Source organism: Colletotrichum graminicola, assembly GCF_000149035.1.
Source record: "Colletotrichum graminicola M1.001 genomic scaffold supercont1.8, whole genome shotgun sequence".
NCBI classification, from domain to species: domain Eukaryota; kingdom Fungi; phylum Ascomycota; class Sordariomycetes; order Glomerellales; family Glomerellaceae; genus Colletotrichum; species Colletotrichum graminicola.
Genome location: NW_007361012.1, coordinates 116,557 through 600,839, shown reverse-complemented (window position 1 = coordinate 600,839; position 484,283 = coordinate 116,557). Strand labels below are relative to the sequence as shown.

Genomic DNA, 484,283 nt, shown 5'->3' with positions numbered 1-484,283 from the left:
CAAAGGGAGGTATGGTATGTACGGATACAGTTACCCCTACTCCGTGGCTGGCCATGGAATGGCATTGCAAACTCTTCCTTGTCCGGATCACCTCGCCAAGATTGCGCAAGCGAGGAAATCTACCTGGAGGGCAACAAGACGGGAAATGTGTCAAATGGACACTGCAGCTGGTGGTCAGAGGTGTGCATTAGGTACCTACCCTGATCTCTCCCACCGGCCCATCCTCCGCCCTACGTAGTAAGAAGGTGGGATTGACAAGTCTAGACCATTTCTAGAAGCACGCGCTGCAGCTCAAATAGGAAGGAGCTAGCGACGCACGAACCATAGCTGTGGGCTAGGCCAACCGTGCTGTGCTGTGCTGCCCGGCGCCGTGCGTTGTGCGCTGTGCGTTGTTATGCTGTACGTGACCCGGTTTGGGCGGAAGAGGGAGGGGGGGCTTGGGCATTGATTCACCCCATCACCGACCACCCGTCGGTCGGAGTCCCCGTCTCTCGACCTCCTTTCCTCCTGCATATGCCCCTACACCTGTCATCAGTCAGCCTAGTGCCTACGCATCCGTCGGCACTCCGTCTCATCCTTCCCTTAATTTTCAACACCGTTGTGTTCAAGATTAACCGGAGTGGCCGCCGTCCGTGAGCCGTGTGGGGTTGAGCTGGATGTGACTGAGTTAGGTACCTAGTTTCCTCCTCACCCACGTCTGCCGAGCGCCTCAGTGGACCGACCGATCGGCTTCGAGACTGGGCATGCGACCAACCGTTGGCTTCGACCCCAATGCGACGTTGACTATTGGATGCTCTCTCCCTACCTCCCCCAAGTGCACACTACTAGGTCTGTAGAGCCGTCGCCCTCTGACCAGACTGCAGGAAGCATTCATCGTTGATCGTCAGTTACCAACCCCACAGCTGGACAAATACCCTTCGCCTTATCGTCCAAATCGTATACCCGTCGTCAAGGATGTCTCTATTCTGGGTTCGCTCCCTTACGTACCAATCTGGTACGCCTATCCTCAGGGCCTATTGGTTGAGAACCTGTCGTGCTCCTCAGAAGCCTTTTATTCCTGCCTCGTCTGTCAGTTCTGACAGCTCCCCGCATGGATACAGACGTGCCATCATCGTATCCACAGCCGTCGCCTCTGCCGATACTGGTGTACATCACATATTCTCTTGTTTTGCCGACGGACAACCATGCCTGGCCTCTACCGTCCACCGGGACGGTGCCGGAATGTGGGCACTCGCTTTGACTCGCCAAGCCTAAGCCCACAATGCGTGCCTTCTGACCTGGCGGCTTCTTCGGGCTTCAGCTCAAAGGTATCCGTATAGGATTGGAGCTATAACGACGGCGTCATACTGGTCCACTACTCCTGATCGACATACAGATACACAAGAAGGGATAACAAAACAAACTTTTCTAGTCCATCGACCTACCCCATCAACTTGAAACACCCTATCAGCCTGGCCAGGCACAGGATTCATAGCATCGCATGCACAACCCGGCGGCGTGGGCGACACTAGAAAGAGGCAAGCCGGAAGGCCTGATCATGCCATGTTTTCACACTGCCCAGCGATTTCCAATCGTAAAGTGGCGCCTTGGCTGGTCGTAACTCTAATGTGACGGCCAGCCGGCCAACCACGGTGCAAGGGACGAATTATAGTGTAACCGTGCCGCCATGGCCTGATGTTGGCTGTCACCGAAGTCTTGGGTGAGAAAGCTTTTCGCCATTGGCATAGCAGGGTAATATCCCCTGCCCCACCCTCCTGCCCCGCGTGCGCCGAGACGCTAGACAAGGAACCCAACCACGAACGGATACCCGTACCTAATTGTCATTTTGCAAGGGAAGATTCTGCGCGGCGCTCATTAAATCTCGCTACAAATGCCGGGAGGGCGGGGGAACACTAGGCCCGTCTCGATGATCCCATGTAGACACTGTTCGTCTACAGCATTTACTAGAGCCTCCAGCGTAGAGGTTCGAGGTCTAGTTACTCGAGCGGTGACGGCAGATACATGCAGGCTACCCTCCAGGCCCTCAGCTCCTTGGGCATCGAAAGTATGGACACATGGGCCCATTCTGCATGTCCCAGACATCCCGGATGCGCCATGGTTGTAGCCATGTGCGCTGGACTTTGTTGAAAGCGGGCCGCCGTAAATTGTCTCAGTAGCAACCCTACGCTCCTGTCGCTTGAGAGCATATGACCTAGAGTAAGGTTTGATTGGTTGTGTAGCAGACTGACTGCAAAAGCGCCAGGGACGTAGGCTTCCCGGGGGCCACCTCGGGGCGGTGTGAGGCTCGAACGATGGCCAATCAACTGGAAATGAGGCAAATATATGCCGCCGCCATCGATTGGGTCGGTGTTGTTGTCACAGCATTTCTCCCTGTTAAAGTGAATAGAGGTACGGATTTATTATTATTGTTATTCATTCATTTATTCATTTTATTTGATTTGCTCCCCACAAAGCCGAAGTTCAAGACCGAGACTGTAGGTAGTTATGCATATGGTATCCTGCGCCGCGCGGTGCCTCCGGGTCTGCAACGACGCCGTCGGCACCAGCTGGAACTCTCCAACGCACTCCATCACGTCGGCCCATTTCCATTTAAAAGGAAGTCCTCAATGCTTCCTACGATGACCGAGGCCCAGCCCTGTTGATCTTTGGTTGACGGCGTAGCGGATGAAGTGAACCGGCTGGGCAATCTATCAATACGGAACACGGATTAGCCATATTCCGATACACTGTACCGATGCGGTTTTCTAACACTTTCCCTACCACTCGAAGGGTGAAATTCAACAACCTCTAGTCAACTTACCTAGCAACCCCTGCAGCACCCTAGGTATGGAACCCCTCATTCGCTCAACCAATGTGGACAGGGATGCGTGGGAGGCGAGCGATGGGATTTCGGACGACACATCGATATGAACTCACCACTAGCCTTGCGCTGCTGTTCCTTGCACTGTCCTCGGACATGACCCTTACGCATTCGACAGGCGGATGGTCTCCTCTAGAAGCCTCACAAGACATTGGTGATTGACTATCGGCAGCACGACTTCTATCGACGTCGGCAAGCGTCTCGATGCACGTCTGCAACTTTGCACAAGCGGGAAGGTCCCTCCCGTCCAGCACCTTCACAAATGCATCTACGAGTCAGTGATTGGAATTCTCGAAGATAGGTAACGGCAGAGTCAGAGCGTACCGGTTCACTCTTAGCTACATCGGACGAAAACAGTTCACACATCACGGGCACCAAAAGGCAAGGTCAGTCAATGGCACGGCCCGGAAGGCGATCGATGGTCTTCACGGCGTCAAAAACAATTTGACAAGATCTCAATCCAGCGGAACAGCCACGCCTACTGAAGGCCTTGGCTGCCTGCGAACCCCTCGTCACGAACCTCTTGCGGCAGCGGGTTTCGATGTTCCAACTTCAAGGGGCCGTATCCGGATCGCGTTCACGACGCCTGCGTCGGCAATATCTCCAAGCGCCAGGCCGTTGTTTCCGAGAGCAGTGTTTCAACATCCCCGTCGCCCGGCGGTACTAGAAACCACGGGTTCTCAGTCTAGCTAGTGCACCTAGCTCGGTCTAGGGAGACGGCGGCCTTGTGACGTTGACGTTTGCGGCAAGGACGAATATTTGATTTATTTATTTTCTTCGCATAGCGATCTGCGTCCGGGTTCTAGGGGGCGCATTGGTTTGAGATGCGTAAGGGGCCATGACTTGACTAATGGAATATGCTGCTGCGCAACATGGCGCGACATGGCAGGGCTACGCGTAGGGCTTGTAGGCAGTTTTGCACGCCTACATGTTACAAAATTGAAAGATGGGGCTCTACAACGACGGAAAGGGCCGACGTGATAGTCGGCATGGCATGGGAGAGGCTCTCACGACACATGAACTACCGAGAGGCTAAGCCGGGGAAAGGGGGAGGGAGGGTCCGCGCGGAACATGGGTTGCGATCCAACAGTACTTCTATTATAACCACTTGTTGTGGACATGGCTTGAAGTTCCTCGCTCGCAGCATTTAGACATGTCGCTAGGGCGGGTCTCACTGCGATCCGTAGGGGTCCAGAGTGAGACTGGAGGGGCACGCCTTCCCTCCGTCCTTCCTTCTACGCTTCTGCGTACTACTAGGAGTGACGAACCGTTACCTGCTTCGGTCCAGAAACATCACCGTCCAGCTCAATCAACCCAAGTGAAGGTTGGAAAGCTAATCAGACAAAACCAACGGTAGCAATGAACGGGCAAAAAGCAAAAATGGATGGACGATCAGGGAATCGAACCCTGGACCTACCGCATGCTAAGCGGTCATTATACCACTAAACCAATCGCCCATTTGTTGATGAGACGACCACCAAAGTCATGTCTTGTAGCCATGGCTCGTGCTACTCCTAAGGACACCCTCACCTGAAGAACCCTTTATGGCAGGCACATAGGTATGCACACAGCCATTAATGGGTTACGACTCTTCAACCGGGGGGTGCTTAGTCTAGGCCTGTCGGCGGGGCGCCGACCGATCGACAGAAGACGGCGTCCGGCGTATCTGACGGGCGATCAAAGATGTTCTGGAAAAAAGAAAAAAAAAAAGGACAGAGGGGGGGAAGAAACAGAAAAAGAAAGGAGGCAGATATTGACGGGGGTTCGGCGGACTCAACAGGGCAGGGCGAAGGCGGCCGAGAAGGAGTTTGAGGCTGAGGCTGAAGGTACATATACAAGCACATAGTAAGGCAAAAAGATCGGATGATACACTCGCGCGACTCGAGGTGCGGAGCTTTCGAGCCTTATAGCGCCGACGGCAACTGATATCAAATGACAATAACTAGAACTCGGCTCCCCTTGCCTCTCGGCGAGGATGATGATGGTCTGACAACCCCTGGGTTCAAGACACATCAGTCACATCCACAGACACACAGAGAGCGGGGGGAGAACGCAGCCTGAGTCTTAACTCAGCCTTGGGGGGGCGTGGAGCCGGCGCAAGGAGGGCGCGGGCATATAGATGGTTCGTTATCGACGGGGTCGAATAACATGCGTGTTTCTCTTTCTCCTGCCCTCTGCGGCGCCTCGCACTCCGCGCGCCCCGCGGGTGTCTGCCCGCGCCGGTGGTCCCGCAGAAACGCCGAATCCGCCCTGGGCCGCGACCGCTCCCTCCTCTCCTTGGGACGGGTTATGGCATGACGCAGGAGGGCACTATCCACGACCCGGGTTCCAGCGCCAAGGGCCAAAGGAGGGAGAGAGAGAGAGAGAGCTTCATGGGTGGACGCACTCCGCTCCGCAGCTGGCTTCCTGAATGTGCTCTCGTCTGACGGTTCTCCTCGTGTATATGGGAGCATAGATTCCGGCATCTCAGCCTTGTTTCTGGCGTGCGTTCATGCGCGTGCGTGGGTACGCCCTCCGCCCTCCCCTACGCCGTGAAATAGCAGCATGTGGAGGCGCGCATAACTTCAGAATTGCCGAGACCACCGAAGTAGGGCTATCGCCGCATGCCACCCTCCGTCCGATCGCCCATCTACATCTGGAGACACACCTGGGACCTTTCCTCGTCTGGAAGAGAGTTCGGAATCGGGATTGTCGGACAGGGTACTTCTCACGTCGTTATAAACGGTAGACCCGCTATGGTTCTTGGTAGCGTAGTCCTTCGGTTTCGGTCAGACGCCAGCGGTAAGGACTACGAGCTTGCCCTTCGGAACACCTTTGGCGTGCTTGTGGATGATTAGCCGCGTTCTGTGCATAGACGCGGACCTAGCTAGCACTGTCGATAGGATCTCCTTCCCTCTCGCCTCCCTCTGTCCTTCATCTGCCCACCCTCCCGCCCGAAATACTCAAACGACAACAGAGGAAGGGACAGCACCAACAACAGTTAATCTTGCATGTATCTCTCCTGAACCCCTACCCCCTTCTTTCCAGAGGACACATGTCTTCAGGCCGGAAGCCACTTTCACGCCTGGAACCTGGCGTTCACCCACAGAATCCATTAATCTCCCAAACTACCCGGTCTCCTTTAGAGACCCATCGGGTTCTCCATCGAGACAAAGATTACAGGCCACGAGTTGGCCAGGGCGGTTGACTAGATTGCTGTCTGTTTGATGTTTTAGTGAGGTGCGCTGGACCACCTTGTCTTACGATCAGGCAATGGTGTTGTACCTGCGGGTGAGCCGTCTAAATCCAATGCCAGTTGACTATGGGGCGTGGTCACTTTCAGCTGCAAAGGGATAATCATCGTTGTCTGGTTCGATCCATTCCTGCTGCATGTTGTCATACAAAGTCCTGCTCATACATACCGACGTCAAACTCGTATACGTCTGCCACCGATAGGCCGCCACCGCCGTTGTCGGGCCTGTTGGAGTCACGGTAGCTGTTGTTCTGATAGTTCCGGCGGAGAGGGAAAAAGATCGGACTGATGGATGCTCCGATTCGGCGGGCACTTCCACGATCGTACTGGCAAGGCGGACGGCATGCCCGATGCGCCGGGGATCTCTGGAATGAGGGTGCATTCGTATAACCCTTGAGATGACGGCGGCTCTACGATGCTCGTAATCGCCACCGGGTGTGTCCTCAGAGGACTGGCCGGTGGCTTGCGTAATTGGGTGAATCTCGGGGCTCGCCGTGTGGAATGTTTGGTCCAGGGACGGTAAGGCTGAAGAGCTGGAGAGGGCTGGCGTGGGCGTCGGGGGTGGCTATTGGAGGGCATACCAAGTTCGAAAGGAATGATGAATGATCCCAGGCTCGGAACCCGTCATATGAGGAGCGCAAGGGGCGTGTGACAGTTGGTAGTTGGCGGCTTCTGTTCCCCCACGGATAGGATGCGTGAGATGAACAAAGACTTGGGACACCGAGATATCTCCAAATACCTGGCCAACAGTCTCATTTCAGAAGCCACCAATAACCCCAGAGCACAGATCGGTATTGCCAAAGTGCCAATAGCACCAGCAAGGTCTGTTTGCATGTTACCACAGGATGAATAATAGTGCAGTCCACCAGGCCTCCTTGCTGGAACGGCAAACGGACGTAGTGACAAGACACAGACCAACGGGCGACGGGATGCAGTTTGCTGGCAGCAAGCCGTTCCAGTCAAGGGCAGGGCACAATTCGTGCCGCAGTATCGAGGTGTCGTGATATCGTCTGAACAACCTCCGAACGAGCTTGCGTGTCTATTTCGAAGTAGACAAGATACGGTATCGCCTGAGTTGTTTGGCCACGAATAAGTGTCCGTCCGGTGGGTTCCTGATCACGGCCGCGGACTGGTTCGCAGAGAGGATAGACGGAAAGCAGGTACCAGCAAGTGCTTCTTTGGACCTGGACGGCTGTTGGAGACATAGCCGGTTCGCTTGCGCTTCTTGTCGACCCGCTCGTTGGATATCTGACGACGCTGGCCCGAGGAGAGCAGGCCCCTACGGCTGAGGATCCTGGACGACGCATCGGTGCTAGCACCAAGCTTGCAGAGAAGAATACTTGCGGCCAAGAGTGCTAAAGAGTGAAGGAGTCTGGCCACTATATTGGGTGTAGTCAACTCTTGCCATTCCGGTTACTGTTTAAGAGTGAAACCCTTATGAGCAATGCGAATCGACCGTGTGCGTCCCGTGGCTCTCGTCTGGTAACCCGCCAAGAGTTCGAGGAACTAGAGAAGCGGATGGATAATAGCCGTCTAAATATGGCAGGGTTTAAGGGCATGACACCGCCGACACCCGTTGTTGCTAAGAGAGATAACCACCGGCACCTTGGACAATGGATTCTGGTGTGCCGAAATGGTCGCTCGACGACCGCTCCACAGAAGGACGCTCGGCGCTGCGAAGATTTATCTAGACATATAAACAATACTACACCGCCGTCTTTTCTGTCAAGGCGGACGAAAGCGCCGTAACGTACGGCCCCTCCCTTGAGCCTTTATGTAAGTCCTAAATATAAGAAGCAAATAAATCTGCACGCCCGTATATCTCTAGCACCACACTGCTGTTGTAGACAACCTACCATCATATGTATATGTAACGTCCTCGCAAATCACAAAGACTTGCGCTTTTTAGGCACTGGACGAGGCGGAGGAGGAGCAGAGGGCAGACGTGCGTGCGTCTAAAGCCCTATGAAACCCAGCTTCCAAAGCCTCCCAAGGCTCACAAGGGAAGCAAGCATTTTTTTTCTAGACCGAGACCTCGATTGATGACTGTATTCTCAAGCCCATTCTTAAGGAATCAAGCAGAACGAGAATCCCGCTTGTAACCAAGCAGACTAAAAATACTACTTGCAGCAAAGCACGACAAATAAAAGCAACACGCCATGGAAAACCCACGCTGAAGAGCCGCGCAGCAACCACTTCGCCTTCTCACATCCTGCCCTTGCCCTTACCCTTGGTCTCCAGCATGGGAAACTCTTCATGAGGTATGCCGAGGCCCGTGTGGTCGTCGGCAGTAGCCTCCTGGAGACTGAGCTTCAACGCCAACTCCAGATCATCATCCCTGTGTGTGCCGTGGCTGACAGGGCCGAGGCTGCTAAGCCTGAGGGCGAGTTCGAGGTCGTCATCTCTAGGTGTGGCTCTACTGGAGGACCCGGCATTGGGAGCGACAACTGGCATGTAGCTTGCAGACGGCGAGGTAGAGGGTGACCTTTTGGTTTTCTTCGAAGGCTTCGGCTTGTACTTGATGGCAAAGTCAAAGTCGCCAGAACTGTTCTTGCGTTGCGGCTGCCCCACATCATCTGTGGCCTCCATCAAGGAGAGGCGAAGCGCTTGCTGGAGTTGCTGTTCGTACTCGTCCTCTTCCTCGGCAACGGGAGGGGGCGGCGTGAAGCCGGTCACGCTGGGCTCAGGGGTGACTGTGTCCATTGTGCTCTCGCTGAAGCAAGAAGCGGTGTCGAAGCCAGCCTCTGCGGCTGAACCCGTGTCGCTGGCGCTAGTACGGCGTTGCTCCTCGAGCAGAAGCGTCTCCTGCGAAATCATCTCTGCGTACTGGAGAGCCTCCTCTTCGGTCAAATCGCCAAAGGCGCCGACGCCGAACCTGTTGCGCAGCCATGCGTCTTCCCGAGCCTTTTGCTCTTCTTCGCGGCGCAGCTCTGCAGTTTCGGCAGCTATGTATCCCGACACGTTTCCTCCCTGCCGACGGGTGGCGAGTCGACCATGGACATCGGCATGTCGGAGGCGACGTTTGCGGCCTGGCCGCTGGCTGGTTGCGCTGTAGGCCCAGTAACGGAGGAAAGCGCCAAAGGAGGTGATGCCGCGCAGCACAGTAGGGTCCGGGTCGAGATAGATCGCCCGCGCAGCCGAGTAGGTATCGCTCTGAAGGGAAGGGTTCATCGTCATCATGTGACGTGGAACTCGCCCGTTCGACCGGCCGTTCAGAGTGCGGAGAGGTTCGAGGGAGGAAGCCAAGGGATCCCATGCTTGTACCAGACCATCACTTCCACCATGAACCAGGTACAGCGCCGTCAGGGCCAGGCAACTGATCTCTGGCGACTCTGTCTGAATCACACGAAGGGGCGCCACTTCTGTCAAGTTGCGCTGGTCGCGACAGTTCCAGACGACGACAGATCCGTCTTTGGTACCTATGGCCAGCATCCGCGTTCTTCGACCAGGGATCTCGGCCACAGAGTCTGCAGTCAGGGGACTCATGGTAGGAGAAACAGTAGATTTGTGACCAGAGTGAAGAGGGTCCTCGGACAGTGTCAGGAGGGCATGGGATGACAGGTCAAGGGCAGACGCAGTGATTTCCGACTGGCCATGGCTGCCAAGTGCCATTACCGCAACAGCCCACTCGTCCGAAGAGATGAGCGTCGCCTGCGGAGTCAGCGAACCTGATGAAATGGGCGTTGCATCGCCAATCGCTGGAGCAGGAGCGGTCGTGAACCTAGCTTCAGGCTGGTAGTCTTTGCCGGCCCCGAATATCGACTTGGGCGCTTCGGGAGTGTCTTGTGCGAGATCGGCCGGACCATCCAAGTCCTCTGGCGTCGGTCGAGGCGTTCGAGACAGAGTCCTGATGTAGCGGGTAACGCTTGGCGGGGTTGTCTCGTCAAGGCCACACTGGATGGAAACAATGACCTCTCCGGCACTGCTGGCATCGTCGTTTGCGAAATCGACCTCGAGTCTTCTTCTCATGTCCCAGCCATCGCAAACCTTGCGGAAATGGGATGGCTTGTAGCGCAAGAATTTTTCAATCTCGCGTGCTTCTGCGACGAGCTGCTCCTTGCTCAGCTTCATGGCGTCGGCTGGCGATCTAGGAGAGTAGGCGCCTCGGAGAGCGTGTTTGTCAAACTCATCAGGCCTGGCCCGACGTCGCGTTTCATCTACGAGCCTCCAGTAAACCGAGCGGGCTGCGTACCACGCGTTCTTGGTTACGTCCTCGCCCTTTGACCGATTCAAGGTGGTCTTGGGCGTGTCGACGAGGTAGTATATCTCGCCCAGAGCGTTCAGGGCGACGGCCCAAATGCGCTGAGCAGTCTTTCGCTTTTGCGTGTACTGATCATCGACCTTGATTGAGACGATGGGCACGCCGGGGCTGAGAACCCACCGCGCCGTCATCTCGCCGTTCGGATGCCGAGGACCACTCCCGGTTCCATGGAGAGCATATGATGTGACAATGCCGAGCGTGGAGCCTGTCAAGATGCCGACGGTCGAGTGCGTCATGTTGGGAACAGCGGCGGATTTGGCGAGCCAAATACTCGAAATCGCTTCCGACAGCTCTGGGATCCTGGGAATGTCGGGATAGGTGTCGACCACACCAGTGTCGCTGCCAAGGTATCGACCATGCAACTCGTTGATCGGGCGGTAGTACGCGCGGCCACCCGGGAAACCCTCGCCAGACAGCACGCCGTAGGGATGGCTGACGTCCATGAGGTTCGGGCAAGCGGCAGGGCCGTCTCCTGTACCGTACGGCTCAAGGTTGGGGAACGCCTCGTCGAGCTGGAGGATGGAAAAGGGGTCTCTGAACCCCCATTTCTCCACCTTGCCGATGAAGGGATCGCTGAGAGTCGCGACGCCCAGGTCCGAGGCACCGTGGATAACTCTGGGAGCCTTCTTCGCGGAGAAGTCGGCATGGAGGTGGGTCACGGCCCATGGCAGCTTCGAGTTGTACGTCAGGACGGCACTCGTCTTCTTGCCGCCCCGGGCGGAGGCGCCAATTCCTCCAGACTTGGTTCCTGGTTTACCTCTGATGAGGCCCCGCAGAAGACGCGTCCGGAGCAGGTATTCGCTCCTCCAAGTCGCAAGGGAGGTCAAACGCGAAAAGTAGCGCGCCTCAGACCGGACGAAGTCGGATGGGTCGTAGTCCAACGGCCCCGAGCGACTCTGGTCGGCCTTGGTGACCAAACTGTCATGGCCCGGAAAGAATCGCAAAAACGCCATTCGCCACGCATGTGGAGTCGTGACGAGGGAGTAAAAGCGCTTCGACACGAGAGATATCGCCGAGTGAGAGTCGGGATGCAGGTGCGACAGGATATGGGTCAAAATTTCTGCAGCACGTGCATACATGTCAGTCCATTTCCAGCGCGGAAGATGTCTACACAAGAGGCGTACGTACCATTGGGAAAGTCTGTAAGCTGTACGCCATCAGGTCGAGGGTCAGATCGCTTAATGACCTTGAAGCCCAGTGGGTGCCGAGGCGTGGACGGCGTCAAGGCATTTTCGTATTCAATCACTCGCTGACCAGCAATAACGCCTTGGTGAGCTTCGGAAAACGCAGTATCGGGGACGCTCAGCCGTCGAAGCCTCTCGTCAAGCTGGTCGGCGCTGACGGCATCGAGCGATGCATGGCGGCCGGCGGTGTCTGGAACGGAACGCGGGGACGCGCTGCCCGAGTCGTCGCGGCGAAGTTGGGCGACGCCGGTCGGCTGGTGGCGTTGAGAAGGGCCATGCTGAAGGAGAGAAGAGGATGTTGAGGGGTTGTCTTGTTGATGCTGGGTTTCTGAAGACTCGGTCGGCCAATGTTGCATAAAGCCGTGGTGGGGGTGGTCGTGGGCAGGTTACGGGCGACTGTGCAAAGATGATGTGCACAGTCTTTGGGTTTAAGAGAATGGCTTGGGAGGCGAGTATGCGCGAGATGCGTATAGAATATGCGAGGCGAGGCGGTTGTGTTGTAGGGAGTAACGTGTCTTGTAATGCCTAGGCTAAGTGTAGCTTCTGGAGGTCGCGTTTCGTGACGAAGTGGCCAGGAGATTGCGGGCGCTGGTGGCGGTGGTGGTGGAACATCCCCGGGCCGGGGGGCTCTTATCACACAACCCGCGGCCCGCCCGCCTGTATCGTGCCACTCACCTTCAATGCCGTCATCAACACCGCAATAACTTTATCATTGGCCATGTTTGTGTCGACTTCAAAGTTACATTCTGGTAATAATGATACTGCGTCGAATCCTCAATATCTGTACGTAGACCGTGTACGTAAATAATTCTCGACTTATGGAACCAGTAGCCCGCTCAGACTGCATCCTCAAGTTAACTGTGGCGACTATCAAGTTCGGAGTCTTCGCCAATGACCGACTAACATCGCCCAACCAGTGTTGCGCATTCGTGTCTCGAAAGGAATCAAAACCTATGTGTGTGTGTGTATATTCAGAAAGCAAAAGACACGCAAAATGCATCGCACACCCCCCACCCGATCCTCATCCAGTTGGGCAACGCAGCAAAAGGTGAAGATGCGGCCAGTGTGGATTGAACACACGACCTTCAGATTAAGTGATTGAAGTTAACTTCAGTCTGACGCTCTCCCAACTGAGCTATGTCCGCCGTATCTCCGTTTGGCATGATATGGTTGCATGGTTGGGGTAAAATGGTGGCTCATATCGTGGGCCGTCGAGTGGGCACCAAACCTGTGTCTGGAGCTGTGACACGGCTGTGGGGCCGGCGACTCAGCCGGATTCTGTCGAAGTGGGCAATATGGTCGGGCGCGTCCGTGCGCAAATGGGGAAGATGGCTGGAGATGCGCTAGCCATTTCTGAGATGAGTTTCTCCACCCAAATACGGGAAAACAATGTTCCGAACATTCACCCCCCTTTAGAAGGGTCGATCGGCGATGGCAAAGTGCCACAACAGATAGATACACACAACATAACGATCAATCAATGCAAGGGTATCGCTGCCGTATCACGCGCTTTAACAGATTCCACCGTCGGAGGTGGGGGCCTCCGTTTCTGATTTATTCCAATGTCGGGCTTTAAGTACCGTTAGCGTAACGGAGAATCTCAATCTCGACCTAACCGAGTCAACGAATCCTTAGAATCTATCTTTTAGAGCTATGCCCGCCACCAGCTGTCCTTGGAGTCTTCATCTTTTTCAGCAAAAGACACCTGTAAGGTTGTCAGATACGTACCGACACAGAACCCATCTGGTGTGATTAAATCTGCTACCTTCAACATGGTACGGATATACTACCAGAATTCACTTTGGGTAGCAATTAGAAGGATGAAAGCTCACGCTTGCATACATATCCGTTCGGCTTGAGATGCCAATTGAAATAGCTAAGCCGCCCTGAGATCCCAGAGTGGGTGGAGAGCAATTTCTGATAGTCTTCGAGCGGACCCCCACCACGAGCTCAGCCTTTTTACCTCAGGACAAGCAGCGCAAGTCGGACTGCCTGGGCTAAGAGAAATGAAGGACACGCGGAGGAAGGGAGACACGGGGGAAAGGCAGGCAGGCTTGCGGCTCCTCGTCAGCTCCTCAGCTGTAGGCAGTGGACTAGCTAATCGGTTACTGTCTTCGTACTATGAACGATAGTGCATACCCTCCTCCCATGGTTTCCGCAAGCCTTCTAGGGCCGGTTCCGCAGGGTTGGCCGAGTTGCTTGACGTGATGGCCCAGCGGCTGACGATGCATGCGCTGGCCGACCGGAGCCTGGCCAGACTTGCGGTGACAGTATCTGCGCCGTCGGCCTTCTCATCTGCCGACTTGTCCGCGACTGCTCCAAACCCGCGCGGTAATTTACTCATTAGAGTTCGCGCGGAAACATTCCCAAACCTTGCGATGCTGTGCCACACGTCTTCCCTGTCTGCTACGTGTATTTGCGGGAACTAGCAGACGGACCGCTGGTATTACTCGTCATCTCAGAGCGGATAATCCATGGAACGTATAAATTGGGCGGCCGCCGCTCTACCGGGGCCGCAACTGCCGCCGACCTATCTCGAGATGATTCAACGAGCCTCCGGCGAGAGACTCCCAGGATGTTTCTGTACATACCGGCCCCAGCACCTCGACTCGCTATCCCAACATGGCCCCCCAAGCGGCCTCACCTTACGCCCTCCCCTCCGTTTGCGCCCCCTTGCCCTGGCGCTCTACAATCTCCATACCCAGCAAGGCCTTATGGAGCTTATGGAGACCATGAGGGAAGGGCCCGTGTCTCGTCTCCCGAAGCCCAGGGTCTTGACAGAGCGTCCCCCCTGGACGTCGATATGCGGATACCAGCGACAACCTCTTCAAGCGGTCCAGTCCCGCGGCGTCCACCCGCTCTTTTCCTCCGTACACTACGTCAAAGCAGTGCCGCGGCGTCGGCGTCGAGCGAACCGGTCAGAACCTGCGATCAACGATGGGCTTCCCGGCTATGATGCACCGCGCTGAGCGCGCCCGGACGCTCCGTCGCGGCCGGGGCCGGTGCAGGGCTGGTTCGGTCTCGGTCTTCCCTGTCCAGCCAGATCCGAGCTTCGCGGATGGATTACCTACATGTCAGGAAGCCCGTGCCCGTGTGCGCACTGACTGAAGCATAACATCAGTATAATCGAGAGCTCCCAGAATCCAGGTCCGGTTCCCAGGGCCGAGTCAGACATCCAAACCCACACAGACGAGGGGGCCTGTAGGCTGTAGGACGAGGGTGGATGGATTTCACCCTTTTTATCCACCGTCGTCGAGTCCACTCACGCATGGGCAGTATACATGTGATCTGCATGTAGAAACATAACGCCGAATCACCTTGCGAAGGAGCAATTTCCAACTCGGACTGACGTAGGCCATCCGACTCCCTGGGCCGCGCTTTGACAGAGCCAAAAAAGGTAATCGATTCGTTGGGTGTCTCCATCCGTTCGCGGATGCACGGAGAGTACTGCGGTAATAGCAATAGCAATCGCAACAGCAACGGTGCCAGAGACCAGCCGGCGTTTCTCTCTCTCGGCTTGCCCTTCCCATCGTTCCCTTGGCCGAGCAGGCTCTCTCCGACACGGGCCGCCTTGACGGGCACGGCCTTTTGAAAACCGCGGACGCGGGGCCATGGGAGCATACCAAGCATCTCGACGTACCAAAACATATTGGGTCTAGGAGGATCAGCCGTGCCCATCGTCTCGTTTCCCCTTCCCGGCCTAGCGTTCTTCGAGCTGGGGCCTGCCAAAATGAAAGAAACGAAGCCTTCGAGGCGGCGCATGGTCGGGATACCCACCTCAGACCTCTGTCTTCCTCTCAAAAGAGGGGAATGGAGAAACCTTGAATATATCAACCCTTCTCCTCCACCCCAACATGTGGTCCGTCAATTCGGATAGCCGCTTTGCTGTGGAATGTCTTACCATATGCCTGCCACGGCCGCCGCCAAATCCCGTCCGTCGACCGCGGTCCGCTATCTACTGAGTATTGCGCGCGTACGCAAATCTCGGCTCAGGACCTGGCTCTCCGCTCGAGAGGATTTCCTAATCAAAGGTTCCTATATTCAGGGTGGAGGAAGGAGGAAAGAGGAAGGAGGAGGGAGGGAGGAAGGGGGTCCTGGCAGCAATCTTCAGCGGGCGCGGCGTGCATTCATCACATTTCGCGGTCTCGTCGATCAGCAGCCGCAATGCCCATCAGCCTCGAATACACAGATCGCAGGATAGCTATGACGGACCCTTTATGCCAATGTGCCTAATGGCCTCCTCGAGCAACCTCCCCTCCCTGGTCGGTTCCTCTCCTGCGCGAACCTTCCCTCAAGCAAACCCGCGCCCCTCGACGCGGCAAATAATGCCCAACGTGCAGCTCCCCGAAGCCCGACAAAAAACAAATCCCGGAGGCGCCCTCCGCTCTCCCCGTTCATCGCTGCAGAAAGAAGAACGGCGATTGTCGGGGGTATCAGCATGGCCGTTGATATTGACGGGTTGCAGCGACGGCGCTGTGTCACACAGCCCCCCCCCCCCCCCCAGCAAAGAGGTAACTGTTGGTATCACAGGGATCGCGATCGTAAAGCAGTAATAGTTCGATTGACTACTAGTTGCTTGTTGAGATAGATAATAGGAAAAAGAAGAAGAAGTTGTTACCGCGGATATTCGTGGTGGTGTAAGTGAGCCGCTAGGGTAAGTCACGTGATAGTAAATCACGTAACTATAGATTAGCTCTACTATTAAATAGTTAAATATCCTAACACTAGTAACTTTCTAAAGTAAAGGAAAATTACTATAAATAGCCTAGATACTACCTAGTAGCTAAAAAGCTTAAAAACGTAATAAAAATTAAAAGCCTAAAAGTATTTAATACTTTTTGTTTATATAATCTGTTATATAGCTTAAAAAACTTATCTCTTTATACTAATCTAAACTATCCTATTTCTAACTAGTTATTCTAACGCCTTATTAGGTAATAATTTAGTAAATCTATTAGTAGGATTATTATTACCTTATATCTATTATACCTTATAGACTTTATATTACTTATATAACTACTAGAGGGCTATAATATTAATTATAAGCCTTTTCTTTTTTATAGTCCTAAGCTTAATAAGGCACTTATAAAGTAAGTATAAGTTAGTATAAAGAATTATTAGTATATATAGTAGCTTAAGGTAGTTAGTAATTATTATAATAGTTATACTAAGTATATAGGTAATATTAGTGCTAGTAACTATACTATAGATCTTAAAAGCTAATACACTTTAGGTAACTTACTTATACTTTATTAAGCTAAAGTAAATAATATTACTAGTTATAGTAAATTTATTACTTATAGTAGTACTTATAAGTGCTTTATTAGTAAGAATAATAATAAATCCTAGCTATAAAGTAAAGTCCTTATTATTTATAAATAATCTATTTATAAAGATAAAAAGCTTTATAGATTTAAGGTTAAGTAAGTAAAATAATAAACTATAGTTAAGGTTATTTATCTATTATATAATATAATAGTTAAGTGCCTTAATTTTATTTATATTAGGTAATTAGTATTATACTATAATAAAGTAGTTAAAGTATGCTTTAGGCTAGCAGACTAATATAATATATATACTATAGGCTTATTATTTAATATACTACTTAAGTGCTTATAGAGATTCTTTATTAATAGGTTAAAGTCTCTTACTTTAGCCTTTTTATTAGAGAAGGATCTTCCTTTTAGTAGTTAGAGATACTACACTACTATTAAAGGTAAGTAAGTTATTAATAGTAAGGATTTACTTCTCCTTAGTAGTAAATATAGCCTTAGTAAGCTTATTAGCCTTATAGGTAAAAAAGGATTTATCTAAAAAAGTAATAGTATTATTAGTCTGTATACTAATAATCCTAAAGTCTAAGCTCTTTATATTAGTAATTAGTAAGTATAAATTAAAAGTTAAAGTCTTTATCTAAAGCTTTTCTTTATAGTAGTAACTATATATTACCTACTAGTAAGTGCTTACCTTTATAATACTATATAATAGCTTTACTACTTATATAATAGTGCCCTTTAGATAAAGGTCCTATATCTATAATAAAAGGTATATAAGAATTATATAATTTAATAAGGTAGTTAACTATATATACGCCTAAGTAGTATTATATAACTAAAGTAAGAAATTATTATTATTATAAATAAAAGATAAAGTAAAAGTAAGAATAAGGCGCTAGCTAGCTTACTAGATTATAAGTAACTAAGTAAGAATTACTTTTTTACTATTATTAGTATATCTTTAGATAATAAGGTAGGATTTCTTATATAGTTTTTTATTCTAGCCTTTTACCTTATTAATAATCTATAATTTAAATATTTATACCTTAGTATGCTTATTCTTATTATATTAAATAAAGTAAAATACCTTATAAGTAATAAGCCCTTTAATCTTAGTAGTAGTTACTTATTTAAAAGGCTTCCCTAAGGTAGTAATAATACCTTTTTTTTATAGCTTAATTAATAACAGCTAGTTAGCTTCTTCTTTTATTAAGATATATACTATACTTATAGTAGTAAAAAAGGTAATAGGCCTAATAGTAAAGCTAGTTTTATTAAAGAAATTAATATACCTCTATAGGCAGCTAGCTTTTTACTTTAGCTATAAGTATATAGTAATAGTAATACTATTATATATTTCTTTAGTAGGCATAAGGTTATTAGTAGGTAATAAGGCTACTACACTATTATTATTATTCTCCTTATTACTTTACCTACTTACCTTAGAGAGTAGCTATTATTACTTATTATAAGTATCTTTAAGGTATAATTTAATAATAGTTAAATAAAAAGTTTATAGGCCTTAAGGGAGGTTAATAGTATAAGTAGTTTTATTACTAGTAATAAGGTAAAAAAGGCCTTACTAGCCCTTTTTCTTACGCTAGATATAGACTATAAATTAAAGTAAAAAGGCTACTATTATAGTAGTATTTAGGCTGTTATATATAGTTACTACCTTATTAACTTACCTTTTTATATAGATTTAGTAAATAGCCTTTATTACTTTTCTTACTACTTTAGCCTTTTTAAGTAGGGTTAGTAAAGGTAGTAATAAGTTAGAGATTTATAGGTAGGCGCTAAAGACTAGTAGTATAGGTACTAGGCTATTTAGGCTAGCTATATTATTAATTACTTTAATAGCTAGCTAAAAGGTAACCTTAGGTATGTAGCCCTTACTATAAAGGATGTTATATATACGTTAGAGGGGTATATAGTATCTTTTAACCTTACTAATACTATTATAGGCTTTAATTAGTATTTCTTTAATATTAATATAAAGTAACCTTACTAACTACTTAAATTTACTAGTATAAAAGTTTAGGCTAGTATTAGTAATAATTTAGTTAGGTAGGCTAAGGTAGACATTAATCTAATATATCTAAAGTGCCTCCTATATATACTTTATAGTAATATTTTTAAGTAAATAGGCTGCTTAGAAAGATATTATAGTATTAACTATATATAAGGCTAAGTAGTTACTATTAAGGTAAATAATATTAATAATAATCTTATAGTTAAAGTTATATTTATTATTATATAAAGTAAATTTAAAGTAACTAAACGCCTTTATATTTATCTAGTAGTAGTAGTAGACCTTAGTTAATTTCTTTAAGGCTATAATCTTAACTTTATTACTAAATTATTAGAGGATATAATAAAGCTTTTAGACTAATAGGTAGCTAAAGTAATAATAAATTTACTATAACTTTATATCTATAAGATAGTAGTAAGTAATACTTTACTTATATTAATTAAGTAGTATTTATATATAGCCCTATTTATAAATAGTAAATATAATAGTATTACCTTATATTAGCTTATTAGTAAGGTTATTAAATTTAATACTATACTAATCTATATCTATAAAGTAAAGTAAAAATAAGGTATTTAATAGTATTATATAAAAGGTTAACATACTAAAAGGGGTTAGTATATTAATTACCTCTTATAATTTAAAGTAGTTACTACTACTAAAGTAGATTTTTACTTTACCTACCTATAACTTATCTATAGCTAGATTTCCTTTTATTTAGTAGCAAAAGGTAAGATACTACTTATATCTAGCTATTAAATATTTAGCTGCACTAAAGTTAGGCATAATACTATAGAATAAGATAAATAAATATTACTTATTAAAGGTAAAAACGTCTATATTAGGTGGCTTATTATTATATAGATTCTTACGTAAGGAGTTATTTTTTATAAGAAAATAGGTTATAAATTAGTTATATAGTAATAAAAAAAAAGTAGGCCTATTAATAGTAAATAAGTTAAAGAACGTTATTAATATATAAAATATAGTGCCTAATTCTTTATCTTTATTACTTTTTATATAGTTACCTTCCTTATCTAAAGTAAATAGCTTATATCCCTTAAAGTTAGTTATAAAGTAGTTAAAGGCTTTAGGTAAAAAGTCTATTAGATACTACTTTTTATACTTATAGTAGGCTTATTACTTTTTATCTTTTAAGTGCCTTATTAACTAATAGTTAGGCTTACTATATATATAGTACTTCTTTATAAATAATAATAAGAGTAAAAGAGGTGCTTATTACTATAAATTACTATTAAAAAGGCACTATAGTATAAAGTTACTATAGCTATAGTTATATTAGCTAAATTACTAGTAACTTTACTAGCTGTTATAAGTATAGTTAGTCTAGTATTAATTATTTACTTCTTTAGTTAGGTATTAATATATAGGTTATTTAAATTATATTATGTTACTAATTACTAATTAAAGCTAGCTATATATACTAGTAAACGTTAAAGATAGATTAAAAAAAGTAAAAAAGCACTTTTTTATCTTATAGCAGGAGTTAAGTAATTAGTTATAGAGGGCTACGTTAGATAAAGTACTAATCCTTATAACTATTCTTATAAAAGTAGTTACTTTTTTAATAAGTAACTTTAGGTATTTAGCCTTACTTTTATTTAGATTATTTAAGATAGTCCTTATTAAATTAGTCCTTTATAGCTTAGTAAGGTAGGCCTAAAAAGTCTTTTTATTTATAAATTACCCCTTATCTATATAACTATAGTAATAAAGTTAGTCTAGTTATAAAGATAGTTAGTATAGTACTTTATAGCCTTACCTTTAAGTATAATAAAAAAAGCGCTTATAAAGTGCTTTTACTAGATCCTAGCCTTTATATAGTAGTTATAAAAGATTATAAGCTTTAATTTAAGTAACTTATATACCTTTTTACTATACTTTATCTTATTAAGGTATAATTTAATAAGGTTAGTAAGCTAGTAAGTTATAAGTAAGGTAGTAGTAACTAATATAACTAATAGGTAAAAGTAAGTGTTACTTACTTACTTAAATAGTAAAGGAATAAAATTTAGATTATTATATAATAAGGCTAGATTAATAGGCCTTTATTAACCTTCTTAAACTTAAGTAACTTATACTAAAGGGGTAATAATATAAGAGGGGCCTAGTTAATTTTATATTAATATTATTTTTAGTAATAGGTCTATAATATCTTATATAAAGTTAGGTTTATTAATCTTTAAGTAAAAATCCTTACTTTTTTTTTTCTTTTTTTTAATATCCTTAAGTGTCTACGCCTTTAGATTATTAGCCTTAAGGGTATAGTAGATTTATTTAGTAATAGTTAGTAACTTTACTATTAATACCTATACGCCCCTATATATTAAGTAGTCTTTAAATTTAATAATAGTTTTATAAGTAGTACCTTTAAAGGTATTAAGTAACTATTCTTTAAAGTCTTTAGCAGTATATCTTTATAGCTATTAACTATATAGCTATATAAAGCTATATTATATTATTTAAAGTATAATAATAGTGCTTAAGGCGTTACGTTACTTAACTTAAGTAAGGCTATTAGGAATATTAGCTAAATTAGTTATACCTTATAGTTATATAATAATAAAAAGCTAGCTACACTTTAAGATAAGATATAAATCCTTAATATCCTATAGATAGATATACTTCTTTACTTTAGCTAGCGCCTATAGTTTACTTTACTTTTTACTTAGCCTTTTTTTTACTATTATTACTTTTTATTAGCCTTACTAACCTCTTAAATATAAGCACTTACTTCTTGCCTATAAGGTTAAAAGTAAATCTATACGTTAGAGAAATTACTACTATTAGTATAAATAATAATAAGATAAGTAGATAAATAATATAATATAAAAAGGTATAAGTAAGAGATAAAGTAAATAAAGGGATAAAATAATAAATAAATAAATAGTAGTAGATAGCTTTAAGAAGGCCTTATACTTTAGTTATATAAAGAGATAGCTTTAGGGAGGCCTTATACTTTAGTAATATAAAAAGATAGCTTTAGAGAGGCCTTATAGTAAATCTTACTTAAAGAATAAGAGGAGACATATACTGTCTTTAAAAAAAGATATATATAGACCTTACTTTTTAGTAAGTAAGATACTATAGTTAAAGATTTTTAAAGGAAGAAAAGTAAGGAGTTAAGGTTATATACCTTACTTAAGGGTAAATAATAAGTAGTCTTCTTAAATTAATTAAGATAGTAAAGTTAAGTAAAAGTTATATTAGTTACTAATAACTATATCTTACTTAAAAAAAGAAAGAAAATAAAAAGGATAGTGTAGTTATTAATAGGTATTTAAAGAATAAGAAAAAAAAGTAGGTAAATTAAGGTAATATAAGTAACCTTTACCTTTTTTACCTTACTTAAAAAACAAAAAGAGGTATACTTACTAAAAGTAACGCTTAGCTACTAACTATCTAGTTAAAAAAAAAAGTTATAATTACTATAGGCTATACCTAGCTAATAATATAATATTAGAAGTATATAAAGGTAAAATTAGTAAAAGCTATTTATTTATAAATACTATATTAAAAGTAGATTACTTAAGTAGTTCTTACTTAACTACTTTATAGCTAGTTTTACTAGTAAGATCTTATTTAAATAAGAACTTATAGGAGTCTATTTACTTATAATCTTATATAGGCTGTTACTACTATAGTAAGATAAAAACTTAGTAAGATAAAAATCTTAATAATTAGAAGAAAAAAAAGTTAAAAAATAAAAAAGAAAAAAACTTAAAGAAACTTAGGTATAAAAAAAAGATAATTATACTAAATACTATAAAGGTTATTAGTAAGTAAGTAGTATATAAAAGAAAAGACTTCTCTAAAAGTAATAAAGTTAATAGTAGTAATAGTAGTTATTATATAGCAGATATAAGGCTTAAAGGGTTATTTACTAGGTATTATAAGATCTTAGGTACTAATAATCTTTAGGCTAAGTAGCACTTTAATACTTTAATCTAAGCTACTATAGTAAGTAAAGTATTATAGCTTCTTCTAATAATCCTTACTAATTTATAGTAGTAGTAACTATAAAGTTAACTACTAATTAGTATTAGTATTATAGGGATTATAATTATAAAGTAGTAATAGTTTAATTAACTACTAGTTACTTATTAAGATAGATAATAGAAAAAAGAAGAAGAAGTTATTACTATAGATATTTGTGGTGGTGTAAGTGAGCCGCTGGGGTGAGTCACGTGATGGTAAATCACGTGACTATGGATTGGCTCCACCATTGAACAGTTGAATATCCCGACAGTAACCGTAACCCTACGTACATATCGCGTGCATGCTTGAAACTGTTTCTCCTCCAACCCCCTCACACATACACTCACTCACATGGCACACCGCATCTGGCACATGAAAATGGTTTCTATTTGTAAACTACATCCCCTGGCCGGGCCCTGATGGCAACCCGCCGGAGCCCGCCACCGCGCCGCATCGCCCTCGCCACCATTAGCATCTCATTCGCCAACGGCCCTGACCGTCCATGAGGGAGAGAAAGACGGGCCCACTCTTTCTCCCCGCGGGCCAACTGCGGGGCCTCCTGATAGCGCACCGCGGCTTCCCCGGCACATCCTCCGGCCTTGGATAGACGACGTGGACGGCATGGTGCACCACACCACATCACACCACACCACCTAGCCTATTCTCCACGAACTCCTGTCCTGTTCAGGTCTTGCAGGGCTCATAGGCTACTGGACCTGCCTCGTTGGGCACATGCAGCAATGCCCGTAGTCGCCCGTGGAACCGCAGCGTACTTGGCAGCTGCGAGTTTGCGGTTCCCAGTGAGACTTTGAAACGAGGCCTCCTCACGAAAGCTATGAACCGTCAGAATAAACCCCTGCGTAGGCGGTCGCCTCTTCAACGTCCCGCCCACCTGCCACTTCAAAACTCGTAACCAGCGCAGATTTGCATATGCGGCATGATGGGGAAGATATCAATAGAAACCCGCCCCCCTCCACGCGCATACATTGTCAACTACACGTCTATTCTCGATGCGCCGTCCCGTCAGAGTTGCTCAGCAGAGGGGAGGCCCCGGCGGCCTCTCGGGAAAACCAGGAAAATCTTGCAAATCTCCAGGGCCTTGAGTCCATCTGCGGCTTTTGGTCTTTTGCAAAGGCCTGGCCTCGAGGGCTAGATAGAGATACCGGTTCACTCAACTCTACCTCAGTATAGACGGCGGCCCTCCCTCAGAGACATTGGAAACGCAGGGGGGGCAAGATCGGGGAGGCTTGCTTTGTGTCGTCAAAAGAATCCTCGGACCCCGCGGGGCTGAAGAGCACCATTTGAGTGCTGCGGCATGCGGCTGTGTGCGTGAAGCCATATTGCAGGCCTCGTCAGTTCCGTGGCTCTGGTGACAACAGAGACAACCCTAGCCCTATCCTTCAGTTCGCAAGTCTCGGACGGCGTCTTCAGCATGCTGGACAAATCCAAAGCATGCCCAATGGGCCCAGCCTGAGGACATCCGGTCCACGGGGGGAGCAAGCTCCACGCCAGAAGGTTTCGGCGTCTTCTGCTACTCAGTGCCCTTAGGCTGTTGTACGCGAAATGACACACCCCTTGGGGATCTCATGAACTTTCCACCCATGCCGAACCAGGACCAAGTGGGTATTCTATGATGGGGAGGTAAGCTCACCGGTTCTCTTGCCCGGAAGCGACTTGTTTAGGGAAGTCGAGGGGGCGAGAGAAAGGGAAAAAGAAGAAACCTCTTACCTCTGAGTACGACTGCTGCGTCTTCAAAATGTGGGCAGTCGCTGAGTCGGTACATGACGGCGTACATGGTCCGTGGACAGAGAGAAGACTATCGTCTGACTCCGAAGTGAAAGCTGCCGAACAAACCGTTACCACAGAATAACGAACTATGAGAGTAAAGTTGAAAGGAATAGCGCACTCCGCTCCTACAGCAAATGATCCTTGACCAGGAGCGTTCTGGTCCTCCCTCCCACGGCGCTTCCCCGCCGAACGGCGTTAACTAACAAGTCAGGTAAGTTATGAGAACCAGGCTGTTGCAAGGACAAGGGTAAGGGCAGGGGGGGGGCCGCAATTTAGACGACAATCCGGAGGGTTGAATAACCGCCCAACATGGTCTCCATGTGAATAGTGCACAGCTCGTTTGGTCTGCGCAGCGTGCAACCGAGTTGAAAGAGAATGAGTTGAATAGCCAAACGTTTGTGTTGGTGGCGAAAAGATGTTGGGACGTCCAAACGTACATCGTACGTCTTCGCCCCCGCACTAGAGGGGCAGCGGCATGGGGAGGAGAGAAGAGATGACGCTTCGTCTCGGGCCGTCCTACAGGGACCAGGGCTCGTCCAAGCATATCAAAAGAGAGGACGACGATCGGACGAAAAAACGTGCGACGACGGCGTCGATACAGCGCAGGATTCTCTTGCCCGAGGAGCCGCTTGCGTTGGACCAAGTCTGCGTCGTTGGATTTGAATGCGGTGATTGAGGCGCCTTCGGCTGCCAGCCTATCATGCTTGCAAGGGCGGCGGCGGGCATTGCGAGGAACCACTAACCAAGTCACACAACTAACCTAGGGCTGTTAGTCTGTGCCAAAGTTTCAATAGAACATAAACAAACCCATGTGTGCCCCCATGATTTGGAAGCTCCCAAAATTAGTAAATTCGACGCGCCCGAGGTCCATCGAAAGCCTCAAGGACGTCATCAATGTAACAGCATACGGGGACCGCCTTGCACTCGTACCTTGGTTACCCGTTCAAAGTACCGTTGGAGACTTGCGCAGTCCCCTTGGAGAGTGGTGCAGAGTGGCGTGTTTCTGGCGGGTGGCCGAGAACAAACCAGCGGGCGCCAGACAATGCCTGATTTACAAGATCCATTCATGCCGGTTTTTTTCTGGGCGAGCGCTAATCTCAGACTGGCAGCCAGGGGTTGGGGAGCGAATTCGAGGCGCCGAGGTTGCAAGGCAAGGCTCTCGTCATTGTCGATACCTTCCTGTTGCTGTGTCACACTCGGAACGAAGGGGTTGGCGACCCGTACCATGAGTCGGGTAGCCTCGGTGCCATTCTCATGAATCTTCGTGTGCATGGCCGGTGGCCCTTGTTGTTGTTGCCACATGTGTCGGGAATAGCGACCCTCGAAATGAGCCGAGCCGTGAAGAGTTTGAAGCTGACCGAAAAGTCTTTCTGTATTGAGTCAGTCATGGCAGACACTTCGCCCTGCGAGGCAGGTCGACCAACGCAAAGGAATTAACTGAGACCCGGAGAGGGGTAAGTGGATATTCCCAGACCCACGTATCGATTGTTGTCGATGGGGGGTTGTACCTGTGAAAGAGTTTGGTTGCTTGAATATTTTGATTCCCAAAACTCTCTCTCTCTCTCTCTCTCTCTCTCTACTTTTTGCCTTTCCAGTCTCCCAAGACAATGGCTTGGCCACTGATTGGCTTTGAACAGGCGGTAAGGGAGAGAAAACATGTACCGGTATCCATCCCCTCTTTCTCACTCGTCTTTGAATAGGAAGCTTGTGAAGCCAAGAGGGGGGCCCTGCCAGGCCATTGGCTCATCAGCAATGCAAAACCAAACCCAGCAGGGCGGCAACTGTGGCGCACGCACGACACCAAAGACAACGGAAAAAACAGCAACAATGAAAATCCACATAAATCCAAGACAGACACCACCAGCATCGGCTGATTCTTGGAACTCGTCTTCCATCGTGCCGCCGCCACCTGATGTCAACTGTTGCAGTAGACTGGTAATGGTGGAATGTGAGACACCATTTGACCGCTTCCGACACTAAACTCGATGATCTGAGGCACTCGAGTGTCGGAACTCGGCCAACGAGGCCGAGTCAAAATGCTGTGTCGTGGTGTCGAAAGTGTCTTTCGTAATCAAAGAGAGAGGGAGAGATAAGGGTCCAGCGGGAACATCGTGGTACCCGTGGGTTTCCCACCCTAACTAGTACAAGAGGAACGTCGATCTGAGCTAATCTTTCCGTGGCGCCACACAAAACCCGCACACTCTAGACGGCGGGTATGATCTGCCACTATCGGAGCTGTATTCGGTTCGCCCCGAAGTATTTGCCTGCTTGCCTGCTCATCTTCCACCTACCCGCATAGGCAAGCGAGGTGGTTGGAGTCTACCGAATCCGACACTGGGCTGCAACAGCTAGGTAGCAAAGAGGGGAGGGCGGCCGCTTTGCAGACGAGTAGAAAACTCTTCCTGGTCGATACATGCGCGTGCATCCACACGGGGTTGCAACAGGACATGTAGCCGCTGCAAGTCATTCGCATTGTGTGTGACATGACGACATGAGACCGAGCTGTCAAGGACAGCTGTCTGGCAGCGTTGTCGAACTTGCCTCTATAGGTCCAGCATCATGCAGAGAGATCCGTTTCCAGTCAAGTCCGGAGCCGGAACTGGGGCCAGTTGCATTGACGGTGTGGCATTCGTGCGGGGCTAATGGAATTGTTCGAGTGCTTGGAGCTGGCACTAACTCGAAAGATGTGCCTCGGCTGTCTGGACTGAGATACCATGTTGGGATTGCTAAAGAATTCACCAACAAGACTGGTCAGCTGAGTGGTTTGGGGTGTCATCGCCGTGATCGCCGCCTCCGACCGGCGAGCGGGTCATATGCAACTGTTATGCGGTTGGTTCTAACATCTCCTGCTCTGCAAACCGATCCTACGTTGCTGTCAACCGATGAGTCGAATGCTGGTTGACGCACCTGACGAGAACACTTGTTTGCTTCTCCAAGGACGTATCCTAAGCACCTTGTTCTGCCACGAATGCATGTACGTATTGGGGCCCGCCTGCAACGCTGGCGATACGCTTGCTTGGATGCAAGTAGGCAGGCGGCAGCATCCTGTCCGCCAGCACCTGTCATGTCTCACCTGCCACGCTGTTGTAGTTAACCGCTCTGCAGCTTGTTGTCACCGCTGTGAAATCCGTATGTTGGGCCCATCCGCGATGAACACAAGAACAGCTGCGGTTCCAATGGCTGACTTTGAACTAAGTCCTCGGACGGCGTCAAGGTAAACCCGGCATGGTGGTTGAGAGAAAGAAGAAAACCCCGGTTTCGGCTCCTGTGGTTGAAGGAAAAGAGAGAAAATCGGGAGGCGAGGCGTCAGGGTTCCGTCAATCGTATACGGCCGGTTCCGCCATGTTTCCCAATCAAAACTCTCCCGGCTGCAGCGCAGGATAACCGTCTAGGTAGGTTACTCAGTAGGTGCCCAACAGTGGGTGTGTCACCGGTATGCAGGCGGTTGTGTTCCGGCGTTGCGATGCGGTGTACTACTACCATGGTGCAGCTGCGGGGTGGCATGATTGATGGCTGTGCTGTGCCACGCAGCTGGCAGACGGCCTGAATGGTCAAGCTGTGGCCCCCTGCGTGGTTGGCTGGCTGGCTGGATGGTTCCTTGGTTCCTGGAAGCTGTGTGCAGTCTGGGATGGAGACGATGCGTCGTCTGTGTGGGTGCGTCCATGTCTGGGTTCGCACGCACGTCCAAACCCCAGATTGACGTCGACAGCGACATTGACGTTTGACAGAGACATGGTTCGATGACTTGACCGCTAGTGACACCAAGACCAAGGGTGAGTGGGAAAACGGGTACATGGTCCAACGTACGTATAGCAATAAGCAAAAAAAATGGCGTGGGAGAACAGTTGTCATTTCTGCCAGAGAAAAAGAGATAGACTCATATCCGGCCTACCTATGCGTGTCGGCCAAGGTAGCAGTTGTGGATCGATATGGGGCTGTCGAGGGGACAGCAGCATAGGCGAGTGAATGTACTGAAGCAAGGCAGGCAGCCAGCCAGCCACTCAGGGTACCTAGGGAATGTAGGTAAGGTACGGATAGTTTACGAGGATAGCTTGGTAGTCTGGCGTCTTGTTGGCGAGACTCTGAAGGGGGCTTCGGGTTCCCCTGGAGCTGCTTTCATCTCAAACAGTCGTTTTCCCGATGAGCTGTTGACCCCCAGATCCCGTGGAGACTCGAGAAGCTGGCAATTAGGCGCCGACGCCAATGCTCCGAGAAAAAAAAAGAAAAAAAAAGGATTGTCGTGACCGCTCGGCTGGGAGAGTAGGAGCGATACGCTGTACGGATTAGGCAAGTAGACATGGTGGTGTGGTGTGTCTTGTCGTGAATGCGGCCGTAAGGTGAAAGTGGGAAGAGACAGAGAGCCATTCTACGCGTGTGTGCCGCACAAAGAGAAAAGCCACTTTAGAACACGCAGCTTCCGTCAATTGAATTCACCAGCTCATCAGCCGAGTGCTTGTTCTTGCCATTCTCTTCCTAGGTCGGTCCTGCCTCCCTACCGTCTTGACTGTACCTGCCTTCGTAGAAGGCAGGTACGTAGCGAAGGAGACCCAGTGCCGGGAACCGGGAGGGCAAGAACAAAGGGAGTCGGGATCGGGGAAGCTAGCCTACCTAACCTGTGTTCCCGCGTCTTATTAGGTAATCTAGAACCTTGCTTGTTTAATTGTTTGTGCTGGGTAACCACTATGTAAATGTTTTGTCACGCTATTTTGCTCTTCTCGGTGGTCGGGCTCTGATTGAAGTGTGGACTGATTCTGAGTTTTTGTTCTTCTCTCGTCTTTCGTCTCCGGGGGCGCCTGGACACCATGGTGCCCAGCGGACCGACCGACTTGCCTCGTTTCCTTCCTCCCCCCCCAAGTCTCGCCCCCAGTGGCCCCTTCCCGAATCCCAGTTCCCAGTTCCCAGCTCCCAGCTCTTCCAAACTTAACCCCTGTAAAACCCACTTTGGCCGTCCCCAAAGACCCACCGCGATCCCCGTTCCGGCGCCGAGAAACACCCACGCCCAAAAGACCGACGCATAAGAAATCGCTAGTGCAAGCGGCAGCTAGAGTCGCGGGAATAAACGGGCATATCTTGTGCGCTTTGTTCATTCACTTACCCATACTCCATACAGTAGTATGCCCGAACACATGAGAAAGCAGGAACCCCACTGGCAACCGGGCAAGGCTGGCACAGCGAAACCCAAAATTCTTTTGCTGTTCTAATAAGGCTGGAAGTGAGAGAGGGGGAGCAAGGACGGAGTACAGAAAAAGAAAAGAAAAACCCCCTGCCCTGTACATTAGACGCAACGGCAGGGCGATGCAAAAGGGGGACAAACGCCCGTTTACGATAATCTGGCCCCCAATCGACTCATCTGACACGTGCTGGCAACAATAGGACCGCCAAGCAACCTGAAGGAACGAGCAAGGAGGTTTACACCATCTCCGGATCCCGTCTGCTGGGACGGATCATCTTCCTTGCCTCGCCTGCCTGGTCGTCTCGTACCCTACCCACTAATCGCTGTGCCTTGGGCTTGTGCGACCGAGCCGTCTGATGGGCCTCTATGACGCCGGCTGGCTGCAAAGTCCGATCTTGTGTTGGAGATTGCGGTCGAGCGACGTCCCGGGATTCGCAGCTACCGAAAGGATCTTCGAGGGGTGGAAAACACGGCTTGGAAGCTCGTCTTTGACGTGTTTGGGCGCGAAACATGGGAGCAACAAGGGACGGAGGATGGAGCATTTCTTGCCTAGTGCAGAACCAAACATCTTCCACCACCAAGGGATCCCGCCCGGTTACAAATCAAAACCACTGACTGCTTGGCGGTCAGCGTTGCGTCCCCTCCTATATTGCCGCGCTGTCGTGGCGGCATCACCTTCTAAACTCCTTCGCAGGGCTTGGTGGTTGCGACCTCGCCACCCACAAGGAAATATCAGACGAGGTCGGATGCCGGCGATGCCTCGTTTCCTGCCGTGCACTCTTCTAGTTTGGTTCATGGCATCCGTCACATCGTACCAGTGTAACCATGAGGCATAGAGGGATGCCCCGACCTCGACGAAAGGAAATGAAAAAGAAAAAAAAAATACCACAGCCAGTCACCGCGAAACGCATGGTACGCTCCGGAATCAGGCCCCTTGGAAGAGCGAAGCATGCGTACCTGGCATTGATCACCTCTGCGCCATCCACGCGCTGCATTCCCTTCTTGCGCATACGTAGCATATTTCTTTTTGGGACACCAGGTCCGATACCTCGTCCCATTGGCCTGGCGTCCAAGGGGCTAGGATGATTCCAATAAGGTGAGGAGCGTGCCTTGCTGTAATACCAAAACCCTTCCTGCGAGCATCCAGTCCCAATAGCGAAGCATGTCCGTGGCTTCGGATACCAAGACCAGCAGGGCAGGGCCCCTTCGGATTATCGTCCACATTACACCATGGTTTGACGTTTGAGACGAGGTCGGACCGGGTCAGCCTCCGAGGGAGACACATTATGAGGCTTGGGCGATAGGAGGAAGAGGCGGTGATGAGCCCCCCCCTTCCCTCCCATTCAAACACTCATGCAGTGTGCAGTGCCATTTCCCTTTTGTACGGTTCGCCCGCGTCTCCTGCGTCTTACATGGGTACTAGACTCCGTTCTCTGGTGGAGGAGAACCTCTGTCTTGGAAGGGGAAAGAGAATCAAGACGGGGCGCCGCCGAGTAGCGCCCATTGCATCTCGGCCCACACAGATGCACTTGCTATTCGTACCCGGCGCGAGAAGTAATTAGGCAAAGTCGGCAAGAATGGAGAAGGGGGAGAGGGGTGGGGAGAGGAGGGAAGAAAGGGAGGCCCCTCCGCTAATCCTTTTTCGGGACCGGCTGGCTATCTAGATACCCGTCGACGATGGCCCAGATAGCGACACACAGATGCTGTGTTCTTCTTTTTCCGTCCGATGGTGAAGATTCAACGCACGATCCCCCACATGCGCGATTGATGTGAGAAAAGCTGGCCGCTTGGGTGTCCGTGAAAGATGGGGGCTGAATGAATAAAACTGAGAAGAGAGAGGGAGGGGGGGGGGGCTAAAGAAAAAACTAAAAAAACTAAAACTCTGGGCGATTGAAGAGCTGGTCAGATGTTTGTTCCGAGGTTCTGGTTGCTGGGTTTTCTTCAACACCGTCCGCTCCCACCCCAGTGTCTACCTCTGAACCCTCGTTCCCTCATGGGCTACAGCCCAAGAGTGAGACATTACACGCTGTATGGACGGCGGACCAAGCTGTAGATTGGAAAATACTAGGGGGGTAGGGTGCGGTCGTGGGCTAGTAAATTTGGGATTTGCGGTCAATGTTTGTAATTAACTCGGAGGAGAGCTACCTACCTACCGACGGAGAGGCTGGCTTGGTTCGGTACTTTTGCATCAGCCATCTCAAGCCATCTCTTTCTCCTTACCCACGAACACACACCTTTGGCCGTGCTTTAAGGCCAGGCGCTACGGGAAGACATGGGCACGAGGAGGCGCGCTACTCGAAGCACTAGCTATCATGGTTACCGCCCTTCTTCCAAATGGCCCCTTGGGTGTCTCGACAAGTATGTGACCAGGTGCCGTGCCGAGCCTCTAAGCGCATACGATGATACGAACGATTTGTCGTCTCTGGGAGGACCTGCAAACAAGGTTGTTGGGGAGCTGTCCTTACAATCGTCAACCTCACGGAGCCTCCGTTCATGCATCTTGATCATTGGGTTCCAAGCCTCCAAGTTGCTTCTGCTTCATGCTTCGCGCCGCACGCCAAGTGAACGATTGCGGTCTTAGCTAAGACGTGTATCATGGATGCCAGACTCAGGAACAGCATTCCTATCATTCCCCGGGTGGCTCTACTGGGGGGGGTTTGTCAGCAAGAAACAAGGAGTACCCCCTCAAGCGAATTGGGTCCGGACATAACGTACGATGCATCTGTATTCCAGAGCAGCTCCGTGCGAGTCCCCAGGCTCGAATTGACCCAGGAAGCCACTCCTTCCCATTCCAACTGGTTGTGTCTTTCTGAACCAGGGTGTCCATGGGTTGCATGCTGGGCGTTCGACAGGGAGTACCTGGATGTTGGTGGGCCCCACCCGACATCTTGACCCCGCCGCTCCCAAAGAGTCAAAAAAGACCCGCGACCGCAGAAACCAGAAAAGCTCGGACAACCTTCCCAATTGGAAGGCACCAGGTACCCCCCCACTTCTCTAGGCCTGGCCTTCCCCACCCATGCTGTACCAGCCCTTGATCTTCCCAACACACCCACCACTCGCCACCCCCCCCCCCGGTCGCTTCCTGTACCTAGGTACTGACGCTTGCTGTGTCTGTCGCCATTCTGGTGTCCTTCTGTCGGGAAGGTACGTATCTCGAACACCCTAGCGCACGCTACGTAGTACCATGAACCAAAACCCCACCTAGCACCAACAGGCTGGGGGGAGAGGGGCCTGCCCAATGGGTGGAACTCGTCTCACTGGAGTCACCGTGCTGTGACCAGTCAGCAGTCACCCAGCGAGGTGGATTTTTAGTGTTACCACTGCGCTGGAGACCTCGTTTAGTTTGGCCGGCCTGGGCTTTTTTTTTGTCTCTCTACCGCTATGGTGTGTCGTGGGTGTGCAATCTCGTCGTTACAACTTGCGCTTCTGCATCTGGCACTTCGCTGCAAGAAGTCGCGACCGGGGGCAAGGGAGAAGAGGGGGTGAAAGAACAAGAGACGAGAGTCTGGAACTAAACTGGCATTGGCGCCCGCTCTGAATTGGATTGGCTGCGTCTTGAAGCTGCAACCTGAGAAAGACCCTGGTGGGAGACTGGACCGGAGGAACAGCCCAGAGAGAGGGAAGGAGGGGGGGTATTAGCACTGCACTGCACTCTCCCACTGGCACCTGCCTTCCCACCCACAACTAGCCTTTCTCGACGCTAGCCTCCTCCTCCACCTTGTCTCTTAGCACCTGCACCTTGTTTTCCCACTTTTCCCACTCTTCCTTCAACCACGTCCCGTCACTAACTTCCCCGTCCTTCTTCTTCCTCGTCCTCCCCCCTTCTCACACCACACCTCTCTCCTCCTCCCACAACAACCAAATTCATTTGCCTGCGGAAAGACCTGTTTTCTCCTGAACTGCTTATGAGAAGCAGGAGATACAATCGCCCTTGCCGAGGACACTGCCTTTGCCGGATATAACTTGGGCGAAAACCCTCTAATCGCCAATACTGACAAAGATCGACACCCCGTTCTCGCCTTCAATCACTGATCTGTCATATTACACGAACCACGCCAACCATTCGCAACCCCTTGTCGTCCGTTTCGCAGCCAAACATCGTACTTGAGCCACCCCGCCACCCGTTCGAACTTTGATTGTTTAAAAAACCGGCAAGTCGACTTCTCCGTGGCCAGGCATCATCATTTCCCGTGCACCTCGTTCCGACAAACACCAAACCCTAGCCTCACTCGCTTGGGTTGTAGTGCACCGCAGATTATCCTTTTCCCAGGGAAGCCCGCAATCGACCTAGGATCCCACGGTTTTCAACCAGACCCGCCGTAAAACGACGACACCGTCAAACATGAGCTCGCCAGCGCAAGCCGGACCTTCGGTCCCGAAGGAGAAGAAGGGATTTGGAAAGATCTTGTCTCGTGCCAAGACCGTCTTCAAGAGAGGAGATGGTTCCTCCAAGCGCATGTCGACTCTGTCCACCGCCGGCCAACAGCCTCCCTCGCAGACCATCACTCCCGGGTAAGCAAGACATCAGCCTTTGTCGTCGACCTCTGCTCCATACACAGTGTCGCCGGCCTTCGTGTATTATCCATCTAACACGCATACAGTCAGTCCACTGCCCCGGCTACCGAGCAGCCTGCCGCTGCTGCCACTACTACCAAGGAAACCAATGAGGCTCCTAAGAGCAAGTACGAGGACCTCCCGGGTGTAGTCAGGATTCCCCGGGCCGAACTCTTCGAGGAGCGCGCGAGGAAGTTGGGCGAGAGATTCGGTCTCGAAATCAAGCAGAGCGAGTGGATCTCCACCGAGGGCACCGCTCTTCGTGTTGAGAAGCCCATCCGCATGCGCGTCCACCGAACCTGCCACAAGTGCAACGCCACCTTCGGTGCCGCCAAAGAGTGCCCCGGCTGCCAACACTCCCGTTGCACCAAATGCGTCCGTCATCCGCCCAAGCGGACCGAGGCCGAGCGCATCGCCAGCCGGGAGAAGCGGGCCGCCATCCTCAAGGCCCAGAAGGAGAACCCTCCCATTGTCCCCGACTACTCGTACGACCTCAAGGACACTAAGGACATCGTCCTCAAGCGTCCCAGTAAGACTGGAGGACAGGATCTCATCTACAAGAAGCCCCGTCAGAGGATAAGGAGAACATGCCACGAGTGCCAGACGCTCTTCACTGCCGGCAGCAAAACCTGCTCCAAGTGCAACCACAACCGCTGCACCGACTGTCCCAGAGACCCGTATGTGGCCCTCCTCCACCTGGTAGTGATGCTGAATGCTAACCGTATATCAGGCCCAAGAAGGACAAGTATCCTTTTGGCTACCCTGGCGATGAGTTTGGACCGAATGCTGTGCCGCATCACGAATGCCACAAGTGCAAGACGATATACCCTGGAGGCGCCGCTGACGGGACTGCATGCAAGAAGTGTGAACACGAGAAGTGTGGCGACTGTCCTCGTTTGAAACCACGCAAAGTCGAGCCGGAACCCGACCCAGAGATCCTCAAAAGCATACAGGCCAAGATCGAGAGTTTGAAACTCAAGTAACGCCATGGCCGACATGGCGATTCCTACATCGTTTGACATTTTGAATTCGACTGGAGGCGTACGGGCATGGCGGGGTGGGATGATGTCTGAGTTGATTTATGGCGACAAGCGAGTATGCGACATTTCATATTCATCCTCGAACCCCCACCCCCTGGGGCGCACGTTTTCACCCGATTTCTTGTGGAACAAGCATCCATCATTCCTTTTTCTTTATTGCGACACTACGAAACCACACGACTACCCATCATCTGCATCACATCACACGTCTTCTATTCGCTGCGGCCACCATTCCTCTGCTTCGCCAACGACCAGAGGAATGACGAAGAACATGAAGCCTTTACGCAATATGCTATCACGACCTATCATCACCTTGACCTCACCAAACGAATTATTTCCTGCCGACTACTGTACTGCATATTGTCCACCTGTAATGAGAGAAAAATCCACAAGAAGGGGAGAGAGGAGTCGTACCCGGACGCACCTGAAGTGGGAGGAGGGGTATACCATGCCAAAATCTGCGGAAGATGGGACGAGTTGGAGTTTGGCGGCTGGAGAAGAAAGAAAGCGAGGAGTTGGGCGACATTGTGTCAAAGACGGCGTTGTTTGCATTGCAGCCAAGAGCAGTGTTGGTTAGGCAGACCCAGAACCGGCAGCGTGGGTCCAATCAGGGTGGCAGATGACAGCTGTGCGGAAGGCAGATTTTCTTCCCTTTCATCTCATCATTCCCATTACCTTCTTCCCATCTCTCCGGAATATCATCTATACTACCCCCAAGTATAGACTTTTGAAACTCAGAACTGCTTTGGACAGCCCTCTTGTCCCATGGACCTGCTGCGGTGCCTCCCTGGAATGTCCGTGACGTGCCAACGCACGAGAGCCGGGAAGTGTTTGACACTAATTCCCTCACATGGTGTTTAGCGAATGCTTCGTCGCCCAACGATGTCACGTTGTGTCGCGCAGGCTGTGGATGCTCATATCTGCCAATAATTGCAAGGCAGATTGAGAGACCAAATAACGGGTAAAGAATAAAATCAAGTAGAAAAGAGGTAATGTGGCAACACGGGAGAAGAAGGCCCAATGGTGCGCTCCAGTTGTAGCACGAACCCGATACCGTCAAGTCGGACCCCCTTCCTCCCCAGGCTGCGGCTGCCTTGTTCCAAGCACAGGCCATCCGGTGGACAGAGATGGGAAAAGAAGATGATCGGAACCCGTACCGTACAGTCGGGTGGGCAATGGAAGAAGCGTTGGGCGCGTGTTCGCTGGCGAGCCCGGGAAGTCGGAATTAGAATTAGGGGGCGGGAATAGCTATGGAAGGAGGGGGGCGAGCAGAGAGAGGGAGGGTGCCGGGGGGGGGGGGGGGGGGGGGGGGGGCTGGGGCAACCTAAATCTCTCGTTCGAAAGCCTTGACTCGAGCAGGATCCGGTCCCTGCTAGCACTATGCCGTGTGATCGAAAACGCCAGAACCAGACCGGGCGCAACTCTTCATTGAAGTAGAGTGGAACGGGATGACCGAATAAGGAGATTTTCGGTGGAAAGCAACCCTCGTGGCAGACGTACAGTTACAAGGCGTTTAGAGCGATTTTACGAGGGGCGTCGCAATTTGTCTGTCGGACCAGTACCGTGAGATAATTTGGGTCAGGTATACTTAAACGTATCAGCACCTTTCGAGCGCCCCTCATCACTTCGCCAGCCTAAGCTGTACACGGATGAATCAGGGTTTGAACACACAGCATCCGTGCGGGCTGTCATATCAAGACGCCCGCAAGGTAACGGGCAGGACGAGGAAGCTAGAGTAGCTGGTTACGGCAACCTCTCCTAGGAAGGTTCCGTTCGTGACTAGACCGAGTAGGGGGCCGAGTGCGTTCCATAACAGGGGAGGTACCGGGAGATACCTCTACGACTATCTGCCAACCGTTAACCTCGCATAAAGAGCCCGATTCAAGCGCCGCGTCAGGACGCGACACGCTGCGTCGCGATTTAGGCGATGGCTACCAGTCCGGGGGGGGGGCGTGGGCGTGTAGTAGTGTCTGTCTCGTCTTATGCTTGCCTACGGATATTCGTAAGTACATCATCATACCACCCATTTGTATCTGTCAGGCGATACCGACGGTGAGTCGTCAGCGGATGGCAGGGTGACAGGGAGAAGAAATTACATAGGCAGAACAATATCTTAACCCGCCCCCCTCCCCTCCCAAGACCAATCCGATCCAAGAGACCGATCTGTCGGGTGGGTGGTCGGGGGGGCGAAGGACCGAAAAACGAAACATGGAAAAGGAAAAAAGAATGCACCGTTCTTGTCACTGAAAATAAAAATAAATCTCATCCCCCCTTTGCCCTTTGCCACGCACATGCATATGGAGATCTGGAATCTATTTGCTTTCTCAAAACGTTTCTTTTTAAATCAGTTAGGGGGAGAAGGGGGAGGGGTGTGCCAGGACGGCAGTTGCTCGTTGGTTCACCGCGCACGAGAAACAAGACGCACTCGCACATACACACACACCCTCTTCCTCAAGCCTTTCTTCTACGCGACCTTCTAGAATAGGGGAGGTGTGACAAAGGGGCAGAGGCAAGGTGCCGAATACCTGGGAAAACCGGCTTCGGGACAAAAGGGGGTGGAGGGCGATGCCGTCCCAAAGCTTGGGACGTCTGAACGAACGAACGAACGACAGGTGGCAATGCCTCCACCCCTGATGCTGACATGCGTCTAGTCGTAACCTTGGAACGGTCGGCAATTCAGGTTCCTGACGGGTTGGTTGGTCCAGGGGAAAGGGACACCCGTTTCCTCATTATTGCTATTTATTTCTTACGCTCCCTGTCTCTCTCTGTCTCATTCCTGGGTGGGAGGTCCACCTGTACAGATGAGGGTGGCCCGGAGATGGGGGCGAGACAAGCTGAGGGCCGTTGTGGATGGGCTGGCAGGGATGATTGGGCCAACGGACAGCATGCGGCGCTCGATAGGTCCGTAGAGAGAGAGAGATAGACAGACACAGGCTGGCCGGAACATGTCGGTGTTGCGTACTTTTATGGTTCAGATGCTACACCGCAAGCGCGTGCTACCCACCTTGGTAGTGTAGATCACCATCTCTCTCACGCGCCACTCAAGAGACCGTCGAAGCTGTATGCAACGTGTGCCTCGCAGCCGGCGCCGTGGCGCTGCCCGGGTTTCTGTCGTCGACGAGGCGCAGACGACCATTACTGGGAGCTGCCCCGGCGGTTGGGGTAGCGGCGTGCAACTTCACATCAAGACTTCCTCGGAAAATGTAACGTTCACTGGCGCACCCATTGGAGGGTGTGCCGTCAAACAAGTGCTGTCCACTCTGTTTTGATTCTACACAGGCTTCGTTGTTCGTCTACCCTACCAGGCATTGCCAGCTTATAGCCTCTCGTCCTGTGTTGCCAAGTCGCCGTATCAACTTACACACACCAATAGGTTCATACACATACACACACCAGCTCTTTCTCTCTCTCTCTCTCTCTCTCTCTCTCTCTCTCTCTCTCTCTCTCTCTCTCTCTCTCTCTATGTATCTCTTTCGCGCGCGCGCGAATTTTAAGCGCCCTCCTCGCGCACGGATGGCTCAAACTGAAGGACACTGCCCGGAGGTAGCGCGGGGCCGATGGTGTCGGCACGGGAGCGCTTCTGGCCAATATAGGCCATCTTGAAAGTGTCGATGCGCTGGTTAAGCCGCTGCTGTACGTCCCGCACGATTCCCTGTTGTGCCTCGGCCGCGGCCTTGGCCTGGCCGTCGAGCAGTGGCAGCAGCCTGTGGGTGGGGTAGAAGCGGCCCTTGAGGTCTGGCTCGCGAAGGACGGCGTTCTGCTTAAGCAGGACGCAGCGCCAGCGGTCTGCAGGGGCGAATTTCTTGCGGAACACCATCTCCTCCCGGAGCGGGCGTGGGAGCTTATCCTCGGGAACGGTGATGGCGGCCTCAGTAACGGGCGCGTTATCGCCGGTAAGTGGTTGGTAGATGTCCCCCTTGAAGAAGGCCATGCCGGGGACGTCGATGGGCGCGGTGCAGATCTCGCGGAGTGCCAGCAGCACGTCGGGGAGGTTGTTGGCGTCGGCAGGGAGATTCTGTTCGGGGGAGATGCGGACTCGGAGGACGTCGCCGAGCTCGATACGCTCGGCGCCAAGGAAGATGCCGTGATAGTCGATCTTCTTACCGCCCTCGTTCTCGGCTATGCGACTAAAGACGGAGAACGACACGCCCACCTTTTGGGCGGCCATCTTGGAGGAGTCGAGAAGCGCAACCTCACGACGATGGTTGTCCTCAGGGCTGAGGCTGCGAAGGAAGGCTTCCCAGTTGACCTCGTCATAGGCCTTATTCTGCAGGTCCGGGATGCTGACGTTGGGCACGGAGAAAGCGAGGAATGGGCGCGCCGTTGCCTCCAGCGTCTGGATCGGCGACTGGTTAAAGAGATGGTGGGATATCGGGAGGATCTGTATCTCAGGCTTGACGCCAGCCTTCTGGTTGGCGGGAGCGGTGATGGATACGATGCCCAGGCGCCATCCAGACGCCATTTGGAACCAGATTAGCTCTCCCACACGGAACAGAGATGGGGCTTGTATTCCTAGATAGGGTGGAGGATATGGCAAGAATTGTGGCTGCTGGTACATGTTTTGAGCCGGGGGGGAAGCCTGGCTGGGATGCTGCACTTGTGCCTGGGCCTGCGCTTGAACGAAAGCTTGGGGTGGAGCCTGTACTTGCGCTTGAACAGGAGGCGTTTGGCTTGGCTGCGGTTGTCGCTGTTGCAGTTGCTGTTGCGGTTGCTGTTGCGGTTGCTGTTGCGGTTGCTGTTGCGGTTGCTGTTGCGGTTGCTGTTGCGGTTGCTGTTGCGGTTGCTGTTGCGGTTGTTGTTGCGGTTGCTGCGGCGGCGGTTGTTGATACTGCTGCTGCTGCTGCTGCTGCTGTCGTTGCAGCATCTGTTGTTGCTGTTGTTGCTGTTGTTGCAGCATCTGTTGTTGTTGTTGCTGCTGTTGTAGCTGTTGATGCTGTTGCACAGGAGATTGTGCCTGAACTGGAGCCTGCGCCGCGGCAGAGGCTGGGGCCGCGCGTGAGGGTATCGTCGGAATCGGCACTGGGGTCTCCTTCTTCACCGCAACCGCGGGTACAACCGTAGGTACTGGCACGGGCGTTTCCTTTTTCACAATCGGGGGCGTGGCCGCTGCTGCGGGAACCGGGGATGCTATTGTTCCCAGCGGCGTCTGTGGCGTGATCTTGCGGACCTTAAAAGGGGGATGCGTGCTCGCCGCTGTGGGCAGAGCTCGCGGGCCATCGATGACGCTCAGTCCGTCAATGTTGGGCATCTCTCGAGTGTTGCAATGGATGCAGCGACAGTCATTACGGTCCCTCGAGTTTGAGAGGAGCCACAGCAGATGAAGACCAAACTCCTGCGGGCTCTTGTAGAGAGGCCTCGCCTTTTCCGGGTGGCCCGAGACCCAAAGATGCTTGGATTTCTCATACAGCCAGTACCCGCGCGGGAAGTTGACGAGCCACGGGAGGCCCTCTGTGCGGGAAGTTAAACCACGGCGGTGGCAGGAGGGAGAGGGGCGTGAACTTACCTGTAGGTGCAAGTTCCTGCTTCAGCAAGATCCCAAGCTTCACTCGCCATTCCTGAAACCTTGGGTCATCTTCGGCTAGCCGGACCATCTGAGGCTTCGCTCTTGGTGTCTTTTCTTGCGTCGTCTTCTTCGCATTCTTAGTTGTCGCATCTACGGGGGTTGGCCAATACCCCGGTCCATAATCCTGACCGTCGCTCCTGGCGAAGCCCACTACATTGTACTCTGTAAGGTCCGACATCCTGATTGCACGTGTAGGTTTCGAAAGGATGACGACGGTGGTGAGCGTTGTGCCGGGATGAAGTGCTATTGAGAGCAAGCTGGCTGGCCGCCTGGAGCAGGAATAGCAGCAGTGCTGATCACTAAAATTGGTCTTGAGACAAGGTTCAAACCAACCCGGGTCCTTTGGCGTGAAGAGAAGCTCAAGAAGAAACCCGTTCTGCTAGCACATTCTGCGTGCTGTTTGCACACTGGCAAGCCCTCCTTCGCGCTGTGAAGTGGATCTGGCCCCGTGCTGGGTTCGGTGAACCGCGGCGAGGACAGATCTATTCGGGTGGGGGCCAGAAGGTCAATTCAATCTCGGTCTCCGAGATACCGCGACAATCCGTTCGTAAGCTTCTGGGGTAATGAATAGGTCACAATCAATCACTTGTTTGTCGCGGGTGATCGTCGTCAAACACGAACCAACCTGAAGTTTGGAAGAGGTTGAAGTGTTGATGGAGCTATGAGAACGGCCGTGCGTCGCGTTATGCAGCTTAGTCAGCAATACTTCCCAGCCCAAGGCACCTAGGTACCTACCTGCTTGCTTGGTGGATGCTCATCCAGGCCCTCCCCTTCCCCCTTACCATCTTACCTTGCTTCTTCGCCTTTTACCAAAGGGCATCACAACAAGCGATAGCGACACTACACGCAAGTCGTGTGTCTAGAATGGCGTTCCGATCATCTTGACTGCGAGCATCTTATCTACCGACTAAAACCCATGGATTCCATCTTGTTGAACAGGGCCCTGCTGTCCATCCCTCCAGGGGGGCAGGATGCATTTCATCACAGTCCAAGCTGCGCCACCCAGGCCAACCATTATCAGTATTGATGACTGGCAAGGGAGTAGCTCGTCTTTCGAGGAAGCTCATATGGGTCGCCGTGTAACAGCAAACGGAAGTCCTGAGGCTCCTAATCTGACTTGATGATGTATTTTAACATCTACTGTTTGTGGCCAAAAGATATCGTAAACTCCCTGATTGGCAACTCCCGCCAATTTCTTCCAAAACACAAAACAAAGCAAAAACCCTAATCACGCCAGGATCTTGCGCTGGCCAGCGCTTTCACCTGCCATCGCGATACTTTGCTTGATTCGAATGCATCGCCTTTTTTTTTTTTTTTTTTTTTTGCGACAGTATGGACCACTGCTTACCCTTATGATTGGATGCCCTTCACTTGCAAAACCCGTAAACCGTGACAAGAAACTCCGGGCTTTGATATTACCCGCCGGACTGCCGAAAGCCTTGAACATCACCTCATCGTCATCCTCGAGGGCGCCTCGGCGTTCGGGCCTCTGCCGGCATCACTAACCTTCAAAGGCCGATCATAATCCATTGGCCAATGATCCCCACAGTCTCATCGTATAAGTATCCCTCACAAATTCGCCATCTCAGAAGTTGAGCTGCTAGACTGCCCTGAGTCAAGAAGCCAACCAACTACAACGGTGTCGCGCTCCGATTTCCAAGCATCTCAACCTCATCGCAACAATATATCATAATACAGATAACCCCTGTTATGTGTCAAGACGAAGCCACTCTCAACGGATGGACGGCCGTACCCGTCGATGCTGGCAGGATCTTTGGTGATCTACCGTTCTTGAACGAGCCCTCGCCGGTAAGCATCAGGGACATCAGTTTTCCTTCCGACGACCCTGTGGTGGCACAGACGCTACGATACGCCCAGGAGCGTTTGCATGCGGAGACTTTCAACCATTCCATGAGAGTCTTCTACTATGGTGAGTTAGACCTGAGCCCCCGGACCAGAGGCGTAGTCCCAAGGGAATAGCTTGCTGTGCTTTTCCAGAAGTAAAATACCTGATATATCCCAGGTATGATAATCAGCAAGCAGCAATTTCCCGACAAGGGGGCTGCTCTCTCTCCCTCAACGTGGGCACTGGCCTGTCTCCTCCATGACATTGGTACGGCCGATGAGAACCTCACGGCCACCCGCATGTCGTTCGACATCTACGGCGGCCTCAAGGCCCTCCTGGTCCTCAAGAACCACGGTGCCACCCCAGACCAGGCCGAGGCTGTCGCCGAGGCCATCGTTCGCCACCAGGACACGGGAGTCGACGGGACCATTACGTTCTTGGGGCAGCTGATCCAGCTGGCGACGCTGTACGATAACGTTGGCCGTCATCCCTGCGTCAAAGACTTTGGCAAGATGATCCACGAGACGACGAGGGCCGAGGTTAACGAGACGCATCCGCGTAGGAAGTGGTGTTCGTTTTTCGCGAGCACAGTGAGGAAGGAGGTAGGATTGAAGCCGTGGTGCCACTCAACGCATATCGTCAACTTTGATAAGGAGGTTGAGAGCAACACGCTCATGAGTGCGTGGGAGTAAAGAAGTGGACTTGATTATCGCCCGTGCTATGAAAGGCGCAGGGGTAATAGGGTATTTATTACCCTATACTCAATAATCGACCCGGTTCCCCAATAGCGGTTAAGATGGGATTTGTATCTGCCCAGGAGAGGAGCAGCATGTCGGAAGGCGGAACATGCATAGGATGCCCACTGGGTCAAGGTTGACTGACGTATCTTATAAACGCTTCTTCATACCACAGTCACGGAAGTGCGGGAAACACTGCCAGTTGCCAATTTGATGCAGTTAAGGCATGGCATAATCATTTATATCCTCGAGACAAGTATTGACTATCAATGGTCACTTCAGGGCGAGAGTCGCTTTTTTGCATGAGGGTCTAATCACCCGCTCCCTCTTGTAGCTCTCTCGGAGCGTTTCATGTGCAGAGCCATGGAAGGAGATCTTGAGTCGGCATTTCAGTCCCGGATACTCTCACACTTGCCACGGTCTCCTTCAGAGAGGCACGATGGAGTTCCGGAACTTTCATAAAACTCGTGGGGTTTGACAAGTTACAGAGATGATATGCTGGTGTTCGTCGACCAGCCTGAGAGGATCGGTCTTTAGCGGCCACCCAAGCAGAAGTCCGGCGCTTTACGCTTACATATCCGAAGCACGTATAATCAATCATGTGCGGATTTCGATTTGTTGTTTTCCCTTTTCCGAACTAAACAGGAAGCCGACTTGTGGGGGTTTATTCTGCATCTACCTCAAACTTCAAAGTTTCTATGCATAATATAACGTGGTCCTGTAACCCGACACACTTGGAATCACTCAGCATGAACCAACAGCTATCAGTTCGTAACCCAAGGACCAAGCCTCGGCCCATATAGTATCATTCTGATCATAACTCGTAAGACTACTGTTTCGGAAACAGATACACTTTTACAGGTTTCTTCGGGACAGTAGAGCCCGTTTGAACGCTAACCAGTGGCCACTGATCATCTTCTTCGACGGTTTTCGTGTCACCAGTGCTCAGCTCCCTCATCTGAATACTGCCCCTATCAGAGATGGGTGTGTACAGGCCGCCAAGGCCTCCGCCGTTCAATTTGTACGGGGCCAGCGAGAGCCGCGGCGGATATGCTGCTCTTCTCTGAGCTAACGCTTGCGGTGAAGGGGCCCGTTGCAGGGCTGGATTGTTCGCCTCCTCAACGTTACTATCTAGGAGCCTTCGCGAAAAGAGCGTGTGTACGAGATAGTCTAGGAAAGTCTTTGTTGTACCGAAAACCACAAAGTCCAACAGGCTCGCGGTAACGCCGGGGATGAAAAGCAGGAGGTCCTGGTGCAGTCGGGCGACGCTGAGATCCGGCTTTTCTCTCAGGAAGTCACGGGAATTCTGCCGTGAGGAAAGGGTTTGGTATATGATGCTAAAAAATTGGTAGGTGCTTTGTACGTTCCGTCAGTTACGTAGTTCGTCATTGGCGTCAAGGTGAAGGGCTATCCTTACGCTATGGCAACAAATGCTATGGTGAAGCGTACCACCAGCCAGTTGTCGTAGATGCTCCGGCGGCGCTTCCAGTTGGGACCACTGAAGACGAGTGGGTTGCTGCTTGCTGATTTGTTTGACTGTTGGCCATATTGAACTTTCCAAGACATGAGATTCCGGCGCGTATAAATGTATTTGGCCAAGATGATGATGAGAAGAAGGCCGCAGCCACTCATGCAGAAGCCCACTGAACGCTTTTTAGATGAAGTCCGCCAGAAAGAGGTGACGACACTTACTGAATAAATCTGCTAGTAAGAGGAAGGTCACGGTCTGCTTCTGAACCGCCTCGAGTCTGAGAGTACCCACCAGCAACGCCGGCAGGAGGACGGCGGTGGCCTTCGCGATATAGGTGGCTCGTTTACGTAGCGAAGAGGCTAGTTCGAGGCGGAAGATTGACTGAGCGAGAGAGAAGGCCCAGAAGAAGATCAAGGCTGATTCGACATTGTAGCAGTATAACTCTGTAAAGTGTCAGATAGGCTAAACCTGATGAGCGGGGAGGGCATCTTACGGATGTAGAAAAGGGCCAAATCAATACCAACTGACTCGTGAGATATGGCCAACTCAGGGTTGCCGACATTGGCGTTGGCATGCTGGAACTGATCGAGCTTGATATCCCTCCACCGTAGAAGCGTGTGAATCTGCTGGGCTACAGAAGCCGCCGTCGACAGCCCCGTGAAGTATGAAACCAATGCGACATCTACACACAACGGCGTCAGTAAGCCTCCGAGCAGCACTTAACCCATCGTTTGGTCCACTTACAGCTGAGTTCCTCATGATGAACGTAGACCAACCATGACATGAGAAAACTGCATGATAGGCAGATCAGAGAGTAAAGAATAATCCCCACAGATGTGGCCAGCTCCTCCTGAGGCAGCTGGATGACCATATCAACCCCCTTGGATGTTGGGTTAGCAGGCGAGACATGAACATGGAGCTGATGAACGGTAGCAGGGGGGCAATGTGATGGAAGAGAAGAAGAAGAAGAGGAAAAAGCAAAAGTTGAGAGCGCGAGCAAATGGTATGGCCATGCTTATCATCTAAAGCTGCCCCGATATCGATCCAAGCACCTGCGATCGGCGCATGGATAGCCACGCCCCGGATACTACCTATTCGTTTGGTGGCAATGGCGGGATGAAACCTAACGGCTAACAAGACTTGGGAAGGAGATGTAAGCAATGCTTGTCTGGCGCTCGCAGAAAGCTGAATGGCGACCAGGCACAAGTGTAGGACAACGAGATGGGACTTCCCGACATTCTAGAGCGGCAAGGGGTGTTCAGACCTCAGTAAGGGCCATAGCCCCCCTACGCCTTGCAACCGGCGGTACATTGATGTCTTGAACGGGAACCGTAGGGGGGGTTGGTGGCGTGGCCGCTCGGGATGCTCCAGGAGAGCTTTGCTCCGTTATACGGTGGGTAATCAAGATTGAAACGCGATAGTGTAAGAAGGTTTTCCCACGTGAACATGACACCAAGACGCCAAGACGAAGGGCTACGAGAAGAGCCCAGCAGCGCAGTGGGCAGTACAATATGTCATGTAGAGACAGATGACAGCGTGACGGTATTCTAGCTAGCTTCTTGGTGCGATTCTGGTGACAACTGATGAAACAGTAGTACGCGGGCGTCGTTGGAATTTGCTGCAGAAAGCCTGCCAATAGGGTGGCAAATGCTGAACCGAGTTGTACTACTCCGTAATGTATTTGGCATAGCAGTGTATGATTTCAACCGAACTGTTGCCGGGATAGCCTCCGGAGACGACCATCCATACTTGTTATCCAGAAGTTGAGGCATGGATGGCTCGAAACACGTATGGCGAGTGGTGGCGCAGCTTCAACCTAGCTGAGGCGACCGGGCCGATGATGCCTGATCTACCGAGCGCCCTCCGGGGGACCGTGGTCATCACCTCTCATCTCATCGCTGAGCCGTTTTCAATGGCAAGGGAACATGCCGTGTCCCGGTTTATCGGTGCTCGGGGCTCTCTGGAGGACAGGGACAACCGTGACGCCGAGTCGAACTAGTGGTTTTGCATTGGGCTTGGCTGCACCGAGTCAGTAGTGACACAGAAGGCTGCTCAAACTGATGGTCCAACGGAGCCCGAGCGACGGACATGGCTTCGGGAGTTAGTCCTGATGCGGTAAAGTGAGTGATTCTAGCGCTAATAAGAGAAAATGTGTTTGTTCGCGGGAGGGGGGGGGGCGTCGTGATGTTGGGATGAAAGGGCAACGACGCGTGGTGCCAGTTTCTACCACATGGAACGTTGCTGATGCTTCAGTCCAATGCATAAGTACACGAACTATAAACTGATAGCTAACGTGTATTTGTAGATTAGATGACAGCTGGGCGACCCCAGCCTGCATGAAGGCGGAATGCGGAATGCGGACCTGTCAGCCGTATACTTTTGGCCGGAGGGGAATTCAACCTGGAGGTTATGAGTGTGATCGGCCGTCGCAACTTCGCAAGCAAAATGCCGTCCCGTCGGGAAATAGCGCCTAGCTGCGGCACGAGCTTGCGAAAAATAAGGTCGTGTGGGCTTCAGGCGATCTAAACTAAAGCAGATAGATTTTGACCCAGAGACCCAGAGCCGTGGAGAAGTGAGTGGAATCGCAATGGAAAATCTCCGGGGGTGGGCCACCAGCTCCTTCCAGCCACTTTGTGGCTCATGTGGGAAGACGGCAGCGGTAGGGAGGAGGAGCCACTTGTGGCTGCGTTCCTATGGGTTTGCTCTGCGTTGGGTTAGTGGGGTAGAGAAAAGGTGCTCGATCATGGTCAATTAAGCATGCACCAGCGGGACGCGTCAAAGACGCGTCGAAAGCTTCCCCGCGATAGAACTTGTTCGACAAACACCCCGACAACTTAGCAGAGCTACAAAAGAACGATTCCAATAGCCCTAGACTGTTTCTTCCATATCACTCCTCTTATTCAATCCCTTCCAGACTGCATACAAAACCTTTATTCGGGTCGATGCTCCGCACTACACCGTCAACATGAACATTGTTCCACCGCACTATAATGATGGCAACCGAGCCTTCTTGCAAGCCTTCTTGGCTCGCGGGACCCTTACATTCGAGGAAGCGCAGACCATTCTTGCAGAAATATTTACAATCGAAGCCGAAGATGGCGAACCGGTCGCCACCGAACAGGTCACCCAGCAGGATTTCGAATCTTTCCTGGAAGCAGCTGCTGAAGCCGTTTCTTTCTTCGACTACGAGATCCGAAGCGCTGTCCACCAAGTCTCCAAGAAGCGTGTCTATGCTCTCGTCAACACGGCTTCGGACCCGATGACCCAGCTCGCGACCACATATAATGCCGAACAGATCGCATTCATCAAGAGACTACTCGATGCCATGTTCGAGACGTACAACTCCCCGCGCATGGAGCTTATGTGCATCACAGAGATGCAGGCCATTAAGCTGGCCCGTCCCCCGCGTCAGCAGAACAACAACCGCAACGACGTCGACGAGGATGGAGCACCGACACAGACGCAGTCTTCCGCGGACAAGGGGCTGAAGCACAGTGAGGTGGAAGACATGCTGATGAACCTGATGAACCAGGGCTGGTTGGAAAAGTCTAGGAACGGGTTTTATAGTCTCAGCCCCCGCGCGCTGCTCGAGCTCAGAGCGTGGCTCATCGACTCGTACAACGACCCCGACGCGGCCGCGCAGGAGTGGCAACGCATCAAGTTCTGCGAGGCGTGCAAGGGGATCGTCACCGTTGGCCAAAGATGCGGGGAGGTAGATTGCAACGCACGCCTGCACCACATTTGCGCCGACGCATACTGGCGAACGCAACGCAGCCACAAGTGCCCCAGATGCTCAAGAGACTGGGATGATGAACATTACGTCGGGGAGGAAGCGCAGACCAGTACAGAGGCCTACAAGAGGGGCCGCCGTAGAAGCGGAGGCAGGAAAAGTAACGTGGCTGACGAAGATGTACACGAGAATGGTGAAGAGGAAGACGAGGATGAGGCATGATGAAACATAAAGGTTTGGGACCCCATAGCTCAAACAACCAACCAACCAACCCCTAGATGTTGTGGGCAGTTTTCAGGAAAGATACCCCCCCGTACTGGCGGCTGAAGCAGAAACTAGCCACTCGACCGTCTCAGACACTAAAGCTGTCGAAAAAAGAAGAAAAAAACCCCCATTAATCAAAAATCCTATTCTGGACGAACACCATGTTTCTTCCACATTATCCGTATATACCTACATTGTACGTTGCGTCCCAACAAGAGAGGCGGCGTTTGAGACCCTGGAGGGGCCTCCAATGTGGCGGTGCGTCTTAGCGGGTCTGGGCCCAAGTGCCGGTGCTCGCTTGGGTGCGGTTACTGGAGGGCTCCAATGACAGGACCATGCATGATCATCAGAAAGCGCTGAGGTGACATCACGCGTGGCTGTGCAGGCTACTCCAACTTGCTCTCTAGTCCAATCCATCCTGTGGCCAACAAACACCTAAAGCTCGCAGATCATGACGCCGCGCGAGGGAACCAGGGCCCAGACTGCATGTGATTTAGAAGCACTTGGCTGGTCGATAAAATAACTGGCTCCGACCGCCTGTATTTCGAAGGCAACTCTTCATCTACCAGCGCGCATCAAGACAAACCACACATTCGTCGCCCAGCCTCGGTTTCTTTCACAACAGCCCGATCGCAATTCCCAATCACCACCCCCACAAGCAAACCTAGCTCTTGGCCTAGGACTCTTCTGGCGCAAGACAACCGCTTCGTCCACGATGCTGGAATACCTGAGCTATAAGAAGTTCAAGAAGTACAAGACAGAAAAGGAGGCAAAGCAGGCGGCGGAAGGGGAGCAGCAATCGCAGGAGCAAAATGGATCGTCGTCGGCGCATCTCAGACCCGACTCGCGGCCTTCGCCGTCGCGGCGCCAGACCAGCTCTCAATCCGTCTCAACAACGGCGAGCGGAGCCACCGAAGGCGGTCCCGCACCGCTTTTAGATCGCAAGGACGAAGCCTTCTTCAGGCGCATCCTCTCTGACCCGGATGAGGTTGACTCGGACGACGAGAGCGTTCGTCCGGCGCTGCCCCCGCGCAGCAAGACCCCAGAGTACACGTGGGACTCTGACGAATCTCGCCGCGCGGCGCCGTACCGGAACCAGCAGCAGACTCCCGCCAAGGCGGCGACGGTCGCTGTCGCGGAGAACCCTGAGGGCTCGGGGCCTTCCAGGATCCCCGGCAAGATCGCCTTCCTGTTCAACAAAGCCAAGGGCGGCGACAAGGACAAACAGCTCCAGCCGACCAAGCCCGTGAAGCCCGAGGAGGCGGCGCGCGAGCAGGACGACCTGTCGCGCGTGCTCGACGACCTGAACCTCTCGGCGCGCAACAACAAGGCCATCCCCCTATCGGCCGAGTCATCCGAGCTCGTCGGCAAGTTCACCCTCGTCCTCAAGGATCTCGTCAACGGCGTGCCCACGGCCGTCGACGACCTCCGCAATCTCGTCGAAGACCGCGACGGCACCCTCAAGAAGTCGTTCGACAAGCTCCCGAGCAGCATGCAGAAGCTCGTCACCAGCCTCCCCGACAAGTTCACCGCTAGCCTGGGGCCTGAGGTCCTCGCCGCCGCCGCTAAGAGCCAGGGCATTAACGCCGCTGAGGTGTCGGCCAGCGAGGGCATCAAGGGTGCCGCCAAAAAGATGTTCACCCCCACCAGCTTCTCCGACCTGGTCTCCAAGCCCGGCGCCGTCGTCGGCATGCTCAAGGCCATTGTCAACGCCCTCAAGCTGCGGTGGCCGGCCTTCATCGGCACCAACGTCATCTGGAGCGTGGCTCTCTTCCGTAAGTCTTAGTTCCCCCCCTTGCCCCCTGCTTGTAAAGGATACTAACACCCAGCGGCAGTGCTCCTGTTTGTGCTCTGGTACTGCCACAAGCGCGGCCGTGAGGAGCGCATCAAGCGTGAGAACACACCCGGGGTTGTCGATGGCAGCGGCCGCATCGAGGAGCTCCCTGACGACCCCGCCCTCCCGGCGCCCCCGCGCTCGCGCACCGAGCCGGCCAGCGCGGACCAGGACCGCCCGAGGAGCCAGAGAGGCGAGGGCAGTCGGCGCAGCGGCAGGCACAGCTCGGGGAGAACGACGCCCCAACGGCGGGCCTCGCCGCCTCCCGACTCCCCCCGGAGAAGGGCGACGAGGAAGTGACGCGGGGAGGGGTTTGACTTGCCGTGCAACGCGTGCCTCTGTGGGCTCGCACGTTTTCTTTTTTCTTCTCTTTAATGATTGGGCTGTCACATCCTGGATATCATCTAGCGTTTTGCCACGAATGAATGGAACGATGTATGAACGAACGGGCCAGACACACACACGGCGACTGCCTGTTGAGACGGGGTTTTGCAATGATTTCATGTCCTCATTTGATGCCTGTACCTAGCCTCGGCTTTCCTGGATGCGAGCGATTTCTCGAAAAGGAGGAGGAAAATATCAGAAGCCTCTTATGTCGATGGCATTCTCCCATGCCTCTTGCCCCATAGTCTAATATACAGCCGTGGATCCGCAATGCAAAGAACTCCTTGCGGTGAAAAAAAAAAAAAAAAAAAAGTTCGGGTATCTCCGAAGCAAAGTACGCTTTTTTTGTGTCGCTCTCTCGTCCATCGTGCCAAGACCCCCTTCAATCATCCTGGACCAGCTCCTTGATCTCGTCGCGCCCGCCAGCTGCAAGATTGCCTGTCTGGCCGGCCTTCTCGCCTTGGCCGAAGCGGTCAATGACCTTACAGCCGTCCTGGATCCAGAAGTCGACCTCGTCAATGATGTCGTAGACAATGTCCTCGACGACCTGCTCAGTGTAGCGTTCGGAAACAGGACGGATCTTATCCAGACCGGGGTATGCGAACGCCGATGGCGCCTTGGGCTCGGCCTGGTCGACGTCGACCATAGAGACCTCGTTCTCGGGGTCCTCGACCATGCCGGGAGGCGGGAACCAAAAGTCTGGACCAAAGTTGACCTCTGCGGCGCCGCCTCTGAATACGCTCACGGCGGGGTAATAACCGAGCATGCCGTTGTCGAGGCCCTCGCGAGCACCGATCTGCGCCTGCGGCTTGGAGGCGGGGGGCAGGAAGGCGAGGAGATCGGTGAATGCGGTTCCCATAGGAACGCCGTTCTTGTACACTTTGATATGGGATCCGGGGAGAGTGCGAAGGGCCGGAACAGGATGATTAGGGTTCGGCGCCTCGACCGAGTTGGCGGGGCCGGAGGAGACAGGAGAGGGGTTCATGAGATCCTCGAGCTCCTTGGTGGTATGGTAGTCGATCTTTTCAAAGTAGATGTGCTGCTTGAAGCGAATGGGAATACGGTCGCGGACGATATTTGGCGCATCAAACGCCGCGCTGTCGTCGTCCAGACCAGTGTCCACTGCCGGGTTGTACTGACCAGCCAAGACCTTCCGTTGCAGACGTTCCGACGGGAGCTGGATCTCCAAACCGATGACGTCGCCCTCGCGGATGCCTTCTCCTTCTGGGAAAAAGGGTTTCGGGCGCGACATGTAGACCTTCTCGCCGCCGACGTCGCGGAATCCGTAGCTGTAGGCGTCGAAGCCGACGGGCGCGTCAAGCGACGCCTCTCTTCTCGCGAAGCCCATGCGCACGTGGCCGTGCGACTCGGGCTGTCCCTCTGCATTCTTCTTGTCCACGATGCCCCTCGTGATCTTGACCTCCCAGTAGAAACGTCCCTCTCGGATCGCCACATTGGCGCGCGTCATACGGAAGCCCTTGTTGGTTGTGATGTGACGACCCGTCTGGTCGAAGAACAAATGGGTTGCGCTATCCTCAAAGCTCAGGTGAGGGCCGTGGGGCTCTGCCTCGGTACCGCGGTAATAGAGCGATGAGGGAAATCCGGGATCAGCGATACAGTGTGTGTAGTGGTAGCTCTTCTTGTTATGAACGCTTGGTATGGGAGGTCAGTACCGTCGATCTGTTGCGTAGAGGCACTGGCAAACTTACTGCTCCGAAGTCTCGTAGAACTGGATCTTGCGGCCATCCAGGGCAGGAACATCATGGTGGTGTATGAAAACAGGAGGACGTGCGGGCTCAAAGTCGGAAGGCTTAGGAGGCGCCAGCTTGTAGCGCATCGGACTGTAGTCGCTCTGAGTAGGTTCGCGATGCTTGGGGTCCGGCGTGCCACGGTTGCTGTCGCCGCCGAAGGCGCCCTTGGACTCGCGCTTCTTCAGCGACTCCTTCTTGTTGCGCTTGGCAGGCATATCGTCGGTGCCTTGAGGTTTCGGTGTAGATCGAACTTCTGGATTGAGAGGGGAGGGTACGGAAGGACTGAAATCCTCTTCAAGCGCAGGGCGCTTCAACGGGATCGCATTCGAAGCAGAGAGGGAGCCGCTCGGGGTCGGCTCCCGAGGCGGGGGAGGAGTGCCCGAATCGGAGGCCATCTGGTCGGAATTTCTCGGTGTTCGTGCAATTCCTCTTTGACTGTTGTTGTTTGAGCAGCGGGTGCAGGTTGAGGGTGGAGGGAGAACAAGGTCGCGGGTTCTTGTCGTGAGGCGCGCGTTTCAAGGTGGAAATTTTGGGAGCTGCTCCAGGGAAGCTAGCAGCCACCAGACACCCCGCGTCAAGCTCCCTCACACAGGGGGCACACAAGGGGCCTCGGCGGGAAAACAGCAGGGGTATATGTGCACTATACGCTAGCGGGGCAGGCACTGCAAGACTTGCCTTTGACAAACGGAGCTCGCTCATGGGAAACCTTATCTCATTCTCAAACTGATTCACATGTAAACTCATTAGCTGGCTGACTTGGCTTTCACATCCAGCTTCTTTGTCTGACACCGCGTGGTCTTCTCAGATACCTGGTTTCACCTGTGGAATAACAGATGTAACATTTGAAATGAGACTTGTCTTTCGCTCTATCGGCTCTCTATTGGACATTGCGTCCATCTACCATGTCCGTCAAACGCCAGTCCCCATGTTTATCCTTACAAAGTGTACAAATGGGGTTCTTTTGTACAAACGTTTCTCCATCCCATCCCTGATAAACCCAGCCCTACCTGCCCTGAGAGCACCCTTAAATGGCATGCTCCTGCTGGTTCTCCACAGGAGGGTTCCAAATCTCTAACTGCTTAAGAATGCGTTGGTACAAGAACAGCATCGTGCCGCTCTGAATGAAGGTCCATACACCACGGGGTCCCACGCCCCTGAACCAGCCGCTGATGCCCTCTGTCTGGTATATGACCTTGAGACCCTGGATGACAGACGAGGTCTGCAGGTTCACGGCGCCGGGGCGAGGAGTATGCGTTGACGGCGATGACGTTGATATGTTGCGCGTCTGGGATTTTGATGTCGAGGCATTCGCAGCGCTCTTAGCCGCCGGTTTGCTCTCTTTCGGTAATAGGTCAGGGTGTACTTGAGTCTGCAGCCTTGTCTTGACGACGTCCAGGGGACATGTCATGACGCCAGCCAAGCTTCCAGCGAGCCCGCCGGTCAAGAGCTCCAGCGGTATGCCAACGTCTCTGCTCTGCTTGTATGTGCGAGCCCAGGCGTGGAACTGTTCCCAGAACATGAACTGGAGTGCTGAAAAAGGCAGGTCACGATAGAGCGTCGCTTGGTAGCCGTGGAAAAGCGCTGGAAGCCCCTCTTGACGCACAATGGTCCGCGCGGCATCAACGGTGCCTCTGTAGTTGTATCCCGACTTGAAATAAGGGTTGTTGTAACGTCCCTGTAGCTGCATGCGCGTCTTCAGCACCTCGGACGGGACATACACGATAGAGCCGGCCAAATCTCCGAGGAACCCTAGAGATATTCAGTTAGCCTGTGCTTTTCAATTATGAGCTTGGATTTGACGAACCGGCTGTGAGGTAGGCCAGGTGGTGTTGTAGGCCGTGGTTGATAAGAAACCGCTTGCTCCATTCGTATGTGCCGAAGAACAGCATGGTGCCCGGAAGCGAACCGCTCAGGGCCGGCACCCATCCGCCATAGAGTCCTCGTCTGATGCCCTCTTGCCTCCATATCGTATAGTACGATGAACCGAGGGACGTGTACTTTGGCGGGATATGCGGGTCACCCTGTTGGCGTGTCTTGACCGTGTCCAGGGAGTGCATGAGCATGTCTCCCGTCGACCCGCCGAGACCTCCAGCAATCATGGCATGGAGGTAAGGCGGGCGGCCTTCTTCTTCGAAAGACTCATCCTCCTGTGGGCTCATGTCCTGTCCGAATGGCTGTCTGTTGATTCTGATATCCGGCAAAATCCCTCCCGTCTGTCCCGCATATCTATCCTCCTCCAAGGACACCGCCGCCGCCGGGCTCGAGACCGAGAATCCTTCCTTGATCGTTTGCGCGCTGTTGTCGGCAGGGGCGAAGTAGCTGAAAATACGGTCAGCGACAGACATTTGCGAATGCTGCCTGTCGCAATTGGACCAGGTTCTCTTTGGTCCACGTCTAGGCCGGCTCCCTCTCGTGCAGCGAGTGCTGGTATCGGCGCGTTTGTCAATGTCGTGGCGGGGGGATCTTCGAGCAAGGCAGTCGGTCGCCCGGAAGGGGATGACGACGCCGTTTTGAGATTTGAAGGGGGGGAAAGAGAAGAGGCCTCCTCGTCGTTGATTGTCGCGTGGGCTTACTGCGCGGGCAAAAACTTGGCGGCGGCGAGGAGCAGCACATAGTCATATCGAAATTTCATGCAGGGTTCCCGGGCTCTGGAATTTTTGTTAGTGGTGCACAGACCACCTGCGGCGCAGCGGTCCCGCTGCGTCACTGTGAGCTTTCCATCCTTTCCGCTGGAGGTGCCTTAACATTGGAGCGCCATGGCCAGCCGGCTGAGAGACCCTGAGTGAGAGCTTCGAGCTGTGACACGGACAGTCAGTCCGCTCCGCTCTGTGTAAGCAATGGACCCTGAGAACACCCGGACTGGCTATAATCACATTTTTTGGTGTCAGGGGAAGCTTGGTTTCGTATATGATAGTATACATGGTGAGCTTTTGGACTTCAAAGGCTCAAATTCTTGACCAATGACCCGACAGAAAGCTAGGTCGCCATTATCCCCAATCGCTTGCTTCTTCGTACAGTATAAGATAACCCACCCCGTCTTGCGCTCAGTATCTCGGCTTGAACTTGTGATCTTCCCACCTCACGCGTCCAAACTTGCGCCAGGGCCAGATGTTCCACACACATTGCCCCGTAATCAGCGCCATTGATATCGGCCCGTATGTGTTGCTGTCCAAAGTCTCATCTGGCGGTCCGTCGCCCTCGACCCAGATGTGCCCTTGTGGTACCCTGACTATTCGTTCCGGGTACGGCGCCCTCGTCGTGACATATTCTCCCTCCAGTGCAATAACTCGCTTGATTGCAACGGTCTCCGGATGAAATGGGCTCCTACAGTAGGGAAGGGACGAAGGAAGTCAGCTCACCCAATATCTTTGATTTTCCGACAGCGGTCGCCAACAACGTACCTAAACGTAACGATCATGCCCTTTTGCAGCCCATCCATCGGGTTCCACTGCCAGGTGAGCACAATGTCGTTTAATAAAGTCTTGTCGCGGTCCTCGTTGTAGTAGGGGTACATGGAGCCACCTTTGACGCGCGTGATGCTCGCAACATGGTCGTTGAACGTTATCGCGACGGGTACCCAGGTTGCGAAACCCAACAACCGAATCGTCGTGTCACCGAGGAAGCTGCCTCGCGCGCGCGCCCATAGCGAGCGGTATGCCATGGGCGTGAGATTTTCTCGAATAAGCCGGGGTCCTGTAGTCGCTGCCGCTCAAGAGAAGAGCTTCCTTCCTGTGTATTCGTGTGTCGCAATGAAACTTGGAGCTCACATCAACCCCCCACATGCTTATCTTATCCCGTATCTTATCCGAACGGACTTGGGTGGGTCAATCATGGCCTTGCCTCACTGAGCACCTTTTTCCGTGTTACAGCACAGAGAGTAGTGGCTATATTGCGACTCCCTTATAGAAGAATTCATATTGGAGCTGTATCATTTCCCATAAGCTCTTGGTTCTTCGTAAGCCTTCCCCGAGTCCTTCGGTGTTCTTTCTCATCTATGATACCTGTAAGAATGGTCAAGTATTGTAGGTGCTCTCACATTCGCACGAAGCTCCTCCCACAACTTGAAGTGGGAATTGCATTCTGCGGGAGAGGCATTTTCGAATCGGGGAGTAAACTATGTAACTGATGAAGCGCACGTAGAGGGCTCCGTTAGTAGCTTTTCAGAGGACCCTATGCCCATGTAAGCGCTATGTTCAGCTAGGAACTCGATCTGTTACCACAGCCTAGTGCTAACTGCTCAACGAAATTGTTTCCGAGATCTACGAATGAACCCAGGTACCTGACGAGTATGGGAGATTTCTGGAAAGCTGACAATCAGTCAAGACACTCCTCGACGACGTCCGCAAGGTGTTAGGTGACTTGGGATGCCAGACGAGCCGCTCATCGAAGACTTGCTTCTCACGCTGTTGTATTTTAGTTTCTCTCATTCAAATGCTAACTTCCCATCTTGTAAATTCCACTACTCGGTGAGCCTTGTTTGCCCAGGCTTCGTAATCTCAGTCTTCTCCGCATACTGTTTTCCCAACCCATAGCTGACCAATGTAACCAACTACCCGCCGATGAAACAGGTTTGGCCCAGCACCGACCGGACTTCCGCGTGCTTGGGCGTTTCGCGAAGCCATTCATGGCTGCACAGCTGTTGGCTTGAAGACGAGCCCAAGTTCGTTTTCATAGCGACGCAGCTTGTCGACGGTGCCTGGGCCGAGACAATCAGCAGCTCACAAGATCGACGGCCAAAAAATGCAAGTTGTCTCACTGGAACATCAACGGCTTTTATTGGATGTTGGTATAGACCGAGGCAAAACGAGACGAAGCAACTAGGCCGTAAGAACTTTTCGGGTCATAATCCGATATAGAATGAAGGACAGAAGGAAAACGATTCTTCGCAGAGCAGCTTGCCCCGCCGTCTTTGGAAACCCTTCATAGACACGCTTCTTATTTACTGTGACCTGACAATGTAAGTCGACGATACTCAGCCCCTGCATCGTTAATAGCATTCAGTTCAGCCAGCGCTCACTCGTTACACTCCCTGGAGAACAGTTTGAAATGGTTGAATTCTTCTTTTTGGTCGTCTCATTAGAATCGCTCCGGATTCACAGCCTGCCGATACGCTCATTCTACCAGCCGCCCCTTTTTTGTTGGAATGATGACTCCAAAAACAATAATTAGACCTCTGGGTTGTCGTCGCTCTCGCTGACACTCTCGTCACCGCTGACCTCGGCATTCTCGCGCTCCCTCTTCTCCATGAGAGCCTGGAGCTCGGCATCGTCGCTTTCCGTAACGGCCTTGGGCTCCATCTTCACGACGAGCGAGCCGCCGGCGGCCTCGATGCTGGTCCGGATCTCGACAATAGCCTCCTCCAGTCTCGAGATACCCAGGTTCTTGTCCAAGCACGTGCTGGTCAGGACGTACAGCGGGGGCGACACGAGCCTGACCTTGACCTGAGTCTGATCGTCGTTGCGCGCCTCGGCGGTGCGAAGGGCGGCCTTGACGGCGTCGATGCCCTCGTATCCGAAGCAGGTAACCTCCACGTCGGCACGGACCTTGGTGGGTTGGGGAGTGAGACGCTTCGCGATATATGACTTCAACTCCTCGGAGACGGCCTCGCTGGGGAAGGTGGCGTCGTTCCAGACCTCGGCGTTTCTGTGTAATGCGTGAGCACTCCTAAATTTCATTTTCCAGATATTTCTCGAAATCCCAACTCACGTGATAGACAGCTTGAAGGCGTCGATCGCATGGCCGTACTTCTTGTTGAGGGGCCATGCGATGGTCTCGTAAAGCTGCTCGATAGGGGTGAGGGTCTTCTCGGCGACGTGGCGCATGATAGAGTGGACCATCTTGCCCTTGTTGTACCGCTCCTCGCACTTGATGATATCCTCCGGCGACACACGGCGCTTGCTCAGGTCGATATAACCCTTCTCCTTGTCGACACGGAGCACGACGACAACCTCGTTGCGGCCAACTCGGATGAGCTTCTGGATACTTCTGATACGACGTCTCGACAGTTCAGAAAGCAAGATCATGCCGTCGATGTTGTCGTACTCGAGCAACTTGACGTATGCGCCCATCTCGGCAATCTGTATCACCTGTCAGACCCGAGTGTTCCTCCTGCCCCTCTCTGTCCCCAACTTGCCCACGACGACCGGGTAGAGATGATTCGGTTCGGCTCGCGCGTGTGCGTTGGGCTGGCGGGGCACAAACCTGCTTGACGTTGACCATGACGAACTCATCGATCTCAGGATACTTGTTTTCGAAGTATCGAAAATGGCTGTAGTTCGGTTCCGCCATCTTGGCTACTGGTTCTCGAAGTCGTCGAGTACGGAGGGTGGTGGTGGTGGCGTTTGCGTAGGTAGTAAAGGTCGAGGTGTGGAGGGGCGGGGTGGGAAAGAAGGCGCGGGCTTTTTACACGTCGTTCCTCCTAGTCTTAAGACAGCTTGTTTCCTCTGTGCTCAATAAAAAATCCCGCCTGCTTCGTCGAGTCGCTATCGCTGAGGTGGGCTCGGCTACTCGGGAGAGGGGGCGACGTCGAAAAGGCGAAGAAGAGGCGGCCTTTGGGATGAGAAGCGTTACGTTGGTGATTGGACGATTTGAGTCACAATTTTTGCTACTGCGGTTCACAAATCGCAGAAATCCGAACAATGGTGGGGGTGTGCAACGGGGGCGGTGGTTTGCGGCAAAATTGGTGCTGATTCGACCGATAAGCTTTGTTTCGCTTATCGCCACGTGAGCACCCCTCCAACCAAATTGTTCTTGTAAACAGACAAACAACAGACAGACCCCATAAGCTCACATCCTAGGTAGCTATTGGTAGAGAGGTACAGAGCTACAAGCTTCAAAATATCACAGCAATAAACAAAACATGGCACCTGGTGGGTTGAAATTGAAGCGCGACCAGCTTCTTTACTGCTTTATAAAACATTCACAAAGACTAATGGCCCTTAGCATCCCAATTCGAGCTGGCGCAACCGCCCAGCGACGCCATCTCCTCGCTCGCGTATGCGCCCGATTCTCCCACGAGACTCCTGGTGTCCTGCTGGGACAAGAAGATCTACCTCTACGACACACATAGCGGAGGCCAAGACGCCTCAGGGACACTCGTTCAGACAATCGAGTTCCGCGCCCCCGTACTCGATGTTACCTTCGGCGCCACAGATAATGAGGCTTACACAGCTTGTTTGGACCACTGCGTTTACAGGTAAAGATACTCCCGTATGCTTCCAGTGCCCCCCGCATTGTAGCTAAATAACCGAACACAGGGTCGATTTGGAATCAGGAGAGAAGCAGGTGGTTTCTCAACATACAGCTCCCGCCCGTTGCGTAGTTTATAGCCCAGAGCATTGTAGGTTATCGTTCCCCCTACCCATCCGCGCCTCATCTAACCAAGCTCATAGCCCTCCTCATCTCCGCGTCCTGGGACCAAACCCTCCAAATCCACAACGCCAAATCACCCTCAGACGACAACATCACCGTTCAGCTGCCTGGAAAGCCTCATGCACTGGCCGCCAGCCCCTCGAAGGTCGTCGTTGCCATGACCGCGCGCCTCGTCAATATCTACGACTTGGGCAATATCCCCTCTCTCTTCTCCCAGTCTGGCCCCCACGATATCAAGCCCTGGCAACAGCGCGAGTCATCCCTCAAGTTCCTCACCCGAGCCGTTTCCTGCATGCCCAACGACGCTGGGTACGCTACCAGTAGCATTGAGGGTCGTGTCGCAGTCGAGTGGTTCGAGGACTCGGCCGAGTCCCAGGCCCGTAAATATGCCTTCAAGTGCCATCGTCAAGCCGCTCCGGACGGCGAAGGTGATATCGTCTATCCGGTCAACGCGATGGCTTTCCACCCGGTCTACGGCACGTTCGCCTCCGGTGGTGGCGATGGAACTGTTGCGCTGTGGGATGCCGAGGCCAAACGCAGGATGAAGCAGTACCAGAAGTTCCCTGACAGCGTTGCGGCTTTGGCCTTCTCCAAGGACGGCAAGTATCTTGCCGTTGGTGTCTGCCCTGGCTTCGAGACGGGCATGGAGGATTACAGTGCCGAGGGCAAGGCAAGTGTTTTCATCCGTGAGCTTGGCGACACGGAAGCCAAGGGCAAGGGTGCAAAATAAGCGACTGCAAACTTTGGGAGACCGTGATGGCGTCTTGAAGGATGTGAGGGCGCATGGCGTTAGAGGTGATTTTCTTATGCAGGCAATTCGTTTTGACGGACCGGGAGGGTTAAGGAAAAGCCTGGTATGTACTATATCAGATGATACCTCTGCTGTTGACTGAGAACTTAGCCGTTGATAAATATGCCATTGTCTTTATCAAGCTAATTGTCGCAAGAGCCCTGCCACTACCATGCGGACGCCACGAATTCAAACTTTGGTTGGCGTCGTACATCTTTCATAAACCCCGGCTCCTCAAAGTTTTGCAGCACATCCCAAAACTCTCTCCTCAACATTGCACCCGGAATCTGCTTGGATGTTGAACCCCTCACGTCTGTTTTTTCAGCCCCGAAATAAAACTCCTGTTGGTCTTGGTCTCGGTCTCAGATCTTCCAGGGCTCCTGTCCACGTAGCGAATCTTCCCTGCACCCTTTGCCGGGATTCGGTCGTTAAATACAGAGCTGTTTGTGCTTCGCCATAGGCGTACATCTTCCTACCATTCTTGGGGCTGAGAACGCTCTTGCAAGAATTACTTTTGCTTCTCCTCCATGCGAGTCGGTCAGTTTCACTCTCTCTTGCAGCCATGATGCTGAAGCTTGTGCCAGCTCCAGATCTGCATTGAGTTTCATCGTTATTTGTGCCGCTATCTTCTCGGCTGCCGGAACGCTGATTCGTCTGTGAGGACGCTCGCGAGATACTTGAAGTCCAAAATTGAGAAGCATTGAAAGACTGTGTTTCAAACGCGTCCGAATCCGTTGTGACTGGCCTTGAATAGCTTCCACAGGGCAAACCAGATGTTGTATGTGTGTCGCTGCCGAGGAACGATGGACTTGTGTCCAGGCTACTGAAATCGTGACTTTGATCTCCAATCTGACGCATACTCTCTTGAGTGCGTAGAGGAGGCAAGACAGTCCGCCTCTCATTGTTATTGTACATCGTGGCCGTCTCGATAGAGGGTATGATATGGTGAGTCACTTCCTCAGACAAATCCGAAGTCGGTGAAACACCGACTTCTGCGCCGACTTCTTTCGGGTTTCCCTTTGCCATATTGTTATCCATATCAAGATCTGGATCTACAAGGAAAATCTGGCGAATTCCCATCCTCTTTATAACTTTGCGGGCGGTTATCTGTTTTGAACCGACAGTAACGGAAAGAGAGCCCATGCCAAGCGGCGGAGGCGATCTCTTTCGCCGTTTAGCGCTGTACTGTCTTCTTAGAGGAACGGTCTCTTCTTCATCAAAACCATCTCTGATGTCCTGTTGAAGAGATGCCGTTACAGAGGCCATCGCGGGCTCGTACTCTTCGGCTCTCCTTTCCAGACGGTGAGTGGCGAAGGGTCTTTCGCCATGATTTCTGCTAGGACTAGGTGTTCGAAGAGGTAGAAACGAGCGGTGCGTTATGGCTCTCGTGTCTTTGGAGATATCCCATGCTACCGAGGCCGTCAGAGCTGTCCGCGAATGTAAAACATATCACTTGCCTTCATTCCGATCAAATCGGTTGTTCGAATAAGCTGCAAGTGTACCGATGGAGTCGCAAACAAATGAAACAGCACCGCTTGTCCGTGGAATTGGCGACTGTTGTAACTTCGGCTCCTCTGCTGCGACCGTTACGAAAGAATTTCGACTTGGCGACTTGATCTCGGGTGACGAATAATGTACACCCGGGGAAAACTCTTCCGACTTTACGTATATCTCAGCACCTGCGTTCAAATTTGCTTCGCAGGGGATGGTTGGGAGTACTGTCTTATTGAAAGGCGGTCTATCACCTGACAGCTCCTTGCCGTCATCGCTTTTGTGTGCTGCAGTAGTTGAACTGACGGACGGTTGCTGTTGGTCATTGACAGACATAAGCTTTTCGAGAAACAAGGATTTATCGCGATACTCCTGAAGCCTAGCCTGCAGGTCAGCCAATTTCAGAAATTTTAGTGCCAGTTAGACTTACAGGGGCCTGGCAGAGCAAGACCGTGCAGATTTGGCTTCATTATTATTGTAATCTCCTACATCAATCCCGTTTGGCTGGCTGGATTTATTCGCTGTTGACATCGAACAAGTTACCGATGCTCGTATGGACTTCTGCAGGTGTCTGTTTGAAGATGTCCATATACGCCGCGACCTCTGTCGTTGAAGTTCGAGAGACATCCTCCGTGAACAAGAGCTTTTTGGCCGCCCGTTGACTGTGTTGCGTGATGCTTGGCACCTTTGAAACGGGATTAAAAGTCGATAGGATGGTGCTCCAACAGCCCGGACGAAGGCACTGGACTTTGGTCAGCTGAACGAAGTAATCTGTCAGTCAGGTGCGATGCATATAGAGGTCTAAGAACTAGACGATTGGGGATCGCGTACCTGTTCAGGAAAGTGCTTTTTGCCACAGCACCTGCTTTGGTTTGTTCATACTAGTCACGTTGGTGTTCCTTCCAAGTTCCACCTTGCACCCTGCCGTGAGGTGTCAATGCCATTTTAGCTCTCCACGATTGCATTCAGACCGAATTAGAAGGGCTTGCCTGGGTATTGGGTTAGTGGGATGGCTTTGGGCGAATAATTTTCTCGACTGAAATCGTTCCCGCCTTGGCTTTGTGCTTATTTGAGTCTCAGTCCTGGGGTCTTAGGCTTAACGTAGATAGGTCTTGCCATTACTACGTAACCGCTGTGAAGGAAATCAGTACTTTGCGTTGAGGTAGGGGCCAATGGGGTGTTAAAGCTGCAAAGATCCAAGTTGTTGTAAGCCATCCAAGTGGTCAGCAACGCCAGTCATGCCGTCGAATAACATCACGTCAAGATGGCAGGCTATAAATCAGGTTTGTACCCCTGTGCCGCAGATCACGGAGCCTCACCTCACCCAACCACGACTTCTACTGTGTTTCAGATGCATAAGAGACAAAGTAATACTACAGGAGCATGGGCGACACATGGATCTGAGTTGGGATAATCGATTTGATTGTGCGACCTGCCTAGTGAAGAGTGTTCCGCCATTTTGGTCAACGGCGGCTCAATAGTCTATTAGTCGCCACCTCCTGCGCTGAGTCCTTGCTCGCCAGCCCTACTGTCCACCCTCTTTGGGTACGATGGCCTTGGGCTCGGGAACATAGTCAAAGGTTCCTGCCATATTCAACAACCAGACTTCGCCAGGGTGTGATGGCACTTTGTCTCCCCACAAGAAGTTGTGAGGGAAGCCCAGGTCGAATGGAACGGCCCCCTCGATCTCTTGAATATCTTCGTCGGTGAGTTTCAAGGCAAGTGCCTCGATGTTCTGCTTCAGGTGGTTGACGGTTCGGCCGCCAACAATGGGAAAGACGTACGGTGCTTTTTGCATCACGTACGCCAGAGCAACACTGGTAATGATTGTGTTCTTGTTCTTGGCGAGCTTCTCCAGCACCTGGCTGACCTTGATCTGTACTTCGCTGGCTTCCCTTTTGCGGCCCTCCTGAGACTGACGTTGCTCCTCCGTCTTGAAGGCACCGCCTCCGAGAGAGCCCCAAGGTGCCAATCCCATTCCCTCGGACTTTGTCATTGGGATAATCTCTCGCTCGAAGTCTCGCGAAGCCGCAGACCATCGACCCTGGTAGACGGAGAATTGTCGAAGCCCATGGTTTCTGGCGTATTCATTTGCTTTGCTAATTCTGGTCAGTGTCCCGTCTGCCATAGGGCTCATCTCGCGGGGCGCACCTGACAATCCACGCGGGGGTGTCACTGATGCCGAGGTAGAGAACCTTGCCCGCAATGACAAGATTGTTCAAAGACTGCATCATTTCCGAAATGGACGTAGAGTAGTCCCACCAGTGAACATAAAGCTATCTCCACGTCAGTGACGTCACTTGACTTGTGAAAAGCGAGTCTGCTCACCAGATCAATGTAGTCAGTTTGCAGATTGCGAAGGCTGGCTTCGACAGAGGTGTGCAAGCTCTTGGAACCGTTGCCGGTGAAGTTTGCCATTATGTTGACTGCATTGGGACCAGCCTGGAAGTTGGTGGTATACTTGGTCGCGATGACTACATGGGTCAGGAGGGTTTGGTTGTGGTGGGATGACAGCACTCACCCATCTGGTCACGGACACCCTTCTTCTTCATCCATTCGCCGATCCAGACCTCGGACTCTTGGAATTGATAGTTATTGGCGGTATCAATGAAGTTACCTCCCTGTTCGTAGAAAAAATCGAGAATCTCCTCAACAGTCTTCTGATCGCAGGTCCCCATATATCCCTGCCTAACTTACCCATTAGCAGAGAAACCAAAGGCCGTCTCTTGCTAGACGTAACTCACCATGCATCGCCAAAGTTCATGGCGCCCAGACACAGCGGGCTCACTCGGACGGAGGCTGTAGGGGAAAGAATGCGGTAGCGAGCCAGAGGACTCTTGGCGGGGGATGCCATAGGTAAGGCCGACGACATGGTGGTGGAGAGATGTGCTGGTCTAAGCAGAGTTTTTGTCAAAGATGAGATGAATAGGGTGGATTGAGTGAATGCAGGATGTTCGACGTAGAGATTTGGAGGTGAGGTTGGCCGCCACAAGAAGGTTGCCTTCAGGCAGGACGGCGAGGGCCATCTTGTACCAGCGCCTCCTTCCACTGAATGTGAATTCGAGAATGGAACATGCGCGCGGTAAGGACAATAGAACCAGCTTCCCTGTAGGCCTGCTCAGTGGTTGGCCACGCTATTTTAACCTTAGCTATTCTCGGCAAGAAAGATCTGAATTAATAAGCCGCTAGGCCAACTTTGCCCGTCCATGATTTCAAGCCCGATACATTGGTCGTTTCATGGCCGGCTGATTGAACTGGATCATTGGCAAGTCTCACGTCTAGGTATTTGGTCATTGAGGTGCTTAGAAAGTGGTGTAGGTCCATTGATCGGCGCTACTCAAAGCCATGATGACGGACCGGTTCAGAAAACAGAGCCCGGCCGATTTAATAACGAGTTGCCCAATCTTTTCGGTGATTCGATATAATGTCCAAAGGTCTGAGGCAAAGAGACGAGCATTTGAGATATGTTCTTGTCCAGCCCGGCCGCTGATGACTCATCATTTGTCGGGTGCGGATCAACCTAAGCCCATTGAACATCAAGTTTCTGACCCGACGGCCAGGTCATTGGCGGACAACAGCGACCGCGCATCAGCGTCCCGAGGTGGTACGACAATAACTGTAGCTTTGACAGGGTCCTTCAACTTTTCGGCCAGCCCGTCCTAACAGTCAATTGACTCGCTCTTCCGACACCACGATACCTGACCACCCGATCGATTGACCCTTTGCCCTTCGAAATGATCCGTTAATAGATTCGAGAACGATCATGGCCATTGTCGAGCTCGCACAATGTCGTCTCCCACCCCCGTCCCGTCAAAGGCCGCGATCCACGCACTTCGAGGTCTTCTCTTCGGAACCTCTTGCTCTTTGGTGTTACTAGCTGAGGAGCGCCGTCAGCGCATAAAGCTTGCTCGATCCGCTGTGGAAAACGGCAGGAGATTGAAGTCTATCAAACGATATAGTTCCAGCGGAGTCGCCGCCCTCGAGGTCCTCCAGGAAGAAGCCGCCACTGATCCTAACTTCATCGGCTGGTCAGTTGCGCCGCGAAGCCGCTTTTCTTCCCACGAGCATGGAAGGCTGTCATTCGATAGCTCGTACCTGGACCATCGTATCAACGACGTAGCTCCCGATGCACGGCGACCAACGAGAGCGGCAAGCGAACGGACTGCCTCAAGAACTTCCCCAGAACAATCAGTAACATCAAATCAACGCGGGCGATCCGCTTCCAATGCCGCGAAGAGATGCAGCAATGACCCTTTGTGGTCCAGATTTCCGCCTCCAAATTCCGCGACACAGGCCGTGCCCAGCAGCCAAGGCGTTCAGAGGTCAATGGAGATCCGCACGAACTTTCGACTCTTGGACAAGACCGCCGTTGCCGCAGTGGTGGAGCGTGTAATGAAAGACTATCCTCACAATGCAGGGCTTGCTGGATTCAAGGCCTCTCTACTCGATCCGGTACAACAGCAACAACGCGACCTTCGCGCCCCAGTTACTGCTCTGAACCTTGTTAGCAGAGCGTACAAGTCTGTTGACAAGTCACAAGAGTTTCCTGGGTGGGTGTCGGATATATCCTCATTGTTATCAATAGCTTGCCAGCAGGAGGGTGATTTCGAAACTTCTGGACAGATCATGGAGCTTGCGGTCAACCACGGTGTCATCAAAGAAGGTAGCACTCTGGCCCAGCGTCTCGTTGAGGTTATTGAATCACTAGTGGCCCCGGAGAACTTGCAAGGGCTCTCTAACAAGAATCTCGCCGATCGATTGCACTTGGCGGCAAGATTATACATGGGCAACGTCGAACTGCTGCCACCGGAGCAGTCAACGCTACGATTTGACTATGTCCGAGTCGGAAAGAATATTATCGGCTGTGCTCTAGAGGCAAGATGTTCAATCGACTTTCTGCAGGTCATCCAACAAGTATCTAGTCGAAACCAGGACAAGCTTGGAACCGTGGTCTGGTCCATGCTGCAGCTTGTGGCACACAACCAGCACATTCCGGCCATCGATGTGTTCCTAGGGATTTTCGCCAAACTCGATCACACCTCGACGTACTCCAAGCGAATTTGCGCTGATATTGTTAAGGCGGTTATTGCTTCCCGAGGCTACGAGTGTCGTGAGGTTCTCAGGGCAATCAACCAGCTCAGGGACCGCGATGGCTGGGATATGCCAAGGCTATGGCTGAGAGACCTACTTTGGGTTTACTGGAATTCGACCTGCAATTTCGCGGACACCCTTCAACTCTATGACGACGCACTGGAAGCCAATTTTTACGGAATCGATAATACCTACGACATCCGATCTAGGATGGTGCGTATCTGCATCGAAGCCAACCAAGTCGATAAGGCACGAGTACACCTGGAACATCTCATGGCGAAGTATCCAAAGGCTCAGCAAGACGTCGAAATTCTGGGTGAGTTCGTTTTGCAGAAAGCTGACAAGGGAGACTGGGCTGGAGTCCGCGCCGATTTCGAGATCATGAAGCCGATGCAGTCTGTTTCCAAGCATAATCAAGAGCATTTCAAACGTGTCTTTGTAGCAACACTGGAAACGTACGCAAAGACCCACACATGGGGTGAGGTCGAAACGTTTCTCGAGACGTACATCCCCGAGTTCGGTCTGAGTCTTGATCGTCACTTGGTAACATTCATCGCCGACAGACATGCAAAATGTCGCGATGTTCAGGCGCTTAAGCGATGGCTGATATTCTGCAAGGATGCCGGGTACACGACAGACGGCAGCTTTTGGGCCTCCATGCTGACCAGTTGTAAGAGAGACTGGAAATACGATAGCCAACAGATCCTAAGTCTCTATCGCGCCATGAAGGGTGCCAGCTTCGACGACGCCTTCCCCGACATCGAGCAGTGTGTGAAGAACCTCACGCTGACCAACACTATTGAGCGGTCGAAACGAGTCCGAGTGACGGCTTATATGGTGAGCCCCGCTAACGAGGCGTCGGCTTTTGAGCTCATGAAGGCCGAGGCCCAGCTTGGCAACTGGAGGCGCGTGCTAGGCGTCTACAAGCGTGCTTTGCACAACGGTATGGGACACACGAGTCGGTGTCTCAAACTGGCTGTTAGGGCGACGGTCCACTTCGAAGGCTCCAGGAGTAAGCAAGCCATGTCGCTGCTGAGCAAGGCACAAGCCGAAGGCTGCGACGTAAGTGAAGCCATGTATCCGATCGTCTTCACACAGCTCGAGGAAATCGAAAAGGCGCACAAAGCAACTGCCGCGGGCCGCGAGGACGGCCGGGGCCGGCCCTTTCCCTACATCAAGGCCATCTTCGACGACCTGCGAGGCAGGCAGCTGCATATTGACGACGGCCTGTTCAACCGGGCGGCCCGGATTTGCCAGGCCCTTCGCAACTACCGGGAGATGATCAGCTTCTGCATCATCGCCGCTGAGGTCAACGGCCGCAACGACCTCTGCTACAACGTACACAACTTCTCCAACCTCTTGACCGCGTACGTCCTCCGCCACGAGTATGATAAGGTGCGCTGGCTCCTCACTGAGCTCAAGAGCCGCGAGTACCGCACCTCGAGAGAGTGCCGGCGTGCCCTGCACTGGGCGCTCAACTACCTCAAGCAGAGCTCGCAGGCCGCCAAGTCGGAGGAATTCAGGAAGTCGGACCTAGAGATCATGGCCCTTGTACATGAGGCCCGCATCGCCGTCGGCGATGAGAACCGCGGCCAGAAGGCCGAGGCACGCGAGGTGCTCCTCAACGCCATCTCCCGGGCCGGCGTCAAGGCCAACCGCGCTGGCAAGGCCGCGAGTCTCGCGCCGGCTGCCCAGGCAGAGGAGCAGACGTGGGCCGCGATGAGCGATGGAGGCGATGCCGACGACGCGCCTTCCCCTCCTCCCCCGGCCAGAACCGTCAGACGAATACGCGTGGGGCAGAATACCAAGGAGCGTGGCCCGGCAAGAACGGAGGTCCGGCCGGCCAAGGGGGCATGGTCGTGGAGCTCGGCCAGTGTTAGATAGGATGAGGGGTATATACCAGATAGAGTGTACAAATATGTGTACACGTAAAACATGTAAACTTGACGATCGACCATAGAAGAAGGGGGCTCGGGGATTCAATGTACAATGAATACATGCCACAAATTCAAGGAACGAGAGTCCTGCGTCGCATACCGCGTGCTCCTTTTGGTAAATATCATCAACGGTACTGCTTCCTACGTCAGGCTCGTTCTGGCGGCCTTGACGATAATGGTTGCAAAAAAGTACTCTTGGCAACAATGTCGGCTACGGCTTTTGTTACGGCAATCCGCGTTACACACGGAGGAGGCATGGTTGGTTCAATCCAAATTGATATTTGCTCGGAGAAGTGCTGGAGCGGACGCGCCCAAGGACGAAGCCTCGTAGAAATAAGCCCGCCCGGCCCGCAAAGCCCGAGCGAAGCAATTCCAACTAAATATGGTACACGTAGCTACTTCAGCAATTCCAGCCCATAGAGGCCCATACCACACTGGGCCGGTCTTGCTACCTTTTCTTCTGTCTCGTTCAGCCCCCTCCGCTAAGGGGTCTCCTTCTGTCGGTGCACTCTGAATGTCAACTTGCCAACTTGCCTTTGTCTGACCATCTTTGGAGCCATGCGTGCCCTCTTCTCCAACGGCAAGGTGTCCCTTGGAAACACTTCCCCTCTCTAGCTAGCTATGACAACTCTTCTCGATTCCCCGTTTCGTGAACTGTGATAATAACGCCTTGGCTTCCGAAAACCGCCCGTCCTTGGTAAAAAGTATGATAGAAACAGTCATCACCAATCATATCGGCAGTTGACCACGCAGTATATGCAGGAGAAACGCCTAGGATTCATCGTCCGACCTCGCCACCCCACCGGTTTTCACTGATGGAGATATGCTGATGGCAATCTTCTTCGGCGTTGCCGCATTTGGCCTGTCCGCGAAGGTTTTCTTCCTCCTGACCATGCTAGAAGTCATTGATGCGTTGGAACCTGCAGAACTACTGTTTCTCCGTTTGTTCTGCATCAACTTGCCGAGCTCATCATCGTCATCCTCCTCGCGGCGCCTCTTTTCGGAGAGTCGTTCTGGAGGCGCCACTGAAGATGATTCGCTACTTGTGTCGGAGGCACCGTCCGTCCCATCATGCTTCTCGCTGGACGTCGGCAAGACCTCGGGGTCTGCGTTTTCGTCAACCTCTTCGTCCGATGGATAATCGACTAGCGGTTTCGAAGTCGGCGTTGACGCGGCCGAGCCATTTGTCGGCTGCACCTTATCAAGGGCTCTGCTCTCAGGACCATCTTCATCATCTGACGTGTTGAAATAGTCCTCCTCGGCTTGGTCGACGGAAATGTGTTCCATCATCCTCTGGTTGGGATTGGCGTTTCGTCTCGCATGGTCCTCTTCCGATTCGGTGTAGAAGTCAATGGTGTGCCCTTGTGTTTGATCGTAGACCACTATGATGTTGCGGAAGGTATCCATGTAGCTCAGTGCAACCAGCCGCTCCCGGTGATTCTGAACAAGAAACTTGTTCATCTCCTTTCTGTGTTCCTGTTGGGTGATGAAGACAAAGAATTCGATGCAAGCCGAGCTCAGAAGATTGTCTCGAGGCATGGATCGGGAGACCATGTCGAGGAGAGGCTCCAAGATGCCATGCTCCATGATATGCTTGTCATAGAAGTTGTCCTGCATGCCCGCCAAGTTGCGGAAGAAACGAATGGCAACTAAAAAGACTGGTTAGCGATGATGGTCTACGATATTTTAGCATTTGCACTAACCAAGCCTCAGATACTTCTCCGGACAAGCAAAGAGCTGAGCGATTCGTCGCAGAAGATCCTGCTGAAGGACGAAAAACTTGCTGCGATGCACATGCTGCCGGATAAAAAAACACAGAATCTCAATGAGATACGTGAACATTGAAGCTTGCTGCACTGGGAAAGTCATGTCCGTCCGACCCTGGAGATCGATCAGTGGCCGGAAGAGCCGCTGTGCCGACGTAGAGTAAAAGTGGGAGAGGAACAACTCATGCTGAGGGCTCTCTGCTGCCTGTGGTCTCCGACCAGGGAACTCTCCGTTGGCCTTTGCAAAAGCCTCCTGCGACTGAATTGGAGGCCCATGGTCGAGCAGGACCTTGAGCGCGTCCGATATTTGTGACTTGACGCCAAGGTCGACTTCTACCAACAGCAAGTCGATGAGCGAATCCGTTAGGGGCGGTTGGCCGTCGTGGAGCTGTCGGTAAATGGTGCCGCGGATCATGTGTGGATCATGGTCTATCAAGGAGACCAGTACGTCGGTTGCGCCAACACGAACACTGACGTCGGGATGACGCAGACCAAAGTTAATGACCTGGAGCAGGCCGTGGCTAATGAAGTGATTGTAAAGCGTCTGACGAGCTTGGGGCTGGAGGTTCTTTGCAATGGCGCAGCATTGTTGGATGAAAAGAACCGCCTCCTTCTTCCTCATCTGATCCGGTTGAGTGGCTTTGAAGATGCTGAAGAGCTCGTTGAGAAACCCTCCGTTTCCTTGCAAGTGCTGGACAATGTCCACTTGGTTGAAGAAGATCAGAGAGTTAAGAACGGAGAAGGTAGGGTCGTCCAAGATCCGTGCCAGGACAACGTCCTTCAAGTATTGGAGTCGGTAGGTTTGATGAATCTTCCTCCGAATGTTGTCGTCCTCGATCGGGACAACCTCCTTATATCTTCCTTGGTTGTCAAGCCAGTGACGGTGATTCGCTTTGTGACTTGGGAAGTCTGGATCGTATTCGAGAGCGCCGACAACACCGAGAACGCAGTCGTCGGATACTACATGCTCGATAAGTTGAGTGTCGTTGAGAAGGATGACAGTCTTCATGATGTTGCACAATCGATGGAGGTCGGGCAGGCTCTCGAGATCTTCGGCCATCTCAACCAAAGGAATCAGTTTACGGATGTAACCATCTTGGCTGATGCACTTGCAAAGCGCCTCTCGTCCATTGACGGTCTGACTCATTATGCGCATGCTGGTTTCAATCTCGGGGAGATTCCCGATCTCGGCAGAAGGAAGGCTGAATGAGGTGGGCATGTCCATGGGGAGATCGTCAGAGAGGCTGTCGTCTGCGTCTGAAATGTTAGGTCGATGTCTCCACGGCATGTCAACGACACGAAACTTACCAGCGCCAGCCATTCCGCCCTGGAAAGTCTGCTGCACACTGTTCACGAATTTCCTATTCGGAGGCCGTGGTCAGAAACATGCACCAGCCAAAGAAGGATGAGTTCATCTCTTACCAGATCAGAGCACAGCCGTCCGCCTCCTGGAAGGACAGAGCCATATCGATGCCATTGCTAGGTTCCGTCCAGACAATCAGAGTCTCTGCGTCAGGGGTCAGTCGGTCTGCTGCAGGAGTGGTAGCGACGTGCGACTTACCTTGCTGCTTCTGGAAGCCATCCTCCTTGCAGATCTTGGTCTCTAGTAAAAGTCGGTCAGGGTGGTCTTCGGATTCGACAACGACTCTGGGGTCTCGAGGTTGGCCCTCCTCCGTCTAGCAAACCATCATCACGTTAGTATCGCACCGCGAAGAGGACGAGCGTCATTTATGACAGCAAAGAGAGCGTGAGAGAGAGAAAGGAAGAGGCACGCGTGCGCGAGCAACAAGACATACCTGCATGAACGCAGCGGTACAGAAGCCGGTGCCTCGGTCAAACCAGTCATTGTTGCGCAGTTCGTAGACCTTGACGCGTTTCTTGTCCGTCGCATGATGAGGCACTGGTTGTGCCATCATCAATGGTTCGGTGCCCCCCTCGGTGGTGAGACGGGGGTAGCTAAGGATATCGGGAGCGAGGTCGAGATGTTGTTGGAGTGAAAGCTCAGCGTCGGTCTGGCTGAGGATGGTGAGCGCCACTTTCCCGTTGGTCGGTCGCGCCTGGAATGGGGCGCGGCTCTCAAGCGGGATGTCGGTCGGGGACGAGAACTGAGAGCTCGTCGGAAATGCGGTCGTCGTCGATGGGTGTGGCAACGAGATGTGCCCGAGTGACGTAGGGACGCGATGATCAGGGAGCCATCAAAATGGGAGGGGGCGGTCGGGTCGCGCGATTGGCGGGCGCCGGGGAGTTTGAGCGACGCAAGGCGGCAACGTGAGGCGGAAGGAAGCTTGCTGACGCGACAGCGATAGCGGAGTGCAGGCGATGAAAGATGGGCTACGCGCTTGCAAAGATGGAAGCGGGCGAGTTTGGAATCCGGGGCGGATCAACTACGGCGACGCGGCGCAATGTTTTTTTGGGTTGCGGAGGATTGCGGATGATGATGAGATGGAAGAACTTTGAGGCTGTATTCGGTCAGTCGGGTCGGTTGGTTGGACAGAAGAGGCAAACTGGGCTGGGACGGAAACTGCGCTGGCGGCCGGTGCTGCTGGCACTTGAGCGGGGGGAGCACTCACCACCTAGGTACTTGGGTACTATCCAGTGCGCGTGATTACCTGGCACCACTGGTACGGCACTGGCAGGCCCAACCCAACCGCACCGCCACGCCGTGACTGGACCCTACCTCCCACTCGTCGCTTTCTGGCTCGGTACCCGCAGGACAGGACACTAACCATTTGTGGGCCAGACGCACCTACCACGTTAGCATCCGCGACAACCACTGGGGGAGGCTTGCGTTGCGTCAACGTGCGGCTACTCGTCTAATTATCCCTTTCGGCTAGCCGCTCGTCTGAGATTTATTGCTTGGTGGAGCATAGCTGACTAAACGTCATCAGGTGCTGGTCCACCTCTGATCCTAGGGATTCCCTTTTCCTAGTATCCGTAGTGTCGCAACAGCTAAAGTGACTTCTTGGGAAACGGAAACCTTGGGTATCAGGGAGACACACTGAGGTCCGTCCCTGCAGGAACGGCTGCAGGCATGCTTGATGCGCTTCCTGCCTTTGGCCCTCGTCGTCTCGTCATAGACCACAGCACGTCTCAACCTTAAACGCAGCCTCGGGATTGCATTTCAGCCTCGTCACGTTTCAATTTCCCATGCAACCCCAGGCCTTCAATACATCCCATCGGGGCAGCGCTGACTTGTGGGACCGGCACCAGAGACACACGCCAACCGAGAAAGCAAAGCTAGGTAGTAGCGACGATTCGACTTCCCCGCATGCCAATGTCCTGTTGGCGGACGCCGCAGCATTGGCAGATACCTGGAACGTGGATCAAGCCGATGCCCGGTTCTAGACAGCATTCCTCCGCGGAACAGCGCATGAGGATTCAATGGACCCAACGTCTTTTGGAATATTCCTCATTCCCGCTGTAAACATAGGTATGATCTTCTCGAACATAACGTGTCTAGTGCTTCTTGGTGAGCAACGAGCGGCTGAGCGTTGCTCTAGGTATTGTAGCACAGATATCATGAGGGGAAACCACCTGTCATAATCAGCAAAGCGGATGCGAAAGCCAAAAATTCCATCCCCCCACGTTGGAAAGTGATGCCCAGAGCATCAGAAGCGACCCAGTTCTCGTTTGGGTGCTCCCGTGCAGATCGTCTCAAGAGCTCGTGCCACACCACCGGGGCTCCGGCATACAGGGCTCTCCTGCTTGGAGACTTGGGGGTTAAATCATGCAGGGGTTCTGATCGTCATCCACACGATATCTGATTTTCCATCCCTGCTTTCAGCATCCTCATTCCCCCTTCTGCTCCTTACCCATGGTGCAAGGGTTGCCTTGGCCTGTTGGTTGTTGAACAATTGTTGGCTTTCGAAACGACCCTGAAGCCTCCTAGAAGTTATGGCACTCCGAGAGCCTCTGCGGCCCCAGCATCGATCGAACCCCGCGCTGAGCCATAGCTCAGCTAGCTCTCGCGCGACAGGTCCTTAGAGAACAAACCGCTCTTGTTCGCCGCCCAGTGAGCTCTATCGGAAGATGGCGCCTTCACGTGTCAGGCATACCAATGCCAATGGAATGTTGGCGTTTTACCACTGTACTCGCAAAGACGAAACGGACCCTGGCCACTGCAGCCTCCGCAGCCTCGGCTTCGTTAAGCAGCAACCAGTCCAAGTCGGAAGCCACCACGACCAGGGTATGATTCTGGCAGTCGAACTTGGGAATACGGCTAGGGTCCGCGCATTGTATGACATGGCTTTAGTATCATCAAGTCAATCGAGACGTGCGTCTGCTCGCTTATTCCGAAGTCGGACCATGGCGTATACAAGGCGATATCAGGCCTAAGTGGCTCTTTGTACGGCTGCTGTTCAACCCAAGGAAAGACGACCAATTATTATGGTACAAACCGAGCGATGGCCTCTGCTTTCTATCGGTTCCAGTCGAAAGCAGTGTGCTAAGAGGGACTTTTCGATGTGAGTGAGGGCTGGAGCTCAGCTACTCAGTATCGTCTTTGTCGACACTGGATAGTCATCTTACGATGGCTCGGAAGTAACAAAGGAAGAGCTGATACCTTGAGCTACCTATTTTAACGGCAGTCTGTAGTTTCACCGTCTCAAATCTACCATGTACAGGCCAGCGATTCTACTACTAGTCACGGCGCATACGCAAGTTTCGCACCGACACCTTTGCCCGTCTGTCAGCTCATGTCCTCATTTGTGATCGACCTCAGTCACGTGCGAGCTAGTTGATATTGCTCAAGGGTGTTTCGCTGTCAGAACCGCGAAGCGAGGTCCGGACAGCACTTGCAACTCACAGATGATACACTCACTCGTACAAGCACCCTCCACGAGGCAGTGATGGAATCATGACACCAGAAAAAATTGGCTGCCACTCTATGTCCAGGGATGCCTGCAGAACGGCCAAGGATGTAAGGACATAATTTGCACCAGCGCTTGGGTCTAGCAGGGGCTGTTGCAAGCCCGAACGGGCCGGATGCTGCTGGCGAGTGCCGCTAGTTCTGGCACAGAGTGAGCCAGCCAGGACCCTTGGCGCAATTAACGACGGCGGGTCAGCTTGCCGGCCTTGGGATGGATGGAGGGAAACGGGATACGGTTCAATTGAGAGTTCCCAGCCCAGTATCTTATCTCTGCCGCAACTGTTTTAGGGTGCTTAGTCGTAGACGCAGCCTTATCCGAGCATGATGTTCGATGGATGCGATGGCAGCGTGCGGCATTACCTCGTTGTCCCCTCTGAGACCTGCTGCCAGCTCAAGTGGACAGGCCTACGCAATACGGCCGTTCGATGCCACCGAAGCACGCGGAACGGCAACGATAGAGCATGGGCAAAATGCTAGACCAAGGGAAGCGCTGCTCAAGAGGCTGTTGTGCATTTGCGTTCATGACGAGGCGTTTATGCCTCACCGGTTCGACGCGCAGCACAACGACTTATCCCATGGCAGCGTCGCTTCAGGTTTGAGAGGCATCCTTGCGTTGATCGAGACGGACCAGTCTAAGCTGGAACTGCCCGAGACCGATCAGAAAATGATACACCACCCACTCCCCCCTCCCCCTTGATTGTTGAGCGGCTATGCACAATCGGTTGACTTTGAGGCCTGTGGTGCGTGGCGGCGCGGGAGTCGTGGGCTTACAGTCGCCCGTCGGTTACTGTGACTAGCCAGGCCTAATCCCTCATCCAGCCTATTGAATCCATCGAGGTCCTGGACTGCCAAGGGTCTCTCGCACTGAACAATGGTGTGGGGGTTGTTATCATGGACGGGCTCGAGAAGGGAAAAATTAAACTCGCGCAGGCCGCTGTTGCATCGCCGACGCCACATCACTTCTGCCCTTTCCCCCCCCCCCCCCCCCTTCTTATCTGTGGAAACCCCTGCTGTGCACAATGGCGCCTTGCAGGACTGGAGAAAGCCATAGCTTGTGCCGGCCCTTGTTGCCTCTGAGTGGATGGCGACCATGTCACCCAGCTCCGGGCCGGCGAGGTTAGCGTTCTGGGGCACATTTCAGCCTCATGGTGTGAGCCTTCTTGTCGCACTTGGTTTTGGTCATCACATTAAGGGAGTCGTGAACCCGGATGACGGCGTTGGCGACAACTTATCTTTGGCGGCATGCCCACGATCTGCCTCCTTGGAGAGTTCCGTCGGTGTGAGCCAGCCATACACACATCCGGTTTACGGATTCGGCTAGTGCCTTATCCTTACCTGGCTACGCGGCTATCGACGACTGTAAAACCAATATTTCCCAGGGCCCAGGCTGCCGGCCAGGGTCAAGATAGCCATGGGGCTCGCCCGAAGCCAATCTTTGGCCTGCAAGTCTCCGTGATACCGCCGACTTTCAGGTGGCTGAACATGGACCACCAGTTCAGCTCGCTATCCGCTTCGGTCCAAGCAATTGGGTCGAGCCAGGTGTCATCATGCAAGCACCGCATGTGCGTCGGGACGTGAGCTTGGGCCGGGCGACACAGATACAGCACGGCGGTCGGGGGTTTTCCAACGTGCGCGATGGGTGTAAGCGTGTGCCAGTGAACATGAAATGCTGACTTGTTTGGGTGCTGTTGCTCTTTTGCCGCCAATACGATACATGCTGTGTCTGCATGTATGTATGTAAACAAGGTGAAGGAGGCCAAAATGACATTGCAATGAGAGAGGTTCAGCAAAACATACGGATGACAGCTGCAACAAAGCGAGGTTTTGTGGCTTCTTGGCGTCAGGAACCAAAGCGCCATCGACTCATGACATTTGGTCAATTATTCAGGAAGACCCTGGGCGTTGACCGGGGATGTGGTTGCTGGTCTCTCGCCGGGCTCGGCTAGTGTAGTCTGCTTCTAGTGTATGTAGATGAACGGTGAGGATGAGAGCATTCAGGTGTCTAGTGCCTGTTTATCTTCCCCATGCTTTCTGCACATTCGCCGTCAAATCTGTCTCGGCCAGGTGTGCCTTGCTGACGGACGCTTCAACATGTTTAATGGGCTGGAAAGGAGAGACGGAGGGGTAGGCAGGTTGAGGATCTAAGCTTACTTAGGAACTTGCTGAGCGGACGAATTGGCTAAGGAGATAGCAAGTCGCCTGCACGGTGGGCCCTCCGTGAGATAGTGTATCTATTTGTCGAGGTATTCGCATCTACCTTCAACTAGGTAGGTACTTAAGCTATGTGCTACTAATAGATTGTGCAAGGTTCATCACTCGGCTGTGGGATCTTTTGGGCAGACGTGTAGGGGTATCTGTGGATGCTTGCCTACCAACCTCAGGTATACTTACAGATGTCATCAAAGGCAGGAGGGAGGCAAGGCCACCGTTGGACAAACCCCCTCCATCATCTGCTGTAGCCTGTCGGACTTTCTTGGGTTACGGATGACTGGGATTTTTTCCTGGTCCGGGTTCCGAGCGGCAGGTAGCCCCCGTCTTCCAACCACCAGCTAACCTTCTTTTTCCCTTACGGATATCTGTACCTGCAACCGGTTTCAACCCTGGCACAACGCATGCAATGCATATGCTGTTGCATACGAATGAGTATCTGCCAATGGCCCAGCCTTGTCGCAATCTGCTTACAAGCGAAGACATTCCGAGCAGGGGCACAATCTGACATACATGATACCCTCCCACTTCCTTCTTCGTACTGTCACAGGCCGCCATCGCGCATACAGGAAACCAAAAAAAAAAAAGAAGGAAAGAAAGAAAACAAGAAACTCGGCAACCCGTCCGTCGACCAAACAGAAACCGCCGTGTCACACTACTTACGTCTGCGAAGCCAGAAAGAGAGGCGCATCAGCACGCGCGGTGGGCCTTTTCATCGGTATATCGCCGAACCTCCTTACTGCCTGTGTTCGAGACGTCGTTGCTGCCCGGGGCGTATCGCCGCTGCCTTTTTCGGGTGGGGCAGTCTCGGGACAAAAGAGTGATGCCGAGATCGACTGATGGTTCGTCCCTCGTGGCCGCCCGCATGGCCGAATCGATTCCAAGATCTCGCTCGAGCTCTTTCAGACAGTTGGGCCCTTTGTCATTAACGTGATGGGAGGAAACGCCGGGTGGCTTTCGAGGCTGTCTAGACCGCCCACGATGGGAGTTCGAGGATAGACGATGCCAAAGTTGGCCTCGCCCGTTGACAAGACACCAGAAGGATGCCGGGTCTTACTCGTCATGGCCTAGCAGGCTGCGACGAGGGCGATAGTGGGAGGGGTGGCGGGAAAACGGAAGAAAGAAGAGAAGAAAAGAGAAGTGGAAGAGGGGCGCCCACGGTAACACACCACTGGCAATTCGTCAATTCATCGTCAATTCATCGTCATTGGCATCGTCCATCTTCCCCTCTCACCCTTACCCGTCCGTTGGGTAGCTTTGGTTCCCCTGAAGCTGACCAGCGTCTTTTGTTCGATGGGCCCCTGGCCACTGCGGCTGGACTGGGCTGGCACGGCTGCATCCTCTACACCATTCCTAGGCCCGGGGGCCGAACCCAAAGCAAACGTGAAAGGAAACCCAGCGCCAGCACCAAACGCTCACTCTGGCTCCGGTACAGGGTACCTGGGCGCGCTGCTGCCTAGCGGCTTGTCTTCCACCTCAGCTATTGAACTCCAGCCAAAGAGTTTCCATCGGGGCCACGGCCACAACGCTTTTGCCGTCGCTGGCGCAGCATCCCTGCCAACCAGTACCGCTACTTTGGCCTGAATACGAGGGCTGTCTGTTTGGCCTAGCAAAGACAGGCACGGTAGGGCAAAACACACGCCCTCTTTCCCTCTGCTGACTTTCAGTGGATTGCACCAGGCTGAGAACGAGAGTGAAATGGCCGCCAACTTGTACCAGACGACAGGTCATTTCTGGAACGCTGCAGCTGTGGCTGTGGCTTGTTGTCGTTTGCTGGACTGGAAAGACCGCCTTGCCCGTCTCGGGCACCGGTACGAAAGGAGACGGGAAAGATGCTGGTCAGAGGTGGTTGTTACGAACGAAACAGGAACCGGATCTACCCAAGGCTTCGTGCCGGCTTTGCCTAGACGCGTTTGCAGGTCCAGAGAGGCGGAACTCACGGGGCTGCCATCTTTCTCCAGTTGGGTTCGTACTCGATGCTGGACTTGCCGCCCTTGCCAAAAACACACATTGGAACTTTCGGAGCCAGAAGCTACAGAGGAATCGAGCTGCACGTCGTCTGTGACCCCCCGCCTGCGCTCAATCCATGTCCTCCCGTGCACACCCATCCCATCTCAGTCTGCCACCCCCATGCATCTCCCATGTCCAACCCCAAAACACACACACACCTCTCCGCCACGCCTTAAAGGAACCAGGACTCCCGAACCCAGGCTTTCTAATTTGCGCTTCCTGTTGTTCCTTCCAACTCTCGCTCATCAGATCCTCTCTCTCACGCACTCACTCACTCTTTAAATAGCCCCTCGCCTATCGACCAGCATTACCTAAGACTGTTCGTGGTTGTATTGACTGTATTGCTTCCATCACATCTCAGGTGTAGAACACCCTGCCCTCCTCTCGGCCCAAACCCGACGACGCTCATCCATCTGCCAGAAAGCCACGAGGTCTCAACTGTAACGACGGCTGCCAGAGAACGGACGATTTTTGGCCAAGCCAACTGTCTTGCCATATCTTCAGGATCCAGGGTCATCCGAGCTGGGACATTGTCTGTGGTACCTCTCGAGTTTCACCTGTGCCGCCCGAGCAGAGTCTAAACCAACCGGCCGGGCTCGACTTACACGACATACCGTCTATACGATAAAATAATAAACAAAACCCGACAGTGCACCCATACAGCGCTTTCTTATCACGTCGCCCCCCTCGCCACACCAAACCGTTTAACGAATCTGCTTTCTCTCGCTCAAGCAACAACATAAGACTTGTAGGCTCACGGTGCAATTGTGTGTGCCCATTGGACCGGCCACCTTCCAGCAAAGCATCTCTTGTCCTCTTCACGTTACAACCACGATGTCTGTCTTCTCCCTCATCAAGAGATCCAGGCAACAAGCCAAGGAGCACAAGCAAAAACAGGTGGAAAAGACGACAGAGGCCCCCAATGAACCGTATAGGCATGTCCCTACTCATGCCGCCTTTGACGCCCTTTCCGGGGCACCGTCGTCATTCAAGCATGAAGACCGGCCCAGGATCATGGAACAAAACCGGAGGAGGAGTGTCATGGCCTCCAGCGGGTTGACCAAAATGTCTAGACTCTCTCTGCCTCGCGTCTCGAGCAGCCTTTCACACGTCACATACCCCTCCGAAAACGCCACTCCGATGAGTATCATGCCTCGGGCTTACAGCTACAGCGGCGGCCCGCCCGCGGCTCAATTCTGGCACGAACGCAATAAGAACTCCGTGTACTCGGGCACAGATGGCAGTCGCATCTCGCTCAAGGGTAAGGAGGTGGATCGATCCTGGGAGTCAGGTCGCAACAGCCCAACTTCTATCAAGGGTAAGTCCTGCGCGATGGAATCATCATCTTCACCGCAGCTAGTGACTAACATTACCACAGCCGAGTCTCCTACCGGTAGCTCCAGTTATTCGACTAGCTCACAGGAGGACCTGGAGATGAAGCCCGTTCGCCAAAAGTCTGTGCCGCCTGCGCACCGAAACCCTGCGGCTACTACTGATGCTCACCGGCTTCACCCGAGCTCTCGCCGTGCATCGGATGCATCGGAGCGAGGTGATGGCTCCCCCAAGGCGGCCGAATGGTCACCAAACTCGACCGACAGAGCCAAGCCGCCCGTATCGATGCGTGGCTTCAACGCCATCCCGGCAATGTCTCTCCCGCCGATGCAATTGGGGAACACTTTGTCAACCATGCACGGTACTGTTGCTTCCTCTGCCGCCTCGACCATCAGCAATCGCTCCTCGTCCGGCCTCTCGTCCTTCAACTTCAACACCAACAGTGCACCTTTTTCGGCCCCCATGTCTGGCCGATCATCCGCCGCCACCACGCCAGCAGCATGTGTCACACCCGAGCCAGTCTGGGAGTCTGTCGAGGAAGAGGAAAGCGGTTCCTACACGCACGCTCCGTCGTATGCATCCGCTGCTGCCGCTGCAGCTGTTGCGCCGTCCGCCATGAAGCAGAAGGATCGGAGAAGCGCGTCAAAGTCCAAAATCACCCGCTTCACAGAACTTGAAAAGATCGAATCCCACACGGAGAAGCCTGTCGCCGCGCCGACGCAGGACCCCGATGATAAGGACGTCGTCGACGAGGCCATCGCAGTCGAGATGGTGACCGCTACGCCCACCAAAGTCGTCTCGCCGAGCAAATCCGGAAAGCTCTTTTCGAAGCAGGTCGGCTCCAAGCTGGTCAAGAAGAACCGCTGGTCGATAAGGAGCTCCACCGTTGCAGCCTGACGGTAACAAGCGCGGTGCCTCTTCAACCTCCCCCCTCCCCCCCCCACACCGGTCGGCGTTTACACAGTTTCATGCCAGTATCACTACAAACCTTTCTTTTTTCCTTTTCTTTTTTTTTTATCCCGCACGGATACCGCGGTGTTCAACGGCAATTTACCTATCATATCATTCTCTCTTCGTAACAGTCACAACTACAAGGGTCGGTTCACGTGGGTTTCATGAAGATGCACCCCTTTGGCATGAGGTAGAAGAGAGAAAGTGAGAAAAAGTGAGTGAGTGAGAGAGAGAGAGAGAGAGAGAGAGAGAGAGAGAGCGATGGAAAACCGACGAGGATATCCAAAGTTGCTGCAGTTGGGCCTCAGCAACGCGAGACAACACACACACACACACACACACAAAACAACACCTACAGGGACTAGATTGACAACAAAACCGGACTCGGGGGCATAGACCCCTTGCCATGTTTCTTGTCCTACTTGTTTGACGACCATATCATGACCACACATACATAGACATTTTCTTTTCTTTTCATTTCTCGATATACTATTCTAGTACTCTTCTAGCTTATCAAAGCAGAAGAGAAGGGGCCCGGGACGGACCCCTCGGTCCGATGTTGAGAGAGTTTGGGACGGGCGTCAGTCATACACGTGTGTGGGGGGAAAGGCTTTAGTCAGATAAGTCAGACGAAATAATAATAAAAAGCATAAAGCAAAAACAAGGCCCGCGTCTCTCTCTCTTGATTCGATTGATGCTACCCGAGACAGACCGCCCACAACCCAACGCACAAGGCGCGGTCTCACTAGGTATCTGAATGACGACGCGGGTGAGACATTGCCTGGTACGACCCTGTAACTAGCAGCTCGTAGTGGACGGCGGCGGACAAGAGGCCCGCTCAATTAGCCCACGGTTAGCCTCACCGTACCTGGGAACACGATATCTCTCGTCCGGGCGCCATGTGGGCGCAGCCTCGGTTTCGTTCGCGGCGGTATTTTCAAGGGGGGGGGGGGGTCCCGTTCACAGAAAGTCCGTCGTGTGCATTATCTCGCTTGTTTCCTTGCATCAGTCGAATGGTAGGGTGTGTGGGAATCCTGCTGGCTGGCTGGCGTCGTTTCCTAGCGCAGCGGTTCGGACCTCTGGTCTGCGCCTTTGGAAGTCAAATTGCGATCTTCGGTGCCGTCGACCCGTCGGACTCGGTGTTGGCCGTCAGTCAGACGTCTGCCCGGTCAAACGTCTGCCATCGGTCGTCCACACGCCGCCTTGGTGCGGCGCGCTATTTCGTCAGTCCATTTACGAAGAGTGAGCTGATAGCTGTCAATGGCGTAGAGATCGTCAGGGACGATGACGGTCTGGAACCGCCTTCAAATGTTAGAGTGGAGGCTCGGCCGGATATCCTATAAACTCCGTACGCGGACATCTTTGCGAGCGCCTCATGCTGGGGTGCGAGCCCATGAGGCAAGCAATCGGGTGGGGGTTCTCACCCAGCCGCGGACTGTTCTGGGCGGTTGGTGGGGGTCTGGCACGCGCCAGCACACGTTTTATCGACTTCCTGCATATGCCCTGGACTCGGTGGCCTCCAGCTCCCCGATGCAGGAGCATCGTAGAACCCCCTCCTCAATGAGGAAGTGGCTACTGGAGGGATGTCATTTTGTATTGATGCGCTTGCCAGACTTCAGCTGAATATGCATGCAAGGCCAGTAATTATTGAAGTGATGGGAAAGGATTGTGCAGCGCATGGCACATGCGGTACGACTCGGGCGCTTTCATCCTGCCCCCAGCAGCTTCGTCCTTCTCCTCTGTCCGCCCCATCAGCCTAAAGAGACAGCGGGAGATCGCAGTTCTGTCCGTTGGATCCGGGGAGCTGGGCTGGATTCTTGTCTTCGGACGTTGGCTTGCACAGATCCAGCTGATGCGGCCAGTCTTGGCTCCTCAGGCTGCTTTGGCGAGCAAGAAACCCGACGGGGAAGGTGCGAAAATGAGACAGCTGAGCGAGGATGTCTGTTCCCCTCTCTCCCCAGCTAAGCTTCCGCCCGTTTTCGTTGCGGCCAAAGTTTCTCAACTTCCAATGTTTCATATGAAAAAGGTCTCAACCGCTCCCCAGTGGTGCCAGATTCACCATGTGATTGAACAATAGTGGATGGGTTCACAGCCGAGTGGCAAGGGTTACGATGTGAGAGTACGGGTTGGTGCCGGTTTGAGCGAATCTGGTGGACAGAACAGTATTCCATGGGACTCGCGTGGCTTTGTGGACGGGATGGCGGATGGGCGCTTGCAGAAGGAAAGCTGTGTCCGCCGCAGATCAATGTATATATTGACAATTATACATAAACACCGGAACGAGTGGTGGTCCGGTGCTACTCCACACTAACGGGAAGCACCGCAGCTCGGGGAATGCGAGGAAGCTCCTGGTATGTGGGTTGGGTCCGGTCCCAACAGCACGGGACCATCCTTGGACCAGCGATGTCTCGGACGGGACACTGTAAAAAAGTCTGAACGGGTTGATTCGGTGCGATCGTTGAGGCCCGGCAGGATGCCGTTCTGCTCTCCTCTCCAGGCCTTCCATTTTCTCTCCTCCAGAGGGGGCGGATTTCTTCCCATGGTTGAGTATGGCCCTTACGATGTTTGAGTTGATAAACGTGTGGCCATGTGGCAACCTAGAGTGCTGCCATTCCTTCGCTTACCTCTCTTTTAGGGCTGCGATGAAGAAGGATTCCGGCCGGTTGGTACCGAGTTGGCAGGTGCCGAACGAGAAGGGGGGAGACAAATGTTCCTTCCAACCAACAAGAATGCGATTCATAGCAAATCGCATTTTTGGCTTCTGCACCCATCTGAATCCCTGGTGACAGGACGTCTGAACTGCGCACTAATGCAAGGCTGCAGTGTAGGTACCCCGTCCCTCCCCCACAGACCGAAAATAGCTGGAGCATTCCCAGGGGGGTTAGGGGTCTACCCCTCCAACTGTACCTTCCTTCTGGCTCTCCTCGTTGGTTCGATTCGCCAGCCTCGTCAAGCCACAAAAGGGGCCTCCCCAAGAGAGAGCTGTTCCGCATTACGTATCCCAGAACACCCTGAAATGCAGTGCGGTCGGTGGTGCTGCGAATCCAACTGCGCCTGCCTTCACCTCATTGTCTCCGGCTTGAGCTGCAGCTGCGGCAGTCGCAGCGCTTGCTTCTCTTTTCTTTTTTCTTTTTCTGTTTCGCGCAGTGGACACACCAATTGTCCTTTGTTGCCATTTCTGCAACTTTCACTCCTTTCCCTCGACCAAGGGCAGCTCGAGCGCCCACGGTCACTGTTGTGCCGAAGTAATGGACCAAATCACAGAGGCCTCGTGGCCGACTCTCGGCGTCGCACTACTCATTCTTTCCGTCATCGGCCTTCTCACGGTATGTTAATCAGTCTCTCATGGGCTCATGGGCGGTACCCTTTCCTCTAATGTTTTCCCACAATGCGGTTCAATTGAAGCTGACAATTATTCCCGTCGATAGGTCTTCGTAACCCTCCACCTCCTCGCCCCGAAGCCCCGCGCTGTCCTTCCCTCCGAGAAACTTTACCTCACATCTTCTGCCTCGGGAAAGCCAATTCAAGTCTCTGCGCCCTGCTGGTTTGACCGTTGGTCCGCTGAGCGCAGCGTCTCCGAGGCTCGCGCCCACCTGACAGATCCTCGCGATGTCCCCGACTCTGGCGCAACCATCGACCCCGCCGATGTGCGACTCACCGTCGTACTCCCCGCTTACAACGAAGAAAACCGAATCCTGCCCACCCTCGAGGAGGCTGTCGCCTACCTTGATGAGAACTTCGGCCGGCCCTCATCCCCGACCAAGCCCCTCTTCAGCCCTACGACGCCGCACCGACGTACCAAGAACCCGCCCTCCGAAGCCCTGAGCGGCTATGAGATCCTGATCGTGGACGACGGATCCCGAGACAACACTGTCAACGCCTGCCTCGAATTTGCGCAGAAGCAAAGTCTCCATGACGTTATCCGTGTCATCAAGCTTGAGCGCAACCGTGGCAAGGGCGGAGCTGTAACACATGGCTTCCGTCACGCCCGCGGCGAGTATGTGCTCTTTGCCGACGCCGACGGTGCGACCAAGTTCAGTGATGTGGGCCGCCTGATCCAGGGCTGCGAAGATGTCGTCGACGGTTCTCATCGCGGCGTTGCTATTGGCAGTCGTGCCCACCTCGTCGGCAGCGAGGCCGTCGTCAAGGTATGCCCTTTTATTCGACTCCCTCCCATGGTCAAAGTGCTGACAGTACACCTAGCGATCTGCTCTCCGCAATTTCCTCATGCGTTCCTTCCACCTCGTCCTCATGATCCTCACTCCGCCTGCCACGTCTCGCCTCCGCGACACCCAGTGCGGCTTCAAGCTCTTCACCCGCGCCGCCCTTCCGCACATCATTCCTTACATGCACGCCGAGGGCTGGATCTTCGACATCGAGATGCTTTTACTCGCCGAGTCGGCCCCTCCCGCACCTGTGCTTGGAGACGATGGCAGTGTTATTGGCACCAGCCCCGGAATCCGTGTCGCTGAGGTTCCCGTCGACTGGCACGAGGTCCCCGGAAGTAAGCTCAGCGTCATCTCGGACAGCATCAAGATGGCCATTGGTCTGGCGGTGCTCAGGGGTAGCTGGATGATGGGTGTCTATCGTCGTAGACTGACGTAGGGTTTGAGTGCGGGTTTGTAAAGTAAAACAAGCTTCTTTACTCTGTTCATTTTGTTTCGATGGACGAGAGCACTCATGGTCACATACTTTTAGATGAAAAAGAAAAAAGACCGGTAAAAGTTTCACTAGCAGACGCTTGAGTCAGTAAAAAAAACGGCATACGAGGCAGAGACGGGTTTCCCATCTTGCACGATCCATATCTTTCGATTGAAGAATACACTGGTGATATGAGGTGCCATTGCAAAGGTATTTATACCCAATCCTCGGTGTTGGCAAAAACGGCCTGTACCGTTGCAGGCTCGATGAAGCTAGTAGGACAAGACTGATAAAGGGCACCTTCGGCCAAGCGGGCGCCATGTGCTTCAAGTACATGGAGCAGCCGGGCAAGTAGCAAGATGCCAGTGATATCGACTATGTGTCTCCAAGCCGATAAAATCGTCCTGGACTAGCATCACACGCATGAGGCGCACATGTGGGAAATAGCTAGTTAGGATAAAATAGTCCGTTGGGATAATGAAAAGAGATACAACCCCAGAGATTCACTGGTCACCGCCGATCTCGCTACTGCTCCCTGCGGGGGGGGTATGGTAGATGGCCCGTTCCGGCCATTATCACGCTGTGCACAGTCATGGATAAATCCATGGTTTGTTCCAGCGAGAACATATAAACCATCGCGAGGCTATTCTCTAGCGCCACAGTCGAAACCAAGGGCCTCAGCCATCACCACTACTACCACCGCATACCAACCGCCGGGGAGAGGGAAAAGGTTTATATCAGGCCACGACGGTCGCAGTGCATGTGCTTAGTTAAGGAGCTGGCACCAAGGGACTGCCATGCCTGAACGGGACGGGGCTGCTTCGGTTTTTGTCCGAGAGGGCTCTTGCTTGACTTCGGCCGTTACCCTGCTGTTTTCTGGTCAAAGGCACACGGTTTTTGTTGGACAGCCCTTGGCCGACGCCGCGAAAGCCTCTCGAGACTTCCTCGGCCTGGAAGAGCGAACAGGGCTTGAACAACTCACTCACGGAGCCCGCTCCTGATGTCAGCGCCACCATTGCTCTCACGGCGTCGCTGGATCGAGCCGGCTCCGGCCGGAGAGGCCAGAGTATCGCGACCGCCTATACTCGCTCGTAGTAGAGTCTTGCCAGAAGTTCTCGGATGTTGTGGAGAGGTTTGTGTCTTTCGAACCAGAAACCACCGCGCTGGTTTGGGGCTCTATAAAGTTGGCTTTAGCGGTTCGCCAAGAACAACAGACATTAATCTTCTGGGGCGTGGCTCAACGAGTGTCCAGACTCTTGGCAGCTGGGAGTTCCACAGACCCCAAGAATTGGGCCACGCGTCGTGGTATGAAACGAGCAGGCGATATTTGATCCTGTCTTGGGCACATAACCTGACTTTCGGCAACTACTGATTGCACAAAAGATCTTGGGCACAGCTAGGGGGGGTTCACAAGTTCCAGTCTCTCTGGCTGACCAAAGGACGGACATGGACCCGCAGGCTTTGGCATTGAGCTACATCGTTGCTGGAAGTGCCGGCGAGTCTGGTCCGCTATGGATGCGCACGTCAGAGATATTTAAACCGATTATTATTAAAATATGGTCTGATGCACCGGTATCTAGGCCTAGTGATCCAACGATCTGCTCATGGTCTGTCGTATGTGTGATTAAGTGTATGTATATATACAGCCCGGATACCGTCCTGACAGAGGACCCGGGAAGGGGGATCCAAGCCCCTTTATTTTCTCTTCGTTGGTTCATTTGCTCATCACACCAACGCCTCTTGCTCATGTCTAATAACTCGCTTTTCCAAGAATCTAGCACATACACCTTTGTTCTAGTTCAGCTCACGCCACATGACGGGCAGGAACACGACACTCGCCCTCCAGAGAATCAGGATGCCGTCAATGAGCGCCAGGGGCGCTTTGAGGAAGCCAAAGACGCTGCCGCTCATAAGGTCGAGGGCGTTGATCCAGATGGCGAGGAAGGCGACGCTGAAGAAGTGGTACGCGAGCTTCGACGGCTGGTGCATAAGCCCGCCCATGAGAGCCATGGGCTCCGATGCGTGGCCGCGCTGGAAGTACTCGAAACAGCCCAGCTGCAGGGCGCGCAGCTGGCGGTCGTTGGCCGCGAACAGGGCGTACAGGGCCATGGCCAGCACGTTGATGATGGAGGTCAGGCTCTTGCGGCGCCAGTGGAACTCGCGGAGCGCGTTCTTGATGGCGATTGGGTCGGCGAGGTCAGTCACGCGCGAGGGGTGAAGCAGATCGGAAAGGATGACGCAGTCGTTGAAGGCAACAGTCATGCCGCCACCCGTCAGAGGGTGACGCATGTTGAGGGCGTCACCGAGCAGGAGCATGCCGTTTAGAGTCTGGCGGGAGGGGGGCAGGTACGAGTTTGGCATGGAGGGCGGGATCTTGCCGTCGGCGAGTGCAGCTTCGAAGCACGGCCGCATCTGGGGTGGCAACGTCGGCATGACAACGTTCTTGATGTAGCCGCGGACGCCGCCGGCGGCGGGCGAGGCCTCGGGAATGTTGGCGGGGACGTCGATGAGAGCGCGGGTCTCGTGGGTGCCAATCTGGTACATGAGGACAGGGAAAGCCTTGCCGATGACGACGTGGCCGAAGCCGGGCGAGGGCATGGGGGCGTCGATGAGCTCGAGGGCATAGAACTTGGACTTGACGACGGGGGCCTGGGGGATGCACTCCTTGCGGAACTTGGAGGCATAGCCATCGGCGATGATGGTCAGCTGGCCAAAGAAGAAGTCGTCCTTCTTCTGGCCCGTCGCGGGGTCCGTCGTCTTGGACCTGACGCCCAGGACCGTGTCTTTGTCATCGCCGCGTATCGTTGCCGTCACCTCGGTCTCGAAGATGGTGATGTTCTTCTGCTTCTGGCAGGCCTTGCGGAGGTTCATGATGAAGCGGCCGTGGTGGAAACTCCGGCCCTCCTTCTGCTTCGCGCTCGAAGCCGTCGTCTCGTTGTTGGCGGAGGGGTGGATCATGCGGCCGTTGTCGTCGAAGGAGGGGTAGGGGACGTCGACCCCCTGGCCGTGGTAGCTGACTTTGTAGCCGTAGCAGGGCACAGCATCAATGCCCTCGAGGGTGTCGGCCAGACCCAGTTGACGCAGGGCGACGATGCCGCCAGGCTGCAGAAGTTCACCGACGATGCGATTGGGCTCCTTCATCCATCTTTCGAGCAAGATGACGCTTCTTCCCTGCTGGGCCAAAGCGTAGGCAATGGCGGTGCCAAAGACGCCGGCGCCTACAACGACGACATCGGCCTCGTGGTACTTGCTGCGGCGCTCGGCGCGAGCGTCGGCGACTGCTGTCGGGCTTTCTATCATTTCAATCCGACTTGGAAGGAATTGTCTGGCGGGATTGGTTTGCTGTTGAAGCGAGTGGCGGGGCCGTCTTGGTCTGTCGCCGAACGAGGTAGTGTCGTCGAAGGGAAGGGGAAGAAAGTGAGATCAGGCACCGTTGTCGACTTTTAAGAGAGATGAGTGGTTAGGAGGAAGGCGGTTAATTGGGTGGTTAGACCTGTCGTTCGTCCCGTCTCGAACGATACGCAGGAATAGTGGTGTTGCAGCAGCAGATCAATGGAAGATAAAATAAAATAAAAAAGGCGCCATGAGTGGACAATTTAGTTTATTGCAAGGCCCCTTGTACAATACCATGGGCGACTTGGTCAGGGGTAACTGTTTGGTTCGTTCTCCGCGAACTGACAGAGAGGAGAGTACCTAGGTAGGTAGGTAAGTACGGATAGGTAGTGTAAGTACACTACACTACCTAACAGGTACCTACGCTATTCTCGAGCCCCCCCACCAGTACTTACCATTACGTGTGATCAAGCATGTTCCTTGATGTACACATCCCCCTCCCCCCCCCCCCCCCCCCCCCCGAAAAACATCTTGCTTTGGTGGCGTACCTATCTACGCTCGCAGAGGATCTAGAAAAATTACAGAAGGCGATCTCGACAACAAAGTCGTCCCATAGCGGCTCCCGCCGTTGCAATCGGGCCAATCGTCGCGCTCCAATCGGTGCCCACACACCGCCCATTTCACGTGTCGAACCACGGTCATGCGTAATGGATTTTCTGGCTTCGCTTCCTGCTCCGCCCAACCGAGTCCCTGACTTTTCCTTTTCGTTTTTATTTGACAGGCAACCCACGGATGGATACTTGCAATGCTAGTAAAACTGGACCCCCCAGATCTGCCCCTGCGTCTTGGGAGCTGCTGTCCGTCCCAGGCTAGATCCAAATCAAGAAACACCCGAGTGAGCTGACGTGCCCCCATCGAAGCAAGCCGTTCGAACGTCTGACCACCCGGCCACTCAGGTCAGACGGCTTTGCGTACCTCGTCACCTTTAACATCCTCTTCGTGGTAGCTGTCACTAGATGTTGGCCGACATGGTTTGGGGAGACTTGTGCAAAAAAAGGGGCCTTGCTGGTGCCATTTCCCCAATACCCCGGTAGCCCATCATGGCGACTCTACTCACGCTACAGATAGTTGCGCCACCTCCCATATAGGTAGGTAGGTCTCTTTCTATAATACCTAGGTACGTGGACTTACACTCTGTGTGCCTCATTGCACGCCTTGGCTGTATCTCGTATCTGTCCGATAAATCAAACGCAACCCGCATCAGGCCACATGCCGTTTCTGGACGTGCTGAGAGCGTGCTCGACCCGATGTTATGGATACCTACCGGACAACCCAGATCCTGAGGCTCTTGCACCTACACGTCCCGACACTTGTGACCTCCTGCCCGGTCCATGCCATTATATCTTCAACCAAGGTATCGAGTCTGCCTGCGGGACTGTTGGCTTAAGCGGGCTCCCTTGCGTCACATGTGAATACACGTTAGCAAAGACTTCGTCGTCATGAGAGAGTTGTAAACGTAAAAGCCATTCGGGAAGCTTGGCACCGAGAAGTATAGAGACATCGTGGGGTTGAGGCTTTCTGTATCTGGGGCCATGCTAGTCTCGCTGCCTTTTGTTAAATGCACTTGTTACTCTGTTCCATGATAATCGTCTTAAGTCGATATTGGACACCCTTCAACTGCTGCTTCGGCGACGGATAACTCAACACCCCCCTGGCTTGGGAGAATAATAAAAAAAAAAAAATCTATTTCTGGTTCTGGTGCTTCATGAACTGCTTTGACCACTTGTCGTACCCGTCGAGCATCTGCCGCGTGATGCCCTTGGGCACCAACTGGATGGCCTGCACGATGTCCTCCATGCAAACCCGCGCCTGCTCCCCCTCCTTGCCGGCCGTCGTCCTGTTCAGCGCCTTGCTCAGCGCCGGCTCCGTCGCGACGTTGACGATCTGCTTGATCTCAGCGCCCGAGAAGCCCTCGGACAGCCGCGAGAGCTCGGCGACGTCGATGTCGGGCGCCAGCGGGAGCTTGCGCAGGTACAGGTTGAAGACGGCCTCCCGCCCGGCGGCGTCGGGCGGCCCCACGTACACGATACGGTCGAACCGGCCGGGGCGGAGGAGGGCCGGGTCCATGGCCTCCGGTCGGTTGGTCGCCGCGAGGATCAGCACCCCGGAAAGCGCCTCGAAGCCGTCCATCTCGGTGAGGAGAGTCGTGAGCATGTTGACGGACCCCTGGCTCTTTGCGGCGGCAGCGCCGCCACCGCCGCCCGCCCCGCCCGCGCGCTGGCCGCCGATGGAGTCGATCTCGTCGAAGAAGATGATGCTGGGGCTCGCGGCGCGCGCGCGCTCAAACAGCTGGCGCACCGCACGCTCCGACTCGCCCACGTACATGTTGAGCAGCTCGGCGCCCTTGACGGCGAAGAAGTTGAAGCCCGACTCGGTCGCCATGGCCTGCGCGGACAGCGTCTTAGAGCAGCCTGGCGGGCCGTAGAGGAGGAGACCCTTGGGCGGCGTCAGGATGAGCTTCTGCACGCCGGGGTCGTTGGTCGTGGTGAGCGTGATCATGTTGCGCAGGGCGCTCTTGAGGCTCTCCTGGCCGCCGACGTCTTGCCAGTGGATCGTGGGCGGCTTGAGATTCACGTCGTGCATGGCCGTCGGCCTCGTGGAGCGCAGTGCCTGCTCCAGGTCCTCTCGCGAGAGGTATGGCGTCCCCATCGTCTCCTCGTCGTATCCGGCTTCGTCGGGGTCCAGCCGCTCTGCTGAAATCATCATCGAGTTCTCGATGAGCCTGTCGAGATCGCTTGCATTGAACGCGTGTGTCTGCTGTGCCAGCTTGTCCAGCATGGCGTCCTTGATCTCTGGCTGGATAGGGATGTCGAATGACTTGAGGATCTCCAGTCGACCCTCAGCGTTGGGTATGGAAAGGGCTATGTTCCGCTCGAACCTCGTCCTTTTCTGCAGCTCCGGGGGCACGTCGGTCATGTAGTCCAGACAAGTGGCGACGACAACCACCTTGGGCAGGGTGCCGTTTTTCAGGGCGTCCTCGGCCAGCTGGTCGAGCTGCTGTCCCAGTCTTTGGATGATGGCCGTGGAGTTCGCCCTGTCCTTCCCGATCAACGCCTGCAGACCGTCGATGAGAACGATGCTGGGCTGCATCGTCCGCGCCTGCTTGAAGACCTCCTCGACGGTGGACGATTTGTCGTTCTCCTCGATCCGGAAGACTCTGCCCCAGCCCGTGGCCGCTATCCGGCTCAGGATATACGACTTTCCGGTGCCGCGGCCGCCGTGGATGACGATGCCGCACGACTTCTGTTGGCCCTTGTAGACTAAGTTGGTGTTGAAGCCGCGGAAGAAGCTCCTCAGCTTCTGCTCCTCGGCGTGTAGGCCCGGGATATTGGAGACGACGAGCCGTTTTACATCCCGGACGACCTCCTGGACGGGCTCTTCCCCCTCGCCCAAAACGATACGCGTTACTGTCGACACAACATAGCGGGCGACGTTGTCGGTTTGGCCGTCGACGGTTGTGATTCTGAAGGTTTGCTTCACCCCCGACGCCACACACTCGAACTTCATGCCGGGGAACACTTGCTCGGCACGTGCTGTGCGATGTCAGTACTGTTCAGAGTGTAACCCGGGGGCCACGAAGGTCGCAAATGCGCATCGTGAACCGGTATAGGCTTGGTAGGACGGACCGAGATAGAACCGAATCACTCCGATCCATGCGCCCTCCCACGCACTGATATCTGCCTTCTCCCTCTCCGACGTGGTCATAGGCAGAACGTTTACCGTTTCGGCGTCGGGGACGGCGGACTTCTCACACATGGTGATTGTGACATGATCGCCCAGATCGAATCCGCAGGCTTCGCGGTACGCCTCGCTCATGAGGATGATGTTAGGGCTGATGTTCTTGTCAGATAGGGTCCAGAGCGCCGCCTCACGGCGCAGCTCCGCGGCGGACTTGGTCGCATCTTGAGCGGCGGTCCTTGTTACGATGCAGCGGCGGCCGTTGTCGATACTGCCCGTGAGCTGGATGAGAGCGTCCCGGTTGACGTAGATGCGCGATGCGCCCTTTAGGGTCGCCTTTTCGAGCGTCTTGTCGAAGGGTGCGAGGGGACGGACCTTGCCGTCGATGGTCTTGGCCATCTTTTCTATCGTTATCGTCGTTGTCTTCGTCGGTGTATTCGTAAGTGTATTCGTCTCTTTGGTGAGTTGCTGTTTCTTGCCAATGGTGTAGGGCCAGACTGGGGTATGACATGAAGAAAACCCTGCTATAAGAGATCGGGGAACGATGAGTTTTCTGTAGGTGTGCACAGCGATCACACCAGTCTTGACTCACAGTTTCTCACCAGAGGGCTCACCCTGATAAATTAGATCCGAACAGGCGTTGCAATTTTAATTTTAATTTTTACACGACTTCCTCGGTTTGGCGGTTAAAGCTATTGTTCCCGGGCTAATGAACCAAAGCCCATCAGCTCGTGTAAGTGCTCGCTCATCCAGAGAAGTGACCTGTGAAAAATTCAAACAGGTAGACCAGCTAACGGTAGGCTTATAGTACTTCTATCCTAAAAGGGCCCTTGACTTCTATGGTTTAGCAGGCATAGAAACACAGTGAGAGTATTCATGCCTGATACATAACACGATATGAGGTTCAAGCAGAAATACTAGAGAGGTATCTGGGCATTTACCCTATTGACTACTGGGGACTATGTTTCTATCACAATATTGTGTACCTGAGCGACCCTATGACGGACCGCCATGGATCAGTACCTAGGTGAAAAATTCAAAGTCCCCCCTAACAATTTTCCTTCCAGCACCGGCCCCACCCCAGCTCGGGTACGGGGGTACCTCCCTGCAAGTGTCCAACGTCGCATCGCCGGGGCGGCCAGCGAAGAAAGCCCGTCAAGCCCAGCTCCGACCTCGTCCCTCACGAACTTTGAATTGACGAATAACTCTTCCGCTCCTTCACCAAACTCCCACGACGACAATTCAGAGCCAATAACGAACGACGCGCCGCCCGCTCGCCGCGACACAGCTTCCCTCCGGGCCCCATGCAATGGGCTGACCTCCGAGGGCTGAGCAGCTTGACCCGAAGAGGAGTTGCCCGGATGACCACGACCGCCGCCCGCCAACGGCTACCGCTGTTGCCCCCCCCGCGCGTACCGACGCAGCGATGGCGCGATAGGCCTCGCACTGCCGGCGAGGTGCGGCCCTTCTCCGCGGCAGCGGGTCGGAGGACCGACAAGCCCTCGCGGACCCAGCCGAGGCCGAAGCCCCCCTCCCTGTTCGAGGAGCTATTCCCGCACGACGACCCCTCGGCACTATCGACGCGCGGGAGCAACGGCCAAAACCGGAGGGGAGCCCCGAACCCATCGAGCAAGGACGAGGGGGGCGGGAAAGTCAAGGTCCGCTTCCTGACGTCCACGGACACCGGGAGACCCGACACGACAGAGTACCAGCAGAAGGTGCTCAAGTTCAAGCAGAAACCCAGACATGCCGAGCGTCACGCGTCGTCCGCAGCCATCGTCGACCTCCTCGAGTCGCAGGCGCGTGCGAAGAAGGACCGGGCCGAGGCGGCAGGAGGAGAGAGCCCCTCACTCTTCAACGAGCTCTTCTCGAACCGCGATCCCGGATCAACGGCGCCGGGGGGGACAGCAAGGCGAGCAGAAGCCGAGCAACACCTGTCCGAGGACCGGCACGTCAACCACGACGACCTCCAGTCCTGGCTCGACTCTCTCCCCAAGGGTGACGCCGATACCGCCGCCGATGCAGCCACCACGGCGACGTCCTTAGCCACCCGCCCCGCCATGCTCGTCCTTTCCAACGCCAGCCCGAACCTCCAGGAGAGCGACTTCTACCGCATCGGCCCCCAGGGCCACCACCTCGACGGCTGGTCCTCCTCCATCCGCAAGGTGATGCAGGCGTACGACTACAGCACCCTCGAGCCCATGGACCGCTACTTCATCCTCTTCGACTCGTACGCCGCCGCCGAGTCCTACCAGAAGGAGGCGCAGCGCCGCCACGCCGCCGCCCGCCGCTCCCTCCTCTCCGCCGTGGCCCCTCTGGCCTTCGCCTCCCGCGCCGTCGAGGGCGGCTCGGCGCCTTCCCCCTCAATCTTCACCCTCGCGCCGCCGTCCAGGGCGCCCCTGAGCCTGCACCTCTACAAGCTTGACCGCGCGACCGAGGCCCGCCTCGGCACTTTCAGCGTCCAGGGCCTGCTGAGCATGACGCCCGAGCCGCCCCCGCGCGCAAACTCCCACGTCATTCTCTGCATCGACGGCGGCACCGTCGACCAGCGCATGCTGACCCACTGGCTACGCCGCGACGGGCGTGAGCGGAACCTCGGCTGGCCGGTGCAGCACATGCGTCCTTACTTCGCGCCCAAGCTCGACGACCGCACCGTCACGCCGGGCGAGGCCCAAGAGGTCGACGACGAGCCCGGCTGGCGGGACGACGACGGCGACGACGACGCGCCGCCGCCGCTGGTCGACGCCGAGGGACAGCAGAAGGGCGGCGGGCCCGACGAGAACGCCGTGTCGGCTCGCTTTGTGCTGTCGTTCCCGGACGTGCACGAGGCGCGGCGTTTCGTCCGCGCGTGGCACCGGAGGGAGTTTGTGCTGGCCAACGGTTCGACCGTTGTGTTGAACACCTACGTCGTATGGTGACCCACGGAGCGGCCACGCCGGCCCTTACTGTACTATGTTGGCTCTATGGACGTGCCTCATAGAGCAGCTTCTTCATCAAAATCACCTGTAAGAATAACATAGAAGGGTACTTTATCAGCCTTGTATCAGTGGCCTCGGCCTCACCATTGGCCTCGGACGAAGATTGAGGGGAGGGAAGGAGGATAAAAGATGTATTATAAAACCCAGAAATAGAACCCGAAACTCCAGGCCAGATATTTGCTCTCGTCGGGGAAAGGCGTTATCGGCAAGAAACCACATGACAATGGCCACACAGTGCTCTCTTTCCGTTCAAGGGGGGGCGGGGGGCCGTAGAGTAGGCAGGCAGATCGGTTAGCGCCGCCATGTACCTTCTCTCTCCCAGCCGCGGCCGACCGGCCTACCGTAAAACCGACGTACTAGTGATTTCCCCTCTTCCCCGCCCATCCTCCCGCCGCAATGCCCGGGACTGCTTCTGGGCTTCCCCGATCATTTCTTCCATTCCCCGACTTCGTCTGTCTCTCTATGGCGGCCAGGTCGGCCATGAGCCCCATGATGCCGGACGCCTTTCCTTCTTCGCACGTCTTCTGCCCCAATGCGCTGTGTCCCCGGCGGCAGCGCAGAACCGACCAACAAAAGCCGCAACCAAGTCTTGTTCTCTCTTTCTCTCTCTCAAGACAGCGCAAAATCAAAGGTCTCGTCCGTGTCCTTCTTTAACAGCACTTCCCGCCGGCTCCACTCTGCTCGCCGACGTTGACGCCTGAGGCAGCGGGCTGCTCGTTCTTCTGGTTGTCGATTAGGCGCTTCTTGATGTCGGCGGCGAGGGAGTAGAAGGCCTTGTCGATGTTGATGTTGCTCTTGGCAGAGACCTCGAGGAAGGGGATGCCGAGCTCGTCGGCGAGCTGCTGGCCGCGCTCGGTCGACACAACGCGCTTCTCCTCCCAGTCGCACTTGTTGCCGATAAGAATCTTGTTGACGCCCTCGGTGGCGTGTTGCTCGACGTTGGCGAACCAGGTGCGGATGTCTGTGTTGGTAGAGTGGTCAGCTTCTTGTCACCTGTCTCCTGTCTCATACGGGTGTGTCTGCGGTGGCGGCGGGGAACCTCGGCCAGCTCGCAGTAAAAGACCATACCAACGCAAACACACCAGGGGAGACGTACTGTTAAAGGACCGCTCGTCGGTGACGTCGTAGACGAGGAGAATACCCATGGCGCCGCGGTAGTAGGCGGTGGTGATGGTACGGAAGCGCTCCTGGCCGGCGGTATCCCAGATCTGGAGCTTGACACGCTTGCCGTCCAGCTCAATGGTGCGGATCTTGAAATCGATGCCGATGGTCGTGATGAATGAAGGAGTGAATGAGTCTTCGCTGAAGCGTAACAGGCAGCAGGACTTGCCTACGCCCGAGTCGCCGATCAGCAGCAGCTTGATCTGGAGTGCTTGTCAGTCACATGTGAACACGATGTCATGTTCATTTCGCTGGTGGGTTTTTTCGACGAGAAAAGGGGCAGATGGCCCTCAAGAAGGTACGCTCGGGCATGGGCAACCCCCCTCGAGCAAAGGGCGGGACGAGAGGTAGGGAGGGGCAGCGGCAATTGGCACATACAAGGAAGTCGTAATTGCGGTTGCTCGACATTTTGGCGGCGGCGGGTGGTCAGGGACTAAGAACCGAAGGGGCCGATCTTGAAGGGAATCGTTGCTTCTCGGGCCGGCGTGAGGGGGGATATCGGGCGAGTTTGTTGTGATCGGGAATACTGGGAGGGACGGAGAGGATTGTCGCGATGTTCGTCGTCGGATTCGGGGGTATCGGGGGGTAAGAAGGGAATCGGGTTTGGGACGTGGTCAGGAAATCGGCCTAGGCAGTCTAACGCTCGTAGAATAGGTAGGCAGGTAGTAGGTATGTAGTCGGTTCTGGGATGCAGTAGGCGACCTGAGGCGAGGGACTGTACAGTCCACTTTACTGTGAGGTACGTAGCGCAAAGCGGCGCAGCGTACCTAGGTAGTGTCCCGTCGAATCGCTTGGCTTTTTTGGGAGGGGGGAAGGGGGGGAAGAGTGGTGCTGTCGTCTGGGGTAAGACACGACCCGGCCTTTTCTTGCTTGACCGTGACCCGGTGCTTGTTGTGCTTGTGCTGGCTGGAACCGCTGGGACAGGGACTAACGGATCTGTTGCCCAGCGGTGAAGTGAACTTGATCGGCTGGATACCTGTTAATATACCGTCGGCAACGTGTATTACGCTGGCTCCTTCAGAGGATTGTTTTCTTCTTCTTCTTCTTCTTCTTCTTCTATTTTGCAAGGTGTGCAATGCGCTGTTCTCTTTACACTGCTCTCTGGTAACACTGCGTCGCTTTACTTTTCTGCAGATGCGCTTGGATCGACCGTGGAGGTTTTGCTTCTCTTCCAACCTTCCCTCCCCTCCGACGCCGATCCGACGCCGTCGCGTCTCCTTACCGGGCACCGTAATATGCTGTCCTACCTATAGGCTGTCCTTGCTGGTCATAGAATGAAGCGGAATGTAGGAACACCACTGGAACCGGCTCGTTGAAGACATCACGGTGCAACGAGCTCTTGTCCCGGGGTGTCTTTATCGTTACCTACCTCGAGTTATCCCGAACCGGCGGCCCCTTGCCTCTTCAGTGCCAGCTAGGTAAGCTGCCATCGGTCTCCCGCCTCCGCCAGGCTTGCCAGGGGGAGGGGTGAGGGGGTTTCCAAAGCAACGTCATCGCACTGTCTTGCCCCAGGGTCCAGGTCCAAAGCTTGGTCACAGGAACCCAAAGTACCTACCTACTCTAGTACTCAGTAGGCGGCTCATCATCACAAGGGGCAGCAGTCTCACACACCATGCCCCCTGGGAGGTTGGCCAACTCTGACGCCCAGCCTACGTTTCTAGCCTGTTCCGGTCAATAACGCCACCAGTTTGGTAATCATGTGCAATTGTGTGTAATGAATCAACTTTTCGTTTTAACCGCTGTCCCTGGTGACAAATGCCGCCTGCTAAGCCCCGGTGCCAGTTTGCGATGCTCTGTTGACAATTCGTGATGCCTCCAGCGAATGTACAGATATGGTACATGTTCCGCTGAGAGGCAGTTCCCGCTGTGCATAGTAAAAGTGACCTGAATGCTGAAACCTGTAAGACCGTGTATCCATGCGAATCGTTATTGCGCCCAAGGCTATTTCTTCCCCTCCGTCATATTCACTGGAGCCACCTGGCGTAGGCCCAGCGAATTCGATCCAACGCTCTAACCTGCACCTGAATGCCTTTCAGGTTGGCGAGGTCATCCAAATCCTCAAGAAACTCTCTCTGCCTATCGCGGGGAAGCACTCCCTGCATCAGGCTGCGCAGCACGTGCACCTCGCACAGAAGGAGACCGTGGTCCTTGTACGAGAGAAGGTTGTTCTGTGACGGCGTCGCCTCCGAGAAGATGCGGTCAATGTTGCGCAACACTCTGATACTTTTCCCAGCCTTGTGGCTGTGACGGGCTCCCTTCCGGGCGCCAAAGATGCCGCGTAGATACTGGACAATGCCAATCGAGACGAGCACACCGGGGGTCAGACCCACGAAGCCAAAGACCAGTTCCTGGCTCTTGAGCAAAGAGTCGATCCCGCTGATGGCCACCTCTAGATCGACCTTGGTCTTCTGCACTTGGATGAGAAGGGACCGAACTAGGTCGCCCTTGACGGCGCCCACGAAGGGGCTTCGCAAGTCCTTCTCAAATGCGCGGAGCACCGGCGTGACGTCTCCTTCGCCGACCTTGGCCCTGATAGTGGCGATCTGGGCGTCGCTGAGGGAGGAACCATTGCCTACAAACTGAGGCTTGTCCAAGGCAAAGTCCACCACCATGCGCTCCAAGCTCTCCCGGTCGGCTTTGAGGCTGTCCCGGCTCATGATGGCGATCTCGCTGCTTGAGTCGTGGCGGATAGTTCCCACAATCTTGCGTGTCGGCTCGACAACCCAGTTGAACCAAAAGTCGCGCATGGTAGCACCAATATCCTGAATCCAGCCGAGAATCTCTGCACGCCGGTTGGCGAGAAGCCGGAGGATAGTCGTCGATGACAGCAGAGCTGCTGTCGCAGGCAACCAGTACCGAATGAAGCGTGACGGGCGACCGTTGTCGCGCACAAGCATCTGCGCCGCGGCGACATGGCTGGGGAGACCGGTATCGAGGATATTGAGGAGACGTCGGGCGAGAACAGAGGGCTTTTCTACAGCGTTGGCGTCCTCGATGTGGATACTAAGTTCCGGATCTTCCTCTACGCCGGCGAACACCTTGTCCTCGAACTCGGCAACCCCGGACTCGAGAACAAGAGCTTCTTTGAGGACCATGTCCATGAGGGCCACGCTCCTCTCCACCACACCTTTCCAGTCGTGGCTGCTGACACCTGCCTCGCTCTTGTCGTCGTCGTCGTCGCCGCCGAATGTCAGTCCTTCATCAACCAGCACGCCGAGGCCGCTTGCGATCATATCTCGCAAACGTCTGAGATGTGCCAGTTTTCTCCTGGCCTCACCGCGACTCAGGGCCACCGGCGAAAGGACCTTGCGCTGGAGGGTCGTGATCGAGGAGTCCCTGATACTGTCCCGAACGATGCCATAGAACTGCTTCCACCGATCAGACAGGCCAATACGCGTGGACTCGACGAGTTCTCCTGGCGTTTGGCTGAGATTCTGTATGCGGTGCTTGCTCTCGCGATAGACGTCCTTGGTCAGAGCCCACAAACGTAAAGGCGACGTCTGGACTGTGTAAAGACTGCTATAAGTGTAAGAGCTCAAAACCTCGTCCCAGTACCACATCTCGTCGCTCAGGGGGATGATCTGGTCCAGGAGAACGTTTAAGATGATTCCATAGGTTTGCACAGTGGCTTTGCTGATGAGTAGCCATTCGATTTCGGATTGATAATGACCTCGGCCAGCCCCTTCGTTCTGCTCCGCGTGAAAATCCCATTCCGCGAGTTTCGACTGATGCAGAAGGGCGTGGATCCTATGGGAAGGGAGTAGGGAGAGCGAGGACGAAGTAGTAGATAGAGCTCTCGCGATGCGGAGGAGCTCGTCGATTCTCGGGGACGAAAAGGCGTCTACCGCGGCAGAGTTGAAAATGCCATGTTCCTCAGCAGAAAGCTCGCCATCATCTTGGGAGAGGCTAAGGCCCAGAGGGATCCGGTCCAGCTGCGCGTCTAGGCGACGGACTTGGCTGTGCGCAGGGAGAAGGCGGATGTCAATAACGGGTTGTTTTTGGGTTGACGGAAAGTCAAAGGCGGGGGAAATATGGGACGGAATATACTTACTCGGCCACAACAGACATTATCGCTTCTCACTCAGAGCACTCCTCCTCCACATTAATGCGTCGGGCGTGAGTCTTGAGGCCGGGGCTGTGAAGACCGGAGTCGCGTGAAGTTGGGATTAGACACACACAGAGTGAACCGAGTGGAAGTTTGGTTTAGACGTCATCAGGTAAGCAAATGCCAATGCCCCGGACAACACAACACTCGGGCCTGGGCCTGTGGGGGGCCAACTACGCGGTGAAGGGTGGGAGCGGAATGACGGGTGGGTGCCTGAGGTGTCTTGGCCATCAGAGTGAGCTGGAGTCGTTGACGGAGCTAGACCGCCGGGACAGCATCGGTGCCACGGCTTCGCGCCAAGAACAGCATCCCAAAGCGAAACGCGACCACAGGCCCACCACAGCTTTGTCAAAATCGCATATTTGGCAAGGGTGCAAGTCTAATCGGAAAATGGAGAGAATGACGGCAGCATACGGTTCTTTGCCCGCCAGGGAATATTGCATGGCTGCCGGTGCCGGACATTGTGTTACCTCGATAGCGGCGTGGAAGCCTAGGACGCACAGGTTCAATACAGGATAAGCATCACAACGCCAGATGGCACTGCAGCTGTTCTTTCACAAGGGGCATGTATCGTGGCTGAAAACTGGAAGATGAAATTATCAAAAGAGCATCCGGACTACCTAACCTACAAGCTGACAAAGCCTAACCTAGGTGCACTACACTACGGATACAAGCTATGGATATAAGTCACTGAGCAATAGGTCGGATCAAGCCCAACCGTAACACGCCATTGTGCCATGTGCCCCCTCTGTCCGTGTCCAAAAGTTCCAATGGAAAAGTGGCGGCGATAAGTAACGGTCAATTCACCATGATAGAGCATCGCATCCCAACAGGGGGTACGCCCTCGGCCCGTTCTGACAAGCACACGAAGGCGGCGCCGTGGCGCGACGGCACACCCAGTGGTCAGGTGGATCGCGTCGGCAATCGAGTATTAGCAGAGTTGAGAAGCTATGGGAAAATGTCATTCCTCCATCTTCCGGCTCCAGAGCTACTGCTCCAAACTAGTAGCGCCAAGTCCAAGACATCAGCGAGACGTGCAACAGTGCAATGCGTCTTCCCCCCCCCCCATATTCGTATTCGTGTTGAGGTACCTGGCTGGGTACGTACCACACATCTAAGTGACTTATATTCAGCCCGGCCGCGCCGTCCACGCAACGCAAATTGATAGGCGTAACATGGAAAAAGTCGAGGTGCGAGGTGCTTCATGCAGGGCGATAAGATAGGGCAAGTCTATCAAGTATACTTCATAGAGAATCGGCCTCCTAGCATTGCTCGTCACGGGGCAAGCACAGAGCGGGTAAAGGGGCGCTCCAATGACAAGTAGACATTGTTGGCCTCCCATCTAACATATCTATTGGTAATTCTCGGTTCAACGTCGATTTTAAATTGGCATTAGATCAGACTGTTTGTTGTTGCTGCTGCTGCTGCCGCCATTGTCAGCAACGTGCCTGTTGTACACTACCTTGGGAGCTTGAATACGAGTCAACAGCAAACAGCAGAAAGGAAAGAGAAGCTTTGTTCAATGATCCATACTATGTAGGCACCGTGCACTCGAATCAACGCCACTACCGCCCCTTCAACCACTATGATTGGCGGCGTCAACCCAACTGGGCCACAACTTGCACGTCCTTTTGCCTCTCGAAATCTCTCTCTGAATACCTACCACCCACGGATACTTGTAGGTACCCTCCGTGCCTCCCCACTCACCTAGTGTACCTAGTGTAGGTACTCCGTACCTTGCACACCGCCCGGCCCATCTACCAGAGCCCGCGCCTCTCATTGGCCGGTATCCACCACGGAAGACGGAAAGACCCACGAACTGCATGGCCTGATATGCAGACACAGCCTCCCATTGGCTCCTTCACACCAACAGGACCCCATCCTCTCCAGCACTCAGGGGCGTTTTCATAGTACAATTTGTTCCTACGTACCTAGTAGTTTTTTACCTAACCTTCAGAGTCGCAATGGGAAAAAATACCTTTGCCCGTTACCTTTTAGCTGCAGGTGCCGTTTCCATTCCCCGTCAACCGAAATGATCCATTGATAAAACCTCAACAAGACCCAGCCCTGGACCCTTCGCCTTGCCGCTCGCTGTCTTTTTTTCTCCCCCCTAACCCAAACCTAACTCTTACCTCGGCGCGCATTGTCGAAGAAGAGAGAGAGTGTGTGTGGCCGCGCTCTTTCATTTCACTCACTTCTTCTTTGCCGGCTTTGGCATTCCCACCATCACTTCTTTTCTTTCGGCATCTGTTAGTTGAAGCAAAAGTCGCAACACTGCGCTACCCCCCGCCATCATGGCCGCCTTCATGTGAGTTCGCCCAGTGTACCTGTAACCTCAAAGCCCCTTTACTTGGGCCAGATCTTGGAGCAACGGTCACTGATTTTGTTTCGAACAGCAACTCGACCGTGATCAACACGGCCTTCAACCACACCCAGCCCTACTTCAGCGTCTTTGAGGAGGTCTCAAAGTACAATGTTCAGCTCAACTACTTCGAGCGCCTCTGGGCCGTACGTCAACACCCCCCCGCGCATTGTACTCTCCGGCCATCTGGCTAACACTCTACCTCCACCCAGGCTTGGTATCTCTGGATGCAAAACGACATCCTCGCTACCGGCATCATGAGCTTCGTCATGCACGAGACTGTCTACTTCGGCCGCAGTCTGCCCTTCATCATCTGCGACCTCATCCCCTGGTTCCACAAGTATAAGATCCAACCGGTAAGCAGCAACGCGCCAATGGAGCCGGCAAGATGATAGTTCCTGATTTTCTTAACAGCAAAAAATGCCGACACTCAAGGAGCAGTGGGACTGCGCAATGGTCGTCCTCATCAGCCACTTCACCGTCGAACTGCCCCAGATCTGGCTCTTCCACCCCCTCGCCACGTGGTGTGGAATGGAGTACGGCGTCCCCTTCCCTCCTCTATGGAAGATGGCCATGCAAATCTCCATCTTCTTCGTCATGGAGGATACATGGCACTACTGGTTCCACCGCGCCCTGCACTACGGTCCCCTCTACAAGGCTATCCACAAGCTTCACCACTACTACTCGGCCCCCTTCGGCCTCGCTGCCGAGTACGCCTCGCCCATCGAAGTCATGCTCCTCGGCATCGGCATTGTCGGCTCGCCCATTTTCTGGGTCACCCTCACCGGTGACCTCCACCTCCTGACCATGTACGCCTGGATCGTCCTTCGCCTCTTCCAGGCCATCGACGCCCACAGTGGCTACGACTTCCCCTGGAGTTTGCGCCACATCCTGCCCTTCTGGGCCGGCGCCGACCACCATGATCTCCACCATGAGAAGTTCATCGGCAACTACTCCTCCAGCTTCCGCTGGTGGGACTACTGCCTCGACACCGAGGCCGGTGTCGAGGCCCACAGGAAGCGTCGCGAGAAGAAGCTCAAGGCCATCAAGGCTCAGAAGACCCAGTAAATGCGCCATGTTCCTTTCTGGCTCGGCGCCCCACCGAGACGACACGCGAATGTACCGAGGGGAGCACGCTCATGGGCAGTGCTTCGAGTGCAGCTCCGGATACCGGTTGGGTACCTCATGATACGATGTATAGAAGCGGCGGGAACGGGAATCGCAAGGACGCTAAATGACACGAGGCTCGACGCCGAGGCCATCAAAGTCTACGTAATTACTCATTGGAGCGGCGTTTGAAGAGAGATTGATGGTTGTGTAAGGGGGGAAAATGACGATTTATGCGAATTCTACCGTATATAATAGGAAGGCCACCCAGACAAATGGCATTACAGTAGACTACAATTACAGCACAACCTTCACTATTTTTCTCTTTTTTGTCTTTCGCACTCTGGTTGAACCCTTTTGTGTCCGTTGACAGTATACATGATTGTTACAATTGTTCTTTGCGCGGGTCCCATCCAAGGATATTCTCACTCCACGATGGGCCGGACCTCGTTCCCGAAGCCAAGTAGAGCCGCCGGGTCAGGAAGGGGGCCAGAGGTCCAACTCACTTCTTGGGCGTGCAGCAGTCTCCTGCCGTCCCCGCGGCTTTATCGGCCAGGCCCCTGATGCCGCAGCTGATGGTGGCCTCGCCGTCGCCCTCGACGCCGGCGGCCGGCGGCACCTCGACCTCGCCGAAGTCCCTGGCCAGGGCGTCGCAGATCATAGCGAGCTTGAGGTCCTTGCCCGACAAGCCCTTTGGGTTGTGCGTCGTCCAGCGGATGAAAGTTGTGTTGTAGACCTGGGCCCGCACGTGTTCGTCAGCTCCGGGGGAAGTACAGTGTTGCATCTCCGCCCGATTCATTCAGTTTGGAAGAAAAGAAGAAAGAAGAAGAAGAAGAAGAACGGGAACGCAGCGAGCCTCATGGACTGGTGAGACATACGTTGGACCACTCGGGGTGGTGGTTGTGGATTTTGCACTGCAGGCTTACGGCCGTCATGAAGTCCTTTATATATGTGCCTCGTCAGTCCCTGCCACATGCCTCGTCGGGTTGTTTCACCCACGCCTCGGCGTAGGTGGATTCACGGGCCAGGATCCGGCAATGAGAGGGCGCTATGGAAGGGAGGGAGGGAGGTAAGGTGTCACGCACCCACGTCTTTGCAAAGTTCTTGAACTTGAAGCTCCTCTCCACGGCCTCCCCGTCGTTCACCAGCGCCCAGCGGCCGGCGCCCAGCAGTGTCTCCAGCGTCGCGGACAGCGAGGCCTCGTCGGAGCCCTGCGAGAAGCGGGCTGTGGCCTGTGCCGGGGCTGTGGGGGTAGTCGACATGGCTCGGCGGTGCGGGCGGCGGTGTGGCTGCTGGACGGGCCGAGGCGATGAGGATGCTACTGACGATGACGACGGTGCTCTCGAGAAAAGTGGTGATGCGGTGAGTGATCGCGGTGTTTGGCGTGCGAGACGGCGGAGGAGGACCGAGGCGTTCATCTCTGAGGAGATGGTTAGAAAGGGAGTGGGTGAGCAGTGATATAAGTTCTGCAGAGCGTCTGCGCAATACCTACATAGGTAGTGAAGAAGAGCCCGCGGGACTATTTGAAGGTTGCCGTGTAGGGATGTACCTACCCCTGCCGCTGCCGAGCTCGGGTGGGGTCCTGATAAGATTGGCCAGTCACCTACCTAGTTGTCTCTTGCATTCTCATCCTCTCTCTTACATGAACACATGTTGAACTACGAGGTGCCTTTACTACAAGGCGAGTATAAATCAGCTACCAAGAGAGAGAGGGAACCGGTGATTTTCAAGTGAGTTCGAACCGGTAAAGCTGGGGAACGGCAGGGTCACAGGGGTAAAATTCGACGCCGGACAATGCCAATCTGCCGCCCAGCTACCAGACCTGTAGAGACGGATGGTCTTCGCCGTGTTGTCAACTCCGCATGCGTGAGCCATTGGCAGATCGGACATTGGCGCAGGAAGGGGATGGCCAGCGATGGAAGGCCATCAGCCATTGACGTCCCACGTTGTCATTGTTCCAGGGCGGTGGCCCGTAAGGGTTTCCACGAGCCGCGCGAAGGATCGCCCATCGTACTCCCCTTCGCATCTTGATCTGGCAGCTCGTTTCCCCGTCCCACAATTGCTCACTTCCTGCGGCGCGAATCCGCCAAGAAGCTCGGGGGCTTGTATCAGCATGCTGTTATCCTTGACCCAAAGTTCCGGGATGCGCTACCCCGCGCTTCGAATCCGTCCATGAGGAGAGCCGGCAAGTGGTCTATAACTCTGGATTCGTCCGATTTCACTTCTACCTTTGCATCAACACGATTCCGCAAGTTCACGCAGCCGCCAACATTCGAAACCCAGTAGCTTCCTAACTCGTGGCTTGTCGAACTCCGACAGCCCAGGAAACATGCATATCCACTATCGGCATTCGGCGGTGGATGTCTTTTCGCGTCCATCCATCACCACAGCTCGAAGCACCTCGTAAGCCTCCGGAATACCTTCAGAGAAAGAGGTACAAGCGGCGGGACTGGATGTCACTGTCATCGTAACTGAGCTACTCATCCCGGGCCGTGGCGACCCCGTCCATGTCAGCAAGCATGACAGGGTCCCGGGAAAATACCGCTCAGTCAGGCCGGTCCATATTCCGGTCGTCATGCCTGGTCTCTGGGACGTGCACACCTACTTCACCGGCCTCGACGTTATCACTGGTTTTGACACCGGCTTGTTCAACGTCTTGCCGGGATCCAACGCCCTGGTGGGCGCCATCACCGTCCAAGACCTGGAAGAGACGCTGATGGCAAGATGCATCTCTATCCGAGAGCTTGGCAGAGATTCCGGGGACTTGGTCCCGCCATCGAGAAGGGGCGCCTGGTAGGGTCCGACGTGTACTCGGCCATCACCGCCATGTCCATCACCGGAGGACACGGGGATCAGCACGGCCTCTCCATCCGGACGGTGATGAGATTTGCCAAGTGTGGCGGGCCCTGGTCCATTGTCGACGGCGCGGACGACTTCACCGAGGCGGTGAGACTGCTCGTCCGTCGGGGAGCGCGGTGCATCAAGGTCTGCTCCAGCGGCGGCGTCCTGAGCCTATTGGATGATCCGGAGGACAGGCAGACGAGAAGTTCAAGGCCATCGTAGAGGAGGCGGGCCGCAGACGTCGTGCCGTCGCCGCTCACGTCATTGGGAAGGCGGGCATCATGGCCGCGCTCAGGGCGGGCGTCAAGAGCATCGAGCACGTCATGTACCTCGACGACGAGGTTGCCGATGCCATGCTAGAGAAGGGCGCCATCTTCGTCCCCACCCACCACATCGTGACCACCAAGGCAAAGATCCGTCACAGCTACCCCCCCCCCCCCTCCATCTCCATCGCGCGCAAGTCTGAGAAGCTGATACAAAAGGCAAAGTAGTCTTATCAGTTGGCCATCAAGAGAGGCATCAAGATTGCGCTCGGCACGGACAGCGCCAAGGAGCTGAACTGGGCCGTCGAGAACGGTATGATGCCGCGAAGGCACCGCGAAGGCCAGGATGTTACCGGAGGAATGGCGCCGCTGAGCAGACAACTTAAGGAAGGATACGAGGCGGACCTGATCTCCGTCGCCAAGAATCCTCTGGATGACATTGAGGTTCTGGTGAAGAAGGAAAACATCACCCATGTCTGGAAAGGGGGCAAGCTGTTCAAGTCCCCGTAGGGCGCATGTCGTGCGTTGTACTGCCACAAGGGTATACTGCCCGATGGCTGGCCAGTACATATCGGTACAACGCTGAAATGTAACGGTCTCGCCAGGAAAAGAATCATCAGCTTGCTGTCACTGCGGGGATCCGCCTGCGATCAGTCAGCGACTCGCCTGTTGGCGAGCCAAAAAAAAAAAAACCCGTGCCACGGCTCCTCTGTCCGACGCTGTCTTCCCTATTAGCCTCGGAATGCCTTCCACGTGTGGTCTGTGGCTTGACGTAGCTTCAGCGTCCAACACAGAACCATTGGAGCTCCCAACAAGGGCAATGATGCCATCAGCAGCCGCAGTAGGTATTGTCGACTATCTCGGCAGTTAATTTACAACCGGGCTTGCCTTCGTCGACTTCGCTCGGAGCAGGGGGGTGGGGAGCTTAGCGGTTAACGTGCTGACTGGATACATGCACTCACGCACGCAGTGCCGAGACAGCCCTCCTGATGCTCCAGTAAGCGGGGCCAATATTAGATGTTGACCGATGTTAGTGGCTCTATTTCGAGATCTGCCTTCAAGAAGATGCGTAGCAGGTTATCTGTTTGTATGCAGGGTCCAATCAAGACTCGGCAGGACGTTCTACAGACGTCTTACTAGATGATTTGTAAGGAACATCATGGTGGCAGCTGCCACTCGCCGGTAGCGGAGGGCAGGGCGGAAGTACATATGGTCAGTTGCCATTGGCGGTCTTGCTTCGATAGTACCGTCCGGCCGAGTTTGTTATGCTCTTGGAATATGTGTGCCTCAACCGAGGTATGGCGATTACTGAACTCGCCTGACTAGTCCAACGAGCAAGGCTCTGGTGATGCTCCTTGTACTCATAGAACTTGGCGTCGCATGGGCGTTGCTGGTGAACAGAATTCATGTTCCAAATCCGATGGATCCATGAAATACTGACAATAAAGGTAGGTGTCGATGGATGGCGAAGGTGACTTCACTCCATTCAGGTTGAAGTAGTTGACATGATCCAAGTAGCCAGATCAGAAAACGACGTTCCATGGATGAAAGGATTGAAATATCGCTCCCCCAAACTATAACAATAAGAGGCGCTTCCTAAGCAGGCAGGTTGGACAGCTGCGGATTTAAGCTGAGCGGCGTATAACGTCGAATAACGTCGAATATAGTCTGCATAGCATCGCCACCGCCACCGAGCTTGGGGACGCGTACAAAGACAGCACACCTGGCGCTGAGTGTCATTTGGATATCTCCGTTGGCTTGCATCACTGTTGTAGGCCATTTCGTCGGACGGAGTGAGCCGAGTAGAAGTCTGGACTGCCTGTCAATACGGCGAATAACATGCCATTGGCCAGGGAGTCATCCGGGCAAGCAGGCCAGATCTTCTAGAGCGCGCACAGACCCCACTCAGTGCAGCAAGCACAGGCGCATGCCACACGCGCCAAGCCCCGCAGGATTATGTAAGTCAAACGTCGGAAGTCGCGATTCCTGCTGGCCGAGGAAAAGCCTGCCCCCCCCCCACAATCCATCTATTCGGTCGTCCAGGGAGGGCAGGTGTTATGTTATCAGAGCCGCTTAGGTGTCCGCGCTGTTGAGGGGAGAGGGCCTTCCTGGCAGTTGGCCGTTGGCGGGGGGCGATGACCAATTGTGAACAAACACTTCTCGGTGAGGCACCTCTGTGCTGGGCGGTTGCTAGGCGGTCACCTTACAAACCAGCCATGCGGGAAGAATGTGCCCTGTGGGCATCCGTTTCCCCATATCCTTTTTTTTCTTTTCTTTCTTTTTCATTTTTCCTTTCTCTTTTCTTCTAGGTATTCCGCCAGGATGCGGATAACCTCCCCGCATGGATCCCTCAGGCGCCCTGCTCTCGTCGGCCATTTCGAAAAGTCCGTCGGCTCGCCTTTTGCAGTGTGTTTCCCCGTTATTGGCGAATGGGAGTGACGGATTGGTGTCTTGTGGAGAATGGCTTGGATGAGGTAATTAATCCTGATTCAGAAGGGTCTGGGTCACATTGCTGACAAACAGGGTTTGATGACTATGCCGGCGATAACGACTATGGCTCGAGAAATCTAAACTAATACATTGGAGTATCATGCCGACTGTTCACAATACATGCATGGTTCCGTTGCCAGAACCACCGAAGCAGTGTGTCAGATAGGGTCCAGTGTTGGCGCTGTATGGATACCGCGGCAGAGGTGCGTGCGTGTCTGGACACTCTGTATGCCCAACCTCTATGTCTTCTTTTTTCGCCTCCCACCGGTAGGTAGGTGACCAAGCTTTGCACTCCGGAATGACGTCCCGAACTCTGTAAAGCACATTCGAACATGGCATGCTGCGGCATTACCTAGGTACGCAGAGAGGGACTGTAGGGAAGGATTGCAGAATTGGTGCCTTGGACCAGATTGCAATGCTCAGGTTCGGTGTCGAAAGGTAGACGAGCTGAGCTAAGATGGAAAGGCTGTTCTTGCTCTGTTCGTCCACGTCTGCCCCTATCACTCGATTGAATGCTGCCTGGCCTATCCTATTTCACCAGCTTGTCTGTCTCGCGGCGCAAGGCGCCCCCAACGGACGGGTTGAGGCAGGAGAGGGGGACGAGACCCAGGTAAGGAAGCCAGGCTATCCGTGTACAGGAAAGGTACCTCTCAAGATCAGAAAGGTACACACCGAAAGTACCTTCCTCGGGCGAGCAAGAAACAACAAGCTGTCTGCCTGCCTGGGGCCTCGCCTGCCTCGCCTGCCACGCCTGCCACGCCTGCCTCTCCGCCTTACCGAGATTCCTCCTCGACGCGTACATGGCCAACCCTTTCCTTCCTTCTCTCCAAACCAGCCAGCCAATCGACCAACCAGTCGATCCTTCACTCCCAGCCACGCACTTCTCCTTTTCCCCCCTACTTCTCTCGCGAGAAGAAGCCTTTCGATCCATCCCATCGTAAATATTGGGTCATAACTGCTGGCAACCAAAACAGGACGACACGACACACTAAGCGCGTCAAAATTGGCTCTTGAGCTCTTCCACACCTTTCCAATCACCGAAACCATAGCTCCTTCCTTCCGCACCTGGCCATACCTGGGAGTCAACCGAGGGACGGGCCACCAGACCACCATACTCTCATACTGCATGCTTTCTGTCTGCTGCGCCGAATCACCACAAAAAGTGGTCCAAGCTACGCGACCTGACCCTCTCTCTCTGCCCTGCCTTACGTTACCTCGCCAATTTTCTCTCTCTCCCTCTCACACACACCTTGGCCCTTCCTTACCTCTCCGTAACAGGCCCGGTACCTACGGATACCTTGCCCAACACCTTACGTTACCACGTACGGATTTACCCACACTCTTGTCAGGTTTCCCCTCCTCTACGACGCGCTAGGGTCCCGGTCGATTACATAATCCTTCTTTGAGCTGCCGCATCGGTCCCCCGTCTCATCCAGTCGCTCGTCCGGGCCCTCTTTATAAGTCGTGGCCGGGTGCCTGTAGTCATCAATTCTCCCGTCCACTTCATGCTGAGTCAGAACCGGAGCTTGAAGATGCAGAGCGCTTCGCCCTCGCCTTCTGCGAATACCACCACTAACACAGGTGAGTAGTTGCTGGTCTTTCTTGTTTCTGCTTTCTCTGATTTCCGAATCCCATCCCAATATCCTATCCTGTTTCTTCACACCATCCTGCAGCTCCCACCCGACCACCGAGACCTCTGCTCCTCCCCGTCGATCCCGTATCATCCTCCTCTGCCATCACCCTCTTCCTTCCTTTCCCTCTCGCTCACTCACACTCACTCTCACTCTCACACACGCCTCTACCTCAATTCGTCTTCCAGTGCCGGCAGCTCGTCTAGCTTTCCGCCTTGTCTCATCTTTACACTACTGCTCGTACATTGTACCTTGCCCGGGTCGAGTGTACTTTGTGTGAGACGAACCCTTCTTCACTTTAAACTACGTTACAATCTGCAATACCTGCTACATCCCAGGAGAGATCGCGCTCCCTCACCACCATTGATATGTAATCATCCCCCCTTTTCCCCATCAGCTCCCCTTCCACCAGCCGACTCCCCAAAGTCCCTTAGCAGCTGTCTGAGCTGCGCCTTTCCTCTCTTTGTCTCCGCGACAAGTCGCTTGAAGCAAAGGCGAAGCGGAATATTGCGGAGATTCGGCCACTCAGGCGGCTAACACTCACGCCTCTCTCGCCCTCTCACGGCGCATCTTCCACACTTGGCCGGACCCTTGCTGCTACAGGGACTCCAGAACTCCCCGGGACCTACATCAAGCTGTAATCTCCCGCGCTATATCATGCCAAAACAGCCCCGAATTTCACTGGTCCTTGAAACCATCTGTTTTTTGACAAGTCCTGGTTGCGCACCAAACTTAGACATTCCTTGCTGACATGATATATGATCTCCACAGACGCCCACCTGCACGCGCAGCTTGAGCTACTAAGCAAGCACACCACGCCCAACCCGTCAGACGACGCGACAGCCCAATCCCGCGGAGCTCGTCCCCAAGCTCTTAACCCACCGAGCGCGTCGCCTGCTCATGGCTATAGTGACGGTTCGACCTCGCCACCTACTGACGTCTTGCCGCCGATAGTCAACAATCACACCGACTCCGAAGCGCATATCCATCCTGATCTCCGAGCTCGAGCTACCCACGCGCCAGCCGTCAACATGATGCCCGCTGGCGTGCCTCCGCAACCCCAGCAACAGCAACAGCAACAGCAACAGCAGCCGATTGTACCGCCTGCAGTGACTGCCGGCCCCTCCACGGCGCCTCCTCCCCACTCCCCCCCGTCAAGCATGGCGTTGGACGAGACCGCAGAGGGGCGCAAAGCTAAGCGCGAGTTGTCGCAATCGAAGCGCGCCGCTCAGAACCGAGCTGCACAGGTACGATATTCATAATATATAATGGGTGCGTTGGGTCAATGGCGCGTGATTACACCGCGCATGCTGCAGAAGTTTGTTGCGGCGCTCGCTCCACTACGGGGCTCGTCAGCCTGTCTGACCGACCACTCACTGCTGCCAAACCTGTTGCATACAGCGCACCCATCCAAACTCTCTTTATAACTTGATGATGGGCTTGGGCTGACTTGCTGTATCATAGAGAGCTTTCCGCCAACGCAAGGAGGGATACATAAAAAAACTCGAGCAACAAGTAAGGGATTACATGGAAATGGAGCAGCAGTACAAGGCGATGCAGTCAGAGAACTACGCATTGCGCGAGTACGTGATCCACCTTCAGTCGCGCTTGCTTGACGTTCAGGGCGAAGTCCCTCAGCCTCCACCCAACGTCAACCTCCAACACCCGTCCATGCCGGCTCCTGCGGTTCCCACGAGTGGCCCGGAAATCCCTCCCAGTAATGCAGGCGCTGGCCCTCTTGAAGCTGTCGCGCAGGCGGTGGCCGGTCTGCAGGCCCAGGAACAGCTTGCAGAGAGGCAGCAGTTTACAAACAAGGCCTTCCAGCCTGAGCAGATGAAGGAGGAAACGCGACGGGAGGGTGATGAGATTGACCCCCAGCTGCCGGACAGCCTCCCGGCTCCGACCGCTTCTATGTGAGCGCGCCTGAGAAATAACAGCGCGTCGAAAAGAGACCCGACTTACTCACAGCAAGCGGACCGCGACAATGAAGCCGCTGCGACATTTAAGCAACAGAATTTTGATGTCACTCGTTCACCCCCCTTTCGTGGGTTGTTTTGTTGGGCCTCGGGCTTGAGTTCTTCATCAAAAGGGAGGGAGAGAGGGTGGTTTGGTGGTTGTTGCGACGTTGACACGGGACGGAACGTGTGAAAGGAGGAAAATCGAGGACTTGATGGAAACCAACCGCCCGGCGGCGTTGTTGTCTTGCGCAATGTTCATATGGGTCCTTCTCCAGGTGATGACCATGCGGCAGCGGCAGAGCTACTCCGCTGGCCGCTCATTAACAGCATCGGAGACCTTGGCTCGACCCAGTTCCCATCGCAGATAGTCTTTGCTGAATCACGTTGCATTGCCACTACTTGACGTCTGCCGTCACGCGACGACGCGTCCTTGCCCTTGAGCCCAGGGCATCCGGGTTACATGAGTGACGGACAGACTCACACATAAGGACGAAGGCAACGAGGCTTGCTTTTCATTTGATTTATATGATGAGACTGATTAAAAAAGCGCCCCCCCCCTTTCCTATTCGATTAATCATACATACGACATGTTGCCTAGGTCGTGCTCCTGTGGAGGGCAAGATTAGCGTTTCATGAACGGAGGAACAAGAATAGACGCGAGATGAGGATAAGAACGTGATAGGGGGGTAAAGGGGTGACGAAGACTTGCTTACCTTGATGTACTCGGATCCCTTCTCCTGGTACTCCTCCCGCGTGATGGTGGCGGCCTTCCACGCGGACGAGCCCGCCCAGCCGGCGGCGCCCCTCCACGCGTCGAGCAGGGCGTCCTGGGCGCGGCGGATGGCGAGCGGCGAGTCGGCGGGGAGCAGCGGCCTGAGGCCCTGGCGGAGGCGCTCGTCGAAGCCGCGGAAGAGGGTGTTGCCGCCAGTGAGGAATATGTCCTTGAGGAAGTCGTCGCGGTCGGGGACGCCGCCGAGGCGCTGATTGAGTATGTCCCCGATGATCTCGACGAGGCCCCCCTGGTCGACCCCGGCGACGGACGGCTGGAACACGACCTCGGGAACGCGGATGCGCTCGACGTTGAGGTGGATCTGGTTGAGCTCGGCTTGGGAGCCGGCGTCGAACGGCCGCGGGCCGCGCGCGAAGGCGTGCAGCATCGACTTGGACCAGTCCGTCTGCGCCTCGTGTGTGTCCTCGTACGTGAACTCCGGGTCGTAACGGAGCAGGTCCTCCTCGTAAGTCTTGAGGTTCGCCTCGAGGTTCTCCTCCTCCTGCTCGTCGTCGCTGTTGTCGCCGACCGTGATCTGGCGGTACACACCCCAGTCGTCGTCGTTGGCGCCGAAGGTGTCGTCGTCACCACCGCGCCGGCGCTTCTTGGTCGGATTGTCCGAGGCGAGGTTCGCGATGCTCTTCATGCGGATCTGCGACGCGAGCGACTTGCGGTTGCCGAGGTCCTGCTTGAGGCGCTCGCGCTCCTTCATCTTTTGCAGCGTGACGGCGCGCGCCTGACGTCTCTCCTCAAGCCAGCCCTCGAGGTCGTTCTCCCGGCGCTCCTCATCCAGCCGCTTCTCCTCTTCGATGCGGGCCTTCTCAGCCTCCTTCTCAGCCTTGGCGCGCGCGCGCGCATCGTGATTGGACTTCATGAGTTTCTGTTGGCGTTTTGCCTTGATACCAGCCTCGTCGAGCTCCTCATCCGGCACGTCCAAGAGGTCAAACACCGGCTCCTGCTGCTCCTCGGCGGGGTCGCCGCCGACATCCTTGGTCCGTGCCTTCTTTACCGCCTTCTCCAAGGTCGCGATGGCTCTTTCCAGCGCTGCTTCGTCTTTGAGATCATTGCTGTCCAAAAGCCGCCTGACCTCCTTCTTGTTGGTCTGCTGCTCCAGCTTCGCTTGGAGCTTCTTTAGTGATTCGAGCTCGTTCTCCTTGCGCATGAGCTTCTCCAGACGCATCTTTGCCGCTTGCTCCTGCAGGCGCCTACCGCTCTCCTTTTTTCGCTCGGCGATACGTGCCAGCTCCTCCTCGGTTTTCTGCACAATAACTTCTTCCGTGAAGGGGTACTGAATGACGATGTCCCGATCTTCGAGTCCGGTCCAGTCTAAATAGCTCCGCAGTTCGTTGTCGTAGTCTGTCGAGACGTATGCGTGGTCGCGAAGCATATGCTCAGCCTGCGATACGTTGAGCTTCCCCGTGAAGGCGGGGTATTTCAGCCGGATCAGCTTCAGAAGATACTCTGCTGCATGCCATCCTCCCCAGTTGAGCCTCGTGGCTTGGTTCAGCACCGCCTTGTGGTTGTAAACGGGTATTATATGCGTGGAAGTGTAGGATGACGACACCACTATGCCCGTCTTTCCCTTGTTGTGTGCGTAAGAGAAGAGCGAATCGATACCGTACGCCAGTGATGGAGCACCGTAACACTCAAATATGATTTCCGTCATTGCTGCGTGGACGTCAGTCAGACAGTTCTTAAGGCTCCTTCCTACGAGGTCGGCTTACATTTCCGGGAGTAGGGCAGGTTAGCCACGGCCTCTGTCATGACGATGGGTAAGTCTATGGACGCATCGTCGCCGTTCATGCCGAGCTTGAGAAATATGTAATCGAGAACATGTTCCATGACATCCCAGTTGCTGACTATGCCCGTCCCTTGCTCGTGCGCATATCGAATGTGGCTCCTCGCCGTCGTGTCGGCGTAGCAATCGCTGCCGGCGAAAGAGTACGTCTTCCCGGCTTTTCGGTCGCGGTACTTGGACATGATCGGGGGGATGATCAACCGTGGATTTTCCTCAAACGACCATCCGGCGCGGACGGCCGAAGAGCCTGGCGATGACGGTTAGCAAGGGAAGAGCTCGTACCAGCCTGTAGCCGTTTGGGAAGCTTACCGTTGTCGATGACGATAGCCGCACCCCCAGACGACTGCGCCATTGCCTTCTCCCGTCCATCGTGCAGCACCGGAATTGGCTTCTCGAACTTGGCTTCCTTCACCGGGAAGATTTTCGCTGGTGGATATGTTCTCTCCGGGGGCGCGGGTAGAGGCGGAATCTCGCCCGTTGCTGAGGGCGCCATCGCGACGACTGTTCGTGGTCAAGTCTTAGGGTGTCGCGGTGCGACAGACCATACTCAGGTGACGGAAAGCAATTGTTTGGATCGAAGTCGATCGTGCCTAGTCGCCTTCCTCGGAAAAAGCCAACAAAAAGCGTTTGCGTCACGTGCGGCAGGTTCAATGCGTCTATTCGATTATGGTTGTTGAAGCTGTAATGTGCCCGTCCTGCGAGGCTGAGAGGCTGCGAATTTCAGTGGACCCCTAGCCGCTGCAGAGAGTCACAGGGCGGCTTTGCGATCTTAGTGCGACCCCCCTACAGTGTGTGCCAGTTGGTTCCCCGGATCGCATCTCAGGCTCGCAGATTCTCTCAAAACGCGGGTCATTAGATAAAGTGCAAGATACGATGGTTATGATGAATCTTGTATGTTAAATCAATCAGTCAAGCGACGGTTTACGGGTTTCCAGCTGTGAGAACAGTGGTGGCTTCTTCTGCTCAGGGTATTTGCTCTATGGCTTCTGGGCTGTAAACCAGGCCCGAATCGGGTTCATCAATCTTGTCTCATTCCTCATCCATATCCCAAACTCTCTCAAAATCTCAAGTGATTTTATGAAGGAGGCTTCAGGTTATCGGTTGCTGGCATGGAATTAGTATCGGATCAAACCCATCATAGCGGCGGACCTACCCTCCAGATGGAACAAAACGTTGGATTGGTAGTTCTTGAACATCTGTGCGACAAGCTCGACGTTCATGTTCTGGATGTTGATTTCCTGGGCGCACCATCAACCACTGCCCTAGTCAGTTATCAAGTAAAGAAACGTACCTGAAGCGCTCTGTTCATGACTACGACAGCCTCGTTGAGTTTCTCCTAATTGCCGTGTGAGTCGCGTTGATCTATGGTCGCCTGACGCTGAGAGCCTTACCACATTGGTGATGATGCGAGAGAGCAGCAAGTTCTGCTGGTGTTCATGAGGACTCTCCTATTGATAAATCAGAACATTTGGTTCACCAGGTACGACGGGTTGCTGCTATACCATTTGTCTGGGCTCGTTGTGCCTGTGTTTGTGATGTGTTTGTTTACTCACAGTAATGCCCCACGGAAGCCAGTTGCATTAACCTCGGGGGTCCTCACACCGAGCTCACCGAGATGCTTATTAAGGCGGTCAGCCGCGGCAAAATAAGCTCCCCTGCCATCGCTTCAACATGGTGTTCGGGTGCGACCACCCGCCCTCCTCCAATTCGACCGGCAACGACCCCGAGATCCTGTCCGAGAACCTAGCCACCCACGATAATTCGAACACGAAATCATGGCTGCCCCGAAAGAAGCAACGGAGGCACAGATTGCCCACCAAGCGCTCCTAGACGAGCTCGACATCCACTCCATCCACAAGAGCTTCCGTAACCCGTCCTGGCGCCCCAACCAGCGCCGTAACAAGAACATCAAGACCATCCTCGGCGATGCTTCGCGTCGCGAGGCCTCAGCCATGGCGACCCCCCAGCAAGAGGAAGCCAGCGCCGCGGCCACGCCTGCCGCAGACAAGCAAGGAGGCGGCGAAGACGGCCTCTCGACGAGCGGTACCTCGACGCCCGCGAATCCAACCGGCAACGGCCACGACAACCCCAATCTCGCCCAAGCCTCACGCAGCCTCTCGAAGCTGGTCCTCGAGAAGAGTCTGCGGCCCAACGGTGGCGGCAGTGGTGCCCCAGGACCGAACGTGACGTACACCAACATCGAGTCGGCGCCGTCGCTGGCGCACACGAAGCGGTACTGCGACATCACGGGCCTACCAGCGCCGTACGTCGATCCTAAGACGCGGCTGCGTTATCACGACAAGGAGGTGTTCGGGCTGATCCGGTCCCTGCCGCAGGGCGCGGCCGAGCAGTACCTCGAGGCGCGCGGGGCGCATACCGTCCTCAAATAGAGTGGTTCACAGCCGTGCCGCATTACTGGTATGGGTGGTTGGTGGATGGCACCTACGACGAGTGCTGCAGACCTGCGGCTGTTATGGTTCAGGCGTTTTAGGGATCGCATCTTTGCTATTACCAAGATATGGAGTCACGGCGGGAAAGGGACAAGCATGCGTCTAGGAATGAATGCCTTTTGAGTTGAAATTCATATAAACTAGCTACGGGCTGGGAATGGAAATCATACACATGTGCGACCAACAAAGTCAAATCTCAACTATACAGCCCGGTGCCTTTCGGCATAGGGTGCTAGATGACACTCCGGCTTAATCGTGATCAGCTGGTTGTTCTCCGCCTGTGAATCGACAGATTACCGAGAACGTATGGGGAGACGATACTCAGTTGCCATAGCCTTTGAGGGCTGCGGCTGCCGCGGCAGAACTGCAAGAGCAGTTTGTGTTGTCGCCTATCGTGTGTTTATGGACCAGACACTTGTTGAGCCAAGTGGCAGTGCGGTAGCAGCACATATTGGTGTCTGCCAGCGCCAGTGTTGCTGCTTTGAATGTCGCCCACACATTGGAAAGTAGAAACAACGAGTCCTTGAAGTCCCGTCTCAAATGAGACATAGCGGCAGTAAGGAGGATGACATCAGGGATTCTTCAGGGCAGAAGAAAAATGTGTCGCCCTTGACGCCTTGTCAACACACCAAACAAGACGCAACGTTGAGATGGTGCTCTTGCAAAACCCGAAATCTTGCAAGCTATCCCATCTTCATGTAGGCGTTGTCGAACGCTCCATCGCCAATTGTAAATATGAATATGATGAGGACGGGGGAGAGGGGACGAGTTACGAATTTTCCAATCGACGCGTGCTAAATCTGCCTTTGCGAAGTCCCCACCAATCTGCCCTAATTGGCTAATGTCCGGGCTGTTCGTTAGGTACTTCCTTTTTTTTTCTTCTTTTTTTCTTTTACCGCACCCGCGCGACCAAGAAATCTGACGCGGCGCGGCAGAAGCAACAGCTGTAGGTAGCACTACAGCAACATTGGCAGCAAAGACCCCTGCTCGCGTGCCAGAATCCGATGTCGCCTAACCCCCTGGTGATCTGTTCTTTGTTTAACCAAAAAATCACACGCTTGCTCGTCCAAGAAACTGATGCCGACCGACCTAGCAATTCCGCATATCTCGTTTTACTCCTACTTAATTTGCAATCCTCCGTAACTCGTCCAAAGCGAACACGATTAGAGAGACATACCCCTTGACGTCCCGAACCGAAAGCCTCCTCGCTGTTCCTTATCCCTAATCCAAATCCATCCAAGATGGCGTCAATGTGGATGTCCGACACCCAAAGTATGTCTTTGCGCCGCTGAGCTTTACGACGACAACATCCGGCCTCTCCCAAAGCTCTGCTTCTCTTAATGGACCACAACTAACCGGTCTTGCAGAAATCGGAGTGATTTTTTGCTCCGGAGGTATGTTTGCGCCGTCCCCAAGCTCTAGCGCATAGAAGAGCAAAAGGACGAGACGAGAGTCTACCGGAGCTGACGTCGGCCTCTGCGCTTGACCAGGCGGTTTCTTCCTCATCGGCGGAGTGATGCTGTTCTTCGACCGCGCCATGTAAGCCGCTCCTCCATTCCCGATTCCTCTTGCGACGGCGCAACTGACCGGTCTCCCTAGGCTCGCCATGGGAAATGTACGACCACCCCCCTCGCCTCCCTGAAACGATGAGCATACAACATCCATCCGTCCTAGTGTAAATCACCAAAAGGCTGACTCTCGTCTGCGCGATGGCTAGATCCTCTTCCTTATCGGTCTGACGATTATTATCGGACCCCAGAAGACGCTGCTCTTCTTCGCGCGGAAACAAAAGGCAAAGGGCACGGCAGCCTTCTTCGCGGGGCTCGCCCTGATTCTGCTGCGGTGGCCCCTGATCGGCTTCTGTGTCGAGCTCTACGGCATCATGATCCTGTTCGGAGACTTCCTCGGCACTATCGCCGCGTTCGCGCGCAACATCCCAGTCATAGGGCCCTACATCGGGGCCGCGGTCGACCGGTCCGGTGTTGGACGGCGAAACGCCGAACTGCCCGTGTAAAGCTCACGGGCGGTGCCTGGCCGGAGTTGGAGCTGCGGTGTAACAATAGTTTTGGGCACTCGGTGGCAGGCTCTCGGGGTAGCGTGTAGACAAGCTGTATGTATACCACAAACGGCGCAGCTTGAGTCGAGGGGTTTGGCAGGATGTGTACTGTATTGGATTGTGCGCTCAACAACGTTAGACGGGCGGCCTCAGCCGAAGCATGAGGTCGGACCACAAATAATGACTGAACGAAAGACTCTGGGACATGCTTGTTCTGAAGCGGCACTCGGACATGAGAACGCACGCGTACTATGCAAAGTCTATATCTTTCGGACGCGGCCGCGGCCAAGCAAAGAGTCGGCCATTGGTAACTATTGCTATTCTAGTGTTCTTCGATTCGTATGTCAAATCCTCGTTTGTGGAGGTGTGTGTGGGAGCGAGATGCCCAGCCTGCCTCGCACACAGTAACAAATCTCCAGGGATGCCTCGAAATATAAACCTTCCGCCTCCCTTTGCGCCAATCCACTCCAAGCAGGTCGCCTAGTAGCCCACGCCGATGAGGTAGTCTGCCAGCTTCTGTACCGCCTGTGTAGCGTTGCCAGCCTGCTGGGCCTCGCCGTGGTGGCCGAGGAGAACGGCCTGGGCAGATTTGGCAACGGCGATGCCCTCCTTGCCCTGTACAGCTCGATTAGCCTTGTATGCGCTATACGGTATGAATTCAGCATCAACCAACCTTGCGCGCGTAGATGGATCCATCTTCGGCACGGGCCATGACGTATCTTTCGCCGCCAATGAAGAGACCATCGGCAAAGGCCTTGTCTGTGACGGTCTTGTCGCCCTTGACAATGTCTGCAACAACCTTCATCTCGGTAGCGGAGAGCTGCGATGCGCGAAGCAAACAGTCAGCAGGGCCAACATGTAAGGGCGACGGCAGAGAGTAGGGTCTGGGTGATGAGGCTCAACGTACGGTGAAGCCAGTGGTGGACGCCCACGTGCTGTCGCCAGCAATGCTGATGATGGCGGCCTTGTCAACATGGCCAGTGCCAACCAAGCTACAATTCCCACATCAGCTTTCTGCCCGTGTACAATCAATCCATCGAGTTCTGCCCGAGACGGGTACGCCGGAGAAGGAGCTGGTGCGAGTCTACCTTTGGTCAACGTAAGCTGTGATGAGACGGTTAGCTCTCTGCTTCCTGGAAGGTGGGGGTTTTTCTCAGGATGGCCTCTCCTGGAGGGGGGGAGCTGCCACCGCCGCATCGGCCACTGTCGGAAGGGGTGCTACATACCTTGCCACGACATTATGAGGTAAGTAGAGGAATAAGAGACTAATGCTCGCTAGTGCAAATCAAAGAGAAAGAGACAAGAAGCTTCTGCGTGTCGAAGGGGTGTGTAAAAGCTCAAGCTTTGACGCGGTGTGGGATATGGGGGGGGGAGAGAGGTATAGTCGGTTTGTGACTGTTGATGTTTCTTGTTACTCTTCCTGCCTGATGTGCCCCTCCCAAGAAGATGCATCAATTTTTAGGTCTGGCGGGCCGGGCGGGGTATCGCGCTACCTGTCAAGAGGTCATTGCTGGTGCCAAAGTAGCGGTGCGGGGTACTTTCTTCACTGCTCCTTGCGACTAGGCCAGTACCTGTGTTTCTCGTTGCTTCCACTCTCGGCATATCTGCTTTGTCCTGAGAATCCACGGGTGTCATGCAGCAAGATCTGCCTATTAAAACGCCGTTGGGTGATGCGAATAGGTATCTCACCATTTTTTGTTTTTAAACTTCTTTCTTTCGTCATCGCAAGCTCAGCCGCGCTCCCGACAAACCGCCACGATGTCACTTTTCTCAATCAATCCACTCAAAGAGTTATTACCACCGTTCTCCATGATCAGCCGGGTCTTCCCCATCACCGCCTTTCGAGACAGTACCTTGCCGTCCGACTAATGCTTGTATAACTAAACTAGCGTCTGTCAGCAAGAGCATCGTCCAACTTGGGAACGCTGCCCCGCCAAAAGCCCACGAGTGGATCACGTGATGGCGGGGTGACCGTGCAAAAAGTCATTGGAACACAGTATCGGTACATCGCTGTCGGTCGCTTCAGCCACAACGGCCCCCATTCGTCGGAGCAACTGTGCCAAGCCTGCCTGCCAGACCCTCGAGCCCTGCATCCTAGCTTGCTCACCGATGCTGCTGCTTATGCAGCCTGCCAGAGGCAACATCAAAAATATAGGTACGGCCACCAACGATGAGGGGGCCGTTCGTCAAGACGGCTTCGGACTTCTCATTGAGGTCTTACCATCTATCTCCATGCAAATTTGGTTTCGTTCTGTCATCCTTCCAACCTACTGCGTCGTGGAACTGATTCATTCTCGCCACTAAGGTCTTTACTCTGTAGTAGATCTGTCAAAGGCTAAGACCTCCCTATATCAAGTGACTGCTGGCCGTCATGCACTTTCGATCGACTGTGCAGGCATAGACCATCTGAACGAGTCGTTCTCACACACGCCTCTCACGGGATGCTACACTGTCCATCGATCGTCGTCTGGGACACCTAGGACTTTACAGCCGATCACTGGTGTCTCAACTTTACTCCATCGCCCTGATCTCTCGTCATCTCAATAGCAGCGTCTTGTTAACACAGCAGATCTTCATCTCTTGGCAGACAGATCACTCGGTTCATTGAAGAGGGGGAACGCTCGCGACAGCAGGCCTGAGAGGTGCTGGGGGGAAAGGAAGTGCAAACCAAACAGCACTGGTCTTTTGCCATTGTTTTCGGTCGCCGCACGCCTAGCGCAGCCTAATTTTGTGCCTAGGCAGTCGCTAAATCGACTTTCAATCACCCAGTCCAGGTCGTGCGAACTGCTCCTGCAAGTGAGCGACTTGAAGACTGGCTACACGAGCATCGCATCTGCACATTCAGGGCCAAAGCAAAAAGGATCCGAGTGGTCACTTCAGACGAAGGACTTCGGACGTGGATTGCTATTCATTCAACCCGGTTTGCCGTTCGGGAAAAAAAAAAAAGGCATTGTGCTCACCTCCTGGCGCTCGGGGATGCTGCAGCTAAAATCAAGGGCCTATTTGGCTACAGCGTCTTCAGGGGCAATAGTTGGTGTTTTCTAAGAAGCCATCCCAACGGCAAACAAGGCTCAGTCCCTTGTCGCCAATTGCAGGTAAGGCCGGGCTCACCGTTGATTCGGGTTTTGCTGGCAGATTTGCAATCTTGAGACGATCATTCAGTTGTCGCTTCCTGGTCGAGACAGTTGAAACCCCTTCGCTGAGCAGCCTCGCCGCAACTCCAATTCCCTCCTTCTGGCCACTATCCTACGTCTCGGCCCGTTCAGCCTTGCAGTGCAGGACTCCTTGATACACGGCGATCCGTTGATGTCATCTGGGTCCAGAATATCATCTGATAATATGTCTATCTCATGGATCGAGAGACACCGATTCGCTTGTTAGCGCTAGGCCCGAGCATTGCCCCCAGAAGCGAATAGCCTAAAAACAACAACGAAGTCCCCAGTATTCGGCGACGCCTAAGCATGGCTATTCGTGTTCCAGGGGGCACTGTTTCAATACTACACCATATTATTGATGCGCCGGCCAGCACGCCAACTCGAGCAGCAGGTCGCATACGATGGCACCAGGTGCGTGTCGAGTTGCAGGCGGCGCACATGTTGTTCGCAGTGTGATTGCATAGTCGTATACAGGGACACAACGGGTTATTATGCTCGTCGCACGACACCAAGATAGACACCTGCAAGGCAACGGGTCCAACAAGCGGTGGGAACCGCGCCAGGAAAATTACAGCGACCAGTGCTTGGCGGGACGCGAGCAGGCAGAGCTTGTGTGGGAAGGTTATTTCCTTGATTGCGTAGTGGTTGGTCGGTCGGATGCGGTGTAAGCGACATCGTCTCTGATCCTTTCATTTAACACCGGCCGGCCCGTTTGATGTCAGTGGGGGATCGAGAAATGCCCGAGCAGGGCGTTGTTGGCCAGCCAGAGGATCCGCGACTGCAACGTCGTGTCACTCTTATTCGCCGGCTGCATCGACTGGGAGATTGAACTCCAAATGAAGCAATACTTCATCCCGCCGGCCATTGGGCAGGACCTAGCAGCAACAGAGCGGGCTTTCAAGGCCGATTCGGACGCCAGTCAACACAGGTACTCCTACGACGTGAAGTAACAGCTCAGACTGCACCAAAGCTGCGGCACTTTTCCCCAGAGTTGCGGACCGATTTCCACAAAGGGTGAGGCTTCATCAGCGTCGGGGGCAACGGTGGCAACGGGGGCGCGCATCCACGGCGAAAGGACCTGCGAATACCATACGGTAGGGGCGATCCTGAGGGCGCTGGGGTATGCCAACCTTCCATGGATATCCCGCACACCAGGCACGGATGCAACCCTCCATCCTCTTCGTTGTATCCTTCTCGAATGCTTCCCCTTTGACCTCTCTGGCTATTACTCCGATCCTCCAACGGCAAGGTACAGAGAGACACGATGGGATGGGCTCATCTTACCCAGGGGCCAGGGGTGAAGGTCTCGCCAATTTGACTCCAGACCGCTCCTGAGGAGCTCCGGGATGGATATTGCTGGGGACCCGGCTGCGGCATTGGCGATGGAGTCATTCATATCAGGCTGGCCTCGACTCGCTTACAGGCACTACGGATACTCATCAGTAGGCTTGACTTGCCGCCCCCTCCCCTTCCTTCCTTCCTTCCTCCTCAGTCAGCCAAGGAGTTCACACCGCACGGCAGTGTCCGAACCGAATTGAGACCAACCAGAGTTTCTGGGCTTCTCGTCTTTCCACGAATCCATGCAGCTGACGACTCCGTTAATCATGCTTCGTCGCGTCCTTCCCTACAGTTCTCACTAGTCTGACACACGAAACCGTAAGACCTCCACTCAAATGCAGAGGATACGTGACTTGTTGTTCACAAACAACCAGGACCCTTGATCCACAGACCACCCCATGTACAGGATGTCGAGGTTCACCATCCTTGCGTTGATCAGCCCCTCCCCTAAAATATCCGTCCTATCAACCTCAAACAAGCGACAAAGCTGCGAGTCGCTGGGGGTGCCTCTGGGCGGGAAAATGAAGGCTTCTGGGCTCTGAGTCGGCCCTGCAGAGGCGAAATCAGAGGAAATGATGTCGAACAAAGTCAGATTACACCCCCGGCCGAATTCACTCCTCCTCTTTGCATACGGGCTCGGGGGAGTCTCTCTCTTTCATCGGGTCTTTGGTCTCTTTTCGTTCCATCTAGTCTACCAACAGTCTCTTCCTTCTCATACACACACTCACACACGCTCACTCATACACTCCTGCCACCACGTTCAGGTGGTTGATAACCTTCTCGCCTCGATTGTTCGATACCTAATAATTGATGTACTCGTCGTGCAAAGGTTTCTCGTCATCCCTTATTTTCGGCCCCGATCGCCCCGCTCCAAGTGGACAACCGACCCAGTTCTTGCTCTAAGCCCTGTCAACCAGGATCGGGCAGGCATTAGCGCTGTACGGTTCTCCTCTGTACCATTGAAGGATCATGTCCAAATTGGTCAACCGTTCCAGATCTATGAAGAGCATGAGGATTGGAGAAGGGGCCCCTGGGGTCGCGCCGCGCACGCACGGCCCAGAGTCTTTCGTCCTGAGGTCGCCGGGTCTTGTGTCGAGTTTCCAACAGACCAAGAAAGACTCTGGGGTTTCTCAAAACGAGGTCTTGCCCTTCTTTGCAGTGGACGCCGCTGCCGTCGTTCAGACTCGTCACACATACAGCCATCGACCTCTGCCCACACCTCCTCGTTCCAAAGCATCATCGACCATGGCTGAGCGGCCTAGGACTAGCGGCGGCCCTTCGCCTCATAACTACAGCGCTGCAAGTTTCAAGAATTTTGATAAACGTGTCTCCAAGGATGACATGTACATCAGGCCTCACTCTTCGGCTCGAGGAGGGTATAAGTCTTATCACATCCCGATACGGGACAACCCAGCGTCCCCGATAGAGAGTCCCGGTGACTTCTCGTACGACTACTCGCCAGCGCGCACGTTCACGGTCAGGACACAGACGCCGGACTCGATGGATAGCAACATGGGCACGATCGCAATAGGCATGGCGATAGGTAGTCCGACACACCCGCCACCTCAGTTTTCGGCCTCGAGCGAGTTCGCGGCCTCGAGCGAGTTCCTGACAACATCGGTTTCCGCAACGAGAAGCGATTGGCAGCCACAGTCATCCGGCATGAGCACGAGCATGGTCATGGCCTCGCCAGAACCGCCGCAGGAGACATCAGAACCCGCACCGGCACCGAAGCAGAAGTCAGGAAGGTGGAAGCTGTTCGGGCGTTCCAAGAGCAAGAGACTGGCATCATCCCCCGTCACCATCTCCCAACCCATGAACCTTCAGCAACCATCAGCCAGCAGAACAGACTTTGAGAAGTTCCCGACGACTAACCCGGCCAGTGATTTGGGAAGGCGGAACACGGAGAGGAAGCCGGCCGAAAGCAAACCGCCAATGCTGCGCTCACAAACAGCCGGTCCGACAGCCCCGCCAAGTCCGAAAGACGCAAAGGCTCCCAAACTTTTGAGCAGGATGGCGTCGACACGGTCAGCACGGAGTGTCAAGAAGTCGGATATCTCGGGACCCGTGCATGTGTCGATGGCAGTGCCGGTGATGCCGCCGAAGCCTTCGGCATCACCGAAGCCTCCGGGTGGCTTCTTGGACGTTGAGATCCCCAGCATCAAAATGGAGCGTTACAGCGTCATGTTCGGCAACGTTTTGGGGCAGCCGCGAGAAGTGCAAGCTTCGACGTCGGGACAGCAAGCACTACACTCGTCGTCATCTCTTCTGGAGAGGCGGCAAGCCACGCTGGACAGACTGAAGACAATCAGCGACCAGATTGCCAACGGAGAGAGGAATAGGGGTCGGGCAAAGGGTCGCAGAGCAACATCACCACAGCCGCCCGAATCACCGGCGTTCTCGCTTTCGCTGTTCCCGGCCACTCCCTCAGAGTCGGCGAATAGGCCTCCGCAATCTCCCCGTTACCGCTCGAACACCTCGCCTGCCTATATCTCCTCGACGCAACGGGCCAAAGTCGAACTCGCAAAGACGCATCCCGAATCCACGAGAAGGAAGACGCCGTCACCCGAGACGAGCGGTAACCGGCCCCGCCGGCCGCGGGAGCCTGCTGCGCATGAGGTCGTTACCGGCCCCAAGCAGGGATCCTTTGCCAACAATGACGAACCCGAAGAGATCCACCTGACGGAACAGCTGAAGCCGACCATCTACGAGCCTCCATGGCAGATGGTTGCCCCGGCCGCATCGACCGCTCCCTCGAGCGCCGCGCCCAGCGCGAAGGACCGTTCCCCCACGCCCGTGTCGCCCGTCCAGACGCACGTGACGAAGCCGTCTTTCGACGGTTCGGAGCCCGACGACGCCCTCCGCGCCGCCGTAGAGATCTCCATCGCGAGGCAGATCAGCATCTCCAGGCAGCAGCGCCAGATGCTCCGGCCCATGAAGCCCAACGCCGTCCGCATCGGTGGCGCCAACAGCCCCCGGACCAAGAGCCCTGTGCCGCCCATCGCCGTTGGCAAGAACGAGCGGCTGTCGTCGACGAAGAGTTCCACGCCAACGCTCATCTGCCCTGGGGAGACCTTTGAGCAGCAGATTGCGCAGAACCGCAAGAGCGAGCGCATCATTGTCGAGGACGAGTAGCTCACGACGACATCACCGGACCCTCCGACGGAACCTTTTTCTTTTGGACGTGTTTCTTTACATTTAGCTTTGTCCACTGGTTCGATGGCGGCCTGGCCTCGTCCATAATTTTGCCTTGGCCACTCTTTGTTTTCTTTGACTACATTCTCGGCAACCAGCCCCTCTTGTCCCCTTGTAACGCATTCCCAGACTTTTTATCCTATTATTCTGGAAGACCACGATTTGACGACTATGATTGGAGCGGACGACGGCATGCTCTGGGGAGTACTAGCATATGTGTATGATTCAATGTTGGAATCCATGTTTTTATTATTTCGAGGACGGAGGCATCAACTATCTGCGTGCGAGCGAGGTTGTCCAGTCGGTTCTGGGAGCATCAGACAGGAAGAAAAGCAAGAAAGAAAGGAAAAGTAGCCCTCCCTTTTTGCGAGCGAAACGACGGGGGGCTTGTACCTTGCCGGGGGGATCCGTGTTGGGGGAAGGCCAGTCCTTTATTCGTCTCATTTGTTGTCTATAGCATGGCCCCTAGAGGGCTCGAGTTTGCTGCATCGATACCACCTGTTGGAGAGGGGAAAACGGGGAGAAGGAGACGCGGCGCGTTAATGGACAGATTGGGGGAGGGTCGTAACAAAACGATTCACCCTGTCCTTCCTTCTCCTGCGTTTGTGTTTTATTATTATTTTGATTTGGTTTGACTTGTGTGATCTAACTAATGCATGGTCAACTCACTGGGGGCAGCGTGAAAAGAAGAAGAGAAAAGGGGAGCCCTTGGGAGGACCATGCTTCCTTTCGGATAATCTTAAAGCTTAAAGCGCACATCTTACACATCTGCTGAGCAATCTAGTCTTGGATATCCTGCCGTGCCCGCTCGTCGAGTGAAAAAAAAATTGGATCGTGTAAGCCAGATGGGATCATCGCATAAGACGGGCCTCACTCAGCGTCCGGACAATCGTTGCGAAGGGAGGCTTGGGAGCCGGGTGCGCACGCCGCGTAGGCTCCGCGCGGCTTGCGGACTCTTGACGAGGCCACGTCTGCCTGCCTGCCCCTCCCGGACGTTTGCATTTCCCGCATGGCTGCAGGTCTAACAACAGAGAACAGCGGTTGATCGTGTGACGTTCCCGGTCTGGACGCTAGAGTAGATGAGGCGATGGTGCAGCACCCAATCACATTTGTCTTTTCCGCACTGGAACTGACATTGAGCAGTACCGGGCGACATCGCCAGTAGTGATTGGAGAGGGTTGTAGTCCCGGACGAAGGAGTGCGGGTAGTACTGCCTCCGTCGAGGCTGAGTCTTGGAAGTTGCAGGGTTGTCAGTCAATTGCCGTGCAATGTCTCACGCTCAAGATGCCGGTAGCCCGTGTCTCAAATCGGAACAGTCTCTGCGAGGTTCACTATGGAAGAGTTGGATTAATCCTGAACCATCGTCTCCGTCACTACCCGAAACCATGGCTGCACGTTCGGGGCGGAATATATAAGCGCACCCCTCCTCCTCCATGAAAAAAGATCTTCCTGCAAAAGAGAAAACAAATACCGTTCTTGCTTGCGGAAAAAACAAAAAACAAAGGCCTAGCGAGCGTGACCAGAGCGAGCGTTTATACTGAAACGGGTCCAAAGGGTCCAAAGGGTCCAACGCCTTATACGAAATGACCAAGTAAGGACATGAAGGTATTTGAGAGTCGGCTAGATTTACATGACGATGCAGCATGAGTTTTGCTTCTTTGCCTGTTCTGTGAGGGGGGATCAGCTTCTGGGCGATAAGAGATGGGGCTTTTGGGAAACGACTTACGATAGAACATCTTGCTCTGGGAGCTCAGGCCATCACTCTTGGCCACCAGGTCGTCAATCTTCTCGCCGCGCTCCAAGACGCTCTGGATAGTCTTGTGCAGCACGATCTTGGTCTCGTCGAGCTCCTTCTGGATCTTGAGGATGGAATCCGCTTGTTGAGGGTCTTGGTACTTGGTGAGGTACTCCTTAAGCTCGGGCAGGGCGAGCTTAGGCTCGCCCGTTGCCCACGTGGAGCGGGGGTGCTTGGTGAGGAACTCGTCGACACTTGGGGGTTGGGTCAGTACATTATTCTACTCGGTCGGAAAGGAGGTTTGGCGATTGGCCAGCGCTTGGACGTACATCTTGGAGAGCAGCTGGTGAGCAACTAGACTCGGGTATTGGTGGTCGGAAATGATGCTGCGAGGCAACTGTATAAGCACCAACTTTTGCAAAGAGGGAGGCCCATCGACTTACACGCCACAGATACCCTCGCTTCTCCCTACGCAGTGGAAGGTGTTGTCGCCCTCCTCGATATCTTGCCTCTGGCCAGGGCGTGTCGACTCTGCGACCTTTTTAGAAAACAGAGTCATGAACTCGGCGTAGCTTCCTGTACCACCGTCAGTTCCAGTTCGGTTGTGTAGTGCGTGTAGGCCCCGAGGGCGCCCCGCTCGAATGAAAGAAAAGACGCCTTTCTTGCGCGTCATGATGAACTGACCCCTAGTGAATCTCGAGTATGCCGACAGCTCCATCTCGCTGCACAGCTCGACGGCGGGCTTGCTGTCATTGCGAAGGATCTATGCGACGCGCGAAAACGTCAGCAACTCGTGCGGATCGAAGCGCCGCAGCAACACGCGTTCTTGTTTGCAAGCCCTCTGCTAGCCATATTGCGACGAAATGGGGAAGAAGGACGTACACCGATGTAGTGCAACTTCATTGTCTTGACCAAGTATGAACGTTAGTCGTCGTGGCCGTTTGTTCGCTATCAAAGCGGTCTGGGCGGGGGAGATCCGGCTGCGACTTACGGCGGATTTTTAGAGGAAGGCACGAGGGGTAGTGAGTGGCGTCCTCGATCGCAGGTTGTCGTCGTGTTTCGTAGAAAATGGAGCTGTTGGGGTTCGGAGGCAGTCCTGTTATATCGTGGGCGGGGTGGGCAGGTCGTGGTGTTTTGTAGGAATTGAGATGAGAAACGGATAAAGGGGACGTTCAAGTTGGAGGACGATGGAGAACGTCTCTGCGACGTCAAAGTGCCATTAGTACACTGGCCCTAGGTGCGGCGATACATCACATGCACCAGCCACCCACTAGGAGGCCTGGTTCGGCGACCACCCATCCAGGCTGCAGAATACAGGTACCGACCTAGGTAGGTAATAACTAAGAGTACGGATACCTACTTAGGTAATCCAAGTACCTCAAGGCATTGAGGTACCTACCTCTTTGCCGTCTGGGCACGACATCACCCCGCAAAATAGCTTTACTATGTGGTCAGGTGTGTTATCGGGCGGGCCGGGTGCACCTAGGTGATCCTTCTTTACCTGTTGGAAGGGAGAATCAAGCATTGGGGCAATCCGTTTGGGTCTGTCTCCGTGGCGGTCAGACCCGTGCAGTGTACCCATATCCGTAAAAAAGCGGAGGAATGATAACGGACCCCCGCCAAAGACGGACGTCATTGGGTGCGGGTGCAACGAAACTCCCACAATAGCGCTGATGACAGGGGAATGGCAGCTGCAGGAACACCGCGCACTGTATGTACACCACTAACCTACAGTAGGCACATTCCGTTTTCACCCCACCAACAGCCGCCAGCCGTGGCGAGTCGGCTCGGTGAATGACTCTTCCAAGGCGCTAGTGAGCTTGATATTTCAACGTCACTGACGGGTTTATATAAGCGCCGGGCAAGCTCCAACCAACTGGATCCTGTACTCAAGCCGAACATCGAACCCTCTCAGTACCCGCAGGCAACCGCAAAATGGCGTCCGCCAATCTCGACAATGCAGAGGCCCAGTGGCGGGTCCAGTTCGAGGCCATGAAGACCGCCTTGGCTGGCCTGAAGCTCCCCTCAGAACCCCCCTCCGATGTGGACTTTGACGATGATTATGAGGGATACTCATCCGGAAGCGGCGCACAGGACGTTTGGGACTTTATCTCTGATGATGAGGATGACGACTATAGCAGCGATCAGCTCGACGGTCACGCTGCTACAAACGGAGATGCCTCCTACGGCGCTGCGTGGTTCGCTAGCAAGTGCTCGGGTGTAGCTGCGAAGAACGGCCTAGCCGACGATGTGTTCGAGAACCAAATCCTGAGCGTCTTGACATCTGGCCAGGGCGACGAGGAGCTTCAGTCTCAGCTTGCCGATCTCATCGGGTTCGACGACTTTGACTTCATCATCGAGCTGCTCGGTCATCGCACCGATATTGTGACGGCTGTTACGTCTCAGGGGTCTCAGGAACCGAAGGGGAGACTTCTCAGCAAGGCACAGCGCGAGGAGGCATTGCGACGACAGGACTATGAACACAAGAATGCATCGCTTGCGCCTGCCATGACCAGAGAGGTTCAATATCCCCATGTGTACAAAGCATACAACGCCGGGAATTCCCTCAGTCACTCCGGAAAGAAATACGCTCTTCCGACGGGGAGTGAGAGACTCCAGTTCGACAAGTACGAGGAATACGCCATTCCAGCAGGAAAAAAGGGCGTCCTAGGCCCTGGCCAGAAGTTGGTCAAGATTTCAGAGATGGATGGTCTTTGTCGCGGCACCTTCAAGGGCTACAAGACTCTCAACCGTATGCAAAGCCTGGTGCACCCAGTGGCATACAGGACGAATGAGAACATGCTCATTTGTGCTCCTACCGGTGCTGTGAGTCACCGCGCGGCCACGAGGGTCCTCACAAGATACTGATGTTCTGTCGTAGGGTAAAACGGACGCCGCCATGCTCACAATACTGCAAACCATTGGTCACTACTGCACCCCCAATCCTATCGAAGACCCGACTGTCACGGATTTCGCCGTCGAAGCGCAAGATTTCAAAATCGTCTATGTTGCTCCGATGAAAGCCCTGGCGGCTGAAATTACCGAAAAGCTTGGCAAGCGACTGGCATGGCTGGGCATCAAGTGCCGCGAGTTCACTGGAGATATGCACCTCACCAAGGCCGAGATCGTCCAAACCCAGATCATCGTCACCACCCCTGAGAAATGGGATGTGGTCACGAGAAAGGGAACCGGCGACACCGAGTTGGTGCAGAAGGTCCGTCTCCTCATCATTGATGAGGTTCACATGCTTCACGACGAGCGTGGTGCTGTCCTGGAATCGCTCGTCGCTAGAACTGAACGCCAAGTCGAGAGCACCCAATCGTTGATCCGTATCGTCGGTCTCAGTGCTACGCTTCCCAATTATGTGGACGTTGCCGACTTTCTCAAGGTCAACCGAAATGCCGGCATGTTCTACTTCGACGCTTCTTTCCGTCCTGTCCCGCTGGAGCAGCACTTCATTGGTGTCAAGGGTAAAGCTGGGTCGAAGCAGTCCAAGGAGAACCTGGACCAAGTGGCTTTCGAAAAAGTCAGGGACATGCTCCAAAGAGGCCACCAAGTCATGGTCTTCGTCCACTCGAGAAGAGACACTCTCCTCACCGCCAAAATGCTCCACGAAAAGGCTATCGAGGACTTCTGTGTGGACCTGCTAGATCCCACTGGCCATCCCAATTACGAGAATGCGGTCCGAGACATGAAGCAGTCCAAGGCCCGTGACCTGCGTGAACTGATCCCAAAAGGATTGGGTGTTCACCACGCTGGTATGGCTCGCTCCGACAGGAACCTTATGGAAAGGCTCTTTGGCGAAGGTGTCATCAAAGTCCTCTGCTGTACGGCAACTCTTGCTTGGGGTGTGAACTTGCCCGCAGCCGCCGTCGTTATCAAGGGAACCCAAGTGTACAGTGCACAGGAGGGTAAATTTGTTGACCTCGGTATCCTCGACGTGCTGCAAATCTTTGGTCGTGCGGGTCGTCCCCAGTTCGAGGACACCGGTATTGGCATGATTTGTACCACGCAGGACAGACTCCACCATTACCTGACGACTGTCACGGAGCAGCAACCGATCGAGTCCAAGTTTTCCACGAAACTCGTCGACAATCTGAACGCCGAGATCGCACTGGGCACAGTCACCTCGATCCCCGAGGCTGTACAATGGATCGGATACTCGTACCTCTTTGTACGTATGCAGAGGAGCCCCATGAGCTACGGCATCGAGTGGGCCGAGATCAGAGACGACCCTACGCTCGTCCAGAGACGGCGGCAGTTGGCCATCCAGGCAGCCCGTACTCTGCAGCAAAGCCAGATGATCGTCTTTAACGAGGTGACTGAGGAGCTTCGCAGTAAGGACATTGGCCGCATTGCCAGCCAGTACTACATTCTACACACTAGTATCCAGATCTTCAACACCATGATGCGCCCCATGGCTACGGAAGCTGATATTCTCAAGATGATCAGCATGAGTGGAGAGTTTGACAACATCCAATCCAGGGACTCGGAAGAGAAAGAGCTTTCCCGCCTGAAACACGATGTTGTGCCTTGCGATGTCGATGGTGGCATCGATACACCCCAGGCAAAGACGAACATTTTGCTGCAGGCTTACATCTCGAGGGCTCAACCGGAAGATTTCGCGCTTGGAAACGATCTGAACTACGTTGCTCAGCAGGCTGGCCGTATCTGTAGAGCCCTGTTCATGATCGCCCTGAATAGGAGATGGGGTCACCAGTGCTTGGTTCTTCTTACCCTTGCCAAGTCCATTGAGAAGCGCATCTGGCCATTCCAGCATCCCCTGCACCAATTTGATTTCCCCAAGTCCGTGTTCAACCAGCTTGACGCCAAGGAAAACCTGTCAATAGAAACAATGAGAGACATGGAGCCTGCGGAAATCGGCGCTCTCATCCACAACCAGAGCGCTGGCAAGAAGATTTCCCACATCCTCAACAACTTTCCGACAGTCAGTGTCGAAGCCGAGATCGCTCCTCTCAACCGCGATGTTCTCCGCATCAAGCTTTTCATCGAGCCTGACTTCAGATGGAACGACCACATTCACGGAACGTCCGAGTCGTACTACATCTGGGTTGAGAACTCCGAGACATCGGAGATCTACCATCACGAGTTCTTCATTCTCAATAGGAGGAAGCTTAACGACGATCACGAACTCAACTTCACCATCCCGCTTTCGGATCCCTTACCGACTCAGATTTATGTGCGAGCGGTCTCCGACCGATGGCTGGGTGCTGAGACGGTGACCCCCGTCTCCTTCCAGCATCTTATTCGCCCCGACACGGAGAGTGTCTATACCGACCTCCTGGACCTGCAACCGCTGCCCATTAGCGCGCTCAAGAACCCGGCGCTCGAGGAGATTTACGCCCAAAGGTTCCAGTTCTTCAACCCCATGCAGACGCAGATCTTCCACACTCTCTACCACACGCCTGCCAACGTTCTCCTCGGCTCTCCCACAGGCAGTGGCAAGACGGTCGCGGCAGAGCTGGCCATGTGGTGGGCTTTCAGGGAGAGACCGGGGTCCAAAGTGGTCTACATTGCACCCATGAAAGCCCTTGTACGCGAGCGTGTGAAGGACTGGGGAGCGAGGCTGGCTCGGCCTCTAGGACTGAAGCTGGTTGAACTAACAGGTATGATTTGCGTGGCGCCGAGCCTGATTTTCCCACTGACGACGTCCCCTAGGTGACAACACTCCCGACACTCGCACGATCAAAGATGCCGATATCATCATCACCACGCCTGAGAAGTGGGACGGTATATCTCGTAGCTGGCAGACGAGAGGCTACGTACGCCAAGTGAGCCTCGTCATCATTGACGAGATTCATCTGCTGGCTGGCGATCGTGGCCCGATTCTGGAAATCATCGTTTCTCGTACGTGCAAGCCGTCATCCTCGGCCGCCCGTGTCGCTGACCTCTTTAGGCATGAACTATATCGCGGCATCCATCAAGAACTCTGTACGCCTGCTCGGCATGTCGACGGCTTGCGCCAACGCCACTGACCTGGGCAACTGGCTCGGCGTCAAAGAGGGTCTGTTCAACTTCAGGCACTCCGTCCGCCCCGTCCCCTTGGAGCTCTACATCGACGGCTTCCCCGAAACCAGAGGCTTCTGCCCGTTGATGCAGTCCATGAACCGCCCGACTTTCCTGGCTATCAAGACGCACAGCCCCGACAAGCCCGTCATCGTCTTCGTCCCCTCCCGAAGACAGACACGCTTGACTGCGAAGGACCTGATCAACTACTGTGGCATGGAAGACAACCCCCGCCGCTTCCTCCACATGGACGAAGACGACCTACAACTAAACCTCGCCAGGGTTAAGGACGACGCCCTCAAGGAGGCCATCAGTTTCGGTATCGGGCTCCACCATGCCGGTCTCGTCGAGTCGGATCGACAACTGGCCGAGGAGCTCTTCCTGAACAACAAGATCCAGATCCTGGTCGCGACCAGCACCCTCGCCTGGGGTGTCAACTTGCCCGCCCACCTTGTCGTCGTCAAGGGCACGCAGTTCTACGACGCCAAGATCGAGGGCTACAAGGACATGGACCTCACCGACGTCCTCCAGATGCTGGGACGAGCCGGCCGGCCGCAGTTCGACAACTCGGGTGTGGCCCGCATCTTCACAAAGGACGCCAAGAAGGACTTTTACAAGCACTTCCTCCACACCGGCTTCCCCGTCGAGTCGTCCCTGCACACGGTGCTCGACAACCATCTGTGCGCCGAGGTCTCGGCCGAGACCATTGTGACGAAGCAGGACGCCCTGGACTACCTGACGTGGACCTTCTTCTTCCGCCGCCTGCACAAGAACCCGTCCTACTACGGACTCGAGGTCTCGGCCGAGGAGCATAACAGCATCGCCGCGCAGACGCTGGCCAACGATTACATGATCGACATGATTGACAGGTCCCTCGACGAGCTTGCGCAGTCCAGCTGCGTCGAGGTCTTCCCCAATGGCGACGTCGACCCCACCCCGATGGGCAAGATCATGAGCTACTACTATCTTTCCCACCTGACCATCCGGCACCTCGTCAAGCACGTCAAGGCGCAGGCCTCGTTCCTCGACGTGCTCGCGTGGATGTCCCGCGCCACCGAGTACGACGAGCTCCCTGTCCGCCACAATGAGGACCTCATCAACGAGGAGCTCTCGCGCAACCTCCTCTTCCCGGGCAGCTCCTTCGGCCTCCCCATGTGGGACCCACACGTCAAGGCCTTTCTCCTGCTGCAGGCGCACATGTCACGCATCTCTCTCCCCATCACCGACTACGTCGGCGACCAGACCAGCGTCCTCGACCAGGCCATCCGTATCATCCAGGCCTCCATTGACGTCACCACCGAGCTGGGCCACCTGAGCACCTGCCTCGAGTTTATCAAGCTCCTGCAGTGCGTCAAGTCCGCCCGCTGGCCCACCGATCACCCCACCTCCATCCTCCCGGGCGTCGGCGTCGACACCCTCAAGTCGGACAAGTCCGACCTCGGCCTCGCCAAGGTTGCCGCCCTCGCCGCCTCCCCAGGCAAGGTCTCCAACCTGGCGAAGCAGCTCTCTGTCCCGGCTCATCAGCAGCCCCGCTTCTCAAAGGCCGTCGCCCAGCTCCCCAACCTCGCCGTCTCCGTCCCAGAGGCCACGGCGCTGTCCGTCGCCGTCGACCTGCGCCGCCTGAATCCGCTGACAGAGCGTGACGCCCACGTTTACGCGCCCCGCTTCCCCAAGCCCCAGAACGAGGGTTGGTTCGTCGTCCTCGCCGACCCGGCACGCGACGAGGTTATCGCCGTCAAGCGCGCCGGCTGGTCCCAGGGGCCCGGGCGGAGCGTCGCCGTCGGGTCCAAGCCGTCAGCCCGCGCCAGCCTCAAGGTCCCCGAGGCCACGCAAGGCCGGAAGCTCGAGGTTATTGTTGTCAGCGACGCGTACATCGGGCTGGAGTACCGCGTCGGCGTCGACGTCCCCTCGGCGCCCGTCGTGGACGACGACGTGGACAAGTCCAAGAAGGCGCAAGCGCAGCAGGGCAGCGGCGCTTCTCGGGCGTGAGAGGTGCGGAGTACTTGTCAAATATGCAGATCTGGCGGAGCGTGGTTCAAGTTTGGTATTAGATGCGACCGATGCAAGAGAGATGCTATGATGCGGATGAAGAAGGATGCTACATGCTGCGGCCTGCTGCTGCTGTTGGCGTTCTCCTTCGCCAAGGAAATGCTCCTCCTCCCCCCCTGAGACGGGAACCGTGTAGACCAGAACCAACCAAATGAGAAAAGTTCCCACCTGCGGGCAAAGCCTTGGAAAAAACAAAAACAATGAACAGTACCCTCTCGCGAGAGATTCTGCCCCCTTTCCATGTAAACAAAAAAAGATGAAGGCCGACGAGGGCATCGTCGGGCGAGACATGAGCACGCGTATGAATAAAGAATGAAAACACAAAAACAACCAAAGTCGGGTCCCAAAGAAGCCAAAGAAGAACAAGAAAAAAATACAGTCCCTTTCCATTGTGCCGTGATCCCGAAAAGAGTAGTTGCAGCTTCCCAAACATGGAAACGAAATAAAATAAAACGCCATCGCACCATGCTGAGCTGTCTGTCCCAAAGAAAATGTGTCGTGTTCCATGTTTCGTGTTCGTGTCGGAGGGGCGTTGTTGTCGTTAGCTGTTTGATTAAGCGTATGCTGGCGCTAGTCTGGATTGAATGGCCGTCGTCGCCGACGCGTTGGTTCTCCCTCCCTATCGCTCCCCCCTGTGTGTCTCCCAAATGCCGATGCTTCCTCCCAGGTGTGAGAGGAATCCGTAGAAAGGTGAAAGCATTCGTCGTCGTCGTCGTCGTCGTTGTCGTTCGTCGGGGTATCCCATCATCTCGTGCTGAAAAAAGTCCGATTCCACCAGTCCCGTCTGCCCATGGTATGCTGAATGCATCTATGAATAAAAAAGGGGGGACGGAAATAGATGCGTATGGAGTCCCCTCCAGCTCCCCTGCACGTTTCTCCCCTCTCAAGAGTTTCGTGCTCGGAAAATGTGAAGAACGCAGACCCAGAGACCCTCCTCCTAGTTCCAGTGTCGTCTCTCCCAAGGAAGGAAATCAGTTAGGTGCCGCTCTCAACAGCACCTTTTCCTTGCCTTGCCGGCCGCCTCGTCGGTCTCCTGTTCCGTTCCGCCCTGCTCGACCGTAACCGCCGGTGAGAAGTTTGGCGAGAACAGCCAGCTCCGCCTGTCGCGACCGACGCGGAAGCTGCCCCTCGGGTTCATGCCGTCAAAGTAGCCGCCGTCCATGCCGGCCTCGTAGCCAGGCGTCCCCGGCGTGGCCATGGCCATGAGCAGCGCCTGCTGCATCTTGCGGTTCTGCTCAACCAGCTTCCGCGTCACAACGCGGAAAACCTCCTCGACGCCCTCGCCGCTCTCGGCGCTGATCTCGTGGCATGCGTCCCAGCCGACCTCCTGGCCCCAGAAGCCCGACGACCGCTTAGAGCTCGGGCTCCGCGGCTCCCCGCCACCCCCGCCGAATGTGCTCGTGCTCTGGTATACCTGGGACGATGACTGGCGTGGGTCGGAGGAAGAAAGGAGAGAGGGCATGCCGTTGGGGGTAGCGGTGGGTGGCGGCGTGGAGGCCTGCCCGGGGGCGAGGTTCTCGGCAACGTACGCTATGCAGCGCTCAAAGGGAACCTCACGGCGGGAGGGGTCACGGGCGACCATGTCTGCTTTCGTACCTACGACGTGGAGGACAACGTCGCCGGGGAGATTACGGCGTAGCTCGGTGAGCCAGATGCCCATCTCGGTGAAGGACTGGGCGTCGGTGATGGAGTAGCAGAGAATGCAGGCGTTGGCGCCGCGATAGTAGAGGCGGGAGATGGACCGGAAGCGTTCCTGGCCGGCTGGGACAGGGGACGGTAGGTGTTAGTCAACGTTTGCGGTTGCGGAAAAAGATAGACACGAAATGGGTGCAACATACCGGTATCCCAGATCTGTAGGCGTACCATGGTATCGGTATCGGTATCAACGACGCGCTTAGTCATGAAGCTCGCGCCGACGGTAGACGTCGTCTGGGCCGGGTTGAAGGAGCCTTTGCAATAGCGCATGACGAGGCTCGTCTTGCCTACGTTCTGGGAGCCGAGGACGACAATTTTGGCTTCGAGGGACGACATCCTTGTTCTATCTCGGAGAGAAGGGGGTTATTGGGAGGATGAGGAGGATGAGGGGGAAGAGGGGGAAGAAGAAAGCGCGGGTCGCGCTCCTTTCGGAATGGTCGGTCGGTCGGAATGCAGCCAGACAAACTTCAGTCGCTCCAAGAAGTTCGATGGTGATGCGACCGAGGGAGGCGGCAGCGTAGAGGGGGAGTGGAGAGAGTATATGGAATTCGGTGAGGGAGATAAGGGGAAAGCGAATGTCGGCGTGAATGGTAGTTTTTGTTGGAGAAATGGGGGAACACACTCGGACGGGAGTGGCTGTCGTCCTAATCCTCGATGGGGGAAAGTTACCTTTGCGACAATGTGGTTCCGAGATCAAGGTAAGACGACCGTTTGGTTTCGAGGCTCCCAGAAGGTGCGCGAGGCACGTAGTGATTGGGCGACGATGCGGCTGACCCGTCTCCAGTAATATCTACGTAGTAGGGGGTAGCGCCGTTGCGCATGGACAGCACAATAGCCTTTTTCTTTTCTTTTTCTTCTTCTTCTTCTTCTTCTTCTTTTTTATTTTTACTTTTTAGGTGCGAGGTCCTCTTGTTTCTTACAGAAGAACGATTGGATGGGCTGGATCTAAGCGTGGTCACGCCGGCGTCAGGTCAAAAACGTAGGCGACCACGAGGTCAGTGATCGGCCGATGGGTACGCGTGTTTTTAGTGGCGGCGGCAGCGGTGGAGGAGGTGGTACGTGTAGTCGTGGTGGCGCGAATTTGCGACCAGTGAGTTCCGAGGTAAGGTACTCCGTAAGCAGGAAAGATAGTAAGAAATTATTGATGATGGATGGCAGAAGTCGCTGAAAAGAGGGAGAGCGATTCGACTCTGACGGAACGAGCGGCAGGGGATGGTGATGTGGGCGCTTGTGGTGTTTTTTGTTGATGTTTTTCTATTCTTCTGTTTTTTTCTTTTTCCCTTCTTTATTTTTATTTATTTTTGGCCCTCTGGTTGCTTGTTTCCGTAACATGGGGGGGGGGGGGGGGGGGGTAAGAGGGGAGCATCACGGACGGGGAACGGGGGAAGATATGGAATCGGCTTTGTTTTGCGGGGCGGCGAACGCGTTGTCTTTGTCTTGCTCATGCGTGGGAACTCGTCCGTTCACGCCTTCTTTTAAAGCACAAGAGGGCTCGAACGTGGGTCTCGGAAGAAGTGGTAAATTGGAGTTGCATCTTCTCTTCATCATCCGTCTTCTCTTCGAGACTGACGGGCCGCCCGAGGAATCGGGTTAAGTACCTGGCCGACGTTTGGGTCTTTTACCAGTAGAGGCCGTGGGTTGGGATCATGGCTACCGCTCTTGCCCAGTTAGTAGTGCCAGGAGAGGAGAGACACAGCATATGCCATCTGCTTCTGGTGACCCCAACGGTTCCTAGAGAATGCAAGTTGCACGTTAAAGATGGGATGGAACCTGGAAGGGATGCTGCATGCATGGGCGGGAGGTCCGGCGTATCAGGTATCGACTAACAACTTAGCTTACCCAGAGTTTACATGGCAATTAATGTAATGCACCTAGACTGATAGGTAGAAGACTCAGTTCGATGTTGAACACGGGGACAGGGTCTCTCTCTGAGATGGACGCCACAGAGCTGTGGGGGGGGGCCTGGGGGCCTCGTTCAGCTTTCCAGACAGCGTCTTATCGCTGCATTTCAGAGGTGGTCGCGTGGTGAGTCCCCTTCTCCACCCTTTGGGCCCACAGATGCGTCATGTCGTCATCGCCCATCGAGGGCCGTTCCTGCGATGGCCACCCTCGAAACCTACAGCTGACCATTGAGACGAAGAGGACGAGACATGGTATCCGTATGCTGTCACCCGGTACCCTGTGGGAGGAATAACATGCACGGCCAAACCCAATTGGACCGTCCTCGGCATCGCGTCCGATAAGCCGTCAACCTTTCTCTCTGTCTTTGTCAGCTACAAACTCAGTCAACAGGGTAGGCAGTTGGATACGTCAATACTGAGGTACGTATTGTGTTTATTCTAGAAACCTCCTATCGTATTGTTGAGTATCGGGCATGATGCTGTGTTTTTTTCTGACTGTGTCAACAGCGTTGTTGTGCACCTGTGTGTGCAACCTCGAGGGGGACCGCTTTGTCACCGTACCTGAATGCGACCTCGAGGGATCGCCTTGGATACGTACCTCAGGTTCCTTTCTGCCTTCTAATTAGCTATTTACTTGGCACACAACAACTGCTCCTCTTCTGGCAGATGCGGCAGCCGTTGACGCCGTTGATACTGGTCAAGTCTGGACAGCTCACGACTCTCGCCACGCTACATTTCCAACTCTTGGAAGAACCTGTTCGGTTCATTACGGCGATCTGAGGCTCATAATTGTATGTAGTAGATGGGATGCTCTTCCAACCCTACCCTGCTAAATTTAGGCTCCACCATGTTTCGGGAAACGCCGATCTCAACCCCCAATAGCAACCTCGCCATGCACATCGTCACACATCGAGTCACAGATCGCACCTCAATCATAGACATTAACGATTCTTGTTGTCTTGTCTCATCAGGCATATGTCTAAAGGATATCATGCTTTTTTTTTGTCCAAATCAAACCTCCCCCCAAAACACCAGAAAATCGACGCCAACACCAGTGCAAACAGGCTTTTCCCTTTTCTCCATATTCACAAGATTACGTGCACAGTCTTTGCGATGCTGGGCGTGCCCTGTGGCGTGGAGACGAAGAGGTAGTAGTACCCGGGGAGCAGGATGCCGTAGTCGTCGGGCAGCGTGGCCGAGTACTCGTTACCGCTGACCGTGACGTTGAGCGGGACGCGACGCTGGTCGCTGTTTACCGAGTGCGTGACGCTACCGAGGCGGATCAGCGCCGCCGTGCCCTGTCCCTCGACGCCCTCGACAGTGAACGTTAGTGTAGCCCCAGCCTTGATGGGATCCGCACTAATGGCCGAGATCACGGGCCGCGCGGCGCGGCTGCCGTCCTCGTTGAATAGGTAGGGGGGCTCAAAGATCTCGCCGTCAGAATGATCGACAGTCTTGTCGCAGCCGGCAGTCGAGTCGCCGACATTCTGAACCCAACACATACCGCCGCCGCCTGAGAAAACGGTTGCATCGGGCAGGAGGATTGATACGGAGTGGTAGTTTCGCGGTACAGCCATGGGCGCCATCTGCTTCCACTCCCTGGTCTCTGGGTTGAAGAGCTCGGCGACGAGAATGCCGTCTGTGTTGGTGAAGACCAAAGACATACGCTGGCCACCCGTTACAAGAACCTGACCATCAGGGAGCACCACAGCATTAGCAAACCCACGGGGGAACCCCATGTCGGCGACACGCTCAACCTCCGCTGGCGTGTTGGGCTCGCCGATGGTGGTGATATGCGCGCGCTGGGTGGCAGGGCTGTCTGTGTAGTCAGGACTACCGCCAGCAGAAAAGATCTTGCCAGCAACAGCATCGTACATGACCCAGACGCCACACATGGCGTCGTCATCGTCACGAGTGGCGGCCTTGGCGACGGTCCCGTTGCCCTGGATGCCGTACCAGTGCTGGTCCTTACTAGGGCCAGCCTGGAAGATGCTGCCGTTCTTCCATCCAAAGAGCCAGGCGTGGTTGTCCTCGCGCCAGATGCCCTCGTGGTCGTTGGTCAGCATGGGCCTGAAGTCAGCGCCAGGGAGGTAGGTCCACGCGTTGGCGACAGGGTCGTACACCTCGCCGTTCTTGCCCACACGCTCGCCCGAGTAGGCGCCTCCAATAGTGAAGACCTTACCGTTAGACAGGGTGCACGAAGTCTGGTATCCGCGGGCAAGCGTCATGTTGGGACCACGGGTAAACTCGTTGGTGGCAGGGTCGTAGATGCTGACAGTATCAGCGTCCGAGCCTCCCTGGATCAGAATCCGGCCATCCTCAAGCTGTGAGATGCCCGGGCAGAACATGTCGTGGTGCGTGTTGGTGACAGTCCGCTGGGAAATAGCGCCAGTGGCAAAGTCATAGTCGCCGAATTGGGTCATGCCGGAGGCGCCGCTGAAGGCGTCGTTGCTCCAGGAGGAAAAGAACAGCAGCCTGCTGGGCTCGGGGTAGGACGGGACGATATAGGCAGCAACGGGGATCACCGGCAAGCGGATCAGATCACCCCATTTCCCCTTGACCGCCGGGTCGATGTTTTCGGGAAGACGAATGGTGCTGAACTGCTTGTCCTGGACCCAGAAGATGGATGTGGCGGGCTCGGCAGCCTTGATGGCACAGGCGTTGTTGATGTGGTCAAAGACGGACTTCCTGCAGTCCTGCGTGTTTGAGCAGAGCTCGGCGCACGCCTGAATGGTGGTCACGCCCTCGACCACCTTGGCATTGACACCAGTGTAGTCAGTGTCCGGGCAGATGCGGTACTCAGCGTTGGTCTCGGGGACGCGGTAGGATGTTTCGTTAAAGGAACAGGTGGAGATGAAAGCACCCTCGGGCAAATCATTGGTCAACCGGATGGTTTCGAAGCGGTCATCGGCAGCCCATTGCATCGGGTTCGTGCTGTTCTTGACGTCGCATGCCTTATTCACATTGTCGTAAACGGCCCTGTTGCAGCGAGCATCTGAGTCGCAGATCTTGGCGCATTCGAGGCTGGACTGGATATCTCTGACGGTCTGAAGACTGGCGCCACCGTTCTGGTAGTCGGAACCGGGACAGAGGGTGTACTTGACTCCGATGGGGGTCTCCCAGACGGTTTCATTGTTCGGGCAGCTCGTGATGGCCGCGGATGCGAGTTGTGAAAGGAGAGAGGCGGCCGCAATGGCCTTGTACGCGCATGAGCGAACCATGTCGACGCGAGAATAGTATAGTTGGTGAGAGCGAGTTTGTTGTGTTAAAACGAATGTGGTTGCTTAACGGGAGCGAGTATGAGCGAGTGTAGTGTGTAATGAGTGTAGTTGGTGTAGTGACTGTGAGGTACGTATAATAAAAGAGTGACGTGTACCTCATATTAGAATTAACACATGAAAACGAAGCAGCAAAAAGAACGAGAGACTGCTCGTGAAGTTGCCGGTGAGAGCGACGTGAGAAACAAGAGGCTCTAAGAGGGGGGAGGGAGGTTCGATATGTATACACAACCGCCATAGGACCTAGGTGGTGTAGACATGCTCACGGGCACGACATCCTTTGCGTCCTCGGAAAAAAAGTGGAAACCCCTGCCAAACTGCGCCTTTGCAAAGGTACGGGAGTTGTCCGGTAGAGCCCGCCGAACGGGTCATGCTTTGTCGGCGCCAGGGCTGGTCATTGACGAATAGGAACAGTTCTTGAGGGGTACGCGTGGGGAGGATGTCGAGAGGCCAAGACCAGGCGATAACCGTCACCGTCAAGCACCGGGGGTTGACCCCTCGGGTCCCTCCCCCTTTGATCTGCCCTTGCACCAGGAGCCACATGGCTCTGGCCCAATGTTCCCACCATGGTGTGTCCATACGGACTCTTGCAGTCATTTAGCAGTATAAGTTATTGTCAGAGCTGAGAATTAGAAGACTTGGGTCCAGTGCTCGGCAGTACTCGTGCTGATTAGAACTTGCAGACATATACTGACACTAGACTTACCTTACGTCTAGTCTTGGTATGCTGGAAATTTAATTTAATAGCATTTATGTAATGATACTACTATTGTTACTGTAGGACTTACAAAAGTGGTAATTTGCCTGTGGAAATCTTATCTGAACATTTATGCTTCGTCCGAACGATCCGATTCCCAAAGTCCGTACCTAGATCTGCCGTCCGATGTCTTTATGATGATCGGCATGCCACGTAGAGGATCTCGAAAGTACATTGTACATCGTATGTAGCTTGTCACCGCCACCCTCTGCACGTCACCGGTGTTGACGTTTTTGTGGGCATGCAGTGACTGGTCCTGGCAGTTGAGATTATTTTTTTCCCAAGCCAAGCAAGACAAGAGATGGGGAAAGGGGGGGGGAAGGGGGCATCCCGCCGGCGACGGAGACCGTCCTCTACCGCTCACCCACTCAACCCTTGGGGCATTCTCAGGCTTCTTGTGCGATTTCTCGTGTTGAAGGTGGCGGATGTTTGCGTCGAAACTACGCAAAAGAGAAAACCGTCTCGACGACCATTGCCGTGTGGAATGAGAGAAGACATCCCGTCGGCCTGAAACAGTATCAGGTCGTTCGGAAGCACGCGGCTTGTTGGTGGGGGTTCGTTGTTGGCCAGCACAGCCCTATACTACCCAGGCTAGCCGATGACCTAGGTACCCACCCCTGGTACCTGAGCTAAACAGATATAGAAATCCGTGGGGGGGGAAGGTAAGACGAGATGGAAAGTGCTAGACGCCTTACTACCAGTATACACACCTTAGGACCTCAGCCATGGACCGGGGGGTCCTGAAACGAGAAAGTGCTACAGTGGGGTACCTGTCCCCCACTTTACACCAAAACTCATAGTTTTTAGACTTTTGTTCTACGCTATATACATTGTAGATAGTAAGAAAAGTATAAAATAATTGATACTAAGTGTTAAAGTCTATTAAAGTATGTATAATACAATCATTTATAAATTTTACACTAAAACCTTTATATATTATAAAGTCTGTTTTAAACTATATATATATAGGTATATAGGTTTTTAGCTTTAAACTAACAGTAGCTAGCCTTTACTACTACGGTATCGGGCCAAAGTTTAACCCCCTCGTCAGGTAAATGTGGCCGTGCTTTTTTTGATTATCCCAGCGACAGTACGGAGGAGCGTGTCAAAAGTAGTAATCCACAGTGCCAAGACTAGAAGTAGGGAATCTAGGAGGAAAGACTTCAAGATACCTCGTCTTATCAGACTCTTAAGGGACTCTAGAGTGTCAACAAACTATAGGCTTAATCTCTTAGGGGAGACAAGCTTAATGTCTCAGGGGAGACAAGCACACTTTAGGTATAGTAGGTGGGGAGAAGTATAGTAAGCGTCAGGCTCTTATGTACTTCTGTAAGATAATTGCTTGGTTAACAACCAACTAGACGAAAAGGTCTAGTCTTGCTTCCTCTAATGTTAGAGGAACAAGACAGAAGCGTGCTTAAGTACTCTAGATCTCTATTTCCTTACAACTTCCTTGTACTAATACTGTTAGCTAGGTGATGCTACTTAAATTTTCTTGGCATTCTAGATCACTACTTTTGACATGCTCCTCCGTACTTTGAGCTTCTTGTGCACATCTATCATAATTCTGGCCAGTGAGAGTCTCTCGTACGTGGGTCACAACTCCACACTAGGTACCTGCTAGGGAGTTTATACTTACCCATCATACGGAGTAAGCTTCTAAAGTTAGTAAGTTTTGGTGTGAGCATGGTGGATTGCGGGGAACTTTTGTTTACCCACTGTAGGCGCCGATCACGACGTACCCACAGCATTCGGCCTGGTTACTGGTATTTTCACGGTCCCCTTCTGGTATTTTCACGGCCTACCCGCCACCACCGCCACAATAGTGTACACCCAAATAACACATTCCATCACCCTAACATAACCAACTAACCCAGACCCTAACCACTAACCCTACGCATCTTTTATATATACTTTTAAAGAGGCTCAGGGTTAGTGGTTAGGATGGTTAGGGTCTGGGTTAGTTGGTTATGTTAGGGTGATAGAATGGAATATAGTATTCCTAACGGGACTAACTACTAGCCTAGATGGGCTTAGAGGGCCGTGAAAGTACCAAAAGGGGGCCGTGAAAATACCTGTAACCATTCGGCCTCCCCCTTCCCACGTCCCGTAATGTCTTTTTTGATTGCATCGAGGTCGTCAATGACTCGCACCCGCATAACATACCATGTACCCTCGACGGTCGCTGAATCGCTCAAGCCGAGTACTCCTCAAGCGATACTCCTTCACACATGTGTTCGCACGTCTCTGCTCGCTGCTCCCCTTAGCACGGCTACACACCAGAACGTACGGCTCGGGAATTCGACCAGGGCTTCGGCCGCTGGGAACGGAGGCCCCCCTGCCGGCTCCTACGCGCCGGCCGAGTTCTGTCTCTCGGTTCCTGTGCGAGCCCGTCTGGCAATCAGTCCGGCTTGGTCGTCATCGATGCTGTTGGCTACCACGCGGCCGAGCAGGCTTCGCTTACCAGAAAGGAGAGAGGGTCCGACCGTCAAAGTCGTCGCCGTGCGAGGGTGTCTTTTCATTCTTCCGGCGTCTAGTCGGTCCTTTTGTTCTTGCGCGATACGAGGTCGAGGACAACCGTCCATATTCGACCATTCTCTTCCCCGGTTAGGCGCGTTCACACGCCTTGACAGGTCGAAGCCCACGTTGTTGGACCAAGAGCTACCCACTGCGTATGCATGGGAAGCCGTAACCTCACAGACGATCCCCCTGAGAGACGGCCCGGTGTCATAAAAAGTGGATGGTTCTGAGGCCCAAGGGGGCCGTTGTTCGAGGCTCCTTGATGTGTTCCACACCTGCCTTGAGTATACACACGACCCATAGAGGCAAGTTGGTCGCGCGCGCAAGCTGCCTGTGACTGTTCTTCTCCAGTTAGATGGACCGTGGAATCCGAGCCGGCATCGTGTGGTCCTCCGAGTGCCCAAACAACGCACCAGGTCCTGTGAGCTCGTCCCTTTTTCTCTAGCATATACGTCGTGAGCAGCGGGCATATCAAAGTCACACAGCGTTTGCCATCTTACGCCGCTAGCAGTGTGCCTCCGACTTCCCCCGCCCGATTGTCGGGCGGCAGATCGAGTATAAAACGTGATTGGACGACAAGAGCCTTGAGAGTTCCTCGTGGCTGCGCTTGGTAAAGCCCAGGAGGAGGGCACTGGTGGAGTCCCCCCACCCCAGAGCGAGACGTCGGAAAGCCACTGTATGCCTGTCTTGAGGAGAATATCTGCTTCGCTATTGCCGCCTTGCATGGCGGCTCCATGACAGCAGACGGGACGACATCGGCCTGTCACTGGACACTCGCCGCCGGCGCCCGTACTACCTCAACCAATACACAGCGGTGTATTAAATCGTCTCTAAAGACGTTTGGCCTTCCGTGTCTATGTGATCTACAAGTGGCCGTGGGGCTTCTCAGTGGTCCCTTTATAAGCATTGCCTTGGGACGAAGCTCGGCTGGCAAAAGAAGCACCATGTTCGATCCAACGCGAAGGTGAACGATGACGATACCAGAGAATGCTATTTTTTTCTTCTTCTCTTTTTCTGACGACCAGTTCTGCTCTTGACAGAACATCCGCAACATGCCAACAGGAGCACATATAGTATCTAAACTACGCAGAATGTATTGATATGTTTCTAGTGTATAATGCTATATATATGATATATATAAGCTCTCATGATGCTTCACGCTTGCTCCCAGAAGTCAACGACCCCGCCGCGTGAAAGGCTTCATGTACGTGTTCGCTAAAACGCACAAACTTCTCCGAATCGGGCTTACAACTTGGAAGACTTGGGAGCCTTGGGCCTCTGCACCGGCGTCGCCAGAGGGTCGTACACGGCCATTCCGAGGTTATCCGAAGGCGTGGCGCCGTGGTTGAACAGGCTCCGGGTGTCGACGAGGGACGGGTTGAGCTGGTCTACGCTTGTGCAGCCGATGAGGCGCATATTCATCTCCATCTCGTCGCGGAGAAGCTGCATGGCGCGGTCAACGCCGTCGAAGCCGTAGCCGGACATGGCGTACAGGAAAGGCCTGCCGATGCCAACGCCCTTAGCGCCGAGGCAGAGGGCCTTGATGATGTCGGTAGCGCGGCGCACGCCGCCGTCAATGTAAATCTCAATGGCGTTCTCCAGACCCATGCGGCGCAGCACAGGCATCGTCTCGGCAAGGACCTCGATACCGGACCGGGCAAAGTCGAGCTGGCGACCTCCGTGGTTGGAGAGCACGACGCCCTGGACGCCGGCCTCGATGGCCTTGATGACGTCCTCGACACGCTGCACGCCCTTCAGGATGATGGGCATGTTGGTGATGGACTTGAACCAGGGAATATCCTTCCATGACAGAGCGGGGTCGATGAAGGACGAGATGGCGCGCGCGGCGCCCTGGCTCTGGTCCGTGGCCTGGCCGGACTGCACATTCGCGCCGGGGTCGGTGAACTTGGAGCGCATGTCCTTCTCGCGACGACCCAACTGCGGCGCGTCGACGGTGATGAAGAGACCCTTGCACCCACGCTTCTCGGCGTGCTGCACAATCTTCTTGGTGATTTCGCGGTCTTTGTTGACGTACAGCTGCATCCACTGGACCTGATCCCCTTCGGCGGCGTCCATGAGCTCGTCAAACGAGCACGAGGCCAACGTTGGGATCATCTGGATGACGTTGTGCTTGCGGGCGGCGCGTGTGAGCAGAACCTCGCCCTCCGGGTGGCCAAGCTTTCCGAGGGCGGTGGCGGTGACGTAGAAGGGCATGTCGACCTTTGTGCCGAGCATGGTGGTGGTGAAGTCGACCTTTTCAACGTCGACGAGAATCTGCGGCCGGAACCAGATTCTGTGGAAGGCGCCGTGGTTTTCGCGCATCGTCTGCGTGAGGGTTTGGGTCAGCATCGCTGGCTCTTGGTGCTCTGGCTGTCCAAGGACGAGGGAAGGACACTCACGATTTCGTCGTCAGCGGCGCTCGAGTAGTACGCCCACCCAGTCTTCTTCATGACTCTGCGTGCCACGGCCTCAAAGTCCATCAGGTTGTAGCATTGGGACAGCAGCGGCTTGTGCTCGACCCTCTCCAACCGCTGCAGCTCTTCGGGGTCCTCTTCCTTCGTCTCCACCACTACGGAGGCCATATCGACGGGGCCCAGGTGCTTGGACTTGTCGAGGTACTTGTCGAGGGTGTCGGGCGGGTGGATGGGGTCGAATTCTTCTGTCGCATCTTTGCCGGCATACTTCAGAATGATCTTGGAGCCACCAGGGTGCTCTAGAAACTGGCGTTAACGACGATCGGATCGACGGTTGTGGTTGAAGGCGTACTCACCCGGCAGGAAGTCTGTGACATCATACGCTTTGCCCTATCAATCGGCCGGATGTCAATTATGAGCCTTCTCCGTTGGAGTGAGACGCTCGGCGGCAGCTTACGTGGACAATGACCCAGCAAGAGTCGGCACTGTTGTGCTTCGCGATCTCGTCGCCCTTCAAACCCATTTTTCGTTGGCTGTGCGCGATTATTGTTCCGCTACTCCGGACTGATGGAAGTCGTGAGGTGGGAGGTTGCTTGGAGTCAAGGAGGATCCGGGGTAAAGGCCGACAATTGGCAGATCTTTCTCCACGGTGTAGCGCAGTTTTATGGGTGGCCCGTCTTCTATTCGGACCTAAGGAATTTCAAATTAGGCGGGCCGGGAATAGCAGATCTACAGCACGGTTTGACGTGATGGGTGGAAGTGAAGCCGACACAACCACATGAGCAGATCGAGATGCAGCTGTCGTCTCGCTAGTCAGTTCGAGAATACGTCTTCTACAATGACATTAAACAAAATTAAATGAAAGTTGCGGCGGCGTATTTGCTATATAGTTTACGTACAAGTAGTAGGTTAAAACTGGTGGGGGCCATATTGGGGGTTGGAGAAGAGCTGCCGGGGGGCGGGGGCGAAACCCATCAAAGGTCATCAGCTCGCTCTTCATTGTACCGTCCGCCACTGCCGTGCCCCACAGTGGCTCCCGCGTCGCGCTAGTACAAGTACTCACCTCGGGTCAATTGGGTGCGGGGTAATATGGGCATCACCGTTGATTGTAATTTGTCGGTGTATAATCCCACCGGCCCAATAAGTGCGCACACGCGTTCGTCCAACAAGCCACCGCCTGTACGCGGGGTCCTCCAGCTACCCTTCGGCTTGCGAGCCGCGGCCGGTACGGCTACGATTCCGAGGAAGACACGGGACGAGCGGTCTGATCCGAGTCGTCCTGTCGCGCATGGCTGAGCTGGACCATTTAGTGAACGTGATCTTGACCAGAAGTTATTCCTGGTGGGCACTGCCGTGTCTTGTGGTTGCATTCCCTAACGACAGGCACGATCGAACAATCTCTGTGGTTTTGACCCTCGAGATCCAGGTCTGCGAACCCGCACTTAAGCAGGAGCCAGCAGCGACGAAGATTCCCGTTTTGGACTGTAACGATCAGCTCCCAAGTTACCAAGATGATTCTACATTCCTCCCTGGTTGAAGCTTCCTGGAAATCACTTCCCTGCTCATATCCAGCCAATCAGTCAGACCGTAACTTATTTAGGAAGACCCAAAAAAATACTCGTGTTTCCCCCCTGACTTATAAACCTGGTATGTCGCAACCGACACTTCATGGGGCACAATATGAATAGCAATCCTGCCCCTTCCGTGCCCATCTAGCTTTCTCAATAATCACCGGGTATAGAACTCCTCACCGCCCATCTTGGCAACCAAACACCATAAAACCCCTTGCAAGCCAACCGGCAACCCGTAAAGATGACCTCGACACCCAGCGCCTACTAGAATACCGTCGGTCTCGGGCCGGATGACACGACGACCTCTGACACGCTCGACGTCCTCTGCGACGACGCCTTGCGATTGCTCGCGAATCTCCCAAAGAAGCCCTCGGCCCGCCTTCGCCGCTCGCTGCTCGACACGCTCGAGCGGTCCGACGTCTCGTGGATCGTGTTGCTGTCGATATGGGTCTGCGGGAAGATGCCCCAGACCCCCTTGGCGTTGGTACCGGACCAGCACCAGTGGTCCTGCCAGGCCCCTATGATGCTGTGTTAGCCTTTTCGACTTTCATCCAACGAATGCCCACGCCTAGAGAAAAGAAAAGAGCAGAAAATGGGTGGACGGAAACCCACAGCTGATGTTGGTGATCATATCCCCCTGGTCGAACCGCAGCCAGTCCCCGCCGTCCTTCGTCTTCGGCGCAAACTTCCACCTCGCCACCGCCGAGATGTTTCTCGTTGTGTTCATCCGGATCTCCCCCTTAGGCGGCGGCTCCAGCTTCAGCACGTCCAACGGCGCCGACCCAAAGTTCTCCTCGTGCCATCCCATGACCCACTCGCCGTTGTACTTCTCCGGGAACACGATCCCCGAAACTCTCGCTCCGTTAGCCAGCTCGAACGCCGGCGTGTTGTCGTAGAGCAGCCGCATGCCGTACATGCGCTTCACCGTCTGCGTCGCCGTCGCGGTTGGCCGCAGCGCGATCTCCGTCTGCTTGGCCGCCAGCGAGCTCTCCTTTGGCGGCGCTCGGAAGTGTAGGTCGTAATTGTTGCGCAGGTCAGGCGGTATTTCAGCCTCTTCGATGACCGTGATCCCGGGCACCTGCGGTAAGGGACGGGGATGCCGTGCCAGGTGCTCAAAGAGCTTCTTCTGGCTGAAAAAGACGGTCGCATCGCACTCTTCAAGAGTCCGCTGGGCGTGGACACAGAAGACGCAGCCGTAGAGGAGTTCATCGGCGCGTTTTGTAGCGACGTGGGACTTCTGGAGGAACCGCGGGCGGTAGGCTATCCTGCACGAGAGAAAGTTCGCTTGCTCTGGCAGGTCATGTAAGTAAGTACATAGCAAAGACCCGGCGTTGGAGGAGCTTGTACGTACCTGTTCTGTCGACGTCTAGCTGGACCTGCCTGAAGCCGAGCTCGTACGAGCAGCTGGTACACTTGGCTACCTCGTGGGCGCCGGAGAAACCCTAAATCAAGCATGTCAGTTTGAGGCTTGGTCGAATACCATGGCAACTCACAGGCTTCTTGATCTTCTTGATGCCAAGGCCTCCCAGAGTCACTTCTTTCGCACCCTCGCAAAACCCCTTGTACAAGTAAAACGAGCTGCTCAGACCAATGCTACAGTCCTTCGGTCGGCTCGAAACCATAGCCAGGGGCTTTGCCGCATTGCTCGACTCAGATTCGACAGGAATAAGTCCTTCGCCGTCGTTCATAAGCAATGGCACTCTTTCAATGCCGTCATAAATACCTGACAGGAAGTTTGGCGGCATAACAGGCCCGCGAGGAGGTATGGAGCTCAGCTGCCCACCATGCCCAGAAGACGAGGAGATGCGATGCTCAGTCATCGCAAGGCTGTTGGAGCCATCATTCCTCCTACCATCGAAGACGGAGCTGTGAAAGGACTCCTGGGAGCGTTGTCTGGACGATTGAGAGTAGACCGAGCTTGCCTGGGAATAGCGGTGCGGCAACGGTGCAGAGTCCGGCTTCACCGGCTGGTCTTCGGTCACCACAGCAAGGGTAGCCGACGAGGTCCGGGCTCGCGCGCCTAGAGAGTTCCTATCCCTTGGCAAGGTTGGGGATTGTGAGATATCCAGAGGGCTCGTTTGATGATACTGTTCCTCTTCAGGTAGCATCCTTCCGGTTGGCATGCTGAGCTGTCGACTGGAACTATAAGACAGCCTTCTTGTATCTTCTGGGCTTACCGGCTCAGATACCGGGGAACTCATGGTGGAAACGGGCGGCCGACGCTCGATATGGTCGCCCAGCGATGCCTCCAAGCCCATTTCGATTGCTGGGCTCACTTTGAGATCCCACGGGTCCGTTGACGGAGGCGACGGTTCCCGAACCTCCTCTACTGTGAGACCCGGCTTAAGAGTTTGGATTTCTTCCTGGAGCTCTCTCTTGGGGGCGCCTTGAGCTCTTTGATCTCGATCCTGAGTTTCTATTAAGATGTAACAGTCAGCGCATAGCTATCAGTTTTTTATGTTGAGTGTACCTACCAGTCGCGGCAGGCGGTGACGCCGCGACAACCGGAGCGATGGGCTGCTGTCGCGGCGCCGCCTCGAGTTTCATCCTCTTCAATATCTCCCCGGTCCGTAGCCCGGTCTTTTTGCACAGCTCTCGCAGCTCGACATATTTTTCCTTTTCAAACGCGTCCTCCTCGACGGCATCGTCAAAATCCCACAACATGTCGGTCAGCTGTGATCTGTACTCGGCGATCTCATCTACTTCAAAGTCAGTGAACTGCTCCAGGAATCTCAAGCCCGAAGCCGTGCATACTGTCATCCTTGAGTGCATCCGTAAAGGCCACGCCGTACTCCACCAAGTGTCGCTCGCAAAGCGGCTCAATGATTTTGAGAATGCGCTCGGCGCCCTTGACCAGCTTCTGACTCTCGGAGCGCATTTCCTTGTTATCGCCTGCGTTCTCGAGTGCGAGGTTGCCCTTTTCTACGACCTCCCTAAAGGGACCGGTCGCCAAGTCGGCGACGACGTCCATCGCGGTAGCCTGAACGCGGCGGCACTCGTTCTGTCTGGAAGGGTGAAATGGCGGTAACGTGGTGATGATGCGCGGGCGTGACGAGCTGACAGAGGTTTATTCACATGGACGAATACCGATCTCAACAGTTGCTTTCGTACCAGTCGTGAGTGACGACAGGCATCATTTCAATATGATGGTAGAGAATGAAGGAAGAGGGGAGGACACGAGGGGGTGTAAGAAACAAGAACATCGAGGCGGCTGAACCGAGCAACCAACCCGGGTGTCAGCTTTCGGCGACCGAAGACAGCTCTAGGCCGGAAGATGGCCAACGGTGGGCGAGTGTGGTAGGCAGACGCAGGGCACAACGCATGTCAGACACCGTCCCGAGACATGCCCTCACCGGAGACCCAGGGAGCATCAGGAAGCCACCACTGAATGTGGGCAGGGAAGCCGGGAAGGTGGCGTCCAGCTTAGAGGCAGATGCAAGTGAAAGTGGTGCCCTAGTTCCTGGACGAAACCGGCATGGTGTTTGATAAACGAGGACAAAAGTCGACATGCTCCGAACACGAAGTTGGGCCGGATGTCTAGCCAGCTACCACTGCTATGCTCTCGGGCGACGTGCTACTACTAGGCAGACCCGTTTGAGTTCGTCTGCGTGGCACATTCTTGAACAGGGACCTGCGATTGGCGATCGCAAGCGATAGGAATGTCATGGAGACGGGTTATCTGGGATTTAGGATCATGAGGGGGAGGGGAAGGAGTCTGTGTCAGCTTCCAAATGCGAGTACGTACCTCTGTGATAGGCGCATTTGGTGATAGCTGCACTTGAGCGGTCCAGGGCGGCTAGGCTAGCGCAGAGGCGCAGTCCAATATTGGGGCCCCTTCTAGCAAACAAACCCACTCAATAGCATGCCGGAACAACGACGCGTGCTCATCTATTAAGCCTGCAGGTCTGCCTTGCCCGATAGGCGATTGATCAAACGGTCATCTATCAACCGTAGATCAGGCTTTGAGACTTTTTCGACTTGGCCGTCGGTCACCACTTCAAGAACCAACAAAGAAGGTAGCAGCCCACTCACTTACACCAAAGAACTCACCATTCATCCTTGTATCGTTGACTCAGTCAAAGTACTCAAAGTTTGTGTACATCGGATTCCAGCCCAAGCTGACGACGTTGAAACGTTAAACCATGTGTCTTTCAATTACACTTATTTGCTAACGATACATGCTCTATACGACATCGGACGTAAGTGGTTAAAGGGTGGCCATGTGGCCTTCGACTACAGTCCATCAAGTTCACGCCCTGTTGGCGTGGCCATGGTTTCAAGCCTTTGTCGAGTTTCCAGCAACGCTCTGAAAAATCAATCGTTAGAAAGCAGCATTGAGTGTTGGACGGCGTAAACTTACTTGAGAAATCAAGTTGCGACCGATTTGAATCACCTCGCCCATACCTCGTTGGCGAAGCCAGAATCTAGTACGTACTCTGTTAGCTTCTGGGCACAGGTCTGCTTTCTTTGAGGGTGACTTACGCTTCCTCGGCGCCACCGTGGCCTTGAGTCGAGAGTCTGCGAGCCTCTTCCTCCAATGTCTTCAACGTGATCATCTCGGTTTTCTCGATACCAGGGGTGGCGGCTTGGTCCGAAACGCCTTGACCCAGGTTCTCCTCAAGGAGTCTCTTCTTCATCACGAACCGCTCCTTCTTCTCTTTTTGCAAGCCAGGGCTTTCCAGCTTCGTCATGACAAGACGGACGACGAACTGGGCTGCAAAGTAGAAGTGCTCGGCCAGGAGGATGCTCAAGAGGAGGCCCCAGGCTTGAATGCTGCCAGGGGCGCTATGGGGTCCACTACCCTTACCACTGGAGCTGCAGAGAAAGACGATCGAGGCGCTGGTGATGCTTCCCAGCCAAGACAGGAAGCCAAGAGCGTTGAGCCAAGGACCGATAGAGTCGGCGCGCCACGGGATGGGCCTCCTACTGCTGATGGCGATCTTGACAGCATCGGATCTCATCTCGACCCAATTGTTGACCAGGAAACAGCAGGCCGCCAGCGGCCAGGCTACAGAAAAGAGAGAAAGGTAGCCAAACTGGATTACCATTTCTCGGTAGTCACCGGTGACATCGTAGGTTTCAAGTTCGGCTTCTTTCCTCACTCGCTCCAAGAAAGCAGATTCCTCGGGATGGTCCTTGATATGGGCCGCATCGCCCTCCTTTGACATCTTGGACTGCACCTCCCTGACCTCCTCGAAGACCTGGCGCTTGACGTAAGGTACGATGACCTCGGTAGCGAAGTTGACCACCTGAGCAGTGACGGTGAAGTAAAACATCTGCTTGCTGATTCGGTCAGGGTTGACGACGAATTCCTGGGTCTGGAAGTTGACGTCTTTCGGGGTAATCTTTTGCGCAGTGGACCGCCAGAAGTCGAGATAGGGGGTGAGACGGTCACCGAAAGGCAGGTAGACGAATGTGGTAAAGAACAGAGCCATGTAGGAAGTTAGGAAGTTCAAAACAAACTCCTTCTGTACCAAGGCCGCGTGATGTGCTGGGAATCGTCATTAGCAAACCATTGTGCGCGCTGGCTGCCGTCAAAACTCACCATCGATTGTCTCGTAGTTCTCCATTTCAGTGAGTCTCGTCGCGAACTTCGTGAGCACCGTAGAGAAAGTGGGTGTCATGACGACCAGAATGACAGTTGGGAGAAAGGCGAGGTATGATTGGAACGGTCCGTTGTATACCTCATTGATGAAGATTTCCAGCGAATTGCAGGTCACGATGAGGGTTCCGAGCACCAAGATGCAGGCCGCGGCGAACGGGATCTGCAGCAGCTGCGTCTGCAGGCGCTTGATGGGCGAGTAAATCTTGACAGACTCCCCAGTGACGGGGTCCTCCGCCTGGCGCTCGAACTCGAACTGCGGACGGGGGTGCTGGATGTTGGAGACGCCGCGGACGCCCCACTGCACTGCTAGGTCGACCTCCTTCTTCTTCCAGAACTCGAAAAAGACGACGGACCACAGGCAGCTGACGAGGGCATAGAACCACGAGAACTGGCCGAGGAGAACCCAGGCCGCGAAACCGGCGGCGGCGGGGACGGCGAGGAACTTGAAGTAGGTATGCATAAATGCAAAGTAGAAGGCGACGCTCTCGCCGAACTTGTCGCGGATCTCGTCGAGATCAGTCTCATCCGTCTGGCCCTTTGTACTCACCCTCTTGATCCACTGCTTGTTGAAGGCGTGATTGTGCAGCGGGAAGATGCTGTCGACGTGCTTCCAGCGGCCCGACTGGGGCGTGATGCCGGCGCCGCCCTCGTTCTTGGGTTTCACAATCAGCAGGTATACGAGGCGCAGGCGCTCGGCGTCGGAGACGGGCTCATCGCGGAGAGCCTGAGAAAGGTCCTTGTCGGAGCTCGTGGTTCGGACGCCCTGGAGCCAGTCTTGGAGCCGGGATCGGTAGACCTGATCGTCGAGAAACTTGTCGGCGATTTTGATGAAGACGAGGACGGACTGCTTGTCGCCTCTCCGGACCTCGGTGGTCAGGCCGACATGGGTCAGGGCCTCGACGAGCTGGACGAAGCCCGCCTCGGCAACGGCTCGGTCTGTACAATACATGCATCAGCCCCCGTGAGCAGGAAAAGGGATTGGAGGCAAGGGCTGGGTGGCTCTCACCTTCTTGCGGGATCTTGTAGTTGATCACAAAGTCCACGCCAAAGTTGGAGTCCAGACCCTTGGTCTTTTCGTTGCTGTAGAGGTCGCTAAAGCTCGCCATAGCTGCAGGCCGGGAGTTCGTCTCAATACTCCTCGTTGAGAGCTTGAGCACGGATGCTATGCAGGTTCTATTCAGGAGGTCGGTACGCGAGGGAGATGGGATGCAATCCCGGGGTAAGCTGGGAGCAAGACTTTCCAAGATTCCCAAAATGCTGAAGATGGCGAGACAAGACGGCCTGAAGTGTTTTAAAGCCAAGTTTGTGACACCCGGCCAAGTGGCTGAAGTAATGACGGCGATGTCTTGCTTGGCAGGTTTTTTTGGAAGGACAGCAACGAGAAAGCTTGGGCGGGACGATTGGGGGAACCGTCACGTCACCACGCAGGGCCCGACTTGGATGGGTGGGTACGGTGGGTTTTCCAGGGAACAAGCTCCAGCCCCTCAGCGCCTCCGGCCCAGTGACACGGCAGCGCCATTCCAGGTTTGGCGTAGCAGTGAGCGACTGGTGGATGTGGCCAGGGCAGCCCGGCCACAAAGCTGCCCCTCGCATAGCTGAATCCTTCCCCCCCCCCCTCCCTTTACGTAAGCACGCGGATAGGTATCAAAGATGTTCAAGCCACATTCAGCCTCACCAGGCCCAAGTTTCCACGATTCATTTTCGACGGATAATTGATTCGCCAATCAGAGGATGTGGAAACCCGGAAACCCCGGGCGATGCCTCCGCGCCAGCTGCCGGCCGGTCGCTCCAGTTGCATTCTCCACTGAGGTGCCGGTGCTGTCATCGGTGGTGGGGTTTCAGCTCGAAGCTCTCATGTGAAGATCAGTCCAATGTGGCCCTAGCCTCCAACCGGCCTCAACAACAGCTCACCGTATTTCACCCCTCTCTGTCACAACGTTACCTATAGACCCCGTATAACATTAATTGACCTCTTCTTTCTTGACAAGGTACTCACTCGGTCGAGGTATTTCGAGGCAAAGAGAAAACGCGCCTCTCGCCTCCGATGACCCTCCTCACAGCCCTCGGCCTCAGTCGCAAGAACGACTGGGAGCCCCCAACACTGCTCGATTCCCTCCTCGCCTCACCTTTGCACCTCATCGTCACGATAATATATAGAATCGCTCTCTTCCTCCGCGGCCGACCGTTCATCCCACCCCGCGACAAGCCCGCCATCCGCATCGTCTGTATCTCCGACACCCACGACCACACCAACGTCGCCATCCCTAACGGAGACCTCCTTATCCACGCCGGCGACCTCACCAACGCGGGGACCGCCGACGACATCCAGGCCCAGATCGATTGGCTCGCCGCCCAGCCCCACCAGCACAAGATCCTCGTCTGCGGCAACCATGACAGCTACTTCGACCCCAGCGCCCGCTTACCCCAAGATCGCGGCAGGACCCTCGATTTCAAGGGCATCCGCTACCTCGTCCGCGACGCTGTGACGCTGGAGTTCAAGGGCGGGCGCCGTCTGAAGATCTACGGCGCCCCCGACATCCCGGCCTGCGGCGGCCCCGAGAGCGCTTTCCAGTATGACCGCGCATCGCCGCCCTGGACGAATACCGTCCCGATAGACACGGACATCTTGATCACTCACGCTCCACCCGTTCGTCGGCCCTCCGTCTCATCCACATCTGAAAGGCATTTCCTAACGCGGTACAGAAAAACCACTTGGATCTGGGCCTGGGTTGCCCCGGCCTCCTCAAAGAGGTCTGGCGAGTGCGCCCGAAGCTGCACGTCTTCGGCCACGTGCACTGGGGCCACGGCCGCGAGGCCGTCCACTTTGACGAGTGTCAGCGCGCCTACGAGGCCCTCTTGTCCAAGCGCCCACGCGGCCTCATCCGTGACTTCTTTCCGCACTCGGGCTGGAGAGAAGCTCTCCGCGTGCTGGGTTACGCCGCGCACGGTGTTGTGTGGAAGTGGGTGATGATTGGGCCCGGCGGCAACACCGGCGGTCTCATGGTGAATGCCGCCCAGATGCGCGGAAACACGGGACGGCTAGGGAACCCCGTGGAGGTGGTGGATCTGTGACCAACGAACATCTCGTTGCTATCTGTATAGAACTAGTACTAATAAATGCATGCGCCCGTTGCGCTGGTGTGGTGGTATCATGACGATGTCTATGCTAATGAATGTGTAGGAAAGGGAGGAAAGTAGGTTTCAGATGCTCCGCCAAATGCTCCGCCAAATGCTCCGGGAACCAGCCCTACCGATCCGCCAGTGATGCCTATTGCTTATCAAAGGAACATCAACACGAAGCGCACCATCGCGATGGCCGCTCCTAGACGCACAGCCCACACATGGCTCCCACCCGCTGCGGAGCTGATCAAAACCTGTGACGGCGCCGGTGTCCCGGTCGGACCTCCGGGAAGGGCCGGAGTCGTCGGCCAGTACCCCGTCGCCGGCGTCGTCAACGGCACGGCGGCGATCTGCAACGGCACCGTCAGCGTGACCTGGCTCGTGCCGTTCGCGCCGCACGCGTTGCACGAGGCCAGCGTCGTCGTCAGCGGCACGCAGACCGCCGCCGGGGCCCTGTCGCCGCAGTACTTGTTACACTCGGGCACCAGGATCGTCGTCTGGTATTCCACGGGGATCAGGGACGCGAGACCGGTTGCGTCGACGGTGGTGTACGTGATGGTCGTCACGAGCGTCGACGTCGAGGGCGGGTGCGGCTCGGGGTCTCCCAGCGGCGGCGGCGGCGGCGACACGTCGTCGGATGTGCGGCCGTAGACGGTGAGTAGGTAGTTGGCCGGCGCGGCACGGCGGTGGAGATGCATGAGGCGCGAGGGGGCCTGCGAGACGCCGGTGGTGCCGCCGCAGAGCTGCACACTGTTGCCCGGGCAGGGGATATCGCAGCGCCCGCGGTCCGCCTCGGCTCTGGTGTCCGGGTCGAGGGCCTCCGCGCAGAAGCATTCGCTAGGGGTCGGGTCGTCAGTACCGGGCTCGTCCGGGTGTTCACTAATGGGGTTGGGCAGATTCTCACCTTCCACGGAGGGCGGCATATCTACCAGGCCTGCACAGGTCAACACACTTCTCGACCGTCAAATCCGGCAGCGAGGCTCTGAGCAAGAACGTCTGGAATCCGGTCGTTGAGCCGTAGCAGCCGAGGTACGCGTACTCGCCGACGGTGGCCGGATCGCGCCCCGGGACGATCGGGTCGGTGGACGGGCTCGGCGGAGCGGTGGCCGTCGGGCCCGCCGGGTTGCCGCTCATGGAGGAGACGAGCACGGTGCCGTTCTGCATGATGCTCGTCATCATGGTGGCGGGATTCGGCACCGTCTTGTAGATTGTGGAAGTGACCTTAATGGTCGTCGTCGTTGTCGGCTCCGCTGGGCCCGCGTTATCGACAGCACTGGGCTGGTATACGTCAATGTAGTTGACCTCCCAGTATCTTTGCTTCATGTCAGCCAAGAACTTTCACTGTCGGTACGTGACAACTCACGCGTTACTAAAGGCATCAGGGTTATTCGCCACGTATTCGACGCAGGTCGGGGCCCGCTGATTGCAGGTATCTCCGTCACTGCCCCATATAGTGGCGGCGTAATCACCACAGAAGTTCTGCTCGTCAGAAGCTCACGTCAGTACATGTATCTTCACCAACCAAAAGTCCACTGGCTCATGGAAGTCGCGGGGACCACCCCCGCTCACGCCGCCATGGGCTTACCGTCTGAATCACAATGCTCATATTTCTGAAGTACCGGTCCACCTCGCAGCTCGAAGTCCCGAACAGCGCCGAAGGCAGGCCCCAAGTAGACGGGTCGGGGGTCTTGGCGACGATGTCGCTGGGGATGCCATGCCGCGGCCAGTGCCAGATGCGGATGGCCTCTGAGGTCCACTCGAGGGCGTATACGCCGCCGCCGACGGCGTTGAACGAATCGCCGTATGTGTGCGGTTGAGACGCGGGGGGCAGGTAGTTGCAGCCGGCGTTGTTGGTGGTCTGTTTGACGCGCGTCAGCGAGAACCGGGGGTGGATTGGAGGAAGGAATGAGGAGCGGGAAACGAGGCTTACACCTGGGCTTTCGCAGTCTCGAAGCAGCGGTTCGCCGGCGGCTTGTGGCGCGTCCGGGAGACGGCATCCTTGCGTGCTGTTCCTTATATCAGTATGGCAGCCACGATGATGACTTGGGGAGATGAACATACGTGTGTCCAGAGATTATATTCGTGGTGGCCTGATTGGCGCCCTCAATGATATCAATCTCGCCATCCACGGGCCAATCCGTCCCGTACATCCAGACTTCCTCCCGATCATGTCAGCCGTTGCGCCTCACCGCCAGTCAGCTCCCCGCTGGGGGAGGAGGCTGTAAGGGAAGAAAACTGCCCGTTCGACTTACATGCTGGCCACAATCCACAGACAGACGGCGGCATATGCGCAAAGTCCCCGATGAACAGGCCATGGTTATATTGTCTCTTGCTCTCGAGCCTCAAGCTCGGCCGCCCCTCATCGAGGCCGTAGACGTTGGTGTTGTCGACGCCCAGCGTCACGGCCTTCGTGTTTGGGTTGATCGAGTAGAGGCCCTTTGCGAGGGCATCGGGCTGGCTCTGGTACCTGTTGCGCCCCGCGTTGTCATCAGCTGAATGATTTCTTGGCCTCGGCTTTCCCCCTCGGCGGGTATGTGTCGGGTTCTGGCTTGGGAAGCACACGTACCTTACAAAGCCATTGGAAGGGTCGTCGTAGTTGATAAAGTTGAAGTCGGAAATGAAGTTGGCGCCAAAGTATGAGTGCGACAGGCTGTAAGCCATCTTGACCTGGCTTTCTTGCCCGCCCTTCTTTGCCGCCTCCTTGTTCTCTTTTCGATATTAGCCGCGTTAACTAGGAAAGGGGGCGTGTAAGTGATCACGGCCCACGAGCAACGAAAGTAGTAAGAGCGAGCGAGAGAGGGAGGGAGGGAGGCTGGTGATCGAGTATGGATAGAACGAAAGACCTCAATCGTTGGCGACAATAGACGGAGAGAAAGAGAGAGAGAGGAAAACGCCACTACAGACTCGCCCGTCAATAATCCTGAGACCTCTGTCCTTATAGCCTCTCGCCCTCACCGTATCCCTTGCACCGATCCACGCACAGCATCACCACCATGCGGGAACCGACGGGGATGACGAGGTCGCTAGTTCAAGTTGAACACACCATCATCGTCCGCCCTCACATCTGGCGAGGAATGCCACGCTGACGCCGCCCGACCCAAGGACCCCAAGGATCCCAAGTTTTCGCTCCTCCTCCCAGCCTCCTTGTCAGAGCCTCGCCTAGACAGGTGAAGTCTGCTTCGCTGCGCGCGATAAGCGCCCCGCTGCTCTCCACCGGTCGGAAGGCGGAGAAGACCCAGCTCTGGGCCAGTCTAGCGGACGGAGGAGGGGGAATCCAATACCAGCATCCCATTTCAAACAGCACAGTCCGGAGAAACCCCAGGGGACAATGCTTCCAAGGAAGGAGCGAACCTTCGGGCTGTAGCAGAAGCAAAGAATCGGAATGCTGCGCTGCTAGCCCGGAACAAGTTGCCTCCTCCGCCCAGACCTCTGAACTGGGAGAGGGGCAAGACATCCTGACGAGTGGTTGTTCGAGAACGAGGCCGAGGCGGAAAGGGGGTTCGTTCGGAAGGAAAGAAAAAGAAAAAAGAAAAAAGAAACCCCCATGCGAGACCAATAATTGTTACCGAGGGACTTGTATCGAATGCCACGGCTCGCAACGGTAGGAGTTGAGGAAAGGGATCGGCTTCGAGGCGGGAGGGAAGACCCCTCCATTCCAGACGGTGGAGGCGGCCCCGGTGGTGCATTCTTCCCCTCGGCCCTTGCTTCCGCCCGGTTTCCGATCCTGGAAGAAGGCCACGAAAACAAGATGCAGTCATCCAGATGAGAGTGGGTATTATTCATGGCAGTTAGTATACGGATAGTGGTAGAGAAAAAAGTCGGAGAAAAAAAAAAGTCCACGGTCATGACCCAAACGCCCCGGCCTGATTCTATTTTCGGCTGATACCCACTCGCTTCTAAATAATCCCTTTCCACCGATGCATGATCCGACATCTTATCCCCAACAACAAGGGGAAAAAATCACCCGGCCTTCCGCGGCCGCTGTAGGAGCCCTTACACCATGATCCGCCTCAGCCCCTCCGTGCCTCCCAGGACGCGCCGGCCAGTGACCGCGCACCGCCCCTGACCGCTCTCCCACTTGCCCTCCTTGTCCCCCATGAAGTCCTCCTGCATGGGATGCAGACCCTCTATCCAGCGGTGGATGCACGTGTAGCAATAGACAATGCCCGTCTGGCACGCCGTCGGCGTGACGATGGCGTCCTTGCAGATGGGGCACAATGACGAGTCCTTTGGCGCGGGCACCGTGTAAATGGGCAGCAGCGACGGCGTCGCGATGGGCGCCATCTCGGCGGCCGGGACAGCCGTCTTGTCGTCGTCGCTGCCACCAGCGGTAGCCTTCTCCTTGCCCTTCTCGGCGCCGCTCTTGGCGGCACCAGCCCCTCCCTTGCCACCTCCCAGGCCCGATACCACTGGTGGCGGGAGGTCCAGCGTCTCCGTCGCCTTGCGCGACAGCTGCTTGGCGAAGTCGGAGGCGTGCCACCACTCGAGGAACTTGAGCGCGAATATGCTCATGGGCAGCAGCAGCGACAGGCTGGAGAGCAGACGCGGGCCCATCTCGCGAGGCGACAGCAGGGACCGCCACCCCGGGGGCGCCCCGGCCCTGCCGCCGCTCGGCTTGCCGCTCGTCAGCGCGTCGATGGCGTGGTAGTCGGCGCCAGTCATCCTCCGCATGCGCGTGCCGATGAGCCACAGGAACGGGTTGTGGTACTTGCTGTTGTCGAACAGGTACGCCAGGTTGAAGGACAGCAACGCAAAGTAGTAGGCTGCGTTGACGCTCGGGTAGATGTTGCGCAGGAACCAGCGGTAGTAGTGCAGGAAACGCTGCTTCGTCGTCGGGTTCGGCGGCATCTGGGTGTAGGCGGCGCCGAGCAGGGCGCGCGGGGCGTTGACCTCGTAGCCCTCGTCGAGCTTCCGCCGCAGGTAGGGGATGCCGACGACGACGGCGAGGTTCATCCACACATCCTTGGTGCCGAGCTTGAGGGTGTCTCTGACGACGCCCGGGGCGGCGGCGCTGGCGCGCGGTATCTCGGCGTGCAGGGCCTTTTCGCGCTTGAGGCCGTAAAAGTTCTCGGTGAAGCTGCCGCCGCGGGTCTTGAGGTAGTGGCGCTCGACGACGAGCATGCAGAGAGCGTAGAGCTCATCGAAGGAGTTGAGGGCGCGCAGGAGATAGCGCGGGTAGCGCTGCGTCGCGACGGTGAGGAGGTAACGGATCGTCGGCGGGAGAAGGGAGTTGAGCTGCTGTTCCGAGATGAGCTCGAAGAGGGACGGTTTCTGGTCGTCGAACGAGCCCCGGAGGGCGGTCATGAACTCCATGGCGGAGGGTCGCAAAGGGGCATCGGAGTGGTGCGATCGCTTTGATTATTCGTGGGCGAAAGCGAGAGGTAGGTAGATTTACCAGGGCATGGCGGTTGAACGCGGTGTGGACTGACGACCGGCCCGTCGTCGGTGCTTGGTTTGTCAGGATTTGGGAGGTTGAAAGTTGTCACAGGGATTTGCCGAGGCACTTCCACTAGCGTGCGTGCCGATGATAGGGGCGTAGAACCCGGGGAAGCCTAGTATGTGGGGCGGAGACCTCACTGTTACAGAAGGGACTTGGACCCCCAACCCGGTATGAATTGGGATGTTGTGAAATCAGATATGGGGGGACTCATCTTAATGGGACGCACAACTGTCTGTCATCATCTTTTATAGAATAATTTTCCTTGCTCCTTTCTCAGGACATCGGACGCCCATCTCATCTTGAAGAGTATTTTTCATAAGGCCCCTCGCCCATCTACACACACAAGATAGCTCTCTCTTTATAGCCACTCAGAGCCACCGAGCAGCTCCTCCCGCCTCTAGCTAACGCTCTCTCTCTCCCGCATTTCTTCATCATGTCCGGAGAAATTCCAGCGAAATTCAAGCCTGTCTTCGACGCCAAAACGGGCGAGGAACGGATCAAGGCCTGGCTCACCCTCGACAAGGACGATGCAGGCAACTTCGAGTCCGGCGTACGTTTCTCACCCCCCCCCCCCCCTCCCCCCCTCGAGACCGAGCACCGCGATGACGCAGCTAACACGGGGGGCCCAGAGCTGGATGAGCGCCCTGAGCCCCTCCATATCCCTCATCTCGGCGTCCCTGACGCCGACCCCGTCCGCCACCTTCGCCTTCACCGTCCGCCCGGAGCACTGCAACCGCGCCGGCAACCTGCACGGCGGCGCCGCCGCCACCCTCTTCGACTCCCTGACCACGATGCCCCTGGCCCTCATCAACGACCGGCCGGGCTACTGGCAGTTCCTCGGCGTCTCCCGCACCCTCAGCTGCAGCTACCTCCGCCCGGCCCCCGCCGGCGAGGAGTGCATCGTCGAGTGCGAGATCGTGCAGGTCGGCAGGCTGATGTGCCATCTGAGGGGGACGCTCCGCCGGAAGCGCGACGGCTCCGTGCTCGCCACGTGCGAGCACCACAAGTTCAACACCGATCCGCCGGCGAGCAAGCTCTGAAGGGATGGAAGGGGGTTTTTTCTTCTTCTTTTTCTTTTTTTTAAAAAAATCCTTAGTCTCAGAAAGGTCTCTGATTTCGTTGTTACAAGATTAATAAGTCAAACTTGTTGCATTGTATCTAGAATAGTACAGCGAGGACAATATACATTCGGAATCCCCCTCCTTCCCCTGCCCGGCCATCACTGGTCGACCAGGTGGTGCCCGTGGAACACGAGGTCGACGAGGTCCGGGTCCGGGGCCGTCAGTGCCATCAGGTCCTGCACCAGGTCCTCCTCGCTCATGTCCTCGTCCTCCTCGTCCTCGCCCCACTCGCCCACCACGTAGTCCTCGTCCTCGTCCTCGTCGCTCGCCAGCTCCGCGTCGAAGTCCATGATGGGCATGAAGTCCCGGAACGTGATCCGCTTCGCGTCGTCTTCCCTCGGGCTCGGGGCCGGGTCCGACACCTTGAAGAAGGCGCTGGGCCCGCAGGGGCCGTGAGGGTCGTAGTCCCTGTTCGCATTTTGAGTAAACGTACAGAGCGCCCTCGTTGCCGTCGGCAGAGAGGGAAAGGATGGGGTGAGAGCGTACGTGTCAAACCAGTGCCCCATGACGCCGCGGGCCGATCCGACGCCCCCGATCTGGATCCCCTCGCTCCGCCACCGCGGGTGGCCGTTGAAAACGGAGAATGTCGTCCACCTCACCTCGCCCTCCTTGGTCAAGCGTACCGTGCCTTTCACTGCTGATCAGAATAAGAATGATTAGCGACCACCGCCGTCCCTCCGCTCGTTCGTTCCCCTTCGGGCAACAACCGCGAGGCAGGGCGCGCGTATCGCGACAAAAGGGCAAAGCAAGCAACGTACCTCGAAGGTTGGAGTTGGCGTTCTCGTCCCACGAGTCGTCCACCGACCGCGAGACGCCGTAAAAGTGTACTACGGGGAGCTCCTTGCCGTCGTTCTCGCCGGGCGGCTGCACGTCGGTGACGTACACCTTCATGACGATGATACGCGTCGCCTCGCCCACGTCGAAGGGGGGCCGCGGGACGTCGCGCGGCGTTCGGTCGCCGATGGGGAAGTTGAAGCTGAAAAAGTCGTTGTAGTCGACGAAGCAGACCACCTAGTTTCCGCGTGTAAGCAGGAGCGTCTCGCGTCTCGGCCCATCACGCCCGCACTTGACAAGGAAGACTCACCCTCAGCCACGTCCCCGCGACGCCGTACGGGTCCTGAAGATCCAGGTCCTGGATCCCCCGGCTCGGCGACGGCACGTAGCTCCTCGCCCACGACCCGGCGAACGGCCTCTCCCACAAGTTCGCAAATACCCTTGCCGTCAGCTTCTGCAGCCGGATGTTGCTCCCGAGCACGATCATGACGGCCTCGACCTTTTCCCAGTCCACCCGCCCCGACCCGTCCTCCATGAACGGACCCCACTCGGTCCTGTCCGTGTTCTGCCGCAGGTCGTACACCTTGGCCGCGGCGTACGGATACACGCGCGTCGACCGCGTGCGGCCGTAGTTTAGCAGCGGCCGGCCGTACAGGCAGTGCAGCTTGGCGCTGCGCTGGTGCGTCTCGTCGGGCACAGACGGCAGCCTGAGTGGCTTCACCTCGTCGCGCGCGCGCTCGTAGACGAAGGAGCGGCTCATGAAGGTCAGGCGTGCGGGCTCCTCGCGGAAGATGCGGGTAAGGGCCGCGGCATTGCGGGACACGGCGTGGGTGCCAGCATCGTTCTGCGTCTCGCCCGTTGGCGATGCATGTTTGAGAAGTCTATCGACGGTCTCGTACACAAAGGGCAGCTCATGGGCCTAGCACATGGTGCGCATTGATGAGTCCTCTGGCCGGGATGTGACGATGGTCTCACTGGAGGAAGGCATCCATCTCACCTGCTCGTGGACTTTCTTGTCGGCGCAAAGGATTTCGAGCCTGACAAAATCATGCACCTCCCTTTCCCAATCAATGTCCTCATCAATGTGTGGGGGTGTATCCTGCGATGGCGGTTAGACGGCCAATGCCGACTTTGGCGATTGCCAAGCGATGAGATCTCATACCAATGTGCTTAGGTACACGTCTTTACAAAGTTTTTGGTTCCCCGTTACAAAATCGTGCAGGAACCGACACGTGCGTGGGATACGTCCCAGGTCGCGGGGTTCGAGGCCCGAGAATATGTGATGCAGGATCTCCGCCGGTAGCAAATTCAGATGCAACGTATTACCGCATGAAGCCTCGTCAGGGTCGCCCGTCGTCGCCATGTCTGTTTCCCTCGGCGGGCGGCTTTAGCTGTGTTGTTTAGAGGGGCGAGGGATTGTCAACACAATCAGGGTTTGATCTCTAGATATGGTTAGATGAGCGGGACGCTCCTCGGATTTGGCAGCGGGCTTGGGGGCTTGGGGGCTTTGGAGGGGGGGGGTTGTTGGCGAGAGGTAGGAAGGCTAATCGGTCGTCGAAACGGAAGCTTAAACCTACGCCCACCTGGCTGGTCCACGCACTCGTGATGTGCGGGGAAGATTGGGGGAGTGAGGACGGTGGTGAACCCGCACGGTGCTAAAGGGACGGCCGCTGGAGGGCTGAGGTAAGCTCCGACGTGCGTATCAGCGCAGTGGGGACGGGCGGTTGAATGAGCCAGGTTCACGCCGTCACGATTCCCCGGCTGAGTTATGCTCCCTCTCCTCTCCCTGCCGTTCGAAACCCCAGTCTTGATGCTTCCTCGGGTAACCGATTTTGATCTCGAGTCTGCTGCACCGTCTAGTGAGCCAATCGGCAAGACTTACAGAACGCATCAGATAGTGTACTCCAATCATCATGACGTACCTACCGAGGTAGGCAGGGTGCTATGGTTATCTAAGGTACCCCTCCCTACCTGACCAAGCGTGCCCCACACGGCGCGTCCGGAGCGGTCGACGAACCCACTCGGACCCGGAGATGACGGATGCGGAAGGCCGTGGGGTCGGTGTATCGACTGCACAACCACGCGCGGGAGCTCAAGAGTCGGAGAAGGCGGCTATGGCAGAGACCAGTTGACTTGGAATATAAATCTGGCCGGTTGCTTTCCATTATAAGAAAATCCGAACAAGTTGTCAGCAACAAGGAGGGGCATGATGATGATAGCCCTGGTTTGAGGGTCGTTCCGGCCAGAGGCTCACTTGAAAGATTGTCCCCGCCTTTCTGCATGCTAACATACAAATTCCATCGTTTACAGCGTCCATCACACTCCATGATGAAGTTCGCACACACACACACACACACACACCGTAATGTCTGGTGAAACAAGGGTGAAAGATGAAAGATTTTCCGACCTAATACACGGACGGACGCAGTAATTAAAATAACATAAAAGGCCCGGGCCGAAAACTCCACGGGATGCATCGCAACCGACTCCCCAGGCGGATATATCTCTCAGCTTGGTTTCTGACTAGGCCTTGAGGGTTGTGACTGTGTATATCGGTGTTGTCTGGGCTGTACTGGATAAGGGCAGTTGCATATATTGTCGGCATTTTGATAGGTGGCGAGATGGCGAGTTAGTTGAACCAGGCACTCAGGGCCGGACTATAGTACCTCTATGGTTTGGTGATCAGCAAGGTAGATGCCCAGACATCTCCATGGAATTCCTCATAAAATTTATATTGTTTTGAGTACCGGGAATGGTACTTTTAGTGTGTTTTCTGACAGTGTATGGTCAAGATTGTGTACCTGTGCGACTTCACGAGGGACCGTCTTGTAATCGTACCTCAACGATCAACTTCCGCATTAGCCCCGTCATCCTCAACTTCCCTCCCATCCGGCGCCCTCCTCCTTGGGTCCGGGCAGGTGGGACATCTCGGTTCCCAGCCCTCCCACACCTCACGTTCAAGTCCCGTGTCAAGGCCTAGTCTGCCATCCCGATGGCTCACGGGAGGGCCGTCCGACAGAGGAAGGGCTAACTGGGCCGTGCCATCAGCGAGTGGGCAACCTTGGAGCGACAAGTGATATATGTGATAGGGCGAATCGTCTTGATGAACTTAAATGCACTCTCCGAGACCTGGTGTCCTCCGTCTCCGCACCAATGCCGCTACCATGTGGCAAACAAAACGTGACGCTTTCGTGAGGAGCGTATCACAGGGGTATAGATACAACAATGCAGAATATAGGAAAATGCAGAAGTAATTCGGCCACCTTGGCCCCCGTCCCTCCCATGTCAGATTATCGTCACGGCGTCCTGATATCCTCCTACAAATACGATACCGAGAAGAGGTATATTTCCAAGTCGAGCCCTCCTGTCGTCGAAGCACCACCATGCGTAACCCCCCTCAACAAGGGGCAGATATTCCCTGCCCGTCCCTCTCCCAAAGAGACCCGCTGTCTCGTCGACGCGGCTTTTGACGTCATTCACATCGTGGCGGCTCCAGTGTTCAGCTGAAGACAGTTGTTGAGAAGGTTGGCACCCTCGTGCAAGAGCTCCCAGCGTGTGGTTCCAAAAGAGTCCTTCAGAACCAGCAACAGCGCAGTGTTGGTGTTGACCCCTTTCATCACCTTGAGATCATCGGGCGAGTTCGCACCGCCATATTTCGTCAGGTATTCCCGCATTTGGTGCACCTGTTCCTGCTTAGTCCCCGGTACCGGTGTCCCAGGGCAAGGGCCTTCCAGGGCGAAACCGTAGCACCAGACGACTAGGGCGGCAAAGTACAAGACCCACGGTCTGTTGAGGAGCACATCGTCACGCGCTGTATAAGGCTCGTCGTACTTGTAACCGTTGGCCTGCGGCAAGTGGTTCGCATCGGGCACAAGGACGGACTTCAGAAACTTTAGTGCATAGAACGTGGCGTCCCGGGCTTTGGCCGATGGCGCCCAGAGATCTCTCATCCTTCTCTGGGCGCTGTTGAGGTCCTGTTGTCCAATGGCCCTTCCCAGAAGCCTTTTCGCCCTAGCAAAGATTTGGCAGTCGACAATGTCAACGTGCATCGCCATGTGAGCAAGATGATGTAACACCGTCCGGCTTTCAAAGACAACGTTGGCATCGTTCTTCTTCGCAGAGTCGTACCGGTAAGGATCAGAAGAGCCTTCGTTCCTCGTCAGCGACTTGTCGAAATCTTCCTTCCAAGCGTCAAAGGCTCTCGTGAGAGTACCTCGCCACTTGTCTCGGCCACCCAGCGCCTGAGACACGCCGCCGCCGAGCACGTTGACTTGAAGGTCCCTTTGGTTCATGTGCCAGCTGACGCTGAGAAGACCGGCCATGAGAACCATGCGGCCGAAAGGGTTAGTTTGCACCCCTTGCCCGCTGAGTGTCCGTTTCAACCCTTCCAGGAAAGAAAGGGGCTTGACCCCGTTGGACAGGAGGTTGGACTCAATCCTGCCGACTTCTGCGCCACTCGTGGCCTTCCACAGAGCATCTTCGCATGGCAGCGGCAGCCTCATTTCGTGAGTGACCATCACCGTAGAGTGCCCAAACATCGTAGCGTGGATCGAGTCGATGACAAATGCCGCAAAGGCAGCCCGCCTGGTCGACTCGTTGGTAATCCAGTGGTTCCACCATTCATCTGCAGTGTGAGCCACGCCCGATGTTGAGGAGTGCCGAGAGCCGTTCGTCTTGTCGTCTCGAGGATTGGGTGGCGAATCGAGGGATGACTTGCCGATCAGCGACCGTCCACGGCGCATCAGGGTGATGGTTGTCGCGTGATGGATATGGGCCCTCTCGTGCAGCTCCCTCGTCGAGTACATCTTCTCGTAGAGCTCGAGGAGGAGAAGTGTCTGGAACACCCACAGCTTGGCGGGAGGTCTGAAGTTCGGGTCCATGAATATTTCCCATCGAAGATGCCAGGCCAAGAAGTTGGACAACTGCGCCCCAGCCTTTGTGACCTTCTGCCCGTGGGTCTTGTCGAGGCAGGCGGCGCCGATTGTCATCATCGCAAGGAGCAGTAAGTTGGGTGTTCTGTCGGGAGAGAAGGTTGGTTTGTGAAGAATGGGGATCTGGTCGCTGAAGTGGACCCAGTACGACCCGATGTACGCCTGCATCATTCGTTTGCTGAGCATGTGGTCGCCATCGCTACGATCGCCTTCAAGGATACTGTCACGCTGCCGCAGCGCTGGAGCTTGGTCGTTCTCGTGAAACCTTTGGTTGATGAAGTCGTAGATCTCCTGGCTCTTTTCCTCGGAGATGGTGGCCTCCGGGAGGTTCTGGTCGAGCAAGTTGTTGACGGCCATGACCTGCTGAGGACCCGAGGGGAAATAGCCCGCCGGCACGCCATCTGTTCCTACGTATGGAACACTGTAGGAGTTTTGCACCTCCCCGTAGCTACGCACCGTTAGCCATGCTCATGTCTCGAAACACACGCACAAGGTGTAGACTCACTTGTTTACGTACCCTGGAGCTACCATGTGGCCCATTGGCGAGCCTTCCCCTTGTTGCGTGTTGAACAAATAGGCAACAAAGTCTTCCGGGATTGTGACATATGGCGATTTGCTCAATATACTGTCGCTTCCAAAGACTGGGATCGTCCCGGGCATGGACATCTGGTCGAGCAACATCATCTCGCCCGATTGTTGGGTATGGCCCTGCTCCGAGTATTCTGCAGAGGTGGTCGGCGCGTACGTTTGGCCCTCGCGGGGTCCGCTGCCCGCCCCGTTGGGGAAATCGGAGGGAGGTAGGTTGAAGGCCGGGAAGTTTTGCTGGTTGGTGTACGTCACAGGCTGAGGGGCGCTGTGCGGTTGGGTGTGGTAGCCGTTTTGACTTGGGGTTGGGGACATGTATGCCCCGTTCGCTTGAACTGTCGGGCCCGGCCCGTTCGGCGACTGCTGCGGAGGCCGATGGGCCTGGAGACCACCATAACCGTTATCGTGATGCATGTAGTTGTTCATGGAACCGGGATGCGCGCCCATGGGGTATCCGGGGGGGGTATTCGTTGCCTGGGCAAACGGGCTACCAGAAACATCTTTGGGGGGCTGGTACTGCATCTGAGCCTGCCGCAGGTTGGCGAACCCATTGCCCGGTCGACTGGTCTCGGGCGAGGCAGACCCGGCCAGGGGAAAAGGAGGCCGATCTGCAGTAGGAGACAGATGGCTCATCAGCGAATCTTTGCGATTCAAAGCAGACCCTTTTGCCGTGTGACGGTCTCTATGACGGTTACACAAGTCGAGCCGCACAAAGGTGCGGCTGCATTCGGGGAAGTCACAGGCATATATCTGCTTGGGTGTGTGGTTCAGCTGGTGACGGTACCTAGGAAACGGTTAGCTGAACAAGCAGTCGCCAAGGCTGCACAGTCAGACATACAAATGCTCGGCCCGAGAGTAGCTTTTCCCACAGCCCTCTTGAGGGCACTCGAACTTCTTGTCCAGGCCTTTGCGACTCCTCCGTCTCTTCCTTGCAGGGCCGCCGTCCGAGTTGGAAGAGCCAGCTTTGCCTTCGTCGCCGTCGGCCTCGTCATCATCCATAATGTCGACATCCTTGTCTTCAGAAATTTGCCGCGGCCTGCCTCTCCCCGGCTCGTGTTCCTGCTTAATGTAGCGTTGCGGACTCGCCCGCGGGTCGTGTTTTGACGCCATCGTCGCAGGACTAGTGGAAGACAGGGAAATGGAGGGTTTGAAGTTGGTGGAGTGCGCAGGCAGAATAGAAGCCATGGTTTCGCAGCTGGCAGCTTCTTGGACCAGATATCGGCATGTGCCCAAAGTAGCATGCGGCGCGGGTCCTGTCGTGATGGGACGAACAACCGCTGCAAAGCCGCCGAACGGTCTGACGCGGGCGTGCCTGACCGATGTAAAGTGCGGGGAGTTGCGGATGAATCTCGACAAGACGGTCGGCAAAGCAGTGATATTCGGCTCAGAACGGGCGGCGTAGCGTTGTTGGAATATGGGTCGGTCCACGGGACTCGTCGCGTGATGTGCGTCGGGCTCCGTTGATGTGCAAACTTGAGCGCAGAATCGTAGTTGCTGTTCCTACGTTCGAGGCCCCTCCAAAGCCAATTGGAGAAGGTATTCAAAACATGATTGAGAGGGAGTGTCTCCCGCCAGCAGAGTCAACGGTGACAGCGGCGAGGTTGAGGTGGCGGAGTGAAGAGCGCGAAGACGAAGTCGAGTCGGAGGACTGGAAGGAGAGTAAGTAGTAAGACCTCCTCAGTCGAGGTATAGACCACCCTTGAGGCGAGATCAGGCAAGGCGAGGTAAGCTGTCGGGGGGGGGTGTGGGTGGTTAGCTAGTGTGTTTTTTTTTGGTGGAGATGGTGGTATTAACGATGGGCCAGCCGCCTGTTGCGGTAAAATGGACGAGCGCCGGCTGCATGACAGAGCGCGAGAGGGGAGGGTGGAGGAGGGGGGTGGATGTTAAAAATAAGAGATGGCAAGGTTGCAGGCTGCGGATGGGAGTGGACCAAGGGACCATGGGCCGTGGACTCAAAGCGTTGCGTCCGGGGATGTAACGACAAAAGGGTCAGGCCGGCCGTCAGGATGAGAGCCAGGCAAGGGACTTCCAGGCAAGCCCAACGCTATCTCCGTTGCCCTGAGTGGCTAGGCGAAAGACAGAGGGGGGAAAGAAAAGGGGGAAAAAAAAGAAGAAGTTTGAGCGCGGGGACGGTCCGGTCTTCCTCTAGGTTTATTGGATAGATAGGATTCTGTGCGATCGTCTTTGGGAAACCAGTCCGATGTCCAGGCAAGAAGGGAGGAGGGAGGAGAAGCAGATGCGATGATGGGTGATGACAGAAAGTGACTGTGATGAGAGGGCGCAAAGTGACAAGAAGAGCATCGTCTTTTTCTCTTCTTTTCTTCATCATCTTCTTCTCCTCCCCCATCCCTTCCTTCCTGGAGAGGGACGCCGCCGTAGGTAGTTCCAGCTGCACAAGCTTCTCAGAGCGGTCCAGCCTCTGGAAAGCAAGACAAGGAAAACCCATGGGCAAAAAGCGTCGCGGTAGACCGAATAGGATGGTGATGTACCGGGTACGCCTAGCGGTGTTCCAACCGTGTGTGCATTGCAGGGTTCTGGTCGTGCACGCTAGGTACCCTAAGCTCCATGGTACCTCGGCCAGGACGGCGTGATCCCTTGGGGCGAAGCGAACCGACGCGAACCGTTGATGTGCGCCCAAGCCTCAGGTTAAGGTAGGTACCTCGGGCTTGAGGCCAATGATGGAGTGTAGGTCGGAGTGCGCCGGTGACGACTGCAGTAGCTGAAGCGGCAACAGGAGTGGTTCGGTAATGTTTGGTCGCATGCCATCCTGTTGGAGTGTCCATCCCCATGAAACTCAACCATGATGCAACGCCCTGGTTGACGGTGTTTGGCAAGATGGATATGATGGTGCCTTGTGTGCGATCCACCGCGGCATGTTTTGACCAGCCCCGAAGCTCTTCAGCCAAGGAGTCGGTTGGAAGTTGTGCATGCGAGAGAGACTGAAAGAAAGTCCGCGAAGGGGGGGGGGGGGGAGGGACGAAAAACATGGAGAGCTGGGGACGAGGGGACGAGGGGACGGGAGAAGATGCGACATACGGGAGAGTGTGGGTTTTCCTCACCTGAAGGTTTTACAGTTGATCGATGCAAGGGCAAGCCTGACGAGACGGCGCGAACCAGAAGAGATGAGATGGGGAAGGTGGTAGGGCTGTAGCGTCGTGGTGGAGCGTGAGCAGACTCGGGGCACACAAACACAAGATGGACTCTTTTGATGCTCCTTGAGCCTGGGGTCGGGTTGGCGCCGAGTACAATGTTTGGTTGTCGTCGTTGGTGGTTGAGGAAAGTGATGGTGTAATGTTGGCCTTGGAGAGCTTGCCTTTGGTCGTGGGCGGTTGATTGGTGGGTGGGTGGTGTGTGTAGTGTCGTCGTGACGCCGTCAGTGGCACCAAGTCTTGGGGAAGTGGATTGGAAGAGGCATTCGATCGTCTGGACGAAGGAAGAAAGAGACCACAAAAGCACGAGTGTGGGGGGTCTCGAGTCTTATGCCACCTCCCGCTCCCAATCCCACTCGCTTTCCCTCCCTCTAAACCCCGTCTGTCTCGCTCCTACTCCTCTTCCTCCTCCTCCTCCTCCTCCTCCACCTCCTCCCGCCTCCCCAGGTGAGCCGACCGACGTGAGCAAACAGCCCAGCCAGGGTCTAGGTGTGTGTGTGTGTGTGCGTGAGGCCTGGGGCGTGGTGCGATGCGATGCAGTGCAAATGCCCTGTCTTGACCTGCCGTCGGCCAAGCAGCAACAGCTTAGCTCTCATAGGCGCGATGGAAGGGTCCTAGCCTGCCAGAGGTGTGGTGGGCCACGCCATGGGTGGGTGGCTTTAGTGCCTTAAGCAATATGGGAAAGCCGGTTGGAATGCTGTTAGGTCCGCTTCTCACTTCGCGCCCTCCCCCCCCCCCCTTGCGACATCCGAGGTGTGCACTCGTGGAGGTGGAGGCGGAAGCGGAGGCGGGGGCGAGGTACCCGAAAGGTGGGCGAGGGCAAAAAGAAAAAAAGAAAGAAAAAAAAAAACAGAAAAAGAGAGACAGAAAGGGAAAAAAAAAGGAAGAGATAAGACCGGCGCGCACTGTGAGGCAGGCAGACAAACCCCGACTCGACGTTTCCTGCCATGAGTTGTGGTGTGGCCGGCTTATCAGTTGACTGACTCCCGTCGAGTTGACCATGATGCGTACGCCTATACCTGACCTCTATCCGTACTCGCGTCTGATTCATCTTAGGTATCCGTAGCCCCGTCTCTCTGCTGAAGACGTAATCTCCTCGTCCCTGTCTGTGCCCCAAGTAGAATGGTGGTGTTGCTGTCGTGCGCTGGATACAGACCAACTAATACCGGAACATTGACAGACCATGTAAGCAGAAAGAACGCCCGGCCAGTATTCGGTACCCTTCGCGAGAACCCGACGAAAAAGTTGACAAGTGACCAGCTCTGTATGTACGTCCCTGCACCTCATCGTTTTGTCGCAATGGAGGAAAACGGCGTATCCGTCCGAGGCAACGCCGCTTTGCCTTGTTTATCCTCGCTCGCTCTCTCTCTGTCTCCGCCCCCCCTGCTTTTGCCAGAATTTTATTTCAAGGCAGAAAAAGACTCTCTCGCCATAGTCTCGGGGCCCATGCGACTTGCGCCGATTTTGCTGACCCTGGCTGAAGCTCTGCCGCGTAAGAGGCCGAACTGCATCTGGCCTATACCTCGCTAGGAGTAAAATATCCAATTCTGGCTGGGGAGGACCCGGTTATGAGCTTGTGAGGTACATACACGTACGAGGAAGCCCACTCTCTCCGTCACATCGCTCGCCCTGTCCTTCGCTCAACGGATATTGGTCGGCAATTCGTCGTGACAAGTGACGGCTCTCCAAGAATCGTAATTCTTTTCTCGTGATAGATCCACACAAGTCTCGGGTAGCGAGGTTACAAGGCGGGTCATGCAGACCCTGCTCCCATCATTGCAGCTCGAATAGCCGTTGGTTCACGCTTGACTGTCGTAAGAAGGCTGCCAGAAGAAAACGACAATCCCCCGGTCATCCTGTCTCTCTCAAGACCGCTCTCATCCCCAAATGACAGGCGTCCCCATGCAGACCGTGACTGGCGTGGTGGCTAGCCTTTACAGGGATGGTCGGCCTGTAAGTTCACTTGAAGAAGACGAGACGTGTGGGGATGGCGGGCACGGCCTGGAATTTGGGCTGGGGGGGCGCGCGCTATCCCCAACCTGCGGGCATGGGTACGTGCACCGGGCCGCCCGTGTCACCTACCTACTTCACTGTCCCAAGAGCCTTCCTCGACTCTTTGCCAGCCTGGGCACTTGGGTTGCTCACAGACGGTGCCGCTTGTGTTCTACGGTGATCGCTCTTGCTAGTTTGCACGACCACGCAATTTGGCTTCGAGGCCCCTTTCCTCTGCGAGATGATTGGGTTGTCAATAGTGCGAATGAGTAGTCGCAGATGGCGGCGGCGCGCGCGCACAAGAGAGAAAGAGAGGGGGAGAGAGAGAGAGAGACTAGGTGGTGTGGGAACAGGCAACTAGGAGGACGATGCTGAAGAAGGACGAGGAGACGAAAGGAGAAGCGTGTGACTTTTGAGGGCTGTCAACCAGCTTCAAATCTCAGAGAATCCCAGGGTATCAAATTCCCGTGCGTGCCAGCCTTGCGTGTTGTGATGAATCGTTCGCGCGTTCCGTCGTACCGAGTCGGCCAACTGACCCGGCCATCGCGCCTAACCTGTCAAATGAAGCTTAGATTGCTCGCCTGCAGAGTTTGAAGATAATCACGTACTAAGCATTTAGCGACATCAAGTAGCACACTTCTCCGATAATTTTCTCTAGCGGCAGCTGCCATGTCGTTGCCAGCCAGTCGTGCATGTCAACACCCCACGCACTGAGGCTGAAATGCGTAATGCGTGGGCGAATCTTCTTCATTGACGCCAGCTGTGTCGAGATATGGTGGGTGGGCTTTTGTCATCGTCCGGGCATCTCTGCACCGCTGCTCATCAGGTGTGTGCGTGTGTGTGTGTCGGCGCGCCATCAATCTGCCATGCCCTTCCCATCTCGTAATGGGTTCCCAATGGGGCATGGCTGCAACTTCGACCAGGAATAGCTGTACTCAACTCTCGTTAGCTATAGAAATCCCCTCACACCGGTCTGTTGCCTCAGACCTAGATCGAAACTCGACAATCTCAAACATCCCTCACAAGGCCAAAGTACTTCGCGCTTCGTGCTTCGCCTTCTTCCTCTTCCTGGAAGACCCTTTTTGGCGATCATACCCCGCGTAGGGTGGAGTGTCCGTTCTCCCACCCCATGAGGGTGTGTCGAGCGAGTCGCAAAGCCAAAATCTCCTCTCTCGGCACACCTTGATGCGACCACAACCATTGGCGGACGGAGAGTGTAGAAAGTGCTAGCCGCAGTTTGCAACGGAAGGAACTTCTGACATTACTTGGGCGGGATCGGGCCATGTGCGTAGGCAGGCAAAGCGACATATATTTTTGTGGTTTAGTGCAGCTTCGGGGCGCAAGCATTGTCGCAGAACTGGGGGTGAGGGGTTTGGCGCGCTTCGCGTAGTAACATGTACAATAAACGTGCAAAGTATGCCTTGAATCTCTCAACTCCGCATTCGACTCGACAGATTGTGGCCTGGGGACATGGAAAGTCATCGTGTCACACTGAAATGTCTGTTCCCCCAAGGGCTGGACACGGATCTAGGTAGTGTAATTCTCTCGATCAGCCTGGTGGGGAAGGCGACAAGGATCTTTTAGCTGATCGCCAGTCAGCATTTTGTGAACAAATCACAGACTGACTCACAGACCCACTATCGAGAGCTCTCAAGGACCGGGGTCTTCTAACAACCAGCTGTCGGGGTTTGCCCCATGAGATCCGCCAACGGAACAGAGAAGGGGGCCGCCGAACAGTCGCCATACAGAAAACCTCAGCTTTATCCTTAACATTTAGTTTCTGTTAATGAGATGGTTTCTTGGCGACTGTTGGCGAGGTAGCCGAATGTTGTCAACGCCCAATGCACGCAAAAGACTATGGAGCCGAGAAACCCTTTCAAGCGCCAGCAGCGGCATCGAGGGTTGCGAGGCAATATTCAAGAACATGTTGGGCTGCCGCGCTTGATCTCTCGCAAGCTTCTACCAAAAGCGGCAACGCCGGACCAACAACACAAGTTCATTCGTCAAGATATTGTGACTGAGAAAAAGCAATGCACCAAACCACCTATCGTTTTTCTCGGACGTCGATCGATGACTCGGTGACATGGAAAGCCATGAAGTCGTACCTCAGGATTGGCGTTGAAAGAAAGTTTGGGGGTCTCATGGTCCACCTGCGTCTGGACGTGGGATGTCCCTAGGAATGTGTGCGAAATCAATCATGTGCGGGATAGCGACCCGGGCTTCTGGGCCACTGCGCGTCTGGCGGGAAGAGAGGGAAGCCGATTCCGCAGGTCAAAATCCGAATACCAAGGCAATACTTGTCGACTTTTTTTTTCCCCCCGGCTGGGACCTTGGACTGTCCTGGGCGCTATGTAAAGCCAGCGGTCGTTGATTGCAACTCGCAAACCCCGGTCAGCGAGATTGATTTCCCAGTGGCTTGCCGATTGACGTAGTCGTCTGCTACTCCGAGACCCAATCCTCCCTTGATGCGGGAATGTGGGGGGAAGGTTGAGGTTAATGGGAAAAGATTGCGGGCGTGCGTTCCCGCAAGGTATTGATCCGAAAGAATTGGATTTCGTCCATACAATCGTCATAGTTTGTGGCGACCGTGTTGACACTATTTCCGAACCTGGGTGTTCTGCTGATGTATAATGGTACCTCGTCCATGCTTCTTAATTGGATCAAGTGCTTACATACCTAGGCACCAGTGTACGCATGTGTCGCGTGGAGAAGACGTCGGCTGCAGATCAGTCCAGACAAGGCAATTGGGACATCGCTTCCGCTCAAATGGGAAGTCGATACTAGACGGGCTTTCGGTTGTCTTTGTTCCTTTGGTCATAGACTCGCGCAACGGCGAAGCTCGGGCTTCTTTGTCTCCCTCCTCTGCCGGGCCTTATCGTCTGGACTTTGATGCTGGGATGATGTGACAATGGAGCTGAAGGATTGTCACCATCATCTCCGCCTCCGAGGCTGTCCTGATTGGCCACCAGTGTCCCGAATTGTACTTGTTACTTGACCGGGTACGACCAAAGCCTGCGAGGTTTTGGATGCTGGCACCTCTCCGTGGATGGGTTAAATATTTGTGTGGTAACTTGGACTAGCGATCGGCAAGGAGGAGGGGATTAGCTCGACATGATGCCGCCGTTCACTATCCTGTACCTTGGCCGCAGGTAGGAAACTAGATTTGTTTTACCAATCCAGATTGCCGGCTTGTTCCGAACATGGCTGTGAATTACTATAGATGGAGGGGAGACGATGGTCTTGCCAAACGCGCCGCGGGAGGAGATGGGGAAGGGGCCGAAAATGTGAGAGTGTGCAACTTAGGTAAGCACGTGCGGTCAGGTCCGATAGATACGTACCGCCTGTTGCGCCTTCAGAGACACCTGGATGGCAACTCCCAGGCACAGCGTTCGCTCGCCGTCCACATCAGACCCCGAAGCGCCCCCGCAGCTCACTTATCGACGCCAGGCAGGGAGGGCCCCTGGGCAAAAGCCAACCCGGTGCAGCAACCAACTGCAACGGCGCCGGTGCCAGGAGCCATGACGTGAGAAAAAAATCCCCTTCTCGTTCCCCCCCCGGCACCCATCGCTTCCCTCTCTCGCACCACCTCCTCCCCTTATCTCTGCACCGACTACGATGTGACACTTGGTTACGTCCTTTCTCCCCAACCCTGCGACCTTGACCGAACCCAATCACGACTGGCCTCGGCGAATTCTCAACCAAGTTCCTCCTTCGTCATGGCGCCCAAGTCCTCCAAGGCCGCCCACGACGATACCAAGTCTGAAAGCACTGCCCCCAAGGAGAAGCAAACACCTGGCTCTGGCGGCCATCACTCGAACGGAAAGCTGCGCCGTGTGGCCAGCTCGACGGGCTCTCAGTTGCGGGAAGTAACAAACGCAAACGCCGCCGCGGATGTTCAAGTCGCTGCAAAGGAGACGGCTCAGAACCCAGCGGTAAGCCTCCTCTTGTCGTGACGCACCGTCGTCCCCTCGAGTTCGCTCCACAAGACACCACTCGCTGACCTTCTCTTCTGGCAGATACAATGGAGTACATTTGACCGAGAAACCCTACATGCATACCGACGCGAGCACCATCTCAACACCCCCACCTCGTTTTCCTGCTCCTACCGTCAACTGGTCCTCTCACGGCCCGGTGGCATCGGTCTACACTCCCCTACGATGGCTCGGAAGAAGGAGAGCAGAAGACAGAGCAAAGAACAGCTCACGCTGTCTGTGCGGAAGCACTTCAATGGGCTTGGGATCCAGGAGAACGATATCATTGTCGACTTCATCCACAAGGTTAGGAGTCACGCTATCACAAAAAGCGACCGTCACAAAAGGTCTACATCAACACCTCACGACGCATGACAACCTTGTATAATGGACAAAGGGTTTCCTTGGGAACTGGAAGTATCGACGAGAGCTGACTGATATACGATTGTGTCGCTGCTGGAGCATAGCCTGGCCGACTGTTTGGGCGATTTGGACTGCATAATGATACCTCACCATGGGCGGGAACCTCATGACGAAAGACGACAAAGGCAAAGCCCTTTCTCGCAGTTTTACATAGCTATGATCTACAACCTACTCAGTAATGATATCTGGCGTTTTTTTCTTGGATCCGGAGGCTGGGATCGGCTTATAACATTACGCTTTGCATTGGGCGCCCGCCATGGGTTTAATTTGCTGGTCCTCCGAGCCCCGGCACAGTGTACCTGTACCGAGTATCCGTATCTGCTCTGAGATTTACTATGGTATGGATAGAGCGCACACAACGCGCAATGCCGCGAAAGCATGTGGGGCCAGCTTCGCGAGCCACTTAAAGTCATTGATTGCTGACATAAAGCAGACACTACGGATACAACAGTCACTATCAATCCGTCCCCACCTTCCCCCCCGCCCAAGCCACCCCCTGCATCCACCCGCACTGCGGTGCCGCTTGTGCCTGAGGCAGTCACTGCAGTTCGGCTTAGCATCGTGCAAAAAAAAAAAAAAAAGGTTGATATCATCCCGTCTCTCAATGGCATCGAAGGGCAAAGAATTTGCGGGAGAGTTCCACTTGCGCGTCGATGCTTTTTCGCGTCCCCGGTCGATTTAACCCCTAAACTCTGCGTAACAACTGCTTCAGATGCACCGTCAAGCTTCACAATGAATGCAAGCATTCTTACCAAGGCAGCGGCCCCGGGCCGCCTGTTGTCCAGCCGCATCTCCCGGCAATCCAAGCTCAAGGACTCTGTCTGCAAGCGCGCCCACATTCACACCGTCACTTACACCGTCCGGCCCACGAACTCCTCGGCTGCACGGGCGACATGTCAAGCTCCCGTGTCCAAGCATGTAAGCGTCGCCGCATGCCAATATATATGTATATCTTGCTGATTAGCTTGTGCAACAGGCCTTCCACGCGACGTCCAAAACCTTCGCCCCGAGCGACCCATACAAGACCCTCGGCGTCGACAAGTCGGCGTCTGCGGGTGACATCAAGAAGGCATACTACGGCCTGGCGAAGAAGTATCACCCCGATACGAACAAGGACCCCGGCGCGAAGGAGAAGTTTGGCGAAATCCAGAGCGCATACGAGATCCTATCGGACCCGAAGAAGAAGCAACAATTCGACCAGTACGGTGCCGCTGGCTTCGACCCCAGCGGTGCACCCGGCGGCGGCGGCGACCCCTTCGGAGGAGCAGGAAACCCTTTCGGTGGCGGGTTCGGCGCGGGAGGATTCGGCGGCGGGTTCAACTTTGACGACATCTTTTCGGCATTCACGGGCGGTCAAGGATCCCCGTTTGGACGCCGCGCCAGCGGCCGGAACCCGTTCCAGCAGGAGATCCTGGTCGGTGACAACATCGAAGTGCAATCGAGCATATCATTCATGGAGGCGGCCAAGGGAACGAGCAAGACCATCACCGTGACGCCCCTGACCGAGTGTGGGACGTGTGCGGGCAGCGGCTTGAAGCAGGGCACCAAGAGGTCGGAGTGCAAGTCCTGCAACGGAACCGGTACGCGGGTGCACTTCATGAACGGCGGTTTCCAGATGGCGTCGACATGCGGAGCCTGCGGCGGAACCGGTACGACCATCCCCCGAGGCTCGGAGTGCAGGCCCTGCGCGGGCAACGGCGTCGTGAGGGAACGCAAGACCATCACCATCAACATCCCCGCCGGCATCGAGGACGGCATGAGGCTGCGGGTCGATGGCGCGGGCGACGCGCCCGTCACGGGCAAGAACGCCGACCCCAACGTGCGGACGCAGAAGGGTGACCTCTACGTCTTCGTGCGCGTGGCGCCCGACCCCAAGTTCCGCAGGGCGGGCTCCGACATCCTCTACACGGCCAGCATACCCATCACGACGGCCATGCTCGGAGGAGAGGTCACTGTGCCCACGCTCGACGGGCAGGTGAACGTCAAGGTGGCCACCGGCACCAACTCGGGAGACAGGCTCACGCTGTCCGGCATGGGCATGAGGAAGCTCGACGGCAGGAGGGGCGGATCCGGCGACCTGAAGGTCGAGTTCAAAGTCAACATGCCCAAGTATCTGAGCGCGAACCAGCGCACCCTCGTGGAGATGCTGGCGAACGAGATGGGGGACAAGACGGCCCGGCGGATCATGAACGTCACGCCACAGGGGTAAGACAGCAGCGGCGCTCCCCTACCCATCCACCCTCGGCGATCGCGCCGTCACCCGCAACCACTCCTAGTGCTAATTCCATCAAGCAGAACCCAGCCTGTGTCGCCGGACGACTCTGAATCCCACAAGAACGAGGGCTTCCTCAAGTCCATGTGGCACACCCTGACGAACCACCCGGCCCACCAGAAGCCCTCCGAGGCGGACGCGGACAAGTCGGCGACGGACAAGAAGACGGACGAGAAGAAGGACGATTCCAAGAAGGACTCTGGCTCCGGCTCGGCGTAAAGGGGAAAGCCCTGGAGCAAGATGTGTTCCGTGTTCGTTTTGTACCAACATATTCGGCCTTCCATGCGGCTGGCTAGGCGTGTAGAACGACTCTCTGTTCGCCAAATCGATTATAGACTCAAAGGAAAAGGGAAGTCGGGGGCTTGCATGGCAGGGTGTTCAAACGGTTGATATTTCTGTTCTATCTTGTTGTTGTTTCCCCCCTTCGTAATCCAAGTAGTAATCCCCCAACCTGCCGTAGGCCGAGAGCGGGGGCGGAAGGGGTTCGTACAGCGGAACGGCCCCATTCTGGTCTGGAGACGGCCATTTGCTTGCTTGTTGTATTATTTTACAGAGAGTGTACAGTGTAGTATAGACATCGGCGGGCGGGGGTGAGAAGAGAAGGAAGGATTAGCCAGCCCTCAGAGAGGCCACTCACCTCAGATTTTGTACAAGGAGACCACACACCCAATCAATAAAACAAAGACAGTCTATAATCCAGCGGGCACCAAGTCGGCAGCTGTCGAGGCGCGTGGGTTGACTAAGCTCGGGCGGTTCGTTGTGATGTGCATTTGCGTGAGGTCTAAGCCATGGGGCTTGTCTGCGTCTGATGGGAGAATGGCGGTCGGACTCGAGTCACAGGCAGTTGTTGGTCGGCACGTTGATTCGTTGGCTGTGTGCACCCGAAAGAGACGAGGCGCAGAACGATAAGCGGACCGGTCGCATAATGGGCTTTCCTCTGAAGATCATCATGCCCTGGATGCGTTCCGTTGCTGTGGGAAATGTGTCTTTGGGCTCGGCCGTGGGGTCCATGACCATGGGTGCCTCTCGAATGCTTTTGGCCGAGGGAGCTCTCGACCACGGGCAACCAAGCACCGAGACGGGCGGCTAGGTAGTTACTAGTTGGTGTACCTCCGCACTCGGGGGACAAAAAAGACCGCCGGTTTCCCCCTACACAACAGCCACCCTCACCACCAGTACTACAGCTCCTGCAATAGGCAATGCAGCTTTTTACATGCTAAAAATATACATTTGTGAGGACTCATAAGACAAGAAAGTCTATAAAGTGTATGAAAGTATACATCTTACCTATTTTCTGGTATCTAAAAGCAATAGGGCCATAAGATAAGGTCCTTCAAAACCAGCGGTCTTTTTTGTCCCCCGAGTGCTCCGTACCGTAAGCTTTGAAAAGTGAAAGAGAGGTCAACCTTGCAAGGAGCGGGCCGTTCGGGCCTGTTGAGGGAGGTTGCCCGCGCGGGTCTGCTCCATCCCCCTGCTCAGCAGCCCATGTGGGGCCACGAAGCGCCGACTGACGACGCCCAATGAGTGGTCGTGGTGGAGGGGCAACTCTCTCTGTGGCCCGTCACCTGCATGGTGGGCGGGAAGAGCAGAAGACCAATGTCGATGCACGGGACATGGGCTGTCGAGGGTGCTGAAGGCGTTAGTGAGATTGCGGATGTAAGTGGTTTTGTGCGTGTATATATATATATATATATGAGAGGGAGAGGCAGAGGGTGAGAGGGGGAGAGAGAGAGGCAATGCTACATCTCTCTGCCTCGTTTGTAACCAAAGTCACACACCCGAAATGGGGACAAGAAGAAATAAGGAAAGGTAATCAGCTCAATCATCTGTATGGATGTGGATGGTGGTTTTGTAAGGGCTCTTGGATGACGACGATGATGCGCTGACTGACTGCAGCCTAGGCAATAGGCCGTACGCAGTAAGCCACAATGGTACCGTGATGTGAGGTTGGTGCGGCCAGGGGCCAGGGGACACCACGTATGCGAAAGCGATAGCTTGTTTGGGCCGACATGCTCGGAACAAGATGACACGGGGTAGAGTAACATGCGGCAATGGAGGAGCGTTGCATCGGGCACGTCTCACTGTGATCCAGCCGAGGGCAAAGGATAGGTTGTCCGGCCATGTCGATGCGGGAGGAGAGCTGTACTATCTACGTGAAGTGAGGCGACAACGGGGGTGCCGAGAACACATCTCGTTATCGAGCGTATATACCTTTGGTTACTACCAGGGCTGTCTGCCCCTATGTGCTCCGCGGTTGACTTGTGTGATATTGGCTGGCCCCGATACAGAGTGCCCACGCTCGGGATAGCTGCCCAATCGAAGGAATGCTGGCATGTCCTCGAGACTTTTACTCGTGGCCAGTTTCGAAGAAAGCAGCGGAGGGAGGACGCAGTTAAAAACCCAGCCAGGGTGTACTGTAGCTGAGGGGATGAGATGGACGATGCACCACGATGCCAGTGAGTTGCGAGAGTCGTAGTGTTGCACATGTCAACGACATTCGCATCATGTGAAATAGTTCATGGCTGCTTGGATTGGCTTCCGGCAAGAGTATCCTGGAGAGATGAAAAGCACAAGCAAGCTGATACTCAGTCGTTAGATGCGCGTGTCTTTGGTCCACCGTGTTATTACATGCGAAGTGTCAGCATCCATCCATCTAGTTTTGCGTGTACGACGGGCAGCACCCGCCCCCGAAGCCAGGACCCCGCCAAAAATACAGGAACATCCCCGGTTCGGTTCCCCAGTGGGCAACAGTCGCTGCCTGGCGGCTACGCAGCACGTACGGATACTACGACAACCCAACGTATCCTCTCCCGGTCCGCGTTATGCGCCAACGTCAACACCACCGACAAACAACAATTGGACGACGACGGTGACGACGGCGACGACGAAGAACAGCGCTCAGTCTCCTCTCATCTCCAATCTCTGAGCTCCGTTTGGTGATTCCATCTCTGGGGCGCTTCGTCCACCAAGCATATATCAACTGCCTGCCACTACCAGAGGCACGACCCTGGAAGCTTCACAGAGAAGAAAGTCGAGACGCTCAACGACGCCGAGCCATCACGGACGGATAGCTGCCCCGCCCTCAAGCTCTCCACCCCCTTCAGGCCTGTTTCGCAAATTGCCATCTCTCATCTTACCGGGTTCCCCCGGCAGTATGACCTCACATAAACACGAACTCTATATTCCTTCACTTCTTCGCCAACATTAACCGACGGGAAGAAAAGAAGGGGGAAAAGGAAGAAAAAAGAGAGAGAGAGAAAACCGACGAAAGAAAAAAAAACCTGCAGCAACCTGGGCTTTGGAAGTTGGACACCCCACCATCCTTCGTCTCTGACAAGATATATGTATCCGCTGTCATCTCATCGTGCCACCCCACACCCACACCGGCGTCCTCATCGAACCAAGTAAGCAACTATAATCAAGGCCGGCTGCAGAACAGCAGCCCAACGTCCGCCGGTACCGCTAACCCGGCTTCTGCACAACACGCACGCACTCACGCACTCACTCTGACGCCAGGCACCCCCGAGCTGACAGCAAGAGTACGTACCCAGCCATCACGGAGCTCCAGCGCACTGACACCCGACTTGCTTCCAAGCCTCTCGCAGTCCGAATCGTCCCCCACCCCGCACTCCGCCTATTCGTACCACAGCAACACTGAAAGCACCAGCCCAGCCCAGCCCAGCCCAGCCCAGCGAGCGACCCGACCCGAAGAGCTGCATCCGTCCACCTCCCAGTTACGTTACCACTTCTTCGCAAGGCCACCTCTGACGAGGCCCCATATGCCACCCAATCATTCCGACATCTGAACGAGGCTGCCCGTCTTCGCAAGATACCCGACCGAGTGCGATTCATTGTCGCTCGCGACAACAACAACCCCGCCCCCGCCCTCCCCCCGCCATCCTCCGGGTCGAAACCTGCTCCTCGTCGTCATCGTCGTTGTCGTCATCTGTCAAAATGACGCAGTCGCCCATGATCTCGTCGCCGCTCAAGGCCACAAACGAAATCGACTGGGTCACCCCGTTGAAGGACTACATCAGGAACACATATGGCGATGATCCGGAGCGCTATGCCGAGGAGTGCGCCACCCTCAACCGTCTGCGACAGGACGTGAGAGGCGCCGGAAAGGACAGCACCTCGGGCCGCGATATGCTCTACAGATACTACGGCCAGCTCGAGCTGCTTGACTTGCGCTTTCCTGTTGACGAGCAGCACATCAAGATCTCCTTCACATGGTACGTCTCAACCGCCTGCCCCCTGCCACCTTGCAGCCCAAAGCGTCGTTTGCGCATACTGACCACCCACGGCCTCGCAGGTTCGATGCCTTCACGCACAAATCGACGGCGCAATACTCGCTCGCGTTCGAGAAAGCCTCAATCATATTCAACATTTCCGCCGTTTTGTCATGTCACGCCGCTCACCAAACGCGATCGGAGGAGTCGGGCCTCAAGGCCGCGTACCACTCTTTCCAAGCCTCCGCAGGCATGTTCACTTACATCAACGAGAACTTCCTCCACGCACCCTCGTCCGACCTCAGCCGGGAAACCGTCAAAACGCTCATCCACATCATGTTGGCCCAAGCGCAGGAAGTGTTCCTGGAGAAACAGGTGGCGGACCACAAGAAGCCGGCCCTGTTAGCCAAGCTTTCCAGCCAGGCAGCCTCCCTATATTCGCAAGCAGTGGAAGGTGTCCAGGATAACTTCAACAGAGCCATTTTCGAGAAGGTCTGGCTTCTCATGGTCCAGGTAAGAACTGCTCTAGCCGGTCCCCCGGCATAACCTTCGGGATGCTTCCACCCAGGTGCCTCGGCTTAAGACTAACCGTACCAGGTCAAATTCAACCTTCTCAGCTCCATGTCGCAGTATTACCAGGCCCTTGCGGACGATGAAGCTGGTCAGCACGGGATTGCTGTTTCCAGGCTCCAAGTGGCCGAGACACAAGGAAAGGAGGCAAACCGCATCGCCAGCAACTTCCCGAGCTCGGTGCCACCCAGTTCCAACCTAGGCGCCGAGACCGGCGGTCTCCTTGTCGACTTTACAAAACGCCATTTATCGACAGTGCAGGATAAGCTCAAGGAATTCACCAAGGATAATGACTTCATCTACCACCAAAGTGTCCCTGCGGAGGCGAGTCTGGCACCTGTTCCTAAGCTCCCAGCGTCAAAGCCAATCCCTGTCAGCGAATTATACGCTGGTCAAGATATACAGCGCATCACGGGGCCGGATCTATTCTCCAAGATCGTGCCGCTAGCTGTCACGGAATCCGCCAGCCTCTACGACGAAGAGAAGGCCAAGTTGATTAGGGCCGAGACGGAGAGAGTGGACACCGCCAACGGCGAAATGGCGGCGAGTTTGGACTACTTGAGGCTTCCCGGTGCTCTTCAGGTCCTGAAGGGCGGTTTCGACCAAGAGATCCTGCCGGACGATGAATTCAGGACTTGGTGCGAGGACGTTGCCGGCCACGAAGATCCGGCCGCCATTTTCGAGACGCTGCGGTCTGACAAGGAGATTATTGTGAGCACGCTGGACAAGAACACAAAACAGTTGGACATGGAAGAGAGCGTGTGCGAGAAGATGCGCTCCAAATACGAGAACGAGTGGACGCAGCAGCCGAGTTCGAGATTGACGTCGACGTTGCGAAGCGACATTAGGAATTACCGCGAGGCGTTGGAAGAGGCGGCGCGAAGCGACAACCAACTAGCGGCAAAGCTGAGGCAAAACGAAACCGAATTCGAGGAGATGAGAGCTGCTGCCAGCCATGGTAGCATCGACTCCTTGTTTCAACACGCCGTCAGCAGGGTGCGCGGCAAGTCCAGCAATGTCACGAGCCCTTCCGGCAACGAACCGAACCTACTGGACGTCGATTTCGAGGAAGAGGGCCCGAGTGTCGTTGACCAGATCCACAAGGTGGAGGATATCATGAAGAAGCTGAATCTTATCAAGAGAGAACGCAATCAAGTGCTGAAGGATCTCAAGGAAAAGGTAGAGGAGCCTCCCCCCAGCTCGAAGGGTTCGTGGGGGACGCAGAGACACTAACGCCAACAGGTTCACAACGATGATATCTCGGAGATTCTGATCCTCAACAAGAAGTCAATTACGAATTATGAGAACCAACTTTTCCAGTCGGAGCTGGAGAAGTTCCGTCCTTACCAAAACAGACTGCTTCAGGCGAACCACAAGCAGTCGGCACTGATGAAGGATCTGACGACCAGTTTCAACACTCTCCTGCAGGATAAGCGAGTTAGGTCGGAGCAGAGCAAGTACGAGACGGTCCAGAGGCAGAGGACGGCAGTCATGAACAAGTACAAGCGAGCGTACCAGGAGTTCCTCGACTTGGAGGCTGGCCTGCAGGGTGCAAAGACGTGGTACGCCGAGATGAAGGAGACGGTACAGAGCCTCGAGAAGAATGTGGAGACATTTGTCAACAACCGGCGCTCCGAGGGTGCTCAGCTTCTCAACAGCATCGAGCAGGAACGCTCGACTCGCAAAGACGCACATGCGGAGCTGGAGCGCGAGCGCCTACGGGGCCTGATGGAGCGCATGTCGATGGAGCCTCCCGCACCTTCGCCAAAACCCGCGTCGAACCGGCCTACGCCTTCGCCTTTGAACTTCGCCAACCCCTCCTCGACACCACGATACCCCCAGACCAACTTTTCAGGACAGTATCAAGTTCCTCAGTCCCCGCCCCCAAACCAGCAGCAGTATCCCAGTTTCGCCGCCCCTCCAAACTCCCAGTCGTACACGCCGCAGCAGGGGAATGCGTACGGCCAGCCGGCGTACAACCCAAGCCAGTACGGACGCACGCCGGGTCCGACATCACCGCCTCCCCATCAGTCCACGTTCGGTCCGGCCGTTCTCCGCGGCCCCGCCTCGCCTCCACCCACCCAAACGTCGTTCAGCCAGAGCCAGCAGTACGGTGGCTTCCCTAACCAGCAGCAGCAAATGCCCGCTGGTTTCGTGCCACCACCTCCACCCCCTGGCCCGCCACCACTGGGTCCCCAGCAGACATTTTACGGTCAGCAGGATTTCCAGCAACAGCAGCAGCAACAGCAAAACTACCAACAGCAAAACCCCCACAGTGCGTACCCGTCAAGTGCGCACCCACGGTCGGCTCAGCCGCAGCAAAACAGCGATCCGTGGGCAGGGCTGAACAACTGGAAATGAGGAAGAGTGTGCGTTGTACGCAGGCGGGCGTGCAGGGTGATGTGGATTTGTATGTTGAGTCGGCGTGGACAATTTGAGATACAGCGGATAAGGAATCCAACATCTGGACACGCACTTCAGGGGTTCCAAACGCGAGTGGGTTTGTGCATGAATCCGGAGTCTTGGGAGTTGCTCACTATTACAGTGCAATGCTGTCTCTGGATATGGACGAGGCCGAGTGTGCACAAGGGCCACGGCGAGAGAGCCGTGAGGACACGCGAGAGGAAACCAGGCCGGCAAAAGAACGGGGGTTAGCAAGGAGGACACTGGCTCAAGCAACAGCCCACTCGAATAAAAATGATTACTGCACGCTTAGACCGGCTGCCCACACTCTCAACACGTGCAATGGTCGACGTAGCTGCCATCTTGCTCCACGCGCGATGTAGACACCCATGAGACAAGCCCGGCCGTGCCCGTCCCCGATCTTGTCATACACGGCTTGCTAACTAGCACCGCCGGCCTCAGGTCAGACCGTTGTTTGTCGTGCCCCACCGCCTTCTTCTTCTTCTTCTTCTTCTTCTTCTCCTTCTTCTCCTTCTTCTCCTTCTTCTCCTTCTTCTCCTTCTTCTCCTTCTTCTCCTTCTTCTCCTTCTTCTCCTTCTTCTCCTTCTTCTCCTTCTTCTCCTTCTTCTCCTTCTTCTCCTTCTTCTCCTTCTTCTCCTTCTTCTCCTTCTTCTCCTTCTTCTCCTTCTTCTCCTTCTTCTCCTTCTTCTCCTTCTTCTCCTTCTTCTCCTTCTCCTTCTTCTCCTTCTTCTCCTTCTTCTCCTTCTTCTTCTCCACGTCTTCCGCTCGCCGGCAGTCCATGGTCCTCAAGACCCTGTCGGCGACGGGTCGGATCGGGCGGGGTAGGTTCAGGAGGCGTTGGTAGCAGAGCTGCCGCACCCCCTTCCCTTCCCCCGGTTCTCATCTTCGAGCGGCTTGTCGAGACGGACGACGCTCTTCTTTCCCGATAGGGTGCCATCGGGCTGTGCGCTTCGGGTGAGATAGAATATACATATATATATATATACATACATACATATATATATATATACATACATACATAAATATATATATATATATATAGCCCGTGACGACACCCGAGCTGACCCTTCCTTCGCTCTCAACAGGGCACTTACTCCGGCCAGCTTGGCTGGTTCATGTTCTCCCACCCAGCACACGTCCCAAGGGCGAATGTGGGAGCAATGGTTCAGGGGCGGAACTTGGACGCACCGTGACCGTGGGCGGCGTAGAGAACGCACGGCTTCGTGGTAGACATGGCTTGTAACAACGACGATGTGTGTGGTGGGGGGGGGGTGATGATCATCAGTTTTATACGGCGGTTAGTTACTTGGAAAGCGGTTTGATAGGGATGGGAATCGATACAAGGATGAAAAGGCACAAGAGACCAAGAGGTCACACACATACTCGCGTTCAAATCCTTCTATCAGCATCGTGGGTTAGTTGCGCTTACGAAACCCCCCATTCGCGCCTTGTGTGACGACGGCGTCTCACACGCTGACCTCACCAGTCAGCCTCGCATGCCTTGGCCAAGGTGGAGACGAAGCGCGCGCGCGTGTATGTATGTATGTGTGTATGTGTGTGAGACAAACCAAGTCTCGCAGTCCGAACAGAGTAACTCCACCAGACCGAGCCAGGGGGGATAAGCCAGCTGAGGCGTGAACGACCCTGGCTGCCGCCTGCTTTGTCACCGCTTATGAAATCCCAGACTCGGCCGAGACCTCATTGGGTCCTCGGGAGGGTGCTTTTCGGCCTGGCGCCGGACCGGTCCGGGGCTAAGGACGGGGCCTCCGGACATGGGACGCTCATCATACCGACTGCCCGATGGTCACCGCACGGCAACCTTTTCACTTCATTCGGTTGATTCTTGGCCCCGAACCCCTCACTTAACACGACATTAGATGTCTATTGGGAGCAAAGAGCCGACTCGACGCACTCTCTCTCGCCATGTTGGCAAGCAGGAAGCGCCACAGATCTAGGCAGATGCGACGGTGATGAAGACAGGCCTCTCCTGGTCGGCGGCGTACAGCCGTGCTCGAGGCACACACAGCCAGGAAAGGGAAAGAGAAAACAAAACATTTTCTACGAGCGAGACGAGTGATTTCCCCGGGGCCCTGTGCCTATTCGAGAGCACGTGGGGAAAGGGTTTTGAGCCGAACGGTTGACACACCTCCCACAGCACGACCCCCCGAAGCCGATAAACTTTCCTCCTGCTGTCTGAAACCCACAGGTGATTCCCGCGAGGCACCGGAGAACTGAATCGCGGGGCGTGCTTTTCCGTTCGTCCCCGCATGAGATCGCCTTCGTCGCCCAGGGAGAACGAGGGTGCCACGCAGCAGCACCACGTCAGCAAACGTGGGATGCAGCTTAGGCGGGAAAAAAGAAAAAAAAAGAAGAAAAGAAGAAAAAAAGAAAACAAGGTTACACGAAAACTAGTCAGTTCCACCGCCCTGTTATAGGATGACGTGAGACATCCGCATAAGATAGCCTGGAGGCAGAAGGGGGCAATCCAAAACGACAGCGTGGAATATCCCCGGTCCAGCGGGGCTCCTCGCCTGATCTTCTACCGGCTTGGCAAGGGGTTGTTCGAGAAGCTGGCCACGTTTTCCGTCGGAGTTCGGTTGAGTTTGTCTGAGCCAGAACCATGGATGCCCAAGAGCCTCAAGGAACCCTACGGCTCGGCGGGCCTTCTCCCATAAGTGCCGCTCTCTGCTGCTCCCATCGAACGATTCAATGCGCCAACATGGGAAGTGCCGAGCTGCCCCGCTAAGGTCGCCGTTGCGTTATCAGCCAGAGGCTGCCTCGTCCCATGATTTGGAGGTGCGCCGCAGGGCTTGTCTCATCAAGGAAGCCGATAACAGGGGCCGCGGCGCTAGGGGACATCTCGAGAATATCCCCCGGAGGCGCTACCCTTGAGCATGAGTGTTGATTGAACTGAAGGAAGTTTATTCCGCACCCTTCCCGCTCCTAGGTAGTGCGTGCAATAGAACCCCAGGGCATGGTGGCTTAGAGGGTAGCTTCAGCCAATGCACAGGCAAGGACCACGGAGGCAGCATTGGCCAAGCCAGGTTGCTGCTGCTGTCTCGTTCTCGTCCCAGTGTGAGCAAGGCGGAAGAAACAAACGACGAGGCAGCTCACCCAGAACTACCGAGAGCGGGCCGTTGGAGTGTTTGGGCCACCGAGGTCTGTATGCTGCCTCGTTAAAGATGGCTGCGGAAGCCCAGACTCGTCGATGGCACGCTCTTCCACGCGTGTCACTGGGTATGTTAATGAAGATTCAGACAAATTAATGCTTAGAAATTGGGCCAAGTTCTCCGGGGATGCAGGCTGATCAGTGTTAATCATCCGACGAAAGCATTGATGAGAACAGGGTGTCTAGCCGTAGGAGAGAAGCTCGACGACCGATGGCATTAAGTCAGTCCCGTGATGGCCTCTTCTCCAGGCCCAATGCGACCTCAATTGGCAACTCTCAATACGAAGCAGTTATCTAGGCCCAGATTGCTGTCCGGAGGAATTGTCTTGCAGAGTCAGTCGCCGGTACCGATTAGGTGGCAACACCTCGTTCCGTAACCCGGCAAAAACTTTCGTTGAAATAGAGCGCTTCATGCGTTTGATATGAGCCGAAAGATCCTAGAGAGTAGTCAATCCTAAGCGGCAAAAGCAGAGAGCCGGGTTAAAGCTACCTCCGCAAGCTAGAACCAGGGCAGATAAAGTGCCCATAGCGTGGTAAAGTTTTCGCGCTGTTCAAGTTCGCAGGCGCACGGTGAGGATGTGTATAGTCCTTTGTGTGTACCTCGTTGAGAATGCATCATGACTGCAGTACCCGGTGAGTAACTTGGGGAGGAGGGAAGTGGGAGAGAAGTCCGAAAGGGGAAAGAGAAGAGAAGAAAAGAAAAGAAAAGAGAACCCTGACCAGGATCGGTTGGTCGTCCTTTTGGAGGCTAGAGGTATATAGTCTACGGCGTGTCGAGCAGATGAATAGGTGAATCCCGAGACGGCAGCATATTGCAACACTCGACTGTGGCTATCAGGTGAAGCGGGTGGGTACAAGAGGCTCGCCGTCTGCATCTGTATCTATCTATCTGCAAGCGCATCGAAACAGCATGCACCGACGGCGTGACGACAGTCTGCGAGATGGCTCACGTCTCCGGCCTTGTCGGGATGCATTAGTGTATGACCGAAAACGCCAATGCTGGACCCGTAGCACTCTACGATCAATTGGAGAGGGGCGCAGACTGGCGGTAAGCCACGATGGTTAGAACGACGGGCAGAAGCCATCCGTCTGTTCTGCTCCAAACCGTAGCGTCGGGCTGACTGACTGACTGCCAGCTCGTTAGTCGTCCAAGCTGGTAGCGATTGTCGCCCGAGGAGTACGGCGGTCGAGGCGAAGAGCATGTCAACGACGGGTATAACGCTTCTGTTTTATTCTTTTCTTTTGTGACTTCATTGACGTTGTCCATAGATCGATAGGTTGGAGGCATTCGTCTAATATCTAATGCGCACTGACGAGTAATTACTTTGTGAACCCATGCGTAGCCGGCGGGACAATCCGCACGGAGCAAGGTGACTGTCGTTGGTTGGCGGGTCAGACTCAGGGAGGAGGAAGAGGTTGAGGAGGTTGAAGGGTCATTACTCGGGAGCGGTGACTGAAACAGCTGTTACACTGCCTAGCCCCTCCCCCTTCCTGTCAGCAAAACACCGCGCTCGCTCATCCAAGGCGTCTGGGTGTCTGAGGCTGCCGGATGCGGAGACGCGCAGCTGGGCGCGGCCAAATCGTGTGGCTTCCCAGGATGGGGGTGGAATTTCTCCCAGGACTCCACGAGAACAGACGATTGTGATCCAAACACATCAAATACGACCATGCCAGCCAGGCCTTGGGATTGGCAGATTGATAAACAAGGAAAAGTTGAGATGAAGATTATCCAGGACAAGAAACGACAGAAGTGGAAAAAAAAAAGAAATGAATGAGGAAGGTAGAAGGAGAAGAAGAAGAAATGAAACGGAGCGGGAACGGCCACCATGTTCCGACGCCGGCGACGTGGGCATCTCGTGGCAGGTGCAGATGGGGTGCCGAAAAAACAAAACTGGACAGGGCAATCAATCCAAACAGCGTGTATATACAGATACTCTGACCGGGTACTCTGGTAAACCTAGGAGAATTAATTTCAAGTGAGAAATTTGCAAGACGAGGATGCCATCGTCAATGGCAAAACCTTGTTGGTTTTTTTTTTCTTTTTTTTTTCTTTTTTTTGCAGAGACGCTGTGGGTACGGGTGAGATACATAGTAGGGAAGCGTGCAAAGAAAGTATCGTTCGCGTAGTCAAACCTTAGGCGGCAGAGATGCTACGCCGTGCCTCGCTCTGCCAGCCGTCTCTCTTCAGTCCGGATAGGCATATGAAATTATCTCTTGGCACTTGTTTACATTTGTTCTTACAATAGCGTCACCGACCGCCCGGCTTGCCCGATGCCTCATATAGGATGGTTAATGACCCTCTCGGGCAGTGCACCCGTACCTAAATGACCTTACCCATTGGTAATTAATTCTCTCTGACCTATGGCCCGGCCCAGCGCAGCACCGCAAGCAGCAGAAATGCCCCGGGGGGAAAGCCATGAGAGAGAGGTGAGCGAGGTACGTACCGTATGCCGTAAATATCTGTAGAACCTCGAGGTAGACAGGGATATACGTCTAGTAACGAGCGATAACTACTGGGATACTCCATGCAGAGGGTGGGAAGGACAACAGACTAAAACAAGTGGAGAATGACCTATAAGTACCTAACCCAGTTGAGAGAGCTCCTCGACTAATTAATCACGGGAGCGAATACCTCGAAGCTGGAACTGAGGAGAGGCCTCGGATTGTGAGGGATGGGGGGAGATAGGTCAAGTCAGGTCAGGTCAGGCCAGGCTAGGCCAGGCCAGACGCTCCTATCGAACCCTCTTCCCTCGTTGACTCCTGGCAAGCAAGCTTCTTTCTTTATGGGCTCGCAGGCTTCGAGGTAGGTAACATGGTCGTCGACAAGGCCATCGATGGTCGTGTGCGTAATTATACTCTTGCGACGTCCCTCATCAAACGCCGTCGCAAGCCACCCATCTTCGATGCCCCAAAGCAGAGACACTTACTTTTTGGTTATCGGGAGGCATCCAGCCTCAGCATGTCTCTCCTGCATGCCATGCGCTGTAGGCTAGACGGACAAGGCCTCCAAGAGGCCGGCTCCGTGCTGACGACTGCGTATTCAGTCATTCATTTCCATTCCGTCGTTCCGTGCTGTCGTTCCCAGGACCCCGATGCTCGCTCGAGTTTGTTTCTTGCTCGTGTCGTGTCTGTCCACCACACTGCCCGGCCTGTTCCCCCTCCGGAAGAGCCAAGACCAGTCCAGGTCTGTCAAACAAATTGAAGAGACCGAGTCCGTCCACAGACGCACACATGCTATACTGGTACGCACAAGACCCATTCATACCCGGTCCACACACACACACACACACACACCATGACACACCCGCAACCGCACCCCCCGCCGCCGTCGCCCTGGCCTTGCCGACTGAACTGGGCCTGCTGCAATGGTGCGCTGGTTGCTGGGAACGTGTCCCTGCCCTGTCACCCACGCCGCATGCCGTATCATGGGTACCCACTGCAACTGTGTACCTCTGAAGACGAAAATGAAGTAGGCCCCCCAGGGCGGAGGAGAAGGAGGTGCGTGTCTGTATGGGCTGGCTGTGTAGTAGCGTATGGGGTGTGTGTGTGCCTTCCTTGCCTGTTGCTTCTTACACACCGATCCTTTTCCTGGTCACTGTGCCTGTCTGTCTATCTCCAGCGGGCAACGGTTACAAAGTTACCGCCGCTCTTCTGTCTGTCCGCCTGCTCTTGCGACCTCGCTCTGTCGACATCAACCAGCTTCAATTTTTAAACTTTCCCCCTCGGCGGCATTCCTTTTTTTCCCTGTAGCCACACGCGCTCCTCTCACTTCCCTCCCCGCCATTCCCATTTCCTTTTCCCTCTCTAACTTTCTCGCCCTCCATCTTCCGGATTTCCAGGTTTCCCATTACAATATTATAACCTCTTGTTCGTGTCTCTGTGACTTGCGACCCGTCGCGTCGGCACTTGATAGACCAGACCAGACCCCAAGACAGCCCAGCCCTGGTTGATCCTAGTCATAATCATTGTCTGTGTTGCGCACGCCCTGCGACACCTGGGGCAGCCGACGATCCAACAAGGCTCCTGCCTCCACCCTTTGCTGGGTGTGCTAGGTACCTAGGTACCTACCAAAAGGTACATACCTACGGAGTACATCGGTCGGTGCTTTAGGTAGTGTGTGCCGCACCCAATTACACTTATCCGCCCGCCTATCGAAGTCCTGGTGATACCCACATTTATTCCTCCGACACTGTCCTCGCCCGCCTTGTCGGTCGCACTCTCTCATCTTCCGCTCTTCGTCACCCATCTCCCTCGACAGCTTCCGCCCTCCTACGATCTCCAGGGTCGAAGCTCCTCGTCCCTTCATCCTCAAACCTGCCGACATTCGATTGCAAAACATACCCCGTCCTCGATTATCGACTGCTTTCACCGACTGGTCCTTGGCCGAAGCCCGTCGACCCCAACGACCTTGCGTTACCTTGCCGCCGAGTACCCATCGACGAACCGCCTCATCATCCGACCACGCCGCCCTCCCGCCTTTCCCGGCCTTCTGATTTACTCACCATTCCGAGTTATCGACTAATATTACTATGGGCATTTAACGTGCAGTCTTTTGGAGAACATACGCCGCTTCGCTTTCCGGACCTTGGAGCCCCTTAGACTCGAGGCACCACCAACCACTTCCCTTTCGCATCACTCTTACGGACAACGGCTTCATCCGAGCCTCGCCACACCCGTCAAAATGGGTGCCTGTATGAGCTCGAATAACGAGGAGGTCGAACAGAAGAAAAAGAGCCAGGCGATCGACCGACAACTGGAAGAAGACTCTAAAAGGTTACGCAGAGAATGCAAGATTCTGTTGCTCGGTACGTTCTCACCCCGCCCGTCGCCGCCCGAGTGCCGCTCCGGGACCTGGACATGCTGACAAGTCCTCAGGCTCTGGAGAAAGCGGGAAATCCACAATCGTCAAACAAATGAAGATCATCCATTTGAAAGGCTACTCGGAAGACGAACTCTACAACTATCGGCCGACAGTTTTTAAGAACCTGGTAGAATGCGCGAAGGCAGTGATACAGGCGATGCGACAGTTCGACATCGAGCCCCAAATCGAGGCAAACAAGGCCTATGCCACCTACCTCCTGGAATACACAGCCGAGTCGGGCCCCCAGGCACACATCGATCCCCAAATCGGCGTTGCCATCCAGTCAATATGGAGCGACCCTGCAAGGGAGCAGCTCATGGACAGGCAGACTGAGTTCTATCTGATGGATTCGGCAGAATAGTGGGTTTCTCCCGTTTGGCACCTGCAGGTTGATTGATCAGAGCGGCAGCTAACCAGCTGGTTTGCATCAGCTTTTTCCAAGAGGTCATGCGCATCGTCTCACCGGACTATCTCCCCAACGAGATGGATGTTCTCAGGGCCAGAACCAAAACTACCGGCATTTACGAAACAAGATTTCAGATGGGCCAGCTCAGCATACAGTGAGACTAGACTCTGTGAAGACGCGTGCAAGCCCTCGGAGGAAGCTAACATTGTCACAGCATGTTCGACGTGGGCGGTCAAAGAAGCGAAAGGAAGAAGTGGATTCACTGCTTTGAAAACGTCACTTCCATCATCTTCTGCGTTGCTCTCAGCGAATACGACCAAGTTCTGCTCGAGGAGTCTAGCCAGGTACGGACCCAAGGATCCCGTGCAACTGATGTGGTCCCGGATACTAACAGATACAGAACCGAATGATGGAAAGTTTATTATTGTTTGATTCCGTGGTGAACTCAAGATGGTTTATGCGCACCAGCATTATCTTGTTCCTGAACAAGGTGGATATTTTCAAGCAAAAGCTTGGTCGCTCACCTTTGGGCAATTACTTCCCCGACTACTCTGGTGGCAACGATGTCAACAAGGCGGCCAAATATTTGCTCTGGAGGTTCAACCAGGTCAATCGGGCACATCTTAACTTGTATCCTCAGTAAGTGATGGGCGCCACTGCTCTCTATTGGTGGTCAGAGAGCTAATAGGACGGTAGCCTGACTCAAGCAACCGATACATCGAATATTCGGCTCGTGTTTGCGGCAGTGAAAGAGACGATTCTCAACAACGCTCTTCGGGACTCTGGAATCCTATGAAACCGTCTCGATTTGGATCGCCAATTTCTTTTCTTTTTTTCTTTTCTCTTAATGTTTAGATTCATCTCCTCTGTTGCGGGTCAGCGTTTTACAGCATTGCCGGGCGTTGTGGGCGGCACTTCGTTTGGACGGCGTTCACTCTGGTTTCTACGCTCGCTTTGACACGGTATGGTCGAGCGAACGGGTCGGCTGGTGGCTTGGGATCGACAGCGGCAGTTTCCTTCTGCATCATGGAATCAATTGATATTGCTATATAAGAGGTGCATTCGCAACCGGTTGCTGTCGCCCAAACAAGGAAACCGTGTGTTGGTGAAGAGAAGAGGTCTGCGCGCGGATGGTTTTTGGGGCGAGAAGTATGCTGGCCGTGGCCTGGATGGAATATGATGTTGGGAAAGGGAAGTTCGAAGACGAAGTGATGAATGGACCATTCGTTTGGGACTGACGCTCGGGACATTGATGGAGTAAAGCGAGGCAAGCACGCAAGCAGCAATCCAGCCACCTCGAAAGAATCGAGGAGCATGGGGGTGCTGGTTGATTGCTGGGAAGTGTTGCGACAGACAGCCAAATGAAGCATATCTCTCCACGCGGGATCCAGCCATGCGCCTGAAGTTGTGTGCAACGCAAGGATGTACGGAAACAGAGCCCGGTCCCGGTGGCTCGACAACGGGGCGGGTTGAGGTCCAGAGGTTGAGTGCAACCTTGACTGGAGGGCCGATCGGATCGGCTCCGAGGCTGGCGGAACGATGAAGAACATCCCCCTCCCGCGGGAGGGGAGCGTCGAGCTCGGGCTTGAGGCCTGGCATTGATGAATTCGTCTTGTTCATTTGTAGACTACATTGTATTAATCTCGCAAGAGACTATGCACGCTGGACGCGGCGCATCCGGTTCTACCAGCACGTTTAGACACACATCGACGCATATCCCGACTCTGTGAGTTTTTCCCGGTCACATCAGACGGAGATGAGTCCGCGCGCGAGATGTGGAAGACGAAAAAATGGTATTTTGCGGTCCGTCAGTCGCTGTTCAACGCCAGTGGGTTGGTTGTGTTTGGGGCGGGCTTTTTCTTTCTCTGCGGCGCCCCCCCTTCCTATACCGTCCGTGCTTTTTTTTTTTAGTCTTTGAGTTTCCAATTCTGCCGAGGGGGCAGGGCGCCGGGGGTGGATGGGAGAGGAGGAGTCTAGGCTGGCCAATTGCATGCTCGCATACGGAGGTTGGGTTGTTTGGAGTGGCTTCAAGAAGATTGGCCTCATGGGGGTGGTTTGTTAACAGAGGTCGGATACTGGAGGCAGAGAGAGGGAGAGAGAGAGAGAGCCGCGCTGAAGAACAGCGGGGGTGCAAGGACGGAGGAGAAGGAGCTCAGACGGCATGTTCGGGATGGGCGGAGTTCTGTTCCATTCTACCAAGCAACGTGGGAAAAGATCTCCGGTCTCCAGCCCCCCAGGCGCCACAGTGCTCTCCGTGGCTCCGCAAGCTTTTACCCCAGGCGATGCAGCGGCAGTTTGGCGCCGTGTCAGATAGCAGCAAGAAGGAGGTCCATTTTGTTGTGGGACTGGGTGGGTGGGGGGTTGCTGTGTAAACTAGGCGTGACTCGTTGGTTGGGTACAACAGGACCCGTCACCTCGGGCAGGGTGAGTCGCCGAGTAGGGTAGGTGAAGGGCTAGTATGTCTCGTAGCCGCACCCGGGAGGCGGCCGGGTATGGTGGAATGGCGACATATTCATGACTTGGCTGTTCGCTTGTGGAGAGACTTGGGTGGGATGAGGAAGAGATGGGGTGTTGCGGTTGGTGATGCATGCCACGCCAGAATCCAGAGACATTAGGTGGGGGGAGAAAGAGAGAGAGGAAAAGAGGGTCTCGGGCATGTGGGGAGATGGTTGACGGCACCAGGAATGATTCTGTGCTTGCCGTGCTGATTACTACTAACCGACTTATACGGGGTCGGCAATGCTCACCGGAGAAGCGGTTCGAGATTTGCCGCCGCCGAACTCTCTTCCCCCAAAATATCCCAAGACGTCCCAAAATGAGAAGGCCGGGTCAATGTCTCAGCCGAGTTGTGCTGGCGCACTTACATACCGGTAGTAGAGCGAGTGCAGCGGGTTGCCGGGATTCGGTGGGCATTCCGAAGCTCGCCGTCCCCTAGCTTACCCCAATGGTTTATAGCACACTTTACACTTCCAAATGGCCGAGTCGAACCGGCTTCGGTGTCAGTGCCGCCGCCGCCATTCTGATGCACCACTGGGGCGGCGGCTGCCACAGCTGCGCCAAGCGTGTTGGTTGCAGAAGGTCTCGCGAATGGGGAGGAAGCACCGCATCCTAGGTAGCCGACAATTCTGTACCACTTACCTCGTACTTCGCGCATGAGCTGAGCGAGACACATACCCCATGTTCTCCTTGCGCGGACGCGCCACTTCGGGGTGCCATGGCTCCAGTCGGGAGACTCGAATGGAAGATGGGACAGCATTGCTGCCGTCAGGCTACTGCGCTGTTGCTGGGGTGCTCTGCTCACCGCGCGTCATCACCCCGCATTGTTGATGGCTCGGCAGCAAGCAACAAGCCGGACTGCTTCTCGGCTGCGTGCTCTGGTTTCGCCCTTTTCCGATGGCCGCAAAGTGAGGCCATGTCAGGTGGTTTCCTCTTTCGGGGGGGGGGGGGGGGTTCTTGCTGTGCATATCTGGGTACACTACGGGAGTACATGGGCAGATAGCCCCTGAATTTGACCTTGCTGGAGCCCCATATCAAATTTCTGGTGTGTGCGGGTTGTCAGATCAGCCAGAGACTTGACTCTCCATACCTTCCTTGTTCAGCGTAGTTGAGGCTGTCAATCCTGGATTTTATGAGGAGGGGCAGTCCTTTTTTTGCCTTGTGCAAGATCAATACGATATGCCGTGCCATGCTGTGCCATGCTATGCCACGCCCATGCCCCCCCCCCCCCCCCAACACCCCAGCACCTTCCATCCATCTCGATGTTAGATCCAATGAGCTAGCTAGAGCTACGGCAAGGTAGCTTCTCATCCAACATCCAATCGAGGAAGTACCTCTCTTCCTCCTCCTTCTGCTCCTCTTGCAGCATGGTAACCCAACATGCCATGGCTGACTGAGATATACCACCGACCTACCCTTCCTTGAATGCCCGTCTCTTTCATAAGCTGCCGTTACCCCCTCTCACTTCACGAGCTCTTAATCTTTCGTTCTTCTGCTTTACCCCTCCTTCCCCTTCCCCCCCCCCTCCCTCTCTTATCTGCGAAGCCTCCGTGTCTACCCTCTTAGCTGCCCTCGTAACGTACATCTTCCTCCTCCTGTGTGCCAAGCTCGACTTCTATCTGCATCTACAGTCGTACGTCGCCCTTGGGCAGTCGCTGAGCCCCAATCACATCTGGAACGCCATCTAACCCTAATCTCCATCTAGAAAAGATCCAGTCGCCGAGCACCAGCTCCATATTCTTCCGCTGAGGCGCTTCGTTTTCGGTGTTGCTGGGCTGACAGAGTTTCCCGGCCGCGAGTGGTGGGCTGAGCTTCAGGCACGCCAAACACCCCGCTCTTCTCCCCGCCAATACATATCCTTGACGTATGTCCCGTTTGCTCCGCTTGCTAACGAGTCTGGAGCTCCTCCTCCGTCCCCCGCCCGATTGTCCCTCGCTCATTGTTCGTTACGTCCGAGTGCTGTTTCGGTTTCTCTACTCTCCCTTCTCCAGGAATCACTCGTAGCTAGCAGGACGGCTGACATTCTCACCAAACAGTCGAGCTTCAAGATCGTTCCAATTGAGTCTCCAAGTTCCTGATTCATTGTTGCACGCGTATCCAACCAACTACGAAAATGTCGGCATCCACGGAACCGCAGCGTATTCCCCTGCGCGAACGACGTCCTTCCACGGGTGCGCCCATCATCGACATCCAGGGCTCCGTCGGCCCGGCTGGCGTTTCCCGCCCCAAGCACAAGAGAACTTTCACTGGTTTCGGTGCTGGCGAGATCAAGAGCGTCGAGGGTTGGTATTCCTTTTCTTCCAGTCTCTCAGTTGCACGATCCCATGTGAGCTCTCGCAGCTTTCGTGGAGCTCGTCGAGGGCGGGGCAGCTCTCAGGCCCGTCCAGGCCCAAATACCCCGCACTGATCGTCGCGAGCTCCATCACGCCACATGGACACAGTAGCTTCGTTTTCATGCCCTGTCGCACATCATCCTTCGCTTGCACCAGCTAGGTAGCTACCTTCTCGCTGGAATTGCACAGCTGACGCCCTTTCAATAGCTTCAATCCCAGAGCCCCAGCGCGAGGCATGGTCCAAGGCTCAAACCAGCCCTTTCAAGAGCAAGGAGGAGTTCGAAAAGGAGGTTGTCCGCCATGTCGAGACCACCCTGGCCCGCAGCATGTTCAACTGCGATGAGACGGCCGCTTACTCGGCCGCCAGCTTGGCCTTCCGTGACCGCCTGGTCAAGGAATGGAACAAGACTCAGCAGCGCCAGACCACCGTCGACGGGAAGCGCATCTACTACTTTTCTCTCGAGTTCCTCATGGGTCGCGCCCTCGACAACGCCATGTTGAACGTCGGCCTAAAGGACGTCGCCAAGGGTGAGTGACGATAAGGCCCTGGGAGAGAGCCGGTGATGCTAATAGCTTCGCAGCTGGCCTTGACGACCTCGGTTTCCGCATCGAGGACGTTATTGAACAGGAGCACGATGCTGCACTCGGAAACGGCGGTCTTGGTCGATTGGCTGCCTGTTTCCTTGACAGTCTAGCTTCGCTCAATTTCCCCGCCTGGGGCTACGGACTGAGGTACAGATACGGTATCTTCAAGCAGGAGATCATCGACGGGTACCAAGTCGAGGTCCCCGACTACTGGCTGGACTTCAATCCTTGGGAGTTCCCTCGCCACGATGTCACCGTGGACGTAAGTTGAACCGGCCCAGAAGCACACTGTTGAGACAGTGCTAACAGCCCCCAAGATCCAATTCTTCGGTCACGTCCAGAAGTCGACAGACTCCAACGGGAAGACCGTCGCTAGCTGGGAGGGCGGCGAGACCGTTACCGCCGTGGCATACGATGTGCCGATTCCCGGATACGCGACAACCTCTACCAACAACCTGCGCCTGTGGTCCAGCAAAGCTGCTAGCGGCGAGTTTGATTTTCAAAAATTCAACAGCGGCGATTACGAAAACTCAGTCGCCGACCAGCAGCGCGCCGAGACCATCAGCGCTGTCTTGTATCCCAACGACAACCTCGAGCGCGGAAAGGAGCTTCGTCTGAAGCAACAATACTTCTGGTGCGCCGCGTCTCTTTACGACATCGTCCGTCGCTTCAAGAAGTCCAGACGTCCCTGGAGGGAGTTCCCCGACCAGGTGGCCATTCAGCTCAACGACACTCACCCCACTCTCGCCATTGTCGAGCTCCAGCGCATCCTGGTGGATCTCGAAAAGCTGGACTGGGACGAGGCGTGGAACATCGTCACCAGCACGTTCGGCTACACCAACCACACAGTCCTTCCCGAGGCTTTGGAGAAGTGGCCCGTTGGCTTGGTCCAGCACCTACTTCCCAGGCACTTGCAGATTATCTACGACATCAATCTGTTCTTCCTCCAGAGCGTCGAGAAGATGTTCCCCAACGACCGCGACATCCTCGGCAGGGTCTCCATCATCGAGGAGTCGCAGCCCAAGATGGTTCGCATGGCGTTTTTGGCCATCGTCGGTTCCCACAAGGTCAACGGTGTGGCTGAGCTGCATTCCGACCTCATCAAGACCACCATTTTCAAGGACTTTGTCAACATTTACGGCCCCGACAAGTTCACCAACGTCACCAACGGCATCACCCCGAGACGTTGGCTGCACCAGGCCAACCCCCGGCTGTCGGACCTCATCGCGTCCAAGACGGGAGGTTACGGGTTCCTCAAGGACCTGACGCAGCTCAACAAGCTCGAGCTCAGCGTCGACGACAAGGCATTCCGCAAGGAATGGGCCGAGATCAAGTACGCCAACAAGATCCGCCTGGCCAAGTACATCAAGTCAACGACCGGCGTCAGCGTCAACCCCGCGGCGCTCTTCGACGTTCAGGTCAAGCGGATTCACGAGTACAAGCGCCAGCAGATGAACATCTTTGGTGTCATCCACCGGTACCTTACCCTCAAGGCCATGTCGCCCGAGGATCGCAAGAAGGTGGCACCGCGCGTCTCCATCTTTGGCGGAAAGGCGGCGCCCGGCTACTGGATGGCCAAGCAAATCATTCACTTGGTCAACAATGTCGGGTCCGTTGTCAACAAGGACGAGGACATTGGCGACCTGCTCAAGGTCATCTTCCTCGAGGACTACAACGTCAGCAAGGCCGAAATGATCATTCCCGCTTCCGACCTGAGCGAGCACATCTCCACCGCCGGTACTGAGTAAGTGTGGCCCAACACGACTGACGGGGCCGTCCGCAGCTAACAAGCCTTGCAGGGCTTCGGGTACCAGTAACATGAAGTTTGTGCTCAACGGCGGCCTGATTATTGGCACGTGCGACGGCGCCAACGTGAGTGACCCGACGGTATGGAACTGGCTGGATGATCGTTGCTAACACCGGCCTAGATCGAGATCACTCGCGAGATTGGCGAGAACAATATCTTCCTCTTTGGCAACCTTGCCGAGGACGTTGAGGATCTCCGTCACGCCCACACCTACGGAACCCACTCCATCGACGAGAATCTTTCCAAGGTCTTCTCCGCGATTGAGAGCGATACGTTTGGCTCCGTGTCGGACTTCCAGGCGCTCATCTCGGCCGTCCGTGACCATGGCGACTACTACCTCGTCTCGGACGACTTCAACAGCTACGTTGAGACTCACAACCTTGTGGACGAGGCGTACAAGAACCAGGAAGAGTGGATCACCAAGTCCATCACCAGCGTGGCTCGCATGGGATTCTTCAGCAGTGACCGCTGCATTAACGAGTATGCTGAGGAGATCTGGAACGTCGAGCCTCTCAAGGTGGAGGACTAGACTAGACTAGAGGCGCTACGGAGACGAGAGGAGACAGACGGCTCAAAACGGCCTAGACATCGACTGACTGGTTAGGCGCGAACGGAACCGAGTCCCTACCTACCTACTGCACTTTAACACCTAGGACGGCGCTGGACAAACGAACAGTGCTAGATAATATTTTCTTTGTATACGCTATGCGAGTAATCCAAGACGGAGATCTTACACAAAAGTTCGAGGCCTGATGAAGTCGACGGGTTTGCTTGATCTGTGTATGTGAGTGTGTGTGTGTGCACGTGTGTTCAGGTGCCTGGCCCCCAACGACCATCAAGAACAGTCTCGAACGGCCATAACAAGAAACGGAGCATGGGTGACGAGTGGAAATGCGACGGGACGACATGAACGTTTGGACAGGGCACTACTGGTTCGAATGACGTCATTATATCGTAAGGTGGGCTCCCCTCAGGACGGCAAGGAAAAACCCCACCTCAGCGGGGGAGGAGGAACCGAAAAGGGATCTGGTACGGTTCCCGGCTTACAACCCTTAAGCTCCCGTGAGGACGTAAGCTAAAAGGGCGGTCAAAGTCAAGGACTAAGTCCCCGAAGGGGGAAAGCAAATAAGAAACTAGAGAGAGACCGAGGTGATTCGTCCGTTCCACGTCGTCTCTGTCCAGTTGTTCTGGAACTTTGGAAGGGAAACTACCGCAGGGAGGGGGGCATTCCAGACTTCGCAAGCCCACGGATCGGCCACGGGTGTTAGTCGACTTACATCTACACTAGGCACACTACTACATACGGTGCTACGCGTCCTGGACACGTATATGGCGTGGTATGTATAGGTACGGTGTTCCGACGGCAGTTGGGGGCGCTGGATTCGCCCGGGGACGGTTCCGGAGCGGGACAGCACAGGTCTGGGGAGAGAGGTGTTGTGGTTTTGTCGTCATTATCGAGACCCTGCTTTTTCTTGGATCAAGAGCTTCTTCGTTCTTACCTATCATACGCGTCTTCCCTGTTCGGGGGACCAAGGGACCAACCTAAATGGCACCCTCTCCCCCTAGCCCTGCCGGGTAAAGCGTCGGAGAGTAGGACGCAGGATGACATCAGAGGAACGGCAGAGGGGAAGGCGGGTGCGGGTGGGGGTTGGGGGCGGGCAGTTTATTTTTCTTTTTCCTTTTCCTTCCCCCCCGTCCTATCTCTCTCTCTCTCTCTCTCTCTCTGCCTGGTCCCTGGATCCGACCACCGTTATTCTGGGCGTGTAAGCCTTCCCCGAGAGCGGACCGGACACGGGTGAGGAACGACCGTAAAGAGGGACCGTGAAGGGGGAAGGGGATGACTCAGACGACGGAATGATTCTTACTATGGATGTCATTTTCGGTTCCTTTTTTTTTTCTCGGGTTTTTTGTGTTGGTCAAAGTTACATGCGCTGTGGGTGAGGGTTTGTTCCCGGGAAGGGAGTCAGTTTATTCATGGCTGGAATTGCCCCCCCCCCCCCCCCCCCCCCCCCCACCCACCTCGTGTGATGTCCCGGGTAGGGTAGCACCTCTTTTTTCTTCTTATTAATCTTTATTACTTTGGTTCTATCAGTTGCGGCGCGGACGCACGTCTGACCGGTCCCGAGCCGCCGGCCGGCCGACCGGTGTGCCCCAGGCTTCGGTCGTATGATTTGTACAGCTCTTGACGGTAGACGGAAAGTTAAAAAAAAGAAATAAAAAAACCAAACCCCAGAAAGAAATAAACGACCCCGCACCAGGGTTGGTGGCGATGGCATCAAAAACGTGACGGGTCAGATTGGTACCCAGTGCCAGGGCCCAATTTAGAGAAGGAGGGGAGGGGCGGTCCATGAGCATCGCGAGAGTATGCGCGATGAGAAGAGAGGGAGTCCCCCATGCCATCCATCTCCTTCTGACGGGTTCAATCCTATTACATACTCTTTTTACTTCGTTTCCCCTTTGAATACAGCTCCAGATCAGCATCGGCAAGACCGGCGTTCACGGGTTGATCCCTAGATTGTCTCTCTCCCTCTCTCTCCCTCTCTCTCCCTCCTAAAGCGGGAAGGGTCCAATCTCGAGATCCGGCGCAGTGGGTATCCAGAGCGCAGACAAGGCATGTCACCCCTCCGCGGAGTGCCCAGCTTCCTTGACTTTGCGGGAGCAGTTTGATCCCACCCCTGCCATGATGCTTACACCATGATGACGGGCGTTGAAGGTAATCACTATCGAAGTATTTTTTTTTCCTTTCTCCTGTGGTTCCACATCCGATTCGGGGTTTTTTTATTGTTATTATTCATCTTTTCCCTCTCTCTTCATTGAAAGCAAATCGGCGCGATGCTACGGAGTACGTACCACGAGGGCTCAACGGCGGAGGCGCCATGAGGATTCCGTTATCTCTTTCTGCCTTGCCGAGAATTGCATGACTTGGTTGTAAAATTGCTGCCACCATTCGGAGTGGGAATAAATAACCAAAATGAAACAAAAACTTGTTCTTGAAGGAAACCCTCCTGTCAAGTGAGGGTCGATCAACGACTCTGACTCTGACGTGCCTGCGGCGCTCGGAATCGAGATCCCAGCCTTTACGGGCCAAAACCCAGACATGCAGATAGCAAAGTCGAACATGGCCATGCATCGACGATTTCTTCTGGCGGTCGCCTAGGAGAGGTTTGGCCGGGTCAGCTGGGCGGTTCCTAGGTATTGGCAATACTTTTGTGCATGGGTTGATTGCCCATTCCTCGTGGTGGGGGGACACCGTTTTCTCAAATGGGGTCCGCTCACTTTTTGGCGCTCTATTGATACGACGCGGACATATATCCAGCTTCAGTAGGTCGGACACGTTCAGACCAGCCTGGAACATGCGGCTGTTGTGGTGCCTTCCGAGGAGCCTCGTGACGGAAATTTTGGGCACCTGGGAAGGGGGAGAGATCCTGCTGCCGTGCTAAGGTAGACGCCATCCATGCTGAAGGGTGTGCGTGATACGGCACCGTTTTCTTAGTTCTCGATCTTCGCCCACGATGTCGATGTTCGCTTAGGGGGAGGATGGGGAAGGTCTGGACCACTGATCGGACGGCGTTAGTGTTTCTTGGGTAGCTTTTGCTATGGTCAACTGTGGGAATGGTACGGCGGCTGTGTTAGTACGGATGCGCACCTCGGACAGTGAGCCGCTATCGCCTTATTGTACGCTAAACTTGACAAGAGCCCAGGGCTAGTAGGGGCAGCTAGTGTAGCGGGACGGAACACACGCCCCCCCCCCATCCCCACCCCACCCTCTCTTAGCGCAGGCCCGTCAACGCGACACGACACAGGAAAGTTCCCATGCCCATGCACCATCTCGATGCGATCTCATAATGACGTCATAGGACACAGTGGGTTTCGTGGGACGGTTTTTTCCCTTCCCATTTCCCCTTCGAAACTGGTTTCCCATCCTACTCAGGCTGCAAAAAGAGGAGGAGCCGTGAGAAGCGGTTATACGGCGGAGGCGGCGGAATCCAGCCCGTGTGGCAGGCGAAAAGGCCAACAGCAAACGGTGAAAGACCGGGCATGTTACGAGGACAGCTCATGCCCGAGGACGGTTATGCGTGCTTGATTAAACAGGACATGCGCGATGCACAGGCACGCGCCGGAGATGCCGCACCGGATGGCGAATCTGGATCTGCAACAGCATGGGGAATTGAAGGCGCAGAGGCAGGCACACATCTGAGGCTTACCATGGACGCATTGCCGCGACAAGAATCAGAGTGAAGCTCAAGCTCTGGGTGTCCTGAATCCATGATGCCGGGAACAAGAGGGTTGATCGACCACGGTGGTACAAGGGAACATCCCTGAAGCCGGAGACCGGTGGGAAAGCGAAAGGGGGCGTGCGGTTAGCCACACCGTAAAGATAGTCAACTCTAAAGAGGCTCACCGTCTCGTCTTGTGAGGTGAGGCTGGAAGGAGAGGGGGAGGGGGAGGGGGTCGGACGTGATGATCAGGCACGAGACAGGGTTCTGTTGGGAATGAAAAAACGGCAAACTGGGAAACGGGGCGAAATCCGCGTTGAGCAAAACATGGCATTGTTGACCAGACTCGGCCAGGGTGATGGGCAAAATCTCGCTTGATCGGTCAGGCTTGATAACGACATTGACATTGACATTGGCGGCGACGACGACGACGACATCAATGGTTTGGGCATCATCGGCAGGAAAGAACAGGAAAGGATAGGATATGTGGCGTGTGTTTAAAAAAAAAGAAGGCTGGATCTGTTTCTGAGAACCAAGTATGCTGCTGGGCTGCTGCCACGATGGCAAAGGCCCGCTCATCGCATCGTCGATTACCTATGATCGAATGTCCGATGGCCCAAGGGATCCAGAAGACGCAAAACCCCATGTTCTCTGTTCGGTTTCCGTGCTTTTCATTCGTGCCTTGTGCCATTTTTTGTCCTTTTTTTTAATATTTTTTTTTTTTTAAATCTTGCTGCGGTATCCCTCCATCTCGATCTGCTTCTCGACATGCTGCCTGCCTGCCTGCCGGTCGCGATACGGCCAAGCCGGGAAACATTCAATCCTACCGGGCCGTATGGCGCTTGGGGGCCGTTTGCGCCAGTCGAGCGAGGCAGCCATCATTCCCCACCCCTCTCTCATGGCATTGCGGAAAGAGGAGAATTCCCCAGCTCGGGTGCCGTAGTGAGCTGGACTGAGATACGCGGCGGTGCCGCTGATGCGTAGGCCAGCCATTCCATATGCCCGTTGCGCGATACACCGTTGGTGGGCTCCTGTCTCTCGGTCATTTGGGATATTTCACTTACTTGTAACCGTACCTCGGTGACATCCTTCCTCTGCCTTCCGTGAACGCACCGACACAAACACGCAACTTCAGACACTTGAAGGTTCAGCCTCATCGAGTATTGCAGTCTGCCCGAAATGCCTCGGCTCGACATTTTTCTTTCCTCATGTCTTTCTTCTTGCCTTTCTGTCTCTTCCCTGTATGGTATGCTCTCGTTCAAGGCTATGGTGTCGCGTCTCATCTCATCACAGTTTGCATTAATTTCCTTCCTCTGCTTGGCTGGGTACGGTAGCATGTAGATACCTGCAACAGCGCCTGCTCGGTGGGTTCGTGCTAGACGGTTCCCTTCCAACGTTGGCCGACCGTCCAGTCAGATGCCGTCGATGCGGCCTGCTTACTGGCCTTATCCGTACGTGGTGTACCTTTTGCGGTTAACTGTGCCCGTCTTCGACAAGCCACCGTTCCTGCCATGGAGGTACAGAACGTACACACACCCAAACACACACACCCCTCCCCGCCAATACCCAAGCACATCTCACACGGCAGCAGCAACCCCCGGCTCACTCCTTGGGAGCGGGGCGGTAGCTGCAGCGGCAGCAGCAGCTTCACACTCCCCCTTATGCTTCTCTTCACGCAACCTCCTCCGTTGCTCTCCCACGCTCTCTCTCTCTTGCCCAGACCAGTGTGTGTCTCCGTATTCCCTTCCATGGATTCACCCCCCGTCTCTGCCTCCCCCCCTCCTCAGCTGTGGTATTCCTATTCCTAGGCCCAGTCCTTTCAGGAACAATTAAAAGGTACTTTCCCCCTCCATGCTCGCCCATGAGTTATCCTCCTGCTCTGCCTCTTGCTTGATCTCTCACCCTCTCCCTCCTACTCAAAACCATCTCCAGCATACATACTCGCCCTCTCCCCCACGGACTCACTTGTGACCTTTACTCTTCCCGTGTTGTCGTCAGAGAACCCGAGGGTTGCATTTCGAGAACGTCCACATTGCATCACAACCCCCCCACGAGCGAATCGTAGAGAACAAACAGCAACATCTTGCCCGCCGACAAGTGCTATTCTTGTGCAGATCTCTGTCTCTCCATCTCAGCTTCGCACTGTGACAACGGACAAGAAGAGAAGACGATAGCGACTGATCGACATTCGTGCGGATTTGTTACTTGCATTCCCCACGTGCGCCCGCCATCTCGCTCGTCCATACACTACGGCCACCTTTTGGTTTGAGCTTTCAAGCCCCGACTCGAGCCCGGAAACCCAGGCGGACAGCAACCCGTCTCTAAAAGAACAGAACAGGCACGAATAAGCTCCGCACAGGACTGAGATAGTTACTCCCTTGACCCAGGCGCCAACTGCTTGGAAACTCTACAGGTAAGCAATCCTCCAGTCGTTGCTCGAGGCTTGCATGTCATTGGCGACCTTCTACCCTTGCCACCCTCACATTTCCCCACCCCGACAAGACCCAGTTTGTAGTGCGTCCATCCGCGGCATGGTCAATTATGAATTGGGTATCCTTGGCAGTGCCAAAAGACGGCTATCCAGAATGGGTGTTGGAAAAAAAAAAGGACTGGATCAAACACAAACGTCACCGGAAGACAATCGTGGACAACGACAGGAGAGAGAAAGAAAGGGAAAAGAAGAAGAGGAAAAAAAAAAGGCGGAAAAAAACACCCCCCAATTCTTGTTTCCATTATTTGCTGCTGGTCTAGCTGCATTTGCTGCCGCTCACAGTCTCTCTCTCTCATTCTCCGTCACCCTGCTGCTTGCTTCCTTGTTAGAAAAAGCTCGCTAATCCTGTTGCCACCTTGCGCAGGTTGGTACGGAATCCCAGAAAGCCCAGAACCACCACCGTCACAATCGAGCCAGTCGTGCGTTCTCACTCGCTGCCGCTATTTACCCCGCCGCGTTCTTGCACGCCCACCCCGTACATATACATACGCCTGCGACCGCGACCTCCGTTTCTCCCTCCGTCCACGTCCACCCTACCAAGGCGCCCCGCCAAAACAGCCACCCCTCTAGCGAAACAAATCCTTGAGCTCGCTCCCCCGCCGCTGCTGCATCTCTTTCAAATCCAGCCCGGCTCCCGTCGCCGTCCACTCGTCCATCCCAGACAATCCATCCACGTCTAGACCTCGTCGGCAAAAAACCTCCCACTCGAATTCCCTCAACTCTTCATCCCTTCTCGAGTTGATTGCTTCCTGCCGTCGCTTCTCCACTGCAACAAAAAACTCGAACCAGCAAAGAGCGTAGTTTGACTGGTCCATCTCCCTCATCCCTCTGAAATCACCCACGCCAGACAGATTGGCCTCCCTCAACCTTTGAGCCTCTCGGAACCCAGCCCTTCTCGATCAGGTAGATCGACCACCGCACAAAATGGCCGAATTCATTAGAGCGCAAATCTTCGGTACCACCTTTGAGATCACCTCGAGGTACTCGGACTTGCAACCCGTCGGCATGGGCGCCTTCGGGCTCGTTTGGTTAGTTTGAGAAGATATCATCCCTCGCGACGGCAATTGTCGCGAGAAGTCCCCTTTTCAATTGCTGACGCGCTATCTCGCTGCCAGCTCCGCCCGTGACCAACTCACGAACCAGAATGTCGCCGTCAAAAAGATCATGAAGCCCTTCAGCACACCCGTCCTCGCCAAGCGGACATACCGTGAGCTCAAGCTGCTGAAGCACCTCAGGCACGAGAACGTAAGTCGGACCTACCGCTGATTGCTTCTGGGCATGCCCGTCGAATGAAACGCTGACACCCGCCAAAGGTCATCTCCCTCAGTGACATCTTCATTTCCCCCCTCGAGGATATTTACTTTGTTACGGAACTCCTCGGCACCGACCTGCATAGGCTGCTCACCTCCAGACCTCTCGAGAAGCAGTTCATCCAGTATTTCCTTTACCAGATTATGGTATGTACATCCCCACCCTTCCGGAATGCACTCTGATGCAGCCATCAGCAAACTGACATGACTGCAGCGTGGCCTGAAATACGTCCACTCGGCCGGCGTCGTTCACCGCGACTTGAAGCCTAGCAACATTCTCGTCAACGAGAACTGCGATTTGAAGATTTGCGACTTCGGTCTTGCCCGCATCCAAGACCCTCAGATGACCGGTTACGTCTCAACGAGATACTACCGTGCCCCCGAGATCATGCTCACGTGGCAAAAGTACGACGTCGAGGTCGACATCTGGAGTGCGGGCTGCATTTTCGCCGAGATGCTCGAGGGCAAGCCTTTGTTCCCCGGCAAGGACCACGTCAACCAGTTCTCCATCATCACCGAGTTGCTGGGCACTCCTCCCGATGATGTCATCAATGGCATTGCCAGCGAAAACGTGAGTTGCAAACGACAAGAATCGTCTTTGAACCCGTTACTGACTTAGCTGCCAGACACTCCGATTCGTCAAGTCCCTCCCCAAGCGTGAGAGGCAACCCCTGAAGAATAAGTTTAAGAATGCCGACCCCTCCGCCATTGACCTGCTCGAGCGGATGCTGGTCTTTGACCCCAAGAAGCGCATAACTGCCACGGAGGCGCTGTCCCACGACTACCTTGCTCCCTACCACGACCCCACCGACGAGCCCGTCGCCGAAGAGAAGTTTGACTGGAGCTTTAATGATGCTGACTTGCCCGTGGACACATGGAAGATCATGATGTACGTTGGTTCCTAGAAATCCCGATCTGCAGCCATTTGCTAATGAATCTTGAAGGTACTCGGAGATCCTCGACTACCACAATGTTGACGCGTCAGCGCAGCAAATGGACGAGCAGTTCAACGGGCAATAGACGAAGGTGCTACGGGCGAGGCGGGGATAAATAGGAGAGAGGAGGTCATGATACCACGCAAAACCAGATGGGACGTGTTTCCAGTACATTCACACACTCGACATGGTGTTCGGAAGACGGGATCGGTCATTGTCACGTTGACTATGCAAAGGGGCCAACAGTATACGCGATATAAAGGGATGGCATGCATATCGGAGGTGTTTTTCTATTTCCTTCATTTTATTCTTTTACTGCCATGTCTCGGGGGATTTCTCCCTCTCTCTCTGGTCTCTCTTTCTCTGTCCCTCTGGGTCTCCAGGCCGGGTTGAAACCAAACTCGCGCGGCATAAGGATGGCGCAGAAGTCGATCATGAGCTTCAAGGCTTCTCCTAAGAGCCCGCACAACGGACGCGACCAAGTGCAGGCCATACTTGGGCGTCGAGGTTGTGTGCCACCAGGAATTGTCGAGGCGGGTTAGAAGGAAGCATGATTCTTTGGGATAATGATGGAATACACTCAGTGGCGGATAGCCACGGCAAGAGCAAACCAACTTGGCCAAAAAAAGAATAGAAATTGTGAAAACACGCGTCTATCCCACATGCAGTGATCAACCTCGGGGGTGTTGACGAGGCGGAAGAGCCTCTGCCGATCGGTGTAGGTCCCGGAAAGGGGGATTGTGGACTTTGGTTGTACAGCAGCGCGTGTGCCTCGCAGACCACCTCGATCACGTACACAGCTTCTACGGACGGCCACAGGTGACTTTTTCTATCATCATCGCGAGCCTGTCGGATGCGCCGATCGGGTGTAGGGCAATATGGATGCTTGTAGATGGCCACGGGCAATGGAATACGTCGGGATCGCGTGCAGGGGCGTGGCGGGAGTCGCAGATAGCCTCCAGCCCTCCAGCAAATGGGGACAAGATGGGATGTCGAGGGGAAGGGGGTCGTCACGGAGAAAGGCGGGGCGATATGAGGTGAGTTGAGGTGAGAGAGAGGATGAGATTACCATCCTATGTACGGATATGCAATGCGGGACACGCTGGCGGTGCTTTGAGACCCAGGTGAGGTGAGCCGAGCCACCGGGCGAGGAGGATGAGGTTGACGTGGTGTCCCGCCCCTCCGGCCTCGCTAGTATGTGCCTTCCTACCTACCTACCTACCTACCTGTGTTGGGTGCGATTTCTGGTGCGGTCAAGTTGAGGGACGGGCAGAAGTCCACTCCGGCATGACGGAGAGGCGCTCTGCGCGATCGTGACACCAGCCAGGGAAACCCCCGTCCGTCACAGAGAAAAAAAAAACTATCGGGACTTTGTTTGGTATTCCTTGGGCGGCGGACCGATATGGTCGTGCTCTTCCTCCCCCTCCCACCCCGGGTCGTCGTACATGGTTGACGTGTCTCTCCCTCTCTCTTTCTTTGGGGGGTTAGACGGACGGGCGGTGGCATTGTATCACGGACGTTTGGGGCCGGGCTGGTTGAGGTGTGACGTGAAGCCGCCTGGATGGCAGGAAGGTAGTTGGTCCATCGGTTACAGCGTGAAGGTTGGGCTACTTGCTTGCAAGCCCGCGAGGTCCTGTTTTTTTCTTTTTTCTTTCTCTCATGAGGCGATAAGATTGTTCCCAATGGATAATACGAGACGGCTGTCGAGGGCGCATGCGTATTGTAGTAGTAGCATGGGTGCCCCGGGCCTGTCTCGACGACGACCCTGAGCTGGTCTCACCACACGTGGTTTCCGGCCTCGATTGTGTAACATTTTTGGCATTCGGTGAGAGACGTAAACCACACTACAGTACCTATCTACCTACCTAGGTAGATGAGTAAGTTCGTTCGAGTGAGCGCGACGAGGGTACGGGCTTGGTCTCAAATTCTACCACTGCGCGGGGTGCATGAGGGGGAGGGGCTATCGACAATCTTTCTTCCTTTTTTCTTTTCTCTTCTTCCTCCCCCACCCCCCAGTCGTATTCGCGAACATCGAATCCCTGAACCAAGCGCGCTCTTAATGTGGGACGAGACATGTCGTTCGTTTTTGTCACTGTCCGTGTGTCCCAGGCATTAGCCTGAACTTGCTTGGCTCATTTTAAGAGGCGGTGGCGCGCATAGGAACATTCAAAGGTACGAATGATATAAGCGGAAGATAAAGTAAGTAGAGATTGCAAAGTAAATTTGGAGTGGAGGAGTAGTGACAAAGTATCGCCTTATCTGTTTTTTTATTGTTTTTGTCTGTAGGTGGTGCATTAGCACCAATTCAATACCTCATCACAACCCACTCGTTCCCCGGGCCCAGTTCATTTGAACATCGGAAAGCATCCAGTCCAATACAAAGCCTACCACGAACCCACTGTGAACATCCGAGTTCGAAGACCCCTCTCTTCCTCTCTCCCCTCCTTCTTCTCGTCCTCGTCCTCGTCCTCGTCCGCATCCCCCTTCGCTTCTTGCCTTTTTACCTGGTCCTTTCTCAGGAGGCGGCGAATTGTTCTCTTGGTGTTGAATCTTGAGTCTCCCATTCGACACATTGTCTTCGGGGGTACAGCAGCTCGACCACCCATTATTACAACTACCATTGCCACCTCATCTTCCCTAATTCGCCAGCACAACATTAAGGCGACGGACGAATCACTGACCCGGACTCGACTCTTTGCCCAGCAGCGGTGCAACCCGAATCTTACAGCTCACACACACACACGCACACACGCACTCTCTCACACCTCTTTTCGCGTACGCGCACGCGCCTGAAGGGTGACAAGCCGAGCCGTCACCGCTTTCTTTCCCGTAAGCTTTCCCTTTTGCTTGCCACGCCGAGAGACACCCGCCAACACTCAACTCGAGAAGCACGACACCCGACGGTATAGAAACACGCCGAGCAGAACGCCTGCGATTTAAATCACCGGCAGATGTTCTCTGCTGTCTAAGCTTTTCCAACTGCTAATCCCTTTTGGATATCTGTTCGCACCCAGCCTGATTTGTCTCAAAAGTACCCCTCTCCTCAGTGGACGGGAAATCGACTCTACGTCAGAGCATACCAGAACCCCTCCCTCGCCTTTTTTTCAAAAGGGAGATTCCTCAAAAGGAGCGCTCATCGCCCGAACGTCCGAACTCGAGGAAGAATAGCTCTTCGTCTATTAGGCGCATCCCCAAAAAACGACGGACGACAAGGAAACGCCGCGACTCACGTCCGGCGAACGTGCGACGAAACGTGCAACGGAGCCGAAGGGGCACCTGAAGCGAGAAAAAATAACCGACGAGAAAGGAGCGCATGGCAATGTCGTAGGAGTGGGCCTCGTTGCGCCAAGGGAGCTGGAAAAAAGCAAACACAACCTGAGAACATCAGTGGACGACTGTACGGTTTGCGGAAGAATACCCATCTCCAAGACGTGCGGAAGCTAGTGGACTCGGCGCATGCTGCATCGTGTGTGACAAGGAACAATCCCTAGAGAGTGAAGAAGAGAAAGGGAGTATGGACACCCCCGAGGATGCGACGCCCACGTCCGGCGCTGTTACACCCCTGACAATGCCTTCGACGCCGGCCAAGCCTGGCTTTATACCCTTGGTCACGGTTGTCGACTTTCACCATGCCCGTGGACCTGAAGTCGAACTGTGGTTCGGCGCGGCGGAGGGCGTCGACCCGGCGGTTGAGTATGACTGGGGTTTGTTGCCGTTCATGGCGCTGAGCGACGGCGCGCATTTGTGAGTGGCACCCTTTCCTTCGCCAGCAGGGCTTTGCTCGATTTATAGCCGCAATGGTCGCCACCATGTGGAGGACGAAAGGCTGACAGACGGGAAACAGGTCAAGCGAGGACTTTTCCTACTTCACCCTCCTCCGCCCCGCAACCGCCACGGGGCCGGCGACGTCCCTCTTCGGCATCTCTTGCACGCGGCAGCTCGACGCCTCAAAGCTCCTCAATCGCCCCGCCGAGGTGACGCGCTCGACGGTCCAGAAGGCCGTTGTCGTCATTGCCGACACGCCGCAGCACTTTGGCATGATGCGTGAGCGTCTCAGCGTCGTCACCCAGGCGTGGTTCGCCCAGCGCGAGTTTACCGACACGGAGATACTGCGCCGCTTCCAGGAGAGCCTCGCCGAGGAGAAGGAGCGCGGCTTCCTGACGGACGAGGAGAGCCGTGATCAGCACCTCGGAATGAGCTTGCGAGAGTTTGTCCACGAGTTCAAGTGGCAGACCCTAGTTCTGTTCAAGTGCTGTCTGCTGCAGCCAAAGGTCTGTTGAGCCTCTTAAAGCCAAAACAATATGCCACTTTCGGTGCGATGAGAAGCTGACCAGACACCCTTCGCAGATGCTCTTCTTTGGATCACGTTGCGAACGGCTATGCATGATGCAGTTTTCCCTAATCTCTCTGATACCCGGCCTAATCCGTAATCTCATCGACTGCGCCGACCCGGAGCTGAACAACTACGAGAAGAGGCTGGTGCGGCCCACAAGCCTGCGGACCAGCGATCGCAACTCCCTGCTCACTTACATGGGCCTACCTCTCCAGATATTTGGCAAGGTACGTCCGCCGCGGCCCGCTCGAAGAGTTCGAGGCACTGACAAGGCGTACAGGGCAGTCTGTTCGGGCCATATACCCCCCTCCAGCAGCTCGACATCCTCGCCGACTTTGGCACCAAGTCTTACATCGTCGGCAGCACAAATTCACTTCTCCTGCAACAAAAAGACCGCTACAGCGACATTTTAATCAACCTCGACGACCATACGGTCAACGTCACCTCGTCCTCCCTTAGGAATTCGCTGGCCCTCTCGGCCGCCGACCGTCGCTGGATCGACTACATCACACAAGTTGTCAATGATACGTGGGACGACGCTAACCCGCAACGGCCCAACACCATGGGCTATGTCGGCAGTGAAGAGTTCATCCGCCTCCAGTTCGAGGAGTACATACTCTCCCTCGTATCCTCCGTCAAGTATCACAGCCACCTTCTGGCGAACCCGAATAACCCCCGCGCCCTCCTCCCGCACATCGAGGGCGACCCATCCTACGACTACGGCAGCGATTTCATCGAATCGTGGTCCCGCACAGAGAACTATCGCATATGGAACGGGAACACGGACTCGCACCTCTTCGACGTCGTCGAGCCGCGGCACCCTTGCGCCGGCGGCCTCACCATCGACGACGTCCAACGCCGTATCGCGCAGCAGGTCCAAGATATGCACCTTGACGAACGCCTTGCAGTTGGTAAGGAGGTCCTCGGGCGGAACTTTGCTGTTGGCAAAGAAAAGGCGTCGAACATGTTCAACAAGTTTTATGCCGACATGGAGGCCTTCCGCGAGGCGCAGAAGAAGAGGGCCGAGGAACAGCGCATCGCGGCAGAGGCAGCTGCCGCCGAAGCAGAGAAGGCCGGCGGGCCCGCTGTCGCATCTGCGGCATCATCGGGTGGAGCCACGGATGCGGCAAAGACGCAGGGCAATGCGTCGGCCTCCGGGAACAAGGCCTCCTCGTACGTTAGCTCGTGGGTGACGTGGGCGGGCGAGAAGCGCAAGGCCGGATGGGGCGGTGCTAGTGGCAGCAGTTCCCCAACCACGGCCAGCAGCGGCGGAGGATACGGCTGGGGGCGTGGATGGGGCAAATCCAAGACGGACGCTAACAAGGCTGGCAACAGCGACAAGGACTCGGCCTCGATATCCGGGTCGCGGGTGTCCACGTCCTCAGCGGGTATGGACATCAACCAGAAGCGGTCGAGCGACAGGCATGATTTCCAGCCGCTGACACAGGGCTCGTACACGGAGTCGGTATTCTCAGCGGGCACCGTAGAGTCGGAGATGTCCACGAGCCCCACGGCGGACCGTCGGCCGCAATCCAAGGAGGGTCTTTCCGCCGCGGCGGATACGGCAGAAGTGACGACGCCGACAACGGCCACGGCCGCCGCCGAAAGCGACGGCAGATTGAACGGAGGGGTGAACACGATCACTAAGCCGGTGGCCCCTGATGCGGACAGAGAGGAGGAAGGAACGACTGCTCCGGTCGCCGCCGTTACGACCACCAAGGCGCAGCAGCCAGAACATGAGAGTGACGACGAAGACGACGACGACGCTGATACGAAGGAATCGAGAGCCATGGCCGCTGCTGCCGAGGCGGCGGCCGAAGCGGCCAAGGCCTGGGGCAGTGATCGCTGAAGAGCGCGAGATACTCGATAAACCCACTAGGCGTGGCCATGTAACACTTTGGCGGAGACCGAAACATAAACAATACGGCAGTACAAGGCACGACATGACGCAAAACAGCATAGCAGAGCATTCGCGAGTCCGGGGTCTGGGTTATGAACTGCATCTTAGAGGAAAAGGGGGGAGGAGAGCTGGGATGGTCGCCAAGGCCGCCGCCGCCGACGACAAGATCACGTCGCATGTGCTGGATCGAGTCCTCTCTTTCACCCCCCCCCCCCCCCTCCTCTGCATTTTACCTTCTTACTTGTAGCTTTAGTCATATATATATACAAGCACGCCACGAGGAGAGAGAAACGACACGAGAGGACAAGTCCGTTCATGGGCGTTGGGGGTGGTTTGGGTTTGGGAGGTTTCCTGGATCCGGTGCTGATGCAATTGGATTTTTTTTTTTGGTTTTTGTTCGAGATGGAATACGGCAGAATCAGACCAGGCGAGAACAGAAACATGGTCAAATTTGAAACCGACGAGTGCCCCCTCTATGATTCCCTCTAGAATGAGTGAACTGCGGCGGAATGTGAGATGGTCGAGTTGCCGCGCATGGGATGGCGAGTGCCGCCGACCTGGTCGTGCCGTGGACTCCTCGATGTCTTTTTTTTTTTTCTCTTTTCTTTTCCATCCACGTTGACAGGCGCGAGATAGCGTGTTTGAATCTGCAAAGGGGCAGTCGTCTCAATCCCCCCCTCAGCCTGTTGGATTTACATGAAGAAGGGGGGGGGGGGGGGGGGGGGAAAGGTCGTTTGTGTGCGTATTCCCAAAGCTTCTCTGGCCCCAATTTCCGCACGGGGGGCTCAACCTTTACCCCCCAAGGGTGTGACAGACCCCCGGAGGCTTGAATACCGTCCTTCATAACCGGTACTGTACGTCGGGTAATCCGATGTTTAACTTCATATTCCGTTCCTCCGGTAGGGCCCGCGCCACAAATCCGAATCTATCGGCAAACCCTGAATACTACTCGCGTATGAGAGACGACTCTTATTTTCTTGGACTGATGGTAGCCATCCGTACTTCGGGCCATGCGACCGAATGCAGACATAAATACGGTTAATGCCGTTCTTACCAACCAAGACCAGTTGTTGGCTTTGGACGATTATAGTCATGCAACTGAGAGTACGGATAGTTCAGCGCGGAATACATTACAGAAATGAGGGCCTCTATATCCTCCACCAGGAATAAGGAACGCGCTGGGGCATACCCGGCAACCTCCCTGCAATTGGCAATCATCCAGAGTAGGGGGGGGGGGGGGGGCGACGGCCAACGCCGCCCCCTTCCCCCCCTTTTTTCTTTTGTGCATATTTACAAAGGCAAAAGAAAGGCCATCTCACGCGGTCGCATCTTTGGTCTACATCGACCTTTGGATCATTTCTGTATTGCTTTCCCTCCCCCACCCTCCCGAGTTTGAGTTTCCCGAAGAATGAGAGAAAGGGAAGAGATGAAAGAAAAAAAAAAAAAGAAGAAGAGGAAAGGTTCTGACTTCCTCGAACATGAACGAGTAAATAAACAAGGACGGGCGAGGAGGCAGGGACAACCCTCCACCTAGTCCTCCCAGATGGCGGCCTTGGCCTTCTCGGCGGCCTCCAGCCGCCTCTTGTCGGCAGCCTTCTCCTCCTCCCGGCGCTTGCGCTCCTTTTCCTTGACGGCCCTGTCGTAGGCCCGTTGCTCCTCCGTCATACGGGGCACCTTGACGCCGAGGGCGCTGGCGATCATGCGCCGCGCCACGGCGTCCGTCTTCTCCGGTCTGCGGGCGCCGCTGCTGCCGCTGCTGGCCGCCGGAGAGGAAGAGGCGGAGGGGGCGGAGGGGTCGGCGGCGGCGTACGGAGAGAATGACCGGTCTGCCGCGCTGTACGTCGGGGAGATGGGGGTCGGCGGCGGGGCCTTGGAGCCGTCGGCCTGGGGCGTCGCCGTCCCCTCCCGCTCTCCTTTGTCGTCGTCGTTGCCGCCCTCCTCCTCATCGTCCACGTCCTCATCTTCCCAGGAATCCGCCACCGGCTCCTTAATCTTCTTGGCGGCGGGCTTCTTGTTGGAGCTGTCTATTGACAGCTTGGAAAGGGAGGACGGGAGGTCTGGCTTTTGGCTGGAGGAAGGCATGGTGGCTCGTGTTGAATGTTTGCTTGCTTATATGTATGTGTTTGTGTATATACCGAAAGTGAGTTTGAGAACGTAAATATGTGAGGTCCAAGAGAGAGATGACGGGGTATTGATTGAGAGAGGCCCGCAGGAAGTCGAGATAGTCAGGAACTTGGGTTGCGGTTCCGTCGGGAAGCGAGGGCAAAAAGTGTGGGTAAGGCCCCCGGAGAGCAGGGAAGGGAAGATCGCCGGGTGATACAGGGTCCCTTGGGTCGTTTCCTCGATGGAGGATCAACGGGGTGAGGCACTAGCAATGTAAAGATTGCAGTCTGTTATGAGTTGAGCCGCGGGGTATATAGAGAGACCGGGGACTTGGATGGGCGCCGTTTCGGAGCAGTCCTTGGTCTGATATGAGGCGCTCTATCTGCAGATCACGATGAGTGGGAAGAGTAGAAAAGGGGGGGAGGGAGGCAGGTCTCTCGAGCAGGTTGGATAGGATCCGGGAAAAGGCCTCGGCTTCTTTCAGCCATGCGAACGGACCGTGTTAGATGGGATGGCGGGACGGCACTGGTGTGTTGGGTCTCCCTTCCCCGCAACGAGTCAGAGAAACCGGATGGCACTGTTGCAGGCAAGACAGTTACATACGATTAGTACACGGTTGGCAGAGGTCTAGCGGACGGCCGGAGCATCGTGGCGTACTGTCCTGGCAGACATCGAACACGGTAGCCATCTGCTGACATCATGGTATGCAAGGCAAAGTGTGGTTCTCCAGAGCCACCAGTCAATGGCTGCCCCCTTTCTCAGCCCAAGGCGCTGTTACCTGCGGCAGGCCACCACTGACCACATTTGAGGTGAGTCTACGGAGTATGCATCTTGTACTGCCGATAGCAGGCCAGCCACGCACGTAGCGCAGCTGTGAGGAGGGGGGCAAGAGAGGAGGGGGTGTGCGCTTCCTCGTCCTCAGAGAACGCCGCCCCGCTGGCAACCGGGGCCGAAGTTCTTCCATGTTCCAGAGCAGCCACTGCTGTCCGCCCCCCCAGGAACCACCTACTGGCCACTGCACTGACGGCGAAATGTCAGTGCTCACTAATTTTTTTTTGGTGATGTCGTTTACTCTTCATAACCCCCCCGGACCGGTCTCCACAATAGCTCAAAGGTTACTCCGACTCACCTCTGTTCTGTATTTGTAAGGCGTCAGGAGGCGATGCGCATCGTGATCTAGGACTCGAAGTCCTTTCCCCCCCATTCTGCACGTTTCCATTGCCCGTTCTAGCTCGTCTCTTTTGTCCACATCCATTCCCACCCCATACCCAATTGCATTGAGCAGCACGTACAGCGGCACGCGCCCATTCGTCTCCGGCCCTGTATTACCCCATCATCATCACTACCACCACCACCACCACCACCACCACCACCACTACTACCTGCCGCCATCGGAGAGCTTCCTCAACCTTTGACTTGCAACCCCCATCGCCGGCAGCATGGTGATGCGATCGAGCTTCCCCAGGCGCCTGACGCTCGGCCGTCCGGCAAATTATCTTAGACGGCCCTATTCGGTTTCGAGCAGCAGGTTACCCGTCGCCAGCACCCCGAGGTCCTCTGCCTCCACCTTCGACCGCCTATTCCTCAACCCCCGGAGTCAGCGAGCAGTCGCCCCGTTCTCGACGTCAACACGATGGCTGAAGGAGGAAGACAGCAACAACTTCTTCGACCCCAAGGTCGAGCCCCTGTCCGACGAGGAACACAAGGCAAACATCAAGAACCAACGCGAGTTTGAGGAGAAGGAGCTGGCTGAGGCAAAGAGCTCGACCTCTGACTCCTCCGCCAAGGGCGACGGGTCTGGGGCTGCCTCGCAGGACGGCAAGGCTGGCAGTGCCGCCGGCGGTTCATCAGCCGGATCAGGGGGCGGTGACGACAAGGGCGACGGCAGCGGCAGACGCGGGCGCAGGGCATCTGACAAGAGCCTGCAGAAGCCCGTCGTGCCCGACGTCTACCCCCAGGTCCTGGCCATCCCCATTGCGAAGCGGCCGCTGTTCCCTGGTTTCTACAAGGCCATCACCATCAAGGACCCGAACGTCGCCGCCGCCATCACCGAGATGATCAAGAGGGGCCAGCCGTATGTCGGTGCCTTCTTGTTCAAAGACGAGAACCAGGACGAGGACGTTATCCGCAACGTCGATGACGTCTACGATACCGGTGTCTTTGCGCAGATTACGAGCGCCTTCCCCATGCACGGCGAGCAGGGCGCTCTGACGGCCATCCTGTACCCTCACCGCCGCATCCGCCTGTCGAGCCTGCTGCCTCCCGGAAAGGGGGACGCCAAGTCGAGCGAGGCCAAGGTCGAGCCGGTACCCGAGCCGATACCCCCGAAGCCCATCGAAGAGGAGGCGCAGCAGGAGAAGAAGGGCGACGTCGTCGCAAGCTTCGAGGAGAGCGCTGTGGCCCCCAAGGCTGACCAGCCGGCAGAGAAGTACGAGCCCACAGCGTTCCTCAAGAGATACCCCGTCAGCCTCGTCAACGTCGAGAATCTGACCGAGGAGCCCTACGACCCTAAGAGCGCCGTCATCCGCGCCGTCACCAACGAGATCGTCAACGTCTTCAAGGAGGTCGCCACGATGAACAGCCTCTTCCGCGACCAGATCTCAACCTTCTCCATGAGCCAGTCTACGGGCAACGTCACGTCCGAGCCGGCGAAGCTGGCAGATTTTGCCGCGGCCGTCTCTTCGGGCGAGCAGGGCGAGCTGCAAGAAGTCCTGTCGAGTCTCAACGTCGAGGAGAGGATGCAAAAGGCCCTTGTCGTCCTGAAGAAGGAGCTCATGAATGCCCAGCTCCAGTCCAAGATTACCAAGGACGTCGAGAGCAAGATCACCAAACGCCAGCGCGAATACTGGCTGATGGAGCAGATGAAGGGTATCCGCCGCGAGTTGGGTCTCGAGTCCGACGGCAAGGACAAGCTGGTCGAGAGGTTCAAGGAGAAGGCGGACAAGCTGGCCATGCCCGAGGCTGTACGCAAGGTCTTTGATGATGAGATCAATAAGCTCGCGCATCTCGAGCCCGCAGCATCCGAGTTCAACGTCACGCGGAACTACCTCGACTGGCTGACGCAGATCCCCTGGGGCCAGCGCAGCGCCGAGAACTTTGGAATCAAGAACGCCATGACGGTCCTCGACGAGGATCACTACGGGCTGAAGGACGTCAAGGACCGTATCCTCGAGTTCATCGCGGTTGGAAAGCTGCGCGGCACCGTCGAGGGCAAGATCATCTGCTTCGTCGGCCCTCCCGGTGTCGGAAAGACGTCCATCGGCAAGTCCATCGCCCGTGCCCTGAACCGCCAGTACTACCGATTCAGTGTCGGTGGTCTGACGGACGTGGCCGAGATCAAGGGTCACCGGAGAACCTACGTCGGTGCTCTGCCCGGTCGCATCATTCAGGCGCTGAAGAAGTGCCAGACGGAAAACCCGTTAATCCTCATTGACGAGATCGACAAGATCGGCCGCGGCTACCAGGGCGACCCCTCATCCGCCCTGCTCGAGCTGCTCGACCCCGAGCAGAACAGCTCGTTCCTGGACCACTACATGGACGTCCCCGTCGACCTGTCCAAGGTCCTCTTCGTCTGCACCGCCAACATGACGGACACCATCCCGAGACCCCTTCTCGACCGCATGGAGCTGATCCAGCTCTCTGGCTACGTCGCCGACGAGAAGAAGGCCATCGCCGACAAGTACCTCGCCCCGGCCGCCAAAGAGGCCGCGGGTCTGGCCAACGCCGACGTACAGCTCAGCGAGGAGGCCATCGAGGAGCTTATCAAGTCGTACGCCCGCGAATCCGGCGTGCGCAACCTCAAGAAGCAGATCGAGAAGGTCTACAGAAAGTCCGCGCTCAAGATCGTGCAAGACCTCGGCGAGGACGTTCTCCCCGAGAAGGAGGCCCTAACGGAGGACGGCAAGGAGGCTCTGGCCGAGTCGGAGAAGAAGACCGAGGCGGCACGAGAGTCGGGCGAGCAGCCCGCCGAGGCCGCGACCACCGAGAAGCCCCGGGTAGCTCTCAACGTTCCCGACACGGTCCATGTAACCATTGGAAAGGACAACCTCGTCGACTACGTCGGCCCCCCAGTCTTCACCTCGGACCGACTCTACGAGGTCAACCCTCCCGGCGTCTCCATGGGCCTGGCCTGGACCCAGATGGGCGGCGCCGCCATGTACGTCGAGTCGATCCTGCAGGCGCCCCTGCGGCCCAGCAGCCGGCCCGGCCTCGAGATCACGGGCAACCTCAAGAACGTCATGAAGGAGTCGTCGACGATTGCCTACTCGTTCGCTAAGTCGCTCATGGCCAAGGACTTCCCCGACAACCACTTCTTCGACAAGGCCAAGCTGCACCTGCACGTGCCCGACGGCGCCGTGTCCAAGGACGGCCCCTCGGCCGGCATCACCATGGCCACCTCGCTCCTCTCACTCGCCCTTGACACCCCCGTCAACCCCACTGTCGCCATGACGGGCGAGCTCACCCTTACTGGCAAGGTGCTCCGCATCGGCGGCCTGCGCGAGAAGACGGTCGCCGCCCGCCGCGCCGGCTGCAAGACGGTCATCTTCCCCAAGGACTGCATGTCCGACTGGCTCGAGCTCCCGGAGGTATGTCTACACCCACACCCCGTTCATTCACACGCCCGATGCGCGTTCACGCGAGAGTTTGCATGCTAACATTCACCGCTACTAGAACATCAAGGAGGGCATCGAGGGCAAGCCCGTCGCCTGGTACTCGGACGTCTTCGACATCATATTCCCCGAGCTCGACCGCGAGGCCGCCAACAAGTGCAAGACGTGCGAGTGGAAAAAGGCGCAGGACGACAAGAAGAAGAAGGACAAGAAGAAGAAGCGGGACGACTCTGACGATGAGGACGACGACTAGATCCCTCCATCATCCCCTCCCCCCCCCTACTCCCGTCCCACGACGACGTCACACATTTAGTGTTCTGCTCGTCCGCCGCGGCCCATGTCACGCCATCTCGGGAAGCAAGCCCCACGCCCATCTTCCCCGCGTGTCCGTTCTTCAAAAGGATCCTGCATCATTCCCGCAGGTCTCGTCCTCCCCATGACGAGTGCCCTGTCATACCGACGGTCCCGCGTCAGCCGGGGCGGGCAGTCTGAGACGCGTCAGTGGGCATGGGACCGGCTAGGCGGGAGCTGAGGAGCTGATGGGCTGAGCGGGCGTTCTGGCGAAAGGAAGCACAAGATGGGGGTGGTTTCATCATAAGACGATTAGACGCACCCGCATTAAACTTTACGGCACGATGGCATATATCTCACCTCCGATACTGCATCTCTACTCTAGATGGTCTTTTTTTCTTGTTCCTTTCTTATTTTCAATCTGTAATTGTTTGGCTGGGATTCGACGGGTGTTGTCGACGTGGAAAGCGAGCCGGGACCGGCTGTGTAAGAATAGGGTTGTAAAGGCACCCACCCAATCGCATAAGGAGAGTAGATTGCGCGGCAGCCATTTCCGCGCAGAGTCGGTGGTTGTGAGTCGAACTGCGAGGCGTGCGATCTTCGCATAGCGGCAGAGGAGCGAAATATTGTATACTACCAGCCCCAAGCCGGGGGGTGTCTGAACCCCTCGGCGACTCAGCCACATTTTGATCACTTGTTCCCCTTCCTCCTCCAAGACGTGTGGTGTTGCAGCAGTAGTAGCCATAAGCGACAGCATCAGAATTCGATTGGTTTCCCGATCAAGTGGTGTGGTAACTTCCGGTTGATGCCGTTCAAGGCGAGCATGAAGACTGGGACGGGAGGGCCAGGAAAGGAAAGCACCAGCTTGCCGGAAACGCTGATGCCTGCAGATGCGGCCGGCCTGGCCACAATCATGTATACGCATGTCGACGGCTGCAGTATGGGCGCGCTGGTAAGACGGCCGTGCTGTGCATTACGTCTAAGTCAGACTGGTGTATGGGGTGCCCGGTCGCGGGATGGTATTGGAGAGCCAAGGGCATCCAACGAACGGTGGAGCATCCGTCTCCGTGCCGCTGGAGAACCAAACACTCGCGTCTTCTGGCGCACGACGGGCGCTGCTGCCCGAGAAGAATCCGAGTCATGGTGACAAGTTGTATGCGCCTGATTGTGGCCCAACTTTCTAGGACCGAATGAGCCCCGAGCAGCAGAAATCGAGGACATGCTAAGTTGATGCAGAATTATCTCTTCGTCACGGGTTCACTGGCGACAGCGGGAGGGATGCCAAGGGTTTATGGGTGCCATGTCCATCCAGCCAGGCGGGAGTGGTGGGGTTCGCGGGTAGACGTTCGGATCTGTCAAAGAGCGAGCAGACGGGACGACCCTTGCATCGTTTTACCTGCCTTTTCATCCCACCACCAATCGCACTTGTGAATCTCCGAAACCGTCCTCTCAGTGAATTCAAGACGGGAGATCATCAGGTCCAAGTGATACGGCGCTTGACGAGGAAGCATGGCTATGTCTGCTGCCGGCCTCTAGAGTCGCTAGCGAGCTGGAGGGAGAGAAGGTTGCTGCAAGAATGGATTGTCAACGTCTGTGCCGGTGGCAGATCCCGGACGACCGGGAAGGGCAAGGAAGCGGTCCTTTCTGATGTCAGGGCAAGCTTGAAGGAGAATCCTGGCCGTGCCTCCGGAGCAGCCTGACAGCCTGTCAACAGGGAGACAGCCTCATTATTTGGGCTGCGTCGATGCCCAAATGCAAGCAGTGCGTGAGGAAGGCACCTTACATCGGACCTGGCCACTAACGTTGACCAACCGGCAGGGCTGACAACCAAAGAGCATGTAGCAAGCACTCTTGATTGCGTCTGTCATTTGAAAGCAGCATTGGCCCAAAAACAGGCCACGGCCGTGTCAATTTTCAAACCAGCAGGGTTCCTTAGAAAGCAAATAGCCTATGAGGGCAGAGGAAGTGTCAGAAAAGTAGTGTTCCAGCCGGCACCAACCTCACTGGATAACACTCCACGACGATGGGTCAGTTCGTTTCCGTGCGCTGCATTGCAGTGCTATGTCGCGGTTCCATCGGCTGCAGCTCAGGAGCTGTCGTGTCACCTTGCAAATGGTATGGCGTCAGGCAGTGGAGGGCGGAAACGTGACAGAGACGACTGATTGGTGGTGTTGGCCCCTCAGACTGCGGACGAATACAATGGGTTGCGCAGCAGGCGTCCTTGACGCACAAGGGCGGCGAGCACGTGGATATTTCTTCGTCCTTGCTTAGTTTTCCGGGCAGAGGTCGACGCAGATAGACGGAGAGGATCCATCAGTTGTAAGATTGCGCAAGTGCCCGATCTTGGATGCAAGTGGGCAAGCGAAGAGTGTCCTCTTGCGCCGTCATTTGTGGGAGATAGCGGGTCAAGACAAGGAGAGGATTTAGCCAGTAACGGATTGCTCTCGAGGTGCATTCGGCGCGGTGGATTACGAAGATGTCGTTGGTGTGACTGGTCGTTTATGCGGAATCCCACGGTTCTGGAGTCGTTCTGGTCAAGGGCAAACCTCCCACACTGGGAATAAGATTTCGGCGGCAACGGTCAAGCGCATCTGTGAGTGCAAACGGTGACGGATCAATCGGCCAAGATATGCCGGGTCCAGATTTTTGAGATAGCCAGCCCCTGAGTCACCAATTAGACGAAGCAACGGGGGTGTCTTGTGGTGATCAGATTGACAAGCCCCCCGGACGGGGGCCCGGGCGGTAGCGGTAGTATCTCAAGCCCCAATCCGCTGTCTGTATCCGATCTCTGTCTGCCCAGCTGCCCAGCACCCTGGTTGATGCCTACATCGACATGTGGGCCAGGTAAGGAGGGAAAGGGCGGTCAATTGCTTTATGTGAGGCCAATTGATTGAGGAGACGGCGTGCAGTGACGATGTGGATGTTTGGCGGGTTTGAAAGAAAGGGACGTGGTTTGAATGCGAGCCCAACGAACCCAACGCCCACAGAAAAAAAAAGCAGCGGGGATCCAATCGCCAGAGGAGGGCTGAGAATGGAGGTCATCGTACATGAGAAGACGGACGCTAAGATGACGGGGAAGAGTTCGTGGTGGTGGAGAGCGGCCTCATGCCGGGCCCTCTCACGGGCCCCAATTGCTCAGCTGGTGTCTTGCAGAGAGTGCCATGACTACCCAGGTACCTTACCTACCTACCTAGGTACATACCTAGGGTAGGTATTCGCAAACCCTCCGCCGGCTGGGAGTACGATGACGATGATGATTGCCGTGGAAGGCAGCTAAGAGGCAAAGGAAATGCACGCTTGATACTTGGAAGAAAGGCAGCTGCAACTCATCCCAAAGGAGGAGGCACCGTCCCTTGTACAGTTCGGAACGGGAGGCAGTGAAGATCCACGGACACTAGTCTCTCTTCATTCATTCCTTCCTTCCTTTCTTTGACAGCTTGGGCATCGCCGGGACATCTGACGTCCAAGTGGGCGGAGGGGGAAAGAAGAAGTGGACAGCGCATCACCGTTAGGAAAGCCCCACCCCTCCACAAATAGGTTAGGTACCTCAGTGCTCCCTGCCTAGGTAGGTAAAGTAGGTAAGCTAGGTAGTCAAGCTCCCACAAACCATTCCATATTCATCCAGTGACAGCCAGCCATGAGGTGGAAGGGCGTGGTGCCTGAATGCCCAAGTGAGGTCAGAAAGCATGGCATCTTGGTCACCTACCTACCTATCCACAACACCTCGTGTAGGCAAACAGCCATCATTGAGCAACGTGCCTTAGCGTCCGTTGGCCTTTTCCCTCGTGCCAGCCAGGGTTCTCCAATCTGACTGGCCATCTGGCTAGCCATGTTCCTTAACCCTCACATGCGCGTCGCTCCTCAGTTTTAGCTGGGGAAAAAAAAGGCATCTTGAAGAGCGCCACTGCTATTGGCACGGGAGCTCTACGAGGTCTCTTCCGGGTGCCCAGCCTCCCAGCCTCTTGTAACAACCAGAAACACGCGGTCCCGATATTGTCCTCACGTACGAACACTCCCTCCCCTCCTCATGCGCTACTCCTGCATGCGCATGCATTACTCTGGATATATACCCTCGCGACAAAAAGTAAATTGTTGCTCCAGACCCCCAGACCAGACGCAGGCGCTGACGCCGAACCCCACGACGGCGAGTGCCCAGGGCAACCGTCAACGGTGCCCCTCCCCCTCCTGCTTCTCTTGGAACCCTCCCTCCCCTGCTTAGCTCCTCCTTGCCGCTTACTTTCCATACAAACCACCCAAGCCCAATGTTCGCCTCACCTCGTCGTTTATTTGTCTGTCGGCCACCACCTACCAGCACATCACGACGACGTTTGCCTTGGCCTACCCCGGCCATACATATCAGACTTTTAAACACGCTGTCGTCAACACACACATATCTTGCGTCTACGTCGTCCGGCATCATCCTATCCTACCTACACCACATCTGACCTACCGAGACGCAGGGCGGTCCGACTCAGCTTCGCTGACGCACGTTACACTGCCACCCCGCCTTGGCCTATCACCTTACGCGCCAGAACTATCCCTCCATCGTCAAAAGAAAACAACTGCACACGCGCTGCCGCCCTCGTCTGCCTGACTACCGTCTAAAGTGAGCCCATCCGACCTTGCCAGTCCCTGGGAAGAAACCTACCTCTCAGGCTCGGCCTCTGTCCCCCTATTCCTGAATGACAGCAAATGCACCGCAGTAGCACCACCTGCACACACCAGTCACCTACCGACGGTCTCCCGATTGGGGTTCGAGATTCCTCCAAAAGGCTCGTCGAGTCCCGGCCGATCCTGCGTCCTCCGCCCCCCATCACTCTCGTCTGAACATGGTCTTGCCCACCATTGCTTCTCTGCACACTTCCACCCTCCATCGTCACAACGTCTGATGTCTCATTTTGCGTGCGGCTGCCTGCATACTGCCCGTAACGTTCGAGTTACAACCGGACGTCCACAAAAGGACGCCCCTCGTCATTCTTGTCTCGCGGTGCCCGCGCCCGGCCACTTCCCAGCCGCTGTCAACCCAATTTAGCTCAGACCCGGCACCAAACCTGCCCAGAACCAGGCTGGACGTTGACCGTCTCTCGCTCCAAGGCCCATCCTTGTCCCCCGCCTGGTTCGCTCCCGGTCAAGCTTACGGGCCTATCCCTAATTAAACACCTCGTCCCCAGGACCACACCGCTTGGAGCCTCACCTTCTACCGTCGTGACGGACTTTCCAGAAAATATATCGACGACATCTCGCTGTGCCTCCCACTTGATTGATGATGGCGCAAACGAGTCCATCTCCTACGGAGCCACCGCCCACATCGGGTCATCACTCCACCAGCTTCTTGCGCAAGCTCTTCGGACGAAACAATGCGGCTCCGGCACCCGTCGGCCCGCTTCAGGCCAAGGAGCCCGAGCCCGAACCTGGGCACGAGCCCGACCCGGACGACCCGCAAAGTACAGGCCTGGTGCGCCGAGTCTCTAGGAAAGTCGTGCCCGGACTTCCGCGAGTACAGACCTTCAAACGTCAGCAGTCAGAGCGCAGGAACAACCTCGCACCAGTTGAGCCTTCTCCAGCAGAGAGGCGTGCTTTATCGGTGGACAGGCGCGTGCAGTCGCCACGCACGGCGTCGCAGGCCCAGTCGTTTCCCCGAGCTAGCGCACCGGACTTCCTCGAAAATACCTACGAAATTCAGTCTGCCTCTTCTGCCCCGGCCAGCCCAGTCGAGGAAAAGGCCGAAGCCAGCTTGAATCAGATGGTCGCCCCAGTATCAGCGCCCACCTTCGACGATTCTCATGTGCACGAACTGCAGTCAAATTCCGATGCGCACTCAGTAACAACATCACAATCGCAGTACGAGGCTATGATTCACGATGAGCTTGAAACCACTTGGATTCTTAACCTCAGCATGCATTTCCGCGACAAGTCCAAGAGGGAAAAGTTCTTTGTGACGTACCGAGAAACTCCGACCCTCTGGCGCCGGGTGACCATTTCCCTCGATTATCGCAATGCCCCGGACAACTCTCTTGAACTGGATTTGATGCACACAAAGTCTCAACGCGACAAGAGCTCAAAGATCTACGAAGCCATCAGAGATAGTCTTCAAGACATCCAGTTTTATCACTCTGTTACCAACTTGAAACTACAGACCACCGATGGCCGACTACATGTCCATGTCGTTGAGGATGTAAACGTGAGTCGATCAGTCAGTCAACATCCCCGCTTAGGTGCTAACTCGTAGCAGGAAATCATTCAATACCCCACCGTTCGCCAAGTGCAACACCTGGGTTGCCGGAGGATCAGGGAAAGAGACATTGACTTTGACTCTCACATGTCTGGTTTTGTATACAAGGTTCGCGTCGGCGGCGACGTTCTCATCAAAAAAGAGATTCCAGGCCCCGACACGATCGATGAGTTTCTTTACGAGATCAATGCCTTGAACCGGCTTCGGTATTCGAGAAACATTATCCGATTTCACGGCGTCGTCGTCGACGATGATGACGAGTACGTCAAAGGATTGCTCATCAGCTACGCCGTCCACGGTGCTCTCATCGACGTCATCTATGATAATCAACAGGAGTCCGAGTTGGGTCTGCCGTGGCCGGTCCGAGAGAAATGGGCGCGTCAGATCGTACAGGGACTGGCGGACATTCACGAATCCGGCTTCGTACAGGGTGACTTCACCCTTTCGAACATCGTAATTGACGACGAAGACAACGCCAAGATTATCGATATCAACAGGCGAGGCTGCCCGGTGGGCTGGGAGCCTCCCGAGGCAACGCCACTTATCGAGAGCAACCAGCGTATCTCCATGTACATTGGTGTCAAGTCCGACCTCTATCAGCTCGGCATGGTTTTGTGGGCGTTGGCAGCGCAAGATGACGAACCAGAGGCCCAGGGACGGCCCTTACAGCTCACAGAGGAGCACATCGTGCCAGCTTGGTACCGGGAGATGGTGGACATATGCCTAAGCGATGATCCCAGACTGCGGCTGCAGGCTTCGTCGCTCATGGCTTTATTTCCCGAGCCAGCGGTTGGTGACGATGCTGCTCCCCCGTCTATCTCCGTGGACGACGGCTACACCATGCAGGAGTACTTTGTGGAGGGCTACCAGGGCAATGGCCACGCGCGAGTCAAGACTGCCGAGCCGGCCCATGACTGGTCATACGTCAATCTAGGCCATACCTACGCCGATCCGACGAGAGGCTTTTCTCAAGACCCGTACTACTACACGAGGGGGCGATCCCCTCCAAGCCCGCTTCCGAGTCATTACGGGCGCTGCGATTCGCCTCACATGGGCCGCAACATCTCGAGCTGGGCGGAGGCTAGGAACATTGCACCGTCGTACAGCGACGTTGGAGGAGACGAGATAGATGATCACAAGAGCACAACACCGACGACCAGCAAGGACTCCATCGCAACACCTGAGCTGACGGACGAGACGAGCAGGTCGATGCAACAGAGGCTGGAGGAGCTACAGTGGACACCCCTTTCGAACGACTTTGCAGCAATAGATCGGGCTGAACTCGACCAGACGCCAGGGCAAGTGGATAAGAGACTCGCTGGAGAGGAGCTTTCCAGGGTCGTCTCCGGGACGGAGCTAACGGAACCGCATGCTTTCGTCGATCCCATCGCATCACGGCCATCCATGGCAAGCCCTCTCACAGTCAAGAATGTCGATATAGAAGGGGATAACGCAGGGGGGGACATCATGGAAGAGGCAGGCCAAGTTGGGAATGGCCAGTACGCGGAGCCGGACGCAAAAGAAACAGCAGGGCAAACAGTGCCCCTTGTAACGGGGAAAACAGAACCCAAAAACCAACTGAACAGCAACGACATCTCGAGCGAGTCGGGAAACATCGCGGTTGCAACACAACTTATGGAGCACGAAGATCGGGCTACAACGCCATCCACCAAATATACCACTACAGCAAACCCAACTGCTGCCGAGTTTGAGGCCGAGAACGAGTCGGTAGATGTTGCCGAACAACAGATCCTGCCCGCACTCGACGCAAAAATTCCGTCCAAGGATGATACCACGCCTAAGACTGATACAGATGACAAGACAGCAGCACCGTCTTCCCCAGTGGCAGGAAATCCAGAACTCAATGGCGTGGGCGCGGCATACCTTGACACGGACGAACAGAAGATGCGGGAGAAGGAATCTCTTGACGACGACTTTTCCTCAAACACGGTGGCACTGGCAGCACCAACGGCAACGATGATGACAGCTGTCGAGAAATGATGAGTGTATACTAGAGGGCGCAGCAGTTTTGGAGGTGAATTGCGCATGTGAGCAACTCGATTAACCGGGCATCTGGGATGGCGTCTTTTTTCCCTCGAATGATAGTGCAGCCAGTTTGGAAATCGGATTGGCTGTTCCTACCAGTCATTTGGCATAGCATTGATGTAGATATTCGTACAGTCTGTGACATAAATGATGGACGTCGAATGAGCTTTTGACGAACGTAGTTTTCCGAGACAGTGTGGTTGCAGATCCCCCCATGGTGATATTCGATGAATCCGAAGATGGTACAGCGCTGGTGAGATGTGCTGTGACCCAAATACTGACTACAACATTGATATCGTCAAGTAGGCAGAATCAGATTCGATGGATATAACAAACCAGTGCTGAATAGAGAGAAGCGTCGTCCTGGTAAGCACGATGAAGGGCGGACAGGGCCTGCGAGCCTGGTGTGAAAGTCGGGGTTGAAGCTGCAGTGACAGTGATCGAAGATTCCGAAGGCAAGGAGAAGCGTGTGTCAATCGAGGGCTGTTTTAGACTGAAGTGATGTGTTCTCCCTCCTTTCTCCCGACAACCAGATATTGCCAAGATCGCGATATCGGCTGTAGCCGGAATTAATCCAGGCGGTCCAGACAAAGTGTGATATCGGCTTGGCAACGCTTTGACGGATAGCAGTCGTTGTGAGCGAAGGTTATGGTTTAGATGGATCGAACCCAACCAGGCCTGCTTTCTTTGCATGTCGCCAAGCTTTGGTCGAATCGGACGAGTGAAAGGGACTGGGCGTAGCGGCTCGTAGAGTCACGATAGGTGAAGCTTGGAGCTTGGGGCGCATGGAGCTAGGGGCGGCGAGCTATGGCCCCCAAGCTTCCGGTAGCAAAAACGTTTGGATGAGAGGGAAAAGGGGGAAGAACAAGAGGCGAAGAAGTTGACAGGCAAAGCAAGGCGGGTGTGGCGTTGGTCAAGTAAAGCGCTCCACCTAATCGGGTTAGCATGGAAAGGTTCCAGAATGGCGAATTCTGTCGAAGCAGCTTCGGAGAAGGGGCGAGACGTTCATGAGCCTGGTGATCGAAAGCCAATCTGAAGCTCGATCTCTGGCCATCTGGCGAACACGTGACGCCCCCCGCCACCGACAAGAAGGGATGCACGAAAACGTGAAAGGCGGTCAGAAAAGCGAGCGTGAAGTCATTGAGCCACGCAGCGCCGACAGTGGCTCGAAGGCTAAGACAGGTGAAGACAGCAATCCCTAGGGATAGTAGCAGATATTTTGCAAGTGCCCTTCTGGTATTGTGCAAGTGTCTAACTGTATCTAGAAGGTCATTATGTCAGCTTAAGCAAAATTTCACCTACAGCAATATTCTAACTAACCTAGCTAATTAGGCTATTAGACTTATAGCAGTCCTATCATAGTAATATAAAATCAAAAAGACCTTAGATTTAAATAATTTAAAGCAAAAGGGATAGATTGTTACTAATAAGTAATTAGTTAATTAGAACTTTATTATATTATATAACTATTTACAGCCTATATTAGTTCAGCGCTCTATATCAATCCTCTACTTTATGTCTATACCTATAGTGCCTAGTGAAAGGCTGCTATAGTAGAGGCGGTGTAGGCTGTTATTATGCTACTAGTTATTAGATTACTAGCTGTTACTACTATTATTATAGCCGTTAGTTAGTAATAATAGATTTATAGTAGTAGTACGGAGTAGGTAGGATAGCTACTAAATTTAGTTAGACACTTGCATAATACCAGAAGGGCACTTGCAAAATACCCGCTACCGCAATCCCTGGTCTGTTCTGCCTGCCATGGGGTGGAGGATTGCGGGGCAGGGTCCTGTTTCTGTTGGGGATGGGCCGGGATGCTAGAGTGGGAAGAGCGGATGTCGTATTTGAAAAGGAAAAAAGGCAACTGGGGAAAGCGAATTCGAGACCCGGGATGGGTGCGGAGTTGTCTTATTATGGTAGGTCAGGAGATGCTGAGGCTGCAATGGTGAACAATTTCCCATGGGCTGAACCCAATGTGACCTCTGGCCTCCGTCGGTGCGCTCTTATCGTAAGCCAAGACTTCAACCGATTGCGAAATGCGAAACTGACGGGAATGGAAGAGCCCCCGCTGGCGTAATTCTCGAGTTTCCTCAGATGGTCGTCTCGGCGATAAGGAAGAAGAGATAAGTCATCCTGCTGGTGGAGGGGTCCCAAGAAGCCTCACCACTGGAAAGCTTGGAGGCGACGTGAGACTTCCGTCATTAAATGGAGCTTCGAGTGGAGCACATGTTGAGGACAAACCGCTACCCGCGCTTGATTCATCACTCATCGTGAGCTGGTGACGGTTCACCGTCCGATCGGCGACTCCCTTCTGTTTCTCCGCTACGTGTATTGTGGCGCATAATCCAGCGGGACTTGGGGACGGGAGAGAGCTTGCAATTCATGAACCGCCTCGGTTGAACCTCATGCCTCTCCTCTCGACTTCTCCCTTGTGCTCACTGCCCGAGAAGAAGCGCGGTCAGACGGCGCCCGAAGAGCGGGAAGCGACTGTTGACGGAAATGGTCCAGGTTATTCCAGGCTGGGTATGATAGCTAGCTGCAGGTACAAAGTTAATGCATGAGGTAAGGTGAGACAACAAGCGAGAAGGCCGAAGGCTTGTGGCGCTCGACGAAGCTCGAAACGCTCTTCGGTCGCTATGTTCTTCGTGTAGGAGCCGAGCGCCGTGGACAAAATGTTTAGGAGATCGCCACTCTGGTGTGGATCTGGGGGATAGTATCAGAATGAGAAGGGATTCTCGGACGCGGTTGGTAATCGGCGTTGGCATGGCGGAAGCGAGCCATGAGTTTCGACTCTTCAGCCCTGGAGATGATGGAGTCGTCAGAAGAAAGAAGTACGTACTTTTTGGAGTATGGATACTGTATCCGGAATAGGAAAGGTCGATACCAGTTGCCCATCCGCCCCGCCCCAGCGGCGGCCACATGGCAGGGACCATCCCCCTGCTTCCGCCAATGAACGGCCCGTCATACTGAAAAGCGTTGGGGAAGTTGTTGGGAGCCGGGACCTTTTTTTCCCTTTGGACCGCATCCATCTCGTGCGAGCTTGCCAGTGATACATTGCAGATTGACAACCTCTCACCTCACCCTCAAAATAGTGTAGTGTACAATACACTACAGATAACAGCGAACCCCAGATGCCTGTGGGACCGGGGAGTCGATGGGGAGGATAGCCAACGAAAATGTGACCTGATCCGGGGTTGTCAATCGTCTTATCCTCGGCTGTGCGAAGAGATGCTACGTGGCGGCAGGCTCTGGTTTTGCTTCTGATCCTAAAATTTCAAGCTGTTGATGGCCTGATTCCTACTCGCATCAAGACTGATGACATGTGGTCGCGTTTTGTTGTCCTCAAAGAAAGGGTCCTGTGAGATCTAGATAGTTGGATCTGCCCATATTTGATCCCAACGAAGAAAGATACTTATCCCAGCATCAACAAGAAAACGGTGGTGTTCTGGACGAGGGTGTGAGGCTAATACCTAAGATGCAGCCGTCACAGTCAGGCAATAGACGGATGAAAGGGGAAACCGCCTTCCAAAAAGATGCTGGTGATACCGAGGCGAGTATTGGGTGCAATTACTTAGGTACTACTTACCTGCCTTGCCAATTCAAGGAAACTACCCGTACTACGGACCTGATTATGCAGGGCAGTTCCTGTGTGTGTGTGTGTGTGATGTAAGGCAAGAAGGTCACTTCCTATTATGACCAGTTGGCAACATCCATTGGAACGAGCTGCAAGGGAGGGATCCGTCGCTTGGTACCTTCTTGGATGCAACAGATGAGGGAGGTACATCTCCCTCGTCTCTTTCTTCCCTGCCCACCTGCTTTTTGCCATGCCTCAGCATAATTCTTTCCCGCCATTCGGATACACGCGTTGTCGTCCGGTACTTCTCGGGAACAAGGCAAGAAGGCGAATTCTCTCTGCGGGTCCCCATACCTTTCTTTCCCAGGCTGGAGGAAGCTTCTTCCCCCCTTCCCATCCTCCCAACCCATCCGCTCATTCTCCTCTGCATATCCCAGCCCAGATCGAAGGGTCCCGCTCTTTGGCCCGTAGCCTGCAACACTGTGAAGTCAAAGTCCAACCCACGGCCCAAGATCCGCCTTAGCATTTTTTCGGTTGATTGTGACTTGTCCTGAGTCCTGGACTAAGTGATCTGATTCACAGGACCACCCCCCCTCCCCACCACCATCCCACCCTTCCCACTCACTCGTTTGCTGGGATTTTTTTTTTTTTGAAGCTGGTGGGTGGCGGATACCTCGCCCAAAGGTACCCCGGCCTCCGCGGATACTTGTCCCTCCTTACTGGGGTCTCTTAACCTATGTGTGTCCCTTTATATAATTCACAACTCTTCATCTTCTCCTGACCTTCGAACCTCTTCTTCTTAGACCTCCCCTTCTCACCCAAAGTCCAACACCCAGTCGGCCATCGGACAGTATTTGCCATTGCTGGACGTTGCTTCTTACTCAAGATCATAAGCTTCGTTTGGAGTAGTTGGTACAAACACCTTGGAGTCCTTCCCTTTTCGAAGAGAACTGCCAACCTCTCGATCGTAGCCTGTTGGCTCAGTCCTCTCTTCAACATGTCGGCGACGACTTCGTCCTCTGCCGCCAAGGCCACGCAGGCCGATCACTTTCCCGATGGCACTGCCGACTACGTTCCTGTGCGTGCCTCCAAGGCCTACGACACCAAGAAGCCTCACATGTACGTATCCCATATTCTTGCTGCATGAATTAGCACAGGCTGATGATCGACAGCTCGACCCAGCCTGTCACTCTGGCCAACTGGCACAAGCACGTCAACTGGCTCAACACCACCTTCATTCTGATCATTCCCTTGGTCGGATTCATCAGTTCCTACTGGATCCCTCTGACGTGGAAGACGGCCGTGTTCGCTGTCGTCTATTACTTCAATACTGGCCTCGGCATCACTGCTGGTAAGTTGCTGGATGTCTTACCCCTATAATATCAAGGCAAAAATGTGCTTACAACAAATCAGGATACCATCGCCTCTGGGCTCACCGTTCTTACAAGGCCAGCCTTCCCCTCAGAATCTACCTTGCTGCTGTTGGCGCCGGCGCCGTCGAAGGCTCTATCCGATGGTGGTCCCACGGTCACCGCGCTCACCACCGATACACCGATACCGACAAGGACCCCTACTCTGTTCGAAAGGGTCTCCTCTACAGCCACATCGGCTGGATGGTTTTGAAACAGGATCCCAAGCGTATGGGCCGAACCGATATCACCGATCTCAACGAGGACCCTGTCGTCATGTGGCAGCACGTTCACTTCATCAAGTGTGTCATCGGCATGGGTATCATCTTCCCTACTCTTGTCTGCGGCCTGGGCTGGGGTGACTGGCTCGGCGGATACGTCTACGGCGGTATCCTCCGCATTTTCGTCGTCCAGCAGGCCACCTTCTGCGTCAACTCCTTGGCCCACTGGCTCGGTGACCAGCCCTTCGACGACCGCAACTCGCCTCGTGACCATGTCATCACTGCTCTCGTTACCCTCGGCGAGGGATACCACAACTTCCACCACGAGTTCCCCTCCGACTACCGCAACGCTATTCAGTGGTGGCAGTACGACCCCACCAAGTGGTGCATCTGGACTTGGAAGCAACTCGGCCTCGCATCTGACCTCAAGCAATTCCGCCAGAATGAGATTGAGAAGGGACGTGTTCAGCAGCTCCAGAAGAAGCTCGACCAGAAGCGCGCGAAGCTTGACTGGGGTGTTCCTCTTGAGCAGTTGCCCGTCATTGACTGGGATGACTTCGTTTCGCAGGCCAAGAATGGCAGGGGTCTCGTTGCCATTGCCGGTGTTATCCACGATGTGACTGACTTCATCAAGGAGCACCCAGGTGGCAAGGCTCTCATCTCCTCCGCTGTCGGCAAGGATGCCACCGCAATCTTCAACGGCGGTGTCTATCTCCACTCCAACGCCGCTCACAACCTTCTTTCCACCATGCGCGTTGGTGTCCTCCGCGGTGGTTGCGAGGTTGAGATTTGGAAGCGTGCCCAGTACGAAAACAAGGACATGACATATGTCACCGACTCGAGCGGCCAGCGTATCGTCCGTGCTGGTGATCAGCTTACCCGCGTGTCGATGCCTGCCGCCAGCGCCGACGCTGCATGAATGAGATGAACTGGACAATTTTAATGACAACTTCGGAGGCTTGTTTTAAACCAAACAACCAGGCAGGGCGGAAGATGTGGGAGTGTCAAGGCTTTCACTTCAACGGATGTGTTCCAGCGCAGTCGATCTCGGAGTTCGATTGGGCGGAAGGAGCTATCCTCACTACGACTTGTAGAACTCGTTGTTAGTGGCGCCTTTTTTTTATTGCCACTTCCAGATTTATCTGAGAGTGAGAGCAATTGCCGACCTCACAATCATGGGATATCTTTATGGCGTTTGCGGGGGTAGGCATTGCGAGAGGGCGTTCACGTTGACAGTAATGAGAAACGGTTTAGATTATTAGAAATCAAGGAAAAGAACCCTCGAGGAGGCAAGAATGGAACCATAACTTTCACTTCAACTTATACCTGAGACTGTTGCAATGGACCTTGCATGTAACCATCCTGCCAGCGCCCTTGTAGTGAGATTGGAGAACAATTCCAGAGTAAACCTGATCATCATCCCGTCATGGCACATCACTCTGCCATGTTCACCACGAGGACCGACTCTGCCGCACAATCACATGCTTTCCCTTCCCTCCTCGCCCCTCTACGCAGGCCACCATCTCTGAAAGAGCCAACTTCACCACCAGCCCCGCCGTTTAGCGTTGAGCCGCCCTTCCGCCACCTTGGCAAACATGCCGGGAGGGGTGTGTGGGGGAGTGACCAAAAGGAAAAGGAAGGAAGACCCCGCCAAGGCTTGGTCGGCAGCTGGCGACTGTTGATGGGGGACAGAAGTATCGACAGACCGGGGAAGCAAAGTTGATTAAAAAATTAAAATTAAAAATAAAATAAAAGGAGAGAGAGAGAGATAGACAATCAGTGTTGTTGGGTTGGGGCGGAGACGCGGACGAACGGCTCGGCCGCTGGACAGAGCAACACTACTTTTGACAGGCCCAAGTGTCTCGCGAGGGTGTGTGGAGGACCTTTTCTCTGACTACAAGCAAAAACACTAATAACACTACACACCTACTTCCCAAAAAAAAAAAAAAAAAACCCGAGGGTTTGGATACAACTATACACACGCACACGCTTTGGTCGACTCACCCTTCGTCGTATACTTGGGGCTCTCCGCGCACTATTGTGACACGTACGCATTCATGCAAACGGCTTCAACGACATGCGCGGCACACTGGCAAACGCTCGCCCCGTTGCCGGGGAGCCTGGCTAAGCAACGCGGGGCGCCGGGATGGCTGTTGTCCCCATCCAATTCTTGTCACAAGGGGTCGAGATAGGACCGGCACGGAAGCGTGCGATGAGCAGACCGGTGTGATTTGCAAAAGCGGCATCATGGCTGCTCAAACTATGAAGTCTTGGTCGCATTGCAATGCACTTCTCCTTTGATCGTGAGACCCCCAAACTGCCCGGGTGCGTCTAATGCGAATCTAGCGTCGTACACTTGTGAACCGATGGGGACAAACAATCGGAAATTGCCTCCCAACTCCGCCCTCAACCGATTTCATGCTTGCTTGCTACTCTCGTCCATGAGATAGAAGATGCTCAATCGGCTTGGTATCGTCACGTCCATGGACGTGTGGAAAAAAGTAAGGATGCCCCCTCCCCCCTTCCCTACATCAACAATGCAGTTGGCTGGCTACCTGGGTAATTTGAGCGAATGGGGTTCTCATAGATCCCCATCACAGGTGGTAGCCGAAAAGGAAAGTAGAAAAAAAAAGTCCTGTTGAGGCCGATCGCCTCGCTCCACCCCTCTCCCAAAATGCCTACTTCCTGTATACTCCCAAACGCCACAGTGCTATGCTTGCGCGTTGCAGATGACCCAATTCTTGAAAACTTATCAGCAAGTCCCTCCGAAATTCATTTGAACAGGCTTCGAAGGTCCTGAAGCCTCTGTCGGGCCGCTTCGCTCTTATCAAACACCCTGTCCTTCCTATCCATGCTGAGGCTCGCCAGCTTGTTCTTCTTCTCTTGCAGTTCGAGCATCTTCTCTTCGAAGCTGTTTCGCATGATGTATCGGACCGTACGAACGGGACGCTTCTGGCCCAGACGATGAACTCGGTCGATGGCCTGAGCCTCGGCTGCGGGGTTGTATTGGGGTTCCATAACGTAAACGCTGCTGCCTGCAGTCAAATTGAGGCCAAGACCACCGGCTGTGATTGACACCAGGATGACGTGAACTGAATTGTCGTCGCGAAAGCTGTCCATCGCCTGGGTTCGCGCAACACGCGTCATGCTGCCATCAAGCCTGACATACTTGATGCCGACATTGTCAAGAGCCATCTGGATCAAGTCGAGGTGTGAGGTCCACGTCGAGAATACGACGGACTTGTACGGCGGCTCGTGCGGGCTAGCCTCGCTGTCGGCCTTCGACTTTAAAAGATCCTCTATCAAAGCTCTCGTCTTGGTGTGTGGTCCCGAGTACTTCCCGAATGTCTTGCGGCCGTTTGAGGAGGTCTTGTCTTTAGCAGGTCCCTCGTGCTCAATCTTGACGCGGGATCGACGGATGTCAACGTAGGCGGGCTTGATGACCGTGGAACAGACAGGGCATGGCCCCGTAGCCTCGCCTGGAGCGAGAAGCTGTTTGGTCTGTTCTTTAAACCCCCTGATGCAGGCACCACAGACGATATGGAAGCAGGGCGTCATGTAGCCGAGGATGTCTTCTTGCCCCTCCGACTCGATGCTGGCGTCGTCGTTGGATCCCAGTTTCTTGGAGCAGACGCTGCAAGCATCCGTGTTTGTCTCCTGCATTAGTTCGAACATTTCGTACGCCTTGCGGTTCGACAAGCCGGGCTGGTTGTCCTCATCTTCACTGTCAAGGTCAATAGCCATGTCAGCCGTCATGCCTTGCAAGGCCTCTAGATCTTCTTCGTTCAAGAGGTCCTTGCCATGAGCACAGAGGAGGCGAAGCCGCAAGATGGATCGCAGAATGTGGATGTACGTGTGGCCTCCTAGTGCCCGCTGCACGCCATTTCCGGCAAGGACCTTGACACGGTCTTGAGCGTTCTTCTCGAACAAATCGTAAACCTCACGCTCCTCAGCAGTAAAATCGAGCTTGACGACATGATCGCTGCGCGGTGGAAGGTTGATCTTATCCTTCAAGCGTCGCAGTGTGACGCTGTCCACAAGAACGCGGAGCTTTGGAACGATTTCCGTGTCACAGGCTTTGAATGGATCCACGATGAATCTATTGAACTTGTTGCGGTCGTCGAAGGGCTTGAGCCGGATGAACTGCAAAAGGGCGGCCAAGTCTTCGAGACGGTTCTGAACGGGGGTTCCAGTGACGGCCCAGCGACGAGCAGCCTGGAGACGAACGATGGCTTTGAACTGCAAAGTTGCAACCTCGCGTATCATGTGCGCCTCGTCAAGAACGATGCGAAACCACCCAATCTCCTCCAGCGGGTATTTTCCTGATTTCCGCTTGCTGCGAGCGCCTAGCTCGCTCGAGACAGAGCCGTAGGTGGTGATCACCAAATCGAAGTCTGCCAGCTTTTCGACGTCCTTGATCCTGTTCGAGCCGTGGTAAATGTAGTAGCTCATTTGTCCAGGCGCGATGTGCTGCTTGATCTGCTCCTCCCAGTTGGTGACGGTACTTAGGGGACACACAAGAAGCGTCGCCTTGGAATTCAGGGCGATGTTAGTGAGTGGCAGGGAGCTCGAAGCCGTCGCTTTGCCCCCAGCCTTCTGGGGCGGCATTTCGGGCTGCACAGGCGCGCGGCTTGCCCATTCCCGAGCTTCGTCCATAGAGCTGGCGAGGAGTGAGAGGATACTAAGCGTCTTTCCCAAGCCCATCATGTCAGCGAGCAGGCCACCGTGGGTGTCCGGTGGAAGCTGTCGCTCTGCTTGGCCTGTGATGACGTTGTAGTAGGACTTCTGGCCGGAGGGGCCGATCTTGAGCTGCCACATCGAGCCCTTGGTTCTCTCCTCGGCGCTTGACGTCTTCTCTTTGTTTGCCATGAAATACAGGCCCTGCTTCTGATGCTTGAGGAGTTCGGTGGTGACGATTGGTGATGGATCCATTTCAGGAAGCTCATCCGTCTTTCCCATGGAGTCAAAGACGCCCATGACGTCTGACCGAATCTCCTCAACAGTGCGAGGGGTTGGGTTTGTGTAGTAAGTCGACGACGAGTGACTGTTGTACTGAGCAAGGGCCCCGGCCAGGTTTCTGGCGCCGGGTGCTGGAATGGGCTTCGACTCGGCGTGGACGTTTTCGTATCTGACGCCAGAGTCAACTCTAGTGGGGTGGCGCAGAATGATCTTGGCCCGCTCAAAGTGCTTGCCCACAGCCTTCACGAATCTGTACTGACCGTAGAGAGTCATCTCCACGGGGTAGGACCTCGAGATAGGCTTGCCCGACTCCTCATCTGCCTGCTTCCTGTGCGTGGGGATCTTGCAGTCGGTTCTGAGGCGCACGTTGGAGTCCAGCAAGGGAACAAGGGCTCCGGCAGTGTGTGCGTCGATGTTTCCAATGATATCGCGCGTGTAATCGTAGGCTTGAATCTTCTTCGTCGAGTCTCCGATAATTCGCTTCAAGACGATCTTGACTGGCGGCATGAAATCCGGTCCAAATATACTTTGCGTTCCTGGCTTTGGAGAGGGCACCTTGTGGCAATCGAGTTTGGCAGTAAGCATGCCGTAGCAGACCTCCTCGGCTGCGGGGTCTTGAACCATGACCACATCATCGTCGCCCTCAGTGAGATCCACCGTGTTCGTGGATACTTTTGCGTTCTCCTTTTTGCCTGCATCCTGCTTTTCCTTAACATAGGCGCCCAGCATTCCGCTGCCGCCAGGCCCCATCGTCTTTTTGTTGTCAGCATCGGATTCAGGGGTGTCGTACTTTCTGCGCTTGGGCTGAGGCGCAGAAGCGCGCTCCTGTACATCCTTCATTCGTTCAATCATGCTGCCCATCCCATAAGGCGACACGCGTCCGTCATGACCGGGGGTCGATGCGCCTGAAGTCATGCCCGGTGTCAACGATTCGCTCGGGGTGTCATTCGGACTCGCAAATTGAAATACGAAGGCGCCGCTATTGGCGCTTTGGTTCGCTGGCGCGGATCGAGTCGCTAGAGACTGAGGTTTAGGGGAGTTTCGCTTCGAGGCAGGAGTAGAGGATGCGTAGGCACGGGGGTTGAGCAATGCTTGAGGATTCCACGACTGTGGCTGAGGGTTCATCGCGTAGTCCGCTCGGCCTGTAGGAGGAAAACAATGAGTAAATCTCCCCGGGAATTCTGGGTTGTAAGAGGCTTCATGGTCGGAGAAGCGCAAAGTGTAGGAGCAGTCGAGCTGTTTCCAGCTGGAGGGGCAAAGGGCCCTACTGTACTGTACTGCTGCGGGCCAAGGAGGGGGTGGCGGGTACTTACCATTTGAGCCGTTTGGCGACGCCATGGTTGCGTCTTTCTGCCAGCTCGCCGGCACGTTCCTTCTTCAGAGAGCGCCGCAAGTCGCACGCGGAGTGGTGGGCTTCAGATAAGCGGCTGATGCGAGAGAGGTGGTTGCGATCATCACAAATGCTAATTAAATGTTGGATATCCGCGTCGCAATGAACAAGGTGGTGGTGGGTATTTACCCGCAGATAGGGACAAGATGTGGTGGAAGCGACGTAGTTCAGAGGCAGTCACTGGGCCAGAGGCAGTGTGAAAGTGTTGCTAGACGGCAAATATCGAGAGTTGCGAGCTGAGGCTGGTGGTGGAATGGGAGGAAAGCATAAGGCTCTTCTCAGATGTGGCAGGCGAAGGTGAGTGACAGGCCGGTAGTGAATAGTGAACAGTGAGGTCGTCGAGTCGAGTCGAGCCAGGTCGAGTATCCAGGTCCGGAGTCCACAAGCACAAGCGGAACAATTTGGATGGCGCTCGAAGTTGGAGGGGAGAACAAGGTCCAAGATCGAGTCAAGCCGACGCCGGTTCAAAGTACGGCGTGTCCCATGTCATTCATTGTCCTTGCCTCGGAGGGGATGTAGGTGAGGAGATAAGGTGGTGTAGAAGAAGTTTGTTGCAATTCCAGCGTCGGGCAAAAGAAGAAAGCAACAAGAGGCAAGCGCAGACCAGACCACCGTATGGCAAAAGACCGATTAGGTAGGTAGTTAGTGAGGTCTGTCTGTCAGTGGCGTGGGAAGGAGGGAAATGCAAAAGAGGTAGGCGCGGCACATGGAATGCGGTGCATCGTTGGCTGCAGCCTTCTTGCAGCTGAGGTCACTCCTCCGCCTCTTGCAGCGGGGCATCTTCAGTGGAGACCCATTGATTCCCGATTTCCGATTAGCTACCTGGAAAGTTCGCACCCTCACGTGGCCACCCTTTTCAAACCGAGCCTGGCCCTTGCGCCCCACTCCTGCCTATCTCGGCCCAGACCAAACCACGCTTTCTTACACCATCAACTGGGTGTAGCTGGCTCAGAGAGTTGGCTCGAAAAAGGCAGCCTGTGAAAGGATGTGTGATCACTTGACCAAGCAATTTTTTCTCATCACTTGTATCATTGAGTCTTTTGTGGTTTCTTTCCAAACCAGTCATATCCTGCCTCCGAAATCCAGCTTAGTGTAACCCGAATCTGCTGCTTTTGACCTGTTGGACAATGCTCGTATCCATCATCAACCCCCCTTTACCAATGTCCCGTCGAGTAGGAATGAATGCACATGCCGCTCTTGATGGAGATACCTCGCAGGCCTCCTCGCCTGGTTGAGCCCGAATCCACGGGCCGGTCTACCCTGGGCTTCGTGTTCTGTCCGACGATTCCAAGTCTTGCCCACCATCTCGACGATAAGCCAATTTAGTACGCCCCCCACCACCACCCATTCACCCTACCCCAACCAGATCAATCACACCGTGACCCCGGATGTCTCGATGCCCATCTTGTGTTGATCTGAGCTAGTCGAGACACGACCGTCTCTTGTAGGCGCGATTATGGCCCTGGATCCTTTGAACTAGTGACAGGATGTTGATATTTCCTGCATTGTTGTGCGCACCGCATCATGCCATGCGAACAGCGTTTTCAACCGTTGCCGTTGTTCGTGTTTTTTTTTCTTCTTTTCTATTCTTCAAATTTCCGGTACTTTGCTCACGCGTCTAACCACCCTCACACATTCCATCAGTCTTGGGCAGATTTGCCCCCCTTCTTGTATAGTGGCTCTTGGGTGGGCCGAGACAGCTGGTCCTTGGCCTGATACACCTCCTTGGTATGGGTCCGGCTTCGGCTCCGCGTTCGATGGCGGCGCCGGCGTGGGGCTTGCTGGTGGTTGGGAGACCGGGACCGGGAGGGGCTCTGGCCCCGTCGCCGATCGAGAAGAACGATGCGAAGAAGAAGCTTCCTCGTAGGGGACACGGAGTTGCTCGGAATGGCTCGTGAAGAAGCTCTCGATGATAGTGCCACCGGCGAGGTCGATCGTCGGCGGGGTCGGCCCCGTAGCGTGCTGGACTCGCCGGTGCCGCCATAGTGAGTGGCCTCTAGGTCACACCTCGTGAGGCTACGTTCTCTCCTGCGGCCCCGGTGCGTGTCTGGGTCGGGTGAAAAGGTTCGTGGCGTCACCTCTCGGAACTTGACGACGGTCTCATACTGGGCGGCCATGGTCTGAGTTGGCACGCAGGCAACAAAGTCAAAATATGGGCGAGGCGAAGATGTGCAGCTCTTGATTGATAATACGCTCATTGGCAGGCTAGTAAGTGCTATGCGAGCAGGAGAGAGGCCCCGAAATGTGGAACGGGCGGAGAGAGATGATAAAGGATTTCAACACAACAGCCCAGGGCGAAGACGGAAAACGGAGCACGAGGCCGCAGAAAGGGATTGGTGGGCGCGGCATAGAATCAAGTTGATCGGGATCGAGGCTTGAGCTGGGAAGATCATCCGAGCTAGTGGCCCGCCGAGTCGCCCAGACCGCAAACGAAACGATCATGACGGAGCAAGGGTGCCACACGACCGTTCCTGAGATGGGGACATTGTCACAAACGCCCTCAGGCCGTAGCGGAAGCCTGACAGTGGATTGGCCAGCATCATAATAATGAAACCTTCGCATAGACCATCAGGTAAAAGGCATATTATCGACTGATGAATCGTATTAATTCGCCGGCGGGAGAGACTCTGGAACGACTCGTGCGGTGTGGGTGGGCCTTATGGCTGCGACCCGGGGGTTTGGGGGCTTTCTGGGGTGACAGCTGTGACATCTCATTCGATTGAGGGAAAGAAGACTAGCGTTGGGTATAGGGATTTGTGTTGCTCGCGATGCCATGATGCCGTTTTAGGAATGTCTCTAGATGGTACAAATATCTGGCTATGCCGGTAGCCTTGTTGCTTCGACACATATTATGCCCCACCAAACATGGTAACGCCTCGGTGATGAGCATCATATTGGGATCTTGTGGCTAACCGGCGGATTGATGTCTGAGGTTGGCTGACGTTTGAAGCTGCCATCGATATCCCACTTCGCAACAGACAGACAGACGGTGATACCGCCGCCGTTCTCATGTTCCATCCCGCAGTTGCCAGGCCCAGGACCACCAAAGACATATACGGACGTGGTGATGGTTTGGGTCCAACTTAAAGCATGCTGGTTGTGGTTAGTTGACAGTAGAACTAACTGCCTTATCAACTCTCCTTATCGTTTATCATCGACGAGTGTGTATCCAGTCACAGCGAGCAAACGCGGCACGGAAGGTAGGTACCTACCTTGCTTGCTTTAGTCAGTCGGGTAAACGCGGCGTCCGGTCCACGCTTTAGGAACACCAGTAGAGTCTACCTCCTGCTGACGTGCAGGCACCCAGATTGCCATTGGTTACATGTGTTCTGAGCAAGGTACCGGAAAGCGAACCAGGATAGCACGCTCGCATGCACCCCAATGACAGCATCGTGGTCCTCCGAAACCACGGATTGCTAACGACACATAGATGACGACGCGACTCGCTGAGAAATCGCCTCCTGTCCACAACCACAACCACTTTCTGTCGCCGTGTTACTCCACCCCGTCTTTGATTCCTCGCGACCTGTTGTCTGCTGTCACTTTCGAGCTACTTGCTATTTTTGTTTGTAACATTAATCTTTTCTTCTTTTTATTCCCATTGTCGCTCCCTTGAATCCCCATTCCTCCTACAGACTTCTTGACTACCCAGCTCATCAGGTCAGGCATCCACATTACCTTCTTTCGGTTGGCTATCGCATCACGACGGAAGCGCAGTACATACATCCGCTTTCATAGCTTCTCGATCTCAACCCTTACCCAAACCGCGACGATTGTTACACTCATGGCTCTGATCTACAGGCCTTCCTTCGCCCGATAATTACCTCTCTTTCTCATTCCCGAGACCTTGCTCCCTTCATCCGGCTACAATGCCTCGCTCCCGACCCCCAACGACGGGCTATGAGCGTCTCGCTCAGGCCGATGCCCTCTCCTCCGACTCCGAAGACGAGAACCCCCTCGCCCAGTCATACGCCTCTCTACAGCCGGCCTCCGCCCCTCGCTTCGCACCCATCACCCAACCGCGCCCCCGCTCGGGCATGACGACCCCGAAGGCCATAAGCACCGGACCTTCTAGACCTACGAACCGCCGTCGTGGCGGCAGCAACTCCGGCGTAGATATCAAGGCCATCAATGCCAGGCTAGAGCGATGGGCAGACGAGATCGCTAGCCGGTTCAAGCGCACCAAGGGCCGTGGCAAGACCGGAGAAGACGAACATCTCGAGATCCACCATTCGGTGTTCCAAGCACCAGAGGGCGTTCGGCCCATCACCCCTGAAGGCTTGGCTGAGGTACAAAATGTCATGACCAAGTCTCAGTTTGAAGAGATTCTGCAGAGCGTCAGGCAGGCCATCCTGCAAGGCACACACCCGCGCATGATTGCCCAAGGAAGCTCCGGCAGCTATTTTGCTCGGAACACAGAAGGAAAGGTAGTTGGCGTGTTCAAGCCCAAGGACGAAGAGCCGTATGCCGCTGGCAATCCCAAGTGGAACAAGTGGATTCACCGAAACCTGTTCCCCTGCTGCTTCGGACGAGCATGGTAAGTTGACCCGAACGCTGGTGATCCGTAGTGTCCCACTCGCTGACCGTGCCCGTAGCCTCATTCCCAACCTCTCATATGTCAGCGAGGCGGCTGCATACACGCTGGATTGCCAACTTCGCACTCACATGGTACCTTACACGGATGTTGTGTGGCTGTCCTCCAAATCATTTCACTACCCGTTTTGGGACCGCCACAACTTCTATAGAAAGCAGAAACCACTCCCCGAGAAGCCCGGAAGTTTTCAGGTTTTCCTCAAGGGTTTCAAGGATGCTAATGTATTTCTGAGAGAACACCCTTGGCCGGACCAGTATTGGTCTGGGTTCAGAACCAACGACCCGCACCGCAAACGTAGGAGGAGATGGGCAGATAACTGCCGGCCTAGCAGCGCCGCTGCACTGGATGACATTGAGAGCGACGACGAAACCAGACAAGGAAGGTTACCTCCCGGCCCAGACAACTTCGTGTGGACCGATTCGCTGAAGCAGTCGTTCCGCGAAGAGCTGGAAAAGCTGGTTATCCTGGACTATATCATGCGCAACACGGATCGTGGCCTCGACAACTGGATGATCAAGGTGGACTGGAGCACCCAGCAAGTATCCATCGTGTCAGAGCCGCTCCAGATGAACACGGAGACAGGTCCGTCCGAAGAGGACGGGCCACGGCCCGTGGACTTAAGCCAGCGACCAGCAGCAGAAAGCCGCTCCTCGTATCCCTACAGAACCCAGCAGCCTATGAGGGCTTCGAGCCCAATGCCGAGCACGCAGGACCCTAAGATCACAATCGGTGCCATTGATAACTCACTCTCTTGGCCCTGGAAACACCCAGATGCGTGGCGAAGGTATGAACGATCCACGACCTCCCATTGCCCTTCAGCTTGATGAGCGCGAGCACGGGTTCGTACGGACAACTGAGCTAATCGTCCTCTCACACATAGCTTTCCCTTCGGGTGGCTGTTTCTGCCTGTTGACTTGATCGGACGGCCGTTCTCGCAAAAGACACGGGATCATTTTCTGCCTCTCCTGACCTCGACGCATTGGTGGAGCCAGACGCAGTTGGCGTTACGGAAAGTCTTCCAGTTGGACCCCGATTTCCAGGAAAAAATGTTTGCTCGGCAGATCGCCGTCATGAAGGGCCAGGCGTGGAACGTCGTGGAGACGCTCAAGACACCGGACCATGGCCCGCTGGAACTCACACGTCGTGCCAAGGTCTGCGTCTGGGACGACCTCGTCGATGTACCGGTCGCAGTTCCCATGCGGGTGACATCCGCCGAGATGATGCGTCACGAAGCAGAATTACGCGGATCCATCGACGAGGGCGACATAGGCAATGTCAACGCGTCCACCGACGGGGACCTGCTTGGCCTTGCCAGCCCCCCAGCCGATATGCCTCACCCGGGCAGGTTTGAGCTGGCGTTGAGCCCGACGGATGAGGGAGCCCAGTCACCGGACGAGACGTCCATGAACGGTTCGGGCATCCTGGCATCGTCGGTACCGTTGTCTAAGGATTCAACGGCGCAACGGCCTAGGTTCTCGGGGCAAAGCCACCGGGAAAGCTATCACGGGTCACGCGCTCTGAACATGTACCACCCCGCCCGTCAACAGGCTCAGCAGCAACGTCGCTATTCGTTCGCGACGGCCGCTGGGCGGCGCAGCAGCAACAGCATTGCTCAACACCTGCACGGGTCCCACCCGGGCCTGGAGTACGACGAGGACGACTTTGAGGAGGGCGACCTGGGCTATGCGGCTGCCGAGGGGATGGAGGGGAACCAACGCAAGGTTATTGTGGAGAGGCTGGAGCCGGTGAAAGCCAGGAACCCGGTTTTCACCTGCTGGTGATCCACTTGGCCTGCACCGAGCAAAACATGCGGGGCGGCACGGGGCTCAAAATGATTTGGGTAGCTAGATTATCGGCTGGAGGGTTTTCGTTCCGCTCGCTCCGCATGCAAGGGAAGGAAAGGGGAGTGAGGTGTTTGTGTGTGTGTGTGTGTGTGTGTGTGTGTGTGTGTGTGCGCATGCATGGTGCCCTCCCCCCCCTCTTTGCCCCTCTATATTTTGGTCCCCGTTGTCGGCCGACAATACGCCGCATGAATATGGAAGGAGGGAGTTGTATTGGGTATTCATCACATCTCATCTACACTGGAACGGTCGGCTTGCTGCGCGCCAGGACGAACAAGGCATCATGGCGTAGGTGTTGGTGGCGTTTCCCGGGCCGTGGGATGGCATACCTTGTCACCGCTCTACTGGCTTGGCAACATGATAGGGAGAGAAAGAGGGGATCCGGTACCAGACAGAGACGACGAGTGTCTGAGGAAAAGACACGACACGATATCTATGTCAAAAACATGACGAGCAAGGCACAAAAGGGGAGAGAGAGAGACGTTGCGGGTCCGAGAGGCGCAGATCCGCGCGCACGCGCAGACGCGCGCGGACGGGGACGGGGAGGGGCGGACGAAGACCCATGATGAAGGAAGAAGAAAAAAAAGACAAAAGATAGGGGAGGAAAGGGGGGTTTCTTCGGAAGGGAGGGGAAAGGCGAGGGCGAGGGCGTACCACAGTCATCTGGTTTTTTCTTCCTTATTTGCTTCTTCTTCTTCTTCTTCCTCTTCTTTTCTTTCCGGGGACATTGGGGGAAACGCATGCAGAGTGCCATTTTCGGCGAACCTGAGAAAAGAGTCCCTCCCCCCTCCTTTTTCCTTTTTTTTTTTCCTCTTTTCAAACCAGGGAAGGAATTTCCTCACTTCACCCTTTTTGCCGCTCGCATCTCAATCTGGTTCCAGGGGGGTAAGGTAGCACGCAGCGAATCCCAGCATCCATCCGTAGTTCCTCACACAGAAACAGTATGTACAAAAGCAACCAATGCTAGCTAGCCCAAGAGACCCCCGAGAGACTTTCCAGCAGAGCCACACAAAACGAAAAAAAAGGTGTGATGTAAAAATAACCCGGGTTGGCCCTTTCCGAGCATGTCGTGAGAAAAGGAGGAGAGGAGAGGAGAGGAGAGGGGGGCTGAGAAAAGTGACTGCTCAGGTCACACGGCGCAAGTTGGATGTTCTTGATAGTTGCGGTCGCCGTCGGGAGGGCTCAGCTTCGTCCCAGGTTTTGTCGACCCAAGCGGCCGCCAACCAGGATTCCGGGCTCACGTTGCACGGAAAAGGGAACATGGTCGTGGCGCGTCAGGCGGGGGAGGGGGGGCGATAGCTGAGTCCGGTGAAATTGTGACCGCGACATGTGCACCCAAGATAGTAGTTATAGGAAGGGGGCGGACGTCTGTCTGCAATACACCCAAATAGCAGTGCGCACCAACCCGTCTGGGTAGGGACTCGTCGGTACGAAGCCACCCCCCTCCCTCCCACCCGGCAACGCGCTCCATGCCTTTTCAGATGACAAACCCCTCGGGAAGAGTATAGTTAGCCTTCTAGAAGCATTATTCTCCGGGGCATGCCCCCGGCGAAACGGATCAACCCTAGTATTGAGAGCTAGTGGGCTGGTCACATTGCAGACGACAGACCATGCCGCCGCTCGTCACCCAGCAAATAAGGGGGAGGGAGGGGTGCTTCGTAGAGTGAGTATGTTCGGCATTGCAGTATCATTGTTATGACATGCCGTCTTCCGTCAATATGTACTGGGATTGTAAAGGGAACGGTTGGCAACGATAAAGGACACTATCGTGCCCCATCCTAGGGGAACGGAACCCGAGAACGCGGTTCTGCTTAAGAGGAAGGTGAACCTGCCGACCGGGGTTCCCTGCTGGCGGAGCTGAATGCGACTCCTCATCGGCCTCCAACATAGGTAACCCCCCCTCATCCCCTCCCCTTCCTTGCAAGGGTTGAAGGAAATCCCATTGAAAAAAAGAGGAGCTCGCTCAATTTTCCTCTCATATCGGGTAAAAGAAAATACTGTGGGTTATCCGCAGATGCGTGGCCCGCACCCGTGCAGACGATAATGGGTTCAACGGCCGTAAGTTGCGAAGCTGAGCTTGTCATTGGAGGCGCCATCCTGTTCGAGCTTACCCAAGTTGAGTCGTCGGGATCCATTACACATGGCATCACGTTAAGGAAAGATGGGTTGGATGACCCCCCTCTGACGTGCATCATCTCCAACAGGCTAATTTCTTGCCTCGCTCCCTGGCGCGGAGCATGTTGTTGCGCCGACGCCTCCAAGATATGTTACGAGTCTATTAGGTCTTCGGTCATCGTGCGTAGGGGCAAGACTTCGTTATAGATACCCCGAGATATGAATCACGACTTCTGTTCCGAGCCTCTATTCCGAGGCTGCTTGGCTCGTGGCCACGGCGCTGGGCAAATCATGTACCGTATACACTGGTTAAATACGACCACCCCCACTTTTGTGTCTAACGATAGAGGGTATAGCGGCCGCTGAGGATAGACTAGCGTGCTGGCAGAAACAGAGATTAGATACTGGCAAAAGTAGGGACTAGCCACGTGTCGCATACGTCAGCAGGAAGTTTGGGTGGAAGCCTGGCTGGCTGGGTAAGTGGGCCGGTTGACCGCCTTCAAAAAGGGGCTTAGCGTGAGCAGAAGCCGCAATACCCCTTACCCTTAGCCTCGAGAGTGGAGGTGGTCGTAATTAACCAGTGTATACGGTACACCTTTTCCCAGCTGCCTGTTACGCAGCATTATACCGCCGTCATGCCTGAGCAGTCGCTTTTCGGGCCACCTGACCTGTGGTAATTAAAGATAGAGAGATATTCCCGGGCCCCCTACCCGCCATTGGGATAACCTCCGGACAGCCCGTAATTTCGGCTGACCACTGCGAGCTGCCCAGCCGATATACTCCTGCGGCTTTTGGTGAGACTGTGGCTGGCTTAGCAAAGTTGTGCGTAAACAAGATGCCGGCCAATCCCCTCTTGTGTGTCCCTTGCTCTGACGTCGAGGGATGGTTAGGGTGGGGGGAGGGTCATGACATCCCGGGCCAGGCGTTTGGTTGCCAGGCCGAAGCGGCATGCCGTCGTCTCATGGTGTCTTCCGTCGCTTTTTCTACCCGTCCGCCATGCAATGCATCTGAACCCGTTGGTACATGGTTGCAGGCTGCAGCGAGTACGTGGCGGCCGTGGACAGGCGTGACGCTCCCAAGCACCAGGGTGCGGTTTTCAGAGACAAGGAAACGCTGTCGACCCTCGCCCCTCGCCCCTCGGTTCCCAAATAGCTGGAACCAGGAGATTTTTGTGGCTCGCGTCATCGCGCCCTCTCCCGAAACCCCACCGTCCGAGCCAGGAGCAGCCCGATCGAGCCAGCCAGGTCATCTCCCTGTCATGTCAGTACTTGGTTGCAAAATGGCCAGTCGAGGGTTCGTTGTAGAAATGGGCCAGCGCCTATGTCTTCTTCCAACTCTTATCAAAACCATTTCAGCTCGAGAACCCTGCTTGGCTGACTTTCTCGGAGTTTAGCTAGCAAAAAGCTGCAGCCGGTCTGTCGAGTAGGCAAGCACGAGGAGGGGCAAAACCCCGGGAGTCGCAAGGATTGAGGTAATTAAAACTTCATCAGCACGCACCCGAATACGCCGACGTGTCAAGACGCAGCAACCCAAGCCTAATACCAGCCAGAGCTATGCAACCTACCTATATTTTGCGGGCCTTGCCTGTTCTGTGCATATTGTGCCGCCATCCGACCAAATTGCTGCCCCCTAACAGCGTCTCTGGGATGGTGTGTTGGTGGCCGAAAGTTACAGACCGCAGGCGTGGGTGCTTAGCAAAGTAAAAATCCATGTTCCCGCTCAGGCTATATTTCTCCCTCTGGCTACCCGTACCGTCGTGAGATCTGGGCCTGGTGCCGGTCTCACCGCGCCGTCAGGACTGCAGGTCTTTGTCAAGTTGTGTGCGAGCATCAGAGCATTGACTCCGCCTCCGGTCATCGTTGGCCGCATATATGGCCCGGGCCTACTCAATACCAGACATGTCAAGCAGCATAGGGTTAACCAGCATGCTTGTCGTACGAGGCCGCTGGGCGGCGTCCAAGTTGTGATTGTTTCGCGCTTTGTGGGCCAGCATCCCCTCCCCCCCTTTTACATTCAGAGCCAAGTCAGCGGCAACCCCAAGTCCATGTTCTTGGGTGTGCTCACTAAGTACAGGCACTAGGCTATCGCGAAGAGAGGCGCCTGTCATCTGGAGACTTGTCGGAGCCTATGCAACAGCCCTCTAGCTCAGGCTTACTTTCCTTCCCGGATGATTGCTCCAAGCTCAAGCCAACGACCGGATCCTTGGGACATGGAACTCGTCGGAATTCGGTTATGGCTCCGCGTGAGACAAGTGCGGATCGCCCATGTAACCCCTCCTTCAAGCGATGTTCCCACCCACAACATGGAGGGGGGGTAAGCAGAAAACAAGGGATGGACGGCCGTGTTCGCTGAAGAGCTTCTCATTGCCTGGACACCAGAGGGTTGCAGCCGGGCTACATCTGTGTGTATGAGAATGCGCTAGGCCTTGTACTCCGACAACCGTGCGGTTGGTCTGAAAGGCACCAGTCCATTGCTGGCTTTGCCGTGAGTGTGGAAGCTCTTCTAGGAGCATTAGGCAGCGGTGTATTGATGCGATTCGATTGTTGTAGCGGAGTCCGTCGAGAAGCTCATCCCCAATACCAATAGCATGAGATACACCATGCTGCCATCTGTGGTCTTTGATGGCCATGTGGGGTGTCGGTCTCTGATGCCAAGTCCCGCAAGAAGATGGTCAGGTCGATGAGAACGACAACCGTCTACCTGGCTTTCGGAACAGTGTACAAAGAAAGACCAGCTATAGTTGACAGGATCCAAGGATCGGGCAACCGGTAAGAGCGGTGTCCCGCCTGCCAGGATGGGTAGGGACCCGCTAGTACACCCGCACTATGCCACTCACTCCCTGTCTTAGGATTAGCACGTCTTGGTTGTTTGCTGGTCCTCTTCTCGCACAGGGGGGTGTACCGGGTCCAGCAGGAACAGTAGAGGGCATATCTATGTCACCTGAGGACTGCCTCGTCCGCGCCGCGTACCATGGAGTACCGAAACAGGCACCGGTTCCTCTGGGTCCTAACCAAAGATCGACAGCGACGTCGTGGGGTGTAGTAAAGAATGGCAGGCCAATCTGAAGTCCCCTTGACCTTCTCGGAGTCTCCACCTCCAACGCGGCGGGCAGTTAATTTTATGTCTATTAGACACGACTGCCGCCTTCGCGACTGCCCCTGTAAACCCATTATGGCTCTGTTGACGAACAATCGTACTTATTGCGTGGGCAGTACTTGAGAGGCACTCTTTCCTCGCCTTCCCTCCTGCTCCTGCAATTGCAGCAGACCTTGTTGGAGCAAAGCAGCTACGAGACACAACCCCATAGGTCGGATCCAGAGGCAGGTTTTGGACGAAACTTCTCAATATTCTTGAGATCAATCAGTGCGAAGAGCAAGTATCCTACCGCTGTTGCTGTCTTTGTCGATATGGCAAGGTACGGTTGACCATCCCTAAGACTCGCACATGAAGGGTTCGTTTGACGTCTGGGCTGTTCTCAGTGATCCACAAACAGTCCCTTTGGACAACGCGTTCCTTGAAACTGTCATGCATCAAGGCAGAGAATATCAGCGATACGCAGTTGACAATGGGGCTTATTTTGCACCGATAGACGAGGTAAAGGAGGCACCGAGTTCAGGGAAGCTTCCCTGCTTTGTTTAACGTATCTGAACGGGTTGTAGGACGAAGTCGAGCGCTTGCAAATCATGCATGCCGTCCTCTCAATAGTGTTCGAAAACCAACTCCTTTTCCCGCCGATCACCAGACCCCGACGAATACTCGAGTGTGGGTTCGGAGCCGGCGACTGGGCTCTCGAAGTCGCACAGCAACACCCAAGCTGCGAGGTGTGTTTTGCGCGTATCCAATTGTTTTCCTGTTTTCTTCTTCTTCTTCTTTTTGTGCCTCTGTCCGTAACTCGGTGACCAGCGTGCCTATGTAGAGTTTGGTTTAGGCGGAACGCCAAAAGGCCACTGCGTTTTGCCGAGTTTTCCAACGGACGGTCGGTCCCTAGCCTTCGTCTACTCACGTTGGATTCTTCCTGCTCTTCATTGTAATCGACAAGGAGATACTACTCAATGGTTGAAAAGCATAGAACCATAGAATCTTTGCATCGATATCGGTCGGGTCGCGCATATAATGCTAACTTCGGAGGACAGGTGGTGGCTATTGACATTTGCCCGCACATCTGGCCAGACGAGACCCAAACACCCACGAACTTGAATCTTCAGGTTGACGACTTGAACGGAAGGTAGGCAAGCATCGACGAGCTGTTGCTCGCAGATCCACCCAGGCTGTGTCTAACCGGACTGGCGCCAGATTTACCTTTCCATCCAATCATTTCGATCTCGTTCATAGCCAAATGATGGCAGGCGGTATTCATTCTAACCGATGGAGAGACTATATCCGCGATACGTTTCGGGTACTTCGACCGGGTGGATGGTGCCAGATGGTGGAGATATATTTCAACGCGCAGTCGGACAACGGGACGTTGACTCAGAGTAAGGCGGCTAAACACCCCCCGGAGAAGCTGCATTTATTGATTGTTCCCGGCTTTAGATCACGCCTTGCGCAGGTGGTCGAGACGATACCTGGACAGTATGCAACCTTACAAAGATCCACGAGCGCCGCTCCAGATGCAGAATTGGATGCAGAGCGCAGGGTTTGACTCGGTGGAAACCCAAATGATTCCTCTCCCAACATGTGGCTGGTCGAATGGTGAGGAGCCTGTAGAAGCAGATGTACAAGCCCTTGAAGCTTATTGGTGATCTAGATCCGAGGCAGCACCAAATCGGCGTGGTCAACCGGGAGAATGTCAGGAGGATGCTCGCCTCCCTGGCCATGTACCCCATGACAGAGTTCAAAGGGTGAGCTCGGCGACCCCATCTTATTCCGTGGACGACGTGATAAGGACTCGTCATGTGGGCGTGTTTGGAGCTGACCGTATCACGGTAGAATGACCTCGCAAGAGTTCCAGGTCCTGGTGGCCCAAGCCAGGAGTGAAGCCGACAACCCGGCATTCAGGGTGAGTACAGCTGCCGACCTCAATCGTACTAGGCGTCACACCCCGATAACTGGCATGAAGGCGAATGCTGACGAGCTGAACCAGGCATATTTCCCAATGTAAGTGAGCGCCTACTCGATGTTGCTGCTTGGAGATACATATATACTCATGTAATTTCGCGCTGGAGGTATGTTTGTATAGGACGAAAACCTCGCCGGTGAGGCATGTCGGGGCATTGTATGGCAGGGTTGCTTGTTTGACCGAGCATTGCGGGGCGTTCGGGTTTGAAGACTTGGTGGGCTTTCTGGAACAGAATTATGACGACAACGACGATGATGTGACGGCAGTAGATACCCATGCCTAGCTCGCAATTCCGTTGGCTTTTTCCCTTGCTGGTTGTACTTCAGAATGCTCATCGGCCTGATATGATGTTGGTAGATGGGCACAGATGTGAGCCGAGAAAGAGGCCTCCGGCAAGAGACAGCGAAGTCTCAAGCCTCGATGGCCAAGAACCTTTATTGAGGCTCAAGGACCGACGAGACGAGTCTCTTGGGGACTGACTAACGGCGTGCGGGTCTATTCGTGGTTGTTGGTCGGTGCGACTAGCCCTATGATATTTGAACGGTCGATGAGCGCTTGAGCTCCCCATAGAGAGGAGACGGCGGGCTGGAGGAGGAGACGGAAACCTGCGAGCAACGGCTGTCTTGAACCGGGTTGCGAGAATCACGCTGGCTGTCAAGAATCCTCATAGCAAAAGGCGAGAATGGATGGGGGTTTTCGACGGGGGGTTGTGGAAGGCAACAAGGACTACATGGGAATGCATCGAAAGGGAAAGAGGACGGCAAGAAGTTGAAAGAGAATAAGCCTAAGCCGCAAGTGGGGATCGGCGGAAGCTAAAGTACTTGGGTAGTGGTAAGAGACAACGATGGCTAATTAACAGCAAGGCATAAAGGGTCGAGACTCGCGCCTCGAAAGAGCAGGGAGGGAAGGAGGGCTCGGGTGATTGGCCTATCTTCCTCCTGTACCTTGTTGGGTTTAGATTGGAGTGGCTCAAGGCGCTGTGACTGCCTTGGAACGCGTTACATACATGGGCAGGTCCGCATAGTTTCCCCAGCTCGCTACCGTCTCCCCGGGTCCTCGGTGAAGACCGGGCTGCAGGTGAACAACAGACGTCACACCATGTAGGCCATACGGTAGGGAGGTAACCCACAATGGTCGCCTTAACTATAGACTCACCTAGAAGTAGGTAGGTAGGCAATAACACGCACAAAACAGCATCGCGTCTGGGCATCTCAAACCCATGAGTCGTGACATCTACCGAAACCCACCCTTACCTGAAGGGCGATATGTTCTGTGCCACGCCATGTCACGTTTCCAGCATTTACAATCGCCATACTCGCAAGTTTCCACCTCGACACCACACCCGGTCTCTCGCCGGTGAAGGACCCATTCACATTCGCTCGCGCACGCGCACGACTCACAAGCCAGGTTCCCCGGCTTTGGAGACTTCCTGAGGCCGCTGCGGTTGCCCCGACCCATGGCTGAACGCATTATTTGAGACATCACACTAGGTACGTTAGGTAGGTACCTTGTATATCAAGCCATCGTCCAACAAACGAACCCGGGGATGAACCACCCGCCGTCAGCCGTTCATCACATAGTGGCTCCCTAGACACAAGAAAAATAAGCCTCTGAGTTGAGACGGACCAATAATGTGAGAAGACCCTTGGGCCCCGCAAGCTTCCGCCCATGGTACCGGTGCCACCATGCGCGCCTGGAATAGCTCAGGTGCAGTTAGCCAATGAGAAGCTCTCTTTACGGTTCCACCTAATGACGGCTTCTCTAGTCCAACTTTTTCCTATCCGAATCCATTGGCAGCATCAGACGACGACGACTTGACGACATTGTACAGACCTAGCGCCCCTAACGACGGAACAAGACAATCAACCGAGAAATACGCAGCGAAACAGTTCGGCCGACAGACTTGCAAATATCATAAAAACACACTCTCCTCTTCCATCAACCACAATGGCCTCCCGAAGCTTAGTCCGTCTCCAGACGCTCCTCCGGCCGACTGTGCTCAGCCGCGCGGCCGCCACGCCCCTCCGGGCGCTCCGCCTCTACTCCTCCGACGCCGCCCCGGCCCAGCCCCGGCTTCTGGCCACGCTCAAGACCGACCTGAAGACGGCCATGCGCGCAAAGGACGCGCCCCGCCTCTCCGTCCTCCGCTCCGTTCTCTCCGCCACCAACAACGCGGCCAAGACCAACGCCCCAATCGCCACTGACGCCCAGCTCGTCGCCCTCCTGCGCAAAACCCAGCGTGCCACTCAGGAGGCCGCCGCCCAGTTCCGCGCCGCCGGTCGCGACGACCTCGCCGACAAGGAGGACCTCCAGGCCAAGGTCATGGCCGAGTACATCGCCACCAGTGGCGTCGTCACCGTCACCGAGGCCGACGTCCGCGTGCTCATCCAGAAGGCCATCGGGGACGCCGCCGCCGCGGGAAAGAACGGCCTGGGCGAGGTCATGAAGCTCATCAACGTCGCCATCCAGGGCAAGGATCTCGAGATCGACAGGAAGCGTGTCGCCGACCTGGTCAAGGAGGCCCTTAAGAAGGAATGAGTGGGGATGGAGGTAGGGGCCGCAAGAGTCGGCCGCTGTATCAATTTGTATATGTACCACCACGACCTGTCTAATATCTGTACACTACAAAAACGAAAGCTCGGCGGGAGAGCACTTTGCATGAGGAACCCCTCGCGTCCTCTGGTGCGAGACGAAATCGAAAGGAGTATCATTACCCCGTTTGGGGCCTGGGTTACCACAACACGAACCGGTTCATGAATGGCTGGAAATGTTGAACTTGGCGTGCTGAAGCGCATGCTTGACTCAATGGTATATGTCTAGGTAGAGAGCATGCCAGGCAACTCCCTCACATCTCTTCCCTCCCTCCCCCTCCTCCTCCTCCTCCCCCCTCTCGTCCTCCTCCCCCCTCTCGCCCTCAATGTGCTCTTCTCGCTTAGGCTTTTGATAATGCGAAATGCCATCCGCCCCGCTCCCCAGCTTCCTAGAACCCAGACCTTTCAAACGCCGTAGACCTTTTCTTTGAATTATGCGAGGAAGAGAGAGACAGAGAGGCGGAGAATGAAAAGAGGAACCTCCCGGCTCCGACGCCAGGCTTCAAGCGACGCTGTCGTCCTCGTTCCGCAGCCCGGAGTACTCGGTTCCCTGGTTCGCCGTGCTGAGCCGCGCGCACAGGCTGAGCAGGACGACCGTCTCGGTCGCAGCGTAGTGGTTCAGCGCGTCGAGCAGGATCTGCAGGTGCCTGCTGAAGTTGCTCTCCCACTTCTTCATGATCTCGAACAGGTTCCCCACGCGCGCGTCCTGCTGCTGCTGGTCGCTCGCGCCCGGCCCCGCCGACGACGTCGAATCGCTGTGCGAGCCCGTCGTGGGCTTCTGCGTCCTGACGGCCTGAAAGGCGCGCCACTGCTCGGGTGTCATGTTGGGCGGCCGCGTAGCGCCAGACAGGTCCGGGTCCGCCTTTTCCAGCTCGCGGGAGAGCCAGTTGGAGTAGGTTGCGAAGATTGTGCAGGTTTGCATCAGTTTGGAATGGATCTGTCAACGACATTAGTTGAGACGCTCGAGTGAGGGGGGAGGATGTCAACGGGATGGACTCACTCGTAGAAGCTTGCTGTTGGTGAGCATGCACTCCTTCAAGCACGTGTCCAAGAAGTCCACATGGTCCTGCATCAGCTCGTCTACAGTCCTCGTTGGACCTGACGAAACACCTCCCGAAGCGGCCTCCTGACCCTCCTCACCAACCTTGAGCCTGGACATGAACTTTGCCCAGTTGGGCTCGATGACCTCGGCGGTGCAGAAGTAGAGCAGCTGCTGCACAAAGACTAGCATGCGTGCGCGCAGCGTCCACACGCGGCGCTTCCAGATCTCAAGGCTGCGCGAAGAGCTCTTGTGCGCCCACGTCAGGCCGGAGGTCTGCGAGTACCACGTCGTCGACAGCTGGGACTCGAGATAGCGCAGCGAAAGGAGGTAACGGAACAGCGCTTGGTAGCGCCAAACGGTCTTGCGGCTGATGACGAGGGAGACGGGGAAAGGCACCGTATAGTCGAGCTGCAGCGACGTGAAGCCAATGGCGTTTCTGTCGTTCTCAATCGGTTGATTGGCCAAGGGCTGCAACGTCTCACCCTGCTCGATACCCGTGATGTTGACGACCCGCTGCAGGGATTTGATCAGCGTGATTTCGTTCATCTCCACCTTGACATCCTCCTTGAAGGGATCCAGCGAGACGATGCTGCCCGGCTGTCGCAGTACCAGGTCGAGCAGCGACTGTAGTTTGCCGGTATTAACGGACTTGACGGGCTTCCGCAACTCCGAGGTGCCGAGCTCGAGGAAGTAGGAAAAGTAGTCGGACGGGTCCAGGAAGAAGTAGTGCTTCATCGACCGCAGCCTCATGGGTAGCGAGTGTGTCGTCAGGAGCAGCTGCAGAAGCGACTCGTTGGCGTGCGCGTAGGCGCTGTTGACGTTCTCGAGGAAACGGCTGTCATCAAAGGACGTGGGCACGTCCTGGACGACCTTGCTGACGTCCACGCCGCCGCACTCTCTCACGACGTTAAGGTACTTCCCAGCCAGCAAGACCTTCTCTTTGACACCTTCCAGCTGAGGAGGGATGTCATGCTCCCGGATGGTGTATCGTCGCTCCCAGTACTCGTCAGTGTAGTCCTGCTCTAGGCGCTCCCTGCGGATACTCTTCTGCTCCTTGATCAAGAACTCGGCGTGAGGGTCATTGATGCCGCCATGGTGAAGCCACTCGTTGAGCATCACCATGTACGGCTTGCTAGCATCGCGCAGCAGCGTGGTCAGCAGAGCGCGCGCCGCCGGGTCTCCCGACATTGACTCCAGCCTCTTCGTGATCAGACCCAGCACGACCCCTCCTTTGCAAATCTTCTTTCCCGAGCCCGGCGCCAAGTCGCCACCTTCGCGCAACGACTCGAGGATGTTCTCGAAATCGTCCGCGCTGTCGCTTTCTTCCTCGTCATCATCCTCGTCCAAAAGCGCATTCCTCTTCAGCAAATCGTGGGCCAGGGAATACAGATGCGACATCATCTGGCACGTGGGTAATGTGTGGATGTTAAGGACGTGGAGGGTAAAAGTCTCGTTTGTCAGGAACTGCGTCTCTAGCTGCGCAATCATGACGAGGTAGTCGTGAAGGAACTTCCTGATGGAAGCGCATAGCGCATGGTTGACAGCGCCAAACTCATCCCTGCTCTGTACGTCGACAAACATCTCGAGGGCCGAGTAGTACGTCGCCATCTTCAGCATGGACACCGTCAGGTCTTGCAGGCTGGGGTCCAGGCCTGGCAATATCCTGAATGCTGGCCCCGACAGACGATCCCTTTCCTCGTGGGGGTTGTATGTCTTGACGAAGCGGATGTACTGGCCCTCGTAGCCCATGAAGACAAATAGCAGATCCTCCAGCATCACCGCCTCCTGCGCCTCGAGGGGCAGTTCGTTCAGCGGTTTCGGCTGCTGGGGCTGCGGCGCCTGCGACGCTAACGGCGGTATTGATATTCGACAAGCCAGGGGAGCCGATGTGTGAGGAAGAAGTGTTGCTTCCGGGTTCCATGGCGCTACCGTCCCACTTAGTCAGTCGCCAATTCCACTTCAACGGCACAGCCATGACATCTCACCTGGTGGACCATCAACCTTGGGCTCCTTGGGCTTCGCCTCAGCCGCCCGTAGCTTGGCCTCGGTAGCCTTGCCCTTGTCACCTCCGCCTCTCCGCTCTCCCCTTTCAGGACTTCTCGTCCGCTGGACCATGGTCTCGAGTTGCGTCACATACGTCCTTTCCGTCCTCCTCTCCTCTACGCGCCTGTCATCGTGCGTTCGGCTTGCCGTCCGGGGGTTACCCGAAGCCGAGCGCTTGTGTGCATGGTTCCCGGGTGACGCGGCTCTGTCGCGCCGCTGTTCCCGTTCTCGATCGCGCTCTCTTTGGCGCGCATCGCTCCTTTCGCTGCGCTCGCTTTTGAAGCTCGTCTGGGCGCTCTCCGTACCGTTCCCTGCGGCTCCGGCGGCGGCGGCGGCGGCATTCATGCGCGCTGCCCTTGAGGCTCGTTCCTGGTCGGCAGCGGGTGCCGTGCCGCTGGTCGCGCGGCGCTCGTGGGTTGATACCCTGGTGCCTGACGACATGTCGCCGACTGCATTTGAAGTGTGTAAGGCGCCGGGGTAGGGTTTGGTTCCCTGGAAGGTAGTCCCTCGATCGCGAAACTCGTAGCCTGCTTTTCTCCGGTGGAGGGAGGGGATGGGAAGAGGGGGGGGCCTTTGGTTGGCCGGAGTGTTCTGTTGCTCTTTGTCTCTGCCCCTCTATTACAGAGTCGCAGTCCAGGTAGCTCTCGGCGGGTAGATTGGGTTGCTACCTTGCTTTACTTACTATCTTTACGCGGTTTAGTGCCCATTAACCTCGAGCGCGTCTAGTCGGAAAATCCTCGCGTGTTATTGACCCCAGCCCGGGATGTGCCAGTCCCCTGAAATATTCCGGGTTTTAGCGTTTAGGGACGGCAGCCGCTACGTACTGGAGGGGATGTCACGCGAGGAACGAATCACAGAGCTTGAAATGGGGGTGACAGGGGGGGAGCACGGTTCGAAGCTGCTGTGGAAAGATACCTTGCCCGTCCCAGGCCCGGGCTTGTTTAGTGCCGGCTGCTGCTGTACCAAAGGGAAGCTTGCGGCTGCGTAGGCCGAGTGCTTGCCTAACCACCACCAACCTGCCTTTTCAGCCTTCCGCCGTCACCGTTTGTTACCTGGACCTCCAAGCTCCCCTCCATCCATCCATCCATCCATCAATCCACCACCACCGTCACAACCCCAGCATCCCGCATTCTGGAACTACGACAAACCTCATTCGACGATTGCCGAAAGATTTCACCTGGTCAATTAGGCCCAGCCGCTTTCTCTCTATTTCTCTAGCAGCTACACACATACAATACCGCCAAGATGTTTATGGCAAGATCTGAATACGGTAAGACCCCCTCCAGCTTCCCTGCCCTTCCCGTTCCCTAACAGTCGTCACCCAGACCGAGGAATCAATACCTTCTCCCCGGAAGGTCGCCTCTTCCAAGTCGAATACTCTCTTGAGGCCATCAAGCTCGGTTCCACGGCCATCGGTGTCGCCACCTCGGAGGGCGTCGTTCTCGGCGTCGAGAAGCGCGTCACTTCGACCCTGCTCGAAACCTCGTCCGTCGAGAAGATTGTCGAGATCGACCGCCACATCGGCTGCGCCATGTCCGGCCTCCAGGCCGACGCCCGCTCCATGGTCGAGCACGCCCGAGTCGAGTCCCAATCCCACTCCTTCAACTACAACGAGCCCCTCCGCGTTGAGTCGTGCACCCAGGCCATCTGCGACCTTGCCCTGCGCTTCGGCGAGGGTGCCGAGGGCGAGGAGACCATCATGTCCCGACCTTTTGGCGTCGCTCTCCTGATCGCCGGATACGACGAGGACGGCCCCCAGCTCTTCCACGCCGAGCCAAGTGGCACCTTTTACCGGTACGACGCCAAGGCCATTGGTTCCGGTTCGGAGGGCGCGCAGGCCGAGCTGCAGAACGAGTACCACAAGGTTCGTACACCCACCGGTCCTTCCGTCCCCGGTTTCGAGCCCGCGCATAAACCAGGAGGCTAACTCATCTACAGTCACTGTCAATCACGGACGCCGAGACGCTGGTGCTCAAGACGCTGAAGCAGGTGATGGAGGAGAAGCTCGACTCGAAAAACGTCCAGCTGGCGAGCGTAACGAAGGAAAAGGGCTTCAGAATATACACGGACGAAGAGATGGCCGCCGTGGTGGAGAGGCTCCCTGCGAACTAGAGGTCTACCTGCAGGTCAAGGAACAGAATTGAGGGCGGGGTACGATGATACGAACGTTTAGAGGGTCGAAAGATGCGCCAAAAGGAGAGCAAGCGAAAGACACGTGGGAACTTTTTCTGCTCAGGCAAGAACAGGGAGAAAAAAAAACCACGAATCTTGCCCCTGATTACGAACTCTGGTACCAGACGACTAGACGATTTCCACAGTGTGTATCATTAATGTACTCAACGTGATGATGGCTTCTTCTCATGAGCATATTCTCATCTCTAGTGCCCGCCGTCTTTCTCTCTCTCTCTCTCTCTCTCTCTCTGTCCCTCTCTTTTTCTCCCTGACCCAGCTTTTGTGCGGAACAGCATCCCATTCATGACGACCCGGGAACCCTTACCCCTCTTCCTTGATGACGAGCCTCTCCAGTTCCTGCTCGACGCTCAGTAAGCCGAGGGCGTAAAAGGCCCTCTCGGACTTGGCCACGACGAGCATCGAGTCGTTGCTGTCAAGCTGCTCGAGGCGGTCGCCGATCCTCCGCGGGTTCGACCACACGGGCGGCGGCACTGCGGGCTGCAGGCCCGGGTCGCGCGCATACGGCGGGCCCCGCCCCATCGCGGCCGCCTTCTTCCACCCGGACTCGCAGCCCTCGGCGATCTGCCGCGCCGACTGCCAGCCCGTGAGCCGGGAGATGTCGTACATGCGCCTGACGACCCACTGCCGCTGGGCGTTGTCTTTGTACTGCGAGGGTGCGTCAGTAAAGGTTATCGGAATACGAAAGAGGCCTGGCCCGACGACCAGGCGGGGTGTGCGAGAGTCGTGGAGGAGGACGAAAGCGTACCTGGATCCCGCCGACAAACAGACAAAATGAGCTCTCGATCAGCGCCGCGCCGACGAGGGTGCTGATCTCGACGGCGTTGGCGCAGTCGTCCGTCAACCCGGCGGCGATCCGCCCAATCTCGATGGCGAACTTGGCCGTGTGCTGCTCCTGAACGCCCGCGGCGATCATGGCGGCGGGCGGCATCTTGGGGTGCGCGCGGTACAGGTGGATCAGCCCCATGTAGTAGTTCATCCAGATGCCGGCCACGGAGAAGGTGCGGTACTGCAGCGTCGGCCCGAACGGCGAGTCCCTGCGGTCGGCGTACTCGGCGCCCAGGGGCTGGAACTCTGGGCCGAACTGGGACCGAAGGACCTCGAACGCCTCGCGTAGGGACTCCCACTCGCGCATCGCGGCGTCCGCCGCCATGTCCGAGTCGAGATCTTCCGGCGTTTCTTCCCCCGGCGCCGGCGGGGTTTCGTCCCGCGGCGGCGAGAAGCCCATCGGCAACGTCACCTTGCCGAGGTTCGGGAGCATGCCGGGGAACATGGGCGGCGAGCCGCCGTTGCCACCGGGCATCATTCCTGGTGGCGGTCCGCCCCCCGCCCCCCCGAAGCCTCCTCTGGGTTGCCCTCCCGTCGTGCCCCCGGGCGGCATGCCCATCGGGGGTCCCCCAGGAGGCCCGGCGGGCATCCCGCCCATCATCCCGGGGCGCGGATCGCCTCCAGGCATACCACCTGCCATCCCTGGCGGGGGCCGTCCCTGGCCTCCTCCTTTAGGCGGTCCACCCGCGTTGGGTGGCGGGCCCGGCGGGCCCCCTGGTGGTCCTCCTGGCCGCCCGCCAGGAGGTCCGAAGCCCTTGAACGATTTGCGTTTCCTCGGGAGGTCCTTCGCTGCGAAGCTGCACAGACGTCCGAGTAGCAGCATTAGGTGGTCGTACGTCCCGTATCTGTGCGTGTCAGCGAGGTCAAGCCCTCGCGAGGGGTCGGTGGACTCACATGGCCTCGAGCTTGCCCATCGGCGCTCGTGGCGGACACTGGGTCCAGTGCTGGTAATCCATACTATGTTCTCGTAAGTCCCTTTTCGTTCTCGTTCTTGTTCTTCGACGACGGCACTCACAATGGTTTCCCTCCTCCTAGCACGCTCTGGTAGACGTCCATCTTACAGTACCACCAGTACAAGTCTCGGAGGTGTTCATAATGCTCAATGTCCCGGTCGGTGTAGTAGTTACCTGTCGGCGGCTCATCGTCCTCGTATGAAACGTGCTGGTTTGTGACCCTGCTGAGAAGGCCGAGGTCGAGGTCGTCGAGGTCGTGGCTCATCATGTGTGTGTTGTCATGGCCCATGAAAAAGGGGTCCAGCTGCTGGCTCTGGCTTTGCTGGAACAACGCCCTCCTAGCTCTCTTCAGCGGCAGTATGTTCTTGGTCATTTGCCTGAAGGGCACCTCCCTGATCAAGAGCCTAGACCCGAACAGATGGTTGCACCACTTTGTGTGATCCGAGTTCCACACTTCAAAGTACCCGAGCAGGAGGGAGGCCGCCAGCGTGGCGGGTTGTGTTCTCCTCTTGGGGCTCCGCAGGTTCTTTGCGATTCTGCGGATGGCGAGGTGATAATGCTTCATGGCCGCCATTGGCGGGACTTTCTGCAGCTTGGCTATTTGCAACGCCCCCAGGGCCAGCATGGCCTGAAGGAGCGCTGGGTGGGTGAAGGATATGATGGGGAAAGTGTCTGTCAAAGTCAGTCAAAGTGCCCGGACTCCATGGAGCACGGGTGATGATCTCACATGTCCAGATGTTGTGACCGGCCTTGGGCACCGAGTAGTTGTTCGCCAGCTTCGAGTGGTCAAAAGGATGCCTCTCGTACAGAGACATGCTTGGTCCTGTGACGTTGATGAAATGCCAGAACAAAGCGGCTGTTCGCTCGTCATTCAGTGGCGAGTGGTTTGGTGTGGGTATGTACGACGTGAGGATGGCTTCATCGGCAAAGGAGGAAAAGGTTCTCATCCTGGTTCCAAAGCCATCCCAGGGGCCATCGTTGCGGCTCTGCACCAGCTGGCCGTAGGCGCTCTCCTCGCCCATCACGTCTTCGAACGCGTCATCCGAGTCGGGCATAGATTCGTCATCCTCCGAGTATAGATACTCTATCTCGGCGTTGTCTGTGAGTTGGTTTCCCTGGGCAGCCGCGTTGTGATCGGAGAACACGCCCATCTGCTCCACGCGCGCATGCCCTGGTGCTGCTGCCGCTGCTTGTTCTCTCCATGGCTCTGTCGGGCTGTGAACGAATGCGCCGCTATCCGTGTTGGGACTAACCAAGCTGCTCCGATGCCCACCAAATTGCGCCTGGAACTGGCCGGCTGGCGAGACAATGGACGGGCTCGAGTGCATGTGCTGCTCTTCATACGGAAACTGGTTGAAGTCGAAGGGTGCCGGCGGGGGTTGACCCTGAAGCTGGCCCGGGTGCTGCTGAGCAGGGAAGCCTCGGCCATAGTGAAGCATCGGCTGCCCCTGAAAGTCCAGGTGCTGTGGTGGCTTGGGAGCTATGGGGGCCAAAGGAGGACCGTTGGAAGGCTTTGGCGGAGGGTTGGGAAGACCCTGGAAAGACGAGTTTGACGACTCGGGAGGGTAGACGACGGGGCCGTAGACGCCATTGAGGTTGAATGATGCAATGGGGTCTTTGAAGATGACACGCTGGTTGTAACCCTCACAATGCCTCTTCGACTTGATGCAATTATTGCAAATGGGCCGTCCTTCATCGCATTTGATGCGGCGTTTCCGGCAGGCTTCCGAGCACAGTCAGTCATCTTACCGGGAAGAGAGGAGAACGGCACTCTGGGGGTCCAAATGTCTGGTCTGATTAGGAGGACATGGCAGAGTAGCCACGTACGTACTGAGACAGCCCGTCTTGGTCCTTTTCCTCGCGTTCGCCTTCTTGCGGTTCGGATCCTCGTTGCCGTTTCCCTCGTTGTTGTCCGAGGTCTTGGTCGGGGACTTATCGTCCTCGAGTGCCGTGGGGGAGCCCATACTAGACGATACTAGTGTGCTGCAAGTGGAATCGGGTATGCGACGAGGCTGTTTAGTCCATCAGTATCTGGTGGCCAGCGTGCTGCATTGTCCGGCTTGTGTAACCCTGCGGCGCAGCGGAGAGCCGGTGCTCACGTCTCCACAGTTGGGAGATGTCGAGCCCGAGTCCCAGTCGAGTATTGCGAGGACAAAGAAACCGTTGCAGATAAAAATTAAAAAAATTATAAAAAAAAAAAATCGACAGCCGGGCTGTTCGGGAGACAGTCGATGCTGGGAAGCGAGGCGGCGTCGTCGCTAGGCCACAAGCGCCAAGGGAGCGGGGGGGGGGGGGGGTGATATGGTATCGCGGTAGCGCAACGAAGGGCTATACGGGTTTTATCCGATCCTGTGCGCGGCAGGGAAGATTGAGAGAGGAAGGCAAAGGGACGTAGGAAGGGCACCCACGGAACAGATGCTTTTTAAGCAGCCATGGACGGTGGAAGGAAGTGAAACAGGCCGGTGCTACTTTGTCTTCGCCGAATGGGCTGTCATGGGTTAGACAAGATGCATGGACTCGTGGGGTAGGACGGGGGGGATGGCTGCGGTTGGTAAGGATGTCTGCAGCAAAAGTTGAAGGAAGTGCGTCCCTTGTTCCCAAGACACGCACGAGGACTAGAGAAATAGGTCCCCGCGGCCGAGGGCCAGGTAGACAAGGTAGGTAGGTTGGGAAACGTTCAACGAATTGTGTCTCGAGTTAGGGTATCTTTACACTATTCAGGGCTAGAGAAGCAGGGGTGTGTGTACGGAGTATTGGAAAGAAGATACAGCACAAACAACGGGGATGGATGCCACGGCCGACAAGCAGCGGCGGCGAGGAAACGATTGGGAGGAGGCGGGGAGGGCCGGGGTGGTATTGGAGGGAAGAAGACGAAGCGGACGACGGAGGTTGGCACCTCACCCCGATATGTGGCATAATGAGGCGCCAGACCGGTCCGCTAGGACAAATAAAGAACGAGACAAGAATGTCTCTGTGTGTGTCATCTTTACCCTATAAGCCTCGGACCAAGTATTCTTCTCCCTCGCAAGCGCACGAGATACCTTTGCGTACTACAGGCGCTATCGTTGTCTCTGCCGCTGCTGCCTCCAACACCGTTCTTGTGGGAGGTGATGGACGGCGGGCCAATGATGCCCAGCTTGGAAGACGATTTAGAACGTCGGAGGGAGTGTTCATGGTACGAGAAGCCAGGGGAAACGAGAGGTGGAACGCAGGCCAGCCGCCACCGCGAGATACACTACGGAGTAGAGAGAGAGAATAGGGTACCCTGGCGAGTGCCCCTCGTCCATCAAAATTAAAGGTGCGGCAAGATGATGGCGGGAGGGAAACAACACGGTGGCTTGCAAAAGGATGCACAACACAAATGGTGCACAGCACGCCGCACGCCGGGTCGTCCTGCTCGGCATCGATCCCACCCAGCGTCCAATGTCCAATGATGCACTCGGTAGGTTTGTGGATCGGCTGGCTCAGACCTCCTTCGGCATCCGGAGTGAAGCCACATCTGTACCAGTGTACACTCGTTCCTGGGTACCCCGCCCGTTTAGGTAGGTACAGAGCAAGAGCAGAGAGACTTGGGTCCCCATAAGCGTCCCCGTCAGGGGTCTCTCATGTCCCGAATGGCAGGCAACCGATGGACGTAGCGGGACTAGGGATATAGTAGTATTGAGGGTAAAGGGGGGGGGGGGTGCCGCCTCTGCCTAGGCCATTGTCCCTGTCCCGTCCGTTCGAAGGAAAAGCAGAAAAAAAAAAAATCTGGTGTCCATCTGTATTCGCTCGAGAGACGTCGTCTTGACTATACACCATCCGATTCATCCCCCAAAGTTGCATATTTGCAAGATTTGATTGCCCGCGGAGACTGGGAGACGAGGCTGGATCGGAAGAGTCGCCGACCTGCTCGATGCAACGGGCACCGCCCGACAAACTTTGTCCTCGCATACCCGAGAGGCTGGCCAAGCTTATTCAGGCATAGCCGAGGTTGGTTGTTCGATTCGTAATCCATACTCACGTAGGTAGCATCGCGCCGTTGGATTCCGGGCGTGCCATCAGGTGTCAAGAAGCATACCGCCGCCGCCTGAGTCTCAGACGACATGGGAGCGGGTGCAAGTGATGGGGATGCCGAATGTGATCTTCATCCGAGGCCTGAGTGGTCTAGACTCCAGCTGGGCAGGGGTGTCCTGGCCTGGTGACCCTCGTCCGAAGTCTGCCCTAAGCAATGACCAAGACGCGGTCCGCTGGTGTTCAATCGGTCGAATACGCTATGGGAAGCCATCTCTACGCTGCCCGCTGCCCGCTGTCCGCTGTCCGGTTTGTATTCAGGTTCGGGCATCAATGTCTCTCAAATCGCAGAGCGTCATTTGTGTTGCCCCCCCCCCCCATTCGCCACGAAACAATCCTCCCTCCAGCCAGGTATCCGTAGGTCTGCTTGTAGTGCAGCAATGATACTTGTTACGCTCGTCATGGAAGTGGCGTCAAAATTGTCAACCACCGCCCAAAGAATACAGCCGCCTGTGGCGTTCCAAACAGAATGCATGCCATCCCGTGCCATCCCGTGCCATCCCATGCCACCTCATGCTATATCCGTCCACTAGCTAGCTGACTTGCCATGTGTCGGGTGGGACGCCAAGGTATTCGAGGAAGCCGTCTCCCTTTTGTTGAATTTTCATAAATAGACAGGCACGGCTCACGCCTCGTGATCATCGCGGATGGTGACTTGGGCCAGAAACCCCGGTGGCGTGTATCTGACTCGTTGCCCAGACGCAAGACAAGACCACCACATGCTGCCAGGTGCGACTATTTCACCGGGAACACACACACTTGATGGAGAGTGGCAGGCATCGACATGTCGCTGAGACATCAGCAACAATCCCCTCAGTCTCGAGGCACCCTCTCATCCGACACCAAGCTGGACCAATCGTTGCGTTCCCGACCTCGTGGATGGTGTGACCGATGAGTGGGTGCATTGCAGTTAAAATAACTGGCTTGGGGGGTGCAACACAAACCTCACGCATTATCGGACCAGACAAGTCGCGCTGATCGCTACGGGCCATCGATGCCCGTACGCTACTGGGCGACGCTGGCTATATTCAGCATCGATCCATTGCCTTGTGCTTTATCGGCGTCCCTCGATATGCGCAGGAACATACCTTGGCATCTTGCACCGGATCTTTACTGTATCTGACCCGGACGGAAGCCCACAACAATGGCCGCTGCAGGCCAACATGCAGGTAGCCTTCTCGCAGCCACACGGGTCCGGCTCTAGGCTGGCACACCACCCGGCGAGGGACAACAGTTTCCCGGCCTTATGACTACCATGCATTCCTGGGATTCTCGACGCGTGTGGGTCAGTGGTGAGTTCTAATCGGCGCTCCTTCGAACGCCCCGATTTGGCGTCAGCCCACTAGTTAGACACAGACGCTCTTGGCGATACGCCTCATTGCGTCGCGTGTACCAGAACACAGCCGCCTTCCTCAAGGGCTTGACCTTCTTCCATATGTTTGCTGATGAAAAGAGCCCATATTCGCTCCGTCTTACACGGCAGCAAGGAATTGATCTGGAAGATGGGTTCTTGCCCCGGATGTTGCCATCCGTCTTGTCGTGCCTTCATGCCCTACCGCTTCGTTCTCATTTGTACGTTGACAACGTCAAGAATATGTAGGAACGGCTTCCCGTGACGCCGGATAATGCGCCGCGGCCGTATTCTCGGGACAAAGGTCGGGCTTCTGCGTGTTAAACCGACCGTTCGCCGAACAGACATTCCATTTTCGTGGCAGTGTCATCCATGCATTTGGTCGTTCTTGACTCTCCCGATGGCAGATTTTCTGCCCAGAGATCGCGTCGACTTTACTAGGCTGACGATTCAAGCGCCGTCGCCGAAAGCATAGCCAACGGTCTCGATCGCCGTGGCCCGTTGATCAGGTTTGACCGGATTGAGATTCCGACGCACTTGCCGAGGAAACTGCCGCATCTTCCATGAATAAAGTCGATGATCGTAGCGGTACTCGCTGGGCCTGCCGGTAAGGTGTTCCCGATTTTGATTTTGATTTTTTTTTGGATTGATTGTCTGACGCGGTCCACGCCCCGTCTCACTCTGAGCACCTTGCGAGGAGCGGCTCTTCAGAAGGCTCCCACACACTAGTATTGTGAGACGTGTTGGAGCCCACATGCAGCCTGGAACCAGTTCTTGTTGTCTTTTTCCCCACCCGTTCATTCAGTCGCAATCGGTTGGATTCCGGAAGAAGTGGGAGTTATTGAGGCAGGTCGATTGGACCTTGTATAACGTCTCCTAGGCGAGACCCATGACCGCGCCTGGTTATTGACGTCTTGGGAGCCCGAAGTGACGGACCAGCGGATAGGAGGCATCGATAGCAGTAAGATTTCAATGGGGCCTTTCGACTGGAATCGTTAGGCCTTGTGAGATATGCTGGTAATCAACAGCGATCGAACCATTGTCGGAAAAACCAAAGTGTTATATATATCTCGTTTCGTTATCAACGAGACAACCCTTGAGACCCCGGAGACTTATACGAGGCCCGTTGATCATGTGGTCTCCCACAGAGGATGGTAGACATGGCAGGATCATTTCCAGTAGTTGTGCTCGATCAAGATTGGAGAGAGGACGGAGCGTTTGGTATGGTCAGCAAGGCTTTCCAGAAAAAGACAAAGACATGGTTAACAGCCTGATCGCGCCAAGGATTTTCGATCAGTAATGGGAGAAATGGATGATTGATAGAGATATGTGTTTTACCAAGTAGACGTTGAAGCTCAGGAGGTCTAGAAGATTGAGATGAGAAGCCAGGAACGGGAGGAACGAAAGGTGGGGGCGCACGGTCCACTATCGCCTGCCCCATCCTAGCGTCGATCAGAAGGCAGGGGTGCGATAAGGGATTCTCTGGGGAAGGATACGAAGGCAAAAAAAAAAAATTCAGAGCGGATAAGCCATGAGACGACCGAGACTGAGACTGAGCATGAGCGTGAGCGTGAGCTACGATCCATCCATCACAACACCGTTTTCATAATCCTTCGGCGTCTTCACATAAAACCAACCACCGCGGGTCACGTCACCTTGGAACAAGTTTCTCAAAAATGTTCGCCGTCCCAGGATGGTCCGTCTCGGCGGACGCCCTGAAACCCGAAACCCAGACCGGCAAGAAGAAGAACAACACGTCCAAGAACAACAGTGCGAAGAAGCGCAAGAAGGCCAAGAAGGAGGAGAAGCCCCCAGGCACGGGCGCTAACAAGGTCATCGTCAACCAGCGCGTGTTTGGCCAAGCCAAGGACGACGAGCCCAAGAAGGGCAGCGGTAAGAGGGCCGCGCCGGTCGACGACGACGTCGACGGCAACGACGGTGGCGGCGGCGAGGAGGCGGCCACCCCCAAGCCGAGCAAGAAGCAAAAGAAGGACAAGAAGAGCGAAGGGGAGGCGCAGGAGACGCCCAGGTCCGACAAGAAGGACAAGAAGCAGAGGAAGGAGAAGCCGACGACGCCCAGCAAGGAGGCCTCGGCGGAGGACGAGAAGAAGGCGGCCAAGGAGGCTGCGGCGGCCATCGCCGCCTCGGTGCCGCCCGTCCCCCCGCCCGCGGCCAAGCTCACGCCGCTCCAGCGCTCCATGCGCCAGAAGCTCATTTCGGCGCGCTTCCGCCACCTCAACGAGACGCTCTACACCCGTCCCTCGGCCCAGGCCTACCAGCTCTTCGAGGAGTCCCCCGAGATGTTCTCCGAGTACCACGAGGGATTCCGCCGCCAGGTCGAGGTCTGGCCCGAGAACCCCGTCGACGGATACATCCGCGACATCAAGCTCCGCGCGAGGGCCCGGTACCCCAACGCTCGCGGCCGCCCCGGGGCGCAGCCCGCGTCCGCTGGGCCCGCGCCGCTGCCGCGCACCGACGGTGTATGCTACGTCGCCGACCTGGGCTGTGGCGACGCCCGCCTTGCGTCGACGCTAATGCCCGAGGCCGAGAAGCTCAAGCTCAAGGTCCTCAGCTACGACCTGCACTCCCCCGCCGAGCACGTCATCAAGGCCGACATCGCCAACCTCCCGCTGGCCGACGACTCGGTCGACATCGCCATCTTCTGCCTCGCCCTCATGGGCACCAACTGGCTCGACTTCGTCGAGGAGGCCTACCGCATCCTCCACTGGAAGGGTGAGCTCTGGGTCGCCGAGATCAAGTCCCGCTTCGGCCCCGTGCGCCAGAAGAACGCCGTCGTCTCCCACAGCGTCGGCAACCGCAAGAAGGCCGCCGCCGCCGCCAACAAGGGCAAGGCGGGCGAGCCAGAGGAGACGGAGGCGGACCGCGTTGCCCTCGCCGTCGAGGTCGACGGCCACGAGGACAAGCGCGGCGAGACGGACGTGTCGGCCTTTGTCGAGGCCCTGAGGAAGCGCGGCTTCGTGCTCGCGGGCGAGGGCGAGGGCAACAAGGGCGCCGTAGACATGTCTAACAAGATGTTTGTCAAGATGCGCTTCATCAAGGGCGCGGCGCCCACCAAGGGCAAGGGTCTCGCCGCCGCCAAGGCGGCCGGCTTCGTCGACAAAGAGAAGAAGAAGAAGCAGAAGCGCTTCGTGTGGGAGACGGAAGAGGAGAAGGTGGATGAATCGGCCATTCTCAAGCCGTGCCTGTACAAGATTCGGTGATCTGGCCGACTGTACGTTTTCGAATGTGCGCTGGCGTGTGTGTCTGGTAAATAAAAAGTTACATGTGCTTATATTTTGGCTGCGACTAGGGGTTTTCGCATACTCGAGAACCACATGCAATCAAGTTTCCAATTTCGGACAGTAAGCTGCTATCAATCTTCGCCTGGTGCGGGAGTCTTCACTGCCTTCGTTCTTAACCTAAAGGCACACGGCACAAGTGACAGTGAGAGGGAAGGCCGAACGTGGCAAAGCTTCAGGACGCTAATCCGGTGTTGTTTGTCATGGTCTCAGCGTGTGGAAATGCTCTATTGATCGCTTCGATGCAACCCGCATTAAGCCACGCATGCATTCATTCCGACGAGTCTAAATTACCTCCCGACTCGAGTGTTCCAAAACCGTCCATGCCAACCGTACCGACCACGCCCATGTCCCATGCGGGCTCCTAACTACTCAGCCTAAACAACATCCAATGCACCGCACCTCGGGGCGGCCTATGCTCCGAACAAAAGGCCGGCGGCGAACTCGACGTTGCCACCTGTTGCCTGCAACGCGTTGATGGCGGCTTCTCGAGGAAAACCTAGTGCCATGAGTTGATTAATGTGCTCCTCGGGGAAGCTCTGAGCAGCAGCCTGCTGCTGAGGCGCCTGCTGGGGAGGGTTTTGTTGTGGCGTGGCAGCGGCAGTGCCCTGGGGGCCGCTGACGACGCCAGATCGTTGACCAATGGTGGTGCCGGCCGGTCCCGGCAGCCTGGGCTCCTCTTCCAACGCCTCCTCGCTCTCCTTGGGGATTTCAGCCTCGCCCAAGAAAGGCACCTCCTCACCCTGGATGATCAGCTTGTCCTTGGCCAGGTCGATGCTGGCTTGGTAGCGCTTGAGCATGTCGAGACCGAGAAGAAGCTCCACCTGCTTGCCCTCCATGACAGTGAAACTGCAAGGCAGGAACATTGAGCCGACCTTGATCTGGGCCGAGTGCACGCGGCCAATGATGTTGGCGGTGCCCACTCCGCGGGCCACTCCCGCGAACCGCTTGTCGACGAGTCTCATGATGCCGCAAGCCTCGGCGCAGGACGGGGACATGATTGTGGCCTGGGCTCCAGAATCGACAAGCGCCTTCACCCTATGGCCGTTGACCTCGACGTCGACATACAGCATGTGCACACGCCCAAACACTAGGCAAGAGTTAGCTTCCGAGTCTGTCCTCGGACGTCTCGGCGCCCATGTCATTCATACCTTCGGGGTTATGCTCCATGGCGTTCTGGAGGTTCTCCATGACCCTCTCTTGGCGGATCATTTCCTCGATCTTTGCCTGAGCCTCAACATCGAAGGGGTCCTCGTTCAGCCGTGCAATCTGTCTCTGACGCTCCTCGCGCTCTCGCTGCTCCCGATCATAGCTGTCGTTGAAAAGCTGGGCAAAGCGCTGCGGGTCGTCTAGCGCGGCGGCGAGCTGGGGCTGCTGGCGGGTTGCTTCGGCACGCAGGTTTGGGTCACCGAGTATTTGGAGGCGGATGAGCTCCGGATCTTGGCCCCCGGGTCGTCGGCGCGGCGGACCTCTTCTTCCCTGGTCCGGAACACCAGTGCTTCCTTGCATGTCCCTCACGTGCAACGCCAGCATCTCGCCGTCGGCAATCTGTAGCTGCTCCATGGTTTTGGTGTCATCTTGAATCAAGCGACCGTTGTGGTAGAGGTGTTGGGAAGTGGGAGCGATCGTGGTCTCGGCTTGGATAGCTTCGCGGAGGGTCGACACAGGCATGTCGGGGAAAATCTCGAGGGTAAGAAGGTCCTGGTCCTCGATCTCGGGGTTCGTTATGCTCAACGTAATGCGCCTGGCGGGGTAGCTGTCAGCCGTGGGGGAGAGACTTTGTCCGGTTTCAGTTTAAGCAGCAAGCTTACATGTTGGGCGTTTGTTCTGATGAGGGAGAGGATCTAGTTGGGTGTTCGTTTCTGGGTATGTTAATGGCAGGATGGCTCTCAGGCGGTGAGAACAAAGCAGGAACGCAAAGCAGCTGACAGGGCGTTGAGTTTCACGATTACGAAAGCGAAGGGAAAGTTAGGCTCAGCACGGAGCTTCAGTGGAAGGAGGGGCGGTTTGTAGAGGGGCCAAAATCCAGGCAACACAGCAGATGACGTCTCCTCATCCAAAGGCAAATAGTTTGGAGGACAGAAGGGTATAACGGTCTTGACTGGCTGGTTGCTCCGAGGAGAGGAAATGAAAAAGAAGAGAGAGAGGGAGAGAAGGGGGAAGTTCGATTGAACGATGGAGTAGTTGGTCCGTGTTGGATGATTGGACAGCAGGAACGAGGTGTGTTGATGGGGTTCTTGAAGGTAGAAGGTCTCTAGGGAATGGAGATGCACGACACGAGTACCTAAGCAGGTAGGCCCCTCTCTCTCTACCCTTAGTAAATAGAGCATGGGAGAGCTCGTGCCACACGCTTAAGCACCTAGCTGGGTGTTTCGTCAAGAAGGTGGGTGCAGTGATGAGACCCCTCTATTTCCCCCGTTTGCAGCCTGTAGCTAAACAAACCACCTAACAGTTAGCCCGCACGGGGACCACGACGGGAGAGGCGGGGACTGGGGCGCGGGTGGCCTGCCATGGCGCCAGGCGCCACATGCATACAGAGCAGGACAAGATAGAATGAGAAGCACTGGTTTATTAGGTAATCACCTTAGCTAGTGGCCAGGCCGAGAGCGGGTGCCTGCCGATGGAAGCCCATAGGAATGAACTTGCCCGGCCAGACCGACTGTCAACTGACAGTTTTCACAATACGACGACACTGCTGCGATTGTCCAACATAACAGAGTCATCATGTTGGAAAGCGCTGCAAGCAAGCACACCCCAATTCCGAGGTGTTGAGGCGACCGCATCGCGGCCAAGTCCCTCTCGACGGCATACTGGCCCCCACGAGCTGATCGTTGACGAAGCCCCGGAGCAACAGTAATTACCTATACTTCAAGGATCCGGCAGATGCGAGATAGCCCGTCTATTACTATTGCCAACTCGCAGCAGCGATTGAAACCACCCTTGCAAGTGATTTCGCCCCCTCTCGCGCCTCAATCACCTTCCGTTGGCCCAGTACGCCGCACGAGAATGGTGAGGTCACATTTTCGAAAGAGGCCACCAATCGAATGCCCATGGCGACATATCCTGCCAACACCTTTTGTAGGTTCCTGTACGATGATGCTCGGCATACGATCATTGTGCTTGAAGCTGATGCCAAATAGAAATGACATTATACCATATCGTTGGTTCTATTCGCTCCATCCGGATGCTGCCCCGCCGTTCAGGCAACACGCAGGATAAGCACGCATGCCTTTTTTTTGTCTTTTTCTTTTCCTACATCTGCGGCATGCGGAGACTGCACGCTAGCCAGCCAGCATCAGCCTTCATGGGAATCGTCTCTCATCAACACATGCTTCTTCACGTCCCACCAAGTCTGACCGAGTCACCTCGCACATCATGTCCGGCTACCCGAAATTGACATCCGAGACTTGGCCAAATTTCTTTTTCAAGGCGCTGATTAGCGAACGCTTCAGGAATTGCCAGCCGTATCCGTCCGCCAAATCGAACGGCATACGAGCCGGTATTGCTAGTAAACACGTTTGCAAGTGCCGAAGACCAATGTCTGAGACAGAACATGGAAAAGGCCCAATGACATACATGGATGTTAACCTCTCTACCTATACTGGGAATGCTCCAACGTCGTTCCACCAATGTCACCTCAGAGTTGAGCGTCCGGTTCTGTTAATTCCGCTGGAGGGCCGGAACTGTGGTTGGCTAGAGTTCCGTTCCGGACTTCCCAGTTGACTGAGGCCGATATCAGGTGAGAGCCTTCTTCCAGCTGTGTGACACACCGTGGTGGCATCTCAACGGTGTTTCACTGTGCCCCGTTCTAGCAACAGCAAAGTGACAAAGCAAACAAACATACGGATAGAATCGCAAACTCGGCATCCCTTGAAGGTTGGCCAATTGTGGGGACTGGACAAGGTACCTACAGGTCAGGTCAGGTCGCTAATTAATGTTTCTCCAACTTTGGGCTGGCAACCAACTGTAAAGCCTCTTGAGACTTCTACCAGCTTCGCTCTGCCCTTGGAGGCGGGAAGGGGGGGAGGGGGTCCTTGAAGGGAGCTGAAAGAAGAAAGACTACCTACGGTATCCATTGTTACCCGCAATGCCCTGCACAACGGATCTTTCTTCGCACCGTGACCACGTAGACAAGACAATGAACAGCGTCATCTAGCCCTATGTCACAACTTGGGGAACCTCAAGGAAAGTTGGACAATTGACGTGAAGTCGTCCATGGGCCTGAACAGGCCACACAGCTGTGGCCACTGCGGGTAAGTAGTCACGCGACAAACGCCTCATGCTCATGCCAACTCAGGCGCATCCAATCGAGTTTGCTTCCTACGTAATAGCAAGTCATTGAACCCCGATTCTCCCGTCTTCTTTTCTCCCAGACTAAACCAGTGCAAATGCCGTCTGTCTTCTACCAACTGCATAACCTTTGTATTGGCCTGGTCTTCCTGCTTTCCTGTGGGCTCTGGCCATTATCACTTGCACCAGCCATTCCTCTTCTTCTCATTTGCCCTTGGCGCGTTGTGCTGCCCCTTCTAGGCCTGGAACCACCACTTTAGGCTTTCACCCTCTGTGGTCCGCTGTCCCACACCCGCCCTGGCCCCAGAACTTTGGTGCTCAACCGGCCTAGCATATCGGTCACCCGGCCGGTCATTACCTGATTCACAGCCCCGTCCGGCCCCGCTCTGCAACGTCAGTGCCGAGTTGGACAGCCGGTACCCTCTGTTGCCCTCCGTGTTTGCACCCGCCCAATCAGTCAGTCACCCACTGCACCAGCAACAGTACCCGCCCTTTTGACCCTTCTGACCTCCATTCTGACTGATCCTGCCCTCGTCTTGTTGTGGAACTCCTTCCTTCTTCTTTCCACACTCCAACCGATACCCTATCAAAGGAAGGAAAGGGCGGCACCTGACTGATTGCTGTGGCCCTTCTCCCTGTTACTGGTCCCTTCTCTCATACTCAGGCTTCAACCTTCCCTGCTCTTCTTCCGCGCCGCAAGCCTGTCTGATCTACCTCTCTCTCTCTCTCTCGTCCCCCAAAACATCATCTACAAATCGAAACCACATCACATTCCGCCAGTTCTTCGTCATGCCTGATGAGAAGAGTTCCCTCATGGCGAACCCGGGCGCTAACAAGTCCGACTGCGCCATTGATGACTCCGACGATGGTGACGAGTCCTACGTCGAGGCTCAGAAGTCCATCTCCGACCTCAAGAAGCGACACACCTCGGGCCGTCTCAAACTGAGCGACTTGCCCTTCCGCTGGAGTCCCTTTGTTCTGCCGCTCACCGAGTCTAACGTGGAGTCTTGCGTCGTACTCGATAGAGTCGCTTTCCCCGACCACTGCGCTACACGCGAAAAGGTGAGTTGACGCGCCCCGTGATTTCCCCATTTACCCCTCCCTCAATTGTACACCTCACCTCCGCGGCTTTCCTTCTAATCCCCGTTATTGACCTCGAGACTTGTTCGATGCACGCGAAGAGAGACAGTCTCGGGGCCAACTGTGGTCGCCGTCGCGGGCATGCCCTCACAGTCTTGTTCCCTGCCCAAGGTTCACTTGTACTTACACATCATTGTAGTTCGAGTACCGCCTCTCGAACTGCTCAAACATCTGCACTGGTTTATTCTGCAGCATCGTCCCGAGCGAGGTTGGGAGCTTCCCTATCCCGACCCTCGCAGTTGCCAATGTCGTTGAGACTGGCCGTGCGCACCAAGCCAAAATGGTTATGCTCGGTCACATCGTCGCGACCCTCGGCAACGGCCCCGTTGTCACAGATGAGGACATGGCCTGTCCCGATAACTGGCGCGACCAGAAAGCGTCCAAGGACTCGGGTCTTGGCCACAAAGTCACGGGTCGCACCGTCTGCATTCACTCCTTCGCCGTCATTCCCAAGCTTCAAAACTGCGGCCTAGGCAGGCTGCTCATGAAAGCGTATCTACAGCAGATCAACGAGTCTGGAGTTGCCGATCGTATCGCCTTGACCTGCCAGAACGTAAGTGGACCACTGTACCTTTTGCGGTTCGCTGTCGGCCGATACTGACATGGCACAGTGGCTGGTGAGTTACTTCGAGCGCTTTGGCTTTAAGTCTCTCGGCCATAGCAAGACCTCCTCCTTCGGTGGTGGCGGCTGGCATGACATGGTAAGAAAAGCCGTCGATATCATAGCCTGGACAGTAGATGGCTAACATCCGTCCCCTTTTCATAGATAATCGACCTCTCTGGCCCCGCTAAGAAGCCCGCCGACGCCCTATTAACGCAAGACGAGTAGAACCGCGCCCTCCGCCTCAGAGGCAATCGTTGAGGGCTTTGATCATACGTTCTATACCGGTGCCCTCTCATCGAGCGAGCTCAGCAAGGGACCTGACCTTCGCCGTCTTTCTCTTGCTGACGAACAAACCGAAAATGGCTTATGGCGGGATGAGACAGACGACTGTATGTTTTTATGGGTTGATGGCTTGGCTCCTTTTCTTTCTTTCTTGCTTTTCTTACCTACTGCGTAATGATACCTGCGAGATGAGAATCTCTAAACGGTGCACCAAAGATGCATACTGAGGTAGACAACCAGATGAGGATCGGGACATAGAGTGTACCCTTGCTCCCGAGATCTGAGCAAGAAAAAATACCACAAGAGTCTGACTTTAACTCCCATGCTTTAGTCTTCATTTCGGCGTGAGGTATTTCCAAATGCGTACGATGCTTCCTATGCCACCTTTTTTTTTTGTCATCCCATGCGTATGGCCCAAAGAGGCCCGATGGAGTTGTCCACCCGTATGAGCGCCGACCGCTGACTATGAGCCAGAACCGACAACAGTCGCCATAACTCCAGCCTTACACCATCCCAAACCAGAGCAAATCCCATTCCCGAAACTTAGTCAGTAGCCTTGTACTTGGCACGGTACTCTTCCGTGCGCTTAATGTCCTCGGCGGAAGCAAAGCTCTTGGCACCCTCAATGATGTCATCAAGAGTCAGGATGGAGAAGATGGGGATACCGTACTCCTTCTTGATCTCACCGAGGGCGCTGGGGCCAGGCTTGCTGTCATCGCCGTCGGCGGCGGGCAGCTTCTCCATACGGTCCAGCGCGACGACGATGCCGACGACCTCGCCGCCTTCCTTACGGATCTTGGCGATGGCCTCGCGCTTGGCGGTGCCGGCGGTGATGACGTCGTCAACGATCAGAACCTTCTGGCCCTTGAGGGGCGCTCCGACAATGTTGCCGCCCTCGCCGTGGTCCTTGGCCTCCTTGCGGTCGAAGGAGTAGCAGGTGGTGCCGTAGCGGGCCGGGTCGAGCTCGGCGAGCTTGTCAGTGGTAGAGGTCGCGAGGGGGATGCCCTTGTAGGCCGGGCCGAAGACGACGTCGAAGTCGAGGCCGGTGGCCTCGCGCGCCTCGATGACGGTGTGGGCATAGGCGAGAGAGATGGCGCGCAGGAGGTCAGCGCGGTAGAAGTCGCCGGCGTTGAAGAAGTAGGGGGAGATGCGCTTCGACTTGAGCTCGAAGGAGCCGAACTTCAGGACGCCGCCGGCGATGGCGGCCTTGAGGAAGTCTTGCTTGTAGGGGGGCAGCTGGGAAGCCATTTTGGAGACGGTGCGTATCGGGGTTCTTTTGGGAAGGGAGGGAAGGGACGTTGGATTCGGGATTCGGTCTCCAGAAGTTTGACTTGTCGCAGGCTGGAGAGTGAGAGATCAAAATCGGAGGGACGGCTCCTGATACCCCTCCATCGATAGACGTCTGCCCCGCGGGACTTGCCCCACCAAGAAAATTCAAAAAAAAAAAAAAAAAAAGTTGGGAGGAGAAAGAATCCGCAGTCCCTGCATGTACTACTGTTGAGACAGGATTACACCACTGGTTTAGCAACGGCTCAAGTGAAAACCAAATACACGAAAATCGCAGGGGGAAAAATAAGGGAATTGATAAGCAAGATAGTCAATAATTACACTACATGAAAGAACACTAGATCGTGACTGGACTAGAAGAAAGCTGGCGGCAGATGTACAACAGAAAAAACCGGGCGCCAGCCAGGATGCGATGCCAGACCCCATCACCCTGACACTTTTCGTCCGTGCGGATGATAAGATAAGCAAACCGAAAAGTTTTTGTGTGTGCAGGACGTTCGCCGCCCCCCCCATCCTTAGCGCTACGTTCAGTCCATTGGCGGTGCACCTTGACCGATAGCAACATCTGAGGACTCTGCTTCGAGTTTTTGTTTCCTCACTCCAACGCAGAACCCCCAGCCGCCCAAAATGAAGACTCAGTATGTTTTGGGACTCCCTTTCCCCTCTCAGTCCCCAAGACGGTTTCGCTAATACCCGTGAACCACAGGTGGAAGGACCTCCCCCCGGTCCCGAACTCGCAAGAGTTCCTCGACATCGTCCTCTCGAGGACGCAGCGCCGGCTGCCCACCCAGATCCGATCCGGCTTCAAGATCTCGAGAATCCGCGGCTTCTACACCCGCAAGGTCAAGTTCACCCAGGAGACCATCACCGAGAAGCTCGGCCAGATCATCGAGTCGTTTCCGCGCCTCAACGACATCCACCCCTTCCACAAGGACCTGATCAACACCCTCTACGACGCCGACCACTTCAAGATCGCCCTCGGCCAGCTGTCCACCGCCAAGCACCTGATCGAGACCATCTCCAGAGACTACGTTCGCCTTCTCAAGTATGGCCAGTCTCTATTCCAGTGCAAGCAGCTGAAGCGCGCTGCGCTCGGTCGCATGGCGACGCTCATCAAGCGCCTCAAGGACCCCTTGGTGTACCTCGACCAGGTTAGACAGCGTGAGTGATGACCAGAGGCAACCCCCTTCAAAGGCGCGCTTGAGCTCGCTGACACTCGAACCAGATCTTGGCCGTCTTCCCTCGATCGACCCTAACACCAGAACCCTGCTCGTCACGGGTTTCCCTAATGTCGGAAAGTCTTCTTTCCTCAAGTCCGTCTCCAGAGCCGACGTCGACGTCCAGCCGTATGCCTTCACGACAAAGTCGCTCTTTGTCGGCCACTTCGACTACAACTACCTTCGTTTCCAGTGCATTGATACTCCTGGTATTCTCGACCATCCCCTCGAGGAGATGTAAGCACACGAACCAGACTCACAAAAGGCCTGTGGCACGAGATGCTGACTTTCCCATCCAGGAACACCATTGAAATGCAGTCCGTTACCGCCATCGCCCATCTGCGCTCCGCCATCATGTACTTCATGGATCTGAGTGAGCAGTGCGGCTACTCGATCCAGGCCCAGATCAACCTCTTCCAGAGCATCAAGCCCCTGTTCCAGAACAAGATCGTCTTCATCGTCATCAACAAGATCGACGTCGTCAAGCCGGAGGACCTCGACGCCGCGACCCAGGCGCAGCTCCAGGGCCTGCTCAAGTCGGGCGATGTCGAGATGCTCCAGCTGTCGTGCAACACCCAGGAGGGCGTCCAGCACGTCAAGAACACCGTCTGCGAGCGTCTCATCGCCGAGCGCGTCTCCCAGAAGCTCAACGCCGGCACCAACAGTAGCGGCAACATTGGCGGCCGCCTCGCCGATGTCATGGCCCGTATCCACGTCGCCCAGCCCGGCACCGCGCCTCTGCAGACCTTCATTCCCGAGGGCGTCAAGAACCTCAAGAAGTACAGCCGCGAGGACCCGGAGCGCCGGCGTCTCGCCAAGGACGTCGAGGCCGACAACGGCGGCGCCGGCGTCTACAGCGTGGACATGCGTCAGGACTGGCTCCTCAAGAACCCGGAGTGGAAGCACGACAAGATCCCCGAGGTGTGGAACGGCCAGAACGTCTACGACTTCATCGACCCGGACATCGACGCCAAGCTGCAGGCGCTCGAGGAGGAGGAGGAGCGCCTCGAGCAGGAGGGCTTTTACGAGTCGGACGAGGAGCTTGACGACGAGGAGGAGGCCGACGTGCTCTCCAAGGCCGAGCTGATCCGCGAGAAGCAGGCCCTCATCCGCAACGAGGCCAAGATGAAGAAGCACCTCAAGAACCAGGCCATCATCCCGCGCAAGTTGCAAAAGGTGCCGCTGTCCCAGATGGACGACGCCCTCGACCAGCTCGGTGTCGACACCACCGACATTGTCAGCCGCGCTCGCGCCCAGTCCCGCCCCCGCGGCCGCTCCCTCGGCCGCTCTCGCGCCGGCACCGAGGACGTCGACATGATGGACACGGACGCCACCCCCAAGGAGCGCCTCCGCTCCCACAGCCGTGCCCGCAGCCAGAGCCGCGCCCCCATCGTCAACCGCCGCGAGGACGGTGTCCAGGACGTCGAGGACCGCACCAAGGCCGACCGTCTCGCCAAGCTGTCCCAGAAGAAGAGGAACCGCATGGCCAGACAGGGTGAGGGTGATCGCCACACCACTGTTTCTCTGCAAAGACATTTGGTACGTTTTTTTACCTGCTGCATTTTTTTTTAAAACCCCTCCCCCTTCTCCCAGGGGTCCAGACCGAACTGCGACAGCATGCTAACTGCCCCCCTTTCCTACAGGTTGCTGGCAAGCGTGGCTTGGGCAAGAACCAGAGACGTTAAGGACGGTAATGGATGATTACGGAAAAGAGAACAAAAGTAGATATGGCTCACTTGGGGGTTTGTTTGTTTTGGTTTTATTGGTTTTCTCCAACCTCTTTCTCTCCTCCCCTTACCTCGGCATGGTGGCGTTTGGTCTTGCTTGTTTTTTTTTCTTTTCTTTTGACTCCTTCATCATTCGCTTGGCGATCACCAGAAAGAAAGAAAGAAAAGAAAAAAAAAGAATACGGGATGCAGGACAGGGGAAAAAAGTCTTGACGTGCCTTTTGAGAAACGTACATCAAAAGCGTCGCGCGGTTGCTCTGATGTGTGTGTGTGTGTGTGTGTGTGTGTGTGCATATCGTTTATACGATCGTCAGCCACAGAAGTCACACGGCCCAAAAAAGGACCGTTGAATACCCCAAATGAGAAACTTGAAATTGAGTCAATGGCCCCCCCAAAGCTGGCATCGTGCTCGTCCGCATGTTACGTTTGCATTGCGGACACTATGGATGAAGGGATTAAAAAGTGCAGTAATTTGGTTTGAAAAAACTTTGAAGAGTCCCACCCCAAGATGATTTACGTCCGAGGCGTATATATATCTACTCCGGATTGCCGTCTGTTGTGACATACGAGGGCTTGATGCCTCTCAAGACTCGACTTCCCCCCCGCCTATAGCACTCCTTCCTTGGTTCCATAACTACCTTGCGCCTACTGTTCAGCTGCGACCTGGAGACCCTCTCTCAGGCCCTCAACCTTGAGCTCCTCACCGGTGGCGCGGCGGTAGATGTCCTTGACGTCGTCGGTCGTGCTCTCGAAGTGACTGCTGGCGTCGTAGCTCTTGGAGACGAAGACGTTGTCGCTGGTACCGTCGTCCGTGGGCTCGTAAATGGGGATAGGGGCACCCTGTGTTAAAACCGTTAGTGCCGTGTCCATCATGTGCACAATCTCCTTCACAATTTCGCTTACCATGAACTGCTCTTCGATCTGACCGAGACGCTCCAGGCCGGGCTGAAGCTCGACGTGGTGGTTGGCGTTGGTCTCGGCAATGGTCGAGACGATGGCGATCCAGTAGCCCTTGGGGCAGACGTTGTGTGCCGATGAGACGCAGGCGATGTAGATGTCTAGCCTTGGTTAGCCGTCTCGTCCGAGCATCTTTGCCTCAATCACTCAAACGTACCGTTCTTGCGGCCAATCTGGGATTGGGGAATAATGAGCTGGGCAGAGTCTGCGTCGTTGGTGCCGGCCAGGGGGTGCTTCAGAATGCAAATGGCACGCAGGACCTGTCCGACAACCTTGACCTTGCCAGGGAAGTAGCTGGGGTCGCCGAGGATCATCTTGGCCTTGGTCTCGAATTTCATCTCCTCAACGCCAGTCATGGTGGCCTTGATACCGACAGCCTTGCCGCCCTCGTACTGCACCTCGTCGACGTTGGTGTTGAGCATGTAGGTTCCTCCGTAGATGGCCGACAGACGGGCGAAACCCTGGGGAAGCTCGCCGAGACCGTACAGAGGGTAGATGTAAGGAGACTTGCCGTAACGGGCAACCGAGGTGCCGTACAGGCGGATGCGCTCGATGGCCTCCGGGGCGGCACCGGGCTTGTTGAGGTAGTCATCGGTAGTGAAGAGGGCCATGGCGTGGCCGATGAAGTCACGAGTGCCAGTCTCGAGGCCGAACTTGTCGTAGACCTCCTTCATGGCGACCGTGTTGATGTCAAGGCCTTGCGAATGTCAGCCACTGCGAGAGTTTTGGGGTGCTTGGGAGCTCCGAAGCGGTTGGCTGCACTCACCCTTGTGCGTGGCGGGGTCCTTGATGTCGAAGGTGCCGATCCACTCAATGAAGCTCTTCATGCGGCGCTTCTCGAAAATGCCCATCAAGGGCGAGCGCAGGGCCTCGCCGGCATCGGAGGGAACCTTGGCGACGGTGGCCTTGGAGCTCTGGCCCTGCTGGACGTAGCTGCCGGCAACCTGCTTGAACTCGAGGTATCGTGTGACGTCAGTTGAGACGAGGATGTTGGTCAGCTCGCCAGCAGACATGAGGAACTTGGGAACGAGGTCGATGTTCCAGTCATTCAGACGGCCGTACTTTGTCCAGGGCTCCTCGCCCTGTGCGTAGTTGCCATACTTCTTGAAGAGCTGCGAATGCACATGGTCAGAACTCGGACCGAGGGACAGGCAGGGATCTCGGGTGTGTTTACCGTCTCGAGGTTCACGGAAGCTGCCTCGCTGCCGGATGTTAGCTTGAGCTCACTGGAAGGAGGGGGAAGAAAGGCAAGCGCCGGCCATGGCGATGGGAACTTACCCGCCGTAGTGGTCATTGCGGTCAATGTGGAGGACCTTCTTCCCCTTCACACTGAGGACACTGCACGCGGGGGAGGACTGTTAGCATGCCACAAAACAACTCGACGACGATAGCGGAAGCCTGCTCACCCAGAGAGAATACACTCAGTCAGGCCTAGATGCAGCAGACGGTGAGATGGTCAGTTAGCCAGGAAGCTCCTCGGGAGGGGAGGGGGGGACCCCACACGCCGACGAGCGACGATGCGGGGCAACAAAGGAGGACGGGCGCAACGTCACGTACCAGTGCCCAGCACGATAACATCGTATTCCTTTGCGATCTCATCCATGGTTGCGGCAATAGAGGAGTGGTGTGGTTGTTGTATTTAAAAAGGCGGATCGGGGGTTGGTTTGGCAGAGGAAGGGGGAAGGTGGAAATGGGAACGGGGAGAAAAGTAGGTTATGTTCGTTGCGGTGTTGCAAGCAGACATGGGACCGGAAATGCAGCAAAAAGAGGATCGAGTGGGGGGGGGCGAGGGCCACCTGCTATGCCGTAGAATTGCTAGATTACTGCAATTACCTGCCTGGGTCACCCAGTGGTTTTGGAGGGGTTCAGCGTCGAGTGTGTCATTGGGGACCAGTACCTGCGCTCGCCTGGGCCTGTCTGGCTCCAGTGCATTACCAGCGGCCCATGCAAGAGGTCCGCTCCCCGCCCGCTCTCTTGCGCTGGGCACCTGCTCACCGCTAGCAGAGAAGACATGGACCAACCGAGGCCGCTTGAGGTAAAGGCCGGGCATGTCAGGTACCTCCTGGACCCTTTGTCGGTCTCGTTCTTTGTGTTCTGCTGGCTCGCTGGTGTACTCGGCGGTGTGATTGGTTCTGTCCCTGCTACCAGGACCCAGCTCCCGCCCTTCCCCGTCCCGGTTCTGTAACATCAATGCAAACACAAGTCTCGATTCATCCATTACTCAGTTACGGACAGTCCTTCTCGGAATTATGCAAATGCTTGTTTTTACTGTGTGTGAAGACTGGGTGACCTATGAAAATGGTCATCAGTTATGTCGTGTGTCTCGCTCGCTTCAGCCACGAGCTCACACATCAACAGCCGTTGTGCGTCTGCAGGGTGGGGAGGAAGGCAATCATTTCTAGTCGGCTTTTCGACGATATGCCTGGCACAAAATATTCGTATCGTACAAGGGTCTATACATGTCTGGATACAATGGTACATGGCTCTTCCGTCGTCGGCCCTCATACCGAACGGAGACAGCTACCGGACTGCTCAAAACTTCGGTTTCGGCAGCGAGCGTTCGGCCTGCTCAGCCTGCGGCGCGGCCTCCTTATTCTCCGTCTCGGGCTCGACCGGAGCCGCAACGGCTGGTGACTCGACAGCAGCGACCTCGACGTCCTCAGTCAAATACTTGTTGCTCGTCGGATCCTCATACCCCGACAGGGGCGTGTACGCCTCTCCCTCGCCTGAGAGGTCGACCTCGGGGTCTTCTTCCGCCAGCCTGCGCGCATCCTCCCAGACGTAAAAGCGCTCGGTCAAGACGTGCTTGATCGCCTTCATCGTCGTAACAACCTGCACCCGAACCTGTCAGCGTTCATCTCTCTGTGTCGGCGTGGCCGGAGTCAATCACGAACCGTCTCGTCCCTCTCGTTGGCCTCGTAGGCGCCGAATCCAAGCTTGCGTCTCTCCCGCTCGCGACTAGTCGTCGAGATGCGGTTTCTCTCCTTCAAACAGACATACCACAGCGTGTGGAGGTCTTCCCAACTCTTCTTCCGCAGCTCCTCCACCGTCCACGCGCGGCCGTGGGACTGGTCCTCCTTGGGTGTCTGCAAGAGCTTGTTCTTGCCGTAAAAGAAACCCCAGAGCCCGTGGTTCGGGTCCACCGCAACCTCGGGCTTATAGTTCGCCGGCTTGGGGAGCGTCTCCCAGGAGACGGAGAGCGGTTCACGGGGGCCAGTCCTCTTCATGGTACTGACGCCTCGCAGGCGGTTGTTGTCGCGAGTCTTGCGCACCGAGTGCGCAGCCGAAGTCGAGAAGCATGCCGCTGCGGTTCGGGGCTGCGCCGCCGTTGCCGATGTCGTGGACAGCGAATTCCGGGTCTCTTGGAGCCGCAATATGCGGCCTATCGATGGCCGCATCACATTGGGGTTCGCCATCTCTGGCAATTGGGGTCAACGAGACTGCTGGTAAGGATCATGAATCCCTTTTTTAGAGCTCGAACTATTTCGCCTGGTCTGAAAATTGGGCGAGCATCCGGCCAATCAGACACCCTTGTGTGGCGGCTGCGGGAGAACAAGCCACCGGTAGAGTGGGTCTGGGTTGGACGAGTAGAGCTCCAGCCACCTGGCTGCCATGATGCGTGGCGACACGAAATCCAGTGTGGCTGACGCGTGACTTGCTCTTGTCCACAACGGTTCGTTTTCGCGGCCCAACGACTCTCAACTGGACATTCTCCCGACCTTTGGGGTTTCAGGGTCCAGTTGGCCTTTCTCATCCTGAATTTCCGAGGCTGAACTTGAAAGTTCATCTTCTTGGGACCATGGAATTGTTCACGTCCGCACTCTGCCAGCTCAAAGCTCAATGAACACGTCCCCTCGGATACGTGCCTCCAGCTCACCAAGTTAAGCGTTCTACTGCCTATACTGCTTTCGCCCGCGCCACCAACTGCCACGGAACCCAGTGGCTTCTTCTTTCGCGTGGGGCCACAAATGATTTGAAAACGTCTATCTAAGGGCGGTATCAAAACACCTCCAACGAGACAGGCATTCGCTGAAATTTGCCGCCCAGTGAGTGTCAGCCTGGCCAAAAAGGGTGGGGTTTCAGCACCTTCCGAATATCCGATCCAGTAGTTCGGCCAGATGGAATAGAACATACCACATACCGGAAGCGTGATTTTCAGAAAGGTATAACATGCACGTAAGTCTACCTAGCCCAAGGGTATCGGCATGGCAGCCTTACTACAAGAGCCGACTCTTTCCCGTCTCCAAAGGCCATTTACAATCCCATCCCATAACTGCGCAGTCGCAGATGTCCTAACGATGGCTGAGAATGGGCCACATCGTACGGATACCCATCCATGTTTCAACCACATTGTATGTCGAAGCATGAGAATGAATGTATATCGACAGCGCGCTCAAACCTCGCCGAGTAATCCCTCTGTGAATCCGGGGTAGCTCATATCCTCGTCCCCAAGAGCGTACCTTGCGAACGCACTCCCGTCCAGATAATTCGTAGAGAAGCCCGCCCTCACCCATGCAGGCGTCTCCAAAAGCGCCCAGTTGTCGTCAGTTATTGGATAAAAATCATAGTTCTCGACCAGCCCCCTGTCCTCGCCATCGACCTCGACTCTGTCAACCTGCCGGAAGTCCCCCTCGAGATGGATCTTCTCCAGCACACAGCCAGCCTTGTCCGCTCTCAGCCTGCCCCTTAACCCCGTAAAGAACCCGAACCACGTCCCCATCTCGAGCCATATCCCGCCCCTAGACTTGTCCCTCACGCTGGCGACTCCTCGTCCGCCCAGCCTCAGCCGCTTCAACGTTGCGAGCTGGCCCCTCAGAAACCCGGACAGTTCCTCTTGCGTGGTAGCGAAACCCTCCAGCTTCAGGTCCGTCAGCCTCCACGTGGTGCACCTCAACAGCACTTGGTTCAACCGTCCCGTCTTGCGCGAACGGTCTCCGAGCGGGCGATAGAAGTGCTGCTTCACCTCCAGTGATTTGACACGTCGGCAGCTCGCCAACAGCACTTCCACAAGCTGAGTCCAGCTACCAGAGACGTCCCCCATTGTCTCTCCGGCCGTCTCTTCCCCAGCCGACCCCGAATAGTCCAGGCCGAGCTTTACTTCCTCCAGCCGTTCCCCTACGCTTCTTGCAAATTCACACCAGGCCGTCTCCGTCTTGACAGACGGCGCCATTTTCATAGGCAGGCGGTCAACTTCAAAACTCTTCAAGCAGCCAAACCTCCTCAACACCATCGCCAGAATCCCAAGCATCGTACTCGCCTCACACGGCTCGAACCACCTCACTGACGGGTCCGCAAACGCTCTCCTCAAGATCACACCCTCATATGGACACTCATTGAACAAAATTCTCGCCTGCTCAAGTGCCTTCAATCTCGCCGCCGCATTGACCAACCGCCTTACGTCCTCCTCTTCCTCTTCGGCGAGACATGCCATCGCCTTCCTCCTCGCTTCCGCGTCGTAGAATTCCGCCCAGCCATGTCTCAACACCAGCGACTCCCTGTCCTCGGGATCCATGAGCCAGTACTGGAAGAAGCTCGCGTGGCGGCCGGGATGTTCATTGAGGCGCGCCAGGTTAACAGTCCAGGACCGGAGGTGGCGGCGGAGCCTGTCGTGCCGAGACCAGTTCTCGAGCCTCATCACATCGTCGCGCCAGCTCAGGTGCGTGAAGGATGTGGTGAAGAGGTAAAGGAACCCCACGTCTGCGAAGGCCCGGCACGAGAGCCTAAGGCTCTTCGTGTCGCCAGTCGAGGAGACATGGGCGAATATGAGCTCGATCAGCTCAACAGGCAGGGCGTTTGCCGCCATGTTCCCACAGATAGTTCTCCAAGTAACTGAACGAGTTCGTGGGATTATACATTTAGTGCACAAAGAATCTTGAACAAGATTATGCTCAAGACCTGCCAGCTGGTGTGTTGTGGAAAGAAAATAGATAGATGGGAGTTACCCTCGACGTTGGAGTCGGTGAGGGGGTGGAGATACTCATTCCTTGGTGACTAAAGCCACGCCCCTCTCCCATATGCCCCACCCTCGTCCAATCGTTCCCTTTTCAATCGACCAGAACTTCCAGGAACCTCGTCCTCGTAAAACTCCATCAACCTCGCTCGACGACTTTCGCTCGATTTCAATCAAAGGCTCTCCAAAAGGTAAGTCTCAAGCCTTAATGCCCTCCATGCATCATCTGTTAGCCGCCCACTCACATGTCCGTGATGCCAGTGATGCCATCCGTCCAACCCTGAAATATCATCCCGTTGATCCACCTATCTGACCCCTTCACCATATTCACCCAGTCATATCCCGGAGACCAGATGTTCAAGTGAGTTTTAAAGCCCGCCAGCCCACCTCTCTCATCACACAAACAAACACATACGCAACCTGTCAATGCCTTCTCCCCCTGAAAGTCGACACTACTCACATAAAACCTACCTCCGGCAGAGCCTACAAGAATCTTTCCCCAAAGACCCGCCTGAGCGTCGGCGTAGCGGTCCTGGCCTGGGGCGCGGCCGGCCTTTACCTCTCCGACCAGGCGGAGGAAAAATACCAGCCGACCCCAGAGGAGAAAGCTATCGTCGACAAGTATGTGCCCAAGGTTACCGTTGTCGACAGGTCCAAAGAATAGCAAACAACCGGCATGCACGTATGGCTCCCAGTCACCGCCGTGTCCGCTTGAGAGAGGGACACGGGTCCGAGTCCGTCCGTATATGCTCTTTCAGCTACAGGATTGACGCCACAAGGCATCTCATACTTGCAATGAATGGGTCCGTTACAAGCGTCAAAGGGTATGATATTAAGCCGTCATAAGTTGCTTTTTACAATCAAGTCAATTTTGCAGTGTCTAGTCTTCAAGTCCACCCCGTAACTTGCAAAGAGAACGGAAAACTGGGCCAAACATCGATACCTCTTTGCAGACCTAGTTTTCTTCTTCAGTGATGCGATAAAAAAAGAAAGAAAGAAACAAGACGAGTACCACCCATTTTGAGACATCTACTATTAGACCAGACCAGTCTAGCCACACGGACCGCCAAAACAAGTCATTATGAGCGAAAAGCCATGGATATCGTGACAACCTCATCGGGCCACCACTGGTGCCACCCGAGAGCCTCCCAGGTTCTATCTGATCGCAGTCTAATGCAGTGCCAACTCCGCCTCCCCCGTCTATCATTGCGTGAAACCACCCGCCACAAGATGCATATCAGAACTAACCACCGTCGATCCGGCTTTGATGCAGTAGGGAATCGAGAATGCTTTTCCGCAACAAAGCTTGTGAGTCGATGAGAACCGACCCATGAGGAAACAGTAAAACAAGGTAAAGAGGAAGGAAAAAGAAAATAAATGCAAAACAGACGCCCCACCAAATGCAGTTGGTTTTTTTGTTGTTGTTGTTGTGAAATGTCAGAGCATGCCAGCCGCTGCCGTACCGATATCCGTTTGAACAGAAGGTATTCCTGGATCCTCCACCACCGCCGGAAGAGGTTTAAAAAGTCGTGCCATGTCGAGTGTCAAGTTTGCCACCCCAAAATCCTTATCGATTTCTCCCACCGATCCCAATTCCTCGCCCCGTGTTGCCCCGTCCGACATCACCCAAGCCTTGACCGACTTGAGCAAGTGCATCACCTCAACAAACCGCGCGTCCGGTTCCATTTGTAACTCCGATGTCCGTGTGTGCTTGAGAAGGTACTTGGCAAGCCAGTAGAAATGGATACCATCCCTAGAGAACCCGTACCTGCGCACATTCTTTGCTGATCCAGGTGGAAATTGATTAACCATGTCAGCATCCCAGTTGGTCTTGAACTTTTGCAGTGCCATTCGGAAGGAGTCGTGAACGTGGGCTGGGATGCCTTGAAGAGCGGGATCGACTGGCGTGCCTCTGCCGCTGTTGGCGGCGTTGGCATCTGATCCCCCGTTCATCATCCAGTCGCTCATTGGGGGCGTCGCATACCCCTTCGTTACAGCACTGCCGTCCAACTGAGCGCGTCGGATCAACGACAAAATGGCGTGTATCAGAATGAACTTGCCATACAAGTTCGTTCTACCTGGCTGGATTTGATACGACCCATGCAGCAATGCTTGGAGGGCATAGCTCATGTCGGGCTGCCTACTGCGTCGCGTCCCATTCGGGTTCTTTTGTCGTGCCAGTTCCTCTCCGTGAAGACCAAGAGCGTCCTCGCAATCCTTCTTCGTCCGTGCATCCCACGCGGCATCATCGGATGGCAGCGGAATATGCATTTCCAGACCATCGATGTGAGAGCGGGCGTTGAAATAGAGTTCCATGGCGGAGTTGCAGAGGAAGATGATGTGCATGAGGCGTATCCGCTTTTCCTGTTCAACCCACACACCCCAATCGAATGTGGAGACGTCGAAGTTCTGAGGGGAAAAGTTGCTCTGGTGCAGCGGGCTGAAGAGGGGCAATCCGGTGGAGACCTCCAACAGACGAAGCCTGCGAGCCTGCTCCGCCACTGCTGGGAAAATCTCGCGAGCACTCTCTCGGTGTTCAGGAGTGCTGTTCCAGATCATCAAAATCTGGAGCAGCATAACGGCCTGGAGCTCCTCGAGGTCGCGTTGGCCGTTGCTCGAGTCGCCGGCGTTGACAGTACCGTTGTGTTGCTGCTTGCCCGCCGTCGGCACAAGAAATTGCACATCCCGAACCAGAGCCGCCTTGAGAAAGTTCATCATATCGCGCACGTGATCTGGAGAGAGACGATCCGAGTAGCAGGCGCCCATGCAGCACATGCCGGCTAACAAGCCAGTGTACGAATCCATGATGCGGAACGTTTGGGTATGGAGAATAGGAAAATGGACATGGAAGTGGGTGTACTTTTCTAAGAAGTCGCGTATGTTATCGGAGGAGAAGTATAGGTTGAAGCCGGCACTTTCGTTGGTTATCGGGGAACCTGGGGGGTAGAAGAAGTTGAGGATCTGGTTGGAGAGTTGAGTAAAGGGGTCCTGGATCGATGGCGGCACGCCCCAGGTCGAGTAGAAGAGAGAATCGGGGTGGGTTTGGAGGCCAGGAGGACCTATTGTTCTTTCGGTGCCGGTATTAGGCTCGGGTTTGGTTGCGATCTGCGTCTGTCCAAGATTAGGGGGGAATTGATGATTTGCGTAGGTTTGTTGCGCACCAGCCTGGAACATTTGAGACCAATCAAGGCCCGATTGTTGGTTCGAGTTCGACCCGCCATACATGGACATTCCATTTTGACCCGGGGGCATATTGTAGTTTTGCATCTGTTGATTCATATTGGGCGTCATGGAGCTAGGGACATTGCCGTTGTATGCCTGCTCGAAGTTGCCACCTCGTCCAGAAGCATCCATGACAGATCCTGTCAAATCCCGTCTGTCTTGGTTACTGCCATTATCAAGCCTAGTCAGGCTGCTGGAGCGCGACAACTGACTCTGATCGTTTGCAAGGTTGCTCATCCCATCCTGCACAGGCATCATACCAAAAGGCTGAACCATGCCATCCGTAGGCATGTTACCAAGACCATTGAGGTGGTTAAGACCGCCATCCTGACCAAGCGCCTTCTGGGCGGCAGCATTCTTCTTGACATGAGCCTGAGGGTGGGACAAGTGGCTAGCACCAGTCGGGTTGCCTCGGCGGATGGAGCACTTCTGGAAGTGACGCTTGAGAATGTCACTTCGCGAGAAAGTGTCGCGGCACAGGACGCACATGTAGGGGCGGTCGCCAGTGTCTGTAGGTCACAGTTGTCAGCGAAAAGAGCCGTCGCCAATCGCGGATTAGAAGGAGGGAGTACTTACGGCGTAGGAGGTGACGCTTCAAGTGCTTCGCGTGGAGGTAAGTCTTGGTGCAGTGAGGGCACGGGAACTTGCCATCAGCATCCTTGACCGGAATAACAGTGCTCTTCCCGTTGCCGGCACCGGCAGGCGTGGCGGCAGGACGTCCAGGAGCACTAGGCAAGATGCCACGGCGACCCTGAGAACCGACGACGTGGGTGGGCTGGTCGCTGTCACCAAGACCGCCGGGCATGACGCCGCCGGGCCCGTAGGGAGAGTTCATACCGGGCTGGGGCATGACGCCACCGGCGGGCATGGGCCGGAGAACAGGAGGGACACGACCAGAGGCAGGCGCAGGCGCGATGGGCTGAGGGTGAGAAGAAGCCATCGTGGTCTGGGGCAGCATGGACTGAGTGCCGTAGGCCTGGGGCGGGGGAGGATACTGGCCCATCTGCTGGTAAGGACCGCCACGACCCGGCTGCTGCTGCGGCTGCTGCTGCTGCTGCTGCTGAGGGTAGGCAGGCATGTTGTTCTGCGAACCCGGAGTGTTGGGAGTAGCAGGAGTGCGAGGCGTGTGAGGGTTGCTGCCGTACATCTGGTTCATGGCTGCGGAGGTCTGCGGCTGCAAAGGCGGCAGAGTCTGGTGAGGCAGCGGGGAGTTGGTATGCTGGAGTTGGTGAGGCGTGATGGCGGGGGGCGACGGGTAGGAGGCCGATGTCGTGTTTATACCGTTGGTAGGGTACTGGGAAGCGTCCATGCTATCCACTGATTTGTGTGTTGGCCTTTTGTCGAGACAAAGGCGCACAGAGCAAGCTTGCTTGTTGCGAGGTCGAGACGCGTTCCTACGTCTGAACGGGGGACTCGTCCAAGGCCTCGTGGGAATTTTTTTGTGGGACACGAGACAATGAAGCCGCTGACCCAATGGAAGATGATGCTGCACGCCGAGAAAAGGAATACTCGAGTCGTCAGATAAAGGTGCAGGTGAAAAGAGATTCTTCAGAATAAGCTTTCCGTCGAAGGATGATGGAAAGTCGCGAACCCAAAGACAACACGCGAAGAGAGTGTTGTTTGTAAGGTGGACTTTTGGTGGTGGGATTGAGGCTCCAGTTGATCCCGTTTGGAGGTGGTTTTGGAGAGGGTCAGGAGTGGAGCAGATGGGGCTCGATCCTTTTTATTTTTTTTTTCTCTCTGGCGCGTCGTTGTCTTCGGCAGAAAAAGCCTGTCAGGTACCTGGCGGCGCCGAGAGGGGTCAGAGGGTGGGAAGGAAGGGGAGGGAAGAACAAAAAAGTGGTCTTGCCGGGGTGGATGCCGAGGGTGTGCAGAGCAGGAACCGTTGAGCAGTGGTCACTCCGTCCAAAGAGGAGGAGGGGAGAGGGAAAAAAAGGGAAGAAGTGGGTTTGGACGTCGCCCCTTCTAGGAGGAGTGGAGACAGCGAGGTTTTTATGAAGGGCCTTTTTCGGAGAGAGTGTGGGAGGTTGGCCGTTGGTCGGGAATCCTGGTTGACGGATGATGGGTCGGCAGGTAGGTGAAGAGAGGAAGTGGTGTAAAGGATGGGGGTGAATTGAGATGGGTGGGTTATTTCTTTTTTGGGCAAGGACGGTGTGAGGTACAGTGCTTCCTTTGCGCGTTCTTCTGCTGCGAGTTGCCAAGGCAAGTAAGTACCTTATTGTCAAGTAGATTTGGGTGGAAGAGGCAGGATAAGACCTGACCAGAACAAGAAAGTTGGATACCACCGCGGTCCCAAGATCAAAGCATTGGCGGATGGTTCAAAAAAGAATTGGGGGGAGGGGTGCGCGGATGAATGGGAGAGAAGTGAGTGGTGGTGGTGGTGGTGGGTGAGTTGCGAGAAGTGGACGTGGGAAGGGGGGAAGAAGGGACCTGTTTTTTTGTTCCTTTTTGCCTCGGTCAATCCACTTTGGGGTTGAGGTGATAAATATCAGAGGATTGGCTGGGTTCTTGGTCACGGTTTCGAGTATTGACTCTCACTCATGGAATTCCGGCCGAGTCAGCGCTATGGGCAAACGAAGGACGTGCAACAATAAGCTGGCAGGCGGATGAGAGGGAGAGCAAAAAGTGAGACAGGAACTTGATGTGTGTGCGCGAGAAAGAGACGGAGAGTGCGTGGGAGAGAGAGAGAGAGAGAGAGAGAGAGAGAAGAGACGATGGAAGCGGAAGGAAGCCCCTATCGACGAGATAAAATTCAAACACTGCCTACTCTATCCGTACTTGCACGAAGGTAAAAAGGGAAAGAAAAAAAAGGAAGAATAATTAGCAGGTAAGAACAAGAGTGAAGCAGGACAGGAAGGTACCATCCATGTACCTTGCCTTCCTGATTTCCAGGGCATTTGAAAATTTTGAAAAAAGGCGTCTCGTCGATACCAATCAATGCCTGCCCCAGAGGTGCTCGTACACAGGGCGAGCACTGTGAGCGACGACTGTACGTGTAAGGAAAGCTGAGCAGACACAGACGGACAGGGTCCTCGACGGCGGTGATTCAGGGCTCAAGAGACGGTGGTGTGCGCTTGGGAAAACAGGAATGAGGTAATGCGAACTTGGTTCGGTCGACGTCCATTGTGCAGGCGAGTGTCAAGAGAAGGGGACTCGAGCTAGCTGTCCCTAGTACGCTAGGTAATCCATCCATCCATATCCACCCATGAGGTAGGTAGGCACATTGACAAGGTGCCTCTGTCAACCTGTCAGAATTCACACAGGCCTGCGCCATGCCGCTGGCTTCAAACAGGGCGGTGACGCGAATAATCTTTTGAGCGACGGGCTTAGTTACCATGCACGGTGGTCATTCGGTTCGAAACTCAATGACAATCGTGCACTGCCCTGCACCGGAACAGGTAGGATATTTGGTTTAACAACAAGGAGAGGGGATAGTAATAGTAATTGGACTAGGAATGGGGAGAGATAGAGAGAAACGGGCATGACTTTGGCAAAGTCTGCATTAGATCAACAGGGCTATGCAACGTGATATTGTTAATGCCTGGATGCGGTGGCTCTTTTGCCGGCTCTATCTTCTCTGTCTACCTCACCGTCCCTGCATCGTATCGTGCACCGAATCGTGTAAATCGAATATAGTCACTATCTCACCGTCTACCTTCACCGTAAGAGTGCCATTCTCCCAACTCTTAGGGGCAACACTTTACTCTTGCTGTCCCCCTTCTCCCCTCCGTCTCGCCTAAACGTACATTTTCCAGCAACTCGAGAAAAATAAGGGCAGGATGCTTTAGCTTTCTTGCAATTGCCGTCCAGCCCGTCGGATTCCCACAGGACAGCAGAGGAAGTCAAATTCCAAGGCGCTGGTGTCACGATCGCGCCTTCCTGCATTCGTCCTTGTCGGGCATATTCGTACATTATTACCGGACAGTGTTGGAGAGGTAATTACTCCACCCCAGCACGTTGCTGCCATACCATGCCATGTTTGTAAGTTGGGCCTTGCCTTGCACGCCTCCTTCCTTGCCCGACAGTCCCTGCCCTGTTTGTCTGTCACGCCTGCCTTGTCTTCTGCGCTCGCTGCTACCTATTCGTACACATACGCTTACACGTAGGGGGGCGGAAAGAACTCCGTAATCGCAGCCACACGCCTTCCTGAAATTGAAACCGCATTCGAGCAAGAGAACTGGCCGCACCTGCACTACTGTGTCGTGTGGTGTCGTATGGTCTCGTCAGAGTAAAACTAGGTAGGTACCTCTGTAGGTAGGCACACACTCGCAACAAACCCTACTTCTGCAACTTCGTCGGGTCCGTCCATCTTTGTGCTTGCCGAGTAATTGCAGTCGATTCCCTGTCGACTGGGAAGTCCCTGGTCGGAGGCTCGAGCTCGAGTCCCTCGAATCCGTCCCAGTTTTGTTCCCTTCTTCCGCTTCTTCCAACTATTCCATGGCCCCCCTATTTCCCCTCTCCCTTTGGTCCCCTCCCTGTCGTCGTTCCTCGAACTCTCTCTCGTACGCCTTTGCCCCGAAGCTGCAGAAGTACCCACCACACCTTCCATCATCCCGGTGTTCAGGACGTTCGCGCTCTCATGGCCGCGGCTCCCACGTTCAAGCTGCTCCCCCCTTAGCTGCAGCTGTGAGCATCGTTCGCCAAAGCATCCACACAAGCTGGTCTGCCTGCCCGCTGTGGCTCCCAAGCTGCCACGTTAGAAGGTGTCACCCAGTGCCTTGAGTACGTGCCGCAGCCTGCAACAGGCGTGCGCTCCCGCATAGGTGTGGTCCTGGTACTGTTCCTCCCGCGTCCCGCCTGTTGCCGGTTTCCCCTCCTAAAATAAAATAAAGAAAATAAAAGGGGGAAAAAGCGTTTAACGTGGGCCAGGAGGTATCCATCCGCTAGACACCATCTCGCCCACTCCTTCCCTCACCCCCAAAAAGCCCCCAACTCCCGTTTCTTCAGGGTGAGGATACGTGCGTGGGTGGATTGGATCCCACCTGCAGACAAGCACACGCCAGCAGATGTGATGAACCCTTAATTTGATACCAGCGGCGCGTCTGGCATCTTACATCCTACCGCGTTGTCTTCATTTCTCTCGTTCAAGTCGTTGCCACTATCAAGCCTCACGCAACGCACTCATCGCGGCATTGTGTCATCAATTGGCGCTGGACTACCTAGTCTCCGTTTTTCGGCCTTCTTGGGTGCCGCTCTACACACACTATGTCCCTTTCCGGGCATGCTACACTTTGACACAACCACGACACACGATACACGCGGTTGAATCGAATCGAATCGTCTTGTTGCGGCCTCTTCCGCAGCTAAGATGTGTCGGGAAAGCGCTCACCATTACGTCAATCCCTGCTTTCCCTGTCACCGGCAAGCACCCCCTTTTTACATAAACTAGTGCTCTACATCGTTGCTAACCCTAACATCCTGGTCCATCCATGACAATACCGTATACGGACACGACAAGGCACCGAAGCACAAGCGCTCAGTACTGAGATCGACCCCTCATCGCGGCGTGCTGCACACGCTACAGTGCAGGCTACGGGCGAGACGCCTCTAACGGTTTGACTCCAAGGATGCCCTAGGATCAGGCAAGGTACTCATCAACCCTGGCTCTGTCAAAAAAAAAAAAAAAAAAAAAAAAAAACGATGAGACGATGGCCAACCTTGCAAGCGTCACGACCGCAAGACGCAAATCAATGTGGTATCGTTACTCTGCGTTATGCCCACGACATGTCCAATGTACTCCGTATGGGTACCTGAACGGAACAGGGGTAGGGCAGGGTAGGGCACGATGCTGCCAGCTGTCCTGCCCGCCGCCTCGAGATCCGAGGTACCCGCCGCCAGCTGCACTGCACCTTGCGAGGATCAGCCCCTGCTCCTGGGATGCACCAAGGACACACACACACACACCTGCTCGCTGGGAGTAGGATGGTGTACGGCGTAATGGGCGGCACCCTGACACCCATACCTCCCCTTCTCTGGCTCGGGAACTGGTCTTGGCGTCTGCTGTCTGCTGCAGAACGAAACACCTGTCAGGGATGTGGCTGCATGCCCGGCACAATAAAACAGCGCACAAATCTGCCTCTATCAGTTCTCTTAGCCTCTGGCAATATGCCGACGATGGTCGACTTATCTGGCGGCGTCCCGCCACTGCAGCGGTCGCCTTCGTGGAAGAATAAGAAAAAAAGCCATGCATCTCTTTGAAAGGTCGAGGTAAGGCCAGATATCCGGTCGCCGGCAGGTGGGCCCAATACTGCCATTATCACGTCGTTGCTTGTGCACTACGGATAATATCACCGCATCTGCAAGCAGCGGAAAGCGGGTACCTCGGGGCCGAGTACCGATGATGTTTCTCTTTTTGGGGGGGGCCTTGAGGAAAGAAAACTATGCCAAGCAGTGCCGACGAACTTCCTGCCATCCCAACAGGATGCAGCGAATCACCTATCGCCGCCGCACAGTTGTAGGAAAATGGCGTCTGACGGACCAGTTCAAAATGCAACACGATGCAATCTGATTTGCTGCGGCAATTCGAAGCGGGCGCAATCGCGGACACTCTTCCCTGATTCTGACGTGTATTGGAATCAGTCTGCACCAAATTCCGGCCATGGTTCGAGTTTAGGGCCAGAAATGTTTGATCAATCATACACCCCGTTCGATGCTCGAGAGACTCCTCTAGACTCGACCCTCCAAACTACTAATTGCCATGGGTGGCATGGATTGGTCCGGCATGACCGTCAACCGTTGTTTTTTTTTCTTCATCTCACATGATGGGCGTTTCTGGCGTGCGTCTGTGTTGGGTCACGCAGGCACTTTCACAGACCTATCGTCGCGACTCGTCCCAGACTACTTACTGTTTCGAGCCATCATGCCATGCAGTTGGAAATTACACAATGGTCTGGCAAAAACAGCAGCCATACCGCCGAACAAGGCAACCCTTCATTCCCCAACACGGGTGCACAAGTTCGGAAGTTCTGCAGAATATCCAGAAGCCGGGTGGTTCGACAGTTCCGGGCTAAAGGAGGCTGGGGTACACCATGCTTGTATTCCTTGGCGCTGTCCCAAGGAAAGGTGGTGTGCGCTTACAGACGATTGGAGAGGCCATCGGCGGTAACGTTCCGCATTACGAATGATCGAAAGATATCGTGCCAAGGCATGCCGGCCGTTGCCCCCGGCACGCCTGTGGTTTGGGTCCCAAATGTAAACCACGGTCCCATGTCGCTGGGCATGACAGTCGGTAGGCAAGCGTATGTGCACTACTCATCGCACACCTTTCTCAATTCTACCAGTGTAGGACTTCATACGTTACCTGGACTGGTATGTGAACCTTCCAATGGCTTCCCTAAACTAACGGGGAAGTATTTGCCTCCACCGAAAGGGTACGTACGTAAGTATCTGGAGGATTGCCGCCCGCACGTACCGGTCACCATTTGTGACGGATGTTGAGAGATGTTGTGCAGGACCCACGAGTCAAGCGAAACGGCCCCAAAACATCTTTTTTTTTTTTTTTCCTACGACACTCAGAAACATCGGACTTTGGCCGAGTCACCGCTTCGCTGTCGGAAACAATGGCGCATTTCCGAATGACCGTTATGATGGATGGATGGCTGCCTGTCCCAAATGCCGGCCGGCACGACCGAGGTCGAGAAGATGGTGAGAGTTGCACAGATGACGGCGTCACTGAGGAAAATGCTCTCTGGAATAGGTCTGCTATTGTCGGCTCGAGGCGAGTGGTGGTCAAACTTGGACGTTTCTTTAGCTTTATGACCTCGACCTAAGAAGAGAGCCACAGAGCCTCGCGACCCATCTCTACCCGTGCCCACCGTCCAATGGGGCAACTTTCGCATCCTTTTTTCTTTTCTCCTTTGCAACGGGACGGGGCCATCTCAGATGACGGATAATGGGGCACTTGAGATCGATCTCACCGGACCCATTTGAGCCATGGCCACGAACTACATTCATGCCGAACTGCATGTCAGAAGAGCAGGACCCTGAGCTGACGCCGCAGTCGGGTCGGGCGCGCAACATCGCAACGAGGACCGATTTCAGAGCCTTTTTGCTTCCTCTCCGGATTTGTTCAGTATTCCGTAGCTTGACTTAACAACGGTCGCATACGGCGGAACTGTCCCCCCCCCCCCCCCCCCCCTGAAAGGTATCGACGTTTCCTTTTTTTCTTCTTCACTAACCGCTGGCTGGCTATCCGGCCATGCGCGTGCACACACATACACACACATGCACACTGTGCACAGCGCAAGCATCCCCAGCCACTCCAACCACCGACACCATTTGCTGCAGGGATACGAGGAAATCCAAGCAATTGCAGGTCAACCCTTTATCTGGATTTCACATCCTGCTTTAGATTCCTAGTGCAACGACCAGGATGTTTTATCAAAACGACATCACGGGGCCGTCAAGGTCAACAAGAAACAACGAAGGACGCGACGCCCATCATGGGATTAGCGCTACAGTACATACATGGTTCAAGGGGGATGCTAGCAGTCCTTCCTTCGCTGAGCTGGTAGCCGTTTTTGGATATGAGGTTGCAGCGCGAAAAGTAGCGGCATTCCCGCCAGCATGCAGACTATCCCAGCTCTTTCGGCATACCCAGCTCACTCCTTGACAGTAGCTCTCCACCCACCCCCTTCCTGGGCCAGTGGCGTTGCTGGCCGCAGTACTCTGAACGTGAGGGACACCCACGGGACGCATTGGACGGCTTGAGAGTCGTGGAACGATGACGCTCGAGCGAGAAGAGGGTCCGCGGCCCCATTCGACCCTTCTAGCCGGTATTTTGGTTCCCCATTATTCTCTTCTAGAAGCACAAGATCCGGGAGCTTTGGCCATATCTCAAAGATTCCATCACCAAAAGAGCACGGCATCGACGTCTCAACATCAGATGGTGGCGATGCAAATCTCTGGTGCTCCATGTACTGTGCTCGAAACTCAGTCGCGGTCCAAATCCCCAGTGACGATTTGCTCACGCCACGCTTGCATCATGGGCCATGGGGAGGGTGCAGAATTTTCTGTCCGAACTCGCTCCGACCAAGAGACATGCCTGACAAGGAAAACTCGAAGCCGCCGTGGTGCTTTGGCCTGGTTCCGGCATCAAGGTTCAAGTTGGACGCAGAGCACAGTACTAGCAAATGGCTTGGCTCGGGGGGGGTGGGGTGGGGTGTGCAGCAGAGGCGGGCGGAGAGATATCCGATGGTTACAAACGCCGCCAGCCGGCTTCCCTCCGACACCGCCATCGCCTGGATGTACCTCTGTACGGATACCGCGTCTGTTGTTCTGGCGTCGGGATACCACACGCGTGGGCTGTGTCAGACTTTGCAATAGCCCTGTGAAAACCTCGCGTCCGCAGACACAACCACGCCGACACGCGCTTCTTCCGTTCGTTCTATTAGCTTTGGCGACCAAAAGCTCGATGACCTACCCTCAATCGGCCGAGAGAGATGACAAACGCAGGGCCATTTGCGGTCTAGCTCGATCAAATAGGGAACTCATGTCCGCCAATCTTGTGTGAAGATGCCAAGATGCGACGAGTCCGTCCCACGCTGAAGTCATGGTCCCTCAAAGACGAGTGCCATACACTACCTATCTCTGACGAGACGGAACAAGAACGACACTGATAGACGCAAGAAGGAGCGCTCGCTTCCTGTGCGAAGACGATAATAGTCCGGAATAAAGCCGATATCCCAGCCGCTACTACTCTGGTAACGTTGCGAATACATTGCGATGGGCAAGTTGCGTGTCATCAGCCGAAAACTGTCGCGTGAAGGAGGAGCGAAAACGAAACCGCAGCACCACCTCCTTGGGGCAGATCCCTGGAAGACGGGTCGGGCACCGTCGGGGGATGCTTGGAGGGGAAAGCCGATGCTGTGTTGTGGTTGGCGATCCCTGCAGTGATTCGCGTCAGTGCTGAGGTCTGATGGAGGTCCCGTCCCTTTGATCGATTCATCATCTTCTATTCGTGTCAGAGACACAAAAGTCCTGTCTGTCTGCCGCGGCTCTCCAGCAACGGCAGCTCTAGGCGCCGTGCGCTCGACATTGGCAATGTCGATCTGCTGATTGAAGTGAGCACGCAAATGCCGACTGGCACGCAGTGAGTAGTAATCTTGTTTTTTTTTTTTCTTTCTTTCTTTCTTTCTTTCATAGAGGCAGCTGCTAGCTGGTCTTCGGTAGTCACTACACCATCATCACAAGAGGCGCCCCTCCCCCCCATTACTACTTCTCCGCCTCTGCTGTGGCTTCACGGTTTGTGGATGGCACATATGACAGCGGCCGTCCAGCCTTCTTTGCGGAGCATGTGGTTCTGACAGCCTTGTCCCTTTGGTGCCCCCAAAAGGACGCCGCCGTCTTGGGAGTTGGAGATTCGACAGCGGCGAGATCTCGAGCTGCTTTTTCATGGACCCTCTACCCCTAACGACAAGCGCGCTCTTCCGGTGGAGCACCCTGCCGGTCTCCCGCGTGGCTTCAGACCTCAGCAGTCATTGAGGCTGTTTTGCGGTTCCCCCGATGACTCCACCATAAACGTCGAGTGAGTAAACTAGGTACGTGTACATAAACTAGTACACGTGCAAACCGACAATCTCGGCGCTACGCAGCACAAGCCCGGAGCGGCGCTGACTTCACGGCGGTGTTGCCTTATGGTGTACATGGCAGATTTCTGCACAACAGTATCATCCCCTTACCCCCCCGTCGGGTTGAATGCCGCCGGCGAATGCCTTCATTGACCGCCACTTGCAGGAGGTTGGCAGATTTTTGGGATGCGGACGTCTCGCGAGATGACAAGCATGGGTGGTATCACACGAGTCATGGAGACCAACTACGTCAACGGGCCGTGTTTGTTGGAACTTTTGGTAGACAAGCCAACGCGTTACGTTTCCATCATGTCAAAATGTGATGGGGGGTGGTTTTCTTAGCAAGCCGTAAATTTGCTTGATAAGTCCACCATCACGAGACTAGGACACACCATCTGATTCTGACTCGCTCGTATCCGATGAGGGCTTCGGAAGCGGTAAGGCCCATGTCTGCGAATTGCGCCCAGTGGAAGAGGTACGTACATAATACACTACCACAAGCAAAGTGCCGGCCGGGAGGGAGTCTTGGTTCGCTAGTCAGTCCTTGACGAGGGGGAGGGGAGGGAGCGTTTCTTGCTCCAAATACCCCTCACGAGAGCAGCCCGCAGATTTGACGGCAGAGTGGCACCCCTTGGATCGCTCCACCAGAGCAAGGTCTCTGCCTGCAAGATGCGGCATGGTCGTGGTAGGTAGCACGATTGGGGGGGGGGGGGGGGGCTGCCCGACCACTCTCGAGTCGACAAGTCGAATTATCTCCGAGATTACAAGGCCTGGAGGCGGCGCTACAGAACAATCAATGCTCGGGCTTCGCTGGCATGGAATTGCTCGTTCGCGGGACTGCGCACGACCTAACGCAACAGTGACAGGAATTGTCCAGAGTTGTGTCAACCTGTCGTTTAATTCCGAGAAAGACGCCGCGGCGGCCGCCGCTACCATCTATCCTAGCGCAGTAGAAGCCAACACGCATTGGAAGCCGCTGTTCCCACAGCCTTTCACTGGTGTCACTTCCTTCCAGGATACCTAGACGACCGACTATTCGTGCCGTTAGTGTGTACAAGGACGAGGCCGCACAAAATCTCCACTTGGAACAGCAGTCCCGCGATCATCCACGTGGGAGCGGTATGCGAACCCATGCCCAGCCGCCGCCAGCTCTGGGAAGACAGGCGAGGCGAGTCCTTCTGGAAAGGTCTCTACAAACAGTGGCTGGCACACCCAAGTGTTGTGCACGCCTCGGAACCGCACACACACTCACACACACACACTCACTCACTCACTCACTCACTCACTCACGGCGCCGGGTGGTCACAGCCCCTCTCGAGGGTCCAATACTACATATTAGCTGAGTCCCTGAGCTGAGGTAGGGCTGTCTGTCGTGTGGCACACGGAAATACCTTCTTCAAGCGAATATGCTCTGGCCAGTATGCCCCGCACCGGAATGCCCCAAAGCAGGGCTTCTGCCGGTTCGAGAGTGGGGGGGGGAAGGAGGATGGCGGTCGGGGGGGAGGGTGTACTCCTGTTTTTAAGGCACCTGGCGCGAGAAGCGTCGGGAATGCAGCTCGTCTGATCTGTTGTTCGAGCCAATGTCTCCAGCTCCAGCCTTGCTTGTTTCATTTCGTGGCTCTGCACTACTGGTTATCACTGGCTGCAGCAATGTGAAGGAAGGGGCTTTGCAAAGCCCGTACGGATAGACCGCACCAAGCCAGCCGGGTTGAACGAGCCATGCGTCTCTTCATCTCGGCAGGCAAGGGAGCCGCCAAGAACGTCGACGACGGACATTCCTGCAATGTCAATTTGACAGCCGGGCAGTAGGCTGTACCCCCCCCGATCCTGCGGTTTGAAGGTCGCCTCACGTCCGGGATGTGCAACCTAGCAACCGCGTCCACGATTCAGTCGAGCCCTGCTATGACGACAGTTCCTGAGTCAAAGGACCGACTCGATTCCAAGCTGCTTCGACATTGCATCTCGGCCGGATGCCGATCATGGAGCTTTTACCAAGTTCATCTCGCCAGCATCGGGCCCAATCTGCCTGTTCAAACTGGACTCCGACTGAAGGAGCCTCAATCCCGGCTCCCACGGCCGTTATGTATCACAATCGAAGACGCGGGGCCTCTTCCGGGTGGATCCCTGCCGACGCCGAGGGTCACGGTCTTTGGCACGGTTACACGGAATCGAAGCGTCAGCAAGGCACTGTAACGACGACGGCGGCGGTGACAGCCGCAATCACCGTATACTACTATGTTAGCTACATTATACGAGATAGACGAATGCATATATAGTACTATGTATTCGTATTTATTTATTCATATTGGGAGGCAACTGCGTCATTGGCAACTGTCCGCGACTCAAGCACCGCATGAGAATGGAAGGGGGGGGCCCGCAGCTCATCAAGTCGAGTTGACGTCAGAGGGGGCCATATTGCCGTTCCAGGCTCCAAAGCCTCCCTTCGAGGTTGATCAACACTTGCTTGCATGTAACCATGCGCCCAAGTTGGCAACGGAATCAAAAGGACTTCAACAACTCATCTTGGCCCCCTGTTTCCGCGTCTTGTTATCGTTGGCCCGACGGTAACATTCCCGTCTGCAACACACGTCCATGCGCGGCGACAACTCCGAGCAGCATCCTTGGCAAAACCAACCCCCGGGTGGCATTTTGGGAGGGATATTGGACCAGCTAGGCAGTGAGGTATCATTGAGCTTTGGGAGATGAGCTCTGATCGCGATGCCCGCATGTGAGATTGGCCGCCGTGTCTCGGCCCACGCTGGCTCGCGAGTCACTGGATACGGTTGTGTCGTGTCCAGGCACTGATCATCTGAACAAGATCGTCCCGCTTGGGAACTGTGAACCCCCGACGCGCCGCTGTGTTGTAAAAATCGTGGCACACGACTGTTTCGGGCAGTCCCGGGGGCGGCTCCGACGTACGCGCGACGATGACCTGGCAACTAACTCCCACATACAACCGCTCTTCACCACTGGGCGATGTAATACAGATCCAGAGAGGCAAGACTATGAATTGTACAGTACAAGCCGAAACTGAATCCTTATTCTGTCGCATGATAAAGGAGTAGGCTGAGAGGCGGACGGGGGCGCCGCCCTAGTAGGGTGGGTTATAGAGGGGACGGAGAGGGGCCTCGTGCAAGGACTCGTGGAACAGACGTCGAAACAGCTTTCTAAATACGGTCGCAAGGCGGTAGGTATAGGTGATCGGACGAGCCAGCGAGCGCACCTCACACACACACACACACACTCACGCACACATACTGCACGTCGGTGATCCTGTCGAGAGACACCGCTGGCCGGTCTCATGATGTTGACATGTCGCGGGCCGTCGCGGTTGTGGCTGCGCGTGCGCTCGGCCTGTCTTTGCTTGCTAGCCGCTGCCTGCGTGTCTACCTTGCCAGCTTCACCAAGACTCTGTGTCTGTCCGTCGGCCGCTGCCCGCCCCCCTTCCCCTGGATTCGTACGTGGTGGGCCATACTTGGAAGGAGAAGGGGACTAGAGCCTCGATCGGCATTCCCAGACGGTCTAGAGGCGAGTCCATGGGAGTTGCCGTGGCCCGCAGATGCCGCGTGCTGGGCGGCGGCCACGGCAGGACCAGGTCAGACCTGGGCTCTCGACGTGGCGTGGAGAGATGCAGACACAGAGGGCAACGACGAACGGACTCTCTCTCGCGCTCACCGCAGTGGCCGACTCCCCAACCTTCCCTCCCTGTCTCGGTCCGGTTGGATGAGTGAACGCGAGCCTCCCTCGAGACGTTGTGGATGTTGCCTCCTTTTTCGAGGTTCTGCCCTTGGTCCACCGAGAGATCATTTGTGGGAATCGGCGGGTTGCCACCTGACAAGCTTATGTGGAAGACTGTGACTTTCTCCCCATTCTGGAGGGAGGAGGGGCGAAACCACTGGCAAACTGGATCACATGGGAAGTTCTGGATTGCGAACGAACGGTACTGACGCGTGCCACTGCCCCCTGCCTTTCCGTGACTGAGCTGGACTGGATAGACAGGATGTTTTTTTTCTCTTCTGGTTGTTCCTAGGCTTTTGTTTCCGCAAAGCCGGCTGCAGTTTATGGGCTGCTTTTCTTCTTCTTCTTCTTCTTTTTTTCTCTCTTTCTGTGGATTCGGTATATGATTTTCTCGGCTCGGGATCCGTAGGTCTCGGCTATAAACGCGAGACAATGTAAACCGAACGGGGGGCCCCCATCCCCCGAGCCAGCAACGTCAGGGAGGGGGAGGAGGGTGAAGACGGTATACGAGATGGAGATGTTGGGGACTCGATCTTTTGTTACGGGAAGAAGCCAGGGGAGAGGGTTTCTGCGGTTGTTTTAGCTAGACGGGTTCGTTCGGCTTTGTCCCTTGATTGCGACCCCCTCGAGGCTCGATGAAGAGGCCGCAGGACCGCATTCTGGTTTGGCCTACGCAGGCTAGGAAGAGGGACAGACTACGACCCCTGAGGCGCCTCCGGAGCCCGTCGGCTGCCTCGTTCAACCAAGCCCTGATGAATCTCGCGCAAAGCATTACACGACGTGCCTAGTGGTTCCCAAGGCTTTCCCACCCGTCGACAACCATCACGCGTTGAGATTGCGTCACCGTCTGGGGACGGGGAAGGGAGAGAGACCCAGTTAACTAGTGAAAACTCTGCAGCGCATCGTGACCGAGGGAGAGACCATGGCTACGGCTCCCCGGTGAGCAAATTCGGATAATGGAGGGCGACGACAAAGTCTTGACCGATGGACGATGGATCGATGGATGATGATGGGTTGGACGGACGTTGAAGCAAGCAGGAGGAGCAAGGCAAGTCAAGTCAATTCCACTTCCGGTGGCTTGGTGGGAAAACGGGAATGAAGAAGAATATGCCAAAACAGAACAAAAGAGTTGACCAGCCTGGGGGTCGAACCCAGAATCTCCTGATAACTTGCGCGATGCACCGCCTCCCGCTCGAACGGCCGAGGGGAGAGATGGAGGTGTTGCGGGATCGTAGTCAGACGCCTTGCCATTGGGCCAACCGGCCGGTGGGTTGCGAGCAGCCCCGAGGAATCGAGACTCTAGGATGCGGGTCATTGTGCGGAGGTGGACCGTCTTTGAGGAGTTTTGGTGGGCTGCGGGTGCCCGGGCGGTAGTGTGTGGGTTTGGTTCTTGATGAGGCTAAGTGGCGCCGGGTCTCTCTCGGAGAGGTAGGAGTACGGAGACGGGGGACGAGATGTTCGGGGACGATGGAGAGGCAGCTCGGCTTCGAAGGACTGTTTGCCTCTCGGTGTCTTGGCTGTTCGTGGTGAAAACTTGTGGGGGTTGACGTTGAGCCCGTGATACTTGGGGGGGTGGGCGGCCAAGCAAAGCAACGACTCGAAGCCACAGGAACCAACCGACTTGTTGCCGGTCATGCACCCGGCCACGCACTTCCATCGTTGGACGGGACTACATCTGGCAAAAGGACCGTTCTGGGGCAGGTCGTTCGTTGAGTTGGGACCACAACTCGCAGCAGCCCCGGGCAGGAGGTCCGTTGGACGAAGACGAAGAGCCAACCCGACAGATGTCGACACCGTTGTTTCGTTTCGGTCTGCTTTCTCGGTCACTCGAGTCGCGGTTTGGTGCTTTTCAAGGTTCGGTTCTCCCATGGTTCTCCCAAGGCTCGTCACGCAAGGGACCGGCGTTGTATCCTCTTGAGGAACCGATGCAAGGAGCATCGTCGCCCGCTGGCATCTAGCAGGGCACTCTGCAGATTGTCCGAGGCCAGGGATGGTGGCTGCCCACTCTCCCTTTCGTGCTCCTGGATGCCTTTGCTGAACTCTATCCTGGAGCATCAGCTTCGCCCGCTGGAATTCGATAGCGTCGAGGGCGTTGTTGGCAAGAGGTGCATAACGACTCTGCCGCTATGAGCTAGAGAAAAGCTTTGTGGTCCTGGCTCCCACGTATGACCGGTCACATCATGCAGGACCATGAGAACTCCACTTGTATAGTACAGGTCTGGTTGCGTTCGAAATGGCTGACAGAAGGGAGGAGTGCCGCCGTCCTGTCCCCCCCCAAGGGCCCATCTGACCAGTTCCAGGAGCCGAGCCACCTGTTCTTCTCTTTTCCCTCGCTGATCTCGAGCTTGTCGTCACTTGACGCGTTATGGCCCAATGCTGAACCGTAGCATGTCAAAAGTCAGTCGACCGTCCGACATGTCCGTCCGCGGAAGAGCCCCGCGGTGTCCAGCTGCACCGCGCCACAAACATTGCCTCATCTTCCAAAATATAGTTCACGGCAAGCTTTCACTCGGCCAGATAAGTCCTTCTACACATCACGTGACTGGTGCCGATATCTTGGCCCAAGCCTGGGTTTGAACGCCTAGCTGTGGCAGAGCAGTGCGGATCTCCCAGAACGGGCGAGCCTCCAGTTCCCGATACTTATGGTCTTTCGAGTGACCGGTAAGTTAAGACCAACTCGGTAGGCTTGTATGGGTCTTGATAACAGGTGGGCGGTCGCCGTGGCTGGGTAGACACATGACTTATTTCTGTCCTAGCTAGTCAATATATATTTATGACAAGGCTCGAAACTGTTGTTATTTGCATGTTTCTGGTCACGTTTGCGAAGGCTTTCAACTGAGGCAGAAGACGGGTGTCAAGACATAGACACAGAAGACAGAGAGACACTAGGATGTGTCTTGTATACTAGATCAAATGACTGCGGTGTATTTCGGTACGTTGGTATTCCGGTATAAGAACTATGATCCAGTCCATGTAGATACAGTCGCTATGCTCCGACCCTGAGGTGGCTACTCTATCTCTCTCGTCCATGTAGTCGTCTGCTTTTCTCTTCGAGACAAAGCATACGGGGAGGCGCCGATGTTTCCCTGCCAAGGTTCATGGCCACGAGAGTAGATTGTGTGCAAAGGTTACCTGATGAAAGCGATATTGGGCCCCCGCCATACGACGCTATTGAAGACAGCTGCATAAGTATTTGAATAGGTTCTTGCTGATAAGCTGTTGGACTTGCTCTGCTCCTAGGTCAGGTGGCTTGGTAGAGATGCTCTCGACACCTGTAACATCCCTACGGACGAGATGTCACTGGGCGATTATCACAGCCGTATCCACCATGTCTCTGTTGGCACTGATGTTGAACTCTACGCAGACTAGCTAGACGACTGGACCGTCACTAGCAATACGGATATTCTGGGAGATGGAGAGCTTTAGCACAGTGTGTTATAAGGTATATGTGGACCGGTCGACGCAGGCAAACGCGACTTGATATCTTCGCGAGATAACCCTTTGCCGAAGCTGGAGGAACCTGCCGACTGAACACCCTGAGCCATGGCCCTCCTGTTGAGCAAACGGAATTTCGCGTCACAGTCGAATGCTAGATCTCAGATATGAGGCTGTCTCATAGTAATCGTCGTCCTCTCCTCCAACGAAAACGTAGCACTGTTCAAACCCTCACTGGGGTTTCCCCCATATTTCTTTACTTTCAGCAAAGGCTTCCATCATGGGATTTCCGTACTGGAAGTTGATCATGGCGCGAGTCAAAAAGACCACGGGCAAGCCCATGGAAGATGAGCACGACCAGACTGACGGCAAAGGGGCGAAGGAACCCCCCCATGACAGGACCGGTCCAGGAGCCTGAGCCAGGGCCCTTTTTGGTACTTGTCTTCGGTAGCCAGATATAGGAACACTAGGTGCGAGGACGATGAGGCTCAGGATGTGCTACTTGCCGTATGTTACACAAGTATCGGGTGCTTGCGCACCTCCCAGGAGGAGAGGCTGGGTTGGAGGTCTCGTTGTCAGTTGGGAGCAACAGACCGAAGCCGAGGATCACATGAACTGGAAACCCTGATGCCGGTCTTACTTGGTTTCTGATGTGCCCACGGGAATCACATTTGAAGTAGCATGCAGATTAGCACACCTGTTTACGGATATGTTACGCAGTTTCATTACCGGCCCGTATATTCGAGAGATCCCGAGCCCAAACAAGTCTCCGAACCTTGGCCACATTTCAGCGTGTGCTACAGTCTCAGAGCACGTACAACGCACCTACGGTGAAGTGAGGAGTCTCGGTATTCCTCGCTGTCGGCATCTCGGTATTGTTCGGGCTAAGAGCAGGCGGACGAGAAGAACGAGAAGCGACGGGTGTCGACTACGGAAGCTCTCCATCGTTCACTGCTGATAAGGCACTGCGAGATCACAGATGACTATTCTCAATCGATGTACAGTCAGAGGAGAAAAGGATGAAGAACCGCTCGCCTCCGCTCCTTCCCAGCCGGCGCCCTGGATGCTGCTGCTCCTGGCCCTTCTGTACGGCCTTCTTTGCCTCGAACGGGCTCCAGGCGAGTCCGTCGGATTGGTAGGAGCCGCCAGGTAACCCGCTTCCTCGGGTGATGAGCTCTCTATCGTAACCATACCTTTCCTTTCCAAGTTGACTCCCATAAAGATTCGTAGCTGCCCGTGGACTGCTCGCAATATCTGGTATGACTACATGCAATGAACCGGTCACCGGCGCTCGATACCAGTGAGACTGCCTCCTCGGCATCCTCAACAAGAAGCCTAGGCCCAGGGCATTCTCTAACAGATATGCGGAACACCTCTCCCCCAATTCCCGCAATAGAACGAGGCCACCGTAGGGTATGCTAGGCAAAATCCTCACGCTAGTTCACATACTCCCCATAGAAGGATCAACGATATCACTCGTTCTCTCAGCCGTCATCGTTCGGGACCAGGCACGGGGTGAACCCCCTCTGCCTCTATGACACCACGGCATAGACTGCCGCCTAGCTAGTCTTCCCGGCCTGTATACCACAGAGAACTAAGCGTCTGGCTGATGATGTGCGTCGCGCGACTCTCGTGTTACGCGAGGTACTGTTCCGCCATGAACAATGCGCAGTAACCCTGGGGAGCCGCCCCCAGGAGACGACAAACGGCACCAGTCGAACCTCCTCGACGTCGAAGCGTGGACGACATGGAAAAGGGCAGCCCTTCCGTCCCGCGAGAGCTTGTTCAACGGGGACAAGCTATCAAGTCCCTTGAGAGCCTCGCGACACACTCACCTCGTCGGGCAGTCGCCGACCACTCGTCTACCCAAAGAGCACCCCCTTCCCCCGAAATGCATTTAAACCTGCCTTCAAAAAGCAGCCCAGTCTCTACCGGTCAGACATCCATGGAGACCAGCTGAAGGAAACTTACTTTATAGGGTGTGGTCCATGCGACCGCTGAAACCTCGCTCAACTGCCGGCCGACCAAAACGGGGCACTCTTCAAAGCCTGGTTAAGCGACGATCCGAAAGAGAGAAGGCCTCCTCCAGGGAAGGGGTATTGGGGGCCATGCTCCAGTTCATGCGCTTCGTCTTGCCGTAAGCCCCCCCCCTTTTTCGCCGGTCGAGCCCTACGAGAGTCCCCTTGCGAGACCCCTTTTCGTTGTGTCCGTCGGGCAGGTTGACGACATCTCGGAACCCGATCCGGCCTGACCCGCATAAGGACCCCGGCGAGAGAGGAGGACTGGGAAACACCCGGGGGGGATAGCAACAAAATCAGGTTCGAGCCAGTTTCGGGGATCGCCTAGAGGAGGAATGATGTATTAGTAACCAGGCAAACCTGGGGGGTTTTTTTTTCCTAAGGAAGGGGGAATCCATCCTCGGAAGAAAATGTGATGTATTGCGGCCTGCTTCCCGCATCTGGATGACCGGCCGAGACCCTGATTTTTGCGCCCATGTTACCCCCTCCCCCACGCGGAAGCAGGACGTCATTGTCGATCGCCTCTCTCTCTTACACCGGGGGGGTTACACACGTGAGAGGGAACTGCTGCACGTCAGACCAAGTTTTTCCCCCATCCTCTTCCATCTCTTTGAGATGTTGGAAAAAGGGATATAAACGGGCTCGATGGGAAACGGTTGTAGGATTTTTTTTGGGGGGGCAGACAACGATCAGAGAAGACCTGCAATTAACAGAGATATATATATACATCATCGCGAACCGCCGCCCCTTGCAACTCGATCAAGCCCGCTCTTCATCACCAGAAAAACAAACATACATCAACGATGGAGACCTCCACCGCGCAATCCCTCATCATCTCCCTGGCCGTCGTCGTCGCCGTCTTCCTCGCGGGCTTCTTCGCCTACCAACAGGGCATGTTGGACCCCGTCATCGAGCAGATCGGGTGAGTGCTTTTCCGACCCTTTTCCACCACTTGCCCGCAACCAAAGGGAATGAATGTGTTCCGTGGCCGTATCTTGCTTTGCCTCACACTGACGCTCTCGTCGCGCGACCAGCATCATGTTGTTCAAGGCAAAGGCCGAGGCCGAGAAGAAGAAAATGCAGGCGCAGGGGATGAAGGCCGGCCAGGACTTTGTCGATGGTGAGTGCAGAGCAGCCCAATCCCCCACCACTTCCTCTCTGTCTCTCTCTCTCTCCCTCTCTCCCTCTCATTTTCCCTCTCTTATTTATAAACAAAAAGATGAAAACAAAATAAAATTACAAGAGAACAAAGAAAATACTTACACGGCGCTTCGGCGGAAATCAAACCTTACCCCGGTGCTGACACAACTCTCGCAGGCCAGCTCAAGGGCAACAAGCAGGCGGCGGACGTTGCCGACGGCATCGGCTCCGTTGGCGGGCTGAAGAAGCAGCTGTAATGGGGGAAACCAACGAGTGCCACACCCAACTCGACCCAACCCTTTCCGGCGGGTTGGTTCGAAGCTTAATAGCCGAGTATAGCCGCACTTCGTAGAGTAATGTAATATTGTTATAAGCATAAACGGGTTCAACGGAGAGAAAGTAGCGGTTATGAAATTGGCTCGAGACATTATGGACCGGGGCTTTTGTCACAGACTTTTGACCTTCAACCCGGGCACTCGTGCTATGTTTTTTGTGTCCTTTCGTTCCTTCTGGGTTTCGTTCTGGAACAAATCGGGTGGCGGCGCTAAAGGAGCCGACGTCTTGATTTTTCCTTTTATTTTTTTCGTCAACGAATTGCCAAACCGCTTCATGTGTACCAATCTCAGTGACGTGATCATGAGAGCAGGAAAAACCAAAAAAAGAACCACTGGTTGATTGACTGGCCGTCATTGCCAGCCAGCAACGATCTGTTACGTAGAGATTAAGGAGGACAAGGAGTTTGATGACCTCATGGCTCCCTGGCACTGCCCCGGAACACGTACAGGCGAGGCCCCCCTGGAGCTGCTGCACCACACCACAATCCCGCAGGCCCGACAAGTTACATACACGTATCCGTAGAACCAACCCAAAAGATTCCTCCTTGCCGTCGACAAGTTTGTTGGTCTCTCAGGATCCGATTGGGCGGGCTGGGACAGGGGGGGGGGGAGACAACCCCCCCCCCCCCCCCCCTCCTTTCCCCCGGTTCCCGTACAACCGTGAATCTGAGGGAGTGGCGATCACCAGCGAGCTCGGACGCAATCCACACACCCTCGTTCAACGCACTCCCAAAACCGCCGGCCAGCCGGATGGACAGAGGGACGGAGAGCTTTGGTAGCTTGGGCCAGCTATATGTGACGGCAGCTAACACAAAACAAGAGGATTCAGCCCCCGAGGGCTTTGTTGCAGTTGCGGCCCTCGTGCTGGCCACGAGGCGTCGTCGGCACTTGCGGATGCTCCCACCCATTGGTAAGCTCGTTGGGCTACCCGTTTCCGTACCCGCTCTTGGCAGCCGGGCAATCCGACACTGGCTCCTCCCCAAATTTTATTTTTTTCAATTTTTTCATCTTCTTTTCAGTCGGTGGATGGTTTTCCAGTTGCACTATTACACTCGGCCGGCTGTGTACGTCCAATACTGTGTACGGATAGAATCCAGTAGTTCGTTGTCCAGGGCACGCCATGGCACCGAGGCGGAGCCCCGAAATGTTGTATATCCGGCACAGGGCTCATCTGCGCTCGGAACCCCCTCCATATTGCCCCTGTGAGGCTGTGAGGTATAGAAAAGGCTTCATACTATGGTCTGATGGGTAAGTTTAAACTCCATAACAGGTAGTGTGGAGTTGTGACCCACGTATGAGAGACTCTCACTGGCCAGAATTATGATAGATGTGCACAAGAACCTCAAAGTACCGTCGCTGAAATAATCAAAAAAGCACGGCCACATTTACCTGACGAGGGGGTTAAACTTTGGCCTGATACCATAGTAGTACATCTGATTGGTGGGCAGCCTCCTCGCACTCCTGGACTAAAAAGAAAGAAAAAAGAAAAAAAGAGGGGGGGAGGAAGCACCGAAGAGAGAGAGAGAGAGAGAGACAGAAAAAGATACCCCATTAAATTCTCCATTTTCTTCGCGGCATGCCTGCTTCGGTATGACTTCGTGCATCATCCCTGGCCGTGGACATTCTTCAGTGAGAGAAGAGAAAAAATAGACCGAAATCCCGGTTCTCCGGCCTTGAGCGGGTCGTCTGATGTGGCTTTGGTTTGCCAAGTGGCATCCCGACGCTGGAGCAGCCATCCATCTTGGGATTCGCTGGGGGCAGGGAAGCGGGGATTTCTTCATTTCCCAGCCACATCCGCGTTCAAGGTTCATGTTAGTAACCGAATCGAACGTTCAAATAGAGAGCTTGCGACCGCGCCAAAATAGCAACGACGGACGTATGGCAGAGGTGCCACCCGAGATGAGCCAGCCTTGAACATTGGCTTTTTTATGGTGCCACCTTTCTGTTTTCGTGACATGCAAGAATGCCCCCTCTTTTGGGATATTTGCCTCGACGGCTTAGGTCTCGAGGTATCGGGAAGCCCCAAGTCGAACTATGGAGTGGAAATGGGCTGTCTAGGATATAGGAACACGCAGAAGGACGGAACTGGAGTCTTCTCCGGCGGCAACGTGGTGCGCTAGTGGACACATCAAATCATCCCGTTGGCATTTAATCGGCGTTGGCCGTGCGCCTTTCTCGACAGACCCGACCTTGAATCTTAGTGGTGGCGCGCCTCGCCGTAGAAGAATCCGGAATGAATCCTACCTGGCTTCCACCAGAGCTGCCGCATCTTGCCACGGGGGATACCCCGCGCTTGGAAGGGAAGGAGAAGAGAACCGGCTGATGGCACGAACAGCACGGGTGACAGACAACGTCTGCTCCTTTGCCGCCACCTCACGGGATCAATGCTGGCTGTCTCTCGCACCGGTGGACCAAGCATGCGACACATAATGACATGTAAGGCAGACAGCCGATTGCGAGATTGGGCTTGAGCAGCATTCGAGTGGCCTATCGAGCCTGTGGTCAGAGAGGTTGTAAGTGACCTAGCGCACGTAGACAAGAGGCAGAGCCCAAGGCGGGTGGTGTAGAATTGCAGCAATAGCGTCTCATGCATGCATGCATGCAGCTCTTGGTTTCGATGATACTGCAGAGCTGCGGCTTGCACCCTTCGGGTCCAAGGGAGGGGGAATAGGGCGAGACATTTGTGTGATAGTGTCAGATGCTAGCGCTGCAGCATGATACCTACGCAGTGTGGCAGTATGGCTGGTAGCCGAGGCGTTTGGTTCGCTCGCCGAAGATGAGTAACGACTTGCTTGCAGGCGTCCGGCCAGTGGAGGGGGCGCGTTTGCACACGTCTACCTAGGACAGGAGCAGCGTGAAGCGGGAGGGAGGGTTGGAGGCGGCAGCGGCGACGACGTCCGGGTAGAATGAAACAGTTCCCGGTTTGGCCGGATTAGTTCATTGTCGCAAGGTGTTTGCTTTTCTTGCTTCCCCCCTTTGGTTGCTTGGGCCCAGCCGGGCTGGCCTGGTGGTTCTGGGGGTTCGTCGGATCGCGGTCGACTTCCCTGTCTTCGGATTTGCACGAGCTACGGCAGAGGCGATCGGTACTGTGGTGCGCGATGTGGTGAATACGTAATAATAGCAAGGTGGGATGCGACAGTCGCCCTCACCCCGCCCCGGTTACACGAGGATGGCAGCGGGGGCGGGGTGTGAGAGCAGGGCCAAAAAGGGACGAACAGATCAGATGTGGCCCAGAAGGGGTGCTGCGGGTACAGTCAGTCGACAGGGCCAACAGACGACGGGAGCAGTAAACACACACGAGGAGGAAGTGGTGGTTCGGGTGCATCGAGATATTGGCTTGATAGTGAGTGCGATGCGTTAGCCAGGAACACCGAATAGAGTGCCACACCCATTCGTCGACCCAGCACAGGGCATCCGATACGCAGGAATGAATGAATGGATGGATGGATGGATGGGTGGGAGCTGCCGGGTTCGCAATGCTGAGCTGATGTGGGTGGGATGCAAAAAGAGACGGAGAAACGGCCGGACAGACAGGACAGTCACGGCTCAGCTCGGCCCCCTCTCCCGTCCTTGACAGGAAATCTGATGGTGGCTGGCGCCGCACTGACAGTCTGACATGGTGTGACGAATGGAGAAGAGCCGAAGGACCCTACGTCGGACTGATCCAATCAATCAATCCATCAGACAAACATTCGTCTGTGACTGCTGGACGCAGATGTCAGTGCGTTCGCCGCGGCGGGCCAGAACCCGGAATGATATGAGGACGAAAGCGAACTTGAGGCGAACTGGAATGAGCCCACACATTTGTCATTGCCGGAAGTCGAGATAGTTTAGCGAGAGAGAAACACTTGCTGTGTGGTCCGAAAGACAAAAGAAGAGACAGCCACTCTTGCCTGCCCTCTTTCGATTAGCAAGGGGAAAGAGCGAGAGAAAGGAAAGAGAGACACGAGGAGACACTGGACCAGACCACCTAGCTACCAATGGGGCTTGAACCCCACTTCACTCGGTAGCTGCTGTCGATGGCATGCGCGAAAATGGACGCAACTTCCTTTTTTTCTGCTCCACCGTAACACTGTACTTTCTCTTTTAGGTTTCTGTGATTACCTGGAAGAAGGTACGACCGCGGATCGTAATGTCTCCCGACTCCTTCGCTGTGCGCCGCAGAGATGGAACAGACGCTCAGCCATTTCTTGGAGGGGGATGTGTTTGAAAGATGCCAAGATGGGGTTACCGCGTCCCTGGCCGTCCCTCGCATAGGTAGTCAAAGCTTCGTGACGGGCATAATCAGAATGTGTATAGGCAGACAAACTTACCGACACATCAATGCAATACGGCATGGTTCGCCCAATGCGTAGATCAGGCCGCACCTCAAGACAAGACAAATCAAGACGAGTAGGAATGCCGACGCCAACCCGTGTGTATGTGTGTCTACACTTGCGCCCGGTCCCATCTCTCTCTCTCTCTCTCTCTCTCCATGTTATGCGCGCCCATGTCTCCATGTCTTGGATTGGATGGAAGGTGCGGTTGCATGGCCAGAGAAGAGGAGATGACCGAGCGAACAGATCGCCAGGGTCCGATGGGGGTTGTGAAGGGTCAGGTCACACGGGCTCGGGCTCGCAGCGAAATGACCTGGTTTCAGCGCAATATACGCTTCCTGAAGAGGCTTCTCTCCCTGCGCCCACGCGGCAATAGTCGTTACCCTCCTCGACAGCGAATGCCTCGCCAATGAGGGACGGCAATAACGGATAACGGCTACAGCGCTCTGGGTTGAAGACACACGGTGCGCAAGTGGAAGGGAGAAAAAGGTAGGCCTAGTCATGTCTTTGAATGTCTCGATCGAGGACGTTGATAATATTGGCTGTGTGGAGGGGATTTTTCTTAGGTATTTCTTATTCCCCACTTTGCTTTTCGAGCGTCTTATCCAAATGGGTCTTGGTTCTTCTCTTTTGCTTTTACTAGTCTTTTGAAGCATCTTTCCGATGCCGATCTGCGTAACCAACTGAGGCACTTTGGCAAGAGAGAAAGAGAGAGAGGGAGGAGGGAGGGAGGGGTAGAGTGAAGGACGGAGGAAAGAGAGAAGGACGGAGGAAAGAGAGAGATGGAATATTGGAGCATAGGTTGGCTTCTGAGACGAAGTGAGAGTGTTGGTTCTTCGTGTTGCTGGCGTAACCTCTGCGTACCTTGCCGCATACCCACGCATCAGCCAGCATTTGTAAGTGGGAGGAGTAATCGTGCGAAAACCTAAAAGACGGCAATTTGTCAGGCATCAAGTATCCGTACCTACTCACTGACCCCCCAGGTCGACTCACGCAGCTAGTAAGTAGTAAGCTGCTTGCCGGCGTGTGTGTGTGTGTGTGTGTGCGTGTGTGTCAGCAAGCAAAACACCAAACGCAGGTAGTCTAGTCATCATCGGTATGCACGCACTTTGCTGTCAGTCCTGGATAGTCTGATGGTCTAGTCCTGATGCAGTTACTGGTATGGCACTAACTACCATGCTTGAACGAGTCAAACGTCGACGTGTGCTGCACCGAGAAGAAACAAGCACGAGAAACAAACACGACAAGCTACCCAGGGAGTCCGCTGTACCTGGTGTGTACTCACTCCCTACCTGTGTAGATGCACATGTGCCGTTCGGCACAGAAAAGAGAGAGAGAAAAAAGGCCCCGTCCGGTTGTCGGGCTGTCAGTCAGTCAGTCAGTCAGGTTGTCGGGCTACGAAAGCCCCACAGCCGAAAGTTTGGCCCTCACAATACAGTGCGATGTACGGATACTTTGGTGCCTAGCAAAAGCTGGAAGTGGAAGGGAGCCCCCAAAGTCAATGGTTTCGGGTTTGCTCGGCAGGCGCTCAAATGAGGCCAAGAATACCTTTTTAGTTCATTTGACATCATCGCCTTGCCTGATTCAAATACCCACCCCCATCAAGCAGAACTTTGGCGAATCGACCGGGGCGGGACTACGCAGCATAATGGTAGGGCGAGTCAACCGTTCATCTCTCCTAGCCCGTCATCATCCCGTTACCCTCTCTAGGTCCCCTGACGGTTGTTCGTTCACCTGCTTCACGCCTCCGCCTGGCGTTCGTTTGGGAATCCTGACGAGCATCGAGCCTCGAGCCTCGCAGTTGAAGTGGCCAAAACTGATCACAAGCCTACTCTAGGCCTGAAAGTCTTGGACCGGGTCTCGTCTTGGTCTGGTCTAGTTTGGTCTGGTGGCCTGGTGCCGCTTCTCTCGTGAGTGTTGGTACGTCTAGGTTCAATGTACACTACCATGTACATCGTACTGCTGGAACCCGGTCTTGGTTCATCTGGGTTCTGATCCGGCGCCGTTGACGGCCAGCGCGACATGGATCATCGCTCTAATGGCCATCCTCGTCGCCCGCCCACGTCACCAACCAACCAACCACATGGACGAGTAGTGTCATACGTACCGTCTGTAAAGTACTCTCAGGCCTTTTCTCTCTCTCCCTTGCTGCCCTCTCACGAGTCACACGCCCCCCAAACATCAACGCCCACACCCCACTTGCAGCTGCTGCACCACACACCCTACACCCCCCCCCCCTCCCCTCCACTTCCCCCTTCCTGCAGGTCTCTTACTGCGTTCCGCTGCGCTGCATCATGGGTGGTGAACCGTGAGCCTGCTGCTGCAACAAATTGTCTGCACCTTGCTAAAGCTACTTACTGCTCCGCCCGCATCTCTCGTAAGGTGGAGGATGCTCAGTCGATCTTGTGGACCTGGTCTGAGTCTATTCAACAAAGTCCAATTCGTCCCCCAATTTCTCCCATCTTCTTCTTTTTCATGACTCTCCATCCTCTTCCCATACCGGCCTTCCCATACCGGCGGGAAACTAGAGTGAACGCAGCCGTTTCTTGGTGCTTGTGAATGAGCTACACCACATACTCGCCGACGCATGTCGCTGCGTTCGTACCCCCGTCCTTATCCGCGAACGGGGACAAGACATCACTGCCGCCAACGCCCATAATCCTCCGTCACAAACTATGCAACGGGTTTCCAGCTTTCTCCCCTCCTGGGACGCCAGGAGGAGAAGTAACGCCAGCACGACGAGCAACGGCCGAGCCAGCATCGCTACCGCAAACGGCATCCGATCCCCTCTCGAGAAGGTCTTCCGCTGGTCTAACAAGCCCACCGCGCCCCTCACCACCGCCGCCCTCGCCTCGGCCGCCTCGCGTGTTGGCCGCGAGGCTTTCTGGCCCGCCACCCTCGATGCCGAATGCGATCGTTCTGCTCGCATATTGAAGTCCTTTTGTTGTAGGCCATCCTCGAATCTGATTTTGTTTCTCCGCCTCGTCGCTGGATTAGCATGCCATGTCTTGCCTCGTCGTCGTACATTGCCACTAACACCCGCTCCTCCTCTAGCCGACGGCTTTCTGGCACCACTGGATAGCCTGCTAAACACGGATGCTGACGCCAACGCCGAACCAAAAACCCCTGCTCGCGTTTTTAAAAAGATACCTCCTCGCATAATACAGGATGCCGCCGGCATTGCCATCTTCACATGTATGCGATCTGGTCTGTGGATGACAGGATCCGGCGGCTCCGGCATTCTCATCGCCCGCAAAGCCGACGGCACCTGGTCACCACCCTCGGGCATTCTCCTGCATACGCCTTCACTAAGTTTTATTATGGGCGTAGATATTTATGACTGTGTCCTGGTAATCAACAACATCGCCGCTCTCGAATCACTAATAACTAAACCCACCGTTACCCTGGGAGAGGACATCAGTCTCACCACCGGACCATTGGTGGCGCTGGAATCAACAGAAGTCGACAGTAGATGGAAGGACCTCGACAACACCGTTCTCACATACATGAAGGCGAGAGGACAAACCCAGAACGTCAACTTGAACGGCTGCATCCTGACCGAGCGAGCAAACGAAAACGAGAGGTTCTACGGTACCAGCTTGTCGGCCATGGACATTGCCGCGGGAAACGTGTCGAGACACGTGGAGGAAACACGCCCACTATTCGAGGTCATCAAGGAAGCCGAGGGAAGGGTCGACGCCGACCAGGCCGTTCTGAAGAAGCTGTCGGCGCTACCGGCACCTGGCGATGCAGTCATTGAGACACCCAAAACCTCGCCGGCATCGCCCAAGACTCCCTTCGGCATTCCTCTAGCGGACGATCCCGATCCGTTCGGCGTTCTCGCTTTAGAAATGGCGGGCTTGGAGATCCGGGAGGCCGGTACACGCCTTCGGCCTACGAGCAGTCAGTTCGAGTTCCACCCTGCCCCCTCGAGCCCGGCCTTTTCAAGATTCCGCCAGAGCAGTGAGACGTTCACGACCAAGAGCAACCGAGGCAGTCTCATGTCAACCAAGACGAGCCGTACCAAAATGTCCGAGGCATGGACGCAAACAAACACGACCGACACGCCAGCCACGTCGCCGAGTCAAAGCCAGAACCAGAGCGAAGACGGTGCCTCCGTCAGCAGTCTTCCCGTTCTCAAGGAGCCGGAAGAGGTGGACTACACCAAGATTGACTTCACTCCTCTGAGGCAGATCAGCGGGAGAAATTCCATAGAAGGAACCGTCATGGCAGGCCGCGACGATCACCTGCGAGCCGACGTGAGCACCATTGACGATGCGACTACCAAGGCCTCGAGCGTTTACACCAAGGACGATGCTAGCGTAATCACCACCGACGATGACATCTACATGGAGTCCCGGAATGAGCAGCAAGACGGTGACGCCGACGATGAGGATGACGATGAAGTTGACGAAGATGACGAGGAGGAAGAACCCGTCATCTTCGAGATTGCCGCCGCGCAACCCGCCGCGCGCACAGCCGTCATGGCCGCCCCTATTCACGCCAAGGGCGCGCTGGTGACCATCCCCAAGAGAATCCCCCCGCCCCTTCCCCCGAAAAGCCCAATGAGGAGCTCTCGCGCCAGTAAGAGTGACATCGGAGACGTCAGTCATCTTCAAAGCCCTCTTCAGTCCTCTTTCACTCCTTCTCCTAGACAGTCCATCGACTCGTCCTCCATTCGGAGCGGCTCGGACAGGATCCCATCGATCACGGAGACGGTACCCGATCTGTCCGACGATGAGGAGTTGGAGAAGGCCAACTTCACACTCGGCGAGAAGACGCAGCAGGCAGATGCGCCTGTTTCCAAGACAGCAACGGCTCACAAGTCGGAACAAGCGACGCCTTTTGCACCTGGAGCCTTCCCAGATGATGGATATTTCCTCACCCCTCTCGGCAGTCCGTTGAAAGAAGTCTCCAGCGTTGAGTCGAGGCAGCATACCGCCCCGAAAGCAGCCGACGTCGCATGATACCATCATTTTCTTATTCTTCCCTCATTTTCTTTTATTAGTCTTTTTCCCTGCCGTTTTTTCTTTTTGAGCAGACCAGGCGCCGCGGCACCATTTGGACACAGTTTTCAGTCCTATTCCTATCTTTTGAGATGTGTACCAGGCGTTTGACGGCTTCCATGATTGATCCTCGCTGAGGATACCGAGCAACTACTGCAGATAACGACCAATTTTATGACGGGAAAAAGGCGTTTACGGATGTACAGGACCAAAATGGCCGGCACAGGGGGGCATACCACATGAATAGCAGCTACGGGTCGTATCAAAGGATCAGGGGGCACACTTGCCGGCGGACGGGGCAACACTACTTACTGTATAGAAACTAGGACACCGGTCGAGGCAGATTCCATGCATGCTGCAAAGACATCGCGGAGCTGGACTATGAGGGGCAACTCTCAGTCTCTGAGGTGACCTAGCAAAGATAGCTCGGCCATCTATGTATTGCTTAAAGATAATGATCAATCATTGAGAACAAACCCGAATGACCTCAACCCGGTTCGACCAACTTGATGACAAGCCGCACAGCACGCGGCTTCAGCAGCCTGCCCCGTCTCTTTGATTTGGTTTCCACCTTTGACTACTGCCTTGCAACTCCAGAAATTCTTTCAAACCATCTTCACATTGCCTTTCGGCATCACTGCACAATTCCCTCCCATCATGAAGCCCTGCAAGCTCATGAAGGTGGATTGTGCCTGCAATCACTGCAAGTCTCGGAGAAAGGATAATGCGAACATGGATGCACGGACCATGTGGCAGCCTCTAGGAATGGCCAGCTTTGGCATGGGCAGTGCCACCCCAGCTGCCAGCTGCGACTCCAATTCTTACGCGACCAGACTCAGACCGCGATCCTGCCCGCCATCTGCCCCAGTTACGCCCAAGAAGAAGACGCCGAGAAAATCCAAGAAAGCTCCTCCCCAAAAAGGTGGCGCCGCGACTCCAGGGACCCAAGGCACTCCCGTGTGTATCGACTCCAAGAAGACTCCCAGCGGCGCTCAGAAAGCTGCGCGCGTCGGCAACATGTCGACCCAAACGGGCAAGTTCCGCGAGGACCAGGTCCTCATCATCTGTCCCGGCAGCCAGACGACCATGGCCCAGCTGGGATGCGGCGAGCTGACCCCGCCCATCCACCGCATTCCGACGCGCATGTTCAAGGACGCCGAGACGGATGAGTGGCGCCCCTTCCATACATTCAAGCGCAAGAAGCCTAGTGCCAAAGGCGCGCTCGCCATCGATGGCCCGCGGGTCGACGAGGACGAGTACGAGTGGGTTGAGGACACGGACTCGACCGAGGGCGCTGTCTACCCGCTTCAAGGTGCGATTGAGTGACTGCCTTCATGTTTCCTGACGCCTGGTGTGCTAATTGATGTCTCGTCTCAAGGCGGTCGCATTGTCAATATGGAGGCCTTCCTCGCCTTCCTCGACCACGTCCACAGCATGCTCACGACCACGTACCACAACACCCCAATCATGCTCATGGCTTCGCCTCAATGGTGCCGCCCCGACATCGAGACCCTTGCGCGCTACATTTTCGAGAAGACCCGGACGCCCGCCCTCTGCATGATCCACAGTGGCATCGCTACCCAGTACGGCCTGAAGTGGCCCGCCCTCACGGTGGTGGACATTGGCTACGAGAAGGTCGACGTCACCTGCATACACGAGGGTCGTGTGGTCAATCATGGCGAACTCGGCGCGCCGAACCCGGAGCGCTTCATCTCCGGCGGAGAGATGTTCACGCGCAAGCTTCTCGAGAAGCTCAAGGACAAGGGCTTCACGTACGACATGGCGGAGCAGCTGAAGAAGAGCCACATCTGCGAGGTCCTGCCCTATGCGCCCAACAGCCCCGACCTCATGGAGCTCCCGACGGACCAGACGGCCGGCATCGCCGCCGGCGCACCCATACCCGATGCAGTCGCCGCCCATGAACCCGCTGCGCGCTCTGGCCTTCCCAGCAGCATCGAGGAAGAGCTAGAGGAGAAGGTGGCGGACGAGGGCGTACTCGATGTTGCCGCCATCGTCACAACCGGAAACGCGCGTGAGTTCCTCGCCAAAAAGGAGAAGGAGAAGCAGAAGGGCGGCAGAAAGGTCAAGGCTGGGCAAGAGGTCGAGACTGCTAAGCAGGTCCGCCTGCCCAACTCGAAGCGGACCCACAACATATTTCACTTGGAAGAGGTTGTCATGGAGGAGGTTCAGCTCCCCAAGCCCGAAGAGGCCAAGCCCGAGGACAAGGAAGAGCCCAAAAAGGAGGAGTCTGGCAGCGCGGTCGAACCCAAGGACGTGGAGATGACGGACGGCCCTAAGCCTGCTGATGACGCCGCTCCCGCGCCTACCGACAGTGAGGTCAAGCCTGCAGAGACGCCGGCCCCCGCAGCACCCACAGACTCCGCAGTCTCTCCTGCAGCTCCGGAGACGAACGGAACGACTGCTCAGGCCGCCGCCGCCGCCGCCGCCGCCGCCGCCAGCACCACTACCACTAACGGCGCGCCCCAATCTCCTCAGTTGCAGGCCAAGCGCGTCCGCCGCGACATCGAGGTTGGCCCCGAACGCTTCACCTTCGCCGACCGCGGCGAGATCGACCGCATCGTGACCACCATCTACCGCACAGTTCAGGGTATCGAAGACATGTACATGCGCCCCGCGTGTTGGGACAACCTCGTCTTCGTCGGCAACGGCTCGCGCCTGCGCGGCCTCAAGGACAACATCCTCCAGACCCTCGTAGCCCGCCACCTCATCTCCCCCAGCACTGCCACCATGTTCACATCGGAGCTGCCCTCCAATGTGGCCACGCCCACCGGCACCGGCGCGCAGACCCCCACGGGCTCCTTCACGGGGGTCCCGCTTCAGCTCCCCGTCAACGTCGCCGCCGGGGGCTCCTCCGGCGTCAACCCCCTCCTTCAAGCCGCCACGACGGCCTCGGCCCAGAACCAGGGCACTCCCGGCCCCTCGGGAGGCGCCGATGCCGTCGGCAACCACTCCGGCCACCACTTCCACAGCCAGACGCCGACGAGCATCAAGCTGGCCACTTTGCCGACCTACTTGAGCGAGTGGAACAAGAACGGTTTCGAGGAGGCCATGTTCCTCGGCGCCCAGGTCGCCGCTCGCATCGCCTTCTGCCAGCACAACCTCGACATGGCCGGCCTCGAGGCCCAGCGCCAAGCCAGCCTGAGCAGAGTCGACTACAAGTGAGCCCCCTTTTCCCCTTTCAATCCGTAGCCCTCCAGAGTTTCTTTTACTAACCAGTCATGAACTTGTAGCGAGCTCGGTCCTAAGGGCATCCGCACTCACTCCATGCTCAAATAGTCGCCTCACCAGCCAGCGAGAAATCCTCACACCCCTTCCCCCTTTGGCAAGCAAAGCGACGGCAGTAGGCATGGGCAATGCGTGTTTCGGGGGAGGGGTACTCGATTTAACGCATTTGGGAGGGTTGGTTCTTGCATTTTCTTTTTTCGGGCCAACACCATCACCACCAGCTCACCATGGCCCCGTCTTATGAGTGCCTCAGGGAGGATGACGGTTGTTTTCTGTTTGTTTAGGTTTGGTTTTTTTTTTTTCATCCTCGCGTTCTGGAGTTTTACGGACACATCAAAAAACCCTTGGGGTGTGAGGCGCGAGGAGGATGAAGGGGGGGCGAAGGGACTATTTTTATGTTGGTTTTGATGTTTATGGACCCGCCCCCTCTCTTCTGCTTCCCTTCTCTGATGAAGAAGGGAGGGAGGAGAGAAGAGATGAGAGAGAGAGAGAGAGAGAGAGAGAGGTTTGTTGACACTTGTCTAGGATTGAGTGGGTGACAAGTTCGGCAAACTTACTTTACTGTATGATACTCCCACAAGGATAGGTATAGAATCCTTCTGAATCAGGTCCCAGCCGTGACGAGAGCCAGTCTAGGCGATGGACGCGGTGAATAGGTACGAAACATTTGGTGTTCATTTTATCATGCCTTCTAGGCGAGAACGCAAGACACAAAGAGCCATGGTTTCGCTTATGCAGATACATCGTGCAGCAAATGCGCCGTCAAACTCTTGGACACTTCCTCTCCCCATATCTGTCTCTCTCCGCCAGTCAAAACCTCTTAGTTCTCTCGGTTGTGTCCGTCGCCCCTTTTCAGAATATCACTCTCGTGGCACCGCCTCTTGCAGGCCTCACCTACCTATATCGGATCCTTCCTAGACGGCTGCGGGCGACCATGCACCCTGACAAACGGCACAGTCGACGCCCCAACCGCTGAGCTCCCGCGCATAGATGTCGAAGCAGGAAGAGTGCGTATGGTAGCCGCACTTTCCGCAGCAAGCAGTCTGCGCTTCGCCAATGTCCTTGAAGCAGACCGGGCAGCAGTTGCCGTCCTTGGACTTTGGAACGCCATCCGACATGCAGGGGTCGGTGCTGACCTCAGCCGCAGTGAAGCGTACCTTGGGCGCGTGGTCAAGGAGCTTCATGAGCTCCTCGGTAAAGAGGGTCCTCTGCGGGAGAAGCTCGGCAGGGGCACGGAGAATATGTGTCAGGACGTCTACCGCTTTTCAGTGATGTTCAAGGTGATGCAAGAGGGCGGTGTGTACTCACAAATGATGTGCTTGCAGTTGCTCTTGGGTCGGAACGTCTGGCAGATGTCTGTCAGTGACTGTGGCTTATAGATGCCCGGGCTCTCACGTACAATGCTCGAGCAGTTGCAAGAAGTCTTGTTCCCAATGGTGACCTGGTAATTGTCGGAGCCCATCTCAGAATAAACGCCGACAGTCAATCCTGGCGAGCCGTCATGGTTGTCCTGCTGCTTGATGATGTACATCGATTCCTCCATGGCTTTCTTGGCAGCGCTGATGTGATCCTTCTCATCTGGCTTGACCCAGAAGCGCGTAATTCCCGTGACGCTCCTATTGTAAGAGATGGGACCGAAGACTTGGCGGTCGGGTGCCTCTCTGACAGCGACGGTCTCGGGCTTGTAAGTCTTCCAGTTTCTCAGTCGCTCGATCAGATCCTTTTTATTGCCACCTTCGGGCATATCTCGCAAGCCAAGCTGTTCCTTGAGCATGGGGACCGTAAGCTTGGTCAGATCAGCATTATCGGCCACAGGCCCGGTGTTGACGCCGAAAGTGCAAGGACCAAGCCGGGTCATACGCGGCACGTCCGGCGGGTACTGTAGGAACTTGGGCTTTCTCCGGGTCGTCATCGAGACGATCTGGCTCTGATCCTCCTCCTCGACGCCATCTGGGGCATAGCCGGGGGAGTAAGACGGAGCAGACAGCTCTGAAAGTGGAAGGCCGGGCATGTTGCGGGGGCTTGACTTGGGTTGGGTGGGGGGGTCTACTCGGTGTTTGATCGTTGGTGACGAGACCTTGTTCAAACTATGTTCGAAAACAACAAGAAAGGGGTTGATTTACTATGCAGGATGTTGAGGTGTATAGTGGAGGAAAGTTGGGCGAAGTCGCAGCCCCTTTATATCGCACCTTCTCTGCATGTATTCGAGTGTTCTTCTAAAAGTACAGTGGCCTTCCACCAAGGCAGTCGCGCTCTCAATCGGGAGACAAGCATGGAAAGTGTCGCTTGACCTGGGGCAGGATCTAGCACAGCAGCATGCACACTCTACTAAGGAAGGGGCAACGACTCCCAGGCCTGATAAAGGGCACCGAGAAGGGAAGTGTCAGTGGTCCCAGACTGCACATAGGTCGAAGTCGACGGTCCGCTCCGCTTGGCGGTGGCCATTCCATTGATGGATGATCTCGGCCACGTCGACGTGTCTCGGACCTGTTGCTCGGGATCGGTTTCAATGCGTAGCCTCTTTCTTACTAATATATACCCTCTATCATAGACTCAAGAAAGCCCCAAATATCCAGCTGGTAGATCGAACAGTACCTCCCGCCCCGTCAACCTTTTACGCATAATGACAGGGTAAACGTCTCGCACAACGATGCCGATTGTATCTGTCGGTGTTGGAGCTTTCCACATTTTGAGTATCCTCACTCAAAAAGGAGGCGACCGAGACACGATTCCAGGGTTTGTTCGGTACTACTATCCCGAAGTGGTATTCTGAGGTCTAGCATCAGGGTTCTGATTGGCTTCCCTCGGGCGCGCGGCCTGTTCGTCGCAACACTGCCCTGCGCAGACGATGCATGTAGGTAGTGCGAGTGAGTCAACCTTGAATGACTCCACCCAGAAACTGGCTTCTACTTGTTCTTTCTTTCTTCCATCCTGTCTTGATTCTTTCTACAACTAAGCAGTGTCAGCAAACCAACCAGCTTTATCGGCGCATCACACTTTGCCCTTCCTTCGCCTCATCATGGCCAGGCGAAACATCAGCTCAGGGTCCGCCTTCGAGGCACAAATCGGCTACTCCCGCGCCGTAGTGTCAGACGATCTCATCTTTGTGTCGGGTACCACAGGGTCTGTCTCTCTCTGCCCCTTTGCCTGCCAACTAGTTTCGTGTGGCTTTGCCTCCTAAAGCGACGTTATCCGAACAGTTACGATTACCAAACCGGCGTCATCTCCCCCGACATCGCCGAGCAGACGGAGCAGACAATGAAGAACATCGCCGCCGCGCTCGCCGAGGCCGGCGCTCAGATCAAGGACGTCGTCCGCGTGCGCTACATCCTCCCGGACCGCAGAGACTTCCGGGATACGTGGCCTGTACTGCAAAAGTACTTCGGCGACGTGAGGCCAGCGGCCACCATGGTCCAGGCCGGATTGATGGAGGAGGCCATGAAGATTGAGATCGAAGTTACGGCCAGGAAGGCGAGCGCTAACCAGTAAGACCCTTTGCCGGGTCTAGGTCGCGGTGGAGGGGGTGTGAGGGAAATGGATATTCCCGAACTACTCTGCTAGCCCATGCCCAAGCACTATTGGAAGAGGAAATGAAGAAAAAATATGTATAGTCTAGATGCATTGCCAAGATGTCTTCATTCCTCGATCATACCGCTGATTGACTGTTCGTCAGGGCTCCAAGTATATACTCTGTATACAATGGCTGTCTTTCAAAAAAAAAAAAAGGCTCCGCGGTGTCGGCTTTATAACGAAGCACTTTGTGGCGAAGCCAATCACTTGTTGGTCGGCGTCCGTTCGACCATCCCCACAACCTCCACAATGCAGCCGCTGCTCCAGTGTTCCCCAAAGAAGCAGACCCAGTGCGTGCGGGCTTTGCGTGACCTCTCTCGTCAGAGTTCCAGATTCGGCGGCATGAGAGCCGGCGATCTATCAACCAATGGCCGAGGCCATGTCTCTCCAAGGAGAGGCCTTGCCATTGGGTCTCTCTTGGGTATTCAGAACGATGAGGTCTTCCGACCACGCCGTGCGCGCCAGCGCTATGCAGTGCCAAACGTCCCATCTCACTGGTAAAAGAACGGGGCAACCAAGGCCCCGGCACCAAACATTGACATGATGGTGACGAAGCTGGCGGTCGAGAACACCGCGACACCGCTGAGTCCGTGTCCAGACGTGCAGCCCCCCGCGATCCTGGAGCCCAGCCCAATGAGGAATCCACCCGCGGCGGCCAGCGAAGGAGAGACGACCGATTCAGCGGCGTCGGACACGAGTTTGGGGTACGCCTGGGCGAGGACCCACGCGCCGGCGACCAGGCTCGCAGAGAAGAGGATGTTGCTATACGACGCGGGCTTTCCCTTCTCCCCGCCGCCACGGACGGCCCACCAGAAATATTTCCCAATCTCATCGTACGACGTCGATACGCCAAGCATCGACTTGCGGGCGAGCAGAGAGAAGAGCTGCGCGAGGCCAATCAGGGCACCGCCGACAACTGGCACGACGACGGCACGAGGGCTGGCAGGGGCGTACGTCAAGCATGCGTACATGACGCCGGCGTAGAGGGCCTCGAGTCCGACGAACGCGGCGGCCCTGCTTACGCCTACGCGCTCGTGGACGGTGAGTCTTGGGCCTTCAGGCCCCGCGGCACAGGCGTTGCTCGTGATGAGCCTCTGCAGGGAGCCCGTCCAGGCGATGCCGGCGAGAGCGGCCCCGGCCAGAACGTAGATGCCGGACCTGGTGCCGACGGCGATCTGGGCGAGGACGGTGCCCGGGCAGGAGCCCGAGAGGGCCATGCCGGCGCCGAGGATTGCCCCGCCGAGGATGTTGCCGTCGTACTGGGAGAAGAGGCCCAGACGCGAGGGACTGCGGGGGTTGGGGCGGACGTAACCCACGCTGTCGAGAGTATAGACAATGAAGCTGGGGAAGCGGTGTTAATCACGAGGCTTTCGAGGGCGAAGGGGGGTTGGCTGCCGCGACGTACGTGCTGCTGGCCATAGCTGTGACGAAGGCCTGGATCATGTGCCAGTCCTCGAACTTGAGCTGGGCAATAATGACGGAGGGCTGGTAGACGCCCGCCGCCACGAGCGAGGCACCGAATGCGGCGCCGGATAGAACGGTCGTTGCCATGATTTTGGTCGCAAATCCAAACGTTCGGGTGTGAAATGATTGTGTTGTTCCTGGGGCAAACGGATGTGGCCCTCAAACCTGATTGTGAGTTATTTGAGAGGGTTTCCGGATATCGGCAACGGGAAGAGAGACAATCCAAGTTGGTCGTCAAACGTGCATGTGTCTCGCATGAACTTATAAGTCATACGGCCTTCCGGAGCAGAAATCCCGAAGACAGCGGTCTCACAGATGACAAGACGTCGGACTTGACCAATTTCCGTTGCTTAGTGAATCAAGCAGGAGGGGGCGTAACGAGAGATGGTAAAGTGGCTCTAGCAGCGGGGCCGCAGCCATTCGTCCCCATAGTCGAAAGCTGGACCCTTGAGTAACTGGGGAAATCCCTGCAAAGCCGTACCCTCCGTTTGCTACAGATGCGGACGATCTGCGTCATGCCCGAGCCATAAACGTCAAGACGAGTTGGCTTGGTTCTTTGAAGGCGGTTTAGCATGTTTGAGGCGGACGGAAAGGTGGCGTTCACTTGTTCGTCTTCCGGGCGCCGTGGCGCCTTTCCCAAGTTCATCATGACGTGGCGCAGACACAGTCCAGAAAACAATATGTAGAAAACTATAAAAATTTGGTGGCGTCAATAGCGAGCGTTGGAAGTCGTATCTAGAATCGCCCGCGTGAAAGTGGGCCACACGGCAGATGAAGAAAGACATGGCTAAAATGTGTAAGCAGCATGGGTGGTGCATAATCTCGTTTGTGAGTTCGGCGACTCGTAACCCTCGCACCAATAAACCAGAGAGGGATGTTGTCCCCGAAGACCGGGGGGAGGACGGCGACAACTCAACAACAGACGGTCGCCGACCTCGGGTGTGTGGACGGTCGGGGTGCACGGGCGTTGCCGGGGACCGGGGGCTGCTTTGCCAGGATGCCTCGTCTTGGAGAGGTTGCAGTGGGCCTCTCGGGGACTAGCTCTGTGACCGGACTGCCGCATATATGCCAGCTTATGGCATCACGAACGGCATGGTATACATGAGATGCTGCGGAATGCTGGCTATGGGATTCCCTTGTCCGGATCGACCGGTAACCTGCAGATTAGTAGAAAAAAGCACGCGAATAATCGTATCTCCATTTTGCAAGAACAATTCCTCGCTGCGCCATTCGCAACATCGAATATGGCATAGGAACCTATCATCCACAGCATCTTTGAGCTGGCTGCCCCAGACATCTGCATAGGCAGACGAGTAGGAATCGTTCAGGCGAGGTTTGGTGAGAGATACGGGATTGCAAAGGACGAATACGTCAACGTCTTTGACCGGTTGCTTGATGACGACGAGGTCTTTGGAATCGGAGACCTCGAGGCCAGAGCTCTCCACCTGCCGGGCCATGCCCCAGATCACATGGGATACATGATCGGATTCAAGTATTCCGCAAGGTTTACAAGACCTAGTTCAAGAAAAAAAGGCTGACCCTGCAACAGAAAATGTGTTCGTAGGCGACTCCCTCTTCAACCACGACGTCGGCTCCGCACGCTGCGACTTCCCGGGAGGCAGCGCCCGAGACATGTTCGCAACGACGCGGCGGCTGCTGAACCTGCCAGAAGACACAAAGATATGGACCGGACACGACTACCCGCCGGCCGGCCGTGGCCCTCTAGCGGCGACGAACGTTGCCAGGCAAAGGACCGAGAACAAGCACCTCGCCCAGAACGTGACGGAGGCCGAGTTTGTCAAGTGGCGCGAGGAGCGCGATTCTGGGCTCGGCGAGCCCAGACTCATGCACTCGGCGCTGCAGGTCAATATAAGGGCAGGTGGTATGCCCAAGCCGAACAAGGATGGGGATCGTCTGCTGCATACACCTATCAGGATGCAGGGAGTGACTTGGTGAGAGAATTGAGATGCGTTCGGTTCACTGGAGTGTGGCAGGTCAGTGTTGATGGAATGTATCGAAAGACGTCCAGGAACGAGCCCAAAGGCCGATATTGGCTATAGGTTTGCAGTCGCTGGAGAGTGGTAACACTTTTGATGTTTTGGCCGAAGCTACTGTGACATATGCGAATGTGCCGAGGTTCCAAGCCCCGCCATCGTCATGGAATGCGGGGACCGGTCCCCGGCTGTGCGGAGGATGGACTGGAGGAGCCGGGGGGGGGGGGGGGGGGGGGTCAGTTCCTTCCCCACACAATCATACCGCCTCCGTCGGCATCGGCGTAGCTTTCCGTATTATTAATCTTTAGCTGGTTGCCTTACTCTTGATTTTATAAGATCTGGTCAATCTCCTTGTTTGTGCCGATCCTCAGTAGCTTAACTCACATATGCAGTCCTCGAGATAGCAGACATAGAAGCGGTGAAACGATGCCTCATTCCATCACCGTCAAGCAGATCGAGGGGAAACCCGGCAAAGTTTACTACCCGTGAGTCGAACATCTCGTTTCTGATTGCTGAAGACAAGGTCGGAGGGGGCTTATAACTCTCAGCCTCCAAATCAATGAAGTCTCTAAGCCGTCCCCGGGTCCAAAAGACGTCCTGGTCCGGCTGACAGCCGCGGCCCTCAATCATCGCGACCTCTTCATCCGGCGTCACCTCTACCCGGGCATCTCATTCGACCATACGTTTCTCGCCGACGGCTACGGTATTGTCGTCGAGGTTGGCAAGGACGCGAACAAGGACCTCCTGAGGAAGGCCGTCCTCATCACGCCATGCCGCGGCTGGGCTTCCAGCCCCGACGGGCCCGAAGACATACGCAAATTCAGTGTCATTGGGGCCACGAAGACCTACCCCGATGGTACCGCGCAAGACTATCTCGCTCTTCCCGAGACCGAGGTTGAGCTAGCCCCGGAGCATCTCACGCCCGCCGAGGGCGCGGCCCTTCCCCTCGTCGGACTGACTGCATGGCGCGCGTTAGTGACCAAGAGCGGGAACGCCGAGAAGGGCAGGAACATTCTTGTCACCGGCATCGGCGGCGGTGTGGCGCTCCAGGCTCTGCAGTTTGCGGTCGCGTTTGGCTGCAATGTCTACGTGACGTCGGGCGACGAAGCCAAGCTCGAGAAGGCCAAGAAGCTCGGCGCCGCCGGGGGTGCGAACTACAACAAGGACGGATGGGAAAAGAACCTCCAGGCCCAGCTCCCCGACTCGCGGCCGTACCTCGACGCCGTGATCGATGGCGCCGGCGGCGATATCGTCGCCAAGGCGGTCAAGCTGCTCAAGCCGGGTGGTGTCATCAGCCAGTACGGCATGACAGTGTCGCCGCAGATGGACTGGCTAATGCAGGCGGTACTCAAGAACGTCGACCTCAAGGGGACGACCATGGGGTCGCGGGAAGAGTTTAGAGACATGGTCGCCTTTGTGAGGGACAAGAAGATCAGGCCGGTTGTCAGCCGCACTGTCAATGGGTTGGCGAATCTGGAGGGCATTGATGGGCTCTTCAAGGACATGGAGGCCGGCAAGCAGTTTGGCAAACTCGTCATCGTGTTTGGGGAGACTCAGACTTCTCCCAAGCTGTGAGGAGCGGGTCTGCCTGATGTAGTAACCGATGAATCGGCTACAGTGATAGGGAGTCGTGTAACATGTTTCAATGTGAATAAAGAACACCTGCAAGTAACGTTGTCTTTTTGCGACGCTGGGTTGTTATCTTCCTGGGAAGACGGGCGCCAAGGCTATTTCACCGTCTCTTCTGGCCACTGAGGAGATGGAGCAACACCGAGGTGAGAATGGAAATGAGTTTCTTCATTCCGTATGACTATTTTCTTGAGTCATCCTGCTCCCTGACCTATCACGGCCAAGCTATGTGGCTGTTTATGGACAACTAAAAAGGAAAATGCATATATGTATATTGCGTCGAATGGCCGCAGGGGTAAATATTTCTTTGTTGCCCAGGCGTTTTCTTTACTGCTCTTCATCTCCACCTCTTCGTATGTCCCGGTCCATCCTGTCATATCGGTAAACCTCGTGGGATTCAAGTGACTATGATACACACATGACTAGACAGCCTGACATGGGTCGTTGCTTCATTTCGATCATACTGCATAGCTCCTGTCGTTTATGCTGTCGTGGCGTTTGCCCAAAGCTCACAATTCCATGTCAACATCACCTCTAATACCTTCCATTCTACCCATAAGAGGAGTTCCTCCCACAGCCTCACCCATCGATATCGCTCAAACAACGAGCCCTGGCAAAACCAAGCTCCCCAGAGAACGTCTTGTGGCCGATATATTCACCGAGACAATCTCCAACAATGTGGCACAAGGAAATGGCCATCCTCTCGGCGGCTGCCTCGGCGGTTCTCGCGAGCGTTGACCTCGTAGCTGCCACTGGCGGCATCGCCAACGTCGAGCACGGCACTACACTCCCCGTGGAATCTCGTATCCTCGACCTGCCCGCCAAACCCAAGCGTTCCATCGGTCCCCACCTCGAATCCAAGACCTTCCCCCATGACAACCCCTTCAACATCACCGAGGAGGAAGCCCGCAAGCACGGCCACAAGATCATCCCCGTCGAAAGCGACCTCTGGGACGAGCTTGTCGAGAGCTCCGGCATCAACAGAGACCACCGCAAGAACGCATCCCTCTCGAAAAGGGCAAAATGCGGTAAGAACTGGGACGACGACGACGACCCGCCTAATCCGACCGACTGGTGCACCCCGATCAGGAACACCGGGACGTGCATGCTGGGCCTCTGGGTGAACCGCTTGGTCCCCCACACCGGCCCCAACCGCGGCTGGGTCTTTGACAACACCTGCGAGTGGATCGGCGAGAACGTACCCGCCGCCTATTACGACTGGCAGGAGATCTGCTCCAAGCTCAAGTACGTCACGTTGTTCTTTATTAACCCGGATCGATGGCCTTACATGGCCTACGCCGGCCACTACTACAGCAGCTGGGACGCCGGCTGGGAGCTTTACTATCCCGGTGGGAAGGAGGGCACCCGGCACCCCCCAAGATACTACTACCGCCGCTACTTCAACTGCTCGGCCACTTAGGCAAGCGAACTGCTCTGCTGAGCGTCGCCATGGGTGGATATGGGTTTGATTGCAGAAACACATGCAAGGCGGCCAGGAGCTGAATGTGCGGGTTTGGGTGGGTGGTTTACCTAGCCCACCTAGTCAATACTAGTAAACCCCTAGAGTCAAATGAATTCATTACACACCAGCGCTTGGAATGGGGTTTCCCATTAAAACGTCAAATTTCGCTTTTTTTTGTTGTTGTTGATGATATACAGTCCTCCGGGGCGGTGCAGTTTCCGCAGATCGCCAGTGTACATGCGAGAAGAATCCTGAACTCTCATGAATGGAAGGGTATCTTGGGTGAGCCGACACCTCACCTGTGTACGTGGCGACCCCCTGTCTGTCTAGATGCGTGAGGCACCTACTCGAGTCTGCAACACGCACACGCACACACTCTCCTCCACGACGTCGTCTCGCACCACTACCGCTCCGGCCCGCGCCCCTTACTCGTCGTCGCCGTCGCTCTTCTTTCTCTTTTTTCTCTTGTGGCCCAGCTCTTCGGGCGGTACAAACTCCTTTTCCCTCTCGCGCAGCCTCTCCTCCTTCTTCTGCTTCTGCTGCTCCATGCGCTCGGCCTGGGCGGCCTTGGCCTTGGCCTCCTTGCCCAAAAAGTACTCGCCCGTCTCGATCTGCTTGTCGACCTTGCTCTTCTCGGGAGCGGGCGGGAAGGGGGTGTAGACCTTCTTGCTCTTGTCGGTGACCTTGAGGGGCACGCGTCTCTGGCTGAGCGTCTTCTTCTTGAAGTTGGGCAGGAAACGGTCCCAGCTCTCGTTGGCGAGTTCCGGGTCCTTTGCGAGCTCGCGCTTGATCATGAGCTCCTTGATGTGGTAGATGGGGTGGATGTTGGCCATGCAGTCCTCGACGACGCGGCGCACCTCCTTCAGGCCCTTGAATGGCCCCATGACGGAGACTGTGCTGCCCTGGACGAGGATGTAGGTCTGGGTGAGCAGCTCGAGGGCCTTGAGGGTAGAGCCGTTGGGGCCAAGAATACGCTGCCGGCGCTTGACGTAGCGCTCCTTGTTGCGCACCAGGTTGCGGATCTTGATGATGTCGCAAGCGACGCCGTCTTCGAGGATCTTGAGCGCCTGGGGCGCGGGGACGCTTCGAGCGAGGAGCTTGATGAGGTCACGGGCGTTGAGAATGGCGGCGGGGTCAAACGTTTTTCTGTAGCAGTGCCTATTAGTTTCTCCCGTGTACTACTACTATACGAGGCCCGGGCGTCGAATGGGCGATGAGGGGGGATCCCGAAATACTCACCTCGTTGTCTTGACGGTCATGGAGCCCTCAATCAAGTCGAGCGAGCAGGCAATGCCCGTCTTCTCGAGGGCCTTTGTGACGAGAGGCCATGCCTCCTTGAGGTAGACTTCGCGGTACTTGGGGAAGACGATCGCAAAGGACGACTCTTCGGCAAAGGTGCCGCCGGCGTTGTCGGCGGGGGTGAAGGCGTCGATCTTCCACTTGTCGATATCGTCCGTATCCCACGGCTTTTCCTTCTTGTATGTGGAGGGCATCGTGGCGGTCGTCGGGTGTTGGAAAGACGCAGAATCGGCTGCCGTCTCTGTTTACCGAGGAAAAAGAAGTGTAGGACGCTTAGTGGCGCTGGTGGTCGAATCTTTTTTTCGGAGCTTATCGATATGGATATGGGTGGGGCTCCCCGACCCGGCCTGATACCAGGACCCCAGTTCATCGTTTCTCTTGTCCTCATCGTCGCTCTTCGGCCTTCTCACACATAGTAGAAGTGAGTGTGTGTAGGCTTTGGAATTGAGCCTTCTGATGACATCGGCTGCGCTGTACAAGGTGCTTACCTCCTTTAGCAGCCAGCAACCTTGGCGACTCTGCGACGTCGACATTTCAAAGAGACATTGACGCTAAGTAAATTGATTTCGCGGCCAGATGCGGCAAGCCAGCAAGTCCTATACTATGTACTCCGTACGATGCTCCGATGCGGGAAGGATTGGGAAAGTATCGACACTGGCAATACCTAGCTAGGTACCGTAGGTAAGTACAGATACTCCGTAGATTTACGGATACAAATATCTGGACGGATACAAGGGGCAACTGACACTGCCCCTTATGACGGTACGTTGCGACATGCGAAAAACTCTTTTCAGTTTGTTGACCCAGCGCACAGCTGCTCGTGCTGTAAGGCTGACTTCAGTAGGCGGGCCAATCATGACCCGCTTTCAGTTGTGAGTTCCAGCGGGTGCCCCCCAGAACGACCACTAGACAATCGCACTTGATAGGTCCGATCAAATCGACAGTTATCGCGTAGCGAATTGTTGACGATTAGGGGGATACGGGATCGAAATCGTCCATTCTCTCTGTCCTTTTACTCTTCCCAAGGACCACTCGTTCCAATGTCTAAGACCTCATTGTAACTTCGCATCAAACTTTGAACTTTCGGCACTCACATAACTCCACTGACATTGGAGGCACCGTACCTGCATTGGGATCAAGTCGACACCTTCCTTGCCTACCTACCTACCTGGTCGCGCCTCCTGCGTGCCTTGCCGCATCAATTTTTTTTCCCCTTCCCTCTTCCTCACCAGTCCTCCCTCGTCCGTCCACCCACCGGCCTCCCCCGACTGCCCAATTCGTCTCCCGCAACCTCGCATTGACCAAACATCAACACCGGACGGGTACCCTCGAGCCAGCACGTGAATCTTTTCGCTGCGGAAAACTTGGACTTTACGCGACCGCCCACCCAAACACTACAAGGGCAGCACCTCGCCAGCTCACCCATCTTCCCACGAAAGCCCGACTATCCTCCGCGACGAATCCGCCGCAACCGCCATCGTGGCCGTCATTCAAGATCCTGCGCCTGCTTCGGCCTTGGACAGACTCGCAGACCACGACCTACCTTCCTTCCGATCCGTCATGGAAGAAGCCACTGCCCTCGCCAACCTGGCGTTGCCACAGACCAACATCGAGCCCATCTCCCGACCTAGTTCGACCTCGACCTCCGAGTCAGCGTCCGCGTCTTTGCCCCAGTTGCCGGGCATTTCAGCACTCGCCCAGGCCAATTCCGCGACCAGTTCGCCCCAGATGCGGTACGTTGATAAATGATGGAGGATTTGTTAGGCAGGCTCCGGTCACCCTTAATGCGTTCCCTATTCTCGCACCCTTCTGCCCCCTTTATGTTTAGCTTCTTCAACGTCGTACAGGCGAAAAAGGGCGACAAGATGGTCCGTTGGCTGAAGCCGACTCGAGGTGTTGCTCAAACCGGCGCGCTTTCTTCGCCCGCCCGCGCAATCGTTACTAACGGAGCGGCTTTGGTGGATGCACTTGCGCAGCATGCGCACCTCTCACCGGCGTTGTTACGCAACCCCATTGACTGCGCGACAACTCGGCCTCTTTCTGTTATCACGAAAAGAGTGGAGGGATAAGGACTGATATATGATCCACACAGAGAAGCGATTCCCGCGACCGCTCCCGCCGCATCCACACCGACACACGCGCCAGCGCCAGCGCCAGCGCCCGCTCCCGCGCCTGCCCCAGCGCCTGCCCCCGCGCCGACTCCAACGTACGCCTCTGGCGGAGGTTCCACCACGGTATGTCGGTTCCGTTCCTATCGTTCCCCTGGCGAGCCAATCCAAGGAACGCCTCAGAACACACCCCAAGCGCACATGACAGTTGTAATTCCCCTTATCGCGCGAGCGTATCAGTGGCTGGTCTGCCTTCCGTTATCTCCAACCCTGTCGCTGGTGGGGAAAAGCGGGGCGAGAAGATAAGATTACGCTCGACCGGCGATTATCAGAATATTTCTTGCTTTCCTCATCAATCCCGCATCAATCCCGCACCACCGGCAGCATTCGCGCAAAGCCGTCAGCATTATTTTTTGCCTTTCCTATACTACCAAACTGCTCCGCGGACCTCCAGAGGGCCTCTTTGTCATTCCCCTCATTCTTCTTTAACGGGTTCGGGACTTTTTGTTTCGGAAGACACCACCATGATGGCCAGCGGCGCTAACGATCGCGACTCTACACAGCCAACATGTCAAAACTGCCAAACCTCGACTACGCCTTTATGGCGTCGCGATGAATACGGGACGGTTCTTTGCAATGCGTGTGGTCTGTTTCTGCGTCTCCACGGGCGCCCTAGACCGATTTCGCTCAAGACCGATGTCATCAAGTCTCGGAATCGCGTCAAGACGATGCGCCCCGGCATGGCCTCGAAGAAGAAGGTTTGTCATGCGCCTTCAGACCTCGCTCTCAGTGGCAGGTTATCGTTTGCTAACGCAGCGTTTGGGAGCAGCAGCAGCATGGCCACAACTTCACCGGCGCGACCGACCCCAACGGCCTTGACCTACACGGGCAGCATCCTGGCTCCGCCCAACGACGACCCTCCCAGAAATCTACGAACGGCAACGCGGACGGCGAATCCCCTGTGTCTCGGACCGGAACCCCCTCTCTGTACAACCCCAGCCTCCCCGTATTCCAGGGCATGGACGACGCGCAGCTTCAGGCAGGCCTGCAAGGGTTCTCCGACAACCGTGCCGGCTCCCCCCTGAACGGCGACCGCCATCTCGACATTCCCCAGACCCATGAACAGCTCATCGCGACCAACTCGGCCCTCAAGACCCGCGTCAGCGAGCTGGAGTTGATCAACGAACTCTTCCGTGGCCGGCTGAGCCAGATGGAACAAGATGAGGCAAGCGCAAGACGTGGGCAGGAAATCAGCGGCAAGGCCGAGGCTCAATTGCGCATGCAGCTCGAGACGAGCAAGAAGCAGCTGGAAGAGAGCCACCGCAGAGAGAACAACCTCAAACGTCGTCTTGACGAGCTGGAGCTGGAGCTCAAGGAGGCCCTCGATATGTCAGACTCTGGTCGCGCAGCAAAGAAGCTCAAGGTCACGGAGATGGTCGGCAAATCCGAAGTCTCCACGCCTCAGTCCACCACATGATGCGTTGACGATGATCCGCAAGAATCGCGATATTACTTTGGCGGCCCGGATACTGGCTGCTTATGCGCTCATGACCCGAGGAACAACAACCGCCTCGGGGCCCTTGTATCACCAACATCGGTCTATTTCCCCCTCCTTTCCCATTTCTGGATCGAGCATACGCGCATTCCATCGACTCCCCCCCCCCCCCCCCCCCCCCCCGAAAACACAAAAAGGACTTGCCAAGTGTTGCAGACTTTATCACGCTTATACCTATAATGCTGCGTGTTTCCTTGATTTTTTGCTTTCTCCTCATAGGCAGTCACGCCCATGTCGCGTCCTGGACCTTGTGGGGGACCCGGGCTATGAAGGTTTGATTGTTAGAGGGACAGACCGGCGTTGCGGCCCCTCTTGGACTTGGACCCATGAGGGAAGATGATCTTAATACAGGAGAGTAGAAAGGGGTCTGATGAGAGGTGGGACCGGTAGTCACGACCACCGGCGATCACCACAAAAAAATAACCATTGATGAGGATTTGAGGGACGGAACCCTTTGCGATGGAGTACATAGGACGCTGTTCGAGGGCAATCCCCCTTGGAATATGGGATACTCAAAAGTCTATTCATTTTCTTCTTCTTCTTCGCGACCGAAAAATAAAGGCCTGAAGCCGTGGATGACAAGCATTTTGTGTGTTCCCGATTTCTGTGATTGCAGATGCTGAAGAACAGCCATATAATACTGCTTTTCAGCCCCCCCCCCCCCCCCCCTCCCTCTCATTATCGACGCTCAATCTTTGTCGGAGGGAAGAAGCAACACGTAGTTGACACGTGGACCTTGACTAGATACAGACCAACTAGATTGCTGCAACCCTCAACGGTCTCGGCTTGCGCTTGTATCAATTGCCCTGAGAAGGCTGGCAGTGGAAATAAGAAAAGAGGAGGATCAAGGTTCCCAGCCTCGGTCGGTCCTATATATCAGCGTCCCCCTGTCGCCGACCGCCCCGCTCCGGCGCCGAGGTTCGGCAAGAGACGAGAGACGGACGACACCCGTACCCGGGAAGCTCCAGTGGGGACGACGGAGGGACCGCGGACGATTTGCTGTTGGGAGCCCACACTGCAGGCCGCTCTCACAAAAAGGTTACCTAGATGCCTAGGTACGGATGACTATCTATATCTCTCTCGAAGTTGGGGGGGGGGGGGATTAAAAACCAGCAGAACCGTGGGGGCCGGGCGTGTCGGCCGCGCCAATGACGAATTGCTCCAATGCAATGCATACAAGTTCATGGACGGCAGGATAGAAACGCTGCCGGGGAGGGAACGGGGGAAGGGAGGGGTAGACAAGGATGTCCACCTCGGGTAGGATGCTGGATGGAAAACCCGCTCTCCACTGCATGGGAGAACCGTCGATGTTCTCTTATCGTGGGAGCGGGCGCGGGGTTTCGATACGGAGGTACGTGTCTGGCGGTCCCTCTGGCGATCGCACAGGTACACATGGTTGAGGACCCCTCACACGAAGAGGGAAAAAAAAAAAGAAATAAACAATAAAAACATTGAGGCTCAACATGAACTAGCTACCGTCACAACGGCATAGTGTGCATATATAGCATGCGCCATGGCGGAACTTTGTAGCAAGTGATCTTTTCAGCTCTCCCCCTCCCCCCTTCTCTCCCCTGGCTCTCGGACTATCTTCTCTTCTGCCCCCAAGGCCTCAATCCCCGACTCTTCTTCATTCATCTCCCTAGCCGAACCCGGTCGCCCTAGATAAGACAGGGATGGAGCGGGATGTCGGGTTTAGTCAGATGGACAATACAGAAATCTACGTAGTAATGTTCCTCGAGGTGCGTACGCGTACTGCATACGAAGGGAGAAGGAGGTGGTACGGCGGGATGGGATAGATAAGACATTACCCCATCAGCACAAAAAAAAATAAAACGTCGTCCTATCGACGAGTAGCCGATAAGGGGAGGAAGTAAACAACAACCTCTCTGGTGTCTCAGTGTCTCACGTCCCTCCTTGGGATCGCCCTGCCCACCTACCTTGCAAAATTCCACATGGCAAAATAACCCAGACGACCGACCGTGTCTAATGAGGCGCCTCCAGTGCTCAGTGCGCTTGCCAAGAAAACAACAATATTGGGATTGACCATCGTGAGACGTAGCAAAGTACAGGTCAATAACCCGTATCCTCCCCCTCCTTCCCCCAAGGGAAAATCGAAAACGGAAGACTCTGCGTCGTGGCGACTTCTGATGACGAGAGAGGCAAACTATCCCCAGCCGTCGTCCCCCAGAAAAGGATGGTTCTCACTCCCCCCCCCCCCCCCCCCCCTTTTTTTTTTCCCTCTCGGAGACGGACGAGAAGTGTGGGAAGACGGGGGAGGGGAATGCAGTGCGCCTCGTCCCGAAGGTTTGGGCAGGGGTGGGCGGGGCGACAGATTATCACGGATTCCAGTTCTGCTCACCGGATACCTGTTTTCGTTCCTCCTTCACCAACGGTGGGTGGTAGGTACCTAGGTAGGTAGGTATCTACCAGGTAGGCTCTCCCTATTTGCCTGTCTACCTGGGTATATTTCTCTGTCCGAGCTCGGCAGGAAGAGGCGATACCTGTGCCTATGAATTACTCCGTGATGGCGAAAAGCATACCACCCACACGGCTCACCAGTCTCTCCCAACAGTCTCCCTGCGGTGATGGTAGTGGCGCTGGCGCTCCATTCTAAATGGCGTGCAAAGGGTCCTCCTTCGCGCGGACGCGGCCCGTGTAATTGACGCCAGAGAGGATCCGCGGCGGGTAAAAGTTGAAACCCATAACATGGGGAAACAGGCGAGGAAGGATACTGGACGCCAGGGGTTCAACATAGGTATCGCTCTCGAATCGAAACCAACTCGACCCAATCGAATCCCATCACCAAACGGGGGGAGGGGGTTCTCCACGCCAACAGTTTTCGCGGAGACATCCAAGTACCTTGTCTTGCCAAAGGGTAGACAGAAGGAGAGGGGAGGGTGGAGGGGGAAGAAGAAAAAGAAAATCAAGAAGGAAAAAAAAAACCGAGAGGGCGAGCCAGTAGCTGCACTGCCGCCCCTCGGGGGCTAGGCCAAGCTTTACGTTATTGTACAGTTCCCCTAGTCCTCCACACTTTCCCCTCGGCTCTCCTCCGCTTGCCGTGTCATTGGACAGTTGGGTTGGTCCGCCGTGCCCGAGCGGACGCTTTAGGCAAGTTACTTCTCACCTTTTGGGCCACGGCTCACGGAGGGAATCGGGGGACGGACGGCAAGGCGAAGTGGTGGCACCCTTGGAGATACAGAATACGAGATAGTGTGTGTGTGTGTGTGTGTGAGAGAGAGAGAGAGAGAGAGAGAGAGAGGAGAACAAGAGCAAAAAGTTGTCATGTATACTCCGTACTCGTCCTCGTCCAGCATGGCGGCATGATCCCATATCAACCGCACACCCGCCCGCTCGTTCCTCCACCCACACGCACTGTTACTATCCGTAATCTTTTGCTTCTCAAAGACTGCTTCTTCCACCCTCTGCCCCCCTGCTTGCCTGTTTATCTGTTTGCTAGTTTACCAGTGTTTGTGTATGTAGTGTGTTTGATGTGCGTGCGGACGTGTGGAACATTACAGCTTATAGGTCTGGTCTGACTGACACCAGGGAGGAACGTCCGTGTCTATCCCTCTTGGGTTGCCCTCCAAAGACATTCCAGACTGGTCCAGCTCCATACCTCCTCTCACGCTCGCCCATACCTACCCATCTACACACGCGATCTTTACCCTCGCCTCCTTCTTGTGTTGACAAGACAGCAAAAGGTGCCATTTCGGTTTCGGTTTCCGCCCTTTACTCCGAGCAGCTCCCGGTCCCTCATTTACATTGCACCATGTCGAGGACCGGGGCCAGTTAATCGTCCGCATCCCTCTCTCTCCAGAGCGGCACAGTCCCTTTCGTTCAATACCAGCAAAAGAGACTCACCTTCTCTAAACCGGCCCATCGTCATAACTGCATTTCGGGACCGCTGCAACGGATCGGAACCAAAGATGCTTCAGTTGTCGACGCTGTCAAGCCGGGCCGGCTACAGCCCTCTCGTTCCCTCTCCTCTCAACCCGCAAGTCCACGCCATCGCGCCGCAGCGGTACCAGAGACTACGTGAAAAGAGACGCCAGCAGAGCCGTGGGGACGTGAGCCCGACCCAGAGGCTGCTCCGTCACAAGGCCGCCATGGCCTGGAAGTCGGAGGCTCTGACGCGCGAGAGCACGATTTACACCCGCGAGGAAATCCTCGACATCATCGCCGAGTGCGACCGTCAAGACGCCGCGGCGAGGGGTAACGCTGCCATCACCACCACCGCCACCTCCGACGACAACAACAAATACAAGCAAGCAGAGAAGCAGCATCCCCAAGTACACATCCGCGCGGCACATTGGAAGGAGCACAACGGTGAAGAGTATGACTTCTTCTGCGAGGCCGACGAGTTCGATGCCGGTGATGCAGACGAGGGCTCACTGCAGTGGTCCTCATTCGTTCCCAGACCATTCTCCAAAGACACGGCACGCCGCGTTGTGTTGGCATTCGGACTAATGTGTATATGCGGGTGTCTGCCGGTGCTTCGAGCCAACGGCTTCCACATCTACCCGGCCACCGAGACGCCATAGAGGTGCTTCAACCGCCAGCCTCTCCGTCTATCTTTTTTTCAACTAATCGAACACAACCACGATTTCGCCATTCATTAATCGGAGCGGGGAATCTTTCTGGCACTAGCCTCTCTCCCCAAAAAAAAAGAGAGGGGGAAGAGAGGAGTCTATTCGGAACGGCTCTCGATCGTCGCCCATATATCATGCCGAACAAGTTCTCAGCCGTGGAGCAAATATTACACACCGTCTTGGCGGTTCTGGAGAGCCTCGGCGAAGCGAGGCTACCTTTTCTCATTATCGGGCGGAGCAGCAGGGTTTCTTTTGTCTTTTGGGGGTTCGGCGTTGGCTTGCTTGGCGGCATCGTCCGTAACTTCTTCTTGATTGGCCTGCTTGGCATGGTTCACCTGCCAAATAGCCCGTTCGATCTCGACGGCCAACTCGGGCACGTCCAGCACTTTGGCGATACGCTGGCCATTGGCCTGCGAAAGCAGGATCGCCTCGTCCTCTGCGTTTTCCGCTTTGCCCTGCAGAGGTTCGCTTTGGCCCAGGGCTGGTTTCGACGGCGTCTGGGTCGTGTTTTTGGGGATCAACGGCGTATAAATGTCGTTCAGCAGCTTCGATGGGGATAGGGCCAGGAGTTTGTTATCAACGAGGAATCGGAGGTGCTTGCCTCCCTCGAGAGCGCGCCAATGCGACCAAGCTCTATAGGCTAGGTAGAAGAAGGGCAGGTTAGGTATCCTAGCGGATCGTAATGTCAGCAAAAAGTTACTGAAAAAAAAAAGTCACCATCACTTACACCGGTACGAGCGCGAAGGGCGCCGATATGGGCATGCCAATCAAGCACCATATAAGCTTCCTCTTGTGCAGCGCGTCCCGTTCCTTCGCCAGTGTCCTAACGACCTGCTCCGCCTTCCCCGTGGGGATAACCTTGTCCGGGAAGACCAGCTCAATCTTCTCGTTGCCCTTGAGCTCGTCGTCCTTGCGACGCGCCGAGATGGGCGGGACCGACTTCAGGCCCCATTCCTCGTAGGGGATCCGACGGAGGGCGTAGTTGCCGTAGTTGACGACCTTCTTCTGCCAGCCGCTCTCCCTGGCTTCCCAGCCGGCCCACAGCTTTGCGGCCTTCTTGCCAACCTTGTCCGCCAAGCCTTGCTGGCTGTTGGTCGCAACGTTGAGGCGCTGCGCGTAGAGCAGAGTCCGGCTCGTGGTGAGCGGGAGTAGGTAGAGGCGCATAGTGGGCACCACGGCACAGCTCGAGTAATGATGAAATGGCGGAAAAGAGAGACAGAGAGGAACAGTCAGTTGTCGGCAGCGGCCGATCGGTCGGTTGGTCGAGGAGATGCGACGGTTGAGCCCCGCGGTGATTGCGACAGGACGCAGTGGGGGAGGGGGGGGGGGGGGAGTGTGCGTTTTGGCTCGGGGTCAAAGTGATTCAACTCGTCGCGACTTGCATGACGGTATTCTATGTATACTCGGCCGAGTGAGGGGAGGATGCGATAAGTCGTGGGGAAGCGACACGATGCAGGGCGGCCTCACGGTCCTTGTCCTTCAGCAGGAGGCAATTTTGACGTGTGTCGTGGAGTCTGCGTTTGGAAGCTCTGAGCCTCCCGGCCCTTTGCTAGCACGCCAAACCGACCCCCCTGTCGTACATCTTAGCTTCTGGGTCAAGCTTTCTGGATTGAGCCTGGGACCACAGGCGGCAGTGACGCAGGCGGGCGTCATAGGCTTTTGTAGCGTTTTAAGTGGCGTGCTGGGTTCGCTTCGCGGTCCATTGTTAGGACGATACCTGTAGGGATGCCCCTCAGAGCTTAAGAATGGTTACGTTGCGACCAGTTGGGGATCCCCCACTGCCCCAGTCAGGCTACGCAATAGGGGAAGAAATGGCGAGCCAGGGGGGCTTTAACTGTCCCGAAGCGTGTGATCGGGTCCACAGGACGTGTGATCCTCTACCTTGTCCATGTTTTCTTCTTTTTCTTTCCTGGTGCCTGGCTGGTCCCAATCTGCGCTTGCGCAAATTGGCCCTCAAAAGTCGCTTAAAAACAGGTGGTACATTTCCTTCCCTCCCATCGCATGCCGGTACCTACGCTACGGATACTATGTACATAGTAGATACCTACCTAGGTAGATGGGTACCTAGGTAGATGGGTACCTAGGTAGCAGTGGGTACTCGACGTCTGGTGTATCCGTCCACGGCCCACAGGCTGCTCCAGTGCTGCCGCAATCTGCCTGCCTCCCAGGGCACGCTCCATTGGATATCCTTCCTTCCTCCCGTTCCGCAGCCCTCCCTTCGTTTAGTCTTCTTCTTGCGAGCTGCCTGTCCGTGTTGCGCTGCGACGGGTGCTGCAGTCTTTCTGCAAGGTTTCCCGGTTTGCTGGAACGCCCGGGCAAAAGGTGCCGTCACCGATTCAACCGTGGAACATTTGGAGCGTCGTATCGATCGTCTTCTCCATCCGTCCATCTCTCTCTCGCGTCTTCGGTGTGTATGTGTATTCATAGCAGCTGGACGACGCCGACGACGTTGACACGACGAAGCCAAGGAATAGACCACCAGCCAGCAGCACTAGCTAAGTCCCTCTCCACGAGACACACACACACACACACACACACGCACATCCAACACAGCCGCCGCCGCCTCTGCCTCCGCCGCCGTTGAGAGAGCACCCAACGATTGCTGACCTCCTCGCGTCACGCGCGCCCACCTCCCTGGCCCTTACTGTCACCTTTCCTTTGCATTGACTTGCTTTTGCAGTCCGCCCTTGCTTTCCAGACCAAAACCCGGCATTCTTTCGCTTCTCTCGCTCCTTCGTCGTCACCCTTTCCTTTAATCCTCTTACCAGTGTACCGCCTTCGACCATACATACGTGCACAATACCACATCGCCACACGTGCTAGTATCGATAGCATATACATCCTATCCTGTAGCTTCGGCCGAAAGGCGGAGTGCATATTAATATGCGAGCCTTCTTCTGCGCCATTAAGAAAGCATTAAACCCACGACGCCCTCGGTCACTGTCCGCATCGACATAGCCCGCATCTTTCTGCTCCAACCGCGGTCGCGACCGCGATGAGCACATCTAGCCATCCGCCCGGCAGTTCTGGCTCACGGGATTTCAGAGCATCGGTTGGCACAAGCAGTACCGCGATCGAAGCAGGTGCCCCGCGACTGAGAGGGCCACGATCACTTCCTCGTAAGATTGAATCCTGGCCCACCCACATCAAAATGGTCACAACCCTTCGAAGGGGGGGGGGGGGGGCCACCGCTGACTATTTCAACGTGATATAGCCTGGATCGACTCATACGAAACTCGATACGGAGCACCAACAGAGGACCAGCTCCAGCTACTATCGCCCCTGCCTCGAGCCGTTCCACCTCACCACAATCATTCTCCCAACGAACCCGACCGCCGTGTATCGAAAGACGGTTATGTCGACTGGACCGGTGACCCTATTCTGGAAAAGGCCCGCCCGAGGACCAGGGCTAAGCTTACAGATGTCTTCCGAGGAAGGGGCGCATTGCATGGCAGGAAATGGGACCATTTGCGAACCGCAGAACCCGTCATCGTCTCGGCACATAGGCCCGCGACCCAAGGCCCACCAGCAGCATGGAGGGACTTTCTTCAGTCGGCGGCCTACGGGCATATGCAAGGCGAAGAGTCGGAGGTTGTAGACGTCGAGGTGCTGGATAAGCTGCAGCCCGGCTTCAATAAACGACACGACGAAACCGTCCATCGAGATTTGGAGAAGGCCTCTTCGAAACAGAAGCGTTCTAAGACCATGTGGCAGAGGATGTGGTCTCTTATATTGCGACATTACCTTGTACCGCTGGTCTTCCGCCTCACCGTCATGCTCACGTCCATCGTGGCGCTGGCCATCGCGGCGCGCATCTACCGGCACGAAGATGACAAGAGCAACAGTAGCCCGGAACGCGCGCAAAGCATAGTCGCCATCGCTGTCGACACATTTGCACTGCCATACATAGGCTACATGCTGTGGGATGAGTACACGGGCAAGCCGTTGGGCCTCCGACCCGCTGTCCAGAAGCTTGCTCTCATCCTGCTGGACCTCTTCTTCATCATTTTTAAATCAGCCAGCACATCCCTGGCATTCGAATCCCTCGTCTTCCATAACGTCGAAGCAGGCCAGGTCAGGCGGCTCAGCCAGGCGTTGGCGTCTTTTATGCTAGCCGGCCTGCTGGCGTGGACCATGAACTTCATGGTCAACATTTTCCGCACAGTTCAGCGACTTGGAGGTGCAGAGGATGAGAGCTCTCACGATCACATGTAGTGTGGGTGTCCCGTCTCAGTCTTGTTTCCGTTGGTTATACCCGGTGTGTATTAAAAGCCTGTACTATAGCTGGAGCGTGGGTCGGTCATTGCGGTTGCTTCCTCCTTTGTTAATCATGAATATCTACTGGCTGTATAGTCACGTCTTGCTGTTCTTGCTTGCACGATCTAGGGTTGTGAATTGAGTCCTTGGGCCAGTTGCTTTGTGCACTTAGTATGAACTATGTTGATGAGCGATTCTCGTTTGGTGCCCAGCCTCTCAAGATAGAGCTCCTACATTAAAAAAAAATACATAGTCCCACCCTTTATATCAAAGAGCCTGGGGTAACTCAGATAGGTAACATCGGCTCTTGTTGGGAACCCAGTGAGAGCAGCATTGACTTGAGCCCTGGAAGAAGACAAGGACAACGTTGCGAGGGAATGGAAGGGAAGGTCATTGAGCTACCTAGATACTCCAAAGCGGCCTGGGTGAGGAAACAAGTGACAGGTAGAAAGTAGTTTTGTAGATATTCAGTATTTTGCAACACATGCAAATAAAGAATGCTCTTGTCAGTCACCCTTTGGTTGTTGGAGGAAAATGACAGCCAGGACGGGTACTTACTTCACAAACGAGACGGCTTTGAGAGATAAAGGGAGAAATAGCGCCTTCTGGTCATTGTACTTTGTCGAGGGTGCAAAGTGGAACATGATGATAGAAGAGTGTCCCAAGAGAAGGCAAAGAGAGGACCAACTACATCAAACAAGGTAGACAAGGTATATCATAAGGCTGATTAACCCCATCGCCGACCTTGCAAGTCTTCCACCCCTGGCCCAAGCAGCAATTAAGCACGACAACGTCAAAACACGCCTTTCCTTTTGCAGATTGCCAAAGACGGAAGTGGAGGGCGGTGTAGGACGGCAGTTCCATGCGCTAGACGCTTCCAGGACGCCTGCTCCACTTTCTTCCCTCTGTCCCAGTTCCAGGCACCCAGGCCCCCCAGCCCAGTCCAGCCGTGGGTGGTTCAGACACCACCACTCAGCATGACGGAGAGGCTCCACCACCACCACTCGCGCTGTGACTGAGTTCCCTGTGGCCCGTAGGCGTCAGTGGTCTGGCTCTCGCTGTCGAGTGTGGGCTGGGTTGGCCTTCTTCAGACCTCCCTCCACCACCGGACGCCTCCATACGCACCTCTCACACACCCTCGCCAGCAAAGCGAACCCCATTACCCAAGCAATCTTTATAACCTTCCCCTCGTCGTGTCTGCCTGATCGCGTCCTCGGCTTGGCTCTGCGTTTGGGCCAGAACCCGTCCTCTTCTTTTCCTTTTTTGCCTTCCCTTCCACGGCGCCATTTGACGATTTCCTTCGTCTTCCGCTTTGACTCAGACAAAAAAGGCCGCCGCCGCGTTCCTTCCCTTCCATCAGCTGTAGGTTACGGTACCTCCGTCCCCCGTCGGGCAGCCTCTCCCTCCTTCCAACCCTTGCGACCACGACCTCGCCTTTCCACCCTTCTCACTTCGACGTCGATTTCTGGAGCCGTCGAGGTCTGTGCCGCAAACACACATATCCCTTCTCTTCCCGAACCCATCCATCTTGACTCTTTATCCTTCCGCCCACAAGCAGAGCAGGACCGAAGCCACATATACTCATTATCTCTTCCCCCATCTGCAGGCGACTCTTCTGAATCCGTCATCTTTCGCGGCTGGTTCTCCCCGCTTCCCCCACGACAAGTCGCCTCCCCCCGAACCAACACCCTATCGCCCCCTACCCCACCACGACGGCCACGACGGCCTCGCCGATTTCCTCTGCCGACCGCGCACTCGACTCGAAATACTCGGATCATGTCAACTGCCAAGATGGCGCCCGCTACCCAAATGCCTCCGGTTCCTAACCGGGAGGACATTGGAGCCACGTGAGTGGACCCCCGAGGCCTCGCGACGGCACCACCGTTGGCCGACATCCCCGCGCTGACTGAATACAGATGGAAGTACCTGGAGGCCGGCATCCAGCGCATCATGCTGGATCTTGAGCGTGGTATCGACATGCAGATCGTAAGTCACGTCACCCCGCGCCGCGTCGCCTCCTCCCTATCCTGATCCGATGAGAAGTGCTGACCGTCGTTCGCTGTAGTACATGGGAGTCTATACGTACGCCATCACCAACTGACCGCCGCAAATAACCCTTCTAACAGTGTCTCTAGTGCCGTTCACAACTTCTGCACCTCCCAAAAAGCCGTTGGGTTGTCAGTTCCTCAGGGAAGCATCGGATCCGGCAACCACAGAGGAGGTGAGCTGGTTTATCAATCCTTTCTACCATCGTGCAGGGCTGACACGCTGATCTACTCGGATAGCTCATCTTCTCGGAGAGGAGCTTTACAACAAGCTCATCGACTATCTCAAGCTACACCTCGAGGGGCTCGTCCAACAGTCCAAAACACACACCGACGAGGCGCTGCTGACCTTTTACATCAAAGAATGGAACCGATACACGATCGCCGCCAAATACATCCATCACCTCTTTCGGTATCTCAACCGCCATTGGGTTAAGCGCGAGATGGACGAAGGCAAGAAGAACATCTACGACGTGTACACTCTCCATCTTGTGCAGTGGCGCCGGGTGCTTTTCGAACAGGTTTCCACCAAGGTTATGGAAGCCGTTCTGAAGTTGGTCGAGAAGCAGCGCAATGGCGAGACCATTGAGTACGGCCAGATCAAGCAGGTTGTTGACTCCTTCGTCTCTCTCGGTCTCGACGACGCCGACCCCACCAAGTCGACTCTCGACGTCTATCGTTTCCACTTCGAGCGCCCCTTCCTGGCCGCCACCAAGGAGTACTACCAAAACGAATCGAAGCAGTTTGTTGCCGAGAACAGCGTTGTCGAATACATGAAGAAGGCAGAGACACGGCTGGAGGAAGAGGAGGAGCGAGTGCGCATGTACTTGCACGCTGATATTATCAACCCGCTGCGTAAGACGTGCAACCAGGCCCTCATTGCCGACCATTCGACGTTGCTCAGAGACGAGTTCCAAGTGCTCCTGGACAACGACAGAGAAGAGGATATGGCCAGGATGTACAAGCTACTCTCGCGGATCCCCGAGGGCCTGGATCCCCTAAGGCAGCGATTCGAGACCCATGTCCGCAAGGCGGGCTTGAGCGCCGTGGAGAAGGTGGCGTCTGACGCCGAGAAGCTGGAGCCCAAGGTTTACGTCGATGCACTACTGGAAATCCACTCTCAGTACTCGGGCCTGGTGACCCGCGCGTTCGAGGGCGAGGCCGAGTTCACCCGATCGTTGGACAACGCCTGCCGAGAGTTCATCAACAGGAACGAGGTCTGCAAGTCGGGATCCAACAAGTCGCCCGAGCTTCTGGCCAAATACACCGACGTACTGTTGAGGAAGAGCGGCAGCGGCATCGAAGAGGGCGAGTTGGAGAACACCTTGACGCAGATCATGACCGTCTTCAAGTACATTGAGGACAAGGATGTCTTCCAGAAGTTCTACTCCCGCATGCTTGCCCGTCGCCTGGTGCACAGTAACTCGTCGTCGGACGACGCGGAGACCAGCATGATCAGCAAGCTCAAGGAGGCGTGCGGTTTCGAGTACACGAACAAGCTCCAGAGAATGTTCCAGGACATGCAGACCTCCAAGGACCTCAACGTCAGCTTCAAGGAGCACGTTGCCGGTCTTGGTATCAACAAGAACGCCCTCGACTCCCAGTACTCCATCCTCGGTACCGGTTTCTGGCCCCTGACTGCGCCGAACACAAGCTTCACCCCTCCGACCGAGATCAACGAAGACTGCGAACGCTTTACTCGGTTCTACAAGAACAGGCACGAAGGCCGCAAGTTGACGTGGTTGTGGCAACTGTGTAAGGGTGAGGTCAAGGCGGGATACTGCAAGAACAGCAAGACGCCCTACACCTTCCAGGTGTCTGCCTATCAAATGGCCATCCTTCTCATGTTCAACGTCAAGGATAAGCACAGCTATGAGGACATCGCGGGCGTGACTCTGCTGAGCTCGGAGGTTCTGGATCAAGCGTTGGCCATCTTGCTCAAGGCCAAGGTTCTCATCGTGTCGCCTGATGGCAAGCCCGGGCCCGGCAAGAGCTTCCAACTCAACTACGACTTCAAGAGCAAGAAAATCAGAGTCAACCTGAACATTGGTGGCGCCAAAGAGGCGAAGCAGGAAGAAGTGGAGACTAACAAGACGATCGAGGAGGACCGCAAGCTCCTGCTGCAGGCATGTCATTTCGTACCCTTCACATCGTCACGCCGTGCTAACAAGCCAATAGTCTGCCATTGTGCGTATCATGAAAGCGAGAAAGAAGATGAAGCACACGCAGCTTGTTAGCGAGACCATCAACCAGATCCGGTCGCGCTTTGTGCCAAAGGTTTCGGACATCAAGAAGTGCATAGAGATTCTTCTCGACAAGGAGTACTTGGAGAGGCTCGAGGACGACGAGCTTGGCTACCTGGCGTAATTGGGAGCGAGCTTCCCTCTCGGGAGAATGAAATAAATACCCTCTTGCCTTTCTCGAGTGTTCATGTATTACAACACCCTCAAAACTGCATAAACAAACCACCCCCAATCTTACCAGGCATTGATTTTGATTTACACGGGCACACATCAGGCATGTGCAGGTTCTCAACAACAGAACGGAGGAACACTGATGAATGGGGAGGTTTTTTTCTTCTTCTTTTTCATTCTGCTTTGGGACTGGGGCGGCTGGCTGGTAGGCGGACGGGGTTAGAAAGCTGCATGCAGGTTCATCTTGATTGTTCCCAAGAAAAAAAAAAAGAAAAAAAAAAGACATGCTTGCACATTTCTTGTCTTGGCAGTAGCGGACTTGAGGGGCATTTCCAAACCACCCCTTCATGTACGGATCATGTAGTGAGACTCATGCTCATTGCTTCTTCTCTACGGTCGATGTCGCGTGCTTATAAGAGGGGAACCCGGATGTGATCATGCATCTCGTATCTTCGAGGTCTGGTGAGAGGCCCATATCCTTGACGCATGTATGCTTGAGCAGGACCGGGTGCTAATTAGCACCAATAATCTGGTCTTACATGCCCTGCGTTTCCCCGTAACCCTCTGCTTGTGCCCGGCAAGAAGAACTTGGAGAGAAACCAGACGGTTTGCAGACTCCAGCACTCTTGATCTTAGATGTCGTCGTCAACTTTGTTGATCGGGCCGTTGTGCGTTTTGAGGCGAGACTGTGGACTGTCAGTGATGAATGATATCCCATGCATGGATCTGATTATTCTATAGGCTAATACATGGGGGACATAGCAGCTGCTCGCTTATGGGTATAACTGACCAGTGTTCCTTCTACATGTACTTCTCTCTGGGGCCTTGCCTGCAACAGTAACAGTTATTCCGCCACATATCTCAGCAGCGTACATAGTACGATGGTAATCCCGCCATGGCACAATATTGGCTCTTTATCCGGGTCGATGATGTATGGCCCGACTCTGGTACGAGGGTCAAACACCCAGCACCTCCGTCTTGGAAACACTGCGGACTCGCTTGCCGTTATACGTCAAGACGATCTGCGACTCGCCGTTTCCAGCCTCAGCATGGCGCATGGTAACCCCTAGTCCTCTCAGCCCCTCCTCCTCCGCCCGCTGGTTCCAGAGCATCTGCCGTACAGTCCCGTCACTGGAACACGAGACAAAGCCCATCGGCCAGCGGCTCCGGCCCAAAGCCTCTCGAACGCCCTTGCTCGCCGTCTTCTCGCTGGCTAGGAGCGCAACGACGCCGCTACCGCGCCACCCGACAGGAGCGCCGATAAAGGAGCCCTCCAGCTCCCGGACTAGCGAGGGACCGGCACGCTGGGCGCCTCCCTTGCATTGCACAATGACCTTTATAGGTTGATTCTGAGAGGGTACGTTCCATGTACCGAGGAGGTCGATGCCATTGTCCGAGGCTCCGCCTACCCGGATGGCCTGGATGCCGTATTGCGAGAGGGTTGAAGATACTACGTACTCGTAACGGGTTCCGACGTAGACTGTTGATGCAACGTCGAGACCGGTGCGTTCCGCATACGCGAGAAAGGATGCGAGATCGCGGTGGTGTGTTGTTGGAGGATCAGGGTAGAGTAGTTCGGGGCGTACCTTTTTGCCCTGTCTTAGTGATGGCCATGTTGAAATGAATGTTGAGTGAAGCAAGGGGATGACGAGGTGCGATGGTTGGGGCCGTTGCCGGAGTAATAAGCGTCGTATAACGTGCATTCTCTGCGAAGTTGATGGTGCAAGTGGTAAAAGTACCTAACAGGTCAGTCGGTATGTATCATCGTGCAGAGAGGTTGGGGAGGCAAGTACTTTATGAGTATTGAAAGCGCCGAAACCTCGTTAACATGAGTTGAAGTCGAGATTGGCAGGGAAGGGTACGTACCGCGTCCGGCAGGCACTGCGTGGAAGCTGGCCAGTGCACCTGCAGCAAGTACCCTGGCGGCGTGAGATAGGTCGGTAGGTACCTTGGCAGATCGCCGGACCAGAACCTAGGTAGCATTTAGCCCCGCGAAACCATCGCCGTCACTCGTGATTGCAGCCTTGCCTGTCACCGCATACTCAAACAAACCAATCGACGGGGGAACAACTTCAGCAGCGCCGCAATGGGCGATAGACTCACTCAATTGCAGGATGCTGTGGACCAGGTGCGATGATACGCTCTCCCTTTCTCACGCGCACAATGGTTGACACCGTCTCTAGCTCGCCCAGCAGTTCGTTGCAAGCTTCCACTTCGTCCACCGACGTCACGATCTCGAGCTCCTAGGACCCAATGATAAAATCAGGGAGGTCAAACAAGACCCTGAACAGAAGGAGGGTACGCACGACACCCTCTCGCCCCCGAGACTCTGCGCGTTCTTTTGCACAAGCCGCTGACATTCCGTATCGCAGTCGACCCCCTTCCGCCCGACGAGTTCAAGGATGGCCTGGCCGAGTTAGCGCGCGACCTGATCATCAAGGAGCAGCAGATCGAAGTCCTCATATCGACTCTTCCGGGGTTGGACAGCAGTGAAGCCGACCAGGAGCGCTACATCCAGGAACTAGAGGACGAGCTTAAGGTTGCCGAGGCGCAAAGGCAGGACGCGATCAAAGAGAAGGACCAGATCCTGACAAAGCTTGACGAGGTCATCAGGGGCATTAGGCGGCCGTAAATCCAGTGGCACCATGGACTCAGGAGTTTTGCACTTGCACATTTGCGCACGCGGTGTTTTTGGGCGTTGAAAGGGTCGGGGGGTTAAGTTTACGGATATCCATAGATTGAGCAATACCCGGTCTGAGAAAAACTAATTTAAAGAATACAAAACACAACGGGTCTAATCCAGCTCTATGCTCCCTCTACAATTGGTGTCTCTACCCTCGACACCACCTGATTCTGTCCAACCATGGTCGTTCAATCGTTGTCTCTAATGAGTTGCAAGAGTCTAAGTGTTCTTTGACTTGAAAAATTGAGGGAAAACGTCTCGGAGTTCTTCCAGGTGCCGGATCTGATGCGCAGATGCCGGCGTTTTCGGCACAGGCAGGCCCTCCTCCACCAGGTGTGCCACGTTCCAGCCATAGCCTTGGGCTTTCTGGCAGTTCAGATACGAGTCATCTAACACATCAGTCAGGGGAGAGATCGTTGAAAAATGGTCGTCACTGCCCCATACCAACGAAGTAGCAATCCTCCATCTTGTCGACGCCTGCTTCCCGCATGGCTATCAGGAACATTTCCTTGGCAGGCTTGCAGACCAGCGGCTGCTGTCCATAGTCGCAAAAGGTCAGGCCGTCGAAGAGGTCCTCGATGCCCAACAGCTTCACGACACGCTTGGCGTGGTTGACATAAGCATTTGTCAATAGCCACATTGTGCATTTACTTTTATCGACATCCTCGAGAAGTTGACGCAATTCAGGGTTGGGCTTCAGGATGTCCTCGAGGGGCAGCGCATCGTCGACCTTGGAGTTGTACTCCAGAGGGTCAATCTGGTGGTGTCGCACGAGACCCTCGATGGCTAGACCATAGTTGGTGTAGTACTCCTTATGCAGCTTCACTGCGTCTTCCCAGGAGAGAGAAAGATGCTTCGCAAAATACTCGTCGATGAGTTGTGCCATGTGATCTTGGACCCTCGAGCCTGGCCGAGTTTAGCTTCTGCACGGTTGGGGTTCTAGATTTTCCGAACTCACTTCTGGGGTACAAGCAATTATCGATGTCACTACAGCAACTACATAAGCTCTCTAATCCTCAAAGTATTGGCGTGTGACAACCGACTTACAAGAAAAGTACTGGCTTGGGAGGTTGCACCCCGTTCGCATGGGGCTTGCTGGAATCCATGGTTGATGTTGAGGAATAAAAGTTACTTAATCTGTTGTGGAAGGAAGGATGCCACAACGAAACAGGCCTGAGAGGCTCAGCTGCGCGTAGTGAAGTAAATGGGTTGGTGGTATATGAACGACAGAACCCGAGAGGTCGGATGGTAGAAGAGAAGCTTCTGGATAGGCGAGGTGGGAGTCTGGCTGGCATGAAGCGAGTGAAACCAGCTGGGAATTTAAGGACACTTTAATGCTCCAGTCTCTACAGTCTACAATTCGGGAGAGAGAGATCCTTGCTGCTGGCTTAGAAATGCAGTTTGAGGCTTTGTGAGGTGATTGGGAAGCTTTGCACAGTACCTGGGTTGTATCGGTTGAGTCAGGCCGACGAGATGGAATTGCACGTTGCTCTTTGAGGCAATTAGAAGCTACAGGGAGCTGTTGCCGCTAGACCGGGGACCTTGGACATTGGCGCTAACGAGACAGGACAGCAGTGACTGACGAAAACACTCCAAGCCGAGGTGCACGGTCCACATCCACACTCTACGTAATCGCATCACAAGCGCCCCCCTTGGGGCATATCGCTGTAAGAAAAATTGGTAAACCAGTTAATCATGCACCTCCACGACCTCGTCATCTCTTTCCTCAATCACACTCACCCGCACACCTCTATTTCTCCGTCTTCCACCGCACTGCTGGACTAGCTCCCCCTTCTCAAAGGATTGCTACACTGTTTGTTAATCCGACGGTGTGGGCTTTCACAATATCTGGTATTGGGGGTTTTCTGATTGTATTCTCTCTCGTTTTCTTTCGCGCGCTCTTGGTTCAAGGTTGCCAATCTCTGTCGCAGAGGATTTTTGGCGCAGATTACTCATCGCCATGGCTCAAGGCCAGCTCGCATCAAAGCCGTCAATGGCAAATGGGATGTCGCTGGGTTTGTCCAAGGATGAGGTTCACCAGATTCAGCAGTACGAGAGAATTGTGCATTTTCGCGACGCAATCCTTGCTGGGTCGCATCCCAAGATCAAAGTGCCAAAACTGTCGGCTACACAAGCCTCTGCCACTGCAGTAGCACCGCCTTCAAATGCTTCTGTTCCAGGAAAGGGAACAACGGGGAGCACGGTGCAGGGACATCAAGCTGGAAATATCCAGTCAATTGCGTCCAACACGCAACAACACGCGTCTCTCCCTGGCCTGGGAAACCCGCCCCCCGCTAACGCGAACTTGCCTGCAAGACCCTTCGTCAGTGCTGGCAACACGGAGATCAATCCCATCTTCCTCCAGAAATCTGATGACTTGATCAAGGCCGAGATCCAGCTCCAGAGGCAGCGTCTTGAGCGGGCGCTGCGTGATGAGGTTGATCAACGTCGGGCCTCTATGAAGGCTTCGGCGCAATCGGAGCCTCTTGCCGACTTTGACCTCTCCGACGTCTTGTCCAAGGCCCTGACTCTGGTCCAGGCTGCTCCTTCTTCGTCTGCCAATCCTCTGGCTGCTGCTAATACTTCAGCTGCAAGTGACTCGTTTGATGAGAACTCTTACTATTCTTCCCAACACAACTCGCCCGATTCCTCGCTTCACAGTTCGCGCGCAGGTAACGACGCCGATGCTGGTGCCCAGGCATGCAAGCTATCCGCTGCCGACCGGCCGCTCGAAGGCAATACGCAAGTACAAGCAAATCAAGGGGCTCAAGTTGGCCTCCCTTCTTCGCTATCCCATGCGTCTGCTACTCATCAGCCACAGGGTCAAGCCTTGAACTCCACCCCATCCCAGACACGACCGATCTCGGGCAGAGTCGACGCCGCGCATGGATACTCTCGATACCCGTCGGTAGGAACGACGCAGAGGACAGAGGGAGGCGATAACACGGGAGCGTCTACATCAGGAGGTGGGAGTGGAAATACCAGTCGATCTGACGAGTCAGGCGTTATGGATCTTGACGACAGTGCTGATAGATCTGTTCCTGCAGCAGGTCAACAGCAACTTGGGGGGTCTATGCTTGCCCGTCAACCCTCGCCTCTGATCCAAGTCCGCGCCCCGAACATATCTCCATTGGCGCCCCAGCCTTCCCATGTCTCGCTTCTAGCAACGGCCAGAGCCAGAGGTCCAGCATTCGATGCCCAGGACATAAATATCCCCCAAGGAACCACCGCTCAAGTTGCACAACTGCGCAATGAACCCAATGTTATTTCCAGCCCAGATAGCTCGCCGCAAGGGGGGCGAAATGGTGAGAGACGGAAGGGCAAGAAAAAGAAGAACAACGCGAACAACAATGCGGGCAACAAGAGGTCAGTGAGGCAAGCGCCAGACGAGCCTTACATTAAGCCAGAGCCGCGTTCGCCATCCCCCATGAGTGCGCCGTCTTTTGTCCGACCACAGAAGCGACTGAGAAGACAGGACGACGAGGATCCTCACTACGCCCTGCCCGACCGTCAATTTTCTCGGTCGTATAGAAGTGAGGGCGCCGCGCCGGCGTATGAGCCTCAAGAGTATCGCCCAAGACCGGTGAGCCAAGCCGTCACATCTGGCGACTATGGGTATGGAAGGGAATACATGGAGGAACCGCGCGTTCCGAATGGCGCTGAATATGTCCGACGAGTGCAGTCGCCGGGTGTCTATGCCGTCCACTCCGCTCCAAGTGAGATATACGCAACCTCTCCGGCAGCCAGTGTCGATCGCTACGGTAGGGAGCCTACGCGGTATTATCGCGATGGCTACGAAGTGATGCGTATGAGCGCTCGTCCCATGGCAGATCGTGCGAGATCTCGCTCTCCCGTCATGAGAGAGAGAGCGTCTCCGCTGATGGGACCGCCTAAAGCACCACCTGCGAGAGTCGTGGTTGATCCCGCCACCGGCCGACAATACTACGAGCCGGTTAGCGTTGTTCGGCAGTCGGTTGCGCAGCAACCGCTCCGGTCTGGCGAGCCCGAGATGATTTACGAGAGGGCACCGATCCGAGCCGAGTCCAGACGACCTGGTCCCGACCCTCGTGACGACGATGTGCTCTATCAGCGAACCTCGCCAATATACGCGGCACCACGCAGAGTCGTCACCCAGCCTGAGTATGCCATATCGGATGCTCATCGCGTCTACAGGCATCGGGAATACTCGGCCAGATCAATGGCGCCCCCAGGTGAAGAATACATCCCGGCAAGAGGTGGATTGGAGCAGCGAAGAATTATTGAGGAACCGCCGCGAGAATACATGATGCGGGCAACAACAGCTCGACCGGCAGAAACAGTGCGGTACGAGCTCCCGCGGGAATATGGAAGAGTGCAGAGTGTGAGGCCGGAACAGCTACCCATTCAGGACTACGCCTCGGTGCCGATGCATCCCGAAGCCCGCCTGGAAGTTATCCAGCCCGGTCCTCGGTCCTACAGCGTTAGACCGTCAGAGCCTCAGGTGATACGCCAGGAGTACAGCGTGCGACCGATGGAGCAGCAGCAGTATTACGGCCAGCCACTTCCGGCTCGTCCCGAGCCGGAGGTGTCCTACATCGAACGACCTAGAGTAGCCGCGCAGGAGGTCTACTATGCGGATGAGGCTCCGCGCCCGATGTACCATTAACAACAAATGGGAGAAGGATTGGCCCACTAGCATGGTATGGAGTAGGTTGGTATTTGAGGCAAAGTTCACACCCTGTCAAAACTGGGAAAACCGAAGGCATCGGACGGAGTTTAGGGCATAGAATCTGTGAAGGCTTGGGTAAGGAAAAAGTTTGTGATGGGACAGAGTTTCGGATGCGAGGCGTATTGAATCAAGAACTACGATGTAGCCAGGCTCAACATTGCCTTTTGCAAGTTTTTTTAATCGGACAATCGGGAGGCATTTCAGCTGGAATTGTGTGGGAGAGTCGACCCTAATGAAAGGTGCCAGAAGGCAACTAAGTTGTGACGGACTGCTGGGCATAGTCACAATCCAAAAGGCGGAAATGATGCAGTTAATCGAGAAGGTGTTGTGTGTGTGTGTGTGTGTGTGTACGTGTGGCGTGACCCGGCTTTGCCCCACCCAAACTTTGTCAGAAAAAGAGGGAGAGAGAGTGAGAGAGAGAGAGGAGAGAGAAGGAGAGGGGGAAACGTGAGCCGCGACACGGGATTGAGTTTGCTCACGTTCAGGAGGAGAGAATAGAAATCCGCGCCGTCGACTTTAGAGTCCGGGGCACGGACTCGTGCCTCACAGCGCGCCCGCCGCCGTCCGTTCAATACGGATGTCGTGGGAGGATCTGTTCTCACAGTTTCCTTAGTGTGTCTGTCCGCTCCGAGCTTCACGGGAGAGGGGGATGCTACCCGGTGGGTGGGGGCCGCGTACGGAGCCGGGCGGTTTGGGAGGAGAGGGGCAGCGAGAAGAATGACGACAACAGTTGGGAAAGAAATAAGGGGCGGGGGAAGAATTATGCAGAAAACAGAGGGCGGTTTGGAGTCGGACGGGTTTGCTGGTTCACCTCACCACAGCAAGTAAGTACATTGTCGCTTGTGGAAGGGGAGCTGGGGGTCTGGGGAAAGGAGGGAAGGGGAGCCGCAAGGCGCGGCGAAGAGGGTTCTGCGAAGTGATTGTCAGACACGTCGGCGTGGTTTCTGTCGGACTTTCCGCTTCATGTCGGGTCATGTGTGGGTGGACTCGAACGGGAGACGAGCGAAGATCCATGCTCGCAAAAGGAAGATGCGGCACTGTATCCGTAGTGAAGGGAGAAGAAGATAAAATAAAATAAAAGAAGAAGAAAAACGGGACATACACTAGCTATGAGAAGGTGGGTGGGTTCGCCTTACGAGAACTTTTTCGTTGCTGTGTTTGTTATATTCGGCAAGACAACAAACAACGCAGGAGAAGCGGATCTCCCAAAATGTGTTGTTTTCATCTCGTAGTAAACGAATGTTAGTTTTACAAGCCGTCCATACTATGTATATAGGTGTAATATCAGATGTGCCAAGTGCCCTGATCGGCGTAAGGGATCACGCAAGGGAAGGAACACCTACTACCGTACCTATTTGTACACCTTACAGCGGAATAGACTGTTGCTCGAAATGCTCCGGCTGATCCGGTATGCAAAGTTAACTGTTCCCAACTGCATCAGAGTTGTCGACCTTCACTCCAGAGTACCCGCACCTTACCGTAGGCCAACTCGTCAGACAAGGTTTGCCAGTCAGTATCACTGCTAAGGGTGCGTACCCAGTCAATACAGTATGGCCCAACGCCGATTTGGTCTTGGCCTTGGTCCGAGTGCCGCAGCGTGCAAGACCAGTTCGAGGTTGAAACGTTCATTCCAGGATCATCGATCTACACCCCCCTCTTCTTGGGCTAGAAGACGAGAGAGTGCGGGCTAGGTCGACATCGGCTGGGTTCACGTTGCTTGGGAGCCAGCAGAAACCACCTGACCCGGACAGGCTTGCCATTCGCCTTTGTGTGAGTCGATTCACTGGTGGGTCACAGCTGCAATTGGCGAGCAACGCAACGCAGGACGGCCCGGCCACTTTTTCATGGTTGCAGATCAAGCAGACCCGTGCTGACGCCCTGTCTTGTTTCCAAGCGCCGACTCACTCCACGGCATCTTCCTTGTCTCGGGAGAGTGTCGAGGGCGCGTAATTGTACAGCAAAGACAAAACCAGGTTGTTGTTTTTTTTGTGGCCCGCGAGGAAAGCCCTACCTAACTTATAGCCTTGGGGCTGTTTGCTTGACATGTGTCAGTCACTCATGTGCAGAGCCATTCCGCCATACTGCGTGGTACCTCCCTCATACCTTTGTCGTACCCGAGTTTTTGGGTGTTCACCAAGCAGGGTCACAGAGAGATGAGAAGGGGATGCGAAGCCAATAGTGTAGTGCCAACGTAGCCCTATCATCAAGCGAGAGGACTGGGGCACACGGCAACTGCACCAACTGCTGGCCAAGCGGTCCTCACGGTCCGTGGATGAGTGGTGCGGTGGGGTTCGGGAAGCTTTCGCTTGAGGCTCGAGCTCCCTACGAGTTATCCACTCTTTGAGACGTAAATGCGAATTGGTCCAAGGGTTCAAGGATGCTGTCTAACTTCAAGGCAAGAGTTGGAAGTTCAGTTGAAGTTCCAACATGTCAGGAACTGCCGGTTTGGGACGTTGCGGTGACTAATGCGTGCGCCTGGCCGAGTCTTTTCTTCCATATAATTTAATTACGGCGTGCATTGCATTGCTGTTTGTTCGAAAGCCATGGTGGCTACTGAGGGACCGGATCAGCAGAGTGGGTATAAAGCGCCTATATCGAGACTGAATGCACACGCTGTGCCCTGGATACTCTGCAAGGCACAGTTATTCTGAACAGATCGACAACAGGCCAGTGATTAATCTCGCCGACACATGGCATTGCAGTGATCGGGTCAGATTCGTCCGCTTCGTTGCTGATGCCAAATATGATCCTTCTCAAGTAACGCCAACGACCCCAAAAGAAACGGCCGAACTTGGCCGGGGCACGGATACAAGGTCGGCTGATTCGTGGCAGCTGGATCGGCTGAGATATGGGCAGGTGCAAATTAGGGAAACGAGAGGAGAAACAGATTCGTTTGCTAGCTCTCCACTCAACTCTGAGTCGTCAAGCCCCGTTGACCGCCGGAAAAAGTGGTGATGACGATAGCAGCATGACGGCTGAAGATATCGGGATACGTAGCACGTAGCCAAGGCGGTCCCTCGTGAGGGGTAACATGCCGACTGAGCGAGCAGTAGGTCCCCAAAAGCATTATGCTAGTGGTGATGCGGGTGGGAGCTTCCGCAGTGATTGCCATAGACAAATCGAGTAGCCTTCTTTGCCCACTACCTTGTGGTTTGTATCAGTTGTTTGTGAGGAGTGGTGGCCTGGGCTTTCGCCAGGCGGGGGACAAGGCAGGCGGTGGAATTGATCCATGTCGGCTGTCAGTCGCGTGCCCGACACTAGGGATTTAGGATCGAGTGCCTAGCGAAACGAGGGAGGGTCTCATCAGGCGTTTGTGGCGGACAGTGCAACGCGCGGTGCGGTGCGGTGCGGTGTGAATAGACTGGTGAATGGAGCAAGTTTAGTGCGTATGTACACCTACGTAAGGCGCGTGAGACTGCGAGGTTGATGATGGAGTGGGGGCTTTGCTCAACCTCCATCAACCAAATGGAATCCTGGTCCGTGACCTTGAGCTCGAGTTGGGGAGGCGAGCTGAGGTGGTGGTGTTTGACCTTGAGGCAAGAAGCCTGAATTGAAGCTGACAGACCATGGTTGACGCCTACCTAGGTAGGTAACCGTCCAGTCCGTCCAATCTTGGTTGTCTTGGTTGATGATAGTATTTGCATATCTGTCTGGGCAAGGAGGAAAGGATTGAAATACAGGCCCGACCAACGTCTGATCAAAATAGTTTGAGCTCGACGGTGGCCTGCGTTCATTCCTGCGCGAGATGTCTCAAGAGTCCGCGGCGGGTCGATGTGGTATGTGCTCGAGGTTCTGCCGACTGATGCTTGTGTGTTTTGGTAAAGGCGGTAGTCGCGAGGTGTCGCTTGTGCAGAGTCCCTTACAATCCGGCGCTCCGTGTACTTGGAAAGTACCTACATGGCGTGGAGGCCGGTCTTCCGAGTGCGCCTGCGGGCCGCGTCGTGCTTTTCTCCAGCTAAGGGTGTGGTGGGAGGCGACAGCAATGCGCACACCTGCTTGGTCCTTCCTCATTAAGCAACGGCATGCCATGGGTAATCCTCACATACCTGATCCGATCCTCCTCCACCACTCGAATCATTTCTTTGCTCTCTCAACACTTGGGTGATCTCATTTAAACAGCCGAGCTTGAGTATTTGCTGCCGGCACGAAAGGAACGTGTACTACTTGCTACCTACCCCAAGGTGTTTCGCCCAAAGTGTACAGGTAGGTAGGTAGGTCGAGCCTAAAGGGCCTCTCATTGTTTGCCGTGACATGGCTGCGATTATTACATAGGTAGTCTGGGCTCTCACGAACATGTAAGCCACCATGGGCCAATGTCCCGTCCGCGTCGCGTCTGGTTTGCCTCTTCCACAGCGGTCTGTGGATTTGCTGGGCTGCCGAGATCTCGGTACCCGAGGACGAACATGCATGACGATGCTTTTGCACACAGCCGAAGAGGCGAACCAGATTATTTAGGTACCTAGCGGCCGCCCTATAGCCAGGCGGGAATTTCTTTCATGCCGAGCGCCAGTGATTGACGGAGGCGATCACCGTCATCCCAGTCCGGGGAGCACTTTGCGTTGCGTTGCGTTGCAATACAAAGTCGGCTTTCTCAGTCCCTAAATTCGGTGGTACATCCACGGTTGCAGGAGAGTTGTGCCAGTGGTCGTGGAGTTACAAGGAGCGGTAATGTTGTAGCATGTGTAATGCTCTGTGGTAATATGGATCTAAGACGTGTAATGTTGGACTTGGATTGGATGCAAACATTCAAGAGTGGTCTGGTGCGTTCTTGGTCCTTTTTTTTTCTTCTTCTCACTTTCTGTTGGATTCTCAAAGGTTGGTAGGAGAGGGTGGGGATGAGAAGAAATGCGGGACTGTACTACCATTTAGAAAGTATACCTATACCTGCCGTTTCGCGGAAGAGTACATGCTTCCGGTTTGGCCGGCCACTATTGGTACGAACCCACTTGGCCCTGCGAACCCTGCTAAGGGATCACAACCTAGCTTGCTTGTCAGTGAGCTGCGGCCGTTGAGAGTACCTAGGTCGACGATCACCCATGGATGCTTACCTTACTTGGTACGTATATGCCGGAGGTACGTACTTGGCATACGGCAGCAACAATGCTGGGGAGGGTGCTTCGGGCGGGAGAGCAAGTGCCATGCTGGAAGAAGGTGTGCGGCCTTCGGGACACGCTGACGGGCGTCATGCCAGATATCTTGGATAGTCGTCCATCCAAGTGGCTGTATTTCGCAGTCACAAGGGCTGATAAAACACGCGGGTATCTGAACTCAAGGGTCTTGCTGCACCGGATCTCATCCCCAGCGAATCGATGACTGAGGTGTGAGGTGATACTGCGTATGCCCTGGACAGTGGGCTGTGTGGGTGATTCGGTGGTCTTGCTGGGGGAAACTTTAGGCCTGACGTGAGCCTGGCCAACTACACTCAGGATGCCCATCCAGTGTCCAGTAGCCAGCATCCGTGGACCCCAGACAGGGTTGGAGGTAAAGATACCTGGCCCTTACGCCATGTCAGCACAAGCAAAGATGTACAGGTACCTATCCGGGTACCCATGTAGTGTACGCGCCTCCGTTTGGGACGGGGAACATCTGGGACTGGAGGAGGGGCCACACACCATTGCAGCGGAGCGCGTTGGTTGACTGGCTGGTTGGCCTGTGGAGTGGGGTTGGCCTTGGACTGGGTCTGTAGGACGGGGGACTGGGAGTGGCCGGACCATGCCATGCCTTGCCCGGTCTGGCCTGGGCCTGCTTTTGTGCGGCCTTAACCACCTATGACCATCCTGTCCAGTGTCTGAATCTCCCGACTCGACTCCTCTTCTCTTGAGTTCTTCCCACACTCACACCTTCTTCACCCAACATCTTTCACCCTCCTCTCCCTTAACAATTCCCTCTCTACAGGCCCTTCCTCGAGTCTGAGAGAGAGCTTCGAGAAGCGACACCCTCTTCTTCTTCTTTTTTTCCTTCTTCTCATCCCCCTTCATCGTTTCCTTTCCCCCCTTCCCTGCCCCCTTGCTGCGTTTTCGAATACCCTCAATTGCTGTTCGCGGTCCATTCATTTGGCCTTCTGCCCCCCTCCTCCCTGCCCCCGCCGCCGCCGTCGCCGCTGCCGCCTGTCTCCTGTCGCCCACAATATGAACAAGCTGGCAAACATGCGCCACTGGTCCGAGAGGATGAGCCCCAACTTCGGAATGGGTCGTCCCAACATGCCCATGAACCCCATGAACCCGAGGAGAGACACAGCTCCCCAGCAGGCTGCTTCGATAAGCTCACCTCAGCCTCTCGATGCCCCAACGCCAATCATTCACTACTCGTTCAACGTACCGTTCGCCTCCGACCTCGCCGGTCCTAACACCGAGGACATTCTGCACGCGACTGCCGATGCCGTTCTACGATGGACTCACCCCGAAGACGCGCCCGATGATGTCCAGGTCCACGAGTTGCCCGTTCACACCCAGAACCTCGCAAACCTTCGCAAAGTCTGCAAGGACATCACCAACGGCCCCTTTCAGATTGAGGCTCATGTCATTTCGACGACACCCAAGAACGCAAAGGGACAGCAGGTCACTACCGTGTGTCTGTCGGGTACCCCGGAAATGGTCCACAAGAGCAGGGAGACGATTTTGAACGACAACCAGACTGTCCTGGTAGGTTTTTGAAAGACAAGCAGCAGGTGCTCAGGCCTTGGTTAACCTGTGCTGGTCTAGCGTTGTACGACTGTCGACGTGGAGGGGCATCTCGTCTGTGATTTGACTGCCGGCGCCTTGAAGCAGCAAGTGACTGATACTCTGGATTACATCTCCAAGTACTGCGGCGTCGACATTTTCCTCCTCGGCCCCAAGCTTACTCCTGTGGTTGACGGCATGACGGGTGATGCCGAGATGCGTGTAGACCAAAGATGGCGAGTGGCCATATACGGTGATATCCTCTCTGTTGAGCATGCAAAGGCCCGTGTGCTCATCCAGATCGATACTCTGGTAAGCTCAATCAATTGGCGATTGGTTCGTGTCTCACCTCCCTAACCGTATGACAGCTCGGCCGAGTCGTTGATGCCACCAAGCTCGACCTGTCGATTCACCAGCTCGTGTGCGGCCGTCACCGGAAGAACATCAAGCTCATCGAGTCGTCTACCGGCACTGCTATCTACTTCCCGCCGCCCTTTTCCCAGATGTATAGATACTGCCCGCCCGGTGCAAGCCGCCGAGACCCTACAGACATCTTCATCACCGGAGAGAGCCCCCAAGCCATTGAGCTTGCCAAGCAGAAGCTCCACGAAACTGTCTCGCGCATTCGCCTCTATATGAAGGACGTGACCATTGCGCCGGCCAAGATTGACAGCATTCTCCTGACACGTCTGGACAAGGTCCGCAAGATTCTCGAGGCGAACGGCACCTACATTCTGTTCCCTCCTCTGGCGAGCCAGCGCAACATGGTTCGAGTCCAGGGAAGCGAGGGGCTTCATGTGGAACGCACGGTCCGCGAGATCATGGCCTTGGTAGGTTCCGCAAAGGTCATCCCAAGAGACACGGATCTAATTATATATCACAGGCTGGACAGTTCTACAGCGCCGCTTGGTGGATTCAACAGCCTGACAACCGACAGCTTCCGAACTCCGGCGACGTCAGAACCATGCTTGGTGATGTTTGTGCGAACTCGGATGCGGACCTATCTTTCGACAAGATGAACTTCTCCATCACCGGTTCCGACGACGCCGTTAAATCTGCTCTGATGGTCATGTCGGAGATCAAGTTCCTCGTCCAGTCCCAGTACCAGATCCGAGTTAAGATTGAGCTTGCCAATGAGCACAAGGAATTTGTGAGCGGCAAGAAGAACGGGAAGATCAACAAGATCATGGGGCAAAGCAGCGTCCAGATCATCTTCGACGGCTTCAACGAGTACAACTTTAACATTGACGTGATGGCGGCTGGCTACGACTCGATGAAGCAAGGCCTGACCCTTGTCGAGCAAGAGATGCCTGCTTCCATCTCGTTCCACGTCCCGGACCAGTACCACAAGCGAATCATTGGCATTGGCGGGCAGCATATTCAGCGCATCATGAAGAAGCACTCAGTCTTTGTTAAGTTTTCTAACGCCATGGACCGTGGAGGCATGGGGCGTGAAGATGACGATGTCAAGGTCGACAACGTCATTTGCCGCACTCCTGCCAGAAACGCACAGAACCTCGATGCCGTCAAGAACGAAATTCTGGAAATGGTTGACAGGGCTGTAAGTTTGCCCCAGCTCTCTACCACATCTCCCCCAGCTTACATCTTGCTCCAGGACTCCGAGTACACCTCCCAGATTGTTAACGTTGACCGCCTCTACCACCGTCAGCTCCTCGCACGCCTCAATGAGATTGATGAGCTCGAGGGCAAGTACAACTGCAAGATTGTCTTCCCCAGCACCGAGCAGGCCAGCGACGAGGTTACCGTGACTGGCCCGCAATGGCAGGTGCCCCATTGCGTGGATGAGTTCTTGGTACGTATCTGTGATATCAGCCGTTCCGCACGTTACTGACAGCCGCCCAGGGCATGGTTCCTGACAACCACGAGTTGGTTCTCACTCGCACTCCCGAGTTGATCAAGTTCCTTGAGTCGCCGAGCTTCGCTCACGACCTTGTTCCCAAGCTGAAGACCCAGTACGAGGTTGAGGTCACGGTCCACCAAGATGCCGACTCCGAGGAGGGCTTGCCGGCTATTGCCCTGCGCTGGACGTTCACTCGCAACAACGCCGGCGGGCTGAGAGATGCAATCGACTTCTTGCTTGCTCAGTTTGCTACTGCTGGTGTTGAGGTGACCATCTTGAAGGGCTCTATTCCCCGACCCAAGTCCGACTCGTTCGAGGACTCGCTTCAGTATTTTGACTCGAAGCTTCTCCAGCACGCCCCGGCCACGATTGCCGCTGATTCCCCTACCAAGGCTGCCTTCGAGGGTGAGGTCGCTCGCGAGCGAAGCACCATCTTCGATCGCCTCCGTAAGCCTGGCAGCATGACCTCCATTTCGTCCTTCCTTGATCGCCGAAAGAACAGTTCCCACTCGACGACCAACGGCAACTTCTTCAAGGGATCCAACAATGTTTCCAAGTCTTCCCTCATTTCGATCGAGTCCACCCGCAGCTTTAACGCTGACAGAAATCCCTGGAATGATAGCGGCGTCAATCTTCCAGACGACGACAACCCATGGGCCCACCACCGCCCTCTGGGGAATGGTTCTGACAAGCTGACCATTCCCCAACCTGGTGACATTACGCCACGTCACAGCACTCGAGCGTCCGGCGACAGCGGACGCCCTTCTACGTCTCATTCTACGAATTCTGGATACCCCGGTCCCATCGGACCTTTCCGTTAGATTCCCGTCTTAGAAACTCTACGTGCAAAATACCCCGGCTGGATATACCCTGGCGTACAATACCCCCGGAACGTTGCTTCCGATGCATCGGTCGGCCGAAGTTATTGTTTTGCCTGATTTATTGTTACCTTGCTTTCTTGCTTTTGTCTTGCTTTCATCTCTCAGTATTTCGGATTCCGATGGTTATTTCTCGTACGATTTCACGTCCACTCTTTATACCCCCCGATGTCGAATGGCAGAGGACAAAAAAGAAAAGATACCTTGTTCGCGGTTTGGTTGATTGTTTTGATTCTTCCGGCGCTTCTGATGACCGCTGTCATCGGAGGATACGAAAAAAGAAAAAGGTCGAGGGTTCATGCGGTTTCGCCTACTGTCTCAAATTTAGCGCTTCAGTCGTTAGGTCTCGCGGCTCATGGGTCTGGTCGGCCTGTAGCTCCTCTCGTCCTTCTACTCAGACGCTTCCCACAACGGACATACCCCGGTACAAGGAGTCGTTGGTTGAGCTGGGTGTCAACTTGGAGGAAAGATGCGAAAAAAGGTTCATGCTATTTGGTGCTGGTTGGCCCGGCGAAGCTGCTAGGCGGTGAAAGGGAAAGATTGTCACGGCAGCAGGCCAATATGGTGCAAGATTCAGCAACCAGCTGAACCCTGAGCGGGGAAATTATGACGGGACTGTATTGACGTCTTCACAACGTGTAGGTTGGCCTTGACATGCAATGATACCCATGGTCGATCACACAAACTCTCTTTGGAGCTTATGATGAATTGTGCCTTTTTCGCGTGTGTATGCAGGCCACCTCGAAGTTATGGCTATCTTTTACATAGGAGGCCAGCTCATGGTCGACAGTGAGCTATCAGTCGGCTATGTTGCCCCGTACATGCCCTTTATTCTGATATGGTCCATATCAAGCCTAGCTAAATATCAAGAGTGCGCCCGAGGACGTTGTCCAACTTCTTTCCAGGATGAGCGACCACAAGAGTCCGAGTATCTTGCCTTCATATGGACGGGGACCTTCACGCCTATGCCATCTTGTGAGCTTGGTAGAAACGAGCAGGTGTCAACTCCATCCCCCCCCCCCCAATGCCCTTTCCTGTATCCATCCTTATACCGTGCTAATGCAAGCCAATTTACCCAAATAGTTGCAACGCCGTGACACCACCTAATCTTACAGCCCATAGAGAGGGAATGTTCAACGAGGCGGATGAGTCAAACACGAGGCAGCTCCCTAGAAGGCAAGGGGGCCGACAGATACCTTTTCCTGCCGCGCTCGCGCCTCATACTGGGCAATCTTGTGATGCTGCCGCTGAGCCTTTCTCTTCTCCGTCATGATGCCCGCGAATCGGCCCTTGGCCCCGTGCTTGATCTTGGTAATCATGTCCGTCGCTTTCCCCTTGTCTATGTCATCGGCCGTAAGGGGCTCCTCCTTGGGGCGCAGCTTGTTGAGGAACTCGAGCTGGCCGGGCGTGGGCGGGCCTTTCCGCCACCGCTGGTACCGGTGGATGAAGACATGCGGGAAGGTCTCGGAGGCGTACTTGTCGCTGCCGTGGACGGCATCGGCGAAGGTGGTCGCCCTGAGGAGCTCGCGAGGCGCGGCATAGGGTGATTTGGCGACGCCTGCGGGCAGTGCGCGGACTTCGACGGTGACCCAGAGGGGAGGTTGTTGTTGCGCCTGGGTTTCGGTGGCGTCCGTTTCCATCTTGGACAGACGGATGAAGGATCCATTCGGGGCGCAGAGGACGTATTTGTCAGCGCCGACCTGTACCCAGGCGTACTGACTGATGGCCCGGATATGTTTCTCGCCTGAGGTGTCCTCGATAAGATCGAAAACGGAGCCGTAGTCGGTGAAAGTAACCGAACAAGCGGACGCGGTGGCAGGTTGAGGATCCGGGGCGTCGGAGTAGGCGTGCTGCTGCCGGAGACGCTCCGCCTCTTTCCGGTCTTTGATCTCGTTCAGATCCGCCGCCGATGCCTTGTCGACGAGCTCATGGGGGTCGAGACCGAACAGCGTCGGCGTGGTGACGATGCCGGTCTCCAGGCTCGATACCATGTCGATGACATGGCAATCGGTCTTTCCTTTATGAAGCCTCATCCCTCTCCCAATCATCTGGACTAGCAAGTTCCTGGATCGCGTCGGCCGGGCGAGGACCACGCAGTCGATGTTGGGGATGTCGGTGCCCTCGGTGAAGACCCCGCAGTTGACAAGTACGGGAAACTCACCCTTCCGGAACGCTTCGAGGATCTCGCTTCTCTCTACTTTGGGCGTGTCACCCGTTACGAACCTGGCATCGTAGCCGTGCTTCCTGAACGCCTGCGTCAGCCCGCCGACGTGTGCGAGGTCGACACAAAACACAAGGGTAGACTTCCGGCCCGACGCCTTGGCCAACCAGCTCCGAACGGTGATCTCATTGACTTGATCCGTGTTGACGGCACGGGAAAGATCCCCTGGCCGAAAGTCCCCGTTGACGCCGTTCTTGACCTTGGATATATCGGCCGACGAATCTACGGTCGTGAAGACCACGTCAGATAGCCACTTGTCGCCGATCATATCAACGTAGTCCTTATGGTAGACGATTTGGTCGATGGCGGCCCCCAACTTCAACCCGTCGAACCGGGAAAAGGTGGCGGACACGCCGACCAGAGCCGGGGAGTCGGCGCGCTTTGTATCAAGCCCGAAGTGGCGGAGGACACGCATATAGCCCGGTGCAACGATATGGTGTGCCTCGTCAACGAGGATAAGCTTGAAGCGCCGCGGGTCGAACTTGCCTAGGCGGTCGCCCGAGGTAATGCTTTGCAGGCTGGCAACGGTGATGTCCGCGGTGCCGGAGGCGTGCACCGAGCCCATTTCGATCTCCACGGAGCTGTTCGGATAGGCGTTTGTGCAATGTCGTGCTGCTTGCTCCACGAGCTCCCTTCGGTGCGCGAGGATCAGGGTCCGCGTGGCAAGCTCTCGCCCGGGTTGGATCCTCTCAATCAATTGAGTGAAGATTACCTGGGGATAGTCAGCCCGAGTACCTTCTCCGTGGAACGAGAGAGCTTACTGTTTTGCCGCTGCCTGTGGCCAGTGAGATTCCCAGCCTCTTATTTCCATCTTTGAGAGACTGTAAGACAGACTGGATGCACTCTTCTTGATAGTCTCTCAATTGGATATTGGTGCTTGCGCATCGTAAGGCAGAAGGGGTGGGCTGCTTTGGCAAGACTACAAGTGGCCTGAATATGGGGATAGTTGTTTTTATCGCTAAAGAAGGTCTTGGAAGCTTTTTTATCACGGATCGTATCATATTGCAGTGATTTTCATAACTTGTGTTGGTTCAAAACGAATGAGTGAGTCTCAGTCCTGAGGTCACCATCTCAGGAGCCCAGGAGCACATGGATTAGGCAGATGCGCCAATGAGAAGCCTGGAATATCCCCATACAGGTAGCATGTCCGTCTGCGGAAGGTATCGATAGCTCCGCACTAACGTGGTTCCAGGCAAATTCGCTGCAATTCTGATAGACCAATGCCAGGTACACTTCCAGCAACCCGTCTTTTTGTGGATTGAAATCTTCGACCTCGAGTGAGGTAGACAACAACTCTCATCTCATGACAAGACTAAATCGACCTCATGTATCCGCGAGGCAACCACGAACAGTATTCGGTTTAACCACACTATTTAAAGGCAGCTGACGTCTTGCCTGATCCGGCATCGCTCTCTTTTTTGAGCTGGTGTTCACATCACACCATGTACTCTTTACACCGCCCGGGCCGAATCGTTAACTCCAGAGTACCAGACGAAGATGAGCATGGGATCGAAAGCCGAATTCTTACACGACGAGGAGAACATTGGAGACTATGCAGACCTTGATCATTCACCTTCAAAACGGCAGAGGACACTGCCCCGAGAAGATGAATCTGCCTGCACACCATCCAGCGACGATGACATTGGTGGTTACGACAGCCGCTCAGCACACAAACGACGTGCTTTGAGCGAGTCCATCGAACCAGTTCTCAAGCGACACAGGGGAATATTCAACAGCAATTACTTGGATCTTCTCAACCGTGACATTGAAGATGTCACAAAGTTCTCGCTTGATGGGGAAGAAAAAGGCCTTCCTCCATCGCAAATAGGCCTGACACTCTGGACACCGTATGAGAAGAAGGTATTCTTTGAAGCACTCTCAAGACTCGGAAAAGATAACATCCGGGGAATTGCCGACCGCATACGAACCAAAAGCGAAATCGAAGTCCGCCAGTACCTTGCCTTGCTTGCGGACGCCATTGAAAGGAGAAGGCAGGAACCGGAGGAAGGCCTGAAGTCTCTAGAGCTGGCAGAGTACCCCGCAGCCGTCGAGATGAGCTTGCCATGCTGCCACGCGCTCGATGAAGCGGCCGACGCGCTTTCTTTCCGCCAGGAGCGGCACGAGGAGCTCGTCGAGCAGAAGAAGTGGGGCGAGTGCTGGAACATCAATCTGGAGCTCGCGAGGCGCATCGAGGGCGACCACGGCCGAGAGAGAGACACCACCTTTGCGAGTGACCACGGCCTAAAGTTCACCGAGCTCCTCTGCGTCAAGAACTTTGTCCGCCTCCCTGAGCGCATCTTCATGAACGCGTCCCATGCCGAGAACAACTGGCAATTCGTCAGCGAGGAGCCGCCGACGATCCGCGCCACCGCTCTGCAGGACTTCCACTCGCTGTTGGTCTCTGTGACGAAGAAGCTCGTGCTCACGACGCTCTTCATTGCAGGGTCCCGGATCAGGGGGAAGAGGAAAGTGGAGCCGTCCACAAGGAACCTTGTCAGACGCAAGGATGTCGAGGCGGCAGTCGCGTCCCTGGGGATGAAGCAGAACAGCGATGAGTTCTGGGCGACGTGCGCGCGTCGGCTGCGGCTCGGAGTCTGGGACGACGAGGCCGAGGAGGATGCCGGGGAAGAAGACGAGAACGAGGAGTCGATGGCGTACGACCGCGTGGAGAGCATTCTTCGTTTTGAGTCCAATGTCCCCAGGGACGGGGCAATGGAAGAAGGATCCTCAACGCCGGAGATCAAGTTTGGGGACCGCGAGTCGTCCGAACCCACAGACGAAGAGGCCTCGGGTGGGGAAGACCCGGGCGACGACGCTGACGTTGCTCCCCTCGACGACGCTGAACGCCAAGTCATTGAGGAGGCCAAGGAGGTCCTCGTTTATTCCGCCCATGACTTCCCCGAGACGCACCGCACGCGGGAGGCCCTGAAGAACAGGATCCGCAACGAGCGGGCGCAGGAGGCTCAGGCCGATGCCGAGGATGCAAAGGCCAGCTACGAGGCCGAGTTGGAGATGTGGCGGCTTCTGCAACGACAACCCCCCGATTCTTTCGTGATGCCACAAATTCCAGAGCGTGGCTGCAGAGCTGTCGGAAATGTAGAGGATTTCTATGATACCGGACGGGAGTGGAGGGAGAGGTTGACATACCACAGCGAGTGGGAGATGCTTGGAACATCACAGATGCAGGACAAGAAGGTCTGAAGCGCTGGTTTCTTTATTGGAATTTGTTGTCGCTCTTGATACCCATAATCTCGGATTAATCTATAATGCTTTTATTGCAAACTTCCGACCCCATTTTGTGCTCGCAGACCGATAAGAGGCTGACGTCTGTCCACCTACAAACGCGGATCCCCGAAGTCATTTCCGTACAACATCGCGCGACGCCTTGCGATGGGTATCACTTTTGCTTTTGCCTTCCCCGAAGAACAACCCATGGATCTTCGGGTGCGAACGTGACCTAACGTCCTCGTGCCCTTGCTCTGCCCCGACCCCGGCCCCGAGCACGGCCACGAGCATTCCCTCTGGTCGGCCGTGACACTGGAGTCCCGCTATCTTCGGCGCTCTCTTCTTCGTCCTCTTCTTCTGCTTCCTCCCCATCTTCTTCCCCGGAGTCGTCGGAGTCGCTACCTTCCTCATCGTTTTCCTCGTCCTCGTCCTCGTCCTCTTCTCCCCCATCTTCCTCTTGTTCCTCCTCCCCTTCATCATCATCTTCTTCTTCATCATCTCCCTTGCTGTCATCATCCTTCTCGTCGTTTTCATCTTCAGAGTTTGTCGACTCGGTCTTTCCGGGTTTACCAGCCTTTTTACCCCTTTTAGGCTTTGCTGTCTTGCCCGACTTTCCAGCCTTGTCAGATTTTTCAGGTTTCTCAACCTTTTCGGCCTTTTCAGCCTTAGCCTTGCCGGCAACCCGCTTCTGAATCCGGGCTATCCTGGCCGACTTGGGCGGCGGCGACGCAGTCTCGGTGTCGCCGTCTTCTGTGTCCTCAACGGTGCTGGCGCGGGTTTTTGTGACAGTGGAGGCGCGCTTCCTCCTTCTGCTGTTGCCGCCGGGCGATGGCGGGGGTGGCGTGAGGTCGAGCTCGGGCGGCGAGGTTGGGGGCTCGCTACCGCTGGCCAGGCGGCGTTCCATCATCAGGTCGTCAAACGCGTCGTAGGGTAGGGCGAACTCCTTGAAGCGGTCGTCGTAGTTGTCGTCCTCTTGCGCATCGTAAAAGTCCTCGCGCTGATCTATCGTCTTAAGGTCATAGAAGGTGCGCAACTTTGTCCAGATGTGCGGGATGCGCGTGTGGGTGAAAAAGTCTGGATCAATGCCGTGATTTCGTAGGTGTTCGCTGATGGCAATCATTCGAAAGTGCTTGTGCATACCTGCGACAGATGTCAGCTTCGGTGGATTTGTTCAGGAGGTTGTAGAGCTCACCCGCGGGCTTCCACCGGATGACTCCCTTGAAGAGTGATGAGAGTTGATCATCTGTCCACATATTGTTCGGCCATTCGTCTGAAGAAGGCTTGACTGGAGGCACGGTCGTTGTGGGAGTATCAGCAGCCGGTGTGTCAACGTCCATAGCATCTTCGTCGCGAGCTGGCGTTGGCGTTGCGACAGCCGAGACGCTGCTGCGCGCCTTCTTTTTGGGAGGCATCACAACGTAGTCGTGTATAGCCGATGCAAATGTTGCGTAAGCCTGGTAGTTCAATTGAATAAACCAAAGTGACGATACGCAGTAGCGGGTGTTGAGGGTCCGCTGTCTGAGGCTCTGGAAATCAATGTGGAAATGTGAAGCATTTCAGTCCTAGTTTAGATTGGAGCTCCAGCAGAGCAGAGCTTCGTCAATTCCTGTGGTAGGGTACCTCTTCAGCCGCCAGGGGCCGAATATGCGGGGAGTGACCACTAAGAATCAGGTACGTGCAGGGGTATTTCCTAGCGGGCTTTACCTGTCCGGGTTTGGGAAGTGTGACGCGCCTGTCGCGTCGCGGGGCCCTGCACTATATCGGGCGCTTCCAATCATGCAGTGTTGAATTGCAACGACCGTCACAAGAGTCTTGAGCGATGCGATGTCACTGATCGCGAGACGCACTCCACATTCATCAGGACCAATGAATATCATAAATCAGCTCCATTAGCGCAATCATGTTCAAGGAAGATGAGTCGACCAATGTCTTTGCGATTCCAGACTTTTGGGAGTCATCCAAATGGATAGAGGACCATCTGCCCCAGGCCGATGCTGGTTTCTTTGCGCCCGACCTAGCAGGTTGGTATTCCCATGACTGCACTTGATTATCTTGCCTACTGACAACACGCATGACTAGAAAAAGAGTCGTCGTCCCTTTATAACCTTCCCGATCCGAACCCCAGCAAGCTTTTCACGCTTCCCGCAATAGATCCTGTGACGGAGCAGGAGGCACCAACTGCCACAGAGACCCCGAATGCCACTCACGGGGAACCACTTGTCGAAGGAGATGTTGAAAAGGACGACTTTTGGCTGTCTCTCGAACGGCCCGCGTGGAACAATCCAGAGTACATGACGTGGGAGAACTTCGAATCTCGCGACACCCTCTCGACAAAACCACTTTTCATATCAGAAGCTGGTCCCGGTGCGTTTGATGCCTTGATAGCGCTGAGGGATGACCCTTTACATCTGGGAGGCGCCGATTTTACTGTGGTAGAGACAGGCCCTTATTGCAATGCGCTGATGGCCCTGGCCCTCGGCCGAGAGTCGGTCTTCTTCTCCTGGCAAAACGAAGCCGAGTCCTTCAAGCCCGCTTTGCCACAGATCAGGATCTCCGCCTACTCCGGCAAGGCTATTCAGGAAGTTCAACGCTCCTGCTTGAAGTGTGGAAACACATACCGCCGACTGCGCAAGTTCGTTGACACTACCTACCTGAAGAGCCCGACGCCTTGTCGGGTTGCTCTGGCGAGTGCTGTAGACAAGGCCCTCTTGGTCATTCAGAGCAGTGTTGCTTTACACCATCAACACCCGCAGTCGATCCTTCAAGTCCAGTCCCTTGTTGTCCACACTTACACCATTCTTCGTCAGTTCGAGTCTTTGGTATCAAAAATACGACGTGATCACCTGGATGAAGATGTGTTTGACATCGTGTTCCAGCAAGCCCAGTCTGCCGAGTACGCCGAGACTCACCTCAGAGACATGATGCGGGAAGTGCTCCGGCGGGTGTCCAGGCCTTGGATTGAGCTGGTTGAGGAGTGGATCGGCACCCGCCGCGAAGTTGGCGTGCCGCTGGGCAAGCATGAGGTGGGCAGGCAGAAGGGCTTCATCAAGGTCGAATCCGAGACCTACATTGACGACTTCGGCGACGAGGTAGACGAAGTTGATTACCGCTTAGACAAAAGGCGGATTCCTAGCTTCATGCCAGAAGACGTGGTGGATTCTCTCTTCGAGGTTGGGCGGAATCTCCGTTTCATCAGGTCAACGCACCCCAAACATCCCTTGGCGCAAGACAATGTCATCGTTTCCAGCAGACCCCCTATGTTAGAGTGGTTGTTTGACTGGAGCTCTATTGTACATCTTGAAGGTAGGGTCCAGACGTACGAGCGAGCACTACGAGAAGGTGTGAGCACCTATGCTACACAAAAATCGACAGAAGCCGATACACCAGCATGGCCGATGGGTTGTCCAGCAACATACCAGCTTCAGCTGTTCGGCTTAGATGAGAACCAGTTGCAGAACAAACTGGTCGCATCCATCCATGACTTTGCCCAACCAATCGCCGACTCAACAGCTGAAGACCCGCTCGGAATCATCATCAGGGAGCGCCTATCTGATGTTACAACGGAAGCTGCAAACGCCGGCACCGATTTCACCCCACATTGGTCGCTACTTCCGGTTCTTTCGTTCGGATCGATCATTTCTGCACAATCCAGGGTCATCGGCAGGGAAAGTCTGAAGTTGCTCTTCACCACTCATAATCTACGTGACCATTTAAAACTGCAAAAAGCGTTCCATCTCCTAGGCAATGGCTTCTTTTGCAGTCGCCTCTCCCATGCACTTTTCGATCCGGATCTCGAAACGGCAGAGAGACAAGCCGGCGTTGCCCGCCAGGGTGGGGTCATGGGACTTCGGCTAAGTGGTAGAGACACTTGGCCCCCGGCCAGTTCGGAATTGCGTCTAGCACTGATGGGGGTTTTGACGGAGAGCTACGACGGGCCTGTTCAAGAAGACGCCAAGTCTCGAGATGGCGAAAAGAACGAGCTTCCCGGCGATTTGAGCTTTGGCGTTCGAACATTATCCAATGAAGAGATCGACAAGTGTATGGACCAAGACGGACTAGAAGCGCTCGACTTTCTTCGACTGTCGTATAAGCCTCCGGCCGCATTGGGAGCCATCATCACGCCCATCATATTGGTGCAATACGACCGGATCTTCAAGCTGCTGCTTCGAGCGCTTCGGATGCAATACACTATCAACCGCCTCTTCCGAGATGTCACCGGCAGGGAGTCGGGTTGGCACGATGTCGAAGACGTGTCTGTCCGCTTCTGCTTCGAAGCGCGTCACTTTGTTTCCAGCCTCAGCTCCTATATATTCGACACCGGCATTGAGGTGCCGTGGCAGGCTTTTGAGGGACTGCTTGACAAGGTTGAATCTGATCTTCGCAATGGAGATCATCCAACGCTGTCTGGGAGCCCTGACCGTCTGCGGGAACACCATTCCCAAGTACTCGATCGGATCATGTTGGCACTGCTTCTGCGGAAACGGCAGCAGCCCGTGCTCAAGTTGCTTGACGACATCTTCCGAGTTATCTTGAAATTTGCCAAATACTCCAGGCTCCGAGCCGATGGGCAAAGGCAGGATGACGCAACAGCGAGGGCCCTTTACAAGAACTTTAAGCGTAATGTCGAGGTGTTTCTGACGGTTTGCAAAGGCTTGAGTGAGAAAGGAGACTACGGAACTATGAATGATGCAGTGGGCCAGGAAGGAAACGCAGGAAGAGTTGGTTCTTTGGAGGGCAACCCCATTGCACAGCTTCTCCTGAAGCTTGACATGTCTGGCTACTACTCCAAAACGTGAGGATTAACAGAAGGCTGGATCAGTCGATAGATTAAAAGATACCCCGGTTGTTGAACAATATAGATGAGAAATACGCGCTATTGGCCTCTGACGCTATTCAAAAAATCAGTGTGCAATTTGTCGCTCTGGAGTTCGGATGATAGACAGCTGGAAGAATAACCAAGGTTGACAAGCGCCATGCGGTATGGAGGACGGGAGTGCCCCGCCATACAAACCATTCCTCGACCCTGGAAGCTGCCCCGCATCGCGTGTCCCACCACCGCCCGCGCTTGTTGATTTACTTTCCTCTATTGGACAAAACAGTAATCTCAGCAAAACAAATCGACACCACAGATTACGACTACCTACAACCAGGACACCACCACCAGGAACGCATGCAGCATGTCTCGTCCGGGTCCGTCTGCGCGCAATCTGACTCTCACTGAAGAGCTGGAGAAGCTGGAACAGTCCATCACCCTGACCTTGCAAGGTAAATAGGTCTCCTGCTAACAACGAGTGGTCCGTTAGTGTTGATAAACTGACCTACCGCACAGAGATCGACTCAAACTTTAGCAAGGCACATCGCATCGTCACAACAAGCATCCTACCCATTGTCGAGCAGTACGGCGAGCACTCAAGAAACGTCTGGGATGCATCAAAGGTGCGCCAACAGCGCAATTTTGGTTCGGCCACCGTGGTCTAACTTGACGGGATCAATAGTTCTGGAAGCAATTCTTCGAGGCCTCGGCCAACGTCTCACTCTCCGGGTACGAGGAACTAGCTAACGACGATGACGACAATAACGAGACCGGAGCGACTGAAGAGTCGACAGTCCAAGACGAAACCAGCGTCGACTACACCCGCACCCCCAAACAGCACGAAGGCGCCGAAGACACAACTCAGGCCTCGGTCGCAGACTCGACCTTCCCCGCCGAAGAGTCCTTGCTTGAATATAACGACTTGACTGGCAGCACGCCGCGACCGCCCAAGACCAAGACGATCCAGCCCCAATTCTCAAGCCTCGAGTCTCCCTACGAGGCGCTCAAGCGCGAGCTCAAGGGCGAGCCGCCTGCGCCGCACGAGGAAGACGAAGACGAGGACCTTGGCTTGGAGGAGGACTCGACGGTGCTCTTCGCGCAGCACACGGCTCGGCTGCCGGATATGTCCATGACGCCACGGTCGGCGTTCGCGCCATCGTCGCGGCAGGAGCAGCACAAGGACCCGCTGATGCATCGCATGCTCGACAAGACGTTCCGGATTCAAGCCACACCGCACAAGGGCCCGGCATACCGCGTCTCACCGCTCAAGCGTGACGACAAGGGGAAGGAGAGGGAGAAGGAGGCCTTGCCAGCATGGCGGCAGGATTCGCCCATGTCGTCGCCAGTCATAGAGATGCCCAAGTTACGCAGCGAGGCCTTTATGTCGCCGGCCAAGAGCAACGCACGCCAGCGCCTTGCTGCGGCGACTGCATCCGCGGGCCCGCGTACGCCCGGCGTAAGTGTGCAGACACCCGGAGCGGCGAGAAAAACCAAGGATGTCTTTGCGACGCGGGGTGACTACGAAGATGACACGACGACGGACATTGGCGGCGGTCTCGCCAAGGAAAAGTATGAGATTAACTGGGAGAGCGACAGCGACGAGGATCGGGGCCTGTATGGCGGAATGAGCCCGCCTAAGACGATTCAGTTTGCGCTGGCCCCGTCCAAACTGCTTCAGACACCTGGTAGGTGGACATTGGTCTGATAACCATGCTGTGCTGTCTTGCTAACGAGAGATGCAGCCCGGGAGGCGAGCAAGCGCATCGTAGATGACATTCTGCTCACGGCTGGGGCCGACCCGGAGAGCTTTGAGGAATACAGCCCTACCATGGTCAAGATGAACAAGGACATTCTCGATGAGAGTTTCTAGATTGTTGTCTGTTGGACTGATATGGTGGCTGACCGAAAAGGGAAGAAAGCAAAAGGAACCGCCTTTTCAGACGGGGATGACTGAGCTAGTGTCAGGAGAGATACCCATGGATCCAGAAATTGAGACGTATTTACCTTCCTCCATTCAGACTTCCCCCTTCTCTCGTCTCAAATAGCGATATCTGTCGCAAAAACGACGCCGTTAATTTCGGGCAGTGATTAACTCCCAGTATCCCTTATGACAGTACCCAATTGCACGCTCAGCACAGATTTCAAGGTAGGCCATTCCTTTAAGAGCGTTAACGTTCTCAGCTGAGATATCTCATTTCTCCTATAAGTCCGAACCCCTGTTGCGGTTAATACAAATGAAAAAGCTCCAAAACCCCATCCCAAGAGACCATTGCAACTCGTCGAGGAGGGCTCATAGTCATTCCTCCCCAGCCTCTTATCCCACCAGGTCTAAACAAAAATTCCATCATCCGGCTTTTTACTACTACTGCTCCTCTCTCTTTGCTGTTCACAAGTCGTTGCGGACGGGACCAGTCATGGAGAAGGACTCCGCCTTCGCGGCCTGCGTCTTTGCGTCCTCGGCGGCCCGTTGACGAGCCACGAGAGACGGAGACTTTTTTGAGCCGGAGCGGGATGAAGACGCGGCGCTCGAGTGGCCGTGGGACGTGCCCTTGAGTAGGGAGACGGAGCTGCCGAAGCTCGAGACCGAGGCGGTGTCAGAGCCGGCGGTAGCATTGCTGCCGGTGCTGGTGGTGGAACCCTGCTGGAGGGCGGAGAGTAGGGCGTGGCTGTGGCGTTTGTCGCCGGTGACAGAGCTGGAGAAGGTGGAGTGCATTCCCGACATGGCTGTGATGGACGACGTGGTTCTTTGCGTAGGTGTCTAGTAACGACGGAGGGGATGGTGTAGTCTGCTCAAGAGGCCTGTATGTAATTGTGTAATAAGAGCTTTATGTGATTGGCGGTAGTTCTTGTTGATCTAAGTGGTGATGTTGTTGATGGGGATCCAAATCTAAGCCTAAGGACGAGATGGAGATGCCTCTACTTATACAAACCTGACATTCTCATCGTCGAAGGCTGCATGATGCAACTCCCTTGCGTGGCTTACACCGACACTCTTGACCATGGATCCGAAACCCGTTACCGTCAAGCACATCGTCGCGTCTATGACTAGGCACACTGTGCAAGTCATTCCGCGTTCCATGGGTTACTGGTCGATGGGGAGTCATGGCCAGAAGGAGAGGATGGTGAGCGGGTAAGCTTGCGAACGGCCGCCCGTCCTTGGAGGAGCCCTGCCGCGTGTCGTGTCGTGGACGAATGCCGAGGCGGTAGGTACACCACACACTAGAAGAGGCCAAATAGTTGGTGGCGTGGGTCTCCGCACACAATGTTTGCGCCTCTCATTTGTTTACTACGGCGGCCTCGTGAACATAGGTAGCGCTCGGTATGTGTAGGCAACACCCTTGCCTGCATGAGGCGTCTTGCAGGGTCTATGTAAGCTACGCAGGTCGCAAGCAAACACAAGTCACAGGTTGCCGTGCTTGCTTCGGTCAAGACCGGAAGAGACGCCAGAATTAAAGAACAGGGTGTAAGTGAGTGAGCATGGTGAACAAGACGCGCCCAGTAAGCACTACAAAAATGCGAAAGGCCGCGACGTGGCTGGCATAAACCAATGCGAGCGATGACTGATTTAGGGTGTCTGCCTGGGAAAGAGCCTTGGGCTTTTCACATTGACTGGCAAGTCTGCCTGCGCCGCTTGTGGAGGTTGAAGGCCTATCCTATGCCCGCTTATTCCCAGTCTGCTCGACCGTTTTAGGTCTTGATGGTTGTCTATTATGATATCTGCTTTGTCACCTGCACCCAAGCAGCACCCGGGCAGAATGTACGCTTTCAAACTCTTGTCGGTGAGTTACCGCGGACCATCATCACAGACGGACGGTCCGAGTAAGATGCGGTCAGTGTGGGAAATGCAGTCGGGGTGACGCAGCCCGAAGAGAGTGTGACTGCCAGATACTCTGTATGCCCTGTTGTCTTTCCTATTCCCTTTAGATTTTCTTTGTTCTGCATTTTCTCCTTTCCTTGGGAGGTTTTTATTTGCTGGCAAACACCCAGAACCCCGTTGGGTTTCTGCTTTCCCCTCCTTGAATTGACCGTGGAATGTGATAGTGATGCTGTGTATGGAGTACAGCCTTGTCTGATAATGCTTGTGTTGAGACATCCGGCCTTCATGAGCAAGCCTTCTGCAATGCATCCCAATGACAGTCCTCGCTGCATCGTTGTCGGGCCTCGTGGGCCTGACTGACGAAAGGTTGGTTACCAGCTACATAGACCGGTGACGAATCGCCTGTCAATCCGGAAACTTGTCTGAGGCCAGCCCGAATCGGGTCGCTGACGCCTGTCGGGCCGCGCGGTTGGTTAGTTGCGGCCAACTTGAAGCTGCTACTGCCGCTATACATGACGACACGACGCGACACGCAATCTGCTAAACGCTTCGTTTCCATGGCCGCGTCGCGCTGGCTTTTTCTTACTCCTTTGAGACGTGCATAACCGCCTCCATGAGGTACTCGCTTTACCTCAAAGTGAAAAGAATCTTCTTCCAGGTTTATTTCGCCTCCCAACGCTGTATATATATAGTTCAGTTCAGCAGCTTACGACTGCCATACTTCTTCGATTGCGCCGAAGCTTAACATTACCAACAAAGAGGATTCGTTATTGTCACAGCAAGCCCGTCTCTTCTACTACTATCCGCCAAGCTCAGCCTTGGCAGGGCCTGAGGAACCCGGGAGGAGATCAATGCATAAACTTGGCACCACCTCCAACGGCTATAAGGCTTACGCCATGTGGCCGCGCGTGTAGATGGAATGAAGTGGCTCTTGGACTGCTGCTGGTTGAGGATGTACGGGCACCAGGCTTCGGGAATGACCGGCTCAGACGGACAAGAGACAGACAACACTATGGTCGAGACGGCCCGTGTGATTAGAATCCAGATAAAAGATCAAGCCATCCAGAACCGATGCTGAAACCTCATCACTTTTCTTAATATGATAGGAAAAGCCGTACCACTCGATTCGGAAGCTCATTGACGGATGGCTAACAAAGGGCAGAAGACAGACGCCTCGCTCACAAAGAAGTTGTAACTCGGCGATGCAGTATTGACCAACGGGCTGGGTGGCAGGCTTCGATGCAGATTTGAGTTGGAACAACTTCATCGAGGAAGTGATGAGCGACGCCGGGATGGGACGGGACGGGACGAACGAGTAATATCCTTGGACAAGGGGGGGAAAAAAAAGCATCCCGCCGGAAGGATTGGCTCGCAGCTTTGTGGCAGCGATGCACCTTGTGTCCCGCCACAATGGAAATTGTGGTCTGTGTAAACTACTTTCAATGACAGGCACTCTCCACAAACCTTAATCAGAGCCTCAACGTGGGTAAGGAGAGCGTCATGACGTTTCTAGAAGGCTAGACACGGTATCTACGTGGGTAACTACGGAGTACGGATAGATAAGTAGGTTAAGTAGGTAGTGATAAAGAAACAGTTGTGCCAACAACCCCAAAATGTGACGCCGATAGGATTCGAACCTAACTGACTACAAGTACTTCCATTTGCCACGGTGATATCGAATGCTTACCTACGTAGGGGGAGGGGAGCTGTAGAAGCGGTGAACCAACCCATTTACCCCGCCGTTGCACCAAGGCAGAAAGGGCTGCTTATCAAAGCCAACAGTTTATCGAAGAAAGAACACCTCTCGTGTTCGTTTAAGGCATCCATCGAAGGTTGTGGTCGGGAAATGGGGCGGTCCGGAGATCGGACGACGTAATTGGCCAGGATTGCTCAAGTCAGGGGTAGGTAGCTACAGTGGCTGGTCGATTGGCCAATAGGGAGGCTCCTTAGGCATGCCACCACGGTGGGATCGTCATTTGCACAACTCGGTTGCTCTAGCGGGCGATGCTGCGTCGTGGGCTGGTGAAGTTACCTACTGACAGACTCCACTAAGCAACCCTAAGTTGGCAAATTATACAGCCGTGCACGGTACACCTACCTACTTGCCCTAGGTACTCAACTCAACTCACCTACCGGTAGTTGGCCTTTGTTATCTACACTAGCTCCTTTGCCTGGCTCTGCGATATGGGTTAGGGGACACAGGGTGACAATGCCAGCTACCTAGGTAATCGCATAGCCCATTTTCCATGTGTACAATACGGGGGATTATCTGCCCCAACTCAGCTGTACTCCCCGCTTCCTGGATTGACCGAGACCGATCGATGCTGAAGATTCTCGTTCGATGATATGGTATGTGTCATCCAGTAGGGGCCGTGCGCAGGTAAACGGGAAAAAGAGGCAAAGGCAGCTGTAATCTCGCGTGTCTGGTGTGCGAGCGTGGTAGAGTACGCCAGATTCAGGGTCAACCCTGTGGACCGAACCCACGTCTCTACCTACATCGTACCTAGGTTTGTATGTACCTGTACTATTGCGCCGTTCGGACTCTCGCTTCTACAATGGCGTCCGAGATGTGAAGCGCATCCAATGGGGCTCCCGGGCGGGCCTATTTGGACAGCCGATGCCGTGCCACCAGCCAAACGAATGGTGCAAGGCCGGGGATTAAATGGGCAGGTTCTTGCCCTTAGATGGTGTTGATTGATGTGCTGCCAGCTGCACATGGGAATGCCAATCGCAGCCCCCCGCCTGCCGTCCTGCTAAACGAAACGAAGTACGGAGTACGGATAGAGACTACGGATAGTCAAGCCCAACAAAATCGGAACACTAGCCCCATCGCGGCTAGCAGATTCTTTTTAGGCCAAGATAGAGAAGAAACGTCAAATTGCCATGTTGACGTTTTGGTTCCGGCATACCGTACATGGCGGACATTACGTACCGGCCACTCGAGCACATCATGATACCTAGTCCCTAGTGGATAGTGCAGGTATCCGCATCTAGCTGGTTCTGGCGCCGAGATGTCGAGGACAACAAGGGTGGGACTTTGGCTCATTCTGGAAAAAAAAGACACTGCACGCGATGGGCATATGTAATACTTCCGGCTACCCACCATCCGGTGTTCCTAGAACCTGTGAACCGGTGGTGCCGCCCTGGCAATAGGGGCCTGGCGCACAGCAGCAGCAATACCTAACACATAGCATGAACCCCCCTGTGGTGGCATTGAACTAGAGGAAAGAAAAATTCAAAATACCCACCACACCTTGGGTTGGGCGGGAGATACGAAACCCACATTTCCATCACAGACAGTTTGGTCGCGTTCTTCTGCTCTCGGTCGCAAGTTGGCGTACAGAAGGCGCCCACCCTGGCCGTCGTCTGCTTTACTGTAGCAAAACGCTGGCTCTGTCAGTACACTCGCTCGGGTACATGAAGAAGGTACGGAGTATATGAAAAAAAAAAAAAAAGGGCCGTGAGGTGAGGTGGGAGGTACAGGTACTTCGTGCATCCCATCAGATTTCACCTGCCCATTTGCTGCTGGCCTACCGTGACAACCAACCTTGTTCGGGTATCCACCCACTCTCATGCCCCCCCGGCTCATGTCCGTCTGTCGAGGGTCGTCAGGTCCCTTCTTTAATCTTTTGAATATCTCCTTCCCTCCCACATTCCTCTCCCCAGTGATCCTAACCAACCCTCCACCGAGAGCGTTGCTAAAGTCCACCAACCTCGCACGACATTCCCATCGTCGCCTGCGCTCTTGTTTCCAAGAACCTGGACGAGCGTGAGTCGAGTCTGTCCTGCGCTGCATCTGAGTACCCGACCATCTTTCGCGCCGCCTTGGTGTTTCCTCACCCGCCGGCCTGTCTTTCGAACCACCGCCTACCTCCCCGACCCTAACATCCCAAGCCGACTACGATGGATTCCAACGCGACCGCCTTCACCTCGGTGTTGGCCAATGCCAAGCTGGGCAACGTCAACATCCCCCCTCAGGTCGACTACATCATCGACAAGATGGCCAACGCCGGTGGCTGGACGATTCTTTTTACCTTGCTGGCGCTCGCTGTCGCATACGACCAGAGTAAGTGATGCGCCTCTGCCCGGCCTCAACGATAGAGCAGTATCTGACAAGGCGTAGTCAGCTACATCACCTCCAAGGGCCCCATTGCCGGACCTACCTTCAAAATGCCTTTCATTGGTCCCTTCTTGGAGTCTGTAAACCCCAAATTCTCAGAGTACAAGGCCAAGTGGGCCAGCGGTCCTCTCAGCTGTGTCTCCGTCTTCCACAAGTGAGCGCATTCCGTGACACCTCTTTGTCGGTGATGGGTCTAACATCCGTAGGTTCGTCGTCATCGCATCGACTCGTGACATGGCTCGCAAGGTCTTCAACTCGCCCGGCTACGTCAAGCCTTGCGTTGTTGACGTTGCCCACAAGCTCCTTGGCCCGACCAACTGGGTTTTCCTCGATGGCAAGCCGCACGTCGACTTCCGCAAGGGTCTCAACGGTCTCTTCACCCGCCAGGCCCTCGCTTCCTACTTGCCTGGCCAGGAGGCCGTGTACAAGCAGTACTTCCAGGAGTTTCTCCAGACCACCAAGGACGCCGGCGGCAAGCCTGTTCCCTTCATGCCTTGTTTCCGTGACCTCATGACCGCCGTCTCGTGTCGCACCTTTGTCGGCCACTACATCTCGGACGAGGCCGTTCGCAAAATCTCCGCCGACTACTTCCTCATCACCGAAGCTCTCGAGCTCGTCAACTTCCCTGTCATCCTGCCCTTCACCAAGCCCTGGTATGGAAAGAAGGCCTCCGATATGGTCATCGGCGAGTTCGCCAAGTGCGCTGCCAAGAGCAAGGTTCGCATGGCTGCCGGGGGCGAGGTAACCTGCATCATGGATGGTTGGGTCAAGTCCATTGTCGATTCTCGGAGGTGGCGTGAGGCCGAGGCCAGCGGCTCGACTGAGGGTCTGGTGAAGCCCGTCCCCCTCCTCCGCGAATTCTCCGATTACGAGATCGCCCAGACCGTCTTCACTTTCCTCTTTGCCTCCCAGGATGCTACCAGCAGTGCCGCTACTTGGCTGTTCCAGACCATGGCCCAGCGCCCCGACGTCCTCGACCGCGTTCGCGAGGAGAACATGAAGGTCCGCAACGGAGACCGCCACGCCGAGTTGAACATGGACCAGCTCGAGTCTTTGACTTACACTCGTGCTGTCGTCCGCGAGCTGCTTCGCTACCGCCCCCCTGTTCTCATGGTGCCCTATGTCGTCAAGAAGCCTTTCCCCATTACCCCTGAATACACTGTCCCCAAAGGTAAGTCATTCGAGATTGCTCAGCCGCATGGGCTTTTGCTAACGTGGTTGCAGGCGCCATGGTTATCCCCACCGTCTACCCTTCTCTCCGTGATCCCGAGGTCTACGACCGTCCCGACGAATTCGATCCCGAGCGTTACTACACCGGCGATGCGGAGGAAAAGGGTGCCAAGAACTTCCTCGTTTTCGGAACAGGCCCTCACTACTGCCTCGGCCAGACGTACGCTCAGCTGAACCTGGCTCTGATGGTTGGCAAAGCCTCCGTCATGATGGACTGGGTTCACCACCCGACGCCCAAGTCCGAGGAGATCAAGGTGTTCGCGACGATTTTCCCCATGGTATGTTTCTGGCCTTGTTCCCGAAAGAGGTGTGGCATCAAATACTGACAGAACGCAGGATGACTGCCCTCTTACTTTCACGGAGCGTGTGGCATAGGTCCTTTATACGCCTGGCCAGAGGCCATGCGCTGGCAACATCTCTGCCCAATTGGCGAGTCAGGCCTAGTCGGCTGATTCTGGAGGATCGCCGCTAGTGCTCCTTCTGCGGATGTCAGACGCCACATGTGGTGAGCTTTCGCAACAGGAGGCTTATAGATTTCTAGTCGAGGCTTGTTGAAGCCAACTCTCTGGACTACAACTTGTAATGAACGTTTGTATGCACATAATTATATCGGGGTAATGGATGGGTGCTCTAGAGAGGCGGACAAAGGCCTACAATCCAGGTGGCCTTGGGGGTCGTGACCTCGGGACGGGGACATTGGGTAAACGGCCGATTCAAATGATGCTGGGTAATGATAGACTCAGTTTAGCACCAATGGTAGACCAGCTTAAAGATTTCTATTGAAGTAGTCTTTGGTAAAAGCAGTCCTCTTACACAGGAGACGACATGTTCGTCGGCGCTGGGCGGGCTGAGATGGCCTTTGTTGTCCAGATTGCTCTTGCCGCGAAGACGGGAGACGCTATTCTGCCAGGGTCACCGGTGTGCGGTTTACAAGTGGTACTGATAGCACAAAGGAGAGATATCCGTGGGATCTCAGCGGGAGGGCCCCTATACCCACCTCTTGGGCCGGAAGAGCACACCGACCTTCAGCGGGCACTGACATCAAGCTCTCATTCCCCGGCGGGATATGCCCCGCTTTTATTGGCCAAAAGCCCGCTGGAGCTCTCCCCGTCTAGGGACAACGTCGGAGCTCCAAGCTCCAAGGTAGCCAGTCCCTTCACAACGTTATCCACCACACTTTCCGAACCTACCAGTCTTGACGTCGGTGAGACGAGCCACCAGGACCACGAAAGGCCAGAGCAGAAAACATGTCTTCCACAAGGCGAGTGTGCAGTAATGCGCTCCGCGCGGGTCGCTGCCGCGTCGCGGCGCCGGCACCGGTCGCGGCCTCGAGACGGTGCTTTGCTGTTGCTGCTGCTGCTGCGGCGTCGGCGTCGTCGTCCAGGTTCGGAACCACCACGACCCGTGTAACGACGGCAGTCGCCTGCCGGCTGGGGAGCGCGCCCGTCGCGGTACCGAGGCTCTTCTCTTCCGAGGCGGACGGGCACCACGAGATCGCGGCGAACGGCAGCAAGCTCTGGACATACGAGCAGATGGCCGAGCTGGCCAAGGACCCCAAGGGCGTCGTGATTGTCGGTACGTTGCTCCCGATTCCCCGACCTACGGCTCAGCCCGCCTGCCTGCTCCTCCTAGCCCCCCCCCCACACATACTCTCTCTCTTTTTTTTTTCTTTTACTTTCTTGTTGTCCCTTTGCTCATGCTAACGTCGCCGCCGCCGCCCGGCCACAGACTCACGCGAGCCGGGCGAGCTCCAGCAGACCGGGCGCATACCCTCCGCCATCAATGTCCCCGTCTCGACGGCTCCCGAGAGCTTTCACATCCCCGAGGAGGATTTCGAGGAAAGGTACGGCTTCCCGCGACCCGGAAAGGACACGGAGCTCGTATTCTACTGCAAGGCCGGCGTGCGGAGCCGCGCGGCGGCCGCGCTGGCCAAGGAGGCCGGGTGGACCAGGGTCGGGGAGTACCCCGGCAGCTTCCTGGACTGGGAGAAGCACGGCGGCGAGGTCGAGAGGGGCGGCAAGGGGCCTGGGCAGAGGTGAGGCTGGGTTTTCCTTTTGTGGTAGAGGCGACTAGAGGATGGATGGCCGACAGTCTGGACCAGGGGTGGGCAAGAGCCAAAGTGTGATAAATGGACAGGTAGGCTACCTTCCGTGGCACGACGCAGGGTGGACGGACAGTGCATTGAATCATGATATTCGTTGTACAGTAATGGTATACGAAAGCCCCTTCCGCTCCGGCGGATAACACAACGAGTTCCATTACCAAAGTCCAGAACCCAGCGGAGCAACCGCTCACTTGCTTGATTCCTCTAGAGACTCCAAACCCGCTTTTTCCTTCCTTGCCGTGAGAAATGCGCGTAGTTGGCGAATCAAAAGAAGGCCAACTGGGGAGGCTGACCGTCAGCCGGGGGCGCGGCCGCGGGGTCCTTGCTCGCGACGGGGCTGCCGTGGGCAAAGAAGAGGATTTTGATGGCGAGGGACAAGCCGAGGTGGAGGGCAACGACGACGACGAGCAGGATCTTGCTCGTCTGATGGTCGGTAGCGCTGAGGACGGGGTAGAGGTTGCGCAGGAGGAAGGCGACGGAGACGCCGCAGCCGACCGCGACGAAGACCCAGTTGAGTATGTTGATGGGCGACCAACTTATGAGGGCGACGGGGATCCAGATGAGGTTGGCATAGCCGTAGAGCGCCCACTGCTCAAGGAGGTTGGCTGATTCAGAGCCGAAGTAGCGCAGGGCGATGTAGAGGGCCATGGGGACGAAGAGGGTGTAGCCGTAGATGAGGCCAGCGGCGCCTAGGAAGCGTACGTGTTAGCCCGTTCCTCAACACAAAAGGTCAGTTTCCACACCGGGGCCACTTACCGCTCAGAAGCTTGAAGTCATAGGCAAACGGACTCGTGCCGTTGCTCGCGAGGTACTGACTGATGGTGCCACCGAGGAAGAGGATCAGAACGACGGTAGTCGCGATCCAGAAGGGCCCGTACAGGTCCGGGTTGCCCTCGAGGACATCGAGGAAGTTGGCTCGCGGGTAGAGCGCGGCCCAGCCGCGCGAGAGGACAGCAGAGGTGTCGACGTCAAAATACTGGGCGTAGAAGTTGATGCTCCAGAGAAAGCGCTTCGAGGACCCGGACGACGCGGTCACGGGCGGAGGCAGCCCCGACGCGGGCGGCTTGCGGGCCCCCGGCGCGGAGTCTTGGAAGTTGGAGCTGTGGAATTCGAGGTCGTCTTGGAGATCGGTGTGGCCGAGGTCGCCCTGCGAAGTATCTCTCAGTTAGTTTGGCCTGGGTAGACAGCGAGAGCAAGGTGCTTCTACGGAAGGGAGCTTCCTACCTCATCGTCGACGTCGACGACGGCGTCGTAACCTGAACCGGACCGTGACATGGCTTCTGCTTGAAGCTTAGGCTTGTCCTCGTTGTTGGTTTTGGTTGGAGACAATCAGCTTTTGCGGGCTCGTCAATGTGCAGCTGCTCGTGCTCGGTTCCTCATCGATGTAGGTGATTCGTGAGAATATCTATGTCCAGATGGCCGATACGTGTACCTGAAGCTCGGACGGGACAAGGTGTCGTAATCCCACATATGCACTTTGGCCCTGCACCACGTAGCTCCCTTGCCAAAAGGGCCCCCACTATTAAACTCAGCCCCTGCGGGAGGTGCTGCACTGCACTAATGCGGATGATTGGGAATTTCACTTTATGCAGCACGCACAAGGCCACCTTTAGTAGGTAATGTGATAAGATCGCAACATTTGATTAGATGAGAGGCAACGGGAGCTCCCTTGCGGCGAGGAGACGTCAATTTGGGTCCGATGCTCTGTATTTCGCTACGGTGCTGATATTCCACTATAGTGAAATAGAGCATTGTGAGGCAGGTCAGTCGCCATCACGCATCCATCATAGTACGTCTCTCATGCCCAGTAGCATCTCCAATATGCTGCACTCAGGACGCCCAGGCGCTCTCTCTCGCCAAACGATTTTTTCCCCTCTTGTTTTCCAGCCTCCCGACATCAAAACCTAAGCGATACAGGACGAAGGCGGCAGTCCCGGGGTTTGTACTTTTCCCCATTTTCCCGACTTGAAGTTTTGAGGTAGGAGGGCGACCAATTCAGTTTTTTTTATTCGTAGAACTGCTTGCCGATGGAATGTAATGCTACCACAAAGCCCAGGAAAATTCGTATCCCTGCCATCCTCTCCAGAATGCCAGAACCCGTGACGCCGCAAACCGTGATAAATCGTCTATTTGAGCTTCTTCTTGGGGCGGAGCTGGTTGGTGTGACCGCACTTGCGCTTGCGGCAGTTGGTCGCACGGGGGGGGAGACGAGCCTAGAAGTGGATTGTTAGATTCTGGTGCGGTGTGCGCGCGACCATTGTCGGTTCGTGGGAAGCGGCCACTTACGTAGCACTTGCGGCAGATCATCTTGTCGCAGTTGAACTTGGAGGCAAGAGCCTTGAGCGAAGGCTCGATGATACCGCCACGAAGGCGGAGGACCAGGTGGAGGGTGGACTCCTGTTCGCAGTCAGTTTCCGTTTTTTCTTCCCCCTGTATAGCCCCGTTGTCGTCGGGTCCCCAGTGTCTCCCATCTCTTGGCATCTGAATCTCCAAAGCGCAAAAAGCCCACTGACCTTCTGGATGTTGTAGTCGGAGAGGGTACGGCCATCCTCGAGCTGCTTGCCGGCGAAGATCAAGCGCTGCTGGTCAGGGGGGATGCCCTCCTTGTCCTGGATCTTGGACTTGACATTGTCGATCGTGTCCGAGGACTCGACCTCAAGGGTAATGGTCTTACCCGTCAGGGTCTTCACGAAACTGTAACCATTATCGTCAGCATCTCGGCGTCTTCGGATTATCGTCGCGTAGGAAGGCTTGAAGAAAAAGGCGGTGGCACGGGCGGGGGATTGGAGTCGGGGGCGGCTCACATCTGCACTGCAAGTCAAAAGTTGTTAGCATCGCCATATCAGCAAGTAATAAACGACGACGCCCCGCATGACGCCGTCAACGAGGATAGGGGATTCTCTCATCACTTACTTTTGCCGACGTCCGTGAACTGGCTGTTGTTACCGAAGAGTTCTGGTGATCGCGGCAAAGAATTGGTGGGGCGACGCTTGAGAATGGTGTTCAAGCAGCAAATGCCAGAAGAGAAATCGCAAGCCCTAATTAGGGCACGCAGTTGGTTGTGCTGGTCCGAGCGTCCCGGAGGTGCGAAACTGGCCGTCCAGGTTCACAGAGGTAGCCACCCTGTGGGAATGGCACTCCTCGCCTCTAACGGCACCCACCCCGCACCCGTCACTTCACTGAGAGCCCTGTAGGATTGATTGATTGCGATGACTTCACACTAGCGGGATAGTCAAGCTTCGGGTGAGTAGGAGAGGTGGTTGCGTCTAACGTGTAGCATATGCATTAATATTTTAGAGTCTCTGCTAAGGCTGTTTGTTACCGGGTATCACTGCGTTTCGACAAATTCCTAATTTGTGCACTAGGTACTATGCAAAATTGCACGTTGAACTTCAGCCAAGGTTTCTTCGCTTACATACATATACATGTAGGCCTCTGAGCCCTGAAGAAACCTATCGCAACGACATTGCTCGCCTGCAGTGCATTATAAGCCTGTAGAAGTTGGCTGCTCGGTCTCCGAGTCAACGTTCACGATTGACCGAGATCTCTCGCGGCGTTCACTTGCCGCCCGACGTTGCTCCCTTTGCCAGGTTACGATGTGCGCCTCGAGCATGTTGACTGCTCGCACCAGCATTGGAACTGACAACCCCGCCAGTTGGGCGGCTAATTTGAAGAAGTCTCTTCCTGCAGGCGGCAAGTCTTCTTCAGACTTGTAGGAGTAGTAAATGCCCTTTTGCAGACCTCTCCCTCTTTGCCCTGGTTGGCCGACCTGATTGACAAACGATGCAGCTTGGGCTTGGATGCTGCGCAGCCTCCCAACAGTCTCGTCTTCGGGGGTCTCAGACAGGGCTTGCTTGGAAGGCTGCTCTTCGACGGGAAAGTACTTCGCAAGCATTGTTTCCTCTGCTAGGTGAAGGTCAGATGCTGAGCGGGTCGGCAATACTCTGCGGGTGTTTACCTTGCGCGTCGGTAAGGAGTGACAGATGTGCAAAATAATCATCGAGCTCTGCCGGCCCCATTGACAATATTTGTGACGCCGTAACATCTGTGTGGTCCACTCTCATTTGGACCAAGCCTGTACTCAAAGCTGGCGCCATGATCGTCCTCCACTTTTCCCAGTCGAGTCTCGGCACTAGGAAGTTAACCTCGTCTTGACCGGAAGCTGTAGAGTTCTCAAAAGGGAAACAGTGAATGGTCGCGAGAACGATAACGGCAACTAAAAGAACTTCTGGCTGGTGCATGAGTCGGATTCGAGTGTTCTCCAGAGGGAAACCGAAAGTGAGATTGGCTATCGGTGGTATTCTACGAGCAATGGCGATCATCTCAACTGCTTGCTGTCAGTCTGTGAGCACGTTCAGTAAGGATTGGGGCCTTACCAGGCAAGCCTAGCTCACGGACATACTGCAATGTCATAAGGACGTCGTTGAGTGGGGGGAAGACCATGTTGTAGTTAAGATGATACGATAGAGCAAGGTTCAAAACTGAAGCATGAAGCTCGCCGTGGTCGAACGCAGCTAAGCGTGCTGCCTTTAGCGGTGTTGTGTACGACGGCGGTAGTCTGTCGCGCATCTCTTGAGGCAGTTGCCAGTACTGTTGATTGTTAGTTCAAGCACACCGAAGTAACGGAGATCATACTACACACAGCTTCCCTGTAAGGAATACTTCCTGCCCTTGCCCACCTGGCAATATCCCCAATCCGCGTCGGTATTCTGAGAAGCACGCATCCCAGGATACATAGACCCAAGGTATCCATCACCCGCGGCGCTGGCCACTCGCTGCCGTCTTCGGGAGCCCAGCTTTGTGCCCGCTTGGTCCGCGCATGGGTCGGCTCATCCAGCATAAGGTCGAGCTGTGAGCTGAAGAGTGAGGGCTCCCTCTCCGAGGCCGAATCATCGTGGACGACAGTCGGAGCTCCGCAGGTCCGAAGATCCCAAAGGTCACGAACCACCGTTTCCAGTTCGGCCGCATGACCCTTTTTCGTGACTAGCCAGAGAATTTGCTCTCTCAGTATAAGCTGGAGGCATTCGAGATACAAGTCCCGCGCCTGCTGGCCTGAAAGCACACGTTTTACACGCTCCTTGACCTGTTTTTGTTTGCGAGAAACACGACCTTTCTGGCCAAAGTCCTCGTCGCCAAGGTCAAATTCCACATAGCCCTGTGGTTATGCGTTAGGTGCTTTCACATCGAGAAGCGCGTAACACGGTTGGACAAACCTGAAGTTGATGGCCTTCCTTAGCACAGTACCTTAGACCGCTCTCGAGGTACCACTTGCGAGAACCGCAAAATTCACAACGTTCTCCCTTGGGAAATTTGTGAAGCTCCCGTTCAGGTGCCATGTCGAGAAAGTATCCGATTCAGGTGCCAGGGGTTTAAATTAAAGTTGATGTTGAGCAGAATCTTCACCGTGTTGGTGAACTTTCGGACAGTGTACGCGACTTTACCCGCCCAGGTTCCGGTCAACGTTAGGCAGGCGAAACCCAGCATCTTGTTTTATGTACCTAACACAAGACTTCAAATATTATATACATGAGCCACTTGACCAGTTTGCAACTTCAGGTGTCAAAATAAATATTGTGAAACAAGGAAGGTAACTCAGCATTTGAAAATGTATATATTGCATGCTGGCTATTCTTCTCACGAACAATCGACCCTTTCCCCCACCAGAAATGGAGGTTCAGTCTAGCTGCGTAACTACCAGTGAACTTATAGCTACCTACTACCTTTCTTGAATGGGCGCCGTTTAACCCAGGCTATGATTACTCACCAAACATCACACCATCAGTACCAGTCCAATCGAATTCAATTAGTCTCGAGGCATCATAGCAAGCGTCACGTATGAATATGCACTGCGCTTCGGTGCTTCCACAAGTATGCACAACGGGTATGAACGAAAAACAGAGACGGCGTGGTGGGGAAGTGTACCGCTTTTCCATCGGACAGATCTGCTGCCACCCACGAGGCTCTCCCATTTTGTTTTCACCTATCCCATTGCTAGTCTGATCGTCGTAAGAGTCTGTGAAACAGACAAAAACAAAGGAAAAAAAGCCGTGCGACATGTCTTGCAATTGTCAAGTTCGCGTACCCAGTATCAAGTCCTGTCCAGATATGAACCTTTACGCAACGACTGACGGGGATACCGTTCAGAGTTTTTTTTCGACGCGCCAAGAAATATCGCAAGAAATGTCACCAGTCTGCCAACATCTGCCAGCAAGGCCGCACGAAATAAGCGCTTGTGGAAGTCATTGTCTGATGATGTAGTTGAGTGTAGCAGCGCTTAGCCCTGCTTGGGGGCCTCCTTGGCCTCAACGGCGGCCTCCTCACCCATAGCGGTAAGAATGACGACGTCTGTGATTTGAGGTCAGTTGTGTTCCAGAGCCTGCTGTCGTGCGGGGTTTGGCAAGTCTCACTGGTGTCCTTCTCTTCAATCTTGAAGAGCCTGTTGATCTTCTCGCCAACCTCGCCATCAGGAAGACGGACGTCGTCCTTGAGGTCACCATCGTCGTTCATGAGGGACAGGAAGCCATCGTCGGAGATATCGACCTATTACAGTAGCTTGTTAGTGGGCCGCAAAGGTTTCCCGAGGTTGGGGGTTTGGCCATGACTTACGAGCTGGAACTCCTTGCGAGAGACGTTGGGAACGTCCATGTTGTGGGTGGAAGGAGAGAGATCCTCAAGCTTCTTGCCGGTGAAGATGTCGATGGCGACCAAGTGAACCTTGGCGTGACCGTGCTTGCCAGTCTTCGAGGTAGACATGTCGACGATCTTGCAGGGGCGGCCCTTGATGACGACGTGACCGTTCTTGCGAAGGGCAGAGCACTGCATGGGGAAGGTGAGAGACGCACCGGCGTCGGTGGACTCGAAGGTCATCTCATGCTGTTGCACCGTCACGTTAGCGATATGGAGCTCCCCAGGGAATGTGCATGCATCATCATGGCGGCAAATGTAGTTCGGGACGTAGAGATGGGTTCGATTCGTTGGCCGTATCTATAATGTTCGATTGGGTTGCATATGCGTTTGTTTGTGATGCGCAGAGCCGTGGTGCGTCGAGATGCCCGCGGGGCCCTCGCAGACTGTGGGTGCGGGGTGGTTTTTCGCCCAGACCCAAGCAACGGGCATGGCATCTCGCATGCGACGACGGCGGGTGGCGGGCAACGAGAGGGGAAGCATAGCTATCGCAAGGAACTCACCTGGGCGTCGTCGTTGGACATTTTGAAGGATTGACTGAAAGATGTCTAAAAAAAAATCGAAGGGGAAGATTTCGACAGGCAAAAAGGGGAATTACCCAGCAAAAGACGGCTGCTATGTTTTGGAGGGGGGAGAGTTGTGAAAGGAAGAGAGCGGGCAGAGGGGGGGAATGGAGGGGAAAAAAGAAGCGAGGCGGGAGTAGATAATTTTTTCCTTGGTTTTATTATTGGGTTTTTTCGCTCCCAGGCCCAGATTCGCGCCCCTCCCTGGCCTCTCAGGCTTCGGTAGGCACTGCGACAGGGTGCACTTTGACAGTGCAAAAAAGGTGGAGTGTGGGCTCGGTTTTTTTCTCTCTTCCTTTTCTTCTGCCTGCCACCTGCCCCGCCCTCTTTGGGTGAGTTACTTGGCCGTCCCTGTCACTCACTGCGAGAATAGTACCTTCCTTACTGGGCTGGTCCTTTAGGCCAGAGGTGCCCGCCTATACTGTGATATCACCAGGCTATGGACCGCCTGTAATTTGCGCCCTATCCAGGTACACCTTCATGTCAAACCGAAGCTTTCTCTTCGGAGACCCAACAGGGCGAGGCGAGGCGAGTGGATGGGGGTCCCGTAGCAACAGCCTTTTTTCGACGCTAATGCCATTGGGTCGAATTCTCGCCGAGGTGGTCGGTCAACTGTCCTGACACTTTCTCTATACCTTCTGTTTTGTTGTTTCGGAAGGTATTGGAACGGCGAGCCGAATCTCAATGGTATGTGCGCCTGGATTCCGACCGAGAATGAAGCTCTTGTGCCGCCTGCCCCCAGATATGCCCTACTCTATACATGAGGTACCGCGGCATCCGGCACGGTTCATATCAATAGGCAACCACGCATTTCTAAGGACCTCAGGTAACAGGACCTCTTGCTGCTCAGCTCAGCTCAGCCGAGGTGAGGTGCCCTTGGAAACCACGTAGGAGCTCTTCTCCGAGACAATTCGAGCGGTCAGAGGTAAGGGTACCTTGGAGGTGTTGCGGATTCTGCACAACATGTTGCAGTCTCCCTCCCGCCCAACGTCGGATGCATCAATGGTCTGTTATGTGCTTTTCCACTGTCACTGCGCATTCGAAGGCAGATGCCCCGCACGTTTGCTTGCTGCACTGGCCCTCAAAAATGCTGCCCCGCAGTTATTTGACCCCCTCCTCTACCCCTGCCGCGCCACACGAGAGCTTCGGCAAGTCGGTGCTCAATGTGGCTGATGAGCTTTGCTGCCAACTACCCAATCAGAACACATCGCCTTCCTAAGGCCATCCAGCCTTGTCTGCTGTCTCCTAGCCTTTCTCACAGGTATACATACCTACCTATCTCCCAATAAGACAGCTTGTGGGTAGATCTACAGCTTCCGCCTTTCGTTTAGATCATATACTCTCGATGATATGGTGCTGAACTCTTCAGAACCCACAGCTCCGTAGCTCCTTCTTAACATAAGTCCACCATGTGGCTTGATCGGCTCGCAGCGCAGTCGAACCCGTCCACCTCCACGTTGTCGCAACCTGGCAGCCGACCCTACTCCCCTCTCCCTCGACGAACATCAAGCACTCCGTATGTCACCTCGCAACGTTCCGGTCTCACACCGAGAGGGTCGCAACTCTCTCTCATCTCCAATGATTCATCGAGCTCGCTCCTCGCCTCTCGTAGAGTTAATGGCTCCGGCTTAAAGCAATCCCAGACCACCTACGATGGGCCGGATTCGGTCGAGATCCTAGGCCAAATCCTGGAAACGACCTCCATCACCGACTCTGCTGCGAGTAGCACTACGGGAATAATCACCCAACAGGATTTCGAATTGGATTTCGACTTCGGCGGGCTGAGTCTTCGAGAGCTTGCTAGCTCCAACCAGGCTGGCACGCACGAGACGGATAGCCACCGGCGGCAAACTGCAGAGGAGTGTATGAACTTCCAGGGGGGCTGTATTGTTGCAACGTAGACCGCTAACTTGCACCTCCAGTCGAAACCAGCAAAGCCCAATTCGAGGACCTGCATCGATCTATTGCGGCATGCGACGGCGTCCTTAGTTCGGTGGAAACCAACCTTACGAGTTTCCGTAACGATCTCGCGGCCGTCTCTGCTGACATAGAGAGCCTACAGTCGCGCTCCACGGCGCTCAATGTGCGGTTGGACAACCGCAAGGCGGTTGAGAAGGCGTTCGGGCCGGTCGTCGAGGAACTGAGCGTCTCTCCCCAAGTGGTATCCAAGATATCCGAGGGGCATATTGACGACACCTGGGTCAAGATGCTGGCAGAAGTAGACAAGCGAGCTACGACTTACAAGAAGAACGTTGTGAACCAGGGGGACAGCAAAGCCTGGTCAGACCTTGGCCCGTTGTTGGACAAACTGACAATGAAGGCTGTCGAGCGAATACGGGACTTTATAGTGGCTCAAATCAAGGCCATGCGGTCCCCTCACATCAACGCGCAAATCATTCAGCAGCAGAATTTTTTGAAGTTCAAAGAGTTATACGCCTTCTTGCATAAGCACCACTCCACGCTCGCAGAAGAGATCAGCCTGGCATACATGAACACAATGCGGTGGTACTACGCAAACCAGTTCACGCGGTATCAGAAAGCATTGGAAAGGCTCAAGCTACACGTTATTGATAAGAACGACGTTCTTGGGCATGAGGAACCGACTCGGAGGGCTACGGTTCTGTCCGCCGCAAAACCTGCTGGGCCGCCGCATGATGCCTTCAACCTGGGCCGACGTATCGACCTCTTGAAAACAAGCAACGCGGCTGCCCTATCGTCTTACCTGGCCGAGGAAGACCCGGCCACGCATTATCTGGAGGTTCCCTTCAGGAACTTCAACTTGGCCTTGATAGACAACGCTACTGCGGAGTATACTTTCCTAGCCGCATATTTCTCGCCTCCACTGTCATTGCAGGCAGTCTCGCGGCAGTTCAATTACATATTCGAGCCAACATTTGCGCTGGGCAAGACACTGACCAAGACACTTACTGCCGAGTCGTACGATGCGCTAGGCTTACTGCTGTGCATCCGACTCAACCAGCATCTGGCATTTGAGTTGCAGAGGCGCAAAGTCCCCGCCGTCGACGGTTACATCAACATGACTACCATGCTTCTGTGGCCGAGATTGCAGGTGGTGATGGATCACCATTGCGAGTCGGTGCGGCAGCTAACTAATTCCTTGCCCACCAAACCCAGGGCCGCGGACCAGAACAAGCTGTCGGCGGCGCCTCACCTCGTCACACAGAGGTTCGGTCAGATCCTGCAGGGCATTTTGGCGCTCAGCACCGAGGCGGGGGACGACGAGCCCGTTGTCACCAGCTTGCGTCGCCTGCGGTCCGAGGCGGAGGCCTTCTTGACGCGCCTCAGCCAGTCGTTTGGCGATAAGCGGAAGCGCGAACGGTTCCTGTACAACAATTATTCTCTGGTTTCTACCATCATTAGCGATGTCGGCGGCAAACTGGCTGTGGAGCAGCAAGAGCATTTCGAGGAGCTCAAGGAGGCGTTCCAGGAGGGTGCCTGAGAAGAACTCTCGTACTAGAAGACACAGGTATATGTTTTGCAGGCTTGGGAGTAGGCGCGGCGTCGGGTGCTCTTTGTCGGATGAGATATCATGAATGTGCAGGAGTCTTTGACCCTACCACTGGAAATTTAAATTTACATGATGAGACAATCTTTCGAGAGGCTTGAGGCTTTCCCCAGCCCTGTCTAGAAGTTATGCGTCCAGTTCGTTCCATTTGTCCATTTGCTGTACAAATCCACCAGCGCAGATACGGGACTGCTGTTCCGACGGCCTAGATAGACGGCCACGAGGCCGACGACGATGGCCAGTCCTGCTGTGGCAGCACCCTTTCTGTACATCCAGAGCATTCTCATGAGTTTCTGTCGGCGCTCCAGGGCCTTGAGCTCTGCCAGCTGTTTCTGAAAGTATGCATGCCCTTCGTCCATCGTCTGTTTGGCACAGACCTCGACGGAGCGCGCCGTCTTCAGCGAGCTCGCCTCGGATATCCTGCGCCACGCAGACAGCGACTCTGGGGGATATCGCTCGTACAGCGCGGTGGCGCTGGCGATGAGCGACTCGAGGTCCATCTTCTGCGGGACCTTGGAGAGGATGAGATGCAGCATGGAAGGGTCGTCCTCGTCGTTGTCGAAGAGCTCGTCGCGGCGGTTCAGAACAATCTGGGCGAACATGTAGACGCTAAAGACGGGCTCGCGGACGAGGAGGATGTCGAAGAGGCGGGAGATTTCGCCGTATGTCTGGATGTCATGGGCATACATCGTCAGCGTCCCCGCGAGGGCGTAGAAGGGCTCCGTGCCGGCGAGGTGGCGCTTGAGATTCGGGTCCGCCGCCTGGAGAATATCGGGGATCAGGCGCAGCTGGGCCACGGTCGGCTCAAGGTTCGTGAGCATGAAATCTCGTATGCGAAGCACCGAGAGGCGCGATACCAGCCGGGCGCGCCACGGCGGCTCGAGGACAAGCATGAACACTTGACAGATGTCGTGGTAGCCTTGGAAGTAGCAGAGGTATGGGTAGCGGCGTAGAACTTCGATGATGAGGTCCGAGAGTTCGCTCTTGTTCTTTTCGAGTTCGGTGTCGTTCTGGTCTACGCGTTGGTCAGCGCTTGTCTGGGGCTGTCCACCGCTCCTACTACAGCGCGGGTGCGGTAAGCAATGGCCCTCTTACGGTTCGGGTAGTAGATGAAAGCGCGGTTGACATCAAGCGCCACTTGTTCCTCGTCCCTATGGCGCGGCAGGTCCTTCCAAGAACCCTTCTCCTCTTTCTCTGTTGCGACGGTATCCTCGGAACTCTCGCTATCTGTAGGACCTAGGAGTATGGGCCCTGTGACCGACGGCAGGTCTGTTAGCTTCACGACATTGCAAGGCAACGACGCGCAATGGCTGGTGCATGCAGCACTAACAAGCTTTCCTGCGCAAAGCGTCGGTAAGGAAACCGCCTCTGGTGCCAGCAAGGCCCTTGAGAGCTTCAATATTCCTCCACTTGCATGCTTCCAATATATCTTCCGTCTTGCGCTGGCTCGGGTCGACCGTCTCGCCCTGGAGCTGGATATCAGTCACCGAGTCATAGCTGAGGAAAGGCTGCTCGCCAGCGGCTCGATCTGCCTCCATGGACTCGTTCTGGTAGTCGACGTTGTTGCGTTACGGCGCTTCGAGGGGCTTGTCAATAAGGATTCTCGTCTCAGGGACGGCGCATGCATCGTGCGGCGGCAAGCTCGAAAACGATATACAAGGGCCGATGCCACCCGACGCTCGCTGGATGGACTTGAAAGTCCGGGGAGCCTGACGATCTCAAGTGATCAACTGGAGTGGTACGTTTTCAATGGCGAGAGCTAGGATTTGAAGAGCTGTAGGGGGGCAAGTAGAGTGTTACACGCGTAATGTTGTGCAGTAGACTGTAACCCAAGGAAACTGAAGGCCAGAAGCTGTAACTAGAATGACGGAGTTAACTCCACAGCGGACCTCTGTTTCGAACGGCCCGGTGCCTGTGTCGCAAAGCATCCAGGGAACATGCACACACCCCCACCCTCGCCCCCCGGCCTGGATCGACACGACAAGATGCACATGCTCAGCCTTAGGTAATGGATATCACGACCCGTACTGACAGGCGAACTTTATTATCGCCCTTGCGCCCAAAGCATTTGTGCAAGGTCAAAGTGTTGCCCAGGGAGTCGGTGCGGTCCGCCGACGCAAGAGTATGTATGAAACTCAAAAGACACATCGGAATTGATCGCCTCACGCGACATGCAATCGATAAACAGCCAAGCATGTCGCATGTTGGTGCCTTATGGGCCAAGCAAAGGAACCAATAATTGAGACGGTCTACCCGCCTAGGATACGCTACAAGAGACTCGAACCAAGGTCACGAACCTAAGGACGGAAACCCCGCCGTTAAGAAGTTAAGAAACCTGGCTTCAGGCATGGCGGCACGAGCATCCCCAAGCGGATGCGACATCTTCCGCGCAGTGTCTCCCTCCTGGACCGTACTTCACATATGCAAATGAGATGAAGCCACTCACACGGACGACAGGCCAAGGCATCAACTGGCACCTTACGTCCGTAAGCTGGCAATGATATTAAGGATTTTATCACAAGCCGGCCAAGCGGCAAATTTAGACACAATCATCCTCCAATCACTAGCAGATCCCCTCTCCTAAGCCCAGCTGTCAGATCACCTGTGAAAATCGACTCGACGATTAGGTCAAGACGAACATTAATCGGCGTGCTTTGACGCAGCCTCCAAAACAGCACCTCGAGTGAAGATTTGGAGCCTGCCAGTAGCCAGTAGGACACGCCCACATGAGGCTTCTGTCAGCTACACAATGGCATCATGAACGTACAGGCATGCTTGGCTAAGTAGACAGATTCCACCAACACATCTGGAGGTAATATTCGAGGTTTCTCGGGTCAGGAGAGACCAATCGCCTGACCAATAATTAAGCAAGGACCGGCGATGGATTCTGACTTTCTTATTTGGCGACGGAACCTCCTTACACCGGCAACATTGGAGTGTCCCATCCCATTGTTCGACTCCAAGATGGTTGCTGGTGGCGGATGGGGGGTTTCGCGGGTCGACTTCTTCAGCGGCCGCCAGTGTCATGATGTTCCCGTCAACTCACCTTGTTAGTGCTATCTACTTCGGATACGTGCAGTCGTTCCCTTGAAATCATTCAAAACCCTGTCTGCCTAACTATCTTCTGCAGATCACCTGCCTGGCCCCCGTCCTTGGTTGATAGGCACACTGTACATGCAGATAGGTAGCTTCAGACCATACCTACTACCGTATCTTCTCGTTAAATCCGTCCTAAGCTACTGCACGAGCTAACCGAAAGTAGTGTAGCGGCCGCCAAAGAGCTAAGCCTACAATAGAAGGCGGTCCATCCATCCATCTCCTCACCTACTGCTCCAATCAACTTCGCCAACCCATCAACCAACCAAGTAGCCTTGTTTCTGCCGACACGCTAGCCCTCATTCGGCCGTTGCTATTCCCCTTGCCGTTAGCTCGGGCAGTAGCTAAAGACGGATTTAACGAGAAGATACGGTAGGTAGGCACCTATCACCACCGATGTTTCATCGTCTTTCTGGGCAGTACGGACACCTTACTACCAAAATTTTGTCACAATAGAGTGCCTGATTGGACCGCACGTCGCTCGTAGTACCTGGGCAAAGCCCCGGGTTGTTTGGCTCAGAAGGGTGCGTTTTGCGAACCAATTCGCAGACGACGCGCGCGCCCTGGACGGAATGATCCAGATTGTAGACAGCATATGCCCCTATCAAGCTAGGTACCTCAACACCTCGAGTAGTTTGTCGTGTCTCTCCTGAGTCGGCCGAGTGATTAATTGTGTGCATAAGCAGGGTCTTGGGCTAGGAGTGGTGCATCCTTGCAGTCCTAGCTCTGCACCACTGGAACTGGACTGAACTGGCGATTCAGTAGGTGTGGTGGTTGATGGCGAGCATGTGTATAAGCCGAGATGAGGGTCTCTGATCGGAAAGTTAAGTACTGTTCTATAACGCATGGTCTACCTACTCTCAACCACACAGGTGAAGCTGTCCGCTGGCCCGAACCCCGGGGCCTGCCTTGCTTTGTTACCTGACGGATGTTCTGCCTTGTATCCCGGCCATTGGTTCCTTCATGTTCGCTTTCTGATAATGCGTTTTCATTAGCTTGAGCTTTACGCAACGTGGTGCCCCACCGCAGCCGACGTAGTCTTTAAGCTAGCTAATCGGGGCCATGATTACCTACCTACCCTCTCACCTCACGGCGGGGTAGGTACTCTAAACCCAATCTCCCCCGACTGTCGCAACAGGCGGCACAGCTACCTTGTGTATCTCATCTCACCCATACCTATCTCGAGGTAGCTCAGCCCCAGTCACCATCCTGTCGTACGGCCGATACATCCGCATTCTCAAACGTTTGCGATAAATGGCAAAGGACTCTCTCATATTGATTTGAGTCTTTCAAGTCACGAGACCCAACCTTTTGCTCCTCCCCGCGCAGAGCAAGAAAAGCAATCTCGATTCGGTTCTACGGCTGCCATCATTCCTTCGGCCCGCTGTCCTCAAGACCAAGAGCTAGCTGGTTCAACCATGTTGACATAGTACGGTCTGTCGAAATGGCCTTTCAGACGAACGTCTTCAGGAATGGAGCCTGGGTTACGGAAACCATCGACCTCCAAGCTGTGCTAAGGGGCTCAACCGCCACCGCTGCCGCCGCTGCACCCCCTTCACCCCCTGCCCCTCCAAATTGCGGCATCCTGACGAGAACCATCATCGAGAGTCCTATAGCCCGGTGGGTTCTCCCAGCTCGCCTCAGATCAGCCCATCATAACGATGTCGCTTTCGTCGGGGTGAGTCGCTTGCTCTCTCACCTTCCATAGCCACCTACTGGCACGGGTTTGGGGACCTTGCGCAGCTTTAAGTGTGCCGTTTTTCTTGTCGAGAATGAAAGCTCACATAGCCAGGACCGTTACGTGAGCATCAACGAGTTGCGCAAGGATGGCCAGCTCCAAGAGGTTCTTCGAAAAAACGACTTCGGCTGCCGCATCCGAAACGCCTTGGTGATTGGAAACAAGTATGAGCACTTCCGCGTCGTGGCTGAAGAAGCTGGACCCGACCATATCAAAAGTGAAGACGAGGACGACGACACTCAAATGGCTGACATCAGCTCCGCCTCCGCCACCAGCGGCCCCCATGGTCTTTTGCCACCACACTTGCTACTTCTGATCCTCGAGTCCGGTTCCTTCGTTTTCCTCTTCATCAGGAGGGACCTTCACGGAAAGCTAGAGTTCGTCGCCTCGCCCTTCCACAACCCAGCCAGGCGACTAGGCCGCCTAGGATTCCATGTAGCCGTTGATCCTCGATCTCGTTACATTGCTGTTGCTGATGCCCAAAACAAATTCGTCGTCTATGAACTCGAATCCATGGAGTCGATGGGCGACCAATATATGCGTCACAAGTCCATCAGCCCAATAAAGACACACCATCCAAGGGCAATCCAGGGGACAATACTCAAAATGGAGTTTCTCTATCCCCGCCCAGAGGATGAACAGCATGTTATTCTCCTTCTCATCGTTGTCAAAGGCGACAGATCAAAGATGGTTATCTATGAATGGGAACGTGGGGATGACCTCAGCCAGGTACTCGCAGAGGAGAAGCGCGGCCACCGCATAGCACCCGAGCATCGTCTGCCACTTTTGATCATTCCTTTGACAGTTAGAAGCTCCTTCTTTGCGGTATCGGAGCACGCGCTTGGGATCTGCAAGGACCCCCTTCAGGGCCCTCCTGATATCGAGACGATCAACCCGATCAGCCACCCCACCACCCCTTTCCACCATGGAACTGGCGTGCCACTCTGGACGGCATGGGACAGGCCAGTACGAAGACGACGCTACTACGACACAAAAGACCTCATTTATATGGCTCGGGAGGACGGCGTGATTGTCTTCTTTGAGTTTAATGCCACAGACATCCTTAGCGCCGCCATGAATGTTGGCAACTGCAACTGCAATATTTCCACCGCCTTCACCACAATGTACGACGCCTACTCCGATGTTGCTATAGTTGCAGGCGATTCCGGCCCCGGAATGGTCTTCCAGGTAAGGCGGATTTGAAGTGTGATCCCAAAGGCCGCTGCTGACGGACAAGATAGCTCAAACCTCGAGAACCCCTCGTCGAGCTTGGAATCATCCCCAACTGGTCGTGTGCTGTTGATTTTGTCACCACGGATGCTCTAGCTACATGGAACCCTAGGAGCGGGCCACGGGGAAAACCAGTCGTGCCATGGCGACAACGGACATTAGAGAACATAACATCTCCAGACAAGGTCCTTTGCGCATCAGGAAATGGCCCTCAAGGCAGCATCACAGAACTCCGCTACGGGCTTCCCGCCAACATAATATCGTACTTTGAACCGCTACCCACGAGAAGAGTTTGGGTGTTCCGGACCACCGATGCCAGCTGGCCATACCAAATGTTGATGGCAAGCCCTGGAACCTCGGATGTTTTGCTGGTATCCGCCGACCTCTCTCTTGCGGAGATGGCTGACTCAATGTTAACCCAATTCGACACGGCATCCCGAACTCTTGCAGCAGCACAGAGACCAGACGGAACCATGATTCAGGTGTCCGAGAAATACATCACACTGATAAGCCGAAATCACAGGTATGGTTCCAACGGTCAATATCGTGTTACCCTACGATCCCTTAGATGTTGCTAATATCCTTTTATGTAAAGTTCGAGACATAACCTCAATGACTTCACCTGTATCGGCGGAGTAACGGAGCACGCTGCAGTCAGAGATCATCGTGTTTGTGTGTCAACCTATGCTGAGTCTCGCTTTCACATCCACGCATTCCGTACTAGCATTGATGAGCTGTCTCTCACTCAGACATATGCCATCGATGGTGAGGTGACTTGCCTAATACTATGCTGTATCAATGGACAAGAATGCATAACGGCTGGCTTGTGGCGTCAGAACAGCCCTTGGCTAGCCATTTTTACTGCTGATAAGTCGACTCAAGCTCCTCAATTGATACGGCTCGATGGCGGCAAGTGCAACCCTCCTTCTCTCAAACTTCGCAGCAGCTAATGTGACCACCCGTGACAGATGACGAGGGACTCGAGTCCAACGATGGGGATGCAATGGAAATAGCACCGACCGTTGAGCTTGTCAATACTATTGTGGCGATAACTGAATCAAAGCAGCAAACGAGTCTGGTTCTGGGAACTCGCAGCGGCCACCTGATCACAGTTCAACTCAGCGGCGCCGCTCCTTTTCATCGACATCTGTTTAGGGAGAGGTTGGGTACAGTCGCTCTTGAGGTGTTTCCCGTCGACGCGCCGTTTCTCCCAAGCTCGGTCTTAGTATGCTGCAACGACGCTCTGCTTCTGCTGAGAGACTTTGAGACCAGGCGGCCAGGCCACTTCGCCACCAGGCATCGCGTGTGGGTAACTGACCTGAAGCATCCAGCAACAGGTTCGGTACCGGTTATCTCCGCCGCCAGCATACCAACCGACCTCGGCGGCAGCAATCGATTACCCCTGGTTCTCCTTTCAGGGGAGCGTATGTCGTTTACGGAGCTGTATCTGAAAGCTGGCCCGGTTCCAAAAAGTCTGCCGTTGCCCGGAACACCCTCCAAGTTGCTGTACTCCCAAACGCTACAGTGTTTGGTTGTCGCAGTCCAGATTGGACAACATCCGACCATCCTGTTTATGGATCCCGAAACAGGAGATGATCTCTCTCTGCCTCAAGACAAGCACGGCAACGAAACAACATTTATCAATGGGATGGGAAGCCCCAACGACAGGATACACGCAGTCTATGACTGGCTGTTCGTAAGGGATGGGATGACGTTCCATTATCTCATCATCACAACAGCGGGGGGACGCCTCTTGCTTGTGACCCCAAAGAAGGAAGAAAGCCGTGATAGCGAGGGTAACAGGAGAACGAGGATACGGTTTTTCACTAAATACAGACTGAAAGAGCCTGCGCCCATATACTCTATTGTCGGGGACGGTGATGGCATCATCTACTGCGCCGGGAATATGTTGCACTGGGACGTTCTCGATCCCGTCGAGAAGAAGCTCGTCCGGAGAAAGAGCTATGAGCTGAATTCTCCCGCGACTTCGCTGCGGATAGTCAACGGCAAGATATCGGCGCTGACTCTGAGCGACTCGGTAGTGGTCATTGACCACACATCAGAACACGAACACGGCAACATGAAACAGATCCATGCGGACCAGGTCACGCGGAAATCCAGTCACTTCTTCGATGTCGGGGATGATACAGACGAACAGCTAGCCTGGCCAGTGACTTTGCTCACTGGTATGGACCGGCACTTTACGGCAGTGTGGACTCCTTGGAAAGAGCCTCAAAGAGAGTTGGAACTTGTCGCAGAGGGACCACTCCCGGCCAGTGTCAGGAAACTCCAACGGGGCCATGTGCGACCGGAATGGGTTGCAACGGAACATATGCCAAAATACGGCAGCATACCCAGCACGGTCGACGGGGCCGAGGTGCTCGGGGTCTGTCTGGACGGGTCGTTGTTGCACTTCAGCCTTGTCAACGTTCAAGCATGGCGATTCCTTCGCCTAGTCGAGAACCTGGCCTTGAGAAGCCAACGCCTATTTCCGTATAGCTACAAAGTGTCGGTTCAGGGCGCTGATGAATATGATGCGGAGGCAAAGGAGACGCCCAAGTCGATGAAGCACATTGACGGAGACCTGCTCCAGCGGTGCGTCGACTATCGGGCGCTAGAGAAGATGGTATTGGAAGACAGTGATATTGACCTGTTGCGGGAGTATCTGGACGACCTGGATGACGGAAAATGGACGGCATCGTTCCAGGACACCTACGACATTACAAGGTATTTTGAGCTGGCCTACGACATCTTAGACTACTATCTGGCTCCTGTTATTTGAGCCATGGTATCAAACACGGCCGTCCAAGGGGGAAGGTGTGTTGCCCCCTATCCTACGGGGCATCTTCGCCAGGAGCGTCGGGGTAAGAGTCATTAGACGAAGAGTCATCATTCATCTGTTGGTCAACTTCTTGCCTTTGGCCTCGTTGAGCAAGTGTGCGCGGCTGAAAGGGAACGGTTGAATGGGTCTATGTAAGCAGAGAAACCTGGACGTGATCACCTCATGTACCCTACACTACGGCGATGAAGCCAGCTCTCCCTCATAACCTGGTGGGCACTCGAGAACCTCGACAGTTCTAATTGAGTTGCAGAGACAGAGGTCCTAGCGTGGGCACATATGTAGCTTGGCTTCCAGGCTGTGTGCGTCGTCGTACTGATCATTGGAGGTCGGCCGTAGCTGTAACGGAGCATTTCGGGTGGGTGACACTTTTTGATTTTTTTTGTTCGCACTGTGAACGGGTGGTGCATGTGTGTCCTGCCCTACCTTTCCTAACAAGTACTCTCCTACTGCCAGAGACACGCCCCGAACGCAAGGCAAGGCAAGGCAACCAGCCCAAAAGGCCTCGATTGAACACATAACTCTTAGTGAATGGTGCAAAGAGGCTCATGTTCCAATCGGAAAAGAAGGAAGGGTTGAAAACGGTGCATAAAAGTTGTGCAAGTGCGGGTTGGTAGCCCAACCATCACACCTTCGATACCCCAAACCCACAGCACAACGTCCGTCTATTTTACGCACCATGTGCGACAGCACGACGCACCGGACTCCTGGTCTCTGGACAGTACAATACTCCGTACACTCGTCCTTTGCCCCGCAGTGAACCTTTGCCTTTCTCATTTTCACTGCTTGAGATTTTGAACACCTTCAAACGGCTGCCACCCTTCTTCCCTCAACTCGAGAAATACAGACGTACTGCATCGTCCGTATTATGTCGTGTCAGTCCCCACAGGATTTCACCCAGGACTCGGTTTTCTCGCCACCTAACCTCTTGCATCGTTGAAAAAGCCTTCATTGTGCTTCTCTTCTCAAACCCCCCAACCCCACCCATCCTTGGGAAATCCCATCGGTCCTCTACTCGTCACCCTCTGCCTAATATTGCCCACACCCAGCGACTTTTTGCACAGGGCCCAACTTATTAGCAAAGAACCCTCGACTCGTCCACACTATTCCAACGTCAAACACCGCCAAAATGCCTCCCAAAAAGAAGGGAAACAAGGCTCGCGCCGACGACGACTGGGAGAAAGAGCTCGGCGAGACCATCGCCCCCGCCGCCGCCGAAACCTCAGAGACTGCTGCTGAAAAGCCAGCCGAGGAGGACGAGAATGAGGCCCCCACCGGTCTCATGGCCACCATGCGCAAGAACAGAGAGAAAAGAAAGAAGAAGGGCATCGAGGAGCCCCCCGCCGCGCCCGAGCCCGAAGCCGAACCTTCGCCCAGTCTCGCCGAGAAGGCCCCCCAGGAAGCCACCATGGAAGACGAATTTGCCTTGCCCGAGAAGAAGGGCAAGGGTGGTAAGGGGAAACAGGCCGCCGCCGCCGCCGCCGCCCCTGCTGCCGGCGATGAGGATGACGGTTCCGGCCGCGTCCTGACCAAGGCTGAGAAGGAAAAGTTGAAGAAGGAGAGAGAGAAGCAGCGTAAGAAGGAACAGGTGAGTCTACATTGTCTCTCCCCGAGCTATGTGCATTTTACTAATGTTGCCATGCACAGGCTGCGAAGAAGAAGGGCCCCGCCCCTGCTGCGAAGGCCGAACCCGCCAAGGCCGCTCCTGAGAAGAAGGACTCTCCAACGCCCGCCGCTTCTGCCGTCGCCCCCCCGCCCGCCGAAGAGAAGGGTGGTAAGAAGAAGAAGATCCCCGCCGCCCTTGCTGCGCTTCAGAAGCAGCAAGAGGAGCTCCGCCGCCAGCAGGAAGAACAGGCCCGCATGGCTGAGGAGGAAAAGAAGAGAATCGAAGAGGAGGAGCGTGCCATGGAGGAGGAGAGGAAGCAGAGAGAGGAGGCCAAGGCTCTCAAGAAGCAAAAGGAGAAAGAAAAGATCGAACAGCTCAAGAAGGAGGGCAAGTTCTTGACCAAGGCCCAGAAGGAGGAGAAGGCCCGCAATGAGCGTAAGCTCCAGCAGATGCTTGCTGCCGGTATCAAGGTCGGTCCCGCCGACGAGGGCGAAGGCGACAAGAAGAAGAAGGTTGTCTACGACAACAAGAAGAAGGGGGGCCGCAAGGCGCAAGACAAGGTGAGTCTCACATTGTTGTTACCCTCCACAACCCCCAAATATCTAATATTTGGGCTTTAGATCGACGAAGAGAAGGCCCTTGCCGAGGCTGCCGAACGTGCCAAAAAGGAGGCCGAGCGACTCCACAGGGAGGCGGAGGAAAAGGCGGCCAAGGAAAAGGCCGAGGCCGAGGCCGCTGCCGCCAAGAAGAAGGCTGCCGAAGCTAGCGATCTGGAAGACGACTGGGAGGCCGCCGCTGCGTCTGACGAGGAAGATGTCAAGGACAGCTGGGACGCCGACAGCGATGAAGAACAAGAGAAGAAGAAGGCGGCCAACGGCAAGCCCACCGAGCCTGTTGAGAAGAGCGAGAACGATGAGGACGAGGACGATGACTCGGGATCCGACTCGGAATCCGACTCCTCTGAAGAGGATGAAAAGGAGACAGCGGCTCGCCAGGCCGAACTTCAGCGCAAGAGGGAGGCCGCGGAGCGCCGTGAGAAGGCTCACCAGGCCGCGCTGGCGGCGCAATCCAAGGACAACCTCCGATCTCCCATTTGCTGTATTCTTGGCCACGTCGATACTGGAAAGACGAAGCTTCTGGACAAGATCCGTCAAACCAACGTGCAAGAGGGTGAAGCCGGTGGTATCACTCAACAGATTGGTGCCACCTACTTCCCTGTCGAGGCCATCCGACAGAAAGTGGCTGTCGTCAACAAGGACGGTTCCTTCGAGTTCAAGGTTCCAGGTCTGCTAGTCATCGACACCCCCGGCCACGAGTCCTTCTCCAACTTGCGTTCTCGTGGTTCGTCGCTCTGCAACATCGCCATCCTTGTTGTCGACATCATGCACGGCCTCGAGCCACAGACCTTGGAGTCGATGAGAATGCTGCGTGATAGGAAGACTCCTTTTGTTGTCGCCCTCAACAAGATCGATCGTCTGTACGGCTGGAAGAAGGTTGACAACAACGGTTTCCAGGAGAGTTTGGCCTTGCAGCCCAAAGGTGTCCAGAACGAGTTCAAAAACCGTCTGGAGCAGACCAAGGTCGCCTTTGCCGAGCAAGGCTTCAACTCCGAGCTCTTCTACGAGAACAAGTCCATGGCGAGGAACGTCTCTCTCATCCCCACCTCGGCTCACACTGGTGAGGGTATCCCCGATATGTTGAAGCTCATCATCCAGCTCACCCAGGAGCGCATGGTTGGATCCCTCATGTACCTTGCCGAGGTCCAGGCTACCGTTCTTGAGGTCAAGGCCATCGAAGGTTTCGGCATGACTGTTGACGTTGTCTTGTCCAACGGTATCTTGCGCGAGGGCGACAGGATCGTCCTGTGCGGTGTTGAAGGCGCCATCTGCACAAACATTCGTGCCTTGTTGACGCCTGCGCCGATGCGCGAACTGCGTCTCAAGTCCGCATATGTGCACAACAAGGAAGTCAAGGCCGCTTTGGGTGTCAAAATCAGCGCCCCTGGCCTCGAGGGTGCTATCGCTGGTTCTCGTATGCTGGTTGTTGGTCCCGACGATGATGAGGACGACATCATCGACGAGGTCGAGTCCGATCTCGCCACCCTGTTCAGCCGTGTCGAAAAGACTGGCCGTGGTGTCAGCGTGCAGGCGTCCACTCTTGGTTCCCTCGAGGCTCTGTTGGATTTCCTCAAGGACTGCAAGATTCCCGTCGCCAACGTCGGAATCGGTCCCGTGTACAAGCGCGACGTCATGCAGGCTGGCATCATGCTGGAAAAGGCGCCCGATTATGCCATCATGCTTTGCTTCGATGTCAAGGTCGACAAGGAGGCACAGCAGTATGCTGATGACGTCGGTGTCAAGATCTTCACGGCAGACATCATTTACCATCTTTTCGACGCCTTCACCAAGCACATGGCCGAGCTCTTGGAGAAGAAGAAGGAGGAATCCAAGATGTTGGCCGTCTTTCCCTGCGTGCTCAACACCGTTGCCGTCTTCAACAAGACCAATCCCATTGTTGTCGGTGTCGATGTCGTCGATGGCCAGCTGAAGATCAACACGCCGATTGCTGTTGTCAAGAATAATGCCGTGACCGGCATGAAGGAAGTCATCAACTTGGGCAGAGTGTAGGTTTTCCCCGCGTCCTTGCTTGCAAACCATCTGTCCCCCTCACAGAAAATTAACCTGAACCATTAGTACGTCGATTGAGCGCGACCACAAGCAAATCCCCGTCTGCAAAAAGGGCCAGCCCTCTGTTGCCGTCAAGATCGAAATGGGTGGTCATCAGCCGACTTACGGCCGCCAGCTCGAGGAGTCGGACACTCTATACAGTCTCATTTCGCGTGCCTCCATTAACACCCTGAAGGAGTTTTACCGCAAGGACGTCAGCAACGACGAGTGGAACCTTATCATCAAGCTCAAGCCCCTCTTCGACATCCACTAAATACGAGCAAGAAAACCATTCCCCCTTTCGTCTCCCACCTTCTGGGAGAACGACCGTGGCCTCTGTCTGTCCGAGTCGCGTGATTGATAGAGAGTGTCTGCGAGGGCGGTTTCGTTTTTTGCGTCATGAAGGAAAACTATATTTCTTGGTACGGGGAGAAGGTGGAAAGGAAGAGAGGAAAACCCCTGGCTCGGTTATGGCTATGGCTATTGGGGAAAGTATTGATGATGGACGAGTAAAGAAAAGAAGAAAAAGGGGGGAAGCCCTCTCTGGTTTTGTGTATGATCATTTATTTACCCCATCAATCTCGTGCATCATGTCTCATTTTCTGGCTGTGGTTGTTTTATCCTCTTCTTAACCCCCCCCCCCCCCCCGAATCTACTCTCGAAAAAGGCGTTTGGTATGGTGCTGTGTGGTACAGTTTCAAACCAAGAAAAATCTTGGAACCATTCCTAATTCCTACCTTGGCATAAGGTCTAACGCCGTGGTGAAGCGAGGGCAAACCTCGCGCTATTCAGTTCTCGCCGAGTTGGTTGCACAGTCAGTCACATCATACGTTTAAACACTTATAGAAGAGGTGGACGGGAGTGGTGATGGCCGTCGGCATGTGGTTATGATGGCTTTGTTTTACTATTTTATGACGGACCTCCCAGTAACACCTTAGAGTGTATTTGAACCCTAGAAATGGCGCGTAATCACGGGTAAGTCATCTGGACGCAAAGGCAGCTGCTAGCTTAGATGTCATCAAAGGTCATGTCATTTCTCTCATTCCATGATAAACCCGAAGCTGCTCTAGCCTGATAACCCTATTCCGACCCGAAAGAAACCGTAACTAGGGTCTATTCTATCGTCTTCGGTTCTTCTCGCTTTTCTTCCGTTCTCATTCAGGCGCCGATCTAATCGACGGGGTCCCCTTATTTCGTGGCCTCGCCAGCCTCCTCGCCCTCGGGCTTCTTGCCATCGGCATCAGTCATCTCCTCATCCTTGGAAGCCTTCTCCGCCTCGGCGGCCTTGCGAGCCTCCTCTTCAGCACGCTTAGCAGCCTTCTCGGCGTCTACCCTCTCCTGGACGAGGCGACGATCCTCTTCGACCTTGTCGAAGTGGCGCTGGATGATGGGGCCAGCCATCGCGCGGATCTCGTCAATCTTGGCGATGTAAACGGCCTTGGTGGTGTCGTCACCCTCATCGTACAGCCAGTCCTGTTGTGAGCGATTAGCAAATTGTTGCGGAAGAGCGTGGGTCTCGCGGCTACAATAGACTTACCTCAGTCTGCTCAAGCTTCTCCTTGATCTTAGTCTTCTCCTCGTCGCTGGCGAACTCGGCGTACTGGTCGTCGAGCTTGTTGCGGAGGTCGTAGATGAAGGTCTCGAGCTCGTTCTTCTTCTCCTCCGTGTCGGCAACAAGCTTGTCCTCCATGACCATGGCAGACTCCTTTTCAAGCAGCGAGGTTCTCGCCGAGTCGGACAGAGACGCGGTGCCGCTGACAATAGGAAGATCGCCCTTGCGGACCTGCTTCTTAACCTTGCGGATCTTCTTGGGGGCTTCCTCCTTGTTATCGGTCTCCATGGCCTTTGGGGGTGCATGTGTTAGCTTCGATGTTTCATCATCGTCCTCCACGAATGCGCAGGGCGGGGATTGACTAGACTTCGGGTCGATACCGTGGCGTCGACGCTTCAGCGGCGACTCCATGCTATCGCCCACCGCGGCAGAGGACAAAAGTTCAGAACGAGACGCCGCAAAACTCACATCAGGGTCCTTCTTCTCTCCGTTCTCCTCCTCCTTGACCTCCTCCTCAACCTCCTGGTCCTCGACGTAGTAGCCGCTCTCAACGTTGAGAACACCGTGAATGTTGACGCGCGCTTTGAGCTTGCAAATCATGAAGTCATCCTTGCCGTCAGCCTTGACGCCCTTGACAGAGAAGCGACCGATCCAGGGGTTAATCTTGCCAGGGAGATCCTGGGGCTTGGCATAGCGAGCCTCGAGGTCGAAGGGCTGCTTGCGGTAGAAAGTGAGAATCTTGGTGGATGGCAAGACGTTGCCGCGGTTGAAGACGGTCAGGCTAGTATCCTCATCGGGGATATCGGGGGCCTTCTCCCAGGTGAACTCAATGGGGTAACTCATGATGTCTTGAACAGTGAAGTCACGGACTCTGAAGACGGGAGACAGGATGGCACAGCTGAAAGCGGCGCCACGAGCAACAGCCTCATCCTGGTTCAGGGTGAAGGACAGGGTCTTGCCGAAGAAAGCCTGGATCCTCTCCTTGAGGGCGGGGACACGGGTGCCACCACCAATGACCTCAATGACGTCAATATCATCCTTGGTCAGCTTGGCCTCGGCCAGAGCCTGCTCAAGAGGCACGTGGACGCGGGCCAGCAGGGGCTCAACCATGGCTTCAAACTCCTGACGGGTGATCATTGCGGAAACGTCCACGTCGTTCATAATGGATTCGATGTTGACGGGGGCCTGCTGGTTGGCAGACAGGATCTTCTTGCACTTCTCGGCGGCGGCGATGGTACGAGCCATGGCGCGGCCGTTGGAGTGGATGTCGATCTTGTACTTGCCGTTGAACTCCTTGCCGAGATGATCGACGAGAGCCTTGTCAAAGTCGCGGCCACCAAAGTGGCGGTCGAAGGCAGTGCCCTTGACAGCGAGCTCGCCCTTCTTGAACTCGACGATGGAAGCAGTGTAGTTGCTGTGGCCAATGTCGATGAAGGCAACGCGGCGGGGCGGCTCCTCGGGGGCGGGGAGGTCGAGCTTGGTGATACCCCAGCCCAGAGCGGCAGCGGTAGTGTCGTTCATGAGGCGGAGGAGCTTCAGGCCGGCGATCTCGGCGGCGTCGATGATAGCGCGGCGCTGGATGTCGGTGAACCAAGCAGGGACGCTCATGACCAAATCAGAAACCGGGAGCTTAATCTCGGCCTGCGTCGTCTGCTTGATCTTGCTGAGGTACATCGCGATCAGCTGGGTGTTGGTGAACTTCTCCTTCTTGCCAAGGTAGTTGACCTCGACGCCGACCTGGCCATTGACATCGACGAGGGGAGCAGTGATGTACTGCTGCTCGAGCTGGGCATCGGGGTCGTTAAAAGCGCGGCCGGCAAGCCGCTTGATGGAGGAGACGGTGTTCTTCAGGTTGGAGATTTCTTGCGTCTTGGCACTCTCGCCGAGGTATCGCGACTTGGGCCCAAAGCCCACCACAGACCTACGGATAACGGTCAGTACAGCTGGAAAAAGGTTGTATATAATATAGGCTGGAATCCGGACGGTACGTACGGTGTGGCTCGGTTAGAAACCTCGTTGCAGATCTAGATTACCAAAGTTAGTCGTCGTCGTTGTTCTGTGGCAGAATGTAGAATTTTTTTTTGTAAGGGGAGGGGCAAATGTTGGGTACGCACCACATCGACACCACGATTTCTAGCGACGGCAATAACCGTCTTGAGGGTTCCGAAATCTACGCCTGAAAGCAAAAAGAAAAGTCAGCCAATGCTCCTTCATGTGTTACGTCGACAGGCGACGGAAGCGGGGGTGCGCAAGCATACCGACGACACTCATGTTGGGTGGTTGTGTTCTTTCTAAGAATATTGTAAACAAGGGTCGTCTGGCGGAGTTTTGGTGATGGCGGGGTTGCGCTCACAACAACACTCTAGAGAGGGGGAGAGGGGTGAAAGATGCAAATCGAGTCGAGTCGAGCCGAGTAGTGGTTGATTATCCGACTTGCTGGAAGGGTATTTTGCAAGCGGTCGAGTCGAAAGGAGAAAAAAGATAGGACGTCTCGTTTGGAAATGATGGGGGAGGGAAAAGCAGAAAGCAGACAAAATGCAAGGTTTAAGAGTTTGTCGATATGCAAGAGGGCCTGAAGGTGGGATGTGCGGGAGGTGGGCAAAAAAAAAAGTTGCAGTGCACGCAGTTCGCTCTAGCGTAGAGTTGGAGCCTGGCACTGTACGGATGGGAAGGCGAGGCAGAGCGGTAAGCCCAAGTGGCCACCTTTATTGCTTGAGGCGAGAGGTGCTATGTGCGTATTGGCCCTGGTGCCTGGTGCTGTTCTTTGAGAGAGATGCGCTACTATTACACGATACCCAATGGTGGGCCTGTAGCGTGTGAGACCTCAGTGTATGGAACGTATCTTTAGTGGACGAGAGGCGGGGTATCTTTTCTTGTCTTTCTTTTTGGTAGGCAGAGCGGGGGAGCACCCCCTCCGGCAGAATTCTCACAGGCATCGCGGTCGGGGCGCTGATATAGCAGTGGAGGCCGAATAGAAAAGAAGATTCTCCTTCGTTCTCTGTCGTTCCGCTGACGGCCCTTGTCCAGGTTGTTCGCTGTCCCTCCCTCACGACCTGGTGTAGGTACCTCCAGCCGCCCTGCCCCTCCATTGCCCCACCCCCTCCACCCCTCATGACTCCTTCTCTCCAACTGGCGGGTTCTGGGGCCTGCTACGTAGAGCCTGGCGAGGCGGACAACCAAGGCAAGGAGAAATATGTACGATAGATATGGCATGGCATTAGGTATTGCAATCTTGCTACCTGGCTGCACCCGCACAAATGCATCCAATCCATGTACCTTTTGCATCCGCGGAAATCGAGAACAATCCCGAGACATGTCAGGCTCTGTCTGCTCCGTCCCTCATGGCCCAAAGTCTGACACAAAGTGACCACATGTCACAACTGCACGGGTGGCCATGAATATTATGTCAACATCAAAGGCAATTGAGTTTCGGCCGAAATGCTCCGTATCAGCTCGTCCCTCGACATTCCAATACCAATAATAATTATGGACCATTACCACTCGAAAATCACCAACTTGTCTGCTTTTCGCAACCCCCCCCCCCCCAAGGCACCTACACTACTAGTACGAACGGCGTCACAGCAAGCCCACTCCACTCCACATGCACTTATCTAATCTAACATTGGCGATACCCCACGATTGAGTAATGCCTTCTGCTCTATGCCACGATTGTTACCACACCCATTCCCCCAGCCTTTCCATCTTTACCTGAGCTGGTACCTCAAGACATGCAATCACTGGCGCGAAATCGGCATTAGACACCTAGTGCCCATGCGGTACTGCTGCCAGCTCCCTTCAGAACCTGGGGAGCCGTCCGACTTTCCGCCGTCCAACCCCGATGTTACCGGTTTCCAAGATTATGGCTGCCTCAAAGCGACATTTCATTAGGTAACTCTTGCCAAATAGCTGTCTGCCTATGGTTTTCCTCCTCTCTGATATTCACGCAATCAGGCTCTCCGATTCCCAGTTTTTTCCTGCAATGATGGCACGTGGGTAAGTCGATTTGGTTATACAAAATCAAAGGCAAGAAAATGAAACTAATAATAGTAATAATGATAAAGAGCAAAGGCAAACACGAAGACGATGTGCTTCCATTTTGGCCTGCATCCCCCACCACTAGGAGGGCCCTACCAACGCCAGCAATTATGCATATATCCATGCGGTGGTGAGTTTTGTATTCGTGTTGTTCCGTCCATCACCGTTCTATGGTCTGCCCTTGGGCGAGTTGTCGCGGGTGTTCTTACCGCTGCTCGAACTCTCGCCCTCGGATGGGACGTCTTCGAGCTGGAATGTACGGACAAGGCTGGCCCGTGCAAGTGGACTGCGGCCGCCACGTGCTGAATGAGTTGTTGACATTGGGTGCGTCGTCGTTGTCATCGTGCTCGGCGCTCCCTGTCTTGACGGTATAGCGTCTCCGGACTGGAGTCGAGCGGCGCTGTTATCAACATAACCCAATCTCACGTTGTCCGTGTACTCCTGATCGCCGCTGCCCAACAAGTCTAATCCGCTCTGGAATCCGGCTCTCTTCATCTCAGCATCAGAATACTCATACACTCGGCCAGTCGTTGTCGTTTGAGCCCCAAACCGCTTCGAGTTGGCCAAGAATTGGTTGAACTGGCTATGCTGAGCGAGCTCATACTTCTTCCTGTCCTCATCTCCCATAAAACTCTCCACACGACGAGGCACGTAGACCGAGTTACCGGCAGTCTGCGCCGACACCATACTATCGAATGAATCGCGTGACTGCAACCCCCATCCATTTGGCCGATTGACAGCGACCCGGGAGTCGTCGGCGTTGACGTAAAACCCACTCGACGTCTTCTCTCTGGCGGCAAAGCGGCCTTCGATATTGGGTGGCGGCTGGACCACACTGTGCTTGCGGCCCATGGATCCCATCACGCGCTTGCCGCCGGCAATGCTCTCCTTTCTGGCTACAGCAGCGGGGATGAAGGTTTCAGGCACGACGTTGAGGTCGTCCCCGGCCTCCTCGGCTTGCTCGATGGCCTGCTGGGCGGTAGTAGAAGTATCGGCGGTAGCGGCGTCGGCTCTGGGCCCTCCCCAAGTTCTTTGTCCAGCAGTGAAGATACCGTAGACCATGTAAAACCAGTTGAAGAAAGGGTTGAGGATGAACATGACCGGGTAGAGCCAGATCTTGAATCGCCTAAGCTTTGCACCAAAGTACAGCATCATGAGCCAGTTAAGTCCGAGCGAGATGGCGATGAAACCGACCGGCAAGTTTTCGACTTTCTTCGACGTGGTGATGATGGCGAGTACCATGATGAAGAACAGCAGAGCCGTGGTACGAATGGTGTTTTGCATGAATCGAACGAGAACCAGGATGGGGTACCGCCTCCAAAGGCGCCAGTCAGTAAGCATGCATACTTCGTTGGAGAGGAAACCCAAGAACCAACGTCGTCGCTGCTTGATGAGTGACTTGTAGGTCTGCACGGCCTCGGTCTTGCAGAAAGCTGATGTGCACATTTGGATTTGGTAGCGCTTCTTGGCTCCGATCATGAACAGATGGGTAAGCCAACGATCCTCTCCAAGATGGCACTTGGCAAAATCGAAGAGATCCTCGCACTGCTCGGCTTTATCGGCAAAATAATACTTGGCCATGCGACGAAAAGCAGAGAATCGAAGCATTGTCAACGCACCGGGAAGGCAGGTAACAGCGCCGCATCCCGACTCGACAGTACGTTCGAAAAGCTGACCGTGGATATATTCCATGTCTTGGAGTAGAGTGATCAGGCTATGCTTCTTAGTCGTAGACGTGATCACACCGGTCATGGCCAGCATGTCCCTGCTGTTGCCGGGACTCAGTTCCATGTCGTAGACGAAGTTCTGCAAGCAGGTAGGATCAAGGATGCAATCAGAGTCGATAAAGAGAATGAAGAGGTTGTCGTTTCGCTTGAGGTAGTGCTCGTATACCTTGTCGATAAGTTTGAAGGTGGCCTTCTGACAATGGCGCTTTCCACCATGCGGGAAACGGGAGATGGTGATGCGGGCGGATTTGTAGGTGACGTCGATACTCTTGGGATACGTCTCGAGAGTCAGGGGGACTCCCATCTTGTCAAGTGTGTTCAAGTACAGTTCATCCTCCTGGTCACCGTCAAACGACAAGAAAACATGAATGCACGACGGCGGGTAGTCGCAGTCGACGACCGAATTGATGGCAACGACAAGGACATCGGGGTCCTCCTTGTATACTGGCATAACAATGACGACTTTGGGGGCCGAAACTTCGTCGAGAACCTGCTTAATCCTCTTCGTTCTGCCAAGCTGGTTGGTGACCAGCTGGTAAACACAGAACAGCCAGGGAATTGTGAGCAGACCAGCGAAGCTCCAAAAGGCAAACCATTGCAGGATGTCGACCATATTTTTTGGCCAATACTTGACAACAGCACTGGGTAAGGGCAGTGTGACGATCATGATCGGAAGGAAAATGGCTCTGGTGAAAGTCAGTTTTGCAAAGATTACCGCGGGGTGTAGGGTGAAGTCGGTCGCTCACCTGAAGCATGTGAATAGGACGCCAACAATTACGGCCAGAAGTCGAATGGTCCAATGTTCGGCTTTGATAAAAACCTTCCACAGACAGTACAGAAATGCCGCGATCCATAGAAACCATTCAAGAACGGCCGCCAACATGACCAAGCCCACAATGGACGTGTACACGATCTACACAGGGAGTCAGCAAACAACCCCAAGTCGATGTTCAGCAAAACTCACGTCCTTCGGCGCCCAATAATTCTCGTCTACGTCCGCCATGTTGGTGAGTTATTGAGTTGTTTGTGTGGGAATGGCTCCTTGGTCGACGAGCTCTGGAGGCTCTGCTGAGAACCCGAGGAGGGCAAGAGGCCGAATGAGCAACTACCCCTCAGCCAACCTAGAGAAACCCAGGTCGCGGTGAAAGAGATGAAATCCTTTGAGTAGGGTACGGTGTCGTCGGGTGCTTGCCGCTCGCTTGCTCGGTGTGTAACGACTTGAATAATGGTTCCTTTGAGCCCAGTAGCACGGGTAGGCCAGACTGAAAAGTTCGCTCCGGGCGTACGGAGCAAGACCGTCGGGAAGGAAAGATTGGTGAGGTATTTGTGGTAAATGGGTACCACTTGGTCCGTAGTGTATGTGGGAATGCTTGCCTGTTGGTCAAATATGAAATTAGAATGAAGTATCTCCGAGAAACTGGAGGGGGCAACTCGCCTTCCGGTACCAACAAGTCCTTTTACCTTAACCACTCAAACCAAAAAGAAAAAGCTTGATCGCGATGGCTTGGGATCAAGTAGGCTCTCGTGATATCAACGAATGCATCACAGATGGGATCAGCTGAAAGGACAAAGAAGGTGCGGGGAGCGATGAAGACTAATAGTCGTGTCGAGGAGGCAAACAGACTGGAGGCACTGGCCGACTTGTACCCTTTGGGAAAGCCCTTGGCTCGACGTGAAGAGAGACGGAAAGGGAAAAGAGACCAAAGACGGAGAAAGGGGAGGCGCGAACGGGGTTCGAGACTCGATAGGACCGCGCCAGGCTTGGATCAATCCGGCATCTCACAGACTTACTGGGTCATGACGAACTGGGGGTGAGATGGCCAAGGAGGAGCAAGCAAACGACAATCTACAAGCAAGAATACAAGCAGCTGCCCTCGGGGATACCCGAAATGCACGGGTTGAACAGGCACCAGGGTCAAGCCAGAGGGGGTGTATGTATGGGTGCGGCGGTGGTCGGCGTAGCGCAAATGGTCACCCGGCTTCACACTCATCAACACCTACACGTGGGCCGAGTTTTGAAATCGCAGCCAGCCGGTTCGAGGCGCAGCTTCCATGCCTCCTCTGGGTTCCCGGGGACGTGTATCTGCAACCTACTGGACGTCTCCGGCTTTTCTGCACGACGACAATGACGATGGACCTCCCGTCGGACAGCCTCGCCTAGAAATGCATTATGCTTCTTCCATGCGTTGTAGCATTCCAGCTCCCCTGGGCTGGGCTGCTTCGTGTCTCGGAACCCCCTCGCAGCCGGACTGGTTGACAAATTGCGCATCATGGCCACCTCCGGGCCGCATCTTCATCCATCCATATTTACGTGTTTTCTCGCCTTGCGTTTGCAGCGTTGACGAGAAGGGGGTGGGGGCGCTTGTGACGGTGACGGCGGACTGCCTCCAACAAGGACCTCGCTCGCTGTCGACTCCCTAATCATCGTCTGTGGAATGCTCAGCTCATGCCAAGAGGTTATTCAAACACACCTGTCGATTCCAAGTTTAATAGCCTGTCCGGGCTAGAGCCGGTAGTCTCGACCAGTCTCCAGGTCCGAGCAAGTCCCGGGGGAATGCGACGTGAGCGTCAGCCAGGCCGGGAAGAGTAAAGCACGGCGCATCGGCTTACTTAAGCTGCCGCTCCTTCCCGCACCCTGGGGTTGCAGGCTAGAACGAAAGCGGACAGGACACAGTGGGGTCACAAGGATCAGATGGAGCCGCTGGGCGGATCGATATTCCAGCCCGGGGGTCGACCAGTAAAAGGGCAGCTCAGCTAGCTGTAGTTGTGGTGTTCTCGATGATTGCTTCTCACGATCGCGCAAGATCGTGGTACCTCGATCACTTCCTTCCCTCGGGGGACAGTAGAAAGAAAACATCAGAAAGGTTCGCACCCACATGGAACCGAAAGGACGGATGTCATTTGATTGGCTCGATTGGGCTTCCGGTGATGGATCCGTCCATTTAGGATGATTTAGTCTGAGGGGCTGTGTTACGTAAGCCCACCATGGGCTACATAAAGCAGACAACACTCCACATTAGTAGATAGATAGTCAATCAACTACATACACACCACCATACCTTGACAGGCTGGTTGACCTTGCAGAGGAAGGTTCCGGCCGTGTGGGGAATGCTTTCTGAATCATCCACCTCGTCCTCCATTTAACCTCACTTCTTCCATATCCTCTTGTTTCTCTGGCTTGGGTTCAGCATAAAACTTGTGGAGGTAGTGACGGTATCACAGCCGCCCTAATACGTCTGTGAACGTCCGAGCAACACTGGGTCGGCCGGGCTGGAATGTGAGATTTCCATGGCGCCAGGGCAACGACGAGGGGATGAGTCTCCTACTGCACCACCATTCTCGCAGCTCACGCTGCCGCTTTTTCGACGTGGATTCGCCATCTACTGCCGAATCGAGTTTCACTTGCGTGGCTAGTGGCCACTCCCATACGCCTTCATCCGCTGACGGCGCTTTGGGTCGCCATTGTCCCTTCTCGGCGCTGGTGCATGTGTAGACGTTCGGTCAGGTTTGCCAAGCCCACCAGGCTCCCGCACGTCCGCACTGCTTCTCTGTCCGTTTGCGTCCGGCTTCCGTCCAAGCTAAGAGGCTAGATATTGAGCCCAGGAGCTGCCGTCGGGGTCCCACAGCATTGGACAATGAAAGCACGGCTTTCAGAAAACGAGCAAACGGGAGGGGGCCCGTCCAAGAAGAAAAGAAAATACCGGCCACGTCAATGTGTCTGCATCGAACCGAGTCGCCGAGATCTGCTCGTCTGTTGTCGGTCCAGCTGGGCTAGGGCTCACACCTTGTACCTGCATGGACCGCGCGGGATCCTTTCTTGCAGTAGCAGCAGTCTTGCGTCCACCGGATGTATAAACCTGAACGTTAGCTTTGCAGCGCCGCAACAATCTCAATATCAACAACAACTCAGCTCGTTGTCGGGACAGTCGCCATCTTCTACCCAACACCAGACACCATTGCTCCCGGATGAACCTGACGATGACCTGTCTGCCCCAACCGAGATAGGTGTACCTCGTAACGTTTCCTCCTATGGCCTGCCAAGAAGCATCGTCGTGTCATATTCGATCTAAACGCCTGGTAGCGTCGACTAAGATTACCACACTCTACCCTCTCTTGATTTGCTGCAGGTCACACCCCCAACCAGCACGTCGCGTCGCGCTTTACCTGACCATTCGCTCACGAGCACACCATACCTGCGATTTTTGTACAAGAACAGAATTTGGCTATCACGATCACATAATGATTCGTTTTCTCGCTGGCTCCCCATTGATGCCGCACAATAAGCAACTGCTCCATGTGACAAGTCTGGCACGCATATATCCAGAAACGCAGTCTGTCTTGCATATGCATATTGTCTATATTTCCCACCATCTCGAAAAGCACTTCCCCGTCCCCTCACTTAACGAACGTTAACGTTGACGAATTATGTGACTTCCGTCCACGCTAAAAGGCAGTAGTGACCGCAGAAGTGTATCTGGCTCCGGCAATAAGAGCATCAGCTCCAGAGGGCGCGGTGCCTGCCCCCCATGCTCGAGAACTATACTGAAGATCTGCCTTGCTCCTGCTGTCCCACCCAGTCATCCCTTCGGCCCTCCATAGTCGGCCCACGCATCGAACGAATCTCAAGTCGGGTCTGTAGTAGTTGACTATCGCCACAGCGACCCGCTGCCCTCCACATACGAAACGACCCCGCTGCCTAACTGCTACTTAGGGAGCAATCGTCTGTCAATTTGCTACTCAGTCTTGGCCAGACCTTGAATATTCGGCTTGTCGGTCTGGAGTATCAGTTGGACGAAGCTCCCAAAAGCCTCAACAACCATCATACCCGTTCTTGATTACTTCTTACGCCCGGCATTTTTCGTGTACCTCGGTAAGCCTCGCGAGTCATCCTATGGTTTGAAAAATCTTGGATGTTTCAGCAATCCGGCGGTCTACTTCGGCGGCGTTTGTTAGACTGCAATGGTGAATGTGTCCTACACAGAACCTAGTCCTGTGTGGCTTGATCCCTTCACGTCCTATAGTCAAAGTAAGAATTTCCCGTCGTTAGCAAACTCTACTGGTATTTACGACCCCTGCGAGGCTGTTCCTTCCGGTCTTCCAGCTTGGACGCGGAACCAACAACCATCATGCAATGCTTGCGGACCATGACGTGATGGTGTGTTGGAGTAGCCATCGACTGCCCATCATCGTCGGTTGCCGGGCTCCGCGTCCGAGTGGGAAGAGGGTGTAGTCGCCTGCATGAAGCATGATCCACGCTTAATTGACGATTCGTACCAATCAACATCACTTAGCTGAAGCTTTCGGACTCGCTGTCCGCCGCGGTCTTTGCCGCGATCCGATCGGTTGTGGTGGTAGGACGTCGGCTTGTCGTGGCCTGCTTGGGTCTTGTAAATATTTGGGTTTGGGTGTAGTGGTGACACTAGGTAGTTATTACCATCGGGATCCTCGTTCTCTCGAAGATCGTAGTTCAAAACAAGGTTCTTGATGCGCTGTTGTTCTTCCCTTTCAGCTTGCTGCTGGGTCTTCATGGCGACAGCGAATGTCGAGTCTGAAGGAAGCTCCACAGTTCGGGTCTGTTGTAAATGTCAGAAAGGTCATGAGTTGACTCGGACATCCGTAACTGCACGAACCTGTTGGCGATTGCCTTTTTTCGTCAAAAGAGAGAAAGCCATCGTGTTGCTGGGAGCGGGAGCTCCGGTTTCTACTGGCTCGGATCCGGTTGCCGTCTCTTTGGACTTGCCCCGTACGGGGAGCGGCACGTCGAAGAGAGGCTTACGCTCGAATTTGCGCGATTCCAAACTCTCGGCCATCATTTTGGCGTACTCACGTTCGAATTCGGCTTCAGCCTCCGGGTCTATTTGTTCCTGTTGGCGAGTGACGACAATGGCTTCATCCTCGCTGTCAGATTCTGCGCGCGATGTGTCGGCGTCTTGGTCCTGTTCAATGTGTTAGTCACGGCCTCTATATCAGCAGACGGGGGTAAAAGTATATTCTACCTCGACGCCATCGTCTTCAGAATCCGTTTCCTCTTCATCGGCCTCGGCTTCAGGAAGATGTTCATCGCCATCTTCGTCATCCGACGAAGAGCCTATCGATGCGTCATCTGCCTCAAGGGTCTTGTCGGCTCCAGAAAGCTTCTGATCCTGGGCTATGGCAAGTTGAAATGCTTTTGAGGCTTCTTCCAAATTGGATGCCAGCTTCCACTGCGGTCGCGTGAGGGCAAATGTGTCTTGAACAATGAACTCGATGTCCATGGGCAGCGACTGTTTGGTGTAGATATAGTACTTCACCGAGTCAGTCAGAATCAATGACAAAGTCTAGCACTGCACGAACCTGGAAGAAAGACAAAAAGTAGTCTAGTTTCTTGCCTGCTGCGCCTTTGGCAAAGTACATGCCGCATGTTTCCAGGATGGTTGCAATCAGGCGAATGCGGAAGAAGTCGTCTGGCAGGTCGAAGTGGTTTAGTCGACCGGGGGTAGGAGGACCACCATGGCCGAACGTCATGATTTTGTACATGGTATCGAAAATGACTGGATGCTCGACCATTCTATAGTTGTAAAGCTCGCCAATGTACTTGACTTCCGAGATCCGTCGTTGGTAGAACTTGAAATCGTTCTGCTCTAGACCGAAGCAAATCGATTCCATGACATTGTCGATGACCCTGACGACGAAAGCTGGATGGTAACGATAAAGAGCGCTGAGGAGGATAGCAAGGAGGTGAATGTTGCCATATTTAACTTTGCCGGGCTTGGAGAAGACTTTCTCGAGGATACCGACAACCTTTTGGCAATGGGTTAGTCCGTGAGAAATGCACGAGTTCCTAATGCTTCGGCTTACCTCAGCCTCTTCCCAGTGAAGTCTGCGTATCTGCTTCAGGATCTTGCTGTAATTACGCTTAGTCATGTCCATGTAGATCAATTTGCGGATGAATAGCTCCATGGGAGTTCGCTCCTTTTGCTGAATAGCGGGCCGGTCGGGAGGGTCGACGTAGTAGACCGCATTCTCAATCAGCATACGTTCAGCCTGCCCAATGTGCTGGACAGACTTCTTTCGCTGCAGTGTTTCAAGAAAGGTTGCCATGCGCGGCGAAGTCTCCGGGTTCCTTAGAAGATAACGTCCGCAGTTCTCCAGCAGATTGCAAATGATTTCAATGTTCATTCTTGAGAAATCGTCGAGGCTGACCTTGAGACAATGGAAGACAACATGCTCCGGCACGATACCGAACTTGGTCAGCTCGGCAAGGTACCGGATGTTGCTCAATCGGACTTGGCCGAGGAAGTCCTTGTCTTTCCGTCTTTGAAGACTACGAAACTCGGCATCGAGATAGTCAACGAGCCCCTTGGGAATGTCTGGCATGTATCTTCCCAAGGTTGCGGCAAGCCTCGACCACGAAGGCAGAAGATCGCCTCGGCCTTTGGGGACCTCAGTCAGAGCTTTGACCAATCTGTTTCGGGAGGCCTTCGAGTTCAAGTAGCAGAAGTCGATGGCAGCTTGATCGATGACGTCCTTGTTGGTAAGGTCTGGCAGTCGGGCCAACACGGCATCGACCTGCGCACCAATCGTCTTGTTGGCGATGGAAGTGGACAGGTCTTCGCCTGCGTCGGGGCCTTTCGGTGCGTCTGGGATATCCGCCGGGTCGATCTTCTTGCCGACTTGCTCTTCGTTGTCCGGTTTCTTTTTTTTGCCGTCGTCAAGGAGAATTCCAGGGACCTTCCCCTTGAGATCGACCAGGTTTTCGTAAAAACGTCGCTCATCCTCATCTTCCCAGATTCCAGCACCGTCCCCAAGACCACGTAGATAATCGCCAGCTTTGACCAAACCGATGGATCCGTTGGTGTTCGCCAAAGAGTCGTCATTGTCCTTCAGGTCAGGCATGTCGGCGCCAATCGCATCCGCGATGGCCTGGGCATTTGCCACAAGCCTCTCCTGGGCCTTGAGCTGCTTCTCAAAGTTCGCCTGACGATCCTCGAAGACCTCGCCAGACTTGACGTAGGCCTCGGCGTTCCGTCGAGCTTGGGAGTGGATGGATTTCTGGTCACGGAGAACGTGGCTCTTGACGTCCTCAAAGTATTTTTTAAGGATGGTCTTGAACTTTTCCTGGAGCTCCGGAGGCGTAAATGGTTGGTCGTCGGTATCCCCAACATTTTCTTCGCCGCCGCCGCCGTCGCCCTGCGCAGTGTTATTGGCCGTCTTAGTTGCGCCATCCTCTTCCACAGTTTTACGTCCTTCGGCTGCCGAGGACTTTACACCTAGAATATCCCAGCTGAAAGCCTTGACGAAGATGACGAGTAGCGGCAAGTTGACATGCTCCCTGTCATGACCCAACAGATCCTTCAGCACCTCAAGGGGGAAGGGCTCAGCAGCGCCGCTTTTGTTCACTTGAGCCCTCGGCTTCAGCTCGGCAACCTTGCCTGTGGCGCCCTTGGTGGCATCGTCGGGTCGTGTAACGTCATCGAGGGTTCGAAGAACATCAACCAGCCAGAGTTCGGTGACGACGCGCAAGAGCACTCGCTGGCGCGTCAAGCGCTCTTTCTCCTCCTTCTCGCGGACCTCAGGAGCCAGCGACTTGAGCAAGCTTTTGTCAGGCGTTGCCATTCCCTTGCCAAGCAGCCATCCCAGGTTTTCGGTGAACTCTCTGGGACCAAAGCGCTGGTGCAGAGCGCTCACAATCTCGACGCCAGCCTCGATTTCGCCCGGAGACTTGAGCCTACAGAGACCTTCATAGCAAGCAGAGATAATCTCGGAGAGGTACTTGTGTAGGCTGAGGGTGCGGATCTCTTGGAGGAAGGTGTTGAGGGTGGCTGCTGAGATGGCAGTTCGAAGGCGCTTGATGAAAGCGGTGTTCTTCTTTAGGGACGAATCGAGCGACTTGCTGACAGCGAACACATCTAGGTGGGTAGAAGGCAGTCAGAGGAGTGGCATTCGGCGTGGTGGGGTTTGGGCATGGTGCACGAACCTTGGTCGCCATCCCAGGCGCGACTGTTTAAGGAGCGCAATTCGCCTGGACGGTAGGTAGTGTCAGCGAACTATAGATGTACGAAGGACGAAGCGGCGGGTGGGGAGGACGGACGCTTCCTTGCACGATCCATGGCGGATCGTGTAAATGTTTTGCTGTGTGTGAAGAGGTCGGATGCGGACAAGGGCTACATAAGGCAGGATCGCAGCGATGATGTCGAAGGTTGATGCTATGGGATAGGGTGTCGTAAACGAATGTGACTCTGCGCGTCAACATGGGCCGGCATCGGTAAGGTGGTTTGCAGCAGCAGGCCGAGCCTGAAAGCGCAGGTGATCCTGTCGGGTTGTGGTATTCGGTGCCGTTGAAGCTCGGCGGTGCTGAGAGAATTCTGGACCTGGCGTGAAGGTGATGGGCCGTTGGCTGTAGCCCGATCTGCAGAAATTCGGAGGCGGAGGCGGTTGTGTTTTAGCGGGCGCCTGGTAGCGACCTCGAATTCCTACACTAGAGGGACTGGACGTTCCCCACATCACAGGGAGCCTTGCTGGACTCCTGGACGTACAAACAAGGTACCTACGACGTGAGCCATTCACTGCTGTCTACGCAGGTACCTGCATAAGGGAGGCAGGTAGGTACCATGAGCCTTAATCCGCGCAGGTGCCTTGCTTATGACACAAGTAAGGCAGGCGGCAAGTCAGAATTTCCTTTGAAAGCTACCTACGTTGGAACTCGGATAGAGAGGAACCAAAATAGCACTCAGCGCATAGGTAGGTAGGTAGTACCCTGCTACAGGCCTATAGCTTTCGCGTAGGGCACTCACTTCACAGTAATTCTAGCGCCCTTGAGAATTGTCTTCGGAGGGATTTACAATGAAGCGAAGAGGTGGGGCCGAGCCTTGGAAGTGACTTTATTGCACCAGGCGACCGTACATCTGTCCCTGGCCGGGCCGACAGTACGCCGACCTTTCCACATTCATGTGCTTGAGCACTCTCTCGCCTCGGTGTCTTTGACCACTGGAAACAACAAGTTGTTGAAGCAAGCGAGCTGAAGTGAGTCGAGGTCGAGGAGGGCTATCCCATAGGCTACTGTCACGCAAATGGCAGTTCCGTTATTATGGCTTGATCTCGGCTTATAGGCTAGCAACAAGGACCTCTTGTTTCGATACAGCGAGAGCTATCGGACTATATCTAGCCCCCCAAGGCCTACTACGAATGGAGGGGGGTGCGAAGATGAGATCGTAGTTGACAAGTCAAATTTGAATTGCCACAATGTCTGTCGATTGTCCAATGACGGAGGGATCTTTAACCCAAGCTCGTCGATCCAAAATTCTAGTCCACCAACGGTATCATCACGCTATATGCGACTTGATATTGGACAAGGCAAGGGACTTGCGTGGGAATTCCTGCTGGCTTGTGGGTCGTTTTGGCTGTCTAAAACTATATCTCCACTGACTGGCGACGTCCCCCCCGTTTTCTGTCGACGTTCTGCCCGTATGAACCCGATGGAGCTACGAGGACATAGAGCTATGCGACCACGCAGTAGACCAGACAGTAATTCGTGATGGTTACATCGGTATGTCGCAGCAACATGCCACCACTCGAGCCTTCGCCGCCACACCCACACACGACAGCATTTGTGGACTAGGGCAGAGAGAGAGAGAGAGAGAGAGAGAGAGAGAGAGATAGATAGATGGCTGTAAGTCGTGTAGGTCCGGGCTATTCTTCACGGCTGGTTACATTAGCTTATACGTTGTATAACGTGCTACGTTGTTGGTATAATTATCCGAAAGGGCACAAGGCGCCTCGCTTCATGTTCCGACCCATCGCCCGACTTTTGATGTTTGCCGGGGGAGCCCTAGCGAACTAGGGTGTACTGTATGTATGGATTGATGGGAGCCATGCTCTGCATATACATGCTGCAGTATTTACTGTGCATTGCAATACTCAGGTCGATGTGCGTCCGCCAATGCATTCAGTCCTTTGCTGACAATTGCCAAAGAAGCTACTAGCACTATGAGATTAATCCGAAGAGACTCAAATGTCGATCACCATCTCTCGGCACTGTAAAAGGGGCGTCTGGCGGGATGACGAAGAGCGATGACATGAGGCTCTCGCGGTCGCATTTACATGCCTTGGAAAAGTAAAGGTCGCAAGAGTTGAAGCGACACAGAAGCCGGCATAAATGGTGGCCATAGTTCCTAGTGCCCTGAGGGCCTGTTCCGGAACCCTCCAACGGGCCATTTTCGGGCCCAGAGGCATAGGTCCGGGTCCAACCGCCCTTATCTGGCCAACCAGGACTTCAAGGGGGTGCCCGATAGAAATACCATACCTAGGTACAGAGTACTTTTAGTAGTAGGTAGGTGGTCTGGCGGTTGACGCATCTCCGCGCTGAGAAGGCTCCCTTCGTCCCCCTTGCTTTCTGCCCTTATCGCCCCAATAGCATCAGTCAACGGTCGACGTCAAGATCATGGCCGCAAAGAATATGACGCCTGCTGATAAGAAAATAGCGCCTGTTGATGACTTGACGTTGGTCTTCTTCCGCGGACATTTCAGCATTCAGACCTAACAAACACACACCCTGGTTAGGATATCGCATCTCCTCGCCTAATACCGTGCCGTACCCGTCAAGCTACTTCTGGACGCCGGGTGCATTCCACTTACACGGTACTTGGACCTTGGCTGGCACAGGCACAGAGGGCCAGGGACCTCAAATGCCTATGGTATGTATTCGTATAAGCAAGCGGCCATTGTGGAATTGCCCAAACGTGGGCCCGCCTCAAGGCCAGTCGGGGCAGCGTCATCTCTTGGTCTGCTTTGCCCTAGCGTCACCCTATCCGGTGTCGCGGTGTTGTACCAGCCCATCCCATGCTACCCGTCCCATCTGACGTGCGTCCGATCCGCCCACACCATAAGCGCCCAACTCCGGCTCCAGGAAATTCAAATCTCACATCCGCCAGTCTACTCAATATGTGGTACTTATTCACATCGTTGTCCGGCTTCCACAAAATGCATCCCATCTCTCTCGCTCTCCCCCTCTCTCCCTCTCTCTAGCTCTCCCTCTAGCTCTCCCTCTAGCTCTCCCTCTAATTACCTGCTCTGCTGTCTCTGGCCCCTAGTCACATCTTGACCTCTTATCTTCGGACCTTATCTATGATATATAACGCTTAAGCCGCCTTTTCTTTCTTTTCTGCCTGGCCTGGAATTACAGCACAGAACAACTACTGTTTGGAGCTTTGTCATCCTTAGTATACCGTTATAACCCTCTCGATCCCAGGGGCCTAGACCGTATACAACAGCTGTGACCCTCGTCACGATGGAGTTCGTTCATTCTCCTGTCCCCGTTACCTTCAGGGAAACCTTCGCCAAGACAGATCTCGGCTTCCCCCCGAGTCCGGCTACCACAGTTAGGGAGGGTCTATCCTACAGCGTCGACGGCGGATCGGATTGTTCAGTCTCGGGAGGTCTACTGGACGAGCCTAGCGTCGAGGGTCCTCGCAGCTACCCCTTGCCTCCCAAATCAAGAACCAACAAGGTCCTGGCCGAGGATTTGAAGACACCAGACAACCACGTTACCCGGGACCCTCGACTAATACGCCTGACCGGAATCCACCCATTCAACGTCGAGGCCCCCTTGAGCGACTTGTACGACGAAGGATTCATCACCACCAAGGACCTGCACTATGTTCGGAACCACGGAGCCGTACCCAAAGTTGACGATGAGGACATGTTTGACTGGGAATTCACAATTGAGGGTCTGGTTGAGAAACCCATCAAGATGACGCTAAGAGATCTCATCTCGGACTACGAACAAATCACTTACCCGGTCACCTTGGTCTGCGCTGGAAACCGCCGAAAGGAGCAGAATGTGGTCCGTAAATCGAAAGGTTTCTCTTGGGGCGCCGCCGGCTTGTCAACAGCTCTCTGGACCGGTGTGTCGATCGGCGACCTCCTTGCCCGGGCGATTCCCAAGCGAGGTGCAAAGTACGTCTGCTTCGAGGGCGCCGACAAGCTACCCAACGGCTACTACGGAACGAGCATCAAGCTCAACTGGTGCATGGACCCAAACCGCGGGGTGACTGTATGCTACCGCATGAACGGCGAGCTGCTGCACCCTGACCACGGAAAGCCTGTCCGCATCATCATTCCCGGTCAGATCGGTGGTAGGAGTGTCAAGTGGCTGAAGAGAATCATCGTCACCAAGGAGCCCAGCAACAACTGGTACCACATTTACGACAACAGAGTGCTCCCCACGACGGTCTCCCCTGACGCCAGTGCAGACCTGCCGGAGGTGTGGAAGGACGAGCGATACGCCATCTACGACCTCAACGCAAACAGCGCCACCTGTTACCCCGCCCACGACGAGATTGTTGCGTTGGTCGACGGGCCAAATTCCTACAAAGTGCGCGGTTACGCATACGGTGGTGGTGGCAGGAGAATCACAAGGGTAGAAGTGACCCTGGACCGCGGCAAGACTTGGCTCCTTGCCAACATTGACTATCCCGAAGACACATATCGGCTAGCTCCCGAGGGAGAGACACTCTACGGCGGCAGGGTCGATATGGACTGGAGGGAGACCAGCTTCTGCTGGTGCTTCTGGAACCTGGACATCCCTATCGTTCAGCTTGCCGACGCGGCAGACATCATGGTCCGTGCTATGGACGAGAGCATGATGGTGCAGCCGAGAGACATGTACTGGAGTGTACTGGGCATGATGAACAACCCGTGGTTCAGAGTGGTCATTCACAAGGAGGACCACAGCCTTCGCTTCGAGCATCCGACTCAGCCGGCACTAATTGCCGGTGGATGGATGGAGCGCGTCAAAAAGGCGGGAGGCAACCTGTCCAACGGCTTCTGGGGCGAGAAAATCGAAGGAGAGGCCGAGAACGCCACCGTGCCGGAAGAGATCAAGGAGACCTGTATGACCAGGGACGGCGTCAAGCGCAAGATCACTATTGAGGAGCTACGCCAGCATGTCGGCGAGGAGCAGCCATGGTTTGTCGTCAACGGCGAGGTTTACGACGGCACCCCCTTCCTCGAGGGCCACCCCGGCGGCGCCGCCTCCATTTTTGGCGCCGCCGGCCAAGACGTATCGGAGGAGTTCTTAACCATCCGTAAGTCAATGCCCTCACCACGCAGCCCATGCATCTGCTAACGAGCCGCCCCTACAGACAGCGAGAATGCTAAGAAGATGATGCCCGACTATCACATCGGCACACTAGAGGAAGCTAGCCGGAAAAAGCTTGCCGAAGGCGAGATCGTGCCAGACAACGATGACAAGACGTCGCGGTCTGTCTTTTTGCAGACCAAAACCTGGACCAAGGGTATCCTCTCGGAGAAGAGGGAGGCCTCGTCCGACTCGAAGATCTTTACCTTCACGCTTGAGCACCCGGGCCAGATGGTTGGCCTGCCGGTCGGCCAGCACCTGATGATCAGGTTGCGCGACCCTGTCACCCGCGAGGCCATCATTCGCGCCTACACGCCCATCTCCGAGGGCACCGAAAAGGGAAAACTCGACGTGCTCATCAAGATCTACTACGATACGCCGGATCGCAAGGGCGGCAAGATGACGCAGGCCCTCAACTCCATCCCCATTGGCCACTTTGTTGACTTCAAGGGCCCCGTCGGCAAGTTCGAGTATCTCGGCAAAGGGCTCTGCTCCATTGCCGGCAGGTCGCAGCGCGCCATCAAGCGCTTCATCATGATCTGCGCGGGTTCGGGCATCACGCCCATCTTCCAGGTCCTGCGAGCCGTCATGAAGGACGCCGCTGACCCGACGAGGTGTCTCTTGCTCTACGGCAACCGCGCCGAGGATGACATACTCTGCCGCGGGGAGCTCGACGCCATGGCCGCGGCCAACCCGGACAGGTGCCGCCTGCTCTACTCACTCACAAAGCCCGATGCGTCGTGGACAGGTTTCGTTGGTCGAATGGATGGCAAGTTCTTTGTGGACAAGGTGGGCACGTACCCCAACGAGGCGGGTGGCGACGAGCTCGTCCTCGTGTGCGGGCCCGAGGCCTTTGAGGCATGCGTGCGCACCACCCTTGGGGGCCTCGGCTGGAAGGATAACGACTTGGTCTTCTTCTAAGTCGGTCGTTTCTGTTTCGCTTGGTGGACAGATGGAAGGTCAAACATTCCCAAGTTGGGTATCTCCTCGGACGACTAGACGTCTTGGGACGGGGGGTGTGTGGAGGTAAGGAGGGTGAGTGGGGGGGGTTCCGGCTGATCGAGAATGGGAAGATGGAGGAGAATTGAGCATCTCCGTACTCCGTTCTAAGCGGCTGAAACTTGGGTAGAAGATCGGAGGTGTGGTGGGGGTGGGGACTACATGGCACGGGCGTTCGGTGTGCTTATCAGCGGGTCTCTATTTGGCGTTTTGGGGGCATCTCCGCGGGCAATTGAAGGGATTTACACCTCCACCATGACGACGAACACAATGCGAGTTGCACGCGGCCCCGGGGTGCTGAAACTTACCAGAACGGGCGCAGAGATGGGATCATTATCTTTCTCCGTCACGAGTGTTTTGAAATACAAATACCCTCATGGCACCTTGCGATTAACTCCGTTCCATTCTGTTGGGGGTTTAAGCCCTTGTCCGTCAAGCCGGAAATGCGTCCTACATGACGTAGCTACAAGCCGGATCGTCAACAGCGCTCTGCTGGACCTTGGGTAGGGGGGGTAGGAATCAGATCGGGTCATATACAGACGGTCGCCATTTTATTTTCTATTCGTAAGAGGCTCTTGTTACCATCAAAACACCGCAAACACCGGCTAATACACAATAAGAAAAGATGAAGAAAAAAGTCTAGGTGGGTCGTATGCACGCCTTCTTTCATAAATGTCGTGAAACACCGCCGCCTTTGATTCCCTTAAACACTTAGTGCTCGCCGAGACCCTCCGGGTTGGGGTAGTAAAAGGCCGCAACGGCGATGGCGAGATAGACGATAACGCATAGGAAGCCTTCCAAGTAATTGCTCTTCTGGTCGCGCAGGAAGTTGCCGACCGTCAGTATGGACAGGAGAAGCATGCCAATATCAAAGACCTCAAAGACGATATCCATGTGTTTGTGCCAGGCCCAGGCGACAATAACGACGAGCGGACCGTTGAGCAGGGATGTTTGTAGTGTGGCGCCCAGGACGTGGGAGAGGGCAAAGTTCATTTGGTTATCCCATGCTTCGTCGACAGCCGTCAGATGTTCGGCGGCCTTCTCCACAAGAGGCACGAGGATGAGGCCCATAAAATGGTCCGAGATACCATGCTTCAGCACAATGGGATGGATCTGCTCGACAAGATAGATGGCCATAAATGCCACAAGCGTGATGGAAATGACGAGGGCTATAATGCACTCGGTCAGCGTCAGCTTGGGCTTGTTGATGTCCTTGTGCTTGTCACGGTCGCGCTGCTCGTCGCGCTCGAAAATGGCATCGTAGATGCCGTGATGCGTCCGGGCCTGGAACAACACAAAGACACTATAAGCTATAACAAGCAAGACAGACACAAGTCGTGAGATATGCAGCGTCTTGCTGTTGAGCTCCTCAACCGTAAGCGACTTGGCCATGGAGTAGCTAAAGAGGGCGGGAATGGCCAAGGCGACCCCTCTGTTTATCAAAAAGTCAGCAACCAGTCGAGGTGTCCAGACTTGGCGGGTTCCACTTGCGCCGTGAGTAGCAAGCCACTACCGGCTTCACTGACGGTCTCACTGAACTCAGCCTCGTCTCGTCGTATGCCGCCAGCAATAAAGCATAATCCTAGACACAGGAGCATTGTCGCTAATATCGAACCGAGAATAGCAGCCTTAATGACAGTGAACTGGTCGCCTGCTAATAGCACCATAAAGAGGATGACTTCAACGATGGCACCGAAGCTGAGAACGTAGATATATGTAAGTAAGAAGCGCGCATACTCGTGGGAAGGAGGGAGGGAGGGAGGTAAGTGGCTCACGTCGTCTCAATCAACACGCCGAATACGTGGCTAACCTTGCGCGATAGTTCCTGGCCGGGCGAAACCGACCATGTTGGCACAGGGAATCATGGCCAAGTACGTGAGAATGAAGATCAGGACGTGGTCTTGTGGGCGAGTGTCTGTCCATATAGTGTTAGTTCTGCCAGTGTCTAGACCTTCGACGTCATGAACGGCTTACAACGAACGGCAAAGGCGGCGGGGACCACGGGCCAGAAGAAGTTACAAACGAGGGACGCCCGGCTTGAGGACTTCCAAGTAATTTTGAGAAACTTGAAGGGATGGAAGCCTGTGCGGCCGCTTTCGCCGGAAGGCTTTACTTTAACTCTGCTTCCCGGCGGAGGGGCTCGGTGATGGCGACCGTGGTGGACGGGCAGCTCCTCACTAACCGCGTACCTTGAGGTGCGTGCCTTCTCGGGCGAGATGATGGGGTGGTTCGATTCTCGTCGCCGTGGGCCGGCCGACTGGCGATGGGTTTGGCGATAGGGGGATCGAGGAGCCGACATGACGGCGAATCGGAACGTGTAACTGGACAAGACGGTTGAGCAAGGTAGACAAACAAACGGTCGCTGCGACAAGAATACAAAAGAATGGGAGGATATATAGGTAGTAGTCGTAGAGAGGGTGTAGTCAAGCGGGTAAGCCCGCGGTGCTGGGATAGTTGACGGTGATGTGTGCACAGAACAGCTCCAATACCAAGGGTCTTGAAAGTGTGGCCGAATGTGAATGGCCAAGAGAGGGGGGGGGCAAGATGCCGAGCTTGTCAAGAGACAGGGAAATAAGGGCCCTTATTCTCCAGTCTTGGTGAAAAAGGTCCAGTCCGCCGGGTCGAGGCTCTCAGCGGTAACTGGGGTGCCTGGTCCGGAGGAGTGGCTGGGCTGGGCCGCAACTGGGGTTGCGGGCGAGAGCGTTTCAACCTCAGCTTCTCGCGTGTTTGTTACTGTAGCTGCTGCTGCTGCTGCTGCTGCTGCTGTTGTTGTTTTCCGACGGGGGGTAGATATAGGTCCCAAATTAGCGTCTTGTTGTTCTTGCGGAACGAGAACCACCTGTCAATCCGACTTGACGGCGTTCAACAAGGTCAATGAGCGTCCAAAAGGGTCGAAAAGAGAGGGCGCCATCGTCAGGGTAACACTCGATACACTTTTGCTTTTCACAACCGAGGCGCTACGAGAAGGGTTAGAGGTTGATGGGGTGAGAGACGAGAGAGATGCTGTGGGCAATCATAGAACGTGGATGACCGTTGTGTGCGTGAATCAAGGCACGGTCAGGCTTGCCGTCATGCCAAGACCTCTGACAGGATCCTGGTGCATTGTAGGACGAGTGGACGAGTTGGATGCTTGGATCACGGTGTATGGGTACACCCGGCAACATTCTATGGCCCTTTTGAAGAGCCGTGAAACCTCGTGTGGATAATACCTTGCTGCGGCCCGCAAATGAGGCTGACGCGAAATCCGTGTTTCCCCCATTCGTGCTGAGAGGAAAGAAAGGACGCCGCGGGTTCCGAATGCTGTTGCTGTTGTCGTCGTCCCAAGCTGCGTAGCGCCCATAAAGAGGCCCAACGAACCTCACAAGCTTTCAGACCCCCTGCAGGACCCAATCGTGGGTGGAGCAAAAGCGTATCCCCGCAAGGCCATCCCCAGCCACCACATCTCTCAGCCGACTGGCTGGATGTGACTGACTGGCCGGCTCTCTTGTCTGCTCTTGGTCGCAGGTTGCAGCTGACCTGACGTACCCCCCCCCCCCCCCCCCCTCTGGCTGACCTGACCTAGGCCCACCCAAAAATGTAGATTAATCCTGTATTAATCCAGGATCAATCCATAACCCTAACCCTTACACCCTGCTATCTAACACTAAAAGAATAAACATATACCATACGCTAAACTAACCACTGACCCTAACCACAAACCCTAACCTGTATCTATGAATTTTCGAAGAATTAATTATACCTCACCTGACGTACCCTCCTTCTTAATAAGGTTAGGGTTAGAGTGGGCCTAGGTCAGGTCAGCCAAGGGGGGGGGGGGGGGGTCAGATCAGCTGCATCCTGTCTTGGTCGCCATGATGACCAGTCTGACATGGCCTAGATTTCCTTATTCTCAAGAGCCCTCCCCTCTTCCATCGGCGCCCGCAAAACGCGGCCGCCAAGGCTTGTGGTATCTGGGCTGTTATGCAGCGGGCAGAGGCGATGGCCTGCATTGATGCACCAAATTGCAGCACATAAATCCCTAGTACCTAACCTGCGACCACGGTGAGGGAGGCCGCCAAGCACTGACGCTACAGCGACCAGATACCAAGCTGACGCCACGAGTACCCAAAGAGGCTAAGAAACCCGTCACACATACACCAGCAATCCGTCCTGTCTTGCTGCCCCTTGGCAAAGGCTTTTTTCATCCTTTCCCCTCGTCACTCGCGACACATCCCGTTTGTTTTGGTAATCACAAATGGTCTTTCGTGGTGTTTGCCTACCTAGCGGCCGAATGTAATGTAACGCACGCGATCGAATCCTAAAGGGCAGTCTCACGTTCACTGTAGGCCTGGTTTATTCCCCTGAGCCTCTCCATTTTTCCCTGCTTGCCACCATCTGCCCTTCATTATGTTTCTTCGCCCAGTGTCCATTCGGCGTCTAAAAATCCACGGGAAAAGGGAAAATGGAAACAGATCCTCCGAACCAGGTCATGCCCAGGACGGAGCCGAAAGAAAGGGGTCTCCTCAGTGACGAGTTGGTGGGAAATGGTGCTTACGCACAAGGGTCCTATCCATAGCGGCATTCCACCATTCCACGTAGCTCCAAGCCAATCGCCATGGATGCTGCTTCACCTTGACAGCGGGTGCTCGCGAACCGCCACTCCAAGAGCTGCATGGCCTGACCTCTCTCATTGACCCAGTAGTCGCGCGTGATGACTACCTCGGTCTCAAAGCTGAAGAACCCCCTAAACCATTGGCTCAGTCGTGGTTGGTTGACGTACTCGGCTGGGCCGCGGATCAAAACCACTCGAGATTTCTGGCTGTCCCTGGCACCTCGGCTTGCTGTCTTGACTCGATTCCAAGTAACGCGTGGACGACGGCCGCCTACCAAGAACCTGCCGGTATGGCTGGCCCTAAGCAGGCCCTCTGCGCCTTCGCGAGAGAAGAATACGATCTTTGCCGCCGCATACGGCTTGTTGTCAGCGGCGTTGGCTGGGTTGATGTAGGAGGCCCATATCTTGCCTGTCGAACCAACATGGGCAACTGCTCCAAGGAGCAGCTGGGTCGTACTACCAGCCGGAAGGCCTTCAATCCAGAGCGATGTGTTCTCGTTGGCCGGGATGTTGAGACTCATGTTACGGTCGTTGAATACATCGCCGCGGTATTGGTCCGAAAATCCTCTGGCCTGACGGAAGGCACGTTCGAGATCTGAATTATTATTATATCGGATTATGGGTTGGGACACCATTCTCATGGGATGATACTGTCGCTGATGAACTCCTCCTCCTCGGGAAGGCATGACAACCCCGCGGCCTGCACCTGCTTCGGCGGTATTGAGAGGAACTGGGGCATTATTAAGGGAACCGTCGGCAGAACCATAGTTGGCAGCTGTGAGCATAGCTGTGCCAAGTTGTCCCAGAGGTTGCACACTAGGTTTGAGAGCCCGGGCCAGGATAATGGCGTTTGGAGCAACGAGAGGCTGTTCCTGGGCGGTTCCAGGGGCCTGGCCTTGGACAAGGTTGACAAGCGGAACAGGAGCCTCGGCTTGGTTGGCGTTAGATGTGTTGCTGACAGGCATTTCTAGTCTTTGTTAACAATAACCTCAACAACAATGAAGCATGCAAATTTACTCACTAGTTATTTTCTCAGTATTTGTTGATTGTCGAATTTTGGCTTGCGTGCGTGTGAAGTACTTTCTGGAAAACTGATATCGTTGCGGGTGATAGCAAACGGTTGTGACGAGCAGGCGCTGATTCGACAGAGGGATATTTGTGAGCCAGATGGAGACAGCCAGGTTGGATAGACGAAGGTAAGTTGGGATGGAAGTAGTGAGATGTGTTGGATTAACAGCCAGTCTGGTGTGAGAAAGCTTTTGTGGTTTGCAGAAAGCATCAATCTTTTAGATCAAGGAAGCAATTCGTGTTTGTGTGCGTGCGTGTGTGGTGTGAGTGGACAAACAAGCTACTGTTTATAGATTGCTTGTGAAGAGTGGGAAACAGTATTCAAGTAGGTGAGGGAAATAAGAGAAGAGTAAGGATTGTATAAGGGAAGAAAAGATAGAAAGATGGGCCAAAGTTCCAGACCAAAGTAGCAGGCAGCAGTTGGGCGGTACAAAAAGGGAAGGAAAGGGTTGTTGCAGTGAAGCCATTCACGTGTAAGGCACTTATCTTTCAAGGAATACCTAAAGTGCGAAGGCAGGCCGGTTGGTTAGGCCAGAGCATCTTGAACCCTTCCCCCGTCAAAACCAAGGAAATGGTATAGGATGCCTTATAGTGAAGACAGAAGTCTCCCTCAATTTTAGACTTATTCCTCTTTTCCTTTCAAGCCAGGGAAAAAGAGACCAGGTCGCATGAAGATGGGATTAGAGGCATGGTAAGAGTATCATTCATCCGTATTATTATTATACTTCTCTTCCTGTAATCATACGTAAGATGAAACGCGCATAGAATAAATATCAGTAGGATACAGAAATCAGAAAGCAGATCCATATTATCTTTGATTCCTTATTATCAAGCATGATTATTAATCACATCTCTTAATCCAGATCTGCACTCGTCCATGTCTGATTTGTACCTGGTTGGTTTGGTCTTATGTCTACATGATTTGTACTAAGCGCCAGTGAGCATTCATCCCTCGTCCTGCTAGCCATCCCAAGCCTCAGCCTCCTCCAAAAGCACCGAACCACAATCCTCGAATTCCTCGTCCTTGATCTCAACCAACTCAAGGCTATTCCGGTCCTTCGCTGGCACAGTCTGAGCAACGACAACCGTCTCAATGCCCGCCGGACTGTACTCCTCAGGTCCCATTGGTAACGCCTCAATATCGATCTCGAGGTTCAAAAGAGCCTTGAGAATGACCTGGCTGCCTGCCTTGCTCATCACTTCGTTGGCCTGCTTGCACTGATCCGACGCGACGCACTCTCGGCACCCGTTCTCGCAGCGACAGTTCTCGATCCGCTTGAGAGCCTGCTGGAGGAGGTGATCAATGTGCTCGAACGCCTTGGTACTGATCCCGGATCCACCGGCCCCTCCCTTGGCGTCATAGAAGGTCAGCCGTCCGGGTCTCTTCCTCTGCGACTCCTTTTTGGCGAACTCCTTCAGAGCCACCTTGCATTCTGTCCGCACGTCGCCGGGCAAACTGATGACGAAGTTGGGCATGAGGCTAAGTATGGCGTGCTCCGCCGCGTGAATGGACGCGGCGATGTGAAGGCGTCTGTCTGCGAGTATCTGTAAGGCCTTCTTGGGTATGTCAAGCCACATCCCCTTGCCGTACCTGATGACGGGAGGGTTGTCCACGTGTACAGCGTCGAGTACGCGCTTCTTCTTGTCGACCTTGAAGAATCCGTACACGTTCTGTTGGATCTTGATCGTTCCGTAAAACGCCCTGGACAGGGACCCGGAGATCTTTCTGATGGCCTCCGTCTCGATCGGGTCGATATCGGTGAAATCTCGTTGCGTCGTGGTCCACTCGACCTTGACTCTTTCCACTCGTGCCATCATCTTGTCGGGCTGAAAATCTCTGACGAGGTACTTATTTCCCTGGTGCAGGAAAATAGCGCCGTCGTAGATCGTAAACGTCGCCCTCGAAGCTTCTAGTTCCTCCAAGACCTCGTTCCTTCCATGAGTAATGTCGATGATGGCAAAGTAGTCATCCTCGGTATCGCGAATGGCAACAAATCTCGAAGGGATGGGTCGAAATCGGTCGTGACAATGGTAGAAGCCCAAAGCGTCCTTGAGAAGCCTCTCTTCGCATATCCGAGGTAAGTCCTTGCCGAAATACTCTGCATCCTCAACTGGCCTCACTGGCATTTCGAATGCGGCACATTGAATGTGTCCCTCCCGCACCAGCATGTTCTCTAGGTCGACCTGAAGCTCACAATTTGGCTTCGAGAAGAGCTCGTCGGGATTTTGCATGTAATGTTGGTCTGTAGCGAAACAGTCCCCAACTAAGATCGACAGTGAGTCTTTGTTCCTTCGTCCGGCCCGGCCGCTCTGTTGACGCAAGTTGGCTATGGTGTATGGGAACCCCCAGGTCAGCACGCAGTCCAGGGTTCCGATGTCGATGCCCAGCTCCAGCGCAGTAGTCGCGACAATACCCAAGAGTTTACCTTCAAACATCTCCGACTCGATTCTCCGCCGGTCTTGGGCGGTGTAGCCGCCCCTGTAGCCCATGACTCTATTGACGCATTCTGGTCTTCCAAGAGACTCGAGTTCCTGTTGTACAGCGGTGACCAGTTTCTCACACTGTTCTCTGACCCTGGTGAAGGCAATGATTCGGACGCCTCTGAGCATGAGCTGACAGAAGAGACGGGCACATTCGAACATTGCGTCGCCTCTGCCACTCGCTGGATCCCCAGGGTCTTTGTACGGCGTATTCCAGCACAGAAACTCTTTGCGGCCTGTTTGGCGTGAGTGGAAAAACACTGATTTTGAGGCGAGGCTGGAATACATACCTGATGGAGAACCATCAAAGTCCACTAGCCGCACGTTCTCTATGCCGAAAATGGTCTCAAAGTGCTGCTTTGGGTTGGCCACTGTTGCCGAACAAGAAATGAATTTGATGTGTCGGTTGCCCACAGCAGCGCATATTCGTCGCAGTCTCCTCATGATGAAGGCCATATGCGAGCCCATCTGCCCGTTGTAGTAATGCAACTCATCCACCACGACATATTTTAGGTTCTTCAGAAACGTCCTCCACCTCTCCTCCTGCGGGAGAATGGTTATATGGAGCATGTCCGGGTTGGTGAAGATGATCCTCGCCTCTTCCCGGATCATGTTTCGCTCATTCATCGGGGTGTCGCCATCGAAAGTCTCAACGAGCACCTCCTCCATGCCGGGCATGTAACTCATCAGCTCCCTCAAGCTTCGTTTCTGGTCCTGCGCCAAAGCTTTCGTGGGGAAAATGTACATTGCTCGGGTGTTCCGATCCTTTTCCAAAGCATGGATCACGGGGAGCTGGTAGATGAGGGACTTGCCAGAGCTTGTCGATGTGGAAACAACGACATGCTGACCCTCCAGCAGACCATTGATGGCTTCCGTCTGATGCGCAAAGAACTGGGTTATCCCCTTGGAATTGTACAGTGCGTTAACAAGATCCTGGCTGAGAAGGAAGTTAAGGTCACCGTAGACGGGCTCCTGCGGCTGGAACACGCGATGCCCATCAGGGACGATCTGTCCCGTGTACCAGGGACTGTCCTTGAGCTCCTGGACGATTTCGGGAATGCTCTTGCGCTCTGTCGGGATCGATCCCGGTAATGCCCCGAGTTTCTTGTCCAGTGGCTCTGGCATCGTCGGCAGTGGGATGTGAGCCTCAGTCGCTCTTGCCAACTTCAGCTCGGGATCCACACCCTCCACTACGCATTGGTTGAGGAACAGGCTAACGGCGTCGCCGAACTTTTGGTTCCGCCGCTCAATTAAGTTTGTCATCTGCTTTTGGCTGTAGACGGGCATCTTAAGGGTCTCGTCTCTCAACTTCCTGTTGGGCTTGGTGATCTCGCCCGTCTTCTTGTCCCTGACCTGCCGTTTTAGGTCTCCGTCCACGAACTCGAAATACAACACTTCCCTTCCCCCTTCAACAGGGTCGTCAGGGTGATGATCCAATTTATCTAGGCCCGAGATCCCTCCAACGGAGGCATCGGGCGCGGGTGCCTGCGAGAGAAAATCTCGCCCTTTCTTGAACACCACGTCCCGCTCGGCACCTCGGACTTCTGTTTGCAGCATGATCTCGTCGACATAGGCAAAATTGACGCCCTCGGGGCGAATAGAGATAATGGCTGCAACATCCTCAATCGTAAGGGACGTTTTAGTGTGTGATTCCACCGCGGACTTGATCGTGTCAAAGGTGGTGGCAAGGTGCTTGCGGGTGCAGCAAAAGGTAAACACAAGGTTGAGGGCACGATGCGTCTTTTCCAGTGCTCTGAAGCGTTCGGGCCACTCCATCTTGCAAGTTACAACGGATGCTGCGCTATCCGCGCGATTCAGACTTGATCCGGCCTTCTTTGGTGCTGTCCGTTTCTTGGATTTGGTGGTTCTCGGGTTGTCGGTGGGGGCGGTATCTTCAGTGTTTGATGTGTCGTCTGCTGGTATTACAGCGGCTGTCCTACCTTTTACTGCCATAGACGTCTCGTTTTCCAGTCTCTTCCGTTTGCCTCGTGACTTCTGGACTTCAGGCAGCTCCTCATCGGGTGGGATGGACTGCATGTTCGCAGGGCTTCAGTGGCCCTCCAAAGGCCGTCCCTCCCTAAGCATGAGTAGAAAGTTGCAGTTGAGCTAGGAAGAGTTCTGGGAAATGATAAGTTCGTGGGCAAGCTTGCACCTAGCTTGCTGGTGTAAAGTGAGAACCTCATATGGGGAATCAGTGGCTTGACATGGAACACACGACGCCACAGCGTCAGGATGAAGGGAGTCGTCTGCGTCACGTAATCCCCACCAAGTCACGTGGGCCGGGTGGCCTTGACTACCACCATCCATCCTACAGTCACCCTTCTATTGAGAGTCTCATCTCGCGCTCTTCAACGCAGTCAGATACCTAGTGAGGGTAGTTCTCATTTATTATTTGCTTGATTGATACCTAACGTATCGAAATATACCCTCTTTGCTGGTATCGCGGCAGATTAGCGACCTGAGACTGAAATGCGCTGCATAGTCAAACTGAAGTGACCGCCCCCCTCGAGACCAAGTCTCTGCCATCCCGCCGGTTGTATGCCTGTATCTTCTCCGCCCCTCTCCCGCCTGCAGAAATGCTTACACCAGCCCTGCCTGTGTGATACCATGCGTCCGGATCTGTATCGTCTTACAAACGTGCACGGCCTGCAACGCCACTTGATGCCCATTAGACCGCTATGCCTGGGGGTCCAGGTGTTCAGTTACCCGATAACTCTCTCTGTATCACTCCTACTTCATTAAGGAATGACTTTGCACTGGCGGCACTCATCTAGATAACGAGAGTTAGCGAGCAGCATCAAACTAGAAGCCGGCGGCGCCGGTGACCACATACCCTGACATGAACGCTCACAGGTTTGGCCTCCTCACCCTCGAAAGCCGTGAACATGACCCCAACAGACTTCAACGTCGCTTTCTCCTGGAACTGCATGACGGGCAGAATGACCGTGTTTAAAAGTATTCTGTGTGTTTGGTCTTGTCTCATGATGAGACGGGCCACCTTGTGGCCTTTGTTGTCGCCGGCCTCGGGATCCTCTTCCAGGCCTGATGCGTCAAAAGAACCAGGCACGGGCAACCCAGCCTCGTCAAATTGAACGCACGCCTCGGGAACATTGATCTTGAGCATGCCGGATCCACGCTCCTTCCAACCGACCTCTTTCTCTAGATAAAATATTTTAGCTCTGACCTGGAGTATGGTTGCTTCACCGGCTTCGCCATCGTCGACAGTGACTGTGCCCAGTTAGTATGTTTACGAATCATAGGTTGAACAGCGTCCACTCACTCTTCTGCAGCTTGGTACGTTTCTTATCGTCCACAGCCTTGGATTCCTCCTTATCAGACTCCTCTTTTTCATCCTTGTCGCCAGATTCTGAGGCAGCCTCGGCGACGTCATCCGTGTCTTCGTCGCTGCCTTCGTCCGCATCGCTATCGGGGGCACCAAATGGCTTGGCTGCCTTTTCGGTCTTAAACGAGGACTCGCCCGTCTTGGAGAAGCTAGTAAGGGGCTTGCTGCCCAGACCTCCGCCAAAGGCACTGCCGAATGCCGAACCGAAACCGCCGTTTGTGCTGGTGGGCTTAACGCTGGCAAAGGGCGAGGATGCTGCACTGGTACCGCCGAAGCTCAGAGCAGGTGTAGGAGCAGGAGCGGGGGTGGCAGGCTTGGAAGGGGACAACCCACCAAAGGGCGAGGCGGAAGATGCTGATCCGCCAAACACGCTTCCCTTGGTTGCACCCCCCAGCGAACCAAACGGGGATGCGCTCGAGGCTGCGAGTTTGGCAAAGCCTGAGCTAGCAAAGGCGGAAGTCGACGCTCCTCTTTTTTCGTCCTTGATAGGACCCTGTGATGTCGTAGATATGCCTTGGGTAGTGACGTTTTCCTTCGCCTCCGAGTCGGCAGCGGTAGCAGCAGTGGGCGGCGCCTAACAGAGTAGCGTAGCGTCAGTATGTATGACCATGTCAACGAGGCGGCAGAGGAGAAAACACACGGAGGAATCGGGTACAGCATCAGCCGAGGTAGCGACCTCATCCCTGTGTCTCTTCTTTTCGGGCTCAAGTCGCGCAGTTCTATCCTTCGCCGAGTCGCTTGAGGCGACGCTCTTGTCATCAAATTCGTCAACATCCTTGTCCTCGTCTACTTGATCGTGTGCCCGCTTCTTCTTTGGCGACGAAGGGCGCTCCTTGTGATCATCGTTCTGCGGCACCGAGGGTGTGATCTCGGCGGCGGTTCCATCTGCGGAAGGCCTCTCTGAAATAGCCGTGTGCTTCAGTTCTTTGCGGGCAGCAGCAGTCTCGGCGTCTTCCTTTGCATAGATCGGGTCAGACTTTGGACTGCCTGGCTGAGGGTCGTCGGCCATGGTGGCAGGTCGGTGCGGCAAACCGGCTTGTCGTGTTGTATCGTGTCGTTTCAGCGGCGTTGGCGTTGTCGTCCTCGTCGTTGAGGTGGTCTGGAGGTTTCTCCTGTCCAACCCGGCAAGTGGCGGAGCCAAACGGCTGTCCAGAAGCCAAGCGCAAAGTTAGCTGGCAGATGGTAGTTTGAGCAGCGGCGCAGGACCCAGGCAAAAAAGTTGCGGGCTTCTCACAAAATTCCCAAAAAAGCAAAAAACGAAGAATAAAAGACAAGGAGTATCTGCACAACAAGAGCAGTGGGTGGGCAAGATCAGTATGGGATGAGAGTCGGCGATGCACGTCGGTGGGTGGTCGCGCGACGACTGGGCTTTTGGATTTGTGGTTGGAGAAGTTTAGGTGCGGTGGGTGACAGCAGGCCGGTCGGCGTCTGGCTCTCTCACCCGACTTTGCTCCGGGGACGAGGTTCAGGCGTTGTTGCTGAAATGAGGAATAATTGGATGGGACCGACTAAACTATTGGAGTTGACGGGTAATCGGTCCAATCGTTGTTGAGTGCGCCCTGGCCCGCATAAGACGACAGGACATCCTTCAGTTCCTACCTAAAGTCAGGTAGCTGTAGTGTAGAGAGCGGATTCCATTGGGTTATAGGCAGCGTGCATTAGCGCACTTTGCCAGAGTAGGACTGGGCCACCTATTAGCATTTCGCTAAGCTGACCAAATGACTTGTGGGAATGACCCGGGTTCGATTGAATATTTTGCCAGTGGCCCACCCGGGGCCACGTGTAGACCGACCGCCGTGGTCGATGGATGCCCAGCGTCCCGGGCCGTCGGGGTGTCAGCGCAGCTAGAGGGGTACCTAGCACATAGGTAGGTAGGTACCTAAATTTTATAGGTACAGCGGGGGAAGCATGATTCCGATCCGCCCTCCCCCACCACTAGGTGCAGCAGTCAGTCGCTAAAGCTACAATGACGAAACCAAATGAGATTGTTCTCTGCACGCTATGAGCACATGGCCTTTTCTGATATTCTCGGGGTATTACTGACGCCGCTTGGAGCCAGTACTTGCCTCCCATGGGCGTGTGTTCAACCAGTTTGGCCATCCAAAGGTGAAAGTGAAATAACATGATTGTCCCTGCCAGATTCCCCTTGCCCGGTAGGCAAGACGCTCCGAGGGCAGAGATTCACGGTGAATGCAAGCTGGCTCTCTCTCTCTCTCAAGCCAGCCGAGATTGCAGTCAGAAAACTCCTCGTTTGCATTCATTGGCTCGCCATCATCTCTAAAAACAACCAAAACATACAGGTACACCGGCGTGGATATCTAAAGTATATATTGTACGCGCCCTAGGTTTTTGCTTCGTTCAACCTCACAGAAGATGCAGCGCAACTCCGTTCCCGCAACCCTTTCCCTCTGGCTCTCCTCTTGCATCTAGGTATAGCTCAGCTGATGAAGCAGAGGCAGCCCAGACCGAGGTAGAAAACGAATAGCGGGTACACTGCGATGCCGACACGGTTCTTCACCACGCCGCTGCCGCCCAGAATACTCACGCCTGCGGCCAGAGACCACGCGACGAGGAACAGATAGACGGGAACACGGGCGACGGTTGGGATGCCAAAGGCCGAGAGAAGCGCCGCGATCACCAGCGGGAACAGTGTGTATCCTATGATACAGACGCTCTGTGCGAAGGAGCTATCGTATTTCGTCAGCGGCTGTTTACTTACAAGAGAGACGACCGACAGGCCACCCTTGCAACGGACGAAGTTGACTTACATGCTGCCTCCCAACAGCTTGATCTGCAGCGTCACAACGGCCTCTCCAATCCAGACCATGGCAAATACTCCGCTGAAGACAATGTCCTTCTGATCAGCTCGTGCGTTGAAGCTCAGGAGAAGACTGAGGAGCAAGCAGAAAATGAGAGGGCCCCAGAGATCCCAGTCGCGCAGGCCCGGTGTCATGTTGTTCTGCGACAGAAGCGCCTCCGAATCCATGAAACGGCTGGCCAGACCGGTGATCTCTTCCCGAGCGCCGGAAAACCCAGCCCCACGAATGTTTGCATATGCCCCTCGGATGCCGTTAGCATCGAACATGGTCCCTCCAAGCAAGTACTTGGGATACAGGACCTCCCTCATCTTGGCCCAGACGGCGAGCAAATCTCGGCGGAGTGTATCCCATACCGACTCGTCAATTGTGTTTTGCGGTGCAGCGCGATCTTCACCAGGTATGCTAGAGGTCCACGCGTTCTCGTTGAGCGGCCGCGACGAGGAGGAGCCGGAGCCGATGTTGCCCGTCAGCGGTTGACGTGATGATGTATTGGCGAGAGGGTCATCGAAATCGTCAAGATCAGCTGTAAGTAAATATGCGATTAGCTCCAAGAGCTTCAACAGCCTGCAGGCAGCCATAGAACCTTACCATCATCAGGGTCAATCAGGTCGTCGTCGGGCAAGGGAGGGTTGGCGTAATCGTCCCGTCTGCTTGTAGATGCCATGGTTGCAAGTCTTGTAGTTTCGATACACCTGCAATCTCGATGCTCCGTTCCTGTTGATTAGTCTTGCACGATTGTGCAGTTGAGCCGATGCCGCCACCGATTGGTTTGTTGGTTTGCTAGTGGCCCTGCGGTTCTCTGAGCTCAAGATGGGATAGGCAGAATGTCAAATTGACGTACGTAGCAGCTTGCGACTCCCTGGTGGGAAGGTCCACGGTTTCCTCTTACACGGTATTATGGTCCAAGCTCCCTGGATCCGGAAAAAGGTGGTCCGCCCTCCCGACTTGGTCTCCCTTGTGGCAAGCGCCTTCCAGAACAAGTTGAAGTTTAATGTACCTGTAGGTATTGGTATTACCTACTTACCTACATCGCGCCTAGGTACCTAGATATTGTAGACACCCCTCAACGCCTGGCCTTCTTCATTGTGGATTACCGCCCTCTTGGTCACTTGCACTGTCTCCTGCGAGGCACAGTCCAACCGACGGACTTTATTCTTTGCAAACGTAAATGATTTGAATCACGCGTCCTCATGGCTTGGCGCTTGATGTGCTGCTTTTGCTCATTACGTTGATGTCAAGTTACCTACAAGCTCTATTTACAAGCCTCCAAACGCCTTTGTCCCCTTTGCGAGCGAGTAGAGGCCTCGCGGATATCTTCTCCTGCCGCTGTATCTAGGAAATCGCGGAACACCCAACGTCAAGTTTCTCATAATCTGCTGCTTCATCGATATCAAGTTCGTCAGTATATTCACCTTGTTCCGTCTGCCAAGAACCATGCAAGCTTCCCCTCGAAAAGCCGACATCCTCGCCCACTCCTAATATTAACAAAAATTGAACAATATCTCAAACGCCGTAGCCACTCTCTTCACCACGGATTCTTTGACTACTGCCAGGGATAGCGGTAGCCACTGGACGGCTCGTTATTGCCGGTCGGATGGTTTGGGCTACCAGTGGAATGACCATAAGAATCCCCGCTGGGGTGTCCGGTGGAGCGGTCATTGGAATGATCGTTAGTGTGTCTGTTGACATGTCCTTGTCCGTTGTACGGTGGCGGAATCTCGTTCTGTGAAGGGCCCTGCAACGCTGGCTGATGCCCATAGCCATGCGCTTGCTGTTGATATTGTTGATGTTGTTGTTGTTGTTGTTGTTGTTGTTGATGATGATGATGATGATGATGGTGCTGTTGGTGTGGCTGGTGATGACTATGGCGGTTACGGTGAGCACGGTCTTGTTGACACTGCAAACATTGTTGATGTCGGTAGTCTTGTCGATGGCTGTTGTTTGTGAAAGGGTCGAAAGCGGACGTATAAGCAGGTTGTAGGCCAGGCCATGTGGGCGGCGGCGGCTGCGAGTAGATATAGCTGTTCATACCGCTTTGAGGGACGTGTTCGTGGCGTGACATCGCGCCGTGAGGGTGTGCTTGCTGGTACGAGGATGTTGAGCCGAACCTTTTCTCCTTGTCATAGTTTGCCCAACGCCGGACCGCCTGGTTCTCCGGGCCGAGATACGAGGTGCTCCCAGCGCTCGGGTCCCATACAGGCAGTCCGTCAGGCTGGGCGTGGTCACGCGGCAAACCTCGCGTATATGTGGCAAGGTTGCCATTGATGCCCACGAGCGCCCATGCGAAAACAGCAACATCTCTGATTGAGTTCATGAGGTGGTCGACATGTGAGCTTCCAGCATCCATCACATTGTCACGCAGAGGCATGTACTGAGGCATGAAGGGAGGCCTGAACGTGTGCAGCGTCTCCTGCGGGGCTTGAGGCCGGATCGGATGTTGGCCCCAAGGCGCGGCAAATAGGCCGTTTGTATAAGTCGGCACGACCAGCGGTGGATGAGCCGCTGGAATCGGGGGGCGCGCCTTGCGGATCACGACAACGAGTCCGTCCGACGTGCATGAAACGACGGCCTCAAGCTCAAAGGCTGCAGGCGGCTCCTGGCGACGGTTCCTTGGGCGCCCCGCTGGCGGGAACGGCTGGGCTGCTGCGCCATCGATAGACGGAGCCGAGGTGGCCGCAGTCTGCTGCGTTCCGTTGCTTGAACCCGAGGCGTCTGTGGTTACGGTGTGTGCTGTGGAGCTGTGGTTTGATGGCAAACCAGGCCGAATCTGGTGTTCCTGCTTGATCTGAGGGCCATCTTCGTCGATGTCCATGTGGCCGTCGAGCTGGTCGTCAAGCTGAACGCCGCCACCATCCGAATCACTCGAGTTACCGCTTTGATGCTCTTCATCATCGCCGCCATCGAAATCCTCTGGCCGCCTCGGGTCTCGATACCAGAACCTTAGGTACGCAATGGAGTCGTTGGCCTTCGCACTCTCCAAGCATCTGATGGCATCCGGCAGACAATTCTCTTGGATGCACTCGTAAAAGCTCTTGTCCTTGATCTGGTCTGGCCGGACGCCGAGAATAGAAGACACAGAGTTGGTTGCAAACATGACAGTCAGCGTGCGGGTGAACCGGTTCAGGATAAGGGCTGCGCGAGGTTCACGCTCAACAGGAGGCATCCTGAACTTAGGTGACAGATGCTCCAGCATGTGGTAACGAGGGTCTCGGGGAGAGCTGGAGAAAAGTTGCCGGATCTGAGGGGCTTCAGAAGCTCGTCCTGGTTTTAGGTCAGTATGAAGTGGCCTACAGGTCGACGGGGTAAGAATGGTCGCTTACTTTCGCTCTTTTCGCCGCGCCGATAGATGCTGGTGCAAGCGACCAGAACGTCATGGACAACGGTGAAGCAACACTCGCAGCTCACCCATTGGCCGTCGCGTGACATAATACGAACATAATGAAGCACGGCGGCCTTATCAAGCAGGACGCCGCGACTGTGAACAGAGCGTGCGAAGGGTACCTCGTCGGGGTGAAAGAAATCGAAGCATGACTTCCCTTGCACCTCCTGAGGGGTGTAACCCAGTATGTCGAATACTGAGTCGGACACGAACAGAATAGCAGCGCTAGGGTCCGTGGAATGAATCGTCATAAACGTCTGCTCCATTGCAAACAACTGCTGTGCTCGTGGCAGCAGGAATAAGGCTTCGAGTATATATGTCTGGCTAGGTGCAATTATACTCGTTCTGCTGTGCTTTGTCCAGGGGTTTGGATACCAGCTAGACGCGCAGGGCCCAAAAGTTGTCGTTCCGGTTGAGTAAGCGGCCTAGAAAAACTGTAGTCCTGCGTGATGTAGAACAGATGGCTACTTCCTCGGCGATGACGATTGTTTGAGAAGAATCGTCCTGAACTGAACCTTCGTTCTTCGGGGATTGACACTTTTGACGCGCGCCAGTTGTTGACAATAGACACAGGCCAGCGTTATCTTGCCGGCGAAAGGCGGACGTTCTCACGAAACAGTATGCTGTAAAGGTGAACTGGTGGTATAGTAGGAGGTTCGGGCGGAGCTATAGCCTCAGGGTAGCGGCTATGTGTGAGGGGCCGGGCAGAATCGTATCGTACACGCAGCTATGAGCAGTACATGTAAGGGCGAGACAGGGATAATCCACTGCCTATGGCGGCCACGAGTGGGTTATGGCAGACGATAAGAATGAGACAGAGGGGGCAAAGGGGAAGTTGAGATATGCTGTCGGGACCTTTCGTGCAAGCAGGTGGTGCGGAAAGGGCGCGGTCCGTTCCACGGTAGGACCGTTGGTGGCGACAGCGGTGGTATTTGATAAACTAAGGTCGACGTTGGCGGAGACAGCACGTTGCGGCACTCTGGTACAAATGCTACAAATCCTGACGTAGTTGAAATAAAGGCAAGGTAATGATACTCGCCCGGTGAACGGGGGTTTGGGGTTAGCTGGTTATCGGATAATAATGAAATGCAGAAGGCCGTTGAGCCCGGTATCGTAGAGGGGAGGATGTGGACAATACACCTAATAGTGTAGTAGGGGCTGAGATGAAGAGGAGAGCGAAGAAGTGTTTGGTAGGCGGGTATGAAGTGCAGCGCGACTGGCGAAGGAGGCGAACATCTTTTTATGACAAGCTCGTTAGGTTGTTGAAGGACGGGAGGCGGCGACGAGGTCCAGTCAGGTTTGGTCCCACCATGCAGCCAGTCCCCTCTCCTCTACATAGAGTGTAAGCTCCGACCCCCAAGGACCCCCCGGTCAGCGGCTTCAAAAAACGGGCAAGGTTAGTGAGGAGAACCGACAGGGCCTAGCCAACAAGGGCTCAGGTACGGACACTACGCTGTGGAAACCACGGGACATAAACCAACCAGCTGAAAAAGCTCCAGGGGCACCCTCGACTTTCGACCTTGGACTGCGACCCCTGCAGCCGGACGCACGGAATGGGTGCCTGTGTGTGTGTCTGTGCGTATGTGTCCAGAAGCGTGCGCGTAATCTACTCGAGTACGCCTTCTCGCATCAGGGTAGAGTAGAAAATTCAGAGCAGCTGATCCTAAGACACGTCGGAAACATGGGCAATGGGGGGCAAATTCTCTCCCAATCTTCCACAGAAGGCAGCAGCTCACTCCTTCGTCGGTTTTCTAGTCTACCACTGTCTGTGTATGCCGCAAAGAGATCTGTGCCATGTTGCGTACAGGGCCCAACACTGGTGTACACTACTCGATGCAGAGTCATGTATACCTATATACTGCATATAAAGCCATATAGATACCTACATGTACCGCTGACATTGATGAAGAAGGACGACATATGCCCTTACCTAGTTCTTTCGGTGTTGGTAGCGGGGCAAAACTCTCTGCAGCCACGCCTTTTCCCTGTTCTAAACATGTGGCGGTTTTTGCTTTTGGCCCCGTGTTGGGACTGTTAGGCCAGGCCGCGCGCAGCAGATCAGCGCCGTTTCGATAGAAGACTGTGTAACTGTGCGACCTTGAGCGGGACCGCCTTGGGTACGTGCCTCGTTTTCGATACAAGACGATACATCAGGGTCCAATCTGCATCTTGAGAGACGGAGGTGAAGAGGGGGGGCAAGACAAGACAAGAAAAGAGTGCACCAGCATTCGTCCTAGACACAGTGAGGCAGGCATCGAGTCCAAGTCGTTCCTCTTCGGAGGACCCCGTCCCCCCGTAATCGTCGCCCGGATGAATACTGCCCATCTGTTACACACTCTGTCGGCCATTTGCTCAGGACCTAGGCGAGAGACTGCTTTGCCTTCCATATCGCCTTGTTATCGCTTCGACTCCGAAAGTCCGAAAGGACGAACAGTAATCAAAAACAAGCTGCGCGAAGCATCGTGCACTCCCCAGATCAGACTACTGTCTAGATGGTTACTGGCTTGTACAACGATGTACCTGGCATCTGATCTTGCTGTCGATGAAATAAATCATCGGGTACTCTTGACCAGAGATACCCTCAACCTCGGATCGCCCTATACAAGAGACGAGTACTAAATTCGATCCCTTGATGCGTATGCGTCCGGCAGGTAGCATTTGTCGCTCGAGGGCTCGAAGGCCGGATACAACAGACGGGTTTTGACGGCTCTCCAAGGTAACCAGCTCGTGAAACTGGGTTCCAAAGGGGGCGACAATCCTGGGCGACGGTTTCCTGCTCCATCATCCAGTCTGATATTTAGCAGCCAGTGCGTGCCAGGTACCGTTTGGTCTCGCGGAAGTACATGGACCAAGACTGGGTTGCTATATGTACACTACATAGTGGACGAGAGGAATCTTCCCGGCATCAGTCATTCCGTTTTGGAAAGCCCAACGATGCCGACTGGTGTTGACGAACTAACTTCCTCCAGTGCTTTTGTCCACGATACCGAACAGCAGACATGGTCTGGGCATCTCTCAGAGGGGTGTAATGGAGCGATCTTATCCTATTTAGGATGAGCCTGCAAGACCGCGGCCATTTGTCCCAGTTCGAATTGACCGCCGATGGACATTGCAGGGCAGGCAAACCCGTTCCTCCATCCAAGCCCTCCCACTTCTGGTGTTTGCTCTCTCTCCCAAGACATCGCAAGGCAGGCTCACGGTCGACGGGAGTGGAAAAGGCTAAAACGACATCTATGTGGGTCGAGAACTTGAGTGCTCTTTGTAGTGTAGGGGCAACGCGCTACGCTCTGCTAGGCATAGCTTGGCGTCTGATTTAGCTGACGGCTGTGAAGACATCGTTACCCGGCGTGCCGGCTCACCAATTGGGATCTGCTGCCAGGATCCCCGAGTAAGCGGTCGCAGTCGCGGTTTCCCCCCTTCATCACTTCAAGCTGTCCCTTGCCAAAGTATCACATGGTTCCAGCCTTGTTGCGACTGTCCGATAATGGATGACTGTGCAGCACATCGCATATAACGCCGGTATTTTCGTCATTGCATCCCAGTAAAGAGGCTTCCAAAGGTGGGACTTACTACTCGTGTGGTAAATGCGACCTTTGTTGAGTCGGAACGGAGACGCCTGGACTGGCTCTTAGGCATCACATCGCTAAGGGGGCTCGGCCCTTTTATTGCTTCTTCGACATGATGAAGGCGGACCACATCTATGCAGGGCGCCGAGGTAGCGGCCTTGCTGGGTAGCGGAATGGCTGTGTGACCAGCATGGAGATATCCACTACTGCATTCGTAACCGCGCGTACCTACCTATACTAGAGTTCGGGCCACGGACGACGACCCATGATGGGCAGGTTTATTGGCAGCAGTTGGCGGAGCGCAGCTCCATAAGGCGTGGCTTGCGTGGAGCATGCGCAGGCGCTGGTCGCGTGCTACTAACAGGCGGAGTCATAATGTAGCATTAAGAGAGAGCGTGGAGGCCATCCAAGGTGATCGATTCTGGTATGCTGAGATGGATTGCTGACATCGAAAATCAACGATTGGGTCTGATGGCTACCTATTTGTTTGTGAGGGGTCTGCGAGTCAAGCGGTGCAGTCATTTCTCACATCCAAGGATGACGTGTTCCCGCTCCTTGTGCAATTACCATTGTGATTGGGATGCTGTTTCTGGAAAGATCGTCTGGCGGTGAGATTCAAAGGCGGTGATGAGAGGAGGCGTTGTGTAACAATATGCGCCGGCGGCAAGTGATACATACGGGGGACTGGACGTACATAGTACCTACTATTTACACGCTCGGCTCGCCACGGGATTATGCAACTATTTTTATAAAGGTTGCCGCCGACAATGCTCACTGATGTACAGATCCGTGTGGTAATAAGAGGTTGATGGTATTGACCATGGCGAGAGAGGTTTTAGACACAGAAGAAACACCAGGTAATACCTACCTGTTTGTACCCTCCTTCTGCAAGAAGCACACAGATTACGTCAGAGGAACGCACTTTCCTTCAGGATCCAGGCTGCTTGCTTGCCGCACGATTAGTAATAGCGTACTCCACGTGTGCCTGCCTTGGTACAAGTACCCAGGCACGCGGAGCGTAAAAAAACATACACACTATAGACTACGTCACCACTTAACCCCTATTATTACCCCTTATAACTGCCACACTATTGCACCCTTATTATTATTTTTTTCTTTAATTTATATCTATATAAAATAGGCTATAAGCACTTTAATACCCTAAGAAAGTTAAAGATCTAAGGGGTAGTTAATTATCTATTATATATTAACTTATTATACCTAAAGTAGTAGATTTTTAACTACTATAGGGTTAGCTAGAGGTCTAGGTATAATATTCTTACTAATAGTTCTTACTACTTTTATAATAATCCTTATATAAATAAAATATAAGAAAAAAAGAGGATACTATCCTCTAATAATATTTAGAAAATAAAAAGATTATTATAAGACTATAAATAAGATATAAGGACTTTTTTTTAGTAGTCCTTACCTACTAAAGCTAGCCTAGAAGTTAACTATTACTAGTAGACTATTTACTAGGTAATAAGTATACTTAGATACTATAAGTATATTACTATAAGGGTGTTAAGACAAGGGTCGCGTAGAAACTACAGTAGGACCTTAGTAATACGTTAGCAACTATTTACTATTTAGTCTAGGCTAGAGGGGGAAAATCTTAGACTCCCTAGTAAAAAGTCTAGTTAATAGAATAGACCTACCTTTTATACCCTTCCTAGTTAAGGCACTTAGCTATATACCTTTATAATTCTTTTTACTTTATAGACTAAGAAGACTAGTATAAAATAAAATATTAGGCTATAATTCTAATAGTAAATAATTAGTAATATTAAGGTAAAATAAAAGCTTAAATAAACTATAAGTATCTATAAAAAAAACTATAGCTATATAAGTAAATAATATAGCTACCTAATAAAGGATATTATATTTTTATAATAATAACCTAAATAACTTAGTATAAGATAAGTAAAAAATTACTAAGCGTAAAGTAGCTTAAGGTATAAACTTTTTTTAATAAAGGGAATTAAGGGGCTACACCTAAAGGTAAATATATAGTAAAAGGTTAGTATTACCTCTTAATAGGCCTTATTATATATCCTTAAGACTAAACCTATAAGAACTAAGTGTAGTAGACCTTATATAGCTGTTTTAGCTATAATAAGCTAAGATATAGTAGTAAAATATAGAAATATATAAGTAGAACTAAGAACTTATTTATACCCTTATTAAGAGATTAGTAATAAAAGACTAACTAAAAGAATATAAAAAACTACCTAATTATAATTATTACGTTTTATATAAGAACTATACTACTATAAAAAAAAATAATTAGATAAAAGCTATTAAGGAAGTAAATAACTTAAGACTAAAAGCTTTAGTAAGCTATTATATTATATAAGCACTATTAAAAGTAACTTTAATAATTTAAATAAAATAGTAAAACTATAAGATAGGCCTAAAAGATAATATATACTAAAATAACTTTTTAGTGTTTATTTACTAAACCTATATTAATCTAGAGGTATAAGAGAGGGAGTACTACTACACTTTATTTAAAATAAAATAAAAATAAAAGACTTCCTAATAACTTTTTTTACTAAATAAGTTATAATTTATTATATATTAGGTAATAAAGTTAAAGATAGCTATAACTAAGTATATAACTTCTTCTTTAGGCTGCCCTTAGGGTTATAAAAAGAAATAATTTAATAAAAAATTAAGATAAAGACACTAAGGATAGTAGCTTAAAAAGTAAAAAGATACTAAGACCTAAATTATAAGTTATATAGTAAAATAGTATAAAATAATTTATAAAAACACCTAAAGGAAAAAGTAGAATATAAGTTAAGATAGCCTTTTTTCTAGAAGTCTACCCCCTAACCTAATATAAGGGGCCTATTAACCTTAGGCTAAAGCCCTAGGTTTACACCTTAGGGAGGATCTAGAGGCTAAAGTAAAAGAAGTAACTAATTAGTAAGCACTTTATAATATATAAAGCTAAGACTACTAGCTATATATTATAACTATAGGAAGCTAGGCTATTACTTAAGTAAGTATAAAAGCCTATAGAATAATAGTGCTATACTAATAGTTTAGTAACTTAATTTTAAAAAAGCCTCTATTAACGTAATTATAGTAAAAAATAAGGTTACTAAGCTAAATAATTTAAAAAAAAAATAAAAGTAAGTAATACTTTAGATTATACTATACTTATAACTATTATACTAATTAAAGAAATAATAAGGGGATAAGTAATTATTTTATAAAGGTATACTAAGTATATAGTAGATATTAATATAGATATATACTTTTAAATTAATTTAATTAGTATATAGCTAGTTAAGCTACTAGGCCTATAATAAGTAGATATATAATACCTAACCCTCTTTAGGTTTAATAGAAGTAAGAAGAAGCCTATAGCTATATATTAGGTAACCTTTTTTCTACTAGATTCTAAAGGCTAGCTATAGAAGATTTAGTAACTTTTTACTAAAGTTATAAAGCTAAAAGGCGCTATAGACCTTCTCTTGTTATAAGTATTAATAAGAAGAGAAGGTATTATTATAAATACCTAAATAAACTAATAGAAGTATAATTATATATTTATTACTAACCTAAAGTAAATCTTATAAGAAATTATAGAAAACTATAAATAGGTATATATAGTATATATTTATAGTATTACTATAGAAAATAAACCCTTTATAATTTCTCTAGGGGAAGAAAGTAAAAGCTATAATAATAAGTTACTACTACCTCTAGAATTAGTATTAAAGTAAGGAGCGTTTAATAAATAGGTAGTAAAAATAATTAACCTCCTCCTAAGAGTAGAGCACGCTATTAATTTATATAATAAAAAAAAACCCTTATATAGACTTATTTACCTCTTAAACTAAAAGTAACTAAAAAAGCTTTATAAATATATTACTAAGAACTTAGTAAATAGTTATATCTAACTATTAGTTAGTAAAGCAGGTATACTAATCCTTTTTATTCTAAAGAAAGATAGCACTTTACGCCTTTATATAGACTATTAGGGTCTAAATAAGATTATAGTAAAAATAGATACCTTTTACCTCTTATTAGTAAGCTCTTAAAGAGGCTTTATAGAGCTAAGTAGATCTTTAAGGTTAATTTATAAGATATATATTACTATATTTATATTAAAGCTTTGGACTACTAAAAGATAGTATTCTAGACGTAATATAGTTACTTTAAGTATATAGTTATACTATTTAGCCTTATAAATATACCTATAACGTTCTAGGTATATATTTACTAAACACTTAGTAAACTACTTAATATATATTATATTATATATATAGATAATATTATAGTCTACTTAGACATAAGGGAGTAGCACACTAAGGACCTTCTTAAGGTCTTTATAAAGCTATAAAAAGTGTAACTATTTATAAAATTAAGTAAATATAGCTTTTATATATAAAGAATAAAATTCCTTAGCTATATAATTACACTTAAGGGTATATTAATAGATAAAAAAAAGGTATAAGCTATTACTAAATAGAAGCTACTAGCTAATTTTAGGGAAGTTTAAGTCTTTTTAGGATTTTATAACTTTTATTATAAGTTTATTTTAAAATACTTAGGTATAGTAGCTTTAATAACCTTACTTTTAAAGGGAAGTAAGAATAAAAAGAAATAAGGCCCCTTTAAATAGACTCTAGAAGCGTAGACAGCCTTTAAAGCCCTAAAGGTTGCCTTCTATTTAGTAACTATTCTATAACACTAGGACCTTATATAGGACATAAAGGTTAAGACTAGTATATCTTAAAAAGCTATTTTAGGTATTTTATCTTAGCTTTTAGAGGGTTATTAATAACTAGTTATATACTTTTTATAGAAGCTAACTAATATAAAATAAAAATAGGTAACTAGGTAGTAAAAGCTCCTTATAATTATTAAAAGCCTTAAACACTAGGTATACTATTTATAAGGCCTATTTAAGGTGTTTATAGTGCTAACAGACTACTAGGCCCTAAAGGGGGTAATTAACACCTTAGTATAAGACCTTTATAAAAGGCTTACTAAATAAGTATATAAGCTATTAGCGTTTAATTTTAAAATTTAGTACTATTTAGGAGTAACTAACCTAGCAGATAGTCTATCTAAAAGGCTAGACTATATAAAAGGGGAAGTAGTATATAATAATATACTTCTTACTTTAATAAAGAAATTAAGACTAGCTAATAAAATATTACTAAAATCCTACTAAACTATTATATTACTTAAAAGAAATAGTAAAATAGGTATAGCGTTTATTTAGGCTGTTAAAGCTATACTAAAAGAAAAAGACTTCTTACCCTAAAGCCTTAGTTAGATTATAAAATCCCTAGGTAAACCTATATCTATTATAGCTATAGAAACTTATAGCTATATAGGCTAAAAAAAATTATAGAACGCTTAGTAAAACCCTAATAAGGGTAAGAAAACGTTAGGAGCTAGGGTTATTATACTAAAATAGTATATCCTATATATAGTTATTATAAAGTTAATAAGATATAAAACAGTAATTCTCTAATAGCTAATAGACGCCCTAGAAGGATTAGTTAGAAGACTATAGGCTAATAACTAAGAATACTAAAAATAGGTAGTAAGGGCTTATAGATTAGCTAGAGAATAAAAAAGTTACTACTTAAATAAATAAAGGACCTTATTCTATAAAAAGAGACTAATAATCCCTTTAGAGATATTATTATAATTAGTAATTATTTACTTATACTATAATAACCTTATAATAAGATATATAGGTATAAATAAAATAACTAAGCTAATTTTAAAGTTATTTTATTAGCCTTAAATTTTAGAGGACGTATAAGACTATATTAGCTCTTATAAGGTCTACTAAGGGATATAAATCTCTAGGCATAAGCTATATAAGAAGTTATAACCGCTCTTAATACTAGCTTATCTTTTTAAAGAGATTAGTATAGACTTTATTATAGGGCTGTTACTAAGCCTTTAGTATAATAGTAGTAAGTATAATAGTATTTTAGTAATTATATATTATATAATAAAGTTTATACTATTTATACTAACCTAAAAAACTATTAGTATAGCCTAATTAGCTTAAATTCTATATAAGTAAGTAGAATACTATTTTAGTACCCCTAAAGGTATTATTAGTAACTATAATAAGTTAATAATAAGTTAATTTTAAGAAGAGTTTATAAAGAAAAAAGTAATTTATTACTAACTATTTACTATATACTATCCTTAAATAAATAAATAGTTAGAGTAAACATACTAAACGCTAGAAAAGTACTTATAAGCGTATGCTAAAGGATTATTAAGTAGATAGGTAGTATAACTACTAGAGGTAGTGTTTATATATAATAACAGTTAGTATTTTACTACTAGCCTTTTACTAATAGAAGTGTTATATAGTTATAATCTTTAGTGTATAGATTATATACTATTAATATTAAGAGTAAAAGTCTAAGGTATATAGAAGTAAATAAACTATATTATAGAACTTTATACTAAGGCGTAACTATACTAGTAAAAGGCTATAGAATTATAAGTAAGGGGATATAATAAACGCTATATACTAAAAGAATACTCTTATAAAGAGATTATTAGGCTGTTAATAAAAAACTTTAGGTTTAAGAATAAAAAGTTAGCACTATAATTTATCTATATTACTATAGTAAAGTAAATTAGGTTATAAGCATACTAGGTGTATCTTTTAGAATAGTACTACTAAATATATAATATATTTTTAGTTATAATAATTAAACTATAAAACACTTAGTAAGGCTTTACTAAGAGCAGGCTAGCCCTACCTAAACTAGAGGATAAACTAGATAAATAAGAAGTAAAAGAGATTATTACTAGCTAGAGATTAGTAAATAATAAGTAATACCTTATTAAGTAGGTAGAATAGCTAGTTAAATATAATATATAAGAGCTAGAGGAATACCTTTAGAACGTAAGGAAGAAGGTGTTAATATATAAAAAGTATATAAAGAAAAGGTATAAAAAGTAGAATAACTATAAGTAGTATATTAACGTTACTAAAGGATTACCTAACTATAAGTAAAAAGATTTTAAAACCTCTTCTTATTAGGATAAGTTAGGAGGCTACTTAAGGTATCTTAATAAGAAAATAATAAAAGACTAGGGATAAAAAACTAGTTAGTAAAAGTATATAAAATAATTAGTATTAGTAATAATTAAGAAAATAGAAAAAAACTAGCTAAACTAAAAGGATTATTATAAAACTATTACCTAATTACTATTATTATTACTTTTATTTTTACTAACTTTACTATTACTATTTTTATTACTAGTAAGATTATTATGCTCCTTAGAGGATAAGGCCTTAGAATCTTTTTAGTCTAATCTATACTCCTTTATAATAGTAGCTATAACTTTTTTTTTCTTATTATACTAAGTAGTAAATACTTAGTTAGTAGGTAATACGTAAGGAACTAGTTTCTTATTATTATAAGTCTAGTTATACTTATAAGTATCCTCTTGCTTATTAAGCTTTTAGTAAATAGTATATATATACTTATAGTCTATAAAGGGAATATTATAGAAATACTTATAAGGAGTAAAGGTAGCCTTATGCTTTTTATTAGCCTTTTACTTAGCTATTACTACCTTATACTTTTTCTTTTTAGCCTTATAAGTAACCTTAGTAGCATGCGTATTAGTATTATACTTTTTTTTTATAGCCTTAGTAGTAGTAGTATTTTTTTTTACTTATCTATAAGGGCGTACTTTTTATAAAAATTAGTGTTTATAGTATAAGCACTTAGTAAAACCTTATCCTCTTTATTACCCTTATATTTATCTAATTAATCCTTAACCTTTTTATTAGAACCCTTATTAAAAAAGAGAACTATAATAGTAGGCTTAAGCTTAGGAGTATAGTAACGCTTTAATAAAAACTTAGTAGCTTTAGCTAACTTATACTTAGTTTAAGGAGTATAGGTCTTATTACTATAAGTAATAAGTATAAAACTTATAATAGCTATAGTATAAGTAGGGATAAGATTATTAATATAGTTACTAATAGTACTATAAAACTCTAGCTACTTATAGAAGTAGTTAAAGATATCTTTATAAGTAATATTATTATATTTCTTATTCTAGCACTTATTAAAGAACTTAATATTCTCTTATAAAGCCTTTATATAGCTATTATTATAAATATAGGTAGGCTAGAGCTAGCTAAAGTAACTAATAACCTCTTTAGTGTAAATAAGACCTACCTAAATAAAAAAGTTAGTTAGTAAAAGTAATATAAAAATATAGTAACCTACCTAAAGCTTAATTAAGAGACTAAGATACTTATAGTTTAAAGTAAGCTTTTAGATAGTAATATAGCTTAAGTTTATAAGGCTAATACCTATTAAAGGGTTAGTAATATAATTAGTAATATAAACCTAGGAGGAGGAGATATATAAAATAGCGTTCTAGATACGCTAATATTAGAGGTTAGTTAGCTTATAGTTAGTAATAACTAAGCGTAAATATATAAAGTAATTCTAGGTCTCTTAGGCTGCTCTCTAGAGCTTATTAGGAACCTAGGAGAGTGTTAATAATAGTAATATAAAAGGATTTATAACAGCAGTTATAGGTCTTAGTAATTAGTTGCTAAGGCTCTAGCGACCCCACCCTACTGCAGAGTTATTATAGCAGAGGCCTAACAAGATAGGGGGCTCTGCAAGCTTAAGTCTTATAATACACTAATACCTACTATTAAGCCCTACCTAGTTAAGTGCTTATAGCTAAATATCTTATAATTCTTAAGCTTCTATCTCTCTTAAGAAACTAGTATAAGTAAAATAGATTAGAATAATACTAAACAGACTAATCTTTTACTAACGTGTTACTAACGCGCAGCTAGTATAAATAAGCTATAGCTATCTAGAATTAAGTACCTAACAGGCCTAACTATAGCTATTAATTAAAGCATACTACTAAAACGGTTTATATAATAATCTAATAAAAGAATAACATAAGGAAGGACGCTATTAAGAGGGTTTAACACACTAAATTCCTATATAGCTACTAATAAGGCTAATAAGGCTTTTATTACTAAGTAGTTATATAGTAAGTAGAGTATAAGTATATACTAAAGTGCTAGTATAACTATACTAGGCCTAAGGATTATTAACCTTATATAAGTAATAATATTATACTTCTAAAAAACTATAAAGACTATAGTTAAGAAGTATTATAAGGAGTAAAGGCACTATAAGCGCCTTCTATAAGAGCTTACTAACAGACTAGCGTAGTGTCCTAATAAAAAAGAATATAAGAAGCCTCTATTTTATAACTATAAGACTATAAGGGAAGAATTTATAAGCGCCTAAGTAGCTAATTAGATTATTACTATAGAGGTAAAAAACAGGCTTTACTTAGGAAGCACTATTAAGTAATACGTTAAATAGGCCCTCTTAAGGGTGTCTTTAACCTTATAGATATAGTAACATAACTATAAAAAAGGCCTACTAAAGCCCCTAAAGTAAAGTAATTTTTTAGTATTTATTTACTAATAGTATATTAACCTAGAGGCCTAAGAATAAGACTACTAATAAAAGCTAAAAAAATAAGAATATATAATAGCTAGAGCCTAACGTAATACCTTACTAACTAGTTAGTAATATATTATAACTTAAGTACTAAAGACGTTAAGGACTTAAAAACTAAGGCGTACTACTACTTCTTTAGCCTACTAATTTTATTATAAGATAAGATAGTATAATAGAAGGTGCTTATCTTTTAACCTAGAGACGTTACCTATAAGGCTAAATAGCTATAGTTACTTAAGGAGTAATAGCTTACTAAAGGATTAGTAAAAGATAGTAAGAAGCGCCTTACACCTAAAGGTAAATAGCTATAAAGACCTATACTATATAAAAAGGATTAAGGTAAGGACACGCCTAAGGGATTAAGGCTAATAAAGTAAGTATATAAACTAGTAAGAGGTAAAAGATATAACACTTAGTTACTAAAGGGTTAGCTAGAGATAGGCTAGTGTTATATTTATAATAAGCTAGGGCACCTTATAAGTAAATACTATAAAAGAAAACCTAATAAGGGAAGTAATAGTAAGCTATTTACTTACTAACTAAATAAAGGAACTACTACTATATAAAATATTATTATAAGGCCTAGAGTTTATAAACTTAACTTATTAGAAAATAAGTAAGTATAAGTATTATACCTTAAACACTTACACTTAAACTAATAAAAGTACTTATAAGAACTACTACTATAGCTATAGTAATTATTTTATAAGGGGACGCTAAAGAAGTTATTAAAGTAGTAATAAATATATACTTAGAAGTAGACCTTATTAGCACTAGATTAGTAAAACACCTAGGCCTAAAGCCTATAAAGGCTAAGGCCTTAACCCTTAAGTTATTTATAAGTAAAAAGGCAAGATAAAGAAAGGCCTATTAGCTAACTTTCTTCTTAATTAACTACTATAAGTAGCTATAAAAGGTTTACTAACTAGTTATTAAGATAAAATAAGAGAAAAAATAACTTAATATTCTTATATTTAAATAGTCTATAGGCTAGAAAGGTATCTAAATAAATATAGCTATAAATTAATAGTATTATAAAGTAATATCTATTATAAAGCTAGAGTTAATTACTTATAATATTATTAAAAATAATAAATATATATATATATTATATATCTTATATAAAGTAAGTAAACTAATAAAGCTAAAACTACTAGACGTGCTCTTAAAGAAGTTATAAAGTAAAGCAGCTACTTTTAATAAGTAATTAGTAATAGGACTATAGGTATATAGTAAGGCTAAACACTTAATTAATCTTATACTAAAGAAAAAGCCTTTATATAGCCTAATCTACCTACTAAATAAGAAATAACTAGAGGAATTACACTAATATATTACTAAGAACTTAGTAAATAGGCATATTACTAGGTCTATTAGTAAGGCTAGAGCACTTATACTCTTTATACTAAAAAAGGATAGCATAATATAACTCTATATAGATTACTAAGGCCTTAATAAGGTTATAATAAAGAATTATTATCTATTACTATTAATTAGTAAGCTACTAAATAGGCTTTATAAGGTAAAATAGATATTAAAGATAAATATTTAAGATACTTACTATTATATTAATATTAAAAAAGAAGACTAC

The 484,283-nt window shown here is 54.3% G+C and overlaps 128 protein-coding genes and 3 non-coding genes across 131 annotated transcripts; 63 read left to right on the top strand and 68 right to left on the bottom strand.

Annotated features, from left to right (window-relative positions):
• Positions 1-4,245: 4,245 nt before the first annotated feature.
• On the bottom strand, positions 4,246-4,317 carry GLRG_13083. Its single transcript has one exon. It is a non-coding gene; the product is annotated as a tRNA-Ala (tRNA).
• Positions 4,318-8,297: 3,980 nt separating this feature from the next.
• Positions 8,298-11,893, bottom strand: GLRG_02845 (F-box domain-containing protein; the record flags this gene model as incomplete). Its single annotated transcript, XM_008093530.1, has 2 exons — positions 8,298-11,413; positions 11,482-11,893. 2 exons carry the CDS (start codon positions 11,891-11,893, stop codon positions 8,298-8,300), a joined length of 3,528 nt encoding a protein of 1,175 aa, XP_008091721.1.
• A 699-nt stretch (positions 11,894-12,592) lies between these two features.
• GLRG_13082 lies at positions 12,593-12,682 on the bottom strand. The gene has a single exon. It is a non-coding gene; the product is annotated as a tRNA-Phe (tRNA).
• Positions 12,683-13,656: 974 nt separating this feature from the next.
• GLRG_02844 (uncharacterized protein) lies at positions 13,657-13,881 on the bottom strand (the record flags this gene model as incomplete). The annotated part of the gene is made up of 1 exon (XM_008093529.1): positions 13,657-13,881. One exon carries the CDS (start codon positions 13,879-13,881, stop codon positions 13,657-13,659), a length of 225 nt encoding a protein of 74 aa, XP_008091720.1.
• Positions 13,882-34,147: 20,266 nt separating this feature from the next.
• Positions 34,148-35,342, top strand: GLRG_02843 (uncharacterized protein; the record flags this gene model as incomplete). The annotated part of the gene is made up of 3 exons (XM_008093528.1): positions 34,148-34,317; positions 34,407-35,036; positions 35,090-35,342. The coding sequence occupies 3 exons, from the start codon at positions 34,148-34,150 to the stop codon at positions 35,340-35,342; spliced, it is 1,053 nt and encodes a 350-aa protein (XP_008091719.1).
• A 4-nt stretch (positions 35,343-35,346) lies between these two features.
• Positions 35,347-35,976, top strand: GLRG_02842 (uncharacterized protein; the record flags this gene model as incomplete). The annotated part of the gene is made up of 1 exon (XM_008093527.1): positions 35,347-35,976. The coding sequence occupies one exon, from the start codon at positions 35,347-35,349 to the stop codon at positions 35,974-35,976; it is 630 nt and encodes a 209-aa protein (XP_008091718.1).
• A 2,913-nt stretch (positions 35,977-38,889) lies between these two features.
• GLRG_02841 (transcription-silencing protein Clr2) lies at positions 38,890-41,140 on the bottom strand (the record flags this gene model as incomplete). The annotated part of the gene is made up of 2 exons (XM_008093526.1): positions 38,890-40,847; positions 40,903-41,140. 2 exons carry the CDS (start codon positions 41,138-41,140, stop codon positions 38,890-38,892), a joined length of 2,196 nt encoding a protein of 731 aa, XP_008091717.1.
• A 1,532-nt stretch (positions 41,141-42,672) lies between these two features.
• Positions 42,673-43,500, top strand: GLRG_02840 (cyanamide hydratase family HD domain-containing protein; the record flags this gene model as incomplete). Its single annotated transcript, XM_008093525.1, has 2 exons — positions 42,673-42,892; positions 42,986-43,500. 2 exons carry the CDS (start codon positions 42,673-42,675, stop codon positions 43,498-43,500), a joined length of 735 nt encoding a protein of 244 aa, XP_008091716.1.
• Positions 43,501-44,374: 874 nt separating this feature from the next.
• Positions 44,375-45,887, bottom strand: GLRG_02839 (uncharacterized protein; the record flags this gene model as incomplete). Its single annotated transcript, XM_008093524.1, has 5 exons — positions 44,375-44,900; positions 44,963-45,188; positions 45,238-45,459; positions 45,510-45,698; positions 45,761-45,887. The coding sequence occupies 5 exons, from the start codon at positions 45,885-45,887 to the stop codon at positions 44,375-44,377; spliced, it is 1,290 nt and encodes a 429-aa protein (XP_008091715.1).
• Positions 45,888-47,981: 2,094 nt separating this feature from the next.
• GLRG_02838 (RING-like domain-containing protein) lies at positions 47,982-48,968 on the top strand (the record flags this gene model as incomplete). The annotated part of the gene is made up of 1 exon (XM_008093523.1): positions 47,982-48,968. One exon carries the CDS (start codon positions 47,982-47,984, stop codon positions 48,966-48,968), a length of 987 nt encoding a protein of 328 aa, XP_008091714.1.
• Positions 48,969-49,725: 757 nt separating this feature from the next.
• On the top strand, positions 49,726-51,144 carry GLRG_02837 (uncharacterized protein; the record flags this gene model as incomplete). Its single annotated transcript, XM_008093522.1, has 2 exons — positions 49,726-50,785; positions 50,846-51,144. The coding sequence occupies 2 exons, from the start codon at positions 49,726-49,728 to the stop codon at positions 51,142-51,144; spliced, it is 1,359 nt and encodes a 452-aa protein (XP_008091713.1).
• Positions 51,145-51,610: 466 nt separating this feature from the next.
• GLRG_02836 (SPRY domain-containing protein) lies at positions 51,611-53,374 on the bottom strand (the record flags this gene model as incomplete). The annotated part of the gene is made up of 2 exons (XM_008093521.1): positions 51,611-52,880; positions 52,938-53,374. 2 exons carry the CDS (start codon positions 53,372-53,374, stop codon positions 51,611-51,613), a joined length of 1,707 nt encoding a protein of 568 aa, XP_008091712.1.
• A 629-nt stretch (positions 53,375-54,003) lies between these two features.
• GLRG_02835 (uncharacterized protein) lies at positions 54,004-55,324 on the bottom strand (the record flags this gene model as incomplete). The annotated part of the gene is made up of 2 exons (XM_008093520.1): positions 54,004-54,728; positions 54,784-55,324. 2 exons carry the CDS (start codon positions 55,322-55,324, stop codon positions 54,004-54,006), a joined length of 1,266 nt encoding a protein of 421 aa, XP_008091711.1.
• Positions 55,325-56,023: 699 nt separating this feature from the next.
• GLRG_02834 (uncharacterized protein) lies at positions 56,024-56,640 on the bottom strand (the record flags this gene model as incomplete). The annotated part of the gene is made up of 2 exons (XM_008093519.1): positions 56,024-56,303; positions 56,381-56,640. 2 exons carry the CDS (start codon positions 56,638-56,640, stop codon positions 56,024-56,026), a joined length of 540 nt encoding a protein of 179 aa, XP_008091710.1.
• A 1,504-nt stretch (positions 56,641-58,144) lies between these two features.
• Positions 58,145-59,267, bottom strand: GLRG_02833 (eukaryotic translation initiation factor 2 alpha subunit; the record flags this gene model as incomplete). Its single annotated transcript, XM_008093518.1, has 3 exons — positions 58,145-58,622; positions 58,686-59,056; positions 59,181-59,267. The coding sequence occupies 3 exons, from the start codon at positions 59,265-59,267 to the stop codon at positions 58,145-58,147; spliced, it is 936 nt and encodes a 311-aa protein (XP_008091709.1).
• Positions 59,268-59,838: 571 nt separating this feature from the next.
• Positions 59,839-61,080, top strand: GLRG_02832 (WD domain-containing protein; the record flags this gene model as incomplete). The annotated part of the gene is made up of 4 exons (XM_008093517.1): positions 59,839-59,848; positions 59,922-60,174; positions 60,236-60,318; positions 60,371-61,080. 4 exons carry the CDS (start codon positions 59,839-59,841, stop codon positions 61,078-61,080), a joined length of 1,056 nt encoding a protein of 351 aa, XP_008091708.1.
• Positions 61,081-64,156: 3,076 nt separating this feature from the next.
• On the bottom strand, positions 64,157-65,503 carry GLRG_02831 (aldo/keto reductase; the record flags this gene model as incomplete). The annotated part of the gene is made up of 5 exons (XM_008093516.1): positions 64,157-64,730; positions 64,783-64,907; positions 64,960-65,105; positions 65,153-65,319; positions 65,376-65,503. The coding sequence occupies 5 exons, from the start codon at positions 65,501-65,503 to the stop codon at positions 64,157-64,159; spliced, it is 1,140 nt and encodes a 379-aa protein (XP_008091707.1).
• A 914-nt stretch (positions 65,504-66,417) lies between these two features.
• GLRG_02830 (uncharacterized protein) lies at positions 66,418-66,881 on the top strand (the record flags this gene model as incomplete). The annotated part of the gene is made up of 2 exons (XM_008093515.1): positions 66,418-66,659; positions 66,752-66,881. The coding sequence occupies 2 exons, from the start codon at positions 66,418-66,420 to the stop codon at positions 66,879-66,881; spliced, it is 372 nt and encodes a 123-aa protein (XP_008091706.1).
• A 76-nt stretch (positions 66,882-66,957) lies between these two features.
• GLRG_02829 (uncharacterized protein) lies at positions 66,958-69,606 on the top strand (the record flags this gene model as incomplete). The annotated part of the gene is made up of 2 exons (XM_008093514.1): positions 66,958-68,038; positions 68,084-69,606. The coding sequence occupies 2 exons, from the start codon at positions 66,958-66,960 to the stop codon at positions 69,604-69,606; spliced, it is 2,604 nt and encodes an 867-aa protein (XP_008091705.1).
• An 824-nt stretch (positions 69,607-70,430) lies between these two features.
• On the bottom strand, positions 70,431-73,341 carry GLRG_02828 (uncharacterized protein; the record flags this gene model as incomplete). The annotated part of the gene is made up of 6 exons (XM_008093513.1): positions 70,431-71,308; positions 71,363-72,682; positions 72,734-72,786; positions 72,848-72,932; positions 72,987-73,101; positions 73,222-73,341. The coding sequence occupies 6 exons, from the start codon at positions 73,339-73,341 to the stop codon at positions 70,431-70,433; spliced, it is 2,571 nt and encodes an 856-aa protein (XP_008091704.1).
• An 8,003-nt stretch (positions 73,342-81,344) lies between these two features.
• Positions 81,345-82,739, top strand: GLRG_02827 (uncharacterized protein; the record flags this gene model as incomplete). Its single annotated transcript, XM_008093512.1, has 2 exons — positions 81,345-81,828; positions 81,889-82,739. 2 exons carry the CDS (start codon positions 81,345-81,347, stop codon positions 82,737-82,739), a joined length of 1,335 nt encoding a protein of 444 aa, XP_008091703.1.
• A 3,302-nt stretch (positions 82,740-86,041) lies between these two features.
• Positions 86,042-87,398, top strand: GLRG_02826 (glycosyl transferase family 2; the record flags this gene model as incomplete). The annotated part of the gene is made up of 3 exons (XM_008093511.1): positions 86,042-86,119; positions 86,222-86,941; positions 86,997-87,398. The coding sequence occupies 3 exons, from the start codon at positions 86,042-86,044 to the stop codon at positions 87,396-87,398; spliced, it is 1,200 nt and encodes a 399-aa protein (XP_008091702.1).
• Positions 87,399-89,228: 1,830 nt separating this feature from the next.
• Positions 89,229-90,734, bottom strand: GLRG_02825 (squalene epoxidase; the record flags this gene model as incomplete). Its single annotated transcript, XM_008093510.1, has 1 exon — positions 89,229-90,734. One exon carries the CDS (start codon positions 90,732-90,734, stop codon positions 89,229-89,231), a length of 1,506 nt encoding a protein of 501 aa, XP_008091701.1.
• Positions 90,735-92,510: 1,776 nt separating this feature from the next.
• GLRG_02824 (ATPase) lies at positions 92,511-94,904 on the bottom strand (the record flags this gene model as incomplete). The annotated part of the gene is made up of 2 exons (XM_008093509.1): positions 92,511-94,360; positions 94,454-94,904. 2 exons carry the CDS (start codon positions 94,902-94,904, stop codon positions 92,511-92,513), a joined length of 2,301 nt encoding a protein of 766 aa, XP_008091700.1.
• Positions 94,905-95,809: 905 nt separating this feature from the next.
• GLRG_02823 (uncharacterized protein) lies at positions 95,810-97,590 on the top strand (the record flags this gene model as incomplete). Its single annotated transcript, XM_008093508.1, has 2 exons — positions 95,810-97,414; positions 97,486-97,590. The coding sequence occupies 2 exons, from the start codon at positions 95,810-95,812 to the stop codon at positions 97,588-97,590; spliced, it is 1,710 nt and encodes a 569-aa protein (XP_008091699.1).
• A 543-nt stretch (positions 97,591-98,133) lies between these two features.
• On the bottom strand, positions 98,134-99,052 carry GLRG_02822 (Ras family protein; the record flags this gene model as incomplete). The annotated part of the gene is made up of 3 exons (XM_008093507.1): positions 98,134-98,444; positions 98,580-98,847; positions 99,023-99,052. 3 exons carry the CDS (start codon positions 99,050-99,052, stop codon positions 98,134-98,136), a joined length of 609 nt encoding a protein of 202 aa, XP_008091698.1.
• Positions 99,053-100,608: 1,556 nt separating this feature from the next.
• On the bottom strand, positions 100,609-102,712 carry GLRG_02821 (ATP synthase regulation protein NCA2; the record flags this gene model as incomplete). Its single annotated transcript, XM_008093506.1, has 2 exons — positions 100,609-102,601; positions 102,696-102,712. 2 exons carry the CDS (start codon positions 102,710-102,712, stop codon positions 100,609-100,611), a joined length of 2,010 nt encoding a protein of 669 aa, XP_008091697.1.
• A 2,331-nt stretch (positions 102,713-105,043) lies between these two features.
• On the top strand, positions 105,044-106,179 carry GLRG_02820 (fatty acid hydroxylase superfamily protein; the record flags this gene model as incomplete). Its single annotated transcript, XM_008093505.1, has 4 exons — positions 105,044-105,057; positions 105,146-105,257; positions 105,324-105,467; positions 105,526-106,179. The coding sequence occupies 4 exons, from the start codon at positions 105,044-105,046 to the stop codon at positions 106,177-106,179; spliced, it is 924 nt and encodes a 307-aa protein (XP_008091696.1).
• A 541-nt stretch (positions 106,180-106,720) lies between these two features.
• Positions 106,721-107,480, bottom strand: GLRG_02819 (pterin 4 alpha carbinolamine dehydratase; the record flags this gene model as incomplete). The annotated part of the gene is made up of 3 exons (XM_008093504.1): positions 106,721-106,954; positions 107,097-107,159; positions 107,304-107,480. 3 exons carry the CDS (start codon positions 107,478-107,480, stop codon positions 106,721-106,723), a joined length of 474 nt encoding a protein of 157 aa, XP_008091695.1.
• A 1,313-nt stretch (positions 107,481-108,793) lies between these two features.
• GLRG_02818 (amidohydrolase) lies at positions 108,794-109,832 on the top strand (the record flags this gene model as incomplete). The annotated part of the gene is made up of 4 exons (XM_008093503.1): positions 108,794-108,895; positions 108,970-109,203; positions 109,254-109,454; positions 109,551-109,832. The coding sequence occupies 4 exons, from the start codon at positions 108,794-108,796 to the stop codon at positions 109,830-109,832; spliced, it is 819 nt and encodes a 272-aa protein (XP_008091694.1).
• Positions 109,833-114,474: 4,642 nt separating this feature from the next.
• Positions 114,475-115,360, top strand: GLRG_02817 (bZIP transcription factor; the record flags this gene model as incomplete). Its single annotated transcript, XM_008093502.1, has 2 exons — positions 114,475-114,690; positions 114,908-115,360. The coding sequence occupies 2 exons, from the start codon at positions 114,475-114,477 to the stop codon at positions 115,358-115,360; spliced, it is 669 nt and encodes a 222-aa protein (XP_008091693.1).
• A 615-nt stretch (positions 115,361-115,975) lies between these two features.
• On the bottom strand, positions 115,976-118,461 carry GLRG_02816 (actin; the record flags this gene model as incomplete). Its single annotated transcript, XM_008093501.1, has 4 exons — positions 115,976-116,008; positions 116,115-117,838; positions 117,895-118,215; positions 118,278-118,461. The coding sequence occupies 4 exons, from the start codon at positions 118,459-118,461 to the stop codon at positions 115,976-115,978; spliced, it is 2,262 nt and encodes a 753-aa protein (XP_008091692.1).
• A 582-nt stretch (positions 118,462-119,043) lies between these two features.
• On the bottom strand, positions 119,044-119,416 carry GLRG_02815 (DASH complex subunit Dad4; the record flags this gene model as incomplete). Its single annotated transcript, XM_008093500.1, has 4 exons — positions 119,044-119,072; positions 119,122-119,206; positions 119,260-119,304; positions 119,360-119,416. Coding segments are annotated over 4 exons (216 nt in total), but the record flags the coding sequence as incomplete, so codon positions are not given.
• A 327-nt stretch (positions 119,417-119,743) lies between these two features.
• Positions 119,744-120,358, top strand: GLRG_02814 (uncharacterized protein; the record flags this gene model as incomplete). Its single annotated transcript, XM_008093499.1, has 1 exon — positions 119,744-120,358. The coding sequence occupies one exon, from the start codon at positions 119,744-119,746 to the stop codon at positions 120,356-120,358; it is 615 nt and encodes a 204-aa protein (XP_008091690.1).
• A 1,301-nt stretch (positions 120,359-121,659) lies between these two features.
• Positions 121,660-122,432, top strand: GLRG_02813 (Got1-like family protein; the record flags this gene model as incomplete). Its single annotated transcript, XM_008093498.1, has 5 exons — positions 121,660-121,690; positions 121,786-121,812; positions 121,909-121,957; positions 122,018-122,033; positions 122,136-122,432. The coding sequence occupies 5 exons, from the start codon at positions 121,660-121,662 to the stop codon at positions 122,430-122,432; spliced, it is 420 nt and encodes a 139-aa protein (XP_008091689.1).
• A 522-nt stretch (positions 122,433-122,954) lies between these two features.
• On the bottom strand, positions 122,955-123,713 carry GLRG_02812 (profilin; the record flags this gene model as incomplete). Its single annotated transcript, XM_008093497.1, has 5 exons — positions 122,955-123,089; positions 123,148-123,294; positions 123,382-123,466; positions 123,563-123,578; positions 123,701-123,713. 5 exons carry the CDS (start codon positions 123,711-123,713, stop codon positions 122,955-122,957), a joined length of 396 nt encoding a protein of 131 aa, XP_008091688.1.
• A 2,274-nt stretch (positions 123,714-125,987) lies between these two features.
• Positions 125,988-126,579, top strand: GLRG_02811 (uncharacterized protein; the record flags this gene model as incomplete). The annotated part of the gene is made up of 3 exons (XM_008093496.1): positions 125,988-126,040; positions 126,147-126,273; positions 126,352-126,579. 3 exons carry the CDS (start codon positions 125,988-125,990, stop codon positions 126,577-126,579), a joined length of 408 nt encoding a protein of 135 aa, XP_008091687.1.
• Positions 126,580-127,936: 1,357 nt separating this feature from the next.
• On the top strand, positions 127,937-130,102 carry GLRG_02810 (uncharacterized protein; the record flags this gene model as incomplete). Its single annotated transcript, XM_008093495.1, has 1 exon — positions 127,937-130,102. The coding sequence occupies one exon, from the start codon at positions 127,937-127,939 to the stop codon at positions 130,100-130,102; it is 2,166 nt and encodes a 721-aa protein (XP_008091686.1).
• A 1,686-nt stretch (positions 130,103-131,788) lies between these two features.
• Positions 131,789-132,800, bottom strand: GLRG_02809 (synaptobrevin; the record flags this gene model as incomplete). The annotated part of the gene is made up of 6 exons (XM_008093494.1): positions 131,789-131,829; positions 131,889-132,151; positions 132,227-132,283; positions 132,341-132,473; positions 132,582-132,660; positions 132,780-132,800. 6 exons carry the CDS (start codon positions 132,798-132,800, stop codon positions 131,789-131,791), a joined length of 594 nt encoding a protein of 197 aa, XP_008091685.1.
• A 1,032-nt stretch (positions 132,801-133,832) lies between these two features.
• On the top strand, positions 133,833-139,913 carry GLRG_02808 (Sec63 Brl domain-containing protein; the record flags this gene model as incomplete). Its single annotated transcript, XM_008093493.1, has 4 exons — positions 133,833-134,723; positions 134,779-137,524; positions 137,577-137,765; positions 137,815-139,913. 4 exons carry the CDS (start codon positions 133,833-133,835, stop codon positions 139,911-139,913), a joined length of 5,925 nt encoding a protein of 1,974 aa, XP_008091684.1.
• Positions 139,914-140,022: 109 nt separating this feature from the next.
• GLRG_02807 (uncharacterized protein) lies at positions 140,023-140,406 on the bottom strand (the record flags this gene model as incomplete). Its single annotated transcript, XM_008093492.1, has 1 exon — positions 140,023-140,406. The coding sequence occupies one exon, from the start codon at positions 140,404-140,406 to the stop codon at positions 140,023-140,025; it is 384 nt and encodes a 127-aa protein (XP_008091683.1).
• Positions 140,407-140,961: 555 nt separating this feature from the next.
• GLRG_02806 (Ras family protein) lies at positions 140,962-142,004 on the bottom strand (the record flags this gene model as incomplete). Its single annotated transcript, XM_008093491.1, has 2 exons — positions 140,962-141,734; positions 141,812-142,004. 2 exons carry the CDS (start codon positions 142,002-142,004, stop codon positions 140,962-140,964), a joined length of 966 nt encoding a protein of 321 aa, XP_008091682.1.
• Positions 142,005-144,654: 2,650 nt separating this feature from the next.
• GLRG_02805 (kelch domain-containing protein) lies at positions 144,655-146,790 on the bottom strand (the record flags this gene model as incomplete). The annotated part of the gene is made up of 1 exon (XM_008093490.1): positions 144,655-146,790. The coding sequence occupies one exon, from the start codon at positions 146,788-146,790 to the stop codon at positions 144,655-144,657; it is 2,136 nt and encodes a 711-aa protein (XP_008091681.1).
• A 4,579-nt stretch (positions 146,791-151,369) lies between these two features.
• Positions 151,370-153,061, bottom strand: GLRG_02804 (FMN-dependent dehydrogenase; the record flags this gene model as incomplete). The annotated part of the gene is made up of 4 exons (XM_008093489.1): positions 151,370-152,449; positions 152,524-152,837; positions 152,895-152,928; positions 152,996-153,061. The coding sequence occupies 4 exons, from the start codon at positions 153,059-153,061 to the stop codon at positions 151,370-151,372; spliced, it is 1,494 nt and encodes a 497-aa protein (XP_008091680.1).
• Positions 153,062-154,373: 1,312 nt separating this feature from the next.
• GLRG_02803 (SH3 domain-containing protein) lies at positions 154,374-157,080 on the bottom strand (the record flags this gene model as incomplete). The annotated part of the gene is made up of 6 exons (XM_008093488.1): positions 154,374-154,627; positions 154,722-155,399; positions 155,461-155,551; positions 155,603-156,525; positions 156,584-156,808; positions 156,864-157,080. 6 exons carry the CDS (start codon positions 157,078-157,080, stop codon positions 154,374-154,376), a joined length of 2,388 nt encoding a protein of 795 aa, XP_008091679.1.
• Positions 157,081-158,385: 1,305 nt separating this feature from the next.
• Positions 158,386-160,820, bottom strand: GLRG_02802 (uncharacterized protein; the record flags this gene model as incomplete). Its single annotated transcript, XM_008093487.1, has 5 exons — positions 158,386-158,415; positions 158,470-158,533; positions 158,592-159,600; positions 159,655-160,650; positions 160,721-160,820. The coding sequence occupies 5 exons, from the start codon at positions 160,818-160,820 to the stop codon at positions 158,386-158,388; spliced, it is 2,199 nt and encodes a 732-aa protein (XP_008091678.1).
• Positions 160,821-161,758: 938 nt separating this feature from the next.
• GLRG_02801 (calcineurin-like phosphoesterase) lies at positions 161,759-162,786 on the top strand (the record flags this gene model as incomplete). The annotated part of the gene is made up of 2 exons (XM_008093486.1): positions 161,759-162,361; positions 162,418-162,786. The coding sequence occupies 2 exons, from the start codon at positions 161,759-161,761 to the stop codon at positions 162,784-162,786; spliced, it is 972 nt and encodes a 323-aa protein (XP_008091677.1).
• Positions 162,787-162,978: 192 nt separating this feature from the next.
• Positions 162,979-163,485, top strand: GLRG_02800 (uncharacterized protein; the record flags this gene model as incomplete). The annotated part of the gene is made up of 1 exon (XM_008093485.1): positions 162,979-163,485. One exon carries the CDS (start codon positions 162,979-162,981, stop codon positions 163,483-163,485), a length of 507 nt encoding a protein of 168 aa, XP_008091676.1.
• An 86-nt stretch (positions 163,486-163,571) lies between these two features.
• GLRG_02799 (mixed-linked glucanase) lies at positions 163,572-165,495 on the bottom strand (the record flags this gene model as incomplete). The annotated part of the gene is made up of 8 exons (XM_008093484.1): positions 163,572-163,671; positions 163,739-164,146; positions 164,198-164,313; positions 164,420-164,692; positions 164,765-164,840; positions 164,896-164,989; positions 165,087-165,301; positions 165,401-165,495. Coding segments are annotated over 8 exons (1,377 nt in total), but the record flags the coding sequence as incomplete, so codon positions are not given.
• Positions 165,496-166,827: 1,332 nt separating this feature from the next.
• On the bottom strand, positions 166,828-168,147 carry GLRG_02798 (Pex2/Pex12 amino terminal region; the record flags this gene model as incomplete). The annotated part of the gene is made up of 1 exon (XM_008093483.1): positions 166,828-168,147. One exon carries the CDS (start codon positions 168,145-168,147, stop codon positions 166,828-166,830), a length of 1,320 nt encoding a protein of 439 aa, XP_008091674.1.
• Positions 168,148-168,707: 560 nt separating this feature from the next.
• Positions 168,708-169,314, top strand: GLRG_02797 (thioesterase superfamily protein; the record flags this gene model as incomplete). The annotated part of the gene is made up of 2 exons (XM_008093482.1): positions 168,708-168,824; positions 168,904-169,314. 2 exons carry the CDS (start codon positions 168,708-168,710, stop codon positions 169,312-169,314), a joined length of 528 nt encoding a protein of 175 aa, XP_008091673.1.
• A 179-nt stretch (positions 169,315-169,493) lies between these two features.
• On the bottom strand, positions 169,494-171,532 carry GLRG_02796 (F-box domain-containing protein; the record flags this gene model as incomplete). Its single annotated transcript, XM_008093481.1, has 6 exons — positions 169,494-169,803; positions 169,882-170,023; positions 170,154-170,406; positions 170,480-171,088; positions 171,167-171,268; positions 171,332-171,532. 6 exons carry the CDS (start codon positions 171,530-171,532, stop codon positions 169,494-169,496), a joined length of 1,617 nt encoding a protein of 538 aa, XP_008091672.1.
• Positions 171,533-173,645: 2,113 nt separating this feature from the next.
• GLRG_02795 (uncharacterized protein) lies at positions 173,646-176,870 on the bottom strand (the record flags this gene model as incomplete). Its single annotated transcript, XM_008093480.1, has 3 exons — positions 173,646-175,548; positions 175,606-176,469; positions 176,524-176,870. The coding sequence occupies 3 exons, from the start codon at positions 176,868-176,870 to the stop codon at positions 173,646-173,648; spliced, it is 3,114 nt and encodes a 1,037-aa protein (XP_008091671.1).
• A 7,672-nt stretch (positions 176,871-184,542) lies between these two features.
• Positions 184,543-185,172, top strand: GLRG_02794 (uncharacterized protein; the record flags this gene model as incomplete). The annotated part of the gene is made up of 2 exons (XM_008093479.1): positions 184,543-184,758; positions 184,843-185,172. 2 exons carry the CDS (start codon positions 184,543-184,545, stop codon positions 185,170-185,172), a joined length of 546 nt encoding a protein of 181 aa, XP_008091670.1.
• A 780-nt stretch (positions 185,173-185,952) lies between these two features.
• Positions 185,953-187,711, top strand: GLRG_02793 (chaperone DnaJ; the record flags this gene model as incomplete). Its single annotated transcript, XM_008093478.1, has 3 exons — positions 185,953-186,138; positions 186,197-187,425; positions 187,516-187,711. 3 exons carry the CDS (start codon positions 185,953-185,955, stop codon positions 187,709-187,711), a joined length of 1,611 nt encoding a protein of 536 aa, XP_008091669.1.
• A 3,735-nt stretch (positions 187,712-191,446) lies between these two features.
• GLRG_02792 (BRO1-like domain-containing protein) lies at positions 191,447-194,652 on the top strand (the record flags this gene model as incomplete). Its single annotated transcript, XM_008093477.1, has 4 exons — positions 191,447-191,724; positions 191,805-192,234; positions 192,319-193,470; positions 193,534-194,652. 4 exons carry the CDS (start codon positions 191,447-191,449, stop codon positions 194,650-194,652), a joined length of 2,979 nt encoding a protein of 992 aa, XP_008091668.1.
• A 7,913-nt stretch (positions 194,653-202,565) lies between these two features.
• Positions 202,566-203,947, top strand: GLRG_02791 (G-protein alpha subunit; the record flags this gene model as incomplete). The annotated part of the gene is made up of 6 exons (XM_008093476.1): positions 202,566-202,689; positions 202,760-203,105; positions 203,177-203,305; positions 203,366-203,495; positions 203,552-203,790; positions 203,848-203,947. The coding sequence occupies 6 exons, from the start codon at positions 202,566-202,568 to the stop codon at positions 203,945-203,947; spliced, it is 1,068 nt and encodes a 355-aa protein (XP_008091667.1).
• Positions 203,948-207,760: 3,813 nt separating this feature from the next.
• On the top strand, positions 207,761-210,901 carry GLRG_02790 (glycogen/starch/alpha-glucan phosphorylase; the record flags this gene model as incomplete). The annotated part of the gene is made up of 6 exons (XM_008093475.1): positions 207,761-207,929; positions 208,188-208,508; positions 208,562-208,827; positions 208,883-210,309; positions 210,365-210,437; positions 210,494-210,901. The coding sequence occupies 6 exons, from the start codon at positions 207,761-207,763 to the stop codon at positions 210,899-210,901; spliced, it is 2,664 nt and encodes an 887-aa protein (XP_008091666.1).
• Positions 210,902-218,004: 7,103 nt separating this feature from the next.
• On the top strand, positions 218,005-219,410 carry GLRG_02789 (uncharacterized protein; the record flags this gene model as incomplete). Its single annotated transcript, XM_008093474.1, has 6 exons — positions 218,005-218,108; positions 218,196-218,325; positions 218,394-218,537; positions 218,605-218,961; positions 219,017-219,279; positions 219,335-219,410. 6 exons carry the CDS (start codon positions 218,005-218,007, stop codon positions 219,408-219,410), a joined length of 1,074 nt encoding a protein of 357 aa, XP_008091665.1.
• Positions 219,411-222,839: 3,429 nt separating this feature from the next.
• On the top strand, positions 222,840-225,507 carry GLRG_02788 (transporter Avl9; the record flags this gene model as incomplete). Its single annotated transcript, XM_008093473.1, has 4 exons — positions 222,840-223,069; positions 223,170-223,596; positions 223,673-223,885; positions 223,939-225,507. 4 exons carry the CDS (start codon positions 222,840-222,842, stop codon positions 225,505-225,507), a joined length of 2,439 nt encoding a protein of 812 aa, XP_008091664.1.
• Positions 225,508-227,088: 1,581 nt separating this feature from the next.
• On the bottom strand, positions 227,089-227,640 carry GLRG_02787 (uncharacterized protein; the record flags this gene model as incomplete). Its single annotated transcript, XM_008093472.1, has 1 exon — positions 227,089-227,640. The coding sequence occupies one exon, from the start codon at positions 227,638-227,640 to the stop codon at positions 227,089-227,091; it is 552 nt and encodes a 183-aa protein (XP_008091663.1).
• A 1,460-nt stretch (positions 227,641-229,100) lies between these two features.
• GLRG_02786 (ATP-dependent protease La) lies at positions 229,101-232,524 on the top strand (the record flags this gene model as incomplete). Its single annotated transcript, XM_008093471.1, has 2 exons — positions 229,101-232,247; positions 232,333-232,524. The coding sequence occupies 2 exons, from the start codon at positions 229,101-229,103 to the stop codon at positions 232,522-232,524; spliced, it is 3,339 nt and encodes a 1,112-aa protein (XP_008091662.1).
• A 5,304-nt stretch (positions 232,525-237,828) lies between these two features.
• On the top strand, positions 237,829-240,795 carry GLRG_02785 (protein kinase domain-containing protein; the record flags this gene model as incomplete). Its single annotated transcript, XM_008093470.1, has 2 exons — positions 237,829-238,743; positions 238,795-240,795. The coding sequence occupies 2 exons, from the start codon at positions 237,829-237,831 to the stop codon at positions 240,793-240,795; spliced, it is 2,916 nt and encodes a 971-aa protein (XP_008091661.1).
• Positions 240,796-245,414: 4,619 nt separating this feature from the next.
• Positions 245,415-246,966, top strand: GLRG_02784 (cytochrome b5-like Heme/Steroid binding domain-containing protein; the record flags this gene model as incomplete). The annotated part of the gene is made up of 3 exons (XM_008093469.1): positions 245,415-245,536; positions 245,590-245,768; positions 245,831-246,966. The coding sequence occupies 3 exons, from the start codon at positions 245,415-245,417 to the stop codon at positions 246,964-246,966; spliced, it is 1,437 nt and encodes a 478-aa protein (XP_008091660.1).
• A 1,853-nt stretch (positions 246,967-248,819) lies between these two features.
• On the bottom strand, positions 248,820-252,131 carry GLRG_02783 (SNF2 family domain-containing protein; the record flags this gene model as incomplete). The annotated part of the gene is made up of 1 exon (XM_008093468.1): positions 248,820-252,131. The coding sequence occupies one exon, from the start codon at positions 252,129-252,131 to the stop codon at positions 248,820-248,822; it is 3,312 nt and encodes a 1,103-aa protein (XP_008091659.1).
• Positions 252,132-254,036: 1,905 nt separating this feature from the next.
• On the bottom strand, positions 254,037-254,513 carry GLRG_02782 (uncharacterized protein; the record flags this gene model as incomplete). The annotated part of the gene is made up of 1 exon (XM_008093467.1): positions 254,037-254,513. One exon carries the CDS (start codon positions 254,511-254,513, stop codon positions 254,037-254,039), a length of 477 nt encoding a protein of 158 aa, XP_008091658.1.
• A 1,752-nt stretch (positions 254,514-256,265) lies between these two features.
• On the top strand, positions 256,266-258,771 carry GLRG_02781 (phosphatidylinositol 3; the record flags this gene model as incomplete). Its single annotated transcript, XM_008093466.1, has 3 exons — positions 256,266-256,933; positions 256,992-257,774; positions 257,871-258,771. 3 exons carry the CDS (start codon positions 256,266-256,268, stop codon positions 258,769-258,771), a joined length of 2,352 nt encoding a protein of 783 aa, XP_008091657.1.
• Positions 258,772-265,659: 6,888 nt separating this feature from the next.
• Positions 265,660-266,047, top strand: GLRG_02780 (uncharacterized protein; the record flags this gene model as incomplete). The annotated part of the gene is made up of 2 exons (XM_008093465.1): positions 265,660-265,787; positions 265,876-266,047. The coding sequence occupies 2 exons, from the start codon at positions 265,660-265,662 to the stop codon at positions 266,045-266,047; spliced, it is 300 nt and encodes a 99-aa protein (XP_008091656.1).
• A 1,905-nt stretch (positions 266,048-267,952) lies between these two features.
• Positions 267,953-268,543, top strand: GLRG_02779 (uncharacterized protein; the record flags this gene model as incomplete). The annotated part of the gene is made up of 1 exon (XM_008093464.1): positions 267,953-268,543. The coding sequence occupies one exon, from the start codon at positions 267,953-267,955 to the stop codon at positions 268,541-268,543; it is 591 nt and encodes a 196-aa protein (XP_008091655.1).
• A 555-nt stretch (positions 268,544-269,098) lies between these two features.
• On the bottom strand, positions 269,099-272,122 carry GLRG_02778 (Spc97/Spc98 family protein; the record flags this gene model as incomplete). The annotated part of the gene is made up of 3 exons (XM_008093463.1): positions 269,099-269,533; positions 269,597-271,563; positions 271,624-272,122. The coding sequence occupies 3 exons, from the start codon at positions 272,120-272,122 to the stop codon at positions 269,099-269,101; spliced, it is 2,901 nt and encodes a 966-aa protein (XP_008091654.1).
• Positions 272,123-272,926: 804 nt separating this feature from the next.
• On the top strand, positions 272,927-273,793 carry GLRG_02777 (proteasome A-type and B-type; the record flags this gene model as incomplete). Its single annotated transcript, XM_008093462.1, has 3 exons — positions 272,927-272,951; positions 273,007-273,545; positions 273,620-273,793. 3 exons carry the CDS (start codon positions 272,927-272,929, stop codon positions 273,791-273,793), a joined length of 738 nt encoding a protein of 245 aa, XP_008091653.1.
• A 381-nt stretch (positions 273,794-274,174) lies between these two features.
• Positions 274,175-277,616, bottom strand: GLRG_02776 (uncharacterized protein; the record flags this gene model as incomplete). Its single annotated transcript, XM_008093461.1, has 6 exons — positions 274,175-274,519; positions 274,620-275,544; positions 275,594-275,656; positions 275,715-276,324; positions 276,380-277,375; positions 277,484-277,616. The coding sequence occupies 6 exons, from the start codon at positions 277,614-277,616 to the stop codon at positions 274,175-274,177; spliced, it is 3,072 nt and encodes a 1,023-aa protein (XP_008091652.1).
• Positions 277,617-282,732: 5,116 nt separating this feature from the next.
• On the top strand, positions 282,733-284,277 carry GLRG_02775 (methyltransferase domain-containing protein; the record flags this gene model as incomplete). Its single annotated transcript, XM_008093460.1, has 1 exon — positions 282,733-284,277. The coding sequence occupies one exon, from the start codon at positions 282,733-282,735 to the stop codon at positions 284,275-284,277; it is 1,545 nt and encodes a 514-aa protein (XP_008091651.1).
• Positions 284,278-284,768: 491 nt separating this feature from the next.
• GLRG_02774 (aspartyl protease) lies at positions 284,769-286,026 on the bottom strand (the record flags this gene model as incomplete). The annotated part of the gene is made up of 2 exons (XM_008093459.1): positions 284,769-285,445; positions 285,507-286,026. The coding sequence occupies 2 exons, from the start codon at positions 286,024-286,026 to the stop codon at positions 284,769-284,771; spliced, it is 1,197 nt and encodes a 398-aa protein (XP_008091650.1).
• Positions 286,027-289,434: 3,408 nt separating this feature from the next.
• GLRG_02773 (acetyltransferase) lies at positions 289,435-290,614 on the top strand (the record flags this gene model as incomplete). The annotated part of the gene is made up of 4 exons (XM_008093458.1): positions 289,435-289,707; positions 289,925-290,338; positions 290,397-290,486; positions 290,552-290,614. The coding sequence occupies 4 exons, from the start codon at positions 289,435-289,437 to the stop codon at positions 290,612-290,614; spliced, it is 840 nt and encodes a 279-aa protein (XP_008091649.1).
• Positions 290,615-291,214: 600 nt separating this feature from the next.
• GLRG_02772 (orotate phosphoribosyltransferase) lies at positions 291,215-291,919 on the bottom strand (the record flags this gene model as incomplete). Its single annotated transcript, XM_008093457.1, has 1 exon — positions 291,215-291,919. The coding sequence occupies one exon, from the start codon at positions 291,917-291,919 to the stop codon at positions 291,215-291,217; it is 705 nt and encodes a 234-aa protein (XP_008091648.1).
• A 666-nt stretch (positions 291,920-292,585) lies between these two features.
• Positions 292,586-294,860, top strand: GLRG_02771 (nucleolar GTP-binding protein 1; the record flags this gene model as incomplete). Its single annotated transcript, XM_008093456.1, has 5 exons — positions 292,586-292,596; positions 292,665-293,119; positions 293,184-293,412; positions 293,475-294,714; positions 294,819-294,860. 5 exons carry the CDS (start codon positions 292,586-292,588, stop codon positions 294,858-294,860), a joined length of 1,977 nt encoding a protein of 658 aa, XP_008091647.1.
• A 687-nt stretch (positions 294,861-295,547) lies between these two features.
• GLRG_02770 (GDP dissociation inhibitor) lies at positions 295,548-297,462 on the bottom strand (the record flags this gene model as incomplete). Its single annotated transcript, XM_008093455.1, has 8 exons — positions 295,548-295,742; positions 295,806-295,960; positions 296,017-296,556; positions 296,626-296,971; positions 297,034-297,061; positions 297,138-297,197; positions 297,266-297,290; positions 297,417-297,462. The coding sequence occupies 8 exons, from the start codon at positions 297,460-297,462 to the stop codon at positions 295,548-295,550; spliced, it is 1,395 nt and encodes a 464-aa protein (XP_008091646.1).
• A 929-nt stretch (positions 297,463-298,391) lies between these two features.
• On the bottom strand, positions 298,392-299,275 carry GLRG_02769 (uncharacterized protein; the record flags this gene model as incomplete). Its single annotated transcript, XM_008093454.1, has 2 exons — positions 298,392-298,691; positions 298,754-299,275. 2 exons carry the CDS (start codon positions 299,273-299,275, stop codon positions 298,392-298,394), a joined length of 822 nt encoding a protein of 273 aa, XP_008091645.1.
• Positions 299,276-300,252: 977 nt separating this feature from the next.
• On the bottom strand, positions 300,253-301,662 carry GLRG_02768 (uncharacterized protein; the record flags this gene model as incomplete). The annotated part of the gene is made up of 1 exon (XM_008093453.1): positions 300,253-301,662. The coding sequence occupies one exon, from the start codon at positions 301,660-301,662 to the stop codon at positions 300,253-300,255; it is 1,410 nt and encodes a 469-aa protein (XP_008091644.1).
• A 500-nt stretch (positions 301,663-302,162) lies between these two features.
• On the top strand, positions 302,163-302,473 carry GLRG_02767 (uncharacterized protein; the record flags this gene model as incomplete). Its single annotated transcript, XM_008093452.1, has 2 exons — positions 302,163-302,170; positions 302,290-302,473. The coding sequence occupies 2 exons, from the start codon at positions 302,163-302,165 to the stop codon at positions 302,471-302,473; spliced, it is 192 nt and encodes a 63-aa protein (XP_008091643.1).
• Positions 302,474-303,246: 773 nt separating this feature from the next.
• Positions 303,247-306,340, bottom strand: GLRG_02766 (uncharacterized protein; the record flags this gene model as incomplete). Its single annotated transcript, XM_008093451.1, has 2 exons — positions 303,247-305,540; positions 305,608-306,340. The coding sequence occupies 2 exons, from the start codon at positions 306,338-306,340 to the stop codon at positions 303,247-303,249; spliced, it is 3,027 nt and encodes a 1,008-aa protein (XP_008091642.1).
• Positions 306,341-320,467: 14,127 nt separating this feature from the next.
• GLRG_13081 lies at positions 320,468-320,602 on the bottom strand. Its single transcript has one exon. It is a non-coding gene; the product is annotated as a tRNA-Arg (tRNA).
• A 4,991-nt stretch (positions 320,603-325,593) lies between these two features.
• Positions 325,594-326,187, top strand: GLRG_02765 (uncharacterized protein; the record flags this gene model as incomplete). Its single annotated transcript, XM_008093450.1, has 3 exons — positions 325,594-325,712; positions 325,825-325,910; positions 326,108-326,187. The coding sequence occupies 3 exons, from the start codon at positions 325,594-325,596 to the stop codon at positions 326,185-326,187; spliced, it is 285 nt and encodes a 94-aa protein (XP_008091641.1).
• A 7,069-nt stretch (positions 326,188-333,256) lies between these two features.
• On the top strand, positions 333,257-335,548 carry GLRG_02764 (LAS seventeen-binding protein; the record flags this gene model as incomplete). Its single annotated transcript, XM_008093449.1, has 2 exons — positions 333,257-333,527; positions 333,636-335,548. The coding sequence occupies 2 exons, from the start codon at positions 333,257-333,259 to the stop codon at positions 335,546-335,548; spliced, it is 2,184 nt and encodes a 727-aa protein (XP_008091640.1).
• Positions 335,549-336,244: 696 nt separating this feature from the next.
• Positions 336,245-338,884, top strand: GLRG_02763 (uncharacterized protein; the record flags this gene model as incomplete). The annotated part of the gene is made up of 3 exons (XM_008093448.1): positions 336,245-336,899; positions 336,966-338,766; positions 338,839-338,884. 3 exons carry the CDS (start codon positions 336,245-336,247, stop codon positions 338,882-338,884), a joined length of 2,502 nt encoding a protein of 833 aa, XP_008091639.1.
• Positions 338,885-339,747: 863 nt separating this feature from the next.
• Positions 339,748-340,844, bottom strand: GLRG_02762 (SAP domain-containing protein; the record flags this gene model as incomplete). Its single annotated transcript, XM_008093447.1, has 3 exons — positions 339,748-340,088; positions 340,142-340,178; positions 340,233-340,844. 3 exons carry the CDS (start codon positions 340,842-340,844, stop codon positions 339,748-339,750), a joined length of 990 nt encoding a protein of 329 aa, XP_008091638.1.
• A 1,008-nt stretch (positions 340,845-341,852) lies between these two features.
• Positions 341,853-342,322, top strand: GLRG_02761 (endoribonuclease L-PSP; the record flags this gene model as incomplete). The annotated part of the gene is made up of 2 exons (XM_008093446.1): positions 341,853-341,956; positions 342,034-342,322. 2 exons carry the CDS (start codon positions 341,853-341,855, stop codon positions 342,320-342,322), a joined length of 393 nt encoding a protein of 130 aa, XP_008091637.1.
• Positions 342,323-342,894: 572 nt separating this feature from the next.
• On the bottom strand, positions 342,895-343,954 carry GLRG_02760 (YeeE/YedE family protein; the record flags this gene model as incomplete). Its single annotated transcript, XM_008093445.1, has 2 exons — positions 342,895-343,744; positions 343,809-343,954. 2 exons carry the CDS (start codon positions 343,952-343,954, stop codon positions 342,895-342,897), a joined length of 996 nt encoding a protein of 331 aa, XP_008091636.1.
• A 978-nt stretch (positions 343,955-344,932) lies between these two features.
• Positions 344,933-345,823, top strand: GLRG_02759 (metallo-beta-lactamase superfamily protein; the record flags this gene model as incomplete). Its single annotated transcript, XM_008093444.1, has 3 exons — positions 344,933-344,962; positions 345,121-345,385; positions 345,417-345,823. The coding sequence occupies 3 exons, from the start codon at positions 344,933-344,935 to the stop codon at positions 345,821-345,823; spliced, it is 702 nt and encodes a 233-aa protein (XP_008091635.1).
• A 464-nt stretch (positions 345,824-346,287) lies between these two features.
• Positions 346,288-347,436, top strand: GLRG_02758 (zinc-binding dehydrogenase; the record flags this gene model as incomplete). Its single annotated transcript, XM_008093443.1, has 2 exons — positions 346,288-346,346; positions 346,410-347,436. 2 exons carry the CDS (start codon positions 346,288-346,290, stop codon positions 347,434-347,436), a joined length of 1,086 nt encoding a protein of 361 aa, XP_008091634.1.
• A 730-nt stretch (positions 347,437-348,166) lies between these two features.
• GLRG_02757 (uncharacterized protein) lies at positions 348,167-348,910 on the top strand (the record flags this gene model as incomplete). Its single annotated transcript, XM_008093442.1, has 1 exon — positions 348,167-348,910. One exon carries the CDS (start codon positions 348,167-348,169, stop codon positions 348,908-348,910), a length of 744 nt encoding a protein of 247 aa, XP_008091633.1.
• A 467-nt stretch (positions 348,911-349,377) lies between these two features.
• Positions 349,378-350,445, bottom strand: GLRG_02756 (ribosomal RNA assembly protein KRR1; the record flags this gene model as incomplete). Its single annotated transcript, XM_008093441.1, has 2 exons — positions 349,378-350,098; positions 350,192-350,445. The coding sequence occupies 2 exons, from the start codon at positions 350,443-350,445 to the stop codon at positions 349,378-349,380; spliced, it is 975 nt and encodes a 324-aa protein (XP_008091632.1).
• A 1,366-nt stretch (positions 350,446-351,811) lies between these two features.
• On the top strand, positions 351,812-353,836 carry GLRG_02755 (GATA zinc finger; the record flags this gene model as incomplete). The annotated part of the gene is made up of 5 exons (XM_008093440.1): positions 351,812-351,984; positions 352,080-352,119; positions 352,344-352,485; positions 352,876-353,117; positions 353,189-353,836. 5 exons carry the CDS (start codon positions 351,812-351,814, stop codon positions 353,834-353,836), a joined length of 1,245 nt encoding a protein of 414 aa, XP_008091631.1.
• Positions 353,837-357,840: 4,004 nt separating this feature from the next.
• GLRG_02754 (uncharacterized protein) lies at positions 357,841-358,455 on the top strand (the record flags this gene model as incomplete). The annotated part of the gene is made up of 1 exon (XM_008093439.1): positions 357,841-358,455. One exon carries the CDS (start codon positions 357,841-357,843, stop codon positions 358,453-358,455), a length of 615 nt encoding a protein of 204 aa, XP_008091630.1.
• A 260-nt stretch (positions 358,456-358,715) lies between these two features.
• Positions 358,716-359,667, bottom strand: GLRG_02753 (uncharacterized protein; the record flags this gene model as incomplete). The annotated part of the gene is made up of 2 exons (XM_008093438.1): positions 358,716-359,172; positions 359,231-359,667. The coding sequence occupies 2 exons, from the start codon at positions 359,665-359,667 to the stop codon at positions 358,716-358,718; spliced, it is 894 nt and encodes a 297-aa protein (XP_008091629.1).
• Positions 359,668-361,498: 1,831 nt separating this feature from the next.
• On the top strand, positions 361,499-362,718 carry GLRG_02752 (uncharacterized protein; the record flags this gene model as incomplete). Its single annotated transcript, XM_008093437.1, has 2 exons — positions 361,499-361,622; positions 361,718-362,718. 2 exons carry the CDS (start codon positions 361,499-361,501, stop codon positions 362,716-362,718), a joined length of 1,125 nt encoding a protein of 374 aa, XP_008091628.1.
• Positions 362,719-364,551: 1,833 nt separating this feature from the next.
• Positions 364,552-367,172, top strand: GLRG_02751 (Cullin family protein; the record flags this gene model as incomplete). The annotated part of the gene is made up of 6 exons (XM_008093436.1): positions 364,552-364,607; positions 364,677-364,746; positions 364,826-364,842; positions 364,896-364,981; positions 365,046-366,943; positions 366,984-367,172. The coding sequence occupies 6 exons, from the start codon at positions 364,552-364,554 to the stop codon at positions 367,170-367,172; spliced, it is 2,316 nt and encodes a 771-aa protein (XP_008091627.1).
• Positions 367,173-368,175: 1,003 nt separating this feature from the next.
• GLRG_02750 (uncharacterized protein) lies at positions 368,176-368,922 on the bottom strand (the record flags this gene model as incomplete). The annotated part of the gene is made up of 1 exon (XM_008093435.1): positions 368,176-368,922. The coding sequence occupies one exon, from the start codon at positions 368,920-368,922 to the stop codon at positions 368,176-368,178; it is 747 nt and encodes a 248-aa protein (XP_008091626.1).
• Positions 368,923-369,305: 383 nt separating this feature from the next.
• On the top strand, positions 369,306-369,851 carry GLRG_02749 (RNA polymerase II transcription mediator; the record flags this gene model as incomplete). Its single annotated transcript, XM_008093434.1, has 3 exons — positions 369,306-369,347; positions 369,403-369,517; positions 369,592-369,851. The coding sequence occupies 3 exons, from the start codon at positions 369,306-369,308 to the stop codon at positions 369,849-369,851; spliced, it is 417 nt and encodes a 138-aa protein (XP_008091625.1).
• Positions 369,852-370,121: 270 nt separating this feature from the next.
• GLRG_02748 (pyrimidine 5'-nucleotidase) lies at positions 370,122-371,008 on the bottom strand (the record flags this gene model as incomplete). Its single annotated transcript, XM_008093433.1, has 4 exons — positions 370,122-370,291; positions 370,347-370,808; positions 370,861-370,889; positions 370,950-371,008. The coding sequence occupies 4 exons, from the start codon at positions 371,006-371,008 to the stop codon at positions 370,122-370,124; spliced, it is 720 nt and encodes a 239-aa protein (XP_008091624.1).
• Positions 371,009-371,862: 854 nt separating this feature from the next.
• Positions 371,863-374,547, top strand: GLRG_02747 (uncharacterized protein; the record flags this gene model as incomplete). The annotated part of the gene is made up of 1 exon (XM_008093432.1): positions 371,863-374,547. One exon carries the CDS (start codon positions 371,863-371,865, stop codon positions 374,545-374,547), a length of 2,685 nt encoding a protein of 894 aa, XP_008091623.1.
• A 5,027-nt stretch (positions 374,548-379,574) lies between these two features.
• On the bottom strand, positions 379,575-380,329 carry GLRG_02746 (uncharacterized protein; the record flags this gene model as incomplete). The annotated part of the gene is made up of 3 exons (XM_008093431.1): positions 379,575-379,589; positions 379,659-380,107; positions 380,158-380,329. 3 exons carry the CDS (start codon positions 380,327-380,329, stop codon positions 379,575-379,577), a joined length of 636 nt encoding a protein of 211 aa, XP_008091622.1.
• Positions 380,330-380,738: 409 nt separating this feature from the next.
• GLRG_02745 (KH domain-containing protein) lies at positions 380,739-383,951 on the top strand (the record flags this gene model as incomplete). Its single annotated transcript, XM_008093430.1, has 6 exons — positions 380,739-381,251; positions 381,312-381,581; positions 381,638-382,099; positions 382,153-382,830; positions 382,885-383,082; positions 383,133-383,951. The coding sequence occupies 6 exons, from the start codon at positions 380,739-380,741 to the stop codon at positions 383,949-383,951; spliced, it is 2,940 nt and encodes a 979-aa protein (XP_008091621.1).
• A 1,226-nt stretch (positions 383,952-385,177) lies between these two features.
• GLRG_02744 (uncharacterized protein) lies at positions 385,178-386,794 on the bottom strand (the record flags this gene model as incomplete). Its single annotated transcript, XM_008093429.1, has 1 exon — positions 385,178-386,794. The coding sequence occupies one exon, from the start codon at positions 386,792-386,794 to the stop codon at positions 385,178-385,180; it is 1,617 nt and encodes a 538-aa protein (XP_008091620.1).
• Positions 386,795-387,726: 932 nt separating this feature from the next.
• Positions 387,727-389,430, top strand: GLRG_02743 (uncharacterized protein; the record flags this gene model as incomplete). The annotated part of the gene is made up of 1 exon (XM_008093428.1): positions 387,727-389,430. The coding sequence occupies one exon, from the start codon at positions 387,727-387,729 to the stop codon at positions 389,428-389,430; it is 1,704 nt and encodes a 567-aa protein (XP_008091619.1).
• Positions 389,431-389,686: 256 nt separating this feature from the next.
• GLRG_02742 (CT20 family protein) lies at positions 389,687-390,866 on the bottom strand (the record flags this gene model as incomplete). The annotated part of the gene is made up of 2 exons (XM_008093427.1): positions 389,687-390,594; positions 390,647-390,866. The coding sequence occupies 2 exons, from the start codon at positions 390,864-390,866 to the stop codon at positions 389,687-389,689; spliced, it is 1,128 nt and encodes a 375-aa protein (XP_008091618.1).
• A 488-nt stretch (positions 390,867-391,354) lies between these two features.
• Positions 391,355-394,250, top strand: GLRG_02741 (Spc97/Spc98 family protein; the record flags this gene model as incomplete). The annotated part of the gene is made up of 2 exons (XM_008093426.1): positions 391,355-391,475; positions 391,534-394,250. The coding sequence occupies 2 exons, from the start codon at positions 391,355-391,357 to the stop codon at positions 394,248-394,250; spliced, it is 2,838 nt and encodes a 945-aa protein (XP_008091617.1).
• A 381-nt stretch (positions 394,251-394,631) lies between these two features.
• On the top strand, positions 394,632-396,137 carry GLRG_02740 (DASH complex subunit Ask1; the record flags this gene model as incomplete). Its single annotated transcript, XM_008093425.1, has 4 exons — positions 394,632-394,719; positions 394,784-394,890; positions 394,950-395,952; positions 396,010-396,137. The coding sequence occupies 4 exons, from the start codon at positions 394,632-394,634 to the stop codon at positions 396,135-396,137; spliced, it is 1,326 nt and encodes a 441-aa protein (XP_008091616.1).
• Positions 396,138-396,653: 516 nt separating this feature from the next.
• On the bottom strand, positions 396,654-396,989 carry GLRG_02739 (uncharacterized protein; the record flags this gene model as incomplete). Its single annotated transcript, XM_008093424.1, has 1 exon — positions 396,654-396,989. The coding sequence occupies one exon, from the start codon at positions 396,987-396,989 to the stop codon at positions 396,654-396,656; it is 336 nt and encodes a 111-aa protein (XP_008091615.1).
• Positions 396,990-401,987: 4,998 nt separating this feature from the next.
• GLRG_02738 (cytochrome P450) lies at positions 401,988-403,809 on the top strand (the record flags this gene model as incomplete). Its single annotated transcript, XM_008093423.1, has 5 exons — positions 401,988-402,150; positions 402,208-402,358; positions 402,411-403,375; positions 403,429-403,712; positions 403,771-403,809. The coding sequence occupies 5 exons, from the start codon at positions 401,988-401,990 to the stop codon at positions 403,807-403,809; spliced, it is 1,602 nt and encodes a 533-aa protein (XP_008091614.1).
• Positions 403,810-404,681: 872 nt separating this feature from the next.
• Positions 404,682-405,473, top strand: GLRG_02737 (rhodanese-like domain-containing protein; the record flags this gene model as incomplete). The annotated part of the gene is made up of 2 exons (XM_008093422.1): positions 404,682-405,009; positions 405,163-405,473. 2 exons carry the CDS (start codon positions 404,682-404,684, stop codon positions 405,471-405,473), a joined length of 639 nt encoding a protein of 212 aa, XP_008091613.1.
• Positions 405,474-405,802: 329 nt separating this feature from the next.
• GLRG_02736 (Yip1 domain-containing protein) lies at positions 405,803-406,813 on the bottom strand (the record flags this gene model as incomplete). Its single annotated transcript, XM_008093421.1, has 3 exons — positions 405,803-406,227; positions 406,295-406,685; positions 406,763-406,813. 3 exons carry the CDS (start codon positions 406,811-406,813, stop codon positions 405,803-405,805), a joined length of 867 nt encoding a protein of 288 aa, XP_008091612.1.
• An 851-nt stretch (positions 406,814-407,664) lies between these two features.
• Positions 407,665-408,379, bottom strand: GLRG_02735 (ubiquitin family protein; the record flags this gene model as incomplete). Its single annotated transcript, XM_008093420.1, has 4 exons — positions 407,665-407,751; positions 407,825-407,935; positions 408,052-408,232; positions 408,351-408,379. The coding sequence occupies 4 exons, from the start codon at positions 408,377-408,379 to the stop codon at positions 407,665-407,667; spliced, it is 408 nt and encodes a 135-aa protein (XP_008091611.1).
• A 643-nt stretch (positions 408,380-409,022) lies between these two features.
• GLRG_02734 (uncharacterized protein) lies at positions 409,023-409,433 on the bottom strand (the record flags this gene model as incomplete). The annotated part of the gene is made up of 1 exon (XM_008093419.1): positions 409,023-409,433. One exon carries the CDS (start codon positions 409,431-409,433, stop codon positions 409,023-409,025), a length of 411 nt encoding a protein of 136 aa, XP_008091610.1.
• A 22-nt stretch (positions 409,434-409,455) lies between these two features.
• GLRG_02733 (forms a complex with the other RRN protein RRN6 and RRN11) lies at positions 409,456-410,874 on the bottom strand (the record flags this gene model as incomplete). Its single annotated transcript, XM_008093418.1, has 4 exons — positions 409,456-409,700; positions 409,915-410,128; positions 410,181-410,693; positions 410,740-410,874. The coding sequence occupies 4 exons, from the start codon at positions 410,872-410,874 to the stop codon at positions 409,456-409,458; spliced, it is 1,107 nt and encodes a 368-aa protein (XP_008091609.1).
• A 938-nt stretch (positions 410,875-411,812) lies between these two features.
• Positions 411,813-412,746, bottom strand: GLRG_02732 (translation initiation factor eIF-5A; the record flags this gene model as incomplete). Its single annotated transcript, XM_008093417.1, has 4 exons — positions 411,813-411,883; positions 411,946-412,078; positions 412,145-412,411; positions 412,726-412,746. The coding sequence occupies 4 exons, from the start codon at positions 412,744-412,746 to the stop codon at positions 411,813-411,815; spliced, it is 492 nt and encodes a 163-aa protein (XP_008091608.1).
• A 1,448-nt stretch (positions 412,747-414,194) lies between these two features.
• On the top strand, positions 414,195-416,245 carry GLRG_02731 (Vps52/Sac2 family protein; the record flags this gene model as incomplete). Its single annotated transcript, XM_008093416.1, has 2 exons — positions 414,195-414,648; positions 414,708-416,245. 2 exons carry the CDS (start codon positions 414,195-414,197, stop codon positions 416,243-416,245), a joined length of 1,992 nt encoding a protein of 663 aa, XP_008091607.1.
• A 185-nt stretch (positions 416,246-416,430) lies between these two features.
• GLRG_02730 (GTPase-activating protein gyp10) lies at positions 416,431-417,849 on the bottom strand (the record flags this gene model as incomplete). The annotated part of the gene is made up of 3 exons (XM_008093415.1): positions 416,431-417,326; positions 417,407-417,562; positions 417,642-417,849. 3 exons carry the CDS (start codon positions 417,847-417,849, stop codon positions 416,431-416,433), a joined length of 1,260 nt encoding a protein of 419 aa, XP_008091606.1.
• A 3,002-nt stretch (positions 417,850-420,851) lies between these two features.
• On the top strand, positions 420,852-425,157 carry GLRG_02729 (thermotolerance protein; the record flags this gene model as incomplete). Its single annotated transcript, XM_008093414.1, has 5 exons — positions 420,852-421,085; positions 421,200-422,333; positions 422,387-422,898; positions 422,971-423,140; positions 423,344-425,157. The coding sequence occupies 5 exons, from the start codon at positions 420,852-420,854 to the stop codon at positions 425,155-425,157; spliced, it is 3,864 nt and encodes a 1,287-aa protein (XP_008091605.1).
• Positions 425,158-426,343: 1,186 nt separating this feature from the next.
• On the top strand, positions 426,344-429,760 carry GLRG_02728 (translation initiation factor aIF-2; the record flags this gene model as incomplete). Its single annotated transcript, XM_008093413.1, has 4 exons — positions 426,344-426,802; positions 426,862-427,380; positions 427,441-429,443; positions 429,514-429,760. 4 exons carry the CDS (start codon positions 426,344-426,346, stop codon positions 429,758-429,760), a joined length of 3,228 nt encoding a protein of 1,075 aa, XP_008091604.1.
• Positions 429,761-430,674: 914 nt separating this feature from the next.
• Positions 430,675-433,309, bottom strand: GLRG_02727 (hsp70-like protein; the record flags this gene model as incomplete). The annotated part of the gene is made up of 6 exons (XM_008093412.1): positions 430,675-430,959; positions 431,024-431,329; positions 431,507-432,959; positions 433,031-433,062; positions 433,153-433,214; positions 433,297-433,309. The coding sequence occupies 6 exons, from the start codon at positions 433,307-433,309 to the stop codon at positions 430,675-430,677; spliced, it is 2,151 nt and encodes a 716-aa protein (XP_008091603.1).
• Positions 433,310-435,241: 1,932 nt separating this feature from the next.
• GLRG_02726 (class VII chitin synthase) lies at positions 435,242-437,803 on the bottom strand (the record flags this gene model as incomplete). Its single annotated transcript, XM_008093411.1, has 3 exons — positions 435,242-437,486; positions 437,547-437,713; positions 437,765-437,803. The coding sequence occupies 3 exons, from the start codon at positions 437,801-437,803 to the stop codon at positions 435,242-435,244; spliced, it is 2,451 nt and encodes an 816-aa protein (XP_008091602.1).
• Positions 437,804-441,983: 4,180 nt separating this feature from the next.
• Positions 441,984-445,889, bottom strand: GLRG_02725 (MIF4G domain-containing protein; the record flags this gene model as incomplete). Its single annotated transcript, XM_008093410.1, has 8 exons — positions 441,984-442,174; positions 442,235-442,373; positions 442,431-442,736; positions 442,797-443,084; positions 443,134-443,580; positions 443,638-445,688; positions 445,757-445,801; positions 445,871-445,889. The coding sequence occupies 8 exons, from the start codon at positions 445,887-445,889 to the stop codon at positions 441,984-441,986; spliced, it is 3,486 nt and encodes a 1,161-aa protein (XP_008091601.1).
• Positions 445,890-449,065: 3,176 nt separating this feature from the next.
• On the top strand, positions 449,066-451,837 carry GLRG_02724 (uncharacterized protein; the record flags this gene model as incomplete). The annotated part of the gene is made up of 2 exons (XM_008093409.1): positions 449,066-450,863; positions 450,921-451,837. 2 exons carry the CDS (start codon positions 449,066-449,068, stop codon positions 451,835-451,837), a joined length of 2,715 nt encoding a protein of 904 aa, XP_008091600.1.
• A 789-nt stretch (positions 451,838-452,626) lies between these two features.
• GLRG_02723 (calcium/proton exchanger) lies at positions 452,627-454,214 on the bottom strand (the record flags this gene model as incomplete). The annotated part of the gene is made up of 4 exons (XM_008093408.1): positions 452,627-453,347; positions 453,407-453,613; positions 453,791-453,830; positions 453,890-454,214. 4 exons carry the CDS (start codon positions 454,212-454,214, stop codon positions 452,627-452,629), a joined length of 1,293 nt encoding a protein of 430 aa, XP_008091599.1.
• A 2,246-nt stretch (positions 454,215-456,460) lies between these two features.
• Positions 456,461-457,471, bottom strand: GLRG_02722 (uncharacterized protein; the record flags this gene model as incomplete). The annotated part of the gene is made up of 2 exons (XM_008093407.1): positions 456,461-457,101; positions 457,258-457,471. The coding sequence occupies 2 exons, from the start codon at positions 457,469-457,471 to the stop codon at positions 456,461-456,463; spliced, it is 855 nt and encodes a 284-aa protein (XP_008091598.1).
• A 1,063-nt stretch (positions 457,472-458,534) lies between these two features.
• Positions 458,535-462,092, bottom strand: GLRG_02721 (DEAD/DEAH box helicase; the record flags this gene model as incomplete). The annotated part of the gene is made up of 2 exons (XM_008093406.1): positions 458,535-460,291; positions 460,346-462,092. 2 exons carry the CDS (start codon positions 462,090-462,092, stop codon positions 458,535-458,537), a joined length of 3,504 nt encoding a protein of 1,167 aa, XP_008091597.1.
• Positions 462,093-462,753: 661 nt separating this feature from the next.
• On the bottom strand, positions 462,754-464,407 carry GLRG_02720 (uncharacterized protein; the record flags this gene model as incomplete). Its single annotated transcript, XM_008093405.1, has 4 exons — positions 462,754-462,825; positions 462,889-463,283; positions 463,336-463,972; positions 464,039-464,407. 4 exons carry the CDS (start codon positions 464,405-464,407, stop codon positions 462,754-462,756), a joined length of 1,473 nt encoding a protein of 490 aa, XP_008091596.1.
• A 1,428-nt stretch (positions 464,408-465,835) lies between these two features.
• GLRG_02719 (Yip1 domain-containing protein) lies at positions 465,836-466,881 on the bottom strand (the record flags this gene model as incomplete). Its single annotated transcript, XM_008093404.1, has 3 exons — positions 465,836-466,085; positions 466,167-466,740; positions 466,806-466,881. 3 exons carry the CDS (start codon positions 466,879-466,881, stop codon positions 465,836-465,838), a joined length of 900 nt encoding a protein of 299 aa, XP_008091595.1.
• Positions 466,882-467,760: 879 nt separating this feature from the next.
• Positions 467,761-469,862, bottom strand: GLRG_02718 (uncharacterized protein; the record flags this gene model as incomplete). Its single annotated transcript, XM_008093403.1, has 2 exons — positions 467,761-469,478; positions 469,538-469,862. The coding sequence occupies 2 exons, from the start codon at positions 469,860-469,862 to the stop codon at positions 467,761-467,763; spliced, it is 2,043 nt and encodes a 680-aa protein (XP_008091594.1).
• Positions 469,863-484,283: the final 14,421 nt, after the last annotated feature.